The sequence below is a fragment of the Xenia sp. Carnegie-2017 genome, unplaced genomic scaffold, assembly GCF_021976095.1.
Source record: "Xenia sp. Carnegie-2017 unplaced genomic scaffold, XeniaSp_v1 HiC_scaffold_22, whole genome shotgun sequence".
Lineage (NCBI taxonomy): Eukaryota > Metazoa > Cnidaria > Anthozoa > Malacalcyonacea > Xeniidae > Xenia > Xenia sp. Carnegie-2017.
Window position 1 is genome coordinate 15,411,076 of NW_025813485.1, and position 557,836 is coordinate 15,968,911.

Sequence of the window (557,836 nt, forward strand, 5' to 3'; positions counted from 1 at the left end):
TCACCAATTGTTCATGGATAGATGTTTGATGATAGAGGACTGCTATAACGTAGATGGCACACCACTTGCTCCTCAATCTTTGAAGCTGTATCCTGAGTGGAAGTGGAAGACTAAGTGCTCGACCATGAAAAATGCTGATTTCAAAGTACCGATTTGTGCTCCTCTATTAATTGCCTGAATGCAGTGTTTTGGAGATGATAATGACGATGAGAGCTGTTATGAACACCTGATAATGAATTGATGATGATGAGCTTCCTGCATCTGATCTGTACCTTGGAAATGACGATGATGATGATTTTACTGCTAGATGTCACATACAACTCGAATAGGTTGACTCAATGCTATCAAAAAAGCGGAAATGAGTATTTTATATTTGACTGTTAATCTCACTACCATACTTAAATATGAAGAGTTTCTCTCGTGTTTTATGTCATGTTTTATGTACATAAAAGACATAATGCCAGAACATAGTATAGTTTGTTATTTGTAAGGTTTTACGAAGCATATAATGTGCAATTAGAACAATTCTTTTTTCGGGTAACATTCCATAGTTTGTTGTCTGCCAAGTTTCGCATCTTTTTCAGCTTAAACAAACACAAAAAAGTCAATCATTCAAAAAATTCAAGATATACAGAGTTCAGAACAAACACAAGTGTCCACTTTACCCTGGAAGGCGTTGCCCTAAACTGGGAGACAGCACGTTCCAGATTATCCAAAAATTTTTACTTCCTAAAGCAGAAATAACCTAAAATATCTCAAATGGGTTTAAGTGCATGTTTTCGTTTCAGTCCAGTTTGAAAACTTTAAAATTCTTCCTCAGAACACCGTCAAACGTTATCTAAAGCTTCCTGGTTGAAGCTTGCCTGAACAACGGATTGCCGGAAAACTTCAGTTGGAAATGAGTGTAAAACTGCAGAACATTTTAAAATGGCGAAAGACATCAAATTATAGAATTTTCAATGTCGAAATACTCAAAAACTGCGGTTCTTTGAAGGTGGGAACAGGTGAATTCACACTTTCTATGATATATTCTACTTATCTATCGTGTTAAAATGTATTGGGGCAACGAAACTGAACGATAATCGGCCACGGAATACGGCCTGTTGCCATCTAGCGGAAGTAAGGCGTGTCTGCTTAGAATTTGCTTCAGAAAGTGGGGGACATGAACATCAAAGGTTCCGACACGAGTGGACCTTCCGTTAAGATATCTATTCTGTGGCTACGCGTTGTATTAATTATTAATGTTACTTGAACATTATAATCCTAATACAAGTTGCCCTGTTCAAGTAGCTATAAATATCACAGGCTGGCTGGCCCGATCTTGTTTTTAAAGATTTTTTCTTTACTGTACTAGACAACATAATTATTGTACGAGAAAATGTACTAGAATGATAAATGTAATGGAATTAATTTGGGAGTCTTTAACATAAAGGTTTAAGAAGCTGTAATGTGAAAATAATTCTATTGCGGAAAAATTCAAAATTGCTCTATCTAAAAAAATTAAATAAACAAGTAGTTAAAAAAGATTTTTTGAAAGTTAAGGATTTTTCGAAACATCAACTGATTTGTAATTCATCAATTTCTCATTGTACATTGTTTAAGTATTTAGGCGGGTTGTTTGTCGTCCTTTTTTCATGCTTTTGGTATCAGGATAAGATAACTTGTGAAATTATCTAGCTGTAACATTTGGCAGCAGTTAGTGCTGGATATGAACAGAATAGAATTCTGTCTATTCTCTAATCGGATGCAATATTTGCTTGTTATAAATAAATGAAATGGGCAGCACTATTGGGTGCACTGGTTTGCACAGCACTATTTTGTAAGGAATAAGAGCATGTTGTGACCATATTATTTCAGCTGTGTGCAAAACTGAAGATTTGTTTTATGTTTAATCTAGAATTATGGGCTGTCATTAACAATGCAGGGATCTGTAACATCGGTCCGTTGGATTGGCAAAGCTTAGAAACGATTAAAAGAATGATAGATGTGAATTTGTGGGGATTAGTTGCTGTAACAAAAACATTTTTACCACTTTTAAAAAAATCCGGAGGTCGTCTAATAAATCTATCAAGCATTGGAGGTCGGTAATAACGTTGATTTGCTGTTAATTACCGTCTAACGATAGTTTATCTGTTTTTGACGAAAAATCATTTGTTTGTTTTCTCCTTTTGACTACATTTATTTGTTTACTTATAGCTAGAACAATTCGTGAGATTATTCATCTTAAAAAGTGCACATAGAAAAAAAAACAGCCAGTCAATGAAGAAAATTTATATTCATTTAAACTTCTCAATAATTTCAGGACGACTTAGTCTTCCTTACATGGGAGGCTACTGTTCTAGTAAATTTGCCGTTGAAGCTTTCACAGATGCTTTAAGAGTAGAGTTACACCACTGGAAAATAAAGATAGCGCTTATTGAGCCAGGTTTCTTCCGAACAAACATGACATCGAAGGAAAACTTGGCTTTTCAATTAGATGAAATGTGGTCAAATTTATCTCAAGAAAAAAAGACAGAGTATGGGGAGAAATTCTTGGAAAAAAGTAAGATTGACGATATTGTCATCGCCAATTTCCAGAATTATAATGCACGAAAAACACGTGGAAAATAGACAATAGTTGTGAAGTTGAATTTTCAAACTGATAAAATTCAAAGTTCCATAAAAACACATATTTTATTAAATGGACACTCTGCATTTTCAGCTAAAAGCAACATTCTTTCTGGAGTGGTAGAAACATGCGCCTCAGAAAATATTCAAGTTGTAACAGAGGCTATTGTTCATGCTGTGACCTCATTCCATCCAAAGATACGTTATACGTTAGGCTGGGATGCAAATATCATTTGGATTTGGTTGTCACGTTTACCGTCAAAGGCAGGGGATTTTATGAAATATCATATTTGTAAAATAGAAGCTCCTCAGATAAAAATACAAGAAAACTAAAATCGTCAAGAGTTACAACTTTTATCTCTACGTTGATTCTAGATTATGAATGTTTCGATATTAGTAGCTTCGATAGTTGTTTTCTTAACTCTTATCATCATTTCCTCATTTTTTGTGTTATTTCAATAAATCATTAAATAAAGCTCGTGCTTTTTCTCTCCTACATGTGTAATTGGAAAGTATCAACAATTGTACCCAAGTTATTCAAAGTTACAAACATGACTGTTGAAAACAATTGTATGTTAAAATGTTAAAATATACTACACACGATAACATTAAACTAACTTATAAAACTAACTTATCAAGTATAAAAGATAAAAGTTTGAAGTAGTTCATATTGCCATAACCTGTTACATTGAACATGCAGCATTTTCAGCATTATGAACCTGTTACATTGAACATGCAGCATTTTCAGCATTATGACAGAGAAGTCCATCTTTACTGGTTATTTTGAACAATTTGTGAATATTTGTACAAAAGCATAATCGATAACTATCCAGAGTATTGACATCAGGAGCCTCAGGAGAAGGTACATTTTTCATTGTGTAATTCCTTGCTTTGAATGACATCTCATCCTAATTCAATTATTCCAATCAATAATAATTAAAACTACACTCAGTCTAAGTTTCCTAATGATTACAGTACAAAGTGCAGATGAACTCACCTTCTTTCCAACAGAAAAATAAATCCTTTCCTTTGCCATTGCATTCAATCTTTTTGAATCAATAAATACATTTTCATTTCCCCGAATTGTTATGTTTCCATTTGACCTTATTTTCAAATCTTTTCCATCATCACTAGTTATCTGAAACAATCCAATTTGAAAACATTAACGATAATTATTCACTTTCATTCACATCAACAAATAATTCTTGCCGGCATCAAAACTTTAAAAAGTTAATAAATATGATTTGCTTATTTCTATTCAATTTATTCAAAGATGCAAATCATGTTAAGCTTATTTATTTTCTTAGGTACCCTGTGTGAAACAACATATTTTGTATCAAGGTCCTTCACTTTCGCAGGAACATCCCAAACTACTTCATGTTCTGCTATATGAAGTATGGTTTTATTGATATCTGTTGATACAATCCGGACTCCGCCTTTCGCTTGCAATAATGTTTGATCAATTCCAACTTGCACTATAAAACACAACCACATCTTTTTGATATTGTAGCAAGCAATGATTAACAATAAAATCAATGAGACTAATCATCAAAGCCATAATCAACAACATCCTTACCAAAACTGCCATCATCTTCAACTCCGACATGACCCATTTTCAACTACAATCATACACAATACATACCAAATTTAAAATTGAATTTAAAAGTAAATAAAAGTTCAAGAAAGCACTATCAATCAACTTACAGTTGCATTATTCCCTTGGATATATAAGTCTTTATTTTTAAATGCTCCAATTTCACCAGTTTTTAACACAACTTTTCTTAAGTTTCCACCAAACATCCACCTCACAAGGCCAGATTTAAACAAAGATAAAGACTCCATGCCAGATTTATCAATGCGTAAAACACTAAGCATGATACATAGCATCTACATCAGAAAACACAATCAACAAAACAGTACTAAATGTTGAATAATATTTTAAAAGACATAACATACCACAAGATTAACAAAACAGATGATGGCAAGTAAGTAAAAAAAGGCATAATATATGTATCTCTTTCGTCCACGGATTCCAGTCCGATGTAAATGACGTTCGTGAATAGGAATTCTTCCAGCTTTAAAATTACTTTCATGTTCTTGTTCAATAGCTCTTTTTTCTTTTAATTTTTGCCACATGCCTTTTCTTTGACGACTGGAGTTGTTGCTTGCCTGCAATTTACAATGTCAAGTAGAAAATTGCAAGGTTTTCTGCAATCAATCAACTCACTGATAACTAACTAACTAGTTCTCAATTTTTTAACCAGTGCTGAAATGTGAATTCTAAATTCAAATATGACACATCATTAAAGGTAATAATAGGCAATAAGATTTGTACACAATAAAAACACAGTCCATGCAATATAGCCAGAGTTCATACAAGACCCAAGGTCTTTTTGATGTAAGTTGTGCCTGAACAACTATAAATGCAAACAATAATTCTAGCAAAATAACCAGACAACTTAGAGGTAACTTAAACATGACTTTCACAAACTTCCCCTAATTTCATGCTTTTCCACATCAAAGTATGCAGTAAATTAACATTGGCATCAGGAAAGTGTGAAGTAATTCATTTTGTTCTTTTGTCCTCTAGATCAATATTTTAAATATCTTAAAATAATAGGAACAAAGCCATTTACTGGCACTAAAAGAAAGGAAATAGAACTATATAACAGATACATTAGAAATATTTGACCAAAACGATATTGCCATTCAATAAAATGCCTTGTTTTGATATCCTTAAACGAAATGTTTAACAAGCGAATTGTGAAAGCAATTTTAGAAATAGTTGACATACATGATCTCGTATTGAAATTAATAAAAATATTGACATGTTACAATTCCAAACATTTACTCGGGTAATTTAATCTTCGTAAATACAATTACAACACAATCTCAATAACATACATTTAAACGATTAGAATAAAACCAATGGCTGCTGAATCAAAAACATATTCAACAGATAAGAATTATCAACACATACACTAAAAGCATAGCATGTCAATTGTCATTAACCAAAAATCATTCAATTAAATCAAAATATCTTACCATTTTTATCACAGTCCTTCGTTGACAAAAATTCTTCTTCTAAGAAGTAAGTTATGCTGTATAAAAGAGAAAAACTCAAAAGAAATCAAAGCAGATTGGGTCTCGAAGTGTCAACTAACGTAATCGCACTAAATGTTATGTTATGATTTTGTTCCATTGCATTTTATAAACTTTACCCGCAATGCCCGCTGAGTTTTGGGTGGTAAGGAAATGGAGCATGCTGGGAAATGTACGAATAAAATGTGCACCGTGTATATTTGTATATTTCTCATTTCACGTGGATCTTGCACTTTCAGTTTTACTTTTTATGTTTAATTTATATGGTTACTTTCCATCATGTTGTGTCAAGTTATGTCTCACGCTTTACGAAGTATACGATTAAAAAATTTTAAGCACGGACATGCTGTTAAACATTTTTATGCAATAAAAAAAACTCAACCGGAGATTTTTAGTAAACCTCTCTTTCGTCACAAAAGTAAAACCAGCGAAGGATTTTTTTCCTCTGGAAATGTTGTCATGGTTACAGGAGTTGGTCTGTTGACTGGAGTGATGTTTTATGTGGGTAAATTTTACGTTGCTCTAACCATGTGGGTTACTTATATATAAATATTTCCTTAGGGAGCCTAAAGTATAGCCCCCTAGCAAGGAAGTGTACAGAATGCGTACTGATATGTCACATCTGTAATGGTTTGCTGTAATCAACTATCTTAGATTGCTTTATTTTAAATGTTCTTAAAGAATTTTTGTGCTTTATAAACGTTTTTTAATCTAAATTAACCAACATTTCAATGAGAATGGTGCACTTTTTAATGAAGTGTTAATTAAAGACAGCCTGAAATTTTCAATTTAGGCATTTTATTTTGAAAAGTTGGGGAAAATTCCTAAGCTTTCGAAGGAAACTACTGAACTGCTAAAGGTATGAATTCATTAGTTCTTTTTGAACATATGTTCTTTTTTAACCACATATGTTCTTTTTAACCACATATGTTCTTTTTAACCACATATGTTCTTTTTTAACCACATATGTTCTTTTTTAACCACATATGTACTTTTTTAACCACATATGTACTTTTTTAACCACATATGTTCTTTTTAACCACATATGTACTTTTTTAACCACATATGTACTTTTTAACCACATATGTACTTTTTTAACCACATATGTACTTTTTTAACCACATATGTTCTTTTTTAACCACATATGTACTTTTTTAACCACATATGTACTTTTTAACCACATATTAATTAAACATATATAATTATTTCTTTTTGTACAATAGGTACTTTTGCAAAAACACATGTACTTTTGTAATGATTAATTCTCAATTTGCAATACTTTCATCTTTTTTAAGAAAACTAATTTTGATGAATCAGTTCAGGCAAACAAAGTTCTTGTTGTGGAAGATGAAAAGGGTACTATGGAAAATACAAAAATTACTTATTTTACATCTTTTGTTTTTTCATGGTTATCACATCTTGCCCTAAAATTTATATTGTTATTTATTTTAGTTGATATAAATCCTGCTGATGAAAACCTTCCTGAACATGTTCCTTATATTTTGATTGGTGCTGGTACAGCATCATTTGCTGCTTGTCGAGCAATCAAGAAAGAACAACCTGATGCTAAGGTAGACTGGAAAATACATTTTACAATTCATATCTCTATTTCATGAGTGTTCATTTCTTACAATGATATCATTAAAGAAAAATTACTTGAAATGAATAACTAATCTCATTCTTTAATCATTTATGGTTATAACGCATAGATTCTTATCATTGGTCAAGAGAAATATTCTCCCTACATGCGTCCTCCATTGTCTAAAGAATTATGGTATAGTGAAAATGCAGAATCAATGAAAACCTTGAGATATAAAAATTGGAGTGGGAAAGAGAAAAGGTCAGCGAATTGTACAGCCATACGTATAATGAAATTGAAATGGCAATCCCTACAATTCTATTATATTTTCTCTTGCAGTTTGTTCTATCAAAGTGATGATTATTACTGCAAGCCTGATGAATTAATATCATCAAAAGAAGGTGTAGCATTACTAACTAGAACTAAGGTATTTACCACTTGACATTTGAGAACCTATGACAGCATAAAATACATTCCATGTTTTATTCAGGTTATTGCTGTAGATTCTAAAAATCACAAAATTAAACTACATAATGGGAAGGAAATAAGTTATGACAAGCTTTTGTTAGCAACAGGTACATAACTTTTATTCACTATGAACATGTACATCAGTGTGCGAATTAACGGTGTTCAATGTGCAATTTGCACATCGTTTTAGCTAAAATGAAAGCAATTGCACATCACTTTTTCAAACGATGTGCAAAAAACTTCTTTATTGATTACTACCACATAAATTGAAGAAAGTTTTCAAGCTTAATCTTTACTGATCTTTACTTTATAAACAAGTGCGCTGCACGACATTAAAATCCATGTTGGCACAATGTCATCAAATTCAAAGACGTTATCACTTTGAGACTGGGAAGTCTGTCAACAGTCTACATTCATGGTGCTTATATGCTTATGACAATAGGGGTGTAATACATTATTAATGTCAATTTTTGCATTTTTGTTGTTTTGTAAACCGTTACGTACTGTTTTTGGCATCATAGCTATTTTGAATATTTTCAGTAAAATCAGGAAACATTTTGATTTTGATTCTTAAAAGTTGGACAAAAAAAACTTCAATAAGCCAAATTTGAAGAATAAACCAAGGGAATTTTGATTTTAAACAAGCCAAATATGAGAAAAAGAGGCCAAATTTGGCCCAAAATATTACGCCACACTGGCAACCTTGATCAGCCATAATTTTTTGTAATATGACATAAATATGATGTTTTTTATCGTAAGTAAACATCAAGGATGTTACTGTTAATAATCAGAAAACAAAAGTATATTCGGTTATACTCTTTTCACTTTTGTCCTTCTTGTCATTTTCGTCGAAAGGTTGTAGCTACCAGCAAAGTTAATACAGTAAAAAAATGGATGGAAACATCAAATGCTGACTCGTTTGATTACTAGGATGATGGTCAAGTGGTGAATTTATTGCGCTGTAAAGTTTGCACAAAAAAGGAGGAGAGAATAACATGCGAAAAATTTTCTCTCATACATTTTATAACTGGATCAGCGGTTTTAACAATAAACACTGTCGTAAATCATACGAATTTGTTCACGTTTAAGAATATTAATTTAGCAAATAGCGCTATATAATAATGAACGTAATATCGATTTCATTATGAAAAAATCGCACATCGTTTTTTTGAGCTAATTAGCACGATGATGTAAACTGCTGATAAGTAAAGCTGTGTTAATTCTTTAATGTTTAAGGTGGCACACCAAAGAATCTTAAGGTCTTAGAAGAAGCTAACAATGACGTGAAGAAAAGAACAACTCTATTCAGATCAGTTAGTTATTTTCACAGAAATCTACTATTGATGTATTTGATGTATTTTTGAAATTGTGTCATCTGTCAGATTTCAGATCTTCAATTTCTTGATAATGTTTTACACAACTCAAAATCAATAGCAATAATTGGTGGAGGATTTCTTGGTAGTGAACTTGCATGTGCTCTTGGTTATAGAGGTAAAATGTTAGTTTTCATGGATATACAATAATTGTGATCTTCCATTTGTACTTGCTCATGGATGTGCAATTAGGTATATAAAAAAAGAAAGTAAATCCAACGTTTACATGTTGTAACTTTAACCATCTTCAATGAATTTGAGAAATTCTTTAGTTAGTACATAAATTTTTAAGGACTTAAATAAAAATGGTCCAAATTGCATATTTTAACTACTGAGACTAAGCAATAATGCATTAAAAATAATTTGTACATGAGCTTTCCAAAAGGTGATTAGAAATCCAAAATTGTCTAGCTGAAGTGTTATTGCAATTGAATTACTCTCTTGAAAGGGGAAATAGTGAAATTACAACTGAACTGTGCACTTTGATTGTTAAAAAGTTTAAAAATATCAAAACACACATAAATTACATAAAAAAGTAAAATGTCAACTTGTTTCATTTTGATGTAAAGGCAGGCATTCGTCATTGTTCCTAAACGAAGATTTAGTTCTCACTAATGGAAATATTCTAATATATGTAGATATCTACAAAAGTACAAGAATATTTCAAACTTATTAAATAGTTGTTGAAGTTACAGCTCATAAAATTTGGACTCACTTTTTTATTCTGTACAATGAGAAAATACTCAAACATTGACATCAATCAACTCCAATAAGTAAGTTTTCTACTTTCTACTTTATAAATTACTCCCAATAAAGACCCTCATTTTTGCAATAGAAAATATTTTGCACCATTTGACGGATTGTGTTCCACCATTACTAATTAAGCCCTTATAAACCAAGTGCGAGGTCTTTAATTGTAATACTGGACCGAGGTGGTACCTAAATATAGATGTCCAATATTTTTCAGTAGAGACCAAGCAAACGAGGTACCCGACACGAAGCTTTTTCTTTTGTTTGTTGTTTCGCAAAAGTTTGCTCTAATTGTTTCGTGGAGATGATAAAACTCATTTTCCAAGTGTTTTTCCTTCGACTCACATTCGTACATGGTTTTTTGTTTCGTTTTTTTTGCGTTTTGCTGTTTGCCTTACAAATTCACTTGAAGTGGCGCTTGTCATAATAATCATTATCCAACTCTTATGAGATGATTTATTTTCAGGGCAAAAGACTGGATGTAAGGTTACCCAAATATTTCCTGAGGAAGGTTTGTCAACAACAATCTTCATCAACCATTATTATTACGCTATGTATGTAATAAAAGTTAATTATTTATTTATTTGTTACTTTGGATCAATTGGGATTAAAGACTGCTGAAAAATATTTGCGCGAGGCCTCAAATGTGGCCCGAGGCCGATGGTCGCTTTTGAGACCTAGTGAAAATATTTTTTATGTACGGACAGACCAAAGCGGTAAATAACAAATCTTATTTTATTTTTATAACGAAGAAATCCACGTTGTAAAAATGGTCGATATGCGGCTTGTTTGATACTGAAATTGCATTGTTTTTGTACAAAATTCAATTCGTCTGGATGGTAAAATTCACTCTCCCTTTAATGACTACCATCTGAATACACTTTTCTTTCTCGTTTAACAATTTACGTCGCTTTTAAATCAATTTTAAAAAATTTAATTTCACTTTGCATTTTGTAAACAAATGCATTGCGAAAAAAATATCTTTGGACCAGGGTTAAGATATGGAAAAAACTGCCGCTTCTGCAGCCAATGAGATTACGAGAAATCTAAAGACACCACTTTGCATGCATAAATAAGAAATAATTTTAGTTATTGTCAAATGTTAATTGTTATTGTTAATTTAAATGTGAATTTCATTATTTTAGGTAACATGGCAAGAGTATTACCCCGATATCTTAGTAATTGGACAACAGAAAATATTACTAAAGGTGAGATTGTTTGCGTTAATGTATTTTTAGCAGTACAACAGTATAACGTTTTTGGCTTTTTGCTACTATTATATTTTTATAGAAGGCGTTACTGTTCTTCCTCAATGTCATGTTGATAGTGTGAAGTATAAAAATGGAAAAGTTACTCTATTTTTAAACAACGACAGAGAGGTTTTATAACTTTTATTTAACTATCCTTTACAATTTACGTTATTCAGCGTATGTGTTGGCACAGGCTTATGCAAACCGAGGAGACCTTTGGGAGAATTCAAGAGCAGATCAGTGCAAGCCCGAGACCGAAGATCGATGGTTGCCCTTGCCCCGAGGTTTACACAGTTGCCCTTGCCCCGAGGTTTACACAGTTGCCCTTGCCCCGAGGTTTACACAGTTGCCCTTGCCCCGAGGTTTACAGTTGCCCTTGCCCCGAGGTTTACACAGTTGCCCTTGCCCCGAGGTTTACACAGTTGCACTTGCTCCGAGGTTTACACAGTTGCCTTTGCCCTGAGGTTTGCACAGTTGCCCTTGCTCCGAGGTTTACACAGTTGCCCTTGCTCCGAGGTCTGCACAGTTGCCCTTGCTCCGAGGTTTACACAGTTGCCCTTGCCTCGAGGTTTACACAGATGCACTTGCTCCGAGGTCTGCACAGGCTAATGCAATCCTAGCTATGGACCAATCACTGCGCGCGTTTTATTGTTTTTATTCTATAAATATTTTGGTGATTGCACGTAGTAACAATGCTTGATACGTACATATAACGAATGTTTCGCAGTTAGAGGTTGATCACGTCATTGTTTCTGTTGGTTTGGAAGCAAATGTTGATTTGGCAAAATCAGCGAGGCTTGAAGTTGATCCAGAGTTGGGAGGATACAGAGTCAATTCTGAACTTGAGGCGAGATCAGACATTTGGGTCGTAAGTAGAAATATTTATGTCGTTTATAGCGTACCATAGCAAATGTTTCTGTCTTATTTCAACATAAAAAATTTAACAACACAATATTAACATCAATCCTGTTCGCAATACTCCTGAACTATTAGACGCTCTAAAATTTTTTATTAAAAATCAAGAGTAACCTCCATTATTAAAGTTATAATTTATTAAAGTAAAATAAATATGAAACCATCCACTACACCTTGTTTCACGACCTACGGCGATCATCAGGTAAATGAAAACAATTAAACTATTGTTCCGTTAACGTGACGTGTGCTCATGACGTACATTATTCAAATTAATAAACTGTCAAGCGCGTTTAAAACTAAAAATTTTCCGCGCAAAGTTTTAAACGTGCTTGACAGTTTAATGACGTCAGCAGAAACGTCACGATTAACGGAGCTATAGTTTTATTGTTTTCATTCGCCTGATGATCGCCGTAAGACGTGAAATACTGTGTAGTGAATGGTTTCATGATATTATTAATCATTTTTTTATTTCATAATTTTTATTTTGCTCTATTCATAAAGATATTGACCACTCTTTTATCTTGTGTACTTTTTATTTAATTTTCTATGTATATATATATACACACAGGATGTTTTTGGTTTTTGATTTTTTCGATACAGAGTGCAGTTCATACGAGTAGTGCTAAGTTTATATATTAAAGAAAAAAATAAATTTATTAAAGTTGTTTTTATTTTTTTCTTTAACTAATCCGTACTTCCATGTTTGTGGATGTAGATCATCAATGTTTGTAGATGTAGATCATCAATGTTTGTGGATGTAGATCATCAATGTTTGTGGATGTAGATCATCAATGTTTGTGGATGTAGATCATCAATGTTTGTGGATGTAGATCATCAATGTTTGTGGATGTAGATCATCAATGTTTGTAGATGTAGATCATCAATGTTTGTGGATGTAGATCATCAATGTTTGTGGATGTAGATCATCAATGTTTGTGGATGTAGATCATCAATGTTTGTGGATGTAGATCATCAATGTTTGTGGATGTAGATCATCAATGTTTGTGGATGTAGATCATCAATATTTGTGGATGTAGATCATCAATGTTTGTGGATGTAGATCATCAATGTTTGTGGATGTAGATCATCAATGTTTGTAGAATCCTGAGAAGCGGTTCAACATTAGCGGTAGTTATATATTGCTCTGTCTGAATTGATTTTGAGCCCTTTTTTATTTTGTATACATTTTTTATTTGATACTAGGTACAAATAATTTCTTCTTTCACCAGTCGTTGACTTTGAAGAAAAAGTGCTCAATTCAAAAGTAGAGCGAATCTTTATATATTTATTCAAAAAATATAACAAAACTTTTTACTATGACTACTTCTAGTTTCATACCAAATGCTGTCATCAGGTAACGTGATGCAGTATAAAATCGAATTTATCTGTTTTCAGTATTTCAGTTATCTAATGACTGCATTTTACATGAAAGTTTAAGTAGTAACAATAAAAAAAATTGTTTTATTTTGAATGAAATAATGTATAAATATATGTCTTCACAAGTTCCCCACGCGTTGGATTTCTGTCTCTAAAAACAACGCCACAGTTAATCAACTTAATCGCTAAATATTTCCGAAAATACAATGTTATGTTATATTTAGGCTGGAGACTCCGCTTGCTTTTATGACATTAACCTAGGACGTCGTCGTGTTGAACATCACGATCATGCAGTGGTCAGCGGTAAACTTGCTGGCAAAAATATGACAGGCGCCAAGCAGTCGTATTGGCATCAATCAATGTTTTGGTGAATATAACCTATGTTAAATTTTTGTTTTCATATTTTTATCTTGATATTTTTATCTTTTAACTTTATTATTATTCAACAAAAGGAGTGATCTCGGACCAAAAATTGGTTATGAAGCCATTGGTTTAGTAGATTCAAATTTACCAACCATCGGAGTGTTTGCTAAAGCAACTGACAAAGATTCTCCGAAAGCCGTTGTAGAAACAAGTGGAGAAGATTTTAGATCAACAACCGAAGAAGAGGTAATTTTAAAGTATTTTTTGACGAACTGTTGAAACAAAGTGTAACAGTGGTTATTTTATTAATCTATCTTATTTGTAGGCAACATCGGAGTTTTCTCAAGTTTCTAATGTCTTAGATAAAGCTGAAAATAGAAAGTCACTTAAAGAAGGGTTCGGAAAAGGAGTAATATTTTATATGAGAGAAAAACGAGTTGTAGGAATCGTTCTTTGGAATATTTTTGAAAGAATGAATATTGCAAGGAAGGTTTGATTTTCAATAAAAAATTGCATGTTTTTATCCTGATTATTTCTTGTATGTTGGTCGACCATTAAATAATTTTTGTTTCAATTTCAGATTATAATGTCAGAAGAAAACCAAGATGATTTGTATGAACTTGCTAAGCATTTCAATATTTATTCATAAATAAGAATGAAAATAGAATTGGTAACAATATTAAAAAAAGATAGAATTTTGTGATGATCTTTTTACGTAGTTTTTGTGTATTTTTGTGACAAAATTGCGCAAATTGTCTGATTGACGGCTATAACTAAAAAATCAACTAGTCACACTCATCTGCATGTTACTAAAATTGACATATTTTCATTTTCTTATGCAGGTGCTGTCAACCCCCAATACCAACTGTTATAAAAGTTCTAGATCTTTCTTTGCCATAATTTATAATTCCCATCCACTGTTTGTTAAATGATGTATTGTGTAACGTTGGTGTCATTGTAGGGTGTGTGTGGATAATAACAATAACAGCATAACAAACATTATCTATGAGTCATGACGTAATGTATGATACAATACGTTGATTTTGAGAGTACAGTGGCTAGACTAAAGACGTGCAGAAGAAGTCGAGTTTTAGTGTATGAGTGAACAACCAATTCCAATTTATGTGGATATTTAAACCTTCTTTATTAACCAGGTATTTTTCAGAAATTCTTTCATTTCCTAAAACGACTTCGTTAATATGACACCTTTTGACTTGACTAACATAAAAGCAATCATCCCAAGTTACGACGAATACAACATTCTTCAGCCTTGTTTTATGTATGGCACATAGCTGTTGTTTGTTTCTGATAAATAATTTACAAAAGCCTTGGCACAGAAAAAAAACATACTTTAAAGCAATACATTTGCGGTCAAAGGTGCATAGGAATTTTGTCTTAATAAAAAAAACAGCTGGCAGCCTAGCAAGGAGGCAAAGCGTTATTGTATATCTGTGTTTGTGGTGAGTATACAGAGAAAGAGTCTTTTGTTATTTCAAAAATGAACTTGAACAGGATTATACAATTAAACTCTTGCCAAAACAATGAATATTTTTCAATCCAAAATACTTTAGCCCCCAGTGACAGTATGGAGCCTACTGCGTAGATGACATGTCACTCTCATGTCACGGGATTTTTACAAATCTTATTACAAGTGTTTCTATGGAGAATTCATTTCTCGACTTTGCTATCAAAAACAAAAGTAATGTCATCGCATTTTTATTTTATTCATTTAATTACCCACACTCCGTACGTATTGAGAAAACATAAACGTATCTCCGGATTTTTTATAGAAGTATTTATTAAGCTTTCGACTCGGTTCGAAGCACTATATATTTACATATATATCAGTTGTGTTGATATTGTAAATTGTATGAATCAATGAATGAGATAGGATAAATGATGGAATTGTCAAATAGGCAATGTGGGTGAACGGCAAAAAAGCAATGCTTATATAGTTATATTTCAGTCATAAAATTATGAAATATCGATTTCACAATAAGGCGTGTCCATAAACATTGTATCGCGGTATATATTTACTATGTTTTTAATGAAACATCATATTTCACACTACGATATGCTTCGATACGCTGTTGATTTTGTGAGCTTTGTTTTAATATTGTAGCTGATATTGTCTATGACCGTCTATGACCAACAGACAACAGTCAGCTTCAAATTTGGTGAGTTTTATTGGTGTGTGCTTTGTAGTTTCGGTACATATAGATATTTGTAATACTGCGATGCTTATCTTATTCATAATATGAAAAATAGAGACTTTTTGTTGGGTACATAAATATCAAATTTTCCCAAGACGAACGTTCCTTTCTCAAAAGTACTCATGTACAAAACGCAAAACGTTATTTCCTTGTTGAAGTTGAAATATTCTGTGAAAAGTAAGGAATAAACATACCAAGTAATAACTGTCAAATATCCCATATCAAACTTAAGGTAAAATTGAAAACTTCTTTATCTTTAGTTTTACAGCCTCGAAGTAAATGCATAATTTTCCAAGGTAAATACGTTTATCTTAACTTTATTTTCATTTTCTAGATTGTCAGTACATGTACATTAGTGTATATAGAATATTAGATCAAATTTCTGGAAAACATTGCTATGGTAGGGAATAGGAGTGATGGGTATATTGTTTCAGTTGTTTGGATCATATTTGTGTTTTGCCATCCCGCGCTCATCACGTGTACAGCTGGTGAAAATGGAATGTGTTTAGCTAACACTAATTACACCCATATACAATGTATATCATCGCAGTGTAATGGAACAAACTTGATTAATTGCGTACAATCGTGCAGCGAAAACGTTTGTACAAATTTGACTTGTGATCATACTACTAAAAAATGTGAACAGTTTTGTAACGGATGTAAGATTATGAATTGCACTTCTTTGGTTTGTCATCAACAATGTACGGAAGGATTTTGTGAAAAAATGATTTGTGGTAAATCTCTACAATGTAAACAGCAATGCACATACTGTCGAAATCAGTATTGTTATGACAGCAGAGTTTGTCAACAGATTTGTCCTAAGACAACAAGTAATTGTTTGTTAAACTGTTTTCAATCGGAGAAATGCTTACAGAACTGTAACGGAAAGCTTTGTCAAGCAGATTGTCGCAGCAAGCAAAATTGCGTACAAATATGTAATTCCAGAGGAAGTTGTGAAAAATTAGTTTGCAAATCCAAGGTTTGCCGTCAAAAATGTGACAAAAACTCTAATTGTCGTCTTCTTCGCTGTCATGGTGATAAATGTAAGCAAGAGAGTCATGAAGGAAATGTGACAATGGAATGTTTATCAAATGACACTTGTTATCAGCACTGTTATGCTTCTGGTTGTCGTATGTCTTGTGCAGGAAATGTTAAAAGATGTCATCAATATTGTTATGGTGGTGGATGTAACATGACTTGTCCATTCAAAGTGACTAATTGTCACTCGAAATGTCCAGGGGGGAATTGCTCCACAGATTCTATGGTGCACATTACTTCGAAGCCTCTGGAGAGAGACAATCGTGAAAAGTGTAAAAATTCATCTACATTTTCACAATATTCTACCTTATATCTAATTGTAGTATACATACTATTTTGTAGTTTTCAATGTTGATGTACTTTCAAATTTTTAAATCAAAAAACACTCTCTTGTAGAGGCATAGGAAGCAAGTGTGAGTGGGGGGCAAGATTTTTGGGGCAATTTTTCATTTAAAAAAGATATTCTTCTTTAAAAAGGATACTCTTCTTGTAAACAGGGCACTTTTTATATTAAATTTAAAAGCTGGTGGACATTGTCTAGGGCTTCGTTTTTTTACCATTTTTCCGTTTGAAGTAGCTAATTTACGCTTTTTACGACTGTTTCAGATAATATCTGACGAACAGTTTAGTCGCAAGGTTGTTCAGACGGGGAGGGCCATTTCGATTTTCGAGCGTCTATCTAACAAATGACCTACGAGCTCTCTAGGAGGGCTCGACATAATTTGAAAGGGTAACTTTCTCTTGTGTTTTTAACTTTGCAATGTCTCTTTGCCACGTTGATATCAACAAAATTTTCAATACCTTCATCGTTTAGAACTTTAGAACCACCAGTTGGCTAACGGTCACAACCTGGTCATCAGAGTCACAGATGGTCACCTCCGTTTGATGGATGAAAAATTGTACAACGTTCAAGAATGCCGCCATGTTTGTCAAATTTAAAATGAAGCCTGATCTCGTAAATATTTTGATTTTTTCTTTACAAATTTTTCTAAAAGTATCTTTTGCAGAAGAAGAAACAAATGAATCGAATGCTAGGTATTACATCCAGGGGAAAGTTGTGATTCATGGGGACAAAATGCCAGGTGATTAAGCAAACAATGATAAAATAAAAAGTAGCTGACGTCGAGTAAAAAATATGTGCGAGCGAAAGATGAACGTAGATTTTGAAAAATTTTGGCTAATGTGGTGACTATGCAAATTTATTTGTATTTTAATGAGGATAATGTATAGTAACAGAGAAGGCATATACTTATGTATGGAACTCTCAGTCTTTATTTTTAATTTTTACTGTCCCGTATATACATTATATCAAAATTGCAAATGAAAGTTAGTCTTAACTATTTTGTGGCAATCCTTTTATACAATTTCATTATGTCCAAAATGTAAAATATTTTAATGAAACATAGGGTTCTAACAAATAATGGAGAAAGAATAAATAAGATATAGCAAAAATTTCTTAATATTGAACTTGCATGTTTAAAGATGTTGATTGTCCAGGTTAGTATAGTCCTGAGAAGAACTGTTTTTATTGTTTATGACTGACGTTTCAACAACCTTAGCGGTAACAACAACAAAAAACAGTCCTCAGGACTATACTAACTTGGACAATCAACATCTACAAACATGTAATGATTCTCCCGGGTTCAAAGCATTTACTTTATTAATATTGAACTGTTAGAAATCATAACATTTCAAAACATTTCTGCTTTCTTTGACTTTAATCATTTTATTATGTTTAGATTGGACTAGTCAAACAAGAATTTTAGTTAATGGTGGTGAATATATTGGTTTTTTAAAGTCTGATGGTTCATTTATTGTTAATGATGTACCATCAGGTTCTTATATAGTTCAAGTTGCTTCACCTAATCACCTGTTTGAACCAGTTCGTGTTGATATTAATGCTGAACGTGCAAAAATAAGAGCCAGAAAAGTAAACTTTTTGCAAAACTCAGCTGTTGTGAGCCAGCCGTATCCATTAAAATTTAAAGTTAAGGAGCAAGCAAAGTTCTTTGAGAAGCGAGAATCATGGCAAATTAAAGATTTTTTGTTCAATCCAATGGTTGGCCAATTATTAATCCATAGTTAGTTATTAATAATTAGTGTGTTATCTGAAGAGATTTAAATGGTTATTTTAGGTGTTGATGATGGTGTTGCCATTACTGTTGCTTCTTGTTTTACCAAGAATGATGGGACAAATAGACCCAGAGACTCAAAAGGTATTCTGAGAATGTTAATTGATGTCTGATTCATTTATATGGTTTATGTCATTCTCTTCACTTGATCATTTTCTAGTAATAATTTTCCAACAAATACATCGTATTGTTTGTCTTGGATATTTCAAGCACAAGAAATATAAAAACATGCTATGTGAATACTTATTTGTTCAATCAATACAATAGCTATTGATAAAAAAATTTCTAAAAATATGCGTAATAATTTTGCTTCAAGATTTACCAAGCATTTGGTTTCCTTACTTTCACTATGATCTCAATGGTTTTCTGTTCATTCCTTCATTAAACAGCATCATCATTTTATTATTTGGGCATTTCTTCATTTAAGGATCCAATAATTGTTTCCACTAATTTGATATCTAAAAACAGTTGTTGTTCTTTGATATCTAAAAACAGTTGTTGTTTTTTACCATGTCTGGTGCATTCAATGATTTTGACTTAATTTAATGAATACAATGATGTTAAAATTATCAAGTTTATCCAATCAACATTTGTTTTAGTGCATAGCAAACTATAAATTGATGTTAAGTTCTTGTATCTTCTGCTTCATCTACTTTATATTTAACGAACGAATGGTTTAACTTAATGGTGATTTTTCATTACTTTTTCTTAACTATTTATTTCAGGAAATGAACTCCATGAACATGTTTAATCAATCTCAAGAAATGCCAGAATTTTCTGATATGCTTACCAACTGGTTCTCATCTGGTCAAAAGAAAAAACCTGTTAAAACTGTCAGTAAGAAAACTCAGTATGCACGTCGACGTTGACCAAAAGCCGTATTAGAACTGAACTGCTTGCTTATGTAGACCTTAACATAAAGTTGTGGATCTAGTAGAATTTTCTCTGATGTAACTTGTAAACTCGCTCTTTGTGAGCAGAATTAAACTTAGTGTAATTTCGTTTTTGTGAGCAGACTAGAACTTAGTGTAATTTCGTTCTTTATGAGCAATATCAAACTTAGTGTAATTTCGTTCTTTTTGAAAAGCATTAAACTTAGTGTAATTTCGTTTTTTGTGAGCACCCTAGAACTTAGTGTAATTTCGTTCTTTATGAGCAATATCAAACTTAGTGTAATTTCGTTCTTTGTTAGCAGAATTAAACTTAGTGTAATTTCTTTCTTTGTTAGCAGAATTAAACTTAGTGTAAAATATTTTGTTGTTGCAAATATAAATATTCCAACCAACTAGCCATGGCCGACATCTCATTAAGCAATTTTCAAAACAAGGTTAATTTTATCAATGTTATGTAGCAGACTTTACCTTTAAAACACAATGTCAGTGCAAAGTTGATATTTATATAATGTTTTTGGCTAATAATTGTATATGAATTTTTGTACTGTCTTATTAATATTTTGTACCATACATTTTATGCGATACTCTCATTAATACTTGGTACGATAAATAATTACAGCACAAATGTAAAATCTTGATGTATACATCTCATAAATATGAGGTTTATACATTAGAAAACTCAACAAAAAAACATTCAAAGATAAAATTTTAATAAAGTAGGATTCTGTTTTATTATGTTCACAGGATTGTTTTTTTGGGTTTAAACCACATTATCTGCTCAAGAGATCTCCTATCTGAGTTTAATTAGTTGCCCTAAAAAACGCTCATATCGTAAATTCTGCTGTGATCTTGAATACGGAAAATCCTCAACATATTTCAGCATTATGATTGTTTAACCTTGACATTTAAATTGCTATTATGAATTATTTACTTTAAAAGCTGCACGATATAGCATGTAATGTTTAAAGTTTAAGTTTTTGTATTTTCATTGGTGTTTTTAGTAACTATTGACTCATGGCTAGCTTTTAAAAATTGACTCGACTAAATATTAAAATGCAAATTTTTGGTCAATTTATGTGGCGTAGCAACAGTTAAAAAGCAGATGTTTGCTTTGCTTGTTATTTTCAGGTTCTATTTCGTCAACACTATTAAGTAGAAACATCTCCTGTTATGGGAAAAAGACAAAGCACTTTATCCGAACAACACTTGGAAAGACTTCGATCTAAGACTCAATTCTCCGATGACGAAATCAAAAAATGGCATGATATATTCAAAAAAGACTGTCCCAGTGGTAAAATGTCTCGAACAAAGTTTGAGGAGATATACTGCAGTTACTTTCCTGATGGAGACGCAAAGAAATTTGCAAGACATTGTTTTCGAACATTTGATAAAAACAACGATGGAACGATAGACTTTCGAGAATTTTTGTGCAGTTTATCAATTATTTCTCGTGGTTCACAAGAAGAAAAGCTAAAATGGGCATTTTCAATGTATGATATTGATGGTAGTGGTACAATAAACAGGGAGGAGATGTTGGAAATAGTTCGTGCAGTTTTTAAAGTAACAGGAAGGACAAAAGTTAAGTTATCAAGAGATGAAAGTTCACCAGAAAGAATGGCTCATAAAATATTTTCGCTCTTAGATTCCAATAAAGATGGTAATATCAGTGAAGCTGAATTTGTTGCTGGAGCTAAACAATATCCAACTTTTATGAAACTTCTAGAAAACCCAAGTGGTATTTAATGTCAATTTAAATGAATCAAAAGTTTGATCAACAACTTTCTATTCACATAAATGATGCTCAAATTAAAGTGACTGTTTTATTCTCGATGTAAATTGTATCAATATATAGGAATTAGGAATAGCAAAACCAAATCATTTGCCAGTTTGCTTGTTATATTATTTTATATTATATTAGCTACAAGGCCAATTTTAATATTATATATGCTTGCCAGGCAGCTGTGAAATTTTACTCGATCTATTATTTATTTTAAGATAAAATGTTATCAGATTAGTTTAAGCCAGTTTATTTTGATAATGGGCATTGTAAAACTTCTAATACTGATAAGTCAGAAGTTGGTTTGCGTCCACAAAATATGCATTATCTGTATGCATTATTGACGAGTATCAACATAGTAATTTTTATTCTTTTAGATCGTCATACTTTTAGCGTAGCCAATATTTTTGATTTCATTTTCCAGGGAAAGCTCGAACCCCAGGCAAAGCTTCTAGTACAGCAAAATCACTCGGGAACTTTTTAGAGCTTCACTTAACTCGAAAAAGTTATCAACTTTAATAAAACTTTGCTTTAGTTACATGATGTCGTTTTTGGAGGGTGTAGGGGAAAATACTGCGTTCTGACAAAAAATTGACATTCAGAATACACGACAATTAATGATTCCTGTTGCAATTCTGTGCAGACTATAAAAAGGTGTAATTGTTCGTGATATTTTAACTATGAGAAACTACTATTAAAAATCACATAAACTGACATAAACAATTCAATTTAATATAAAACAAGAGGCATGAAAAATTATTTTTATTCATAACTCATTACAGAAGCTAACTACAGTTTCTACATACTTAAATCTGACTATTTTCAGTCTACACAACCATATCTACTCAAAGCGAGATTAGCTTTGTGTAGTCTAACGTGTTACAAAAATCATCTCGAATGAGATTGGAATTCTTATGTTTCTTTGCCAGAGGCGCCAGCAAGGTTAGGGGTGGGCGAGTGCGTCCTACTAATATTTTTCAGAGTAAAAGGTCTTTATATTTGATAACTTGAGAATGACAGTGATGTCAAATGCGTAATATATATAAGTAACATTTTGGGGGTATTTTGTGAAATTTTCAAATGCAGGAAATATTTATTTTTGAAATTTTCTGTCCTGCAGGAAGCCAAATATTTCATTTAGGCCTGTCCCGAACAATCTGCTCCTCGAAGTGAACGACATTCCTTGTTTGAACAAAACATATACCTTGATATCGGCCGACCTTGTAATTTAAGTTTGTGATCATTAGATTGTAGCTTTCTACAAATCTATCATAACACTCATTAAAGAAACATACAGAGAAACAAAACCTAAAAAATTCAAAGAAAGTTACATGAAGTATGATAACTTTGATATGGTTTGCTGTATTTTTCAACCTACAGCTACTAAAAACCTGTCATGTCTAGAAGCTTTTTTAAAGAACTGGAAAGTTGTATAAAAACTTTTATAGCAAATGTTTCCATAATTCCATGGCAACTAAACGTCAGCATAACAATGATAATTTGGATTCAATTGTTTGGAACAAATTCTATTTGAACTGAAAGAATATTCATTGATTCAAACTTGAAGGCATGTGAATTTTCTTTACATCTTGTAATGAAAATTCGCCTTCCATTTGACCAAACTGGCGGAATCGATTCTGATATTTTGTAGACTTTTTGTTATGCTCAATTCATTGCACTCAACAATTTTCTGACTATCTTCAAACTCCACTTCAGATACACGCCATAAAGCTGCTGCTACTGATATTTGCTAAGCGAGTTGAAGCGGTAATCGGAACTGTCAAATAATTTTCTCAATCACGTAATTAGTCAATTTGATTAATTTTTCGACAAACTTTTTTATGTTTCAATAGTTATTATAACTAACCATAGTTACAAAACAACAAAATCCTGAATGTACAGTTGACGGTTTAAAAATTTAAAAAACGTTTTTATGAAACCAAAAGTTGTCGTATTTGAAGTGCTATTAGTTGTCTGGATCTTTCGATCGCTGATGAAGTAGCAGAGTAAGTAAATAATTCATTATAATTGTCGAGTGAGTTTCCTTTCAGTTAATTTTCTATCATGGTGTTCTTTGAAAGCAATGCATATATTGGATTTTGATAAAAATTTTGCCTCACGTTTCGTTAAAGTTCTTTTGCTTTACTTTATCATTGTTAAGTGTGCTATATCAAACAATATCATAGATGGCAGATTTTAATTTTTAAAAGCAATCTTATTAAGGAAGACGTGTATCCCTTAAAAATATAGCATGGAATCAAATCAGTCTGTAAAGCTTCTGTTCGATTAGACTTTTGCAGCACACATAAGCTAACCTTAGCAGACCAATTTACAATTGTGGCAAATAAATTGAGGTTCGATATTTTTTACGATTCTATTTGTAAGTAAAAATATTATACAATTGTCATGAAATAATTTAGCTTGTATTATAACACAGGCAACTGAAATCGCTCAATCATTAAATCCAGAATGACTTCACAACGCTTTGGAAATGATTAAAAGCAAAGTATATTATTTAATTATCCATGCGTAGATTTTTTATTAAATAGGAGTTATTATTCACTTCACGATTTTGCTCAGTAAAATATTCACGATTACAAACCCATCTTTTGATCTTTTGATCTTTTACAAATGCAAATGTATGAGGTGTGGTAAAATACTTGGAATAGCTACTGAACATAAACATTAAACATTTGAATTTCTTTGCATGAGAACATTGTTTAGACAATGGCTCGGTGGAGATAACGGTATAAACACATTCTTAAAATACTTTTAAAGTTATGAATGAATGTAATTGGATTGACCTCAATTGTCTCTGTGCTTTGACTGAAATTGGACACCTGCATTGAGCACGTTTCATCGTAATTATTTTTATATGCAGGAAAAAATCTGAAACAGCTTTGTAATTGTCGACAAAAAGGATTTCAACTTTAAATTTTGAGAAGACGATATGTTGACGTGTGTTGTAAATTTCGCATGAGCACCTCTCAAGAAAGTGTTGTTTTAATAATCTCTCAATATTGTTATATCCGTCTGCTTTCTAGATCATTTATACTATGTGTCATCTCTTAATACGGTAGTGTTTTAGTTTTATTCTTTCATAAACAACAAACTTTACATACCATTTAATTGTGTGAGAACATTTTCTTTCCTTAAAAAGAGATAAATTACACCAATTTGAAATTAACATTTAAGAATGACAGGAAGACCCACTCAAACAGGTCAACACGAACAAAGATCAACATCATGGTTGCAATTGCGCTAATCCTAAGTCCTTTACTGTCAAATGAAATGTCAAAATTCTGTGTAAACGGCAGCTCGTAAAAATGAGCAAGTCAGCAGGCATGTTGTTGTTAAGTGACATGTTATCACTTATCACTATCAAGATTAAACCCTCCTACAATAAGCAGGAAATTCACAGTTGACAAAAATTTAAATTGCAGGTGTTTCATTCATTCTTGATAAACGGCAGTCATAAAAAAACTATAAATTTAAAAAAATGCCGACCTCAACACAATTCTTTTTGTACAATTCACTTCTAATATTAACTTCTTCATTGTAATGAAACAAAGTTTCTAACAGCTTACAATGCGGTAAAAAATTTAATCTGGCGGTCTTTTTAAAACCCACGCGTTTTTACAAGCTTTGCTATTTCCTCTTCCCGACTATACATTGTCTCACGTCTAATCAAATACATACAGCAAGATTTTGGTAGATATAAACGTTGATAATTATTGTTACTATCTTCCTCTTGGACATGATTATAATTTTTCGAAATGATAACATCATCATTTACTTACAATAACAACACAATCAATTGTAATCTTCAAATTTTACATATTAAGCATAGATATACTGCGAAAACTATTCTTTATGGTGGGTATATTCAAATGAAAAATCTTCAAAATCTTTGATAAATTTTTATACAAGTGGGTGTCAGCAATAACAACACCACGCAGTCCGGATGTCTTAGATTTAGCGATATATAAACGGCTATATAGAACTCAGATCATTCAGAAGTATATGTTCGAGCACATCAAAGATCGATCAAGCCTCAAAAATATCCTGTCTAGTTGTGTAAAAGCTAAGGAATAAAATTCCAGGTAAACATTATGAGTACAAACAACTTACGTTTACAAAGTAAACCTAAATCATTCACTAATTTTGTGTCGTTCGACCTTTATATCGATTTTTATGTGTTTGAGGGCAATATCATCACAACTATGGAGGGGTCAACTTCCTGTCATCATTGTCAACTCAGAATTAACCAACACTATATTTTAAACATTATCATATCTTAACATAGTGCTAAATTACCACGCGTCAATTTTTACATGCTTTATTAAATTTTCTTTTAGAATGAACATAAAATATATTGCTGTCATGTTGTTACTTCTGGTCGATGTAAAAGAAACTTTCTCATCAAGTTCGAATTGCAAACAGAAACAAATGGCGTGTTTTAGCAGTGCAAGAAGATGTACCATAAGATGTGACACTATTCAATCATGTAATGAGTGTAATAGTAAAAGAAAGTCTTGTTTGATTATTTGTCTATCGAAAAAAATGAAACTCAAACGTAAAATAAGAAAATTACTGAAATTATTATAAATTGCAATGTCAATTGAAGAATAACTTACTTATTTATTTAACAAGTTCCGTAGTAATAATATATTTTGATATTGTACATATTTTTAAATTTATAGATCATAACAAATCTATTTTTATATTTTTGAATAATTACATGTGGTAATAAAAATTTTTCTCACATGAAATATATTTCAACATCATATGCGGCAATTTGCCAGTAAAACTAACTATGCATTGCCAATGTCCTCTGGTGACCAATTGTAACTTTTGCATTTTTTACTTTTAGAATATTTAAATTTTAGATAACTGAAATTTTTAAGCTATATATTATATAAAGACCTCAGTATAAGAAAAACTGCGCCTCTGGTCACATGTGAAGACTATGATGATGCAACATTAAAAAACATTGCTCTTTATTTATCACCCTGAGTTGTTTTGATGTCATTTATTAACACACGAGACACAACAATTGCGAAACTCTAACAATAGGAAATTAGAGACTCATTAGTGTAGGACAATTGTTTTATGTATTGTGTTTAATATATCTCGTTGAAACTTTTAAAGAAAACATAAATGTTTTCAAGTACAAACATATCAAACTTGTTTAAGTGGCTATAAAGTTAAAACAGGATAGATATCAGGCTATGATATAAATTTTTCTTATCTTGTCTAATTTAGTTATTGCTTTAGCGTTAACATGACAAGTATGTTTCAGTAATTGTAAAATCTACAGACAATTAAAGAACGTCAGAGAGAATTGTAAGACTTAGAAAAGAGTGTGCTCAACAAAGTGTGGGATGTTTTGACAAAAACTTTTATTCAAATCATAAAAAATTGTTTGATAATGCCGAAAACAGGGAAAATATGAATATTAATTATAAGTCAGATAAAAGATATAGCTTCTGCTGAAAGGCCTTTGCTTTAACTCTACATGATTCAGCAAAATGAAGTCACATAAAAAACTCTTTTACGATATTATACGCTACTATCTGGAACCATCAAGTGCAATTTCAAAACATCTTACACCTCTTTCATTACTACAGCAAGTATATTAACAAATTAAAACCAAAACACTAGGAAAATGCAAGAATTTTATGACTCATTATCACTGCCAATTCAAACATAGCAAATGTAATTATAATAGACCTTAATACCAAGTAACAAACGACATGTGCAACACTTATATTGATATTAAACTAGTTTCAATAAAGTCAAAACAAAAATACAATACAAAATAAAGACGATTGAATTGAAAAAAAGGAATGTCAAGAAAAAAATATTTCACACATTTTTTTTCTTTTGTTAAGCAAAATAAACTAACACCTCATAAGATTTCAACATCAACACTTTCCCAACAGTTCTTCTCCTTCTTTAACGGTTAACACATCTTCTTCTGTTTGAACATCATATTTTATGAGTTTTTCCAACCATTCTTTTGCTTTCGCTTTGTTGTTAAGACGTAAGTAACATTTGGCAATCATAAGTTGATTTGGACTGTAAAAACTTGCTTTTACACTTTCTGCACGCTCAAAATATTCAGCAGCTTCTTCATACGTTGAGGAAGGCGGTGTTTCAAAAATTGCACTTGCAATCTTTCTTTGATACCATGGAACATCTGCAATAGTGAAACACCAACGACCATATAAGTGATATGATGTTGCATCACAAGGATTTAACTCTATGGCTTTTTTGAAATGCTCTTGAATTTTATAGGCATTAGAAATCTTCTGTTTTATTCCTTCATAATCTCCAACCTCACTCAATGTTATTGCAAACCAACAATGACAAGAAAAATTATCTTTGCCATTCTCTAAAGCTTGTTTGGCAATCTCATGAGCTTCGTAAGTTAAAGCCTTTTTTTGCATCTTCAGTAATAGAGAGTTTAGAAAGATCATAACAAGAACGAGCCAATCGCCATAAGATATCAGGATTAGAAGAATCTTTATATTGACTGAGATAGGAATGAAGACTTTTGACAACTTCAACTTCTTTCTCTTTCTCGTACTTTGATAAGTAAAGTTCTTCAGCATATTTTACAATATCACTATCATCAGATAATTTTTCTCTTGTAGTTTCCATTTTTTTGTTAGACTCCCAACCAAGTAAAGAAAAAGCAAACAGAGAAGTTGAAAGAAAAGAAGGAAGAATTTGGCAAGGTAATGTAACCAAGTAAATTGATACCTAACAAGTATACAAAATTTTATAGTTATGTAACATAATTTCTATTTGAGAAAGGGTAATGTTATGAGTAAAAATGTTTTGTATAATTCAAACTAATCTCATGATATCAACTGTCATTTTTCCTGTTTTGAGTATTAAAATACACATGTAGATTGTGCTGGCACAAATCAAAAATTACAAATCCTAATGTTTTATATAAATTTGAGGAAGAATAAAAAAAAGCTTGCAGTGAGTTCAACCATATGTAAGAGGTGTGTTCCCACAGATGATATAAATAAGTTTTTTTATCATTTCTTCATAGTTGCATTCCTACTGTTTTACTACAACATGCCAAATCTTAGTGATAAATTCTTTCATCACCTACAACTAACTAGCTACAGCTAATTCTTTACAGTAGTTCAAACTGTTCAAATATGAAGTATTCAAATTGATTTAATCTCAAGCATTCCAAGTAATCAAGTAAATGTACTGAACACTGAACGTTTAATTAGAATTTTAATTCACGAAAAAAATATCCAAAATGAATACATGTTCAAAGGAAGTTTTCACAGAAGTATTATCAAGCTATCGATAAAGAAGTACATTTGTCTTGCAAGATGACCTTAGGCATGGAGCCGCCATTTTCCTAACGGCTTCAAATTTAATAACGTTCCATTTTATATTCTTCTAAGTTTGTCAGTTAAATAAAAATAAATGTTACTATAATATAAAAAGAATGCATTAAATATATAAATACCTGAGAGCGTGAGTACTTCGAGAAATAGTTGGAAGAAAATCGAACGAAGTGGATAAATATTCTTCGTATTTTAAACATAACCGTGCAAATGCAGTGGACCGTGGCGTTCGTTACTTTATTTTGAACTTTATCCACCTTCACCTTGTGATGTACTGATGTTGCATGTACAGATCACAGTACAGATCATGAGCAGATCAGATTTGTGCAGATACACATTCCAGTTTTGTTTTAGATCAACGTATAAAATTAACAGAAATTTATAAAACTGGGTATAAAACTAGGTATAAAACTAGTACATTTATCTGCGAATGACAATGTCTAAAGTGCAATATGTTATAATATAATAATTTGGTTCAGTACAGTGGCTAGTTACGTTCATCATATAAATTGTGTTCACCAAACTCACAACCTTCATTCAGGTGCACTGAAACATACCCATACAGTATCCACACGATTTATGAGAAAATCAACGACATTTACTACAGTAACTTATGAACCCGCTTTTCTCTGCAATTCTTATGTTCTTATTAAAAATTCGAGTGTGGAGGGTGGTTTGACCCACGTACGATGCCAGGTACGAAACAGCCCGCCACCTACACACTCGAAGTTCAGAGCATTTAGGCATCACCCATTGACTGGTAAACCTTCTCAACATCCCAATTATTCCTCCATACTATCACACCTTAAATCTACAGGATACACCGCCACCTTCGAGGATTTTAAAATACTTTCTTCATGCTCAGACTCGCAAGAGCTTCTTATTCACGAAAGCCTCTTAAACAACAAAATGAAATCATTTCTTAATGTCCAAGGAAACTCCATTGTCCTTCAATTGCTTTAATCTAATTTCCTCTTCCTCATGTCTGTATACTTTGTGATTTTGTGTTTTTTTGTCTTTTTTTATGTTTCTTTCATGATTTCCACCTATCCCACTTCATACCATCTTATTCCATGTTTACTTTCATGTTTCATCCCACCATGTAATTTAATATTATGTAAATAGTTATTATATATCAATCCCTCATCACTTGTAATTTAATAATATCTGGTGATGTCTTGAGAGTCAAGACGAAACGTTACGCTTCTAAATAAATCTTTCTTTTTATACGTCATTTTTGTATTGAATGGCTCTTTTAAAAGCGCTTTGTTCGGCTTTAATATTTATAATAAGAATTCGCTTCCCGCCAGGTATATCCCAGCTCACAATTCTTATGTGCGTTCTTTTCAGTTTCCCACAGAATATTTTAGCTAAAAATACGTATAATCAACTAATTTAGTGGGAAAGGAGGGCACATAAGAGTTCAATGAACATCAATGAAAGCAAAAGAACCAATCCTGACAAAAAAGTCGGACATTTTTTTACATATTACAAAAATACTAAATAACAGATAGACATAACTCAAGACAGGTTGTTTACAATATGCTCTATGCGAATCGTGATACGACACTACATAACACTCTCAACACCACTTGATTTAATAAAGTGAGTTTGTGCACCAATTTTATTTCAATTTGGCTAAATTTTTTCATATTTAATTCATAAAATGATTGATATACGATGACAAGTTTTAGTACCTCAAAGAAAGAAAGTGTTATTTAAATAGCCTTTGAGTGCCTTCATAAGCAAGAAAAAGTGCAGCATTTGCAGGAAAACAGCGAACAATAGCAGGAACCAAACCTTTATATAGAGCTCCAATACCTGTGTTATCCACGAAATTTAGTCAATTTATTGAAATGAAATTGATGATAAAAGTAATGACTAAGGCTAAGTAAAATAAAAATTATTTTATATTCATCTCACCTTCTTTCCTGAATATTGCGTATGTTAAAGACACAAATCCTTTTGGATAATTCAAATCACTGCTTCTGGTCTAGAGAAATAAAGACTTTAAATTGATTACAACAAGAGATGACGAAGGTTTTCCAACTGGACATGCTTTACAAGTTGTGTTTCAATGTTAATGCTGAGAATTTCATAAAAATCAAAGCATTAATTGTCAGTATTTTCCTTATTTCAGGGGCAGTATTGTCCAGCCGTTGGTTTTTTAAAAAATCCATATTATAAAAACGTGAACAAAATCATTCTTCAAGCTTGGTCAATAACATGAATCGTGGACTTGATAACTATCTTGATATCATGAATCAGTTGATATTATGATTCAGTTGATATCATGAATCTGTTGATATCATGAATCTGTTGATATCATGAATCAGTTGATATCATGAATCTGTTGATATCATGAATCAGTTGATATCATGAATCAGTTGATATCATGAATCTGTTGATATCATGAATCAGTTGATATTATGAATCAGTTGATATCATGAATCTGTTGATATCATGAATCTGTTGATATCATGAATCAGTTGATATCATGAATCTGTTGATATCATGAATCTGTTGATATCATGAATCTGTTGATATTATGAATCAGTTGATATCATGAATCAGTTGATATCATGAATCTGTTGATATCATGAATCTGTTGATATCATGAATCAGTTGATATCATGAATCAGTTGATATCATGAATCAGTTGATATTATGATTCAGTTGATATCATGAATCTGTTGATATCATGAATCTGTTGATATCATGAATCAGTTGATATCATGAATCTGTTGATATCATGAATCAGTTGATATCATGAATCAGTTGATATCATGAATCTGTTGATATCATGAATCAGTTGATATCATGAATCAGTTGATATCATGAATCTGTTGATATCATGAATCTGTTGATATCATGAATCAGTTGATATCATGAATCTGTTGATATCATGAATCTGTTGATATCATGAATCTGTTGATATTATGAATCAGTTGATATGATGAATCAGTTGATATCATGAATCTGTTGATATCATGAATCTGTTGATATCATGAATCAGTTGATATCATGAATCAGTTGATATCATGAATCAGTTGATATTATGAATCAGTTGATATCATGAATCAGTTGATATCATGAATCTGTTGATATCATGAATCTGTTGATATTATGAATCAGTTGATATCATGAATCGGTTGATATCATGAATCTGTTGATATCATGAATCAGTTGATATCATGAATCAGTTGATATCATGAATCAGTTGATATCATGAATCTGTTGATATCATGAATCAGTTGATATGATGAATCAGTTGATATCATGAATCGGTTGATATCATGAATCGGTTGATATCATGAATCTGTTGATATCATGAATCAGTTGATATCATGAATCAGTTGACATCATGAATCAGTTGATATTATGAATCAGTTGATATCATGAATCAGTTGATATCATGAATCTGTTGATATCATGAATCAGTTGATATCATGAATCGGTTGATATCATGAATCGGTTGATATCATGAATCGGTTGATATCATGAATCAGTTGATATCATGAATCTGTTGAAATCATGAATCGGTTGATATCATGAATCTGTTGATATCAGGAATCAGTTGATATCATGAATCAGTTGATATCATGAATCGGTTGATATCATGAATCAGTTGATATCATGAATCTGTTGATATCATGAATCAGTTGATATCATGAATCAGTTGATATTATGAATCAGTTGATATCATGAATCTGTTGATATTATGAATCAGTTGATATCATGAATCTGTTGATATTATGAATCAGTTGATATCAAGAATCTGTTGATATTATGAATCAGTTGATATCATGAATCGGTTGATATCATGAATCTGTTGATATTATGAATCAGTTGATATCAAGAATCTGTTGATATTATGAATCAGTTGATATCAAGAATCTGTTGATATCATGAATCTGTTGATATCATGAATCAGTTGATATCATGAATCTGTTGATATCATGAATCTGTTGATATTATGAATCAGTTGATATCATGAATCGGTTGATATCATGAATCTGTTGATATCATGAATCAGTTGATATCATGAATCGGTTGATATCATGAATCAGTTGATATCATGAATCAGTTGATATCATGAATCAGTTGATATCATGAATCAGTTGATATCATGAATCGGTTGATATCATGAATCTGTTGATATCATGAATCAGTTGATATTATGAATCAGTTGATATCATGAATCTGTTGATATTATGAATCAGTTGATATCATGAATCTGTTGATATTATGAATCAGTTGATATCATGAATCTGTTGATATCATGAATCAGTTGATATTATGAATCTGTTGATATCATGAATCGGTTGATATCATGAATCTGTTGATATCATGAATCTGTTGATATCATGAATCAGTTGATATCATGAATCTGTTGATATCATGAATCGGTTGATATCATGAATCTGTTGATATCATGAATCTGTTGATATCATGAATCGGTTGATATCATGAATCTGTTGATATCATGAATCTGTTGATATCATGAATCAGTTGATATCATGAATCTGTTGATATCATGAATCGGTTGATATCATGAATCTGTTGATATCATGAATCTGTTGATATCATGAATCGGTTGATATCATGAATCGGTTGATATTATGAATTGGTTGATATCATGAATTGGTTGATAATCAAACAACAGACATATCAGACAAAAAAATGAAAATGAAACCTGATTTAATTTTAATTGTGATTTTACCCAAACATGTCAAATTGTATAAAATTATGTTGAATATTTTATAATTAATAGTCTCTCATAGTATGTCTTCACTGGTAATTAACTTCTATACATACATAAAACACACTAAATTATAACAATTTTACAAAACTCACAAGTCATCTATAAATTATACAATATGTTCTACATGAGACATTATATATTGTGGCCCAATGAAATAATTCTTCTCATAATGTTCAACTCTTATAGAGAAAAACTGTAGATAAACTGCATGTTCATGTCTTAAAGTGCCAATATCACCAACAAGATCTTTAGCAATACTATTAGTGCACAAATTTGACTATCATTAAATATGTCATTCTTCATGGGGAAAAATGTCATGGTTGAAGAACTGGGACTCAAGAAAGAATCTTTTGTATGTAATATTTAGGAAATCAGAGATGTTTACTGTGTTTTCTCAGGCTAATGCAAAAATGGCTATAGACCAATCAGCGAAGGGATTTTATTGTGATGTTTTATCACACAATGCGCAAAAAACCCATTTCTTTCATCAAGATTGATATGTCTTAGTCTAAATCCTTGTCAGTGAATGACATTGGGTCATTTGGTTGCCCTGTGTATGATTTTGAAGATGAATGTGCCGAAAATGATAAAAACTTAAAAGATGAGTTCAAGAGAGAGAACTCTCATATGCTATTAAAGAAGACTTTAAGTCTACACTGAAAAGCTCTAGGCAGATGAGTCATGGCTCAAACAATATAATATAAGACAAGAAAAGTATGTAAGAAAAATGGAGGTATTATGTCTTCAACCAACCAACTCAATCAAATTCCTATTGATTCTTGGTAACAAATAAAACTATCCTTGATGTTATTAATTTAAATTTACCTGAATTCTGGATTTCACAACATCAGTGGGAAAAACAGAGGACCAAAAACATGCTCCCGCAATTCCTCCAGATATTGCAACTTCTATTGGACCTAGAAAACACATAAGATTATATAAGCAACTTTATAATATAAATCTATTTAATAATTTTGATATTTTTAAGAAGTAAAAATTTCATTTGGGATTTCTTACCAAGATCATCAGCAGTTTTCCCAGCAGGAGTAAGAAAACGCTTACTCAACTGGTATCCACCAAAAAAGAAGAAATATCCACCAACTTCCCGTGTACACGTACTAACAAATCCACGATATAATCCCTGTAATCCCTCATTAGTAATAATGTTAGCAGTCAGTCTAAGTGCACCTCTAAATTGTAAAAAAAAATTTTGAGTGGTTTATGAGGTAGATTGTAAAATATTAAATTTCTCATCATTTTAAAAGGAACATGACAGCAAACAATCACAACACAACAAAATCTGCTAGTTTGCTACATTATTATTCAACTGTCATAAAATAAATGTTCTTCTTACAAAGGTTTCTTTCCAAAGTTTTCCTGGAGTTGCTGATTTTGATATTGAGCCTGCAATTGACACTTGATCAGTTCAGTTGGACAAAGTGCAAATGATGTTATAAAAGCAGCAATACTACCAGCACATGCATTCTGAAATACACTCAATTTATCAACATGAGAAACATGAAACAAAGTTTGAATAACACTCTGACATCGACCATAACATAGAAATAAAATTGAGTTCTCAGCAATTTGAGTTACTAATGCAGGTCCTGTTCCTGCATATAAGCCTCGAAATCTCTCTTCTTTCCATGTCCTTCTAAAACAGTGTAACGCACTTTTGTATAAACTTGGGAAAACTTGCATCTTGACTTTTACAGTATCAAATGGTTGCCCAGCAAAAACACACGCAATTCCACCATTTGCACCAGCAATAAAATCTATTATCATAGCACGTTTGTCTAAAAACTTAATACCATTTAAATTGTTGCCTTCAACATCCATTTTTCTAAGAAAAACGTTTCATTTATTAATGATTTATGTTTTTGATTTTAACTTCAACATCAGCTCTGATGTTGTCTGTCAGCGATGTCTAATGTGTCAGCGGTAGCTCTGAATTGGAAACCTGATAAGTTCATAAGTTTGGATTAAAGAATCCGTGAATTCAAAGTAGAGTTCACAGGATTGAAAAAGATTCGACAGAAGTTGAAACAATGGGAATGAAACAGATTCTGAAATAATTATTTCATAATCTAATAATGATATCAATCACCATCTTCGGTTGACATGTTTTCATACTGTAACCAGAGCTGTTTTTTGTAAGTTTTGGAAGGAAAAATTGTTTATAAAGTCCAATGAGCCAAGGTTTACATTTATCTTTATAAAATAAAAACAATAAAACGCGTGCAGTGATTAGTCTAGAGCAGTGTGTTTGAAATAGCCTGTGCAAAACACATCTGGGGCCGGTAGCACTTAAAAAAACGGTGTTTATATTTTTCATACGACTAAAAAATTTCGTAACCTTCGAAACAATATTTTATTTCAGTGGTTGCTCAGTTCAAATCTTTTGTTTTTTGCTTTTTATTTTATGCATTTTAGAGGAAAAATTCAAATGTTTGTCTTTTCCGCATTATTTTATTTTATAAAAGAAATAAAAGATGTCTACTGTGTTTGCTACTAGATGTCTACTTAGTGAGAACTCTCGGGCATGTGCAACCATAGAACTTCGGTCTCGGGCTTGCATAAGCCCGTGCAAACACAGTAAACATTTTTTATTTCTTAAGTAAAAGCTAATATACGAATTTTCCCATGCATTACTTTTGATTAAAATAACTTTTGAATTAGAATATTTTAATTAAAATACAGTATCATGTTATTGTAAAACAAGCAAATTCAAACAAATTATTTTTTAAAGACTATACATTCGATACAAATAATATTTACTAGCCACAATTTAGCATTCCATGACATGACGTGTTATTCTTCGTAAAGGAAGCGCCGTTCTTATGGGCTATAGAGCTAGGGGAACCTCAGGGGCCATAGACCCTTTACGGTAAAATTCAGCGTCCTTTAAACTACTTTATGCAAAGTACGTAGTACGTACTCATGTTATTCTCCCCATTTTTTTAACAGATTTTGGCGTCTCTTAACGTGAATTTTCTTTAACATTGCTATTAACATTGTTATTTATGGCAGTTTGCTCATCATGAATTTGTCAAAGAATATAAATGCCCTCAATTATATTCATTCCCTAAAATCAAGACTCCACAGCATTGTATCATAGAAGCGCAATCATGTTTTAACTTACTTCATTCGACGTGTACCAAATGCTGAGCTGATCATTTGTGTTTATGACTGTAGTTTCAAAATCAATGTAATTTAATGTTGTTTCAAACTTTAAATCGTAACTGTTTGCCATGACTCCATCACCATTTATCAAGTATTTATCAGCTGATCAGGATTACTCTAGGTGTCCAACAAAACTACACTTTATAGAAAAACATTACAAAGTTTATGATTGTATCAACTTGAATTAAGCACGTGGTTAAATGAGCCCTAAATTTGGAGAATGTATGAACACACGAGGAAATAAATCGTTGTTTTCAATTATTTTGCAAAATCACTGTATATATGCTTTGTATTGGTTTATCTTAGCAACAAGACACACTTTTAATTCGTTCAATTATAACGATAAAGTTATCACAATCATTTGGTTGTAAACATAGAGACCAAAAGAGAAATTTATTTCTTTTTTTGTGATTGAAACATAAGCTAGAACGTTCAAATTATTACCTAATCTTATTTAACTAATTATTTTCATATCTGCCCAAATAGACAACGATATCCTGTTCCACCCTGATATCTTTTTTCCTCAGCAGGTTGCAATATTATATTTATAGAAAATTTTCTATGTTCCAAGACTTCCGTCAATGGGAAACAAGCTTCAACCAACCAATGCAAATTGCTTGATAAACTTTGTACAAGAAAAATACGAAAATTTAAAAAAAGGCAAGTCACAAATTACATAATGCAACTAAAACTATCTTAACTAAAAGCATTTAAAAATACTCTTCTTTTATAACAACATTGCACAATGTAGTAATCTGTTTGTCGCGTCAAGTGCACTAAAATTAGCGAGGTGTAACTTCAATAATGCTATAAATTGTAGTATTTAATCAGCAATAATTTTCAAATGAAAACAACGACAAACAGAACATTATGGATGTCTAAAGTTACTTTGTCTTTTTATATAGTTTATATTTAATTTATTTATATACGACGTTTTCTAAGCTAATCCTACGTCATTCTTGACCTTAACTGGATATAATTTATTAAAGACGTATATCGTAGCATGTGTACGATAAATTATAATTTAGCTGACGCACATATGTTATCAACAAGTAAATTTTATCTTCTTACTGACCCATAGAGACGACAAAAAGACAACACCCGTGCAGAACGATGATAGCAAGCTTTTCATCGCACATTTTCAATAAAAATATTTTGAAAGCATTTCTCAATAATCACACGCATTTTACCTTTTTGATAGTTATTCATACCAGCAATTTCTGAGTTAGCCAAAACTAATATTGCATCATCGTCCTTTCCAAAACAAGGTAATCACTGTGACCAAAGATGTAATTCACGTGGAAGGACATTCTCAGTAGGTGGTCATAAAACGTTCATCAAATTCTATAACTCCTAAAAAAACTGGAGCTTTCCTTGCTAATTCAGTATTACGATCTCGTTTATATAGAGCTAATTAAAAATAACTACCTTATGATGTAAAGTTCTAGGTTGTGAGATTTAAATTACAATAAATATAGGAAAATAATGATCATTACTATTTTCTTGTAGTAAACTGGGCATTCAAGGGTTTTTTTTTATTAAAGTGTCCGCCACGAAAACATTAGATAATAAAAGATTTCTTTTCGAGATTTAAGACATTTTAATTCAATTTTACATTTGACCTTCACATCCAACCAAATATGGTTTAATACTTTTATAAGTTTGTCAAATATTGCCATTAGTAAATAAGTAAATGCTTGAGTTTTAATATAGTAGCTAAATGTCACGAGTATTTCTTTAGCGGATCAGGTAATGAAAAGTAAAAATATATGGCTGTCCTTTTGGATATTTACGTTTGGAAACAACTAAAAGATCACACAATTTTCAAAATTTTATTCTTTAGACATTTTCAACAAATGATAGGTGTTGTGTAATAAATGTATTTTTAATTTAAAATTGAGCAACTCTAATTATTTTGTCTATATGACGGTTTACCACCAGCTGGGACATATTTAACATTATCATGATGACGTTTGTTCAAATTTCCTGGATTATTAGCATCCTTGCTTTTTTTTAAATGCGTCACAACCTCTGATAACAATGCAGCTTTCATTCACGAAATTCATCAAGTAATTTTGCTCAAGACAACGACATATTTTTTATATCTGACTATGCGCAACATTTCACTTTAACTCGTGAGTAGCACATGATATGACTGATTGACATTGCTCAATATAAAAATATAATTTGAATGTTAAAACAAATAATTGAGGGATGTGTGCGAGAATGTCATGTGTGTATGTGTGTATATCCAATGAATTTAGTATTCTTCCTGTAACAATATCTGCATTTCTTTGATATTTTTACACAATAATTTGCGAACATTTTGTTTGATGATGGCAATTACAGCATCGAACAGATACGTTGATTTTCCTATATAATTTCCTCTGTGTATACAAAGTCATCCAATATTTATATTTACAATTGTTTGAGGTAATGACCATCATTAGTCACAACTTCATCATACTCCTGATGAAAATGTTTTTTGTTTTTAATGTTTTCACAAAATGAACTTTTATCCATCAAACCAAAACATCAAATTTTTCTATATTCAAAACAACGTTTTGCCCTTTCTTTCCTGAATGGCTTCGTGCAATTAAAGAAAAGCCATGTACTTCCTTCACTAACGGTAACAGGAAATGGGGTCAATAAAATCGTGGGATCATGCACTTCTTTCAATCATAAATAGTTCTCGTGGGTATAAAAGGCCAATCATCTTGTATCACATTTATAAAAAAAATTAGTCACCATAAAGAAGAAACGTAAACATTTTGGCAGAATTCAGAGAAAAAAAAAGGTAAAATAGACTTGTTATCATAAGTTCATTTCATAAACTATTCTTCTCAAATACTTATTTTTAACCTTTTCAGAATGCGTAATGCGATGAAGACGTATGCTTTGTTGATCTTCTTGATATGCTGTTGTCAAAGCTATGGTTATCTACCAGGTTGTGAAAGGGCCTGTTACTCAAACTTCTATAGTTGTTTTAATATTTGCGGTATTGAGCGTAATCCTTTCGTCCACTGCGGAGAATGCGTTGAACAAAAGGGAGTGTGTTTTCAAGAATGCCAAAAGCTGAAGCAACGGAAAATTGCAATATCAAGCAGAACGCATCGCTTTAAGAAGTTATTGAAACTGACATAAAGTAAAGTGAGTGGAAATCTTACTTACATATTTATTGCAGTATTTATTAATACAAAATATAGAAAATATGTATATTTGTATATTGTTTGTTAAGTTTTGGAATTATATTCAGAGCTAGTATGTAATCAATAAAAATTTATTTTTTCGGTGAGTAATCACATCGCGTGCTGAATGTTGAACGCAAGAAATGAGGAACACAACAGTAAAACTTAGTTAACACTTTACATTATTGTATGGAAAAGAGAGTAAAAACAAAATTCAAACTATGTATTTAAAATATATTTTTACTCGCCGTTTGAGTTATTCAAATATGAAAAGTTCAGGATATTCGCTGTAATCTAGTACACAAACGGGTAAAGGTGAAGTATTTTCCCCATAAGTTATATCAAATAAAGCTTTAGGGGAGCGTAACAAACGCGATAATTGTGGGGGGTCACAGTCACATATAGATCTTATAATCCATAGAAAACAACTATAGGCTCTGCTTTCTCAGTGTACTTAATATGCTTTCTGATGAATTTTACCTTGTAAAATGTTAAATTTTCTTACTTAAAGCATTTTTACATTTGAAACGGAATTAGTTTATAAGACTAAATTACCTCTGCGTTGCCACTAATATTGCCCTTCAAAGACTGAGATTTGTTGTACATGATTTGCTGAAAGGAATATAACACCTTTAATGGCATATTTTGTTTATCATTTTGATTGTCAATTGACCAATTTACCTTCTGGCATGCAGACAAATTCTACATCATTATCATTATCATATTGCCATCGACATTAGAAATATTCGTGATAACTGCTTGATTGATCTTGTTTCCTTAATACTACGCGTGAGAGATTTGACATCATCAAATTTACTTTCCTGCGTTAGTAAAAAGACCACCACATGCTTCTTATAATGAAGGAATTATTAATTACTAAATCAAAAATAATTGCCATTGACATTAGTGACGACAACATCTCTTGTCTAAAATCAGGTTGAAATTCACAGTAATGTATGTTCTGCTCAAAAAGATTAGAAGAACCACGAATGACGCCATACATAATCTTCGATAACAAAAATGTTTCACAGTGAGACATATATTAAACATACATCAAATTTCTTAGGATTAAAACCAAATCATTTCTACCTGTAACTTCATTTTTTTATCAACTATGCTTTTTTGGAAGCTTAAGACCTCATTACATAAAACAGCTAAGATCTTCTACTGAATTATTGAGAAAAGAAAGTTGGCGTATTATATTTCATTATTGAGGGAGGGGATTGTAGCGGTGTTTATCAAATTACAATAAAATTCATATCCTATTGACGAACAACAAAATTCGTCTTTTTGCCGAAAGAGGTTTCAGACATGTTCGGTACCATTATAAAGGCTATTTGATTTTCATAAAATAAACGACTGCCTTAAGCTGACTAATTTATGATTGTTTATTTTGCTTTAACAGTATGTTTGTTAGTTTATCCTCGTTATTTTTGCTTTCAAAAGTTGTTAAAAGCACACCATTAAAATAATTAGACATTTTTCACCGGCTGTAACCTTGTCAAAGTCATTTTAATGAAAAGTAAATTTTTCAGCGATAGTTGAGAAATGATCGACACAAGATGATAATTTTAACCAAGGAATCTTGTTAATACGTTTAGTGCGAAATAATAACTTTTTTGACTAAACTTTTCAATAATCTTCCATAATTCATGCTCATTACTAATCCACACAATTATATTGAAGTACAAGCTAAAACTTAACTTAGCAACAGTTTCAATCTTGCAAATGGCCAATTTTCCAAATTCTTAAAACATGGGAATTCTTCTTGTATTTTTTCCATATTCTGCCATTTACCGTTTAATCGCCTATTACATTCTCACGAACGAATACAGGAAAACCTGCGCGCTGCCGTCCTTTTAATGCTGGTTTTCATATATGGTCGTGATCGTGTTTTGCTATATTGTTGTAAATATCAAAGACTGAGTTATAGAGACGTTCATGATCAGCGGAAATATCTTGTGAAACATTCATGAAAAGTCAAATCAGAAACTCATAGAAAAGGAAAAATTTTCCAGCTGAAATTATAGACTATTCCATCAAATAAAGAAAATACAAAAGTAAGTCCCAGATAATACACTAGCCCTAGTTTTTTGCACCCCTTGAACCAGGAACAAGGGACCAGATGACTCGGTCTAGCCACTCGGCAGAAAATTTTTGGATGGTTTAAAAAATATTTGAAACAAAAAAGTATACGATTTATGTGAACTGTCAATGAAGCAAATCGAGGATGAACCTTTACGTCAACTCACTATGGCTTCAAGTGAGCTTACGCCAACAAACAATGAAGTTGAGTATGGGCATCGTATAGGTCAAGTGAGGCTTGAGTAAGTATATTTTAACACACAATTAAAATTTGGATAGTCATTGAGTGCATTGACCTTGTGTTTAACACATTGCAATCTGAAAGCTTCCTCTTTGCCACTGCATGTCACTGCTTGCCATAATCGTCTTTATTTGATTATCTCGCAAGGTCGCAATTAATTAATTATTCTGGACAATGTTAACGTCAGTTTCCGACTACAACATTCTTTACGTTAGTTAAGGTGTCACATGACAGCCTATATCAATGACTTCACGACACGAACTATAACCATAGTGCATAGCTGTATCCTGTATCAATAATGCTAGTCGATAATCAAAATTTTGAAATCCTCTCCTGCAATCATACATATGATAGAGTCACTTTTATAATTATTCTATGCATATATGACTGCCAAGCTCATTTAAAAGTTAGAATTTCCGTTTGAATGGGACTTGTAACTTTCTGGATTAGAATCCCATAGATAGAATTTCACATCAATATATATAATATATGTAATATACAAAAGTTTGAAGATTGATAAATCAAGCATGTTTATGGTTAGTAATAGAAGTTTCTCCGGATTTTTTTGTGGATAACTTCCTGCATTCTGAAGAAGAATCGTGTCGAAAGCTCAATAAAATTATTTGAAAAAAATGCGAAGAAACGTCTAGCGAATAATAAAGCTGTTACGTCACTCAATTGTTGCAATGAACAGCGTGTTTGTAAAAAGTATGTATATATTTTTTATAATAAGCAAAAAACGCATTGCATTGTGTCTTTCTAGTTTGAGTTATCAAGTTTAACATTTTTTGTTCCAGCAAGTTTATTGTTTGGAATTCTTCACTATAGACAATGTTATTATGAATATTTTCCACAATAAAAATTACTTAATAACTTTATAGTCCTGCTTTTTTTCTATTATAATTATTCGTTTTAGCTCAAATATTTGCGTTTGCGTACGTCAAACACGAAAATAAATATTTATTATAGGCTTCAATGACTTGAATTTAAAATTCGTATGCAAAAGTCGTTAGAAGCACTTGAACATTTGACGGTTGGTGGAGAAGGTTCAAGGTTGTCTAAGTTTTGTAAAGAAATCAGTGGTCTGATATCGTCGTTGCTATAACTTTCTAAACACCTTTATCATAACAAGCAAGCTAGGTAAGTTGAAAAGAGCAGCTAACAAATACACAATCGTAAAGTAACGGTAAATTTTAAACAATCGTTAAGATTCAATGTCCGGACAGTCACAGCATGTTTGCTTTTTGCATGTTCTCAATGTTTTGAAATGTTAACGGTGCCCGAAAGAATTCACCTTAAATAGTGATAATAACTTCAACAATCTATTAAATCAAAATGAAACAGTTCTAAATGAAACAGTTAAGTTTTAACCGTTGCTAGAACGAGCGATTCGAATTGAAAAAGATAGATAGCGCTTACTTTGCTTTTTGCAAGAAATGTGACGAGTTTTGTCATGTCAAAATTAAGCATTTTGTTTGAAAAATCATTACGGACTAGAGTAAATTTTAAATGTTTTGACATGTAACCGTTTGAATTTTTAAAATACAGCGCAATGCATCGGAAGTGAATCGTTCTGCTTGGTTGATAATAGTTTATATAAAATTTGTAGAACTTAAAATCATATTCATACTCTGATGATGAAACAATCTCAGGAGACAAATTGTATTTTTCAAATTAAGTTGTAAATTCTTTTGAACTTTCTATGTTTTTCTAATGGGTATATCCATAAAAGGAAACAGTTGTTATTCATTATATCCGCTTTTGTTTTACATTTCAAAAATACGTTGGGCTCCTGGGGTATAGTCTTGCATTAGACAATTTGTGATATCCTGTTACTTAAGATGTCATTTATATGAAAACCACATATACAAGACTAAATAAAACGAACATTTGTAACAGAAAATTCGGTGATGTATGAACATGCATGATGCCATCTTCAGTGGTGTAACTAAGTGGGATACATTTGTCAAACTTTGTTGACTACATAATTGATAATATGTTCAAGAGTGATGATTAGGCGATCCAACGTGGTAGATTTTTGCATGTTTAACAAAGGTAGCTTTACATAATTTTATATCAATGATTGCATACAGGCTTCTACCAGGCATCCCGCCTTGTTGTAAGACATGAAATAAATATTGGGTTGAAAAAGAGAAAATTTGCGGCATTTCTTGCCATATTTGTCAATCTTGAGGAAGAAGGCAAATTTGTTTGGAAGAACTATACTATCTATTACTAGTCCTCAGTAGAATCGTTTTATATCGGTCTTTTTGGGCAGTGTTTTTGCTTTGCTGTTTTTGTATTTGTACCGATTTCTTTCCATGGATTGGTTTTAAAATGTTAGGTATCCTTTTATATTTTTCCTCTGCCTTATCTACCCTTTATTGATTGTATTTGTTCTCATCGTATCTGCGGTAATCTGCCATATTGACGTTAGATAGCATGATTGACAGAAGTTAAGTCCATTCAAAATCATCTTAATTTATAGGTTCATTTTTGTACTAAAACGATCAAACATTTCATGTTTCTCCAACTTAGTAGATGATGTTGCTCCAACAATGTGGGATGGTTTTAACGTTTTTTAGTTTGCAGTGTGCTTTGCATAAGCTATATAGATTAAATTATGGCAACTATAAATGGCATGTGAAATGAGTTTTTTCGTATTTAGAAAATGTCAACAGTGAAAAGAATAATTTTGGTTCTATTCATCGTAATGGCCACTTCATCAAGCAAAGGTTTTTCATCTCAAAAATGTTACAAAAAGTGTGCAAGTATTAACTCACAGTGCTATAATAGTTGTACCTACGAAGGTAAAATTCGTTGTATTGATTGCTTTCGGAGTCGATCGAATTGCTATGATAATTGCGAGAAAACAATTCACAAAAGACAAAAAGAATTGGCAAAAAAAAATATCGACTTGGACAAATTGCACGTAATAAATGCATAAACGAACATAATTTTTTCAAGACAGCGAACAATAGCACTTTAGTTGGTAATTTTTCTACTATTGACGAAGGAAATAGACAAGTTCAGAAGGAACAGTATTTTGAGAATTTAATATGAAGATATTTCACTTGGTTTATGTTATTTTACATAAGTTAATAAATGGATTCAATTAATGTAATTGCAATGAAATAGTTGTTATTCATTTATGTCAACCGGCGATTGCACAACTTGCACAAACTTTGTTCATTAAAAAACTTAAAGTTCTTTCGATATGTTTTAACAATATTATTTATATATACTACATATACGGAAGGACTTCGCTAAAACCTGCTAGCCAGAGGTAATTGATACTGAAATGTGAAACATCTATGTCCTCCTCAATCTTCATGAGCGATAATCTATTGCTTACGCTTATCAAAAACAAAACATTTTCAAACATGCTCCATAACGATTAATCCAATGGCCATTTTTTTTGCTTACCAAAAATTTTTAGACTTGTTTTCATCGCTTTTGAAAACATAGAAAGTTGTTTCCAAATTCTCATTAGAAATACATTATTAAATAGTGTGTATGCTATATTTTTAATTTAACCCAATGCTTCATTATTTTGATAATTTCCAAGAGCTTCAGATGTGACTCTAAACATTTTTATAAAATTTAACCACAAAACCTACAACATCACGATAAAAGCCTGTAATATTGGAAAGTCCAAGAACGCTCAAAATACTTATAAGACGAATATTAGTTACATTGAACTAAGCGAAATGAAAAATTTATGATTTTTGGTTGAAATTAAAACAAAAGATTGTCACAATATGTGTCAATAAACAGTCAAAGTGAATACAAAAAAAATATACATGGTTCATGTTCAACAATCATTTTTTGTGTACTTTACAACTAAATATGCTGACAGTCATCTATGTTACAGAAAAAACACCTACAGATGGCACATATAATCAATTTATCTTGGAAGCAATGCAACATGATAAAACACAAACTGGTTATGTCAAGTTTTGCTGAAAATTTTACAAACCTCAATAATTATTTGTGGAAAAGTGAAATATCAAAGTTTTAAACTGAAAAATTACACCTTAATCACTTGTTTTTGAGTTGTTATGGAACATGTTTCTATTTAATAAGATGAAGATAGTTTTTTTGCATTTTTCATCGTTTTGCAGAGTATGGTAAGATGCTCCAAATATGGGAGAGTGTGCTTTAATGATTTTTAAATAAAGCAGAAGTTTATTTAAAGTTCGAAGAAAGATTTCCATAAAATTGAACAAAAAACACCGATACAAGATGATGATGGTTAACTACTTTTCTCTGTTATTCAAGTATTTCCACAAAATGAGATAATTTATATCATTTATGATACAAATATGAAATTATTTCAGCGTTAGCGAGTATTTACAGATTATTGAAAAATGTGCGTTCAATCGTACTCTAGTTTTCATATAACCACAAGTCATAGCAAATAAATATTATCTTCTACAATTTCTTTATAAATATCTTGCGTAATTTCATTGAGTAAACTATAATGTTGAATGCAACGAATGTCTGCCTGCAAAGCTGTGCTCTAAAGGAGCTGTGTAATATAACATGTGTCTGTTCTCAAAATTAGATTCGTAATTTTGTTGCACATTCTGCAACATCTTGGACAAATATGTTTAGAAGGTACTATATCAAAATGCGATGGTCTATAATAACAAGGAATAACTGGATTAGCGACGCTTTCATCAGCCGACAGTTGCGTTTCATAGCAAGATCTGACAGTTGACTCAGATGCACATGCAGTACTTCTGTTAGATGAAGTAGGACGTGTAGTTAATGATATTTCCGCTGATCTTTTACATGATCGTTGACGTCGTATTCTTAGAACAACGATTGTCCCAATAACAAGCGTTAAAACAACAAGAAAACATAGAATGCTATAAAATGTTATTTTAGCAAGTCGAGAAGAACTGGCTTTGGATGTTGGGAAAACATTTTCATCGTTTCGAACTAAAAAAGGAAAGGTTTTTTTTTATGTTTCAATTTAAAGAAATGTATTATAAAAAAAGATATGATGCTACATGAATAAGAACGTGAAAGAAAGAAAAACCTCGTTTGACTTGACGTATAAAACAAAAAAAAACATCAATGTTCTTTTTGCAAAACACTCCTGAGTTCAAAAATTGTTAAATATTTCTTACCAATACTTGTATACGAAAGTTGAAAACTTGAGTTATTTTGATCATTGAAAACTCCATAATGATTGTACCATACAGAAACCACATTTGTTGAGCTGTAAATGTCATCTTGAAGTCTTTCACTTAAATGGGTAATTTTTTTTAGTATTTTGGAACTTGAAATGTTTCCATCACGTACAATAATGGTGGAGTTGAGAAAAATTTTCAAAGAGTTAAACCATAATTTCACTTTTTTTGTTCCATCAACGTTAATAAACCAATTGCAAACAGATTTATGAAAACTCGACAATTTCCCGGAAACTATGATTCCTTGTGCTTTAGTGAAGACGCAGCCACATGATTCACATTCTAAAAGAAATGCTACAGTTTTGAGAAAATCCTTTGTGCTAATGTTATGAACGAAAAATGAAAAAAAATATGAAGAAAACGACAAAGCTACCAGTGCATGATTTATTTTAGCTAGTAATACACATTAAACAACTCAACTACAAAACATAGCATACCTTTACATGGCTTTAGATTGCAAGATTTTGATTGGGTGCGTTCTCCCTTACATTTAGATTTTTCCGGATACTTGGAAAAACCATCCAAAGGGCAAAATCTTAGCCGGTGTCTCTTTCCTTCACCACATTCTGATAATGAGCTGCAAGTCCCCCAAGATGACCATTCTGACCAATCCGTTAATATCGTCACTACATACAGTTAACAAATAGCAAAATAAGAAAATTTTTTTACAAAGTTACCAATGGTTGACGAATATAACTGTATTTTAATTGGAGCATGATAAATTTACTACAAAGCCTCCCCCATTTATATCAACTGCTGTGATTTAGATACAAACTAAATAACATCATACATCAATGTTTCCATTTTTGCGATTAAAATTGTGCAGTTGAGAATTATTTAAATGACTTGTTAATAGCTCAATAATAAAACAAGTTGTAAACACAAGAGGAAACTTTGTGTAGGTATTTTCAACGTTTGTAAGAGTAGTTAACAATTACTGTTTATTCTATTCAAGGTGATAACGGCACCTGGCTCTCATCTTTAAGGATTAAGTTATTAGCGCACAAAAAATGGACATATGCTAATACAGCTTAAAGTTTCCAATTTCAGACTGACTCACTCTCAATAACAAGGCAAACTATAAGACGTAATTCTTTATACATCATAAACATCAAAAAGTCTTCCTCGTCGTAAAGAAGCATTTAACATTAAAATTGCGAAAGAATTAACGTATATTGCAGAGTAACAAAAAGCTTAAGAACTTTGTTATATATTTTTGGCAACTAACCTCTTTTTTCTGAGGGCAAACAAAGACTTGCATGTATCTTTTTCTTCTTGCTCAGGTTTGATTTTGTTGTGTAATAAAAGCAATACTCGCGAATATATCTTTTGAATATTGAACATGAAAAAAAGACAGAACGAAATCCATGGAAGGCAGTTTGAGTATGAATAACATTTTTATAAGTTTTTGACTGTACTTCAACATGGTCTTCATTTCTGTCACAGAATGGTGAAGAATATTTGATAGCAAATGAATGATAACAAGGAAATATATTTTTTGATTGAGCTTCCATTTTGTATTTCCCCCAATTAACGAGCATTTCAGAACTTGCAGCCATTGTGACGTTGTTATAATCAGAGGTATACTTGAAATAAAATACTCCGGCTGTATCAATCACATTACAACGAAAATTGACTTGAATTTTGTTTACAACTTCATCATTATCAACCTTCTTGCTAGTCACTAAAATATTTTCTTTGTTCTTCTTTCTCCAGTAGAGATATAGCGTTCCTTTATATGCTTTACATCGCCCACTTCTGCTATATAATAGCGCTGAGACAGGTCCGTTAAATACTGTAAGGTTTTTCTTAACGCCTATCAAGACTTTCTCACTACGAACCACAATAGGGTTTGTCATGGGAATGTAGGTTTTTGTTATATTTGGGATGAAATAGTCAATAAAGTATCGTCCAGGAACAGAAAACGTATCGCACGGAATTTCTAAACTTCTTTTAAATAGTTTTAACTTCAATATACTCACGACCTTCCATTTTTTAAAAATTTTCAGCTGTACAGCTGCCCCTGAAAGATTCCTTGTATTTTTTGGACCAAAAAGAAAAGTCAATTTGACTGTAGATTCAAACAAACGGAACCTCCTGGGAGAATAGTTAATTCTTACAATTGTCTCTTCACTACTTGATAGACTATCATTGTTCTTTGATGATAACACTAAAAGAAAAATTAATCATAAATAAATTTCAGCAATAATATAAATTATAAGAGATTAATATGTTAACTATATCTGTTCGAAATATTCAATTAAAAAAGCTATCAAAAAGTTAATGTCAATATTGCTGGCGTGTGTAGCCATAGCGTTTTTAATTGAGACTTAATTTCCATATTTTGGCATCAGACCCCTTGATTTAAAGACTGATGAGACATATGGAATACTATACTTTCAGGCTGATAGCAGCAAACATGAATTAATATCACCGAAATAAACGAACAAATACAACATCCTTTATAAATAATATTTGTTCTACACAGTTCAAAAGCAAAGTAGCACTGTATATGTTTTCAACAATAGCTTTACAGAGATCTGTAGTGATGAAGTTATCAAGTCATAGATCTTAGGGAACGACAGTTCGAATATTTAAAATTATACAGAATGAAATAACTTACCTAAAACACAGAAAAAAGTCATCAAGATGGCAACAATGAAACCAGGATTCTTCATATTTTGTTTGCAAGTCAAACGCAGCAAGAAGTACTGTAAGCAAAAATAAGCGTTTTGTCATTCATACATTCCCGACAATAACAGTCTCCAATATTCATACGAATTTCATACATCAGTAAACAGAGCCGAATATCAAAGCTCCTTCTTTCGAATTATCAACTGCAATTAATGTGATGACAAAGTGTAATTAATAGTCTCCGCCTACTGCAGTTGCCTCGAAACAAAGGAAGTTCTCAAAAGAATACGAGTAATTATATTCGTTTTTTCAACTTTAATATGTTCCTTCAACATGTTAAATATGTCATTAGCCCTTCTTCAACAACACATCTTGGCCTTCCCAGATATTGAAGAGAAATCTTGTCGACAACAAGGACGTTGTCTGTGGGAATCTCATATTTTACCTTATGACATGTGATAGCTGTAACATCGTTTTATATTAACAAGCGAAGGCTTGTGATGCACATGAACTTAAATAAATATTTAAGTCGATAAAAATATCGGTAAAAATAAATAAAAATATATATAAATTCTCATATTTGTGAAGACAAAAATTACTCTATAAGAATATTATCTAGTAAAAGCCGCGTACGCTATTATAGAGGTTGTTGTGAGACAGAAATCTGGTGTTGTTGTATTTTGAATTTAATTTTGGGTATGAAAGATATATCAAGGAATATAAAGGCAAAAATGTTGAATAGAAGCCAAGGGTTAAAGGCGCATTTAGTTTCAGCTATGAGTTTTTATAAATATGTTAAATATATGATGATAACAAGGCGACCGTCTATAATATATGATAATAATCTCATTTAAAAGCGAAAATCATGTCATCTCTCATCGCGCCTTCTTCTTAGAAATCTAAATATTGAGACTTTGATTTTTTTAAACACCACTATTAAACGTTTATAAGAAAATTCTTACATTTATCAATGATTGTTGAAACTTATCAATGATTGTTGAAACGAGAACAGGTGATTATACGACCTAACGTTAGCTGGCAACGAGATGTAAAAATTTCCAATTTGAAAAATGACCTTAACATTATACCAAGTAGCTACTGTTGTGAATTTATCATTACAAGTTGACGCCACAGTAGGGAAGACAAATAATAAGTATATACAGCAACAAAATGCTGTCAAGTATGTTCTACAACCTACCAACATCATGATTCTTTTGAAACTTCCTTTTAAATACAAGTAGAAAATTGAAAAGCGTTGTTGAATTATTCTTCCAACTTGCTCGAGCTACGATGTGTTATTCACGAAACTATATCAGGAAAATAGCTCAGTCAAAGTAGGAATATTATTCAAATAAACGTGCAGTGCATTTTTATAATCTTTATATCCTCAAGTGTCTTCAAAACACGTGGTTAAATAAATCCCCATTCATGTCTTGGGTCAGTTGGCTGATAAATTTTCGTCATTGTCAGAATTTTATAATCTTCATAATTTAAAATCTTAACTTGTTTGAACCAAAAAAGATGAGAAAAGTCTTCAGAAACAGAGTGGAATGCATTAAATGGAGGAGAAAATGCCAATATTAACATATTTCCTGATTAAGAATGAGACTTCTTACGTTTAATCTTTTAAAAATGTTTGATTAGGAATCTGAAACTAGTTTTCAAGAAGATTTTTATTTCTTCAGAGATAAGGCGCAAGCATGTTTGATTTGCAAGTCCTTAATAGTCATAACATCAAAATTTTTAAAATTCCATTGAAAAATGGCTTAAACACAGCGGTCCCATTGCTGCTAGTCGTCAGAACACAAATATTTGCATGAAATTAAATCAATGTGATATAAATCATTAAAATGTACGTAATCACGAATTTAAAAAGCGGATATATCTTAGAAATGGATTGTAAGAAATAATATATTAGTGCATGAAATTATGATTATTTTTCTTGGCGTCAATTTCAATCAACGGAAAGCTAGTGTGGTGTACTTATCTTTTGCAGCATTTGGTAACTCTTTGGAATTTAGTGAACTCTGTCAAATAGACTTAGGTGTATTATAAAATATTTTGATGCCATATATGGCCAAGTAATGTTCTGAGACATTTGGTTTTCATCAGACAATTTTACAGTATAACCTTTCAATGCTTGGTTTGAATAAAAAAGTGTTATAACATACTTACATTCGTCATATTAACTTATTATTTCAGAGCATTCTATGATGGTTGTATAAAGTTAAATTAACATTTTAGCCATTTCAGGTGTTAAAGACAAAATACATTATCTTTCAACAGATCAAGCATCAGTCCGTCACATCACATTAATAAACGTCGAGACATTATTAAAGACACATAATTCTTTCAGACAAGGGAAGTTCGAGGTTACTTTAAATGTCAAATAACTAAGATTTGTGTCCAATGTATTAACGATTTTCTGCGTTCCAAAATCGTTTGAAAATGCTTAAAAATGTAGAAAACATAAAAAATAAAAATTGAACTTTTTTGAGAGAAATTCAAACAATTTCAATTAATAACCTAGGTGTAGCCACATATAGCCTTTTAAACAAAAATTTTATACGTGAGAAAGCAGGGTCATCGGGGAAACTAATCCTAATTTTTATTTGGCTTATAAGTCCTTACCTAACATATTGGGTTCATTTTTCAATAAATTACAATTTATCTTCCGATTGTTTCTGTCTCGTTATTGAAAATGATATTTTCTTTTTTATAAAAAATTATGACTGCAGCAGCTTTCGACTACACGAACATTTTCGTCCCAATTTTGGAGATAATATTCGCAAATATGAACAAATTGCCTTAAATCAAAAAATATGAGAATTATTTTTTTACTTACAAGCAGTCAAATTAACAAGCATTTGATAACTGTATGCTTCTCACCAATTCAATGGAAGGAATCGAGAGTGTTAAGCCGTGACAACTGCCATGAGATATTGTTTTATGGTGTAATTTTATCTCGTTATGTTTATATAAGGCCAGGAAATAAGGATGCTGAATGCAGACAAAACCGCTTCGTAAAAGCCTTTTAAGTTATTGTTTTACTTCGTTATTTTGATTCGTAATAAGCAATATTCCGGATAGAATGTTATATGCGCGGGTGGTCATATTTAATTCCTTCTTCGACTGATATTACAAACCATTTTAAATAATAAATTTTGGGGTCAACTAAAACCAGAAATATATAGTTTGCTTCATGTTATGCGTCCAACTTTATTCGCTTGCTGAGAATATAATTTACTGTACAATCTTGAAAAATACTCAGAAAACGCCTGTTCAGTGTATTCAGTACATCCCCCACTGACAAGATTACATTCCGGCCTTTTTTTGTTTGGGAATTGTGATAGTTTAACACCACAACATGAACACTTGAAAATGCACCTTGCGTTGTCTAGACTACTGTTTGATGTCCAATTTTATGTCAAGTTTGCATAGAAATCTGCTTTTACACAATTGGACACTGTGAGTGGAGTCATATACAATGTTCATTATCCAAAACTTGTTAATTTCACATCAGAAAATTGTTTTTCATTCTCGTAATCCCTGCTGCGTCCTGAAAAAGCTTTTTCTGCGTCAACATTTATCGCTGAATGATAAAGGGATAAGCATTTTAGAAAGTTATACCATTCAGGGAATATCATTCTTTTGTGAAACTCAGAATTCAATATTATACTATACTATACACTCTACCTGAATTACTAATCTCTACAGGTGCAATACCATCATTTATACCATAATGTTATTTTATGTTGCACACATATACCATGTTATTTTATGTTTCTGCACATACTTTACGAACAAGCTAGGGCGATCATGCACGATACTAAAATTTACATGTGAAAAAAAATTAACTAAATTATGCTTAATAAGCTAGAATAAACACAAGCAATAAACAGAAAATAACAGTAGTACTACAAAGTTTCATTTCAAACTTTGAGCTATTCTGAGTAAAGTTTAGTCCCACTGTGGTTTAGTGCTGAATCTTACTCAATCCTAATTTACTTTTGAAATATTGAAACTAGTAATAATGTGTCGTGCAAAATCCCATATTGGTTGCATAGCAACAGCAAACAAATTAGAACTCATTTATTGTTTTAAATTCTAATAAATACTGGATATGAAAGATTGTTGCAGTCTTTGTAGATATATTGATGTTATCGTTTACTTTGATAAATGAATACGATGCAGTCGTTAAAACGAAAAAAGATAAAAGTACGTCCATCGTCAGCATCTGGCTTATTGCAGTCTAAAGATGTGCAACATCTTTTGGATGAACTTCGCCCAGTAACTGCACCAGGAAAATCTCAAATAGGATTTGATCCAACATTTTTAACATCTCGTCATCATGTAGCAGGAAAGTCTACATCTTTCTCGGAAAAAGGAAGACAGGTTCACGGTGGAATTCCTCAATATGATTTGAAAGCAAACGTTGGACGAAGAGCAACACTTTGTGAAGTCGATCTTGACAAAATACAGCGTCCATTGACAGCAGCTGAACAGAAACTTACAAAAAAAGTAAGTTAATTTATATTTTTCTTTTATTTACACGGTACTGTTTCAGGACATTTTGATGCTAAATATTGATATATTCCATAATCTCTGTATAATGTTTACCAGCTAGACATTTATTTCTTTTTTCACATTTCATCTTAAATTCTAAATCATTATTAAATTAGCTTAAAGCAAGTAAATTTTTACTTTTGCATGATATAATTTTAGGAAAAATCATAAATCATCATATTTTTGTGCAATGTAAAACTTTTCTGAAAACAACCAATTTATTAAAAAAATCAAAGTTTTCTGGTTTCAGGTGTTTTAGCTAGTAATATACAACTTTCACAGTGCTTTCAACTTTTACAATTGTGTGAATTTTGTGCAGTAATTCATTTTCTTCTATCTTCAAGCTGGAGGATCAGATAACCCTGGGGCAGTTAAATGAAATGAGACAAGCATTTGAGGTACTGTAAAATGATTAATAGATGTTTTCCTACAATCAACACTGCCTTTACTTAGTGCTGTTTGTTAACTTTAAAATCATAAAATGTTTTTGCAAATCTGCTGTATTTACAACAATTGCACTTAGAATAATTTCATAATTTAGGAAGGTGGTATTGACAATAGTGGAAACCTAAATCTTGAAGAATTCAAAGAAGTCTTTCTTAACTTTTTTAGTATAAAAGGAAAGGTTCGAAATTAAAGATATTTAATATTTTCAATTCTTACTGACTGGTAGTTCTTACTATGAATAAGTGTGATGCTAATATTTCAGAGTGAAGATCAAATCACAGAATTGTTTATGAAGATTGATTCATCTGCTGATGGTGAAATTACATGGGTATGTTTTAGTTTGCTTTTTTGCTATGAATATTTCTACGATGGTAAAGAAATTTTAAATTTACTGCCAAATTAATTGCTCAAATTTATGTCAAATTTTAGAATGAGTTTTGTACATATATGCAACTGGAATATGCCGAGAAAGAAGCCTCATATCTTCGATCTAAAAAAGTATTGAATGACTATAATTTCATGTGTAGCATGGCTGGGCTGACTCCAAACATGAAATAGGAATATCTCTGACCGAGGGTGGTAGGAAGTATGATAAGAGATTTGTGATGAGAGTATAAAATGGAGGGATGGAAGTTTGAGTTGGAGAGAATAATGAATTGATTTCTAAGGAAAACAATACAAGTTGTGGTTTCCTTGCAGTAATTACTGATAATGTAGGAGACTTGTGTGATTTTTTGTGAGGAAAAGTTGTTTGCAATGATGTTTTTCCCCATTAAAGGAAATAGCGTTCCTCCACTATATTTTGCCAAAGGTAATGCTGTTTCCAATAGGAAGAATACCACGTAAGGGAAACGTGTCTTAAAATACTATATTGTGACTATGAATGCTATATTATGCCACAATTTAACAGCTTTCACTGATAAATTACCATATACGTATATACCGGCCTTGCCAATTGAACTTTATAAACCTTCCTCCAACTTCAAAAATTTGTGGAACAGCATTGGCTGTATAAACTGGAAAAACAATGGATAAAATTAATTTTCTAAAGAAATTAATTGTAATATCTCTGGAAAATTCGCATTGCAGAAGTAAAAGACTTTCGATTGGAGTGATGGTTCGTGAAGGTGATGTGGTTTGAATTACAACTGGGTACAAAATGCAGAGTGAAAGAACGTTTATAAAAATTGTCATGAAAAAAACAAAAGTGCAGTAAGAGGAAAACAAAGTAAGCGAGACGTGAGGGGAAAGAGACGGCAGTAAGAGGAAGAGAGACGATCAGTAAGAGGAAAGAGACGCAGTGCAGTAAGAGGAAAGAGACGTGCAGTAAGAGGAAAGTGACGTGCAGTAAGAGGAAAGTGACGTGCAGTAAGAGGAAGATGACGTGCAGAAGGAGTGAAGGTGAAAGAGAAAGAAGGAGCAGAATGAGATTCTTTCACTATTTATACGTGAAACACAGTGTAGTGAACCATTGTAAAAGCTTTAAATACCCTAAAAAACATTTGCATACAAATTCTGTACTCATATATATCGTAGAATTTGAAGAAATACAAATAATCAAGTTGATAGTTGATAAATCTAGACGTGTATTGCTATTATTTTTTAGACGGCATTTTATGTTCCCGCTACAATTGAAAGCTCTCCTCACCGTGAACAAGTTTTAACAATATGTCACACATCCGACAACACGTCACTATGTGTCAGTAAGGTAAAATTTCGTTTAGTAAACTCTTTCTCTTTTACTCATCGTTTCTATAGAAGTAATTGTTTGGTATAATATGTATCATGTAAAACTGACTGTATAAACTATCATAAGCAAGGTGTGAGCAACATCACTGTGAGGACAATAAAAAAGTTCTTTTCTCATTATACTTATTTATCGGCTTATTTAGGACGGTGTCGTGTCTTTTTGGTCTCCAAGTTTAGATTATAAAAGATCAAAACAAGTACACAATACATACATGCAGGTATTTATCGGCTCGAAGTTAAATAAAATTACAAGTTGGTCTCTGTGTACGTTTTTAGTTAGAAACATCATGCAAGAAGTCAAAGTGGATCACAGATTTTGTGTTAATGCCACAATTCAACAAACTTATCATTTCAACAGGGTAAAATACAAGAATTATAAATAATGCAAAAATATACAATGTTCAAGTTACAAATATGTATTTATTCATTCAAGCGACCGTGAGATTCAGTTTCATGAATTATCAACGTTTGAGCCTTATTGTCAAATAAGTGGTCTGGAAACTACTCCTTTAAAGATGGAATATAAGTACGAAGCACTGACTGATATGCGTGCCATGATATGGTCTGTGTATTCAATATTTTATTGGAAAGCAGTTTGTAAACAAAATAATCATGTTTTCATGCAATATAGTACATCAAATTTATAAGGAAAGGCACGTTAAAATCATTCCACAATTTATCCATCAAAAAATCTTCAGGGAACTAATAGAGGCTAAAATACCAATTAATTAATCCTCAGATATTGACAAACCAATTTATGTTAGTAATGTTAACTATCTCCGTCAACAAATATTTTACAGATCAACGGGGCAAGATGAAAGCATACTATTACTTGGTGATAGTCTGGTACAAAAATAATTTTTCTGATACGTATAGTTCATCGTTTATTTTTTTGATTAAATGATTTATCTTACTTTGTTAGGGATGCATAAGTATATTTATTTTGTCCTCAACTGGCAAATCTTTGAGGTTGTATTGCATTATTGAGTATTATAATTTCTCTTAAATCTCTTTTTATCTGTTAAAATGTGTATTATTAGGACTTGGAAGAAAATGCCAAAAGTTGATGGAATAGCAAATGTCAATGTTGACAGGTTGGTCAGATTATGAAAACAAACGTTGTCACAACAAACTGATGCATGCATGAAAAATGTTCGAAAAAATTATCAAATGCTAATAACTCATTATGAAAAACAATTTTTTTCAGTGTAGTTAGTTCTGAAAATATAAAATTTGTGAGGTAAGTCCAAGTGCTTCGTAAGCGTATCTTTCTTATTTTTTACAAAAAACTATGACATTAAAAGGAAGTTATTCTCTGTAATATTTAACTGCAGATGGAAAGTTCACAATGATTGGGTTTCACAGGTTAGTGACATGAACTTACATATCCTTGCTAAATTTTGTGAAAGTTGATTGTCCAGATTTGTAAAGTGTTGAGGAGAGCTGCTAGTGAAGGTTATTGAGACTGATGTTTCTACATTCGTAGGATTCATCATCAGATCCTATCTTGACAGATACAATAATCATCACCAGCAGTCGTTCTTTGAACTTTACTTAACTGTGCGACGAATTTCCCTCAACTTTGTGCTTTGCATTATTGTTATTATGAACGTATCTATACTTATTTATGTCTGATGCTAACTCTTATATCACAAACAGCTAAATTATTATGAATCACTTCGCGCTGTCATCTCTTGTTCAAACGATTCACAAACATCCTTAGTTATTGGTGAGAAAATTTGTTTACATTCTCATTAAGTAATGGATAGCGAGTCTTGGGTTTGCCAAAATTTTAGCAACCTTTGTGAACTTAGGTCAGACAATTGGCAGTACGAACATTGAGTCCGTTGGTCAATCAGGATATTCTGGCAATCAACGAAAATTGTTTCACGGCGCAGGCTCAAGAGATAATCAACCACCAAGACGACAAGATGCAGACCACACTGTCTTTAAAATTTATAAAGGAGTTAAAACATTTGATTTTTCTAGTGAGAAAAATGTTATTGTTACTGGAGGTAAAAGGAAGTTTTAATACACCGATATATCATAATATACACAATATATATGCCATAATATTTGTGACTCTTGAACTTAGCGGGAAATATTGTTATGTATTTTGATGGCAGCAGATTTTATAAAATTACGCTTATCGTTAACTGCTCATCCTATGTATCTAAAGGCAATGCACGTTATATCTTTATTTAGGAATGGATCGTTTGATCCGAGTTTGGAATCCTTATGTCCCAAGGTGAAATGATTTCTTCACTTTGTTACTGTAAACATGCTCACAGCGTTCTCTCTGTTTTAGCAAACCTACAGGAATTCTTCGTGGACATTGTGCACCTATTTTTTACCTTTGTATCACTGCTCAAGATAACAGAATATTTAGTGTTTCTACAGATAAAACAGTCAAGGTATAACCGTTTTACGATTCATTCTGTTCTTAAATTTCTGTTTTTCTATTACAATTAAAGAAATACAAGTAAAGAGGAAAATTATTAATTAATTACAATAAAATTCGTCTTGCAGGTCTGGGATTTGAACGACCAATGTGCATTGTTTAGCGTTGGCGGGAAAACTCATAAAATAAGAGGAGATCTGTCTGGTCAATTTTTAACGCCATTGTTTTATCAATCTTTTATTTTATCAACATTTTCAACATAATTTGTTTCCATTTATAGCTGTTCATTATAACTTCTTTATCCAAACTCTCGCGATTGTAACCTCTGATCAAGTTGGCTGGCTCACGCTTAAGACCAGGTTACAATATTTTGTATCTTGTGGCGACCCTCCTTAATATATCTGTAGTCTGACAAAAAATTTGCTATTGAGATAATAACAAGATAAATTTACGCAGTAGCTAAATGTAATTCACATTGTAAATTAGTAATATTATTTCATAAGATAAAAATAAAAATAAATTAGAACGATTTAAGATTAAAGAAAGAATAAAGATGATCTTCATGTTAAAATTGTGCATGATTTGCCTTTGTTAAACTTAAAAATTGTGTTTCTTCTGGTAGATTATCGTCGTCAGATCTAACTTTGACACATAAAGAAGCTATATATTGTGTCAAGTATAATAGCAGTTTTAAACATGTGGTCACTGCCTCTGAGGGTTCGGTAAGGATGTTCTTATCAAAGCAAAAATTTGTAATAATAACTATGATTTATTATTAATTATGAAGGTGATTAAAGTATGGGATGTTGAAACTGGACATCAAGTGTTTGAATTCAGTGAAGCTCACAATAAAAGTGGTATAACCAGTGTAACTTTTGATTCTACCCAGAGAAGGTAAGTAGGTTGAATTTTTCTTAAGAAATTCAAATTCAAGGTTAATTTCTCTTTGTAACAATGTGGGATAAATGTCTATTGTAAAAAAGTAAAATTTGTAGTTTTGTTGTTGTTTTATTTCTAGATTGATTTCGGGAGGGCGAGATGGCTGTTTAAAAATATGGAATTACAATAATGGTCATTGTCTGCGAACTTTACAAAAAGGTTTCTTAACTCAACTCTAAACACGAGAATCATTTTAATAATAAAAAATATTTAGTTAAAAAAGCGTATGCTCTTAGATACAAATATTGATGAAGTCACATCATTGACCTACGTCGTTATGAACAGAAATAGGTAAGAAATGAATACTGACGTGCAAAATTATCCATTGAACTTTATGAATGAAGAATATTTTAATGTTTTCATCAGATATATTATATCTGTTGGTTGGGATAGAACAATAAACGTTTTTCTTGTAAGTTTAACAAATAATTGAAATTTTTAAAGTGAAATTATGCTGTCCTTAATGATTCAAAATTTTTCAAGGATGATACGACAGATTTTCGACATACTCAGCAGCCTTATTTACGATGGGACGATGATTTAGTAAGTGTTATTTTTAATAACTACATCTCCGTCATCCTAGATTTATTCCTGAGTTTATCGTAGCTGGAAAAAACATTTTATTTGATGATTTTATCATCCTCTAGATAAACGGACATAAAGAAGATATTCTAGCTGTCGTTTCTTGTCCTCCAAATTTACTCGCTACTTCCAGTTTTGATGGCGAGGTTAGTCTATAAATTATTTAATATTATATGTAATTTTATATTTCACGTTATTATATGTAATTTTATATTTCACGTTATTATATGTAATTTTATATTTCACGTTATTATATGTAATTTTATATTTCACGTTATTATATGTAATTTTATATTTCACGTTATTATATGTAATTTTATATTTCACGTTATTATATGTGAAACCAATATTGCCGGTGCCGTTTTACAGGTGATCGTATGGAACATGGTATCCGGGCATATACTCTGTCATATTTCCTCACCATTTCGTCTAGATGCGTCTCATGGTAACCAGAAATTTCAAATGTTTTTTTGCTGGAAAAATGAATATGTGATTTTTTAATTAGTTCCAAATCATTCGATTCGATTATATTGTGTCTAAAGAAAATATTTCTTTTATGGAGGTGGAGAGAATGCTGTTGTTTCATTGGTCTTTTTGACGTCTAGAAGTGGACTCAAGTCGTCGGCTATGTTAGTTTCTAGTGGCCCTCAAGGTAAAATACATGTTAAACCATCTTTAGCATCTTAGTAATTTGTGAATTCTGTTTTAAATTTTGTAATCTTACTCGTGATTTCTTTATATCTTTATTAGCTATTGTTCATTTTTGGAATGTGTACAACGGTGGTTCATTATTTGGTCATATACCCAAGGTCTTTACTAAATAAAATTTGCACAAACAGCACAAAAACCAAAACAGATAGCTGAACATTGTTTATTTCAATGTTCTTCACAATATTTTCATCGATTATAATACTCTAAAATATTTTATATTTTGACAACACAGTGCTTTCTTTTAAAACTTTAGTCAGAATTCGAAATCACTGCTATGACAAGCGACGAAGAAAACATGATTCTGATTACCGCAGATCACGCAGGTGTAAAATCTCAGGCGCTCTTATAGTGTGACCTTTAATTGTTTCAGTTTTGCAATTGTTTGCACGACATTTTCAGGTTGAAAATGTTCATTTTTATAGGATTTATTTATACATGGGATTTAGAAAATTACTGTTTATCTATGAAGAGTGAAACTCCTCCACGACGTAAGTATTAATAATTTATAGCGTTTCCCAGCGGTTGTTATTTCATTGCGGAAAACACCCATTGCTTTTCAATTTTTACTTTCTTACGTGAATTGATGAGAGTGAGATACTTCTGCTCACAGGTATCGGACACTGGCGGGCTCACGTTCAAGAAATCACATGGTAAGAATATATAGCATGTAGACGTTTACAACCAAGGTTATGGTGATCTAAGGAATTTCAAACTTAGTTTTAAATTTTCAAATATCTTGGGTTTCAGCCTAGACATTGGCGAAACGTATGACGTATTACTGACGTCATCCATTGATTGCACTGTTCGCTTGTGGACTATGAACGGTCATTTTATTGGTAAAAACATTTTAATAAAACAGGTCATAAGTACATTTATGGATAATGCAAATGAAATATTTAGGTACATTTGGTCAGCCAAAACTGTGGGACATTAACCAGGAGGTGTCATATCAGCATCCAATGGTACCCTATGATGTATTAGTTGATCCTCTAAGTGTTCCTAAACATCCTATTTTTAATGACCATGATACAAACGACGAGATTGTGGAAGTTGATGAAGTCAAACATGAAGTTCAATCTGTTGGTAGTACTGTAAGTGCTTTAAAGTCATTATATATAGTTCAAGGAAAGATTTTGTTAACTCTGGGGACAAAGAAATATGTGATTTTGTCAACAAATGAAAGGAGTTAGGACGAGAGTACGACTGATTTAGAAGAAGAATTTTAATTACAAATGAGGTTTGAAAGAAGTGGACAGGAGAAAGTTTATAGAGGAATAACAAAATTGTTGTATATAAAGGTTATACATTTTATTTAACGTTGACGTTCGGGGGTTCGGACGCTAATGATAATCTGACAAAAATAGCTTTAACTTTAATTTTTACTTTTTCTCATAACTGACGAATTAAATTGTTACTTTAAGGATGATTCAGCCAGCAAAGAACACCATGTTAATAGGTGAGAAAACATGAAATGTGTTTATTTTTTGTTTGTATTATGCATTACATATTTCTAAATGAACTCTCAGTAATCTTAGACTTGATGATCAGCACATCTCCAATGATTTAAAAGAAAGAATTTCCAAAAACAGTATGGGAAAACGGTATAACGATATAAAAAGTAGAGTTTATGCCGATTGTAATTCATTAAATTCAGTTGATTTTTAATTTTTTATGTGTAGATTACGACACGAAAAACTGCGTCAAAAAACTCAAATGTTTGATGTTGGTCCTAACGCGTATCAATCTTTAACCTGTTATGATCTTGAAGTGGCTCCCAAAATCCCATCACCACCTGATACGTCCATAATAGATGATCCTTTAAACATCAAATTTTAACTAAATATTCATTGGCTGCTGCGCACTATAACTATGTATGATTAAAAAGAATGCGACTTTCTCCTTTGGCTTTACGTAATTTATAAAACTGTTTTAACGTTTCTGCTGAGGGAGCGTGGGTGCTGGGGCAAAGCTAGAACACTAATTGAGGGTGGGGGAGGGGGTTAGTGGTGAATATTCATATATTAAGCAGTGACCAACTGATTTCTTCTAGATTAAAATCGCTTTCAAAAGAAATCAGTCAAGCAAAGCTGAATACATGAATATTCACTGCCCCCTCCCGATGATTTATGACAATAATTTGTGCACTAATGTATTAATTTAAAAAACTACTAAATATTTTCAGTGTATTTCGACATTTCATGAGAAATGTTATTCTTACAAATAAAAATAATCCCTCCAAAAATTTGTTGTCATTTAAATTGCATTGGAAAATTAAAATAGTCAATTTCTCAATGTATTCTAAATACATTTTGAGTGAATTATACGATGGAAAATTCCAATAAAGAAAATTTACGTAATATTTACTTTATGGAACATCTATCATTCTTAATTACAAAAAATATAAATTCACAACCAAAAAATGGTGAAAAATGATTGAGACATTTTGGCAAACAACTCAAAATTGAGCAATTAATGAAATAAAATATTCAATAAGCTAATAGCTACTCTTTTAACTCATGTACTAATTTCCACAACATTTTTTCTTTCCTCTCCCAATCTTTTCTTTGTCAATTTTATCATTTCCCTCTTTAGCATCAATAACTTTTGTGGAAATAGATTGTAGCTTTGACAACTTTAAACTGCCTTTATTTTCTAACACATCGGGTCTTTCTTTAAGAAGTCTTTCAGCCAAAGTTTTAAAAATATTATCAATTTTTTTCTTGTCCTCATCATTTTTACTTGATGTTTCATAAAATTCCATTTCATATTTATCAGCAAATTTCTTTGCAGTAATTGATTGTATTCTTTTGCTGTTTGTTAAATCATTTTTTGTTCCAATGAGAATTTTTTCAATTTTGTCGGGAATTGTAAAATGTTTATATTCTTCTATCCACTGGTTTAAACTTTCGAATGAGCCCTCACTGATTGTAGAAAAAAACGTGACTTAAAAAATGCAAATTTTCTTTTTCATAAACATAGTTATTAACAATAACATAATTTACAAAGCAGGGAGTGTGATGATTTAATTTGCCACAATTTTAAATATATTTAATTTGTGCATAAAATTCAAAAGTACAAAGGAAACAAATACTGGAGAAATAGGAACAATAATTGTTAAAACATACTTCAAAATTTTCAGTAAACTTTTGCAATGAAACATGATTTTAAAAAATGACTTCACTTGTAATTTCTGGGAAAATCAACTACCAAATTCATTTAAAATAAAAAAACAAGTGCCATGACTAAAAATTTTGCCATCTTATATAAAATCTTCAATAAAATTTTTACGATAAAAACAAGTACTAACCTTGAAATGTCATATACAAATACAATAGCATCAACATTGCGATAATAATGAGTTGTCATACTTTTACGAAATCTTTCCTGTCCTGCAGAATCCCAAAGTTGAAGCTACAAGAAATATTTTATTTCAAATTTCAATGTATCCAATAAATCAAAGTTAGTCACACAGAACTTGACTAAATTCATGTTTCATGTATTATCATTATAAAATTGATGATAAATAAATGATTATATGATAAAAATGTAAAAAATTGATAATTAGTGAATTTCAATCTCTACTAGCGACAAGTAACTTTGCTTTTGTATAGTTTTCAACAAAATAAACTCACCCTAATACGATTGTTGTTTATGAGAAGAATTTTCTCAAAGAAATCAACGCCAATGGTCGTTTCAAGTTTTTCATAAAATTTCCCTGTACAAAGACGATATGCGAGACTAGTTTTGCCAGTGTAACTGTCACCAATAATAACGACTTTAAAAGTTTGAAGTTCTTCTGCTTTCTCCATTATGTCATCAGTGAAATACTAAATTTACTCTCCATTATCTTACACAAATTAAAGTCAAAGGAATATGTCAACAAATTTCTTTACTTGATACTTGATACGAGCACATTTTCGACATTATATAACAAAGACCTGTCGGTATTAAAATAACAAGAACCTTTCTTTACATCACGTTTGACGCCCCTATTTACAAGTAATTACTGACCAGCTAATATCGCTGATTTGGAAAAAAACGTGGTACGCGCTGTGTACGGAGTATGAAATATCGTGTAAGCTGTGTATATATGTGGTGCTGAAAGGGATAAGGGTTTTTTGCTGAATAATGGTAGAAAATAGCGGCGTAACGCAACTGCTTAGGATCTTTGTCACTTCACATCCAGATAGCCCCCAGGTATGACCCTGGGACAAAAATCGTTCAAATCAGAAGAGTTCAAGAAAAAAATTCATCCGTTTAGTCATATTAATCAATGGAGGAGAGTCTTCCCTACATATGCATCATATATATGGAGACCAGGAGATGAACGGAAAAATGTTTCTCCGAAAAAAACGTTTTCGCTTGTCCATATTGTTTGTTAACAATGTGCAGGTCAGAATGAAAATTTTCAACTATTTAATGATAAAATATACAAAATGTTTAACCTCATACATGTTAGTAAACTAACATTTACAGTAGGACCATTCAAAAGAAGGCAGTAAAAATTCATTGGCACCATTGGTACTTATAGACTGACTGAGTGCAGCATGATTTATGCATCAGTGAAGAATAAATTTTAACCTGTAATAGTTGAACAATCAACTTCCTGTCAAATCTCTTTTAATCCTATCCATTAATCTTTTCTTTGTCATTTAAATTTCTTGCTCTATTGTTAAATATTTATACTGCTGTTAATGATTAGTAGCCATAACCTATTGTTGACTTTTTCTAACATTGCAAAACTGTGAAAAAGCTTCTTCTATTTTGAATTTTAAACATCAGCAAGCCAGCAAGGATCTTTTGATTTACGGCCTTAAGTTTTAATTGTGGTTGCTTAAATAATCGCCACATATGTCAATGGCGTCAGGAAATCATGCTACGATATCAAAGACCCGCTCGGTTATGTCTCTATCGTTAGTTGTCGTCCTGAGTCCTTTATCTTCAGTTACAACTGTTGAAACATTATGTTCGTTGAGTAGTTTTAATCTCGGGAAAATCTTTGAAGATTTTCAAACAAGCAATAAAGGAAGTATAAACATTCGAGTAGAAGATGCAATGGATAATGTTCAACTTATTGGGTGGATTTCTCCCTTTACTTTATTGATTCGTGGTTGCTACGAAGATATGGAAATAATAAGAGAAGCATGGAGCGGAAGAATCCTTCAGGCTCCAAAAGGCTTTTTTATAAAAGATTTTGGTATGTCATCCACTCCACTGTTATTCATAATCTTTCTGCACATAACAGTCGCTGATTAAGTTTTGTTTACCAAAAATAAAATAATTTCTGTTAACAAACAGTATTTGCACTCAAGAATGAGATACATATATGTTTAAATATGTTTAGGTATTGTAACAGAAGTTCACATGGCTCAAACTGCTCAGTCACAATTTTTATCATTATCGAAAACACTTTGCGAGATAGTTCTATCATTGAATGAAAATGGAATTTCTGCTACATTTGAAGAGGTCGTCAGAAGATTAAGCAACAGTTTTGACAGCGTTATTTTACCACCAACAAGTGCAATTAAATACAACTTAGACATTCTTGTAAATGAGCTACGACTATTTTTAATAAAGGGACACTACTATCACAGGTCAGTCACTCCATTTCTTGAAGCAAAAGAACATACACAACTGACAAAAACACTAAACAAAACATACAAATCTAAAAATGAACTTAAAAACTATGAGCAGCAAAAGACACAAGTGAATATAACTGCCCAAACAAAAATAAAAAAAAACAAAAGAGCACAAAAAACTAAAAAGTCAGACAAATCAAATACCTTTAAAACTCGTAAATTAAAGCAATTTTTACCTTGTAAACGATTACCTTACAAACAATTAGATGATATCGATGACAAGCACGAAGAAAAACATTCTAAGGATAAGAGAAAAGAAGGCAGCAAAGAAAGCTCGTTTCTTGCTAAAGTTTCTCGACTCTTTAAAATGGATGACAATAAATTGAAGAGTTCAACTGTGGGCAAATGTAAAACGAAATCTGATGTTTCTCACTGGAAGTATGTTGATTATAACAACAAGAAAAAAAAGTTACTTTCAGATCAAATTGAAATTCAAACAACAACGAGAGATCAACACAGTAATTGTGGTTATAAAAACTTGGATGAAAATGAACAGGAAAAACATGAAAATGCTATTGCTGACAAGGTGAAACATCGTAAACACGTCAAAAGAACAAAGGCAAATCGCAAAAGACGAAGGTTGAGCGACAACAAACGATATCACATGTACTCTAATGAAAAATCTTGCGAGAGCTTTGATCAATGTTTGGAAATGAATAAAGAAAGACAAGAAAACAAAGTGACAAGAAAATTTTCCTCAAGCTACGTTAAGTTCAAAAAAATGACAATCACTGATTCCAAATCAAGGAAAACCGAAAATTGGAATATAAAGAAAGCAAACACATCACATAATTTCAGGAATCAAGATAATGATATTGATTCATTTAGTTCAGACAACAGTCCTCAATATCCTGTATCATCTGACAACTTTTCAGAAGATGAGACGACAGACGACGATCAACACCAAAATACTACTTCTTCAACAAGAGCAATTTGTGGAGATCTAGAACAAAGTTTGTTGTCTTTAAAGCCATGTCACGTGATTTCACCAGCAGATCACACTCTAAAAAATACTTCACCTCACGCACGAGAAACTGGGACTTCAAGGAGAAGGAATGATGACAATAATTCAGAAAATCATACTTCAATACAACTAATTGGAATTTTATGAAATTATCTTTTTGTTTCTTCTCATGATATATGTATATATGATATATTGACAAATTTTCATTAACCATGCAATTTCTATTTAAGTAAATTCAACTATGATCTGGTGTGTACAGATGTTCTCTAAATTCCCTACAATATGAAAGTACAACATATAAAAATCAGGAAAACTTTTTTTCAGGATGTTGAATTGTGTCAAGAACCCTGTTGATGTCAAAATTTTTAGCCTTCAACAATTGCGTCAACCAGCCACCTTCATCATGAAACCCCATAGCTTTCATATGAGCTAATGCAACTTTCAAAGGATCTTTGTCATGATCAACAACAACATATGTGTGATCACCATCATGAGAAACTGGAGTCAAAACTTCTTCCTTAGAAAATCAACAAAAACAAAATCAAGGTAAAAAACAGAAGTGAATGATATTCCATTTATCTTTATATATTACCATTGGTTCTTCCACATCATCTTTTTTCTGCTTGCTCTGTGAACATTGCCCCGAGTCAGCAGTATTTTTCTCTCCTCCATGCTGACCACATTCTGAAAAAGCACCAAGTTCAATTGTTCATGGTGAAGAATTAATTTAAAAAACAAACATAGATATTGAAGCAAGGGATAATTTAAACAATTTTTATAAATACCTTTCTTATCTCCAACATATGTGTGGACATCAACACCAAATGGCTCAAGGAAAGAATTCAAAGCCTCTCCCATTTGATGAAAAAATGCTTCACCACCAGATTGACCTCTAGATGTTTGAGGACCATTGGGAGACTGAGAAGATCCATCTCTACGATAGCCACCATGACAAGGACCAGACCCACCAGGTCTGGGACCCATACCTCTACGATGTAGCCAAGGCATGAACCATGACGGATATGGTGGAACAAATGACGATGGTGTACGTATTCTCATTAGAATATGTTGTGGATGAAGACCATTTTGCTCACACTTACCACAAAGATCAAAATCAGGACAAACCATACATTTAAATCTTGAACCAATCACAGGTCCTTCACATCCATCACATGTGACCATGGGATGAATATCACCTCTTACTGTCTCTTTAAAGTTTTTGAATTCTTTCTTGACCAAAACTAGAAAAACGTGAGATATATTATATCTATCAGTGAGTTTTTTTTTACTTTATTTCGTGATATACAGTGACAGGTGACAAATGGAGATCCATCATAAACTTAGTACCTTTGATGTAAACACGAAATAAATCTTGTTGCACTGCTGTTAAAGCTTCAATTAATTCATCATCACTTGAAAACACCACAAATTCATTATCTTCGTCTAAATTTTAGTAAGATAATATTTCTTATTGCAGATGACAACGACCTTCCCACCCGAGACAATGAGCCATGAAATACAAACGTCTATAAACCTTAGAATAAATCGGTATATTTCGATTCAAAACAAACCTTTCCATGAGAGCTGCAGTTCTTCTCGGTTCAATTTTGGGAAAACGCAACGAATTTTTCCAAGAAGATACTCAAAACTTGTGGTTGCATCTGCCTCCACAGAAAATCGTCGTATCTCTGGTTCAGAATTGTAGTTTAAATAAGCTTTTACAGTAAGAGCCATATCTATGTTTTCTTGCTCTTAAATAATGAGAATCCAAAGAATTTTTCTGCCTATTTATATGACTTGCAGGTGAATAATTTACATTTTACTAAATCATCGTTTTATTTTGCGTTGTCATCATGAGTTTCTTCTGATATCTTCGTGCGTTTCATGTTCAATTTCTACTGCGTCATGGTCATCGCGGCCTGTCACGGTCATGCTCGTCCGATGAGAGGACTGGGGATATATATGAAATTGGACATAATTTAAATACAGAAATAGTTATTTTATTATTTTTATAATTTACCTTGACTTGTTGCTCAAACCAGAAGGAAAAGTGAGTATATTGTATTGTATTGCAGAAAAATGTTAAAGCAAAGACAAAAATTACCAAACGTCTGCGCGATTTTTTGTTGCGTTTTCTGCGTTTTTGAAAGTTTCAGGCATACCTAAACTTTCAATCCACCAAAATATTATAGTTCCATGTTAAATACACAATCCGACCTAGTTTCGTAAAAATTGAGCAATTTGCCAAGTAGAAAAATGGGTTTTTAAGAGCATTTCTAATACCATGAAAATGTATTAAATATATACAGCTCAGTGTCATGAAGAAAAGTGCAAGATCCACGCAAAAGGATTCTTGAAAAACTATTTTATCGATTTAAATATGTAAAAATCAAGTTTATTTTTCAAATACATAACACCCTATTCTTGTGCTGTCCGTGTAAAGCATACAAAGAGAGTAAAGAAAATAAACACATTTCATATAACGGGCCGATAAACTTGGTATAATGATTGTTAAAAACAATCGTCCGCGACTCTTGCCGATTGTGTTTCTCCTCAAAATATCTTGCTGAGGCATACGCTAATTATGGTAGATGCAATTTTAAAGCACAAAGAGTTCACTGGATGCAGGTGGATGCAAAGGATCATGGTATGGTTTAAATAAATGACTTTGCATTTTGTAAGAGTGAAAGAAAGTGACTCGACAAGTTACCAAAATGCAATGTCATAATGTCATTTAAAATTTTATTAATGCTAAGTATGATGTAAGCAAATTATTAAAAGTTTACCAAGTCCATTTATCTGTTACGATAATTTTATGATTCACTGCAAGAAATTTTATATAGCTAGCTCTTTTGGCAAAATTGTGGATAAAAATGACTAAAGAATATCGTAGCAACTAGCAAGTACAAGCACAAACCACAAGGATAACAATACATGACAAAGCATTATTTCAAAGCTTTTAAAACATTATTAGTACATTTTATTACTTTGTTTTTATCTTTATCTTTCATACTCAAGTTTTTCCACTGGTAAATACTTAGACATGGATGAAACAAAAGTATTTTCCCTTGATTGCTTCCAGTTCAGTAATTTCTTAATATTTTCACTTGCTTTATTTTCCATTGACTGACTTACTCCAAACAAAACAAGATTTGCTGAAACGATACCGTATTCTGTACGAACTAAATCCTTTTTTTCGTCGTCTTTTTCCATTTTTTTTGTCAGTTCATAAGATCTCTCCACAAACTTTGCTGATTCTTCGAACTTTCCCTGAAGAAATAAAAATACTATAGTGGTAAACATAAATGAAGTGTACGAATCATAATTATCAGTTTCTATACCAAAAAATTCAATATTTCTGCAATAGAGGAATACGCTTTCTGACATTCCTTTATTTCATTCGATCTCTCGGAAAGATGAACAAATTCCTGAAGATGTTCAACTGCTAAATCAATGTTTGTTTGTCTATTGAATAGAATGTGAAAGATATAGTTAAAAATAAAACCCGGTTAATATCGCGTTTATCATAGATGTATACTTTTCATAACATTTAGCTAACGATCTGTGTGCTCTTCCCATTCCAACATAATCTTTTGTATCTTCACAAATTTTCAAATATTCGTTGTGATACTATAGAAATGATAGGAAACCAGTAAAATTATTGCATTTCCTCAGTAAAGGTTATGTAAGTAAACCTCATTACCAACAGAGCAGTTTCAATATCATTATTCTCCATATAAGTTATACCAAGTAAATAACTTGCATCTCCTTCATTTTTCTTGTCATCACCTAAATAACATAAGTTTACATTTTTTTAAAAAAAAACATTCACAAGTTTATTAAAACAAATTCAGGAGTTCAACAACTTCATTTCATACCTTCTTTGGCAACTTTATAAGCTTTTAATAAATATGAAATACTTTCCAATGAACTTGATGCTTTTATCTTTTTATAAAAAAACTCATATAAAATTATGTTAATTCAATGTAGGATTACATATCACAAAATGAGTTTTTTCCATTTCTTTTACACACTGCACAAATAGATTTAGAGAACTATTTTACTTGGTTTGCAAGTGTTGTATAAACATTTTGTAAACTCTCACAACCCATTGAAAACAACAGTCGACCAGTTTCTTCCATTTTCCATAACTGGCCAGAGGTCAACAAATAAAATTGTTCAAAACATTGCATGGCATTTCTATAATCACCTGCAAATAATATTACAATATTCAAGACAGAGTTTAACAACTACAAAGTCAGCAATTTCTTATTCTAACCCTGTTTTTCATAAGCAATTCCCATATTAAAATTTGCTTCTGACTCTCGACGTCGTCCATCACCACAATTTTAACACTTGTATCCAAACAAAGTTTATAAAAATGATTTGAAATAGAAATGTCTCCAGATTGTTCAAAGTATGTTGCCAATGTCAAATATGAATTATATACTACATCCATTTTACCTAAAGAAAAAAAGTATAAAAATTATTGTTTGTTATGTAAAAAATACTGTGGAGTAGCCCATTGTTAATACATATTTATAATCAAAACAATGATAAAAAAATCATTATATTCATTCAGAAACAAATATATTTTCACCTCGCCTTGCTGCAGTTTCTGCATCCATAAGATGCATTTTTATCTTTGCTAGTTTCTGAGGCTGATCTTGAAGTAATGGTTCTTCTTGTGAGCCAGATTCAAATGCCATTTTAAGCAAAGCATCTTTGTTTGATTTCATCAAATTAAAGAGTTGGCAAAAAGACTGATGAAATCCATCCTTCAACATGTCCACACACAAGTTGTGAGAATATGTATTACGATGTCTGTATTACATGTATAATATAGGTAAATAAACATATTATATCAAAATGTTAAGTGCCAAAATTAATATTTTTAAAGTCACCTTTCTGTTTCAATTTTTGTAGGTTTTAAGTTTTCATCATCCGGTGACTGCCATTTTCTGTTGGGAAAATTTTTCGTGTTGCTTAAAATTACTTCAAGTTTAGGTGGAGATGGTATTTGTTGTAACAATTGTTGAGTCACATCGCCACCAAGACTGGATAGTGAAGGCAAACGGGCAATTGATGCCATTAGACAATAACCTTTAAACAACAAATGAAAAAAAGTGTTCTGTATAGACACATGGTCGTCACTGGAACTACTGTAGCAAATGTCCCATAATCTTTCCCCCGTATTATACATAATAACTTCTCATGACAAGTTGTATTCATATTTCATATTTGTGGTGTAAGTGTTCAGTTCCATAAACGGAGATAGAAAAAGGCTTGTAATGCCTAACTGGTAAATTCTACTCAAATAAAGGTACACTTTTTAGTCTTTTATACCTGTAATTCAAGTTCAATCAGATAATATTAAGTCTTTTTCACAGCATCTCGAACTGCCAAAAATGTTATTTTATGGTTGCCGTGACAACAACAATGTGATGGCGGTGCACGACGATAATACCCGATATTTTACGAAAGGGATATTTGCAAGCTCAATGACTTCATATCATACGAGAAAACTGCTTTATGATTGGCTAGAGAGGAAAATGATGATGTTATGGTTTGAGAAAAACATGGTGTCCATAATATGTGAAATAGAAGGTGTTAGCGAAAGAGTGTAGTTATTATTTTGCGAGAATGGATCATAAGGAAGAAGACTTTAGCACACTTGATTTAGCCGATGATGCTGAACTTGAATTAGATGATGTCAATATATTTGATGGTGAGGTTTAGTTAGTAAAGTAGCGAGTGTTTATATTTTGATATAAATCGTTTACAAAATGGGTATTTTGTAAACGGTTGTATTTTTTTATTTATACTAATACTTTCACTATATAGCAGCAAAAGTAATAACACTACAGCATTTATGAAATTTTTTTGTATTTAATGTTTATCTCTCATTTCGTAATACATTAAATTTTTGTGAGATTGTGGACGTTTGTGTGTTATGGCGCCTGTTACTGTAGTCTGTAGCCAGGTTGGATTCTGTGTTGCACCATTGAACTAAATAGATATATATATAAATATAAACAGATATATTCTATTATAGTTTGTGTGTTGCACTTACTCCGAATGAAACGCCAAAGTTGGTTTTGTTTTGCTTCTGTTTGAGCCAAAACCATGAAAAATTGGTGTTAGGGGGAAGCCAGACTTTCGTTTTGCTATTTTTGCGCGAATAAAATAAAAAAGCGACTTTTGCACTATATTTTCCCAAAATGTATTTTTTCAAAATTTGAAATTTTGCAACCGAGATCTTGGTTATTATATGTTAAATAAAATTCATGTCAAGTTACTCAGCACTATTGTGCCAAGACTACAATGAAGAGCAATGTTACACCAATATGTCAATGAGAATATGAATTCCATACCAGAAATATCAAGAGTTTACTACATATGACCCACCTTGGGTCTGTAGGCATCTGTAAAAGTATGTTCATATCTAATTTGATACCTAAGTTATTGTGATTTTAGAAATTGAGGTGTGAAGTCATTGTTTGTATTTGATCTATACTAGCAAAAATTGGAAGGGTCATTTCTCAATAGGGATTTTGCCAAATGAGTTAAAACTTTGCAAACTTACTTTACTATACTGAAGAAAATATTTTGGTGAGTAAAATTGTTCCATCAACTTACTTGGTGCTGAAATCCCAATTCTACTTTTTTTCCTTTTTGACATGTCATGGTCAACTGCAAACATGTTTACACAACTTTAAAAATCAAAATAACAAGAACCTTGCAAACTAGCTTTTACTATGGAAACAATTACTCACCAAAATTTTTTTAGTGCTGTTTGCAGTTAGTTTGCTATGTGTTCACCCACTGTAAAAACAAAAGATTTCGAGAGAAATGAGTAATGTTAATGATCAAAATTTACATAGCGGGACCAAAACTTGTGGGCTGGCTACGCCACTGTATGGAAACAATTTTACTAACCAAAATTTGTCTTTAGTGCAGTATGTAGGCAAGTTTACAAAGTTTTGACTTGTTTGTTCAAACCTCTTCTGAGATATCACAGTTCAATTTTCAAAATTTGCAATTCCTCAGGAATTAAATAAGATACAAACAAACTGCAACCACCATTCTCTATTATTTGAGATGTCTTAGGTATCACACAAAATCATAAAATAACTGTGTGAAATTTCTCTTCCTAAACACTTTAATCAATTGACTCTACTGCTTCATTTGTATTTGGTCAGCAATGGCTGGTAATGGCAAGTACTATTGTTGAAATGGTCAGTATGTTGTGTATTTAATAATGAATTTTTTCTCTCCAGATGCTCTGTTAAATGACTTTTTTTCACCATGGCCCAGTAGCTCTCTGGATAAAATGATTGATCATACTTGTACAGATGTCGCTTCATTTGACAAAGTTAAAACAATTTCAGAAGAATTTCCATCAAGTAATTCAGCAAGAAGTACAAATGAAAATAATATGTTAGGAATACAAGAAATGGAAGTGTTAGAGAATAGTTTTCCAGTGAATGTACAAGCATTTAAGCAAGACACACAAGAATCTGAACTTAAGAGATTATTAACAAGACCAAGCCATGTTGGAGTGAAGCAAGAACTTTCACAAGTGAAACTGTTACTTAAGGATAATGAGAAGACTTCTCAAATAATGGCAACAACCACACCAGGTCAACCAGTATCCATAATGCCAGCTTTAACTTCTCAACCACAAAAAATTCTTATTTCACCTCAATCTTTGCCATCAACTCTAAAGATTTGTCCAATATTTTCAAAGCCAGTAGAAGAGAAACAGCCAACTATGTTTAGTACAGTAACTACACAGTATGTAACATGTCAAACATTAGAATAGTTTTTTTGTGTTGAACAATCTTGTATCATGAACTTTTTGAATGTTTAGTAAACCTTCCATTCAAGAAATTTCACCATCTAAACAATTGACGGTCCCTCAGACTCAAGTTAGTTTTTGTACACAGCCTGTATATTCATTTTAGCTCCATTGTTAATTCTTGTAACTGTCTAGCAGTGAATTATATTAGTACAGAACCACTTGCTATTATTATTTCTAATTCTAGATACCAGTTGTTCTTAATTCTTCACCAACACCATCCATGATGCCTCATCAATTTCAACTTGTATTTGAACAACCAATGTCTTCAAATGTTGTAGTGTCAGCTGGTGGTCCTTCAACATGTGCTGCAGTTATGCCTGTTGCTCTTCCACCTAAAATTGAAAAACGAGCGCATAATGCTATTGAAAAGAAATACAGAACTAGCATTAATGATAAAATAAAAGATTTGAAAAATCTGCTTTTTGGCACAGATGCCAAGGTATGGAAAATTTTCAACGTTCTTAACTTGCGTTGTTGTACATTGATGTTTTAATTTTTGGTAAATTGCTGCACGAGGCAACTCCAAACGATTGCATTAAACGAAAGAGTCGAAAAGATTTTAAAACGTCGTAAGTCATTTTAGTTGTAATTTTCAAATCAGGCTAAATTATTTGTTTTCATTTTAAAGGGTTTGTGAATTTGCAAAGTCAGAGCATAAAGAAATTGCTCAAATAAGGTTTTTGTTGTGAAGTATTTAATCTTTTCCATCTGTCAAAGTGATTTAACGCTTTGCTTAATCCCGGCTACTGGGCTCATGTGAACAGCCCCCTAGTACATAAGTCATCCCACACTAAAGGCTGACACTTAAGAGTTAAACAAATACGTGACATTCAATACAGAGCGAATTTATAAACAAAATTTATTTAATGTTCATCTTGTTTACGTTGTTGTGTTTGTTGAAAATCCCACCTCTTACGAAACTAACGAGTTCGTTGGTCTTTGACTCTTTCCTCTTAGCGAATGACTTCACTGGTGATTTTTGTAACGCTTTAAAAATTGTTCTACAGATTCAAAAATCAGGAGTTTTAAAGAAGGCTATTGACCATATCAAGCAACTTCGTACAATCAACCATCGTTTGAGTCAAGAAAACACCTCATTTAAATTGAAATTACAGCAACTGGGTTTGTACTAACAAATTATCGTGACATTTAAATTTCGTATTTGTTAACAGTTGGAATACTAAATTGAATGAACTTTACATATATCTACATAGGGAAGTTAAAACCTGTGAAGGAATACGAGAAAGATGTTAACGAAGTGTTGTGCAATCCTTTGACACCTGAAAGTTTGTCAGACATCAAGAGTTCTAGTAGTCCAATTTCATCTCCTGAAGATTTGACACAAGATGAAAATTTCCCAATGTTTGACAGAACTCGTCTTGTCATGTGTATTGTTATGATGTCATTTTTTGTATTTGATCCTTTCCATTTGATATTTTCATGGCAACCAGGTAAAGAGGCAATGTTTCACAACAAAAGAAATTTGTATGATTATTGTTTTAATTAAAGTCGTTTACTAGTGTCCTTCCTATATTTTTGTGAATTGCATTTGTTGATACAATCAAATTAATTAAAGAAAAATAATTTTTGCCTTTTAAATGAGTTATTTTAACGTTCTTTAGGTATTTTTCATCTTCGACTGTCGGTGTGAACAACATAGAACATCATGGTCGACTTCTTATGTCTGTAGATTCTTTTGATATTTCTCAAACATCCAAATTATCGATGGTCATTTCTCTTATTGCTTTTCTTTTTCGTACAATCGCTATAATGTTCATATTTTTCAAGTTGTTTGTCTTTGGTGAACCATCTTGGCGACCTGATTCAAATAGCGCTGCAAATTTTCGGTTTTATAAAAAACAAGGGAATCTCGCAATATTGAAGGTTTGTGCTTTGCTATCGTTGAAAGCCGCATCTTTCAATGCTGAATGCAAGGTTTATTTCTTGATAAATAGGGTGAGTATGTTGAAGGAAGCAAAATCTTGGTTCGATGTCTTGAGATATCTGGACGACCTTTGCCAACATCTCGACTTGATATGACTTGTAGTTTACTTTGGAATATCTTCAGGCAAATTGTTCATCGTTTCTCTTTTCTAAGATGGCTGTCAACGTTGCAAAAATGTTCATCTTTTGTTGAAAACGACTTAAAATATCGTCAGGAATCAGCAAAGCAAGCAGCGTTAGTTTATCATCAACTTCATCAACTTTATCTTTCTGGTAAGATAAAAAAAGTCGCGTTGTTATTTACTAGTTCTTTTTTTAACCACGTCTTGATATGAATACAACATTTACCCTCTTTTCTTTTTTAACGTGAGCAACAATCAGTACTCAGAAACATTCTACAAGCACTTGAAATCCATGCATGCAAGAATTTTCCCTTCTGTGCTGTTTTATTTAAAAACATTCACGTCCACCAAACTGACTCGGAAAATATTTTGTCTGTAACTTGTTTAGATTAGATGGTGTGATCAAAACATCGTTTTATTAGGTTTAGTTCCAGTCAGTGAATGTTTATCAACTGTTGTTTCATTAAATGCTGTGAACACTGCTGATATTGCGACAAAATGTTTGAGTGAAGAAGATCGCGTTGAAATATTTATTGATTGTGCTATCCAGTTAAGATCGACGCTACCAAGGAATCTCCAATTTCTTGCTGTAAGTTATCTAAATCGTTTTTTTGTTGAAAATATTATTGAAAGTTTTCTGATGAATTTTTATTGTAATTTTTAGCGTTATTTCTTGGTCCGTGCTCGTAAATTATGTCGTGGTCAAAGTTTAACATTACCATATCCATGTTGGTGGTTATTCACACCTGTTGGTCATCGTTTTTTTGTCAGCAATCATTGGAGTTGTAAAATGGAATCAAATATGTGGAATGTGGCCAATCCAAGTTGTATGTTTACTCCTTTAATATTGTGATGTCGATCTCATATATCAATAGAGTTAGATTTCACAATTCCCCATATTTTTTCATGGAATTGTCAGGAAATGAGTAAAATGAGCTGATAATATCTGTTATTGATCTAGATAAGAAACCATTGGAAAGACTAACGCACAAATTTTGCGAATTCCTGTTGGAACAAGCTTTGTCTTCATTAATGTTATCGAAGGATTCTAATGAGTATCATACTGATTCGTTGAATTCTGAGGGTAGTCGTGCTCTTGATTTGCTTCATACAATGACGGAATGCGTGCAAAATTCCAGGAAGTCTAGAAGTGAAGGAACTGCCAGGTAGAAATTATATGTGTATGTAGACCAGCGATGTAGACAGAAATCGTTTTTAGTTATTAACTTTATTAATGACGTACACAGGAATGTTAAAGTGTTTGATGAAGTGGTAGCATGGCGTTCAAGAGATCATATAGGATGTTGGTGGACAGCTGTGGGTAAAGTTGCTACATATTGGTTAATTGGTGACATTAACAATGCACAACAACATACAAGATAATTGAACGTATACCAGAAGAAATTAAAAATAACGAGTACGTAAATAACAGTTTTTTCATTTTGATTACTCTATAGAATTATTAAAATAAATGATGAGATCGCATGATAAACCTTTTTAAACCTCACATTTCATCCAATCTTTATTTCTAATCTCGACTTAAAATTTGCCAACTTGAATTATTGAATTATCTGAGAAACAAATTATTTTTCAAACAGCGATCCATTGGGGAAAGCATTATTGATGTCATTTATGGCAAAATCAAGGATCTCCGATAGAAATATAGATGAAATTTTGGATTATTGTGATGAAGGTAGTGCTTTACTTAAAGAAAGTCTCGCGTATTCCTCCCTCTTTCCTCAAAGTAAATTACTAAAGGTAAATGAATGATACTAATCTAGAGTTGAAATATACCTTGAAGACCTGAACATTCGTCCAGTAACATTGTTTTATTAGTTGATGCATTTACTTTGTTGTGATTGGCTACTATCAACTCGTGCTGATCTTTGGGAGAGAACGAAATTGAATGATCATAAAGTTGATCGTGTGGAAGGTTTTTATAAAGATTTGAAAAGTTTACAAAAGATTGCTTCATATCTTCCTGATGTCATGAATAAGGTAATCGGCTTTTTTTGTTGTTGTAACGATTCAATCAAAGTCAAACAATGTAACTGTCGTTAAGATGACGCATCGTTCAAGTGATGATGAATGTCTCTTTGTTGTATGGGTTTTATTATTGTCTTTTTATTTAAGGTTTGCATTTACCAAGCAACTTACAGAATAATGATGGGAGCTAATCCAATGAAGACTAAAAGATTATTGCAGAAAGGTATTCAAGATGGAAGAACTGATATTGATAGTAAGTATTGAGTTTTATTCAAAGTACTTCATAGAATAATCTTATTTCTCCTCTCGTGTTTAAGAAAATATCTCAAAATACAGTGTTTCTGCAAAAAAAGATCGTGCTGTTGCATTGGCATTAGCAAGTGGTCACCTGCCAACGTCATTGTTTTGTAACAATGCAGAACGGGAAAACATGATGGTACAAGCCGTGGATTGTTTTCAGAAGTTTGGGGAGAAAGCAAAGATTGCCCGATGTCGTAAAATAATCACAAGTTTTTGATTTGGCCTGATTACGTGTAGTTAAAGTTTTAGAGAGTAATGTAGCGTTGTGAGATAGATAATTAAATACTTAATACATGTAATATTTCTACTCTGTAGTAGAAAAAGTATAATCACTGTAAATAGTTAAGTAACAAACATCAATAAACTGTTCGCCCCAATGTTAACTATTGCATTTTTTATGACATCGTTTTATAAAACTATAAAATGATTTCAGATAATTATCGCTCGCATGCGGAATGCGTATTTACATATGACAATGATGTATCGTAGATACTGCAAAAAGTATGATTATATGCAATGTTAATTTTTCCACAAATATCTTAATTATGTCGTTTCATTTAAAGACAATCGACTTTAGTTTCTCAATATTTATTGTAAGTTGTACTGTACATTTGCCGTACTTATTTCCTTATATGTTAACAAAACCTGATTATGTTACACGTTATGAACTTATAGAAACTTTACATTCCTCTTATGAACAAATCCACAAGCATACATAAGTGTACATACTTAATACCGTAATTACCAGTTTATTTTTTACCAAAATGCTCAGCAATTAAAAGCATAACAGCAGTGGATAAACAGGTTCTTTATACGTCACATTTCTAGTTTTGATAAACAGTGTAAATCATGTATAATGTAGTATTCAAGAAGTCACCAAAATTACAAAATTGGTGAAAAATACTTTTACCTGAGAGATTTATAATTGTAAAGGATGTTCATGTACGATACCGCCTTCACTGTAAACTGCTTTGGCAATCGACGACATTCTTTCATCATTGGTTATATCCATTTTATTATTTAGTGTCTCAAGATTTCTTCTTATTCTACGTGAAGCCTATACACATATTTACATTAGTGTATTGTATATGCGTGTGATGGATTTAAAAACATCCAAGCCAATGTAAATTTCACATCATTAGCATTATTCATTTCTTCAGAAATCTATTGTTTTTAAAGTGCGCGAACAGCTATATTTACACAGCACGACAAAACTTAAAAGCTGGCTATTGTAATCATTGGAGTAAACATTACTTTTCTATCGATTTGCGAGTAAAACAACTAAACATTCATATACCTCATCACAGAAGAATTTAGTCATCATTGCCTCGTGTTGGGATGATGAGAAATTATTCGTTAACGATCGAGTCGACCTAAAAATTAAAGAACATTTATCAAAAACACATTTCAAATATGAAAGTTCCAAAATTATACTAGCAACAGATGCAATTGCGATAATAAAAACTAAATTAATGATGAAATAAAGAAAAATTAACGTTTTATAATAAAATAAAAATTATAAAAACTTTGAAACCTTGATAAAACAGCCGCCATTCCATAAAGATCAATAGTAGCATCAGCTAAACGTCTTAGTTTGAATTGTTCCTCTTATGAAAGAAAAAAAGAAATTTAAAATAATTCAATCACTAATCACAAATTTCATTAACATACCAATTATTTTCTTTCCATGTTTAATAAGTAGACCTTCAACAGATGCACCGAATTCTCCGATACATTTTGACAACTACGTATATCAGAAAATAAAAGTTCTTATTTTACATACATTTCCCAGTAAAAATGATAAATTTCATAATGATATTAAACTATACCTTTTTTGATGAATCAGACAGTGAAGGATGAACATAAGCGCTAATCGATGGACCAGGATCAACACCAATTGCTCTGAAATTTAGGAATTACACAAATGTAAAATAAAATTTTAGTAAATTAGCGATATTGATAGATATTTGTAAATTACATAGAAACCTCTGAGTTCTTTTCTTTGCTTCAGACAAAACCAAACCAAAGTTACCAAGAGGATTTTTTAAGGATTTCTGAAGTTCTCTTAAATGCTTCCCAGCATCCTGTCAAAATAAGAATCTTTCCTCGCATCCCAAACTCCCAATTTAACAACAAAAAAATGAAAGAATAAAAATAAAGACAATAACAAAGAAAAGGACCACGATAACTTGTATTTACTTGCATTCCAGTTAAACAAACAAACAATCGAAGAATATCGTTTGTTCCTTCAAATATTCGAAAAATCCTTAAATCACGCATCACTCTTTCCAAGCCAGCATCCTAAAGAGCAAAAAGACATAATTTAAACATTAATTTTGCATTAAATTTTGTATTCTTGAATATGTTTGTTTCCATTCAAATACTTACCTTCATATAACCCATTCCACCATAAATCTTAAAAAAAAAAGAGATTAAACTTGAGCAACAATGTAGAAGTAACTATAACGAATGAAAGACGGTTTATTAAAATTCACCTGTATACATTCATCAGCGACCCACCAACAGGACTCCTAAAATTCATAAACACACGATTGAAAATTAAAAAAATTCCCTTTCATAAAAATCAAACATACTTACAGAAGCAAAAACTTTACTAATTGCAGCTTCAATTTGATATTCCGGAGCTCCACGATCCATATTTCCACTCAACATATATGCCATAGACTTAAAAATATCATAAACAAACAATTTATGGAAATAGCAACACAACTTAAAGAAAGTTACTCCACAACTACGAATATAGTAACTCATACGAATACATAAACTTTATTAATATGGTATAAAAATTTTGTTGAAAAGAACAATTATTAAAAATTAGCAAAAGCCAATGAGCAAAAAGAAATCTGAAATTCACTAGTGAAAATAATGGTTCAAGCGTCTGATGGACGAAAAATGGTTTACATTAGTGAAAATTACGACAAAATACACAAGAAAATACGTCATTTCTCCATTTAGCGCTAATCTGCAAAATTTAATAGCGTTCATACTGAGTGCTCTGGCACAGTACTCATGCACGGGCACCAATGTGAACACATCATTTTGATGGTATCCGACTCAGTGTCTGGGTCTGGGCACAACGAAAAGAGGTAGTACCCAAGTACGGTGCAAGGGCACCAATGTGAACGACAACACATGAGTAACGTGTACAGAGAGGCACGTATTCACCACATGGTTTTAGAATACGGTTTACAATGAAAAACATGAAATTATAAATAGACGAAGCTAGTGTGTACTACGTTGTGTGAACGGCCTGCAGATTTGTGCCCGTACAAGGGTATCGTACTCCGACACTCATTTTGAACGTGCTATAACAGGCCCGTAGACTCCGATTACAAAACCGTCTGGTGGCTATCCGCGAGCGCCAAATGTTCTAGATTGAGAACCTTCTACAGGAGTCTGGGAACAAGTATCTCTGGGAAATATTTAAAATTATTTTTATTTGATAAACATGTAAATCAAACGACTAAAAACCAATTATGATGCTTAACCACAAACTTAAAGGAATTAGCTAATCCTTAAAACCAACCCTTAATATTACCTTTTATACTACCGTAAATTTTAATACAACCTACCACTATTCCATAAGTAATTAAAAAAAACCTTTAGCTCTCGAAAAATTAGTCCGGAGTAAACGGGACCTACAGTACCCTTGGCTACGAGCATGTATATATGTCTTGAATATCAAGACGGTGGAAAGACTTTGTAGACGCGTATTCACTCAATAACCATAAAATAATCTGCAATATCTTGCTACATATTTAAATGTCAATGGATATTATATTACCTCAGTGACGTAATGCAAGACATTCATACGGGCAATTTTCTCTTGTATCGCACCATACTGAGATATTTTGTCTCCAAACTGAGTTCTGTTAACTGCAAAGTCAGTCTAATAATAAAACAAAATTTCTCATCTACACAAATGTACATAGAAGCAAAGTTTAGAGAAAGTTTATAATTTAAAATTTAACAAAACCAGAAATACGTAAGAACAAACAAACCGCTTTAGCAATTAATGATTTCATAGTTCCAGATAATGCAGCAGCCATACCAAAACGTCCATTATTGAGAATATTCATGGCAACCTTAAACCCTTCACCAACCTCTGCAGAGAAATGTTTAAATTTGTAAAAAATTCTTTCAAGTATTAAGCAATTAAATAAATATTTAAAATAAGAAATACCTCCAAGGACATTTTCTGCAGGAACTTTGACATCATCAAAATAAACCTTTGTAACAACATAACAATTGCATAAGAATGTAAAATATGAAATTGTTTTATTACTAAGTAAGTAAATACCTCAGCTGTGTTTGATGCTTTTATACCCATTTTTTTCTCAGGAGGACCACTAAAACGAAAAAACAATGATTGCCAATTTAAAAAAAAGTATCAATTAAATTGGAATGAAATATCAAGTAAACAAGCTCATTTGTATTAATTAACACTGAATAAGTGTAAGCAAAGACGATATTTTTCTTTTGAATTGACTTGGTATGAAAACAAAAGTAAATGAAAGTAATTATATTATTATTAGTATGTAAAATGAAGAGTTTCATAGGTCATAAAGTTAATATTCAACAAACACACCTGGTAACCCCTTTGAAACTTCTTTCAACAATAAAACTTGTTATTTTTTCTTTTGTTTCTCCAGTTTTTTTATCTTTTACAGGTGTCTACATACATGTTGAATATATTTTAAAATAATTTAATGTAAATTGAAGTCAAGCTCCTTTATAGTTATGTACGTATAAATAAAAAAATACCAACATTTTAATGTCTGACATACAACATAACAGACAACAAACCTTAGCAAACACAGTAAAAATCTCTGCGATACCTCCATTACTTATCCTAAATAAATCAATATTACAAAATAGAAATGAGCCAACTGATGAGTTGAAAAGTAGGCAGGCATATTTATTGAATTGAGCATTGTTCATAATATTTAATATTTGAGAAATCAAATAAATTCAGAGTTTGGAATGAAATAAACAAGCACCATAATTTTCCTCCATTTAATATCCAGTACTTTCCATCCTCACTTGGAACAGCTTGACATCGAATAGACTAAAAAAATATCAGGTAAATTATTAAAACAATATGAATAAAATAAGCAAATGTTATTTCAAATACTTACAGCTGCATCAGATCCACTTGTAGGTTCTGTCAGACAAAATGCAGCAATATTTTCACCGGATGCAAGCTGAATATTACAAATTGAAACAATAAATTTATGATAAAAATAAAGATTATAATAATCATTTACTAATGAACAAACTTAACTAAACCTTAGGAAGGTATTTCCTCTTTTGTTCCTAAAAATAAACAGAAAAACTGCATTGGTTGTGGGAAACCATAAGCAAAACATATTCAAAAACATAATGAATTAAAACAATATTGTTTAACCTCATTTCCAACTAATAAAATTCCTTTAAATCCAATGGACTGATGAGCACCAAGTGTAATACCAATGCCAAGATCATGGATTCCAACTATTTCAACCAACCTGGAATACTTTTGTAAAAATATACACACATTAAAATATACAACATCACCTATAAGATAAAAGTGTAGTGACTATTGATAACTTACTGCAGTGTTACTTAATCCTAAGCCACCGTGATTTTCAGAAACCTACAAGATTTTATTTATAGTCTTTATAAGAATGATTACACCTTAAACTGATATATTATTTTACTATGTTTACCTGTAAACCAAAAGCTCCCATCTCCTTTAAGCCTTTCATGGTTTCATCATCCACTTTCTCTATAGCATCATTCTTTGCAGCATCATTACACTCCTAAGAGAATACCATGATATTTTATATGACACTACAACCGAGTCGTTGCAGAATTATGTCATAAAAAATAGTCTTTATTACTTGAAAGAATTTCTCAGTGGGATCAACAAGACCTTCCAAAAGCTCACGTTGCTCATCTGTCAAAGCTATAATGAAAAACTTAGCAATGTTTTATTAACTCAAAGAAAACTAAAATTACAACATGAAATGAAAGAAAAGATTTACCTTCAGGATAAGGAAATACTTCATCAACAAAAGCTTGTCCTTTGAATACTCCCATAGCAAATGACTGATGATTCTGAACGAGAAAGAATGTTTTTAAATGCTGATTGTATTTCATTAAAAACCAAAACATGACAACCAGCATTCAGCAGAAGTTAAAACGACAGCAACGACATGACTGGGTATAAAATTATATTTGAGTCCAAAGGTCAAATATTGAGATAATACATGAAGTAAAATATCGATATCATAAAGATACACTTGCAGTGAATAGTTCAGCAGATTTCGCTAAAAAATACCATTTTGTATTATGTCTTTATTTACTAAGTATGCTCAACATAATTTTTGTTAATAACGAAATTTCGTCGACACAGTTTGTGTCTGATACAAAGAAAAATGTCTTTCTTACACATGGAAATGTAGAGATTGTTCGTATATGTGGACTGTTTAGATTGATTTTTGGTGATCTAGATAAAATTAAAACACTATATTAAAAAAACATTTACCACCAAAATGTGTTACAAAATAAAAGTTGAGTTGTCATGAATGTTTACATCAAAAAGTTATGTTACATTAACACTCTTCGTCGTCTTACCTCGTTGCCCAAATTATTGGTTTACTATAAGTTACGGATCTTCTTACGACAGCTCGCAAAAACATTTTTTTAATATTAAAAAAAAATAGCAAAACAAAGTAGAGAAGTTGATTCGAAGTTATAAATAAAATTTAGGTTGAACAATGAAAAACACTTATTAGTTACGTCATCAATGTTTAGTAAGTTGCATAGTCCTAGTCTCCAGGTAAGTGGGAGTATTTAAAGGCGTAACTAGGGGGTGGGTAACTAGGGGGTGGGTAACTAGGGGGTGGGTAACTAGGGGGTGGGTAACTAAGGGGTGGGTTACAGTGGGTGGGTAACAGTGAGTTTATTAAAATTTTTAGTCTTGTAGATTTTCTTTTCATGTATTGTACAAGAGAATGGTTTACAATAAAAATTTGATGATATTTATTTAAATTGTGTGGAGAGTCCCTTGTATGCGACTACCGCTACGTGTTCGTCATTAGCGCGCGAACTACGTGTATTTTGATGACTACGTGTCTATCGTGGCTACGCACTCATGAAAAAGTCCGTCGTATAACTGAGTACGGGATTTTGAAAAAATTTGGTTGTCTACACAACGAGTTAAGAAAGTCATTATTTATTGAGCGTTTGTTTAATTTTCTTAATTTTCTTTAATGTGTGCAGGAGACTTTGACAACATTATCATTTATTTTAGTTTTTCCTCCAACATTATCATTGACTTATATTCAAGACTCAAAACTTAATATTTTTGGATAACAACTTATAATGATGATCAATTAGACTGTAAGTAGAAAATTAAGACACGGGAAACAATAATTTATAACCACAAGTCTAAGTTATGAAGAATGTTATTTTCTCACTTCTTTTTAGTAAGATTACTGGCTACGTTTACGGGGAAAAAATTGATAAAGCAAATGTAAAAATGAAAGTAGACCAAATAATTGGGCGATTGCTTCTCGTATATCCTTGAACATATACTAATTAGTGAAAACATAAAAACGCATATTTTTTATCGTGTTCAGAAAAATTGTTGTTTTAAATGTACAAAAGTTTTACAAGCTTTACACAAATTTACATAAAAACAAGCTTAGTAATAAATTTTACAATTTCTATAAAATTAAACATTAGTCATTCGCAAACTTCATCTTCAACGACTTGGTTCATGGCCCAACATGTTCTATGGAAAACAAAAATCACGAATTAAATTGTGCTTATTTCGAAAAATTTCAAGAAACACAAACATCACTCATCATAAAGATAAATATAAATGTAAACTCAAACTTTGTGAAAGAAAAAAGTTTGTGAAAGAAAAATAAAATCTGTTAATGAAAACTCTTGACAAAACAATATTTAACATCATACCGTCAGTGAATGAAGTTCTTTGGAAAAATTTCCCAGAGTTTTAGTGAGTTGATCTTCGTCCTAATTATAGCAATAGAAAATAAGGTTCAATATTGGTCGACAGTAAAATAAAAATGTATTTATGTATTTCAACAAATATATATGTAATGTCCCCAATGTTTGCATACATTTCAGCTGGAAAGATACAATGGAAAACATTATTTCGGAAGCATTTAAATCTCAACTATATTCGTCATCCTTACTGTAGCTACCTTAGCGAAACACATTCCAGTGTAGTTTTTGAGACTTTGGTGCAAATATTGGGTTTGAACATATTACATTATAAAACGATTGTTTACACCCTCCTCTACCATAAATAACTGTGTTATTAATGCTATCATTTTTGATTGAATATGGGTTACATTATAATCAATTTAATTGATTCTAGACGTACATATGAGTATTGTTAACCTTATTATTTGATTGTTGATCCTTCTCACTTATTTCCACTCCCTGCTGTGAAGAGTTGTCATTTTTCCTTGTTCTTGTTGGTAATAAACTATGTAATAACTGAGGAACTTCACTATCCATGGGACAAATATATTCTTCACATTCGATGTCTGATTTTGTTCGTTTTTTTATCCCACTGATAGACAATTTTCGTGGCTGTATAAAACAGAAAAAAAAGTTTGTTTTTAACAGCATAAATATTTTAAGCACAAACCTCGACCTTCGTTGAGAATTTTTATTTTATAGAAGTATCAATATACCTTTTGTTTTTCCCCAGGAATCAATGCCGTAAAACCATTGGCTAAAGCCGTTTCCTTAACCTTTAAACATGCACTACCGACCAATGATTCAAAATGCGTTGCTAGGTGACGTCGCAATAACTTCTTACCACTTGGTATAGATAATACAGTTGCCATGGTTTCTGCCGTAAACCGCGGTTCGAGAATCTGGAAGTATAGTTTCTCTTAAATAAGAAATTAAGTGTAGTGGAAGATAAGTCATACAATAAAATATTAAAAATCACATAAATAACCATAAAAGCTCCATGAACACCACTGCTCAGAAGATTTCCAACGTACTCCGACAGATCAGCTTGACGTAACCACTCAGTAACACGATAATTGGTCCAAAGAATCACGTCAGCTCCATGTTGCCATGACTAAAGAATAAAATAAATGCTACATGAAGTATGTTCACGTAAGAAATGAGAAATCAATTAAAAATCATTAGTACCTCATCAATGGGTGATTTTTTGAGATAATTGGGATGAAAATTGTAAATCCTAAAATATAACACATATTTTGTTATTATTTTTGGCGCAATTATTTGATAATTTAAATTTTAACCTCAAACATTGAATTGCACTTTTCAGACTATGTTGATGAAAGGTGTTGTAAATCTTAAGTTGAAGAACATCATTCTAAAAGAGAAAAATAGAGTACTTCTATAAAATGTGCACCTGAAAGACACCAGAAAACGTCAATTATCAAACGCAATAATACTTATACATACAATGGTTAAATAGTTCAGCATTCTACCATCTACAAGATTTTCACGAAATGAATCTTTATATTGAGGAAGACCAATATCATCTAACCACTCTACATATCACAAAAATATTTAAGGAATAAAAGACCTGCTCCAGTCTAAAATAACACATAAAGGTACAACACAACTTTATAAAAGGAACCCAAAAGAAAAAATGACGCCTTTACCATAATGAGAAACTTTGAAAAAAAACAATTTTTTATTCTCACAAGAAGTTCTTTATCAACGAAAAAATAGTTCTTACTGACCTAGAATCCAAGTATTATCCAAGGCTGACAAAAAATCTTCCTGTCCTTCATTCACACCCTATGCTCGTTGAAAAAGAAATGGGAATTTAAACAAGAGTAACAAAAAAATAAATTAGCTACTCAAGTGCGAAGACATCAGTGAACATTGTTTGAATGTACGTAAATTTGTAAACAAGGAAGTTAAATTTAATCATTTGATACAGTCAGCAACCTGCAACGCCAGTTGAAGTTTTTTACGATGTAAAAGCTTTTTCATCCCCAGGACTTTCTCTAAGTCCGATGACGTCATATTTTGTAAATCGTCACCAGTCTTTACATGATTTAAACAGGCCTCAGTATATTGACCAAGACCTTCATCTTCCATCCAACTAACAATAAGATCACATGACCATGTAGAAAATGGATCATTGCTGGGAAACCTTTCATAATCATGAAATTTAGAAAAAAATAAAATTATTACGTATCTTTGCTTTGCAAGCGCTTGTATCTACACTTAGCAAGTTTTCTATATTCATTTACTGAAACGTACAAATTTTTTAAAAAGCTTCATAATGTTTAAATTTATTTTTAAAGAAAAATAAACAACAGCCGTTTGAGTAAAAATATGCCCTGAATGTAATGTATATCTTCATCATCATATTAAAATTATATTTACCTTTTGAGATAACTAAATTGACGATCGTTTACTTCTGTATCGAAGCCATGAGTGTTTGAGCGACGTAGTCTTACAATAATTTCAAATCAAACAAAGAATTCAATGAACATCAATCGTAAAATATGGAAAAGTCGAAAACATTTAGATTTTTGACAATTCAAAAAACGTCGACTTACTTTCCTATGACTTTTCCCACTATATTCTTCTTTTTCGCTTTCTCCTGAGTATCTTCAACATTCTAAAATGTACAAATTTATGAAGATTTGATTTTCAATTGACAGAAAATGAAATAATAATAGCTACCTTTGTTGCAGTTTCAATATTCGTGCTGTTATCAGCAGACGCTAAAATAACGATGAGTAATTTATTTAATTTTCCACAAAAAGTTAAAAGACAATCCACATAGAGTTTATGAGAGATTGTTTGCAAACAAACTTTCCGTTTTGTTTCTTACGGGAAGAAGTTTCGTTACAATTGTGCTTTTGCTTCAGTTTAAAAAGACTTTTCCCGAATGAGGAACGACCAAACGAGGAACGAGCAAATGAAGTACGACCAAATGAAGATCTTGTTTGACTTTCTCTCTTAAATGGCTGGTTATCTTTGTTGACTGTATCAGATTTTTTCATTTTCCCCGTTATTGTTGATTCAGGTTTTTTGAAGTGACATTCTTCTGTGAATAAAAATAAGGTGTTCATTATCAATTTCATAGATATTACAGTGTGCGAATTAGTTTAGAAAAAACGATGTGCAATTTCTTTTGACAAAAGTGTTTCTTTAGAGGCATAATCAAATCGATATTACGTTATTTATTATATAGCGCTAATTGCTAAATTAATATTTTTAAACGTGAACAAATTCATATGATTTACGACAGTGTTTTTCGTTATAACCGCTTATTTTTGCACATCGTTTGAAAAAGTGGTGTGCAATTGTTTTCATTTTATCTAAAACGATGTGCAAATTGCACATTGCACACCGTTAATTCGCACACTGGATATTATAATAATAAATATCTTCAATGCAGCATTAGACATCATCTTCCTTTATTTTTTAAGTTCAATTTCTTTCTATGCAAAGAATTAAATAACACAACCTGGCCTCCCTCTAAAAGCAATGATTTCTCACTTGTATGGATGAGTTTAGAAGACTTATTTTCTACATTTTCTTTCCCATGTTGTGCAGAAATCTCTTCATTTTCCGATTTATTCTTTGCAGCTTCATTATTAGAACCACATACATCTGAGGTATGTACACTAATGTCACTTTTTGTCAATTCCATCTACACAAAAACTTGTAGTGATGACGTCATAATATGCATGGAAAATGCCAAAATAATGTACAAAAAAATAAAGAGCCCAAAATAATGCTGTAAAATATGCTTACACTTAGTTTTGAACTGGATATTGTTTGCAGTTGTCTTTTGAGATCTTCAATTTTATTTTCCTTCTCTGTTAACACTGTTTCCAGTTTTTCAATTTTCATTTTAACAGAGCTAACTTCTGATGCTGCAAAATAAACCCTTGCAAGTCAAAATGTTCTATTTATACAGGTACACTTGATAAATATATGAAACATCTACCCAGTATGTACATATCTCATATTCACATATGTACATATCTCATATTCACATATGTACATATCTCATATTCACATATGTACACATCTCATATTCACATATATATTAAAACTATATTCCATAATAAGCCTTGCAACATCAAATATTTCTCTCTTATGAACAACTCATATATTTCATAATACACCATAAGCAATACAAGATGTAAATACTCCATATCACTATATGTATAAACATACTATAAGATGTACCTTCACACATTGCCATTACCCCATACATAATATATACCCATGAACTATATACAAAATATATATGAGACTTCCAAGCATTTATATCCGTAAATCAATGACAACAAGATGATAAAACTGATCTAAATTGATATAACTAACCTTTTTCTCTTAGTTGAGCTTTCATACATGAATTATTTTCAGCTAAATCAAACAATGGAAAATAAAAATAAGGTCAGATCAACACAAAAATTATGCTATGAAAATTTTTAAATAACTTACTTTTAAAGTAAATGGTTTGAACCGGAGTATCGCAACTTACTTTTATTGGAAGATAACAGATGATTTCCTTGTTTTTCTTTATTAAAAAACATTTCAAGATGCGATTGTAGATCTTTGATTTCAACATCATTCTTTGCTAAAAGTGCTTTTATTTCATTGTCCTGAAACATAAAATTGCTATCTGTTTGAAGACAATAGATGAATCATAAATGGACATTTTGTTTTCATAAAGACCTTCCCTGAAGAAACTTATCAATGCTTATTATCATTACATGACTCATTAAATTAGATATGTTTAACACTATTTTGAATTTTCATTCATACACAAACCATACTATAATGAGAAGAAAATTTTAACATTTTTAAAATACCAGTTATCATGTTACCTTTTCCATTGCCTCTTCAAAATCTGCTAGTTTGATGAGAAGTTCATCTTTCAAGAATTCCAGCTCTCTCATTTTCTCCCCTTGAACTTGAACTTGGTCAGATAAAATACTTACTTGAAGTAATAAAGAATCATTCTCTTCTTCAAGTCTCCTTACTTTTTTATGTGAATTTTCAACTTCTAAAGAACAATGACCATTGGTTGCTGGCAATTTTTCTTCATTTAAAGTCTAAACCAAAGACAAAACACAATAGTTCATGTAAAAAGTCAACTCCTGATGTACATGAATTGCTTGAAAGTTAAAGTATTCAAATCAATCAAACTTATATAAAGTTTTGATTGACGTACCTGCAACCAATTCTTCAATATGCTTGCAGTACTTTCAGGGATGATTATTTTGTGTTTAAAAGTGGAAATACTTTCAACGTAAGTGGCAAGTTCTATGGCTGTATCTTGAATCTTCTTATCTAAACCACAAAGTTCACTTCCAATTCCATAAATAAGTGCATCACAGTGATTTGAGAAACCTTCTCTTGCATTTCTATTATTTGATGAAATATTCTCTATTTGGTGCGCAGCATCACTATGAGTACAAGTGGCATCATTTTTTGGCTCATCCATAAGTCGTTATATTAATATATTTTCACTTTATTTTAAAAGTATTCTAAAATAATATCAACAAGTATGACGTCAAAATATAACATCTGGAGGAGAATTATACGAAGTATTTTTAGATCCTTTTCCACTCGGCTGCTCGGCACCACTCGGCACCACTCGGCACATACTCGGTACAGCAGCTGCCTTGGGTCGATCCATCTTCGGTCAGCATGCGGTCAGTGGCCTCAATTCTCCTCGGTCGGCTCTCCACGTGAAACAAAAAATTTAAAATAAATCTTGTTCACTTCAGAAATTCACTTACGGATGTAAATGTTGTGTGGTTTCGCTGTCATAACCTAGTCATGCAGATTGACAAGCATGTTGTAGATGATCTAAAACTGAAAGATCATATCATGATTTGAAGAATGTCTCTAGAAATTCAAGCAGATATTGCAAATTCATTGCGTTTCCTTGAATCAAGCAAGGCCACTGAACGGAATGTAAGCAATAAACACAAATGTTCATTTACATGGTTTGTCTTAAAACTAGGGTGCAGTTCTTAACATAATGACCAAACAGAAGGGGGAGGGGTGGGGGGAAGAAGATGGTTTAAAATATGAAAGGTTTACCAGCCAATTGTTTAATCACTGGAAAAAAAATGCAGAATTTTGTAAAGAATTGAATAATGATTCGAAATACATGCATTGGATGAGTTTGGCTGGCATTGCAAATGGCAATGAGTGCTATATAGCTAATCTTCAGCTTGACTCTGTAATGAAGCATGTCTAGTAGGGACATAAATAATCAATGATGTATCAAGTTCTGAAATTTACTTAGCAATCTAAGGATACATTTTTAAGGCAGAACGTGTCAATGAACTTCATTTGCTCTTTAGAAACATGCCAACAAAATGAAATGCTTTTTGGAAAAAACAACAGTAGTAAAATTGATTGATATAAACTCTGATGTTGGCAAGAAAAATGCCATCACTTGGGATTGTATTCAAAGATCTGTTCAAAATTATGTTGTAAATGAAATTAAAATTTTAAAAGTGAACAAATCAAGAACATCTCAGTCAACTTTGATTAATAATAAAGAAAAAAAGAGACAGGTTTGTGTCATCTTGATAATTTCTTTGAAATTTGTACAGTGCATGAAAGAACTTCTCTTTGCATGTCTTGTTTGAATGATCTTAAATTATTGTTTTTAGGAGGCAATATCATTTTTGAAATATGTCATTAAGATAGCAGACAACAGTAAGTTTTTTTTAAATATAGAGCAAAATGTGTAGTTTTTCAAAGTCAATAGCAAAAGTGGAAAAAGTTTTTGAAAAGGAGAGTTATCAGGAAAGAATGTCATTATTTTTTATAAGATGCTTCTATTTAAGTTTATTTGTTTTAATTAGTATTAACAAGACTGTTTATCTATGTGGTAACGATAAGCTTATTAATTATATAGAGTAAATTAAATTTTTTGGTCATGATTATTTATTGCAAATGTGATTAATGATCTCAAAGCTTTGAAACATACGGAATTTTTACTTCCAATAGAATGGTTAACTCCTTTATGAACTGAATTATTAATGTACCTGCCTTTTGTTATATTATAGGAGATTTGAATCGTTTAAATGCAAAAGATCTTGTTCAGCATATTTTACATATGTTAAAACACGAAGATAAAGCAATTGTTATTGATTATCAAAACATTTTATTAAAACATGTACTTACTTCAAAAATATATTGCTGTGAAATTTCATCACTTTTATGGAAAGGTAATGATTCTTTTGTTGTTGTAACATGTATTGATATATTTTGCACACAATTTGAAAGTTATTTTTTAGATTTGATCTCAACTACTTGTACTCTTATCACATCATGTAATGGAGAACGATCTGTTTCCATGAAGACACTTATGCATATCATTTCGGCTGCTGCTGCTCAAGTTGATTTGACATCTACACAACTTTTTACATTTTTTGGCATGATTATTCAAGGTTTAAGGTTAGTTGAATTTTGGTACTATTGAAGTAACAATAGAGTTGCAACACATAAAAATAGAGGATTGCAACACATACAACAGGAGAGTAGGTGGGTTGCTACACATGAAACAAGAGGGTTACAACACATACAACAGGAGGGTTGCAACACATACAACAAGAGATTAGGAGGGTTGCAACACATACAACAGGAGGGTTACAACACATACAACAGGAGGTTTGCAACACATACAACAGGAGGGTTGCAACACATACAACAAAGGGTTACAACACATACTACAGGAGGGCTGCAACACATACAACAGGAGAGTAAGTGGGTTGCAACACATACAACAGGAGAGTAGGTGGGTTGCAACACATACAACAGGGGAGGAGGGTTACAACACATACAACAGGAGGGTTGCAACATAACAAAAGGTTAAAACAGGAGATAAATTTCGAATAAATATTCTTTGTTGCCATAATTTGTTTGATTTGCTATTTTAGTAAAGAAAATAATGCTCAATTCTTGGAATTTCTCCTCAATGCTCTACTGACATTTTCTAAAGCAGTAGCAATTGATTATCGCTGTCAACTTTGTCAGCTTGGTGAAGATATTATTCCACATCTGTTGCAAGTTTGGATCAAACCAATACCTGCTTCTGTGAAGGTGAAAACTTTGCTAGTTATGTTACAGTTGAAAACTTATATTTTTAGTTATCGTTTAATGTGGTCATGATTTTGAATGAGGTAATTGTTTGAATCCTTTGTCAGGAAAGTTTGGTGACAATTCTAAATTTACAAATGAAGATTCATCATCCACATGGTGTCTGTGACGAAAAACATGGCGCTTGGTGTTTCAATTCTTCACAGTGGAAGGTCTTGTTAACAATTGTTTTGAATTAAATTGCAGCTATTTAATTGTTTAAATTCAATCTCCCGATAATCATTTATAAACAATATGTCGATAATCTCATGGCAGATAATCAGAGTTGCATTTTATGAATGTATTTTCATGACCACGAAAATGTACTAACCTATCAGAAAATATTGATGTAGTTTTGTTTTGTTGTAGAAATGTCTTCTGAAGTTATATAAAACAATTTCTTCGGAGATCGAGCAAGCCAGCGGACGCGTGAGAGGACAAAAGTACAACCCTGATTCTTCCGTATTAGGTATTTTTCTTGTTTTTGTTGTGTATCGTTTGTTTTATTTGATCTAGTATGAAGTTGGAATCTGGTCTTACATCGTCTATGGTCAATCTTGCGTCACACGTGTGTCATCAGGTGTGTACATACATAACACTGCGTAGATTGTAGATATCATCAACACATTGTTTTACTACTTGTTAACCCTCTGAATCTGTAGTAAATCTTTTCATTTTTTACCATTAGCTGTTCTGGTTGCAATCTAAAAGTCTTATATCATTAGAGTCCAGTACAATCGAAGGTACTCTAATTAATAATTACTATTAATAATTGTATATTTAAAGCCGGGGCTACACGAGCGATTTTTTATGGACGCGATTTTTCAAAATTATTAAACAAAAATGATGGATACTTGTAAGACAATTTCTATAATGACGATCATTTAAGCAATGTTTATTTTGGTTAACATCAATTTCAATGTTGCGTCTCATTGGCCAGACGCAGTTTTGTCATGTCGTGTTTTTCAGTCGAGGTGGCTACACTTGATAAAATCTGGTTGACTTATTGAAAAGTGTTCAACTTGTTGAAATTATCACGATCAAATTTAAGAATGTTTTCTGAGGTCGAAGGTGGCTATAAGAAAAAAATCTCAACATTTATTGATAATCTCGAAAAATCGTGTAAAAAAACTTCGTGATTTTTTAGCTTGTTATAATAAAAGAATATTTTATATAATCTATTGAAGATTCCAATTCTTTAAAGAGAAGAAAAATTGATATATGTTGGACAAGTTTAGTTGATATTTTCAATAATAGTCAAGAGACATCAACTTTATTATCGTGGTGAGGTTTAAAATTCTGCGTTTTATATATTTGATACTTTAACATGTATATTTTAATTGTTTTGATATTTTTTTAAGGCTTCAGATAGCAACAAAAATCTTGTCGACATTCCCAGGATCACTTCCCAGCGAAGAATACGTTCCCTTGATTTGTTCACTCTATAAATTACAGGTTGAGAGTAAAAGGTTGGAGTATAATCACTTATTCATTTTCATTTCTTTTCACAGTTGTGGTCAAAATATTTTAAATAATAAAGACCTCCACTAAAATTTTGATTTGATTCGATTTCTTTTTATATAATTTCTTTGTAGGGTTGAAATAATTCTAGCCGTCATGACATGTGAAAAGCATTTCGCCTCTCAGCATTGCCATTTGCCTGAAGTAAACATTGAAAATGCTATCGTAAAGACAACTTGGAGCAACATTTGGAACAGTACTTTAAGAAATTGTTGTTCTCACGCGTTACAAGATGTTAGTTTTCAGCTTTTAGAAGTTATTGTGAAGGTTTGTTATGTATGTTGTTTTGCTTCGTTTTTTGTTGTAGTAATGTTGTTTGTGATGATTGTATTGATTTGAAAATTGACTTTTTATGATTTAAATGCATGTTTTTTGTCAACGCTCTAGGAGAAACTTGTAAATGCTGATTTAGAACCATGGAAATTACTGACAAATTCCGTTTGTAGTTCTTCACAGTAAGTGGATTATGAATTTTCTAACTTCTGTTACCCATCTTCACCATCGTTATCTGTCTTCACCATCGTTATCTGTCTTCACCATCGTTATTTGTCTTCACCATCGTTATCTGTCTTCACCATTGTTATCTGTCTTCATCATCGTTATCTGCTTCACCATCGTTATCTGTCTTCACCATCGTTATTTGTCCATCGTCATCTTTCTTCACCATCGTTATCTGTCTTCACCATTGTTATCTGTCTTCACCATTGTTATCTGTCTTCACCATTGTTATCTGTCTTCATCATCGTTATCTGCTTCACCATCGTTATCTGTCTTCACCATCGTTATTTGTCCTTCGTCATCTTTCTTCACCATCGTTATCTGTCTTCACCATCGTTATCTGTCTTCACCATTGTTATCTGTCTTCACCATCGTTATCTGTTTTCATCATCGTTATCTGTCTTCATCATCGTTATCTACTTCACCATCGTTATCTGTCTTCACCATCGTTATTTGTCCATCGTCATCTTTCTTCACCATCGTTATCTGTCTTCGACCATTGTTATCTGTCTTCACATCGTTACTGCTTCACCATCGTTATCTGTTTCACCATCGTTGTTTGTCCTTCGTCATCTTTTCTTTCCATGTTATCTGTCTTCACCATGGTTATCTGTTTCACCATTGTTATTGTCTTCACCATCGTTATCTGTTTTTATCATGTTATCTATGTTCATCATCGTTATTACTTCCGCCATCGTTATCTGTCTTCACCATCGTTATTTGTCCACGAATCTTTTTCACCATCGTTATCTGTCTTCACCATGGTTATCTGTCTTCACCATTGTTTATCTGTCTTCACCATTGTTACATCTGTCTTCACCATTGTTATCTGTCTTCATCATCGTTATCTGCTTCACCATCGTTATCTGTCTTCACCATCGTTATTTGTCCTTCGTCATCTTTCTTCACCATCGTTATCTGTCTTCACCATCGTTATCTGTCTTCACCATTGTTATCTGTCTTCACCATCGTTATCTGTTTTCATCATCGTTATCTGTCTTCATCATCGTTATCTACTTCACCATCGTTATCTTATATTTCACCATCGTTATTGTCCATCGTCATCTTTCTTCCACCATCGTTATCTGTCTTCACCATTATCTGTCTTCCACCATCGTTATCTGCTACCATCGTTATTTGTCCATCGTTATCTTTTTTCACCATCGTTATCTGTCTTCACCATTGTTATCTGTCTTCACCATCGTTATTTGTCCATCGTTATCTTTTTTCACCATCGTTATCTGTCTTCACCATCGTTATCTGTCTTCACCATTGTTATCTGTCTTCACCATCGTTATCTGCTTCACCATCGTTATTTGTCCACGTTATCTTCCATCGTTATCTGTCTTCACCATCGTTTATCTGTCTTCACCATCGTTATCTGTGTTGACCATCGTTATCTGTCTTCACCATTGTTATCTGTCTTCACCATTGTTATCTGTCTTCACCATCGTTATTTGTCCATCGTCATCTTTCTTCACCATCGTTATCTGTCTTCACCATTGTTATCTGTCTTCACCATCGTTATCTGCTTCACCATTGTTATTTGTCCATCGTTATCTTTTTTCACCATCGTTATCTGTCTTCACCATCGTTATCTGTCTTCACCATCGTTATCTGTCTTGACCATCGTTATCTGTCTTCACCATCGTTATCTGCTTCACCATCGTCATTTGTCCATCGTCATCTTTTTTCACCATCGTAGTTATTTCTTCACACCATCGACATGTTGCCTTTATTCTGTCATTAACATTATTCATTTTTCAATCATTTATTTTAGTGATTCCTTAAACTTTATCTGCACGTACATCACAGCGTTTCCTCTGCCAGAACATTTCAACCTGTCAAACAACATTTTTCAAAATGTACCATGTCATTATCCGTTACGTCATCAGTTATTTGATTGGTTGTTGCCGCCAAAGAACAAGATTGAAGAGCAAGGCTCAAGTATTTTTGTAACTTATACAAAACTATTTTCAAGGTAAAAATGTCATAAGATTAAAGAGTTTATAACTTTTTGTTGTTAAGATCATGTCAATCTATGTATAGTGTAAGCAAACATATTTTGACTGAGTGAGAAGTTATTTATTTTTTAAAAACATTATTCGATGTTTGTGAGGTTAAAAGAAATGTTCACATATAGTATATTGAAAATAATATTTTACTCTTTAGATGTCGTAAGGATGTTCTTTCGTATATTCTTGTAATTCTTACTCAACGACAATGTTCATGTTCTTTGCTTCAACCTCCACTTCAAAGGTGATCATCGCCCTTGTTAAAAAAATATTTCCTTTGCTCTTTCATTACATGATTATAACGAGTAATGCTGTTGATTGCCATATCTATATGTTTACAGAGCTTCGTGCAGTAATTTTGACGAAAAATTGAAGAGAATTGAGACAAATTACCTTGTCTCTTCTTTCGATGAGGTAAATACATTGTTTTATTCTTGATTTCTCTGAATCAATGAAAACTACGACGTAACGGAAACCTTTCATTATTCAATTCTTGATTTACTTATATTGTTACCCACGATTTTTTTGAACCATGAATTGCTCTCGACAGATGGTGGAGTCTTCGCTTGTCGACTCGAACACTTTAAATAAAACACAAAGGTAATTACGTATTAATAAGCTTTTACGTAACAGTTGCTCGTTTCTTCAAATTTTATTTATTGAAATTCGAAGCTCGTCCGCTGTAAATGATACGGTTAGTGAGTTGTTGGAATATCTTGTTAAACGTTTGGTGGAAATATCTGAGAAAATTATGGAATCAGAAGAGGTGACATAAAACTGCTGAATTTTTGTAAACGTGTAAACTATTTCATACATTTTTTCTTATTCGTTTTCTTTATTTTAAGTGCTGTGGATTATCCTCATCTCAAAAATTTCAATCTATTGATGGGAAATGCGGATTTTTTGCAAACTTTTGCAGTTTAATGTCGAAACTTATGGGATTAATGCTTCATTTGAAAGTTTTCACTTTCGAAGATCTAAAGAAATCCTCGCTCTTTCTTGTTTCACAGGTGACAAAATGGTCATTTGATCATCTTTAGTTCGGCACCATGTTTATTTTTGTCAATGTTGTTGTTATTTTTTTGTTGTAGAATATTTTTAAAGCTTTGTCTCAAGGAATGTTTGAATGCTCACGTCATCCAAATGATTTAGAAAAAAACGCTCTCACTCAATCCTTTGGGGACATTTTAAAGGATTTGTTTCTCTTTGATTATTTCTCCACGGTAATGAAATATAAATGTTTAAATAACGCATGTATTGTCTTCTAATCTCATTTATACTTCATGTAATATTTCACTAAGCAAACTTATTGATTATTTTACTAAACACCTCTGATTTTGACATCGTTATTTAGAACATGAAAAAACATTTTGAAGAGTATTTTAATGAAACTATGAAAATTTTGAGGTCTTTGATGCCGAAGCAAATGATTAATTGTATGATGAATATTGTCTTGGAAGAGGTAAATTATCTCCACTTGCTCAGAGACTGCAGTTTTATATTTACATTACAAAACAATATATTGAAACCGTTCAGTAAGTGAACTTTACGTTTTTTTTATATTTAGAATCGACAACAAAACAAAACACGAGTAGCTATTGATGTATTTGATGGAACATTTGTTGAATCAGATGGAGTAGAGGATGGGTTTGAATCCACTGATAAATCTGCCACCCAAAAATCCAATCAAGATTTTCATTTAGGTAAAAATAAGATTACTATAAGATATCTTCAAACTTTGTTAATCTTCGTAGATATACATATCTCATGTTTCTTTTAGATAGTTTATCTCGAAATGAAAAGTTAAGACTTTGTTACATGAAGATCGTTAGCTTACTCTGCTCATGCGCAGTAGAAGAAGATGAATCGTCACATTGTCTTAGACCTCTGGAAGATAAAATTTTTGATTTCTTTCGTTCAGCGGTAAATTTGTCGTCCGTTTTATTTTAAATGACTAAATACTTTAATTGTATCTTTATTTTTAGAAGTTTGATATTCTGAAAACATTTCATTCAAAGTTGGTAAGCTCACGCGTTGTCACTAAGCGTTTTCTATAATAGCAATTTTAGTAATTTATCAATTTTTAATGTAAATTTTTAGTTCTTTTCATCTGTGCCTTTTTTATGTCTTGGCCGTGTCAAATGTGACCATCTTCTAACGATGCTGCAAATTCTTATGTATGAAAAACGATTAAAAAATTGAGTCAAAAGTACGTTAACATATCCTTTTTCGCCTATTTTTTCTCCTTATTTTCATTTTCTTTAGGAAATTTATATCGAAGTTTCGTAAAGATCAAGGAAAATGCCAAACTGCATTACGTCTACTTTCTCAGATCTCGTCACAGTTCAGAAATAGAAAAACGACAGATGAGTTAAAGGATAGTCGGGATTTGTTGTTACATATGTTGAAAGCATTCTGGTAAAATTTACGGTTTATATTTTTACGTAATTCGTTTTTTCTTTGATTTCAAGAATATTTTGCGATTTTTATACAGGAATCTTCGAGATAGCAGCTATTGTTCTGCCGTCCGATTGGACTTTGCTAAATGCTTGAATAGTTATATTCGGGTACGTGTTTAACTTTATGAAACAAACCGAAATGAACTGAGGAAAGTCGTCATTTTATAGCTTTACTTTTAGGTTGATGCAGAGAAGGAATGGGCTTTTATTGAAACGAAAGACAGCAATAGTAACGGTTTATGATTAATATTTTTTAACATGAATTCGCATGGGTCTTTTGTTAAAACTACTTGGTGTTTTCTAATCTTTAAATTTTGTTATTTGTTCAGGTTTGACGCAATCTCATCTTACTGAAATGTTTCCTCAACTTTTATGTGATACAAGTCACGAAGTACGAGTTTATGTTTCTCAAACTACTTCCATACTCTTTCTAAAATTTGAGTCCAAAATCTCTGGTATTCCTGCAAAACCAGATGTACAGGATAATATGTTTGATCTAGTTGTTCAGTATCTTGTGAAATCTCTTGTTGTTGAGGTAAGAGTGTTTATGTACCTTTGCTGTTAACGTAGGATATGCATATGTACCTTTGCTGTTAATGTAGGATATGCATATGTACCTTTGTTGTTAACGTAGGATATGCATATGTACCTTTGTTGTTAACGTAGGATATGCATATGTACCTTTGTTGTTAACGTAGGATATGCATATGTACCTTTGTTGTTAACGTAGGATATGCATATGTACCTTTGTTGTTAACGTAGGATATGCATATGTACCTTTGTTGTTAACGTAGGATATGCATATGTACCTTTATTGTTAACGTAGGATATGCATATGTACCTTTGCTGTTAACGTAGGATATGCATATGTACCTTTGTTGTTAACGTGGGTATGCATATGTACCTTTATTGTTAACGTAGGATATGCATATGTACCTTTGCTGTTAACGTAGGATATGCATATGTACCTTTGTTGTTAACGTGGGATATGCATATGTACCTTTATTGTTAACGTGGGATATGCATATGTACCTTTGTTGTTAACGTAGGATATGCATATGTACCTTTGTTGTTAACGTAGGATATGCATATGTACCTTTGTTGTTAACGTAGGATATGCATATGTACCTTTGTTGTTAACGTGGGATATGCATATGTACCTTTATTGTTAACGTGGGATATGCATATGTACCTTTGTTGTTAACGTAGGATATGCATATGTACCTTTGTTGTTAACGTGGGATATGCATATGTACCTTTGCTGTTAACGTAGGATATGCATATGTACCTTTATTGTTAACGTAGGATATGCGTATGTACCTTTGTTGTTAACGTAGGATATGCATATGTACCTTTGCTGTTAACGTAGGATATGCATATGTACCTTTGTTGTTAACGTGGGATATGCATATGTACCTTTCTTTTTAAAAGACTGCAGCAGTCGTATGATTTTTGTAGAAAACATCAATGAGTCAACATCAACACTAACAGTCCTTCTCAGGACGCTACTAACATAGACAATGTACATGCCGGGTTCAAACTATTCGCTTTTTCAATATTTATTAAAGGGAAATCTTACTGATGATGCGTCAAAGGACGAGATAAGAAATAGAGAAAGTAGTCTTTTGTCTGCTTTAAAATCTATCATCATCACAAGCAGTTGGTGTGAGGGCAAAGCCATGTGTTTACTGTTTCAAGCTGTCAAAGAACAAAAATTTAACGAATATATTGTCGCAAAGGTTTGCTGTCTTACAAAATTTGTTTATTACATGAAACATCAATGATTTATTTGTTACTTTGTGTATCTCTATTTGTTTGTTTTCATTTAAGATTATTCATCAAATGAGTGAAATATTGGGTTACAAATCATTGAATGATTTTATATCCATTCACATTGGACAAATTATTGATAGTTGGTTACATCACGCATTTCGACTCGAGGATTTTCCTGTAAAAGCTGTACAATGTACATCGCTGGCTCATTTCTTGAGGTTCATTATGAGCAACTGAAATAATTCATTCCATTTCCTACATGAATTCATTCAAATATTTTGTCTCTTGCTGCATAATTATGTAATAAAATGCATGAAGAACGTTTGGACTGGTCAGAAAAACAAAATGTTTTAGTTGCCTTCAGTAAAAATAGTTAACTAACTGACATGTTTTGCTTTTAGGGCTCATCGATCCACAATTATGCCACATTTAGTATGGCATAAAGATATTCAAGCCCTGGCGACATTGGGGCGCGAAATCGGAAATGATGGAGACTGGACAGAAATTCTGGTTGAAGATTTTAGTCAAATTATGTCAGTCATTGTTCCGTGTATGGCTAAGCAAGCTCGTAATGGTAATCAACATGAAGTAGATCAGCAAACGGCTTTTGATCGTTATACTTATATTGAAAATATCCTTCAAAAAGAGGTATGCTCTTAATTTTTGGTAAAAATCTACAATAGACGTACATACTATCTGCAAACCATATTAATACTACAAAACATTGCTGTTTCATCTCAGATTTTTGTATGTTTTCTTCATTTTTTGTAGGTTTTAGATAAACTGACGGTGTCAAAGTTTGATGAACTGGTAGTTGAATTGTTGTTAAAACTTCATGACTGTCCTAATGAGGTGTCAGACAATTTACAATTTAAGAGGTACTTCATGTTGTTGATGAACATATATTCGTTTTTCGTGTGTAGACAAGAAAAATTTTAACATGAATAACAGCGTCGAACCATTCCCTCGATACTCGAGACAGTAAGCGCTAGGGCGTTGCGTGTTTTTAATGGTGATTTTACGACTCCTTTACGTTATCGTCGAGAATGTCAATTTTGCCAGGTTCTGCTAAATTTACCACTTACATTCATGGAGACTGTTGAAGGAACTACAAAACAACTTCATGTTTTTGAATTTGAATCCAAACCTTAGTTTATCGATACAACTTTGTTTACACGCTTTTATCATTTTTAGTCACGATGATCCACCCATTCAACATCCAAATTTCACATCAAATGCGATCAAAGCCACCTTTGAATATCTCACAAAATGTCATAGTGAATGTGGTAATCTTGTTTCCGTTCTATGTAAACGCAAGGTATGGTAATGTTTACATCATTAGCATACTTGCTGAAGCTAGTTATGCATGAACGAACATGGTTATTCCTAGTCGAGCATATTTGTGGTTGCGTGTTGTTATTTTTTACATACGTAAAACTTTTACTGGCCTTCCTAGCTTCAAACGTCATTTTGCACTTTATGTTGTAAATTTAATTTTTTTCATTACGTCTTTCATTATTATGTCATCAATAATCTTCTATACTTGTAAAATATTTTTCGATTTATTTTTACTATTTTTTTTTTCAGGAAAACATTCAAAAAATCCTTTTGAGATTGTCTGAACTTTTAGAAAGCACTCATATAATCCATAGAAGACGTTCCTATCTTCGAATGTATCGAATGTTCGTCTCGTTTCTTCTTGATGATTTAGATAAACGTTTGGTTAGTTTTAGGCCATTTCTTGTTCGAGATATCATATTTACTTTATTACGAACTATGGCGTGTGACAACACGAAAAACATGTTGAAAATTTCGAATTCACTGGATGAGAGTGAAATTATGGCAATAATGAACAATGATATATTTACTGGAAGTTGTGACTTACTTTATCGTGTTTGTAAAGCTGCCTTGACTTTCTCTGCACAGGTTTGTCATATCCTTGTACTTTTTTATCCTACCAGTTATCCAGCTTTGCCTGCTTTGATGTGATTCGTGCTGTATCCAGTTGATTTGTTTCGTGCTGTAGGCCACCGTGGATTGTGCCAAACGAAAAAAATTGTACTTCGAGATTGTGCCAAATGTTGTTCTTTCGTGGCTTGTGCGTTAACTTAAATATTTTTCTGAATCCAGCCGTCCGTATTTTCTGACAATTAACGCATTTTTTGATGGTCTTAAAACAATTTTATCTTTAAAGATATTAAACTCTTGCAGGAAATTGATCTTTATCTTCACGACATTGTAAATGAAGTTTTGCCCGTGGTGTTGATGAACGACAGTCGTTCTGAAAAGGTTCGTAGAATGTTGTTGAATTAAACTTAAGTTTAACCTAGTTAAAGAAATCTTTTTTGTTTTTGTTTTTAAGGCGTTCAGTTTGTTGAAGTTTTTAATTGTGGAAAATAAAAGAAGTTTAGAGTTGAGTATTTCTCGTCTTCATCCATTTCCTGACGAAGTTAGATTTACAACACTCAATGAAGTTTACTGGTCTATCCGACATAAAAAGCAATATTTTTCACTCGCTTCGGTAAGTTCACGTTAAATACATAATCTTAAAATACACTAACATTGCTCTATTTCATTAAAGTAATGACCAACATCGTGATTCACAAACATCATCGCTAATAATGTATAATTCCATGATTGTAATCTTTTGTTGTTTTCTCTTGTCTTCATGATCGTTTCCAAATTTCTATCGCGTGATCTTCAACTACGAATATGAAACATTTAATTTTTATTTATGTTCAGGAAATTGAAACTACTCTCGCAATGAAAGATAATTTTCAATCTTCATCAAGAGTGGAAGGTTTACGTTATCTTCGTTCCAGATTTTCTCATTTTAAAAATGAACTAAATAATGTGGAAAGAAGAGATTTTGGTGGTAGGCTTTACATGTATTTTAGCTTCCAATGACTCGATGAAAGCTTTATGACTCTTTGCAGGTTCATCTGTAGAAATTTTACTTTTCAACATGACGAAAAGGTTGATAAAGATGTCTAGAAATTCAACGAGTGAAGTTAAAATGAAGTTGGCAAAATTTTAGCTCAAATTGGTTTACGTATTCAAAATATGTCGCCGTTAGCTCTTATTTCTTTGGAAGGTATGTAAAATATGCAACAATCGTCAAGGCAGCTTTACAAACAGGATAAAGTAAGTCACAATGTATTATAAATATCACCAATGACATGAATTCTCAAGTGTAAATGAAAGAATCACAGCTACACAGTTCATATTGTGCTGTGTGTAAGATAATCGTTACGTTAGAGTATTGATAATTTGTTTCATGATAATTCTGATGCTTTTCGTGTATCACATTGCAAGTGTGCAGTTGACAAGCTAATAGTTTCATAACTCAAGAGTTGAAAATGGGGTTTAATTTAGACTATACAAATGGCTTGACTTATTACATCGATGTTAAAAAACTTTAAGTCTTTAGTCATGTCAACATTAAACGAGCCAAGGATGTTTAATGAATGTTTTCGTTCATGAACAGAAAGTTAAAAGAGATCAACTTGTTATGAACATATTTAAACAGGTATTAAATTATTAGACAAAAAAACTGAAGCTGTGTGGATCTTTATGATATTCTTTAATGTTGCTGACATATAGTTTATTTTATGAAAAATACACGGAATGAAATAAATATATGAACAATTTATTGCTGATTCGAATTACTATTCAATTTAAACTTTCCACTAACCTTAGATCCCTTGTTTGAAGCTTCTATCATTTCTTGAAAAAGGCTGAAGGCTTAGATTGCTCGTACGCCATTTGTTTTAATCATGAACATACCTCGTATATTGTATGGAATTATTATTCCAAGACTAGTTAAAAAATTAATGACAATAATTTTTTAACTTTATATAGATATTGAAAAGTTCAGTTATTCTAAGGCCTGTGAAGTTTTGGAAGGCGATGAAGATAATTGTCGTTATGCGAAAATTCTCCACTCATTAAATAATTGTCTTGTTCATAAAGAGTAAGTAATAGTTCACATTCTCGTCGTTTGAGATTTTTTATTATTAGTTTTTAAATTCATTATAGACAGAAATGGTTAAAATTAACGTTTTCTCTGCGTTGGAAGTAATCAAATTAAGTACAGAAGTTTGCCGAAACAGTGCATAATCAGTAAAAAGTCAAGCTATTTTTATAATGTCCCAACCTTTAAACAATACAGTTACAAACAAATCTTAGTTTTAATTGAACAAACCAAGAAGTTTATTTAACACTTCCTTAAAATATCTTGCTCTAATACAACTGTTTCCATTTCGTAAATGTTGTTGGTAAAAAGAAATTAATATTTCCAATATAAGGTTTATTACATGTTTGTAAATGTAGATCGTCCAGGTTGGTATAGTCCTGAGAAGGACTGTTTTTGTTGTTGTTGACTGACGTTTCGACAACCTTAACGGTAGCCTTCGAAACGTCAGTCAACAACAACAAAACAGTCCTTCTTAGATACCAACCTGGACGATCTACACAAACATGTAACGATACTCGGTTCAAACCATTTGCTTTATAAGGTTTATTCCTTATTCTAAAGTTAAAGTCTTCATTTCTTCCAGCATTGAGAAAGTCGTCGCAGCTGCTTCGTGTTTACGAGAAATCTTAAAGACATCTAGAATCAGATCATTCATGGAAATTTATGAAAAGAAGAAAATTGATGATTTATTTTGTTATCTTGAACCTTTCAAATCATCTCGAAGAAAAAAGGTGCAATTTCTTATTTTTCTAAATTATTCACATGTATGATATTTTAATTATTTTATGTTTCTACAATTGTTTAATAATATTTAGAAAAATGTCAATGACGAAAAAGATATGCCATCAAATGTTCGGTGTTTTTCTGAAATTGTACGAAATGCTGACATATGGAATCCCAACAACTTCCAAAGTCACGACGATTGGATCTCCACACTTACATCGACCATTATTGAAAGTGACGTCATTGAGGACGAAGTTTTGCGATGTCTTTCTAAAATATGTCGAGTTCATGTTAGTATTTTATTGTTTTTGTTTCGTTTCTACATTAGTCAATAGTATATAAGCTCAAGTTTAATGAATTTTTTGGGAAACAGACGTCGTTTGTATGTTTGAACAAAATTAAGAAAACAGGTAAATGGAGTTTACAGAACTTTAACCATTCCGTTAATTTGGTTCCGTTAAGCTCGCGTTTGCTTATTAGAATTATTCAGTATTTGTTTGGAGTTTTTCCGAGAAGATTTTCTAAAATGTTTAGCGAAAGAGATATTTTATGTAAGAGTTTTTCTAAAGGAGTTTTAGTTTAATAAATAATTCAAACTCGACATCTTTTATAGTCGCCATTTGCTGATCTCGTGTTTCCTTTTCTCGTACACGATATTCTATCAAATCATGGATCAGTTCATCGTGAAATTTTGTCTGAACAATTTGGAAGCATTGTCTCATTTCACGTTGAATCGTTTTCCCATCAAAGTCGTACCAGTACCCCGCTCATCGCCACAACAGAAAGTTCTACCAAAAGAGAAGGTCGATAAGTTGACCACAGTGATGTTGGTTTCAATCAAGAAACTACATATTGTTTGTTCGAGTCAATCATATATCGTTTATTTCTTTTATTTTCGTAGGAAATTTGAACTCTATTCATACAGTTCTTAATGTTGTTAACTATCTTCGTAAACAACCTCGACGCATGGATTCAGGGACTTACGGAACCTCTTGGGATAGTAATTTCTGGTTGGATCTCAATTACTTAGAACTGGCTGAAGCTGCTTCAAAATGTTCAGCGTACTTTACCTCAATTCTTTATGTAGAAATATGGAAAGATGTTTATAAGTAAGCTTCAATACTTGAATTATAAAAAATTATTGATCATTTTATATAAATGAAATGGCGTCATTTAGCTTGACGTCAGCATCATACGAGGAAATGATGGAAATAGACAGTGACCTAAGTGAAGATAGCTCAGAGATAAACTATCAAAGGGTTTTATTTGAAGCGTATGTTTCAATTGGTGAACCAGATGCAATTTATGGATCTGGTGTCTCCACTGATTTGAAAACCCGAATACAAACCTACCAACAGGAAAAATATTGGGGAAAAGCGTTGAGTTAGTATTACTTGTTTTAAAATTTTTATTAAAGTTTGACATTGAAGAAGAAATTTCTTTCTTTAGGATCACTCGATGTTTACTGTCGTCATTCAGATCAGTCGTCTCGTCTTTCTACTGTTAAGGTAATTTTAATGACGAAACATTGACTTAACTTATTGATTGATTTTTAATATTTTCTTGGTTTAATGTTTCTCTATATTTATTGCAATTAAAGATTTTACAGATGTTTGGTCTAGATCATGTGACCTATAGCTATTTGAAAGCTCAGAGTGATTCTTGTCATCCGGAGGTAAAAATTTAGTGCCGTAACTTTAATTTAGTTAGTTGTGATGGGTATTGTTTAAAGATCAAATAAGTTTTAGTCATAGCGAGTTTTGACGCATTCATTTTATGTTTTAGTTTCTTGAGATGCAGTATCAATCTGCCTGGCGGAACAGAATATGGGATGTTGATAAAGACATTAAGTAATCCATTTCATTTTTGATTCAATACTTCAAATGATGACAGTTTTTTAAATATTTTCAGTGAAAAGTTGACTGTAGATTGTGAAGGCGTTAACCAATGCATCTATAAAAACATTCAATTCTTAAGAAGTAACGATCTGAAATTTTTTTATTCATCCATTAATGATTGCAGGTTTGAATCTTCTTAACTCTCAATTATGTTAATTGTATCAGTTTGAACAATATCCAAGCACTATTGTCGTAACAAAAATAACTGTTTCAAACTCTGCCTTACATAAGCTTTACTATATTTCCCTCTAACACTCGTTAATTACTTCATGTAGAATCAACATAATGAAAAAAATATGTGTGAAAAATACGGAAGGTTTTAATGAATTGTATTGTCGAATATTACAACTTCAATGTTTACGTGAACTAGAGATGGCTGGAAACACTCTAATACAAAGGTACATTACTAAAACATTACAAAATTGAAAACAATGGACTCTTAAATAAATACTAAATAAAATATTAAATAATATTCTAAATGACGCTACAATGTTTTCCAGTGATGAAGACGCTCGAAAATGTCAACTTAATGAATGGATTACAGAGATACCTGAAACCATACATGAAATTGATACTATTGAACCATTATTAACGTTACGTAAAACATTATTGCAAGAACTTCATTCAATTTGTGAGAATGATAAAATGCGGAAATGTATACATGAAGTACTTCTCAGGCATTGTGAAATGGTCTCTATACTAGCTAGGCATGCTGGTAGTTACCAGGTAAGAACTCACTGTAAAAATATTTTACATAAAACACTAGATTGAAACTTACTAATTTAAGAAAATGCTGCTACTCAATAAACAGAATGATTTATGGTTGCAAACTACAAAATTTTCTTCAGGTCTCTGAAAACTGCATTGCAACCATAAAGTCTCTCGAAAAAGACAAAAAGATCTCGACATCAAATAGTTGGAATGTGGAAGAGGCAAAAGTTTTTTGGAGTCAAGGCGAACACGAGACAGCCATGAAAAAAATGAAACAAATTAACAATTCTCTGAAAGTATGATTGTTTGTTTCAGACGTTTGTTTCCACAACGTTAATTGATTTTCAAAACAAATCATTTGAGCAAAACTCAACATATAAACATTCAGATCCCCTTCCCCAATTAACGTTGTAGCGACGTGCCTGATTTGCTTTATTTTAATGTTCAGCTATGTATAATATACACTTTCATTAAAATTTAGTAAATGTGTCTTTTAAAAAATCAGGATACTTGAAATACCTGCCTTTTTTCCCACTTTTTATTGGTTTTTTTTTTTGTTTTACTGGTATCAATTTATGATAAACGTTTTTTAGCAATGCACCTCGGAATCATCGAAACTTTTGTACGCAAAAAGTCTCTGTCTTTATGGTACCTGGCTTGCTGAAACTCGTGCTGAGAACCCGAACACAATCATGGAAAAATATTTAGAAAAGGTGAAATGAACATTTATATAAAATTCTTTCGACGTTTTTTATGTCGATATCCCATCGTGTGTAATAAACAAAATTTACAATTGTATTGTTTTGTTGATTTGTCAGGCTGTGGACTTACTGGAATTGAGTGGAAACACATGCAAATCGTCTGTTGAAGTAGGTTTTCTATTCATAGTAATTTTTTGTTTGCTCGTTTTATTTTTCTACTAGCCACGAGTCTATTCATTGTTTTTGATTTTTCTCGTTAGGCATTTTATTCCTTGGCTCGGTTTGCTGATCGTCAATATAAAAACATCGACGAGTATATGAAATCTTGGGATTTTGTTCATAAGACATCTATAATGAAGGAATTGAAGGTAAAACATGAATTGTTAAATTGTACATGTTTAATTTTTCCATTCCCTAATTCAAACATGCATTTTATGTTTCAAATATTTCTGTTTGTTAAAGAGTGAAGTTGAAAATCTTCGTAATCACGGTGTTGACAAAGGACGCTATTTACGAGATTTGTGTATTCAAATGGAGGCTGATCAGCACGAAGTCATTCAAATGAACGATGATCGCGTAAAATACCTTCAAAAAGCCATCCAAAACTACATTCGATGTTTGCAAGTTGGGGTAAGATGTTTTCAATGTTTTATTGAAAAGATCGATGATAAACAAAACTTCATTCCACAATAAAATTCTTATTGGAAATAAGACTTAAATTATAAGATACATTAGATATAAAATTATAAATTTATCTATTCTTCAAGTTGGTTATAGTCATCTACAACATATAAAAGATGTAAAGTCATTTTTTATTTACATTTCAGGGAAAACACGATCTTCAAATTTTTAGAATTTGTTCTCTATGGTTGGAAAATTCAAAAGATGATTTAATCAATGAAGTTATCAAGGTAAGGGATGTTATTATGTTTTACAAATCATTTCATCGACGTTTTTCCATTTTTCACGTTTAGAAAGAGATATTTTGTAAGAAAGGAGAAATGTCAGTGGAAACCTTCAAGTTCATACCGCTTATGTATCAACTTGCCGCCCGACTTGGTTCTAAATCTTCACAGTGTACGCGCTTCCAGGAAATTTTAAGCCAAGTAAGTTGCATGTTTTTAAACATTTTTCGTTTTTTATGGGTTATTTTAATTCGTTCGTTCAATTTTTTATCATTTAGTTGATAATCATGACAGCAACAGATCATCCTCATCATGTTTTATGGATAATATTGGCTTTGATCAATGCTGACAAGGACAAAATCTACTTGAATGGTAGTGTAATGACGGGGAAGAAAAAAATGTCGAAAAAAACGAACGAAGAAGCAATGAAAAGTTACGTTGATCAGGTGGCGTCTCTTGTGATATTATTGACGTAAAAAATGTTTGACGAATCTTATGTTATGACGTTCCTATGTAGGATCGTCTAAAATCAGCGGTTGCTATCATCGAGAAAGTGCGTCAACTTAAACCGTCTATCCTATCATCAATGGAGAAACTGTCTGAAGCGTACATTGAGTTAGCAAATTATGACGTCACACAGCATAAAACACAGAAGGGTACATGGCAATCATTTATTTATATAATTTTAGAAATATTCATCTTACATGGTATTACTCTAATCATCTCAATGTTTCTTCTAATATTTGTTTTCATTTTTGTGCATCTTTCATCACCAGTTAAGAAAAAACACATTATTTTAAAGGTCCGTTGTCATTACCAGACATAACCTTGAAACGCCTCACCAACTTAAATGATGTTGCTATACCGACTGTGGAACTTGAAGTAATGTAACGATATTTTGTATATGTAACTATTTTTTGGTGAGCATTTTTTATCAAACATTTGACATTGACTTTTGAATGATCACCGTTGCCTGTTTATGTTAAATCTTAAAAAACAAAACGTTTTTCTTTATGAATTTCTACGTAAATTATTCATGCATTTTGCTTTTTCGTATGAACTTTTTAAAATTACATTTTAGGTTGATAAAACATGTCGTTATGACAACATAATTTCCATTACAAGATTTGATCCAAAGTTCAGTTTATGTGGAGGTGTTAATCTTCCTAAGATACTGCAGTGTATCGGATCTGACGGAGTTAAACGAAGGCAGTTAATCAAGGTGGAGTTTAGAGTTTGTAAATTTGCAATGCAGTGACTCGATTAAATATATCCCTTTGGGATTTAATTATTGAAGGGAAAAGCTAGAAGGAGATACTTATCATCACAGAATGTAATGTTGAGTAGTTAGTTGATGTGAATTATTATATGGCAAGCGTCACTTCCGGCCAAATGGCGCGCTTTGATTGGCTCAGAAACATTTTTGCCGGTTCATTATTTTCCCGTAATCGACTACGGTCCAAAACGTGTAATTTTACAGTCAAATGTAAACAAACTTCGAAATGCAAACAGCAAAACGCAAAAAAAAGACGAAACAAAAAACCATTTACGAATGTGAGTCGAAGGAAAAACACTTGGAAAACAGTTTTACTATCCAGACGATACAATTTGAAAAGATTTCTTTTTTACTGACAAAAACTAGTAAAGTGAAAGGCAGACCGTAAAAAACAGCAAAGACGAGAAAGCAAGCCCCGTTTCTTGTCAAATAATGCCATATAATAAACCTTTAATAACCTCGCTTTCTCGGTCTTTACTGAGAAATATCGGACCTCTGTCATTTTGTACAAACCTCGCGGGCGCTCAGTCTGTACAAAAAGGGCGTCCGTTATTTCTCCGTAAAGACCTCGCGCTCGGTTATTAAAGGCTTATTGTTCGTATATGATGTATTGCTGTCCACTATTGCATAATTGTTTATTTATTTTTTGCAACGGATCTTTTTACGTTTTATTTCTTTTGTGGTTTCTTAACGAGAGACCCTTGAGAATACGGCATCTCCTAAAATCATATCGTTAGATGTGATAAACGGAGTTTTTTCTCATTGGATGATTTGAATTTACATTTGAAATACATGCAACTGTGAGGGTTCATATCGGTACAAGCATCTAAGCATTATAGTTGTGCGTAAAAATTTGTTGAGATACTTTAAATAATTTCGATTGGCTGTTTGTATTTCTATCATTTTATAAAGGGAAAAGATGACCTTAGACAAGATGCCATTATGCAACAAGTATTTGGAATGGTTAATACTCTTCTTCAGAAAAATGCCGAGACGAGAAAACGCAGTTTGAGAATCAGGACTTATAAGGTTTGATGACTCTCTATAGCTTTTTGAAATGTTACTTTTCAAAGTGAAAATGAATCATTTGCATTGATATTTTCAGGTTTTACCTTTATCACAACGGAGTGGTCTGCTTGAGTGGTGTGAAAATACCATTCCTTTAGGGAACTATCTCATTGGGACGAATGGAAAAAATGTTGGAGCTCACAAACGCTATTATCCAAAAGATTATTCTTCTACTGAATGTAGGAAAAAAATGCAGGTATTACTTATTTCTTGGAAATTCTTACCCGAAAAACATTGAAATGAAACGATCTTCACCCATCACAGAGCGTAACCAATGTCAATGCAAACGAAAGATACAAAGTTTATAAGGTAAATTTATCTTCAAGTGGTGTTAATAATATTGTTATCGCTATTGTTTATAGTTTTCACGATCATATGATGATTAAATTATTCAGTGGTGGATTGAACGTTAAATACCAAGAGGGGTGCACTAGGAAAATCTTAGCATGTGTGATCAAAGTTTCAGAGTTCGAAATAGCTGCCTTCGATAGCTGCCTTCGATAGCTGCCGTCGATAGCTGCCTTCGATAGCTGCCTTCGATAGCTGCCTTCGATAGCTGCCTTCGATATCTGCCTTCGATAGCTGCTTCGATAGCTGCCTTCGATAGCTGCCTTCGATAGCTGCCTTCGATAGCTGCCTTCGATAGCTGCCTTCGATAGCTGCCTTCTATAGCTGCCGTCGATAGCTGCCTTCGATAGCTGCCTTCGATAGCTGCCGTCGATAGCTGCCGTCGATAGCCGGCTGTTTAAGGACGTTACCGGCGACTAGTGATTTCAAAACAAAGGAAAATGGCGGAAATCTATTTTCCCGTGATTTAATTAACAGTAATATATTTAAATATCATTGTGACTTCGACTACACAACCTTTATTAGTTTTTTCGTCATTCATAATCACCAGTTTATTGAGCAAACATGCAAAAATTTATGTATTAAATTTTCAACAATCAATCGAAAATAATGTCAGTCCTACATTTCTTCTGTAGAGATTTTGATGTGGTATTCACCCCTGCATCTTCAGTGGATTCATTACTGTCCTAATTATAGACGTTTACTTGGTCAATCTTTTAGGAAATTACGTCACGTTTTCATCCTGTGTTCCGACATTTCTTTACTGAGAAATTTACTGAACCGTCTGTTTGGTTTGCAAAACGACTCGCTTACACTCGCAGTGTCGCTACTGCATCAATTGGTAAAATTTTTTGTTTATGATACAACCAGTTTTGCTGGCTCAACTGGATGTATATTTAGTTTTCCAATTGTTTTATTTAGTTGGATATATTGTCGGTCTTGGAGATCGTCATGTTCAGAATATTTTGATCGATTGTCATACAGCAGAGCTTGTTCACATAGATCTTGGTGAGAAAATGTCGTGACAACAGAACATTGTCGTCATCTTTTGCTTCATTTCTAAAAATCGTTTGTCTTTGTAATGATAAAGGTGTCGCTTTTGAACAAGGAAAAATGTTACCTACACCTGAAACGGTTCCATTTCGTTTAACTCGAGATTTGGTGGACGGTATGGGTATTTGTGGTATTGAAGGTACCTTCAGAAGATGTTGTGAGAAATCTTTAGAATTGATGAGAACATCGCAAGAAGCTTTAGTAACCATAGTACAGGTGTCTACAAATTTTTCTTCAGTATGAATAATATTTTTCGATGATAAATGTATCATAAACTCATTTTTAGGTTTTACTTTATGATCCTCTGTACGTGTGGACATTGAGTCCATTGAAAGTGATGACATTACAGAGGAAACCTGATCTCGATATCTCTGACATTCCCGAAAGGAACATTTTCCTAGAAAGAAATAAGTCCAGTGCTAGTGATGACGAAAACTCTGTAAACAAAATGGCCGAACGTGTTTTGGTCCGCTTAAGACAAAAAATTGACGGTGTAGAAGATGGCACAGTGTTGAGTGTTAAAGGACAGGTAAACCATTTGATTAGAGAGGCAACCGATGAAAGGAACTTATCTCGTTTGTTTCATGGTTGGCAACCGTGGCTTTAATGAAACATTCACACACAAGATTGTAAACTTAGTAATTAATATTTTGCTTGTTGTTTTTACGCACTAACATTGAATCATTTGTGCTATAGTCAAGTTTACTATAAAATAAACCGAAATTTCTGCAATTTGAATGACGGGGCGTGGTCAAGTCCGAGCATGTGGCTTTGGGGGAACACTTCATGTAAAGTTAAAATGTGACAAATTTGATATTGAACTTGAGTCATTCACTCGTAAAATTTTGTTTTATATTCTTGTGGTAAATGTTAACTGCAGCTCTATTGAATTTCTTGGTCTGTCAGTGATAAAGTGTATGAATATTTTAAGAATTTTAGTAAGGTGTGTGTCAAATTATATTTTGATTTCATTATATTACTTTTCTATCATAATTACAACATAATGTTATTCATTAAAATCATGGCTCACAACTAGAAAGTTTGCTCAATTTATATGTAGTTTCCAGAATTGATATTGTCGATAGTATGCAGTTTAAATTATGAAGAAAACAATTATGCAGTTTTAACATGAAAGAAGACGTATTTACAGCTTTATGTGAGTAGTTTCTATTAACAATGACGAGGGCCAACCGTTCCTACCACCAATTTTGTTGTTTTTAATTATTACTTTGGCATGACCTTTCGTTGAAAATTGGAAAATTGTTTTGTCGTTAAATGTTCATTGTTTTATGATGTTTGACCATTTAGGAAATGAGTAAAATAACTGTAACTTCTTGCCACTATTTTTAAAAAATATATAAGCTGGGGTATTATAATGGGACGTATTGACCAACATAATCATCATTCTGTTGACAAAAATTGTTTCTCTATTGGTAAATTTCAAAGAAACTGTAATGTACCAAGAGTTTCAATTCAAGACATATTTTTCTCTCTAAAATCATCCGTTTCCTATGAAAATGAAAATATGGAATGTGTTATGTGTATTTCATAAACTGCCCTCATTGTTTTATAACTTTTAAAGTAAAGTTATAAAGAGTAGCCGAAAATCTTAATATGTTTTGGTATCATTCATTTTAGGTTTGTCGTGTTGTGTGTTACTTCATGTTTTGTCATGTTTGTGTTTTCCAATTACTATGATTGTTATTGGTAAGTACACTTATAGTATGTTATATTCTGCTAGGATGGTTTTGATGTTCTGCTAGGATGGTTTTGATATTCTGCTAGGATGGTTTTGATATTCTGCTTGGATGATTTTGATGTTCTGGTATACAAGTTCATAATCACTGTAGGGTAGTTATCTTAGTACAGTATATGTATGTCTGTATGCTGATTACAGTAATATATTGATGGGCGTGTTAGAATATTTTGTTTCCTTTTGTACATGCTATGGAATTAATAGATTTAATGGAATTTCATGTGCCGTACTCTATTGGAGGGAGGCATCTATTTTGTAGTGGAGAACATAAAGAAGTCAACCAACAATAAATCTAAGCTATCACCAACAATAAATCTATGTTGCAAAATTAATGACAAGGAAAGCAAATACTGCACTTTTAACTATTAATACAAACAAAAGCAATAATTGTTCTTAAAAATACTCCCTTTGAAGGAGGGAAATGAGCCATTGACCAGAGGGAAGTATTTATTTTCATTTCTTTATTGATGTGGTGTCTGTCAGAGAGTGGCATGTATTGGGTTGGCATGTATTATAAGGTGGCTTGTGATTCACGCTAGTCATATATTTGAGGAAATATAATGTTTCCTATAGCTATGTAACATTGGTGAGGTTAGTTGTGTTTTGGTAGGTTTTGGTTAAAATTAAAAAAATTTTACAAAGTAAAATGAAATTTTGAATGTTATTCATCACTATTGAATACTAACGATCTAAAGCATGCAGCTCATACCTAACTTGATAAATCTCTTACAAACCCACCCAGGCTTACTCAGCAATTTTATGAAATGTGTTTAATGAAACTGTGTTCAAAGATACAGAGTTTCATTCTCATAATGAAAACATAACTGTCTTTAATATGCTTAAAAAAGTTACTCTACCCAAAACACAGCAGTACTTGGGCTATCACTGTCTTTGTGCAATCTTACAGAGAGATATTAGTTTCATTAGTTTTTTGTTATCACAGCAACGTTTACTGACGTATTTCCCTCAATTACAGGCACGAGAACATAAATTTCCCTCATCAACATTACTTTTAACGTCTTATGTGATCTCATTAATTATGTGTAAATGAATTAGAAAATGAATATGTTTTTATGTATTTACAATTTAATCATTAAAAAGGTGCAAAACACTTGGATAATTGTCCTCTAGAAGATAGGATTCCAAAATGGTTGATTACAACAGGAATGATTGCTTTGATTCAAGGCTTATTTGATATTATAACGCGAAATAATCACGAACCATGGCAAAGTAGAAAACAACGATTTTATCAATTTATTGGTTTGGTTATGAACGTATTTCAAATAGTTCTTGTCGTTATTGGTAGCGTGTGGGTTTATATGAATTATGAACCAAGTTATAACGAAAATGATCGTCCTTTATTTTGTAATCGAACGGTGTATTTGTTTTCGTTCTGGATATTGAACATCACCTATATGGGTCTATGTTTAATTTTAATAATTTCTTTTGTATTATTTTTTTATAATAAGATGTGCCATTGAACGAAATTGTAAGCTGATATAGTTTAACACAATGCAATCCAGAACATTTCCAAATCGTACTGTTATGCTATGTCCATTCATTTCTCCAGTACGGGCAGTTCTTTTCACTTTAGCTAATATGAAAAATAGGTACGAATGCGTACACGTGGGTAGCCTATCAAGTAAATAGAGCTTAATGAAGTTTGTAAATGAACATAATTGAAATTAAATTGTATATTTAATATCATTTACACCAAACTCGTTCAATATTTAAATATTGATTTTAGTTATATGTTAGTTAACCATTTCTGCATTTTTTGAACGTTTTAGCTTAGATTGCACCTAAGCCTCTTTAATGCATGTGCGTTTAATGGAGGGCAACGCTAGCTCGGGGGCGGTGCTTGTTCGAACAAATACCGTAAACACGACGTGGGTCGTGTTTTTTATTGTTACTTTTCTTTAATCATGTTTTGAAATGTCTGTATTTTTGCAAAGGTTTTGTGCTTATTGCGAAGAATGTTTAATAGTAAACGCTTTGCTCGATGATTGCAAGTCATCGATTTATGAAAAATGTTTTTGAAATTTACCGAAAACGTGACAATTAAATAAATTTTAAACACGAAAGCCTTTTACATTGAAATATTTTCTATCAGCTCAATATTGTAAAAAAACCCTGGAAAACGATATGAAAATATTGCCTAGGAAATAATTATTGAAAAAAATTGAGCAAATATGATAATATAAATACAAAATGAATACTCCAAATTAATAACCAAATCATTACATAAGGGTATCAGCAGTATTTTATTTGAGTGATTTTTAACTTTTATATTATGGAAGTTGTATTATATAGCCTTTATATGTCTAACTAGCTTAATTCAATAGTTGAATAATTAAACGTAAGATAATTGAAACAAAAAATAATATGAACGTTTGTAAAAATTTATATATTTCATCAATGATGAAGTGATGAAGACCATGTCACGATTATAAACTTATTTCCTTCAATTTTTCCTTCTATTTATTTAGGATCGCTGTTCCTAAATAAAAAATCAACCATTAAACTCCTCCAATGTATTATATGTTAAAATCTATCAACTTTTAATTGCACGTTTACCTGTTGTGAAGGCGCGTCATAACCTCGATTAACTCTGCGAGCATTTGCATTAATGGATACTTTAGCTGTGTGTTGTTTTACTTTGTGTAATAAAGCCATAGAAACTAAGACCATTGAAATACCAATAACAATTGCCATACCGAGGGCAGCATATACCATTGGTTTCACTTTGTCATCTAATAAAGTATTGAAAATTATTGAAAAACGTTTATATTTATCGATCTTTAATTGAAAAACTTACCAAAGCATTTTCCTGCTTCATCGTCATCAGAGCAAAATGCTACAAAACGTGTGGGAAGATTTAAGTTTGTTGTTAGGCAATCATTAAGCAGAAGTATTTTCGATATGAATCATTATGGCGTTATATAACCAGAGAAATTAATACTTTTATATTTAAACTTTAAAAAAAACAGCTGTAGCTATAAAACTACAGTTTGAAGCTGGGATATAAAGTTTTATGAGGTTGTTATTTGTGATTTTCTTTTAATCTTTTAGTATTTTTTTCCTTTTTTGTGAAACAACATTTCATAAATCTCGGTTTCGTATAAAGTTGTGCAGTGTAAATTTATACGATCGTTTGCCTTTGAGGAGACCATATTAATGAATTAGTGAGAACAAACAATACCTGCCGAAGATAGGCCACACACAGATAACAATACTGCCAAGAATAGAGTTGACATTTTAGCAGCGTTAAACTATATGATTTATACAAATATATATTTCAGTTATCAACGACATAAATATCAAAGATTATGGCTGCGTTTACACTATACCGGATTCGTTCATCACATCTTCATTTGCTTTAAAGGGTTAACTGTTCGGAGTAAAAGCTTATTAAGCTGATAGATTTAGTCTATTTAATTGTGTTTCTGACGTTGAACAATTTCACTGCCTTTTAATACAAAGAATATTGAACCTGCTACTATAGCAATTCGGTATAGTGTAAACGGGGCCTATGTCTGGGACGATTATTTTTATATCAACCACTGTCGTAGCCAAATTAATTGACGCTATAGTTCAAGTAACATTGCCAAAAAATGTTGTGATTCAGTGACGTTACGTGTAGCACATTCATGGTAAAGAAATGCATTTTGTACATGATAAATGATTATTTTCTTACCTTAGTCTAATCTTTACCTTATTCTAATCCTTAGCTTAATCTCTGACCGAATACTGTCGAAATATTCCGTCAAGTGTTTCTCAAAACAATAACTTTGACTCCTTGTATGTCAAACAATAGTCAATCTGAATAGTTATTATTCACAATAAGGCTCTTTGTTAAGATATGATAAACTAAGTACACGTCAATTTAAAATAGCGCATTCCAGCATATCTTAAATTTTTTCTGAAGTTTAGGGCAATTTGAACGCGCTGTAAGCATGACCACAGTTCAATTTTTGAAAATTTGAGAAGTTCTTTCGTTGACATGCAAGAGCTCTTAGTTAAAAAATATTTTCAATCAGGGAACGCTATAAATTTAAACTTTCTGTGTAAGTATAGTGCCGTATCTAAAACAGTGCAGACTATTACACCAGCCATTTAGGGAAAGAAAAGTCCAGCAAACTAGAGAAAATGTCGTTTATCTCATATCGACAAGATTGGGACCTTAGTATCACTTTAAACTTTGTTATTTCTAAGTTTTCTTCAAGTGTTTCCTTGTGAAAACCACTCCGCCGGCAAAAACACCAGTCATAGTTGTCAGAATAAAGAATGTGGTTTTGATGTGACAGGTATTTTCTCTCGAATCCCAATTAATATTTAGTCTAACACAGACTACACACTTTAAAGTACAAAGATTTAAAAACATGCAAGAAATTATTGAATAGAAAAGAATGGTAAAGCACGTTTTATTAGGTATTTTGATTTACTTGAGAAGATTGTCTTGCAATAATTCGTGTTCTTTTAAGTCGTCTCCAATGACCAGTATCATAGTTCATTTCAAACAACATTTCTACCAATTGTGTTTGAGGCGTGTTCATATTTGAATTTGTACTAATCTCAGTGTGTTCACTTAATCTAACAGTAATCACTGGGCCTTGATCTGGATATGGATTTTCTGTAAAGCAATAAAGAAATATGTAATGAGTCGGTTATAATACTATATTTAAATTGTATGGAAATTCTTATTTACCTCTCGATCCAGCCATGAAGCCTAAAATCAACGATTTCTCCGCTTTAGTGACTTTGTTTGCATCACGAAACATTTCTTGTGCAGCAATTACTTGTTCTCGCTAAAAAAATTCATTATAATGTCAAAATAAACGCCGCCCTTTATTATCAGTATGATAACTGAAAAAGAGAGTAAATTCTTCGTTTATAATGCTAATGATTGCATGTAGCTAGACTTTTCGTGTAAAAATATTAGACACTCCGGAGCTTTATCAAAAAAATCCTAACAAAGAAAAAGATGATCGCTCTCTTACTGTCAGCTTTAATTCCTGTTTAGGTGCTGTTGGGTTCGCTACACTAGGTTGCGTGCTTGATGTAGGCTGGCGTGACGGGAGACTGGGTTGAGATGGCGTTTGAGATGGCGGTTGAAGGGAAACAGATTTGAATGAAGAATTTCCCGTATTAAGATGTTGTCCTGCTGTAGCAGTCTGAAGACGTCGAAGTTTTATATTTTCCCTCTCTCTGTCAATATGCATCTAAACGAAAAAATTGATAATTGACACTATGAATGAAAAAACACAAACAACCAATAATTTCAACAAAGAGCCAATAATTTCAACAAACAACCAATAATTTCAACAAAGAGCCAATAATTTCAACATAACTTACTTGTAACTCTTTAGTGAAGTTGGCTGAAGTTGTCGACAAGTTTTCTTGTGAAGTAGATTCAGATGGATTTAAAGTAGCTACACGTGGTACAGTGTTCAATCCAATTGCGTAAGATGGAGTACTACTTGATGATGTCGCTGTTACAGCTGGTGAATTGCTCACAGCAGGCTCAGATGACTTCTCAGGTAATATTTGTGTAATATTGTGAGAATTAGAACAAAATAAACAGTTAGCATCACAGTGACATGGTATAGGGAATATACAGTAAGTCCACTTTGTATATTTAGATTACTGGTTAGCCATTTTATCATTTGTATTGGTCAATCCACTTGCGTAATAAGATATGCATGACAGCTAGGAAAAAAATTCAATGGAGTTGCTCCACTGTATAGTCACTATACTGTGACATTGATTCAAACTCAATCAATTCAAATTTTTGTCTGTTATAAAGAAAATCTTTTTCAACTCAATTGTTTTCAATAGATTGATTGCAATGGAATAGCCATTCCAAATATTTACTTCTGTATTGCAACTTTCTATGTGTTAACTTAGTGTAAAAACAATACATTTCTAAAGACATGAATAATAACAATGCTTCAAAATTTACAATGCTGTGCAATAACATGCTGGCTTTGTGACTGATTATTTGACAAACTTACCTCAACATTGTTACTCAATCCAATGGCATACTCTGGTGTTGTTTTTTCTTGTGATATTTCTTTCTTCTTTCTATCTTCTTCCAATAAATTCTCTGCTTCAGCTAAGCACAAGAAAATAGTTTAAAATAAAATTACAACAACTAAAAGAATACGGTGATAAAAATTTCAATTTCTGTCAAAAGATATTGTTTTTGAATGAAACCTGCAATCATTTTCTTTCTACGCTTTGCTTCTCTGACACCTCCTCCAATTGGTTGCTCATTTATATCCAGTAGCTAAATAACATGCAACAAGGAAATAAAACATAGAATCATAAACACATGATAACAATACTCAACAGTAGCTCATACAACCATGAGTTCTATATGCATAATTATATAGATTCATTTTAAAACTGATATTATACATGAACATATTTAGAGTACATAGAGTAATTTCAAATAATAAATCACGAAAAGATTTTTAGCCTATTTTAAATACTAAAATGTAAACCTTAGCTGTTCTATTTTGCTGCTTGAGAGATGCAGCTGAAAGAGTACGTAATGCTGAAGATGAACCAGAGCTTGGAACAGTTTTACTGTGTACTCGTAGTAGAGGAACACTATGTTTTAATGGTGACTTTCCTAAAATGAGCATTTTTAAGAACAGAAATAAAGTGTAAATTACTAAGCCAAGTAAGATGATACGAATGTAGAAATTGTCACATACCGCCACTGTCAGATCTTTTTAAACTGACAATAGCTGATGATCCAGTGTGAATAGAATGACCTCGTTTATTGCCAGATAGTGATTCTGTTGCTATTAACATAAAGTGACCATAAAACATATTTCCACAGTTTGGATTCAACAATAAAATAAAAAATGAAAGCTTATGTTGCAGATGATTAACACATAAAAAATATCTCTTTTGCAGCAAATAAATAGTTGCTTGCCTTATTCACGCAGTAAAAATTATGCTTCAGGAACTCTACTTTACCTTTTTGAAATAGTTCTGCTTTCAGAGCAGCTGATTTTGGTTTTCAGCAAAGTAAAATGCTTGCCTGGTGGAGGTTGTGATCCAATAGTAGCCATTAAAGAATTACGACTTAAATATGGACATTCCATTGGTAACAATACTCTCTTGTTCACAATGTCATTCACTAAAATTAAAATCATTTTACCATAACACGAAACAAAATTGTAAAACAATAATTGATGGGTGCTAATGACATAGCGGTGAACAAACAAAACAATTTTACATTGTCTGATGAAATTTAGATTACAAACTGAAAGAATCTTTCGCTAAAACAGTCAAACATAAAACATGACCAATGATAACGAGTAAAACCTACTTGCAAGTCTTATATCCTGGAGGATTTCAGAAAAAACTGGACTGACATCCGCAAGATCAACATTTAGTCGACCAGTTTCTGGAAAATTTCTCAATATTTCTGAAAGAATTCTAACCCAGTCGTCGGAATCGCCAAATGAAACTTCTAAAATATCATTTAATTGCGAAGACATGTCTTGAGCCTGCCTGCGAGGTATGTACAGAAATGACATTAAAATCTTGATTTTCACTTGAGAATGGAGATTGTGAAAGCAATCAGGGATATTTCTTAATATATCAGTTGTAAGTATTGTCCAGATATTCGCTCCCGACCACATATCATCATTAGACAATTTATTATTCAGCCAAACACTTGTATCTACTTCTCTTGCATTAGCAGCCATCTTCTTTACTTCCTTTGAAGGATGGGAAATAATTAAATTAATTTCCCCAGTGCGTGCCAGTGGTGCGCATGCATTGAGTTCTATAAGACCTGGAGGGGAAACGTCAACTAAATTACTATAAATTATCAGCGCGCGGCCGCGTGGTCAAAAACATGGCGGATTTTGGTTGTCAAAGTCAGCGGAAAGGCGCGGGCTCATAAAATGAAATTTTTTTCGCCCACCCGGATTTGACAACCACAATTGCGATTATATAAAATATCAATGCCAAGCACAAAAACTTTAGAAATTTTGTCTTAAAAACATGCTGCAAACTTGTTTGGTATACGGATGCTGAAGTAATGCCAGAAAAGGAAACATTTTATGACACCGGTAAGCAACGTAAGATTGTTTACTATTTAAAGTGTTCAGTGTTTTGTTTTAAGTCAATACTTGAAGTGTGATGGCATATATTTTGTGAATGTTTTTACTCCTAAGTTATAATTTAAGTTATGTTTATCCAGTCTTATTTGTTCTTTACTTAATCGATTGCTGGACGAGGCAAAGCAACCAGTTCTTATCGAGATATGCATATCTTAAAACTCCTTGTTTCAACTGAGTTGAAATGGAGGATTTTTTCATGATATTTTTCTGAAAATATGAAGCAAATATTAAGGACAGAGCTGTATTGAAATCAAATGCAGTGCAGGATTAATTAATGAGCTCTTTGGTACATGTCGTACAATAAAAAATACCTTTATTAAACAGCAAGCCTGGACAATTTGACAGATTTGGACAAGCATGATGATGGTGTGTAAAGGTTTGCTTTATGCTAAAAGTTTTATAAATGCCAACTGGTGTTTCTGTAAATGAATTGTTTGTTACACAGTGTAGTAAACAGGTTAGTACATCAAAATCAAGATAAAAACTACTTTGTTCAATGTGCCAAATTTTGCTCCTACCTTGAAATATTTGCTCAAGAAAAGCTTATCATGACATGCATGAAACGTTAAATACAGTACTGCATCATCTGACAAAATCCATACGTTTTTCAATTCCAGGTGATTAAAAATTCACATAAGATGCATTGGTTGCAATGAAGTTGAATGTGGAAGAAGCAAAAATTGATGGCAAAGAACTTTTATGTCTTTTGAAGAATTACGATATCATTTAAAAGAATAAGAGTAGCAATCTAGTAAAAGAAGCCACATCCCTTCAACATGAGACTTTTTCAATTATGTATAGTTACTTTGTACAAAATACTATTTTAGATAAACTTGATTTTTAAGTCATTCACTGATATTTTTACCAAAAGACGAAAAGAAAAATTCAAAGGCATAATGTAAAATTCAAAAATTTGTCAAGTTGTTTGAACCTAGAAAAAATTAGTATAGGTAACTGTAATTTGTAAGGACACAAAGAAAAGTAGTGCAAGAAGGTTAGCATTTTGAGAATTAATAAGTTCTTGACATACATTACACAAGGCCATAATATTATAAATAATGTCTGTATAATTGTTATTATGCTAAATATCTTCACCTACATTATAATTATTTAAACAAGTTTGCCTTCATGCAGCAATAAGAAAAGTGTTATTTCAGAGAAACCAATGCACTTTGATTTAAGAAATAGTATTTTCAATGGGAAATTAATGTAGTTCTGTTCAGTAGTAGATCCATGGTTGTCAATAACAATCCAGTTTCTAATATCTTGGCTCAAAACAGAACCAGCAACATGATTAGAATTTCTGAATTTCGTTCTTTTGCTCTCCTAGTTCAAGATATTTTCCTCATAAGTTCTCAGTAGATTTATCAGAACATCATAATACTTTATAAGACACCCAGAATCAATCCTACCAAAAAAAACTCAAAAAAATTACATACCTACTAATAATATATTTCCAGTCGACTTAAGTCGTAGGGGTAAGCTAACTTTTTCCAACTCCTTTTTGGACATTTTTACTAAGATTTACCCATCTATTCAAGAAAGACAGTTGCACCAAGCTGTTCACAAACAGTCAAAAACACAAGTAATGCGCATGGGATTATGCATTAAAGCTTAACACACATTGACAGTGTAAAGATTGCCGTTTGATATTTATTTCTAATATAGCTAAAGCATTACTTGAAAAAATATACGTTATGTTACAGTAGATTTACCTCATTTAAATGTGTGTGTCTATTTCACAAAAACCAGAAGCATTATTTCAATATTTTATGCTTACGGTATCGTGGTTGTTTTCGCTGGTTGTCATTACTATGAGCAGTGTTAGAGTTCCGGTTTCGGGAGGGAGCGAATGTTAAAAATTTTTCTCAAAGTGGAAGTTTTGACAACCAAAATCCGCCATTACCGCCATGTTTTTGACCACGGGGTCCAGGCCCCTTTGCCCCTCCAGGTCTTATAGAGCTCAATGTGCGCATGTGTGCATTGGTTCGTCCCATTGAGTTCTATTATAGAACTCAATGGTTCGCCCCAGTCAAGGATATATACCCAATCCTCTAGATATCTAACCATTTATCTAATGGTATTATATCATTTTTCCCAGTTATTCGTGTGCTCTTTTTCGCCCCGTTTTCGAGAAATTTACAAAAGGAACAATGTTAAAACTATAGAGAGAAACGCATCACGCGTGAAAGGTAATGTAGGTACGTTGACTAAAGTCTAAAGCAATTCTCTCCCCTTTTTTATTACAACAACATAATCGAACTTACAAGTTACAAACATTACTTTCAACTTTCAAGCAGTGATTTGGACTAGCCTAGCTAGTGCTTGGAGCATGACGCTCTCATTAATAAACAGAATGCAAAAAATCTTATTTATCATGTTTATTAGTCATCCAGCTTACCGAGGTTTCGGTGAACTCAGTCACAAGGTAACTTGGCAGCCGTCAACGATCTATACTCCATGATGTAGTAGCACAAGCACTTTCAAAACAAAGGCGTTCTCTTTGGCCCCCCTTTGCCCAATTGTCTGTGCTCATCTGTATTTTGGTTACTTCGTTGTGATGAAAACAGAAAACATTTTTTCTTCATTTTTTCATTCCCCTTTTTCCTTTAAAAGAAAGATGTGAAAAACTTAGTGCATCACCTCACTCAGTGTCAGATAATCTAGTTCATACTTTAGCCCAGGGGTCTCCAAACTACGGCCCGTTGGGACTCTCAATCCGGCCCGCAGAGACACTTAAGAAGCCAATTTCACCACTCACATTGAGAAAACTGAACAGACTAATTGTGATTTTGTTATGATATTACACTTGGTTGAAATTTAACCTTTAAATTTTGAATAAATATTTTCTTAGCTAATGAAGCTTGTGTGATGTGCTTCGTTTTGCGCATTTAATATACGTGACAAGTTTTTTTAAAATAAGAAGATGTTTTTTTAAAATAAGAAGATGTTTCGACATCTCATGATGCCATCTTCAGTATAAGTGAAATAATAAATGATACAAGGTTTATATAAAAGTAATATGATACATAAATTACAACAATAAAAAGGAATTAAGATAAAATTAAGGGGAGCGTCCGAGCGTATTATAAACTAAACATTGTATTGAATTTAAAAACTTGAACATTGAGATCAGGTTTAGTTTTGTTGATGTGGAGTGCTTCTTTGATTTTAAAACAGAATGAGGTGTCGGTAGTGTCGATGATTTTGAGGCAAGGGGGTGAATAGTTGGTTTTACATGAGTGAGATTTAAGAAGGTGTGGGTTAGATATGAGAGTTTTTGTCTGTTGTGGCATGTTCCCTGATTCTGGTGGATAAATGGCACGAAGAGTCGCAAATGTATCTTCTGTTCCTTTTTATTGTTGTCATTTATGTATCATATTACTTTTATATAAACCTTGTATCATTTATTATTTCACTTATACTGAGGATGGCATCATGAGATGTCGAAACATGTCTATTTTAATAAGTACTTCGTTTTATTAAAATATTCGCTCTTTGACCAGCGGTATACGGTTCGTCGGCCCTCAACATGCTGGATGAAAGTTCATGTGTCCCTCTGGCTGTAAAGTTTGGAGACCCTGCTTTAGCCTATCAGCTGGATCAGGGCCATTGATTTCTATTAAATTAGCTGGAGGGGAAGAGGGGCCTGGAGCTATGATTTTGGATGAAAAACTTTCTCTTGAAAAATTATTTTTATCATTCACTCCCTCCTGAAGTCCTGATGTGTATCTGGTTCATCTGCTTTATAATGTAGCTTTAAACATTCAAAAGTCAATAACAAACCGGTATACCCAAAACATAAAGATGTGCCTTAGTGTTTATGGAATACACACTCATTAATATGAAGTAAATGTACAGCAAACAATTTTTGTTATGTATAACAATTTAAATTAAAAATAACATACACACCACTCTTCAGTTGACCATAAAAAAATGTCTTCAAGTTTATGTTTACATAAACATTAACTGACAACTTAACTGTTTGCTAAGAGCTTTGTGCAACTATATTTTTATTGCTTAAGTCGACAAGTCTTAGAAAAAATACTCATGAAGGCATGAGACATGTTGGCCTAGGCCTAAGGCCTATAATATTTTGCCTTCACAGCTTGAAGCAAGAGCTTGGGAAGATTGTTTGATAATGAAAGTGGGTTTTTCGCTACAAACTTGCAACTAGGCTTTGCAAAATCAAATTACGATAACAAATATACGTACCTTCTCAGCTGCAGAAATTGATGGAGAACTCTTTCCAACATTGACTAGAGAAGAGTTTAGTGACATGTTTAAGAATCTTAGACAAAAGCGTGCTGCTGTTGCAGTTTGGTCGAAACTTTCTGGCATGGTACGTACGTGAGCACTTAATAGATCAAACTCTTTCTAAAAACTTTTCAGAATGTTATGTTTATACCAGCAAACGAAATCTCATTAAAAACAACCACTGATATTGTTGCTTTTACACAATCGATTCTGTCGCCTTTATTTCTAAACGTCAGTTTTACAATTTCAAACATTATTTATTATCATCATATAGTTCTATTTCTTAAGTTATCATCGTAGTTTGATTATCATTAATTACATGTCAGATATGAGTTTATTTTACATGGACTAAATTGTCTTCATTACCGTCATCAAATGAACTCATGGAGTCTTGTTGTCTTCTAAAGCACTTGTCGAAGCATAAACTTCTACCGTAAGAACAATCAGAGCAAACGATCCTTTGACTTGCGTCGCCACATGACAAGAAACAAGTGTGCCACATTGCTACACATTTGCAGGTGCCGGCTGCAACGCCAGCTCCCATCGTTAACAGTACAACTGTTATAAAACAGACTTGCATGTTTTTGACGAACATTCTTCCTAATTGATTCTAAAAATTTACCCAAAAATTCTAAATTACGCGTGGTTGAAATCATTTCAAACATTTTCCCTCATGCATCAAAGATGATAAATAAATGAACTCTGTATTCATCATAACAAATATTTATAAATCAACAGATGAAGGACGAGACATGTTGATGTGTACATGAATATATTGACTTGAGCTTTTAGTATTTAGTTGAGTTTTTAAGATACTGGACATATTCATACATAGCATTCAATATTTCTTTTATAAATTTGTGATACTGTGTATAGTGAGTGCTTACATAACTGATATATACTTACATCTTTTCTATATAATTAAAACGTGCGCCTTTTCTTGTGATTGAATGTTCTACCTTCCAACGGACAATTAATGACTTACACTCACGTCATTTATATAACAATCTTTAGACACATTGCAGGAATAATTACTGTCCTGTCCAGATGTGTGTAAAATACTTATAAATATTTCAATGTTTTATCTTTTTGTTCTTTTACCTTTTATCATCTTTATCGCTAAAATTTCAATGATTTGATGTGATAATACTCTTATTGTTTTAATAAGTTCTATTATAACTGTATTTTATGCTTCCATATTGAGTTTGTCTTTTTGAAAAACTGAACTCTTTCAGGTGGCTTAATCATTTGCAATGTGTATTTCCTTTTCAATATTTAACGATATTATCGGTAAAAAATTTCCTCAATGGGATGAAAGCGACATTCATTATTATCTGACATAGACAGTTTTGAATTTTTTTAATTTTCTGTATCATGCAGAGTCGTTTTAAAAAAACTTAACACTTACGGCATAGCCGTAATTATTTACGGTGTGTATTTCTTTTTCAATATTTAACGATTTTGCCTGTATAAAAAATTATGTCAATGAGATAAAGCGACATTGATAGTTGTATTGAGATAAGCAATTTTGAAATTTTTAATTTTCTTGTGTGTTGAACGATTGAATATCGACAGTCTTTAGCTACAAGTGGTTTTGCACGCCAAATTTTTAACATTTTTTTGGCAATAGCTACATACTATTTTACAGCTTTTAAATTTCTATTTTATCGTGATAGGAAAGATTAAAACTCGACAGTTATTTAAACTTTATAGCTACTTTGAAAAATAACATCGAACAAATAATGAAATATCGTTGAAATTTTTTTCCACAACTTTACCAATGTGGCGATAATTTTTCTTTGTTAATGATGTATATGTTTAACCATCTGTCCTTTATTAGAACGTCATTGTTCCAGTCGATGACGTTGTTTTAATTGTTATTGTCATGTAAGCCATTTAAGCCCACGGCCAATGATGTTTATAGTCATATAAATGTCATTGTCATACGTAATGTCATATACTAAAATTAGCACGCTGTTAAACTTCCATAGTCGTCAGCAATCAACTTCTGCACAGAAACATCAATAAAATATAATTTCCATTCTCGGCACAACAGACATCTCTATAAGGATCACAATTGCAGGCGTTGAAAACCACAAAAATCTCTGTGGTTTTCTACGAAAGCCTTTTACATTGAAATATTTTCTATCAGCTCAATATTGTAAAAAAACCCTGGAAAACGATATGAAAATATTGCCTAGGAAATAATTATTGAAAAAAATTGAGCAAATATGATAATATAAATACAAAATGAATACTCCAAATTAATAACCAAATCATTACATAAGGGTATCAGCAGTATTTTATTTGAGTGATTTTTAACTTTTATATTATGGAAGTTGTATTATATAGCCTTTATATGTCTAACTAGCTTAATTCAATAGTTGAATAATTAAACGTAAGATAATTGAAACAAAAAATAATATGAACGTTTGTAAAAATTTATATATTTCATCAATGATGAAGTGATGAAGACCATGTCACGATTATAAACTTATTTCCTTCAATTTTTCCTTCTATTTATTTAGGATCGCTGTTCCTAAATAAAAATCAACCATTAAACTCCTCCAATGTATTATATGTTAAAATCTATCAACTTTTTAATTGCACGTTTACCTGTTGTGAAGGCGCGTCATAACCTCGATTAACTCTGCGAGCATTTGCATTAATGGATACTTTAGCTGTGTGTTGTTTTACTTTGTGTAATAAAGCCATAGAAACTAAGACCATTGAAATACCAATAACAATTGCCATACCGAGGGCAGCATATACCATTGGTTTCACTTTGTCATCTAATAAAGTATTGAAAATTATTGAAAAACGTTTATATTTATCGATCTTTAATTGAAAAACTTACCAAAGCATTTTCCTGCTTCATCGTCATCAGAGCAAAATGCTACAAAACGTGTGGGAAGATTTAAGTTTGTTGTTAGGCAATCATTAAGCAGAAGTATTTTCGATATGAATCATTATGGCGTTATATAACCAGAGAAATTAATACTTTTATATTTAAACTTTAAAAAAAACAGCTGTAGCTATAAAACTACAGTTTGAAGCTGGGATATAAAGTTTTATGAGGTTGTTATTTGTGATTTTCTTTTAATCTTTTAGTATTTTTTTCTCCTTTTTTGTGAAACAACATTTCATAAATCTCGGTTTCGTATAAAGTTGTGCAGTGTAAATTTATACGATCGTTTGCCTTTGAGGAGACCATATTAATGAATTAGTGAGAACAAACAATACCTGCCGAAGATAGGCCACACACAGATAACAATACTGCCAAGAATAGAGTTGACATTTTAGCAGCGTTAAACTATATGATTTATACAAATATATATTTCAGTTATCAACGACATAAATATCAAAGATTATGGCTGCGTTTACACTATACCGGATTCGTTCATCACATCTTCATTTGCTTTAAAGGGTTAACTGTTCGGAGTAAAAGCTTATTAAGCTGATAGATTTAGTCTATTTAATTGTGTTTCTGACGTTGAACAATTTCACTGCCTTTTAATACAAAGAATATTGAACCTGCTACTATAGCAATTCGGTATAGTGTAAACGGGGCCTATGTCTGGGACGATTATTTTTATATCAACCACTGTCGTAGCCAAATTAATTGACGCTATAGTTCAAGTAACATTGCCAAAAAATGTTGTGATTCAGTGACGTTACGTGTAGCACATTCATGGTAAAGAAATGCATTTTGTACATGATAAATGATTATTTTCTTACCTTAGTCTAATCTTTACCTTATTCTAATCCTTAGCTTAATCTCTGACCGAATACTGTCGAAATATTCCGTCAAGTGTTTCTCAAAACAATAACTTTGACTCCTTGTATGTCAAACAATAGTCAATCTGAATAGTTATTATTCACAATAAGGCTCTTTGTTAAGATATGATAAACTAAGTACACGTCAATTTAAAATAGCGCATTCCAGCATATCTTAAATTTTTCTGAAGTTTAGGGCAATTTGAACGCGCTGTAAGCATGACCACAGTTCAATTTTTGAAAATTTGAGAAGTTCTTTCGTTGACATGCAAGAGCTCTTAGTTAAAAAATATTTTCAATCAGGGAACGCTATAAATTTAAACTTTCTGTGTAAGTATAGTGCCGTATCTAAAACAGTGCAGACTATTACACCAGCCATTTAGGGAAAGAAAAGTCCAGCAAACTAGAGAAAATGTCGTTTATCTCATATCGACAAGATTGGGACCTTAGTATCACTTTAAACTTTGTTATTTCTAAGTTTTCTTCAAGTGTTTCCTTGTGAAAACCACTCCGCCGGCAAAAACACCAGTCATAGTTGTCAGAATAAAGAATGTGGTTTTGATGTGACAGGTATTTTCTCTCGAATCCCAATTAATATTTAGTCTAACACAGACTACACACTTTAAAGTACAAAGATTTAAAAACATGCAAGAAATTATTGAATAGAAAAAGAATGGTAAAGCACGTTTTATTAGGTATTTTGATTTACTTGAGAAGATTGTCTTGCAATAATTCGTGTTCTTTTAAGTCGTCTCCAATGACCAGTATCATAGTTCATTTCAAACAACATTTCTACCAATTGTGTTTGAGGCGTGTTCATATTTGAATTTGTACTAATCTCAGTGTGTTCACTTAATCTAACAGTAATCACTGGGCCTTGATCTGGATATGGATTTTCTGTAAAGCAATAAAGAAATATGTAATGAGTCGGTTATAATACTATATTTAAATTGTATGGAAATTCTTATTTACCTCTCGATCCAGCCATGAAGCCTAAAATCAACGATTTCTCCGCTTTAGTGACTTTGTTTGCATCACGAAACATTTCTTGTGCAGCAATTACTTGTTCTCGCTAAAAAATTCATTATAATGTCAAAATAAACGCCGCCCTTTATTATCAGTATGATAACTGAAAAAGAGAGTAAATTCTTCGTTTATAATGCTAATGATTGCATGTAGCTAGACTTTTCGTGTAAAAATATTAGACACTCCGGAGCTTTATCAAAAAAATCCTAACAAAGAAAAAGATGATCGCTCTCTTACTGTCAGCTTTAATTCCTGTTTAGGTGCTGTTGGGTTCGCTACACTAGGTTGCGTGCTTGATGTAGGCTGGCGTGACGGGAGACTGGGTTGAGATGGCGTTTGAGATGGCGGTTGAAGGGAAACAGATTTGAATGAAGAATTTCCCGTATTAAGATGTTGTCCTGCTGTAGCAGTCTGAAGACGTCGAAGTTTTATATTTTCCCTCTCTCTGTCAATATGCATCTAAACGAAAAAAATAGATAATTGACACTATGAATGAAAAAACACAAACAACCAATAATTTCAACAAAGAGCCAATAATTTCAACAAACAACCAATAATTTCAACAAAGAGCCAATAATTTCAACATAACTTACTTGTAACTCTTTAGTGAAGTTGGCTGAAGTTGTCGACAAGTTTTCTTGTGAAGTAGATTCAGATGGATTTAAAGTAGCTACACGTGGTACAGTGTTCAATCCAATTGCGTAAGATGGAGTACTACTTGATGATGTCGCTGTTACAGCTGGTGAATTGCTCACAGCAGGCTCAGATGACTTCTCAGGTAATATTTGTGTAATATTGTGAGAATTAGAACAAAATAAACAGTTATCATCACAGTGACATGGTATAGGAATATACAGTAAGTCCACTTTGTATATTTAGATTACTGGTTAGCCATTTTATCATTTGTATTGGTCAATCCACTTGCGTAATAAGATATGCATGACAGCTAGGAAAAAAATTCAATGGAGTTGCTCCACTGTATAGTCACTATACTGTGACATTGATTCAAACTCAATCAATTCAAATTTTGTCTGTTATAAAGAAAATCTTTTCAACTCAATTGTTTTCAATAGATTGATTGCAATGGAATAGCCATTCCAAATATTTACTTCTGTATTGCAACTTTCTATGTGTTAACTTAGTGTAAAACAATACATTTCTAAAGACATGAATAATAACAATGCTTCAAAATTTACAATGCTGTGCAATAACATGCTGGCTTTGTGACTGATTATTTGACAAACTTACCTCAACATTGTTACTCAATCCAATGGCATACTCTGGTGTTGTTTTTTTCTTGTGATATTTCTTTCTTCTTTCTATCTTCTTCCAATAAATTCTCTGCTTCAGCTAAGCACAAGAAAATAGTTTAAAATAAAATTACAACAACTAAAAGAATACGGTGATAAAAATTTCAATTTCTGTCAAAAGATATTGTTTTTGAATGAAACCTGCAATCATTTTCTTTCTACTACGCTTTGCTTCTCTGACACCTCCTCCAATTGGTTGCTCATTTATATCCAGTAGCTAAATAACATGCAACAAGGAAATAAAACATAGAATCATAAACACATGATAACAATACTCAACAGTAGCTCATACAACCATGAGTTCTATATGCATAATTATATAGATTCATTTTAAAACTGATATTATACATGAACATATTTAGAGTACATAGAGTAATTTCAAATAATAAATCACGAAAAGATTTTTAGCCTATTTTAAATACTAAAATGTAAACCTTAGCTGTTCTATTTTGCTGCTTGAGAGATGCAGCTGAAAGAGCGTAATGCTGAAGATGAACCAGAGCTTGGAACAGTTTTACTGTGTACTCGTAGTAGAGGAACACTATGTTTTAATGGTGACTTTCCTAAAATGAGCATTTTAAGAACAGAAATAAAGTGTAAATTACTAAGCCAAGTAAGATGATCTGAATGTAGAAATTGTCACATACCGCCACTGTCAGATCTTTTTAAACTGACAATAGCTGATGATCCAGTGTGAATAGAATGACCTCGTTTATTGCCAGATAGTGATTCTGTTGCTATTAACATAAAGTGACCATAAAACATATTTCCACAGTTTGATTCAACAATAAAATAAAAAATGAAAGCTTATGTTGCAGATGATTAACACATAAAAAATATCTCTTTTGCAGCAAATAAATAGTTGCTTGCCTTATTCACGCAGTAAAAATTATGCTTCAGGAACTCTACTTTACCTTTTTGAAATAGTTCTGCTTTCAGAGCAGCTGATTTTGGTTTTCTGCGCAAAGTAAAATGCTTGCCTGGTGGAGGTTGTGATCCAATAGTAGCCATTAAAGAATTACGACTTAAATATGGACATTCCATTGGTAACAATACTCTCTTGTTCACAATGTCATTCACTAAAAATTAAAAATCATTTTACCATAACACGAAACAAAAATTGTAAAACAATAATTGATGGGTGCTAATGACATAGCGGTGAACAAACAAAACAATTTTTACATTGTCTGATGAAATTTAGATTACAAACTGAAAGAATCTTTCGCTAAAACAGTCAAACATAAAACATGACCAATGATAACGAGTAAAACCTACTTGCAAGTCTTATATCCTGGAGGATTTCAGAAAAAACTGGACTGACATCCGCAAGATCAACATTTAGTCGACCAGTTTCTGGAAAATTTCTCAATATTTCTGAAAGAATTCTAACCCAGTCGTCGGAATCGCCAAATGAAACTTCTAAAATATCATTTAATTGCGAAGACATGTCTTGAGCCTGCCTGCGAGTATGTACAGAAATGACATTAAAATCTTGATTTTCACTTGAGAATGGAGATTGTGAAAGCAATCAGGGATATTTCTTAATATATCAGTTGTAAGTATTGTCCAGATATTCGCTCCCGACCACATATCATCATTAGACAATTTATTATTCAGCCAAACACTTGTATCTACTTCTCTTGCATTAGCCATCTTCTTTACTTCCTTTGAAGGATGGGAAATAATTAAATTAATTTCCCCAGTGCGTGCCAGTGGTGCGCATGCATTGAGTTCTATAAGACCTGGAGGGGAAACGTCAACTAAATTACTATAAATTATCAGCGCGCGGCCGCGTGGTCAAAAACATGGCGGATTTTGGTTGTCAAAGTCAGCGGAAAGGCGCGGGCTCATAAAATGAAATTTTTTTCGCCCACCCGGATTTGACAACCACAATTGCGATTATATAAAATATCAATGCCAAGCACAAAAACTTTAGAAATTTTGTCTTAAAAACATGCTGCAAACTTGTTTGGTATACGGATGCTGAAGTAATGCCAGAAAAGGAAACATTTTATGACACCGGTAAGCAACGTAAGATTGTTTACTATTTAAAGTGTTCAGTGTTTTGTTTTAAGTCAATACTTGAAGTGTGATGGCATATATTTTGTGAATGTTTTTACTCCTAAGTTATAATTTAAGTTATGTTTATCCAGTCTTATTTGTTCTTTACTTAATCGATTGCTGGACGAGGCAAAGCAACCAGTTCTTATCGAGATATGCATATCTTAAAACTCCTTGTTTCAACTGAGTTGAAATGGAGGATTTTTTCATGATATTTTTCTGAAAATATGAAGCAAATATTAAGGACAGAGCTGTATTGAAATCAAATGCAGTGCAGGATTAATTAATGAGCTCTTTGGTACATGTCGTACAATAAAAAATACCTTTATTAAACAGCAAGCCTGGACAATTTGACAGATTTGGACAAGCATGATGATGGTGTGTAAAGGTTTGCTTTATGCTAAAAGTTTTATAAATGCCAACTGGTGTTTCTGTAAATGAATTGTTTGTTACACAGTGTAGTAAACAGGTTAGTACATCAAAATCAAGATAAAAACTACTTTGTTCAATGTGCCAAATTTTGCTCCTACCTTGAAATATTTGCTCAAGAAAAGCTTATCATGACATGCATGAAACGTTAAATACAGTACTGCATCATCTGACAAAATCCATACGTTTTTCAATTCCAGGTGATTAAAAATTCACATAAGATGCATTGGTTGCAATGAAGTTGAATGTGGAAGAAGCAAAAATTGATGGCAAAGAACTTTTTATGTCTTTTGAAGAATTACGATATCATTTAAAAGAATAAGAGTAGCAATGTAGTAAAAGAAGCCACATCCGCCTTCAACATGAGACTTTTTCAATTATGTATAGTTACTTTGTACAAAATACTATTTTAGATAAACTTGATTTTTAAGTCATTCACTGATATTTTTACCAAAAGACGAAAAGAAAAATTCAAAGGCATAATGTAAAATTCAAAAATTTGTCAAGTTGTTTGAACCTAGAAAAAATTAGTATAGGTAACTGTAATTTGTAAGGACACAAAAGAAAAGTAGTGCAAGAAGGTTAGCATTTTTGAGAATTAATAAGTTCTTGACATACATTACACAAGGCCATAATATTATAAATAATGTCTGTATAATTGTTATTATGCTAAATATCTTCACCTACATTATAATTATTTAAACAAGTTTGCCTTCATGCAGCAATAAGAAAAGTGTTATTTCAGAGAAACCAATGCACTTTGATTTAAGAAATAGTATTTTCAATGGGAAATTAATGTAGTTCTGTTCAGTAGTAGATCCATGGTTGTCAATAACAATCCAGTTTCTAATATCTTGGCTCAAAACAGAACCAGCAACATGATTAGAGAATTTCTGAATTTCGTTCTTTTGCTCTCCTAGTTCAAGATATTTTCCTCATAAGTTCTCAGTAGATTTATCAGAACATCATAATACTTTATAAGACACCCAGAATCAATCCTACCAAAAAAAACTCAAAAAAATTACATACCTACTAATAATATATTTCCAGTCGACTTAAGTCGTAGGGGTAAGCTAACTTTTTCCAACTCCTTTTTGGACATTTTTACTAAGATTTACCCATCTATTCAAGAAAGACAGTTGCACCAAGCTGTTCACAAACAGTCAAAAACACAAGTAATGCGCATGGGATTATGCATTAAAGCTTAACACACATTGACAGTGTAAAGATTGCCGTTTGATATTTATTTCTAATATAGCTAAAGCATTACTTGAAAAAATATACGTTATGTTACAGTAGATTTACCTCATTTAAATGTGTGTGTCTATTTCACAAAAACCAGAAGCATTATTTCAATATTTTATGCTTACGGTATCGTGGTTGTTTTCGCTGGTTGTCATTACTATGAGCAGTGTTAGAGTTCCGGTTTCGGGAGGGAGCGAATGTTAAAAATTTTCTCAAAGTGGAAGTTTTGACAACCAAAATCCGCCATTACCGCCATGTTTTTGACCACGGGGTCCAGGCCCTTTGCCCTCCAGGTCTTATAGAGCTCAATGTGCGCATGTGTGCATTGGTTCGTCCCATTGAGTTCTATTATAGAACTCAATGGTTCGCCCCAGTCAAGGATATATACCCAATCCTCTAGATATCTAACCATTTATCTAATGGTATTATATCATTTTTCCCAGTTATTCGTGTGCTCTTTTTCGCCCCGTTTTCGAGAAATTTACAAAGGAACAATGTTAAAACTATAGAGAGAACGCATCACGCGTGAAAGGTAATGTAGGTACGTTGACTAAAGTCTAAAGCAATTCTCTCCCCTTTTTTATTACAACAACATAATCGAACTTACAAGTTACAAACATTACTTTCAACTTTCAAGCAGTGATTTGGACTAGCCTAGCTAGTGCTTGGAGCATGACGCTCTCATTAATAAACAGAATGCAAAAAATCTTATTTATCATGTTTATTAGTCATCCAGCTTACCGAGGTTTCGGTGAACTCAGTCACAAGGTAACTTGGCAGCCGTCAACGATCTATACTCCATGATGTAGTAGCACAAGCACTTTCAAAACAAAGGCGTTCTCTTTGGCCCCTTTGCCCAATTGTCTGTGCTCATCTGTATTTTGGTTACTTCGTTGTGATGAAAACAGAAAACATTTTTTCTTCATTTTTTCATTCCCCCCTTTTTTTCCTTTAAAAGAAAGATGTGAAAAAACTTAGTGCATCACCTCACTCAGTGTCAGATAATCTAGTTCATACTTTAGCCCAGGGGTCTCCAAACTACGGCCCGTTGGGACTCTCAATCCGGCCCGCAGAGACACTTAAGAAGCCAATTTCACCACTCACATTGAGAAAACTGAACAGACTAATTGTGATTTTGTTATGATATTACACTTGGTTGAAATTTAACCTTTAAATTTTGAATAAATATTTTCTTAGCTAATGAAGCTTGTGTGATGTGCTTCGTTTTGCGCATTTAATATACGTGACAAGTTTTTTTAAAATAAGAAGATGTTTTTTTAAAATAAGAAGATGTTTCGACATCTCATGATGCCATCTTCAGTATAAGTGAAATAATAAATGATACAAGGTTTATATAAAAGTAATATGATACATAAATTACAACAATAAAAAGGAATTAAGATAAAATTAAGGGGAGCGTCCGAGCGTATTATAAACTAAACATTGTATTGAATTTAAAAACTTGAACATTGAGATCAGGTTTAGTTTTGTTGATGTGGAGTGCTTCTTTGATTTTAAAACAGAATGAGGTGTCGGTAGTGTCGATGATTTTGAGGCAAGGGGGTGAATAGTTGGTTTTACATGAGTGAGATTTAAGAAGGTGTGGGTTAGATATGAGAGTTTTGTCTGTTGTGGCATGTTCCTGATTCTGGTGGATAAATGGCACGAAGAGTCGCAAATGTATCTTCTGTTCCTTTTTATTGTTGTCATTTATGTATCATATTACTTTTATATAAACCTTGTATCATTTATTATTTCACTTATACTGAGGATGGCATCATGAGATGTCGAAACATGTCTATTTTAATAAGTACTTCGTTTTATTAAAATATTCGCTCTTTGACCAGCGGTATACGGTTCGTCGGCCCTCAACATGCTGGATGAAAGTTCATGTGTCCCTCTGGCTGTAAAGTTTGGAGACCCCTGCTTTAGCCTATCAGCTGGATCAGGGCCATTGATTTCTATTAAATTAGCTGGAGGGGAAGAGGGGCCTGGAGCTATGATTTTGGATGAAAAACTTTCTCTTGAAAAATTATTTTTATCATTCACTCCCTCCTGAAGTCCTGATGTGTATCTGGTTCATCTGCTTTATAATGTAGCTTTAAACATTCAAAAGTCAATAACAAACCGGTATACCCAAAACATAAAGATGTGCCTTAGTGTTTATGGAATACACACTCATTAATATGAAGTAAATGTACAGCAAACAATTTTTGTTATGTATAACAATTTAAATTAAAAATAACATACACACCACTCTTCAGTTGACCATAAAAAAATGTCTTCAAGTTTATGTTTACATAAACATTAACTGACAACTTAACTGTTTGCTAAGAGCTTTGTGCAACTATATTTTTATTGCTTAAGTCGACAAGTCTTAGAAAAAATACTCATGAAGGCATGAGACATGTTGGCCTAGGCCTAAGGCCTATAATATTTTGCCTTCACAGCTTGAAGCAAGAGCTTGGGAAGATTGTTTGATAATGAAAGTGGGTTTTTCGCTACAAACTTGCAACTAGGCTTTGCAAAATCAAATTACGATAACAAATATACGTACCTTCTCAGCTGCAGAAATTGATGGAGAACTCTTTCCAACATTGACTAGAGAAGAGTTTAGTGACATGTTTAAGAATCTTAGACAAAAGCGTGCTGCTGTTGCAGTTTGGTCGAAACTTTCTGGCATGGTACGTACGTGAGCACTTAATAGATCAAACTCTTTCTAAAAACTTTTCAGAATGTTATGTTTATACCAGCAAACGAAATCTCATTAAAAACAACCACTGATATTGTTGCTTTTACACAATCGATTCTGTCGCCTTTATTTCTAAACGTCAGTTTTACAATTTCCAAACATTATTTATTATCATCATATAGTTCTATTTCTTAAGTTATCATCGTAGTTTGATTATCATTAATTACATGTCAGATATGAGTTTATTTTACATGGACTAAATTGTCTTCATTACCGTCATCAAATGAACTCATGGAGTCTTGTTGTCTTCTAAAGCACTTGTCGAAGCATAAACTTCTACCGTAAGAACAATCAGAGCAAACGATCCTTTGACTTGCGTCGCCACATGACAAGAAACAAGTGTGCCACATTGCTACACATTTGCAGGTGCCGGCTGCAACGCCAGCTCCATCGTTAACAGTACAACTGTTATAAAACAGACTTGCATGTTTTTGACGAACATTCTTCCTAATTGATTCTAAAAATTTACCCAAAAATTCTAAATTACGCGTGGTTGAAATCATTTCAAACATTTTCCCTCATGCATCAAAGATGATAAATAAATGAACTCTGTATTCATCATAACAAATATTTATAAATCAACAGATGAAGGACGAGACATGTTGATGTGTACATGAATATATTGACTTGAGCTTTTAGTATTTAGTTGAGTTTTTAAGATACTGGACATATTCATACATAGCATTCAATATTTCTTTTATAAATTTGTGATACTGTGTATAGTGAGTGCTTACATAACTGATATATACTTACATCTTTTCTATATAATTAAAACGTGCGCCTTTTCTTGTGATTGAATGTTCTACCTTCCAACGGACAATTAATGACTTACACTCACGTCATTTATATAACAATCTTTAGACACATTGCAGGAATAATTACTGTCCTGTCCAGATGTGTGTGAAATACTTATAAATATTTCAATATTTTATCTTTTTGTTCTTTTACCTTTTATCATCTTTATCGCTAAAATTTCAATGATTTGATGTGATAATACTCTTATTGTTTTAATAAGTTCTATTATAACTGTATTTTATGCTTCCATATTGAGTTTGTCTTTTTTGAGAAAACTGAACTCTTTCAGGTGGCTTAATCATTTGCAATGTGTATTTCCTTTTCAATATTTAACGATATTATCGGTAAAAAATTTCCTCAATGGGATGAAAGCGACATTCATTATTATCTGACATAGACAGTTTTGAATTTTTTTAATTTTCTGTATCATGCAGAGTCGTTTTAAAAAAACTTAACACTTACGGCATAGCCGTAATTATTTACGGTGTGTATTTCTTTTTCAATATTTAACGATTTTGCCTGTATAAAAAATTATGTCAATGAGATAAAGCGACATTGATAGTTGTATTGAGATAAGCAATTTTGAAATTTTTAATTTTCTTGTGTGTTGAACGATTGAATATCGGCAGTCTTTAGCTACAAGTGGTTTTGCACGCCAGATTTTTAACATTTTTTTGGCAATAGCTACATACTATTTTACAGCTTTTAAATTTCTATTTTATCGTGATAGGAAAGATTAAAACTCGATAGTTATTTAAACTTTATAGCTACTTTGAAAAATAACATCGAACAAATAATGAAATATCGTTGAAATTTTTTTTCCACAACTTTACCAATGTGGCGATAATTTTTCTTTGTTAATGATGTATATGTTTAACCTTCTGTCCTTTATTAGAACGTCATTGTTCCAATCGATTACGTTATTTTAAATGTTATTGTCATGTATGTCATTTAAGCCCACGGCCAATGATGTATATAGTCACTGCCTTTTAATACAAAGAATATTGAACCTGCTACTATAGCAATCCGGTATAGTGTTAACGGGGCCTATGTCCGGGACGATTATTTTTATATCAACCACTGTCGTAGCCAAATTAATTGACGCTATGGTTCAAGTAACATTGCCAACAAAATGGTGTGATTCAGTGACGTTACGTGTAGCACATTCATGGTAAAGAAATGCATTTTGTACATGATAAATGATTATTTTCTTACCTTAGTCTAATCTTTACCTTATTCTAATCCTTAGCTTAATCTCTGACCGAATACTGTCGAAATATTCCGTCAAGTGTTTCTCAAAACAATAACTTTGACTCCTTGTATGTCAAACGATAGTCAATCTGAATAGTTATTATTCACAATAAGGCTCTTTGTTAAGATATAATAAACTAAGTACACGTCAATTTAAAATAGCGCATTCCAGCATATCTTAAATTTTTTTCTGAAGTTTAGGGCAATTTGAACGCGCTGTAAGCATGACCACAGTTAAATTTTTGAAAATTTGAGAAGTTCTTTGGTTGACATGCAAAAGCCCTTAAATAAAAAATATTTTCAATCAGGGAACGCTATAAATTTAAACTTTCTGTGTAAGTATTATGCCGTATTTAGGGAAAAAAAGATCCAGCAAACTAGAGAAAATGTCGTTTATCTCATATCGACAAGATTGGGACCTTAGTATCATTTTTAACTTTGTCATTGCTGAGTTTTCTTCAAGTTTTTCTTTGTGAAAACCACTCCGCCGGCAAAAACACCAGTCAAATTTGTCAGAATGAAGATTGTGGTTTTGATGTGACAGGTATTTTATCTCGAATCCCAATTAATATTTAGTCTAACACAGACTACACACTTTAAAGTAGAAAGATTTAAAAACATGCAAGAAATTAATGAATAGAAAAAGAATGGTAAAGCACGTTTTATTAGGTATTTTGATTTACTTGAGAAGATTGTCTTGCAATAATTCGTGTTCTTTTAAGTCGTCTCCAATGACCAGTGTCATAGTTCATTTCAAACAACATTTCTACCAATTGTGTTTGAGGCGTGTTCATATTTGAATTTGTACTAATCTCAGTGTGTTCACTTAATCTAACAGTAATCACTGGTCCTTGATCTGGATATGGATTTTCTGTAAAACAATAAAGAAATATGATGAGTCGGTTATAATACTAGCGGTAGTCATCTAAGGTTGTCGAAACGTCAGTCAACAACAACAAAAACAGTCCTTCTCAGGACTTTATTAACCTGGACGATCATCATTTACAAACATGTAACGATACTCCCGGGTTCAAACCATTTACTTTATTGTTGGTACTGCATTCAATTTTAATGCAACGATGACAAAAGCTCTAACAACGATGAGGTTCCAATACAAAAACAACCATTAATAACACTGCGTCTTCTAAAGATATGTTCAATATAAATATCGATGAATCACATATAAAGTTATGAAACTCGTCGACTCACGTGGTATATTGTAGTGGAAACTGCTGAAGATATGTAAAAATTTAACTATCTGCGTCTTTCGTTTAGGACTAGCAATCTGATTTCGAAAGTGATGAGGAAACAATCACCACAAGAGATTTGCAAGAAGAGTATGAGTTTACTGTCCAAAGTGTGTATATACACATGGATTATTTTGAGAAGAGTACCTAAGGAATGTTATTGACGAAGGATAGTACAAGGACCAACAAACACCATGAGATTGTGGAAGGATTAGTTAACGTTCATTCACAGCTAGAAACTTCGATTATTGCTTGTGCTAGCTCACTGTATGGATGTGTAACTAAACGTGAAAAAAATGTGAACAATTTTTGTTTAGCTCAATGCTTGGAAAAAGGAGGGTTTGCTTCAGTCGTCAAGGTAACTTTTTATTACATGCAACATTGTTTAAATAGACGGTAATTTGGTCATGTGAAGGAAATTTTATACGTGATTTGGAAATGCTTTATATACGATTAGGTACGTAATAAATTGGACGGCTGTCTCTATGCGATCAAGAGAATTCCTTTGAATCCGAAAAGTGTGCTGTTTAATCGCAAAATTACTCGAGGAGAGAAGTTACTTTCTATATTGAATCATAAAAACTGTGTAAGGCAAAAGAAATTTACTATCCAAAATGATTCGAAATTTTATAACATAATGGTTCAAAGCGAGGTTCAATTTAGACGATACAAATTGCTTGGCTTATTAAATGTTATCTTTCTAGAAACTGTTATAACAAAGTAGATAATCCCTTTTTCCCATGAAGCCCATGGATGCTTTCTTTCATAATGAGAGAGTCATATTGTATAAGGGGCTCGTTCATCACGAGAGAGTTATGAGAAAGTTACATTGTAAAAGGTAACAAGTAAAAAGCGTATAAACATGCTTAGAGTTGATTTAAATTATAAGTAAAAAACGCAGAAGTTGTGTGAACCTTTGCAGTATCCTTGGATGTTCTAGTTTCTTTATTAGAAGAATTCTTGTAAAAAAGACAAATTTTGGAAACAAAATATCCCGTTTTCAGTCCATGTCTCCCGAGACCACGAGATAGTTTAGCACTAGAGCGTCTCATGTTAATTAAGGAAACCAGATAATTCTGTCTGCTACAAAGTCCATGGATGGTTTGCTCGTGATACTTAAGAAACAGTAAATGAGAGAGTTAAATCAGAAAAATATAAACCAATAAAAATTGTATGAAACATGTTTAAGGTTATCTTAAATTATAAGTGCCAGAAAAAGGCGCAGTGTCAGAAGAAGTTAATTGAAACATTGCTTGGTTTATTTTATGAGAAGAACTCTTAAAAGAAAAAAAAAGATAAAATTCGAAAGCAAAAAAACCCCGTTTTCGGTCCATGCTTCCCGATGCCTTCTTAAGCGTAAGGCACTAGAGCGCCGCATGTTAACGTTTCGGTAGGAGATTTCGGCCCCTCCACGCTTTCCTACTTGGGAGATGCAATAGCAAGCTTCCGCCCATCAGACCCCGAGATCACCTGCGATAGCCTTTGCTCGGGGTACGCAGGGAGAGTGCGGTCGCCACCGAAGTGTGGGCCCCTAAGCCACTGCATACCTAATCGCACCCAGCTTCCACTGCTAGTTGACATCTACAAGTTGAAGTTTCAGCTTTATATATATATACAAAAATTCCAAGGTTTACGAAAGTTGTGGTATTATTAAAGTCACTACTGCGCATGCCCAGATTATTTCTTTCATAATTTGTGACTAAGTTATCTAATTGCCGCAAATGTAGTGCAAGTACATACAGTTAGTCGTTACCATGACTATGAACAATTAGTCGAATGGACTACGCATGCTGGAGCGCATGCGCAAATGATTTATATATTAAATTGTTACTAAGCATGCTATTTACTTCAAAATCGGTGCTAGTAGATGCAGTTGGTCGTTGCTATGTCCATGAACTTGGGCAACTGGTCAAGTCAACATACTGCGCATGCGCAGAAAATTTCTCAGAAAATGTGTGACTGAGCGAGCTAATTACTCCATAATCTGTACTTGTACATACAGTTGGTCGTTGCCATGACCATGAACTTGGAGAATTGGTGCAGTTGACTGTGCATGCTCAGATTAATTCTCAATTAAATTTGTAACGGAGCGAGCTCTTAAATTGGTGCTTGTATATGCGCTTATTAAATTTTCAATCATTCAAACTCATGAACACTTTGTTACGCCACTCGTAGTATCTGTGACGATGTTGGAGATGTTTTTATTTTTCTCCATGACTTTGTATCTGCATATTTTGTGCATAAACAATGCTCTTATATTTATGACAGATATTATACATCGTGGATTGAGGTAGAAGAAATATATCAAAATGAAACTTCCAACAGTTAAACACAATCAAGCTTGACAGAGGAGAAACAACGACGCTAGTTTGAAGATAGCTTGATGGAATTGAACGTAATTCAAGCACCTAGCGTACGCTCGAGAGTTTTGGAGGAAGACTCGTTGACCCTTAAAAACACGAATGATTCCAAGCATGCTTACGACGCTGAAAGCTCTAGCGAGGACGAGACTCCGATACAAAAACAACCATTAATAACACTGAAGATATGCTCAAAAGAAATATCGATGAATCGCATATACAGTTTGGAAGCTCGTTGGCTCACGTGGTATATAGTAGTGGGAACTGTTAATGATGTTGCTGAAGATATGTAAAAATAACTACCAGCCTCTTTCCTTTAGGACGAGGCATCTGATTTCGAAAGTGAAAAGGAAGCAATCACCACAAGAGATATACAAGAAGATTCAAAGTGTACTCTGCAAACTTTGTTTATACAAATGGAGTGTTTTGAGAACAGTACTCCAACGAATTCTATTGACGAGGGATAGTACAAGGACCTACAGAGAAAGTGAAGTCTTCTCCGTGAAATTATGGAAGGATAAGTTCAAGCTCATTCTTAGATAAAAACTTTCCATGACTGCATGTGCAAACAGTATGTATGTATAACTAAACCTGAAGAAGATATGAGCAATTTTCGTTTAGCTCAATATATTCATTGAAAGACTATAAAGACTTTCCTTAACTAGGTTCCTTGAGGCACTCCAACGGGTCCTGAAGTAGAGCATCTTCTTTTGTTGACGTAATTGGTCTATTTTTGCAACTGAGGTTTCTTCCGTTTTATGGGAAGATGACAGATTCTTTAGAGGTCAGAAATTTCTATTGTTTGAGTTCTTCAGAGATTCTGGTCAAGTGCTATGTTTCTTTTTTTAATGGTCTCATGAATGAGTCTTGATGTCATATAGATCAATTTAGAATAGACAGAAAATATCAAAAAAAGGTAAAGTGAGAAATTCAAAAAGAAAGTTGACAGCTATCTATTGAATAATAAAATTTAGATGTAATGATCCGAGACAGAAGATGACAATGCAATGTTTTGACAAAAATACGATGAAATTATGCAAAAAAAATGACGGCAATTCTGTAAAGAAAAATATGGTAAAATGATCCAAGACAAACAGATTTCAATAGGTGTATAATTATATATTTGTAAATACGTTGCCAGAGAGTTTAGGCCCTGTATGACTTTTGAAAACTTCTTGCAACAAGTTCAATCTTCTTTCATGTTGCTTTGTATTAGTGGCTTGTATTATGTAAGGTTTGTATGACACGACATCACGACTGGATTGTCTTTCATAACTTACCTTAACTCAAAAAGCTGTTGATCAATTTAATTCACACTAAGATATAAATAACCTAACCGTGGTCAAAGTTTTATGTTTCGTGGTTTTTGACTTTTACGTGAAACTCTGGAGATATATACAGCTGTTGACTGAAGATAATGATGGATATTAGGTAAACGGACATTGACATTGAAACTTTATCCATATTGTGCAATTACTGTGTTGAATAAACCATTTCTGAGAAATGTGATTTTCAACATTTTCATTGTTTCACTACTCAAAGTTGTATTTAAGCTTCTCACTACAATCAAGTCCTGACATTACGATGTCCTTGATATCGATCAAGGTATAACATTCCAAGGAGTATCGTTACATGTTTTGTTGATGTAGATCATCCATGTTAGCTGAGTCCTGAGAGTGAGGACTGTTGACTGTTGACTGTTGACTGACGTTTCGACAACCTTAGCGGTAGTCTTCTTCAAAGTAAAGAGTACCGCTATGGTTGTCGAAACCTCTTGACTCGGAAGTAACTACCGTACTGCTAAGGTTGTCGAAACGTTAGTCAACGTCACCACCAACAGTCCTCAGGAGTCCAGGACTTTACTAACCTCGACAATCTACAGTATAAACATGTAACGATACTCCCGGGTTCAAACCAATGGTTCAAACTATTTACTTTATTACGATAATGATGACATTCTATGGAAAAAATTATTTAATTGAAACAGCAAGTAAAACATTTTTTTCAGTATGACGTTTCCATGGCTGAAAGGAAACTTTGAGTAGTTGCAGGTGATCTTGTGAATATTTATAATCAAGTTTAGCGTTTTTTGCATAATGTGTATTATAACACGCTTCATTTGTACAGCAAACGCGGAAGCTGAGAATCAAAATTATTAAAGCTACTTTTTGTGGAACATGTTTTACTCGCCATTATATGTATTGTGGGATTCTAAAATATTATGAAAATTGATGGCGTTTTCTTCTTTTAAAGACTGGCTGGTAAGTGTATATATTCTAATGCAAAAGTAATGGTGTCTGTATCTTGATGGCAAACACTTTGAAGTTAAGACAAATTCCAATGATGATTGTACCATTGAGAAACTACTCCAAAATTGTTCTCAAACTTTTCTTAAACGTTTGCAATGCAATGTCTTTATTAATACACAATTGTTTTGTTAACAAATGTTTGAAAGAAATGTTTCTCAAGTGGATTATTGATTTTCCAGTAAATTCATTGTCGTTAGGACGTTAATGGAGTTTAAAATGCGTTCTTAGTTTTCCCCGATGTTAATTCCCTTCGTTTTCATGTTAACTTCATCTTTTATGTTTTACTCTACTAAAGTGCTTAGTAACTGGCAAAAAGCTCTACAGATGTAAACATGTGTTGTCATTTTTACTTGCCGTGCCATACAGAAACGAAAGCGATTACTGTACTTTATACTAAAATTATCATCAATTTGTTTGTGTTCAATATGCTGTTCCTAAAAAGGCAAACGAAGATGTAAACATTTAAAAATAGTCTATATAGAATAATTAAATGTTCTTGTTCATTGCAAAAAATCTTTTGTTTAGGATTGCTGGTCTGGTAAATGTGATGGAGATTTTAGAACTGTCTATTTTCATAGAGATTTACCCGAAGGAAATATTGAAATTGCAAAACAATATCAACAATATCCTAACAATTCTGTTGTGTCATCCAAGGTTTGATTTTTAAATTATTAATAATATAATGCGTTATTTCTTTGCCTTGACAACAAAATAATGTATGACAAATTTCTTAGTTTAAGTCTCTATTGTCTACTTATTGAAGGGTTTTTTTAACTTTAGTTTTGTTGTTATGATTTTACTTGATTATTTAAATGATTTTTTATTGGCACAATAATTTTTTTATTGATGCATTTTATTAATAAATTTCCATTTATAGTACACAGTTTGGAACTTTCTACCAAAGAATCTTTTTGAGCAGTTCCGGCGAATAGCAAATTTTTATTTCTTATGTATTAGTATTGTTCAGGTATTCCCTTTTTCTCTCTTCATAATATTTCAAAAAAACTGTAAATGATTATGACATTTTTTTCATTCAACAACAGCTATTTATTGACAGCCCTGTCAGTCCGTTGACAAGCATTTTACCACTTTGTTTTGTTGTTGCTGTCACTGCTTTAAAACAAGTAAGAATTCATACATAGATATTTGGTAGTATTTAGTTTACTTAAAGCTTAATGTAATGTGATGAGAAAATATGCCTTTGATACATGGAGTAATAACAAAACATGATCTATGTAGGTGAAAGAGGCTATAGTAGCTGTGTAATAGGTGAATGTCATTTTATATTTAAGGGCTATGAAGATTGGAAACGTCATCAAGCTGACAAAGAAGTTAATTTTAGAAAATATGAATGTGTTAGTTATGTCAATGGCTCATTAATCAGTGTATTATCAAAAGATATCAAGGTAAGGATGATTGCCAAGATAACTTTATATAATGTAGAGTAGAGTCCATGACTTTCTAAGCTAGTTTTCAAAAAAAATTTATATATATATAAAAAATCATAAGGTTTATATTTTTGTGACCACTTATTTTTCAAAAACGGAGGTTGGTTTAGTATGTGCTCTACTAAAATCCTTCTGATAGGAGGTAAAAAATGTGCATCGGTTATCATCTAATGTAAAGTGGAATCTAGTATAAGATGATAACTTGAAATGTAGAAAATATGGATGGAAGAATTACAGAGCAGTGTGAGAAACAATGAATGTGTGTTGTTGAATGCAAGAATAAAAGGGATTCGAGATTAGGAAATATCTTGAAGGAAAGAGGATGTAATGGAGTCAATAATTAAGAAGAAGTTTGCTCTTAAAGACAAGTAGCAGTGAGAATGAAGCAAATAAAGAGTGCTACAAGCATATTAAGATTCAGACAATAAATATGGCTGAAAAAGAAATAAAAACTATTGCTGACAGGAAGGGGAGAGATCATGTTTAACCATGTTAAGTCACTGGATAGCAAGACTATTGAAGGAGGACTTCATGACAAGAATGGGAGAAGGAATTTGATGGTAGCTTAAAGAAGGTGTTGCAGTGAGCAAGGAGGATAAAAGATATACAAAGTCAATACAAATAGCAGTTATGAATTACTGTGAAACTGCTACAGCAACCATCGTATTTGGTTAGAGTTATCTGAGGTCAAGATTTGTATGGACCACTCTGATTTGTCACTGTTGCATTTTACAATTGTTATGGATGACTAAAGTGTTATGTGCAGAAGACTTTGGTTTGAGTATCAAGATGATAAATTGTGAGAGAACTGTTAGAATTTGAAGAAGATATTTAGCTTAGCAAAGATTGAAATGGAAGATGGTGAACTTTAAGTTGGATTAAATTTTAATTAATAGTTATATTGAGTGGAGTAGAGGTAGGGGTAGTAAACCATATACACGTGGTATGTGTGGATAATTTAGCGTTGTATGTGCAGGTGGTATGTGTGGATAATTTAGGAGTTGTATGTGCACGTGGTATGTGTGGATAACTCAGAGTTGTATGTGCAGGGGGTATGTGTGGATAACTCAGAGATGTATGTGCACGGGGTATGTGTGGATAACTCAGAGTTGTATGTGCACGGGGTATGTGTGGATAACTCAGAGATGTATGTACACGGGGTATGTGTGGATAACTCAGAGATGTATGTGCACGGGGTATGTGTGGATACCTCAGAGTTGTATGTGCACGGGGTATGTGTGGATAACTCAGAGTTTGGTGACTTATTATGCTCGATTCATTGGAGATATATGAAGAGGTTGAAATGCTTTGACTTTGTGTTAAGATCTGGTGCCTTCATGTTGTAGTCATGAGTAAGCTCGAACATTTGAGAAGTTACTCAACTCAAAGTTTATCTCACAGGTTATGTTTCTGCACAATTAATTCATAGGTTGGTGATGTCGTAAAAGTAAAAGCGGACGAAGAATTTCCTTGTGACTTAATTTTGCTTTCGTCCGATGATTTTGAAGGAAAATGTTATGTAACTACCGCTAATTTGGATGGAGAAACAAATTTAAAAGTGATTTTGCTCGATGTATTTTAATCATTTGTTATAAATGAATAGTTATGTTTTACTAAACCTGTGTTCTCTCTGTTTAGATTCATCGTTCTCTTACAGACACAGCTTCTCGTCAAACCTCAGAAAACCTTCATCAATTTAGGTCGCGAATTGAATGTGAACACCCTCTTGCTGACTTATACAAGTAAGTTGTTGTTTGTATTCTGTAACAAAAATCTTACTGTGTAGTACAAAAGTCTTACTGTGCACAGTATTAGTTTATCATCTACGGTCCGATAGTTATGATTATCGATTTGATTTCTCAGCAACTTTATTATATTTTCCTCCAGATTTCATGGTAAAATGATCTTTAAATGCGATGGACAAGAAGTGACAAAGTAAGGCTACAGCTAAGTTTCCTAATTTAAACCTTTACGTTGCTACAGTTACTTCCAATGTGCAATATTTCTTACTCCGGCAAAGTTCTATTTCTATATTTTTGTGTAGTTTCTTTTATAGAGAAACGTTTGATTTTTTATTAGATCATTAAGTTCTCATCAACTCCTATTACGAGGAGCAAGACTCAAGAACACAAATTATGTTTTTGGTGGGTTTGGGTGAGGTTTCATACTGTTATGTTACATTGCTAGCTTACAATATTCTATTGTTGAACATTTCAGGCGTTGCCGTTTACACAGGAATGGATACCAAGGTCTGTAAAGAAATAATCAATGTTTTTTTGTTTTTTTTTCGCTTATTGTTAAAATATTTTTAATAGATGGCGCTAAACCAAAGACAAAACCCACATAAATATTCATCCGTTGAAAGGTAATGAATCTGTTGAAGGTTTTTACAAAGTTTAATTTTTTTACGTTTTTTGAAATTTGCCTTTTCTCTCGTTTTACAGAAAGATGAACACATATTTAATTGTTTTCCTCGTTTTGCTGATCCTTATCAGTACTTTACACACTGTTTTAAATCGTTGGTACCAAGGAACTGATAGTGGTTCTCCTCCATATGTTGAAAAAGCCGACACTGGGGTAATGAATTCACGTGTTATCATTGTATACGAATTTTCTATCGTTAATACGTACATTATTCAATATTCGCGCTTCTAAAGTCTTCCTCACCCTCACGCTCACTGAGTACGACTCAGAAATCGCGTACTTATTGACATTCTGATTTTTTCATCGATGACCATAATCCTTAATCACAATAGAATCCAATAAAATAGAACGGTCATATATGAATATTGCCCCCCCCCCCAATTAGAATGTTTTGTGGTCCCCGATCCCCTAAGATTACCACTCCTAAGTTCACGTGATCTCATATTTCTAGTCAGGTCAATTTGTGGAAGATTTTCTCTCGTTTCTCATCCTCTACAATTACGTCATTCCCATTTCATTATATGTGACTATTGGTGAGTAGAAAATAACAATTATTGGATAAGGTTGAGCTTGATATCAAGAATTATTCAGATCGAGGTTGAATATATTCAATAATTTTAACGGAAACAGTTTGTAAAAGACTTGCAAATCTCGAGTAAGATTCCGCCATTACACTTTTTAGTTTGCAATTTTCACATGAACAATTATTTCATCTACAGATAATTTTCAATATTTTGTCGGTGGCAACACATTGAGATTTATCTGTAGGCTCGTAGCCAATAACAATCGAGATTTCACCCACATTGTACAATAATTAGGTTATTTGCTTTGTTGCCAATTGTAACTTTTTTTTTTACTTTGTTCGTAGAACTTCAAAAGTTCATTGGTGCATTATTTTTTAACTGGGATATTGAAATGTACAATCCTGTAAGTAGACTTTTTACTTTACATACATTAATGTAATTGTGTAATATTATATGAAAATTTTTGTTTTAGAATGTTTGATGTTTGTTTTATTGCAGAATTATTAAGGTAATTTTTCGTTTGTTCTTATAATATTGAATTAATCGGTTTTATTTTAGGATAGCGATGAGCCAGCTAAAGCAAATACGTCTGATCTCAATGAAGAATTAGGACAAGTATGAAACATTGAAGTACACAATGAAACACAAGACAGGGAGGGAGGTTGTGTTCATACAAAAGTTATATTTAATGCTTAGATTCAATATGTCTTCACTGATAAGACCGGAACCTTAACAGAAAATGATATGCAGTTTCGAATGTGTTCAATAAATGGTACAAAATACGAGGTAAACTTTCATTATTATTATTTTTTGTATCTTGACGTTTGCATGATTAGTGTGTTCTAATTTTTTAACTAAAACTCTTATTGCAGGAAGTTGGCGAATTTCTCTGTGAAGACGGTTTAATATCAAAAACTTTCAAACATTCTGATTTCACCGTAAGCTTTTCATCTTTAGCAAATCTTTTCTCTCCTGATGTTGTGCAGTAATCGTAATTTTTTTTAGTCTAAAATGAGCGAATTTTTTCTTGCCCTGGCACTTTGTCATACAGTACATGCGACCAAGGAAAAGAACAAAAATGCTTTATCTCCTTATTTATACCAGGTTGATGTATATGTTACATTACTTTACAAAGCGTCTAATATTTTATGTAATGAAAATTTAATTATGATTTATCATCGTACAACATAAGACGTTAACTGTCTATTTAAAGTTTAATTAATTCATATGAATATATCTTTCTTTTTATGGTAGGCTTCATCTCCCGATGAAAAAGCGTTCGTTGAATGCGCGCAGAAGTATATTTTTCTTTGTCGTATTTACTGATTTAAATAATGAAGGTTTGACATTTTGTTACTATTTAGATATGGTTTCACATTTCAAGGAATGTCTGGCGAGAATATGTTGGTAAAGATTGGTGATAATTTAAAAAGGTTTAAATAAACATTACGTAATATTGTTTAATTTGTTCATGTATGTAATAAAATAAAATGTTTTTGTGTACGTAAAATTTATTTGATTATAAACTTGTCTTTGCTGAATTGGTATACTTTTACTGAATTATTGTATTGATTTTTCTGTTCAGATATCAATTACTTCATGTTTTGGAGTTTGATTCAATTCGGAAACGAATGAGTGTTATCGTGAGGGATTGTGACGGTATATTTTGATTTTTACTTTTTTTAATTTTTGCATCTTAAAATTTATATATATTGTTGTATGATGTTATGTGACATACGTTGTGTTCTATTTTTCATTGTTTTTTCTGTGTGTTGACCATACTTTTCTGTGTGTTGACCATACTTTTCTGTGTGTTGACCATACTTTTCTGTAGGCACCATCATAATGTTCTGTAAAGGCGCTGAAACAGCAATTTTAGAAAAAACTGTCGACGGACCGTCCGAACAAACACTTTCTCATATCAATAGTTTTGCTGAGGTAGATTTTGTTTGAAAATGAAATTTTGTTTATTTCTAGTGATGTCTTTGTAGATTTCATTATTTTTAAATTGACTTACCTATTTTTAGACTGGCTTACGTACTTTGGCCATTGCGAGGAGAGTCATTTTAGAAAGTGAATATGAAGAAGTTAATGCAAAGGTTCTTTCGTTCATTGTTTCGTACGTGAGGTTTTCGAGTTTGGGAAAAATTGAATTTTTGTTTCAGCTTAAAAATGCAAGTGAAGCAATCAATGAAAGAGACGAACAGGTCTGCCATTTCTCCAAAAATGATGAGTCTTGATAATTGGTTTTCTGACACACTGAACCTAGTGGTATTTCTAGATTACCACTAACAGTTAAACAGACTTTCTTACATAACATCTTTTACTTAAGCTGGCGATAGTGTATGACGAAGTAGAATCACGTCTTACGTTGTTAGGAGCGACTGGAGTCGAGGATAGGTAAGAACAATTACTTGCATTTGACTTAAAGATTTCTTTAAAGATTTAAAGATTTATTTAAAGATTTACTTAAAGATTTAAAGAGTTATATGCAGATCAAATTTTTATCATGCCGTTGTGTCGACAAATTAAAATTGAAAGATTTTTAATCCGATCTGATTAATAGTATGGCAGTAGGCCATATTGATGACTTTTAGCTTGATTAGAATTTCCAGTGAACTTTATTCTCCTTCATCTAGCATTCGTGGAGCAATATTTTGTAAGTTTTTTTTTCTTATTTAGACTTCAAGATAAAGTGAAAGAAACGATTGTAGCTCTCCGCGATGGAGGAATGAAAGTATAAGTTACATGAATATCAAATATTGTCCATGACAAAAATTTATTTTTTTCAATAAGTTTGTTCAATATTCAGGTATGGATATTGACGGGAGACCAACAGGAAACAGCTGTGAACATTAGTCACTCATGTGGACATGTTCAGGTAACGACTAATGATACTATGTTAACATTACTACATTATCTACTCCTGCTGTTCACGTGTTCAGGTCAATGTTTATTTACATTATTCACTCATGTTCACATCTTCTGATAATGAATTGTTAATATTAGTCACTCATGTTCACATGTTCAGGTCATGATACGTTGACATTTGTCACTCATGTTCACATGTTCAGGTCATGATACGTTGACATTGGTCACTCATGTTCGCATGTTCACATGTTCACCAAATTTCTTTTGAATTAGTCTGGAATGGAAGTATTGGAGATTGTGAAAAAGGATTCAGTCGATGCTGTAGAGCAGTCCTTGATTACATATAACGAAAGGTATTTATCGAGGAACAATTAATTGTGCTTTAATCAATATCGTAGTAGTCACTACTGACATTCAGTTTACTTTATTGCTTATAGATTAGTTCAAAATCCTGACAAGAATTTTGCTTTAGTTATTGATGGATCTAGCTTACGTCACGCCTTGGATGGTAATAAAGGTTAGTTTAAGGATAATCAGTTGTAGTCATTAACTTTGAATGCACACGTTTGTGAATATGCAGTTTTCAACATGTTTTTAACCTTTTACTTCATCTGACATTTGCATTACTTAAGAACGAAGTTTTTTATTTTTTTGCAATATTATTTTTTTAGATCTTTTTGTGTCTGTCAGTCAATACTGCGTTGCTGTACTGTGCTGTAGAATGTCTCCTTTACAGAAAGCTCAGGTATCGTCATTTCTAAATGTTCTTGAATATTTTCTAAAGGCTATGACAGAGAAATAATTCGTCAACGAAAAATTTTAAAATCATGATCATTGTTTGAAATATGTTTATATTAGTGCATGTCCAGTTTTTTTTCCAAACTTTGTAAAAAAAACAATAAAGATGAGTGTAAATTTGTGTTTTAGGTTGTTAAATTAATAAAACATTCAAAAGAAAAGCCAATAACGTTAGCTATTGGTGATGGTGCCAATGACTGTAGTATGATACAAGAGGCTCATGTAGGTATTGGAGTAATGGGGAAAGAAGGAAGGCAAGCAGTTAGAACAAGTGATTATGCCATATCAAGATTCAAATATCTACGTCGTGTTTTACTTGTTCATGGTCATCTCTATTATATCCGTCTTGCTATAGTTGTACAGTATTTTTTTTATAAGGTATGAAATTTTATCATCATCACATATGATAGCAAAAAATGTCCCTAGTTTATTTTGATAATTTTTTCTTTTTCAACAGAATGTTTTCTTTACCATTCCTCAGTATTTCTACGCATTCTTTAACGCTTATTCTCAACAGGTAAACTAGGATTGATTTTAACATCCATCTTTTGTAGATAATATCTCAACGTTTATATGTAAGTACTATAAAATATTCACCATATGATACTATATAAATTTATCTATGCGTTATATTTTAGACTCTATATCAAAGTGTTTACCTAACATCATTTAACATTTGTTGGACCTCGTTACCCATTCTTATATATGGAATATTTGAGCAACATTTACGTACTAGTACTCTTGAGTTTCAACCTGTTCTTTACAGGTAAGTTACACATGATGTTTCTTTACATTTGGTATAAAGATGAAAAGTATTTTGTTTCTATTTTCTTTGTTGTATTTTATACGAATATCACCATAAATACCTATGTACGACGTACTTTAAAGATTGATAAATAATGTCCCTCCTATAGAGATATTTCTGCTAACAAATGTCTGTCTTGGCTTCACTTTACATTTTGGATGTTATCAGGTGTGATGCATTTGTTTCAGTGGAATTCCACCTTTAAATTGTTCATTTTTTTTTCTTTATAAAGTGGACATGTATACGTAATTTGTCCACTCGATACAAGAAAGAATGTTTGCAACAAAGTAGGAATTTCATTCAAGATTGCCGTACGTGTAGGGTTTAGTAAAAAGATTGTATGTGAAGAAAATGAATCTTACTCTAGCTGGCTTAAGCATGCTTTAAAAACACTGTAATGCATGATAACATAAATTTGAACAAACTATTGCAGCATCGTGGCATGGTTTGGTTGTTTTCTTTGGCTCGTATTTTTTGTTTGGTGAAGGAATGATTAACGACAAAGTAAGTTGATCTTATATAACTATATACGTATATGTGCGTTTTAACTTCTTGGTTGAGTTGAGCCTCAATTAAACTTTGTGGTTTAGTTATGATTTATATTTTATTGAATGATATCTATCAGTTGTTGAAGAACTTTATAAATTATGCAGTAGTATTGTAGGTTGTTGAAGTACTTTATAAATTATGGAGTAGTATTGTAGGTTGTTGAAGAACTTTATAAATTATGGAGGTGTTTATTATTAAATGGTACATAATAGCTATTGAAATTATTTGGAGACCATCGAGGTTTACGAAAAGATAATACTGTTCCTTGAAACTATTCATTCATTGTTGATATTCACTAACGATTACTTTAGTGATCGTGAACATCAATGCATTGTGTAGAAAACGTTTTTTAACATTGTTTTGAATTCAATCACTCAATTTGTGATACTGAAATCATTTGAATTTATAACTTGTTTTTATTTAGGCATTTGGAAATTGGTCTCTTGGTCAGTTTGTTTACACTGTTGTTGTAATCATTTGTAATCTCAAGGTAAACATACCTAAGCGTCACGTGATTTTGACCTTAATTAATTGATAAATTTTTGTATTGTGTTAAGTTATGTGTTCGCTAATACATTCAACATCTACAGTATAATTATTTTTATAATTATTTTTATAATTATTTTTATAATTATCATTTATTATAATCTATTATCATCAGGTATGACGTTTTTATTGGTATTCGGTTGGTCTATTTTTATTTAGCTTGGTCTTTTCTCCTGTTATTGGACATTTCTGAATCATATTGTCATCTGGGGATCAATTATTTCTTATATTTTATTTGCTGTTGTAGCTTCATGCAGTTTATGGTAAATTACACAAACTTTCTAGCATTCTTTGTCTTAATTCATGATCTTCTCACACACATCGCAATTAGAGAAAATGTTTTTAGCATGTGTACGAAATCATTTTTCTCGGGTACACACTTGATAAACTATTATAACAAACTATAATTTTTATTAAAACATTAGAAATATTTTTATTCTATACCATTGAAAATTAATTTAGAATATAAGTTCAATTTTAGTAAAAGTAAAGTGCACTTTAATATTGCAGAACTGTAATTTTGTTAATTATAGTTTGTTCATTTTTTATAGGGACACTTTTCAGTTTGATAACAAAACATATGACTTATACTGGATAATGGAACAATTACTTTCTGAGGCTTCAATATGGTTTGGCTTTTTAGTGATTACAGCGGCTGCATTATTGCCAGATATGGCATTTACTACGCTAACCAGATATTGTTATCGTACAAAGACACAGGTTGCCCAGGTATGCAATAAGTTTGCTTTTGCGAGGTTTGAAAATCTTCCTGTTTGAAATTAAAAACTGTTGCGTACGCTCACACCGCTTTGGTCACGTGTTTTGGTCACGTGTTTTGCTGGTAAATTTATGTAAAATTTTAGAATATTACATGTTCGGGACGTTTTGTAATGATGAATTCAATTTTTACATTGATTATAAACACATTCAGTTTAAGCTCTATGCATAAGATTTAAATCTTACGTTTTTACAGACGAGATTTTTGCAAATCTCACCATCATATTCACTAAAATCGTAATAAGACAAAACATATTAAAGAAAAATTTGGTTAAATTAAATGTGTGGTAGTAACATTGAATTTTAATAATATTAATGATAGTTAAGAATCACATTAATGTCGTTTACATTATAAATATTTTTTGTTCAAAGATTAATATTCTCATATTAACCGTTTTATTACTTAGCTACTTTGTACTTATCTGTGTTTAGTTTGTAGAAAATTCATTTGTTGACTTGTTTTGGTTTCTAACGTAATACTGCATGCTGTATATAGGAATCATTTAAATCGGGAATTGGGAAGATTTTACACCATAGTAAAGTTTGGAAATCAAATGTACGTAATCCTATGTTTAATTCTGGAAACATCGAAGTTCAGGATTTTAAATATAGTCAAACTGAGATTGTCGAAAATGAAGAATATAATCAACAAACGAGTAACTGTTAGAGCCTAATTTGTACATAAAAAAACAGTCCAAAATTTCTCAGGTTGAGCAATCAACGATGTTTACAGAATGGTTTCATCCATTTACTGTTGTGAAATTGTTCATTAGAAATAAATGTTGCAGGAATTTTAGTGGTCTTCACTTTCTATCTTTACTTAGAAAGAGGCATTTTTTATTCTTGGAACAAATAAAGTTTTGTTTCATTGTAACTAATAAACGTAATTTTAAACATGTAGCTAATCCTTAATAATCGAGGTTTATTTCAAACATAAAACTTTTTATGTTTCAAACACATTTAAAAATAGATGATCAATTTTAGCTCCACCTCACATATTGATACGGGCCATGAAATTTTTTTAAAAGATTTCTTAAAACTATGAAATACTTTCTGTATTTAACATCAATGTTGACGTGCTTGCGTTAGAAACTATATTTCATGAGGTTTTTGTGTTATATAAATTAAACATTTTATCGTCAGTCGTTTTCTAATTTACATATCTTAAAATCATATTTTATTACGTTTTTACGCCACAAAGCTGCTTGCATATTTTTCATTGTTATGAAAATTGATCACCTACATTATACATAAAGAAAGTTAGTTAGATTTTGACGATAATCAACGTAATGAATACGTAAAATATTAGAAAATGACTAAACCTAAATTATCAAATTTACATACCACAAAAACCGAAATAATTCCTGATGTAAGCACGCAAACAACTTGCTGTTAAAAAATGAAATCCGTTGCAGTTTTATGAGATATGTAATTAAAACAAGAAAAAAAATTTATTTCATGTATATTTTCATGTGTTTGGTATATAAAAAGACTGACGTCTGAAAGACCTTTTTCGTTATCTATAACATACATGCTTAATGTTCAAGTCCACTGGGCAAACATGATAAAACTCGTATTTTGTAAGTTAAAATCATTAAAATAATTTACACCTCTTATAACTTAATAAAATTGAATGTTATTTACCAGTTGTCTTTATTTATTTTAGGCATATGTATGTTTGCAAAATACCGAATGTTTTTTTTATTCCCACTTAGCATGGAATCATTTATTCTTAAAACGATACTCTATGACATGCATTTAAAAACTCTCAACTCTATGAAAACTCTCAACTGTTGACTGAACAAAGAATTTTTGATACTTAGTAAATCATTTTAATAATATATTATTTTGGTAGCTAGTAAATATTTAAAATTCTTTATTAGTCATAGGAAAAACTGGATTTTCTTAATCTTGTACTCAACTTTACTTCTTCATAACTATTGTTTATAGATACTCAAATTTATGTTAAAACCAGATTTCTTATATTCACTGCTAAAATATTTTCTTTTCCAGTTGTTAGAGAGAAATCCTAAATCAACGAAACTGTTACAAAAACGTCGTTTGAGTGATATAGTGAGATTAAAAAAGCATAATACAGGTTATGGTAGCATAGCTCCTTCTTCTTCATCTGTTATTTTGGTTGATCTCTCTGATGAAGATGTAGATTTTCAAAAAGCAGTTTAGGTTATTTATTACAACAGTAGAAGTTCGAGATTTGATTTTACTTCAAAACTGGCAATATGTAGGCTTACCAATATTTTATCTGAACTGGACACATCTCACATGTAAAATATTAAACATTGCTAAAATGATCATGTTATTTGTTTTCTTTCGTTTTCTGCTACTAATCACGAAATCTCATTAAAAACAACCACTAATATTGTTGCTTTTACACAATCGATTTGGTCGCCTTTATTTCTAAACGTCAGTTTTACAATTTTCAAACATTATTTATTATCATCATATAGTTCTATTTCTTAAGTTATCATCGTAGTTTGATTATCATTAATTACATGTCAGATATGAGTTTATTTTACATGGACTAAATTGTCTTCATTACCGTCATCAAATGAACTCATGGAGTTTTGTTGTCTTCTAAAGCACTTGTCGAAGCATAAACTTCTACCATAAAAACAATCAGAGCAAACGATCCTTTGACTTGCGTCGCCACATGACAAGAAACAATTGTGCCACATTGCTACACATTTGCAGGTGCCGGCTGCAACGCCAGCTCCCATCGTTAACAGTACAACTGTTATAAAACAGACTTGCATGTTTTTGACGAGCATTCTTCCTAATTGATTCTAAAAATTTACCCAAAAATTCTAAATTACGCGTGGTTGAAATCATTTCAAACATTTTCCCTCATGCATCAAAGATGATAAATGAACTCTGTATTCATCATAACAAATATTTATAAATCAACACATGAAGGACGAGACATGTTGATGTGTACATGAATATATTGACTTGAGCTTTTAGTATTTAGTTGAGTTTTTAAGATACTGGACATATTCATACATAGCATTCAATATTTCTTTTATAAATTTGTGATACTGTGTATAGTGAGTGCTTACATAACTGATATATACTTACATCTTTTCTATATAATTAAAACGTGCGCCTTTTCTTGTGATTGAATGTTCTACCTTCCAACGGACAATTAATGACTTACACTCACGTCATTTATATAACAAGAATAATTACTGTCCTGTCCAGATGTGTGTAAAATCCTTATAAATATTTCAATGTTTTATCTTTTTGTTCTTTTACCTTTTATCATCTTTATCGCTAAAATTTCAATGATTTGATGTGATAATACTCTTATTGTTTTAATAAGTTCTATTATAACTGTATTTTATGCTTCCATATTGAGTTTGTCTTTTTTGAGAAAACTGAACGCTTTCAGGTGGCTTAATCATTTGCAATGTGTATTTCCTTTTCAATATTTAACGATATTATCGGTAAAAAATTTCCTCAATGGGATGAAAGCGACATTCATTATTATCTGACATAGACAGTTTTGAATTTTTTTAATTTTCTGTATCATGCAGAGTCGTTTTAAAAACTTTACACTTACGGCATAGCCGTAATTATTTACAGTGTGTATTTCTTTTCAATATTTAACGATTTTGCCTGTATAAAAATTATGTCAATGAGATAAAGCGACATTGATAGTTGTATTGAGATAAGCAATTTTGAAATTTTAATTTTCTTGTGTGTTGAACGATTGAATATCGACAGTCTTTAGCTACAAGTGGTTTTGCACGCCAAATTTTTAACATTTTTTTGGCAATAGCTACATACTATTTTACAGCTTTTAAATTTCTATTTTATCGTGATAGGAAGGATTAAAACTCGACAGTTATTTAAACTTTATAGCTACTTTGAAAAATAACATCGAACAAATAATGAAATATCGTTGAAATTTTTTTTCCACAACTTTACCAATGTGGCGATAATTTTTCTTTGTTAATGATGTATATGTTTAACCATCTGTCCTTTATTAGAACGTCATTGTTCCAGTCGATGACGTTGTTTTAAATGTTATTGTCATGTAAGCCATTTAAGCCCACGGCCAATGATGTTTATAGTCATATAAATGTTATTGTCATACGTAATGTCATATACTAAAATTAGCACGCTGTTAAACTTCCATAGTCGTCAGCAATCAACTTCTGCACAAAAACATCAATAAAATATAATTTCCATTCTCGGCACAAGAGACATCTCTATAAGGATCACAATTGCAGGCGTTGAAAACCACAAAAATCTCTGTGGTTTTCTACTACTTAAGCATAAAATCGTCTGACTAAAAGTAAAAGTTTAACAGTTTACATTATGTGAACTAACCGGTTTCTGATTATTAAATAGAAATTTCGTCCGTTTTACAAGCGTCACGTTAATAGGATGTGTGTAAAAAGTTTTGCTCAAAACCTGACTAACAGTTAATGTGAATTGTTTTCATTTATGTAGCATTGTTTTTGTTTAATAGATGTGAGGAACTTGTGTTGTAAAATATTTTTTTTGGAGACGATAACGAGTAGCTATATGGCTAGCTCCTTATGTAAACTTATTTCTCGTGATGGGTAAAAAATCATCTAAAAAAGGATTAGTTTTTTTTTCAAAAGCATATAAGAAAATTAAAAGTGAGGAAAAACACAACTTTTTGACAAAAGGACAAAGTTGAAGACATGCAAATTGAAAAGCTGAAAAAAACGAGTTTTTTCTTGAACCTCTTAAAATTATCATCTCTTGATGAGTTCATTTTCACCCATCTGTCATAACCTGTAACACCTTATTAAAATAATTACCACTATCAGTGACAAACTCACTTTCTAAAATTCATCAGATGATTTTGCAAGAAAATAAAGTTGTTATTGAACATTTTTTGATCACAAAGACAATCTAACAGCAATGTCCAGGTAATTTACTTTGTCTCTTTAGTGGAAATATTCTGTGCTGAAGAATGCTACATATTTACGGATGGTTTTTATGTTATCATTCTGAAGATAAAAACCAAACAAAATAAATTATTCGTTAAACAGTAATTAAACACATTTACTTGGTAAAGTGATGTGCCGTGTACAATAAACAGCTACAAACTAAACATTTCCATTCACAATGTTTCATATAAGGTAAAGAAGTTCGATTCTACAATTGATACGTTTAGGTTTATATTGTTATAATTTTTAACACGTATAATGAACGATTCATCGCTGGAAATAACGCTTGTAATAGCTTATGAAAAATTTAATTTTCTCCTTGATAAATAAGGAAACTCTTATTTTCCATTTGAGAACTCCCGGACTTACTGCATGAGCAATATTCTTTAGGGATGAGTGTAAATGGAGATGTTGAAGTGCCACAAAATCGACAAAATCCAACTTTGCTGCAACATGGATGACATTTGAAACAAACGATGCATGTTTCTGTCAACAGAAAAAATATGAACAATTTCAACTGTCGTGAATTAATTTTGTTGATTAGTTGCTGATTTTGCTTTTAAATAGTTATATCTGAAATCACCTGCCCTTACTTTGCAAGCTTCTGTACGTGTTGTACACATTGTATCCTCGCATTTGCGATCTTTAAAACTTCTCCGTCGCTTTGTTGAGTGATCATAAAAGTACTTCAAGTACAGTATGGTCAATTAAGCTTCTCAAGTGACCCTCATTAAACTGTCAGAAATAAACTCAAATTAGTGATGATATTCACCCAGTTTGCTTTCATGATGCTTAAATTATTCAAATTACATGCAAGATGCAACAAAGCAGCATGTTTCGTTTCATACATTATCCCATTTATTTTAAACTTTGCAGTCTTTGTTCGTTAGCTTGGTTTCTTTTAAAACATTTAATTTCATGCTCAACAAAACTTTTCAAAGCAGTATTCACCTGAAGTCCTAGGTAGATATGTGAAATAAAGGCTGTCGACTGTCATTCTCTTATGATTTCTAATTACCCATGGTTTTATTAGAATTTTTGTTATTTATTCCACTTTTCAAACCTAAAATATACGTTATACCACTGGTGTAAAAAAATTTCGTTTTTTGCTCTACGAAACAAGATGTTTTCATATGTTTGTAACGTTGTTCATAGTCATTCGTCGGTAAAAGAACTAAGGACATGTTGACTTTCATTAAACTCTTTTTTATACACGAATACTTTGATCATTTGGACATAACAAATTATTGTGAGAAAAGGAAACTTCCGCTGAGACCATTTCAAGAAGGTCTAAAGTTTTGTGCCTTGCATGATCGCATTAATCGACTTTGATCATATCGATTATATCGATGAGATCATGCAGATGTGATACTTTATGTAAAATTTGTAACAGAGATGTAGTGAGATTGAAAGTGGTGGTAGCAGTCACGTGGTTATCTCTCTTGTAAAGAAGAGATTTTACAGTTTATCAGTTTTCACGTGGAAATGTCTCGTCGTAAAAGCAACCAACTGCCAAATAACTTACCCCAACTTCAAAATGTTATCAAACGAGATCCTTTATCTTACAAAGATGAGGTAGATAAAAATTCATCAACTTTTTCTACTTGCTTAATTCGTTAAAAAATAATGTTGAATTTTCAACAAACATGAACTGCTTTCGTCTGATCAGTATCATAATTTATATAGATAGTATTTATTATTTACATTGTTATTGTCGCTTCAAAACACTCTCGACATTTATAGTCAATTTCGCATAACTCAATTTACCAAGCTGTTTGAACATTATTGAACATTCATCTTGTAAAAAGGCTTGATGAGGATTTTAGTTTGAAAACGTTTGTCAATCGTAGAATAATGCAATTATTATATAAAATTCTTTTATAGTTTCTACAACAATATCGCCATTATCAATCAAACCTCGCAATCTTCAAGATAAATCCATTGCTTTCCAACCAAGTTTTTGAAGATCTTGCTATGTTTTTGAGTCAAGTATGCAATAGATCATGTAGCATGAAGTAGTGAAATATATTTTGATATTATTATTTATGAAACATTTCACAAGGTTTCACATTGTTATACAAATGAACTTGAAAAATTTCCACAAGAAATAATTGATATTTTAACAAGTCATTACATGGTTATGAATCCAGATGTACGGATGGTGAGTCGATATTGATAATTTCAAGAACTGATTTATTGTCATATCCTTTTGAAATTTTTCATGTATGATTTATGTTTTAGACATTGTGTAGGAGTTTGATCTTACTTCGTAACAAAGGATTACTCTCACCAACAAGGTTACACGAATTTTTAACTTGAATATTCTGTAGCACAATCATAGACTACTATTGCTTCTAATTATCAAGCCAATTATCAATGACTACATTTTTAGTTTGTTAGAACTCTTCTTTCTGTTATTTCGTTGCAATGACAAACTTCTCAGAAAGGTATTGATTGCTGTTTTATTATCAGAAAATGTTCCGTCTATGCTCCTTGATCAGACAACAATTTGATGAAATGTAAAATAAAACAATCCATTAATAAAACATCTTATAAGCCCATATTTAACCAAAACATTACAGTTAAAATTGTGATGGTGTAACTCAAATTTGATTTTACAAGATGCCTTTTTTAGATGATGTTTTATTTTATATTTTGATCAATGCTTTTTGCATAGTTTGTGAAATTATTGTGTTTGTATTTATTAGACTCTGTATACTCACATTGTCAAAGATATTCGAAACATAAATGCAAAGCACAAGAACAACAAAGTAAATAGTGTGAGTAAATCATTACATTTATTGAATTGGAATTATAAGGACTTGACATTAAATATCTAGTTCATTCATGATATCCATATTATATGGAAGAACTGTAACTAAAGTAATATTGACAGATGACTTCTTGGAGTGGAGTTTATAATGACACAAGTTTTAAACACAAGATTTAAATTGGTTTTATGTAAATGCAAAGAACTATCTATGTATGTTATTTAATGTTTTAGACTCTTCAAAATTTCATGTATACAATTTTGAATGACAGTCATGCTCTAGCAGCGAAAAAGTCACTTGATGTTATGATTGAATTGTACCAAAAAAACATCTGGAGAGACGTAAAGACAGTCAATGTCATTTCAACAGCCTGTTTTTCACATATTACCAAGGTACATACTGAGTTACAAACCATAAACAACTTTCTACATTAGTGTATACAACAGACTTGTTTATCTATTTATTAAATTGTAATTGATAAAGTGTCAAAGTTAAGATTTTTTGAAATGTGAAATGAGATAATCCTTATGTATCTTTAGATCTTTATCAATGATTACATATGGTGTATATAAGATTATTTTTAACATTTATGATATTTTCACTTTATTTATCATTTATCTTTCTGTTGGCATTTCTTTCATATTAACTTAGATTTCAGTCACGGCTTTAAAGTTTCTACTTGAAAAAAATCAGAATGATGACTCGGAAAGTGAAAGTGAGGTAAGTTTCGGTTCTTTCATATTTTCTGTTCAAATTATCGGTATTTGTGTCATGGTTCACAAATCATGTTAATATCAAGGTGCATCCCATTTTCTCTTATGCTGCAGGATGACAAGCCAACAGAAAAGCAACTCTTACTGGCCAATCGAGTCCGCAAGAAAACAAGAAAAAGTGAAGCTAAGTTGAAAATCGCCTTGAAAAATATGAATGTAAGAGGTTAACATCAATTTTATTGAAGTTTTTTTCTTGAAAATATTGTAAGAGATATTAAATACCACCTAGGATTTTTGTATTTAAAAAATTACATTATTATTCTGTTAAGTAAAATAACTTATCATATAATTAAAATCTCTCAATGTTTAAATGACAAAAAAACACTGAAACATTCACTCTTTATCTACCAGTTATTGTCATTGTGGATGTTCTGTTATAGCGATATTTTTTTACTGTAGAAACAAAAAAAGAAGCATTCAAAATGCACAACATTTTCTGCATTGTATCTTATTAACGATCCACAAGGTGAATTAAAATGAATACAGTTGCGAAAAATATTGTTTTTTAATTTGTTGGTTATGTGCCAGGGTTTTGTGAAAGACTCTTCAAAAAACTGGGAAATTCCACTGAAAGATTTGAAGTTCGTGTTTTGATGATGAATGTTTTGGCTTGTTTGATCGGTGTTCACCAGGTTTGTCATACGTCATTATCACGTGGTTAGTCATACATCACCATCATCAAGTTTGTCATACGTCATTATCACGTGGTTAGTCATACATCACCATCACCAAGTTTGTCATACGTCATTATCACGTGGTTAGTCATACATCACCATCACCAAGTTTGTCATACGTCATTATCACGTGGTTAGTTATACATCACCATCACCAGGTTTGTCATACGTCATTATCACGTGGTTAGTCATACATCACCATCACCAAGTTTGTCATACGTCATCACGTGGTTAGTCATACATCACCATCACCAAGTTTGTCATACGTCATTATCACGTGGTTAGTCATACATCACCATCCCCAGGTTTGTCATACGTCACTATCACGTGGTTAGTCATACATCACCATCACCAAGTTTGTCATACGTCATTATCACGTGGTTAGTCATACATCACCATCACCAAGTTTGTCATACGTCATCACGTGGTTAGTCATACATCACCATCACCAAGTTTGTCATACGTCATTATCACGTGGTTAGTCATACATCACCATCACCAGGTTTGTCATACGTCACTATCACGTGGTTAGTCATACATCACCATCACCAAGTTTGTCATACGTCATAATCACGTGGTTAGTTATACATCACCATCACCAAGTTTGTCATACGTCTTTATCACGTGGTTAGTCATACATCACCATCACCAAGTTTGTCATACGTCATTATCATGTGGTTAGTCATACATCACCATCACCAAGTTTGTCATACGTCATTATCACGTGGTTAGTCATACATCACCATCACCAAGTTTGTCATACGTCATTATCATGTGGTTAGTCATACATCACCATCACCAAGTTTGTCATACGTCATTATCACGTGGTTAGTTATACATCACCATCACCAGGTTTGTCATACGTCATTATCACGTGGTTAGTCATACATCACCATCACCAAGTTTGTCATACGTCATCACGTGGTTAGTCATACATCACCATCACCAAGTTTGTCATACGTCATAATCACGTGGTTAGTCATACATCACCATCACCAGGTTTGTCATACGTCATTATCACGTGGTTAGTCATACATCACCATCACCAAGTTTGTCATACGTCATTATCACGTGGTTAGTCATACATCACCATCACCAGGTTTGTCATACGTCCCTATCACGTGGTTAGTCATACATCACCATCACCAGGTTTGTCGTACGTCACTATCACGTGGTTAGTCATTAATCACCGTCACTAAGTTTGTCATACGTCACTATCACGTGGTTAGTCATTAATCACCGTCACTAAGTTTGTCATACGTCATTATCACGTGGTTAGTCATACATCACCGTCACTAAGTTTGTCATACGTCACTATCACGTGGTTAGTCATACATCACCATCACCAGGTTTGTCATACGTCATTATCACGTGGTTAGTCATACATCACCATCACTAAGTTTGTCATACGTCACTATCACGTGGTTAGTCATACATCACCATCACTAAGTTTGTCATACGTCACTATCACGTGGTTAGTCATACATCACCATCACTAAGTTTGTCATACGTCATTATCACGTGGTTAGTCATACATCACCATCACTAAGTTTGTCATACGTCACTATCACGTGGTTAGTCATACATCACCATCACCAAGTTTGTCATACGTCATTATCACGTGGTTAGTCATACATCACCATCACCAGGTTTGTCATACGTCATTATCACGTGGTTAGTCATACATCACCATCATACAGTAACAATCCTGTTTCTCTATTGGAATTTTCATTCATGTATTCTTTTGTAGCTGTTTTTGTTTAGTTTTTATCCGTTTCTTCAAAAATATTTGCAGCCTCATCAGAAAGGTTGGTCAGTATTTGTGAAAAGGACATTTTTTATTTTAATGTCTGCTTTTTTAATAAAGATTTCTTTAAAAAATTTTATTTTGCAGAAGTAACCAGTATGTTGACATTTTATGCTCAGGCTTGCCATGAATTAGTACCATCTGAGGTAAGCTTTATCTGTATATTTAAAGAATCTTAAACTATCATCATAAGAGAAAATGCAAGTTTATCACAGTTGCTTAAACTGGAATTTATCTTCAATGTTTCAGTTTGAAATGCTTTCTTATTTATGTGTTATGTTGCCACTATGTATATATTTTATACATTGTTTGTTTTTGTCATAAATTTTGTAATATTAGTTTAAATTTTGTTTTATTCTTTTTCTCATTTTTAGATTGTTGAGCCTGGCTTGAAAGCGATTGTCAATAATTTTGTTACAGAAAGAAATTCAAATGAAGTAATTGCTGTTGGGTAAAAGTGAATAATTTTTTGTAACATTTACAATGTCTGGATTTAAGAATGAATTCATCGTTGAAATATTTTCATCTTCAAAACGTTTCAATATTTTATGTTTGATGTTGAAGCTTTCACGATGAATCGAAATTCTATTTAGGTACCAAGGCAATATATTTATCCCATCAAAATTTTGTGTCGTTGCTACAGATATTTATTTTAAAAAAAATATCATCTTGATGTATCATAAAGTCGTATGCAGCAAGCTGTTGAAAGTTATTTTATATTCTTACTGAGAGGCTGCAGCTTTTGCCTGGATGACGTGGATTCAACAAGAAATGTTGGGATTAAAAATGAAAACATTTGATTATTTAGTATTAATGCTGTGAAGGAGGTGTGCATCCGCTGTCCACTAGTAATGACTGAACAACTACTACGAGATCTGGCTGCGTACAAGAAATCAAAAAACAAAAGTAAGCAACTTATCGTTCATGCGTTTATTAAAATTGATGTGTCAGATGCAACGATGTTTTTTCACTTTTACTCGAAATCAAATGAATATTGCATTTGACTGATTTCTGTAACTTACAGTTTTCTTCTATTTATTATTGTATTCTTTTATCGATTGTAGTCGCCACACTTTCTTCAATAATGTATTTACGACCTTTCATTGCAATTATCAGGTGTTTTTAATGCATCAAGATCGCTTATACAACAATTCCGCCTCCTCAATCCCAGTCTCCTTCATGAGAAAGACAGGGTAAGTTTTATGTTTCGTTCATGTAGATACAATTCCCTGTCATTTATAATTCTTGTTTAATTAAATGTTTCGAAGGGTAAGATGACTGTTCAAGAGAGAAATGTTCGTCCTAACGAATACGGAGAAATGTCGTCAAAAAATTATGTACCCGGAGCTGAAGTAAGTATATAGTTTAGAACAATCTTATTTTTATTGGTGAGGTTTTTCTGGTCTTATAAGTTATAGACCTCTCTAGAGGCCAGTGAAACTGGAGCGATAATATGTTGAAATGTTATTCAGTATATTACACCAGCTAACCACACTACCATATATAGCAATAATATAGAATGGTAGGTCAGAATGCTACACATGTTTACACCACACTACCATATATAGCAATAATATAGAATGGTAGGTCAGAATGCTACACATGTTTACACCACAATACCATATATAGCAACAATATAGAATGGTAGGTCAGAATGCTACACATGTTTACACCACACTACCATTCCAGTAGCATTTAAACATGTTTGTGGATGTTCATCGTCCAGGTTAGTAGCGTTCTGAAAAGAACTGTTGTCATTTATACTGACTGGCGTTTCGACAACCTTAGCGGTAGTCATCTTCAGACGCAAAAAAAAACCCAAAAAAGCATGAAGATGACTACCGCTAAGGTTGTCGAAACGTCAGTCAACTTCAACACCAACAGTCCTTCTCAAGACTCTACTAACCTGGACGATCTACATTCTCAATGTAAATCGCATGTAGTGATAATCCCGAGTTCAAACCATTTACTTTAGCATTTAAACAGTTGAACATTTCTCTAATTGGCCAATTTCAAAATGGTTTATGTTACTCTGTTCAAGATGATTTATTGCAACTAAGTTTAAAACCGTTTAGTGTTAGTACATCAAAGTCAGGGTTAAAATGTTAAACGTCATTTATTGTCAATAGTGTACAAACATTTCATTTTTCTGTTAACGAAAATAAACAATTTTATATTTTTAGCTTCTGGACGAAAATGAACAAATAAATGAATGTAAATATAACTGCTGATTTGTTTTGCTTTTTCAAACGGGGGGGGGGGGATATTTGGATAATTGTAAACTGGAGGGGAGGGTCCTTAGATAATTGTAAACTGGGAAATGGATCCTTGAATGACTGTAAACGGGAAGGACTGGAGAATTGGATAAAGGTTAACGGAGAATTAGTTTGTAAAGTCGTTTGTAATTCATTCATGTGATAAGTTTCTAAGCAAATCTAGAATGGTTATTTACAAGACCATTTTCAAGAGTACAAATTATGCTCATTTCAAGTGAAATTATTCAATTATCATCTACTTTTCTTTTGTTAAATATGTGAGGCTCAAAAGACTTTAAATTGTTATTTTCAATGCTTGGTAGATGATGTTGAGTCAAGTGAAGATGAATGCAGTGACATCTTTCAAAATAAATGTGATGACAACATTGTTCAAGAAGAATGCGGGGAAAATACGGTCTGGTTTATATTTGTTATTGTTTTTTATTTTTTTAACGAACTTTTTAGCACATAACATGTACATCATCAAATTGGTTACTCACCCACAAGACCTTCGTTGATTTAGATAGATAACGAAGAAAAGGAGTCAAAAGCGGCCAGAATTAGCCAATCAAAGGTGATTTTCATAAATATTATATTTAAGTTATCACATCCAACACATGGCAAGTCATGTAATTATTTAAGTCGCATGAAATATTATGAAAAGAGGAGTAATGGTTCTCTTCATTCAAATTCTTATTTAATGTATTGATTTTAACAACAGTCGTCATTTCAAAGATTGAATGGTTAAACGCACTTAAATGATGTTTTTGATGGCAACACCTATCGTGACAAACCAAATTATTATTGAATAATTAAAGCTAACTTCATCAACCAACAATCAAATTTTATTTCCTTCTCTCTTCATGTTCTGTATAATTTTTTTCAATGGAAAATTGTAATTTAGATTTTTACAAATGATGATTTCAAAAAAATGGAAGTTCAGAAAATCATACAGGAAGTTAACCCTCATAAAAAGCGAAAACATGAAAATATCGAAGAAACCACAGAAAGGTGACTGCTTGGATTCTAAGGATCGTTTTTTGAAACTATATTAACGTTTTTGTGTAAATTATCTTCACTTGAGATAATTTGTATTTTAGGAAAGAATTATTGCATGTTGAAGATATAGAACAGATTATTAGTAAGAAAAAACGCAGTGATAAGGATGAAAGAGTTGCTTCAGTCAAGGTATTTTTATCATCATTACAATAGTATAATATTTGTAGTCGAAAATGCTAAAATTTGATGGGCTAACTTTTCATTTTTCGTACAAGAAGTCCTTATAAGCACTACATGATTTTTCTCACTCTCTAATGTTGTTTATCATCACGAATTGACGTCGTTTGAATAGAAACTCCAAAATTTTATGTGCCATACGTAGTTTGGTTTTAGGCATTGTTACAGCCTTACGTTTTCAGGTTTATAAATATTTTGTTTATTGAGGCCGGTCGCGATGGTGTTAAAAGATCTTTTCAAAAGAATCGTTGCAATGAATACACAAGTACAACAAATAAGGTAAAAAAGCATAACGTAAAGTACAATACGGTACATTATAGACCATTAAACTAACATTCTTATTTTATGTGTGTATACCATAATTATTTAACAACCTGTTGATTTTTGAATTTTCATTTCGTCGTTCTGCAACAGGAGAAAAAGAAAAACAAAACATTCATGATGGTAAAACATAAGGTTAAAGGAAAAACGAAAAAATCTTTCCGTGAAAAACAGGTATGTAGAAAATTTTCTTGCTATCCTTGTCATCTCTTGCTACCCCTGTAATCTCCTGCTATACGTGTCATCTCTTGCTACCCCTGTAACTCCTGCTATCCTTGTCATCTCTTGTTACCCCTGTAATCTCCTGCTATCCGTGTCATCTCTTGCTACCCCTGTAATCTCCTGCTATCCTTGTCGTCTCTTGCTACACCTTAATCTCCTGCTATCCGTGTCATCTCTTGCTACCCCTATTAATTCCTGCTATCCTTGTCATCTCTTGTTACCCCTGTAATCTCCTGCTATCCGTGTCATCTCTTGCTACCCCTATTAATCTCCTGCTATCCTTGTCATCTTTTGCTACCCCTATAATCTCCTGCTTTCTTCTCGTCTCTTCATAATGTGAATCCTGACACTGATATTATGTGCACATGAAAAACATGAGTCTTGGACGAAATTTGAACTTGCACCTTTACCTCTAATTTCCTTTAATCTACTAATTTTGTCATCTCTTACTATCCTTGTGATCTCTTACTATCCTTGTGATCTCTTACTATCCTTATAATCTCTTACTATCCTTATAATCTCTTACTGTCCTTGTCATCTCTTACTATCCTTGTGATCTGTTGCTATTCTTGTAATCTCTCGTTTTTTGCAACTTATTTTATTTTTCTTATCTCATTAGATTGCACTTCGGGACTCGCTTTTAAAGAAAAAGAGAAAAACAAAGTTTTAACGCTTACTATAAAACTAAAACCCTCTTAGATTGTATGCACATGATCAGATAATTAAAATCATATGACATGCATTCTGATATGAAGGGATTTCCTATTAAAGGTCACCGTGTAAAATTATGTTTGATTACAGATACGGTCTTCCATACACATCTATTCTTTGACACTCTCCTCTGTGTTCAGTGTTCTTGGATCCAGGATTCATATAAAAAAATAAACGAACTGTGATTTCTAAATACTTCTGAATATAATTAAAAGTGAATGCAATCTGATATCATGTATAAAAATTATAATTCTGAACAAGAAAATGGGTCAAAGTTTAAAATCTGCTAGCTTAAATTTGTTGGATTACATCTATGTGTTCATTTCATCTATGAACTTGTGCATGCTATTGATTTGTGTGCTTTGCTATGATATGTTTTTGGACTCAATGGAAACAGAGACGTGTAACCAAACTAAGTTAAAGTCGATATATAAAGGACAAGGGTTGTGATTAAAGGCAAAACCTGAACTTTGAATTGCAAACAACAACATTTCTTTCATTGTAACCTGATCGCAGGCGAAGTTCTTGTCAAAAAGTTCTTATCAGGAGTAATATTTTTATGTTGGGGCCAGTTGGATTTTTCGACTGATTTCCATATGAAATGATTGTTTTAACATTATATAATTGCGACAAAAACGTTGCATGTAACAAAACATTAAGGATTGTAAAAAACCAGGTCTCGCCGAGACTTGAACTCGGATCTTAGGATTCAGAGTCCTAGGTGCTAACCATTACACCACGAAACCGCTCGCTTGAGGAGAAATTATTATGCTTTATAAATCTTTAAGTATATTAATTTGAATAACTACGGCTCATTCCGATAATGAATATTTTACTATATATGGTAAGCCTCGCCCTTCCGAGTCAAGAAAAAAACACGAACACTCGAACTGCAATCGTGAAAGATTGAAGACGTCATTATCTAATAATACGTGAGAAATTTACGAACGTTGAAAATTCCCAACGAATTTATAAACGTCTCTCTCAAATATACGCCACTTTAGCAATTTTGTCCTTTAATGAGAAGTGCTTAAGTGCGTTGTGATCAACTTTCGTGAAGAATTGGCGTTTTAGAAGAAACAGGTTACAGTTTATTAAAGTCGCACTCAATTTCTGCTCTACAAGTCTGACATATAAATATATTTTTTCATCCGTAAAACGTCATTTAGAATGGAAACTGTTAATATTCAGTAAGTATTGAAGTGTTTTTACATACAACCATTAGAAAATTTTAGTTTAATGCTTATTTGTGGTTAATTGTGTAGTATAAACGTTGACGATGGTATGCCACGATTTCCTTTGACGTTTCGAATTCCGCTTTCTTGTACTGTTCGTCGTTTGAAAGAAATTATCGAGAGTCAAGAAGGATTGGGTATAACAGAGCAAACTATATTTTTGGATGATGTAGAGGTATAATTTAACAACTGAATTTTTTTCTGGCTATGGCGTTGCCATATGGCACTGGGAAAATGACACGCGATTGTCTTAGCTTATCAATGCTGTTTTGTATAAAATATTTCTAATTTTCTACGTCCAATAATTCTTTTGATAATTTTTCATATGCGTATCAATCAACCATTAGATTTTTCTGTTCTAGATTTCGTTGCTTACTTATGTAGTTTTTCTAATATCTAGTTTTTCAAAATTTTCTTCCTTGACTATAGAAGGAATTATATCGTTCAAAATTTATGTTAGGTTTAAATATTTTTTTAGCTAAAAGACAGACTAACATTGGGGCAACAAAATGTTGTCGATGATTCGTTTCTGGATTTACACGTCAATTTTGATGGTATGTTAGATGATTTTATCATTTGTGTTTTCTCGTTGCCATCCGGAAATCACATTGTTCTTTAGGAAGTAGATTTTGTTTAACAAGCACATTCTTGCCCTTGACACGACTAACACAAACGCCAATATTGTTTATTAGCGTGACATCAGCCAAATATTTGAAATATTTCTTCAATACAACTACCCTTAGGTACAATGATTTGTTTGCTTTGCATTTAAACATCAAAAGGCAACGTTTGATTTTTTCATGCGCGATAATGTAGCCCACCCAAGAACAAAATATATTTTGCTAAGTCTGTTTGCATTGATAATGAGCAGTATGTTCGTCCTATCATTTATGAGAGCGATATTCAACAAATCGTTTACCATCAGGAAATATTAAGTGTTTCTCATGGGAATTTAACTTTATTATCACCATTAATGGCGTTCATAACCTTAAACTTTATGGGAGATTAATAAATTGCGCTTATGACAGAACAATGTAATTATATCACACACTAATTATTAAACCTTGGTTGTGATTAACTGAAAACCTGCAATAAATGAAATTAATTTGTTAATGATTTAAAGTAGATATCTTTGATTATGAATAATTCTTGAATTGATTTTTCTCATGCTAGTAAAAAAACCTCAGAAATGGATGAGTTATATTAAGGATATTTAAGACTTTACTTGGGACACATTTGGTTCAGTGGTGCGAGCAGAATTTTACTTTGGGGGTGGGGGGGTGGGAGTGCTAAACACCCCTAAAACCAAACAAAATGACTCTTATTATATATTAGTATAAAAAATAATAATGCTGAAAAAATGCGTCATATTTTGTTGGCCATTTTGGTTGAAAAAAATTTTTTAAAAATGGCATGATGGCTTCTTCCTTTTCTTTGAAATCACAAAGTGTCACCAAGGTCCTGAAGCATCCTGCTGTATTTCAAATCCTGTGGTATTACTGACTAATCAAGTCTTAATATATATTGTTACTGCTTCATTCAAGTATCCATTGTTTGTGATGTTTTTTTCTTCAATAATTGTGAGTGTTATTCCTAGAAATTCCATCACCAACACATAAGACAAGCAGTGTTTCATCACAACATGAAGATTGTGTTGTTCCTGACATTGACAATGATGAAGATGTTTTTAATTTTGACAAACCAAATTTTCCAACTGGTATGTTTAATTTATGCATGCAGACATTCTCTAATGTTGTTTTATCATCATCTGAATACTTTGTTTTGATAAAATTTATTGGATCACAGAATGAATGAAAAACATTTTATTTGAATGACCTAGATCCTCGATCGTGGGAGATTTCTAATGTTATGGAGTGGTTAAAGTGGACGGCAAGAATGTACAACATTAGAAATATTGACTTTGATAAATTCCGTATGAATGGGAAAGGTTTATGTATGTTAGCAAGGAATGGATTTATTTATCGAGTTCCACATGGAGGTGAACATTTATACGAAGACTTTCAAATCAGATTACGAGAGGCCTCAGCATCACAAAGTCATCAACAAACCTTTTTATCGCATCCTCACAGAAGTTATCCATACCTTATGAATCTTCCTGAGGTGAAATTCAGTCCACCACAACGTAATTTTTACTCTGCAGGAACCTTACCCCTTTCTATCCATCCATGCTTAGCTCAGGGACAATACTCACCTGAAACAAGATCACCATTTGAATACAACCATGATCCAAATGTTTTTTTCTTTAAATTTTAACAGTGACATTTTCAAAGACCTTTAATATGTGAGCAAAGTATAGGTTATATGGGTAGGTTTTTATTATGGAAAAGGAAGTTAAGACATGTTGTATGAAATGACAGCATACAATCAATAAGTCATGTTCAAGTTGTTAAAATACGACCAATGTATTATAGTGAAAATATTAGTTTATTGTGAATGAAAATTGAACCAGGTGTATTAGTTAGGTATGACTGTAAATACAGAGCAGGTTTCTGTATTTTTACTCAATAGCAGTGGTTGTTTTGTAAATACCTGGAAAATAACGCGTGGAAAAAAATGAACGTTGAGATTGTGTTAAAAAATTCAATGTAGCTAAGTTATTTTGTCAAAATACATATATTCATCAAAAATTTGGTCTTTAAAATGAGTTTTGAAGGACAATGGCTAGTTCGAAGTATTTCATAAAATCATGAATTGAAACGTGATTATAATGTTAAATGTAAGCACAAGGTTTATAAAAAAAAACAGTTATGAGAACGTAGCTCAATTGATCAGTGCGAGCAAGACTTGCAAAAGCATTTGGTGGAATTTGTAATTGGATATCTAGTGGTTCATATGAAACAAAAATTCTTGGAAATGACCATCGTGTAGATGAGTTTTTTTTATTTCAAGTTTTCATGAAACACTTTGGCAAAAGCTTGATGGTAATAAGCTTATCGTGAGTAAGAGATGACGACATGAAGTATTGATATGTTAAATTTATTCAACTCTAACAGCCAGTAACATAATATGTACGTGACATCAACGATTATGTCCTTCTTTAACTTCTTGTTATTTAATACGTAGTATTTATGTTGTATAAATGGTTTTGTCGACAGTGAAATTCATCTCTTCACATGAACAACAAACTGAAAACTCGAACTTGAAGTCTAAAGATGTGACAATAGTGTATTTGAAAGCGACAATCGTGATATTAATAGTTGTACTTTCCACCGTCTCAGGAGTTTTATTGTGGAAGGTAGTTAAAGATTGTAGCAGCTCTGAGCAAAAGGTAATTTCTTTGTTTTCATTTTTTTGTGTTATAGCTGTCTCACAGCTTGTCTCATTATTTATGTAGCACGCAAAGCCTTTGTTTCGTACGCATAGCGACTAATATGGTGTTGATATGAATACTGTACAAATGTATATTTTGTTTAATATACAATCTATGCAATAATTCTGTGCTACCAAAATACATAGAGAATTTGTTGACTTGTACAATGGTAGATACATTTGTTTTTCCATGTCCAATTAACTTTTTAATACCTTTAAGAAACAGGAATAATGATCATAGGTCTTAAGTAGTATTGTGATCAAGTATTTGTGTTAAAAATTATACCGAGATGGTTTATATTCTACCGTGTTGCCTGTTTTCTCGTTTTTTTCTCGTACTGTTTATTATTTTGCCCAGTAAAGTAAGTCGTACAAATACTGTTGGATATCATTTGGAAATCGAGTTTATGTAGGGTCTACATAAAATCATACGACAAAAATTTATCGCTCGTCAGTGTAATCACGACCTATAATCTCCCATTTCCTTGACAGAAACTTTCAAACAACAATAAAGAAGAAAAACTTCTCCCGAACGATGGAAATTCTCAATTTACACAAGTATTAAACTTATTATAAAAAATCTGTGAATGTTTGAAACAAAATTTTATCATTTCACAACATATATGATTTAGATATACAAGAAAAGCCAAAGTATATCATGTCCTCTGTATGCAGATAAAACTTCTTTACCTTACACTTTACAACAAAGTTTGCGCGAAACTTTTCGAAATGTGGAAAAAACCCTCAAACAGGCCGTCGACGGCAAGTCATTAGTAAGGATGATTTATTATTGTGTAAATAATTTATTTTGAAAGTCAGAAAACGTAGTTTATAATTACGTTCATTTCTGATTTTTACTTGGTATACTTTTATGTATTTTCTCTCCATAAATTCCAGTACGAGTATAACATTAAATTGTCTGAAAGAAATGAAAAACAGACAAATACATCTGCATTGCCAAACATAGGAATACACTATGTTTGCTGCATTGGTGGAAAAAAAGTTAAAATTTTATCAGAAACTGAATTTCTTCGTTAAAATCTATGATACATGTACGATTTTCTTGGGTTTTTTTTTAATTTTGGAATTTTTACCATAAAATCATGAATGAAAAGGTTACAACATATAACAAGTTTTTACTAACAATTATTATAAAGTTTTTATCTTCCTTTCGTGTTACCGTCCATACTCACGAAAAATATGCTTTGACAAAGTAAAATTTTAGGTTCATATAGAATTATCAAGTACTCAGAGTTAAAACATAAAGTACATTTACCATGCTAACAATTTTCTATTCACTTAAAAAACAAGAGAAGAGAAGATCGAAAACTTGTTTTTTCATAATTTATAGGTCTCTGTGTCGCTTAGTGCAGTTTATAGAGATGACAAAGTTTGGAACATTGGTTTAGGAACTTTAGATAAATCGACATATCCATTAAAGATTCCAGATGAACATAGTTTATACAGTACAGGAAGTGTTGTCAAAATTTTAACAGTAAGCCTTACGGAATTAAATGTTTCAAAATGAAAAATCTGTTACTACGTATTTATGGCGGTAGTTAATTTTTTGAAGGTTGTCTTGACATTCAAGTTGTTGAAAGAAAACAAAATAACTAATTTAAATGATCCATTGAGAAAGTACGAGCCAAATTTTATTATTAAAAATCCGTTCAATAAAGAAGACATAACAATAAGGTAAAAGTTCATATTTCTCATATAATTCACATAACTAATATATCCAAATATTTGAGCATTTTGTTTACAATTGATTAGTTCCGGATATTTACTTAAAATAATTTCTGTCATTTTGAACATTCTAGACAAATCCTCGCTCACACATCAGGTCTTCCTAGAGAAGTATCGTGTGGCCCTTCCTTTTCTTCTTCCAATACAAAAAAGATTTGTCCTGTTAACACAACATTTGTTCTAAACAAATTGAAAAATCTTCAAGTGAAATTTCCTCCGGGTTCTGCTGTATCTTACAGGTATGAATTTTACTCTCTTTCATTATTTAAGTAAAACTTGATTGGTGATATTGCGGTATTTGTCTAGGTAATAGCATGGTTTCCAGTGCAGTTTGTGAAAAACACGCACGAGCCTTTTAAAGACTATCAAAATTGCACGAGTCCGAAAGACAGGTGCATCTGCTCGAGAGTTCTCACAAACGTTTCCGAGGTTTGCATAAGCCAGTGCAAACACGGAAATATCTTTTATTTCTTTTATAAAATAACAATGATGCGAAACAAACAATTTTAATCATCTTCTAACGTGTATTCATGATTGATTTGCAAATTTGATTGGTTGAACTTAGATCGTTTTGCACAGGCTAATGCAAACACAGTTCTACACTAATCAGCTCACGCGTTTCATTGGGTTTATTTTATAAGTATGTCGAGAACTACAAACTTGCCTGTAGTTCTCGACAAATCACAATATGGAGACTCGGTTTAAACAATACTTTCATTATTTCCAACAACCACTAAAAATCATGATATAGCTTGAGAACGTTCTCTCTACGACAACTGCAGAATTACAACAAGTCTCTATATATTCTCTACTTTAAGAGTAAATTTCCTTCTATTACGCAAATGTCAAGTCAGTTCCGACAAGCTTTTGGCTGTCTGTCTACAGCTGTCCAAGGCTGATTTAATAAAATATTATATCAGTGAACGTTTGACTGAATTAAAACGAATAGCAATTACATGATTTGAAGGAATTTCAATGAATCGAATTTCAAAATATCTTTTTCAGCAATCTAGGTTATGCGCTTTTAGCAAATGTTTTGTTTGAAATATTTGGACGAAAATATTCAAGTTGGCAACAATGGATGTTACATGAAGTAGTCTATCCTCTTGGCATGACAAGAACAATCTTGAATGTTAATGAAAGGTAACTGTCTTTTTTATTGCTTACCTAGTGAACAAATAAGAAAAGATATAGAAGTATTTTATTTTTAGACAGTTTTATAACACTGCTACTGGATATAAATCTAATGGATTACCTTCTCATCATTTAAACTGGGGTTGGGCTTCACCATCTTTTCAAATGAAAACCTCCACTTCTGATCTCTCGAAAGTTAGTTGATTAATTTTCAAGTTTCGCTCTGTTGAATTCTTTGTTTGATTTTGCTGATTAAATATTTTTAATTCTAATGTTAAGTTAATGTTGGCAATTTTGAATCCTGGAAAGTCATTTATTGATGAAAAAATGACAAAAGAAATGTTTAAACCAGGTGAACTAAGAAGTTTATGAAATGATTAAGGGTAACAATTGATGAAATTAAATTGACAAACTTCGTTCTTACACAGAATTCATATTTCCTGATCTTTATACAATTTTTGCAACTGGATGGCAAATTCGTTACCATAACTTTGTTCGCGTCGTTAGAAAATCAGGAGCAGTCCCAGGCTTTTCATCATCAATTATATTAATGCCAGAAGTACGATTTGGTGAGAAGTTGAAAAAATAATTCTTTGTTTTGACAACAGGGTATAATCATCGTTTAAAATTATGGTCTTTTTATTTTTATTGTGTAGGGTTTGTTTTGCTTGCTTCAGGCGAAGAAATTGCTACAAAACTCGCTAACAAAGTAACGATGATAATTTCCAAGAAATTGTCAAAGTATTTGTTGTACAAATACCCGAAGGTATGCCCGTTTGTATGAGAAATTTAACTTGACACGACTCTCTGGTATTGTTAAAGTCATTTGTCAAATTTTTTTTATTTTCAGATAACAACTCCTACTGATTTGAATAAGTACACTGGTCATTACGTAGTTAATAATAATTGGAGTGATAAAGTGAAAGCGACGATTGAAAAAGATTTATATTCTGGTCGTTTGATATTGAAACAAGATCATGGGTATCCAAGTTATGTTTATCTTAACGCCATGGATTCTAAACATTTTCGGATTATCTATCCTTATGGTCTACCATGTTCTGCATATTCTCTAGGACAAGATAAAGAAATTGTTATGTTTCAACAGCTCGATAGTAAAAAGCGTTATAAAAAATTTAAACTTGGTTCTTTTATATTTCGTAGAAGTTTGTGATGTTAGTGACGTACAAAATGTTGACGTGTGCCGTACAGATTTTCACATTATGAAGATCTAACCAATCAAAAAATCAAAAAACCATTTTCTATCAATGGTTGCATATTCCTCAGGTATTATGAAATACTTCATTTAAGTGGATATCATATAATATTATTTATTAGAACTTAGATTATTGAAAAACTAGCTGGAAGGAAGAGAATAACATTGACTACTTTGTAAAGATACAATTATTTTATTTGATGATAGAAAAATCTTTAATTTTGCTGTATTGAAACTGTTTGATAAATTTACATTTAATTTTCACGGAGCACTCGATGATGGTGTGGAAAGCACACATTCAATTTTACTCTGTTCTAACAGTTCCTATCATCTTTAACCAATTATCTATCTAAAAATTATTTCCGTTATTTGAAGTAACCAAATTAAATCGTGTCAACAAAAATTGGTTATTTGTTATAATCAACTGGTGTCAAGTTTATTATTTGTTATAATTAAGTTACATCAACTGACGAAATTTTGTAATATAATAAAATAACTAATGCGAAAAATCTTTGTCAGTAAGTTAAATAATAAAAACACATTCGGCGCTTCATACATTACTTAAAAAGAAATTACTTTATGGCTAGGAGTATATTTCTAAATTTCAAGATCAGTTTTATGGAGTACTTGGTATATTATTAAATATGTTAACAAATCAAATCATCGACTACCGCTAATTGCTGTCGTCTCATCTTCAATTTAAATACTGCTTTCTTCTTTGACTGTTAGTATCGTTTCGTATTGTATCGGCAAGTATGCCATGTGTAAACATAGGTACGGCATGCGTACTCTACCATTGTGTCTACCTTTAGGTCTACCTTTATGCCTACTTTTATGCCCTACCTTTATGTCTATCTCTATGTCTATATGACTATCCCCAAGTCTACTTTTGTCGCTCAGATCATTCAGTAACTGGACTACAACACGATGTAGCTACTTGGCGAGTTGAAGGTAATCTAGAAAGAATTTTAAGATTGCCCAATTGATAGGGGAAATGCTCGAGAAACATTTTCGGCGAGCCATTTTTTATATACGTGGGTGTAGGAAGATCGATAATAAGGGGGCTCATATTCATAAATACATGAGATGCAGTTTCGTTGCTATTCATTGTGCTCAAGGAATTACTATTCATATATATATGGGGTAGGTATGTACTTTGTATGTATAATGTAAGTTATAAACAATCAAAATAAAATAAAATCTTTGCATTTAAGCCGCCAGAAGGGAAAACCGTGCTCTATTTGACAGGAAACTATTAATGTATGATGTGTAATTTTGTTGTTTTGCAAAAAGACTGCATGAATACTCAAAATAATGAATTTACGAGATCAATCATGGAATATAATTTTTTTCATTTAAAATCTATAAATCTTCTGCGCTAAAAAGAGACTTATATCATTACTCTAGACTAGAGTATTATCTCCTTTTAGAATTGGTGGCATGGACGTGCAGCGCTTTAGACATGCCTGGGGTTGTGAAGACTGGGACCTAGTAGACAAAATCTTGTCAGAAGGCCTAGAAATCGAATGCTTGGAGGTGCTTAACTTTTTTCATTTTTATCACACAAAAAGGAATATGGAAAGATTCGGAAGAATAGTTGCAATGAAAATTTATTGTCTCATGGAGATTCAAAATTCTTTGAAAGAGACAACATATGATACAGGCTGATAGTTGAATAAAACATAAAACAATGCATTGTAATAATATTTTTCTATCTAATTAATTCCTTTAAGTTTTTAGTTTTAAATTTATGTGTGCAAAAAGAGCTGGTCATTTGCCATTGAAGACCTTTGTATAATTTCAATGTCTGTCACTGTGCTAAGCCCACAGGTGCATAAAATATTGTCAACTTTGTAGATGCAAGCACAAAAGCTTTTAGAAATGTAATGCACGTTTGGACATTAGCACAGTGATTGGGCTTCAAAATTTTACAATAGTTTGATTGCCAAACTCGTTTTTATGAACACTCTGTAGAAAGCTAATTAAAGAAATCAGATGTTAATGTCAGCTAATAACTACAATAAGAAAATGAGAAGCTATTAACAATCTAGATCGTTCATCAAATCTTTTGACATCAGTCGACATTTAGAATTTTCATGATCAGCTAGCTGTAGTTGTTCACCAAGGAGGCCTCAATGTTTGGAGTTTGCTAATTTCTGTAGCTGACATATACGTATTTATTTATATCTGTGTTTATATTGTATTCAATTGCATTTACCGCTCTGTGGGATTAGTTACATCTAAGTGATGAATCATGCAAATTTTAAATCTCGGCTGATTTCAAAGACATCAGTTTTTTGAGATAAGCACAATGTACAATTGACGACACACCTAGTAAATGACCAATCAGAACATAACACGTTTACGCCACACCTAGTCACTGACCAATCAAAACCCAACACGTTCGTGAGACTTAGGCCATAGTTTAAGGCAAAACCTAAGAACGAACCATTTGAACGTGAAAGTCGGTAGATGTACGACGAATAGTTAGCTGAAGTCGAAATTATTCCTTGGTGAAATATCTCCTGAAGTGCTCTGAAAAAAATGTTCAGGTAAATGTGCTGTTTCATGTTCTTTTGCACTGAGTCTGAATTAAATTTGGACGCTGTATGAGATGTTTATCTATGCAGAATGCGGTGTGGCCTTTCCATAAAGTTTTCGTCTTAGTAAATTTTGTTTCTTCTATGCTTTATTTTAGACATTCTCTTAAACAACATGTAGTCATCAAATGAGATTGAAAAACAGCAAACAAACGTTGGTGTATTTACCATGATGGTGGACTCTACAATTAAAGAAAATGGTTCTTGTTCACAGCGATTGAGGAGAATTGTGGCTGTTGTCGACCATTTCCTCGACGCTTATCTAAGCATAAGAACAAAATACAATTCTGTAATTGGGTTGAAATTCTTCTTCACTTGAACTACATTACTATTGAATAAAATGTTCAATGTAAGTATGTTATCAATGTTTTTTTATTTATGAAAGTATAGTGTGAACTGACATTAATTGGATTCAATTATCATATGTAGAAACCTTTAATGAAATCCTCTGAACAATGATCAAGGATGGACAATATACTCTCATGAGTCCTCTGAACAATGATCAAGAATGAACAATATACTTTCATGAGTCCTCTGAACAATGATCAAGAATGAACAATATACTTTCATGAGTCCTCTGAACAATGATCAAGAATGAACAATATACTTTCATGAGTCCTCTGAACAATGATCAAGAATGAACAATATACTTTGATGAAGTTGAAAAACACGTGACTTCTATTGTCCTAAAGGCCATCTCTACGAAGAATGCAAACACTATTGATGAGCAATGCATACATCAACCTAACGCCTGTTTCCATGGACAAGTCAACATTATAACCTTTTCTAAAACATTGTTCGCGGACATTTTCCTGCTAAGATCGCGACTGCTCAATCAATCGCAATGATGAATAAAACTACGCCACTATTGAACGCCCAAATTTCAACATTATTTAATTCAAAATTTTTCGTAATAAAAACATGGAATTTCTTTGACTTGAAAATACAAAACCTAAAAATCCTAATTTTCCGACTGCCTGTCGATATTTCCGATTTAATGCCGTAGACGACATGCACAGTTGCAAGAAATGGCCAATCTTGTTTCTGTGCTTGCCGTCGTCGACATTAAAGCGGGAATGTTTGTCAGGTAGCCTGAGAATTGGATACGATGGTTTCACCATCAATGTTTTTAATTTTTCAAAAAACTATTTTGGGCTTTTTCGTGGCTGTCCTTGCTCACTATCCGATCGTCTCATCTTCGTAGTTGGCAAATGATTTGTCGTTAATCGTACTCTGTCATCGAACTGCCGAAGATTCTGTCGTCAACCTTCCAAGGATTCGTCGAAAACCGTGAGTGTAATAATAATAAACCTTTTAATTATTTAGACCTGCTAACAGGTCAAATCTCTAATATATTTTGGACAGTAGCCACAACAAATCCTGGTGCTCAGTATATTCCACATGAGGCTATTTTTTAATGCAGGAATGCAATTTCAAGAAACATCTAAAGAAATTAACATCTGCATTTTCAAAATAGTCTTTATTAAGAGGTGATAAAAATGTTCTTTCGGTTGAAATAATCCAATTGTGTTTTTGGTGCTGCTTTAATTATATTAAAATTAGTAATCATGTAGTTGTATAAACTGTGTTAAGTCAGTGACTGACATGCAATTGTGTTTGTTCTATATAATTTACCTTCGAAAAACCTCTGTGTGAATATACTGATTTAAGGAACGACGCATGATCGCAGCGCTTGTTGCCTCGCAGAAGGATAGGCAGGACCATAGCTTAGAATCGGAAATGCAAGTGAAGTTTGGCCCAAGGAAGGCAACTTCAACTTGGGGTTAGTGGGTACAAATGGTACCTTAGCGTAGAGGATGCAAATAGCATCTGTAAGAAGACCTTTGAAGACTGGATCTAGCGAGCAAGACCTATTGAAGACAAAGGAAAGATGGTGGTTTGCTGGAAAGACAAAATATCTCTCCCCTAGTACGGTAAAAGCATGCAGTCTTGTAGTCGGCCAATTTCATGAATGGCTTTCTACATTGACTATTAAGGCACTCCTGCATGGATCCCCTATAATGCATGAGTAGTTCAACCCACCCCGGTTGGAGGTCGCCCGTAGGTGCAACATGCACTAGGTTAGGTTAAGTTAAGGGCATGATGGGTTACCTCCTTCAAGGGGCATTCCTTTTCAGGGCGGAATTCCGGTGTCATGCGCAGGTAGGAAGTTTAGATAGCTTAGGCATGCGCCTTAGTTGCGGCGGGTAGTTGCTACGCTCAGGTAACGAACGTGGGGTTTGTACCTTTCAAGGATGAACCTCACTATCAAGAGAATTGAGTGAATTTTAAATGTTTGGAAGAAAACTTTCAATCTTGTCACTCATTATTAAATCGACAAATAGATACTTAAAAAAGTATTTAATTTGTTAACACATTTACAGTTTAGGGGCGGCGTGGCAAGTACTGTAAATGTGTAAAGGGACATGTTGTTTTCTGTTAAAGAAAACTTTATTCCTGGGAATTTCAATGCTGCAAGCCACAGCGTAAAAAGCACAAAAGTAAATTAATACACCAGGTCTAAGTATGCGGTATGCCTTCATAATAATCTGAAAGAAAACACGGTTTTATTAAAAGTGCATTGTTTTGTTTATTTCTAATGATTACTATGAAGACAAACCGTAGACGTTGTCACATATTTTACTTAAAGTTACACGAAGGTTTCCATGTTCGCCATTTGCGTTTCTATAAAAGTGAACTATGTGATATTGTCAAACTAAAACATAATTAAATGAAGCGCTGCGGATTGTTTGGTTAAAAACCAAACTTAACGTGTGTTTCTTCAAGTGGTTGATGTTAAATTTTCTCTTGAAAATAAATTATATAATAAAGGAACATTGAATTTCGTCTGACTGTACAAACTATCTTGAAGTACTATAATCTAATCCATGTCATACAGCCAGCGCTTCTTCAGTTTTAAGCGTTAGTGACACGGGCGCGCAAAGCACTGAATGAAACAGTGCAAAATAGGGCGCTTAGGTGGCGCTAGGTGCGACTGATTTGGTTATGGATTAGATTAGAAAACACACGTTACAAGAAATTCCCATCAAATACACAATTTTCTCGAGCAAAGAAATTGTCCAGTTCGGTGATCGGTTTAATTTGGCGATATATACATTTACGTAAAATGGTATATACATTTACGTAAAAATGGCGATATATACATTTACGTAAAAATGGCGATATATACATTTACGTAAAAATGGCGATATATACATTTACGTAAAAATGGCGATATATACATTTACGTAAAAATGGCGAATTACTTCCAAAACTACAGTGTATTTTCAAAAAGACCAAAAATTTTTTGGACTTGAAAGCGTGTTTTAAAAAAGTTGACGGTTTTTTCTATTTTTTGGCTATTTGCATCGTTTCAAAGGTATGTAAACTTTATTGCTTATACAGGGGTCCCCAGGGCGCGGAACTTCGGCTAAAATCCCTGGTGGTTTTTTCCTGTTCAGTATTCTCCAACTTCGTCTGCCTTTGTGTTCGGTTTTGGTTAATACCGCTCAGGTTTTTCCATTAGGGATTTTTTATTTCGGTTAGGTCTTCAAAAAAACAGTGACCTTGGTGTGGGACTAAACTTGTACTACATATCATGTACAACCATGAAACAATAAAAAATACTTTTTGAAAGTTATGAATGTTTAGATGAACGAACCTAAGGTCTTCTGGCAAATAAATTTACGGCTGCCTTCGCTTTCGTTAGACAATCAGAGTCATGTCTATGCAATTCTGCTTTTTATAACAGTTTGAGTGATTTTGGTTGAATTATCTTGCATGTTTATTTACTTAACACATAATGTTAATGTGAAAGTTTTATTTGCGTGTATTTAGGAGCTCAAAGTTGGACATTTAAGCATTCTAATGTTGAACCAGTATGTAAAAAAAACTGGTAAATCGTTGTTTGTGACGTTAAATTGTGAAGTGCAATTGAACGATAAAGATCTTGAATTGTTTTTTTTCCTATTACGCTCATGCAATAACTTACTAACTTTGAGCTTCAAAATTTCTACAAACATCAAACTTTGGAACAATAAAATATTCCTAAATATGTTCAATAGCCAAAAACAGCCCAATTTGGGTATCTTTAAAACTGCGGTACAATTTAGTCTTTGGGTTCGATTCCCAATACACTGTTAAATATAACAATTAGCAATTTCCCATTGTAATAAATACAAGAGATTGATTGGTTTTTATGGAATAAATAACATTCTTATTCTTTGCTATGTCAAATAGCTAAACATCTCGATATGTACACTTGTGTAATATATGAAATAATTTTGTTTTAAAGATGTAATTTTCTTGACAAATACGCGAGATCCGATTGGAACACTAATATTTTCGACATTCGTTTGCTCAGAAGAAGTTTTCAAGAAGTAGGAAAATTTGTATTCTTTGCAAATGTCTCATGAATTTCTTTCTTTATAAATATCCTGAAAGTATCTCATGGACGTAGCCTTGGTATATGAAGCGAATTACAATATATATATATTTTTTTGTAAATATGAAATATAAATATCCAGGTATGCTTCATTAAATTTTTGGTTTTAAAAGAATCTACTGAATTGTACTAATGACTCGCCTTACTTATGATTATGAGCAAAGGTATCTATTGAAAGTCCATTTTTAAATAGATACCTTTGCTCATAATATAGTTCACGAAGTTTCATGCAAAAGACTATAGATTACGAATTTTTATGCAAAAGACTATAGATCACGAATTTTCATTCAAAAGACTATAGTAATCGAATTTTCATGAAAAAGACTATAGATTACGAATTTTCATGCAAAAGACTATAGTAATCGAATTTTCATGAAAAAGACTATAGATTACGAATTTTCATGCAAAAGACTATTGATCACGAATTTTCATGTAAAAGACTATAGTACACGAATTTTCATGCAAAAGACTATACTACACGAACTTTCATTCAAAAGACCATAGATCACAAATTTTCATGCAAAAGACTATAGATCGCGAATTTTCATGCAAAAGACTATAGATCACGAATTTTCAAATTTACAAAGACTAAAGATCTGAATTTTCATGCAAAGACTATAGTTCACGAATTTTCATGCAAAAACTATAGTTCATGAATTTTCATGCAAAAGACTGTAGTAATCGAATTTTCATGAAAAAGACTATAGATTACGAATTTTCATGCAAAAGACTATAGATCACGAATTTTCATTCAAAACACTATAGTTCACGAACTTTCATGCAAAAGACTATAGTACACGAATTTTCATTCAAAAGACTATAGATCACGAACTTTCATGCAAAAGACAATAGTACACGAATTTTCATTCAAAAGACTATAGATCACGAATTTTCATGCAAAAGACAATAGTACACGAATTTTCATGCAAAAGACTAAAAACACAAATTTTCATTCAAAAGACTATAGATCATGATTTTCACACATTTTCATGAAAAAGACTATAGTTCATGATTTTCAAACATTTTCATGCCAAAGACTATCATTCATCATTTTCTAATTTCATGCCAAGACTATAGTTTATGATTTTCACACATTTTCAAGCCAAAGGCTATAGACTATGATTTTCACGCATTTTCATGCCAAAGACTATAGTTTACGATTTTCACACATTTTCATGACAAAGACTATAGTTCATGAATTTCACACTTTTTGATGCAAAAGACTATAGTTCATGATTTTCACACATTTTCATGCCAAAGACTATAGTTCTTGCTTTTTCAGATATATTCATGACAAAAGCTATAGTTTATGATTTTCACACATTTTCATGACAGACTATAGTTCACGCATTTTCATGCCAAAGACTATAGTTTATGCATTTTTACACATTTTCACGCAAAAGACTATAGTTCATGATTTTCAAATATTTTTATGCAAAAGACTATAATTCATGATTTTCAAACATTTTCATGCCAAAGACTATAGTTCATCATTTTCACAAATTTTTATGCCAAAGACTATAGTTCGTGATTTTCAGACATTTTCATGACAAAGACTATAGTTCAACATTTTCACACATTTTCATGCAAAGACTATAGTTCATGATTTTCAAACATTTTCATGCAAAAGACTATACTACACCAATTTTAATGCAAAAGACTAAAAACACGAATTTTCATTCAAAAGACTATAGATCACGAATTTTCATGCAAAAGACTATAGATCATGATTTTCACACATTTTCATGAAAAGGACTATAGTTCATGACTTTCAAACATTTTCATGCCAAAGACTATAGTTCATGATTTTCACGAATTTTCATGAAAAAGGCTATAGGTCACGAATTTTCATGCAAAAGACTATAGTACATGAATTTTCATCAAAAGACTATAGTACACGAATTTTCACGTAAAAGACTATAGTACACCAATTTTCATGTAAAAGACTATAGATCATGATTTTCACACATTTTCATAAAAAAGACCATAGTTCATTATTTTCAAACATTTTCATGCCAAAGACTATAGTTCATGATTTTCACACATTTTTATGCCAAACACTATAGTTTATGATTTTCACACATTTTCATGACAAAGACTATAGTTCATGATTTTCAAACATTTTCATGTAAAACACAATTTTCATGCAAAAACTATAATTAACAATTTTCATGCAAAAGACTATAGATCACAAAATTTCATGCAAAGACTATAGATCCTGAATTTTCATGCAAAAGACTATAGTACACGAATTTTCACGGAAATGACTATAGTACACGAATTTTCATGCAAAAGACTAAAAACACGAATTTTCATTCAAAAGACTATAGATTACGAATTTTTATGCAAAAGACTATAATTCATGATTTTCAAACATTTTCATGCCAAAGACTATAGTTCATGATTTTCACACATTTTTATGCAAAAGACTATAGTTCATGATTTTCACACATTTTCATGCAAAAGACTATAGTTCATGATTTTCATACATTTTCATGCCAAAGACTATAGTTCATGATTTTCACACATTTTCATGCAAAAGACTATAGTTCATGATTTTCACACTTTTTCATGCAAAAGACTATAGTTCATGATTTTTCATGCAAAAGACTATAGTACACGAATTTTCATGCAAAGACTATAGTTCACAATTTTCATGCAAAGACATAGATCACGAATTTTCATGCAAAAGACTATAGAAACACGAATTTTCATTCAAAAGACAAATTTTCATGGAAAGACTAAAAATTACTGAATTTCCACGTAAAAGACTACAGTACACCAATTTTTATGCAAAATACTATAAATCACGAATTTTCATGAAAAAGACTATATACACAAATTTTCATGCAAAAGACTAAAAACATGAATTTTCATGCAAAAGACTATAGTACACGAATTTTCATGCAAAAGACATTAGATCACGAATTTTCATGCAAAAGAATATAAATCACAATTTTCATAAAAGACAATTTTCACGAAAGACTAAAGTTACACGAATTTCCACGTAAAAGACTATAGTACACCAATTTTTATGCAAAATACTATAAATCACGAATTTTCATGAAAAAGACTATATACACAAATTTTCATGCAAAAGACTAAAAACACGAATTTTCATGCAAAAGACTATAGATCACGAATTTTCATGCAAAAGACTATAGTACACGAATTTTCATGCAAAAGACTATAGTACACGAATTTTCATGCAAAGACTATAATACACAATTTTCATGCAAAGACTATAGATCACGATTTTCATGCAAAGACTATAGTACACAATTTTCATGGAAAGACTATAGTACACGAATTTTCATGCAAAAGACTAAAAACACGAATTTTCATTCAAAAGACTATAGATTACGAATTTTTATGCAAAAGACTATAATTCATGATTTTCAAACATTTTCATGCCAAAGACTATAGTTCATCATTTTCACAAATTTTTATGCCAAAGACTATAGTTCATGATTTTCACACATTTTTATGCAAAAGACTATAGTTCATGATTTTCACACATTTTCATGCAAAAGACTATAGTTCATGATTTTCATACATTTTCATGCCAAAGACTATAGTTCATGATTTTCACACATTTTCATGCAAAAGACTATAGTTCATGATTTTCACACTTTTTCATGCAAAAGACTATAGTTCATGATTTTTCATGCAAAAGACTATAGTACACGAATTTTCATGCAAAAGACTATAGTACACGAATTTTCATGCAAAGACTATAGATCACAATTTTCATGCAAAGAATAAAAACACAATTTTCATGCAAAGACAGATTTTCACGGAAAAAGACTATAGTACACGAATTTCCACGTAAAAGACTATAGTACACCAATTTTATGCAAAAGACTATAGTCACGATTTTCATGAAAGACTATATACATGAAATTTTCATGCAAAGACTATAAATCACAATTTTCATGCAAAGACTATAGATTACAATTTTCATGCAAAGACTATAGTTCACGAATTTTCATGCAAAGACTATAATTACACGAATTTTCATGCAAAGACTATAGTACACGAATTTTCATGCAAAGACTATAGTACACGAATTTTCATGCAAAGAGACTATAGATCACGAATTTTCATGCAAAGACTACATACCACAGATTTTCATGGAAAGACTATAGTACACAATTTTCATGCAAAGACTATAGTACACCAATTTTCATGCAAAGACTATAAATCACAATTTTCATGCAAAGACTATACACGAATTTTCATGCAAAGACTATAAACACAGATTTTCATTCAAAGACTATAGATTACGAATTTTTATGCAAAAGACTGTAGTTCATGATTTTCAAACATTTTCATGCCAAAGACTATAGTTCATGATTTTCACACATTTTCATGACAAAGACTATAGTTCATGATTTTTCACATTTTATGCAAAGACTATAGTTCATGATTTTCACACATTTTCATGCAAAAGACTATAGTTCATGATTTTCATACATTTTCATGCCAAAGACTATAGTTCATGATTTTCACACATTTTCATGCAAAAGACTATAGTTCATGATTTTCACGCTTTTTCATGCAAAAGACTATAGTTCATGATTTTTCATGCAAAAGACTATAGTTCATGATTTTTCATGCAAAAGACTATATACACGAATTTTCACGTAAAAGACTATAGTACACGAATTTTCATGCAAAAGACATTAGATCACGAATTTTCATGCAAAAGAATAAAAATACAGAATTTATGCAAAAGACTATAGTCACGAATTTCCATGCAAAGACTATAGTCACGAATTTTCACGGAAAAGATTATAGTACACGAATTTTCATGCAAAAGACTATAGTACACGAATTTTCATGCAAAAGACTATAGATCACGAATTTTCATGCAAAAGACTATAGTACACGAATTTTGATACAAAAGACTATAGTACACGAATTCTCATGCAAAAGACCATAGTACACGAATTTTCACGGAAAAGACTAAAGTACACCAATTTCCACGTAAAAGACTATAGTACACCAATTTTCATTCAAAAGACTATAAATCACGAATTTTCATGCAAAAGACTATATACACGAATTTTTATGCAAAAGACTAAAAACACGAATTTTCATTCAAAAGACTATAGATTACGAATTTTTATGCAAAAGACTGTAGTTCATGATTTTCAAACATTTTCATGCCAAAGACTATAGTTCATCATTTTCACAAATTTTTATGCCAAAGACTATAGTTCATGATTTTCACACATTTTCATGCCAAAGACTATAGTTCATGATTTTCACACATTTTCATACAAAGAGACTATAGTTCAACATTTTCACATTTTCATGCAAAGACTATAGTTCATGATTTTAAACATTTTCATGCCAAAGACTATAGTTCATGATTTTCAAACATTTTCATGCAAAGACTATAGTTCATGATTTTCACATTTTCATGCCAAAGACTATAGTTCATGATTTTCAAACATTTTCATGCCAAACACAATTTTCATGCAAAACTATAGTTAACGAATTTTCATGGAAAAGGCTATAGATCACGAATTTTCATGCAATAGACTTTAGATCACGAATTTTCATGCAAAAGACTATAGTACACGAATTTTCATGCAAAGACTATAGATCACGAATTTTCATACAAAGAGACTATAGTACACGATTTTCATGCAAAAGACTATAGATCACAAATTTTCATGCAAAAGACTATACACAATTTTCATGCAAAAGACTATTATAGATCACGAATTTTCACGCAAAAAGACTATAGTACAATTTTCATGTAAAGACTATACATCAATTTTCATGCAAAGACTATAGTTCACGAATTTTCATGCAAAGACTATAGCACCAATTTCCATGCATAACATTATAGTACACGAATTTTCATGCAAAGACTATAGTACACGAATTTTCATGCAAAGACTATAGATCACGAATTTTCATGCAAAGACAATAGTACACCAATTTTCATGCAAAAGACTATAGATCACGAATTTTCATGCAAAAGGCTATAGATCACGAATTTTCATGCAAAAGGCTATAGATCACGAATTTTCATGCAATAGACTATAATTCACGAATTTTCATGCAAAAGACTATAGTTCACGAATTTTCATGCAAAGACTATAGATCACAATTTTCATGCAAAGACAATATTACACAATTTTCATGCAAAAGACTATAGATCACGAATTTTCATGCAAAAGACTATATACACGAATTATCATGCAAAAGACTATTATAGATCACGAATTTTCATGCAAAGACTATAGATCACGAATTTTCATGCAAAGACTATAGTACACGAATTTTCATGCAAAGACTATAGTACACGAATTTTCATGCAAAGACTATAGTACACAGAATTTTCATGCAAAGACTATAGATCACGAATTTTCATGCAAAAGACTATAGTACACGAATTTTCATGGAAAGACTATAATTACACAATTTTCATGTAAAAGACTATAGTTACCAATTTTCATGCAAAAGACTATAAATCACGAATTTTCATGCAAAAGACTATATACACAATTTCATGCAAAGACTATAAACACGAATTTTCATGCAAAGACTATAGATTACGAATTTTCATGCAAAGACTATAGTTCATGATTTTCAAACATTTTCATGCCAAGACTATAGTTCATGATTTTCACACATTTACATGACAAAGACTATAGTTCATGATTTTCACACATTTTAATGCAAAGACTATAGTTCATGATTTTCACATTTTTCATGCAAAGACTATAGTTCATCATTTTCACAAATTTTCATGCCAAAGACTATAGTTCATGATTTTCACACATTTTCATGCCAAAGACTATAGTTCATGATTTTCACACATTTTCATGACAAAGACTATAGTTCATGATTTTCACACATTTTTATGCAAAAGACTATAGTTCATGATTTTCACACATTTTCATGCAAAAGACTATAGTTCATGATTTTCATACATTTTATGCCAAAGACTATAGTTCATGATTTTCACATTTTTCATGACAAAGACTATAGTTCATGATTTTCACGCTTTTTCATGCAAAAGACTATAGTTCATGATTTTTCATGCAAAAGACTATAGTTCATGATTTTTCATGCAAAGACTATATACACAATTTTCACGTAAAAAGACTATAGTTCACGAATTTTCATGCAAAGACATTAGATCATGAATTTTCATGCAAAGAATAAGCACGATTTTCATGCAAAAGACTATGATCACAATTTTCATGCAAAAGACTATAGTACACGAATTTTCATGCAAAAGACTATAGTACACGAATTTTCATGGAAAAGATTATAGTACACGAATTTTCATGCAAAGACTATAGTCACGAATTTTCATGCAAAGACATATAGTACACGAATTTCATGCAAAGACTATAGATCACGATTTTCATGCAAAAGACTATAGTTACACAATTTTCATGCAAAGACTATAGTTACACGATTTTCATGCAAAAGACCATAGTACACGAATTTTCACGGAAAAGACTAAAGTACACCAATTTCCACGTAAAAGACTATAGTACACCAATTTTCATTCAAAAGACTATATACACGAATTTTTATGCAAAAGACTAAAAACACGAATTTTCATTCAAAAGACTATAGATTACGAATTTTTATGCAAAAGACTGTAGTTCATGATTTTCAAACATTTTCATGCCAAAGACTATAGTTCATCATTTTCACAAATTTTTATGCCAAAGACTATAGTTCATGATTTTCACACATTTTCATGACAAAGACTATAGTTCATGATTTTCACACATTTTCATGACAAAGACTATAGTTCAACATTTTCACACATTTTCATGCAAAAGACTATAGTTCATGATTTTCAAACATTTTCATGCAAAAGACTATACTACACCAATTTTAATGCAAAAGACTAAAAACACGAATTTTCATTCAAAAGACTATAGATCACGAATTTTCATGCAAAAGACTATAGATCATGATTTTCACACATTTTCATGAAAAGGACTATAGTTCATGACTTTCAAACATTTTCATGCCAAAGACTATAGTTCATGATTTTCACGAATTTTCATGAAAAAGGCTATAGGTCACGAATTTTCATGCAAAAGACTATAGTACATGAATTTTCATCAAAAGACTATAGTACACCAATTTTCATGTAAAAGACTATAGATCATGATTTTCAAACATTTTCATGCCAAAGACTATGAATCATGATTTTCACACATTTTCATAAAAAAGACTATAGTTCATTATTTTCAAACATTTTCATGCCAAAGACTATAGTTCATGATTTTCATGATCTATAGTCTTTTGCATAAAAATTTGTGAAAGATCATTTTCACAAATTTTTATGCAAAAGACTATAGATCATGATTTTCACACATTTTCATAAAAAAGACTATAGTTCATTATTTTCAAACATTTTCATGCCAAAGACTATAGTTCATGATTTTCACACATTTTTATGCCAAACACTATAGTTTATGATTTTCACACATTTTCATGACAAAGACTATAGTTCATGATTTTCAAACATTTTCATGCCAAACACGAATTTTCATGCAAAAACTATAATTAACGAATTTTCATGGAAAAGGCTATAGATCACAAAATTTCATGCAATAGACTATAGATCACAAATTTTCATGCAAAAGACTATAGTACACGAATTTTCACGGAAATGACTATAGTACACGAATTTTCATGCAAAAGACTAAAAACACGAATTTTCATTCAAAAGACTATAGATTACGAATTTTTATGCAAAAGACTATAATTCATGATTTTCAAACATTTTCATGCCAAAGACTATAGTTCATCATTTTCACAAATTTTTATGCCAAAGACTATAGTTCATGATTTTCACACATTTTTATGCAAAAGACTATAGTTCATGATTTTAACACATTTTCATGCAAAAGACTATAGTTCATGATTTTCATACATTTTCATGCCAAAGACTATAGTTCATGATTTTCACACATTTTCATGCAAAAGACTATAGTTCATGATTTTCACACTTTTTCATGCAAAAGACTATAGTTCATGATTTTTCATGCAAAAGACTATAGTACACGAATTTTCATGCAAAAGACTATAGTACACGAATTTTCATGCAAAAGACATTAGATCACGAATTTTCATGCAAAAGAATAAAACACGAATTTTCATGCAAAAGACGAATTTTCACGGAAAAGACTAAAGTACACGAATTTCCACGTAAAAGACTACAGTACACCAATTTTTATGCAAAATACTATAAATCACGAATTTTCATGAAAAAGACTATATACACAAATTTTCATGCAAAAGACTAAAAACACGAATTTTCATGCAAAAGACTATAGATTACGAATTTTCATGCAAAAGACTATAGTACACGAATTTTCATGCAAAAGACTATAGTACACGAATTTTCATGCAAAAGACTATAGTACACAATTTTCATGCAAAGACTATAGTACACGAATTTTCATGCAAAGACTATAGATCACAATTTTCATGCAAAAGACTATAGTTTTGAATTTTCACGGAAAAGACTAAAGTACACCAATTTCCACGTAAAAGACTATAGTACACCAATTTTCATTCAAAAGACTATAAATCACGAATTTTCATGCAAAAGACTATATACACGAATTTTTATGCAAAAGACTAAAAACACGAATTTTCATTCAAAAGACTATAGATTACGAATTTTTATGCAAAAGACTGTAGTTCATGATTTTCAAACATTTTCATGCCAAAGACTATAGTTCATGATTTTCACACATTTTCATGACAAAGACTATAGTTCATGATTTTCACACATTTTTATGCAAAAGACTATAGTTCATGATTTTCACACATTTTCATGCAAAAGACTATAGTTCATGATTTTCATACATTTTCATGCCAAAGACTATAGTTCATGATTTTCACATTTTCATGCAAAGACTATAGTTCATGATTTTCACTTTCATGCAAAGACTATAGTTCATGATTTTTCATGCAAAAGACTATAGTTCATGATTTTTCATGCAAAAGACTATATACACGAATTTTCACGTAAAAGACTATAGTACACGAATTTTCATGCAAAAGACATTAGATCACGAATTTTCATGCAAAAGAATAAAAACACGAATTTTCATGCAAAAGACTATAGATCACGAATTTCCATGCAAAAGACTATAGTACACGAATTTTCACGGAAAAGATTATAGTACGATTTTCATGCAAAGACTATAGTACACAGATTTTCATAAAAGACTATAGATCACGAATTTTCATGCAAAGACTATAGTTCACAATTTTCATACAAAGACTATAGTACAGAATTTTCATGCAAAAGACTATAGTACACAATTTTCATGCAAAAGACTATAGACACAATTTTCATGTAAAGACTATAGTACACAATTTTCATTCAAAGACTATAAATCACGAATTTTCATGCAAAAGACTATATACACGAATTCATGCAAAGACTATAAACACGAATTTTCATTCAAAAGACTATAGTTACAGAATTTTCATGCAAAAGACTATAGTTCATGATTTTCAAACATTTTCATGCAAAGACTATAGTTCATCATTTTCACAAATTTTTATGCCAAAGACTATAGTTCATGATTTTCACACATTTTCATGCCAAAGACTATAGTTCATGATTTTCACACATTTTCATGACAAAGACTATAGTTCAACATTTTCACACATTTTCATGCAAAAGACTATAGTTCATGATTTTTAAACATTTTCATGCCAAAGAATATAGTTCATGATTTTCAAACATTTTCATGCAAAAGACTATAGTTTATGATTTTCATACATTTTCATGCCAAAGAATATAGTTCATGATTTTCAAACATTTTCATGCCAAACACGAATTTTCATGCAAAAACTATAGTTAACGAATTTTCATGGAAAAGGCTATAGATCACGAATTTTCATGCAATAGACTTTAGATCACGAATTTTCATGCAAAAGACTATAGTACACGAATTTTCATGCAAAAGACTATAGATCACGAATTTTCATACAAAGACTATAGTACACGAATTTTCATGCAAAAGACTATAGATCACGAATTTTCATGCCAATCACGAATTATCAGATCACGAATTTTCACGCAAAAGACTATAGTACACGAATTTTCACGTAAAAGACTATACTACATCAATTTTCATGCAAAAGACTATAGTTCACGAATTTTCATGCAAAAGACTATAAAACACCAATTTCCATGCATAACATTATAGTACACGAATTTTCATGCAAAAGACTATAGTACACAGATTTTCATGCAAAGACTATAGATCACGAATTTTCATGCAAAGACTATAGTACACCAATTTTCATGCAAAAGACTATAGATCACGAATTTTCATACAGGCTATAGATCACGAATTTTCATGCAATAGACTATAATCACGAATTTTCATGCAAAAGACTATAGTTCACGATTTTCATGCAAAGACTATAGATCACGAATTTTCATGCAAAGACAAGTGTACACCAATTTTCATGCAAAGACTAGATCACGAATTTTCATGCAAAGACTATATACGAATTTCAAAAAGACTATAGATCACGAATTTTCATGCAAAGACTATAGTACGAATTTTCATGCAGACTATACTACATCAATTTTCATGCAAAAGACTATAGATCACGAATTTTCATGTACAGAGTCTAGATCCGAATTTTTATGCAAAGACTATAAATCACGAATTTTCATGCAAAGACTATAGATCACGATTTTCACGCAAAGGACTAAAGTACGGTTTCACGTAAAGACTATAGTACACAATTTTCATGCAAAGACTATAGTCACGAATTTTCATGCAAAAGACTATAGTACACGAATTTTCATGCAAAGACTATAGAATCACGAATTTTCATGCAAAGACAATTGTACACCAATTTTCATGCAAAGACTATAGATCACGAATTTTCATGCAAAGACTATAGATCACGATTTTCATGCAAGACTATAGTACACGATTTTCATGCAAAGACTATAGTACACAATTTTCATGCAAAAGACTATAGTGCACCAATTTTCATGCAAAGACTATAGTACACGAATTTTCATGCAAAGACTATAGATCACGAATTTTCATGCAAAGGCTATAGATCACAGATTTTCACAATAGACTTTAGATCACGAATTTTCATGCAAGAGACTATAGTACACGAATTTTCATGCAAAAGACTATAGATCACGAATTTTCATACAAAGACTATAGTACACGAATTTTCATGCAAAAGACTATAGATCACGAATTTTCATGCAAAAGACTATATACACGAATTATCATGCAAAAGACTATTATAGATCACGAATTTTCACGCAAAAGACTATAGTACACGAATTTTCACGTAAAAGACTATAGATCACGAATTTTCATGCAATAGTCTATAGATCACGAATTTTCATGCAAAAGACTATAAATCACGAATTTTCATGCAAAAGACTATAGATCACGAATTTTCACGCAAAGGACTAAAGTACACGAATTTTCACGTAAAAGACTATAGTACACCAATTTTCATGCAAAAGACTATAGTACACGAATTTTCATGCAAAAGACTATAGTACACGAATTTTCATGCAACAGACTATAGTTCACGAATTTTCATGCAAAAGACTATAGTACACCAATTTTCATGCAAAGACTATAGTTCACGAATTTTCATGCAAAAGACTATAGTACACCAATTTTCATGCAAAAGACTATAGTTCACGAATTTTCATGCAAAAGACTATAAAACACCAATTTCCATGCATAACATTATAGTACACGAATTTTCATGCAAAAGACTATAGTACACGAATTTTCATGCAAAAGACTATAGTACACGAATTTTCATGCAATAGACTATAATTCACGAATTTTCATGCAAAAGACTATAGTTCACGAATTTTCATGCAAAAGACTATAGATCACGAATTTTCACGCAAAAGACAATAGTACACCAATTTTCATGCAAAAGACTATAGATCACGAATTTTCATGCAAAAGACTATATACACGAATTATCATGCAAAAGACTATTATAGATCACGAATTTTCACGCAAAAGACTATAGTACACGAATTTTCACGTAAAAGACTATACTACATCAATTTTCATGCAAAAGACTATAGATCACGAATTTTCATGCAAAAGACTATAGATCACGAATTTTCATGCAAAAGACTATAGATCATGATTTTCACACATTTTCATGAAAAAGACTATAGTTCATGATTTTCAAACATTTTCATGCCAAAGACTATCATTCATCATTTTCACAAATTTTTATGCCAAAGACTATAGTTTATGATTTTCACACATTTTCATGCCAAAGGCTATAGACCATGATTTTCACGCATTTTCATGCCAAAGACTATAGTTCATGATTTTCACACATTCTCATGCCAAAGACTATAGTTCACGCATTTTCATGCCAAAGACTATAGTTTATGCATTTTACACATTTTCACGCCAAAGACTATAGTTCATGATTTTCACACATTTTCAGGCCAAAGACTATAGTCGGAAATGTCAAAACATATTTGTAATTATGGCAGATGGAAATAAGTCACTACGAGGTTATTCATCGTTTATTATGGCTAGCGAAGAAACCAAGGAAGGAACAAGGATATTTACGTCTGCCTCTTATACGACTTATTTTGGTGGAGTGAAAAAGTTGTTAACAGAATATTTTACAACTCTTGTTATTCCTCAAGGTGAGCTTTGATCATTTTGCTCGTTTGTCAAAATATTAACCAAAAATTTAGTTTACCCTAAAATGCGGAAATCATTTGCACATTACTTTTATACTTTCTAGATTTTATTCTCTTTTTTTTCATGTCAACGATGGAAATAGTAAAGTAATTTTTAACAAATCGTAGCTTTATGTTTAGAATAATGTCATTTTATGGTATTTTACCAGATCTTCAAGAACAACATGGAAAGGTTGCGATAGTTACTGGTGCAAATAAAGGAATTGGTTATGAAACTGCTAAAGGTTTATGTGAACTAGGTGCTCATGTTATCTTTGGTAAAGAAGTGCTTTGTTTTTTTTATTTAGTGTGAATTGAATTTGTGTTTAGTTATTTTTTAGCTTGCAGATCAAGTGTTTCAGCAAATTTAGCAATGGAAAAGATTAAGAAAGAAATTCCAGAAGCTAAAGGTTGCAACTACCATTTTCTAAAACATTTGTCTCATTACTATCTTCATAATTTCATTTTTTTTAGTTGATTTTTTAAAATTGGATCTTGCAAGATTATCGTCAGTCAAAGATTTTGTTTCTCAATTCAAACAAAGAAATCTTCCACTTCATATTTTAATCAATAACGGTACAAGAAATGTTTATGTTTTTATTGACAGAATAAATGTTTCTCAATTTACCACATTATTATCTAGTGTGCTTATTTATACCATGACATTGAATTTTGTTTCTTGTGATGTATTTAGCTGCTGTGATGATTACTCCATTTGAAAAAACAGAAGATGGATATGAATTACAATTTGCAACCAACCACATTGGCCACTTTGCTTTGACATTATCATTATTAGATGTTCTTAATGAGTAAGTTTAACATGTTGAACATTTTATAACTTATGACCATTGCAAATTTTAAACTTACCATAGCATTTCATTCCTTTTTGTAAGTAAAACATTTTCCCATGTTTTTGTTGTCTTTAGTACTGGTTCATCTGACAATTATTCAAGAATTGTCAATGTTTCATCAGACGCACATCGTTATGGAACTTTAAGTTTTGACAATCTTAATGATAAGTAGGGAGTATTTTTGATTTTATTTAAGTTTCTTTCAGTTAACCATGCTAATTTACTATAGCAATTACCCCACAAGACTTATAAGTTTTGCAAATAGCCCTGTATTTTTGATTAGTAAACAACCATGATTCAATTTGTTCATTTCTATTTTTTATCCATCATTGAAGGAGCAGTTACTGTCCTTATGAAGCATATCAACAAAGTAAATTAGCAAACATACTCTTTACATATGAATTGCAACGAAGAATATTGGCTGAAGGCTGTCATGTGACTGTAAATGCATTGCATCCTGGGATTAGTAATACTGAATTATTTCATAATGTACCACAACTTCTTCTCACAGTTCAGAAGTATTTGTTTTCGTGGATGTTTAAGGTAAGGAAACAATGACTATACATGTTTTACATAATTACTGACCAATCAACAAAAATATTTTGTGTTCAAAACATTTATAGAGTCCTGCAGAATGTGCTTATACTTCACTGTTTGTGGCAACATCGTCTACTCTAGAAGGCTCTGGTGGACATTACTATGACAACTGTCAAGAAGTTCAATCCAGTGAAGAATCATATGATCAAGATATTCAGCATCGTCTTTGGGAAATTAGCTGCACTATGGCTCAATTAAGCCATTAAATATATAACAAGCTATTTTAATAAATTAATAGAGGCTAATTATTTGTTGCATTAATGCAAAAGGGGGGGGCATGTTATTTTGATATTGTAATTGATATCGTAGTAAATATACTGTTTTAGATGTTTTAAATACGTCTCACAGCATTAATAATGGTAGTTTGTAAATGCAAGTTATTAGTACACTTTGGCTAACCAGACTATTTAAACATTATGCATTATTCAACAAAAATATAATGTATATACAATGATTAAAAATTTACTAAATTTTAAAGTTAAATTCCATAATGAGCTCACTTACATAATGTAAGAAATTATGAATATATGATCTATATAGTTAGAATTATGAATATTTCTTGTAAATATAACATATGGATACTGCATCTGTTCTTTTTATAAATATTAAATATGTTGGTCATTTGTTGGTTATTGCCATGCATTGACTTGCTACATATGGAGATGTGGTTATTGACCATATGTGAATGGTAATATGGTTATTGACCATACATCAATGGTGATATGGTTATTGACCATACATCAATGGAGATGTGGTTATTGACCCTATGTGAATGGTGATGTGGTTATTGACCATACAATGGTGATGTGGTTATTGACCATATATGAATGGTGATGTGGTTATTGACCATACATCAATGGTGATGTGGTTATTGACCATATATGAATGGTGATGTGGTTATTGACCATACATAAATGGTGATGTGGTTATTGACCATACATCAATGGTGATGTGGTTATTGACCATATATCAAAGGTGATGTGGTTATTGACATATGAATGGTGATGTGGTTATTGACCATACATCAATGGTGATGTGGTTATTGACCATATATCAAAGGTGATGTGGTTATTGACCATACATCAATGGTGATGTGGTTATTGACATTATATGAATGGTGATGTGGTTATTGACCATATGTGAATGGTGATGTGGTTATTTACCATACATAAATGGTGATGTGGTTATTGACCATACATAAATGGTGATGTGGTTATTGACCATACATCAATGGTGATGTGGTTATTGACCATATATCAAAGGTGATGTGGTTATTGACATTATATGAATGGTGATGTGGTTATTGACCATACATCAATGGTGATGTGGTTATTGACCATATATCAAAGGTGATGTGGTTATTGACCATACATCAATGGTGATATGGTTATTGACATTATATGAATGGTGATGTGGTTATTGACCATACATCAATGGTGATGTGGTTATTGACATTATATGAATGGTGATGTGGTTATTGACCATACATCAATGGTGATATGGTTATTGACCATATGTGAATGGTGATGTGGTTATTGACCATACATCAATGGTGATGTGGTTATTGACCATACATCAATGGTGATATGGTTATTTACCATACATCAATGGTGATGTGGTTATTGACCATACATTAATGGTGATATGGTTATTTACCATACATCAATGGTGATGTGGTTATTTACCATACATCAATGGTGATATGGTTATTGACCATACATCAATGGTGATATGGTTATTGACCATACATCAATGGTGATATGGTTATTTACCATACATCAATGGTGATGTGGTTATTTACCATACACCAATGGTGATGTGGTTATTGACTATACATCAATGTTGATGTGGTTATTGACCATATATCAAAGGTGATGTGGTTATTTACCATACATCAATGGTGATGTGGTTATTTACCATACACCAATGGTGATGTGGTTATTGACTATACATCAATGTTGATGTGGTTATTGACTATACATCAATGTTGATGTGGTTATTTACCTGCAAGTCTGCTATGAATGGTGATATAATCATTACTGCTTACTAAATAGGGGTACCAAAACCAAGCTTGAAAGCAAGTTCAACCATATTTTGTGCTGCAGAATCTTGATAACAGACGTAAAATTCTTTTATGCACTCATGAGTAAATAGTCTCCTAAAATTGAGAAAATATTACAACCAAAAGAAATAACAAAATTCAAAACGGCAATGTTTAATGTAGAATGTTCGAAGTACGAAACAAACCCTTTAACCCAATATCTTAGAACAGGATCCTTCTTCTTGTAATCCATTACATTAAATTGTATTCCCATTTCATTTATTGAGTCAATTGAGGTAGACATAAACTTCGTAGAAACGTCACTGCTACATCTTTTACTGTCGTCTACTGCCATCTATAATGTACATAAGTAATTCTTTAGTCAACAAATTTTACAGTATAAGTATAGTCTAAACAACTTTTTTTGAGAAAAATGAAACCATAGTTTGCTTGAAACTCACATGGCGCCGAAAATGCTTTCTAATCTTTAGACACGCTTTATTGAAATTTCTAAGAACTTCATCGTGGAGTTTTCCATTAGACGCTGTCATAAACGGAGACATGACTATTCCGTGAAAGGTATTATGCACAATATAATGAAATACTGTGTTTTCTTCGCCTGAAGAAAGCCTGTAATATAAAATTTGTAAGATATGATGTACGTACTGATGTACAATTTGAAGCAAATTGAGTGGTAAATAAGTTGAAATTATTCGTAAAACAGGAAAGATAATCTGAAAGTGTATCTAAGCAAACATAAAAGTTAAAAACAATTCTATTTATATAGTACATACTTGTTAAGAAAACCTAATTTTACTTCCATATTATCTTCAGTATTTTTTCTCAGTTTGGCTAAAGTTAACGCTGATTTATTAATTCTTGAGTTCATTTTTTCAATGCTGCCATTTGCAACTTTAGAGCCATCTGAAGAACTAGATTCGCGATGAGTATGATTTCGATGAACTGGTGAAGCAACTGTTCCAACATTACCGCCACTAAGATCAGATTTGACTGAATCTATCTCATCTAGACCTGAAAAAAAGAATCAAAATGCCTTACCACAACTGGTCTAAAGATTTTACATGCATAGCAAATACGGTAGAAAAGTCGGAATGCTGTAGTTCAAATTTTTGCAATACAAACCTGAAGATCTGAAATTTTCGGCTAAACCCACAGTCTTTCCCTTTCCGCTGTTGGTCACTTTGTCCACAGAGCCAGATTTTGTATTTAACAATAAATGGTCAGCCAATACTGTAGGAGGACCAGCATCGTTTTGAAGACTGCAATTACGAAATCTTTTGTTCATACTTTGTAAAATTTGTTTAAACTGCATAGGCGTAAATTAAAGACTGACAAACTAAAGCAAAATAACCATTTGAACAGACCTTTTAGTGATCAGTTGTATATATTCAGAGATACATGCACGAAGCGAGGATTTCAGTATATAGATTTCATTTTATACATAGATTTATGTATACGAGGATTTCAGTATATAGATTTCATTTTATACATAGATTATTTTCAAGTTTCGCAAATGCGTTAGAAATACACTTAGTGTTCAATATAATTGTTAACTTTTCTTTAATATCGCAAAACGTTAATACAACAAAAAAGTGTAGACCACGTTCAAGGAATGACCTTATGATAAAATCATCCCAGACTTTGAGGTTTGCAGTCAAGACTTTCATTTGTGAATTCTTTCTCTTGGTAAAAAACATTGACCTGACAAACAATTAATTAATTGTCATACATACTTTGATTCACATGCTGAAGGAATGCCCAAACTTTCTACTTCATATAAAATATTCTTAGCAAGATTAATATAATATGGATCAGGACCAGGATTGCCAACGGCCCTGAAAGAGCAAAGTACAATTTTCTTTAGATTAGTTAACTAAAAAAAAAAAATAATTTCCATATTACCTTTGTGATACAATACCAGCTTCTAGGATAATGCAAATCAAGAAATGTTTCTATAAAAATTTTAGGATGATTTCTTAGTCAAATATCAAAGAATAATTCATTTTTATTAAGGAAATTATTTATTTCCGAAATATAACAAAATATTCCAAAAGTTTAAACATACCAATCCAATGATTAAAAGAAAAGTTCGTGGTTGGATGTCCAACGGCGAATTTTGTTGAATATTTTTCTTCTTCGTAAAAAACACCTTTAGCAAATAATTATTTCTTAATGTTAACATGCAACATTATAGCTACCTTTGATATATAATATCAACAAAATACAATAAGTAATGCTCGTGAAAAATCATCATTATTTATCAATATAGATTTCTAATAGCTAAATTATATTGTAATTATAAACTAAAACTCTTCATGAATAACAGAGACCTCTCTCCATATCACCAACTGTGCTAAGCGTTGTTGTTCTGATGTGTTAAACAAACAATGCAATCTACAGTAGAGCACAATATCTTCTAAATCTTCTGGCGGGATATGATTGCCAATAAGAACACCCTTTAAATTAAATCAAATAGAAATTAAATCATAATAATTGAAAATAAATATCCATTAACCAATACATTGTCGAAGTGATTTTTTGGTTTTCAAACATTCACCAACGTCAAGCAAGCTATATTGACATTTCTCATTATGTTGAAGTGCCAATCAATGAAGAGGAACGTCTTGAAATAAAAACTTTAAAAACAAATCAATGTCAAAACTTTAAGCTGTGTGCATAAAAACCAAAAACAATCATATTCATATAACAATTAACACAGAGATTGAGGAGCTGAGACGAAAAATAATCAAAACAAATATGAAGGGAAAAGACACAAATAAAATATTATTTGATAAGTAAATGTTAAATTTTCCTTACTAATGACATCTTGCATTAATGGGGATGTACCTTATAAAATAAACATGAACCAATGACAAGATATTGTCGTCTCATTGTAAAGATTTCATCAGCCTATGTTAAGGTAAATAATGAAAAAAATTATTATAATGTACTATGATAATGCAACAATTATGTGCACATTTACCCATTCAAAGTCATTCGCCTCAATCTCATTCAAACATGTATCTATATGGACCTAAGAAAGAACAGTGTTGGAAAACAGGTTTTCGCTATAAAAATTTAACCACACTTATATAAGAGAAGAAATCAATCAATTACAAGGAAGTTACCTGTGCTTGTGAGGGCATATCTAGCCATCTAGCAGCTTTTGTACAGCTTAAAAAATCCTCTATTGAATCAAATGGCTTATGGTAATCATTAAATATTGATTTTTCCCCAAGAATGAACTCAAATATTAAGGAAAAGAAATGTTGAAGACGTAAAGTATTACCACCATCACAAAATGCTCTACAGAAATAAATAACCAAAATTATTATGCAAGAAAAAATCACTAACAGACAAAATGCTATATTTTAAAATTAAAAAGCTTACATGACCACATTGATTGTGATACATCACCAATTACTACATTCAATTTGGTACAATAACCACATTGATTGTAATACATTTCAAGAAGTTCGTACAGAGCTTCTAACCTTTCTAACATAAAAAGCCTATTTGCACACATAACACGCCTTGAATATTTCAATACAATATACATTTTCACAAAGCTGGAGTGTTTGAGCAGTCATAGACAATCATATATAAAGCTCTATCATAATTTTCAAAAAATCCAATGACACTGTAAGCTTTATAATACTAATTTTTATATAGAGGTTGAAAGTATATTCATGGCATTTACATAACAATGAATCAAAATAGATTATTGTAAGTGCGCTAAGCAAAATCATATGTCTAAACAACTTTCACTGGGTGTCAATACAACCAACACCACAGTGTCAATATGACCAACACCATAGTGTCAATATGACCAACACCATAGTGTCAATATGACCAACACCACAGTGTCAATATGACCAACACCACAGTGTCAATATGATAACACCACAGTGTCAATATGACCAACACCACAGTGTCAATATGACCAACACCACAGTGTCAATATGACCAACACCACAGTGTCAATATGACCAACACCACAGTGTCAATATGACCAACACCACAGTGTCAATACAACCAACACCACAGTGTCAATATGACCAACACCACAGTGTCAACCAACACCAAATAGTGTCAACTCTCACCAACCTGTAGAGTGATCCAAACATAAAGCAAAAAAGTTGATTTAAATTCTCCATCAGTATTTTTAGGTGAAGTAATGAAGCCCTAAAGTTAAAGAAAGGAAAAAAATGGTGGTGACGAAAGAAAAAAATATTGTGAATCTTAATTATATTACAATTTCTATTGTATTCATTTTTGCTAAGTTTTAATTTCTCCCAAATGAATTTTGTGCACCTTTGTGCAGCGTTAAATTTGAACATGACATTTCTCTTGTTTTGATCTGTTAAATTATACTGTTTACGTTTTTATGGTAGTTGAAGTATTTGCTTGAAGCTAAGATAAGGTTTTCACAAACTGCAACACTTTTTTCATTCTTTTTGACCACAGAAAAATGTCGACAATAAATTATTTGTATTTTGTTTACACAGATGGTATTGCATTTAATAATAACTAAAAAATTAATTTATAATAGTTAGCAAGCATAGCCAGCCTGCAAGCGTAGCCAGCCTGCAAGCATAGCCAGCTTGCAAGCATAGCCAGCCTATAAGCATAGCCAGCTTATAAGCATAGCCAGCCTGCAAGCATAGCCAGCCTGCAAGCATAGCCAGCCTGCAAGCATAGTCAGCCTGTAAGCGTAGCCAGCCAGCTTGATGGCATAGCCAGTCTGCAAGCATAGCCAGTCTGCAAGTGTAGCCAGCCTGCAAGCATAGCCAGCCTGCAAGTGTAGCCAGCCTGCAAGCATAGACAGCCTGCAAGCGTAGCCAGCCTGCAAGTTTGGTCGTGATATGTAAAGTTTTCTGTGTTCACTTACTGTAAAAACAATAGATTTCTAAAGAAATGAAAAATGACCTGAATTTACATAGCAAGACCAAATTTGTAGGCTGGCTACGCTACTGATTGTGCAGTACATTATGGCATTCTAAGTTGACAATAACGTAAATATTTCACCTAAAACCTTTTGTTACAGAATATGTTTAGTGGAATATTAAATATTGCACATAGGTACAATTCTAGTACATTGCTGTTAACTACTGCATGAAATATTATGTAAGTAATGTATCAGATGTTACCTTGATGAGGGAAGAGCTAAAATAAAAATTTCTTGATTAAACTTCAAATATCCAATATGAACCAATTTTTCATCAATTATGACACTTGTACTGTAAAACAAAAAAAAGTTAAACCTTTTGATCATTTACTAAAAACAAATTCAAATTTTCTCCAAACTTACCTGCATGGTGATGAGCCCGTCAATGAAGTAAGTAAATCACCTAATGTCAAAAATATTCCTCGCAGGGAAACAATTTTCTTTGCATCTTTAGGATATTGAAACAAGACATCCTTAAAAATCAAATTCTTTAGTAGAAAACAGTATCCCATGTTTGTAAAAAAAAGCAAAAATTGATCAAAATAAAAACCTTACTTTCTCAACTTCATCTTCACTTGAAATATTCAATGACAGAAACATGACACCATAATGAAACCCCTTTCTGTTGATAATATTTTTATTGTCAACATTTTGATAACTGACAACTTTCAACAAGTGATTGTCGTTAGTTATTCTGCATTTGTCCATCAATGAAACTGGTACAATAGGTGAATGTTTCTGTACTTTAAGTGTAACCTAAAAACATTCAGAATTGCAAATGAAAAGTAAACAGTACGTATGTTGCACTTGTGTAGGAATGAAATTATAAAAATATTCTGAAGTTCAACAGATAACAATACGTAGTCAGTTCTGTAAATTATTAAAATCTTAAATATTTCATGAACACTACAATATTATAAAATTACAACATACTCTGCCAACAATAATAATAAGTTCATGTGGATCACATAACTATCAATTATTATTCACCTGAAATTTTTGCATTCTACATTGATTGAAAAAGCAAAGTTTGTACCTCCATTGAACCAGGTATAGCACCTAGCATAGCATTAGCATTGTTCGTATTTAGCTCTAAGCCATTAAGTGCAAGGATAATGTCACCTAAAATGATTAAAGTCAACCATTATACAATGTCAATAAAAAATTAAAACTGTTCCATGAAAAAAGAAAAAATTTAAAAAATTATCAAAGCAGATAATGTCCATTGAGATTATAGAAAAGCTCTGAAGGAATTTCTTGTAGATGAATTTTAAAAAACATTTCCTTATTGAACAAACATTCTTTAGCAATTCACACACAATGATGAAAATCTTTACCTATTTCCAATTCATGGTGAGAAATTGCAGGTCCATTTGGACTAAACCCAGCAATAATAATTCTTGAATCTTTGCCATATTCGTATGAAATATTGAGTTCATCTCTGTCACTCACATCAATGGCATTTAATGGTATAATGCCAAGGACACTTTCTAAATCATCTCTTTTGTAAGGTCCAATTCTTGGAAGATTAACATGTAGTTTGACATCAATTTTTTTATTCTTGCAGATGTTTTGTTTTCATATTTTTTGTAAGGTTCAGCAGAAACAGCGTCTAAAGACTGTTTACTTTTCCTTTTACCAGGCAAAAGATCCAGAAATTTGCTTCCCCCTAAACGACTCTCCTTAATAAGTTCACTCCTATTCACTTCATGTTTAGTTTGAGCATTATCAAGTTCTCTTTCCAAATATTCTTCGACATAAAATAAATCTCCTTTATCCTGAATCTCCGACATCCATGGTGCTTTGTCAGAGCTAAACAGAGAAATAGTTACCATTAAACTCAAATTCTGTCGTATTTCCATCAATTTTGAACAAAGCAAATCTATATCCCATTTCTAATGTCTAAAAATTACAGTACGGTACTTACAAATATATTATATTTGAGCGTACCTATTTTGATATTTTGTTTTATTTCTTATAGACATCATGAACGTAATTTCTTAGGAAAATTTTTTTCATTTGGCATGTAAAATGAACATAAAAATAGCAAGATAATACTTAAACGTTCAAATATAAAATTCCAAACGAGAAACTGCTTTTGTTTATACACTGAACTTGTCTCTGGAGAAATGGTGTTTGAATATGTTTGAATATATTATGAACGTGGAAACACGCGCGTTCCCCACGATCTTTGATTAAATGTTTGAAGGTTGGAACCATGGTTGGAAACAGTGGTTAGATGGCAGACGATAACTGTTAAATTGTTTCTTCTTTTCTTGCATCAACTTGAATAGCGATTCTATCCATTCGATATATAATTATTTTGAAACGACTTCCTTATGAACTTGTGTATTAACTTTGTAAAAATACTAATTTGGGACTTTGAGTAGTTAAAGTTCCATTGTCATGTGCATTTCCTGTTGACTGAAACTCATTTGGAAAAATAAACCGGTGAGGAAATGCTTGAATCAAATTAGCTCAAAAGACCTTTGAAACATTAAAAAACATAGCAAGAACAAGGGATATAGTCCCCACTTGATTATGACAAAATTTCTTGCCTTAATTCTTCACAAATAACACAAAAATTCTTTTGGTGGAGACTTCTTCATAATATAAGTTTGTTTTATGAAAAGATATATGCTTCCTGTTATAGAGAAGTTTACTATACCTGCCCTCCTGGCGGTATTATCAATCAATAACAATTTAATCAGACATACGACAGACGTACCTATGTAAGATATGGTTTCGTGTATTTTTTCTTGACCGTCGACGAGGTTGAGGCCATCTTGATACTTTGGTAAATCTCTCAGGCATTGTGTTATGCTTTACAAATACTTCTAACTAATCCATCTTGCCGCATTGAACTGTAAAAGAAATACAAAGCACATAAAGAAAATGAGCGATTCTTTTTTGCTGACAACACTGGTCCCAACGCAAACCTTCCATTTTCGTTGTCTGTGTGTGTTCAAAATTAGACTAACACCACAAAAGGTGTTAATAATAAAATTTAGCGAGTATTGATGAAAGATTTACATGTAGCAGGAGATTTGTTTTTCCTCTTTATAACGTAAACAGTAATACGAAAAAAACGCAACGTGTTTCAGGAAGATAACAACTCACTTGAAATCAAACCAATGTTTACGAACACCAATACAGGATAAAATCAGAAAATTTCCATCAAACACATCACAACAATGAAAATACATATTATTGACTTCACACACACAATAGATTGAAAGTCTGGATAATCTTATATAAACAAAAAGAACAGTCGTTGTTATACAAAGAATTGTGTTTGCATTATGACATTTCAATTAATGTCTATAAAGTTTATTAAGCTGAAAACCACCTCTTCCTGCAAGCTTGATTCTAATTTGATCTTTGTACCACGAGATGTCTTAATTAAAAAAAATCAAAAGTATAGAGAAATAAGCGAAAAGATTTTGACTTATAAAAACTTAAACAAGACGGAATATAGTCAGTTAAAAAGTACGAAAAATGAGATGAAGACAGGCAAAAAATCAACAACAAAGAAAGCTCACAAAGCTATATTTTAAAATCATAAATAAAATGAAGATAGCAATGACAGATTTACGTCCTAAAGCAGAAATGAATTGAAAAGGTTTATAAACGGCAAATAAAATCAATTCAGTATTTGTTTACACACAAGTGTGACATAAGGTAGCTAAGTAAGCTAGCTAAGTTATGAATTATTTCCATATTGTGAAAATAAACCGAAATATAACAAACTCTGGGACACTCTTTACATCAATAATGCCGCCCAATTAAGTAAATTCATCCAGTCATGTGGAATTGGGTTTCTTCATACATTTTGAATGATTTAATTTTATAAAGTTCAATATACAGCCATTTATTAGCTGATGTATGTCTGTCTGATTGAAGATTTTTCATTTAGCATATAGCCAATGTTGGTTTCAGCAAAGAAAAAGCTCGAAATATGTCAATGTATATGAAATAAGATTACAGACCGCATGATGCCGTAACAACGCTGTTTGAACTCTAAAGAATATAATGAGCTCACTGCAGTTTTAATGTCTACTCTTATTTTTCTTAACTCCATCAAACAATCTTCGCGTACTTGACGAGAGGTAAACACAAGAACAATTCTTACTCAGTGTGAAACTCAATTATATTCTTTCCGACATTGACCAGGAAACAAAACAAAAATAGAAAATAAATGATGTAAATGTATTTAAGTCTTTCAAATCAATGAAATAATTACAGCGACCATGGGAAAATACAGAAACGAGCAATAACAAAACACTGAGTAAAAACATCCACCGTGATCATGTGTAGTATAGGTAACTGGTTGAAGGTAGATCAATAGGCGGAAATTTCAGTGTTTCGTATAATATTATTCATATTTATTGTTATTAAGTCGGCATTTTGACTCAAAATACACCTCAAAATTTAGTAACGATAACATAACAGTAGCCAGAAAACTATTTTTCGCACCACAATGCTTTTACTTTGCGATATTCTACAGTTCAGTCAAATGCACCTTGCTAATATTTATCATTTTAAAATAAGTATATTTTTATGAGTATATTCTTTAAAATATAATTGAAAATTGAATGAAGGGATGGAAATATCGCCTGAGATATCATTGATATCCCAGTTTAGATTTTAGAATCTTCGAAGTTTTATTAAATAGAAATATTTCTAACCTTTTACAAAATACTTTTCCAGTTTTTTTTTTCACCCAACGACAAAACAGAGGAACGTATAATTATCTCAATAGCTGACTGAACTTGAAAGATGACAAGTTTGTGTTGAGTCTAAATTTGTTATGAGCAACGACTTCTTGCTGTTTTTATCTAAAATAAGTTCCGACAAAATTGCATGATTTCTGCATCATGAAGAGAGCGTGATATTCATAAAGTGATGACAGTTCTTGCGCCGAAGCGTGGCCATGAGATTACAGAAGACAAAAAAAGTACAAAAACATCAAACGCAAAATTCGATAAGGTTCATACAACCCTAAATTTGATTTTGGTACAAGCAGTTCTTTGACTATCTTTTATCTTAGAGAGTTTGTGCATTTTTTAAAGGATATTAAAAAGCTTTTTATGTTTATTTAACCCAGTTGGTTTTTCAATCAAATGTGAAATTCGACACGGATGAATTTCGACATTAGCGTGCCTAAATCTTGATAAAACATTACATTTCTTCATGTCCATTGGCAATATCCAAAATTTAGCTTTAATTGCGAAATAGATTTTACTGAATGAAAAGTAAAATGGTTTGTATCTATACTAAAGCTTCCCCAAGCGAAAGCTTTTTTGATGAACGCTATAGTTAAATTGGTAAATATAAAATACAAAGAACTTTTTCCGCCAAGAAAAACTCATCAGCTGTCTGCTTTTTTGTTGTAATTATCTCTATAACATACGTGTGGAGAATATGGCAGCCAATGAAAATCAAGCTAAGATCGTTATACAGGAAAATACGTTATCTATTCGTTAATCGACTAATTGATACGGTTTCTCTTCTTCACTACCTGGAGAGATCAAACATTAGCGAAAGACATCAAAATTTTTCTATCGAAAATGCGCTTGACAATAGACGCTTCTGATAAGACCACCCTATGGTTTATGTGTTACATGTCAAATGTATAACATGTGTGCTTAATATTTAAACACGTTGTTCATTTTAAGAAATATATTGAACATAAAATAAACAATATATTGTCGTCACGATTTAAACATGATATGACGTCATCTCCCTCATTTTGCACGACGCTTGCGCAGTAAAGCAATGAACAGGACAAATGTTCAAAGGTTTTACATTTGACAAATGTAACATGTGCTATTTGCAAGATCCTATCTTTTATGCAAGCTGCTTATCAAGTCAATGTCAAAAGATTCCCTCCTTCTGAACCTAACTGAGTGATATGCGTGTATTCATAAAATTTTGCAAGAGTTAAGTTGAAATCAAATGACAACCATTATTGAATAAATGGTCAACTTGACGCCGTAAAATCCTTTTTGTCTAGGGTTTATCACACATTCCAGAGAAGTAAGGATTAGTGACAAACAACAAGCTGTGATATTCTACAGCGAAATTATTTATTTTGCTTTCATATTGAGTATGAATGTTATTTTGTTTTCAATGAAATAGCCTTTTCTTAATTCATTGAGCCCAAAAAACCTGAAATTATCATGAAATATTCGAAATTTTTACCGTAATAATGTTCAACTAACAAAAATGGTTAAGAATGATCTCAACTCAAAGACTAAGAACCATGAAGTAAATATTATTTATGTATGACTTCTGACTACTAAGTTTTCAATAAATAAATCTTTTTCAAAGAAGACTCGGGTAATTGATAGTATTGTTAATTGATAGAATTGTTCAAGAAATACGATTAGTATCTTCTATTTGAAGTATGAATCTGGTATTAAAAATGAACTTGACAATCAGGGCTGCCATCACACACCATAAGTACACACGTAACAATAGTTTTTAAGCAATCCTAATGGTTTGGTAACAAAATACATGATTATTGTTCGCGATGAAAATTCTATCTAGCCAGAAAATCTTATGATCAAATTACGGAACCTCTTTAAATGTGTCTATGATATGTTGACTTGTAGGTATTAGATCCAAGTTCAAAATCAATTTTGAAATGACCAAAATGCGTAAAGAAAATATTACACTTACCAAGTTGTTACCCATGAAATATACGAACACAAAAACCGCAAAAAAGCAGGAACACCTTCAGGAAATGACTTGTTCACTTCACATAACGCCTTTAAATATTTAAGTAGAGCACAAGTGTCAAGAATGGTTTCCTATTTCGACCCAACTTAGCACACTTCCATCGTCGTCATCAAATATTAGATTATTTTTCACCTTCCTGAAGATGGTTATCTAAAAAAATCAAACTAAAGGCATGCGATCTAACAATCACACAAACGTTAAATTAACACAGAACGATTTTAATCCATATACAAAATTATCTGAAAAGCAAATTCTATTTCTTTGATAAAGTTATAATAATAAAATCTAGAATGATAGATAAAATAATAAATGTCGGATACAACGAAGTGAACAGTCGACACCACAGTTTGATAAAAATACATTAATACACAACCTACGTAATGAGAATGTATGAAGAAATTGGCTGATTGTTCTAAATCTAGACATAAATATTAAAATATTTTCTCGGAAGTTTCAGGGTGATTAAACAGACAGTAAACAAGGAGAGTCATTCACACCTTTTATGTATATAAATATGTATCTCTTTTAAAATAATAACTATTGCACAAATCAGCGTTAAGAGTAATTTCAAGATTCCACAATGGCGACAATTCTGGTTATTAAGTTTTACATAAATGGTTACTTGAAAACTTTACAGATATTTCATATATAGTGTACAAAGTTATAATTAATGTGTCACGAAGCTGAGACAAATAATTTGATGACATCAGGCAAACCAGCAAGTTTCTTTTAACTTCATCTGGAATTCTGTCTTTCTTTGTAAACCTGTAGTAGAAATAAGAGTAAAAGATAATAACAATGGTTTCTCAAACATTATTATTTGTCAAAGTACAGGTCTAGTGGCTCTCTTGGTGTTTTAATACCTCGTCATCAAACCATATTTATCAATGAACTTAAGACGACCAGGTTCAGAATGAACTAATAACTGTGAACCGTCATTGTATTGCATCCAAATCTCACCATTTGACATCTAAAATAAAAAATATCTTTCTCTCTGCGAAATGAATTAAATACCATACTTTAAATGCTCTCTCAATGTAAAAAAACATGCACAGGATGCAACATTAAGAGTACAAAAAGCGTTACAAAAATTATATATATACCTGGAAAGGTCAGCCAACAAGTAAAACAACAAATATTACAAAGATTTTGTATTAACCTGTGAAGACCAACCAATGTCTGTGATAAAAATGCTTTTCAAAACTTTTGCTTCAGTCTCAATAGAATTTGCTAAGTTCTTTTTTCAGGACTTTTGTTGAATTATTTCCTACGCAACATCGACAAAATTACAAAGATTTTAATAAAGGTAGATCAGTAGAAGGGATTATGATTAATTTGTATGATTTACAATTTAATTTCAACTATGAATGCTTCAAATGAAATACTAGAGAAATCAACGAAGAAAAGAGTTATTGGGTTCGTGCAATGCTAACCAAATCAAGCACTTTAAAAGGACTTCAGGGACATTTTTTAAAAATAGAAGGATGAGGCAAAACTTGAATTGCACTCAAAGCACAATTAAAGTAAAAGTCATCAAAAGCATGATCACAATTAAAACAAAGGAACTTTTTCTGATGAATCGAGAGCAAATGGTGAGTTTTCAAATGACTTGAAAGGTGCCATGTTAGGGGAGATCACTTCAAAGTCCTGACATTAACCCATTGAGTCACTTTCATCTGAATTTCATTCGATTCGTGATAGTCAAAATACTGGACAATGTGTATTAATACAATTTCAAATCCTCCTTTGATAAGAAATTAGTGTGATGACATATTTACAAAAATTTGATCAAAAATTGAATTTAAGCACTTTTAAGGACATCTTAATAAATTCAAGTACTTTGAAGGCGTTAAATTTTTCAATCTAAATTCAAGGACACTCAGGTTTTGTACGAACCCTGGAGTTAAAACTGACCTGCACTTGTCGACACGTTCTCGTTAACAGATTTTGAAAATGACGTCTTATATAAATCACTTGTGATGTCATGATAAGACTTCATCGTCGACACATGCACAATGGGAACAGGTGAAGTTGAAGCAGTAGAAGATGTTTCATTATTATTCCTCAATCTAAAGGATAATCTTAATGTTCACACGATTGTTTCTAGATGAGGAAAGACAGCAAAAATACTGTACCTGTCGTTATTTGTGCGTGACTCTGAATGAAGTAACGATACTTTATTTGATAATGAAGGTCGTCTACAAACAATGATAGGGAAAAACTGTGCAGTTCCGTTGCATTCTTCTTGAGCAGAAGTTAACACACGATCAAGTTGAAGACATTGTGCGTAAGCTGAGTAAAAATGTTCAATAGTCGATCTCATTTCATTAGGAATACCATCTTTACCACCAATAGATTCCAGTGTATATGATACACCACTAGCTTCAACAATCTTTGTACATTCTTGAGACTGTTGTACTTTTGCTCCTACAAAAAATTCATAAATTTACTTAACATGCAAAACACAATTTACAAGCATAATAAACATGCAAAACACAATTTACATGGAAAACAACATGCAAACACGCGCATTGCCTTGTTTTAAAATGATTTCCTATTTTAACGATGTATAAATTTAATACGACTTATTTATTACTTCCAAGGTTTTCAATCAAACCATTATTTTAAACATGGTTCATTAGACCTTTTCAAAACATTTCAATACAGTATTCAATAAACAATACCATTGTAAAAGCAAGCTTCGAAATCTGCATTCGGCGAATTTTCCATCAACATACATTTGGTCAATTTCGTATACAATGTGATCTTTGGTGTCTTCTTGCGTACCAAGTCAACAAATCGAGCTGCATATTGATATTTCTTCCAATATTTCATTGGTAGCGAGCAATAAAGATAGAAATTTATCTTAGATTTTGATGGAGGTGGTGAAGGATGAGATTGTAGTGTAGCGCCATGAATTCCATCTGGATGATATGTTGTTATTTTCATTCCATTTGAAGATATTCTCAACACTTCAATAACATAATTTAAATTTTCTTTCTCCTGAAGAAATTCCAAACAAACTTCATTTTCCTCAGTAATGCTAACAACTGCATTTCTTGTTTTCTGCCTGATTGGCTTTAAACGTTCGCAATTCAATGGTTCCACTATATCACTTATAGATTTGGTCTTTTTTTCATGCTGGTCACATGATCGATCATGTGATCTCTTCACCATTACATCATGATCACAAGTAGGTTTAATGTGACATGTTTTGTTAGTAAGCTCTCCTGTCTCCAATTATTTTCATTGTGTTCATTCCAGCCTGTTCTCTTTTCATCTTCAACCATGGAATGTTTCACAAATTTTCTCGAGCAATAAGAATCATGGTCACGTGATTTGGGGACATGAGAGGACACTGATGGATGTCTAAGAATGAGAAGACTAAAGGTTGGAACGGGAAGACAAACAGAAGAATAAGCTGAGAGGGCAGCAACAGGAAAGAAAATATCAAATAAAATCAGATCGATCCAACCAATTTCAAATAACGTCATTTATTTTCATTTGTGCATACCAAGCGATATTTTTTGATTTCCAGAAATTTGATTGGCTGCCTCAGCAGATTTAAATTTTTAAAATTGATTAAAAGCGATGTACATAAAAGAAAAAATGCCTTCACATGGTAGTTTTCATAGCGAGAGTGAATTTTACCATCCAGACGAAGTGAATTTTGTACAAAACAATTCAATTTCAGTATTAAACAAGCCGCATATTGTCCATTTTACAACGTGAATTTCTTCATAATGAAAGTAAAAGAAACATATGCTATTTACCGTTTAGGTTGGTCCATACTTAAATAATATTTTCACTCGGCCTTCAGCCACTGGCCACTTTTCAAGCCTCGTGAAAATATTTTTTCCCTTCGAACCTCCAAGCCGATAAATAACATATATTTTAAGGCTCTAATGTAAACCTTTCTCAAACCCTTGCACTTACTTGTCGTCTTTAGAGGAGCATTTAGATTGTTCACGTAATTTCTTAGAAATTTCACTCAGCCAAGATCTTGAATGTAATGGTTGTTTGTAATTGGGCACAGAATCCAGCTGACCTAATGTACAACTAGATTGATAACGACTGAAAAGAAAGCGTCATAACAAGATTACAATGTTTGATGATGTACTCAGCTAATTTTATTAAACTCACTTCGAACGTTCCTTGACGGGGGGTGACGAAGGATGAAACGGGTTACATTTGGATTGACTTTGACGAGATATGGGACGAGGTAGGATATCAATGGATCTACTGGTAAAGTGAAGGTTGGATTGGTTAGTTATACCAGTGAGAGTTGTTGCCATCGTGCTGTTTCCGCTGTCATAATTCTGTTGCTGTCGGAAAAGAAGAGATTTTTTCAACTGTACTATTCAATAATAACGACAAAAACACGATAATTTATAGATTTTAGTATACTTTTCCATCGCTCAAAGATTCTGAGCTAACGTTCCAATCACGAGTTCGTTTCCCAAGTAGAAATGGATGATCCAAAATTCCTGGATAAAAAAGCAAATATTAGCTAAGCTTGTGTGTAGGCATTAACTTTACTTGTATCTCTTCTCGTAGCGCATGTTAGCTTGAAATGTCTGTCAGTGTAACATTGTTTTACGTACATAAAATGCGCGGTGTTTTATGTCAACTGATATGGTTAAAATTTTTCAACAAAGCAGTAAATAGAAGAATTCTTCAAGAAATGTTTAAAAAAAATGAAGTAGTGACGACTTTCCTATTGATGTAAAGATCAATGTTTCAATACTGACCTGATAATGGGAGTCTGTCAGCTGGATTCTAAAGATTTCATAAAAACATTATCTTTTACTTTAATATTATAATTGAAAATTATAAATAGAAATGACTTAATCAACTCATATCATCAATTTTGAAACAAAAATACTTTTTTGAGTAACTTGGAGATTAAATCACATATTTCAGGTGATATATATCTAAAAAAAAACAAATTTTTCACATTATGAAATAATTATTCTAAACACACAAAGAGTTACCGAAGAAAATCATATCTTCATAACTTACTGTGGAATCGTACTCTCCCAATACAACTTTATTCAAAGTTCTTTTACAGCCCCAGTCTTTAAAATAATCAAGCAAAACATTCAAATAATGTTTATATGAATAAAAAGTCATTCCAATAATTTACCTCAAATGGTGGTTTTCCAACAACTAGTGTATACAACATACAACCAACAGACCAAACATCAGACTCCATACCATGAGGACCACGAGTGGCTACTTCCCTACATAAGTTAAATAAAAGTTGAAAAATTGAGGTTTCAAAATGAGCTTCTTGCTCATGTAAAAAAATATGACTGATAAAAAAAAATTGGTGTATAAATACCATTGCTAGATAGAATTACATCTTTTTAAAACTTACGGTGATATAAAATTAGGTGTTCCACACATTGTGTAGTGTTTTTCATTAGGTATGCGAAGTTGAGTAGCAAGACCAAAATCACCAATTTTCTGATAACCATACAAACATTGATAGTTATAGATAAATAATGCGTGTTACATAAATAAAATGGATTGAAAGGCCAAAACTTACAACATTCATATCTTTAGTAAGCAACAAATTTGCAAGTGTTAAATCCCGATGTAGGATACCGTGAGAATGAAGATATAACAAACCATTCACAACTTGACACATGATTTTACGAGCTACAAATAATAAAATACAGCATGACACATGTGTTGAAATTGATATACGAGGTACGTATATAATCATAATACATAAATTGAAAACACAAAATAGAAATAAAAGTACCCTGGCATTCGGAATGGTTTTCCAGTCTTCTTCATATAACGATTGACTTCACCATTGTGGCAAAGTTCAACAACCAAGTAGACATAGTTTGTATCTTCAAAATAGCTAAACAGCTAAAAACATAGAAAAAAGAGTAAATATCACAAGTTTGTGAGGGATCATAATAAGACATATTAAAACACATATCAAACCTCGAGAATTGACGGATGTTTAAGCTGACAATGAATTTCAACTTCATTTCTAACTCTTTTAACTAAGCCACTCTTCTTCATGTGTTTCTTGTCAATCTGTCAGCAATTTTCAAAACATGATCTAATATTTTGTGGCAATTCTTATAGGACAAACTAGTCCATAGAAACCAAATGTCATCCCCTTCTCCCATGAAAATAAGCACCCTAAAATATTAGCATTAAGCACTAACCCAGGTTATCAAGCACCTTATTAATTTGTTTACAAATCAGAAAATGTTTTTTATCGTCACAAATGAGAGCAAACTTGTAAATAGAAGTGAGTTCAAATAAAAATTTTGTACATACTGTACAGTTAGTAAAGATTAAACAAAGACATCATTAGTAATACCATTTTTATAGCAACTTCTACACGATTGTTTACCAAACATCTTGCTCGATAAACACACGCAAATCCACCTCGACCAAGCAAATCCAGCACCTCATAATTCTAAAAGCAGCAGAAATGTACTTCTTTACAGGATATGCTCGATGTTATCTGCATATAGCAGGAAAGTATGATATTATAAAAATAATTATTCAAAATCAACGAATCTTTGATGAATCATCAATGATGATAAATTACCTCTATGGAATCGCAGAAAACATCAGAAGAAACAGCATTCATTTTTTTATGATCAAAAAAATCATACAAAATTGTAATATATTGTTTTCCATAATGCTTCTGGTCAAAAAAATAAACATTTCTGCAAGTCTTTCAACACAATTTTCATGAAGATTTTGATGGTAGTTTGAACAACGCGCCAACGGAAAATAACAGGCGCGTGTGGCATTGTGGTATATTACAACTGATTTCAATCACTGATCTCGAAATAAGACTGGAACAAGCATCTGGCACAAAAGTTGAAGACAAAAAATAAGGAGCGCCGCCATTACTAAGGGACCAACTTTCGCAAATAAGGGGCAAATATATTGTAGATTTATACGAGAATAATCAAGAATTTTCAACATGTAACTACATGAACATAACTAAGAGATAAATCAGCTTATAGATAAGCTAAAAATACGATGGAATATGATGAAATATGATCAAAATGCTCTAGTTTCGCCACAAAGGTTGTTTTTCATCTTCAGCGTTTTCTTAAAGTATAATTTGGCCATGTGTTGCTATGTTTTCCATAGTTTTTTTAAACATCTTTCGATGTGTTGGTCCCTTAGTAATGGCGGCAAAAATATAGAGTTGCTTGATCTAGTCTTATTTCGAGATCAGGGATCTCAATATCACAATATCACAATCACTCAATAGCAAAGGTCAAGTGATAGATGGGCGAAGTGAACGCAGTGAGGAAATTTTTACTTCAAGTTAATCTTCGTTTAACAGTCAGGGCCCTAAAATGAAAGAAAACATTTTTGACGTGGTATCCAGGACAAAAATTACAAATGAAACCTATTTCTGCAATTCCTAACACGTTTTTTTAAAAAAATTCTGTAAAATTATATTGCTCGTAATATTTTATCCATTTAACCATAATGACGTGTATTGAGCAAAATGCTGCAATCTAAATCGGACCTGTGGCAAACCAGCAAACGTCAATAAAAATTACAACTGGATAGTTCAAAATATCTTAGAAACACTTCAGACTTGGCAAGATTTTATTCTTTAGAAATTATTAACCTATATTCGTGAGAAAATATATCAATTTTACAATTGAACTAACAACTTTAATTTATTATGCTCAATTTCATAACATATATCGATTTTTCAGTGACTGATTTAAAGTTATGTTAACTTTTGCTCCCCTTCAAATTTATTGAAATTGAGCTTTATGATATTTTAGTTTGTTAATTACTCTTAGTAATCTTGCATATTTAAATTCACAAAGTTTAACCTCCAACAAAAATTGATAATTATCGTTTCATTCATCGTTATCTAAAATGCAGTAAAAATCTTACTTCGTTTTCGACCCCAAGTGCTTTTCATGTCGCCTTAGACAAGCTACAAGCTGAGCCTATGCTAATTGGACAACGATTGTTATCATATTTGATACGAATAATGAACAGATTGAGGGATATAAGATGTCACGTTCCTCTTATGAGATATCTTTCGAATCAACTCAATGACGGTCGTTTGTAATCAATCTAGCCAAATTTGTATCCAGCTTATGAATAATCGATGAAGTTCTGCATTTATCACACAATTTTTTGTGGTAAACCGAGCCAATGACTATTTTTGTTGCATTCCAAATGATGCAAAATAAAAGTGAATTGAAATCCGTTTACGCTTCATAGTATCTTTTTGAAATAATTGGTTAAAATATTTGAAAACACACTATACTTCACCTAACTGTCTTCTGAGATAAATGGATTTCTGAAATATCCGTGCTTGTGGAGTTTCCCAAGCGGCATCTTTATTCTTTGATAAATTAAAACAATACATTTTATGTACAACAAACCATATGACGAAAAATACAAGAAAATTTCCTGTAAAGAAGTAAAGATTTGGAACTTCAATTATACTTATAAGAAGGAAGTAAGTGAAATTATAAAATTGTAAAGACATCAACCTCGTAATTTTGAATCGAGTACTGAAAAGAGATATTGAAATTAAAAAAATAGATGCTGTTTGTTGAATAAAGCTTCTGGAATTGTTAACCAAGTCAGCACAATAGATAAATGATACAGAAAGCTTGTGGTTATAAAAATTGAAAACAATTTAATGTAATACATAGCTAAACAGCTGCAATTTTTCTTTTCAAGTCATTTGCGTGCTTTTAAGAATGTTTTCATTTTGTGAAATAAAGGCATGATGACGTTATTTAGCTTCAATATGAAAATTCAATAAAGCTTCAAAAACGGACAGTTTCAGCCCATAGTCCAACCGATATGTATAAGTCAAATGTTGTAGTCGGCATGAAACACAGTAACTGTTGCATTACTCAGTCATATGTGTACTGTTTGTATTGTTTTGTTTTTTAATAGTAAAAGTTATCAAATGAAAATCATTCATTTGTGTTTGTATTAATTTGTCATGAAACATAATGAAATGAAGAGAAACAAGGTAGCCGGCTCTCTAGTCGGCTTAGCCCGTACATTTACAGAAGTGTCGAACAAATTTTTGTGGATTTCTAAAGAAATTAATGGTTATAATTTTCCGAAATTTACACCGCAAGACTAAAATGTGCTAGGCTATACACTCCTAATGCAGAGTTTAATGTTAGGCAAAATATTAATATTATTGGGTTACCTCAATAGCACTAAAAATTGAACGAACATGTTTGACACGTTTTTTGACTACAAGGAAAAATTTATTGTTTGCAGATGCAAGTTTGAACTTTCTAAGCAAAAACAGCTAATAAATACTTCAAAAGGAAAATACGAATAAATTACAAAAAGAATTGGTAAACATATGTACAAAAGCTTCAATAAGGTTTGCCATTTTATCATTAATACACGATTATAGGACTAAATAAACTTTGACACTTTACCCATGTGGTGTCAGATATAGTATATGAGGTGTGGAGCGAGTTTCACGAGGAACGAGTTGCGTTGTTTAAGCTTGAGTGGAAAAGCCTACATGAATTTTAGACTTTAGCACAAGATGACTTTGGGCTATATGGCGTGATTTACAACTTTGCAGAAACAACTTAAATGATATACGAATTTACACTTTCCAATTAATTTCGTGGAGTCTGGATGAGATTCTTATGCTATGGTGGTAAATGGGGGCTTGTTATAGGGACATGTAATGCTAAACCTTATTATTGGCTGTACGCGTTGAACAATTAAGTGATGTACTCATATGATGATGAAATATAAGAGGCAGTGCTTAATCCTTGGTTGAATATTAGTTGTTTTTGGAAATAACAAAAGATGTTATCGACAATCATTAACATTGGCTTGAAGACTTCCAAATCTTCCCCTTCCAGATGGAATTTACAATGTTTTATCTTCAAAATTGAAACTCCCAACATTGAACTACCAGGGTGGGACCGTGTTTTGACTGGTTATATTAATTTTGTGTTATAAGGGCCCACCTTCATGAAAATGTCACAGTCAAACCATATGAAAATGTATATTTATGATAATAATTATAATAATTGAGGCGGCAGTTGCAACGATGAACACGCTCTTTACAAATATGGAATGTTTTACCTTATATGGAAACATCGGTGCTCTAAAGAAAAAGTATATTATTGCAGACAACTGTCCATCAGCGTCACCTGCTTAAAATCCTGTTCAAAGGAGACAAGCTTACAAATCGTAAATAAAATATCGTACATATTCTAGCTATAACATTTTGGAAGGTTTTTTTGGTATTTCGATCGAACGTTCAATGAGAGTTTGGTGAATATAACATTTTGGATAAATGGTCTAACATACCAAACTTCATCTGCTTAATAACCCACAAAATTACAACTTTTTCAAGACTTTAACCAAAATTAATATATATTACAAAGGTGAATTGATTTTCTTTGTATTTGTGTAAAAGTGCTTAAAGACAGCTTGATTCGTAAAGTGTGCGTCATAAATGACGGTAGGAATCGTAGGATTACTTGTTTTTGTAAGATGGGTTTGTTTTTAGTCTCAATATTAATATATATTGTTTTCCTTTAAAACACTTCTGAGACCTAACGAATTTGCCATCTTATGCAGTCTAAAAAACCTTACATGTAAAGGAATATTTATTCAATGTTCAATTTCAATTTGATATTTGCACAATGCAGACGAACATAAAGGTATTTCATATTATCCATAAAGTTCCTTACACTAAAAACGTTGGTTCTTAACTCCTTGCTCATATTTTTGCAAGCTAAAATGCAATTTATCGTGCGCTTATAAAGTTGTAATGACTGTGTCATCAAAATCTTCATTTTGTTGGTATAGCCTAAACATTTCTAATAAATTCAACAATTAGAATTCATGATTGGAAAGAATTCCGGATGTCGTAAACAAACTTGTTTATTGTGTATACTGTCCAACATAGAGAAGAGAAGAAAATGAATTTGAACATCATCTTGTATTTTTAAGTAATACACTGTTGATGCAATTTTGTATTTTCTGAAAAGTCTGTATAGAAAAGGTCAATACCTATATATTGAAAAAATGCTTTGGGTGAGGTTAAAATGAGCTTCGCCATGTAAAGATTGGCTTTGAAAATTGTTGACAATCATGTTCCTAGAATATTGTGGGCAAAAATGCTGCATAACTGTATTCTTTAAAATTATGAAACACGACGGTCTTATTAATATGTTAATACTTTCACACAGGTATAACTTAATATTCATGTTCTGTTTATTTTATTTTATGTAATATATTCTAAATAGAAACATTCATAAATACATTTTTCTAAAAATTCGAATGACGATCTTTTCAAAGGTAAAGAAATGTGATGGATAATTAGTTGGAAACCCAAGTATTGAATGTCATTGTATTTTTTATGATATAATATTTATTCATTACTTTAGTGTAAGATCTTGATGCCTTTTTATGTTTAATATAGAAATAAATTTCCCATGCGGCTCATGATCCGAAATAATCTTGTTATTTATTGAAAAATGCCTTTTCGTCCCGAAACAAATATCTTTGTTCGCCCACTCAGTCTCAGACACAGAACAGATGTTAGTGAAATTAATTTGAAATACATTAGCTTAGAGTAGACGGTCTTCCAACTTATTGCTGACATAAAATTGTCATTTTGCTGCACATTAGATGCTTTATCAACTGGCAAGCAAAACGATGTAGCTGTTAATTAAAATATGTTGCAATATTTGTGTTTCTGATGGCCAACATTAATGAGATGTTTCCATGGAAACGTTTAGATACAACTCCCTTTTTGCCACATCAATGAAATATTTAAAAAGCATAAAAAAACTAAAAAATAGTTTCTGTATTAAATCTTAGGGTATGCGGAAAAAACAAGCAGTGTAATAAAACTTGTACCAGTTCATCAAAGACCTTCTTTAATTTTGGCAATATGATTTATTGTCCATCATATGTAGATTGATTAATTTTGTGTCGTACTCATGAATAATTAATGTCTTATATGTTTTTAGACTTTACTCTCAATTCTGTCAAAATAAATAGAAAAATTATAGTTTAGTAAGACATAATCATCAATTGTGTGAAAACAATAAAAAAGCTCTGGAAGTAAAAATTTCATTGTTATTGAACAACGCAATAAAAATACCTAAATACATTGAACAGTGAAAATCGAAGGTATCTCACATAGTTTTTCAAATTAAAATACCAAATGCAAATTTTTATTATGTCTAATAAAGCAATTTTCAAGGACGTCTGTGTCAACTAGAAAAACTTCGAATAAATGAACGATCCAATAAGACAAAGCATTGCTTGCATTCTCCACTGACCATTAAACAGTAAAATATGGGCAATGATATTTTAAGTGCAGTTTGTTTCAGAATGTATAAGTAAGTCACAATGTCAACTATCATTGAAAACTTCTGAAGTAAATGTTTCTCAAACCTTCCTTTATTAAAGCAATCCTTTTTGTAATTCAATTCTTTTCCATTTACAGTAATGAAAACAATTCATTTCATCTTTACAGTGAAGTATTCTTTTATCTTTACAGATAACGACATGAGAAATGAAACAATGACAAGTGATTTACAAGATCAGACATGGTTCATCGTTATAAAATACATATTGTTTGTAGGGACATTCATAATCAGTATTTGTGGGAATAGTTTGTGTGCTTATATCATTTTCACTCGAAGACAAATGAAAAGTGTCACCAATTTATTCATCTTAAATTTAGCAATTGGTGATTTGATATACACTTTCAGCATTCCATTTGAGTTAGCAGTTGTGGAAAATAATAACAAATGGATATTTCCTCCTTTTTTCTGCAAAGTTTTGTCCCCACTGCAAACAATATCGATGTCTTCCTCATTGTTTACATTAACTGCTCTCAGTTTAGCAAGATACAAAGCAATTCTCAAGCCTTATAACAAACAGCTCAAACAAACAGCTGCAAAATTAATTATCATTTTAGCATGGCTTTTCTCAACACTGACTGCTTTGCCTCATGCATACCATCAAACTATTATAAATAACGAATGCCAGGAAAAATGGATGAACACAGATGGAAACAAGATTTACACATTAATATTATTTTTGTTCAATATTTAATACCATTGACAATAATGACCATTGCATATGGGTGTATTGGTATGGAGTTAAGAAAAGATTTTCCAGGTGAGAATGCATTTCCTGAAGGAGAACGAGCAAAAGAAACAAAAAAAGTTGTTCTTATGCTCGTGATGGTTACTGCTACTTTTGCTGTTTGTACATTGCCTACATCAATCATGTGGCTTTGGTCAGAATTTGGAAATGCAAAAAGAAATTTTCCACAGTTTTGGGATCTTCTACACATACTAAATTTCTTTGATTTCATCAATCTTGCCGTCCATCCTTTGCTTTATGTGTATTTTAGTAAAAAATTTCGAAATGAAATGAGAATCACATTTCAAAGAAATAGAAATGCTGCAACTATATCACGCATTTAAACATTTCATTAATGAAAATAAAGGACATTCTAATAATTTAATTTACGCAGAGACATACAATGTACATATGTTGAACTTATATAGGCGTATGGGAGCTATATCATTTCGGGAAGGGGGGGGGGCAGTAAATATTCTCACTAACACACAAAGAAGGTACCACCGTATTTTCGTCGACTAACGTTAAAAATTTGCCAAACTTTTCAATCTTTATGCGAGCTTGTAAATGTTTAAGTCATATGTTAAATTAAGTTTAAATTCGTAGATAATATACACAACATATATATTATACGTATGAAGTATAAAACTTTTTTCGAAAGCGTATTGGGAAATCATAAACCTGTAAAACCGTGTAAATATTCAAAAGATTTACAATATTTGAATTATATGGTGTTTGTCACATTTAAAAGTAGTTCTTCATTACTTTTCACAGAATCATTCAACAAAATGACAAAACTGGATAGTTCTCCACAGTCTATATTTGTCTGTTTCATACTATTCTTTGATAAAGTCCTACAACAAAATACTTTAAATTGTGTGGAATAGAAAGTTAGATAATCATGAAAAAGGTATATTCGTTTACCTGTAAAGATCTCTAAACAGCCAACATTTTCAAATTATACATTTTAGACATTTTTTGATAAGTTACGATAAACCAAAGGAAAAAACAGCAACAAATGTTCACAATATGGCAACATGGGTCAAGTATTTGGACGTGCGCGCGCAAAACTTCAATAGAAAGTTCTGGAATATTCTCAACAATTTTTACATTCAGTTTATTTTTGAAATATATAATGAATGAAAGTCTTGTCTACTTACAAAAAAAGCAATTCTATCCTATTTATTGTGATTACATCTTCTTCGTTACTCAACATGCTCGGATATCACTTACATTAAATATGCGTATATAATTAATAAATACGTTCTGTTTTCGATCTTGTTTCAACTTTCATCTTCAGTTTATTAATTTTCGACGTCAATAAAATTGGTGTTAGAATATGAAACCGTATCAAGTCAATTATTTTCCCATCAGGTGATGATCGATATTATCATTTCAAATCGATGATTCTTGTTTTAAATAACTAGAGTTGCCTTTTAGACAATCTGTATTTGTGTTAATTGTTTGTTGATATTGTTCTTCCTCAATATCTTGTTCATCACAGAAAGCACTTTCAGAGAATCTTTGCGCGGAATTCCAGAATAATTTCGCTTTCATTTTTCTCAAATAGCAACAAAATTCCCGGCGAAAATCTTCATTACAAGCGAGATAAATACACGGATTGACAGCAGCGTTTCCAAAGTCCAAAATGTTTAAAAACGCAGCGATATCTTCGAACGACTTAACACTGCCGAAATCATTAATCAACCAAAGAATTGATGTTGGCAAATTACAAACAGCAAATGCAACTGTTACGACAACCAACATGCGTATTACTTTTTTTGATTCTTCGTTTTTAGTTTTATTCAACGAACGATTCTCGCTTCGTTTATTCCCGTTTTTCAACTCTATACCCACCATTGTGTAAGCGAATGTAATTGCAGATAATGGAATCACAAATTGAAAGAAAAACAACGACAATGTGTATGCCTTTTTTACTCTATCAGACCACTTTTCAACACAAACATTTTCGTCCGTGACTCGTAAAAATATTGCATACGGTAAAACTTCAAATATGGCAAACAACCATACAACAACGAGAGCTAACTTGATTTGTAACACTGTTATTTGTCGTCGAAGAGGAAAAACTACAGCCCAGAATCGTGTGAGCGCTAAGGTCATCAATGTTAGCGCTGAAACGCAAATAAACAGAGTCATCATGGGGTAGAACAAATTGCAGAAGAAGTGAGCGTACGGCCATGTTGCGCTTTCAGTTATAGCAACATCCAAAGGTACAAAAAGAGTGTAAAATACGTCCGATATGGCAAGATTTAAGATCAAGAAATTTGTTGTTGTTTTCATTTTTTGTCTTCGAGTAATGATTAAACAGACCATCAGATTTCCCGGTAAGCTTATCACAAACATGATTCCATAAAGAGAATACTTCAACACTCTAAACCACATTACTTCGCCAATGTTAGTATGACCACTATATGTATTCGTTAATGCTGTGTCGTTTGATTGCTCCATCATAACGGCCGACAAACAGACCAAATACTAATTTTCCTTAACTCCTACAAAGAAAATAATTAAATTACAAGTTAACGACTTCGCTGCATGTTGTTGTATGAAGAGAAAATTCTTTAGAAAAAGAAGAGGAGAAAGAAAGACACAGCGGGTTCTTTATAAAAATGCACGCCCATTGGTGGTTGCAAAGATTCATCTTGTGCAACTGGCACAAATAATTTCGAACTAAACGATTTGACATCTTAAGCAAATAACAAGTTGAGCCCAGAATGAAAAATGAAATTACACGCTGAGAATAAAATCAACGTTATGGCTAAAGCCCGCCTCACATTAGTGACTTTGTTATACGTGACAAGTCAAATCAATAAAAACTCCTATTGCAGTGCGGGAAAGTTTTCAAACATTTTTCATATAGCTACTGAGATCATCCATATATTAAAGCACAAACAGAAAGTTAAAATGGTGTATTCATTTAATGAAGAAGATTTGTCAGACTCAGAATTAAGAGAAATGCAGGAAGACGTCGCAGACCCTAGAGAACAAATCGTGAAAAATAGACGAAACAATGGCTCTTGATTAACAAAAACACGCTTGAAGTCTGGTAAAAAATTTGTCATAAAAACTAGAAACGAGAATCCCCCAAATTCCTTCAATATTACAGATTGGACATGCAATCATTTACAGACATTTTACAGCTTTTTTCTCAATATATTGTGAAGAAAAACACGAAAATAAGAACTACTGGCAGTATGGCTAATTCAACATTTTGTTGATAATAGAATATCAAAATCACTATAAAGTTATTTATAGCATACAGATAAATAAAATTTTTTAACAGTTTTAAAAATTCCCCAATCATTTTAATCACGTTCATTTTTCATCATTTTTGTCAACATGTGAAGTTGTTTTTAGACAATTGACTACACATGTCTTTATATTCCCTGTAAGCAATAGACAACCCCCCTGGAGGTTAAGAAAGCATTTTGTAAAGAAATTCCGCCTTTCCGTGTGCGAGCAAAATTGAAAAATCAACAGGAACTCACAGCATCATTGTTCTATATCACGTTTTGTTGTGTTATTCGCTAGTCAAATACGTAGTACAACATATATGGCCCTCCGAGGGGAAAATAACGTTACCATGGAAACATAAAGCTTTTCTCACTTAAACCGAAAAGTGTTTACGATTTAATATTATATTTCAAAAGTAACATCATCAAAAAAGTCGGACGCACATTTTATAAGCGGATTGCAAATGGCAAACTAAAATATCGTATGTGCTAATCGCGATTATTAAGTAAAAGCTGGTTATATTAAAAAAAAACCCGACATCATACAGAGTTTTATCACTTTAACAAGCCGAAACCGAAAAGAAATTTCAAACGCTAGACGCCAAGGAGCACAGTAAGCCGGAAATTTTTTTTACCAGCATGAAATTTCTTTTTAAGACATTCTGTAATTTTGTGCTCATTCGTCAGCACATACTTTCAGTAACGCCGCGGAGAAAATAAAAATTTGAGTACATCATTGACTTTCATGACGAAAGATTAACATCTATAGTTTATAAATGAACGGTTAACAAAAATTGGAATCTGTTTTTCTCGCCAACAAATGCTATAGCTATATACATTTATTTTTGCATGTAGCTAAAATAATGTTTACACGGATTGAACAATAATACATAAATTAATAAAATGACTATGTGCCATGTTGTTCACTTAGCTACATGAACGATTTCTAAATTTTCACAAATCTTCACATAAGCGCATCGCGCGTCGAATTTTGAACAACGTTTGAACCTAGACGCTCACTTTAGCGATAAGTTATAAGTAGAGTAAAAATATGGAGAAGAAATTAGAAAATTGGGAACAATTTGTGAAACTCCCGGTGTAAAACAGTTGAAGACGCCTCTAATGGCGAAAAATTGACGAAAAATTGTATTAGGCTGAGCAGCAAAAAATGAAAGGCTAGGCAAACTTATCGTTACTTTCAAATCAACTTGACATTGAACGATAGTACACATCTTTGAATATTCGGCGAACGTCACTTTTGATTTGCAAAATCACCTGCATTGATGAGTAAGTCATGCAAATTATATAAAAATCAATGCATTCTTCAAACATTTTGCTGATGTACAATCGCTAAAATGGATCATGTTACCCGTCAAAGAATTAAATGAAGTATTTTATTGACATTTCATAGTAATATGGCAGATATCATTTAACTGAAAGACTTATAAATAATGACTTACCGAATACCGAAAATAATTATTCTATTTGAATTACAGAATGTTAGCATAAAAATAATATACATCGTAAAAGTTGAGAATTTATATCATAGCAAACACAGAACTCAGGTGATGAAGAAAAATCGATTAAAATTTGCATTCAAAAATTTGAGCCTTTGTTTCATTATTTTCAAAATCTTGCCTCCGTGGGGAACAACAAAATACATGTCATCAAGTGTTTTTGATCGTAAAAAGTACGCAGTTGCTTCCATCTGGTGATTTGAATGAAATATGAAAACATAAAGAAAGTATAGAGCGCTACACTTACAATCTGTAGAATTCACTTCTAATATGAATTTAGGACGACAACAAATTTTTTCTTTTCAAGATAGACCGTTTACTGCCAACGTTCTTCCAAGAGCTATGTAAAGAGGCCAGCTTCCTATTAATTACAATGGAAAATTAATACTGTGAAAGGTAATGTTCTGATGTTGCTTTTGATAGGTCAAACATTGATGATTTAATTCGATTAAATTTTGACGTCAAAATTTGAATTCTTAGTGAATTTTATGAGCAAAATAAAACATTATGGACGACGTATATTCTCAAAAAATATCTTTGGAAAAACCCATGTATATATTGCACTCGCAAAAAAACATACAGATATCGCCTGTATGACGTTCTGTTTATGTTGCTGGCAAGAATTTTTAAAATTCAATATAGAATATTGTTTCAATGAAATTTTCGAATTTTTACTACTGTCTGATGGTGAAGTAAGGGTGTTTTTCATACTTTTTAAAGCTGATTGTCTTCTATTACACATGAAGTGATCGAGTTTTATTCAGTCGTAAATGGCACCGTAGTGCAGCATGCTTTAATTAGTATAATGTAAAATATTTTTGATTGCTTGGATAACACATAAATTTACTTTGCCAGGACCATGACAAATCGTAATTAAAGCGTTTTAACTCCTTGGCCAAACTTAGAGTTTTTGTTTGTTCCACTCTCGTCGAAATGACAAGAGCGCACCAAATTAGAAATACATTTGACGGAGAAAAGCAAAGTTATATAAGAACAAAAGGTGTTAATTACAACATTGTTTCTTGTTTTTGTCATAAATTTACTAATAGTTGTGTATTAATATGAAATTGAAACATGTATACTAATTAGTCTTCAAACTTTATTTTATATAACATATAACAGTAAGTTGCTTAGCACTTGGTAATAGCTATATTGGAGCTAGTAGAAGAAAAATACTTTATTTATTCCTTGATATAAAACCATTATTTAGATCATTTTTATGATTATTCAAATAAAATTTTCCAGAAACGTCGGTTGACATTTTCGATATTGTAAGATTAACAGGTTAAATTTTGTAAAAGCATCAAAATTTCTGATATTTGAGGACGAGAATTATTGACAATTTACAAGTGTACATTTATGTTAAGTATAGCAAATAATTTGAGAGACTCAGCTTAGTTTACGATGTTTATAGCTAGCTTAGCCTGTCCATCATAAATAGCGTGATTTCACAGACTATAAACACGCGTCTATTTCTGTTTTTGTCAAGTTTTTGTTTAGTAATTACGTCAGTCATAAAGAATCCTTTATATTTCCTTTCAATTCAAATCAACTTCATTTCTAGACAATAGTCATTAATCACAAGTGTTGGTGCTTTGGCAAATGTTTCCATGTAGTTGTATCGTTTAATGTTTCCGAGTTTATAAGGCTGGTCGCGAAAATTTTTAGCAAATGTTTAATTTTCATAGAATTATATTAGCATAGTAGCTAAAATATTCATAAAATTATGATAAGAAATGGAACTAAAAACGCAATGAACATATTGTAAAGACACATTAGCATGCCCGTTAATGCATTAATTATTCCCACCAGACATATCAAATTTTTCTGACATTCTATCTGAATCTAAAATAAAATTTTGTAACGATTTTACTTTAAGCTTGTTTGTGTGTGTAATAACATGTAACTTTGCTGAAGAGTGGTTTATAATTTGGGAACTAGCAAGAAAATTGTAACGTTGTCGCTCTACAGACGAAACAAAAATAATTTGTTTTGAAAGCAAATTGTATTTTAAATATATGATAATGATAATTTATTGCCTACAAAGTACAGTTCATTATTTCGTGACTGCAGCAGAAAAACTTGCTTTTATCATAATCATTTCGCTACGATGATTCAGATAATCCAATCAAGAATCACAATCTCCACACAGACTGCTTTCATTTTAATTTGTTCACTCAAGATATACGTAAATCATGATTGCTGCTACGTCTAGTTCATTTTTGTAGCTATATTTGCTACTTACCAGTAAAACACAGAAGAAAATAAGATTTTAGGAACTTGATTCTTTTGTTGCTCTGCTCTCACGGGTCGTAAATACGTTGTGGTTTTTGTTTATATTAAAATTTGTGTGTCGTTCTTGTTGATGTTTGTGTTGAATTTTTATCTCAAACTCATAAACCCTTAATAACTAAATGCTTAGTATGCATAAAATCTTTTCAGCTTAAGTCTTAAAGATTTATCTTCAATACATTGCACTGTTGAACACATCAAACATTTGCCGGATGTGACAAATTATTCAAAACAACCCTAGTTAGTTAATTGTATTGACACAGTAAGATGCAAAATTAAATTTTCTACATAAACATTCCTAAGAAGTTGGAAATTGTCTATTGGTTATTTGAAATTTAGGTTACAGAAATTTTAGTCTTGAGTGTTCATTAAGCAGAATTTCTAGATAAATTATAAGATAAATGAACGACGTTTTTGAGATGGAAATAGAATTGATAACATCTTGAAGATTTTAAACGATGTATCATTTGTCTTAAATTATAATTACTTTAGCATCTGCAGATAACTCAACATAAGTTAGCTAGCCAAGGGCTTTATTTTCATTGAAAGTGTATGAAATCCTTTGTAAATGTTTTTAAAAATAAGAACATAGATTTTTCAAATTCGGCCAACCATATATTAGTAGTAAAATACTTTACATTTTTGCGTTTTCCATCAATCCCACTGCCACAAAGCAAACCAGCGTACAATGAGAAAATTATCAAACAGTAAACATCACATAAAAGTAAGGGTTATACATTTGAAGTCTTTCTGACTTTAAGTTTCGTCGTTTTGAAAGCTCAATCATACTAGCTAGGCTTTAAATAGACTTCATGGCAACTGGATGAAAATGCTTATGTTTTCAATTTTGAGTTAAGAATGCTGTAATAAGTTCGTTGTTGATTGATTTTATTTTAATTGCACATACTTGCGGCATAAAATTTGACTCTTGCTTTCGTTTGAAAGTTGGCACTATTTCGCCTTGGGCAGCCAAGGTCACGATGTCAAAATGTCTTCACCAATGGTTTTCACACTCTCCAGATCAACGCAAGCCGGCATAAAGTTCTATAATTTTTGTCAGTGAATAATTCATACGGCGCTATAGCTGCTGTTACCTCAAAATTTCTGAATTATTAGGCGATAAAATAAAAATGACAGGCTTAATTTTATTAAAGTTTCTTACGATGTTTCGTTATTTTCACACCAATCACTTCCATGGACTAACTTGGAACAAAAAATTTACAGTTTCCGGGGTATAAATAGTTCGAATCCATTTCGATCCAAAAGCATTCGGATGGACTAATTAAATCGGACATTGTACGTTCAGTGTAACTTTGTTTAGCTCGAGATTTTGCGAACAGTGATATATTTAGAAAAGAATGATTTTTCTGAATTCGTATAAAGAAATTGATATAGCTTCGTAAATATTGTTAATCTTTATTATGATTTCAAACTGATGATATACAAGTGTTAGCGACAAAAAAAGCAAGCAAATGTTTTAGACATTTTTTGTGTAGAATCATATTTACATTTTTTAGATAAACTGTTAGTTAAATTGAAATGAAGTTACGTGACAACATTAACATGCAAAGCAGTTGTGTCGCAGTCTCTCTTGAATATACAGATGTTTACTGTACGATTTCACAGTGGAAGTTGTGGTGAGAATACATGCATAATATAGGAAATAAACCATTGATTTATTATACTTTAGTCGTACTGTTTTGATTAATATCTGCAGAAACAAGCAAACTTTCCCTCGTGTTTCTATTGTTGGACGCCGAAGATGTCATCATCGAAACTTTTCCTGTTTCCGAGCTAAGGTTTGGAGATAAACCAGGAATAATGCATCCCACTTGTCTTCGAAATTCCCGACTAAAACTTTCGTTGCAGAAAGAATATATGATAGGATTTGACGCACAACTTAAAAAGTCTAAAATGTATAAAACACCAAGAACGTCATAAAAATGGGAATATTTTTCTCCAGCTCCACCAAAATCATTCCACATCCACATAATTGCAGACGGGAGAGTCAAGATCGCAAATGCAAGTGTTAATATCACAAGCATTTTGATAACTCTTCTTGCTTCTTTGCTACGAGCTCTGGCCAATGATCGATTGGTTGTGTTAGTTTGTCCTCGCGTTAACTCGAAACCAATTTTTAGATAACACGTTGAAATTATTGTTAGTGGAATAGCGTATTGTATGAGTAGTAAAGATAATGTATACATTTGTCTGTGTTTAAAAACAGGCCATTCTTCCTCACATGTCTTCTGTATGGGCTTATACCGTAAAAAGTGCACATATGGCACTACAGTACAGATTGCTAAAGTCCACAGCATAGCAATAACTAAAATAGATTGTTTCATCTTCAATTGTTGACGTAACGGTTTCACAACAGCCCAAAATCTTGTCACACTTAATGCCGTAAGAGTAAAAGCAGAAACTGTTATTGCAATGGTTTGTGATGGCCAAAAAAACCGGCAAACAACTTCTCCATAGGGCCAAGTTTTTTTGACAGTCTCATACACATCAAATGGAACAGTAAAAGTGTAAAGTAGATCACTTATGGCTAAGTTCATTAAGAAATTATTCGTCACATTTTTTACTTTCATTCTTCGACAAACAACGAAACAGACCAAAATATTTCCAAATAAGCTAATTAGAAATATGATGCAAAATATTGAATACTTTAAGATTATAAACCATTCTCTGTCACCAAGTGGTACAAAATCGTCAGTGTTGTTGTGGTTGCTATTATTCGATGCCAGTGTTTCTCCAATCATATTTCAACGTTTTCACCATACAAATAAGTTCTTCTTTTTATACATCAACGCAAGTTGAAATTCTCCTGAAATTAAAGATCAAGTATCAAAATTTAAAACAAAACAGCGCTTATTCTTTCAACAATATCCAATGGCCATTGAGATAAAGATTTAGAATTACTGAAAAATTGAATTAAACAATACGACATATATTTCTTGTTCATTTAATGCTCCATGAACAATTTTCGGCTGTTCTTTTAAATTAATTTTATCAATGTGTTACCGTTAGCCTGGAAGGCAGTTATCGGCCAAATATTTAACTGCTCATGAAAAAACCTTTTGATATTTGTGTGGGATGAACAATTCGGTGCTGCATCAAAGAAATATCGCACAAAATGTAATAACAGGTTTAGCAGCTGCAAAAATCCGCATTAAATATAAATTTATTTGCGAACTTTTCCCGGCCTTTAATTCATAGCATCTCCATCAACAAAAATATATGAAGCAAATTTTTAGTGACCAAAATGTGATATTTTATAAGTGCAAGAGTTTCATCCGTGGACAACTGAATCTTACTGAATTTTATCATAGAAAGAATAAAATACAAAGAATTCACTCTTTAATATATTAGAAATAGTGGCTCTTGCTGTTACGTTGCTCTGGCGACTGTAAACTGTTGGAAACAGTATGACTTTTGTGTTTAATTTGATCAACAATTATATTTGTATTATGTTTATGATAATAACAAAAATTATTTCGGTGTTTTAAACAAAAAACGTATATTAGGTACATAGCTCAATATTTAACAAAATATGTATACCTTTGTCTGCTGTAAAACAGATTGACAATTTATTAGCATTCAGCTACACGCCTGCATGATTATATATATGTAAAATAGTTGGTCTTGCGATGTGTTTTATATCGTTAATGTGCTAATTAAATTATGTCATTCCCAAACAGATTTCACGAGATATGAGAGCAAAGATCGTTTGTTGACAACATTTCCTTTCTTAAGAGAAAGATATAGCTTTACTATCGCCCACACAGTGATAAATATTTTTACAAGAACTTTATCAGATGAAAGCAAGTCATGTTAGTTGCAACAGTACATACATAGCAGCTGTAAATATATTCAATAAATGTAGACAGTGATGTAAATTTTCATGTTTTGATGCGCATTTATAACGAGTATACTTTATTGATAAGAAAATTAATTGAATTGTCGGCCCTTATTTTGAAGTCTTGCATGTACTGAGATTAAAAACGATTGCAATCCATATTCATTGTCAAAAACTTACGTCAACTATAATCTTTTGCACTGCACGAAAAACTTATCTTGCTGAGTGATTTAACCCTTCTACTGAGAACAACGTCATAAAATACATTGAGCAACTTCGGTAGTCACAGTCTTCATGAAAGTTTCTCCACAGGAAATCAAATTCCATCTGAAGACCAATTACGAAATAAAATGTACAAGGTCTATTGTGATTTTATCAGTTAGCTACATAGCATGGTTCGCGACATTACAAAGAATTTTTTATTGCTTTATATATTCATGAAGTATTGTGAATTTCTTCTGATACGTGATTTGATAGAAAAACTCAAAATTCAACTTATTTTGAAATTTACTGAAAAAACAATTGCTGTCCAATAAAGCACAAATTGTACATATCGTAAGGAAAACAAATTTCGAAATAGAAAAAAATTAGACGAATTGAAGGAAAATCTCATAATTGTATAGACTTAATGGCTCTAGGTCAAACTGTGACGTGGCTATGTATTATAATGCCTATTCTTATAAAATATATCTCATGAAACGTGTTTTTCTTACCAAATTATAGTTTGCCAGAAAATTTTGAGCTATACAATCAAAGACTGTTCAAACTAGAATAAAATACTGTATAATTTATTTAATGTCAACTGTGATGACAGTATTTTACATGTAATAAAATAATAGCCATGACAGGAAATAATCACTGTAGCTACGTTATTGTATAATTCATAACAAATATAAAATTGTCTTAAAACGTATGCTTCCGACAGTTTTATTTTAAGACGTTCGTGTATTTTATTTATGATTTAGTCATCTTAGATAAAAATCAACAAAAGCATTGCTTTTTGTGATTCTCGTTGATTCTTGCTTAATTTAACTAAGACACAAGTACCACTATATCTAAAAGAGAAAGCAACAAAATAAAAGAAAAAAAAAAGTTTTAATCCTATTACTCACTAAAGCGGGATCTTAGACATCTTAATAACAAATAAATTGCTTGCTAAAGTGGTAAAAATCTATTGATAGCAACACATATAAGATAGAGAGAAAAATAATTTAGTAATACATGTTAAATTATGTATGTCTTGTTCAATACGGTTTCTATGAACTAGGCTTCGTAAAAGTACCAGATAAACTGGATTATTTTATTGAATAACAGAAACAACTACATCTGTAACGAAATGAAATACATATATGTAATTCAGACTTATACATAGTAAATTTTCGCCATCATATTTAATTTACAGTTTATTTCTAACGGAAAACAACGTAAGTAATGTTTACGTCAGGGTAAAGAATCTTCAACACCATATTAAATATAAAATCTTAGATATTAAAACATGAAGCATTTCTCTGTAGAATCTTTCAAAAGACATTAGCCACGCATAATATGTTACACAAAACTTCATTGCAATGCTGTTATTGTTCTTTAGTTCAAAATTTTTTGGAATGCAACTGAAGAATTGTTCAAACGCTAATTCTCATCAACTTATGTTTAGAAATGCAAACCGGAAAATGTTTTAAAGATTTCTATGCATCCGCTATACAAATAAAAAAATCTTATAGCTACACAAACCCTACGCACAGACGATACTTCTATGAAAATATGTATGTTCATTTAAGAAAATAATTTTTTTTCATTAAATTCAAAGGCGTATTTTTATTCATTTGGGCTTTAACGAAAGTAAACAGGCAATGTTATAAAGGATTATATATTATTATCCCTAAACTGTTATTTATGTTCATATTGAACAATTTCAGTTGATTTTGGGTCCAAGTGAACATGGGACTTGGACAAACAAAAGCAGTCGGACAATATTTCTATGATAGACGGGTAAATAGGCAAACACTTGGGGGTTCTTCATGATTGAAAATTCACCGACCGCCACCCGAAAAAATATTAGCTGGTTTAGCCATTCAGCTGAAAATGAGTTTTATGACAAAAATGAGAATTGTATATAAACAGGTGTTTTGAAATTATTATAATTAAAAGAACTCATCAGAGTAGAAATTTTCCAGTCAAACTATCGACATTGGCAATGAACATCCACACAAACTTATAAGTAAATCAGCTGATTTTCACGTTTGTGTACAGTCAATAAAATAAACACGGAAGATAATCCTTTCGGCATCAAACACGACAGCTTCAAAGCTCCTTTCCAAATATTGCTCGTGTTCCGAGAGGATACAATTATAGAATCATGCAAGGCAACTGAATTTATCTGAAATTGCCATAACATCAAAACTATTTGTGCCGGAAAAACAAATTGAAAATTTGCTTGAGAACTTAATTGTTTTGTTATTGTTATAATTTATGAAAATGTACAACTGTCTTAAAGTTACACAGATATAAAACAAAAAACCAAAGAAATTTACTATGTATTACTTATATAAATAAAAAAGTCATTACCTCCCTTTCATTAAACCATTAGACTGTCAGTCATTTAAAAATAAAACTCGTTCAATCAGCGGACGTTTACCACTTTCAAATTTGAAACTTTCATTTTTGTATATCATCTCTTCAATCAGTTAAACACATGCAGCGCGCCACCTGCGTGAAAACTTGGCAAAGGACCATTTTTAATAAAACGTCCATATTTCATGTGAGTGTTTTGGGATTTCTCAAGACCCAAGTTCCGCATAGTGTTGTAGAAATCCTGGATTGTTTTATCAGCTTGTTCTTATACAAAGTTATAATGAATTGTAAGTTACACAAGCACGACTAATGAAGCATTGTTGCTCAGCTTTTTCTATTAAATGTAACTTATTTGACCCTTAAATATAACCTGTCATAATAATTTGTTTTTAAAATAGCAAATCTCACGAAAGGAACCTATCAAATGTCATTGTTCACAAACTGCCAATAATTTATAATGTCATGCTTTATTATGGTAAAATTTAGCCAGGAAAGCAGCACTTGTTCTTGCCACTAAATTCAATGCAGTGTCTTCAAATTTGTTAGCATTGATGGGCATCTTAAAAGGCTTGAAGTGTGAATTCAAACTGGAGCAACATAACATGACATGCATGGTGGATTTATGGCAATATCTGACTAATTGTTTATCAATATCACAATTCTTTATTCATTATAGTTATAAAGAAAATTGTAACTAAATATAATCATAATCAACAAATACGATAAAATTTATCTTTAAAAAAGACATTTACAAATTTTTGTTCATGTCGTGACATGAACGAATAGCGGACGACACGTTTTTTATAAACCAATGTCAAATAAACAATTAATGTAGGCACGACAAACGAAAAATATCCTTACAACACGGTAATATATGTCAATCATTTGCAATTAAAAGTCATTAACAATAAAATACTTATGTATATCCAATTGCCAATTAAATTTTCTATACATCAGTAAGTTAAACATTTGCAAGCAATGCTCATAGTCAACACATATATACATTAATAATTTTGGAGTTTAATTGTATTAACATGTCGTACCTTAACATTATGAATATATTTGACAATGATTTTTGGGCAATAATCGAATAAAATTGTTTTTGTCTGAATACTGTTCTACGCAACTTATGCTAATATAGCTATCCTCTTGTTTTTAAACAGAAACACATGGCGTTTTGCGTCATTTAACATATTTTATTAGCGCAATATTCTTCATGTAGATATATTCTAATTGAAACAATATAAATTGCCTTTCACCGGGAAAATTGCAAAAATTTCCCAACGCCCTGAATTTTTGAGGATGAATATTCAATTTTTAACAGTTTGTTTATTTTAACAATTAAATTTACCGGCAAATTGAAAGGAACACTTTAAAAAATAGTAAATTCTTTTAAGAATTAAATCAATCATGATATGTTAGTAAAAAATTGATTGTTTCAACAGTAATGCTAAATGGGAAAGCATTTTCCTCGTTCTACGTTAAAAAAGTTGTGATAATGAGAAAGAAAAACATATTGGTCACACAGGTGGATCTAAATGATTTTAATACACAGTAAAATCTGCAGGAATCTACACAATATACAGTAAGTAGACAATTTAAGGTCATTTTACTACAATCTTAAAGTAACTTAACTATAAAGCTTACCTTCTACTAAAACTGCTCGTTTACTACCAATTGCGTCGTGATCTGTTTGAAATGATCACATGTATGTGTATGTGTGGGTGCAAAAATATTTTCGTTTACGGTTCAGCATAGTTGCTTTTATACATCTTTCAACACCGCCTCCCCCCCGTAGGAAATACTTCGATTATCTAACCGTTCACCTTAACAAAACCTTAATTCATAAGTAATATTTTTCAATTTTTTTCTTAACTTAGAACGTGGAACAAGTAAGGTAGTACTTCATTGTTGTTCACCATAAGAATTGATAAAAGACTTCATCAGATTTTATCATTGTAAGAAAGTTAGCATCGTATTTCTAGTGTTGAGATAATGTAAATGATACAGTTATTTTCATACGTAAAACAGCTAGAGCATATATGTCAACAAACACGTCAAGTAATGTTGTCCTGCTTGTGTGTGTGCATACTATCGATGATTTTTTCTTTCAATCAAGAGTATTCATTCCATATCAGCAATTTTTGAACAAGTCGAACTTGAAACCGATTAGGTATGTGTCAAAATATTGAATGCCACAAGCAAGATATGCAAACAAGTACACCTAAAGTGGGTTTAAGTATTTAATCTATTTTTTGGCCATCTTCTAGAAAGGAATCATTACGAAATAAGAATGCAATGTTTTGAATTAAGAGAAAAAATGATCAACATGATCGAGTCAGACTAAATCAACAAAAGAAAAGAAATGATACAATCTTTTATGATAATGTGATCAAATAACATTACAGACGAGATTCGTGACTATATAAGTTGTAAAAACGAAGTGGTTTATGCAGTACTTATATTAATGACAGAATTTTTCTCTAAGTATTTTGGAATATGTATTTGATGTTTATTAAGGGAGACAATATTTAATGGAATTTTTTATGGAACACAAAAATTATGGTTGGTTTTCGAACAATCGGATTAAATATATATTTATTATAGCATTACAGTAAACAAGATTAGTCTTTGAAAGAGAAGACATTAGTGATATAATGACTTTTAGAATAGGCGATAATAACTTGTTGACTAAATATTCTTTTTCAAGCATTTTAATAACAACAGCCAGTCAGCCACAACTAAAGTAATTTGGCATTTACCAAAGCTATCCAAACTTATTGTTACACGTTTCCAAATTTTCTAGAACTTGAGATATATTTCTGATTAATTTGACGATAAACGAGCTTCATTACTTCGGTGTTCAATAAATGTTTAGCACATGTTTGTAGATGTAGATCGTCCAGGTTGGTATAGTCCTGAGAAGGACTGTTTTTGTTGTTGTTGACTGACGTTTCGACAACCTTAGCGGTAGTCATCTTCAGAGTCAAATGAGATGCGTCAAGTCATGGACGATCTACATCTACAAACATGTAACGATACTCCCGAGTTCAAACCATTTACTTTAAATGTTTAGCATATTAATTAAACAATGGGTCTTTACAACAACAAAACAAACTGCCTTAATTAGTCGACAAAACAACTATACGTTGAACATTATTGAATTATACATAGTCATGATACTTTAACCAAAATTATCCAGTTATTCGTCCTGACAAGAATTTTTGAATAATGCACGGTAGATTTGGTGCTTATCATTGAAGTTCTTTTACTTCTCCAAGTTTAATTTTAAAGCATGAATTTCCCGACAATTTCGTAATATATAAATTTTCTGTTTCATTTCAAAGAAGGTATTCTGAGATTTTGAATGAAATTGTCATTTAAAATACATACAGATTATTAAACACGTTCAACAAAACAATCTTGTACTTAATAAAGTCAAAACTCTTGGACTTAAATTCTAATTCTTGTGAACTATAAATATTTTTATCGTCAGTATAACTAATGCGTCAAGCGACGTTAATCACATCAAAGTTAAAAATTTGAAAATATTTGGTTGTATTTGATTTAGTAAGGAATTTATAATCGCGATTTTCTTTCTATTTAAGAAATAATTAATAAACTATAAATCTAATTTATCAAACTCTACGTTTTTATTGAAATTTAAAACAAAAATGTAAAAATAATGTCAGTTATTGACGAAACTAACCTGCCAGGCGTTGAACAAATCTTGGATTACAACATAACCATCATTCAGGTCAATACAACAAATGATCAATTTTAGTTTATATTTCAAGTTAATCAAGTGACTAATCATTGACTTTCTTACCGAGAAAACACGATTTTGTATCAACACTTTAAATATTTATAATTTAAATGTTCATAGCGCGATGTCTGATGCACGCATGACTGGATACACAGTATTTTAACAACAATCTCTTCTTAACATCTTGTTTTACGTCTCTAGATAACCACAATTATCAAATCTTCATGATATCTTGACTTCACGTATTGATAGCTTTACATTTCATTGCAATTCAATAATCGTTGTTACAATTATAATAATTCCGGCCATTTAATGGTGATGTAAATTTGTATATATATTACAGCGTACAGGTAACTTACAAATATGAATACTGACCTTGCAGGTTTTGACAAAATTCTGAAATTAGTCGGCTTTTGGCTGAAACTTAGTCAGTGTTCGTGACTGCTTGTTTATCTCAAATTACATGAAAATGACAAACAAATATAGTTTATCATCATGGTGACCCATATTTATGGTCTTTAAAAAAAAGGTAAAAAACTTGTGGCGGTAATTTGAAAGAAATATTTTGTCTTATCCTTATTACTATTCAAAAAATTCGTATGAAATGACAAAAAGGTATTTTAATCTATAAGCACAAACGTTTTAGGAATATTGAATTTGTTATACACATCCAATTAAGCAAAAAATCCTTTTTCTTCCTTTTAATGCAAATGAAAATATAATTCACAAGTCAGAATTAAAAGAAAGTTATCACTGCCGAAATTTAATTAATCATTTCTTTGGCAGTGATGTGGATCTGAGACATTCACCGAACGAAATGACAAATGACTTTTGAAGGGTTGAAGAAATTCAGCAACTCGAGTGTTGAGGAATACTCAAGAGAAATCCAAATCCTAAAAATATGTATTTTACCTTTTCTATGGTCAATGGCATGCTGAATTGATGAGAACACTTGTAACAGGAACACAGGAAATATCAGGTTTGAAAAATAAATCTTCAATCCATGTCTTTTCCAGTCGACCAATGAGTAAATTAATGACAAGTAAACGTCCAAAACGTACGTCTTTACTTCGATCAACTTTATGCTCATATTCTCTCAAAACTTCTTGCATTTTATCTTGAAGGATTTCGATTCTTGTTGCATCTCTCAAACCTGATACCTCTGTGAAAAAATCATAATTTATTAACCAGGACATTTGACGAAAATATGTATTACAACAATTTAAAAAATATCGTGGTTCTTTAAAAAATTGGTAAATTCTGATACTAAATTACTAAGAGGAACAAATTGCGTCAGCGAAAGCAAACTGTATCATCTTCAAACCTTAAAGTTTACAAGGAAGGTTTTTACCTGGTCTCAAAAAACACATAATTCTTACAAGAAGATGTTCTACATGATCCAAATTCATAGCATTAAGACGTTTCAAAACTCGTCTTATATCTTTTACTTTCTGCCTGTTCATGTGATCGCATTCTCTTAAGTCACGTGATTCAATGAACATGATAAGATTTTCAATAAGATTATGATCTTGTGATACGTCAAGTAAATATAAACTGCTCCATGACAGCTCGAGTAGTTGAACCTGCATATGTGAAAGTAAAGGTTATCAGTTGAAACGTGAAAATAAATTTTTACAAACAAATAAGGCAAAAGCTTGGTTATACTATTAACCTGGTCACTCAAACAAATTCCAAAATATTTAGCCAAATTACCCATCCAGCCAACACTTTTGAATAACAGTCTCGCTACGATTTCATTAAAGGTTTCAGGATCATTTATTGCTTCGTTGTGATGTATTTTGATGGAAGGTTTTTGTAAAAGTAATGTTTCAAGAAATGCGTCTAATGATTGATAAATCTCCGATTCAACCGTTGGACTCTTGAGAAATTTTTCATTTAAGTTGTTTTCTTTTTGTAGAAGTAGTAAAGCATTTCGTGGTCCACGTTCATGTTGCACAGCTAAGTTCACAAAAATAAAGTTTCAGCTGCTGTAGGATTACGAAATTAGTGACAATTTCTTTTGGAGTAAGTTATACAATGTATTATCTTGTCGTTATGAACTATGTCTGGCAGGGTTGAAGAGTAACAAAATCAACAGCGCAACATATATTCTCAATTAAAAGTAAAACTCAGTCTAAAAATTATAACAAAAGTCATATATGTTTTATCGTTGCATAGTCCTATTTTTCTAAACAAAACAAATTTTCAACGCGGTCATTGTCAACACCAGCTGCATGGATGTGTATCGATTAAAATATTTTATATATACCGTCTTTATTCATGTTGACTTGAAAACAACGTTTCAATCGACAAGCGCGACATTGATTTCTACTTTCTTTATCGACAGTACAGTTGCCCTTCCCTGCACTAGCCTGGCAGAAGTATCTTCTCTTTCGTCGAATACTTCGTTTGAAGAAACCACTACAGCCATCACAAGCATATATGCCATAATGTTTGCCTGTAGAGTAGTCTTGACACACTTCACACAAAATAGTAAGTGTCCGAGCTATAAAAAACAATTCATCGCTATAATTATGAGAGATTGCTTCTTCAACAAAAAGTTAAATGTGAGTGATTTTTAAAATGTGACTTTTCAACTTTGTTCACAAAGAAAAAGAGAAAAGAGAAACGATCTTATCATCTTACTGTTTTGTTTTTGTGTTTCATTGCCGCCCATTTTCTCATTCTCCATTTTATCAATACGAATATAACTGAGTAAATATTTTCCTGCCGTCAACGACTCTTCAACGTTTTAAACTAACTTTGTTATAAGCAGTAAGCATAACTTTCACCTGTTCTTGTCAAGATAAAGACGAAGATCGTCACTTAAGAAAGACGTTTAATGATTGGTTTGATATTTTTTTTGATAAGAAAGTGATTAAACCATTATCACCAATTTTTGATTGAAAATATTGCTTTGTAACTTTTTTTCCTAAGTATCTTAATAATTATTTTGCCATTTTCTATTTAGAATTAAGCATATTTCTGTCAAAGATAGATTGATAAAAATGGCAACAGCCATAAAAAAGTACTTATGTCAAAAAAACTTTTAGTATTCGTCAGCATAGCGGCAAAATATCATGAAATATAAATATCATGTAGATCAACTTAAAATAAGCTAATCGTATGGGATATTACAAATGCAGATATCTCAAAGCTGAAACTGATACAAAATTCTTATATGATACTTTTCAATTCATTCCTGCCAGTCTTTAACTTTATTAATCGTTGATTTCAAACTAATTAAGGCAAATACTTGAAGACCAAAGACGTTAAAAGATGAATTTCAAACGAATTTTTATAATCAGTAAGTAGTCGTGAAAGCTGATTAAAAAAATATTTACAATAGCCTCCGAGCCAGAGGCAACTAATATATTTACATATAGACAATTGTAAATGAAGAAACGCAATTACTTTCTACTTTTTCAAACATTTTACATTCTTATAATCTTTCTAAGAGCAAAACATATAAAAATGGCTCATAAAGATTTCACAGTCGATGAATAATTTTTGAATTGTCTTATTGTATGGTATTATAGTGCATGAGGCAGAACAATGGAAGATGGAAAAGTGTTTTACAAAATAATAATGGAGTTTGTAATTTTCCTATACAAGTAAATAATTATCGATATTATAAAGATTGTATATTTGTCATTTACTCTTTCCTTCATGGCTTTCTGGAAGGTCAAAACTGTTGACTTCATGTTAAATGGCAGGGGGTTAGGGACGCTTGGTGATGTTAGCGTGATGTGATTGGTGGTTTGCTGGTAGCGTGGGTGTTTTTTGGTGGTGGAGGTTGATGGTGTTGGTTGATGGTATTGGTTGGCGATGTTGGTTGGTGGTGTTGGTATTCGTGGTGTTCGTTAGTGGTGTTGGTTGATGGTAGTGTTGGTATTGGTATTGGTGGTGTTGGTTGGTAATATTGTGGTGCTGGTGGTGTTTTGGTGGTATTGGCGTTAGTGGGGCGAGGGATTTGGTGATGTCGGTTGGTGTTATTGGTTTTGGTTGGTGTTTTTGACTTTTGGTGTAGAACGGATGTTGAAGATTGGTATACACGAAGTAATAGACATGGAAATGGATTGATGGCAGGTCTGATGGCAGGCTCGTAATTCTAATGGCGGTATTTCATGATGAAATTGAAATCGAAGATTTTGAGTATGACGAAGAAACTGAAATATATACATATCCATGCCCTTGTGGAGACCAGTTTGAGATAACTAAGGTTGTGAAATGTTAAAATGTCATAAAATGTTCATTAATTTATTTTGATTTCAATGTTTTGCGATTAGGAACAACTTGAAAATGGTGAAGATGTGGCTGTATGTCCTAGCTGTTCGTTAATTGTGAGAGTTATCTACGATTTAGTAAGTAATAGTTTAAAATTATAGGATATTAACGAAAGAAAATTTATTGAAAGTAAAAATTTTTGTTTCAGGATGATTTTATGCAAACAGAACATGTAAAATGTACGTCAAACATATTGGAGAAAATATAATTTCAATAAAATCCAAATGAAAGTTGACGCTGTAACATCAAAACTTTTATATAGTTACTCTTAAACACATTGTAGACAAAAACATTGCGCACATTTTCCTTGCTTCACCAGAGTAAAGTTGAACATTGAAAAGAAATAAGAAATAACATTCTACATAATGTAAATTACTGACAAATTTTAACCATGAGAAACTTACCATACAAGATAATGTGGTGTCAATTTGGTGGAAAGGACTAGATGACGAGAAAATATGGGCAGAATTGATCAGGATAAATTATCACTTCCCTATGTAGTGTGGAACATTCTGGTAACCATCTGCAAACAACATGATGTCAGACTTTTATAAATATTTTGAAAATCAGGGGGGGGGAGTTTATTACAATTACAGTCTGCAGTTTGTATGATTAGCAGAATTTAAAATTGATGTAAATAAGTAATTTGCACAATAAGTGTTATGTGTATTGTTAAAATGCATAGATTATGAATAGTATGAATAATTGATATATCTCTTGGTGTCTGTGTGCAAATAGTTAAAATCTGCACTTCATCATTGTCTACCCACTATTAAACCTAATATTGTCTTTTACTTAAGTAACTTAAATGATTGCTTTGTGTTAATTCTTCAAGTACAGGTAAGGTTCAAGGCTCTCCTTCATCTCAACAACTAAAAAGACAAACATCAAGTCCAACAATTAATTTACATTAGGTAGTTTGGTAGTATATCAATTTTATCCCTGAAACAATGAAAAGATGTATATTGCAATTTAGGACATCATTCCATGTTGTATTGAACAACAATTGTCCAGAACTTTCTAAGACAAGTAAATTTAATTTTGTACAACAAAGTTTTAACATAAAGAACATTAAAATTTCCAGGTAACTTCTCCATAATGCATTGTTGGTAGAATTTAAAAAAGTTTAATCAGGCACATCTATGTGAACAATGCACGGAGCTTCTCTTGATTTGTTTATATTAATTGATGATCGTTTTTCATTTATCAATTCTTCTGTAACAACTTCAGTAAAAAAACTTTCTGGAAATTTGTAGGAAGTATTTCCATATTCCTTTAAACATGGCAGCAATCCAAGAAGATATTCACAAAAATCCTTTCGAATACCAAACCACCCTAAAAAGCATTAATTTAAACATGACAAAGTCCATTTCATGTTATAATATTATTCTATAAAACTTACAGTGATTTCCACCTCTATTACAAAACGAAGTTGCTAACAATGTGAACAATGCAATCTGAAGAGGAATCATAATTTGTGCAAAAGATTTCTCACTTGATCCATCCAGTCGATTTACCAATAAAATCTACAAATGCAAATGTTTAATGATTTAAATTTACTTGGTCAAGGATCACAAAAATGTTCATTTGGATAAGACTGAACTGCATGATTATGTACAAAAAGCAGTGCTGTAGAAGTTGGAGCGCTCGGGGGAGAAGCCCCCCTTCTACCTTTGAAATGGGTAATTTTTCATAATTTCATGGTTTCAGTTTTGTCAAGAGAGCCCCCCATCTGATAAATTTAGTTCTACAGCACTGATAAAAAGGTATATTTCTCTAATGTAAACCATAATAAAGTATATTTTAACAAGGAAACATATTCATCTATTTTTTGGAGACAATAGTTACTAGTCCAAAGTATACTCCAATATTTTGATATTATTGTCATTGTCTTACTCTACTTTGGTCATAATGATTATGATACAAAGAAAGAATATTCTAACCTCAAAAACTAACAAAGGTATGACAACAGCCAATGAAATTGTCACCATTGTTAAATGATTTTGTTTTTGAGCGGAAGATACAATATCAGATCTTAGAAATAGCAAAGACCAAATGATGTAATACACAACCAATAAACACAAAAAAGACATGACAATCCATGTGGGAACAAATACTACCTAAAGAAATAAAAATACATTACTAGCACAACAGTGCAAAATGAAAGCTGTAAATGATATTGAATATCTAAATACACTAGCATTACTTAACACAAACATATTGAAATGATATAATTTGTATTTATGCTGCAAAATTATTCTGAGTTTACTTAGAAAATCAATTAGCATTTACATCATTTGTATGAAATTTTAAAATACATAAAAGGCAGTAATAAGAAAAGTTACACTATAAAATGTATAAAATAAAGCAAATTTTGTTCTTTTCACATGGACCAGAGAGCATATTATTTTGGTAAAGCGTAAAATCATCCTTGCATTTTCTACCACTACCATTTAATTTTATAACACACACATTTGTTATGTTTGTAAGTTAAAGAAAATTCATAGATGGCTATACAGCCCAAACTCACTCACAGTAAGTAGAAATGGAAAGTCTAGAATTGAAATGAGCTAGGTGTCAGTTTGAAATAATAACTAGATATTGTATCTATTGACGTTTCCTTATTTCAAATATTATCTAAATAACAGTTTCAGCTTACCGCCCATGACCAATTGACAACATTGTCCAGTTTCAGAGAAAGGAAAATGAACTGTAGAATATTTACGGCAAAAAACATCTCAAACTAAACAATTAATAAATACAAATTTAATCAAAAAATCCTCAAAATGGTTTTAATAGTCTTTCATATTGCATATTATCAATGAGGAATGTTTTTCAAAGCAAACTATGAACAACAAAAAGGATACAAATAAGGTCACACTTAATAAATATAACATAAGAATTATTTTACCTCAACTGAGCGATCATTTCTTAGTCCCCAAACACAAAATATTACAGATAGTGGTGAAATTATGTATATTGGTGTAAATGCCCAAGTCCATCTGTACATTGCTTCATGAATATTATTACACAGTAGGATTTCAGAAAACATTAACAAAATATGGATTATAAAAGATAAAATCATTGCTTTAAATTCAACATCTCCATCTCCATCTTGCCTATGAAAATAAATCATTTTAAGTTTTGCAGTTCAAACAGAATGCATAGACATAAAGTGAAAAATGTGTTGAACTATATTAAATTATGAACCTGTATTGAGGATTGTTTAACCAAACAACAATTCCAGAAACTCCAGCAATAAGAGTAATAAGTTTCCATAACCATATTGGTAAGAATACTGCCCAATAACTCCAGGTTATTGAACCATCGAGACGTAATGATAGAAGAACAGAAAACCAAATCAGAAGGAAAAAGAGCATAAATTTGCTAAAAATTATGAATAAATTTAAGGCTCATCATTTAATTAATATTGAAAACTTTGAATGAACAAGTTGCTAAGTATAAATTTGTTGAGTCAGTACCACAAATGTACGAGAAACGAGGCATAAATATTAGCACATTTTCCCAACAAATTTAGAGTCCTTAGGCTTTTAAATTTTTCAAATTGCCTTTCTAATCGTCAAACTTTTTTTAAAAAAAACCTTATAACTACAAATATAAGAAAAAACAAGTTGGTAGAAGCATGTCACTATTATTTAGAAGAAAACAAAACGGTGGTTTTTTATCACACACTACTAACCTAGGATTGAACTCTTGAAATAAACTTCGGGAATTCATGTCTTCAATTTCACCCTTTTACAAAGAACCACAACCATTATAAGAGCGATAGTTACTCTGTTTCACTGAACGGATTTTAACATAGCAATTAAATTATAAAGGTTTTCAAAAAAACATAATTTCCAGCTGGGAATTTATTGTAAGTTCCACACAACTTTTAAAAATATGTAAATATTTATAACCACAGACACTGAGCTAAAAATCTCAAACTGGATAACTATCGTAAGGTAGATTTTGAATATGTAGGAAGTTTTAGGCAGGGCACCACCAAATTTAAAATTTTATTTACAGTTGAAGCAGTTATATATTGAACATTATTGATAATATTGCCTTTTTACCGTGCAGTAGCAATTTAAGTATTCAGTGTAGGGTAGTTTTATAAGGAATATTCCAATATTTATAAGATGGATTTGTAAACAAAGTCTTTGAGTGGCAAGAGTAGGTACTTTAAAATATGAGGGCTCTACACTGGTTGCACAATGCTAAGTAATAATTCACCAAGTTTGTTTTGACATGTCATGGTTGTATGGTTGCACAACTATCTTTGCTATCAAGATAAAATTGTGATAAAGTTAAAGATGGTCAATAGTGCAATATCCTATATTCTTTAATGTTTAATTACTATAGACAATAAACAAGCTCAAAGTTGTCCACAACTATATCCAGTATTTTGGTAAGTGTAGCTATAAGAATGATGCAAATAATACCTTATAAAGTACAATGACTGAGATGATATCTCTGCCAGGTACAATATCACAGTCATCACATTAAACATAGACATTTAGGGAAATAAAATCAGTAAAATTCTTAAATGCAAATATCAGTGAATAATCATGATTTTTCAGTAAAATCCACACACATACATATATACATCATACATAGAGATATAAACAGGTCCAGCAGTAGAATTGGAATTTACATTGAGTCAAAACAACTGAGCTAGTTTAAAACAACTATTTACTATCGTGGAAATAAATATATTATTTGTTCAGTTTGAGGTATGTAATCAACCAAAAATAATTGAAGATCCTCCACCAGGAGCCTTCAAAACTTTTGAGGATGTGTGCACGGGAGATGTGCTCGCTGTGTCAAAAATATGCGATTCCTGACGCTTTGCTTGACATGGATTCACTTGAACATTACTTTTCACAGAATCAAATACATGAGATTCTTGTCTTGCAGCCTGACATGTATTCACTGGTTTAGATTGTATTTCAGAACCAGAGCTTGCACCAAATAAATTGATATTAGATTTTCCACCGGGAGGTGCAAGTACTCTAAAATAGCAAATACTTCAAATTTCAATCGTGAATACAAAGAATATGTGACACGTTCACATTTTTCATTTGCTGATCAAACGTGAATTTTACATGTTGTTTTCAGAAATTGTTAAGTTCTTTCAAACAAATTTTTGTTTCAGTAAAAACATTGATCATTTCAAAGTTTAATTAAATATTTGTTGTGATCGCGATCGATAATCCAAGCCCTAACTTCTAGAGGTTTAACTTCTTTGTTAGATTTCATTGTCTTGTGAACTGTGACGTCAAAAAATATACTTTTAAACTTTACAAACATACCGTTTCATAGATGCCGTTCTTGGATAACACAAACTACATTTAAAATCTACCACCTAACTTAATAGCGATAACGAAACTTGCCAAGCGAGTTAACCACATCATAAATAAATTCAAAAACTTTATCGTTGAATTACCTAGAAGTATTGCGATCAACACTTTCGGCTCCACAGAAATTACGAACAGTAGTCATCGTTAATGTATTTTATCGAGGAAAATCTTGCAAAAAATCTTGTTGGCTTCTCTAAACTCTACTTCTAAAGTGGCGACCGTTGAAGAACACAATCAATAATTTATTTGAAATATTTCAAACCGCCCACTACAGTATCTCTGATAAAAAAATAAGGATGATTTGATTGGTCAGATGTGTCCAATAGTTTGCATATAATGATTTAATTGGTCCATCAAAAGATTTAAATTAACGGAAAGACAAAACACGCGTTCCGGTATCCGGTAATAAACGCATTCATTTGAAAATTACCGATCAGTCTTCGGTTGCTGTTTGTAAATTATGCATCATCGAAAATATAACTATTTTTGACTTGTGAATGATAAATTTTTCAACAGGTTGTCGATAGAAAAAATGCGTTTAATTATGTGTGAATTTACATGAAGTATTGAAATATAGTTTATAGACTATTTTTTATATTATAAACTATACATTTTATATATTATAAAAAGTTCTTTAAGTTCTTTACACATGAAAAATCGTCTTTTTCTTAAATTACACATCATATTGATAAAATTTACTCATTGCAATAAATTATCAAACTACTCATGATTTACAGAAACTGTTGCTATACATTCATAAAATCCATCATCCTCTTTCATTCCTTGCATTGAACATAAATATAAATTCTTTATTGTTTCCTCACCAAAGATAGAGTTAATCCATGGTAAATAAAGATGACGATTAACTTTTCTGATTCCTGATTTTTCAAAGATTTCTTTTTTGACAGTTTCAACAATGTTAAATGTGGATAATATTCTTTTCCACATTGATAAACAGCTCATTCTTCTCAAAGCTCTGAGTTATTATGCTGTTAATCTTTCTCAAACATTCAATTTGTTCTTTTGTTTTAATATCGGCAAAAATTACTTTGTTTCCAAAGTTTCCTACTCCACAAAATGTTAGTTTAAAGTCAACATTTTTAAGGGCAGTTATTATGTCTTTGCTACACTCCTCCAGTGCATTATGGGCAATGTTCAATTGAGTTGCATCTAAATACATTACTGCTATAGTTATGTGAAGGGTAGATGGTGATATCAATGCCGCTTTCAATTTACTATTTTCTTTTATCAAATCATTTTGAAAGGTTTTAACAACTTCGTGTATTTTGTCATCAGATATACGTAAAGCAATAAAATAATTTGGCCTTTTCTTTTTTATTTCTAATTTACCAGTTGTTCCTTCAAAACTAGAAAATCCCTCACTAATCAATTGTCTTTTTCTGTTTCTTTTCTTATTTCCCTTTTCATTATTATCCTCTTCATTAAATAACCATTTCAAACCAAATGATTCAGATGAGCAGACACTGTCACTATCTTCGCTTTGAATTACATCTTTCACAAAATTTGCATCTTCTGAAGATATGGAATTCATGGATATTCGTAAAAAGTTCGGTAAAAGCGAGTAGATTTAGAATTTTAATTTCTTTAACAAGTGACCAAATACCAAGAATCCAAGATTCCTCAAGATTTTTCACTCTATGATGATCCTTGATCACCTCCCCTCCTTACATTCCCATATTCATTACTATTATATTTTAATACCCCCCTGAATTATTCCAATATGGCGGACATACAAAATAACGTTAAATGCAAAATCAACTATAAAATTGATATTGATCTAAGAAAAGTATATTCTATCATGATTTTTATAATTCATATAGAAAATAAACGTATAATTTAATGTTATGTTTTTATAATTTCTTAGCGTATTTGTGAGAATGCATTGCAAAACGGAGAAGATATTTTGGGCATTTTAATTGGAGATGGAAATGAAGAGTTCGGTTACGTTGTGGGCTGTGTAAGAAGCTATCAAAATGCGATATTATCATGCGAAGGAAAGTCTTTTGCTAAACTAGACTGGGTTAAAGAATTATCTGAAATATGTACGTTGATGCCAACAGGTATTTCATGACTATAGATCTAAATTAATGTCTTTATGAAATAAACTCTTGAAACTTGTAAATTGTGAATCACTCCCTGTCATATAACTCATATTCACTGGTCAGTACAAACAGTTGTGTACGCAATATGTGAAACAATGATCAATTTGAATGTTGGTTAAACCTGAAATATGAATAAGCCTTAAATGTTTTTCAAAAATACCACTGACTCCTGAAACTCATTTGTATCACAAAATTCATTTTTAGGAATGAAAATTTGTGGTGTGTGTATTGTGTCCAATTTGGTTTTTTCTTCAATTAAAGAACTATATTCTGATGTGCAACTCTGTAAGGTAGATGTTTTTTCTTGGCAAATTCTCTTGAAGTGTGTAAAAACCACATTTTCTTGACTAGTAAACATTTTTTATTGTTGTTTAGCATGAGATATTTTTTGAGCAACAGTTAGTGTGGAGGATACAACCAGAAATGGAGTTTAAAGAAAAGGAAGCATTAGTATATTATCTTTCATCAAATGTTGTTGAAGAAACACCAATCATGTTTGATAATATTTACAATGAATTTCTATCAACGCATCTTACTTTACGTTTATATCACCCAATTAAAATAATGTGTGAGAAACCAATGATGGTATGGGGAAGTATATTTTATCATATGTTTCTATTGGTTAGTTAACAGCCAATCCTAAACCTTTGATCTATTTGAAATTAGTGAAACCACTTAATCCAGGTTATAGCATGAAACATTTGAACTAATGTGATCAAAACACATCATCATATGAGTTAAAACCTTAAAAACTTTTTTTATTTTTCATTTAAAACTATCATGCTTAAACAACGATGACATTTCTGCATAATGTAATTTCTTTGTGCAAAATTAATTAGTTGGGCTTCAGATTTTTTCCTCACAGCATCCTTGTTGTAGGCACATTCCTAAATTTCTTTGAAATGAAATCATTGTTTATCACTAGAACTCAATCATAGTTGTTAGGAAAATTCCCTTTACAAATCGTTTAAAATGTTGAGATATACTTATTTTTTGCTGCACTGAACAGTCACCCCATAATATGACCGTAAAATTTTGTTTTTCTATGTCTGTTTTTTAGGTATAGTTTTGAATTTAACAAAGAAAGCGACTCACTTCTGTAGTAAATTAAACAATGCAACATTTTATCTCCACGAGTGTCAAATGTTACTAAGTGATGATGTAACAAGTGAGAGTTGCAGTTGTCTGCTTGAGGGAGTATGAAATGTAATCAAAGTTACAAGAGAAAACAAAAGGTTTGCTGTATTATAAAAGAGAATGTATTAATTCAATAACAAGGGACAATCGTGATTTATAATATTTGGAAATTGTTTTCATCCATCATTTATTAAAATTAATAGGATGTATTGAATGTGGAGATTGTTCAACCATTGTCAAAAAATAACATTTTAAAGAATCATTCCCCAGTTATATGTTATCAAAAAGGTATTTCTCTTTTTCATCAAACTTATACTATTATACATGATTTTCTTAAGGTAAAACGCTATGTTTTGAAATTTATGTTGTGATTTGAATTGCCAAACTCTGATTTTTTACAGATGAGAAAAATTATCAAACATTTAAGATTGTTGCGGACGTCATTGTCATGGTTGATTTAAACAAAAGTTTATCGGCTCTCAGACATTTATTGATCCGTGGACTAAAAGATCAAATACAAGCTATTTTATCGTGCGTTGATAGATTTTCGGAAGTGAGCAAGTTTTTAAAATATACATGCATTGCAATATAAGTAATTTTAATCAAGTTAACCAGCAGTCTATTGTCACAATGAATCATTTATTTCTGTCTATGGTATCTTCTTGTCTCTAACTAACTTTATGAAGTATTTAATATTTCCATACACCTCATTCTTAGTCTTCCCTCAGGTCTATTACCTGCAAGTTTTAAACTCAACATCATTCTTTTTATACAATCATTTTTCCTTTTCTGTATTTAACTTAGCTATGTAAGCCTGATGTTTATAACATTAAAATGTGCCGTAGATATACTTGTTACCAGTCATTACTGGATTTTTGTGAACCCACATTACCAGCATTAAGTTTTGGATTTGTTAAAACAAAAATTATTCGTGAATTATTACGTTGGTTTTTACTGCAGTTTTCAATGTTATACCGCGAATCGTTGTAGGATTCTGACTTCTGCATTCCGAAAATATTCCATTTTCAAACGCCAGCATCACCTTGTCTGTCAACTTGTTTATACCCATGGAAAAAATGCAACGGAGAAATTGTTGATGTTTCTAGTTATGGTTTGTATTCTTTAATTAATGATTTTGTAGATTTAGTCTATTTTACAAAAAGGAATTACGTGAAATATTTTTTTACATAGAAAACGAAAGGAAAAGTGTTCTGAAGAAATTATTTCTTTCCATACGACGACCATTTGTACATCCAAATAATGTGTACAGATTTCAAAACAGTCCAAAAGGTGATCTTGAAGTTAATCTGTAAAAATATTCTAGCCATTTTGCGTCAATACAGTTAAATAAAACGATATTATTTTACATTTTAGTTTCCCCCTACTTGTTGAGTCCTCATTTACAGCTTTCAAGTCCTACAGGTAGGAGAGAAATTGAAGTCAAACTGCTCTTTAAACTGATCTTTTTACCTTAAGATTGTAATGATAGAAATATTTTAGGTGATGACTCATACATTGCGGTTGTTCAAGGAAACTATTCTTATCATCATTACATGCAGGATAATTTTGACGACAATGTTAGTACAATATTAACATTTATTCTCTCTCAAACCAATTTGAATTGTCTCTGAGGGTTTAAATATTCCTTTATAATATACGTTGATGTTATAACAACACTGAGTTTTGATTGTTTATTCCATATTGGGTGAATCAGATGATAAAGATGTAAACATTAATTATTCGTTCATAGATTTATCATGATCAAACCTTGATCGTATATACCGAACCCTTTAAACCTCATTTAATTTGGATTTTATCTGTTTGACTGTAATTCGAGTGTATCGATAGAAGAAAAAGTAATTAATTCATTATTACTGCTGTTTTATTCAGAAATGGGGATGTGCTTATCGTTCTTTTCAAACCATCTTTTCCTGGTTTCGTCATCAAGGCTATACAGAGACCTCGGTACCAGATCATCGCTCAATACAAGAAGCTCTGGTCAAACTTGGCGACAAACCTAAATCTTTTATTGGTTCTAAGAAATGGATTGGATCATTCGAAGTTAATCTTTGCTTGGATTACTTTTTGAACGTTAGCTCCAAAATAATGACCGTTAACACTGGTGCCGAGTTAGCTGGCAAAGGAAGGGAATTAATACGTCATTTTGAAACTCAGGGAACCCCAGTAATGATTGGTGAGCTTGTAAATTTTGTCCATGTGAACTAGAAAATCTTACAGTTGTAAAAACCATCGTCAGAGGATGAGATTATGAATTCTTCGACGATGTTACATATTTTCATCACTTTATATTTAGGTGGTGGTGTACTTGCTCATACAATCGTTGGTGTTTGTTTTAATGATAAAACTGGAATAATTAAGTAAATAATTCTGCTTTCTTTTTTTGGAATGTCGACATAACTGATACTGATATATGATTTTATTTCGTAGATTTCTAATCGTCGATCCTCATTACACAGGCGGAGAAGATATAAATATAATTATTGATAAGGTAGGAAAAGAGAAACAGTCAAAGTTAGGATTTATCTATATTGAAATGCCCAGGATTAAACATTTTTTATTCAATTGTGGTGTTTACGTAAAATTCGTCTAAAGTGAATATCTAATTTCTTTCAATAATACGTTGTTTTTCATTATGCATGTTTCTCATGCTTAAGTCATTCCATTTTTTTCTAAGGGTTGGTGTGGCTGGAAAAGTGATAAGTTTTGGAATCAACAAGCTCACTACAATCTTTGTATGCCACAAAGACCAGAAAAAGTATAAACCACCAAACTGACTCCTGTTGACTTAAAAACGTTTGGTAGTTATCAAATATACAGGGCCAAATATAATATAAATAAAATACTAACACTACACTAAATATATACTTTTCAATAGTTTATTAATTACATATTGTTCAGTTCCTTTCATTAGGTTTCAATTAAAAACATAATTAATTTACAGCTGTTTAAGGAGAGATGTTATGCTATGATTATTCACGCTCACTTTTGTCAAAATTCAATGATTGAAACGGATTGTGTAGAATTTTTTCAACCGACTCGGCAATTCTTTCAAGACAATAAGCGTCCAGGCCTTCAAACAAGTTCACTGAATCAAAATCTGGAGGTTGCATAAAATAATGAGGTAAGTATTCAGATTGCAGGAAACTCAACAAACTTTCCAAGAAATCGGTAAAACGTGCAGAAATATTTTCACTAGCCCATTCTTTCACGTCGCTAACACGATGTGTCACATGAAACAAGACATGCTTTAGATGATAGTATGAAAGCATGCGCAGTCCGCTTTGACTATCTCTGATTTCTGTGAATATCCGTAGTAACTGGATTTGACAACCAGGCCCTGAAAATGATCGAATTCTATTTTTTTCTGCAACAAAATAAGACCATTTCCAAACCATTTTGATTTTTCTCGATGAAGCATTAATGTACGGTTTACACACAACATGCGATGTACTGGGACAATCTTGTCTCGAAGGGTCCATTCGTGAATCAGGCAATACAAACGCCGGCAGGAGGTTAATAATCATCAATTATTAATTACCAATTTTATTTCTTCTCCATCTTTCATAACTATACTTCTAAGGTCGTTGGGAATCTTTTCGTGAGCACCACTTTTAATATAACAATTAAAAACTTTAACAGATTTCCATACATAGAAGCGTAGTAATCTACAAATTTTATCTGCAGAGAGAAAACCGTTTTTTGATAGACAATCTTTCCACATTGTACTAGAGTCTGGTAACAAATTCAAGTTTTCATGTGTTGTCTTGAAAAGCACAGGGCAACTCTTTCCTAAAGATAACTGGATCAATATATCTAAATGAATTAATTGCTCTGCATGTAATCCGTTACAAGGAATGCCCTGGCTTACGACACTTTTTTCTCGAAAACGATTATCTGCCGTTTGAATCTTCTTGAATATTTTATCAATGACAGACTGCGCAATTCTTTCACAAATTTCCCTTCTTTCGACACCTGCACGAACTTGATTTTCATAATATTCATTTAGAGCAACAGCAAGCTGATCTCCGTCAAGTAATGTTTTTCTTGTCTCTGAAGATAAAATATCTTTTTTCTTTCCGGCGTCCAACGTATTTGGCATTGTTGATTACTGGCACAGATGATAGGATATTAAAAATAATTATGTTTGGTTATTTTTCCATAAAATAGCACCGGTGAATTCACGCACGAACTTCTCTAGTTTTGTGTTAAATGATAGACTGAACAATATTCCATGTCAATAAAAATATGCACAGCTTTCATGCTGTTGAAATTGAAGTTGTAATTAGTCTTATTACAACAAACGACATGAAAATCTGTTTCATGAATAAAATACTTCTACTGCCTCTAGCATACAGTGTAAATAACATTGTCTTACATTTAACTAAGTAATATTGAAAACATGCCATAAAATGAACAACATACCTTGTGAAGCAAGTATACACTAAATATACTTGGTTAAGTCAGAGATGATTCAACCATTTATACATTCCAAAATAGAATGGTTTAAATTTTTAACATTCAATTATCCATGTATCATGTCAATTGGCGACTACATACGACTTAAGCATAATTGTTTAGTCCAAATGGTGCGAAAATTTTAATTTTCATCCTGTTTTCGGCTTATTCTTTGTAAATTGTAGCACAATTTAACCCGTTGCGCAGTATGTAAATAAATAAACAGTACGAAAATAAAATCATAATGAAGACAATTTAGCACATGAATCTAATTCAACAGACTCAGAAGCCATTTTACAATGGAAGCATAAAGAAATTGATAATATCGGAGATCGCATGGAATAATTTCATTTAAAACTATCTTTTCCAAAATCTGCGAGCCATTTTTTGGCCGTAAAAAATGATAAAATACTAATTATACCCACATAACTTTTAGTTTATAATAACAACACAAAATAAACGACAAATGACAGGCCTATATTATTAAGGATATACGTTAGATATTCCTAACTCCACATTTTCTTTAAAGGTTTTCATCAGCACAATATATATTGCAGCAATATAATACATAATTTTACAAGAGAAAATCTAATCAAGTTTTTATTCATGTGTTATTTGTGTGCTACATATGCACAGCTTATCAAGAATTCAACCAACTCTGTTCCACAATGGCGTTTACTTTTTTCTCATATTCACGTCGGTTTTCTTGGTAAAGTTGCGCTGCTAAACTATTTGCAGGACTATTAGGATTAGGTTCATCGAGTAAAGACTATGAAATAAGGATGAAAAATTGCAAATTAAACAGTGCACAAATGAACTGTTTTCCTGATATTTAGTCAACATAAGTTCTGTTAAGTCAAAATTTTTCTAAAATTTAAATATTGCTCTGAAGTGCATATTTGTCATGGTAAATGAAAATTGAACAGTTCCTACAAGAACTGTTCAAAACAAAAACAAAGATAGCTATAGAATCAAATGACACGATGCGTTTCGTCAGTTTTGACCACCGGTTTCGACTTTTCGATGAAAACCAAAATTTTACTTTTATTTAATAATGAAGAAGCAAAAGGGATTATGTCTTTAATTTGTCCCTGTCTTAAACATCCCTAGCCGTTTGAGGGTTATGTTATTCTTGCTTGTCTTCATTATAAATAGAAGTAGATTGGTCATTTTTGGTTTTCATCAAGGTAGATGTGGTCCCAGATGAAAAGTCAGTCACAATTATTGGTTTTCAATAGTTCTTTAAGAAATATTCAATTGTTATCACCAAAATAAAATATACATTGCTCAGAAGAGAATCTAAGATGGAAATCACAACCAATTCTTTGTTTCATAATTTCTAAAATTTAATGCAAAATAAGACTCTTATTTTCTTAGTGAGGTTTTCCTCAAAATAACAAGATATTTATTTGCCAATAATGTATTTCATAAAGAGGCAGATTTGTGCTCATGTGATAGAAGGTTTCATCTGCATGTTGTCAAATGTCACCTCAAGACTGATGTGTACAAAGTGTACACTAACTCATTTTAGAGGACAATTACATATCTATTCTACAGAAATATTCAACATTTTCTGCTTGAACCTCCCCGGATAAACCCAGATAACTTGAGGTCATTATAAATCATTGCCATTTTCTGCTTGAACCACCCCCCAAGGTTAAACTCAGATAACTTGAGGGGTCATTATAAATCATTGCCATTTTCTGCTTGAACCACCCCCCGGATAAACCCAGATAACTTGAGGTCATTATAAATCATTGCCATTTTCTGCTTGAACCACCCCCCCATGGTTAAACTCAGATAACTTGAGGTCATTATAATATTCTCTTTTTGATGTGGCAGGCAAAATCCTAGCCTCTCATGTAATCTAATTGCTTTTAGCTACTGAATCTAATAGTTAAATACTTGATTTGTTTTGCTAATTTGCAAATGATTTTGTTTTGCTTTGTTTTGTTTAACAAAAAATTATCCGTCAACTTTCTATTGTATGTAGTAATGTAATTTAAATGAATTTTAAGTTTTCCAAAGTAAAAGGAATTGAACAGGTTTGACTGTTTTCTTTGTTGCCATTAGTAAACCTGAATGTACAATCAATATGACTGTTATTTTTAGCAAATAAATATGTCATTTACTATTTAAGTTTGTCAGGATAGACAAATATCTTCATAAATAAATATTTATATTTCAAAACCTCCAAACCAGTAAATAACATAACTATGTTGGTGTATATATTTCAATAACACTATTTTAAAGCTCAATTTTCAAAGAAGTTCATTTTTAAAAAAATTTATAGCAAGACTATTCTTGCAGGTTAGCAAGTATAAAGCTGACTATTTGTGTCATTCTAACGATGAGCAATTTTTTGTGTACATAGTTTTGATAACTGTTTTATAAACAAAAATTTGTTTTGGTTTATAAAATAACTTATTGAGTCACATCTTTTATTTATATAACACAAAATTTCACCTGTATTGAAGTAAGAATGGCTGATACATCATATGTTGGTGACCATCTATTCTGTAAAATATCTAGACATATTCCACCATCTGCATAAACTGAAAACAAACACATCTCCATAATTATTTAATTCCCAATCTTGTAAAAGTTTGAGTTTAAATATGTTGGCTTTTCATAACAGTTAAACACTGACTTTTCATAAAAATAGTAAATTTTTAAGACAAGCACTGCATTAGAAAATAGTAATAACTCACCATTAGGATGAAACATTCGTGACAAAAATCTTACAGTTGGTGGTTTATTGGGATATTCCTCCGTGAACTCAATTTGAAGTTTAAATGTTCCTGAAACGATTTGTACTTGTTTTATACAAGACTAACAACTGTGTTATGACAATTCTTTCACATGGATGAGAAAATATCATACAAAAATATCTTACCATCTTCAAAAGGCGTATCTTGTGGCCTGAAATTAAAAAAGATATCCTTGTTCCGTTCGCCGCATCACATGATACTGAAATTATTTTTAACAATACTCACAAAAATTATTACTTACCCGAAAATTACAGCATTCCATATCATTATGTTATTTTCTGATGGTGCTCCACTCACTCCCGCTGGAGGATCTTCTTGTAATCTACAGAAATTAAACTTAGTAAACGTCGGTAAAACCCTTACATAAACAAACATGGCGGCCTTGAGAGCAAAGATTGTAAACATAAGAACAGAAATCGAAAATTTACTTCGTAATTCCAGTTTTATGACCAAATTAGTATATAAATACTAAAACATACCTTTTAAAATCTCTCATCAAACGTCTCCTAGCGGGAGTAGACATTTTAAAATGATTTTTCGGTAATTTTACCGGCTGTCTTTCACCTTCTATTTAACTTTGGCAGTTTCAGTCCTCTCTCACAAGTCATGACGTAGCAATTCCCAGTTCTCCTCATATTTGTTCACTGCGCAACTCGAGCACATTCCTGTCTAATGTAGATGCTGTGGATTTCCTGTCGATGAGTAAATTATAAAATCAGGCAATCTTCACATTTATATGTTTCAAAAATCTTCATTATCAATGTTTTGAAAGAGAAAGAAAGGCTTTGCTTAAGAAAGTTAAGCTTATTGAAAGAAAGAATCTATTCGTTCGCATAGCGGGAAAATGTCTTTAATTGATCAAACAAAAATAAATGTATATTGAATAATAGTTATGTAAAAAAAACATTCATCAGAGTTACAGGAATACGTTAAGGCAACTATTTATAAAGATTTAAATTCATCTAACAAAGCTTCCGCTTCGTCTTCTTCTTTATTTTTTGAAGAGATTGATTCTGCTCCGGGCAGTTTTACTGCGCCAGGAGCGGGTTTCTTTTCGTTAATTTCAGAAGATGTTTTCTCTTCAGACATTTTATTAGCTTTTGATTCTTCGTCTTTCAATAATTCCTGTACTGAAATATTCGATCTTGTTCCAAAACGTTGAAAGGTACCAGGTGTCTGACGATCTGGAACAACAAAAATTAAAATCATTTTTATTTTGCGATAAAAGAAATAATTTTTCATTCTTTAATGAATTTTACTTCTATGATTTTTCTTTTTCCTTGCTGGTCTCGATGGATCTCGAAATGCACTTCCTGTTTTCAAAGCCTCCATTAAACCATCAAGAACACCTTCCTGTGTTTCTGAAGACATGTCAACTAAATTTTTACTACGGTTGGCTTTTTCTGCTTCAAGTCTTTTCTTACGTTCCTTTTCTTGTTCCTAGAAATGATAAAAATTCCAGAAAGTTTTTAATACAATTTGAAGCACGATTTTAAAGTAAAGTGAAGTATATGAAGTTTATAACAGTTGAAATAATTAACCGCTCTATCTTTTGCTTTTCTTTCCTTTTCTTCGCGTTCTTTTCTTTTCATGTTGTCTTTTTTTGCGTTTTCATATTGTTGTAAAAATGAACTTAAATCACCAAAGAAATCTTCTAATTGTGTTTTCTTCAAATCAAAGCAATAATATTCCGATAATTCTTTAAACAAATTTGTCATGTTGTTGAACATTTCCATTATAAGGTCACATTGGTCTTTCGCATAAGCATGAAACTCCGACATTACAACTTGAAATTTATCCTCGGGGTCATCACTTTCTTTGCTATGTTCTAACTCGCGTCCTAATTTCAAGATATTTGTTTCCATTGTTTTGGTTGCTTTTTGTAAGACGTCTTGTGAAACTATAAAAAATGAACATAAAATTCACGACATGTACGAGAGTCACGTTTAGGTCACATTAATGATTTAACAGAAATGATTACATTAACGGCAATGATTGGAACAAAAATCAATAGATCACGTGATTGGACCAGCAATAGTAGTTGGATCAAAATTCAACCGAAGCGATTGAATCATGATTAATGATTAATAATTTGATCAAGAGGTTGAATATTAAGTTTGCTAAAATCCATACCAATGATTGCACTACAGTTGAAATAATACAAAACAATGAAAAAATTTCAGTGTTTTCACGCTCATCGTAGCTATAAATGCTTAAATAATCGTAAAGAACTTTAAACACCAAAACTCCTCCATAACCACGAATGCAAGAGGTTTTCATTCCTGTTTTACTTCGGATTTTTACACACAAACATTGTCAATTTGCTCTCTGACAAAAATATGTATTACATAGAGTTTATCGTTCCCACTTATAATCTTCATACTTCCTAATCCTGATCTAATAGAGGCTGCCTTAAGATTAATAATAATCTTTGATACCTCGAGATGCTGCCTCAACATGACTGATTTCTGTTTCAAAACCAGCAACGTCTGGGTAATTGGATGATACAACTTCTTCCAAAAAATGCAATAAAGTTAATTTACCATCCACAGACTTTGTTGAACTTAGCTAAAAAAAAACCAACAATAAATCATCACAATCCATAGAACTCCTACAAAAACCAAAAGTACTCCTAAACGTCAAGTACCACAATATTACAATTGGACTTGGCATAATGGTTTTTTGCTGTTCTTTCATTCTGTTGATCTATTTTACCTGAATGTTCCTTACGAAAAAAACGAAAGCAAAATCCATCATGACATGAACATGTCGTGTGCCTTACTGTATCAAAGTGATGTATCAAAGTGATGTATCAAAGTGATGTATCAAAGTGATGTATCAAAGTGATGTATCAAAGTGATGTATCAAAGTGATGTATCTCAGGATATAATAAATCATGTACCTTACTGTATTGCAGTGTATGATACTATCATACCTTGGTTAAGAAGGTCATTTCAAAACCAATAGTTTGTTCATTCTTTGAGCCAGCGTTCATATAATTTCCCACCATTAAAACAACCTTAATTGAAAGCAAATTTGTTATTCTCAAACACACGTAGGTATGGAAAGTCAAAATACAATTTACCTCTAAGAACTTGGCAAACTTTTTACTCGAGCGAACTTCCTGACAAGCACAAGTAGCGCTAACAATATTCTAAAAAAAGACAAAAGAAAAATGTTACACAATAAAGATGAGATGTCAATACATTCAATACATTCTCATTAAGTAAATAAACCACAAATGAACTTACTGGTTTAACATCTTGAAGATCTTCGGGAAATTTTTTCTTAACTAGCAAAAGTTTTAACCTTGACTCAAGTTTCTTGATATCACTGATCTAGAACAATTGTGTGAATTTAAGGCACAAAATTGCTGAATCTTGTACATAAACAATAAATTATACATACTACACATCCAAATTGTTCAGCTTCACTAAGTTCTCCATATTTATCCTTCATTTCGCCAAGTTTCTTTAACTGAACAAAAAGAAACGTTGGTGTAGAACAAAAACAAAAAACAAAACAGACATGCTGTAATTTAATAAACGTTGATTCATACTTGTTTCCACTTGCCACAACGCATTAAAAATAATAAAAAAAACATACATCATTCGGAGAAGGGAGATATCTCAGCAAAGATTCAATTGCACTTTCTTTCAAATTCTCATCACAGTTCAATATCATTTTTCTCATGTTTTCAAAAGATGTCTTCTGTGAGCCCAAAAATATGGCTATAACACAGAGAGATCATTTTACAATAGAATAAAAAATATTCATTTTTTAAGATGGTGTCAATTGTTTGGTATTTTACTTGAAAGCAAAAACTTGTCACACAAATGGAAGTGGGGATGAAAGACAATAAAAATTCTTACATAAATTCTGAGCACTTTTGCATCAAGAACCTTTAGCGCCTTTGTCTTTTTTTTGCTAATTTTTATGGGAGTGTTTCCACTTTCATCTTTATCTTTCGTTTTTGTTATAACCTTGGCAGCAAACGTCTTTGATAAAGCTTCAAATACTTCGTTTTTTTCAAATTGATCTTCTTTAGCTTTGGCCCAAAAGGAATTCGCTTTAATGTTGTTATTCTTTATCTAAAAAGATCATTTTTCAATACAATTTATGATTATGTAAAGACATTTAAAAATAACATCGTAACAACAAATACTCAATACAACATATAAGATATCTAAGGCTACAGAGAAATTGTTATAATTTTTTATATCTTTTCTCAGCTACCAAAGTCAGGAAATACGATTGTCATAATACCAAAATCTTATAAATATTAAAACTTTCTGTAAAATTTTGTTAATACTGCAGAGTTTCTCTCTTTAAAAAATTTCAAGCATATACTTAATGTTAAACATTAATACTTCGAGTAAAATATTAACTGTAGTTAAGCTAAAATTCTATAAATAATCATTCAATACTTCGCCTTAATTCCACTACTCACCCTTCAATACCAATCTTCAAAAGATTTCTAACTTTTTAATCCTAACCTTAGTCCAGTTAGCTCGCTTGGTTTGGACTTCAGGTGTGTATTTCTTTTTGGGTTCAACACCAGGTGGTAACTGAGGACCACGATTAAACATTGGCATTCCTGGAGGAGGTGGTGGACCTGCACCTGGCACAGGTGGTGGTGGAGGTGGTCCACCACCAGGTGGAGGGGGTGGGGGTGGAACACCACCAGGTGGAGGGGGTGGGGGTGGAACACCACCTGGTGGAGGGGGCGGGGGAGGCACACCACTTGGAGGTGGTGGTGGAACTCCACCTGGAGGAGGTGGCGGGGGAGGTATCCCACCAGGAAGAGGTGGGGGTGGTGGCACACCACCTGGAGGAGGGGTGGTGGCACACCACCTGGAAGAGGTGGGGGTGGTGGCACACCACCTGGAGGAAGAGGGGGAGGAGGAATTACTCCTGCAGGTGTTGCAGGTGTACTAGGTACTAAAAACATAAGAAATTCATCTGAGAGTTCCACATTGAAAAGAAAATATTCTCTTAACAAATAAATAAATTAAGTAACAAATTATGTTGAATATGATTTTCAAAAACCTTGCTTAAAAAGTCTGATGGTTTGTGTAAATTAAAATGTTTCATTTACAAAAATCTTACCGGTAGATGCCACTACAGGTCTCTGAAAATATAAATACACCACGCAAAGAATAAATTATAGAAAGAAATTAAAATTTATCAGTTATTTAATACAAATTACAACTGCAACTCACCGCTTTTAAATCGGAATTTTCCTTTTCAAGAAAAGCAACTTTCTTCTCAAAGTTACTTGTAGCTAGATTGAATTTTGCTTCTGCCTCTTGACGCATTGTCGTTTCCACCTCAAGCTAAATGAAAAATATTTCAAATGAAACTTATTTTGTTCATGAAATAATTCAGTCTTATTGTTCTTAAAGATGTTGGCAATTTATCGCAAGACTATAAACTACTAAAAATTTTAGCAGCTTCAGACTTCAGATTTGAGTTTCAAAATTTCAGAATCAAAGAATGCAATAACGTTAAATAAAAAACATGAATGGTAAATTGAATGTATTTGGTCCATTTCAAAAAATGTTCACAGTGAGGAATAAATTATCAATTTTTCAGTGTTATTTATTAAGAAAGTAATCTAATTCAGGAAAGTTTAAATTCCTTTCGTTCAAAAATACTTGTAGATGCGCACCAGCCAAAATATTACTATGTAGTGACAAAAAATATTGAAAATAAAAATGGAAGTCAAATTAACCTTCGTTTCTAGCGATTTGGCTTTTTCTGCAAATTCCACAAGTTTTGCTTGATCAATCATGTTATCTATTATAGTAAAACATTTTATTAAGATAAATTAGCAAACATAATTTCGCATGAAGCATCAATATTAAGATCACTGAGTTTTGGTAAACCCCTGGGTTCAAAGTGTAACCTTGAGTTTTCGTAAGCCCCTGGGTTCTAGTGTAACCACCTTGAGTTTTGGTAAACCCCTGGGTTCTAGTGTAACCACCTTGAGTTTTGGTAAACCCCTGGGTTCTAGTGTAACCTTGAGTTTTGGTAAACCCTGGGTTCTAGTGTAACCTTGAGTTTTGGTAAACCCCTGGGTTCTAGTGTAACCTTGAGTTTTGGTAAACCCCTGGGTTCTAGTGTAACCTTGAGTTTTGGTAAACCCTGGGTTCTAGTGTAACCTTGAGTTTTGGTAAACCCCTGGGTTCTAGTGTAACCTTGAGTTTTGGTAAACCCCTGGGTTCTAGTGTAACCTTGCATTTTGGTAAGCCCCTGGGTTTTAGTTTAACCAAGTGAGATGCAAGCAATGATTCAATGTTGATTAAACTTAGTCATATGCTGTAGAAAAATAAATTTCTAACCTATCACAGTGTCAACATCAATTTGAAATCTTTTTGTCGCAAAGTCAGGATCAACCCCACTCTTGTGTAAAACAATTTGAGAGATGCATTCTTCAATAAGAGAAAAATATTGCGTCCTATGAAAAATAATGATTATTTTAAAAGTTTTGATGAAAAGATGAACCAATTAAATTGCATTTTGTATAGACAAAAAGTAGTGAGGTATACAGAGGATACTATATTGAATATAACCTGGCATAAATATCATCTCTGATAAGGAGCAGATGTTGTAATATTGAAATAAAAGAATTTTCAGATGGACTATCCTTTGTAATACTGTTCAACATCTGAAACAAATCCAATGGCTCTCTACAGTTCAGTCAAGGCCAATATGCCTTGTATTAAGAGTAAATAACATGAACAATTAATGTCATAAAGGATACTCAAAATTCATCTGAATATCAGAAAGTCTTTGACAAAGTTCATTAAAATCATCCTCCTTATGCTCATCAAAGATATCCAGTTGCACATTAAGTTCATCGTTATCAATTGCACGGAGATCCTAAAAAAGTTTTTTATGAAATGAAAGTGTTTTGTGATACAGATGAAAGCATTTCAACATACCTTTAAAACTTCAGTAAAACCATTTCTTAAAAATTCATTCCTCAAATGCAGTCGAAAATCTAAGTCATCTGGTTGACTAACAAGAGCATTGATAAACTGCACACAGGCAATCTAAAATAGCATTATTTAACATAGTTAAATTTTCTAAAAAAAAATTAAGCATTACTCTTGTAGTTATTGGTAGTTAAGCAATAGCAAATGAGATATTCTACAATTCACCCATTTTACCTTCAATAAAACACTTTTGCTATTTTTTAATGCATGCAAAACATGATAAAATCTTCCTCTTTTGCCATTTTCTTCACTTTCACCATAAATGGACATGACCTGTAAGGCTTGAGAGTGACTACAAAATGAAGTATTGAAAAAATTTGTAATCATAATGGATTTACAAAAGATTTACAAAAGCATGGACTTACTCAACTAAACACAATGCAGCCATCAGTTTAACAACATCTGTCTTTATGCTTGTGTCTCCAAGAGTCAGAGACTTTACAAGCAACATTAAACCATCTTCACTTTGCATCACCAATTTCAAACCAAACTAGAAAATATGATTTCAATATAAATTTTAAATAACATTTCATGAAACTATAAAGTTAGCAAACAAACAAATGTAATGAAAGACAATTATCCTGCCTTCATGTTCAACAAAGAAACTCACATTATTATTCATGAACACTTTTAAACATCTGATTATCTCATGTTGTATTTTAAGATGTACTGAACCATGTCTAAAAAAACACATAAAAGTCAAATTTGACATTTTATTCCTACAATGATTTCATCCTGATTTTTATGGCAATCACTTAAAACTTAAACAATTAAAACATTAAATGTTTTATTTTCACCATTGTTCTTCATCTCATGTATTCTCAAAGATGTGTCATGAAATATTAATTCTTTTTCTGAAATCATACTAACTTTGTTCTGTGTTCCCTTAAATGTTTCAACAATAGCTCCATCCCTTCTTTACCAAATTCTTGAATAAATCTAATAAAATATTTCACCTCAGGTTTTGGTTGAGTGGGAAAATATACAAAGATATTTTCAATTCATAGACAAAGCAATTTACCTTAATGGTCTTCCAGTCAAAGAAACACGTGTTGATTGAAGTGATCGTAACAAATGTTCAGATGAAATGTCTGTTTTATGTAATTCATGAACATAATCTGCTGCTGTCTCAAGACCTTTAGATGCCACCTTACATTAAGATGCAAGTTTTAAATAATAAAGTGATGTTTAAAATTTGTACAAATTTCACTCATACTTTCTGCTTAGACATAAATTGCACCAGCATGTCAACTTTAAATTTTTTATCTCTGTTTCTGATTGGAGCTCGATGACCTTCAGACAAATTCATCTCATCCTGTAAAAAGTATTTGCAAATACTTTTCTATATCAAATATCAAAACATTGAAAAAGAACTTTATCCCCTACACAACTGTATTTCTGCAGTAGAATTATAACTATGTATCATACTCAAAGTTTAATACTCAAAGTACTAATTCAGAAAACAGAAATTGAAATAATCATATCCTAATGAGAGCTACATTTGAAAGTTTAGAATTGAGAAAAAACTTTTTGTTCACAAACAAGAAAGATAAACTATAAATTCCATTAATTATAAATATCACAATACAATTTACACTGCTATTTAAATGTAAAAAGTTTTTTTAAAAATTAGTATAAAAAAGGAAGAAGGAATTACAAACCAACATAGCTTCAAATTTTTTATCAAACTCATCACCACCAAGATTGTTAACGTCTTGTCCCAACTTTTCATCGTTTTCTCCTAACTCCTCTCTAACTGTGTAACTGCCGGTATTCGCTTTCTCTGTTTTAGGTTTACTTTTTGTTTTTCGTATTGATGTAAGCCTGTCTAGCTGTAAAAATACAAATAACAGTGCGTCAACTTTATAGAAATATGTCTTTCAAGATAAAGTTAACTGAAGTAAAACCGACTTACAACTGATTTTCCACTATTTTTGTCTCCCATTTTTATGCTTACAAAGATGTGGATCGATTATTGTAGATAGTAAGAGTAATTATCGAGAAAATCTTTTTCGTTAAATAACATAGCTGTCTATTGAAGTCAAACTGTTTAACTATCCTTCCAGCGTAGCTTGATGTGTTGATTGTACGCAAGTCATTTAGTTACATACATTTTCATTAGTTTATTTACTCTTTCTTTACATTATTCAAGAATTTTCCATCCTTCGAATGACCATGACGTCAAAAATTAACATCCCAATTTGTAGCATCTCTTCCCCTCACGAATAAATTCACACATTTCGTAATTATATATAATTTTATTAAGTGATAAAAGGGTTCATTCGCAAAATTCATTGAGTCTTCATTGACACATCGCATCTAGTTTAAAATGAGGTAACATAAAACTCTAGAATATAGAAACACGAATGCGCAAATCTAAAAATATGGATTTGATGTAAGATCTTCGCGCAAAAAACGCAAATAAAAATTATATTTAATTACAAGTATAAAAGTTGAACTGTTGAAGTAAAAAGCGATAAAATACAAATGAATAAACAGATTAATATTAAACACCATTAACTAGTGTTATTAACAACATCTTCACGAGTTTTACGTAAACCATCTGTCTTAGCGTGATCGATTGTTACATAATTTGTCTTTGGGCTTTGGCTTGCCACTCTCTTCGTATCAGTAGAACATACTACTGAAATATCTTGATATTGAAAACGTTTCTAAATGTGAACAATCAACAATTCAAATGGTTGATCATTCCCCAACATAAACTTAATTACGAGAACAAAAATGATCAACATCTCAATTGACAAAATATACTTACTGGAGATTTTTCAGGCGAAGATTGCTTCCCAGTTTGTGAGGAGCTGTCTTGTTCATTTGCTAACGGTGACGACATGTATTCATAGGCTGCATCATCATCTTCATTCTCAGAATAATTTTCTTTTTCTCGCTTTTTATATCGAGTGGAGGAATTTGTTCTTTGAGGACATTCCATAAATAAATAATCCTCGTTGCCAAAATCTACAGGTCTTGAACTTTGACTTCGTTGCACAGTTCTTGGTAACTTTGATGTCTCTCTGAAACTTCTTGCAGGCTTAAGATTGACATATTCGTTCGCCTTTCCTTTGGGTTTAGTAGAGCGATTTACTGTAGGTATGCCAGGTTTGATACTTCTGTCCACTGAGGGTGCAGAATTATCTAAAAATACATGTTATTCAAGGTTGATTTTGATAGTAAATGACGTATTATACCTGTATAAAATGTTATTGTTGTATCGTACCGTGAGAGTTTATAGGTGGAACATCATATACATCTTCATCAAGAACTGCTCCAGAGTCACGTTGTGATTCTCTCACATAACTGGTCTTCACGGGAAATGATAAGTTTACATACATATTTATTTTTGGTTTTGTGTCTCTAGGTACAACAGGAGCATCCACTTCCTCAATATTTTCATTTAAGGGTTTAGGAGCAGGAACAAAATCATATGTTGTAATTCCATCATCAGGTAATGAATGTATTTGTTTATCACGAGATGGCACAATGTCATATACGCTATTTGTGTCATAAACATTCCTTCCTGAAAGTGGTTGATTTTTTTGCCTGTTTTGATGATTTCTCTCTTTGTTTTTTAAATTATGTGACAAGGAAACAGGCGTTGGAACAGTATCGTAATTGGAGTGTGGAACTTTGTGTATTTGATCAGATCCTTCATCGCTACTTGATACAGAAGAACGGTTAGATATGTTATGTATACGGGAATGTAATGGACTTGGACTAACGGAAGGAAGGGTATCATATGTGGATTGATAAGGAGGGGTGTCATATGTGAGTTGATGAGGAGGGATATCATAGGTGGATTGATGAGGAAGGGTGTCATATGTGAGTTGATGAGGAGGAATATCATAGGTGGATTGATGAGGAGGAGTGTCATAGGTGGGTTGATGAGGAGGAGTGTCATAGGTGGGTTGATGAGGAGGAGTGTCATAGGTGGATTGATGAGGAGGAATATCATAGGTAGATTGATGAGGAGGAGTGTCATAGGTGGATTGATGAGGAGGAGTGTCATAGGTGGAATGAAGAGGAAGATTATCATAGGCAGATGGAGATGGCAGGGTATCATATGTGGTTAGATGAGGAGGGATATCATAGGTGGCTGAATGAGGAGGGATATCATAAGTGGTTGGATGAGGAGGGATATCATAGGTGGCTGAATGAGGAGGGTTATCATAAGTGGTTGGATGAGGAGGGATATCATAGGTGGCTGAATGAGGAGGGTTATCATAAGTGGTTGGATGAGGAGGGATATCATAGGTTGTTTCACTTTTTCCTTGCCGTAAAGTAACGTATGGTTGATCAGCACAATGATTTAGAGGTAAAGTATCATAAGGTGGTTGATTTGTGACAGCACAAACATCCAATGGTTGTTTTCTACTCGCTGCAGCATTATCTGACGAAGACCTCTCCAAAGGACACAAATTTTGCTGGGAAACATTTGAAAAATCACCAACATCGTTGGTTGAAGTTACATTTTTGTAAGGATATGGAGCTACTGCCACAAGATTACAATGGTCATTACTGTCATAATCGCGAACAATAATCCCACTATCTGCTCTTTGCATGCGGCTTCCACTATTAGCTGTCGATGCATCATTTAAACCGTTATCTCTGACCAATTGATGTCGGATCACTAAATTCAAAATATAAATAAACCAATTATATTGTCTATAGTATTTGTGTGGGATATTTGTAGTTTTGAACAGACGGTAAAAAAGGAGTTTTAAAACACTTGATTTATTTTAAGAGCTTTTGAGAAGCATAACAAAAGCGATCAATAGAATTTATTCGCCACAAAAAAATTGGACACAAAGCTTTTCTTCTTTGCCAAAATTGTATTCATAGCAAATGATAAAGGATGGATTCCTGGATCCCAGTCCCCAGGATAAGATGCATATTTTCTTATCAAATTTGCACCGAGTCGAAAGCTCAATAAAATAATTTTATAAGAATCCTTTCATTTTAAAATTTCTATAAAAATGCTATAAAAACTTTCATTTTTATAAATTAAACATGCCTGGATTACAAATCTTCAAAATCAATATATATAATATAGATACAATCAATTGATACAAAGTTTGCGACGCACGGTGTGTAACAATGGGGACTAGGGAGAGTTATCGTTTATTCAAACTATTTATATAGCTGAGTGATTTTTTTGGCCGCCCATAGTTAAATCAAAAATTTTCTTAGAAGTTATCTATAAACTAAATAAATTTTAGGCCAAATTAAAATACGTAAAAATGTTACAGGTGACAAAAATTGACAAAGGCAGTGAATGACGAATCCTTCAACGGTTCAAATCCAATAAACTTCTATTCTCTCCGCCATTTCCATTTACACAAACTATCTTTTGCAATACCTGTATTGGTTGTTGTTTCTTCTTCCTCATTGACATTAAATTCACAAAGTTTGCATATTTTTTCAATCCAATCTGTCATTTCATATTCTGTATCAGCAGCAAGAAAGTATGTCCGTCCATCATCTTTCCCATTTATACCTCGAATTTTGATGCTGAATATATACCGAAATTTTTTATCAAATAAATTCGCGTCTAGGTACTCGCAACGGTTTAAATCAATGGTCTTTTTGGGGCGATTGTCACTTCTTTCTTCGAAATATCCCAGAGTTTTATCCTCCCACAAAACAAACCAACGCCTCAACCACTAAAACACAAACATACATCAAGTGAGCATCATATCTTTTAATCATTATAAGATAAGCAACACATGCAAGTAACAAACATTCAAAAATAACTTTTAATCATTCAGTTCAGAATTCTATAAAAAACACGATTGTGGAAAATATTTCAAGAACATATTTCTCTAGTTATATTTCTAGATCAGAGGACTCGTTGTGTTAGGATAATGTTTTCGCTTTAAATGATACGAAATATAGGTGAAAAAATTCATTTTGCTTTATAGAGTAGGGCATAAGGATCTTTGTTCCTAGCAAAGCCATGCAGTGCGCGTTTTGTATTCATTGGTACACTTTGTTTTCTTTGGGCTTCTGCCTTATATCTCTGAGCACTTTAATTAACACATCTGTGTTTAATATTCCCCGGCGTTTATAATTTTTATAATTTTTATGGTTAACAAATTGTACGAAAACAACAAGTCTGATAAACTTACAGTTCTTAGTAATATTCAATACATTGTATGTTCTGGAAATAAATAATCATGTAGTGAATGATATCATGTAAGTTACGATGCAACACAGATCAATAAAATCGAAAACATCCATATGCTCGTAATTGGCTTTAAAGTTTAATTGTGAGGCCAAAAACAGAAGAAATTTTTCTGAAGTTTGGTGTTTTGGTGAAAATGATATGGACGAGTAATCTCAAGAGAACATTGGAATGGTGTTTGCATAATTTATGTTAATTGCTAAGGTGCGGTAATATGCACATGCACACTTAAAGTTGGATAATGACAATTTTTGAAAAAAGCATTTTGAAATTGCCGAGCCAAGTGTATTTGTCAATGTCTCTTAGAAATACTATCACACACACTTAATTCAACTTTCACAAGTGTCTATTGCAATATAATCATCAGAAAGCACATGTTGTCTATATTGATAACACGACGAAAGGACAGGAAATGGATGTGATGCCTTTTTTGGACAATCGAAACATTCAATAATGTAAAAACTATTGTCTTCCGTCGGCGTAAGCAATACAGACATATTTAGTTGTTTAGAGCCCACTAAAATGCGATTTAATTATAATTAATTATAGCCAAAAAGTTCAACAAGCAATTTAAAATTAACAAAAACATTAAACAAGTTTATACTGTAGCTTGGAAAGTTATGAAATAATCTGATAAATGTACCACTGACGTCGACTGACAATATGTCAATATCAGTTATTAGCTGGTTCTACTTGATATTCATAGAAACTAACTACACCAAGGCAAATCTATCGATAATAGTAGCAAAAAGTTCATAATTTTAGAAGTTTCATTATTTGAAGTAAATTACAAATTCAATGACATTCGTGGAAAAAACACACACAAAAAGCCCCTATCTCACAGGAAAATGATGTAATTGTGTTTAGATATTCAATTAGCTCCGCTTTGATATAAATAAATGCAGTTAACGCAAAAATAAAATGTCTCAAAGTAGCAGTAATATATAATTCTAAAGTAGCTGATTACAGGATTAATGCTGAAATATAAGTTAATTATTGATTACAGGATTACAAATTTTGTAATTATTTAAGGAAAGTAAAAGCGCAATGATAACAATCAATTTTACATCATATTACAATCAAGTTGTCCCTTAAATAAATCAAAATAAAACACACGTAGAAGAATGATTAATATTGGCTTAATATGGTCTGTTACGTCGTTTGTGTCATCAACTATTAAAATCGCCATTCTCACAGACAACATGACTACATATAGGCAAAACATGAAGAATTATCATAACATTGACAATGAATTTTCAAGTTAAAAGTACAGTCAAATGATATAATGATGACGAGCAATGAAATATATCAAATATTCGAGACTGCCAACATATATCATTTTAACACAATTGCTCCAATGTTGAAGTACTTACGCGTTTAAAATTTCTCGAAGAACGAGCTTTTGGCGGTGACTTTACCAAATATCCTGCATGAATAAGAGGCACATGATCCCTATCCATTTTGCTTAGGAAGGATATATGTTTTGCGATGAATTATCGGTCACGATTGTTTACAAAAGGTAAAATAAGGAAGTAAAGCAACCAAGTTATAGACCGGAGGTCATATGCCTGTTCAAGCGATATTGTTTAACCAATAAGGGAAGCAAATGATTCGAATAAGCTTTCTGATTGGTTGTAAATGAGCAAAAGAAAAACCAGAGAAATATAAAACATAAACTTCTTTCATTTCAATATAATCACATTTCATAATCAGGTCACCCACACCTTACGTTCACACTTCAATGCTTCCAAGTGTTGCTTACAGCAGTTCTTGCGTTTAACTCACAGCCGACTGTGCCCACCATTAAAAGCCCACAACCACGACGAAACGATAATTCAATGTGAGAAAATAACTTAACGCTAAAATCATGTTGTCATGACGTTTAAAGAGCGATTTATTTTTTAGTCACACTTCGTGAAACTTGATGTAGGAGAAATACAACAAATATTCCTAATTTTGAGTTCGCCTTTTTTCTAAAAGTAGGATATGAACTAAACTTTGCGCTCAAAAAATCAGTTCTCGCTCAAAAGAAACCCGTTTCACAGCAAAATGAGAACAAAATCCATAAGAGAAGATTAACTGTAAAATCACGACAAATGTAATAATTATAAATCAAACCATATACACTAAGTGGTCAGTAAGTTACCTCTCTAAGTTACAGTAAATTACAGAGAATAGATCTGTACTTCATCATAAAAAGCTAGGGCGAAATAAGTATTTAGAGAAGACGGACTAGTACTTTACAAAAATGATCGATATTGAGAATCTGAGATTAAAATAAGCTAATGGTCAACATTTCCTGCTTCCTTCAATTGTTGCTCTAGATTAGCAAGTGTTTGCTGAAACCGTTGCTGCAAAGAAAGAAAATAGTACGATGATTGAACAACGTGAAAAAATACACACAGAAATACAAGATAATTTTCATCAAAATTTACACATCTTAATGATGTTTTTTCGTGAAACGTGCTTTGGTTAAAAACATTACCTTTAGAAATGGATTTTCAGCACTGTCAATCCGGGCCTTTTGAGCTGTAATCTTTTTCTTCAATTCATGAGAAACATCAAATCTACGTCCTTGGGATAATGGTTCTGATGAAAACAGTATTATACGATTTTATAGGTAAAAAGATGATGTTTGGATACAGGACATTTCCCTGTACATTCAACTACACACCCTAAGGCTAATCGCAACTTAATTTGTTCAATATTCTAAATCTTCAATACTAATCTGTTCATAAATCCTTTCAATACTAATCAAGTATTTAGAGTAAACAAAAAACCCAGGACTTTTGAAAGTTGCATCATTAGCTACAGTTGATATATTTTTTACTCACGTGATGAAATCTCCATTTTTTGTTCATTGTCCTTAAGTGAATTACTAACACCTCCCTGATCATGATCTGATGTTGTTTCTACTGGATTAGATGGTAAAGAGTTTTTTAAAATATTTTCAACATCTAAATCATCTTCCTCGTCACTCATTGGTTCTTGCAGAAAAGCCAAATGATCCATTTCATTTCCCAGGTTACCGAGTGGTGATGACATCAAACTAAAAAATACAAGCAATTAAAGTTGAAGCTATGTTTTACTGATTGACGATCATTTTAACACAAATTTTAAATATATACATAAATGTTTATTTTGGTGCTGTATAAGGATATATTGCTTGCAAACCTTGGAGTTTCTTCGGTTTTTTCTTCATCTGCTACAACTTCATAAGCTAAGAAACTAGTTAAGTCATTAAACCAGTAATTCACCTATTAATGCCTCTATTTTTTGTGTGTGAAAACAGCTTTAAAATCAAAAGATACTAACACTTTCAGCCTGAACATCTGCTCTCAGCAATCTTTTTAATTCCTTCTCAATTTCGGGGCTTTCTTGATTCTACAAAAAGAAAGATGGTTGACCTATGGCAACACACACCAGTATCAAATGATGCTAACATTTTCTATAAACTCATTTCAATGACTGCTATTTCAGATAAACCTTTTCAAGACAGTGGTGCTGATTATTTTAAAAATAGCAAATACCATGGTGAATGATCAAAACAAAAATGTAGTAGTTCTTAAAAGAACTGTTTTAAAGCTTAACACATTTTGGAAGACTACTCAACAGGTGTCAATGTCTGCTATATAATGATAAGAAAAAGTTAAGGTCATCTCTAAATTGGGAGATGATGCTTAAAAACATATAAATTAAACATATAATCCTTTTATCAGCTGAGGGAATTAGTTAGCTTAATTGGTACAGCCTCCATGATGTTTCACTGAAATATCAAGCAACATTTTTAATAACTCTAAAATTATTGTCAAAATAGGAAAAGATACAGTGATTGTTATACACTAAGAGTGTTACAGTAAGTGTTAATTAGTTAAATATACCCCAAATATTACATATTCTATACCTTTTTTCTGGCTGTCTTACGAAACCTTCGTTTTCTAACATTCTTTAAAGGTGGTGTTACTATAATATTTTTGAAAATATAAGTACATTAGTCGATTTCTTAATCCAAAATATTATTTCAAAAGCAAAAGCATTATATAAAGACAATTATAAGATCTTTGCTTTTGTTCATCCTGTAACATTAGTCTGAGATAAGTTATATGTGGAAATATTTCCTTGTTTTATGAGAGAAAATAATTCTTACCACCATGAACAAACATGAATTTCCTTTCTTTCTTATGAGTTGACAATTGTTGACCTGTTTCTTCAACATCTACATCTTCATTGTTGCCTTCATTACTGCACAACAACATCTTAAGACATTCAAAATAAATAAATAAATTTGACAATTGGAAAATCCATCAACATTATACATAAACTAATTCTAATCAAAAAATAAATATGCATGGTTTTCACACAGCCTCAGACTGACCATAGTAGTCAGTACCACCACAGTAGTCAGTACCACTACAGTAGTCAGTACCACCACAGTAGTCAGTACCACCACAGTAGTCAGTACCACCACAGTAGTCAGTACCACCAGTAGTCAGTACCACCACAGTAGTCACCACTAGTAGTCAGTACCACCACAGTAGTCAGTACCACTACAGTAGTCAGTACCACGACAGTAGTCAGTACCACCACAGTAGTCAGTACCACCAGTAGTCAGTACCACCACAGTAGTGAGTGGTACCAAATCCATAACAAAATGCCCAAGCTAATGACCAAAACACTTCTCGACATAATCACTTTTCTTTTGCTTTTCAAGTTACATAAAATACTCTTTAAGTTTATATACTATATTGATAGTTGGATTTTTTAGGTTTAAAATTTATTAGCTATAGAATAATTCCCTTACTTAGAAAGATCTCATTAAGGATTTTTACATGCATGTCAAATAAAGCTCTTAAAAAGCCTACATACCTGGGAAATATCAGCAGTTTTATAGAAACTTTTCTTGTCCACAGTTTTGTGTGACTCAACTATGGTAGGCAAATCCATTAACTGTTTATGAAATGAGATTTAAGATCAATATGAAGTAATGATAATTATAAAATGAATGATAAAAGAGTTTTACCTTTCCTGAAAGGCAGGATTTTCCAACTCGAACAGTTGCATGACGATTGCCGTCTTGAAAGAAATACAATTATTATCAAAACTACAAACTTTAACATTGCAACCATCAGTTTGCAAGATGGTAGCCATCAAAATAAGAGCAGTGAATTGTATTATTGTAAAAATGAAAAAAAAGAATTAAAAATTATTTCTTCAACAAACTGATTTTTTAATTAGGATCTTTATACCTTGGAATTCAATACTTAAATAATCTTTCACAAATCCTGCATGAAGAGATTTTCTTGTCATTTCTGCCTGGTGCTTTAAAATAAAATACATAGAGATATTAAAATCAATTTCAAAGACAATGTCAAATCGACTTGTGATGTGACAGACACAAAAGTCCAAACTAGCATAAAACCTTAAACTGACATTTCTCTCCAACTGTAGGGAGCTTAAATTTATTATTAAAAAATACTCTCGACACATTGTGATGAATTCGTTTTAAAAATTACAGAGTTATAGAGTTTTATTACGAGCAATATCAACGGACATAAAAAAGTTGACTGTTGAAAATTAGAAAAGAGAAATCACAGTAGAACTATTTTCACAATTTTATTAAAAACCTCGGGTAATCTGAGCAAAAAGGCACGTTCCAGTTGTATACCATCTCTCTGCTTACTCCCCATTACTTTTATTTACAGTTGAAAGTTGAGAAGACGAGTAGAAACGGTAGAAATGCGATAAAAACGTGGATAAAAACACTGAAAACGAGAGGCCATCTTGATGTTGAACATTAACATGACGTCACCACATACGTCACAACAACATTTTTCTTCAACTGTCAACTTTGTAGATTTCTTGAACTATTTTCCATTTTTATCTGCATCTTTTGACAAACTGAAAATATGGCTACTTCTTCTGACAGCACATTAAAAGAGGTATGAAGATGTGCAAAAGTTTTCGAATCGCTTGATATTAGATTTCATGTTTAATTGTTATCAATACGGTGCCGAAAATCTTTTTACAGGTGCAAGTCTCAACAGTCATTCACAACAATTCATTATTAAACTCAGAGTCCAACATCAAAGAAAAATCCCTTAATATTACAAATGTTTGTATCACATAAGTTAAATAATCGCGATTTTCATCCTTTTCTCGTTTATCATGTATATTTTTTAATAATTTTTTTATCAATGGCAATTTTAGATTGTTACGAAAGCCAAGTCTGCCTTCAAATGGAAGTCGCGTATAGGCCGTATTTTACAGAACAAGGCAAAATCTGATGAAGATGTCAATGACAATAAGTAATTGTCTCGATATTTTGTTTTTAGCGAAACACTACTGCAAAATGATGGTTATCAGTTGATTCAGTTTGTAGATAAACTGCTTTCAATAACAACTGTTTTTCATGTTTCTCTCTTCAATATGAATAAGGACATGGTTCCATATCAATAAACCCCTCATTAAAAGTGAAGTTATAAAAGTTGAATGCGTATAAAACTATTCCTATTTATTCAGTAATGAATCTGACGTTGAAAAAGTCATTGAGATATCGAAGCATCAATAACTTCATTGATTATATTGGCATTTTTACAAACATTTTACGTTGTTTAATATGAAAAATATAGTAAATTTGGCAGTAACGCTCAGTCCAGATAGATGACATTAAGCAAAGGTCAGTGTTTTTATAATCTCACCATCTCATCTTCAACAAATGACAACCAGCCGATATGTCCAAGTGCAAAGTCCAAACCATAATGCAATTTGTATTTGTGATTTCTATTTTTTTAAAAAAAGAAACATTCTTATTTTCCTCTAGACATTTCCAAGCTTATTTTCACACAGAGAAGATGGAGGTATGTGTATGATGACTGAATCTTTATTTATCGTTCATTGACTTGCATATGAAAATGGCAACTGACTGAAAACTATTTTATTAAACCAACCACAGCCTAGTGAACAAGTCCTCAGTGATCACGATATACAGGAAGAAAATTTATGGGACACTGTTGACCAAGATGATGAAGCTATTGAGGAATATGCATCTAACGAGCTGATGGGAAATTTATTATCGAATAAACATTTTCGTACAGCAATCCTCACTGCAATTTTGGCAAATAGTTTGTTAATTGTTGTTGAAACAAATGAAGATCTGGTAGTGATCTAAGATGCTTTACATTTCCATATTTCCCTATCACTTCGTTTTATTTTTTTGTTTATTTCAGGAGAGAGAATACAAGCATGTATTTTCTGTTCTTGATCAAACTCTAATGACTGTGTTTGTGTGCGAAATATTGTTCAAATGGTATCATGGATTTTTCATGTTTTGGAAAATGGGATGGAACATTATGGATTTCTGTATTGTCGGCGCATTACTCCTTGGTCCATGTAAGTTATTATTTTCATTGAAGCTTAAGACCATTTCACTGAATAATGGTAAAACAGAGACTTTGTCGTGGTGACAAATTAAAAATTGTGAATGAACACTATTCAGTGAAAATTGTCTCAAAAAGAGTAATTACTGTGCTAAATGGCCAAATACTAACGTAATAGTTTTTAAAAGAACTGTTTAAGGCAGAAAACTAAACCAACAATTCTAAAATAATTGTGTTTTTTAAGGTAAAAGACAATATGCCGAAATGCGTAGTGTCTTTTTAGCTTAACTAAAAACACACAATTATTTTAGAATTGTTTGTTTAGTTTTCTGGCTTAAACAGTTCTTTTAAGAACAATTGCGTTAGTATTTCACCATTTAGCACAGTAATTACTCTTTTTGAGACAATTTTAACTGAATAGTGTTCATTCACTGCGTAAGAATTGTTAAATATTTTGATCTATCGTCAAAAAATTGAGACTTGTTCTTATCAAGACATTGAATTCATTAAAAATGTTTGCTGGCAAAAACACAGTAAGTCAGTTGATAAAAAAATCATTGCTACAAATTATCTAGTTCTTGAAAAGAAAGCTATAGATGCAAAATTTCGTAAATTTTTATCGCTTTGTAAGTTTAAAAGAATTTCCGCTCGGTATAGAAGGTTCCCGGAACATAAACATTGAAAGTAACTATATATTTTTTTTAAGAACTTACTAATATTATCTTTAAATGGTTACAAGTAGAGTATTTTTGTTAAAGATGTTCGTCTTTAAAACAGTACTCACTGGTTCAGGATCGGGCAGCCGAGGAGTGCTAAGAATTTTACGAGTATTGAGAGCATTCCGAAGCTTGAGAAGGTAAAGCAAGATAACTTTAACTGTTCATTTATGGCAGTAAAAATTGTTTTTGTTAACAAGTTAGATCTGAAAAGGAAGTTGAACTTATATATTAAAGAAATTAGGCTTAAGACTTTAAACGGAAATAATGTAAAAAGTACAACTCAATTCAAGTTTTATTTATTTCACAACGACACGGATGAAGGAAAAAACACAAAAAGAAGATAAAATCACCCACGTAGCTAGAAACGCAACAATATTAACATTAAATCATTTATACAATAATCAAGCGTCTATATTACGCTATGAAAATCTTTCATAGAAAAAAAAACCAAAATATTCGAAGAAAAATTTTCGTGATCAATACAATATTTCAAAATTGTTGAGTCAATTATAAGTGTTTACTGAATAAATATATTTTTACTTAACTGCCAACACAGCAAGACGGGTGCTATATTAACATATTTAAATCGCCATAATAAGCAGCATTTAAAGTTACATTGATTTTCTATGATAAAAAGGTCACGAAACTCTAACGTTTTCGTTTTTTATTAGCTGGACACAAATGCATCATTGCGTCTCGTTTTGTCATGTATTCACCTTTGCATTCTGAACAGACAAATGGTTTTTCTTTTACATGACTCCAATAATGACGTTTAAGATTGGCAGGGTCATTAAACGGCTTACTGCATATATTGCACGAATAAGGTTTTTCTCCCGAATGAATTAATAAATGACGTCGTAGTTTGGATGGCGTAGGGAAACTCTTAGTACAAATAGAACAACTGTAAGGTTTACTTCTCGCTGGTATTTGTGGTAAACTACTTTCAGAATCTGAACTCCAGCTTGGCGATGGTAAATCTAATGATATATTGTCGTCATTGTTAACGGCCAAACTTTCATCACATTCCCGTACTGTCGCATTTAATGTTTGTGTTGCTTGATCTTTTTTCTCAACAAAACATTTGCATCTAAGATGATCAAACGGTAGCAATGTTTTAAATGTGAAAGTTGTCTCACAATCTGTATGATTTTGCGTCGTTGTATTCTCGAATGAACCGTTTATCAGTTTAATGTTCATATCAGATTTCACTGATGTTTCGCTTATTTTAATGGTAGATTCATCTGTGTCATCACATTGAAGTTCTGTTTGCCAAACATTCTCTTTCGATGAGATTTTTTTCGGATTTTCTGACTTTGTTCGCATTGTGGAGGAATGTGCTGATTTGACAGGAAAAGATCAATTGAGTTTTAAGTGTCGATCGTTGATGACCAACCGTTAACAATGAGCTAAGATAAAACGCATTAATTTTACTAACCTATATCCACCAATGTAACTGTTGATAGTTGTTCGGTTAATGTTTTAAAGTCTTTTCTTTGTCTTGAAACGTTTCAGTTCCGAATCAGCGCTTCTATGCATCTATTTCTTCTAAATGAATGTTGCATCGCTCGAATACCATCGTATCAATAATCTTTCACACTTCCGGCGGAAGTCAAAAAGTATTTGCGGCACCCTGCGGCAGATTAAAAAAATTTCATTCCCAAATAAATAAATGATCAAATCCCAATATTTTAGATCATGAAAAAGTTCTGTTTCTATAAAAAATAGATACTTCCTTTACAGTTAATATTTTAACTAATTTTGTCACAAACTTTTTTTCTGCAAGTAACGATGAATGCAAGAACAATTTATCACAGAAAAATTTCTAGCAATTATGAGGACAAGCTCGCCACCAGCACGACATCATCACGTTATCTTAAGAATTAAATTTATCTTACACAAACGTTGATTTCAAATACTTACGAAATCCTTCCATTTGATCATTTAGTATCAGCTCATTACCAGGATTACAAATAGTCGTTCAAACAATACTCCAGTCGATTCCAGGTATTACGTAAGACGGACTGCAGCATGTGTCACAAAATGCTGTCTAAATGCACATGTGGTTTTCAATTCACGGTGAGTCAGTGATCATTAAACTAAATATTGTTTTAATTTACAGATATGGCAAATATTGTGTTATTACTAGTAATAATAATGTTGGTGTTCTCTGTGATTGGTATAACGTTGTTTCGTGAAACCATGCCAGAAAATTTCAATAATTTATCCTCAGGTATCTTTATTGCTATGATTTTTATTCTGTGAGTAGACCCATAAAATGTACCATTGGTATGATAAGTTAATGATTAGTGTTTATGACATGGTACCCACTGTATGGTAACTAGTGTTCATGGCAAGATAACCACTGTGTGGGAACTGGTTTTTATGCCATGGTAACCACTGAATTGTAACTAGTATTCATAACATGGAAACCACTGTGTGGTTACTAGTGTTTATGACATGAAGCCACTGTACGGTGACTAGTGCTCATGACCTGAAGCCACTGTACGGTGACTAGTGTTTATGGCATTGTAACCACTGTATTGTAACTGTTGTTCTTGTTAACCATGTTTGGCAAAAAGATTTGATGTAAAAACTTTCATTTTTTCATCTTCCATCAGCAATGTTTTCACTCTTTATCTGTTTAACGTTGGATGGTTGGATTACGATCAACGAAAAGTTCAGCGTAAGTAGACAAATTAAACTTGACGCATTGTTCAGCAGTTCTCCTCGTGTGTTGATATTTGACAAACGTGAGCTAATCTTACGAAAGTGAAATAACATTTTAAAAATATTTTCATTCGTCAAATATCGTTAAATAATTTAATGTAGCTTTATTTTAGGAGAGCGGAGGTACAACTTACATTGGAGGTACACTTTACCTAAACTTGTTTATCGCTATTGGAGCATTTGTGTTTGCAAATTTGGTGGTCGCTGTTGTCGTAACAAATCTTGTAAGCTTTACAAGTGACAATTTGAATAAACTTTATTCAGCCATCAAATATTCAGATAAATTACATTTGGATGCACGAAATTTATAGGAATTTGCCATGGTTGATGTAAAGAAAGAAGAACAACAGGCTTATGAACATGATGTTGTTGTCGGAAAACAAGAAAATGGTAGTATTATCTGAATAGATAGAACATAGTTAATTGGAAGTATACAACACTTAATATAACAGTTAAAATAATTTATGTTTTGACAATAGATAAAGATATAAACACTCCTATCGTTAAAGTTGATAACATATCACCATTTGTTTTCTTCAATCAAAAACCTTACCAACAGCCGGTAAGGTTCATTGCTAAATGCTTATATCATTTCTTAACATCTTTAACAATAAAATGTCATATTTCATTGTTTTATTTAGGAAATGGATGATATAAACTTTCGTATCAAAGACATAGAAAATATATTTATCATTCTTACTGCAATTGAAGACAATCTCGTTGAATACTTGCGCATGAAGAATGAAATCATTGAGGTTAAATATTCATTTACAAACTCTTGTAAATAAAAACTTTTCTTCAGCTATTTTGCTGAAATTTAGGCGAACACTTTACATTTATTTAAGTACTGGCATGGTTTCACGATGTCTGAATAGCGTTATCTTTTTTAAACGTATGGTTATATTTTTCTTACGATGATGAAACTTTGTAATCTTAGAACCAATATTTTATTTCATTGACTATACGTTTGTCTGGTTGATGCAAGAAAATAAACAACAATGGTGATAGCAAGGTTTTGATTTATGATGAACAATGGGGAATAATTTTAAGAAATTTGCTGTGTAATGTATGTTTTCAGGTGTTTGGGTGCATTTGTGACCTCCATAAGAAAGCTCGGATGGAAGGATTGCTCAAAGAAGAAAATCCAGAAACAGATGACAACGGACAAGATAAAATACTCAATGTATGAAACTTTCGATATCTTTAACAAAACGAGAGATTTCTACATGGCTTATTTATTAAAATGAATAACACATTTTCCTCGCAGCTTAAGGGAGATATTATATCAAATCTTATGGAATTGGAAGAGAATAAAATGATTAACTCAAAACGTCGAAGTTTAGATAACTTGATTCGTGGAGGAGCTTCTGCATTAAGAGGAACCTTGAATTATCACAGCATACCTGCCAGTGGAATTCTTCCTGCAAAACCGATTCCTCACTCACCAAACAAGTGAATGGTTAACTGTGAACATTCACCATTTCAGTTTTGTTAACACAATTTTATGAACATTCATATTTTATTCCATTTGAACATTTGTTAATTTTTGTTTGGTACATAAAACCTGTTTCACAAGCATAGCAATTCTACCTTTCCTTGTTTGAGTAGTTCAGTAAATAATGAAATTTTTCCTCACGGCTAACATTAAAAAACTTGTTTAGCTGCGGTTAAACCTATAGACGTCCATTTCATTTTTGCATCAGTGCAACACTACATTAAATAACCAAAACAGAGCTTTAAAACGTTATTTGTAAGGTTATGGCTACCAACCACTTTTCTTAACCAAATTAAAAAAATCTCAAGCACGAATACGAAAACAGCCTCTTGACAGAAATAAAAGAAAATTTCCTCTAAAACATACTTTTTATTTTTTTTGTTTCAAAACCATGAAATTCTAAAACGCCATGCTATGATCTTCCAACAGTAGTTTTATTTCAATTTATAGTATATTACACATCATAGTTTACAATAATACAATAATTTTTCACATAATATACAATGTTTTTTTAAACAATTCAATTTCATGATTATTGTTAATTTCTATAACCTCTTTAACCAATGGATGCATTTAACAAAATATTGCCCAAGTCATTTTCATCATTTCTCTCAGTCTGACAAGGAACATCATATCCAGATTGAATATTATCCATTAGATCAATACTAGGGTGATGCATTTCAGTTTCAACTCCTGTCAACGATTCAGTGTCTTCTGACTGAATGAACAACTCACGTTTATGACGATTTGAAAATAATTTACGAATAATTGTAAAGGAATTATTGAAAAACCGGATGATGTAATGAATAAGAATTTGTGAGAATGTTGCAAGAAATATACAGAGACCTCCAACATAGGCGAAAACTGTAAAAATAAATGAACAAAATGTATGAAACGCACCTCCATAATACAGGGGGGATAAAAATACCCCCCCCCCCTGTGAAAATAATAAGGTTACGTGAAGGCATCAATATATTACATGATGGTGAAGAAAATTTTTTATTTCAGGGATGAATCCACCATAGTTTTTTAGGTGTGGTGGGTGGAGTTACATAGTTTTTAGGGGAGAGTGGTATGCTCTTAGTTTGGAGTAGATACTAGTTGCCGTGTGATGTCAGACGTTTTTCATAAATATTACTGGTCTCTACTTTTTCTATCATTGGCAAATTTTTGAAAGTGTGCTCCATTAAACGCTTATCAAAATTGCTTTTGTTAAATTGCTTCGTCTATTAGTATTTTTTAGGTAACTTGGCAACCTCTGAACCTTTCTTTTAATTGTTTGATTAAATTTATAGTTGACCATCGCTAAACATTTTTGTTTCTCTTTTTTTTTCATCTGTATTTTGACACAATTCTCAAAATTTGACGAACAACATCCCAACCTCTGAGCTAACGACAAATTTCTATGGGCTAGGGAGGGGGTACTCTTTTGTTCACTCATTGTAAATAAAGCAATACAACATAAAAAATAATGAGAAATAACGCTATCAAAGAACGAGAAAATTCAAAAGAGCAAATTGTATAATAAAATGACAAGCTATTGATCAATACAAAACTTACCAGTTAAAAATGTGTAAGTTCCAACATTGTAGTTGAAGATACAAAAAGCTTGCTAACAATAAATACAACAAAAGTCACTTAAGCATCTTGGTGGTAACAAAATAAAGTAATTGCCATAAAAAATACACACCTGTCTCGTCGAATTTCGTGGCGATTCACAATGAAACGATCTGTAATTTTCTTCGGCAGCGCAATGAGAAAACGCGTTAAAATTACATTCTTTGCAAAAATAACATTGCACCTAAAAATAATGAAGGTTGTCGTTGAAATTGCTTCAAAATATTCTTCAAGCATCTTCAAAGACATACATCGTACCATATTTGTTTTTTCACAAAGTTTCATGACTTCAGATTGTGTTCTAAAACACGCCCATGATATGTATAACTTTGAAAACCAGAGAAGAAGGCATGTGAAACATACTATAAAAATAACGCCAAAATTCCATGCCAAATGAACGACACCAAATGCTTGAATGGTTAACGAAGACTACAAAATGACAGAATTTTTATTTAATTCATATTTTAGTACAAAGTTATTTAATTGTCAAGAGTAAGCTTTTCTTGCTTGCAAATTTAAAAAACGCTATAGGAGTTAAAAATACTAAATTTGTTAGAGAAGAATGAAGTCTATGGCAGGGCAGGTTGAAGAACTTTCACTAAAATAAAAATGCGACTATATAAAAAAGCTATGCACTCACTTTTAGTTTAAATGGCATTTTTCGTCTTGTGTAAAATATAACCATAAATATTGATGATGCTGTCAGAGTAAATGACAGAACTTGCAGTTCAAGTCCTAAGTTACGAGAACTGTAATACCTACAATAGCAAAGCAAAAACTAGTAATGGATATCAATGATTCAATGGAACTAGCTGCAAAGTTTAACCCTTGACTTGGTATGGTGGCAGATTTGCAACAATCACCAAATGTAGTGAGAACAAATTTTTGAAAAAACTTATCTAGTAAAGGGTTAAAAAATGTAATTTTATGCAGTCAAATGCAATTTAAGTAATTAATTTTGATGTTACAGCCACTGTGTTATATATATCATACCAAAGTTGACTGATGGATTTTTTCGGTGACCTATAGGGGTTTCCACTCCGCTAAGTATCAGATTCCACCCCACCCCCCCTAAATAAATGTGAAATTATCTCCATGCTGCCAGACACAACAACATGGCTGCTGAATGTAAAATATAAAAATGAATGTAAATCTTAAAAGGTACATGGGGTGATTTGATAGAATTGTTTAAACCCTTTCCCCTTAGATACCATGTGTTGTAACTTACTTCCAAGAGAAAAATTCCTGAAACCAGAAGTTGACAATAAAAAAACAAACAAGATTTACACTCATGCTAGCAGTGAGCAACCAAGATAGTCCTTTATATTTCAGCCAAGAACAAACAGTAAAATATGCCTAAAAATAACAAAAGACTATTCTTTAAATGAACAACAAGATGCACCTAAGATTAAAAAAACTTGGGCATAATACTTACCATGATCATAAGGAATATTGGCAAATCCATAAGACGAAGAACATGCTGTTGACATACAAACAAAATTTACTAATAAATATTTAATACTTTCATTAATTTCCATACAGCATCACAACAACACAATAATAAAAAATACCTACAGACTCATTGGTGACTCTAGGATCATTCTGTGCAAAAAAAAAATGTAAAAGTTATTGCTAACTTCCAATTTAAGATATGACAGATATGGTTCAATGAAAGGTAGAATCTCAGTGTTTCATTAACTAATTAATTATAAACAACAATGGCATAAACATTGAAAATGTTTTGAAGAATCGAAGTCTTTGTTTCCTTCTTTGGTTACAATCGCAATTAAGTTCTCATGTATAAATATTTTCATAAAGATTTCTTTCTTGTTTTATGACTGTATTTAGTGTAAAGCGCACCTGAAACAGGTCTTTAGGTAGTTGTTTTTGAGAGTCTTTGGCATCACCATAGCCATCAAAATACGGCGGATTGCTCACAAACTCGATCAAACCAAAAATCAGAAATCCAAATGCGAACAAAAAATGAAAAATTTGGAAAAATAAATACATTAGTCTTTTTTCCTTAAAAATATTGATTCTCATGATAACAATCTGACATCAAACTCACTTTATTGATAAAGCATAACAACCACACTGAACAACCACTGTCGTTCAAGAGAATTCAATGGCAACAATCAGGCTTCCGCAATCACGCATTTCCATCCATCAAAATGTCTTTGCAAACTCAGAACTTTCTCACAGTATCTGGGAGTTTGTGCTAAGCTTGTTTATTACTTGAAAACGACATAATAAATCAACTTTATTATAGTTATTTCAATAACCTAGTAAATGACTAAATGTGACTGTTCGCATATTCTGTGGCAAAGTAGTCTAATCCTTTACTCCAACAATGCAATTCTTAGCAAAATTATTATGTCTTTCTTTAGAAAATTAATTGTATTTATTGTTTTTCCAATAGTAAAACACAAAAATATTTTCTTGGTTGAGTAAAAAACGGACTTGCTGTGCTGCTACTACGCATATTTCAAATGTCTTTAAATACTTTGACAAACTCAAAGTTGTTTGAATTTCTTGTAATCAAATACTATCTTGTTATAAAAACCATTTATGATTTAGGTAGCATCAAACATCATTTGTGGCTTCTTTAGTATCTTCTTGTTCCTCTTCCATTTTCACAGGTTTTTGAGAAACAAGTAAGCTATTCTTTTTAAGATAACATGCAGTTTTGTAAGGTGGATCAATAGGAGTTTGAACAGGAGGTAATGGAACATATTTCTCATCATCATTTGTACTCACATCATAGGTTTTATCAGAATCATAGGCACTGAGATCACCACAAGCAAGAAAAGGGACAATGAAACGATTGACACCTTCCAATCTAAACCAAACACATCAGCACAATGATGAATGAGCACTTAAAGCAATCACCAAGAAATTATTCAGGTACAAATGATGGTATGAATAAATACCCCCCTTCCCCCCTGCCACAGACACAAGTAATGTTCTGGGGATGGCCCTGAATGAGCAGCAATCCAAATTAATTTCATCCATTCTAATCAACAAAATCATTTGTTCAAAGCTTACTTAAGCTTTTAAAATTGTTATGTTTCAGGAGTTTCTATAAATACTTCTATACATGAGAACATAAACATATCCCTGTTCTGTTCTGGAATTGCTTAAAATGTGCCAAGTTTCGAAAAATAAACAATGAAAATTGGCTTGAATATAAAATTGAAGTTTATTTCAATTTTTAGTTTCAATCAAATTTTCCAATCAAAAAATGAAAACAAAATGTTCTGTCATTAAATTACTCGATATATTCTATCATATGTACATGCAGCAGAGATCTGATGATTTACCTTTCAAACACAGGATCTTGTGTGTAATCCAATAGAGGATTAGACATGTTTGGTGTATATCCTTCTGGAGGAGAGTAATCGCGGCAGACAACAAATGCTTCAATGCTTGAGTTTCGACTGCTACTTGGTTTAGCTATTGTTACTTGAGGAAAGAAAATTTTTAACTGACTATACAAAAGATCCATATCTTTCCCTCTGAATATTTTTGCCACAAAAGTTCCTTTAGGCTTAAGGATATGTGTGGTAATATTAAGAGCTGCCAACAAAAGTTGTCCCTGAATGTACTCATCGATATCATGTAATCCTGTGACATCAGGTGCACCATCACACACAATTAGATCAGCATGTTCTCCTTCAAAATGACTGATTATTTTATTGGCAGTTGAAACCTACAACACAATGACAAAAATGATATATAAGTATTAAGTATTGTTTTTATATGACATCTTAAACTTACTTTGGTAATGTCGCCTTTAATTTGTATTACACCAGGTAAAGGTGCCATTGGTTGTAAATCTACAGCCACAATTTTAATTGTTGATTCATCCTTTTTTATTAATTTTCTACTCAATACTTGACTCCAACTTCCCGGTGCAGCACATAAATCAACAACTCTGCTTACTCCCTCAAATAAATTAAAACTTTCATCAATTTGCAAGAGTTTAAACGCACTTCGTGCCCTCCAACCTTCCTCCTTTGCCTTTCTATAATAAATGTCACGTTTATCTTTTGACGTACGACCCATGACTTGCAAAATTTCAATTGCAGCCAAGAAATAAGCCAAATGATTTAAAATATCTAATAAATTTTAACTCCATAAGGCACCCCGTCCGAGAATTATATACAATGTCAATTCTTACCATGTCATGACGTCATTCAAAGTAATTTATAGGCCTTCATCGGAATTTATGATGCAACAATGGAACAATACATGTGTATTTGAGCAAATATAAACTCGAAAATTAATAATGTATAATCTTGAAAATTCCAATTAGCTTACTCAAATGGCACACTCAGATTAGCACATTGATTGATACTGTACTTTAATTAAACAAGCATGAACCACTTGAACAAATAAGCTAAGCAAGTTGACTGAGCAAGTTACCAATATCGACATACCATCTTCAAATCTTCAGCTTTCTGCAATTACTTGTAGCAAAAATTTAAGGACAATACCATTTAATTAAATCTTTTTATTGCTACAATATCATTAAATGCAATTCCTGAAAGGAATGTTGTTCACACTATTACATGTTAGGCAAGTAGTTTACTTTTAAATTTTGTAAAATCCCTATTCTGAAGGCCGTTTTTCAAAAACAATAAGTTAGATTTTACAATTAAAAATAGTATTGATATAAAATGTACAATATTTCATAAAATATTAAAGAGAAAATGGCAATCATTAAAACATTTTTGTAGCTATTACTGTAAAGCTTTCTGTGGTTCTTGTAATAAGTTCAACAAGTCAAATTCTGAAGGTTGCGTTTTTAATAAGGAGTCGATATCTGAGTTTTCTGCAGGTCCACTTGTTAATTCTTGACCAAGAATAGGGAAAAGAGAGTTATCTTGGGTAGATTTCATGTCAAGCATGTTTGAAAATGAATTTGATAATGGAGTTTGTAGGTTATTGGGTACTTGTGGTTTGTGGTTTTGTATCATACCATTGTTAGTTTGGTATAATGGTTCTGCATTAATGGTATGAATATTATTTGACTGTGCAGCAAACTGTCGTTTTAGATGATTTAATGATGCTTGTGCAGCATGGACCCGAGTCATGTCTTGATTGGTCATATGTTCACTACCATTATTATTCATGTCTGATAAGTTTGAGTTACTTTGATCATGTCGAACGAGAGAAGATTGATTAAAAACACTGTTGTGGGCATGATTTGGTACACTACTACTCCTTTGAAAGGTAAAAGTATTTCTTCGATTAATATCTAAGCCATGGAATCTACCTTTCATCATAGAATCATCTATGCTTGATGCTCTTTGAAAATGTGAATGTAATTTGTTTTCCTGATTGAACTGATAAGCATAACTAGAATATTCTCTTGGGAATCTTACTGGTCGATTTGGCAAAGCTGAATGATTTCCATATTGTGGTGGATTAAAATGTTGTAAATGAGATAATGCCCGGCTGGATTGCAATTGATTGACTTGTGTTGATGAAATACCACCTGAAAATTTTTGTCTTTGATCAATAGCTGAAGACCTTGATAATTGTTGTGCATGAGAATACGAAGGTAAACCATTAGTTATTTGTTGGGCAAATGGTAATTTTTGCTGCTGTGCAACCCGCTGTGCAACCATATTCATTTGATGTCGAGGTAGACTAGGCATTTGTCCTTGCTGCAGTGGCTGACGCATCAACAGGTTTTGGGGAATCCTTCCACTTGCATGTGATAAAGCAGATATATTCTGCTGGGGATTAGTTGCTACACCAGAAAATTGAACATTATTATTTTGCATTGAATAATTATTAACTAATGAAGTCATTGCTGGATTTCGTGCCTGAAGTGCTTGAGTAGTTGTACCAGGAATTTTTCTTGAAATGTGTAAACTTGATCTTCTTTGAAGCTGCTGTAAAACATGAAGTCGTGTTGGAGGATACGATAATCTTGGAGAATTAGTAGCTGCAGTTGATGCCAAGATATTTTGTTCAACATTTGTATTTAATGGCACACTTCTCTCATAACGTACTTTGCTAGCAAGTCTTTGCTGCAGTGCTTGTGCTGTAGATCGTGAAATACCATACTGTTGAGAAGAAGTAGTTTGTACCAGTGGATTATTATCAACAGTTAATTGATTAGCTTTTTTTTCAGGTATTTCGCTCAAGCTACTATTTACTAAAGTCGAACCAAGCATATTAGCCATCCTGTCATTTGAAGTAACATCTGCCTCATTTGAACTCTCATCTCGGCTTTTAATTCCTTGCAAAACACGTTCAAAGTAACTCAGCTGATTTTCAAGATCGTCATCATTACCACGAGTTGATGGAGCATTACTACCATCTCCGTCTGTCATTAACCGAAAATTTTCGTCTGTTCTTGTGCGACTTGGATTTAAAAACCCGTTAGGTGTTAATAAAACAGCACTGCCTGTCTTTTCCTCACTAATGCTTTCTTGCTTAACAGCCTCATCGGAAGCTCTTAAAGTATCACTTACTTGATTATGGTTAGGGAAAGTCGATTTAGCAAAATCAGGACCGTTGAACTGTTGCGAAACTCGCGCTGGCGTCTGTTCAATGTTTTGACAAGACGCGTTAGTGTAGATTGATGATTTTGAGATTTCTTGTTTCACAAAATCAGAGGTATGGCCATTAATGGTAGAATACGAAATAGTATTGCTAGAAGATGCGATATGTTGCTCGGAGTCATCGAGTGAATTGAAACGAGTCACGTTGCAATGAACATCACTAGGGTTCTCAAAGCGACTGTATTTTGCTGGTACTGTGGTTGATAAATCTTCATTATTTTGTCGATCTGTTTCATCATTTTGTGTGAGCTTTCTTTTCGTCTGAATCGACTGAACAGTTCAAATTAAATGGCGTTTAACACGATATTTAAGGTAATACAGAACTTATTACGATTGTAAAAGGCAGGCGGCATATATGACAATAAAAATATAAAGTGAATCGAAATTCAACGACCTCTATTTATAGCAATTATACTTTAATTTATAGGTTAAAGTAAATTACCTGCAAGCTCATACTCTTTCCTACTGCATTTGAAGACGATTTGCACTCATTTTCCTCGAGTTTTACGGCAATTTTACTTGTTGGTTCGGGACGAATTTTACCGTTCATCTTTGTTTTGTTTTCTAAGATTTTCTCTTGACATCTGCGACTGTCCAATAGTTGCTTTTGTTCTCTTGATGAATGAGTTTCTTCGAGTCGTGCTTCGCAGCTATCGTGACGTTTACGAAAGCAATCGATTCGTTGTTTCAAGCGTTCCACAATTTTTTGCCGCTTTGGCGTATTTGAAGGACAATCGCTCATTGCTCGGAAACAGAAATGAGAAAAAACTTTACGCAACGTAAGTGCATCACAATCATATGTAAGAGCAAATTGCTATTTGTTAAAGCATAAAACGAAAAAAGCTTTAAAAAGCCTGTAATATTGCTCATCTGTTTTACGTCCTACATAGTTTGTTCGCCCAAGCTGTATGTGACGTCACACAATGCTCGATCAAAACAAACTTCCTTTCGTATAATAATTACATTCTTACAAAATGTAAACATTTTGTGTTCATCACCTTGTAACATTTGAATGGAATTTTTTCGGTTCAATAATATCAAATGAAATGCAAATAATGATGTAAACGAAGCTCAACATTTTCTTTATTGCAAGTTATTGTATTCAGAAACTTAAATTTGTGTATAAAGGAATTTATTTTGTGAAATAAGATATAGCGAAACTTTGTTTGAATCGGAAGTTTAATAATGTATATTAAGAAATAATGAAAAAGAAATGCGATTTGATAAAGGTTATTTATAAGAATACGAAACGCCTTGCTGCCAAAAAGAAGTTTTTAGTATTTTTTTGAAAATAGGAAAACATTTAGCATAAAGGACTTCTTTTGTGTGTCAATGTCAAATACAAATTTTTGTAGGATAAAGTTCCGGTCCATCCTCAATGATGCTTAATGGTAAACTCAATTTGCTTTTCTTTCTTGCGTTGTGATTGGTTGAAATTCCCACAATGGTTGAAGTTTATTTGTTTATGAAATGTTTAGTACCCAGCAAAACTGAGCAAACTCAGGTATAGCTGAAACGTGATGTAATAGAAATAATGTGATATCCAAAATTCTAAGACCATGTGTTACTAACAGTTTCCTTGATCGTGTAAAATGTTGTAGTTTGTATTCACAGAAGTCATAAAATGAAATTTTCGTATAAGGTAAGGCTTACTTCGAATATACAATAAAATATATATTAATTTATTTTTATGATATAAAATGTGAGCTGACTAACCTGTAAGCTGAGCTAGCGGATCAGTGAGCTGAGAACGTTTACAGTTAAATTATTTATGAAAATTTAATTTTTTTACCATTAGAAGATTCAGTTAAATTATAAAATTATAAATGGTGATATTGTCATGATTATTTTTTTTACTTTTACATAGTTCTCTAATCTTATTGGTACTGTTTATACGAAAGGAAATTTACTATTTTCTTCAAATGGTGATCGTGTTCTAAGTCCTGTTGGTAACAGAGTGAGCATTTTTGACCTTAAAAGGTGCCATGTAGATTGAATTGTTCATTGCACCTCTTGTGTATATGTGCATGTTTCACATAATATCATTTATTTAAAACTAAAAAATGTCAAATTTAATTTGAATAGGAACAAAACAACGACTCTTCCATTTGAAAATGGCAAAAATATAAAATGTATGGCACTTTCTCCCAATGATCAACTTCTCATCACAATTGATGAAGGTTAAAAATTGATCAATTCATAAATACATTTTATTCATGGGGGAGGGTATCTCAGGTGCATAAGGTGTATTGGGGGAGGGAATCTCAGGTGTATAAGGTGTATTGTGGGGGAATCTCAGGTGTATAAGGTGTATTGTGGGGGAATCTTAGGTGCATAAAGTATATTGTGAGAGGGGATCTCAGGTGTTTAAGTAGTTTTCCTAATGTTTTACACTTTTAAATCATTGATTTTCTAAAAAATTGGGGGGCATGTCCGCTCCAGGATTTACATCCTTGCCCATTGTGACATATCTCTTATTGTTGTCATTTTGTTGCTTTGTTAGGAGTCATTTTTATCTCATCATGATCATTATGATCTCTTCGTGATTATCGTATCACATCCTGATCATTGTTATCTCATCATGATCATTTTTGTTTCCCAATATCTTGATTAGATGGAAAAAGTATTTTATCAAGCTTGCAGAGTTTTGCTACATTGCATTACTTCACGTTCAAGACTGTTGTTTATGACATAAAGTTCAGCCCAAATGGAAGGTGATTTTAGTTTTCTTGACATTGAACATGGTCATAAACTCAAGTAATTAATGCAAATTTATTATATTCAAGATTTTTCGCTGTCACTATTGGTATGAAAATGCAAGTATGGATAACTCCTGGTCGTTGCAAGGAGTTTGCACCTGTTACTTTACATAGAACTTACACTGGACAATATGATAACACTATTTGTATTGATTGGTCGTCAGATTCCAAGTTAGTGCCATTTTTCCCTAAAAAATATCATGTTCAAGAATTGTTTTGGTGATTGTCTTAATGGAGTCATTCCCTAAAGTATTTTATATATTGATAGAATTTAAATGACAGAGCTAAGCTGTTGATCAAATGAAATATTATCATTAGTTTTAATTCAAACTCATATTTGTGAACATGTTTTACTCTGTATCTCAGTATTTTGTGAGGTTGAGTAATTTCTATTTTCATAGATTTATTGTGGTGGGTTCAAAGGATATGACAGCTCGAATATTTTCTATTGATCCTGTAATTGGATTTGTACCCACTACTCTGACTGGACATAGAAATGTTATCATTAATTCTTTCTTTGAACTTCACTCTCTTAATGTATCCTTTTTTGTTAAATCACAAAAACTTTAATACAGTTACACAAATTGTGAAAATGTACATCAATGTGTGAAAATGGTCATAAGCAAATGTCATTAGATGATGGTCATGTATAATCTGGTATCTTTCTGGAAGTAGCGTTTACTTTAATACAACTGCAATAGATATATACTATAAGTCAAGATGGAGCTGTATTCACTTGGTCTTGTTCCCTAGAAATGAATAGAACCAAATTGAAGAAAGATTTTATGGAAGACGAGGATGATGGTATGCAAAGGTTTTATTAATCTTTTATTCTTTAACTTTATGTTTTCGTTATTATAAGCATATAATATACCAGACCATTTTTATCTATAAACGCTTGAACACTTTTACAATTTGTTAGTTTTCATATTTAACATAGCTTGTAGTGTTGAAGAGTTTTAGTTTATCAATTTGGTAAATGAATTCATTTTTGTTGCCACAACACCACTAAATAGTGTCAATTATTCATATAAATGAATAAAATGACGGTAATGTGTCTTTATCTTTCCTTTTTTTGAATAAAGTCAATCATTATTTGTAGAAAGATTACAATATTACATTTCATTACCAACGACTTTATTCGTAAATGAAAAGATTTTATGGAAAATACTTTCTAAAGGCAGATCTCATCGGCTTTTTATTTTACGATAACTGCTTTCTTTACCTTGTTGGCATTGGGTTGATTGAGTGTAGACTTAAAATTGAATTATAGCTGTTCAATTTTACATGCATAAAACATTCTATCCGTCAATACTTTAAAGATTTTTGTTACACAAATGGTGTAATTTGAAACAGTGTTTGGGTATTTTTTAGATGAAGAAATTCCTATAAAGTGGAAACGAGAAATGAAGTAAGCTATATCGTGATTAAAGTAAACTCGATCTTAAATAAATATGATGAAACAAGTGACTATTGTTGCTAATGTTGTTATTAGATATTTCTATCATCAAGACAACAGTGATTTGAGTTGTGCTGCTTTTCATAAACAAACAAAGATTTTGATTGCTGGGTTTTCGTCTGGAGTATTTTCTCTTCATGAAATGCCCGAATTCAATTTAATTCACACATTGAGGTAATGAAGCAAAAAAAGAGAAAAATGTAAATGAGTTTTGAAATGGATCAAAAATATTCTTCAGATAATATCTATTTCATTTTAATATAAAAATGAGCAAAATGTGTGCAAAAGAAAGTCACCCCATTCCCTGAACCTCCCTGTTATTGTTGATTTGTTTTTCTTGTTTATGCTTCACGGATATAGTATTTCTCAAAGAAGTGTTTCTACTGTCGCTGTAAATCCAAGTGGTGAGTGGTTAGCTTTTGGATGTTCGTCTGTTGGTCAACTTCTTGTTTGGGAATGGCGAAGTGAGACATATATTTTGAAACAACAAGGGCATTTTTACGATATGAATGTTCTTGCTTATTCACCTGATGGTCAATATATTGTTACTGGTGGTGATGATGGAAAGGTATATTTAACATTTGCACTTGACAATATTTTAGTTTTATTTATTGCTTTGAGCTTCTTAGGGAAAATTCCATCTTTGAAGCACTTTTGTTGTAAATATATATAATAGAAAAAAACATTTTAATTATTGAATGTTATTTTCTATATTGCTAGTTTAATATTCTGCAGGTAAAAATCTGGAATACAACATCAGGATTTTGCTTCATAACATTCCATGAGCATTCTGCTGCTATAACTGGGGTATGTTTCACTTCAAATAATATGGTCATACTCAGTTCTTCTCTCGATGGAACTGTACGGGCCTTTGATCTGAACAGGTAAAACAGTCTTGGAAAATTTTTAGACAATTTTTAGGAAATTTGACGTTCGTCCAGTTATTTGATATTTCTATTATTTATTTAGATATCGAAATTTTCGAACGTTTGCCTCACCACGACCAAGTCAGTTTTCTTGCTTAGCAGTGGATCATAGCGGTGAAGTCGTAGCTGCTGGCTCGTTGGATACATTTGAAATATTTCTTTGGTCCATGCAGACAGGAAGATTGCTTGAGGTATTATGTTTTCTTTACTTATACAAAGGCGTTTTGGGAACGCCAACTGCTATAAATTGTGGAAAAGAGTATTTTGAGCTGCTCACTTTTCTCCTGTCACGTCTACGATAGCAAAATTTAACAAACAGATCTTGGTTCCCTCAGGTAATCGCTGGACACGAATCTCCAGTCTCTTGCCTTGCCTTCAGTTCATCCCATACAGTTCTTCTCTCCGGTTCTTGGGATAAAACTGTGAAAATATGGAATATATATTCGAGTCAAATGAGTCGAGAAACTCTTTTGCTGAACTCTGATGGTTAGTTTATTTGATAAATGTTTAAGTTGTTGTCTTTATATCTTCATTTTATACATTTAATCATTTTTTTTCGTTGTTAAATTTATTAGTTGTAGCGCTTGCTATTCGTCCAGATGGAAAGGAAGTTGCTGTTGCAACTCTTGATGGTCAGTTAACTTTCTGGCATATATCTACAGCTATGCAGTTGCATTGCATTGAAGGACAGAATGATTTGGGAGCGGGAAGAAAGTATGGAGATAGAATGACTGCAAAAACGTCATCTATGTCCAAGTATGGTTAAATACGAACACATGTTCAACAATCTTTATCGTTATTAATGACTTTAGTTTATTTTTGTTAGATGTTTTACCAGTCTTTGTTATACTGCTGATGGTTGTTGTATCTTGGCTGGAGGAAAATCAAAGTTTGTCTGCATTTATAACATTGAACAACAGGTTAATGTAGTTTTTACATTGGATATCCATTTTAAAAATGCTTTTGTTGCTGCGTTTCCTAAATTGTTGCTAAAATATTAACAATATTATCGTCATTAATGCTTGTGGCGATGACCGTGTTGTATATCATGTACTATTTGAATATCATCTGTATTTGATGTTACTGATTTAGTATCAAAATGTCGTCTAAACTAATTACAGATTTTGGTGAAAAGATTTGAAATTTCTCGGAATCGTTCATTTGATGGCATGCAGGTTTGTGTTGATCTTCTTTGAATTCTTTGTCTTTGTTTGACTGGCGATATATAATCCTGTTTTAAAACGAAATCCTAGGAGTTTCTCAATAGTGGGCAAATGACAGAGGCTGGGCCTCTCGATCTTATTGATGACGAAAACGATGGTGAAAAATTAAGTGTAAAGTCTCATCGTAAAGGTATGGTGGTGTTTTAAACCAAGCATCCACTAAAAATTAAGTGTAAAGTCTCATCGTAAAGGTATGGTGGTGTTTTAAACCAAGCATCCACTAAAAATTAAAATGTTCTTGAGTTATGATTAACGTAAACTTGACTTAGAAGTATTTTTTTTAATTAAGTGTTTTGAAAATGTTTCTAAATTCTTTTTTTCTAAGATGATATGAGCTCTAGAAATATAGGACCAGAAATAAGGGTTAAATGTCTTCGTTTTTCTCCTACAGGTAAGTTATAAAGTTTACCAGTAAACAATTGTTTCTTGTCAGTCAGCGTTGAAATGATTTAAAATATATTCTACATACATTATGACTGTAACTATCTTTTCAGGTCGTGCTTGGTCAGCGACAACTACAGAAGGTCTGTTGACATATTCACTTGATGTTAAAATGATATTTGATCCATATGACCTATCAATAGACGTCACTCCACATATTATTCGACAAGTATTGAATAGACGAGAGTTTGGGAAAGCTTTAATGTTGAGTTTAAGATTAAACGAAGAAGATTTAATACTTCATGTTATCGAGAGTATTCCAACTCATGATAGTAAGTAATTATTTGATTTACTAAATTTTGATTTGATAAAGTGATAATATTGCACTGGGGGTGTTGGTTAACGGTTATTCGATTATATTGGTGGGAGGGGGGGGGGTTATTGATAGAAAGAAAATATCGGGGAGGTCCAAATGTTTTAAAATAAAATATTACGATAACAAAGTAAATTTATGTTAGTTCTGAGCTACATAACCTTCTGAGACTTTTATTTTGGTTGTTTTTGTTCTTTGTATGACATATTTATTATTATCATGGCCCTGCATTGGATGGACAATGAATTATTTCAATGACCTTGCCTAATTGTGCGGTATATTGGTGGCAAAGTTTAATAAATATATATATATATATCACTTAAAATCCGGAGAAACTTTTATCTTTTATGTATTAAATGCCTGGATTACAAATTTTCAAACATATATATATATATATATATATATATAAATATGTTAATAGACATGTTTGACTAATTGGCATGCAACATTTGTATTTTAGTTTTGCTGATCGTGCAGAATCTTAGTGACGAATATGTAAATAAAGTTTTAAATTTTGTTGCCAAACAAATGGAGAATTCAAAACATTTACATTTTTATTTGCTGTGGTGTTATCATCTTCTTACTTCTCATGGTGCGAAGTTAAAGCAAAGTTGTACAGAAATAATGCCTTTACTACGGACCTTACAGAAGAACCTCACCAGACATTTGAAAGATCTTGGAAAACTGTAGGTTGAATATCATTGTTTGAACAAAAATATCGCCGTTTGTATTCAAATCTGGGAGCACTGCGCTTATTTAATGAGGGGAGAGCAGAAAAGTATGAAAACATTCAAAATATGTTTTCACAAAATTATCTTGTCTGTTGAAAAAGTGGGGAGGCATTGCCTACTTGCCCCCTCCCCTTCCTTCTCTGTACCCCCCTTCCTTCTCTGTGCCTCCCCTTCTCTGTACCCCCTTCCTTCTCTTGTGCCCCCTTCCTTCTCTGTAACCCCTTGTCTTCTCTGTAACCCCCTTCCTTCTCTGTGCCTCCCCTTCTTTTTCTGTGCCCTGCAAATCATCGTTATAATAAACGAGCACTGGTTATTTGTTTATATACTGCAGCCTGTTTGACAATTCAAAACGCTTACACTTTACAATTGCTGACTAGTACATAACTATAAGAAGAAGTAACGAGTGCTCTTTTCTTTAGATGTGACAGTAATCGTTATAATCTTCAATATATTTTACAAAACTGCCAATTTGTCGAAAGATGCGAAAATGACACAAACAATCTTATGGCAACCGATATTGACATGGAAAATCTTACGTAAATAGTCAGGTATTAAATTTATTTTTAAAAAATTATTAACCCATCTCCCATGCATTTTCAATATTAAACTTTGTTATTTACTTTTCACATTTGCTACTTATGTACTCAAATTAAAGCGGGTTTTGTACACCTTATAGTTACAATCCGAGCTTTTTACTATGCACATTCAAACCCTACTTTGAACATTTAACCCTCTAGAGGCCTTTGTTGCTCACAGGCAACAATCACCAAACGAGATGTGTAAGAACTTTTGAAAAGGCACGGCTCCCAGTGCGTTAAACCTTTGGTGCAGGGGTCTCCAAACTTTACAGCCAGAGGGCCACATGAACTTTCATCCAGCATGTTGAGGGCCGACGAACCGTATACCGCTGGTCAAAGAGCGAATATTTTAATAAAACGAAGTACATTACACAAGCTTCATTAGTTAAGAAAATATTTATTCAAAATTTAAAGGTTAAATTTCAACCAAGAGTAGTATCATAACAAAATCACAATTAGTCTGTTCAGTTTTCTCAATGTGAGTGGTGAAATTGGCTCTCTTAAGTGTCTCTGGGCCGGATTAATCTCGTTAGTTTGGAGACCCCTGCTTTGGTGTATAGTACAATGAACATTTAACCCTTTGGTGTATAGTACAATGAACATTTAAACCTTTGGTGTATAGTACAATGAATATTTAACCCTTTGGTGTATATAGTACAATGAACATTTAAACCTTTGGTGTATATAGTACAATGAACATTTAAACCTTTGGTGTATAGTACAATGAACATTTAAACCTTTGGTGTATAGTACAATGAACATTTAAACCTTTGGTGTATAGTACAATGAACATTTGAACCTTTGGTGTATAGTACAGTGAACACAACCCTTTGGTGTATAGTACAATGAATATTTGAACCTTTGGTGTATAGTACAGTGAACACAACCCTTTGGTGTATAGTACAATGAACATTTGAACCTTTTGGTGTATAGTACAATGAATATTTGAACCTTTTGGTGTATAGTACAATGAATATTTGAACCTTTTGGTGTATAGTACAATGAATATTTGAACCTTTTGGTGTAAAGTACAATGAACATTTAAACCTTTGGTATAGTACAATGAATATTTGAACCTTTTGGTGTATAGTACAATGAATATTTAAACCTTTTGGTGTAGTACAATGAACATTTAAACCTTTTGGTGTATAGTACAATGAATATTTGAACCTTTTGGTGTATAGTACAATGAACATTTAAACCTTTTGGTGTATAGTACAATGAACATTTAAACCTTTGGTGTATATAGTACAATGAACATTTAAACCTTTTGGTGTAAAGTACAATGAACATTTAAACCTTTGGTGTATAGTACAATGAACATTTAAACCTTTGGTGTATAGTACAATGAACATTTGAACCTTTGGTGTATAGTACAGTGAACACAACCCTTTGGTGTATAGTACAATGAATATTTGAACCTTTTGGTGTATAGTACAATGAACATTTAAACCTTTTGGTGTATAGTACAATGAACATTTAAACCTTTGGTGTATATAGTACAATGAACATTTAAACCTTTTGGTGTATATAGTACAATGAACATTTAAACCTTTGGTGTATAGTACAATGAACATTTAAACCTTTGGTGTATAGTACAATGAACATTTAAACCTTTGGTGTATAGTACAATGAACATTTGAACCTTTGGTGTATAGTACAGTGAACACAACCCTTTGGTGTATAGTACAATGAATATTTGAACCTTTGGTGTATAGTACAGTGAACACAACCCTTTGGTGTATAGTACAATGAACATTTGAACCTTTTGGTGTATAGTACAATGAATATTTGAACCTTTTGGTGTATAGTACAATGAATATTTGAACCTTTGGTGTATAGTACAATGAATATTTGAACCTTTTGGTGTAAAGTACAATGAACATTTAAACCTTTGGCGTATAGTACAATGAATATTTGAACCTTTTGGTGTATAGTACAATGAATATTTAAACCTTTTGGTGTAAAGTACAATGAACATTTAAACCTTTTGGTGTATAGTACAATGAATATTTGAACCTTTTGGTGTATAGTACAATGAACATTTAAACCTTTTGGTGTATAGTACAATGAACATTTAAACCTTTGGTGTATATAGTACAATGAACATTTAAACCTTTTGGTGTAAAGTACAATGAACATTTAAACCTTTGGTGTATAGTACAATGAACATTTAAACCTTTGGTGTATAGTACAATGAACATTTGAACCTTTGGTGTATAGTACAGTGAACACAACCCTTTGGTGTATAGTACAATGAATATTTGAACCTTTTGGTGTATAGTACAATGAACATTTAAACCTTTTGGTGTATAGTACAATGAACATTTAAACCTTTGGTGTATATAGTACAATGAACATTTAAACCTTTTGGTGTATAGTACAATGAACATTTAAACCTTTGGTGTATATAGTACAATGAACATTTAAACCTTTGGTGTATAGTACAATGAATATTTGAACCTTTTGGTGTATAGTACAATGAACATTTAAACCTTTTGGTGTATAGTACAATGAACATTTAAACCTTTGGTGTATATAGTACAATGAACATTTAAACCTTTTGGTGTATAGTACAATGAACATTTAAACCTTTGGTGTATATAGTACAATGAACATTTAAACCTTTGGTGTATAGTACAATGAACATTTAAACCTTTGGTGTATATAGTACAATGAACATTTGAACCTTTGGTGTATAGTACAATGAACATTTAAACCTTTGGTGTATAGTACAGTGAACATTTAAACCTTTAGTGTATAGTACAGTGAACACTCAACCCTTTGGTGTAAAGTACAATGAATATTTGAACCTTTTGGTGTATAGTACATACTCAATGATAGTTTCTTGATCTGTTTGGATTAAACGAAGAAATTTGTGCAAAGGAACTCTACATTTTAATCAAGAAGTCTGTTTTGGCCTTGCAGTTTTCTTTCTCATACCTACGTGTTTAAGTGTTGGCGTATTGATTCGCATTGAATTTTACACAAAATGATCATTTGTCCATATCATCTGTTTTTACTTATTGCAATTATGGTCCTACATACTGCTATCATCTCTGATATGTTTATTTTGAAACATAATGAACCAAAGATGTTTCTCAAAACCAACATCAATATGTTCTCTCGATTCAACACTGTTGATGTATTAATCGAGAAGAGAAAAACTATAGAAAACAAACCAAATTATGAATCTAGGTTTGAGAAAATAACTGGAAATGAAGAACGAACACACCAAATAACTGGGAATCAGATTCGAAGCAAAGTTGAGACAGTTAGTGTTATCACGTATGTTGTTGTTGGGATTGTAGTCGTTCTTTCTTCAGGCTGTTGTGTTATATGTTTCGTAATGCTATATAAGAATTCAAAGAAAGAAAATTCATACAATGATCAATCATTTAACGATGTTGTGGTCAATGACGATAAAATTAATTCACATCTTAATATCAAGAAAGATATGTTAGAGCATTTTGCAATAGATAAAGAAATTGTGTTGCCCGAGGACAAGCTTGAAAAATCCTTTGATTTCAACTTTAAGTCATGTAATTCAAAAGAATATCCCTGTTTTTGTCATGGAAACAACGAAATAATATTCAAATACTAAGCTAGAGTTTCATTTGAAGTACAATGTTTTTTTATGTTATATTCTCTGCTTAATTCTTGTGCTTTATCCAACGTTGTTGCATTGCTAAAATATGTTTAGTCTTGTGTGACCATTTTATAACAAATGTTCACTTGTGGCGAGTGAGTATGATTTGTTGTCATCTTGTACCATAAATGTATAATTGTAAATACTCATGTATAGATTAAAATAGACTATTTTTTATGTAAGTTTTGTTCTTGTTGGACATGTTAATGTATTTCACTGTGGGTGTGACAGTTTGAGGCAAGGGGAGGGGTGATAAACAGTAGCGTAGTCAGTAGATTTAATTAATCCCGCTCTGTAAATATATTGTTCATTTCCTTAGACTTCAATCTATTGTTTTCACGGTCTGTTAACATAAAAATATTTGCACAACGTAATGATTAAGGTAAATGGTTTGAACGCTTGAGTATCGTTACATGTTTGTAGATGTAGATCGTCCAGGTTGGTATAGTCCTGAGAAGGACTGTTTTTGTTGTTGTCGAAACGTCAGTCATTCGCTCATCACGACATCTTCATTTGCTTTAAAGGGGTAACTGTACGGAGTAAAACCTTACTAAGTTGATAGATTTAGTCTATTTGATTGTGTTTCTGACGTTGAACAATTTCACTGCCTTTTAATATAAAGAATATTCAACCTGCTACTATAGCAATCCTGTATAGTGTAAACGGGGCCTAAGAAGTCGGGCTTGTACCATACTATTCATGAATTATTAGTAGATGCAAATGCTTAAAGGATAGGGGTTAAGATGGAGGGGGAATTTTAAGCTGAGGGAAGTAAGAGTTCGGTAGATAAGAGTGTATTTAATTATGGAAAAGATTATTAAGTGAATGGGTGTGCCTTTATTTTATTTTTCTGTAGTAACATTTTCTCGTAATATTTCAAGTTAACTACGTTTTTACACGAACTTTTATTACAAAATCAACAAAACGAGAAAAAACTGCACTACAGTATGATGTATGAAGTCAGTAAATTTTTCGTATTGTCACACATGTGTTGAAGAATGAAAAGAAAAATATAAAAGTTTGAAAATTGTGCTAATGAAAGGTCGGGAAGTGGAAAATATCTTACAATAAAATTGAATATTGTTAATAGTTTCTACTCTTAAAACGTAATCTTTTGAATTCTTTACGATAAACATTAATTACGCCAATCGTCCAAACTTTTGATTCAGTCGTGCTATAATGTTTGGTGGAATGCATTTCGGTGATCGACATCATCTACCCCCACCCCCACAAAAAATATTTTTGTCATGCCATTGCATCATCTTTAAAAAGGCAGAGAAGACATTAATGATATCAATATAGGCTATGTAAGTATTTTTTCATTTCTCTTGGTGGAATATATTTTTAGACAATGGATTGAAGTGCACTGAATTTATGAATTATATCAAAATCTCTTATTCAATGTAGCAATTATTCCGTAAATTGTGACAACATAGCGGTTAACCATTGTAAGTTTTGGTTTCAAAATTGTTGACAAAGCGAAAATATAATTTCTCTTTTTTCTTTTACTTCATGTGCAAATAAGGGAATGATTTACAAACAATTGCATTGTAGTGTCAACATTACAGCTACTAGTGTCAGTAGTTGTAAAATCTATAAGTGTAAAATCTTACCTTCGTAGGAAAGATTATTGAGTTCATAACATACGCAATACGTTTCATCATTTGAGTCGAAATTTTAGCTCAATTTTATCAAAATTAGACGGAATTTTGCAGTTTTAGGTTGAAGTAAGGTCTTTAGTTGCGTTATAGTTAACTTCTGTTGAAATAACAAGATTTTCTTGCTGTGTGCTCGCGGAAGTCGTAATTATTCTTACCTTGAATATTTGGCTTTATTTTTTTCTGGTTTTAGTTAACTTTAGTATGTTTTAATGATTTGAATGCTCAAAAATCGAGAAAATCCAATATATCGAAAATAGCAGCATTCTTGATTTTTGTGAGAAGTAAAAATCCTTGAATTTACATTGCGTGATAGTTGAGTTTCTGAGAAACATTTTCATTTTCAAGGTATCACAACAAACCAACAAACATATACCGTGGTACCCAGGGTCTTGCGCATGTTTTAAATGTCACGAGACCATAAGTAATCTAGCGGTTTGTTAGATTTCAGATTTGTAAACGACCAATAGTTATCAATATGCCAAGGTATAAATCTGATTTGAAATTTCTGCAGTAAGATAAGATAATGATGAAACGTCTCACATAACCTACATAAAGAAGATACCAAATGTCAAAGAACATATTACAAGAAAACAAAATTGTTATTTTAGTATAGATATTCAGAGAGCAATAAAAATAAGGTGTCTTCTGTCTACAACACAGGAAAATCTATAAAAGTACTCGTACTTTCAAAGCAGTAGTCAGTCTTATAATAAGTGAAGATTGTTGTATACAGACTGTATCCTGATAAAAAGAGTTAAAATCTTCTATCGACGAATGACCCAGTTTTTGGCTTAATGACAAAAGTGCCGACAATATAATTTTTAAGTTTGTTTTGTTTCTTTTTAAAATTTTAGTGGAGTGTTTATCATGATGGGCGACAATGAATCCTTGTCATCGGGATTTTCTTCCATTGAGACGAGTCGTGATAACTCGTTACAATTAGATGAAATGTATTACTTGAAATTTAATCACAAAACAAAAAAAACATCTCAATGTTACAATGAAGAAGAAACAAGATGTTCATGTCCCAACTCACACAAAATAGAACAATTACAAAAAGAAAATTTGTTTTTAAAATCACGTATCAATGCTTTAGAAATCAACATGACGCAAACACTAAATGAAAACGCGTTGTTAAGAGCCGAAATTACCAATAAGATGGACAATAAATTTACTCAAGAAAGTGCAAGTTATTTGCAAACAATGAACGCGAATAAGGACAGCATTGCACGAAGCGATGTTTTGAGAGATAAAGAAGTAAACGAGAGAAAAAGGCAGTCTGTATTTAATGAGTTATTCAAGGAAACAGCTCCAAAACCAGCTAAATAAACTTGGAGTTATTAATTGTAAATGCACCTTTCTTTCAGTAATGTAATTACATTTAATTAATTTAATTAATTTATATTAGAATAGCATATACGCTTTATAGCTGTGTAAATACTGAATACATCATTTCTACATTGTTTTTGTTAGTACATAGGGGAACATTTTGTTAGTAAATAGGTGAACATGGAATTTTACATAATCCATTACTGATTACCATGATTTAAATGAGAAATATGCTACAGTAAACATGCCTCAACTTTATTGTTCTTTACGTCAGTGTGTTTGCTAACCTATGCTATTTTATTTTGTGATCAAATAAGTAAGTAAGAACTGTTGCTTATACTGTATTTCAATTGGCTTACTTTAATCACATGACCAAAAACATAATATAATATTGACTAAATGTTCGTTCTAAGGATAGACATTGATTAAAGGCAATTTTTACAGTTATCAGTATAAGATGGATGGAATGTATATCATGTAGTTTGGTTACAAGTACCATTAAATAGATATTTTTACTTTTTTTTAAATAAATTGAGAACTAGAATCATATCGGAAAAAAAGATATATTTTGTTTCACAAATACATACAGTACTTCAGTACATTACACAATAACTATTTTCTAAATTACTATGATCGTTAATCGTCATTTTTTGCTGTAATTCAAGCTTCAGATAATGCTGCAACACCGGGTAATGTTTTTCCTGGAAATATAAAACATCATGTAACTAGATTGATCGTCTCCCTCCCCCCCCTCGGTATAACGATGATAACACTATAACACCCTACCTTCGAGCAACTCTAAACTTGCTCCACCTCCTGTGCTCACGTGACTAACTAGGTCCTCAGTTTTGTATTTGGCAGCACAAGTTGCTGTGTCACCGCCACCTTAAGAAGAAATTTCATTGTTTCAGTGGCATAGAAATGGCGAGAGATTGAAAGTTGCGATTCCTTTGTTTACTTTAAGTGAGAATAACAGCATTAGCTGTAGCTAAAAACGTTTCGTTTTACTCATATTCGATCGTTAATTATGTCTGAATTTTTTCAAAAAAAAAGCACTTTATCTCTTATAAACGGAATTAAAGTTCCCAGCTGTTGCTTTAATGATAATCCATTTTCGTCTTTGAAAACATGAAAATCATCAGAACAGAACAGAACAGAAGTCAGAATGGTTTTAAATATTACTTACCAATAATGGTGGTAGATCCATTCTTCGTTGCTTCAACTACGGCAGCCATTACAGCCTTGGTACCATGGGAGAAATTATCAAACTCAAAAACTCCTGGAGGACCATTCCAGACAATTGTGTGACATTTTGGGATGACTTCTTTCGTGAATTTTTCAATAGTTTTTTCACCAATGTCAAGTCCCATCCAACCATTTGGAATACCATCTTCTAACGTTGTCTTTCCAACTTCAGCATCATTAGAAAACTTACTTCCTATTTTGAAATCAACTGGGAAATGCAGCTCAACGCCATTCACTTTGGCTTTAGAAGATATTTTTTCAACAATTTTTGAACCTTCTTCATCAAATAAAGAGTCTCCAATCTATACAAAATGATTTTGAAAAAAATCAATTCTATGACTAGGTTACAAAAAAAAACACTTTCATAGCTAACTAGAGTTTAATGTTCAGCGCAATACACAAATCAAAATATACTGAATTATCTTCTCTTCCATTCAATACAATTGTCATTTTATTTTACCTTCATATTATAAAGAACTTTGGCAAATGTAAAAGCCATTCCTCCCGCGATTATCATCACATTTACTTTATCCAACATATTTTCAATCAATTGTATTTTATCTTTGACTTTAGCTCTACACAATAAAAGTTGTTTTCATTGAAATCATTTGTAGTATTTCACAAATGTCGAGAGATCTGCAACGCGCTTCATTTTTTGTTGTTCTTGAATATGATACAAAAACACAAAAATCCAACACTTTGGCTACATCTATCTTGGATGACGTCACTTCGCTATATCCATGTACGTAAATGTGTCATTAATGTTCATCGACTCATATATCTTATCTTGCAAGACAAATGTTACTTACCCACCTAATATGGCCAGAAGAGGTCGAACTGGAGAATCTAAAGCTTTTGCATATATCTTATCTTGCAAGACAAATGTTACTTACCCTCCTAATATGGCCAGAAGAGGTCGAACTGGAGAATCTAAAGCTTTTGCAAAATACACCAATTCTTTCTTTAACAGAAAACCAGCAGCTTTCAAAGGCAAATTAACTCCAACCATTGAGCTGGGAATATTGAATTTCAAAACAAACAAGATATAAACTTTATATAAATCTTACTCGTACGTCAAAACAATTCAATAATTCACTTTCAAACTGCAACATTTTCAACCCATTAGAATTTATTTTAAAGTGAATAAATATCACCTGTGTGCTCGATGAGCTGTCCCAAATGCATCGTTTATGTAAATGTCACCCAATTTTGACAAACTTTCCCGAAATTTTTTCACATTTTCTTCACTTGCTTTTATCTGATAAAAATATACAAAAAGTTTTGAAATTAGAATGGTTTATAATGTTTGTTCTTCAAATCTTCAACAATAATGACATCACAAAAATAAACTTCAACAAAAGCAAGAATATATATTGTGACTTTCAAACACCAACAGATGTTTTCACATTTTAGTTTTTAAGAAAAATTTCTAAAGACGACAAGATCACAAAACGGAGGAAAAAAGATGATGAACAATTATAGTTGCAATTTGAAAACTACATTAGCAATTTTTTTGCTAACAAGTTTTATTCTGCTTTTACTGGGAGTATTGGGAAACCTGGCTGTTATTATTTATAACATTTGTATGACGAGAAAGAGAGATGCCAGTTGTTTATTGATAATCCATCTTGCGATAGCAGATCTACTCGTCACGTTAGCACTACGCTTCCTCAAAATTACACTTTTCATCTTTGGAATGAAGAAAATCATGGAAAGATCTTTTTCAGAATAAATCACAACAGTATTTATACTTCGGTATTTCTCTCTGTTACCATTTTACTTTTTATAACAATCGATAGATTTTTTTACGTATTAAAACCTTTAAAGTACGAATTTATTGTCACAAAGAAGAGAGTTTCGTTCGTTCTTTGTGGCATTTGGTCGACAGCTTTAATTCTGTTGGTCATTTTGTTTATATATGATGGAGAAAGTGAAGATGACAATCAGCCTAACATCCTGATTTGGATCACGATAGTTATTTACCTAATCACAATCTGCATCATAGCCTTTCTCAATTACAAAATGTTAAAAATCGTCAAATTACAAAAACAGCGTATGTCGCAAGCTTTTAAAGAAAATACACAGAAATCAAAAAAGAAGTCAACATTGTTTCATCGTGTCATAAATGAAGCAAAAACCATAAAAACATTTGCTATAATTGGTGCAGTTCTAACATTTTGTTTTCTCCCTTACGTCGTTTTACTGATTGTAATGACACAAGTGAAGGAACCAAATTGTCAAATAAAATTAGTGATTTTGGAGTTGATTGGTATCAACTCTATTGCCAATGCATATATTTATGCTCTGAGACACAAAAAATATACTATTGCTTACAAACAGCTTTGTCTTTCTTTATGTTGCAGTTGCAATAATTTAAATGTGTAAAACATGTATTGACAGTAAATGAAAACTTTCGCTTCAGATAATTGAATTTTAATTTTTGTTTAGAATAATTAATAAAACATTGTTTCGAAATATTACCTAAAATGAACATTTAACTGTAGTAATAAATAAGAACAGTTTAGAAATTAAAATGTGTAAGAACTTTCAAAAATTGATGTAGCACGATAAAACAATTACTAGACAATTTCACCTTCTTGCCATCTTTGTCAACACCTTTTCCTTCTTCTTCAATATGAAAACGCAAGTTCTCAAGAAGTATAACTGTCCCTGAATACCATAAATTTGTTCAAGAGTCAGAAGAGCTGCCATCTTTTACAGTTGTACCTAAGATTTTTGACATTATACCTTTGGCTGGTTTAGCACATGCAGTTTCTACATCATTACCAACACAGTCAGGGAGAAATTGTATATCTCTAAAGTGTAGTTGAATTCATAACATTATTGTGATTTGAAAGAATTTCCATGTGAGCTCATTATTTAACTCAACAACAAAAATTTGCTATACATTCACTTACTTTCCTAATAATTTCTTTAACTCTTCAGCAACAGGAGAAAGAGAATACTTCTGGTTAATCATACCATCAGGTCGTCCGAGATGACTCATCAAAACAATATTATTGGCATTGTTGTTCAAACAGTGTTTAATAGTTGGTAAGGCAGCAACAATTCTATAAATAATTATTTTGTAATGTTCAAAATTGTGCAAGCCTTATTAACATTTTGCATTGATACGCACCTCTGGTTATTGGTAATTTCTTTTCCATTCAATGGAACATTAAAATCAACTCTTAAATAATATAAAATCAACCATTAGATAGTTTTTAGCTTGTATCAACTCATTTGTAAATATTTGCAAACAGTTTCTCTTCTCCAATCAAAAACACAATCTTCGGTGAGGACCAGTTTATATTATCAAAAATTACGAAAAGTAAGAATGTCCTTTATAAAATAATAACAAAATAATTACAGCAAATTTTTGCAAATTATTTAATATCGAGCTTTTAACGATCTCATTATTCAATGACAAGTCATTGTACATATTTTTGCAAACCTAATTAAAACTCTTTTGTTCGCAACATCTATTGCATCAATGCCAAGTTTATTCAAAGCCATTTCTTCAATAAAATATTGACTGAAGCTATTGAACAATGATTCCAGACAGACAAACACTGTTGACTTAACTTTATCGTGCACTTCTTCATGAAATCACGAAACATTCGTGTCAAACAATTGTCCACGCGTGACACCATTGGTGAGACCATCACTAACTGGATCCACAACACTGACCATAATGTATTGCAGACGCACCCTATACAGGCCAGATGTAATCCACGATGTTTCTCGACCAAAATTCACCGCAATGATTCAACAAAGGAAAGCAAGAACATAAGATCTTTCTTGGCATTATTGGTTGTGAATTTGTAAAGAATTATTGCAACGTTCACAAAGTATTTTTTCTAACAAATCGGTTTATCCACGTATACATATTTTTGAAATAAAAGTTTTTTAAATAATGTCTTGTATTCGTTCTTTGAAAACGATATCTCATCGTCTCAGTCGATCAACGAGTTTAGATGGTCATATAAAACCATTGTATTTGGTAAATGGTTTTCGTAAAAAATGCAAATATTCCTCGTCCAGCACGACAGTGAACCAACAAGGTATTGAATTTTTGAGGACATAAATAATTGTACAAGTTTTGTTTCTCATATGGAGATAACACATGTGGAGTTTGGTTGTAAAGATTGTTGGGTTTTTCTTGCTCTATATTTATTATAAAAGATGTTAAGGCTGTTGAGAAGGGTCAGCAGATACTGGGGGAGGGTAGTAACTATTGTGGAGTGGTGTCAATAAATACTGTGAAGTGAGGGCAATAGATATTGTGGAGTGGGGGCAATACAGAGATAATCTAATTAAAAGTTCAGACATGCTAAGAGTAAGATGGACATTTGTTATTCATAACATCTATATCGACTTTCTTCTGTATTATCTAGAATATTTTGGCAAATGCAAATTCAAAAAGAACCAAAATTTCACCAATTGATGTTGTATTTAATATGACTTGTGACATAAAACCATAGCATGAAACCATTGAACTAAAATACATGGAACACTACCTGTAATAGAAAAGTCACGCGTGTATAGTTAATCAATTTTCAGAACTTGAAACACAACACATACATGTCTGGATGGAATCTTGTGTGTCTGGGTGTAAGATTTGGCTTCAACTATTTTCTCTAGGTAGCATTCCATGTATTTTAGTTCAAAGCATGAAACATACTTAGACACTGAAGAACACTATAGAAAGTAATAATTTTTCTAGAATGGCAGATTCATGTCAATTTTTGATCATATTCAAACTATGTTACTTTGGTATAATTTTGCTTTTTAATTCAGGTTTTTTTAAGGGAAATATTGGAATTGTAAAAAATCAAAGTTTTTCTACCTCATCTAACAACCAAACATCGGAGGTAAAAGATAATATTTATACTTAAGTCTTTTCATGTCTAATTTTACCATTGAAAATTTCTAGTCAGAAATTGATCAGAATATAATGGATGAAGAAAATGTTGTTAAGGTTATCCAGGAGACCGAATCAGTGTCTGGTTTGTTTTTATTTAATTTTTCTGTCATTTTTTCATCCATATTTATGTTTTATGTCTCTTTTGAACATTGAGGTCCAAGTGATACTTACACATTTCAAGCTGAAACTCGAAGATTGTTGGATATTGTAGCTCAATCACTTTATTCTGAGAAAGAAGTATGTTGTTTTTTACTAAATTATGAATTGATTAAAATAAGTTAACTATCATCTCTCCTTGTTGACATATTTATTACATAATTATCAGAATATCTTCTATTTTGGCCTAATTTCTTATGCAGTGTTAAAGTTTGTTAAGTTTAATATCTTTTTTTATAAATATGGCTTTTTATATTTGCAATATAATTCATTATGAAAATTTGATTTCATTCAAGTTCACTGTTACTGTCCCCAATCTGTTGTTGAGACAACATGTGTTATATGTTACATGCTATTTATTGATCAACTCTATATGTACACAGGTTTTCATAAGAGAACTTATATCAAATGCATCTGATGCACTAGAAAAACTACGTCATTTATTCTTGACTGGAACTGACATGACAGAGAAAGAACAATCACTGGAAATTCACTTGGCAACAAATGAAGAAAATGGTTCTTTTATCTTACAAGATTATGGCTGTGGCATGACTAAGGAAGAGTTAATCGAAAATCTTGGTACAATAGCCCAGTCTGGTTCTAAAGCATTTGCTAATAAACTTCAGCAAAGAGATGATGTTGAAATGACTGCTGAAAACATTATTGGTCAGTTTGGAGTTGGATTTTATTCTGCTTTTATGGTTGCTGATAAAGTTGATGTGTATACCAGATCATATAAGCCAAACAGTAAGGGATACTTATGGTCATCTGATGGGTATGTTAAACAACATTGTTTTTTGACACAAAAATTTTGCCATTAATAAGTGCAAATATTTTTGTTTTGCTAAAGATCTGGTAGTTATAACATTGCTGAAGCTGAAGGTGTTGCTAGAGGAACAAAGATGATTGTTTACTTAAAAAATGATTGCAAACGATTTTCATTGAAAACAGAAGTAGAAGGTATGATTTGTTTTCTAAGATAATATTGATACATGCAAAGATGTTAGTATGTTGTAACATGTCAATATTTTGTTTCCCAGAAATCATTAAGAAATACAGTAATTTTGTTGGATTTCCCATATTTCTTAATGGCGTTTGCATCAATACAATTGAGGTGCGATGCTAACTTTGTGTAATTTAATTTCTTATGTTGTAATGAACAGGATTCAACAAGTGTAAGATAAAACAACGCTTTAATGAATTTTTTAGCCTTTGTGGACGTTGGATCCAAAGCAAGTAACAGAAGAACAACATGAGGTAAGTTCATATCTTTATTTTAGTGAACAGTAATCTTGGAATAACAATATTCAAAAACAAAATATGAGAAAATTTAAAATACTTTCATTCATATTCATATGTCACAATTTACTTTTTATGAACGCTGATGTTCATCAATTTTATAAATATTTTTTATTTACGGCTTTTTTAGGAATTTTATCGTTTTATTTCTCATACCTTCGACAAGCCTCGTTATCATTTTCATTTCAAAGCTGATGCACCTTTAAATATCAGAAGTGTGTTCTACATACCCGATCGTGCGCCGGAATTGTACGGCGTCGGCCGAATGGAGTCTGGAGTCAGCTTATACAGCCGTCGTATTGTAATTCAGACAAAATCAGATAAACTACTTCCAGAATGGTTACGTTTTGTTCGTGGTGTAGTTGACAGTGAAGATATTCCTCTTAATCTAAGTCGAGAAATGCTTCAAGATAGCGCTTTAATCAAGAAATTGAAAGACGTTCTTACAAGACGTATTGTTAAATTTCTTCATGAGCAATCGCGCAAAGATCGTGTCAAATACGAGGAATTTTTTAAGGAATATGGTGTATTCCTTAGAGAAGGTGTGGTCGTAACAAATGATGATCATATGAAAGAAGATATTGCGAAACTTTTACGGTTTGAATCATCCAGTGAAAAAGCGGGCGATCTCATATCTTTAGAAAATTATGTTGCCAGAATGAAGCCTGTTCAGAAATCTATTTATTATATTTGCGCTCCAAGGTTTGTTTTTCTTATCACCTTTGTTGTAGATCACCATTATCATCAATAACCATTATCGTCAATCACCATTATTGTCAATCACCATTATCATCAGTCACCATTATCATCAATCACCATTATTGTCAATAACCATTATAGTCAATAACCATTATAGTCAATCACGACTATCCTCAATCACCATTATCATCAATCACCATTATTGTCAATAACCATTATAGTCAATAACCATTATAGTCAATCACGACTATCGTCAATCACCATTATCATCAATAACCATTATCATCAATCAACATTATCATCAATCAACATTATCATCAATAACCATTATCATCAATCACCATTATCATCAATCACCATTATCATCAATCAACATTATCATCAATAACCATTATCATCAATCACCATTATCATCAATAACCATTATCATCAATCAACATTATCATCAATAACCATTATCATCAATCATTATCGTCAATACCATTATCATCAATCATTATCATCAATCCATTATCATCAATCATTATCGTCAATCATTATCATCAATCATCATTATCATCAATCATCATTATCATCAATCATTATCATATTATCATCAATCATCATTATCATCAATCACCATTATCATCAATCACCATTATCATCAATCACCATTATCATCAATCACCATTATCATCAATCACCATTATCATCAATCACCATTATCGTCAATCACCATTATCATCAATCACGACTGTCGTCAATAGCCATATCATCAATCACCATTATCATCAATCACCATTATCATCAATCACCATTATCATCAATCACCATTATCATCAATCACCATTATCATCAATCACCATTATCATCAATCACCATTATCATCAATCACCATTATCATCAATCACCATTATCATCAATCACCATTATCATCAGTAATCGTTATAGTGACCTTTAGATCACTTTTATCGTTAACCACCTTCATCATCTTCAACAGCCGTCAACTTGCCGAATCTTCACCTTACTTTGAAGCTTTAAAGAAAAACGATGTAGAGGTACGTATACGTGGAGATAGAAATGTTGCTATATCGTTGTTGGAAATTTTTTTATTTATCCTACGTATGATACTGCGTTTATTCATATCATCTGGATTTATTCTAAACGAAATAATATCAAACATTCATATTTTTATTTTAAGGTTTTATATACTTATGATGATAATGATGAGATGGTTCTTCATCAATTACGAAAATTTGACGGAAGAAACGTGACGTCAGCAGAAACATATTTATCAACAAGTGGAGAATCTGATGATGTAGATGATAAAATGTCAGGTAGGTTACATTCGTTGTTTTTTAAACTGTAATTGTTCAGAGATATTTGTTTTTATGGAGTTCAAATAACTGAAAAACTGGTGTTAAAAAGGCAAACTGAAAAATCTGTTTCTGATGATATTTTAATGACATACAGCGTTCTTTATTACGAATTAAGTCAATGCTATACAGAAGAATTTTAGATTAAAAATAATTTTATTATTTTATCTTTATAACTTTATCAATTGAATTATTTCAACTCCTCGAAGATAACAATGTGGATTTTATTTATTAAAATTGCCATAATGAAATTATCTTATTGTGTAAAAAAATAATTTGACTTAATTATCAAGATAATGAAAGTTTGTCACAAGAAAGTTCTGAAGAACTTGCCAAATGGATTGTGAATATTCTTGGAAAGCAAAAAGTCGCGGATGTTAAGGTTTCTTTCTTCATTTCAATAATCTTGTTAAGAACATATATTTTCTTGGAAATTATAAGGACATGATGTTTTTCACATAAAATGAGGTTTTAGAGGACTTGACGTTTTGAGAGGAACTTAAGTTTTTAAAGGACATGGTGTTCTCATTGGATTTTATAATAAGATCAATAAAATTACAAACACATCAATGTAACATTGATACAAATGTGCAAAATACTTAATATAAACAAAAAAAATGTTACATCGTTTTTTAGGTGTCACATCGTCTCTCCAGTCATCCTGTAATGATTACTGTTGCTGATATGGCAGCAGCTAGACGTTGGTTAAAAATTATCAAAACTGCTCCTCACGCAGAACAGTTTGAAACGATGAAATACGATATAATTCAGCCAACAATGGAAATTAATCCAAGGTACATATAGCTTAAAAACCATGTCCAGCCGACAATATAAAAAACATAGTAAAAAACAAATTCCGAAGAAACAATATGTATATGAATCATGTTTAACTTCTACGTGATATAAGAAGTTTTTTATATTGTCATACTGTTTCATCATATATAAACTGACTGTAAAATGACTTGAAGAGTCCTACAACATTGAGCAATGCCATAAGAGTAAAAGAAACAGTTGATCGTGCATGAAATAACATTACATTTCTCCATCATAGGAATGATGTGATCAGAAAATTGCATTCCATTATGGATAGTGATCCCAAGCTTGCCAAACTTGTGGCTGAACAGGTATTGTTTTCTTAGAATTCGTATCACTTTCCTTGAATTTTAAATTATATTGAAAGTGAAAACTGGTAAGGTAAACTTTGTTACATTGGTATAAACAGTCATTCGTTGTTTTTTAAACTGTAATTGTTCAGAGATATTTGTTTTTAGTTATATGACAATGCTTTAATCTCTGCTGGTCTTGTCAATGATCCTCGACCTATGGTTTCTAGACTCAATGTCTTGTTGGAAAAAGTGCTCCAACCTCTTTAACTTAAAATGAAATTAAAAGTTTGTCAAGACTCTTCAAATGAAGGAAAGGCTAGATCAAGGCTATTTTGCTGATCCACACATAAGCTTGACTGTCAAATAGATGCTATTATGCTAATATTATTTTTACTTCGTCCTGAGTGGCATTGATGTAAATTGAGGGTAAACTTTGTGTGAATAACCGTACGCGATTTTTGCTCTTGGAAGGCCACGCCTATTTTGTCCCAAAATGTATTTTTAATCCTCTTGGGAGTCTAATCCTTATAAAATTGTACAGAAAATATACAACTTTGTTGTTGGATGATTTCCTTGTAAATGCACAAACTTTGTTAGTTTTTTACTCACACAGTAAATGTGACAATTTTAGTTGTCAAGTTGATTCATTCAGTCGTGGTTCAATTATTTAGCCAGACGAAACTATTGTTAGTTGTTGCTTATTATGTTTTGTAAGCTTAATGATTCTTTTAAGGCTTGTTATGCGAAGAAACAAATAAAAATTTTTATCTTTCGTTCTGATTACTTTGATCATGGTAGAAATATTTCAATAATTTTAAAATGTTTTCATTTGCCAAATATATTATCATACTTATTTTTAAAATTTTACATTTTTCCCAACTTGCCAGAGTCACTGCCATATACTTAATATGTAAGTCAGAGTGTTGTTAACTTATTCAATATTAATAATGACTTGATATGATCAGAAAAAACAGTAAACAGCCAAAGATAGCATGAAGAAATTTTATTATTTTAATATTCACATTTTCAAAGATCTGAAAACATTAATCACTTCATCATTAAGTGTGACATAAATATCAAAGTTTACTCATGTGTTAAAATCACCAAGAAATGCTTAATTAATAACTGGCAATGACACACATATGTGAAATTGTCAAAGTTTTGTAGAGATATGCAAATTATTGAGTGTAATGATAAAGAATTTATGACTTTGTGTGCAATATCAAAGCAACAATTAAGCCATATAGACCAAGAACTTCAGCAAAGATGAGGATTAGAATCATTCCAACAAAAAGACGAGGTTGCTGTGCAGACCCTCGAACACCAGCATCACCAACAATACCAATGGCAAATCCAGCAGCCAAGCCACTTAAACCAACACTTAAACCAGCTCCTAAATCTAAGAAACTCCTGAAATAGAAATAATACCTTTCTTCACAATAAAATAAAGACAACATTCAGAATTTGAAGGTACATACTTGAATAATGTATAGCTTGAATCCACTGCAAAAAAAAACAAAAAAACATTTATGTGAATGACCAGGTAGGAATCAAACAAACACTTAAATGAATGAATGGGCCCTTTCAATCAATAATTATAATCAAATATTGCTTCAATGATATAAAAAAACAACAAAATAAGATTCAAATAAGGAAGAAAAGATATCAAGAAATAGTTGACGAAAGTTGACTTCTTACACGTGATCAATCTTTGAAAACGAATTATTATGTAAGTAGAGCATGCGACAATCGATAATCAGTTGAAATTCTCTTTCAACATTGATAACAAATTAAAAGCTAATATATTTTGAAAAGAAATTAGATGCATGTTGTAGCATTTTTCATTTTTAATCTATAAAAACTGTAAATTTATACCCAAAAACGTTTATCGAGGAACTTACTTCCATTGCCGATCAAAGCACCAACAACTAAACCATAAATACCAAGAATTCCAGCCATAACAACTGGTATAACAGATCTCATAATTAGCTCTGGTCTCATAACACTCATCGCTGCAATACCTGTCCCACTTTTTGCCGTTCCATAGGCTGCACCTAGTGCTAAATATCAAATAATTATTTTTAGGAAACAAATATGGCAACTGTCTGATAACTCCACCTTCTTACCACTAAAAACCATGGCCGAAGTAGCACCCATTACTCCGAAAAAGTGAACATAAGGAGGTTTCATTGAATCGTCAGTCGACATATTCAAAGTTAAAGTTTATTACACAGTAAACGTGGTGGAAAACCTAAACGATTCTTATAAAAAATGTCGTAATGTTCGTTTCAGAATCTTTATCAGAATCACATGACAAGCCACAAGGTCTCGTTCCCAGGACCACGCGGATTTTACTATATTAAAATTACATGAAGTTATTCATGAAGAGAAGAGCAAACAAAATTGTAAATGATTGAAAGATTACATTGAAAAAATGCATTTGCTAACTTATTCTTTATTTTCTGCTCTTAGACAACAAATGTATTATAAAACTATTAAATGCAGTAGGGATTATATGAAACTTCGTATTTGTAGAGGTAGGTAGGTAAGAATTAGTTCTGGATAAGGATAAAATAAGAGATTTCTCATCTGCTTCTAAACAATAATGAACTTGAGATTATGAGATGAAATGACATTGCTTGTTACTTCTATGTTTTTGTTCACCACATTAAGGTTGTCGTGGAAATTTATTCAGTATTTTTCGCAAGAGAAATTCACCAAAGACATTGTCAAAACTTTCTATTAAATATTTATGTTCATCAAGTTATCATGTACCAAACAACGGTGAGAATTTTGTTATAACTTATAATAGAATAAAACCGCTTTTATTTTGCTATTACTGTATTTGTGTATTTTCTGTTATTATTGATTGATTAGATGGACAAAATGACAAAGGAGATTATAATTTAGTTCACAATAAAAATACTTATGTCACAGAAAGCAGAGCTATAAACGATTATTTACTTGATTCAAGGTAATATATTTGCTTTTATATTGTTATTAAATTGTTTCCATCTTGTGTGACAAAGTTCTTCATGTTTATTAGTGATTTGAAAGATCTTGAGAAAATAACCGTCCGTAATGCTTATAGTTCACAAGTGGAACTACCTATTTATTGTTATCTCAAATCTCAGGTTAAGAAAAGGTAAAATTGGTATAAATGTATCTGATGAGATTTAGATTAGTTCAGTTTTAATTACACTTCAATTTAGTTAATGTATGTAAAAAAATTGCTTCTGTGTTAGTTAACCAGTCAATCTTACCCCTCCCTCTCCATCATCTCATCTATAGGTTGTGAATAAAAATGCTGTGATTTTTATCTTAAATTCAGAGCTATAAATAAACATGGTAGTATTATGAATATAAAGCTCAAACATAAAGAAAGACAAAGAAAACTTGAATCAGATGAAGAATATAGGAGAGGTATAATTTGCCACCAATGTACGTAACTTGTTGTTTATGGTGAAAGGGGGTGAAACAGTAATAACTCATGGGGGTTTTCTGTTTTGGCCAAAATAGTGTCATGGTGACTAAGAAAATGAAGTTGATTCATTTCCAATGATTAATTTAATTGTGCAATAAATTTAATGTTTGATTCAAATGCATACGTAGATTTCAGTGGTTTTATTGGTCATTTGAAGAAAACTATAAAAGATCAAACAAAAATTGATGCAGATAAAAAGGTGAACATTGTGTCATGATTTATGAAAACCATTTATAGTGACAACAGTTTAATGTTGATGAATTTCAGGCTTTTGGTGGTTATGTAGAAAGGGTTAACTTTCTCAAAGGCTCTGCACGTGTTGTTACATATGCTATCATAAGGTTTAACATGTTGTATTTTATTTCTTCAACATTCCACATGTTTGCATATACAGTTATGAAATTTATCACTAAAATCAACTTTCATTTTTGTCCAACAGCAACTTTACTGTGATGATGTTTAAGTTTGGGGCATATTTTTACACTGGCTCAGCCAGTATGTTATCTGAAGCTGTTCATTCTTTAGCTGATTTTGCCAATCAGGTTAGCTTGCATATGTGTATAATAATTTAATGTCTTCATGATGTGTATGTATTATAGAGCATTTTTATATTAGACACTCACAATTTTCTGAGACTAAGATCTTCATGGTTGAATATTAAACCAGAAGTTGTGATAAAATTGAGAAGTACCTTATTTAAGTGTGATGCATAATCATGTTTATATTAAAACAAGAGATAAAAGATTTTATTGATGAAATGTTAGTGGCTTAAATATACTGTTATGTTAAAATAAATTTTATTTTTTTCTTCTGAAATTCTGTTTTTCAGTGTTTACTAGCAATTGGTATTTTGCAGTCTATAAAAGCACCATCAGCAGATCATCCGTAAGTTATCACAATATTTTCATATTAAAAATAAAAACTTGCTATAAACATGTTGTTTTGAAATGTTTAAATGTCATTCTTTGGTGCATGCTCTCCAAAAGATAACTGTGTATTGAATTATTGTGTAGATATGGATGGTCTCGTGCTCGATATGTATATTCCTTGATCAGTGGTGTTGGAATTTTCGTCCTTGGTTCAGGTGTATCACTTTATCATGGTATCAGTGATATATTCAACCCCCCTGTTCTTGCATCATTGCCTTTGGTAATTTTATAATGTTAATATTTTTTAAACATTTGGTTGATGACAATTTCAAAGAATTAGACGTATCTAGTGATGTCAATAAGAACATCATTATTAAAGACTATGAAATAAGAAAACTATCAAATAAAGATTTTCTTAGTTCTTAGTTTTAATAGTTGAGTTTTTTTAGTCAGACAATTGTTGTTTGATTTTGTTGTAGGCATTGTCTGTATTGTTTGGATCAATGCTTGCTGAAGGAGGTAGAAATTCCTAATCTAGATAAACTGTATATTTGTCTTCATATTTCTTGAAAACAGATTTTGTCATATTTCAGCGACATTGGTCATGGCAGTTAACCAGGTTTCAAAAAGTGCCAGAGAAACTGGTGTTTCATTCTCAGATTACGGTTAGTTACTGTCTATGACACTGAAGCTTCATTCTCAGACTGTGGTTAGTTATTTTCTATGATATTGAAGCTTCATTCTCAGACTGTGGTTAGATATTTTATGATTTTGAAGCTTCATTCTCAGACTGTGGTTAGTTATTTTCTATGATATTGAAGCTTCATTCTCAGACCGTGGTTAGTTATTTTCTATGACACTGAATCTTCTTTCTCAGACTGTGGTTAGTTATTTTCTATGACATTGAAGCTTCATTCTCAGACTGTGGTTAGTTATTTTTTATGATATTGAAGGTTCATTCTCAGACTGTGGTTAGTTATTTTCTATGATATTGAAGCTTCATTCTCAGACTGTGGTTACTTATTTTCTATAAAGTGAATGTTTTGAACCTGTGAGTATTATTACATGTTTGTGGATGTAGATTCGTCCAGGTTAATAGACGTTAATGTTGACTGATGTTTGGACAACCTCAGCGATAGTCATCTTCAGATTCATGACATTAACACCAGCTGTTCTTTTGTATGATACCAAAGTTTCATTCTCAGACTGCCTTTGTTATATGGTTGAAAACTTTATAGTACATTATGAAATATGGCAATGAAATTAATTCTTTACTTTGTTTAACGTCACTTACACAAGAACACCTTGAAAATTAGGGAAACACTCAAAAACATCCAACTTATATTGCTGTGTTATGACTTTAGTTAAAAAAGGTCGTGACCCTAGCGCTGTGGCAGTTTTAGCTGAAGATGGTGCTGCTGTAGCAGGCCTTTTGATTGCTGCATCATGTCTAAGTTTGACATCTTATACTGGAAATGTCGTGTTTGATGCAGTTGGCTCTATTGCTATTGGAGGTTATATAATTTTAATAATGATTTCCAAATATCTCTGTACATGTACAAAATTGTCAACTATATTGTGTATGTATGTTTTACTTTTATTGTATGCTTTCTTATGTTTATTTAAAATGATACAATTTTAAGGATTGCTTGGAATCGTGGCGATATTTCTGATCAGTAGGAATGCAGATTTTCTTGTTGGAAGGTATTAACAATTATAGAGGTCTCAAATTTAATTATTATTTGTGCCTGTTTACAAATGTAGTGAAGTCACGCACATTTTTTATAAAAGTATATATTTACGTAGTTGGGGTCGAGAAAGGATAGTTGTACAACACATTTGATATGGTGTAGGGACATGAATTTTCTCATCATACACACACCACAAAGATTTTTACGAGGATCATCCATGGTTTATGTTAGTTTGCAACTAATATTGCATGATTTATGTATAGATCAATACCTGAGGAGAGAATACAAAGAATTACTGATATATTGGAGGAAGACATTATGGTTAGGTAAAGAACAAACATACAATACATTTTCTTGATCATTGCTAGAAAACAAAGAATTACAAAGACTTTGCATTTTTTAGATCCATTCATGATGTTAAAGCAACAGAGTTAGGTGAGATGCAAATTCAAATTCTATAGTAATGTAAGTGTCCTTTTTACATGAAGTATTTTGCAGGTGCCGACACTGTTCGTTTTAAAGCCGAAATAAATTTTGATGGCAGAGAAATAACAAGACGGCATTTGAACAGGAAAGATATAGTACAGTTACTAAAGGTCAGTGTTATATTCAGTGAAGACATTTGGCAAAACTTTATTATATAAAAGAGAACTAGATTGTTGATAGTAAATGTGAACAACTGAACATAGCTATGAAGAATCTTTGACGAAACTTTGCCATATTTGTTTCTACTACATGTAACAGTGTATGTTGATTTTTTTCGATTTTACCAGGAAATACAAGAAATGCAGACACCTGAAGAACTTGAGAGATTGTTGATGGATCACGGGGAGCAAATTATTGATACTCTAGGGCAGGAAGTTGATAGAATTGAGAGAAATATAAAAGTCAGAATGATTAGCAGTGTAGAAATGCCATTGAGGCACGAAAACTAATGTCAAATTTCAACATTTCTTATAGAATAAAAATCCTGAAGTACGTCATGTGGATCTTGAAATTTTATAAATATGTTGTTACTTAATTGCATAACATCTGCAATAGCATGGTTTGAACATTGATGGTTGTCAAACGTTAACTTCATCTATCAAAACAACAGCAACATTAACACAAGGAAAAACATCAACAACAGCAAAAGTATTTTCACTTGTTTATTGTAAATTATAATTATTATAAAGCACTTGTTCATAATTATTCACAATATGTTTCGTGTAAAAAATGTTATTTATTAGACTATCAAAATAATGGCCCAAAGATTATACTTGTAAGCAGAGTTTTATTCAAATTTTTATTTTCATTGTCATTTGTGTGCCTTTAAATGCTTCCGTAAAGAACTCGGATCAGTGTACTGTTTAAAACATCCTTCAATCTTACAATGATATGGTTTGCTTTCCATGTGTGTTCTTGTGTGTTTAAATCTATCACTTGAGTTTGAATAACGCTTATTACATCCTTCAAAAGGGCATACATATGGTTTCTCACCAGTATGCGTTCTATAGTGGATCTTGAGATTTTCTAAACGAGAAAATCTTTTGTCACAATCTTCATAATGACAAACATGTGGTCGTTCTCCAGTATGTGTCCTTAAATGTATCAGTAATTTATATCTTGCATTAAAACCTTTTCCTTGCCTAACACAATCTTTCCAATGACATAAATATTCCCTTGCCTCTTTATGAGTTGGTACATGTTTGTTGTTTAAATGATCTACCAGTTCTTCAATCCTTAAAAACTGTTCATCACAATCCATCCACTGACATAAGTGTACCTTTGGTAGATGACTGTACAATGTTGAAACAGGAGTATGTTGATAAAGTGAGATATTGCCTGTGTTAATATGAACGAGATGTTCATTGTCATAATAACTTGGTATTAATATTGCATTTTGATTGGATGAACTTAAAATAATTGAATCATCATCTGACTTGCACAGTATCAATTCTGATGGCTTGGATTCTCCGACAGTAATAACTGGTGTACTACAAAACACTGAAGTAAGTACTGTAGTCTCTGAATGTGTTGATGGTAAGATATGATGATTATTAAATATTGCAGCTGTAGAACATTGAATAAAATCATCTCCAACTTTTTCATTTTCTACCATTCTGTGCAACATTAACTCAGCACCTTCATGTTTAGTTTTATCATCATTTTTAATTTGGCTCTCATCAATTAACAAATTTTCCTCATTTGATTCAAGTGAATTCATTTTGTCAGTAAGATTATCATCATCCAATATTTTATTTTGTTTTAAGAACTTCTGATTTGAAGTTTGAGAATGAAAGCTACAAACTTTGAGATTCTGTGAATCAACCTTTTCATCATCTTCATCATCATAAATGTTAACAATTCTTTTTGCACAATCCATATCAACAATTTGTATTTCTTGGAAAATTCTCCAATTAAACAGAATCCAAACGAAATAGCTAGAAAAGGTTTATAAATGTTATAAGTTTTGAATTTAATAATCCCTAATATTATAAGATAAAAAATAAAAATAAGTTGAAAGCATTACTATCCACGTACTAAATACAACTTAGATTTATAGATTATATAAATATGCTGAGATTTTTTGGACAATATCAATTTAATACAGCATAAATTTTAAGCAAGATTAATAAACACATAGTACTTACATGTTACTTATAACAACGGCGGTGTGTTTGATTTAATATTTCTTTGAAAATATATGATTAAAACGTTAAACACATAAAACATTTGTGTTATGAAACTTTCGCTATGTCTATATTCCTTTATATGCGCCCACTGTAGTTTAACACAAGGTGTCCCATTACTTCATTTACGATTCATATAAAACATTGTATTAATGTCTTTGTAAACCAGGACCAGAACAGCCAGAGTAGAGTGGTACCTTGTCAGCCTTGAGTGGTAAAAACGTCATTTTTTTCTGTTCAATTTTGTTGGTTAGCTTATAAAACTTCACAATGAATAATGGGTAGTTTAATTTTCTCTCCTCTTTTTTTGTTACATAGTTTTGAAAAAAGGAATCCACAGCCAGGATAGTATAGCCAAGTATCAATAAAAAAACAAATCACCTGTAATTTGTGTCAATTTTCATAAATTTACTATAAAGATAACGTTCTTTCGCTTCAAACTGCAATTCAAATATTTGACAAGTTAATGTTTTTTTACGTTAGTTTATTTTATGGGCATATATTCATATAAAAAGTTAAAGATATGTGTAGTGTATTTGCACAGGCTTGTGCCAATTCAGGCCTTGCTTTAAGGGGCGCGCGATCGCACCCATGTTGACTGAAGCGAGCGATCCATAGCAAATATCAAATGACTGAAATACATCCATTTGCAGATAGTTGTGAAGTTTTTTGATTGCATGACAAAATAATGTATAAAGAAAAGTATTAGTAAGAAATAGCTTTAGGTGCATTTATGTAAGGAATTCTCTTTTCAATAATACAAAAATCACGTGCGCCTTTACATTAAACTACGATCTTTGGCCGACTTTGGCCAGCACTTGATCTTGATCTAAAAAGGGCGCGAATTTTTCCATAGTATTTTTTTTTTCACAACAGAGAAACGATCGTCAGTATACCTGTCAACACAATATAGGCGCGTGCAACGTTTTTAAAAATTATATTTTTTAACAAATGACGAGGTTTATAGCGAATATCAGCTATATGAATAAATAGTTAAGAACATACTGTAGTCCAAGGTGAATTAACTATAAAGTAAAAACTACGTCATTTATACGCATACTTTGAGGATATTTAAAAAACTTCAAGAGTCGCGAGCGCCACAAATTTTACGGGCGTGACTGATCACTGGCGCTCAATTTTCTTACAGCAAGGCCTGCAATTGAGAAGACCTTCAGGAGAAATGAAGACTAGACCAATGCAAGTCCGAGACCAAAGGCTAATAGAATAATTAGAAGAAAACAATGGATTTCAAAGGAATTTAATACAGCGTATAGGGGCTCATGTTCATATATGCATGTAATGATCTGAACAAAACCATATGAACTCAATACCATCCTAAAGGCATTGATTATGTCCCCCATTATCAATCATCCTTTGCTCTCGAGCCCCTCCCACAATTATCAATCTTCCTATGTCCTCAAGCTCCCCCCCCCAGTTTTCAATCTTCTCCGGCCATGTTCTATGACATAAAAAATACATTAATGAGAGCTAACTTAATCTTTGATATTTTATGAATAAGTCATTTTTGCAACACCCTGGTTGCATTTCAGTGGAAGGATAATATACGTAGAAGTTTTGATGGATGCTTTCGGCCAGTAACCTTAAACTTGAGAGATTTGAAACATCACTTCAAAGATATTAAGGGATTTGCCAGCAGAAATTTACGTCAGTGTGTGATACACAAGGTAAATTTTGTACGGAAATTAATTCGCTATAAAATTTATATGTGACAAAGTGCTTTCGTTGAAATCGAACGCGTACACGACTGCAGGAATAATTTGTTTGTTGAGTGTTGACCGTAAATCATATAAGTAAAAAAGGAAGAAAAACAAACACATTTGTTGAATGTATAACGTTTACAACGGAATATGAATGTTTTTAAATATAATGTGCACTACAATAGCCGTAAAACGATTGACAATAGAACATTCCCAAAACAATAGAGTTTTTACCCTAAACCGTCCCGTGTGCCTTAGGGTACTCTCTCTTGATTAAAGTATACATTAATTCTGGACGGTAAATATATCATTGCTCTAGCGAATACAGAGTCGTTCCGTTGAATTTTTCGTTGAATATTTTATTCATGATAATTAGCACGCTGTTAACTGAATATGTTGTGCATTGATGCAGGAAATTACTTTACTCTGATGTCAAATTTGCTCTCTCGTACGTGATCCAAATAGCTGTCATCTACAAAACATTCAAGTCTCTTTTATTTTAATTAAGTACAGACTAAACGATCCGAATTTTTGTTTGAACACCGTGGTTTAGGGCGTTTTATTTTATGAAGACTTTATTTTAAATATTCATCATTGATGTTGTCATCTTGTAACATTTTTCATTATGATCTCTTTGCTGGATTTTTTACTTCGTATTGTGATTTAATGTCCCCCCCCCCTGCATGGTATACATGTTTAACAAACCCACCAATAGCTACCACTGTAAGGTTTTATTGCTACGTCAAAGATAGTTTTCATTGATAAAATAGCTCCTCAAAAGATTTTTTAAGTGGAATCAGTTTACCCTTTTGTTAAATATTTACAAAATACTTTATTTCTATCAATTCAATTTTTTTAAGAAAACTCGTAAACTTCAAATGAAATGAAAAAGATTTGTCGGATTTATTGTCATTAGGAAAACGATGAATGGTTTTTTAAGTCCCTAAAACTTTTAAAAGATCCGAAAGAAACATTGCCAATCACCATCAATATTTTAAAAACTATACAACGTGTTCTCAGTATAATTATGTGGAATAGTCATTTCTTTGATTCACAAATACGGCAATAAATGAGCAGACATGCTGCGAAAAAGACCCAATTTTTTTGTATAGGACGTCTTGTAGTCGTGTTAGTATATTCAAAGGATGCTAACTGTGATTTAGTTCCATCCACCAGCGAAGAACATGGGTTCTTCTGCCAGCAAATTTTTGAGGCGTAAAAAGAAAGAAGAGAGTAAACCAAACACAGAAAAAAGTAGCAACGGAGAAGAGGTAAGTAACCTTTAATTATTTCCGTTTGGAGATCTTTAAATTATATCATTTACGATTTTTTCAATACATCTAAATCTGTTTTCAGTGAGATATAAGTAGCTATATCTGGGTCTTTGATTAGCTACCGGAAATCATAATTATCATCATCATACTCATTTGCTTGTTGCTGCAGATAGAAAAATACAGGTTTTCATGTTGTCATAAATGTAACGGAAATAATATAAAACGAGGAAGGAAGAGCTTTGTTATTTGTATGTTTAAGAATAACGACTCGTCAAACGCCGAGGATTTGACTGGAAATGAATTTGAATCTACAGCAGAAAACGAGAAAGAAGAAGAAGTTGAAAACAATCACAAAGATACAAGTAATAAAAGCCGGAAATTCTCACAAGAAGAAGTGGAGAAAAACAACGAGGTTCTAGATTTCTCTTTTATTAACTAATAATTTTATTGTAACCATGCATGTACATCATTTCAACCTCGTAATGAGCTTGGCCTGGTGCAAAGAAAAGAATTGAATATTGTTTTTTTATGTCTGATTTTTTGTTAACAACTATTGATCTTACAGTGTGAAGAAGATGAAATTAAAGAAGATACAACGAAAAATGAAGATTTGAAAGATGAAAAAGAACAAGAGACCATAGATGATGAAAAAGACTTTGGTGAAGAACATAAAGACCTTGGCGAAGAATATAAAGAAGAAAAGGATATTGAGAAAAATGAAGATTTAGATGAAGATGGTCAACCTGATGAGGAATATACGACTTGGGATGGCAAAACAATCAAAACAAAATATTCAGGAAAAGAACTTAAAGCTTTAAGAGGAAATATGCTCATCGAGTATCCAGAAAATATTCAAATTGTTCGCATTTTTACAAGCTCGACATTTACAGGTTTGTAATGAAGACGCAAACCGGTTGGCAACGCCTTGGATAAAATAATGTAGAAAAATATGGTGTTTTTATGAGTCTACCTTTCATAAGTTCTTTCGCAAGGTCGGTTTAAGATGTTCGTAGGACCTGGGCAGACAAAATCTGGGAATGTAACCTTCCGTTACTCTAAAGGCTATTGCCGGTTCATTTTTTAAATTAGAAAATTTAATTACAAATTTTGTAAAACATCTGGTTATCGGTAGAAATATAAACTTAGAATGCTGGGCGTATAAAATACTTGTATGTGCTAAATGAAAGTGTCTTGAGGTAAAGTACTTCGCGGGCAAAGTCCTTGATACAAAGTTCAATGCTCATCAAAACAATATGGCTGACTTTACCGTGATTCATCAATTGTCATACGTAGTCCACTTTTAATTCATAAACTTAAATTGACTTTAGGATTAAACACAATGTCTGTCTTTGTTTTTACAGCAACAATGTTTAATTTAACTTTGAATAAGTCATTTATAATTTTCATATCCATTTTTCTTTCTTTTCAATGTAGATACCTCAGTTGAGCGCAATACTTTAATGGAGTCTGTGTATCCTAAATTAAAAGTATTTTGTCAAAAGAAAGGTTATGAGTTTCAAGTTGTTGATATGAGATGGGGAGTTCGCGATGAGGCTACAGATGATCACATGACTACTGAATTATGTATGAAAGAGCTTTACGCATGTCAGAAAATATCTACTGGTCCAAATTTTATCGTAAGTTGAACGTCTTTATTATTTTATATTCAAATTAATTTTATTGAAAAACCGAATGCAAAAAGTTGTTTTTAGTTCATGTCAAAACACAAAATTGCAAGAATGATTGATCGCTTTCATAAGTATTCGTTTGATGAAGTTCGTTTTAAAAGAGGCTATCTATTGGTAAACATGCTTATATTTGCATTAAACCAATTCTGTTAAAAAGTAGGTCCCTGATTTCAGCTTTTTTTTGCCATGAATGAAAAGATTGAGACGTATTGAATATTTTACAAGCATTTGATTTTTCCTCCTGATTTACAAGCTTCTCCTTCCATTGTTGTTTTACACAAAATCTTTAAGTTTGGTTATGAATTTTCATTATCATAAAGTACATCGTTGTTTCAGACGTTTCTTGGTCAAAAATATGGTTATCGACCATATCCTGCCAAAATTGAGCAAATTGAGTTTGAGCAATTATTGAGCGCTGTCGAGAAGAGAACAGAAAAAGAAACGTTGGAAAGGTGGTTTAAACTTGACACAAACGCAACACCACACGAATATATTTTACAACCTGTGACATCTTTGTTACCCAATTATCGAAATAAAGAAAATGAAAAATTGAGAAGAGAAGCATCCTCTGAATGGTGGTCTAATTTTGAAACCATGCAAATTGCGTTGAGAAAAGCTGCCATTAAAACACTCAACGACAATCAGCGAATGAAATATATCATATCAGGTGAAAAAAAAATATGTAAAAACATTTGAAGATATTAAAACATAAATGAATACGTTATTGTTGCATCACAACTTTCAAGGTAAACATCAAAATCTTACCATTTGATTGTTAAAACAACCTGCGTCTGAAGCGATAGACCCTGTTTGTGCGGGGTTTTTTAAGGTCGAATTATTCCTTACAATCTGATTGGCTGTGACAGGGGGTAAAAAAACATATAAGTTTATATATTGTGTCAGGTTACAGGCCATACAACTTTCTATACGGACCCTTGCGTGGCCAATCAGATTTCAGAGAACACCTTGAAATCTGTAAAATATTAAGTTGGTCCTAAAATAGAAAATAAGTTCAAGCTCAATGTTTTATCTTTAAATTTAATATTTTTAGTGACAGAGGATGAGATCAGACGAGGAATTATAAATACGACCTCTCCTGGGGAACATTGCTATTGGTTCAAAAGGGTTATTGGTGATATCAACATTGAAGACAAAAAATCTGGTTTCTTTGTTGACAAGATCTATGGAAAGGATGAACTTGATATTGAAGCACAGCAAAATTTAAACAATCTGAGAGAAGTTGACTTACCCAATGTTTTGCCTGAAGGAAACATTAGTGCTTACAACATTAAATGGAGTAAAAGTGGAATAAATCCATCACAAGATACGTCACATGACAATTACATAAATAATCTCTGTGATGATTTCTATTCTGTTTTGACTGCGATGATTCAATGTGCAATTGACAAAAAGAAAAGCAAAGAGAGTCGAAAGGAAGATATATTTGACGAAGTATTTCAACATGCTCGATTTTGCCAGAAGAAATGTGAATCTTTCTATGGTAGAGATGTTTTCTTGCAAGATATTGAAAATGAAGTCAGAAATGGTTCAAAGATTTTAATTTTTCATGGAGAATCTGGTTGTGGTAAAACATCTGTTATGGCTAAACTGGCGTCTTCAATAAAGCAATGGATTGGCGATCCTAAAGCAATATTGGTTTTAAGATTTATCGGAACTACAACAAATTCCTTTGCAATCAGAAACTTGTTGAAAAGCATTTGTTTGCAACTTGTTAAAGCCACAGGTCGTGAGCATGTAGAAATGCCAGAGGTAATATACAATATAGTTGAATGCAAACGTTTTGGAAAAAATTACCTCAAAAATGTTGAAGAAAGTCAAGTTTATTGTACTGTTGAACTGAGAACGTATGATAGAACTGAACACAAATGACAGAACTGAACACGTATGACAGAACTGACACGTATGACAGAACTGACACGTATGATAGAACTGAACATGTATGACAGAACTGACACGTATGACAGAACTGACACGTATGATAGAACTGACACGTATGATAGAACTGAACACAAATGACAGAACTGAACACGTATGATAGAACTGAACACGTATGACAGAACTGAACACTTATGATAGAACTGAACACGTATGACAGAACTGAACACGTATGACAGAAATGACAGAACTGAACACAAATGACAGAACTGAACACGTATGACAGAAACGTATGATAGAACTGAACACAAATGACAGAACTGAACATGTATGATAGAACTGAACACGATTGACAGAACTGACACGTATGACAGAACTGAACACAAATGACAGAACTGAACATGTATGATAGAACTGAACACGTATGACAGAACTGACACGTATGACAGAACTGAACACAAATGACAGAACTGAACATGTATGATAGAACTGAACACGTATGACAGAACTGAACACTTATGATAGAACTGAACACTGACAGAACTGACACGTATGACAGAACTGAACACAAATGACAGAACTGAACATGTATGATAGAACTGAACACGTATGACAGAACTGAACACGTATGACAGAACTGAACACGTATGACAGAACTGACATGACAGAACTGAACACGTATGACAGAACTGAACACGTATGACAGAACTGACACGTATGATAGTGACAGAACTGAACACGTATGATAGAACTGAACACAAATGACAGAACTGAACACGTATGATAGAACTGAACACGTATGACAGAACTGAACACTTATGATAGAACTGAACACTTATGACAGAACTGAACACGTATGACAGAACTGAACAAGTATGACAGAACTGAACACGTATGACAGAACTGAACACGTATGACAGAACTGAACACGTATGACAGAACTGAACACGTATGACAGAACTGAACACGTATGACAGAACTGAACACGTATGACAGAACTGAACACGTATGACAGAACTGAACACGTATGACAGAACTGAACACGTATGACAGAACTGAACACGTATGACAGAACTGAACACGTATGACAGAACTGAACACGTATGACAGAACTGAACACGTATGACAGAACTGAACACGTATGACAGAACTGAACACGTATGACAGAACTGAACACGTATGACAGAACTGAACACGTATGACAGAACTGAACACGTATGACAGAACTGAACACGTATGACAGAACTGAACACGTATGACAGAACTGACACGTATGACAGAACTGAACACGTATGACAGAACTGAACACGTATGACAGAACTGAACACTTATGACAGAACTGACAAGTATGACAGAACTGAACACTTATGACAGAACGGAACACGTATGACAGAACTGAACACGTATGACAGAACTGAATACGTATGACATTTAAACGCGTATGCACTGTGATAAACATTTATGTCAGTTCACTTGAAACTAAAATATAAGAATGAAAACCAATGATCATAAAATTACACAGTGAACGCAAAAAACTATAGTTCGCTCTGAAATATATCAGCCTGGCAAATATAACTTATTGTTGAGTTGCTTCCTCTCGTTCTCAAACAGCAATATATGATTTTAGGATTTGAAATCATTAAAGGATCACTTGAATACGCGGTTAGAAGAATCTTCTGAAAATCATCCTGTGATACTTATCTTGGATTCTTTGGATCAGTTATCTGTGGACGATGGTGGTGTTGAACTTGAATGGTTGCCAAAGACTTTACCCAGTAATGTATATATGATTCTGTCCACATTACCTGGTGAAAAATATGTTTGTTTACCAAAACTACTGGTAAGTAATAAAGTTTACTGATTATTCATCTTTCTATCAAAATCTTTCACACAAAAAATGTTCACAATCATTCGATTAAGTTCACGGTGTATTTCATATGATGAAAGTAACTTCAATGGTTCGTTTTATAAGTTGTGTTCATTAAATTTTAGATGCATTTTCCAAAAACATCGTTTAAAAAAATTCCTGCGTTAAGTAAAATGGAAGCAAGCGGTATTTTGGACAAATGGTTTCATGTTGTGAAACGTTCATTGACTCATGAACAACATCAAAATGTCTTAGAGAAATTCAGCAAGTGTTCTCTCCCCTTGTTTTTAAAGTTAGCGTTTGATGAAGCATGTCGATGGAAATCTTACACTTCATTTGACGACTTGCAACTTTCGTCTTCCATTCGAGAAATAATTCATTCACTATTTGATCGACTCGAGCGTATTCACGGCAAAATATTGGTTAGTCATGCATTAGCTTATATCACTGCAAGTAAAAATGGTCTGACAGCATCAGAGTTAGAAGATCTTTTATCTCTTGATGATGAAGTCTTAAATGATGTTTATCAATACTGGACTCCACCAGTACGACGTCTACCGCCTCTTTTGTGGCTCCGAGTGCGTTCCGATCTTGGAGATTATCTTGTCGAAAGAGGATCGGACGGGGCTCGTGTAGGTTTCTGGTATCATCGTCAATTTATCGAAGTCTCTTGTGAACGATATCTTCAAGAAGATAAACTTAAATTTCACTTCAATATGGCGGAGTATTTCGAAGGCAAGTGGTCAGATGGTAAGAAAAAACCTTTCATAAATAAACAAGGTGAACACTTAGAAATGGATCGTTTGGTTGCCCAGCAACCTATTATGTATGATACAAGTGAAGATTCGATCGTGTTTAATAGCCGGAAGCTTGTTGAGTTACCGTTTCATCTTATCAAAAGTGGTCAGTTAAATAAATTAAAGGAACTCACTTTATGTAATTACGAATTTTTGCTAGCAAAACTTCGTGCAATGTCTAGCAGTTTATTAATGGACGATTTTAGAATGGCAGTTGGTGATTTTCCTGATGATGAAGAACTTCAAATGCTCTTTGAAACTATAAGCTTGAGTATAAATGCTTTGAAGATCGATCCACGACAGCTTTCCTCTCAGCTTATCGGTCGAATTTTTAAAGTTCAAGAAAATATTTATCCTTTCATAGCGAAACTACTTCAACAACTCAATTGGTCACCTGTCTCATATTTTGTTCCTAACATGAAGTGTCTGACATCATCAGGTGGACCGTTACTTCATGCAATATCCGAACATGACGGGTCAATGGTAGACTCATTATGTCTTGCGCATGACAACTCAACTGTGATAACAACAGTTCGTGGAGGTGAAGGTCTGGAAGTTCGTATTTTTGATGTTCGTGCTGGATTATTAAGAGAAAGTTAATACTTACAGATCCTTTCCAGATATATATCAGGTTTGGCATTCAATCCTCAGTCGTAGAGATCAGCAGAAATTGGTGATGATTGGAGGACGCAATGTACTTGTGTTTGATCTTATTAAAGGAGAAATTATTCATCAGATTCAAGCTTTAAGTGAAGATGTTCTATTTAATCAAACTGGCTACGACATTCCACCCGTGGCTCTTGGTAAAGATGATCAATATTTGGTAGCTCTAACTGACAAAGAAATCAAAATATGGAATATTGATACTGCGAAATTGGAACACGCAATTCCTGTAGAAAAAGTCGATACAAATGCAAAAATGGGAACTTTGGATGCAAATAAAGATCTTCTTGCATTCTGTAAAAGGATCTGTTGATGTTACAGTTCTTAGCATTACAACTGGAAAGTTTGTGCAAAGCATAACATCTTGCATTAAAAAGAGTCCTGGTGTGGAAATAAAGAATATAAAGTTAACCAACGAAGGAAAATTGATTGTTTTATCAAGTAATTGCACTGAATTAAATATCTTTGATGCAATCACTGGCAAACTTGTGAAAAACGTCACAGGTTTTTCCGCAAATACTACCATCAAAGAACTACTTGTTACCAAAGACGGAAAGAAATTAGTTTGTCAAGATAAATACGACCTAGCCATATGGAATATGGAAACGTGGAAATGTCGTAAAGTTCTTAATGATATTGCCAATGTTCATTCACCAAACGTCAAAACAAACAATGCAAGAATAGTCGTTCATTTCAATATAACTGACAACATCCTTCGTGTTTACGATGTTTCAAAAGATAAAGGAAAAGAAACAAATGTTGATTCTTCGTCTGTCAATCAGTGGGTTGTCAACCAGATTAATGCTCTTTACAAAAGTGAAGATGATCGCCATTTCATTACGGTGGGAACAGCTAACTCAGCGTCACATTTGAATATCTGGGATGTACACCAAGGGAAAAAAGTTCGCGTTTACAAGAATCTCTCATTCTATCCTAGTGTGTTGAAAATGGTCAGTTCTGCTGTTGGAGTTGCATATATTTACAACCAAACGATGAATCATTATGCTGTTCTAGATTTTGTAGCAGGCAAAGTGTTAAGACAACTTGAAGGCAAAGCTTGCAAGAGAATGTATATGATGGAAATTCTTGATGAAAACCGAATGATTTCTTTCACTCGAGGTCGTCGCCATCTTAGAGTATGGAACATTCATACTGGAAGGATCATCCGACAAATTGCTATTGGTCAAAAACGTCGCTTGGAAGCGTTTCTTTTAAGTGGCGATAAGAATGTTATGGTCATAGCTCAAGCTGGTTCTTACTCAGGTGAAATTGAAGAAAAAACCGTACCGTTGATTGTATTTAACTTAAAACAAGAAAAACAATACGAGATTTGTGAGAAAGATATACAACTGAAGATTGAAAGCATTGGTTCGTTAAGTAATTCAAGTATTTCTCACTTTGGAAGTTATATGATCACTGTAAATAATTACACTTCAACGGTCCTTTGGGATGTAAAAGCTGGGAAACGTTTGCATTCTTTGTCAAGTGATGAGTTGACAGGTGCAGTATACTCAAGTGTTATTTTAGAAAATAAAAAGATTGCATTAACTTCGTTTACTGGTGCAAAGAATGGAGTTTATATATGGGACATACCGAGTGGAAATCCTATCAAAGAAATTGTCACTGTTGTTGCAGTAACTGACATTAAACCTAGTAGAGATGGAAGATTGGTGTTTTGGAGGGATATGCAGGGTCCCAATTTTTTTGTTCACGACTTGGAAAGTGGACGAAATATCGCAAGTTTTACTGCAGATTTACCGATTGCACCACAAACGTTTAATGTCATAAATGATTATGTTGTCATTGGTTCAACTGGTTCAGTTGATCCTGTAATATTTCATTTGCGTGAAAACAATAAATCTTCAGCTGAAAATACTGACAAGTCAATATTTGAAGCAAAGGAAGATTTTGATGATGTCACTGAATTCTTTTATTTTGACTCGACCCAATTCCCATCAGATCCACGTGACATTGATAATGACCATGATGACGACGAAGGACAGACATGCTAAGGAGAGACCAATTTGTTCAAATATATTATTAGAAGCAATGATAGAATTTTGAAATAATGTTTAAATTGAAAATTTTTTATGTAAAATGTAGTTACTTCAACTTCCCTACTAACTGAAAATAGATACTGATGTTTAAAGTGGGCGTTTCGATTTCCAAGGAAACAAGGAAACAAAAGAAAATAAGAAATTCTCTGTAAAGAATCCCACACGATATAAATAAATGTTTACGACGCAATTGACATAGATTTCAACAATCGTTAGACGTGAAATAAACATACAAAACAACCAAAGATTTTCAGAAACATACCCTGTTTTTCCTTCCCCCCCTAACAACTTAAAAATACACCCTGTTGCGACATTTATTTTTATATAATTGTTATAAAAATGTAATTGTGACTCTTGCCTACTTTTTAACCGTGGATTTTATCTTCCACGTTGCATAAAACTTGATAACGCTTTCTTAATAAAGCACAGATCTTTTTATTTTATCAAAACTTTCTTTGTTTAATTGTGATATAATGTATGATATTTTGCATGACAATCTAGTCATTCTGGAACCTACAATCATTGTAAAAATATTCAAACAACAAAGAACTTGATCTATTTTAAGTACTCCACTTGATGTTGAAAACACCGACCTTACCGCACCCGCTTTTGTGATTCTTCTGTATTATAATTGCTAATTAATGTCATCAACTTGCAAGAGGTCACGTCCGAATTTATATACGGTATAATTAAACAAACAGTTGTTTTAATATCAAACGCAATACGAAAGTTGACTAGATCACATTTGCGTAAATAATACCAAAGAAATATGCCACCAAGAACGAACACGTATCGAAAACAAATATTCCATGACTGTGAGACAATCTACAATTCATTTGAAACGTTTTCGGATGACTCCAAGTTATCCATTCAATCAAACGATAGTATGGACAGTAGAATTCGAAGTAAAACGTTTATTGACAGATCTTTGAAAACAAGATACGATATAAAATATGACGATATATCTCTTCTGGATGAATCATCACCAAAAACATTGACGTACAAATATGAAGCAATTCATTGCGAACAATCACAAAAGAGCTTAAAATGCCTTTGCATGCAGTGTTTGGATAGAGAAGATAAAGATTTGTTTCTCAGAGCTGGAGAAGTAGCTAAATCAACGCGAAGTAACAGAAGATCTCGCTCCGGAGATAAAATAAAATTCGAATGGCTTTCTGATGATAAACTTGTTTTACACAGTGCATGTGTCGTGAAGTCATCAAGACGGCAGCATACGACAAGAAAAATATAATTTTGTATTTTGTACTATTCTATAATGCGAAAAACTGTGAGATATCTGGAAATAATCAACGGTGTTTCTCTGAACAAGAAAGGGTTTTGCTACCAATTGTGTGGCAGCACAACTGGGGAACCATGGTAAAAATATTACAAGGGCCGCCCCTTCGATAACCATATTAAAATGTAATAACTGCTACATCTGTTATGATTTCGCTTTCTAGCTTTTAAATTAAAATTTTTTGTACATAAGTTCACAATGTGTAATTTTTCTTGTTTTAATCCCCAGTATAATGATAATCTTCTAATCTGACAGGGCCCCCCATAACCCAGGTGGCCCGTGGGTTCGGCCATCCTGAGCCCATAGTAGTTACGCCACTGTTTGCTACGATAGAAAACAACAAATTTCAAATTTTACATATGAAATTTATTTCAGAAATTTTAAAAAAACGAAAGTCAGTTAATGACATAGTAAGTGTAAGTATTTCAATTGATTCAACAATAAAAAAAACTTGCTCTCTTTATACTTTTTTCGTGATAATGGAATTGTTCTTTTCGAACGTATAGCTTACAGAGAATCGTTTACATTTTTTTTACATTCCATTAGTAAAACAACGCAAGCATTCTTTATTATCTTGTCTGCTTTCATTTCACGTATGTGATCTTGGAGTTTTAACATTTCAGCAAACTAACTTAGCAACATGAACACGATCAAAGAATTTTATAATTTTCTTTGTACGTTTTAAGTAGGAAATTTTTGTGTAGGGCATTCATTCATCGCTTCCATCTCTTTAGATTGAATTTTTTTCAACAATTTAAAAATTATGGTGCAACGATTCTATTTTTACCATTAGAAACATTGTAATAAACTGTATTGTATTCAGTTTTGCTGATTGAGTTAATCAAAAAATAACAATGATACAAACATGAGTTACTCTATTCTTTGGGATTTATTTTTCCAAATAGTTTTGTAGTTCATAATATTTCGGATCATGAACTTTGATCCTTATATATGGACAAATATGGTCGATAATTTTGTCGACAAATTGCTCGCCTTTTTTTTCTGCGTTTAGTGAACATTGAAATGTTTCATGTTTGTAATGTTTGTCTACCATAGAATTTTATTAAGCCTATTACGAAGGGATTTTTCTTGTCACTACGACTTTGCTATGCATATAAAGGTTTGGGCTTTAATCAGAAATTGTTCATTGTTTGTTCTTGGCCATGGATCAAATGACCTTTTTCGTAACAGATTCTTCAAAAACCGTTTGTTCCTCCAGGCGAGACGACTCAGATAACTATACCGCTGTAAAAAGTAAGACTTGAGTACGTTTAGTTTTCAGTTTCAGTTTTTCTGCCTTCTTCAGTGACCTAGCTATCTGTCCACTGGCTCTACCATGGGTGGGCCCTACCCATATAGCCCTACCCAATGTAAAATGTATAATTGTTACTTAACACATCTCTCAGTGCATTGTGGGAAGAGGTCAGTACAAACAAGATGGAGACGTCAAATTCTCTGGAAGAAGCACTTAAGAATGTCAATTTACTTGATGATCTAGCTCTTTGTGATGAACAACCAGTGATAGAAGCACCTGCTGCATCAATCACTTATATTCCTAATTTTGACACCAACTTTGAAGACAGCGAAGCCTTTATTACATGCAATAGTAAATATTTAGAAGAAGCGAGAATGCATCGAGGACTGGTGAGAGTTAGTTTAAATCCAACATGTTCAGATTTTGTTGGAAAATCATCAATAAAACTATTGCTATCTTGATATGTTTTAATATATTGTTGCGAATTTGCTATTGATTTTTGATCGTGCTCTTACTAATTGTCTGTTTAAATTAAAAATGTTTTAGATGTTTGAAATGCCCTGAAAAATTAAATTTATCAAAGGGTAAATCTGTCTAACGATTCGGACTTAAAATGAACACTTATGTAGGAAATTTCTGCCAGGAATTCTACTGAGTGAATAATTACTTTAAAAGTTCATTGAAAGTTGAACATTGACCATGTGTGATAATACAAATAAAATAAAATTTCAATCTTTAAATGTCATTATTTTAATGACTTCATTATCTCAACTTATTTCACTTTTAAAAATGTGACAGTTGTTGCATTTAATTTGGCTAACAGCTCATTTTGAGGCAATTTAACATATTTAATTATTATATGTTCCTGAAGATCCCTAGTGTACTTACATATACCTGTTTTGATGTTCTTATTTTTATACAGGTTGAGTCTATGAAACTAAATGTAAAGTTCATTCAAGTTGTTGTAAGTCATAAATTTTAAAATAAATGTTATGGATCATAAAAAATATGTTAAATAATGAATAAAACTGATTTTATGTGATACAACTCTCAACAACACAATCAATTGATTGCCAACTTAAAAATATCATGTGTGCTATAGATATAATTTTGTTAAATGTAAATGTGCTATTAAAACCATGTTCATCTTAAACCTACCTTATTTTTATAAAATTAAAACAATTCTGAGCATAATGAATGTATTAATTTTCTTTAAATTATTAAAATAAAATAAGTACACCACACCCAATAAATTAATTTTTTTATTTGGACATCACATAATGTTTAGAAAGAAATGCTTGAAGAAGGTGAATCATTTGCTGTAATGTTGTACACATGGAGATGTTGTTCTAGAGCTATTCCTTCTGTAAGTAAAAGTTTTTTTAATTACAAGAAGGATGTTTTTCATTTAACCTTATCATGCATTATTTCCAACTGATTATCTCTATGTTATTAGTGTTGCAATATCTGTTTTAGGTCAAAAGTGATGATCAACCCAATAGAGTTGAGATTTACGAAAAGACAGTTAGCGTTGTTGAACCTGAGATAAATAAACTCAAGAAATTTATGTATTTTGCTGAAAATGCTGTGTCACGATTTTGTGAAGAAGTGAAAACTTTGTGCCATCCTGAAAAGAAGAAGGATTTCATTTCTGAAACATATTTACTGACGATGGGCAAAGTTCTTAACATGTTTGCTGTGTTAGATGCTCTCAAAGACATGAAAGCATGTATAAACAATGATTATTCTTGTTTCAAAAGGTAAACTAGTTATTTTCACTCATTTGATACTAAACAGTTGTTAAAAATTTAGATTAACTAATAACTTTTTTATATATTGATAACAAATCATTTAATTTTGGGAAGAAATAAGGTGTGCAAAAAAATTGATGATGAAGTTATGGAAATTTTTGAGCAAAGCCTATATTGATTACATATAGGGCACATGGTTTTTTGAATCGTGGCACAGTTGATACAGCTGCTATTGAGCTCTCTCAAAAACTCTCTTTGTTTTTGGCCACAAAGAATAAAATCAGAGACATTCTCAAACATGGCTTGGGAAAAATTGTAGGATTTGATGAGCTCTTATCAGATGTTGTAAATTTATGCTGTAAATTATATGAGCAGAATCTGTATTTGCTACCCAATGATAAGCATATGTTATTAAAGGTATGGAGACTTTTTATACTTGTCATGTGTTCTCTTGTTATCTATCTAATGCTCAGTCATTGAATCTATTTGTTCTCCTGTAGTATTTAATACATGGAAATTATTTTGTCAACTGACATAAAATTTAAAAAATTTCTTACAAAACTATTGTTGTTTGTTGTAGGTCATTGGATTCAGTTTGTTTCTCCTTGATGGTGAGGTCATACAAATTGCAAAACTAGATCAAAAGAAACGAATCAGTATTTCTAAAATTGACAAGTTTTTCAAAGTAAGTTGACTGTACATTGTTGATTATCAAATTAATTTGTATGTTAGTAATATTATTGATCAACTGTGTCTTTATGTGAAAATTTATTTTACCAAAATGACGAAAGTTTGTATTTTATGTTTAGCTTCTTCCTGTTGTTCCATTGTTTGGAGATATGCAAATTGAACTTGTAAGTTATGTGAAGATGTGTCCAAATTATAAATCAGATGCAGATAAATGGAATTGTGCAGGAAGCAATGCGGAAGAAAAAGTAATATCTCAGTATAACTTGTTAACAAAAATGGATACAATTCGAGATGAGCATCTTCATTATATCAGTGAACTTGCTCGTTATAATAACGAGGTGAGTCTTTTTAAATGCTAACGTGGTGTAGTTGAATAATTAAACATTTGTTTAAGTAGTTGCAATTTGCGAGTGATTAACATTACAAATGTCATTGATTATGATTGTAGAGATTGTTTGGTGAAATAAAATACTTAAAATTTTTCTGTAGATGATTACATCAAGTACTACACCTCGCAGTTCAAGTCAGCATCGTGAGTTACGAAAGTTGGCTTTGAGAGGTTTACAGTTACTTTCAAGTTGGAACACCCAACTTATGGAACTGGTAAGACTGAGAATGATGCATCTGTTTCCTGCTGCATTTGTCATTACAAATGTATTTGTTTACATATTCACTCTGCATATTTAGTACTCATGGAAATTAATCCATCCTACTGATAAATATGCTAATCCTCAATGTCCTGATCAAGCTGAAGACTACGAAAGGGTAAAAGTTTAAAGAATTTTCTTTTATACATTTTGTGAGGAAATTTGTGTTGAAGAACATGTAAATAATTGATAGATTATAACGGAGTTATTTGTTGATTTATGTATAGTTTTATTGACTTATACAGACTAACATAGTTGTCAAGTATCTTGTCAGCAAATGCCCATTATTATTGTGAGTTTTTCATGTTTATGTGAAGAATAATTTCCATTTTTATTTTAGGCCACTAGATATAATTATACAAGTGAGGAAAAATTTGCTTTGGTTGAGGTTTGTTTTTACTCGTTCTCTTTGTATGAAAGCCTTTTTGCAAGTTCAACAGTTGCAAAAATATTCTTTTAAAATGTGCAGATTCTTAGAATTTTCAAGCTAAATAAGTTATCTTCTGTTCCCAAATGAAATATCATTCATCTATCTCCCCACTTCCTTATTTACGATGGCGCTACGATCATTTTTTAACCAATTTACAGACTCGGCAGTAGCTAACTATTTTTGTATGCATATTTAGGTGATTGCGTTCATCAAAGGACTTTATGTTCTCATGTCAAAACTGGAGACAGTTTTTTCTGAAGCAATCAGACATTCCATTCATGATGATTTTCAAAACTTCATTCAGAAATCTTTACGTGAACCTTTGAGAAAAGTTGTTAAAAAAAAACAAGCGGCAGTTGTAAAAACGTAAGCTTTAGTTTTAGTGATGATACACCAAGAACTTTTTTCATATGCCATGTCGTTGACTGAAATACATGAACTCTTAAATCAACCCAAACTCTATATCGTCCGTTAATAATGTTTACAAAGATAAGGTTCAGTAAGTTAGGCTTTTGAGGTTATAATTTTGTCGTAATTATTGATTTGTCAAATTTTGCTAGCAAAACGGTTGTTTTTCAATTTTCGCATGATAGTCCATGATATGTTTTCAACTTTTCATTGTTACTTAAATATTTTCTTTTAGTGTTCTTATGACCATCCGTGATACTGGTTCAGATTTTAATTTTGATGTTAAGAAGAAAGATGATGATCCAATTTTGAAAGGAGAGAAAGACTCCAAGTCAGGTTATCAGGTTACTATTCCAGACAGAAATGTTGGACCTTCTAGTACTCAGGTACATTTTTAATATATCACCTTCACTTTATATAATACAATGTACCATATTTACTATAATGTACCACGTTCATTACAGGAACTTATATGTATTACATTTACCATGTGTAAAACGTTGAACGAAGTTATAAATTTGCATCATAAACTAGAGAAAAGGGATCAAATGTACTGCGTGACTTACATACGGAAAAATATTGAAATTTGATGTTCAACCATGTATAGTGGTATTTACATTGTAAAAAGCATTTCTTCGCAAGATTTGTATTGAGTTTGTATTGTTTTAAACAGTGCTTGTTATTTTGTACATTGCATATTTTCGTTTTTTAAATGTTTTTCTATCTGATGTCTTTTCATAAGTTGTATATGGTGCGAACGACGTTAGAGTCTTTGATTTCCGAGAAAGCTGGTGCTGGCAAAAGGAGCATGCGTAAAGAGCTAGAAAAGGAGACTGTGGAAGCGATCGAACAATTTTTGAAGTTTTCTTTTTTCTTCCGTCATTTGCTGCATTTCAGTGAAACATTAAGGGAATGTTGCGATCTTTCTCAACTCTGGTTCCGAGAATTTTTCTTAGAAATGACTATGGGCAAACGAATACAGGTATGTTTACGCGTCAAGCAGGCATTTGAAATATTTCTGTCAGATATTTTTATTGTAGCGACATTCTGCAGAAAAAAAATGGTCGCAGTGAAGAAGAAAGTTTTTTTCATTTAGTTTCCTATTGAAATGTCGATGCCATGGATTCTTACTGAACACATCTTGGATACGCAAGAGCCAAGCATGATGGAGTAAGAATTTACTAAATAATATGTTCACTTTTTTATATAATTGAAATGAAATGCTGGATATAACAAAAAGTTGAAAAGAGTTACCTTATGTTATTATTTCTTGACAAATTTGAGAGTTACAGATTTTCTTAGTGCAAAGATTGTAATAGTCACAAAATAAGATTAGAATAAGATCTTTCTTTGTTCTTGTAATTAGTTTTGTCTTGAGAAAATTTGTTTTTAATGTCCTTTAATGTAATAAAAGCAATCTTTTTACTTAAAGGTATGTATTATACCCCCTTGATTTGTACAATGACAGTGGAGAATACGCACAATCAAAATTCAAAAAACAATATTTATACGATGAAATTGAAGCCGAGGTAAAATTCCCTCATAGTTTTCTCCTTATTAATTTTTTCGTAGTTGTGTTTAACTTGAGTATTTTTGTTCATTTAGGTTAACTTGTGCTTTGATCAATTTGTCTATAAACTCAGTGAATACGTGTTTGCGTATTTTAAAGCTCAAGCCTGCAGGTAAATGATCCCGTGTATTTTAAGGCTCAAGCCTGCAGGTAAATGATCTCGCGTATTTTAAGGCTCAAGCCTGCAGGTAAATGATCCCGTGTATTTTAAGGCTCAAGCCTGCAGGTAAATGATCCTGCGTATTTTAAGGCTCAAGCCTGCAGGTAAATGATCACGTGAATGCAACTTTTCGTGTTCATTTAAAAAAATAGACAATGAAGATAAAATAAATATTTTTTTGTGTTTCAGTATGATATTACCAAAAAAATTTGTCTCAGAGTGTTCACGAAGAGAAATTGGCAGAATAAATTCTCCTACATCAAACTTATACGAAACTTTATTGAAACAAAGACATGTTCAGGTTTTAATGTATTTGTGATTTAAAATATTTATCATTTGAAAATTCATAATAAAATATGTCTATATTTCTTAATTCTCGATGCACTATTTCTGTAACAAGATTGTAAATGTCCAATTTTTGTAAATTGTATTTTAATTATTTTGACATGCATGCATACGTAATGTTTACTTTCAACACCAGTGAACTGTAATATAAACTACAACGATATTTTAATTATGTTGACATGCATGCATACGTAATTTCACCCTTCCTCATTTCATGCTTCCACATTTCATGCTTCCACACATCATGCTTCCACATTTCACCCTTCCACATTTCATGCTTCCACACATCATACTTCCACGGATCACAATTTACGATTTCTTTGCTCTATTGACAGTTACTTGGACGTTCTATTGATCTCAATCGTCTTCTTACTCAACGTATAAACACGGCCATGCTGAAATCAATAGATGTTGCCATTGCAAGATTTGAGAGTGGAAGTTTGTGTGGAATTGTTGTAAGTAGAATCATCGAATTTTGTCTAGTCACTTCCTAAATTTTTAATTTACATACGTAGTAATGCTGCTTTTAGCAAGGAGTAGTGATTTCAACCTGTTTGGGATTTATATTTGGGATTTTATTGATGTCAGAAAAGTTTGTTTTAGTGTATAACTCTAGTCATGTGGGACTATAGTCGTATGGGACTATAGTCGTATGGGACTATAGTCGTATGGGACTATAGTCGTATGGGGGACTATAGTCGTATGGGACTATAGTCGTATGGGACTATGGTTTAATGATCTTGAAAGCTCCTTCCTTTGCTATAGAATTGCTATTTAAATTTAGGATCTTGAGAATTTACTACAAGTCATTCATCAGACTCACGTTCTCCTATCAAAGTACATGTCTCTTATTCCATATGACGCAATGTTAAAAGAAGTTGATCACAGTGTTTCTGCTCCTTATGGAAGAACCACTCTTCACGTTTTCTGGGAGTTGAACTTTGATTTTCTTCCTAATTATTGTTATAACTCTGCCACCAACAGGTATGTATGTAAATCAATTTTTTTATAAATTGACTTCCATAATGTCACTTACAGCTTACTTTTGCATTTTTAACATTTTGCGATAGGTTTGTTAAAACTTCACTATCCTTTGGGGAGGAAGTCCAAAGAGAAAATCCACCAAAAGCTAGTCATCATTATTTTTTTGGAACTAAGGTTTATATCATGCGAACAACACTGCATGTTTTTTTCATCCTCTTTTACTACAAGTAGTAATTTTTTTACCGCTTTTACGTTCTAGGCTCAGAATGTGGCTTTTGCCAGCATCAATACGCTGTACAATAGTTTTGTTGGTCCGCCACATTTTGAATCGATGACGCGTCTCCTTGGTTACCAAGGAATTGCTGTTGTTATTGACGAATTGTTGAAAGTCATAAAAAGTTTGGTAGGTTTATGCATCGTTTTAAGTGCAAACTTTACAGTATTGTGAGCAGGGGGGGAATTCAAGGGATGACAATAGTGTAAATTTAATACGGGGGGTGTTCAAAATGCTTGTTTTACGTTTTATTGATTTAAAACTATTCAAATCGATAAACAGACCGAATTAAGACAAAACAAATTAAGGCTAACAGCGATAATAAATTCGAAATGGAACTTCAGACGCTGTCGAAAAGTGTTATATGAGTGGCACTGTTTATTACAATTATCATTTCAAATTGATAATGTTATGATAATAGGATGTTGAAATATCCCGTCGAAAATAAGTTAAAACTTTGTAAAAACTCTTCAACATTAAATGATTCAAGGGAAATAAATAATCCTTGTTTGCACTGAAGCTAATGGACGGTTTGAAGGGTATAAACCAATCAAAAATGCATGGAACTTGTTTAAGGTTGTCTTTCTAAAAAAGGTAGAAGTTGTTTGCAACATTGAAGTATCCTTGAGTAATGTAGTTTATTTTATGAGAAGAACTCTTGTAAACAAAAGAAAAAGTTTAAAACCAAAAAAATACCGTTTTCGGTCCATATCTCCCGATACCCAGGGACATGAAGAGCACTACAACAGTGCATGTTCACATTTCGATGAAAGAATTCGGCTTTTGTCACGCTATTCTACTTAGGGATGGCAATAGCAAGCCACAGCTCATCAGACCACTAAAGTAGGACGGAGGGAGAGCAGTCTACGTCTGGGAATCAAAAGGCAGTGTTTTTTTATACTTTGCATTATCCTTGGGATCCATAGTTTCATTAACAGCAATAAAATAGAGAAAAGGTCTTGAAAGCTGTCTATTGTAACTATAGTTGTCTATTGTAGTTTTGTTTACTTAACCGAGGTAGGATCAATTTGCAGATCGTTGGTTATTTAAGTAAAACTTTCTTTTATTTAGCTTAATGGTCAATTGAAGAATTATATTGTTGAGTTGATTCAAGGTCTTCCCAAGAAATGTGGTTTACCACGATATGAATATGGCTCTAAAGGTACAAATAATTATAAATATAACTTAACTATTTATTTCATATAGTTTTGATCTAAGAATTAATTTTCTCCCTCAGCTGTACTGGAATATTACCACGCGCATCTTGAACCGTTGGTGCAATACAGAGAGCTGAGAACTGATGTATGTCAATCTTTCAGAGAAATTGGAAATGGAATTTTATTCGTAATTCTTATTGAGCAAAGTATGGTAAGCAAACTGTAGATTTTTGATGAAAATATCATCGTTCTTGTAATGAAAAAGCATATCAATTTTACATCCATATTTTCGTTTACAGCATTATCATCGTGTTAACTTTATAAATATCATTTTAGTCTATTGATGAAGTTCTTGATTTATTACATGCTGCACCATTTCAAGGAATTATACCTCGTCCTTATCTTCAAGGTAGAAATCTAAATTAACTTTTTACTCAACAAATGTTATTTGAAAGGATTGAGAAATTTTTATTTTCATGCTAAATTTAAACACGCTTCACGTACATATTAATATACATCAAAGATGTTCTTATGAACGTGTTTCAGCTGTAGTCAGTCGTGAAGATTTCTTATTAGACCAATATAGATTTTCATGTGTGTCCATAGAAGAACTTCAAATTACTGTCGTCTGTCTTTCTTTGTTTTTATGACAGGCTTTATTTTGTCTTTTTTGTCAGAGGGAGAAAAGATTGAAAGTAAAATGAAAAAACTTGAACAACAATATGCTCCATTTCAAATTGTTTCTTTAGTTTCAAAATTGGGAACAAAAGAGGTAACCAGGACAACAAGTGGAAGAGTTGTGCTGTTATGTTACAATCTTCATTTCACGTCATATTGACGTTGAGCTCCAATTAAAAGTTTTAATTTCATTGCTTGTAGCAAATAAGGATCGCCCAGGAAGGAGAGCTTCTTACAAAGGAAAGATTGTGTTGTGGTTTGTCACTTGTCGAAGTAATGTTAAAAAAAATCCAGACTTTTTTGAGCGATGAAGTTTGGCAAACGTCCATTCCACAAAATGGAGTAATGACGATAGAGGAATGTAAAGATTTTCATTCGTTATGGAGTGCGATTTTATTCATTATCTGTCAACCTACTGGACAGTATGAGTATTCAGTAGAGTAAGTACCTACATTACTGGACAGTATGAGTATTCAGTAGAGTAAGTACCTACATTACTGGACAGTATGAGTATTCAGTAGAGTAAGTACCTACATTACTGGACAGTATGAGTATTCAGTAGAGTAAGTACAACATTACTGTTTAGAACAGTTGATCTCTTTTACATTCCACGTACAATACTCAGAATAACTGGCAATTTTTTTTAACCAGGCAACTATTTGGTGAAGGTTTAAATTGGGCTGGATGTTCCTTCGTCTTGTTATTGAATCAACAAAAGAGATTTGAAGCTTTGGATTTCTGTTCTCATATTGTCAAAGTATATGATGTTGATCCCAGAGATGAGACTGTCGCTGGTGTTGTAAGTTTTAACGTTAAATCATGTTTAACTAAATTTTTTGATGACAAACTTCATATGTATAATGTTGATGTTAATGTTTTAACGTACGATACGGTTTAACTAACATTTTCATGTTTTTTTTCAGAAACTGAGACGTCTTGTAGAGAAAGCAAGAAACGTGAAGATCTTAAACATGCAAATATTTGCGTCGTTGAATAAATATTTAAAGTCAAGCGAAGGATCTTCAGAACAAGTGCGATGTTTTCAACCACCAATACATCAACCTTACGTTTCTTCTATTTAGTACGAAATAAAAATGGTTTTTTACCTCAATTTATTATCGTCCGTTATAACATTCATATAATGTTGATTGTATCAAACTTTTTTCTAAGTAAACGTATGGCTAAATATTGTATAATTCCGTTTTTATTTGTTTAATTTTTTAATTCAATCGTGAACGAATCGTCAAGTTTATGATTGTAAAAGTTGAAATGTAGTAATTCTTGTAATTTTTATAATTGTACTTTGATATTACATTATAAAGCGCCATAAGCGAAAATTAAAAGTAAGTCAATGTAGAATAAAAGTCAACTGTTCGTACATTGTAACAGTTTGAAAAGAGAGAAAATTATTGAATTATTTCGTGTGAAAACATTACGTACACTTGACATTGCATAGTGATTGTACATCAGAGATTGTAACGGATACAAAATAACGTGTTTACAGCAAGGATGGTGTTGAAAAGTGAAACTTATGGCTGAAATGGAAATTTGTCACATACAAATCAAAATATACCATTTATTTTTCTGGTACAAATATAAAATTATTTATTTAACAGGTAATATAACCACTTTGTTTCATTTCATAAAATTTTTGAACTTATATAGTCTTTGGAAGAACACATGATTATATAAAACACCACTGATATAACCAAAACAGCAATCATGAAGAAAAAACATGAAGAATGACCTATTGACAAAAAAGCAAATAAATATAAGCCGACATATCTTTTAAAACAAAAAATAGCAAACATGACTAACCTGTCTTTTTAATTTCAACTGTACTGGAATGTTCTTCAAAAGATTCTTCTAAGGTACAAGTAAAATGCAAAGATTTACCAAATTTTTATATTTATTTTAAAGTTCCAAACAAAGCATTACGATAGACGAAAAAATGATGTGCTATCATTTCTGCAGGTGTATTCCTTGATCACCTGTAATCCTCATTCATCACCTGTAATCCTCATTCACTTGAACATTGTGCAACTCATTGAGCAACACAGAAACATCAGTTTACCCTTTGTTACCTGAGTAGCTTTAAATAGTGCTCATATTAATTATGAAATCAGTAGAATATAAACCTTGTTGTTTCTTTTCTTTCTCTTGCTCTTTCAGTAATCTTTGTTTTCTTCAAAAGCTGCCCGTCTTTCTTCCTTTTCTAAAAGTTTTTGACGTTTTCGTAGTTCTCGCTCTTTGGTAGCAATTGCTTCATCTGCCTCTTTTTTCTCTGTTTTCAACAACAAAAAATGGAAAAAATTTTAAAAAATAAAGTTATCCATAAATAAATATCATCATTATAAATTATTTTGCACAATTTTTACCTTTTTCCAATTGCCTCTGAGCTTTTAATTTTTTCTGTCGAATTCTTTCCTCCTCTGAATTCTTTGCCTTAAGATATGCAATCATCTAGGAAATACAACACATGTAATTTCTTCAACAGACCAACAGAGATTTTTTAAATATGGCAATAATGAAAATATTGCAGAAATCTCAATTTGAGCCTTACATTTTCTGCTGAACGCCTACAATCGCTAGGGTTGAGACAATCTCCAACAACTTCATGCATTAGTGTTTGAATTGGATTTTCTTTCAAATCTAGCCATTTCAACCTCTTGAGTTGATAGCAGCTGACAGGAATCTCTGTTAACTTATTGCAATACAAGTCAAGTTTTTCTATGTTAACAAGTCGACCAAAATCATCTGGTAATTCTGTCAGCATATTTTTGCTAAGATCTAGTTTTGTTAACTGTGTCAACATGGAGAATGTTGCCTATAAATTGCAAAATTATTTGAATCAAATTACTTAACAATACAAAATATAACGGGATTATTTATTTATTTGTACAATACATAAAAATATTGCAATGCGATAAATTATCAGTGATTTAAATATATTTATAAGTATAGAAACAGAAATAATTATTATCTTACCGGTAATATTGTTAAAATATTACATGATAAATCAAGCGAAGTAACTTTTGTTAATGATGCCTAGAAATCAAATATTTAATTGACACTATGAAAGTCAAATCATCAAAATAAAGAAACACATTTTGACATTCCTACGGAACAACTCTCACCCCCAGGGAAATAACTCTAACCACTTTAAATTCAAGTAAAATAAAAATTTTAGGTATTTACTGTCCAACATATCGTTTTTCAAGGTTCAACTACTTCATATTGATAATAAATACTCTTCATGATAAGTTTAGAACATACTATTTCGCGAACTGGGACTTTCGCAAGATTACTTAAACTCAAATCAAGCTCATTTCCATCTAATTTGCTTCTTATTTCTTCTTTCGTGAGGGTTTTCTTACTCATTTCTAGCAGGAAATTTATATATTATAAAAATTTTTGGAAGGAACCAAAACTAAACTAACACATCATCACATAATGTTTACATTGGCGCCCGCGATACACAAGAATAATTATACTTTTACTAAATGAAGTAGTTCTTATTTTTGACATTACGTAAGTTTTGTAACACATTCAACATGAAATTATGGTGAGAAAAATTCATGTTTTCCTTTCCCCTGTTTAGTTTTCTGACATTTTCCTTATGTTTAGGCCAAATTTATAGCTCAGATCATCGTTCTCGGTGGTCAAGTCATCGGTAGAGCTTTTGCTCAAGCTTTGAGGCAGGAATTTCAAAGTTAGTATAAATTTCAAGTTTGATACTGTTTGATTGACATTTATAAATGTAATTTGATTTTTATGTTGAGGAAGATGTTAAATGATCATGTAAAACTCAAAGAAAGTGCTATCATCTCCCAGTGAAATGTTTTGTTGTGGTAGCAACACAGTTGACATCCGATGTAAATAATAAAACAAATGCTTACAATTTTCTTCAGCCATCCCTAGTCTTTGACAGTACAAATTGACCATTTTATATTATGAGACATACTTGGCTGCGGTACAAAAATTTATGAAAGAATATTTAGTGAATGTATTAAAAAAGTTTTGTAGTGAGTTTCTAAACCCTAAGGAAGATCTGAGAAAGTCATTGGAAATGAAGAACTAAAGGTTTAGGAATGTAGTTTTTGAAGATTTTTTTATTAGTGGTAAATTTGGTTTTCTTGTTGACAATCTTAGTCTCTGATTCAAACTACAATGTAACCAATCATGATGGTTGATAATTTCTATTTGTTTTTTTAATTGTAGGAAGTCAAGTTGCTCAAGATGCAGCAAGAGCAGCTACTGAAGGTGTTAAAAGAGCGGCAACTAATAGCATGTTGGGGATATCATTAGAAGAAGCAAAACAGATATTGAATGTGGAGCAAATTGAAAGAGAGACAATTCAAAAAGTATTTCATCGTGTATTTGCTTGTTTTGTGTTCTGTATAAAAAGTAAATGTTTTTATTATGTTTATATAATATTTAGAACTATGAACATTTGTTTAAAGTAAATGAAAAGTCAGGTGGTGGATCATTTTATCTTCAATCTAAGGTACTAATTTCTTTCTACTATGGTTTATGTTACTATCTGTTTTATTAGTTTTCTCAGTTAATTACTACTCATTAATCATTACTCTTTAGTTAATTACTATTTATCTGTTAATTATTACTTGTTAGGTAATTATTACTCATTATTTAATTACTGCTCATTATGTAATTATTATTGTACATGTTCCATTAAAGGTTGTTAGAGCAAAGGAAAGATTGGATGCAGAACTTGAAGTGTTAGAGAAACAAGAAACAAAAAGTGATGCAGATAAATAAATAAAGCAACAAGTATTTCAGTGTATCCATAACAAAAATTAATTAATAATTTGTTGTTTATGTTTTCAGTGTATAAAGTATTAACTATTGAACATAAATGTTTTATTACTTTGAGCATATAGAGAGAAGTTTGACATTTAGTTTTTATATTTTAATTCTTCTAGAACTATGTCAAACTTTTTATGCAACATTTTAATTTTATTAAAAACAACAACATATCGAAGACTAAGTTTGAAGATCAACAAGAAGATGTTAAATTTTGCTCAAAAAATCCACAATTTTTTAGTAAACCTGTAGGTTGTGTAAAGCTATTTAAATTCCATCCAATGCAGCAGTTGACAGTTTCATTTTCATTACTAAAATTTTTTTTGTGACTAAATTTTTTCCTTCTAAAATTTTAGAAAATTATCTTAACCTGTGTCAGTTTTTATAATAAAGTTTTATAACAAAGTTCGACGCGCATAAAAACTAATCAAAACTAGTCAAAAATAAATGGGAGAAAAACATGATGCTAAACCAACATTGATGCTGGTATGAACATCATTATTTTTGTGGATATTGCTACGGAGTAAAAATTGCCGAGTATAGCAAATCTTGATGTCAGAAAGGTTTGTGTTCATTATTAGCGCGTTCAAATATCTATTCATACGTCATGAAATAACCATCATCATTATTAATTTGAACAACTGTCATGTTAAATGCCCAATTTTTTTCTGAATGTTCCGTTAAAGTAATTTTCAATGAATCAAAACAAATTTATTGCTCATTGAACACGGCCGCCCGTAGCTTATGTATACAGCAACTCTGGTCGGTAGTCTTTATCCTTTATTGTCGTTGTGTCCTATTGAAATATGAACCGCCTACATTGTTTTGCATTCCTGTGATGTTAATGTACTTGATAATGATCTGAATAATACGAACTGAACAGTTTTACCTTTGTACAATCATAATGATGTCTGCATTGCAACTAGAAAATTTATTCTATCCCGCTGTAGTCAGTCTTACTGCAGCGTTACAACTGGGTAAGTTACGGCTAATGCTTGTGGTTGATTATTTTTCTTTCGTTGTAGTAATTTTGTTTACTAAAGCTTTATTTCATTTATCAACGTACTCGACCATCGTAAAAGCCAACTTACAAATGTTATATGAATTATTTCTAAGGATCGCTTTATCGTGAGATAGTTTATCTGAAATACCATAATTAATACACTAACCTTCAACTTTACCATCATTGATATATGATATTAAAATTATTGGTTACATTGTTAAAATAGTGCATATTTCTTTCATCCAGCACGTTTTACGAGAAGAGTAGGCGAAGCAAGAGGAAGATACAAGGTTTAGTAATGAATGAAAATTTCCTTCAGATCAGTGTTAAACATGCAAATAACATTTTATATTACAGAAATGATTTCTTTTTTCAATTGGAAATTTTACAATTGTGTTGTTATATAGATCCCGATTCCAAAGACGGATGGAGATCCAAATTTTTCAAGAATATTTCGAGCCCAGTAGGATTGAATCTTTTTATTACTGTCGTTTCACTATCCATAATGATATGTTATCTTATTTTACAGTCAAAACACACTGGAATTTCATCCAATATTCATTACACTTTTGTGGATCAGTTCTTTGTTTTTTCATCAAGGTACAGTTGTAATATTGCTTCTTTAAGCTTAATACTTTTGCGTAATCAAAAAATTGGAAGATTCCTTCCAACTTAATGAAACATTTTAAGGGTAAAATGTTTAAATTCTTTAAGGTTTTTATAAAGAAACATTTTCTACTTAAATTATACTTTCCACGAACTCAACATTTTCATTTTCCAAAATATTCATGTTTATGATACGCATGTTTTATTTACATAACTAATGACGTTATATTAAATGTTGTTCACAAAGAAAGAAACTCGAGGATGATTAAAGTAACTTTCACCGAATCATCAAAATTATTCAAGTTCATTGTGACGTTTGACACAAGTTTATAAATGTGACATAAAACTATTTACGTGAGAACATATGAATATCCTTGCATGGTCATTGTTCAAATGCTATGCTATTATCCACGTACATAAAATTTTTTTGAGGTCTTTATTTTAAAGCTTCATAAAACGTTTTAACGAAAATAAAGACGAATACCAACAACAATGATAATAATAATTTTGCGTCAAAACGCTGGCAAATAAAATCATCATCTTTGCTTTGACACTTCTTTCGTGCTAAAATGTGCTGTGTGTTTAATATTTCCTCAAGAGAAATGTCTTGTACTGAAGTATCGACCTTTCTTTATTCTTCATATCCTCTCGCTTGATTGATATGTTAAATGTTTGCCTTCACGTGCTTACATCGTGCAAAATGGGTGCTGTGGGCAATTGACACGCTCACTAGAGAAAAATTGTTCAAAAAAGTTCGTTTGCGTATTGTTTTTTTCATAGTATTAGTTCATACTTTGATTACTTCGTGTAGAATTCCTTCTGACAATGTCAGACAAAATTACGGATTGAAATTGATTTATAATTTCATTTTCAATTTATCCAGAACTTTCTTCCGTTCTTGGTGTTGTTTACCTCTATGCAAGATACAAATATTTTTATGGGTATGCCAAATCGTGTGAGAAAAGGTAAATATTTTTAGTATTATTTTTCTCACAAAAAATTATGCCGAAATAACAAAATATTAATTCCCGCTATATTGGTGAAACTTCTCGCCAATTATCTACCAGGATAAAGGAACATACTCACACAGACAAAAACTCCACTATCTACAAACATCTTCAAGCCTCACCTTCATGTAAAATCAAATTCTCACCTTCCTGTTTTAAAATCATCGACACTGATCAATCCACTTTCTCACTCAAAATCAAGGAAGCTCTACACATTAATAAAACTAATCCCGATTTAAATATCCAAGTTCACCACTACAACACTATATTTACTTTATAATAATATTTTTTGTTATAAGTTCTTAATACTTATTTTTCTTTTCCTTTTTTGTAAATATTTTATATTTAGTAACTGAATCATAATCCTATTCATTGTAATTAATGTATTTATATCATATTACGTATCATATTACCTAACACTAACCATTCTGCACTGAAGATGGCATTCTGATAATGTCGAAACATGTTTGCTCTCAAAAAAATCGTCGTTTTTCTCAAGTGTTTTTTAAAATTGCTGCTAATTAGAAATTATGGTAAAATATTAATGTTATACTAATTTAAAAAAACCAACATACCTATTCTATAGATTTTGAAAATGAGAATTTATTATTATTTATAGAATTTCAATAGCTTTTAAACCAAACCTATAACAATATTTCAATGATATAATCTGAACACATGCAAATTTAATTGTCGCCAAATTGTTAATTTTACATCTCAATAGCGTAAATTGTTCTACTTTGTGCAAATTAGTTTATTTTAAAATTCAAGTGACGATTACTATCCTGTTTTTTACGGAAACTAGTATCAAAGTATTTACTTACTTTTCTTCTTTTTCTTATTTTCTAGATTAGCTGGCTTAAGAATCGCTATGAATGTGTTGATGACTTTGTTAATTTTCTGTGTCATTGGCCTCGCAATGGTTGGATTTACAAAATATTCTGGAAGAGAGATAGATTTGTCTAAACTTCATGACAAACTACACGAATACATTAAAGGCCCATTATACAGTTTACAGAGAAGATGTACAAATCTTTCTAAAAACATAATGCCCTTCATAGACAGTATCACAAGCCAAACTCTGCAAGCTTTTCAATTTGTTAGGACGTTCTTCACCAACTTTCTTACAAGTTTTCAGCTGTCGGAAATGTCTAAACCAGAAGACCTGTAATTGGTCCTATATCTTTATTCAGTTGATCAATTCTCTATTTTCACATTATGATATAGACATTTAGCTAAAATGATATAGTTTTCTTGATTGTATTTTACAATTTACATTAACTAAAGAGATCCAGTTTTTTGGTGTAGAAAGCATTCATGCTCTCCATCAAACTATACATTACAATAAATAGAATATTATTTTGAATATTATTATTATTCTTGTACAGTTAAGAGAGCAATATATGAGGGAAATATTTGTTTCAATTGAAAAAATAATTGGCGGATAAAGTGGGCTAAAACTTGATTCAAATCGCCTCGCTTTCAAGCCTTGTTGGGCTTGTTGTGGGCAAGTTGTATCGTTAACAATATTGAAATATTTTACTTTCATTGAAAAAAGATTTGTTATTTCTGAGGTTTCAATATCAAAATTGATGTGTTAGACTTTGTACAAAGAATGCTCATTGCTTACATCATTTATGATATCCTAACTCAAAAATAAATTTATTTCTTTAATACTCAGCGCTACTTCTCGCTGTACATAATTTACATAATGTACATAATGTTTGTATTTTGTCATGTGAAAATCTGTTTCAATTGTTCTTAGCATACATACATTAAAGCTATATCTTAGTGGCAATTTTTTGTAAAATGTAAGTCGTTTGACTGGACAAATGTCGTAGCTTCTTAACTATTCTCACAATGTGATGGCCAAAGGAGCTCTGTCAGCAGCTTTTTGTTCAAAACTTTCGGCATTATGCTGATAAACTTCCTGGAGGCAATCAGGCAACAGCAGTGTTTGCTTCCGTTTGATTTTCTGTTGCAAAGCTTCCGTCTTTGTGATGCCGTGAATAAATATACACAGAACAGACTCCTTTTTGTAACTGCACTCAGCAAACGTTCTTGTTACTATTGTTCTTTAATGGAGCCAGTAACTTTTTCCTGCAAATAGACACGTAAAATTTGTTAATATCGTTTGGAGGAATGTGTGGCACATAAACAACAATTATGTCCTATTTCGACAACGCAGACAAAGAACTGAAAGTTGATTCAATGTTTAAGCGTTCACAGGGGAAAAAAAAGTTATCTACAATCAACTATAAAGAACGAGTTTTTGTTTTAACACCAAAGCAGCTTCAATATTATGAAGGTACACCACAGGTAAGTTGACTTCATGATTTATTGGTCATTGGTGTTGCTCGTTATTGCATCGTTTATTGTATTTACGGTTTTATTAAATTGAATACGCTTCTAATTACATCTTTATTTATTATTTCTAACATGATTTCTTTCAACCTATTTTATCTTCCTACACACTTACTTTTCAAAGTTTATTGAAAATGGGAAAGTGCCTATTGACGTTTTAGTTATCACTTTGTTGATTTAGATTGATTTTCTACTTTATTGTTTAAAACAATTACATATACTTTTCATTTCATAACAAATTAGTGAACAAATATTGCTTAATCCCCTCTTTAGGGTTAGCAATTGAAATACATTTGTAAATTATTAACGTAAATTTAGAAACGCGGTAAAATGAAAGGAACAGTTGATCTCATTAAAGTAAAGGTTGTTGAGGCAGTTGATGATAATGCCTTTGATAAACAATATTGTTTTCAGGTAAATCATTAAAAGATTAAAGTGAAAAATTTTGCAACCATTACTAGATGTAATGTAATTGATAGAATCAAAGGTGATCAAAAATTTCTCTTTAGGTTGTTTATCAAGAATATACCTTATATATTATTGCTAATAATGAAGAACAACAATCAGAATGGATATATGCTATCCAAGAAGGTTTGTCTCTATTGATGTAGATGTAGTGCAAAAGGAAAATTATATTTTCTTTCTTTCTAATTTCTTTCATTTATGTTGCCATTCGTCATAATACAGAGTGTCGAAAAAATAAGACTCTTTTATCTTACTATCATCCTGGAGCTTTTATTGGTAATCAATGGACATGTTGTCATAACACAGACAAGCAAGCAATGGGATGTCAAAAGACATTTGTAAATACGGTATCCAATTCACAAGGTAATGGAACTTCTTAATGAGGATTATTTTTTATGCATTAGTGGAGTTTTGTATGCTTATGTACTACTTTACGTATGTGACCACTGTTGGGAATATGAATATTTGATCGTTCATTAACAACTGCTTAACCTAAATATTTAACCTGGAAATTTTGTCAAAATAATACCAAATCAACTTAGAAAAGATTTAGATTAGTCAAATGTGCCTCATTTAATGCCATACATAACTGTTTGTTGAGCAGATGACATTTAAAGAAATGTTTTTCGGTTATTCAACTTCTAGAAATATTTTTAGTTTTTCTAGATAAACCACTGCCACCATTGCCCCCTACACCATTAGAAAATGAGGTAAATTATTCATGTAATTTTTTTAAGTTAGATTAAAATAACATCATAACTAAATTAGTCTTTCTTGATATATTAGGGTCTTAATGTTGTTGCACTATACAGTTTTCAAGGAATAGAAAGTGGTGATCTTAGCTTTAGTAAGGTAACATATGTTTGCATTTGGTTTTTTTTCATACAAGATTTGTAAGAATTCCATTTTTAGGGTGATGAATTTACAATTTTGATTAGTGAGGGTGAACATTGGTGTCTCGCTAGGGATAGAAATGGGTAAATATTGACTTAATTATTTAGTAAGTTTAAATAAACATGTCAAGTATTGGGAAAAGCAAGAACACAAAAAGAAGTGGAGGGACTGAGTTTTGTTTCATAACTAGAAATTACATTTTTAGTTGACTACTTGACTTACTGCTCAAACCAGATGAAAACAGTAAAATACTTTTAAATTTACCTGCCATATTATTAGGCAAAAGGGATATATTCCAGTGAATTATGTTCGAGAAAAGGGAGGTTTGGATACTGAATGGTATGTTGCTATGAACTGGGTTTTTTTTTATATAATTATACAAGCTTAATCTTATTTTGTTTTGATGTTTTTGATATTTTCCTTTGTTTTAGTTGGTATTTTGGTGACATAATGAGACATGTTGCAGAAGATAAACTTATTAAAGAGGTATGTTGATCTATAATTGAAGATCTGTAATATTATATGTTTTCTTTTCTGGGAAATATCAACTATCTAAGGTTGTATATAGTTATCTTCAAAACAGTAAATTGAGTAGAGGAATTGCAACTCGCTTGTTAAGAAATATATTCCAGCAATTTTCATTAAGATATATAAGTTTATTTTTTGCCTGTGTCAGCAGTTTTTAATCATGGAAATCAAGTTCATCATTTATTGATAAAATTTGTCATCTTTAGCAAAAGGAGGGCACTTTCCTTGTTCGAAACTCAAGTAAAGATGGTCTCATGACTTTGTCTCTTTTGTATGTGTATTTGAAAAATTATTTGAATTTTCTTGAACTTTCACTACAATTTTAACTCTCTCCAAGTGTGATATAACATTTGCATATCTTTCTTTGAATTTAGACATGCTGGTGTTGTGAAACATTATCATATTAAACAAGATGAAAATAAATTTTACAAAATATCCCCAAGACATTGTTTTCCCACAATTCCTGAACTTATTGAGTATCACAAACTAAACAGCGGAGGTGTGTTTCATTGTTGACGTGCTACAATGGCGTATTTTCTGTTATCTTTTTGCATTTTTCAAGTTTACTCACTCTCATCCTTTAATTGGGAGACATTGATTTTAAAATTTTTGCAGCTACTATTATTATTCATCTTTATGCATAGGTCTTGTGACAAGGCTGCGTCAACCTCCATCATCAGACACCAACCCTCCAACTGTTGGTTTAGGACATGGTAAGTTTCAATCAGATATGAACACCAACCTTTTCAATGATTGCAGTCTTTGATATTTATATTTTTTACAGGAAAATGGGAAATTGATCGCTCTGAAATTAATCTTGGGCATGAAATAGGCAATGGTCAATTTGGGGTGAGAAAATATTGTTTTGAATGGTATTTAGGATGTTTGAATCAATTGATGATGTTGACAACATAGAAACCAAAATAAACAATAAAATGAAGTTTTCAACATATTTTCAGAGAGTATGTAAAGGATGGTGGCGCGGCACCACTGAAGTTGCTGTTAAAATGATGAAACCAAATTCGATGTCCGAGGATGATTTTATTGAAGAAGCAAAAGTGATGCAGTAAGTTATCATTGATATTCGGAGACAAAACTAGTTGTGCTCCATGGCTCCTGATTTCTTTTGAAAGCCAATTAACTTTCAAACTAAATCATTGGGGCACAAGTGAATATATGAATATCCTCCCTCCACCCCCCATCAATTAACGTTCTAGTTACATCCCTGTTTGCATTCTACAATAATCCCATATGTATATTATTTTATAATGTTCAATGTCGTTTATTAAATTATCATGAACCATACTTTTTGCCAAAAAAAACCATAAAAAATATCATTCCCAGTTTGGCAGTTTATGGTTGAACCGCATGCATGGTTAAACCGTTAAAGATGTTTTTCCTTCGTTTTTATACCATACCTACATCTCTATATCATAACTGTGTCTTTATATCATATCTGCACGAGTCTCAATATTTCACGTTTACTTTCTAGACATTTCCATCATCCAAATCTTGTTCAGTTGTATGGAGTTTGTAGTCAAACACCCATCTACATCATCACAGAATTTGTACCCAATGGTATGTAATAATGAGAAAAACTGTTTGCTGAGAATAAGTTTTTTATTTTTGATTGAAATTTTACCAACTTAATCAATTTTGTTTCAGGTTGCCTTTTAACCTTCTTGCGTAAACAACGCAGTCAAAAATTATCTGTGCTTTGCGAAATAGTTTTTCATGTTGCGTCTGCAATGGCTTATTTGGAGAGTAAAAATTTTATTCATCGAGATTTGGTATTTACTGTTGTATCTTTATCGAAGTACTTTACCCTCCTGCATCTTACATTCTACAATGACGAAAGTCGTATCAACTATATTTCCTATTTAGGCTGCAAGAAATTGTCTCGTTGGCATGAATCTTGTTGTTAAAGTCTGTGATTTTGGTCTTTCCAGGTAAGAAATTTTACACCAAATTATCGTTAGAAACATAATTGACTATGTCGCTAAATTACATCCTGTCTCAGAAACTGATCTGTTACAATTATGCAGTGTGTCGTTGAAATACATGTCTCATTTTTTGTTCACATAAGGTTTGTGATCGACGATGAATACACAGCCTCTGAAGGAACGAAATTTCCTATAAAATGGGCAGCACCTGAAGTTATAATGTACAATAGATTTAGCAGTAAATCTGATATTTGGGCGTATGGTAAGGAGATTAAGAAAAACCTTTGGCTTACCTCATTTTGAATGAAAAAATTTGTTTTTATATTGAGGTATTTTGATGTGGGAAGTTTTCAGTGGTGGAATGTCACCGTACGCAAGTTATGGAAACCCACAAGTAGTTAGTTATGTAAGTACTTTGAAAAAATAGTTTTTATCACTGGCACTTTGAAGGCTGTAGTTGCCTTTTGTTGACTTTGTTATTTCTAATGTACGACGAGTGATTTAATTTTCAAGGAGACTTTCATATTTATCCAGTGTTCAAAGTTGAAATTATTGTTGTATGTTTTGTAAATTGTTGATTTATTATGAGCTCTGGAATCATGTCACTATTACATTTAGATAATGTCTGGTAAACGTTTAAAGAAACCTGAAAGCTGTCGTAGTGGTATTTACACCATAATGAAAGATTGTTGGCTTGAGGTGAGAGACGTACATTTTCACAAATAATCTTTGATATTAAACAAAGGTTCTGCACTTTTCGTTGTCCTAAATTTAATACGAAAGGCAGGACTTTTTCTATTTTTTAAGTCAAATTTTAATATCAAACTTTCGTGAAAGTATTAAGTGGTTTACAAAAAACGTGTATGTCAAAAAACCACATCATCGCGCTCTTACAGAAGTACTTTGTGTATATTTGAGAATGAAAAATGTTAAATCTTGCCCTTTCTTACATATTATGAATTACATCTTCATTCAAAATGACTTCTAAAATGCATTAAATTATGTTTAGTGTCCAGACCACCGTCCTTCGTTTGGAATAGTCATTCGAAGGTTAAAATCGCTTCTAGGTGAAGATTATGCAGACGCATTCGATTAATTTCATGTTAAGGAAACTTATCATAATTTAAATTATATACGTTGGTAGAAACCCTTAAATATCATTCTCAAAACTATTTTATAAAATTTTGATGAACTATGACGAAGATAAAGTGTATTGAGAATATCAGCTTAATTGCTAGCATAAAAGGAACTGCTGGGCACTGGTTAGTACAACAAAGTACTGCCACACACTAATAGAAAAATTTTATGTAAACCCATCTTTTATCTTACTGATATTATCCACTTGTATTATATTCTTGGTTTTTTGTACTCGTTAAAACTGTAAATATAACATCACATTTGTCATTCTTTATTTGCTTTTCATATGTAATAATCTTACTAAGTCCAGAAATTCCTTGCGTACCTTGGTATTTGTTGACTAGGTAGGTAGTGGTATTTGTGGTAGCGGATAGACAATAGACATTCAAGCATTCACAGCTACAGTGACTCTACAAAGTTTGTTGCTTTATGTTTGTTTTTCGTTATGTTTTTGCATTTGTTTGTTTTACTCATAAGTATAAAGAAAACTCAGTACTATCTAATAATATAGAAGAAAATAATTCTAGTAATATCCATGAAAAGTGACCCATTGACACCAGACGCTTTGCAGATAAAAATGAACGCCTTGTTGTGGATTTGCTAACCATCAAGTTTAATTGATCAATGTAAAAACTTTCAAGATATCTTTATAAAAATGGCTGATGTCGACAATGGCGTGGCTCCCATGTCAATATTGATAATATTTCGAGGTTAGCATTGTTTACGTACACATTTATTCAAATATTATATGTCCCAATAAATATTTACGTCAGCTGTTTATTTACATATTTTTATAAATCTTAAATAAAGACATAAAAAGTAACGGAAAATTGATTCTGCTTCAGCTTGATATTAATTTATGATATTCTATAATCATCAAAGTATAAGTAACTATAGTCAGTATTGTGAACAGGAGAAACCTAGTGATACAAGACGCGAAGGTTGAGCAATGACTAACATTTATTTCTTAAACAATGGAATACATTTGCGCATAATTGATTTAAAATATTCTTTAAACGAAAGTGAAAGCAGTGTAGAATGATGAGTGAATCGTTGGACTTGTTTCCTAGAAAGATTTTTACTTGCGATTCACATGCAGAATTTCAAGGTAAAATATTTGTTTCTTTGACATCATATTGAATTCGTGGTAAAATTTCTCTATTTTTCAAATGTCTTGGTCAAATCATCAAACAAAAGATTAGCAGAAGAGAAACAGATATTGGAAAAATATTTTGGCAAGAGAATTACATGGTTTGATCAAAATTCATCAAGCAACGCTAAAATGGAGGTTGTTTTGAATACAAACAACGGAAACATTTACACACTTCGAATCAGTATTCCGAACGATTATCCAAATGGTTTACCAATAATGGTCGTTTATAAGTCTCCTGCACCGATGCCTGACTGGATTAGCGGTCCAAAAACACACACGTTTGGCAAGAATGAAGATGGTCATTTAGTTATATGTTATTTCCGTCGTGATCGCTGGAATGCTCAACGTAATTTACTAGATGTTTTACTGAAAGGTAGAATTTGGCTCGAAGCATACGAAGGTCATTTAGCTACAGGCCAAGATATGGATTATTTCTTAGCTCCAATGCTTGGTAAAAATGACATTGAGTTAAACAGATCAAAATCTCAGTGACAAATATAGTGTTTGATTGCTTTCTTTGCACGTTTATTACACCTTCATCTGGTCCTTGCACATCATGCTATGTAATTGATTTCTTTCTAAATAATTTCAGCGTATTTTATGCCATTAAAATGTATTTCACGCCTTCATTATAACGTAGATTTACTGAGAAATCATTTGAACATGAAACGTCACGTTTTGTAATGCGAATAAGTCTAACAGCCTTACATTTATCTAAATAGTTTATTAGAAATATTTTTACCATAGAAACCTCTCAAACAACGTACGTGTCTTTCTCATCCTCTCATTGAACATTCAAAAATTTTGTTGTGTATATTTGATTTGTTCGATTCAATCCTATTCTGAATTCGAGATTTTGCTTTTCTATGTACATTTTCTATGTACAATGTTATCGCCTTTTTTATATTGCCATAAATTACATTCATGTTTAATGAAAAAATAAAACCTCAACAAAACTGTTACATTTCCACACTTTCCACATCATTGGTTATTGCGTTGCTTTTGGCACATGACGTCATAGGTTCCCGTATATGATGACGTCGTCGTTCATCAAATAAGGTATAGTATGGCTTCAGTGGAGCAACAGGGTGTAAATGACAATAATTTTATTAGAGAAACTGCTTTAAATGGCGACTATTCTCAAACTACGGCCACTATAGATTTGTCTGATAATTCTTCTTTCACTAGAATGGAGGATATGTTAAGAGTTGCTACGGATTTACAAAATAATTCAACGCATTCAAGTATGTATAAATTTTCAAGTTCAACGTTTTCTAAGAGCTTTTAAAATACCATTATTCCAATAACGTTGTTGTATTTTCTTACACCTATAAACATCACTTTATAAGAAGTCGGACGTATGATACGATTGTTTTCCATTACGAAAAGGAGAGCTATTTTCGGCTGATAACTATATCAAAACAATATAATTTGAAATCGCTCGAATTAAAAATGCATTGTTGATTATAGAAATCACATGTGGAGATATAGAAAGTTGCAATGTTTTTATTTTTTTAACATGTGTAATTCCGTATGCTATTTACCAATTACTTTGCTAAAGACATGGCATTTACAATCTACCGAAAAATTCTGATTACCGTAGTTTTGGTTTATCACTGTTGTATTTGCAATTGATTTACATTTTTTTCATTGTTTTCTAATCAAAGATCGCAAATTGTAAATTGCCAGTTGTATCTTTATGACTTTATGTCGTTCATAGCATAGATCTACGTTTAGTATTCAGTTTCTTGCTGAATAGAGTAGGACTTTGTTATTGGTATAATCTTCATTTGTTCTTGATTTGTCATTGTTTAGATTCCCCACAAAGTAATCGAAATGAAAGTTTGCCCTCTGGAAGTAGTAATAATGTTATGGTTGAAAACAAAGGCACTTCTCTAGTGCAACCTAATACATCAGCAAGAATGGAGAATCTTAAGAAATGGAGTATATCAACATATAAATGTACAAGACAAGTCCTGTCGGAAAAGTTTGGTAAGGGATCAAAGACAGTTGACGAAGAATTGGAAAGCCAGGTTGCTGTTCTTAAAGATACGCAAAAAAAATATATGAGTCTTTTACGTGTTGCAAAGCAGCTTACACAACAATTTTCTGTTGTGTTGGGGACGCAACGTAGCTTGGGTGATGTTTTTAGTGAGTTAGGTCTAAAAACACCTGAATTGCATGATGAATTTAATTACAATGCAGAAACTCAAAAGACTGTGGCTCGTAATGGAGAAACTCTTCTTGCTGCAATGGAATTCTTCACAGCCAGTTTGCAAACACTTTGTTCAAAAACATTTGAAGATACCATGGTTACAGTTAAGGCATATGATGCAGCTCGACTTGAGTATGATGCATATAGGTCGGACCATCAATATTATTCTCAAACAACACCAACGTCATCTGCGGCAACATTTAAAGCAGAGGAAGCAAAGAAAGTTTATGAGAAACAGAAAGAAAAATTTGAGAGAATAAGAAGTGACCTGACAATCAAGTTGAAATTTCTTGAAGAAAATAAGGTTTGCTGCTTGTAACCAACCGTTTCTTTTTGATACAAGTATACAAAATTCCAATTAAAAGTGCAAAGTTTCCAAAATCTGTGAATGCATATATTATATGTTATAACCAAATTTCGTAAATGAATCATATTTTTTTTCAGATAAAAGTTATGCAAAGACAACTTTTACTATTCCATAATGCAAGTGCAGCATATTTCTCTGGAAATAAACAAGCTCTTGAAAACACAATGAAAGAATTTCATGTGAAAATGTCAAGCAAAGAAAATCCTCCATCCTTTATTGAGAAAAAATAACTTAAACCAGTAAACCTGGAACATTTGTCTTAACATAAACCAATGTGTTTAGTAGTATGGAGTCTATCTTTGATGATACTTTGGTGGTAATGTTCATTTTGAAATTTTCTTTCCATAAAATATATTTCTTTCTTTCTCATTTCCTATTTTAAGCATTGTTTTTCTGTATGTTTAACTGTAAAAGATAGTAAATATATTAAACTATGTGTTGCAAGATGTGTTATGTGCTAAAATTTATATAAAATCTTAAAAATGTAATGTTTATTATACATTCGTTAAAATTGTTATATATCTCAGTACAAATGAAGCTCTTAACATGACAACATTCTTTGATGGCTAACATAACAGGTGTTTTATTTTGATTTTTACGCACTGTTTGATTTTAGCTTTTCTCATTGAGAATTTTTTCTTCATCTTGAAATATTACAGTAATTTCTTTAAGATTATGTTCCAATTTTGTCACTGTAACTTGTTCTATAGAAAGGTTATTTTATCTGTCTGGGGCTACATTTTATCTAACCTGTCTGGGGCTACATTGAAATAAAGAAGAATAAAAATGTCTGCTCCAAGAGCGGCCTGTGTTGTTCCTGTTCTCACGACGTTTGCTGCTATGGCTCTTCTGTTCTACGTCGCCGGAAGAAATTATTATGATTTGTATACAGAAAGATTGACTGATGTGAATACCACTAGCAAACGTCGTCAATTAACTCATAAAATGTCTGTTGACAAATTAAATTCCCGAATATGTCTGACTTCAGAGTGCTTACAAGTAGTCAAACATATTCGTAATTCACTTGACATGAAAGTGAAACCATGTCATGATTTTTATCGCTTTGCTTGCGGTAACTGGAAAAGACATAATCATTTTCCAAACTCTTACAACGAATATAACACGTTTTCGAAATTGTCTCGTCATATCGAGAGACAGTTAAAAGGGTTATTAGAAGATAATTTTGATGTTAACGCAAGATCAATCGAAGTAGAATCTGTTAATAAAGCAAGAAATTTTTATAAATCCTGTATGAATGTTGAAGAAATTGAAAGACTTGGAGCTTTGCCTATGCTAAATTTTATCGAAAGTATAGGTTCATGGGCACTTGCTGGTCAATGGAAGGCCTCAAGATGGAATGTTTTTAAAGTTTTAAAACACATTCAAAAGTTATACTATCCTGCATCACCATTTTTTTCTGTTGAAGTTACAAATGATCACTTGAATTCAAGAAAACATCTCATTAAGGTTTGACATAAATACGGACAAATACTTTTTGTGGCGATGTCTTTTTTATTTTTCTTATTATATATATAGATCGAACAATCTGGACTTAGTTTACAAAGAGAGATATACTTTAAGCACCCCGAGGTGAGATGTGGTTAATTGAAAATAAAGCATTTTTTGAAAATAATTATGATGTAAAGTTTAACAGACATAGGTTTTGTTTTACACACTAGATGGTGAGAATTTACCAGAAATATATGTCAAAAGTGGCCGTTCTTCTTGGAGCCAAGCCTAAAGATGCCGAACAACATATGAAGGAAGTCATAGACTTTGAAACAAACCTTGCTCGAGTTAGTAGGAGTGAATAAGATGAGTAATTTACGATTTTGTTGTTTTGTGTAAGCACAGTTAACCATATTTCTATGACAATTGACCAACAGTAGACACCCCACTATCACTTAGTTACGCTATTTCATGTAATATAAATCATTTTGACATTTTCCATATATATAGGTTACAGCATCTGCTGAAGATAAAGCTCAAGGTTTGTATAGAAGAATGACAATCCAGGAACTCTGCCGTCGAGTACCTGAGGTAATTTTTATCGTACAGTAACTAATAAAAATCAACGTTTTCCCCCTGTAAACATGCAAATACAACCTTTTAGTGAGTGCAAACTTTTAATGAGGAAAATCTTATATAATCATTACATATAGTTTGACTGGTTCAGTCATTTGAAGTACATCTTTCCTGAAGCCCACATAAAGAAAAGAGATGTTGTTTTAGTGACATCACCTAAATATCTTCGTAAAGTAATATGGCTACTTAAAAATACCCACAAAAGGTAAGTGTAAGAACATACATGTTATTTAAAGGGGAGATGTGGTCAGAGAATGGTGAAAAGAACATGTTTTTTAGTGTAATATAGTTTTATATAGACGTGATTTGCACAATCTTTGCAGTTTACAACAGAGTAAAGATCGTCTCTCAGTAAGATATTTTAAATGAGTTGATTATGAAAAACCTACTAGATTAAATGCCAAAAGACAGTATTCTAAAACAAGTCGTTTGAACAACTCGTACAAAAAATAAACGGATATAAACTGTAATTGGTGCAATACATCAAGCTTACTTCTGGTGAATCTTATTCGTTTATTGTGGAACTAATCTATTTTCAATGTGAACGTAACTTTTTTAATCATTGTTTTCTGTCAACAAAATGCTCGAATGCGTTTTTCAAGTACATTTTTCTAATCCAATCAGGTTGCTTTCTAACTATATCACGTGGCAAATGATTAGAGAAAAGATTGGTCTGCTTTCCAAGCCATTCAGACAAGCTCGTTCTGACTTCAATGAAAATATTACTGGAGTGAAAGACAATGAGGATCGTTGGAGGATATGTACTAGTATCACCAATGACAATATGGGTGTTCCCATTGGCAGTTTGTTTATTAGGAAATATTTTGATGATAAAATTGTCAACTCGGTAAGCAGTCATGTTTTTTTTACAACACATGAATTAATTCATTCTACAAATATTAAGTAATTATTTTTTTAGACATTAAACATGATACAAAAAATATTGGACGCATTCAAGCAAAAAGTCACCAATCATAAATGGATTGACAACACAACAACAGCAGGAATACTTGATAAGGTGCACGATTAAAGAAATTTCCTTCAATTACTATGAAAATCCATGTAAATTATACATGACATGATATTTATCCTTCAACAGGCAAACGCTATTAATAGTAAAGTTGGTTATGCTCCTTACGTAGCAAATCCCAAGTCTCTTAGAAAACGATTTCAAAATGTGAGTAAATTATGGAGCGAATACATTAACAATCTGTGAGTAAATTATGCAGCGAATACATTAACAACCTGTGAGTAAATTATGCAGCGAATACGTTAACATTTTTGCACTGACCGTTATAAAACATAAAATAAGTAAATTACTATCTGGAAGATTTACATAACGTACATCCTTTATCTGTGGAAGATTATTACATAAATAGATAGTAGTCAGTGATGAATATGAGGCAAAATCACTTACGCACCTTTACGATTGTTCATTTGTTCCTGAAGTGACGAATGCTGGTAGCCTCTGATATTACTGTTCTTTATTGTTTTATTTAAATATATTCCTAAGATGATATGTTTTTATTCAGCTCGAAGTGGATACAACTCGGTTCTTTTGGAATAATGTCAATGTTGACAAATGGATCAGACGACGTCTATTTGCAAAATTGAGAAAAATTGTCGATCCAGAAAAGTTTGTAAATAAAAGCAGTTTACTTGTTCATTATTATCGAGAGAGTTTATACAAAGTATTTTTTCTGGAACATGGAAAGATGAGTTTTTTGAACTAATAGGAAATAATGAGCTGTTTTCTAAATCCAGTAAAGATTTGTTTTCAGGACTTAAAAAAGAGCTAGAAGGAGTGATCATTAAAATAGTGGTAATCGCATGTTCGATCTTTCAAGCCTTGTGATTGGTTTCACTCACTTTATAGATGGCCAATGTTTCCGCAGACAATCAACGCTATGTACCAGTTCTATGAAAACGAAATAGGTGAGACGTTTATACTTTTATGCATAACTGATCGTGTCATTGATATTCATGTAAATACTTCTTTCTTGATTTTTATAAAATTGTGTTTTAAGTTATTCCGGCAGGAATTTTAAGACCACCATTTTATTACAATGGAAATGTTCCAAGGTTTGTACATAAAATATACAGATGACTTAGCTATAGTAGTAACAAGAAAATTTTATTTCACAAAAATATAATTTGATTACTTCAAATGGAGATATTATTAAAATGTCTAAATGTTTTGCGCACGAAACGAGCTATTTTCCTTTTAATCAACACAGTATTTATGTATTCATGTCTGTTTAATGTTCAAAATATTTTTTCTATACCTACATCATTTATATGTTACAAAATTATGCATGAAGAAAAAACAATTATTGTTGCAAAAAAAACTATCAATTTCAAAATTTGATACGATCTCCTCCAAAAGTCTCTTCTGACTTTATAAAAAGTTTTATTTTCCCATATAACATAAAATATAATGTTTTTATAATGGTGTTGCTGTAGATCTTTGACTTACGGAGCGATCGGCACTATAATTGGTCATGAACTAACACATGGTTTTGATAACACTGGTACGCAACTGAATATTTTTCCAACCTTTATTTTAGGTATCTCATATAGTTTCAAAGCCGTTATAAATGTTCCACTTACGAAACAAACTTTAATAGTCGCTTCTTTCTTTTAATTTTGAAAAGTTCATGTGCTAATATTAATGGTTTCTCCTCAACCTCAACCCCTTAAGCTTTCTTTTTCTCCACCACGTGCACCCTCTTTAGTTTGTTTTTCCTTCACTCTCCCCCTTCAGCTATAGTTCTATGGATACATAATACGTTCTAAGATTATTAAAACAGGAAATGTCAAAGACTTCTTGTTTAGACGACAAACTTTTTTTTCTTCATAATCGGTAGACCCGATTTTCGCAAAACGTGTAAACAAACAAAGGGATGGTGCCAGAACTTGTAGTAATCTTATTTTGTAAAACATAATCCCTCATTAAGCATTATTTTGTTTTATCAAAGTAACAACAACAAAAACATTAGCAAGAGCATTTACTAATTATGGATGTTACGGTATCAACTTCGTTAATCAGGTCGACGTTTCGATAAAAACGGAAATATAATAGGCGAATGGTGGAAACCATCAACCATAAAAGAATTTAATGAAAGAGCGAAGTGTATAGAAAAGCAATATTCAAAATACAAAATACAAAACAAATATCCAGTGAGTTAAATTGTTGCTTGGTTTGTGTCACTGTACGACAACTAACTTTTGTATATTTTTCATATTTTTCTAGTTGAATGGCAAAGTAACTTTGGGTGAAAATATTGCAGATAATGGTGGAACAAAGTTATCTTATTATGTAAGTTAAAACGTTATTCTGGCCAAATCTACTAAATTAAGATAAAAAGTCATTGTTAAATTTTAAGTTGATTGTTCTGAGGTGTTTCAAAACATGACGTACATTTGCTATTTTCTTATCAATCACCTCCCACTGAGAACAGACGTCATCATCTACAAATTTTACAATGAATTTATGGTGATGATTCGTATTATCCTGAAGATAAATACAAATTATTTTATAAGGGCATTTTCCGTCTCAAATATGTTGTGATATGACAGTCTGTAGTTCAATTTACGATAATAGGTTTAGGTCTCCGCGAGCTTCACTCTTCAGCGAGTCTTTTTACGCTACAAAACATAATCAAAACGGATATACTCTTCCGGATATTAAAGCACTTGGTAAAATTCTGTGCATCTATCATTGAGAATTGAAAAATACTTCAAATGTTGAAAGATGAAAATCAGGAAATGTTGAGAAGGAATTTATCGAAGGATAGATCTTAATTTGCCTTGACCGCATTTTTCTTTTTAAATTACAACAAATGTAGGGTTAATGAAACATGAAATTCCACTTATTCAATAAAGAGGTGATTCCTCAAAAGCAAAATAAATTTGCTGCACATTTTCTAAACTTCATAATTTATAACATTTTATTTACTTTTCGATTGTTTATATTTTAAGGCTTATAAAAATTGGTTGAAAGAAAACGGAGGAGAAATGTTACTTCCTGGATTGCCTTTCACCAATGAACAATTGTTTTTCATTGGTTATGCTCAGGTTCACCAACTTAAAACTTGTAATATGCGGGTATTGAAGATGGTTAATCATAGTTTGGATGTTTATTTTATTAGGAGTATTGTGGTATAAGCAATACAAAAGCTGAATACATATCAAGCTTAAATGAAGTACATGCACCACCCCAGTTTAGGTTGGTTTGTTTTTTCCCGTTGCAAATTTATAATAATTTGTCTTTTGTTTTAGTTCATTCGCCAACTTAGTTCATATTTTATTTTCAGGGTGATAGGAACACTGTCAAATTTTTTGGCATTTTCGAAAGCATTCAATTGTAGAAGTGGATCGCCGATGAATCCAAAGAAAAAATGCGAAGTTTGGTGAAAAGTAACGGCATATAGTATATCATTCGTTTTGACTTTTTGTAAAAACTGGTTTTAATGGTGTTATTTTTTATGTTTCATGCCTTGAGTTTTTCATACGGAAATTCACATTTTTCATTTTTTTTGAAAAGCTATGTGACCGACCTAAATGCGAATTTTACCAACTTAAAAAACAATTTTTATGACCATATGAAGAGATATGTCTGAATTTTAATGACACGGACAAGACTTCAAGCAAATCATCTTTTCTAGGGGTCTGGGGGTGGAAAAATTATAAATAAAAATAAGATTTTCTGTGGTGGGTTGAACGGGGAACCCATAGCCACCTATAGCTCACTGCAATAGCGTTGAACCTCTGCTCCGTGGTCCCTGCAAGAACTATTGAGGCGAACATCTGTTCAAAACAGCTGTGTAAAATAGTTCTCTTTGTGCTGTCAAAAATAACATACGCTTTAAATAATCTTCCTGTCCAATACACCCTTCCATTACGTTGTATATATACATATTTGATATAAAATGCTTCCTTTAGTTATAGTTAATGCCTAATGTCTTACATTATAAACATTGCTACTAACGTTAATAAAGTCAGTCTCGAACTGGTACGCTACACTATGATAGAGACACAGCCCACTGTACAACTTACATAAGACGAATAAAATGCCGCGTTACATGACTTATGCCATAACACGTGTCGCGGGCTCACACTATAACAACAAGTCAAGTTCACACTTTTTAAAAAAAAGCCAAAAAGTCACTGTTCCAAATTCAAGACGAAGCAAATGTCCTAGTCATTTTTTATGGAGAGAACTGCATTAGTTCAAACTTCAAGGTAAAGAAATAAGAACCATATTAAAATACAAATTTAAATTGGTTATTGGTGCAATAGTAAACATAGATAATGTGGTTTCACCAAATTGTAAAAATTAAAAATGGCGCCAAATTCAAATTTCTGTCAAATTTACTTACAATGAAAACCCTCTCGTTTTTCTAAGACGTTTAGAAATTTAGAGAAATCAACGACGAATAGTGAGATTTCTTGCTTTGAATAAACTAAACGTAATCTTGCTTGCTGGCATTGGTCATGAATGTTGGTCATCAACATGTGAGCTTACTTGTAGAATGGCAGTACTTACTTTAGACCTTGATAAAAATTTTACTGCCAATAGATACTTTTTGTTAGAAAATTTCCATTCAATGATAGACCATTTAAAGTAATAAATGCTTCAAATAGTTGGTCTAATATAAGCTTAGATTTACAATATTGTACCACTGGTATAATTTTGGTTGAGAAGTTTAGCAAAAATTGTGTACAATCAAGGCAAAGAAATAGAATTTTCAAAAAACAATGTTTAAATTGGCACAATCCCAATCATCGAGTCAGGCACAAACATCATCTCAGACTGCTTAAAATTATACAATATCTTAGATAAAGATGAATACAAACATCTGATTGTAAAACAGCATTTGATTAAAGAGTAAAAAACAGGAATGCTGCAAATAAGTAATTGACATTTGACACTTGGAAACAAAAATATATTTTACAACTCCTACCTTGTACAATATCGTGTCAGAAAACAATTCATAAACAATGTGAAATACATAATTTTAAATCCTTCTCTGATCTACTTTCACAATATTACTCTATTTCCTAACACCAACCGAAACCTCAAACATAAACCCAACCCAAACCATAACTCCATCCCTAATCCTAAATCCAACCCTGATATCCACCCTAACCCTAAGTTAAACATTTAAACTAGCCTTACTCAATTATGGTTAAACTGTCAGTTTTATGGTTTCCACATATTAGATCCCTGTAGTAAAATTGAAGACTTGATAAGGACACAGTGGTTTGACCACTGTATAATCGTATCAATAACTATCTCTACCTAAGTATTAAATGTTACATAAATTAAATGAGTAAAATTACTTACCTGTTGTGAATAATTAATGACATTATCGTAACAATTTCATCCTCATTGTTAACAAAAAGTTTTCAGTAGAGATCCAAACTTGTTACAAATAGACAAATTTCACCATGAAAAGTCATTAATTTTGTCATTTCAATTGTTTGTCACTGTTTTATAATAATAATTAATAATAATTAACTAAGTTATCAAAATAGGTTGAAGTTTTGTTTGTCATTAACATAAATATTTTGACTCACTCAATTTCCATACACCACCATAATAGAATTCAACAAATTTTAAATTTAAAACATAGGACACATTGTTTATGTTTGTTGATGTGCTGTGTTAGAAAATGGTACTAACAATTTTGAATGACTTTGTGAAGTGAAGACTAGGAACATATAGCCAACATAATTTTAAAGCCAGCTGGGCAACTCATAATTGAAATTATGTAATGATATTTTTCAAACTCTTTCTGTGAAAGATTTCACATTATTTAAGGGTGTCAATTTTACATTTTATACCATATCATCACTGATCCAAACGGCACATTTTATTTTTGGATTCATTATGCTCCCTGATTTGCAATCAAATGCACGGGAAAATTCTTTCGAGTTTGCTAGCACTCCTTGGACCCTTGAAAAATTTGATTTTATTATAAGTCTAAAATTTGATATCAAGGTCCGAATTAGCGCTTCGCAAGTCGCAAATTGCGAAGTGATTTCGATTTTGGCGAAATATTGCGAAGCAAATTTCGTAAAATTGCGAAGCTCATTTCGCATTTCTTGTTATTTAATGTAAATTTGCTTACTGAAAGCACTCTTTTTATAATGCTGTAATTGATGTGTTTTTATTATGCTTTGCGACCACTACCTAATTTTTAAAATACGTCAAAAGAAATATCAAATGATCAAATTTCTTGCACTATTTGCATAATTTCAAAGCGTTGGCCTCATGCGTTGGCCTCATTTACATCATGCCTCAGGAATGTGACTAACAGGAATTTATCCAAAAATGGTCGCAACTTTTTAAAAAACGTCGCTATCAATTGTAATATGAAACTTAACATTTTCAATATTATCTGAAAACGCGAAGTGACAAAGTCACAAACTAATACACACTGCATACGTTAACGATGGCGAAGCAAAAGACTGTAGAAAATTGGGAGCGAGATTTAAACGTTAAATTGATCAAAAGTCTTAGTACAGATAAGAAAAAAGTAGAAGCGTTAAAATGTTCTGTCTGTGGAATTCTCCTCAACAATTTCTTCAATAGCTGGTTTTGCAAGCATGGATAGATGGGACAACATCTGTCAAATTAGATAGCTTGAAGAAACATGTCCAAGGTAAAGCACATCAACATGCAAAATGTCTTTTGATCAGAAGTCCTTGGGCGAAACTTTTGGCGCAAATTGTTGAACGATCTCCAATTGGAAGAGATTTGATGAAAATGGAAGAGAATGACAGGAAAGTAATGATTACTCGTTTCAACACTGCCTACTATTTAGCCACTTCAGAAAGACCCTATAGCGATAGTGAGGGCATCATTACGTTAAACGAAATGAACGGAATGATTCGCAGTTCCAAATTCCAAAACGAGCGTGCTATGGCAAACATCACTGATTCAATTGCTGACAAACTCAAGCAGAAGCTGATGTCTGAATTGAAGAAAACACGCTATTTTTCTTTGTTGACCGACGGCAGCACTGACAAAGGCGTTTCTGAACAGGAAGTTTTGTATCTCCTTTTTATAAGCAGTGAAGGTAAATGAAATACACTGAACTGAATTATTTCGATTCTTGTCTTTAGACGCGTTATTTCTATTCCTTCAATGGACAGGTATCCCTCAAAAAAGGTTTTTAGCAATTGAATCACCTACATCAACAAGTGCAGATGGCCTTAAGAAGATGATACAGGATTGCTTTTCCCGGTTTCTCATGAACAATTTCCCAAGACAACTGGCAGCGCTAAACGTGGATGGAGCTTCGGTAAATTTGGGTAGCATAAACGGACTTGCAGCCAAACTTCGCAAAGACTCACCATGGCTGCTTACTATTCATTGCTTCAACCATCGCCTTGAACTGGCTGTTAAAGACGCATTTAAAGAACAGGTATGGTGTCACAACAGTTACACTTCTTTTGTTTAAGATGTTGAATTTCAGAATAATGTGTTCATAATATATACATTCCTCATTTAATCAGAACTTGACGAAGTGGATGAGCTCCTGACTAAATTGTATTACTTGTACCAAAAGTCGGCAAAGCGCTATCGCGAATTGAAGGGATTCGGCGAGATTTTCGAAAAGAGCATAGCAAAGCCAGCCAAAGCCTTTGGAACGAGATGGATCACCCACAAGTTGAAAGCCATGGAGACCTTTGTTGCCAATTATGGCGCATACATGCTACACATTGAGTCATTGTCCAAAACAGATTCGGTGCCAGCAAAAAGAGAAGAATTGAAGGGTTTTTTTGTCAAAATGGACGTATGCAAAGTATCCTATGCTGATGACAGTATACATTGACATTTTGACGCCTTTGAAGGTAATTAGTATAACGCTTCAATGTTCAGATTTGCTGTCTCATCACAACATATATAATCTGGTGCAAAATTAAGAGTTGTGACTTTTATTTTAGGTTCTTAGCCTGGGATTCCAAAGGAAGTTCACGACCCTGTTAAAGCGGTGAAGCGCATTAATGAATTTGAGTGGACCATGGTCAAACTAAAAGAATTTATCAATAAATGCGTTCAGGACGACTCCGAAAAACTTATTAATTTTACACGGTTTTTGAAGAAGTGCGAAGACACAACGTCCGACGACGGTAAGTAATTGATGAATGAGTCCCTGACTTTACGTACGCTTGAAATGCTTTTTTACACAGTAGAACCTCACCAACCTTTGACAAAACGTCAAAAAATTACCAGGCATCAAGTGGAAGAACTTGAAGACGATGAAGATGAAGCAGGTACTTTTAAATGTTATAATTAGTGTTTTGTAAATGTAATACTTTACGTCGTAACATTGCCTTTTCTGTTTCTGAAGATGTTTTTTACCAAAAAATAAAGCTAAAAGGGTTTAATGCGTCCCGGAGGAAAGAAAGAAAACTTATGAAAAATTATTAATGCAGTGTCTAGGAGTGTGCAAGGAAGATTTGAAGAGTTCCGAGAAAGTGCGAAAGAGTTTCGACGCTCAGCTAAGAATTGGTGAAGAAGGATGCCCGCTAGCTGAATTCATTGCGGAGGAAGCTCTCAATATTGGCTAGAAAAGATTAGACGCCCAAATGGTACAAAACTACAAAAGAATCCAGCAGAAAAGCAATCAAAGTCAGCGTCATCTACAAACGTTGTTGATATTGCAGCAGCTACACTTTCCGATTTGGAAGAGAACGAATGCGAGGATTTTAGTTTATAGTTTTAAAATTAATAAAAATATTGGCGTAATCATGTGCATTGTAAAATTGCAAGAGGAAAGTAAATCGGTGGGGACGATCGGAACGGGCGGGTCGGTAGGAACTTATTCGAAAAAAGTTGCGAAGCAATTTTTTTGCGATAATTCGGACCTTGGATATACAATCACAATGACCTCTACTGCACAAATAAAAGTTGTAGATTTATGTTATCTAATTTTGCATTATTGTCTTCACCTTAATGTTTCGTCTGAATGCGGATCTGTTAGAGTTGCAAGATAATCTTGTGTTGGCCTACTGTTGCTGCAGTATCCCTAAACATCGTAAATATATTGAATTATTTTGGAAATTTTTTCGTAATTTTATCGATAAGAATTATTTTTAAATGTGTTTACTTGTGCAAATGCTACATAAAATAGTTGTTCATTTGTGAAATTTAAACCAGGTAGTGTCATATCGTTGTTTTCATTTGACCAATTGAAATATGCCTAAAGAAATCGGCAAATGATAATCATGTCATCTTGCGTGTCACCTTGAGAAAATAATCGACGAAGTTTACTCCTTCGTTATTGTTTAGAATATGTGTAAAACCAACATCCTTTAGGTATAAATACCGTTTGTGAAGCTCTGAAACCTCCGTTATCAGCGATATTTTCTCCAAGAGTAAGTTTTCCGTTCAACTGAAAGAAAATATGATTGAAATCATCATTTTAAGAGCAATTATCTTTAATATAATTTTGTAGTTTTTTCTCACCTTATATGCACCTTTAACTTTGTAATTATTGTATTGCTTTTCTATGCAGTCTGCTCTTTTCTTGAAATGTTTTAAAGAATTTGATCCCCACCAATTTTTAGTTAGCTCTCCATATTTGTTAAACTTTCGCCCTAAACAAAATGGGAAAAAATCGAAAATAAACATTCCAAGTGAGAAGTGGATGTTTTGAAATTTTAAATGATTTTGAAAAATTATGAATAATTGAACTAAAGCTGTAAGGAATAAGATCACATCAAATAGTTATTTTCAATTCATTCTATTTTTCAAACCAGACCTTGCAATCATTGAAAACGACAAGCAACGACATAAATCAGCCGTAAAAGACACACCTACCTGTATTATCAAAACCATGCGTTAATTCATGTCCGAGAATTGTTCCTATAGCACCATACATCATTGCCCTAAAAACAATTTTTAAAATCCTCGTAACATTGAGTGAAGAAATTCTATGAACTCATGAATAATGTAATAACGAATTAGAAGATAATATACAAATAATATACCAAATTCTGTTAACACTCATTGTTAAAATTGTTGTTAAACAGTTAGTATTATGATGATGACCCCAAATTTCTTTTAAAAATTTTACCTTGGTCCTTTAATTCCATGAAAAAATGGGGGCTGCAATATTCCTGCGGGAATTACTGGAAAAAACAATGTTTTTTATAACCGTGCAAATAATAATTTCAACGTTTACGAAAAAAATTATAATTGGATTTGTGTATATGAATGGATTTACCCATTTCGTTTTCATTAAAGCTATACATAGCATTGATTGTTTGTGGGTCAAGCGGCCACCTATAAAACATAATCATATCGAAGTTAAAATATTTTTACATGCTTAGGGCGCAGTTTGAAAAGAAAATTGAAACATACTCTTCCTTGTCGACTTTCTTGCGAAGCTTTTTTAACATTCGTTGATGCGACATTTTCAATAAAGCTATTTTGTTTTCAAATAGTGTGTCTACTTTGAAATTCACCTTAAAACACGAATAGAGTTTTGTGATGTAGTGATGCAGGTTTCAAAGTCCGTTTACTAAGATATAAGTTCATGTAAATAGAAATGTAAAATAAACCATTACAAACCTTATCGTACTTTTGCAACCTCTTCATGAACTTGTTCTTTTATCATAATAATTGGGATAACCAACTTGATCTCGCATTGTGCCTGCCTAAAGAGAATATACACTCTGTTTCTTTATTTATCATGCGTAACTTAATTTATTTTCTCTATTTATAGACTCTCTTCGAATTATCTCCCTCTTGAAAGATTGTAAAGATTACCCAGCCTCTTTATCCCTTTCTCTAAGTAAATTAAGAAATAACTGGAAAGGCAATCCACGGATTATACAAAATGCAAATTATTTTGTTTTTCAACAAACAAATATGCACTTGCTGGATTGAGTCTTTAAACAAATACAAATACGACATTGAAGCATGTATTGCATTATGCGCGAGCAATTTTACTCAAAAAATTAGTCAGCACCAAGTCTCTTTTACTCCCGACCCCCCCCTTCCTTCTCGTCAAGTAATTTCCCTCTTAAAAAGTAGCAGAAATTTATAACCCCCCACATGGTTAAGTGGAATAAATATGGTGTTTGTGTTTTTAAGGTGTTTATGAGATTAGTTTTTTTTATATTTTTACACACCTTATCTTGTACAGCGTCAATCGTTAATTTATCCATCCATTTTAGCCCATTAACGTTTTCTTGAAAAGCCTTTCGTATGTTTACTATCATATCTTTGGCCTAAATTCGTGAAAAGGACGATCGTTTTTGACAGATGACTTGATAATGAATACTGAATGCTAATGGAAATGATTATCCTTGGTTCGTGGAATTTTTATACCTGGAGGTAAAGCTAGTCTATTGTTTAATTTTATTCACTCATTGTTAAACATTATTAAACAGGTTTACACACACATACTTCACGTTTCTTTTCTTTATTGAAATATTTTTTACTGTAAGCCTCGCCAATAATGTCGCCAAGATAATCGTTTGTCATAGATACACATGTTTTCCATCGTTTTTTCTCGCCTTTTGATCCCATCACTTTGTTCGTGTAATCAATGCGTATATTTCGGAATTTCTTGGAAAGATTTGGAATTTCGTCTTGTATGACATTCCAGACAACATAGTTTGAAAGAACCCTACAATGAATTGCGTGTAAAAACAGTTTTTAATAATAGGCAGAAAAATTTCTTTTTGTACTTACTCTTTTGACGAATCCTCAGTGATATTTCCAAATTTTTTAAGATATGGAAGTGTTGGAACAATAATTTGCTCATTCTCCGTAATTTCTGTGATGTTTCCAAAAATGTTTTGAATATGTTGTTTCCATGGAAACTGTAAAAAACGAAGTAACTGTTCTCCGTGTTGATGAAAATGATTTAGTCTATTATGAAACTTTTGACTGGCTAAAACTGTCTAAGGAGGTGGTGGTAGTAATGATATTGGTAGTATTGGTTGTGATAGTGGAGGCAATTGTAATGGTAGTGATGGTGATAGTAATGGTAGTGATGGTATAGTAATGGTAGTGATGGTGATAGTAGTGGTAGTGATGGTGATAGTAATGGTAGTGATGGTGATAGTAATGGTAGTGATGGTGATAGTAATGGTAGTGATGGTGATAGTAATGGTAGTGATGGTGATAGTAATGGTAGTGATGGTGATAGTAGTGGTATAGTAATGGTAGTGATGGTGATAGTAATGGTGGTGATAGTAATGGTAGTGAATGGTAGTGATGGTGATAGTAATGGTAGTGATGGTGATAGTAATGGTAGTGATGGTGATAGTAATGGTAGTGATGGTGATAGTAGTGGTAGTGATGGTGATAGTAATGGTAGTTGCGATGGTAGTGGTGATTGGGGGAGGGTGTTTTTGTATATTCAGCTGCGCCCGACTGACTTCTTTTGAAAGCCGAATCACTTTTTAAAGAAGTCCGTAAAGCACAACTGAATATATTAATTTACTACCCCCCTCCCTCCCCCCCAATTTTACGTTCCAGCTACGGCCGTGGTGATTTTCATTGTTAAACTCTGAACTGCATCAAAAAAACATGTTTTATGTGATGCAGTTATACAAATAAATAATCACCCAACTCAATTACCTGTGGTACTTCAGCAGCTAACTGCTTCATTGTCATTTCTTTAAACCACGTTTCTGTTTTATCTGCGCTTGCTACACTGATCTAAATAAGTTTTCTAAAAAGCTGAGCGTCAAAAGAGAAATGGAGTTCGGGTTTTTTGTATGAATACCTTTGCTAGCTTCGTCTCAAATTCTATCAGCTCTTTCGCTTGTCTTTCTGCTTTGAGTTTTTCTGTTCCCAACGCAACAGCAACATCGATCATGAATTCCTTGTATGCTTTAACGATCTGTTGATTTCGGTAAAAAAGTTAGTTGAAGTAGCCGCTTCTTTAATTAAACTTTGGAATTTTATAGCTATTTTTTGTGTTTTACCTTTTTGTTATCAAAGTAAACTTCGCGTGAAAGACTGGGACCCGCTTGATCTATCTATATAGTAAAATATTGTTTGTTTGTACACGAGTCACACGTTTGTAATTTGAACAGTATTCAACGTTTAAAATATAGTTTGATGCGTATTATGTAGCTGGGATAATCTAATAATAATGTAGTTTAGCTAATGTATGAATAACAAACGGACATTTAGATTATTTTACATTTTATAATTTTTATATGTAAGTTTAGAATGCGGTACATGTGTGAACATAAGAATGAAGAGGTCGTTGTTTGCACTTGACTCAAAATTTCTTTACTAATTTTTATTTTTTGCAAACGAAGGGCTGTAAGTTCATTGTTATGTTAATATTGATCAACATTAAAATTATTATTTCAAAATTATTATTAATGTCTTTTCATAATTATTACATCATGTTTTCTTGTTCTTCAACATCCTGTATCTCATATAAGTGGAAATATTTTATGAGTTTAAGCGTCAATAAACTCTGCACGAAATCATTTTCTTACGTCATGAACACATGGATGCAATTTAGCTATGACAAATTCTTGGCTTGTCGTCCTTTGACTACTTTCCCAATTTTTATCATTCTAAAGTATCTACAAGGAATCTGTCATTTGGCCGGAAGAAGAATTTGGCGTAAACAAATTAAGACGCATATTATCTTTAAATGCTTATACGATGATTATCTTGTTAAAGTCAAGAACTATCAATAGTCATAAAAATAATCCAGAATACCTTCTAAGATCAAATTTAATTCTTTCAATCAATCCTATTTATAATAATAGATTACTGCATGGTTGGTGAGTGCGTACGATTTTTATGCACGCGTTGAGGATTGAAAAGCGTAATAAACTTGCGTAGGTATTTATTTTGTTGATTGAGAGGAGTATTGTCTATGCTTCGAAAGTCGTGTTTCGACGATGAAAATTACAGAAGAAATGTAGACATGTCCTGCTGTTTGTATCGTTTTTCCTTACATTTATATCGAATTCGCTTACGGATAGTGTCTTGGCAAATTGCAAAGCCATTAATAAATGAAATGAAAATGATTGTTTTTGTTTTCTTTAATTTTAATACCACTGTGTGACTTTAATCTTAATGTTGTTCGCCATTCGTAATAAAACCATAAATGGATAAATCTTTATGTGCATTTTGTTACTAGTGAAAAAAATGATAAATCCAATCAGAATGCAGATACGACGTTTTTCACAAATGAAGAAAATGATATGTCCAATCAGGTTCTCGTAAATTTTAGACATATGATTTTTATTTCACCGTTTTTTTGCGCATAAATTTCAATACTCGTATATGATAATACTAGTTATATAATAATTCTATAATAATATAAAAGACAAAAATTGTAACCTTTACAGAAAAGCAAGTTTCCATTGTTGAAAAATATAAGTCGTACCTCCCGTCTTACCTCTAAAATATGTCTTGTATTATTGCGTGGATCGTTGCTGACATACACTGAAAATAATGGACCTCCTGCAGAAGAATATTTCTTTTGAACTTTAAGTATTGTCTCTCTAAGGCTCCATGTTTTTTCGTTCCAATGTTGAGCATCAAATAAAGGAGATGAACCAACATCACGAATTAAATTGACCAGAGGTTGAGCTCCTAATTTATCAGCGCTTTTTAAATTCATACAAGATTTATAGAATATTTTTGCCTTCTCTTGGTATTTATTTGTAACTTTTTCAGTATTTTCTTCGATGATTTTTCTTAGTGCCTTTTCAACTTCACTGTTTAGTTTAGCAAACGTTGAAAATGTTGATGATGTTTTAGGAATAGGATTTTTTTCAATCCAGCCACCACAGGCAAATTCATAAAAATTCTCACAAGGATCAATTAATGTATTCATTGATTTCTTCACGTAATTTGCAATTTTATTGCATTCCTTACTCTTGCAAACTTTTGTGTTGCGAAATTTTAATGAACGCTGAATCGCTCCTCCGGTGCTCAGAAGTTCATCAGATCGTGGATGTTTACTAGAACGGATAAAAACCTGTACAATACAAACTAACAAAACTAAAAACAAAATGACAGAGATTTGGTAGTTTCTTCTGTGTGACATGTCTTGGAATTTTAGCACTGTTGTCCTATCCTTTGGGAACAATGTTTCTCCATGAAAACTAAATGTTATAATTAAAAAGATTTTCAATGTATGTGTAAAATTGCTGTGAAAACTTGTGAACTCTGAAGTTTATAGCAGGTTAAACTTACATCATTATTCATTCTACCTGTTTCTTCGTATTTGATCATTCTTAAATATATAAATTTATTCAAATGTTTGTTAAATAATGCTAATGATAATATGGTGTTATATGCTGGTAGACGTTTTTAACTGCGTCTTTACTGAGTATATAGGAAGACATTTTTAATTAAATTTTGAACGCGAAATCGTGGAATGAATCAATTTTAACGATTGAATGACAATTTAGCATCAATTCAAGTTCTTGGGTATACAAAACAAATTTTAAATGTCGATAAACGTATTTTCCTTTACAGAGCGTTGGATTTTATAGAAAAAAAAGTAAAACACTTTGTACAGAGCAACATATATAAATACATATTGTATTACTTAAATCCATAGCATTAATTTGTATGTTTAAGTTGCTAAACATTAATATTGATTGAATTTTGTTGATCAAATATAATGCTAAAACATAACGACGAAAATCTTTCGTCATGTAATACGGCTAGCTAACTGCTTCAGAAATATTTTTTGTCTTTGTTTGTAAATATATGAAACTAAATCTAAATTTTTAATCCAATGAAGTTCTTACTACAATCACGTGATTCCGTGATTTTTCAAACAAAAAATGAAGAGGATAACAACAAACTCTTCGACAACATTTATTAATCTCATTATTCTACACTTCACATTTCTTTCAATTATAATTCACAGAAGTAGGTTGTCTACTAAGGAAGATTTTTTCTTCACTGCTGTTTTTCAAATTTCCTGTCTGTAAAAGGACTGCTACGTTTTGTGCACGTGGGAACGAAATGTCACGTGATGAAAGTATATTCAAGGTCAGCAAGACGCGAACTGAGTCGTTACTGTTCCAAAATAAAAGTTTGCAGATGTTGGTATTAGAAGTCTGAATTTGTACCCAGAAATTATTATAAGTTCATTTGTGTTTTTAATGATCAAGTACGCTTTGGTTATTTAAATGGTCGCATAACAATTTACTTTTGGTTGAGGAAAAATAAAAAGTAAACATTTAGTCTAGCTCCTTTATAAATGTTTTCTGTAGAATGCAAGCACATTGTAATCAATGAACAATTTATCTAATCTTTTATGCTATAGTTTTTTATATTATATATATTTCTTTATATTCCATGTTTCTCTATACTCTATCGCCCGTATTCTAAAAGCTCACTCACACTCAAGGAGTGGAGCTTCAAAATCTCTTCAGAATTAATCGAAGAACCCAATTTCACTCAACTGATTGCTTGATTTGAATTATTTAGAAGAAAATCTTGCTATATATGCAGAAATGACTTTCTCAATGGTTAGACAAAGTGTAATATTTATATCGCACTCAATGACTGTGAGTGTGAGTGAACTTTTAGAATACGGACATATGTTTCTCTATATTCTATATTTAACATATAGATTACGAGCTCGATATTTACTTTAAGATGATAGAAAGACGAATATTGCATCATGAAAATCGAGAGCGAGTAATGTAATTGTTTTATGAGAATCATATAACTAGTATTCCTAAAGTGAAGTCTTATAGTTCTCCTTAATTTTTTTGTTTTATGCATTGTTCGTTGTGTTGTTATTTTATATGATTCTGCTAATTTTGTATACTCTGTGTTCTCTTAATACCTGTCGTTACCATACTTATCACATTGGTGGTGAGGTTCAGGCATGGGCAACCTAGCCTAAGTTTTGGGCAACCTAGCTTAAGTTTTGGGTTTCGTGGAGTTCAGGTTCTGCATAGAATAACTTGCATTCTAGACCTGATTGCCATATGCATGCCTTCACTTTATCACATTGATGACAATTCGATGGAACTGTTGGAAGACATACAGACAGAAGCAAAAATCAATTTCGCAGGACGTTCTGCTTACGAATGCGTTGAATAATGTATACCTTCCTACTTCATTTGGTCCCAGGCCGCAACTGGTTCCTCCAATATTAACCTTGGTTTCTATATAACCATATTATATTCTGTAGTTCTCTCCATTTTATGTTTCTCTCTAGTCCATGTTTCTTTATATGTGCACGTGATTGGAGAAATTGGGATAAATTGTACGGGAGACTATAAGTCTTATAGCTAAGCAAAAAGGAAATTTGAAATTTTAGATTCTCGGTTTTAGCGAAGCTTGATCGGTTACATCATTTGTCCAAATACCTCCTTACCATGGCTTTAACTGATATTTTCGTTTCTGTAACACAGACAAAATGACCATATGAGATAAAATATTTTAAACGTATTTCACAGCTTCATCGCTTCCGTGTTGATGCAATAATTAATAAATTCAATCAATTTTGATATAAATAAAGCATCCCCTTATAGTGGTGATTGATGACAACTTAGTCTGCGGTTTTGAAAATGATTTCATAGTCACTACTGTAAACAAATCATTCCATCCTCAAGTGTTTATCGAACGTTATTCACGAACGTTAGAAAAATTTTATTTTTTTGCTTTCGGGATAAATATGCAGGAACATTGTCTTAGTTTTGTCTTTCATCAATGATTTCATTGTTCGCAAAGTTATTTACTTGCGCGATCTTGAATAAATATGTTCTCACTTGTGGTTTTAAAACCACACCATGTCTGCATGAATTTTGTAATTTAATGACATACTTTTGCGACACTCAATGTTGTACTCGCTCCATATAATATATTTTTTTTGCCAAAGTTTGAGAAGAATAGTTCGATAATTTTATAGAGAGCAATAATTGGCATTTTTTGATCTGGTGATTTCAGGACTATCCCGAGTCCAACAAAGAAATTAAACATTCGTGATAGAAATATTTACGATCAAAACAATTTGTATAGAGTATAGAGTATTGCACGACGTGAGATCTTCATTGAATAATGGGAAACAGCTTCATTGGTGAATATGCCGTTGTTACAACAAGAACACAAAGTGATTATGGTATATTTCTATAAGTGTTAAAATTTTTAAATATTTTTCTTTCTGAGCTGTGATGTTGGTGATGTGACGTTGTAACTTAGATAGAGGACAGGGGAACATTGGTTTTGAAATAGTTTGCATAGTTTTTACACAAACACAAGGCGTTGCAATGTGAATTTGTGCCAGGTTGTGAGTGCTTCCTGTGTCTGAAGCATCGTTAAACGTATCTTCAAAAATTCAAAATTATATATCTTCAAAAGGCACACTAACTGACTTTCATCTTTTTTGCAACAACAATTTAACCATTCATTAGCACAAATTAATTTTCAAAGAAAAAATTTCAGTGGTTTTGTTTGTTGAATAACCCAGCTTCCTATTTAATATTCATATTTGTATCGTGAATTAGATGCCAAAAAAACAGCAAAATTATTGTTTATTTTGGATGTAAATATCTGGAGAAGTTGCAGATATGATAACACACACGCTATTATTTTAAGAACAAACATCCTTATATTTTGCACAAATTTTGTCTCAAGTGAGATGAACAATTCTTAATTATATATAGTTAGAAATCCGTATATAATTTGCTCAATTTTCATGTTATATCTCGATATTTAAAACATTTTTTTTCATTTAATTTACCACAAAACTGAAAGGATAACTGCGGGAAGCAATTTTTTTTGGCATTTATGTTTTACATGGTTTACATTTCTATACATTCAAAGGAACAGATTTCCTTGGTAGTCTTTATTCGATCAATTTGAGTAAAATTTTCCAGTCTATTGAATGAACGTCATCGCGCGGCGTTTTCCCGACCGCACTCAATTTAATTGCTTTATCTCTGACTTGGCATGTGTGAACTGATTTTCTGTTAAAATTGGCCAGTTTTTTGTCGTTAATTGCATCGCTGAATTGAATCACAATTATTATTTCAAGAAAAAATCGCCTCAGTCTGGCATAATGGTATAGACACTTAATCTTCTTTGAATAGAGTTGACAAAACGCTATGGCATTTGCCTAATTACTAATAAGCATGTTTTGCAATAATAATAATGAAATTTAATGACAGGAAAGATTTTTTTGCAATCGATATTTTCAGAACATGAATATTTTATCAAGAAATTCTGTTTGCCTTACTATGATACTTTTTTAGTTTTTTTTTAAATCAGAAAGAAGAACAAAATGCTAAGCCCTGATTGAACAAACAAATATTTACAAGTTGTTTTCACTTGCTTAAAATTTCATTATCATTCATCTTATTATTAGAATTCAAAATGAAACACTTACGTGTACTGTGCAATTAAAGTTAGAACTCTTAAAATCATGAAAGTTTATTGTTCGTGGTATGTACATGCATGTAATCACTATTATTTGATCAATTAAATGACCAAAATTGGTGTTTTATAACTACCAATATGTCTATCATTAATAATATCGTTACCAATATGTATATAGAGAGAAAGAAATAAGACTTCTTTCCTGTTTGTAGCCAGCCTCCCCTGGTAACATTCTTGACCCCCCTAAAATGTTATGTTTTCATATATTGTATTGTTTAAACGACAGTTATGCCCCCATTAACTTTTGACTGGCCCCCCTTGACGGAAAATCGTGGCTACGCCACTGGTACTGTTTCATTTATTTAACGTAGTTAAATAAGATGTCAATTTTTCTTTTGAGGAAGATGATGCAAGCATTAATGTGTGAAGATGATTGACAGGCAAACATTAGATGAAAAATTTATTTTGTCACATTTACGTAATAAGGTTTTTTCCAAAATGTTTTTTCTCAAAATTTCAGAAAAAGGCGATGTGTTGCAATTAATAACTTAATAACAATTGTTTTTGAAAGTAAGCGCACTGATAAAATATCTTTTTATCTTTCATACATGAACATTTCTTCTGTTTATTGAATTTTCTTCAGCAATTGTTGAAAAAATGTCAAAAGATGCATGTTCAGTTTACAGAGCAAATTTTTCTTATGAGCTTTTAATTTATGAATATTTATGTGTCTTGAAAACAATTCATAGACAGTAACGTTTATAATAATGAATTAAATTTCGAAAATTTTGACCATAATTATCATGAATTAATTATTAAGACATTTTTCGAAATCTTTCTATCAGCTTTATCCTTGAATGCATTCAAATGTTTCAAATAAACATCGTTGATATAATTCTATCTTCGAATCGATTAAACAAATTGCATAAATTTGTTACTTCAATATGAACACGTGATATTGACGTTGTTGGTCATAATAATCTACGTCGTATCGTATTTAATTAATATATGGAGTAACATGACACCAATGACTTAAAGATTGCGTCCGCCCGTTGCTTTTAACATTGTGATTAGTTCAACGTAGACAATACAACCGACAATGAACTTTTTGATATTCACAAATTGCGTTCTTTTTGCGCTTATAACAATCCCCACGATAGTTTACTCTGATGAAGATGATTATGATCCTTGTAAAGCAGGTTGGTGTATTCAAAAACATATTTGTCTCTTTTTGAAAAAAAACTTAGCAATTTATTTCGCCAGTCTTGTCTAGTCTTAGCAATACTATGATATTCGTACTAATCATTGTCGTTTGTAAACTCACTTTCTTTTTTTCTTACTTTCAGCTGCCTTTGTGAATGGCGACATAGCCATAACAAAGTATCAACTATCGAGAGTAAAACGAACTAAACGAGCAGCTACAGCTTTGAGAAGCCGTCTTTGGGAACACGGAATCATACCGTACGAGATCGACTCCGTTTTTTCTGGTAGGATACTTCTTCTCTTAATATAGTTATCTTGAAAATTCGTCTCCTTATCGCACACCATTGTGTAAATGTTCACACAATAGTATTTTTATGATTATTGCTGTATTACAAGCCAATATATAATCATAATAAACGTACTACGTGCTTACCATCACTATTCAACGATATCAAATCAATCCGACTCACAGTTTGAAGTGTGTATGTATAACGCACTTACATATATATAGCTTACGCCTGTAAAATATGTTTCTCATTGTTTTATTAGTGTGTGCAAACACAAAAAGACGGATGCTGTCTTTTTAAAGTGTAAAACTTTAAGTATCCCTGTTATTTTACAATATTCTCATATCGTTATAACAGACAATATTGATGTTGCAGACGTTCGGGAAAAACGCTAACGTGTATTTTAATAACGACATTCTACCACTCGCTGTACATTTATCCTCAATATGTAATAATATTTGTCTTTGTAAATTGGAACATCGATATACATTTGCAACGTTTAGAATGTTGGAAAGTATCTCAATAACTTGATACTGCGATGTGACGACACATAAAGTCCTTTGAAAATCACAATTGATACTCAATGAAATTGTTCCACGCAAAATATGCAAATTTGTGTCAGCGTGCATCATAAAACGCACGTCTTGCGCATTTTTTGCACATATAGAAACGCGTGCTAACGACGTATTATGGCAACATAGGAAATAACACGACAGAGGTCATAAAATCAGTTTTATATGGTGGGGCTTTATCAAATCTTACAATGATTTATTGTACAAACACAACTTTACTGTAAAGAATATTCATCTGTTTGAATCTTTCAAAATAATATAATCAGTTTTTAAAATGAGATAGATTTTTAATCGCACGTCTAAAGTTGGACGGTGGATACTATTATTCAAATTTCAACTTATCTCTTTCCTGATGCGTTTGATTAAATTTTTGTCTGCGTTATCAACTTACCATCGTTGTGTGTTGTATCATATCTGCATTGCTTTGACGTTAATTGATAAGCTTTTAAATATCATATGAGCAAAGATTATTGCCAACGCATAAAGTCATAATTACTCTCAATTTGGCGTCGTGCTTTTTAACTTCATTAATCCCGAGAAATTTATAGATTACTATCAACGACTGATACGCAAATACTTTGTTATCATTATTTACACATTCAGACGTTATTATTGTCTTTAATCTGTCCATAAAATCGCGACGCAATTTGATAACTTTTATGTTCTCACATTTAGTAATGTTGATACTAAAACCATGGTTTCATTCTTAAATTTTCAACAATTGAAATTTAAATAATTGAATGTGCGAACAAAATTATTTTACAATTTTTTTCGTATTCCAATGAGCTGTGTTGACAAAACTGAACCAAAAAAGAAACATCTTTGAGAAGGTTAAATTCCAAATTTCTTGCTTGAGTGATATTGTCTTAATAAAATTTCTAAATTTAGAGCTGAAATTGTCATCAAAAGGATTTGAGACATGACTTGCGTTTTCATATTAAAGTTTTGCTCATAAAAGGTGTAAAGAAACTTAGGATCTATGGATTTTATGATTTATCTTGAAAGATAAATGAAACTGGTAAATTCTAGTATTGGAGCGTTATCCCACTTTATGAATCGATAATCCGATATTAATATTGTCTCATGTTGCAGTGAAGTTTGAAAGATCTACATTATTACAAAATTAACCGTTGACAGGAATGATCACACATCAAAATCTAGCACTCGCCAATTATTAAATTATTTAATTATCTTTAAGATTCGGTAAATAACTGGCGGCATAAGCTGCACGCTTTTTTTATACAACACTTTCCAAATATATTTATTAAAGAGCAGATTAATTTTTCATTACTTTTACAATTATACCGTTATTGATTAAAATTTAAGTGCGTCTTTATGTTGTGCATCTGTATTATGCGTGTGTGAATATTTCCATGTTTTTACCATTTCTAGTAAATTAATATTTTCTATCCACTCCACTAAAGATCAACTTTACATCATTTAAAAAGGAAAAGTTTTTTATTCATATTAAATCTTTTGCAATCGCATTATTGCAAATGTTATTACAAAAACCACTTTATTGATAAAAACCAAATTATTGATATTGATGTAGTGCAAATTATAGAAACGTTTCGTAAGTTGCTTCTACAATTATATAGAAATCGATCTTTATGATAGGATCTTCTCTTACGTCATGAAATACAGTTCTGCAACTATCTATTATTATTGCAAAAAATGTACCATTTTTTACAAAGTGAGCAAATTACTTGTATTATCCTACGTACAAATACACGCATGGGATGTCTTTATAGTCAAATTATAGTTTATGTATGATGGAAATAGTTTTGTTATTTAATAAACTATACAAAAAAAATAACTTATTATTGATGATCTCATTCTATGTGTAACAAATGAAGTTTTGAAGAGCTTCCTGATAAACATTGAAGCTCATTTAAGATTGGTATGTTTTGTAATAGTTTGTCACACTTCAGAAGATAATTATGTGAAGAATGTGTTTATCGTGACGTGTCGTATATACGTGATCTCCTATTTTTACGATAAATTTTTTGTTCACCTTATTGAAAATGTTCTTCGCAATTCTCAGTTTGTTTGAGTAATTGAAAATTCATAATTCCACAAAAAACATAGCTACTGACCTGTCTTTACTTGAGCTTTATACTTATGTTGTTTATTTGGGAATAACACGTTTTTTTGATTTTCTGTAAAATGAGAAGTCAATCATTTCTTGCTCTTTCTTGCCCTTGAGAATTGTTTTAAAAGCAAGGGATGTTGTTCCACTATTGTACATGAACATCACTTGTGTACATCAACCGAGACGGGAGAAAATTGAAAATTTATTTTGATTATGTGATTAATCACTGTCCGACTAAAATTTTTAAGGTATTTACCGTAATAGAAGAAATAATTATTTTTTATATTAAATTGAATTTTAAATTTGCCTTACTGTGACTACATAACGAATATTCAACAGAATCTATGATCGTATTATGTCTTTCAGATTTTTCATAACTTAATTGAAGTTCTCAATCAGTATAGAAGAGTATGAAGTGCAATTTGGTATAATCCCTTGAGGTAGACGAATAGTTTGGTCAAATTTAAGTAGTTTTATTCACCTTTGTTGGTAATGCAAAGAGTTTGTCGCAACAGATTAAAGCAGTTTCTTGTTAATCAATGTCTGTAATTTAAACCATCGCATTTTCACGAACTTTTATAGTCTGGCGGGGTTATTAGGAAAATTTCTATCATCAACTTCTCAAATAAGCATTTTTCTTGAAATCGTGTTTTTATATCGAAATCTGAACTGGATTTTGTAGGAATTTTAATATTTGAAAAATATCATACCTGGGCAGGAGTGGGCGATTTATCAGTAAAATGGGTGGGTACCACGTTAATAATGAGTAAAACATAAAAATGAATTATGAAGAAATCTCTCATTTTCTTCTGTGAGCATTGCTATGTACATGAATTTTGTTGAACGTATGAATTTCTGTGAGCATTGCTATGTACAAGGATTTGTAATAATGTAGTTGAGTTTGTTACAAGCTCAAGTACTCCGATCGTTTAAGAAGATTTTTGAATGTTACAGTATTTTCTCTTTTTAGCTTCTGGAAAATCATTAATTGTTGAAGCTATGCGACATTGGGAAAATCACTCTTGTCTCACGTTTGTTGAACACTCTGATCAAAGTGATTACATATTCTTTCAGAAGGGTCATTGTGGGTAATTATATGTTTGGAAAATATTTTAGATGTTTTAGATAAATTATAAGTAAACTGCACCAGACTCAACTTCTTTGAAATGATCGTTTGGAACTATCAATTGATTTTTAACAAATCATTTAAAATTTTTTTAAAATGAAAAAGAAACACATCTTTCAGTCTGTTACCACTTGGCCTGCTGTTTACGGTGATGTAAATGACGTCATTAAGTAGTTTTAAATGTTTCTTTTTACGACTGACTGTGCTTTTTCTTCACATGACGTGCAAGCACGAACTTAATTATTCACACTTGTCGAATTAATTTTTTTGCTCTTGCCAAAAAATGTGAAAAGGCAGAGATTAAATGTCCCCGCACAAGACATAAATTGTCCTTACATTAATTCATTTTGTTTATATATTGTATAGTTTTTAAGGTATTATTGATTCAAAACCTTTGTTATTATTTTATTTTGTCAGTTGCTGTTCGTTCGTCGGCAGAAAAGGAAACGGTAAACAAGGAATTTCAATTGGCGATGATTGCGAAACATTTGGCATCATTGTACATGAAATTGGTCACGCACTTGGATTTTGGCATGAGCACACACGCCCAGATCGCAATCGATATGTCAAGATAATTGCTGAAAATATTGAAAGAGGTAGAATGATCTTGAAAATGTATATGGCAGCATAGAATTTATCTTTGCAATAAGTTTTTGTTATTTGAAGTATAAGTTAATGTAGTAAAGAGTCTTAATTGTATTCTTATTACATCGCTATATAGTATATTTTTATAATGCTGCATTTTTAGCTTAACGATAACATTGTCAATTTTGAACCTCAAAGTATAGGAAAACATGTTCCAGAACACAACATTTTCTAAACTCTAGATGAGTTTTTAAAACAAGAGAAAAATTGTGGCAACATTTCGACTTTATTTCACCTATATTGTATGTAGTCTTTATTGTTTTCAGAACATGGTTTTTCTTATATACAAGAGTTATACAACGTTTTTATAAAGTTATTCATTACTTTCATTATTTGTTAAGGAAGGGAAAATAATTTTGCTCTGCTTAACTATGATGAAGTAAATTCATTGGGAGAAGAATATGACTTTGCAAGTATCATGCATTACGCTCCCAACTTGTTTTCAAGAACATTTACATCAAATGTCATTGTTCCTAAAGTAAATATCTCCAGAAGTCTTTTGTCGTCTATTGGTCAACGCAAGCAATTGAGCAAAGGAGATATAGTTCAGATCAACAAGTTATATCAATGTTTAGGTACGTAAACTCGACATTTACCATGCAGTCGATAATTTTATGAAGTAAAGTAAGAAACATACTCCGAAGAAAATATTTATTGACGATGAATTTGCAATATATACCTTTCCTTCGCAGTATGTTTCTTACGTATGTTTTGCGTCTACGATCCAATCATTAAAGATTTTTAAAAATCTATGGTAAATAACGACATGCGATCTTGAATTTTTCGTATAACTAAAGAAAGTTACAGTATGGATAGAATTTAGACGCGAGACTTTATTATTTGTTGTTGCATCTTTTTTTACTTCAAAGTTTTTAAATCAAGAATCTCGTGCACTATTCTTGTGATTATATTTTTACTTAACTTGAGCAATAACTATATTACAGAATGTGGAGGAACATTACAAAATCCTTCGGGTACAATTTCCAATCCATCTTTTCCTTCTTTTGATCGAAAATCTCGCTTGTGTGAATGGCGGTTGTTCACTACTCCAGGAGAAATTATAGTTTTGAACATGGACGTGTTCAAACTCAGAGAAACAGAAGTTGCGAGGAAAATTATGTTGAAATTAGAGATGGTCGACCTAAAGGTAAATTAATTGGGCGATATTGTCGTGGTAACCCACCTCCGAAAACGTTGGCATCATATAGCAATCGACTACTGTTGAAAACAAAAATGAGTAGAGGGTCAAGACAAAAATTTCAATTTCGTTATAAAGGTAAGAACGTGTCTAAACAATCTTTTTAAAAAAATAGCATTCTAGGCAGTCACTGTGACATATTTTTATATCGAAAATATAAATAGAAATTTGAATTTTGCTTTTTCGTAAATACTTACCACAACATAAAATAACATGCTTAAACTTAACTTTTTTACAGCTACTTGTGGTGGAATAATAAAGCTAGACAGAGGAGAGATTCAGTCTCCTAATTCACCTTCTGGAAACCGATTCAACAAGTTGTGCGTATGGAGAATTATTGTAAAAGAAGTAAGTAAATTGTTTTAATACGTTTTATAAAAAGATTTGTTAATCTTTTTTCATTTTATCGTTTACAGGGAACAAAAGTTGGAATAAAATTCAGTAGTTTTGATGTTGAAGACGCTCCAAACTGTATGTATGATGCCGTATCAATATATAATGGATTAAATGAGTCTAACATGGTTACTCGACTTTGTGGTAAAACAATTCCAAAGATTTGGCCACAGATACTAACGAAGCTCTTATTAAGTTTGAAACCGATAATTCTGTGGAAAGTGAGGGATTCATTCTGAAATTTGTCAGCGGTTAGTTTTTTGAACCTGAAGAAATCTTGTCTAATATATTTCATATCCATTTACAATGTTTTTATCGTTTTTAGAGGTTGACGAATGTAAATCCAATAAAAGTGGATGTGAACATTTATGTGAAAACACGATAGGAAGCTATAAATGTAAATGTCATATTGGTTATGAGCTGCATTCGAATGGAAAAAATTGTGAAGGTTGTCAAATTCAATTATTTCATTTCTGTTCGTGCATCATGTAAAGATATCTTACGTTTACATTGTACAGTGGCATGTGGTGGGAATTAAAAGATAGAAATGGTACAATCACTAGTCCAAGTTACCCAGATCGTTATCCTTCCAATAAAAAATGTAGTTGGTCCATTAAAGCACCTCCTTTACATAAAATCCAGCTGAGTTTTAAAACATTTGAGCTGGAGGAAAGTGGTGAAGTTAGTAAACAACATTGACACTTATTGAACGACTCTATTTATCCTTGCTGTACGTTGATCAATTTTTCGTGTGTTTTTGCTGCGTAGGGCTGTCATTATGATTATCTTGTTGTGAAGAAGAATAAAAAGAACGCTTCGCGACATTGTGGAAATCGAAATCCAGGTGTTATGATGTCCATTACAAATGAAATGCACATTGAATTTGTCTCAGACAGTTCCATGTCTAAGAAAGGTTTTGAGGCTGAATATTATACAGGTTAGAACAATTTAATTTTGTGAAGCTGACTGGCTTATGATTTAGTGAAATTTTAAATGAATTAATCCTTTTCTTACTTTTCATAAACGGTTTTGTTGTTCAGACTTATATTGTTTATCCTTCCTTCTATTCATGCTAAAAACCAAATTCATTTGCAAACTTTTTCATCATTTAGACAAAGATGAATGCCAAGAGAATAGTGGCGGATGTGAATATAAATGTGTTAATGTTATTGGCTCGTTCATCTGTCAATGTCGAGATGGTTTTAAGTTGCATAGCAACGGACGTAATTGCATTGAAGGTACAAACATCCTCGAAGACAATGACACCCAAACATTGGATTGCTTGTGTCGTGTAATTGTGATGTGTGAATTGTCATATTTTATTTAGGGGGGAGTAATCCGGTCTTAAATCACCCTACTGGAACAATAAAAACTCCCAATTATCCCGAATATTACAAACCAGACTTGAATTTAAGATGGACGATCATTGTATCTCCTGGTCATCGTGTTCGACTTGTGTTTGAGGTTAGTGCAGTCACGAATTGTGCTGCTAGAATTTTTTCACGGAGTGTGAGTTGGAGCATCAGATTGAATGTAATATGTACACATGTCTTATTGTTTATGAGGACTTTTCATTATCTTTGATTTAAAAATCTTCACTGCACAATAATATCAATGCGTTCAATTAAAACTACACATTCATAGATTGTTCTCATTGACTGCCTTATTTTGTAGAACTTTAAAACATCCTACTACCTGTATGGCCGCTTTGCAACACGGGAATGATTATCATGATAAATGTAAAACCTTTGAAATAATTTATAGGAATTTAGCTTGGAAAATGATGAACTTTGTAAATATGATTATGTCTTGGTGGAGTCAGGATTTATTGATGAAAAGAAACTGTGCGGTTCGCATCTTGAGAACGACGACAAAATCAAACTTCAATGTCGAATAAAATGGTTATCCAATTCAGAAGTGATAACACACATCAAGAAAGAGGATTTCTTGCGGTTTATAAGACTGGTAAGCAGTTATGTTGTTTTTTTTCGTTCACTTCTTTACTGCGGGGCATGCTTCCTTTTGGGCATGCAAAGTTTAACAATTCTAGCATTACCGTTAATAGTGGAGGCAGAGCCGGGAAAGATCCTGACAAATAACTTGTATGTTATCCCCTGAAAAAGATTCTATTGAAAAAATACATATATAATTGCAAACTTGAATCAATATTTCAATGTTTGTTTTTTTTAATTTTTTTTTATTTCAGTTTGTGGCGGAAGACTTCATGCTGACGAACATCAGAAACATATTTTATCTCATGTCGATTTTAACCTCAAAAAACCTTACCCAGGAAATGCAAGTTGTGAATGGCACCTAGCTGCAAAGAAAGGCTACGTCATTAGGATAAAACTAGAGATGTTTGAATTGCAACAAGACGACAATTGTACTTCTGATTTTTTGAGAATAAGGGATGGCTCTAGCAGCAATTCACCGATTATTGCAACACTTTGTGGTGTAAAGACGGGTTTAGAATATCAAAGCACCGGAAATAATATGTATTTACGTTTTCAAACGGATGGGAAAAAAGCGAAAAAAGGATTCTTGATTGGATATAGAAGAAAAATTTTATAATCTCTTAAAAAGAGAAAGAAGCTGTGCCCAGATTGTCGCAATCCCTTTTAAAACGACATAAAAAAGTCATTAATTTATTTTTAACGAGAGGATTTTAACAGTAGAAAAAAGCTTCGTTTTCTTCACTGATGAGACCACAGAAATTTTGTTGAATATTTCTCGTAATGTTAATTTCAAAATTCTTGTCTTTAGTTCATTGTTGACAATCTATGCCCAGATAAAATATAATACCACTGACGAAAACAGATGGAAAGATACTATACATAAATATATATATATATCTCTGTGCATGCTTTTATAAATAATCGTTCTTAGCCGGATGCAATGCATACATTTTATAATTTAACTATCTTAGTCTGGCGAATTTCTACTAACCCCAGTTAAATAAGCAGTGCTACTTACCTGCAAATACAAGAAATAATCTATAACTGCTATAACTGCAAAAGTAATATAAAGATTAATAAATTATGTATTCATAATGAATAGTTAAAGTAGAGTGGAGTACTGCTTTTTATACGAACAAATACATTAATTATATTCAATTAACTTAATCATTACTTCATAACCATTTAACGAGAAAATTCAGCTAAAACAAAATAATATGTATACTGATTGATGTAGTTCATGTTATCTTTATTCTCTTAATGTTTGAAGAACAATTTTATCACGTTTTTGCTGGTAAACATCATTGTTAAGTTATTTTTATTTTAAATTAAGATTGAATGGTATTCATTTATTATTGGACTTTTTTTACATAACAATTGGTCACGTTCAGCAAAAAATGTGATTAGACATAACAATTGACAGAATTTATTAAAAAAACTCCATAAGACTTTGAAATCATCCGACGATGATTCGGCGGCAATAATTAAAACCATATGAGGCGTAGCCGCCTTTCAAAAGAATGCTTGAAATTTGAATGTGCGGTAACTGCAATTCGTATGTTCTTTTAGCAGTTTCTCACTTTGCTACTAGGACTCTTCATACCCCAGAAATGCAGGGATTGTACGATGGCCTTAGGCAAACTTTTGTATGACGTCCTCCTTTATAAGGTACACACATATAACTTGAGAAACGTGCAATTGTTTGAAATACCTTTACACGTAGCGCAGATTTTATCTTTAGTTGCATTGATTATAAATTTATCAAAGTAGCAATTATCCTCTACGTGGAAATCAATTAATGCATGAAATTGCGAAAGAATTTAATATCTTTCACAAGGATTATCATTTAGCCTTGATATATGTATAAATATATATAGTATACAAAATACTTTCCGAATTGGTACTGACACACTGAAATTTGTTTGTTTGACTATCATTTCAAGGGGAACTAAAAAAATAACAGTTTTTACGACAACTTGTTCTTGCAGCACGTAGCTAGAACATTGTTCTTCATAACAAAACAAAGAACTATTCAATTCACTTCTCGATGATGATTGGCTGTTCATATACACGTTTTGTTGTGGTAATATGGAGTTTCCCCATTAAAGTACACGTTCACGTGCAATCTTTCATTATTGCTCGTACACATTTGGCTGAGAAATGACGGTGAATAAAATTGGGTTTGTTGGAGCTGGAAAGCTTGCTCGCGTACTTACATTTGGTTTTATCAGAGCGGGAATTTTATCAGCAAAAGATATCGTCGCTAGCGCTCCTACTGAACGTGACTGCGAGGAATTTCGCGACATTGGTTGTCCTGTTACAACAGACAATAAAGAAGTTGTAAAAGAAAATCCAGTTGTAATTTTGGCCGTAAAACCTCAATCTTTGCATACAGTTGTACGTGAAATTGCTCCGTTAGTCACTCGTAATCATTTAATCATATCGCCAGCAGCTGGTGTTACAGTTCGTTCAATACAAAATGAGTTACCTGGACGTTCTCGTGTTGCTCGTGTAATGACGAATTTAGCTGTGGAGTATTTGGAAGGTGCAACAGCATTTTGCCAAGGAAGATTTATGGAAGAGGAAGATTATGAGACAATTATGCATCTATTTTCATCTGTTGGATATTGTTTTGAAACTCCTGAACGTCTGATGGACGTTATGACTGGTCTTGTTGGAGGTGGTCCTGCTTACATGTATCTTGCAATAGAAGCTCTAGCTGATGGAGCTGTACAAGCTGGTGTGAATCGACAAGATGCTATTCAACTTGCTGCCAGGGCTGTTTCTGGTGCTGCTAAAATGGTGTTAGGTACTAAACTACATCCAGGTGAGCTTAAAGACAATGTGTGTTCTGCAGGTGGGTCTACAATTGCTGGTATATTTGCACTGGAAAGGGCTGGTTTTCGTGGTGCCTTAATGGATGCTGTAAAAGCATCTTCAGAGAGCGAAACAAGTTGGTGTTGAAGCAACACAAACAATATCATACCACAGAAAGTAATTTGAATCTCCATTGTTCAATTTTTAGAATATAATTCCTATTTGTTTGCTTAATTTATACATTTGGATTTTCAATTAATTATTTTAATAATTTTTATCCAAGCATTGATACCATACTTAAATATACATTAAAGTTTGGTGAAATAACCCTTTGACAACTTTCCAAAACAATTTTCTTCCTTCATATTTATTTGCACAACCTAAGTGTTTAATACAATGATAATATCAATCTTCAAATATCAGTTCAACAGAAAAATTAATTTTAAAAGTGGTCCATGTTTTCTTTTTATGAGGATTATCCAATTCATTTCTTGATAGTTTTAAGCTAAAACAAAACATAGATGTGCAGCTTTTTGTTTATTGAATCTTATGGCATCTATACCCTAGTATCTCTTCTATATTGTGTTATCCATATACATCTTATGGCATCTAACCCTAGTATCTCTTCTATATTGTGTTATCCATATACATCTTATGGCATCTATACCCTAGTATCTCTTCTATATTGTAATAAAGTAAATGGTTTGAACCCGGGAGTATCGTTATATGTTTGTAAATGATGATCGTCCAGGTTAATAAAGTCCTGAGAAGGACTGTTTTTGATGTTGTTGACTGACGTTTCGACAACCTTAGCGGTAGTCATCTTCAGAGTCAAATGAGGAGTAAACGTCAGGTTAGGCGTATTTGTTGTCTGGTTCTTACGTCATTGTATTGTGTGTACAGGAAATGTGTATTGTCATTGTGGATTAGTGTTAAGTGTTCAAACGTGTTTTTGACAAAAACAACTATAACTCTGACTTTATCAAACGCAACACTTACAAACCCAACGAACCCAACGAAACGAACAACTCAGTGACAACAGCAACGATACCTTACATCAAAGGTACGTCTGAGACTATCTCGCGTATCTTACGACCATACAATATACGTGTCGCACATAAACCAATCACAACATTGCGACAAGTACTAACGAACATAAAGGACAAAGAACAACCCAACGAACGACAAGGTGCAGTTTACAAAATAAACTGCTCCGACTGCCACGCCTCCTATATCGGGGAAACTGGCAGGAACTTAAACATAAGACTTACTGAGCACAAACGAGCTACTAAGAAACAAGACAAAACTAATCACATTGCCGAACATCACCGAATCACAAAGCACAACATTGACTGGGACTCGGCAAAATGCATCACTTACAGTACTGACTATAGACAACGGCTTACATTAGAAAGTTGGTATACCAACTTGGAACAAACCCCTGAACAGATCACAGCAATTACCGGCACCTTACAAACGACTTATTCACAATACAAACAAACGATCAACTAAAAACATTACACTTCAAACTAATTCACAATGACAATACACAATTGACACCCACACACTACAACTAAAAACGTCACACCTAAATCACACATCAGAACTAAAAACAAAATATTTCACTTCACACTAATCCACAATGACAATACACATTTCCTGCACATTTCCTGTACACACAATTCAATGACGTAAGAACCAGACAACAAATACGGCTAACCTGACGTTTACTCCTCATTTGACTCTGAAGATGACTACCGCTAAGGTTGTCGAAACGTCAGTCAACAACATCAAAAACAGTCCTTCCCAGGACTTTATTAACCTGGACGATCATCATTTACAAACATATCTTCTATATTGTGTTATCCATATACATCTTATGGCATCTATACCCTAGTATCTCTTCTATGTTGTGTTATCCATATACATCTTATGGCATCTATACCTAGTATCTCTTCTATATTGTGTTATCCATATACATCTTATGGCATCTATACCCTAGTATCTCTTCTATGTTGTGTTATCCATATACATCTTATGGCATCTATACCCTAGTATCTCTTCTATATTGTGTTATCCATATACATCTTATGGCATCTATACCCTAGTATCTCTTCTATGTTGTGTTATCCGTATACATCTTATTGTCTATTTTATATCCAATTGTTCATATAAAAAAACCTTTATGACCTTATTGGATGAAAAAAACATCTTTGTCTCTCCAGCCTCAGTTGGAGATTGTTTTGTCATATCAATAGTTATTTTGTCCAATGCATCACAAACAGCATCCTAAAAATAAAAATTTTTGCCTATAGTAATGAAACATTTATTTTTATAAAAAAATATGAAGCATTTGCTGATTGCTCTCCAGCTGTGTTAGCATTTGCCTGTGCAAAGTTGTTGTTTTGCTCTTATTCCATCATCCATGGCCAAACAAACGTTTGCCAGGGCGTTGGGTTACATATGAAGGTAAACGTTATCATGAAGGATGTTATGAACGTGAAGCAGGACCAAGATGTAGTTTATGTTGTAATGTTATTGTTGAAAAACCACTCCAGGGGTATTCTGGGAAATGGCAATGGGTAAACGGCAAACAATATCATCATGAATGCTTTATGAAAACAATTTACAATGATATCAAGGCTCGGAAATCTTTGAAACTTGCACAAATAACTTGTGTGACCAACAAGTAATTAATGAAACAGACAATTTGACCTTAACTGGTTAAATATAATCCTTCACTATAAGATAAAATAACTGTAAGTCAATGGAATGACAATTACTGCTTTATATGACAAAATCTATATTGTTACTTATTGATAAGACAATAACTATCACTAATTATTATAAATTAAAATAAATATGTAATTAATTCAAGTCAATAGATTATACAAAACAATAACATTTATATTTATATACATTATATTCATTAACCTCAATAGTAATAAAAACACATTTCATAAATTGTTATTGAAAATGAGTCATGTACTGTAAAGTGTATTCAATGTATGAAAATGCAACACTAGAAATCAGTATTAAAATAATACAGCTTTAGCATATAACACATGCTATTTATAGTTATTGTAAAGTCATGTATAATGTCGTTAAAATGTCAGCATTAAACAACAACAACCTGAAAAATTAAAAAATCTGAACATTCATTTTATTTTCAAAATATGGATATGACATGGAAATAGAATATTTTTAACAACTTTACTATAATTCTCTATCCAACATAATCTATCCCCCTTTACCCCACCTCCACAATCATTAATACATGTGTGTTAACACCAACGTTCACGCATGATAGTGGGCTTTAAAAGCATCAAACATTTTGCAGATGACGTTATCTTTCTCGTTCATCCACGCTAGATTTCCCGTAATAAACGTCGCTTGAACCTCTAAATTCTCATTTAATAAAATAATATCAGCTTCTGCGCCATAATTTAAAGTTCCTTTTTCGTGAGTTATTTTCAACAATTGAGCTGGATGAAGGGTTGCAGCTTCCAAGGCCTCTACTTTACTACAGCCTAGATGATAACAAAGACTTGTTAAAAACAACGGGAAAAAATAGTTGTATATCATGTAAAGAAATAATCACCCATTTTTCACATCTCTGGCGTTGTTCTTATTGCCTTAAATAGATGGTTTTTTACCTGCAAGTTTTTTGAATTGTCGAACACAATAATCCAAAGAAGCGATGCTGTTAAAGATATGACACGTTTATGACATATTTGCTTGGAAAAAAGATAAATTATTATCACTAAAGTATAACCTTCCAGCTAATGTCTTTTGTCCTGCAACTGTAACCATATTTTCGGAGATTTCAACTTCAATTGTGCCAAGTTTGTGTTTTCCAGGAAGGAGGCCAAGCGCAGCAATTGCATCGGAAACTAAAACCAGTCCTACAGAAAGACAGAGAATAAAAATAAAAAATGAAATGTAAAACTCGTCTTTGTCGATCTTCATTTTGTTTATTCAGAAGAAAGATGAAGAGGTGCAAAGCTATAAACCTTTGGGAAGAGATGAAAATCAGAATTAAGAAAAAACATTAAAAAAATTGACGTTACATACCAGAAACCAAGAGTAGCCGGCAGTGTTAAAAACACAATAATTATTAAAGATTAAATTTATAACAAAATTTTTAAAGAAAAGTAAACAAGTAAATAAAGTTGGTAATTGACATGGGCGAAGTTGGAAGTTAGGTGAAAATAGTGTAACGACAAACTTCGTTTTTTCCTGGATATTCGACACTCCGTCCGCAATACATTGACTTTGATTTTAATTATTATTACTAATATTATTATCATTATTATTATTATCATTATTATTATTATCATTATTATTATTATTATTATTATTATTATTATTATATTTATTATTATTATTAATATTTGTCTCTTGAGTTTCATTTAGTTTTATGATGGACATTGAAATGAAGTCAAAATTGTTTACAACTTTTTTTGTTTTCCGGCTCAATGTGGCGTATTCTGAATTAGTACCGTCAGGGTGGCTCCTATGTGCAATACGTAATGCTGAAGGATGAGTGTGAATACCATCAGCAATCATTCCAAAATAAATAGGTTGTGGATTATTACTTGTCAATAAACCTACAACACCTGGATCACGATGATGAAACTAAAACAATAAAAAAAGATTGCCGTTATGTCATACATAACAACAGAGTTTACTGTATATTATTACACAACAAACAAAATAATGGACGAAGTAAATAAAAACACTACGTAGTAAAGACGTGAGAAAATACAACATTCACATTGTGTAAAACTGTGTAATATCTATATTCTATGGCAAATTTTGCCAATCAAAATTATCAAATGCCTTTAACTTCTTACACACTAATGTCCTTAACTTCAAAGTGAAATTGTGAAAGATAAGCGTTGTACAATAGACTTACGGGCAACATGGCATTGAATAAATGTGTTATAAATCTTGCTCCCGATCGAACAGCGTCCTCGGCAACATCAAAACTAGCAGTAGTGTGACCTTAAGTTGCAGTAAAAGATGTATTACAATGCTATAGTGACTATGTTCAATATACCATTAAATTAAACAGCTCTCCTGTTCCTAACTTTTACGCAGTTTCCTCTAAAACACAATCACGACCATGAAATGCTCATGTTTTTTTATATAATTACATAAAATTTCTTTCTGGTTTTGTGATTACTAAGATATGGCTTAAATCCTCACCTATTGACACTATAATATTTTCTTTCACGAGATATTTTATAACTTCCATAGCAAAAGATTGTTCTGGTGCCATTGTAATTATCTTAACGAATCTCAAACTTCCATAAAAATCGATCATTTTTTTAATCCCTCCTAAATCGAGAGTTTCCACATATTCTTCTCTATGGGCGCCTTTCTTTTCTTTGCTGATAAAAGGCCCTTCGAGATGTAAACCTACAAATTTCAACGTTTTTACTAAAAAAGTTTAAAAAAATCTATTCATTGTATAGTTACATTTTTGACGTAATTATACTGAACTTATTACATTTATTGTGAATATATTTCGGTTCGTCTACGGCGTTTAGTTTGTAGCGAGCGAATTTTGAGTTTTCATTCAACGTTTTAAGACGTTTTAATTTTGGTGGCCATTTTTTAAAATAATGCACTCGTTTCTCATTGAGATTGAAGGTTGAAATTAAAACATTTCAAAATAAACGTAAACTAAGGATTTACTTGCCAAGAACCTTTGCACCACAAACAGTTTTTGAAGATTCTTCAATTTTTGGAAGAAGCTGCGAAACAAAGAAAAAAGACGCAGGTGATGTCTTTATTATAAAATATCAGTTCTTTTAGATTAGTGAAACAAGTTATCACAACATGTAAACAACAAATAATGAAACCTATACAGAAAATATTGATGGCTGGTGATTGCATAAGTTTTTACAAATTACTAATTAAGCAATCAAACCAGATAGTGCAAACAATTTTAATCGTGCTTTACAAGTATGGTAACATCTAAATATTTCATAATCCCATACCTTATGATAAGTTGTTTTTGAAGAGGTAACTATGGTAGGACAAAAGATGTGATGCCAAATCTAAGAAGACTTTTGACACTTTATAAACCACACTCAATAGACTCAGTATCTGAAGTGAAGTCAACACCAAACCCTCCTAGAAATATTAAAATGAACACTTAATTTGAACATGCTAAGTTGCTATAGAACATCTAAAATAGGATGATTTGTTAAGATATTTGAAACTAAATCAGTTAGCATATCCTGTGATCTGGTTGATTCAAGATTTATGGATTTTAATAATGACAACTAACAATAATTTCTATTCTAGTGTTTAATATCTTTCTAAAATTCAATACTATTCAATAGCAATGCCCCTTTTCTAATCATGCGATGCAAAAGATTTTGCTTTCACTCACTGCAAAAGCAATGTGCAGAATTTCTTTAAAGAAATTCATAATAATTTTGCAGGAAAATTGTACTTCAAATGTTTGGACCTTTCTTTGCCACTACAACCCTTACTGTTTAAAACTTTGATGACATCAAGGGAAAAGAACAAAGCAACCAACCATTTATTTGGACATCAATATAACCAGGTGAAATCAACAATCCTTTGCAATCAATCTTAATATCAGCAGCAATGTTTTCATCAAAGAACACAACATAAGGATTTAAGATAATTCCATCACGAACCCAAAGATCATCTTCCACTATCTTATGATCTTTAAGTAATTGGCAATTCATAAATTGTATAAGTTTGCCATCAATACCCATTCTTTGTTGTTTTATTGCATTAAAACAACTTGTCTCCTTAAAATAATATTAATTTACTAATTTGAAGCTTCAACTGATCATACAGTAATAATGTATGGTGATATAAAATATTGATATATTTCGCCTTTTTATGCCTTATAAACATCAAAACATTGAATTCTCCCAACTCAATTGAGTCAATTCCTTCTTTTATTACTTCCTTTTCCTCTTCTTCTTTTTACTTAAGTCAAGTTATGATGACGTCAGCGGAAGTCCGCTAACATCACATGTCCAATGTCCTCCTGTCAATGTTCAATGTCAAATGCTTTTGCTGCCGTAAATTTATTGGTTTTCACTTTTTACGAATTTCGTTGAAAATAATTTGTGTGATATGCATGGAAGATGTCAAACTTAAAGGCAGTTCACGAAGAAATTGAGAAAGCTCTCGCCGCCACTCTAAGACAGCGCTTTATTGATGGTTTGTAAGTTTTGTATCTATGGTTGCCAACCTGGAAAAACTTTATTCAATCTTCGAAATATCTTCAATTCAATGAACCTTAAGTTCACTTTGATTGGAACAATATTATTGTATGCAGTTTGTGAACCCATTAATCCACATCCTCCTTGGCATTGTAATGATATTTTGAATTTAACAAGCAATATTTTTCTACTTAACGTTAAATACACCATTGCTGTAAATGCTTCAGATATACCATGATGTATAGTTGTCTGGTAAAGTTTCTTTTCAACTATCATATTGTATGTTATGAAATACAACAAATTCTTTTCATTAAATAGCTGAATTTGAAGAAAGGGAATTTGATGAACGAGATGTAAAGATTGTGAAGAAAAATAATCGTTATGGAGATCTATATCTTCGTCTATTTATCAGGTCTCGACAAGGAGATTTGGATAAAGCTTATAAAACTTTGGTAATATGTACAAGATATATTGAGCATTAGCCCCCCTTCCCCTCCTGCTCTGCTGTTTCTGAACTACATGCAAACTTGTGGGAAGATGGACCAAACCATGATATGTCATTTGTTTATTTAGATAGATTGTCTTCGTTGGCGTAAAGACTCATCAATACATGGTAAGATGTAATGAATGTTTAACCATCCTTGAAGTTGTGTAATAATAAATGATGGTCACTGGTCAATAAAGGCAAGGTGCACATTAAGGGGAGGAAGGGGCTTTAAAACTACAAACTGTTTTACCATAAAGTCAGTCCCAGGTCCCATTTTTCTTAGAATGTACACGGATGGTGGTAAATTGATAACCGGGCACTATATTCATATGTAATATTTAATCATTACAATTCATTTTTATGGCATGTAATGAAGTAGAAGATGCATTTTTAAATATTAGCTCCCCAATTATTAGTCTAACACCTAGCCTTATATGTGCCTTGCAATGAAGGACAGGTTAATGAATCATTTAGGTTGCCATGTGTTCATGTCAATATATGGTTTAACGTCATCTTCCTAATGTAAAAGCCACATGAGGTTGCTTATGTTTTTACTTCATGTAATGTATCATGAAAATAGATTTGAACGAGGACAGTTTTAAAGATGATAAAGAAGTTATTGAAGAAGGACTTTTGTTTTACCATAATACAGACAAAAACAAAAATCCCATTTGTAAGTACATAGGATAACATTTAGTTCCATAAAGTTATTCAAACTTAGTTAAAAACTTTAGTTTACATTACTTTGCATTCCCTCATAAACTAAATAAGCAATTTCATATGACCAAATTAGAGCCTTTTAGAACCTTCTAAATATTTTTTTATTTTGTAGTATATTTTCAAGGGAATAAATACAAACATAAAAAAGATGATGATAAAAGGAAGAAATTACAACGATTATTTGGCTATCTTTTAGAGAAGCAGGTGAGATGTATTTTATAAATTGTATAAATGTGGATAGTTTTCATATAATGTAAGTAGGAGCTTTTAAATGGCTAACATGATAACATTATGACCATTGTTTTTTATTGATTATTCATCTTAAACAGCTATAATCTTTGTTCTTTGTTATGTTTTAGTTTGAAAGACGTTTGGGGAAACAAATTCTTGTTATATGTGATCACTCAAATGCTACAATGGAACATATAGTACAGTAACATCACCATTGCCTTTTTTATTATATTTTAGTTTCAAAAAACATTTTCCTCCATTATAAACAAAGTTAAAAGCTTATTCCATGTGAAACAGACACCACGTATATTCTTGCATAAATACATAACCAAGGAATTGAGCTCAGATTTTAATATTTTGTTTCATGCAACTTAGTCTGCAGTATATGTCAATTTAATAAAACGGTCAATAAGATTATGAACTAATTGTTATGATTTTAATAATTTTGATAAAGTCTCTCTTGGTAGAGTTTGTGCAAGTTTCTAGAACTTGTTATGTTAGGCTCAAGATCTGTAATGTGAATTTTCAGCCCTTGGCTCAGCATTTATCATTTTTCCTTGTTCAGTAGTCATCGTTATCTGAATAATTATGTGTTGAAATCATTATTCTTTATTGTTAGAGATCAACTTACTAACATTACTGGTTTAACAATTGTACATTACTATATTTTCTCATAAAAACTTTTGCAGGATCTGAATTTCTTCAAATTTGTCGCCAATTTATTTAATATATACTATCCCAATATTTTAGGTAAGATTTTTATTGACAGTATTGTCATAACAGTATTGTTTATTTTCATTATTTTGCTTTTCCTTTTGAAAATCATCAATATATTTGTCATCTCTTGTTTATTTTAGATCATTTTCTTATTGTGGATGTATCATGCGTGTTTCATGTTAGTTTCTTCATTTCATTCATTACAAAAATATATACCTTAAAATGGCTCAATTTCTAAATTTTCTACGTAATATACAAGCAATAATTTGCCTTGTTTTTAACGTAAATATTTCAGCTGCTTGGAGGAACATTCAGAAGTGGTTAGGACCAGATATTTCACCAAAATTTAAGTGAGTTTGGCGTATTTTACCGACAGAAATTATTGATTTAATATTTTTTTAATCTTTGCTGTATATTTGAACTTTTGATCATAGATTTGTAACAAAGATTCAACTCACTGATTACGTAGATAAAACAAAACTTCTTACGTCGTTGGATGGAAAGGTAAATGTACTACTATCTTAAATTTTTTTTTCAACTTCTTGTATGGTAAATTTTTCAATTCAACAATTATTAAATTCTTATATTTAACAAGGATAATTACCAATATTGTTATCCTCCAAATGATGACACTCAACATCCATTTCAACCACTGTAAGTGATTTTTACTCAAACTGTAAACTCAGCTGTTTTGCTTTATCTGTTAATTGCTTGTAATTTTTGCATTTGTTAATTTGTATTGATGTGAATCCGACACAAACTGCATGATAACCGAAATTTTAGTTTCTTGGATGATGTGATTGGTCTAAATGGGGATGGTACATTTGAAGACGCCATTGAGAATATTGATTCGTCGGATGAAATGTCTCAAGGAAGCAATGCTCGATCAAGTGACGTACGAAAATTGCTTCAACATTAACTTTTAGTTAGACTCTTTCTTTTGCTACATAGTTTTATATGGCTAATGATTGCAGAAATAAAATAATAAAAATTTGTAAGAAAAATAAAAATTGTTGTTTACTTTCACGCGTTGTATACATGTTAACATTGTTTTTCTCTCACTTTTAGACAATTAAAGGCTCACCGGAAACACTTGTGCGAAAAGTAAATTTTTAATTACACAATTATTGCTAAAGTAAAGATGACATGTTAATTTTGTCCTTTTATCAATGCCTTGAATAATAATTTGAAAACGATTGACAATAAATTCAGAGAAAATCCATTCAAGTTTTAGGTGATTTTTTGGACAATTAAAATTTCGTGTCCTGTATACTTTAATCTTATTTATCTTGTTAAATTATCTGAGTATATAAAAACGTTTGAGATTTTATGTGTACTTATGCATTGTAGCGTTTTTCAAGACTAAATAACCTAACACCACAGTCATCGATAGAAGTACTACCCACTGAAGAAGAATGTGAACCTAACGAGCTGGTTATTTCGTAAGCATTTTGAACTCTCTTAGCTTGGCGATTATGTTAATTAATTTGTAGTGCAAAGTTTCCAAGAAATCAAAATAATGTAGGAGTTAATGATATTAATGTATGAAACATTTTATCTATGATTTAAATTACGAGTCAATAGGCAATGTTTTTTTTGAAATTTTGCTCTATTCGTGGACCTTAGTTCGTTGTAGCTAATGTGGTTGCCTTATGGTTTAATCTCAATGATAACTACGTAAACACTTCACTAAACTGGTGAAGACATTGAAGTGTAGTAAACATACCAAATGTCGTTGTTTAGAATTTTACTATGAGTGAAAGCGAGATTTTTTGTTTTTCATTAGGTGCTACCGAAAGTCGACTTCAATCTCAATTTTCAAGTTCATTTTAGGCCAAATGAAGAAATAATCTTTTGTGAAGAAGAAAATTTCGAAGACGTTCAGAAAACGTTGAGTTTAAAAAACGTTTGTGAAAGGAAAGTTATCTATAAAGTGAGAAAAATTATTCATCTTCCATGAAAGCTTGGAACGACTCTAAAAATAAAATGTTTTTTGTGTTTGAATGTAGATCAAAACAAATTCGGCTGCCAATTTTCGTGTGAGACCTAGTGTAGGGTGGTTGGAACCTGGAGCAACTAAAGAAGTGACAATAATACTTTTGTCAAAAGGTACATTCTTTTTCTAATCACTGGTAATAAAGTTTTATGAAATGAAGATTGATTCTTATTACTGTTGGTTTAGCTGAGTCGAATACAGAAAAACAACGTCATTGGAGCAAAAACAAATTTCTTATTTTGTACGCTATGCATGATGAAGAAATTTCAAGAGATACAAGCATCACTGAGCTTTGGAAGACCATTCCAAAATCTTGTTGTAAAGAGTACAGGTATATGACGTTGGTTTGAAGCGTCATCTTGTTATAGTAAACAACAAATCATTTTTTTTAACTCGTTTTAGGTTAAATTGTCGTATTTTAGATAGAAATGGATTGGAGAAGCGACCAAGAACAATTGATGATGCCATCGAGATGAATTTGAGACTACAGAAACAGCTGCTAGAACTACAAAATAAGGTTTTTCCCCCACCACCAAATTTTTGTTTTGTTTTGTTTTTGTTTTATGTAAAACAAATGTTGAGCTATTTTGGCTGAACTACGTTTCAAAATAACTGGAAAGGTTTTTTTAATTGGCGTGGAAAGGTTAACAAATTTTGGGGCTGTCGGGCTAGTCAGTATGAGTTAATTTTGTTGTTTTGATGGACAAAAATAAAAAAGAACATTAAATTTCGTTAAATTTTTCTGAAAAAAATTTTTTTGAAAGAATGCCAAATTTTGAGGGAAGTTCACATTCAAATAAGGTCTTTTGTTTTAGCTCTTTCTCACACAAACAGTTAGGTTTATTTTTAATTCTTTAAAATTATAGATGTCAAACGTCACAGCTCCACTTGAAACTATTCAGGACCAACTTCTTCAACAAAGAAAATATTTTTTTTTAGGAATCTCAATCACTATTTTAATTCTAGTGCTGTTTTGTTTTTACTTGTTACGTTAAGTATTCTTAGCAAATAATTTAGTCAGTACTTGCAGACTATTACTGGCTATAAAATGTAAATCGTGTAAGAATGTCAATAATTAAAGTTAAAATTTAAATTTAGAGAAACAAACTCTACTTTGCAAGTGCTGAACTGTAACGTATAGCCATACCAAACCATTTGCTGTATTCCTTCTTCTCATTTTTCTCATACGACGAATACAAAATTCTGTTCATGCTGATGAATGTTTTTAATAAACGTGAGCTCGAATTTTCGTTGCGTAAGCACACCCTAACCCCAAACACACCTTTCCTGTCATTATGTAATTCAACGAGCACGCAGTTCATCATAGTTGTGCATGAAGTAAACATTTGTCCTGATCAAAGTCTTAAATTTAGTTTTTATGCGTATTTAAAAAAATATTTATATTAGAAATGAAAATGTTTATGTTTAGCTTCTGCCGAATCGTTGCTATCAATATGGTTTAGTGAAGTGCTTTAGTCATGATATTTAACTATTTATAACATGATACACATATTTATAATATAAAAAACAAACAAGTTGAGAGGTACACATTCCATCGCAATTATTCAACTTTTTTTAAAAATTACTGTCAACACTATTATGTCACCTCTGATTTCAGCAACAGTCTCAGCTTCAAAAACCTAGCTTTTCAGGCCTTCTAACTACCTCCTTCACACCCCAGTTCACACCCTTCTTATCACGAGTTAGGTCATGCGTCAATCATGTGATCGCATGGATAACAATGGTAAGTGAAGGATAAAACTGCTCATGAATTTAAATTATTACGTAAAGAAAGAGAAGCTCGCGAAATCAGCCGTTGCGTTGTGGCAATTTAACCTTATCGCTCAAAAAATTTAATAAAAAAGATAAAAAAACTCAAGGTACGTGTGTGTATATAGTCTAGGATTGTGATGATAGTGTTGCTCGTGTTTGCTGTGTTCATCTTGATCATTTTTACTTTGTATTTGTCTGCCTAATAATTTAAGGAATTTAAACGATTTCATTTGATGTGTAATGTTTTTTGTTGGGCGAAATGTTGTTGGAATTTAGTTATGACTTTGCATATTTCAGTCTTTTTTGTTTTTTAAAATGTGTTTTAACATAGAAACGGCAGTTTCAGCATGAAATAACCGCCATAAATCGTCCATTGATTACCCTTAACAATATTTATATTGAGAATGTTGTTTAAATGATATGTATAAAATTGTATTTTAAAATGACTTCTGGTTTGTGTGAATCTAAGGAAGCATGTGTAGTACACCGGAGTTTTCATTGTGAACTAAATTATTTTTTTATTTGCGAAATGAAAACAGGAAACCTTACACCTATTCAAATCGATATTTGAGACGTGAGCATTCCCTCGTCCAACCCATTTTCTTCATTTCTACATAATCCGTTTACATTTCAGCGCATTTAATACTTGTATGTTTTTAACTTTTCTCACTGATTCAATACTTTTTAACCGTTTTAACTTAAAATCAGTTCTTGTTTGCGAAAGTAGATTGAGATGGGTTTGAAATTAATTTGTTGCGTATATTGACATTTTACATAACACAAAATCATTATCATTTGTAGTAAAGAATGTCAACTGTTCCTGAATCCTGTCAGTTGACTAAGAAAAATTTAAATGAAGATAATACTACAACTCAGGTAAATTCATCTAGCTTTGAATTGAAAATTATTGAGTTGATGGGATTTAATTTTATATCTTTCACCATTTTTATATACGCAGAATGTTCGTGGTTCTGTCATTGGGGCCATTAAGAAAGCGGTTTTTGTGATTGGAACCGCTTTGATCTTGTTTGGTATTGTCCGTAACACAGTAACATGGTAAGTTAGTGATTGGAACTTATGTCGCATTTAATGACATGTGAAGTTTTACTGATTAAAGATGTCCATGTTAACAGACTAAAAGACATGCTATTTAAAATATTTCTATTTAAGGTACTTTGGTCTTATTTGGGGCTCCTCTCATGATTTTTGGCAAAGAAAGTGGAATGTAATTTATGATGCTGTTGATGGTGATGAGTATGTTCTTTCAATTTTTGGTAAGTCTAGAAAACATTAAACTCAAAAACCAAGTTATTGTTTTTTACCATTGAGAATTTACATTTTTGGTTACTGTGAAAAAGTTGTAACTCTTCATTATTGTTGGTTTTTTTTTATAGGAACAAATCTTATTGGATTTTTGGTTTATTGGCTTGCCAGTGCATTTTTTTGTCTTGTTGACTTAACTGGGAGACCTTCATGGGTTTTGCAATTCAAAATTCAAGACAATAAAAAAGTACCAGTATGTGTGTATTTTGTTGCTAGTAACATTGCATTTAATACCATTTACTGCAATGACTGCAAAAAAAACAACAATATTAAGACACTTCATAAGTTCACTTTGCATTTTTTTCCAAATTTCACTCAAAACGACACTAACTAATAATATTTATGCTAACTATACAACTTATTCACTGTAAGCAATTCATATTAAGAATGTATATATGTACCTGTGCATTTTGTTTATTTTTTAATTGTCACTGTTATTTTAGGTTGACAAAAAGAAATTCATAAAGGCTGTCCTCTTGGTTTTGTTCAACCAATTTATTTCCGTTCCATTCTCTGTTCTTTTTTACTATCTTTACAAGTGGCGTGGTTGTTCGTTTGGTCGCCAGCTTCCATGTTTCCAATGGGTTCTTTTTGAGATTGGAATGTTTACAATGGTCGAGGAAGTTTTGTTTTACTACTCTCATAGGTATTATAACTATATAATTTGGTTTATGGTTATGATTACCATTCAAAACCATGTATATATGACAAATTAATGTGTACTTATGAAGTAATATGTACTCTTCAATGTAGATTACTTCATCACCCTCGTTTGTACAAGCATATCCACAAAATCCATCATGAATGGACTGCTCCCATCAGTATCACAGCAGTATATGCTCATCCTATTGAACATTTGATCTCAAATATTATTCCTGTTTTGATGGGGCCATTAATTATGGGATCACACATTGCTACAAGTTGGTTGTGGTTCTCTCTTGCTATTTGTACAACCCTTGTTTCTCATTGTGGTTATCATTTACCTCTATTGCCATCACCTGAAGCTCATGATTGGCATCATCAGAAGTAAGATAGTATAAAAACATGAATGAAAAAGAACTTTAAGTATCTTTCGTAATTACTAGTCTGATTATTGAAAGGAAGCCTCCATTATTTGTTTGAAATTTTGTTGAATTAATTTCAGCATCATACTTTCATTATTTAACCACTATATGTTATAAGCATGATAAAATTGTTGACCATAATTTTCCAAATGAATTTATTGCAGGTTCAACCAAAACTTTGGAGTTCTTGGTGTTTTGGATTGGTTGCATGGCACTGATGTCAACTTTCAACAGTCTCGTGCTTATGCTCGTCATTTGTGTTTCTTCAGTGTCACACCAATGAAAGAACTGTACCCAGATGAGCCTGCCAAAGGTTGCAAGAAAAACTGAACAATTTCTTGCTTGTAAATATTAACCAGCAATAAACATATTCCCAGGTTATTTATTTAAAGTTGCTGGAATGGTGTGTGGACTCACTTATTAACATTTGTATATAGAAACCATGGAAATGTTATTAGGTATTAAAAGTGAGCATTTATATCTTTACATTATATTATCTTATGTTATAGTGGATTAAGTGTGATATAGTGGATGATATAGTGGATTATGTTATAGTGGATTAGAGAAAGAGTTGGTGTTGAGTGTATCGAGAATTGGGTAAGGCGCCAGCGTTTGAGGTGGTTTGGGCATGTGGAAAGGAGGGAAGAAAGTGCTGAAATTCGTAGAACGTTGCATATGAATGTTGATGGAGTCCACAAACAAGGTAGACCGAGAAAGAGATGGATGGATGCTGTGAACAGTGATATGAAGGCGATGGGTATAACGAGAGATATGGCGAGAGATAGAGACGTTTGGCGTAGAAAAATTCATGGACCTGTCAACCCCCCTGGCGGGGATTAATAGTGGCCGGTATACAAATGTTGTTTGTTTGTTGTTGTTGTTATAGTGGATTAAGTCCACTACTTATTATTATATTAATAATTGAAGTAAATTTTGTCGTGAGTGAAACAAACATCCTTTTATTGGGCAAAGCACGTTATTAATATCATTTTATATCCAAGTTCAACAACTAATTTTTTCACACATTTCAAACAATATTTTATTGGCACATCCACAATATGAAATTCTACATTAGCAAAAAACAAATATTGTTTACAACTAAAATTGAGGTCTTCTTTTACGTCCACTGTACTTGGAGTCATGTCGAGTGTCCTTTCCCTGTTTACGTCTCCTTGCCTTCTTTGCTTCAATCCATTCTTTGCTTTTCTTAGGTCCTTTACCCCACTGTGGTTTATTTAAATGCTCTCTCTTATGAGAGAAACTTATTTGGTTGCTCAGTGAAATGTTTGATCCTAGTCCCAGTCCCTGAGGGAGGGAAGTCGTGTTTCCACCAGTAAAAAGACACAGAAAGATTTTCTTAGCTTTGCTGCTATTGGGATAATCAACAACAATACCACCAGTAAAACCAGCCCTCAATGCTTGCGTTGTAACAAGCTCCATTTGCTGTGGATTTTCTGGATAGAATTGGAATACAGCTTTACTGCCACGCGTAATACATGCGTATAATGAAGAAAAGAAAGTGTAAAGACGTTTGACAGGATTATCTGTCTTCTTGTTTGACGTACATAGCCATTGTAAAGCTGACACAGAAATACAGCCGTCAAAACATCCAGGACGAAAAGGTAAGGTTTGTCCGGCATCATGTAAAATAGTATCTCCTTCAACTTCTCTTTCTTTAGCGACGTCTAACATTGCTTTACTTATATCAAATCCAACCCAATAATGCCCAGCCTGAGATATCACATCACCACTTAAACCTGAACCACAACCAATATCAAGCAAAAATTTCGGTTCTTCGTCGGTCATACCCAATAATTCTAAGGTTCTTTCAGCGAGAGAAACCTGAATATCGATTATCCTAGAATTACAAGTATATTTTCTCGCTTCTTTCTCGTTGTAAAAAAGTTCTGGAGGACCGCTATTTTCAGGTCTTTTTGACGCCATCTTGAAATCAAGACTGAAGGTGACACCACTGAACTCTATATACACATTTCATTAAATGAAGCTGAAGCCAGACCACAGTAATTGAGACACAAAACTATGTAAAATTCTGTATAATAAATATTCGACAAAAATACTGTGAACACATGCGAACAATGTTTTTTAAATAATGATTCGTAAACATCTATACCTGTATGTATAACCTCGCTTACTTTCATACGGCGAAAACGACGGGGGGGATTCATACATGTTTTCCACATTTAATCAATTTGTCCTCTTGGCTATACGCCACAAGTTGTGAAAATTCAGGTTGCACGAGTTTGCTCATACTTTAAAGCAATGACACAACTTTAAGGATTTAGAATCGTACAACTTTAAGAATTTTCATTTTCGAAACTGCTAGCTTGCATGTGTATTCATAAGAATAGATTTATTACCAATGCGAAAATTTTTGAAATTGCGGGGGGGTTTCTCGACAGACCCTAAAAAACGTGTGAAATGAATGCGAGTGAATGAAATTTTGTGAAAACTAACGATCTAGGAAAAACTTGTGTGTGTTGATTTTATTTATGGTATTAATTGAACAAACAAATTTTATCTTAAAAAATCAAACGCTAATAAAGCAAGACCAACAAATATTTTCAACTTACAATGTTTTTACTTCATCGTCACGTGATTTGTCGCAAACCAACATAGACAGCAGCACAACATTTTTGCAGAACAGAAATTTAAATTTAATTCATAAACATTTATACAACTTAAAAGATTTCTAAATTAGTTTTCTACGACTACGAGTCCTCGGTTTGGTTTCTTTGAACATGGTCCAATTTTGACAACTCTTCTTGAAACTTCACAGAAATAGCAGGAAATTTATGCTACAAAATATAAGTAGTTTAACGAGAAAGAAGTATATTAAATTATCGCTACGCGAATAGTACAACTTACCTGCAAAACATGAAGTCCTTTTGATGAAGCGACAATCAATTCTCGTACTCCATCGTTAGTCATATCAATATAATCCATAGCAAATAAAGGCGACGAAAAACTTTTAGTCCAAAAAAGACAAGCTTTTAGCCGTTCTGTTTCGGTTTCTTCCTCCTTTATTTTATGCATTTTGTACACTAAAAGTTTCTAAATTTTAACCATTAATGAATAATAGTTACCATCAACAATACTTATTTTTAAATTGACATAAAAATTATTATTTTAGTAGTGGAGGACTGAGGATGGATCCCAACGATGACTATGTAAATAAAAACAGTGGGGATTCGCGCTCCATTTACATAACCTGACCCAAGTCTATTCAAATTAAACAAAGAAAATGTGAAAGCAAAGAATGGTTCTTTACCTGACCATAAGTTCCAAGCAATATTTCATTTGTTCCACTCCAGGTAAGATCATTTACATGTGAACACAGTACGCAGTCATATTGATCAGAGTCAGGAAGTATTATGAACTTATTTAAACCATTGTTGATGACATCTCTTAAATTGACAAAATTAAATCCAAATTTTTACATGCGAAAAATATTCACACGTGAATTTTTGATCGACATTATTTGGACACTATTTCATATGTGACGTCAGAAGTTTGTTGTTCAAATTGTCAAAGTTTCTGAGAGCTGATCGATATCTGAAGTCTGACTTTGAAGTTTTAATTGTTATAAACACTGACTTAATGAAAGAAGTATAGTATTTAACTTACGCAAAATGAACAAAGTAAAATTTCTTTTATTTCAAATGCCTATTTTTAACAATTGAGAAAAATGCTGTACTCACTCGTAAACAACAGAAGGTTCAATAACAGCAGTTACCAATAGATGGACAACACCACAGTTAGTATATTTTATAACATTCTTTCTTCTTGTTGATGCAAGCAGTGCTTGTTGATTGAATATAAAACAAATTTAATCAAAATATTATAAGCCTCTAGAAAAGAGAACATTTTTGCTGTCAAATACCTTTCATTTCTTCAGAAACCTCTCTGGAATTTGCTTCAAATGTAAAAAATTTAACAGATGATATGGGACCATCATGCGAAGTAAGCCATTCTTTCATGACTGCTGTTAAACCAAAATAACCGTTACATAAATTTCATGTTATTAACAAATATAAATTTAGCGCTTGTGAAAAAAGTACCTTTTTCTGTACAAAGCGCTACTTTTAACGTGCCATTTTGACAAGCGTAGGCACTGATACGCCTTTTGTTTTCCATGTCATAGTAAATATCCATGGATATAACACTAAAAATTTTAGATAAGTTTACTTAAAGAAGGTTGCTTGTTATTTGTATACATTATGAATGAATAACACATTTGGTGAAACGATGGCAGAAAGGTAAACTTTATTGTATCTTTCGATGGAGCTGTATTCAAATTACAAAACTTCGGAACAACGACTCTTGCCCGCTCGCCCCTTGTGACAAGTTATTCCTTGCGTATTGCGTCAACATTTGTAATACAGAGTGTACACGCAAGCGATACCATGGAAACTATATTATATAATGTATTAATGTGAATGTTTAATAGAGTTAAAAGAAACTGCATCATGATTCCTATGTGATTTGTAGTATGATACAAAAACATGATTTTCATCTGTAAAATTTTATTCAATTTTGTGCAAGGATTTGAAGCAATTTTTTACCTACTGGGGAGATCTTTAAATTCCAGAAAATAATCTTCAACCTTGCACTCAACAAATAGTTGCGTTTTGTCATTCTAGGTAGTAAAAATTATTTTTTGATATGTTGTATGCTAAGCTGCAATACTGTAAATTAAAAAATTCAGGTTAATTCATTGAAAGGGTCCAAATAAGCACATTTACATTTAAATTTTTTAATGTATTTGAATTTCTTACTTGTTTAAATAAATGTATTTTCCTATCACCACCACTAAGTAAAAAAACTGTTTCTTTTGTCGTACTTTAAAAGAAATTTGACATTACTACATGACAAGTGAAATACAGAAACCTTAAAACTTGATGAGAACACTTCACAGAGTTGAACTATTTAACTTACTTTGCATGAATTAATTGAAATGGCACAAATTCCAAATCAAATGTCTGAAAGTTATCTACAAAAACAACCAACTAACAAATATTATCTATTAAACGAAGATATGATCTTCGCACTTAGCTGGACAATTTAAGCAATCGTCTCAGGACCTGAAAAAATCAGGTGACTCAACGGGATGTATGGTACGGGATAAATATTATCTATGATACATACATCACTGTGCATCCATGAGCATTAAACAAACTTGTAAGTGAATGGTTCTAAGAGGGAGGCTGTACAAAATGTCAAACTTAAATTAGAACTTTCACATTTTACCATAGAGAGCAAATAATAGAGGTTAATAAACTATTTAATACATGACAAATAATTATTAATTATACATAATGAGTTTCTTCATATGCACAAGACTTTCTTCTTAATATCATGCGTTCCTACCAAAGCTTAATTCATTCTGAAATGCTGTGCTTCCAGAATAGATATTGAGGAATTTTCTTTCATGACTTGTGTGACCATTCTATAGAGTAAACAGGTGTATGATTTCTCTGCAACAACCAAATGTTTGAAATGTATGTATTATAATTTCATAGATACCTTAATATATGTTACTCCAAAATAAAATATACTGTCTGATTCAAAAGCATCGATAGACACAATATCTGAACCTGAAAGATTTCAGATAAATAAACATAAAAATAACTTATGCATAAAGAAGACCGCGTTGAAGCGATGGCGTATTATGGTACATATTGCATACACAGAAAAATAGCTGAATTAGGCACACTATTTTTGATTTTCTATCTTTTAAAATTTCTTATGGATGCTGACAAGCACTAAATCAATCTATGTAGAATATCTGTCCACTCTCTATTCACTTCTATAAAATGCTTTGTTCTTTATACTTTGTTATTTATATTGACCACTTAATGATACTATATAAATAATAATTGTGAACTAAATGATATTTTAGTTTAACTTTAGTTACTTTACTGTTATCGTTATGTTTTACTATTTATGCAGTATGCGGTATCCTCAAATTTTTGAGGGTGCCTTGTAAAAATGGGCAGGTATTCTATAATCGATCTTTCTTTGCATTAAAAGCATACATTGCAATAAACACACCTTGTAAATTTCTGAGAGATAAATTGTGTGATGATAATGTCGAAGTAGGTCTTGCACTTTGTTGTGATGTAATACACGTTACACTTCCCTTTAAACTTGCCATTAATACTTTATTACATCCATGAACGGTGTCATAAAATTTCACCAAGCCATATATATTTGTTTGAGAAGAACTGGGGAAAAATTGAATTTCGTTTAAGCCAATTTTGTTTTCTGTTTCTTCGTCTTCATCAGCCATATTGGATTTTGGTGTTTTTGCTGAATTGCAAAATTCAGTCTTATGTGTGCATATGTGTACATATAACACCCTCAACTACACGTAGTTAATTTTCACGTGGACACGGCATTGTAGAATTAGAAAGTTGTATCTGCTTGGAGAACAGTCGGCAGTATTGTAGCAAACAATAATCTATAACATCATGAGTTCAGAAAGATCGTTTATTATGATTAAACCGGACGGTGTTAGTCGTGGTCTTATTGCCGATATCATCAAACGATTTGAGCAAAAAGGATTCAAATTAGTTGCCATGAAATTCATGAAGGTAAGTTGGATTTCACAACAAAATACGGCCATTTACCCTGTTATAATTATCTTGATAATTTTCAATATGGCCAAAATACAGTCACTCATAAGTCTTGTCCTATTTTTTTTAATATTGTGAAGATGAGAAATGGATATACCGTTTATGTGTTCAACATATGTTAAGAAGTCAAGAGCTCAATTTTTCTTGAGGGAGGGGTGGAAGAAAACCAATGGCTTGACTTTTTGTTTTGCTACAATATATTGTGCTATAACATGACATTGAGACATGTGTAAAGATTATTGGTACTGACTTTTTGCTGTAAGGGGGGGGGAGGGTGTGCATGCCAACCCACACTCATCAAATGAATGCATCTGAATGCTTTTCAGACTCAATTTTATTTTTGCTTCTTTGGAATAACCTATGATAGCTAGTTGCAGCGCAACATCCTGATTACATGTCTAAAGCTAAATTACCTTATTTTAGAAAACATTCCGCTATGATAATAGTGATTTTGTTTTTCCTAGGCAAATCAAGAACTATTAAAGAAACATTATTCTGAACTTAGTTCTAAACCATTTTTTGATGGCTTGGTAAAATTTATTTCATCAGGACCTGTGGTGCCTATGGTAAGAGTATATTTTATCATTATTACTTTTAAATTATAACTGTGCATTTAGATGTTTATAAATACATGTGTTTTATCAGGTATGGGAAGGCAAGGTGTGGTTAAAACTGCTCGTCAAATGCTTGGAGAGACTGACCCTGTAAGTTAAGAGAGTAAAGTGAAGCAAGTTGTTATCCAGCTTTCAAAGCAATGTTGTTATCCTGCTTTCAAAGCAATGTTGTTGTCCAACTTTCAAAGCAATGTTGTTATCCTGCTTTCAAAGCAATGTTGTTATCCAGCTTTCAAAGCAATGTTGTTATCCTGCTTTCAAAGCAATGTTGTTGTCCAACTTTCAAAGCAATGTTGTTGTCCAGCATTCAAAGCCATGTTGTTATCCAGCTTTCAAAGCCATGTTGTTATCCAGCTTTCAAAGCCATGTTGTTATCCAGCTTTCAAAGCAATGTTGTTGTCCAGCTTTCAAAGCCATGTTGTTATCCAGCTTTCAATGCCATGTTGTTGTCCAGCTTTCAAAGCCAAGTTGTTATCCAGCTTTCAAAGCCATGTTGTTGTCCAGCTTTCAAAGCAATGTTGTTGTCCAGCTTTCAAAGCAATGTTGTTGTCCAGCTTTCAACGCCATGTTGTTATCCAGCTTTCAAAGCCATGTTGTTGTCCAGCTTTCAAAGCCATGTTGTTGTCCAGCTTTCAAAGCAATGTTGTTGTCCAGCTTTCATAGCCATGTTGTTGTCCAACTTTCAAAGCCATGTTGTTGTCCAGCTTTCAAAGCAATGTTGCTGTCCAGCTTTCAAAGCAATGTTGTTATCCAGCTTTCAAAGCCATGTTGTTATCCAGCTTTCAAAGCCATGTTGTTATCCAGCTTTCAAAGCCATGTTGTTGTCCAGCTTTCAAAGCCATGTTGTTGTCCAGCTTTCAAAGCAATGTTGTTATCCTGCTTTCAAAGCCATGTTGTTGTCCAGCTTTCAAAGCCATGTTGTTGTCCAGCTTTCAAAGCAATGTTGTTGTCCAGCTTTCATAGCCATGTTGTTGTCCAACTTTCATCGCAATGTTGCTATCCAGCCTTCAATTTTGCATTTGATGTTCTGGGCAATTTTTAGCATATTTTTTGGTTTTCTTTGCTAAAATACCTTTGTTGAGAGTCAATGGCCAAATCCAGCACATTTAAGAATTTCCAAAATTTTTATCCACAAAGAAGATATTTTAGATAATTGTGTTTACTAACCATTCGTGGATAAGAGAATTTTTTCAAACAAATAGATCAATTCAATTTATCTTTGAAAACGAATTAGTGCCTCTTCAGCTGTAAACAAAAAAGTGCTTATTAAAAATTTTCCATGTTTATTGAAAGGCAAAGTCTTTACCTGGAACAATACGTGGTGATTATTGTATTGATATTGGAAGGTCAGTTTTCACTATTTTTTTAACTGTGTTGAATAATATTTTCATAAAATAGTATACAGTAGGCCAGAGTCAACAAATATTTTCTTTTGTAGAAATATTATTCACGGCAGTGACTCTGTTGAGACTGCAAAACGGGAAATCAAGTTGTGGTTTAAAGATGAAGAGCTTGTTGATTGGATACCTAATAATGCTTCTTGCGTCTATGAATAGATTTTATGCAATTTGTAATCTATTTTCCTTCAATGAAATAATAATTCCTTGAAATGTCACGAAGTTATGCACTTTTTCTGTTTGTCTTGAGAGGTAATCTTGCTCATTTTTATACTTTGTTTCGATTTTTTAGAATGTGTAGTTGATTGGTCTTTACAAGGCACAAACGTAATATAAGATGAAATATACTCCAAAAAACATCAGCCTGTACACAGTAGGGCGGATATCAGCAATGTTTTAATTTTTTTTCAACTTGTTGCTTTTGAGAATCTTGTCTCTCGTTTGTATGAAACAAATTTAGAATTTATGAGATCATGCGTTTTCCAGTGCTATTTATTCGCTTTAACTTGTTTTCACAAGGATTTAATAGTGATAAGCCACGTGCAACTATAAAAAAGATCTAATGGATTTAAGGCTTATAAACATGTGCAATCGTTGAGAGAAGTCTGAACGACCTAATTAGCTACTAAAACTTGCTACAAATTCAACCGAATGAAAACACTGTAACTGGAAGTGCAGAATAAGGATAATTAAAGGTTCTTCTCCTTGTGCGAAAACTTCTAGAAATTTATCAAGTTCAAATATTAAAAAAGCACTTGTCCAAACTGGATCTTGAGGATGGATGGAAATCATGGATTGGAAGACAGTAATAAAGTTATTGAATCTAGACGACTGGCAATAAAATATTGCGTCTTTTCAGCATTTGCTGCTTTCTGTAGTGCTGTATTTGCAGTTGTTGGTTTATCTTTAGTCACTGAACATCGTTTTGGTGGTTTATCATCAATAACTGTTGTTGGATTGGTCTTCACTGCTTTGGCTGCTCTATCAAGTATTCTTGCATTTGTCTTTAAAGGAATTTCCAAATATTACTATTTATAAAAAAAATTACCGGTGCATTCTTTGTGAATTGTACGTGTTTGAAGTTTGGTAATCAATAATCCTAATTCTGCGATATTTGGACGGTGGTTTGAACCGATGTGAATTTTACTTTTTTTTGATCAATAACATTTTTACTTACATACATCTTTTGATGACTTATTCAAGATTAGCATTTTCTTTCTGATCTTTCTAATTTACTGAATAAAACATTTTCCATGTTCCCTCTCATTTAAACTAAAATAAAATTCAGCTTCAATGTAACTTTTCATTAGTTTTGGTTAGACATCTCGCCGATATCAATCAGGAAAGAAACTGGGATCGCCCTGAAGTTTCGGTGGTTTGGTTTTATACTAACGTTTCTGCATTATTGCAACAAGCAAATAACCGATATTTTGCTTATGTAAAAAATAATAAAAGTTTTGAACTTTTCTTTGATTAATTGTGTTTTGTAAATACGTTTTACCATGACGACAAAATTACCTCAAATAACAAAATCTATGCATGTATGTATCGGTATGGATATCTTTCTAACTTCGCTGTGTTACACTTCTGTGTGATAACTAGATTTTTTGCTGTTATTGATGCAATGGACAGTCACAATGTGATAAAATAAGGATTCAGGTATTTTAGAGCTGACTTAATTAAAAACGACAAGTTTTTTTAAAATAAATATGTTACAACATCTCATGATGCCATCTTCAGTATTATAAGGAATATTATGTATGTAATAAATATATGAGTAATATGATACTGTGATACAATTTATGCACTTATGAATAAATTATTATATTACAATGAAATAGTGGTTAGAATTAATGAAAGTATTTACAGGCTGAATATACTGTTAAAACGAAAAACTTGAACGTTAAGATTAGGGTTAGTTTTGTTAATGTGAAGTGATTCTTTGATTTTGAGTGCGAATGTAGCACCTGCAGTATCGATGATTTTAAAGCAAGAGGGCGAATAGTTAGTTTTGCATGAAGGTGGAATAAATTCAGTTATTAGCAGTTTCTTAAATGAATATATGGCGTCTGTGGATAGTAGTGCGTCCTTGACGTTTTTTCACAACTACTACATTTTCTTCAATGTGATCTACTGTTGTGTCAAGATACTTTTTGTTGTTCAATAACCGGCTAAAAGAATATACAAAATTTAAGAATGCAATATTTGTTATTAAAGTACAGTAAAACTAGGGACACAAGGATACTGCAAAGTTTCAAAAAGCAAATTTTCTTCAACATTCTAAATGAAAAGCGTTTCAGATTAACTGTTTAGAAGAATTGTTTTAGCAGGCTAAACAGTACGTCCATGACGAAAATGCTATGTAACAATGCAATTGTATTTAAAGTAATAAAGTTATTCCCAGAAACTATGCACGTATAAATGTATATGTTTTCTTGTGATGACATAATGAATCCATGAATCACACCAGATGATGAAAAGGTGTCGAGAGTTGCTAAATAGCAGCAGAAACGTCCATAAAAACAAATAACAGAACTTGTTCACTAAACGTAAAATACACAAAATTTACAAACGACAAATTTTGTAGAAAATATACGTGGTATTTTTGAACCATGCATAACGAGTTTTTAAATAGTATATCTGTATAGTCATACTCTAGAACGCTTTTTTGTGAATCTTGCCCGTCGCCCAGGCAATATTCCCTTTGAATATGTCGAATAGATGCAACAACTCAAGCTTTTGAATAACGAAATTTTTATTCCCTGGCAATGTTTATCAACTACGTATATCGCTCACTCACTCAGACTCTCTCTTCAACTCATTTACAACAAAACATCAATCAAAATTCTTTTAAGCCTATTGGTTAACGAAATTAAACAACTAAGGAGAATTTGTCTCTCTGTCAGTAGGACATTCAATTACATAACTTATTCCCAACACACTCCCCCTATACATCTGAAGATAAGATGTATATCTAAATGGATTACTGTTCTAGGAAGTGTTTCAAATCTCTTCGTTTTCTTCGTCAGCAATCGATTTGATGATCCCCGCTGCATTTTCAGCTGCCTTACGCTTTGGCTTGAATGGTTGAGCGTCTGGATTAAGATCAGGTCTCTCTTCATGGCTCTGTCGATCACAAGCTAATTCCATTGGGTAAAGCAATTGAACTGGTCGTTCTAGGTTTCCATTTGGCGTTTTCAACATTACCCCACGTATCACTCCATCTCTTCCTGGATATGTCTCTATAACGATCCCAAGAGGCCATTTCCTCTATTCTTTTCGTTGGATTTGATCAGCACGACGTCTCCTACGTTTACAATGAACTTTTAGTCCCATGACTCATGTTATGTCGTTCTCGCAGTGCAGTGAGGTATTCTTTCGACCATCTTTTCCACAAGGCTTGTTTGCAAGATTTCAAGTATCTTGCCCTCTTACGTAAGTCCGGATCACTTTCGACCCATAATTTCTGTTCTGGCAGATGATTGGATCTCTGGAATAAAAAAGAGCTCGGGTGTCAACACCGGCAGTTGAACATCGTCTTCAACATAACTGAGCGGTCTTCTATTGATTTGCACTTCAACGTCAAGTATCACTTCACACAGTTCTTCCCACTTCAGATTTGCGCCTCCAATTGTCTTATACATCGCTTGTTTGACAATTCCTATCAGCCGCTCGAACTGCCCTCCCCACCATGGTGCTCGGGACAAGTTAAACTGCCATTTAATGTCGAATTCCTCCAAATAACCTTGAAGACGTTCCTCCTTTCGTAAACTATCTATCCACTTCGCAGTTTTATGAACGTGCCCCCCATTGTCTGAATAGATCTTCCTGGGTCTTCCCCTCCGAGCAATGAACCGTTTCAAACTTGGTATGAACGTGGAAGCAGATAGGTCCGGCATCATGTCCAAGTACACTGCTCGAGTTAGACTACATGAAAACAGCGCCAGATACGCTTTGCAATCCTTGCTTGACTTCCCTTTGTAACGTATTGGTCCCGCGAAATCTACGCCAATCACCTCGAACGCTGTTTCGCCACAAGTCCGGTCCTCGGGTAACTTTCCAGGAGGGGGTGTGGGAACTGATGTCGCTCGATATCTTTTACAACCAAAACACTCCTTTCTAACTTTCTTTACAAGGCTTCTTAACTTCGGTATCCAATACGTCTCTCTTACAGCAGCCATTGTCAATCCAACACCTCCATGTAACGTTTCACGATGCAACTTTTCCACTACTCTTTGAGCTAGCAAGGAATCTGTGGGAAGGTAGATAGGATACTGACCCACAATTCGGCCACGACATTCTAAAATCCCTTCTGTATTGCGCGTAAGATTAAGTTCTTTGCATTGTTGCTCGTACTTTGGTTGTAATTGACCTTGCTTTTGGGCTTGTTTGACAAATTTCATCTTAGCCTCTTCAATCTCGGTAAAGGATAATGGTCCTGTTCTCTTTTCCCCTTGTGTACAATTGTTTACGAACCTGAAGAGCCATGACGACACTCTTAGAGCTCGTTTAAGTGAGCATTTTCTTAATAACTGTTCCAGAACATCACCACTGTACTGTTTTGTTGTCATTGCGATACTTTTTTTGGGAGACTGTCGCTTCTGCTTCTGTTGCAGTAGTTGGAGTTGTGGTTATATTAGTTGGCCATCTGCTCATATCAGATAACCATTCTGGACCGTAGAGCCACGTCTGATTTAATTTCCCACCCCCTGCTGGCCAAATCTGCAGGATTTTCGGATGTGGGTACATATCGCCATTTTATTTCAGGATGTTGGTGTATCTTACGGACACGGTTTGAGACAAACTGCTTATACTGGCCCCGTCCAAGTATCCAATGCAAGGCGACAGTGCTGTCTAGCCATGCAAAACTTTGCGGCCGTGACAAATGATCCAAAGCGTTTCGCACATTCACAAGAAGGTTCGCTGCCATGTGGGCTGACACAAGTTCTAGCCGTGGAACAGTTAGGTCCTCTTTTGCCAGACGACTTTTACCAGCAACTAGAATTTGAGTAGTTCCCGATTCTTGATGAATAACTGAGTACACTGCAGCTCCTACACCTTGTGTGCTAGCATCCCCGAATGCGTGCAGCTCTAAAGACTTGATTGGTTCTCGGAACCCAGCTAATGATCGCGGAACACTTACTTCACACGGAAGATTGCTCTCCCAGCAGTCCCATCGATACTTCAAAGAATGGCTTAGCCGTACATCCCACAAGAGCTTCTCCTTACAGATATCACGATAAATTATCTTTCCCTCTAGAATTAAGGGTGATGTAATTCCCAAAGGGTCATAAACCTGAGCCAATCTACTCAGTACTTCACGTTTCGTTTTTGCCGATTTCTCTGATGGGATCACTATGGAAATCTCGTCACTTTTCTTTTTCCATAACAGTCCCAGCACTTTAGATTCTCCAGATTTAGTTCCAAGTTGTTGTTTTGCTAAAGTTTCTTCTTCATCATCCTTTTCTTCTTCATCTGCTTCAAGCTCATGGGCATTTGAGTTCCACTTATGTAAATTGAAATTGGCGTCGTTGAATACATCGATTGATTTCCTTTTCCTTTCCTTGGCTTTGTCTACTGTTTGTCCCCCACTAAGCAGATCGTCGACATACATAGATTTCTTCAGTTCCTCAACGATATCTGGCATCTTTGTTTTCCAAGTTTCTAGGTGATGCTCTAGCACTCCCCCAAGCAGAAATGGGGAGCAAGTTAGGCCGAAGACGACTCTTGTGAATCTATATGTCAAGGGTTCAGGTTGACTGTCACTCTTCCAGTGAAACCGTAAGGCATCTCTTTCTTGTTCTTTTATTCGGATCTGGAGGAATGCCTTTTCTATATCGCCACAAAGTGCAACTGGAAATGAACGATGATGAACCAATACGCTCCAAAGCTTATTCTGTAACGGCGGGCCTGGGTAAAGGCAATCATTCAAGGATGGAGCACTTGGAGTCGCTCGAGCGGATGCATCGTAAACTACACGGATTTTCGTTGTTTGTGCAGCTTCACGTATCACGGGTTTATGAGGTAAGTAGAACTCCCTACCCACTGGGGCTCGGTTACAAGTTCAACTACCCTTTGCTGACTTGTTCCTCAATAATCCTGTTATACTCACTGGCCATTCCTTCCCTGTCTAATCTCTTTACAAGACTGTTGAGGCGTCGCAAACTTCCTTCTTTGTAAGATGGTAAGGGAGGATGGTTACCTCGCCACAGTAGACCAGACTCGTACCAACCTTCTGAACTCCTGACCAATTGCTCCTTAAACTCTCCATACACTGAGGTTTGATCGTGTTCTGAGGTGTCGGCAAGTCCTAAAACATCCAACCGGCACAACTTCTCATAATCCTTTTGAGTGGTTTGTGTTAGTAACATATGATTGTGATCAAATTCTTTTCCAGGGGACATCACGAACCATCCCAGCTTGGTCAACTCCGCGATAGGTTCGCCATCTTTACCTATTCGGGGACGATTCTTTGTTTTTATTCTGGCATACTCCCCTCCCCCAAGAACTACATGTACTGGAAGCTGAGCCTTCGTGTCACCATCTTGGATATCAACCCTTTTAAGTGTGAGTATTTGGAAATCATATGGCTGTATTGGGGGTTTTTTACTGATAAAAGTTCACTTTTTTCCACTTTAATTAAATCTACTTCCATACCAAACTCTCCATCGAGGGACTCCACTTTAGTTGCATAGGTCTCCAGACGTTCTACACTACTACTCAGGAGCATGTCCACTTGTTTTGTTGTTATGTCAGCAGGTTTCATGCCAAGGACACTTACCAACTTTGCAGATGCATCGAGCTGCCAGCCCAGAATCAACTAACGCTCTGCACATGATCCCATTAACCTTTACAGTCAAGATTGGGAAGACTCCTTCGTTGGTTTTGTTGCAGTCATCAGGGTTTTCTTCCCCATTGCTTGTTCACACAAAGAAGTATGATGCCTTCTCGCAATGTTGACAGGTTATTTTACTTGTACAATCGGCTGCTCTATGCCCTTCTCCGGTACAGTTGAAGCAGCGGCTTTTTGCCAATATTTGTTTCCTTTCGTTGATATCCGTCACCTTTGAGCAGTCAACTGATTTATGATCGTTTGCATCGCAATATACACATTTTCGCTGACCGAATTTGGTGTTGAATACTCTTTCACGGGACTGTTTCTATTTTCCTTCCTTTCTCCTTCACATATAGGGTTTCTAGGGTTTCGCCTAGTCCATAATGTTAAGGCTTCTATTAGCTTAATGTAATCCCATTCATCCCAGTTGGGATCGGTACGAACCAAGTCGCTTCTTATACCAGACAATTTGTCCAATGTCATTGCAACACTTCCATTGATCTGCTCCAGTTTTCCCATAGTTTCTAAAGACTGTGCAATAGGTGAGTCTTTCGCAGAATTTATGCACCTTCTGTACATTGGCATCTGGTATGTTGGGTAAGTCAAGAATTTCTTTGGTGTAGGCTTTAATCACTTCTGACTCCTTTCCATACTTTGACTGAAGTATACTTTTGCTCGGTTATACCCTTCACTAGTGAAAGGTAGTGCTTCTATGGAATACTTGACATGTTTTCAAGCAACTCTCTCAAGTATGAAAATTTTGTTACATTGGAAATATTTGATTTGTCAATAGTCTCGCTGAACTGGTTCCAGAATCTTGGCCAATCTTTGTAGCTTCCGTTAAATTTTGAAATCACTAGCTTTGGTAGTTTAGCTTCCAGATTGCCACTAATTGTAGAATTCATTTCTCCTGTCTCTTCTGGTTTGTCCCTCTTGGACTCTTCCAATTGAGTCTTGTAGTGCAGCTTGGTTTCATACAACTCTTTCTCGAAATTCAACTGATCCTTTCTTAAATGTGCTTTCTTACTTTCATTCACTTCCATAAGCCACTTGCGTAATTGTTCTATTGCATTGTCAGCTTGACCGATGGTATTTTCTATCGATTCCTCCCACTCGGAAATGCTTTCGACTTTTCGCCGCTAGCTATTTTCAACCCTTCGACTGTACGTTTGGCGGTATCTGCTTCTTTTACTAATTCATTTAACGCATCACGATGTCTTTCGATTCTCCCGTGATTATCTGACGCAAGAATTCTCTCAGTTTTCCCGCAAGTGATCGTAATATGCTTGAGTTTTGCTTCAAGTGCTAGCTCCGCAGCTTCCTGCTTCGACATGTTTCAATACGAATTCTTGTTCTTGATCGAACTATTTTCACTTATCCCGTCGGAGGTGCCACGTTTTGTGAATCTTGCCCGTCGCCCAGGCAATATTCCCTTTGAATATGTCGAATAGATGCAACAACTCAAGCTTTTGAATAACGAAATTTTTATTCCCTGGCAATGTTTATCAACTACGTATATCGCTCACTCACTCAGACTCTCTCTTCAACTCATTTACAACAAAACATCAATCAAAATTCTTTTAAGCCTATTGGTTAACGAAATTAAACAACTAAGGAGAATTTGTCTCTCTGTCAGTAGGACATTCAATTACATAACTTATTCCCAACAGCTTCGACAAATTTTATAATCTTTAAATCTGTTCAGAGTTTCGTCCGTAACTTCTTTAGAGCCTCTTCTTGTTCATGTAATCTTTTTTTCAATTGTAAGACTTTAACCTCGCTCAACATCATTGCTTGGTTTTCATTGCTCAATGAATGGGACAATGAATGGGACAAGTCGACTTGGTTGTATGATGGTATGTTTACTTTACTTAGAGAGCATCCCAACGACTTTGTTCGTTGATCTATAGTAGACAAGAAATCTTTAGGTGAAATTTCACGGAATTGGTAGCATTTTCCCTCGCTTTTAACGTGCTGTTGGTCAATAGCACATGTACTAGTCCATCCTCTATAGTCCAAAGGTCGACTTATTTTTGCATTTGCTGGTACATTTTCTGTTTGGCCAACAAAGAAACATTCTGTTGGTGCCGTATGCCAAGATACGAAAGGATATATTGGTTTCCAAAATATTTGTGGGCTGCTGCTTAATTCTACGATTGGAATAGTTTCTTTTGCGCATGTTTTTAATTGTTGTTCTGACAGTGGTGGAGAACATTGTGGTGTAATAGGAAAATTATTTTCATTCGACGCATTTCCTTTTCCCATGAAAGAAGAAAATTGTTTCCAAACGTTTCCTTCAGATAAAGTAAAGACGCTTTCAATGACTGGCATACTACTTCTTTGACTACATTGCTCAAATAAATGTGTACACAAGTCGGGTGTAGTTTTTGTTTGTGTTGTGTTTGTTTGTGTTGGGTTTGTTTGTGTTGTGTTTGTTTGTTTTAGGTCTCCTGTCGTGGGCCTTTTTAAAATGCTAGCTGCCTCGTTGCTCGTTTTGAACTGGATATTGTGAAAATCATTTGCAAACTTTTCGTCTATGTCTTTCAGATTTGAATCTTCAATATTCTGTTGTTTTGTGTTCAAGTGAACAGTTTCGACAACGTTTGATTGTTTGTGCTCTGTGTCTTTGGAATGTTTGGTAATGAAGTCTTCTCCTTTCTTCATTTCTAACATATTACAATGTGTAAGTTCGTTAACATCTGCCTCTGTGCTAGTTTTAATGAAAGGGTTCGGTCTAGTTCGCCTAAAAATACACAATTTTAATTTATACAATTGCTTTTGCAAACCTGCAAACTATGCATTCATTATTCATACTATTTGTTTACTTTTACGGAGTCTTTTGCTTCGTTATATTAATTTTCCTTTGTATAAGCAACTATTTTAATCAGCTAATCAATAACTTCCGTGGGTACGTAATGTCTACTCGCGGCGTCATAAAATAATGAGCAGATAATTTGGGACTTTAGAATGAAAATTGTTTTTAATGGCTCATTGAGCCGGGCAGGTGTAAATAATACTTTACTCAGGCGCATCGACCACCAGGTCAAGCATAAAGTAGGCGGGAATTATGGCATTTTGCCATACTGTAGCCATAGGCCACCATATTTCAGTGTAATGGAGTCCTTGACCTTGTTAAATAACCATGAACATCCCGTAACAAAATGATATTCTGTATATATATTTCTTAAAAAACAAAATGACCACTATCTGCCATTGTTTGCACTTAAATCTTAACATATCTGTTCATTTAATCTTAAGTATGTGCGATGTTCGTTGGTAAAAGATAGTTTATATGAAACGTAATCTCGTCGCGATTATATAACTTTAACTTATAGTGACACTATTTATTATTGTTCACAAAAGAAATCCAAATTTTGGTGACTTTAATTAGACTGCAAATGCTAAACTACCGATGAAAACAATAAATTGTATTCGGTATTCATTATACATACCTAGGTTGTTTCTGTTTACGTTTCATCTTGTAAAACTTGTGTAACGTTTTTCAAATTAGCTAATGATTTCCGAGGGGAAAGTTCTAACAAAGTCTTTACTTGGCGATAAAGTTTTAAAGATTTAATAGTGCGTACACATAAAATAATTTGAATCACTATATGCGCAGTTTGCATGTTTGTTGAATAGTGACATTCCCAACGGAACTCCATATATGGTATAAACTTGTCATTATTTTGTTAATATTAACTTTTGTTTGATTTGCGTGGCAATGAGCCGCGTGACAATCCAATCAAACAAAGCTTTAGCAATAAAATGACCTCGAAAAAAGTATTGCTGTTTTCGTAAATTATTTTACTAATTTATTTACCTTATGCGGCACATTTTTGGTAGTTGGTCTTCAATAGATTTTTTCTTTAAACATTGTGTGTTTTATATGTATCTGAATTTTTTGCTTCTAACAATTCTAACAACCAAATTTCATTTCTTGACATTTTGATCACCAAATTCCCAAACAAATGTCAAACTTCAGTTTATCACAAGAAAACATACACTGGCTTACTTACTAACTTCCTTGGCTTTTCTCCGTTAAACTAAAAAATTGGCTTAGTACGTACTCTTCTTGAAAGATATTTTGTTATGACTGACATGGATGAACTGATTCATGCTACTGAAAATTGCACTTGTCTAATATTTGCCCGACATGTGAGTTTTATTGACAACGACAAAAAATTGACAATTAATATATAGTGCTGCTTTATTGCTAATGTTAAAAGACCAAATTCACGTTGACAAAGTATATTAAAATTTGAAGCTTGGACATAGCTGAAGACTTTTATGAAATTATTGCTCCACTAGCAAAGGTAGATAATTGATAATTTTTTTCTTGCGAATTGACTTCGTGGTTTTTGCTTGATCCTGATTCAATGTTATTGCTTTCTTTTGTGACTCTATTAGTTTCATTGCTTCTTGAATCTTGGCCTCTCTGAGTTCTTGGTCGAACTTCACGGTTTCCAAAACCAAAATTGACGAGAAGAGTTTTCAATGACTTTTTGTATAATGGCAGTCTCCATGCATATATTGTACTGTTAATAACAAAACGAATGCTGGATAGTATTGGATAAAATCTCCAGAATGATTGAAAACTGCTGTTCAACAAACATTGGTAACAACCAGTAACATGAAAGCAGAAAGCAACAAAATATGGAAGAATGTGAATAATTAAACAGACTGAAACTAAAATACAGTGTTAGCAAGAACTCTAGACACTTTAAGGTTCTCTTCTAACAATTCCTTATGACTTACGCTCGACTTTTTCAAAGCTTCGATGTTTTTCAAAAAAACGCAATGCGTGTATGGATGAACAGTCAAAGTGATAACACACAGAACAATGAAATTTCCTGCCAAAACACGAGTAAGCATGTTGTGGACGTCGTTGTCAAATGGTCCGAAATATATTACTGGCATAATGGTGATAGCAAAGCACCATGGGAAAATAACTACCATCGCCACTGCACACTTGTTGGAAGTAATTTTTTTGTAGATATACGCATGCGTGATAGCCAAATAGCGGTCTAGAGAAAACACCATTATCATCAATAATGAGCATTGAGAACCAATAGCAACGATGCAAAGGGCAATGTCGTGATTCGTCAGTGTAACACTTGCTTGCAGGTCTGGTGGTTTCAACTGGATTATCCAGTGTGCGATGAAGCCAAAAACTGAGAGTAGGTCCGCTATAGCAAGGTTCATGAGGAAATATGATGTTGCATTTCGTAAACGTACCAACGGATCTTTGTATATCACTAGCAAAAGAATGCTATTTGCGATTGTTGCAATTATGTAAAGCAAGATTCGAAATACCCTCTCGACTACTTTATTTTTTGGGATGCTCGAATAGTCACTTGCAAACTGTGAGCAATTTTCAAACGCCTTGAATTCTTCATATGTTATGGGAATTGTGAAGTTATGTTCGCACGAATTATTCATTATACTGTCGCAGTCGTCCTAAATGAAAATTACAAAATAAAAATGATTTTCGGCAGATAATTTTAACTAAGGAAATAAATGATTTGACCTCGTATACAATGAAGCATAGTAATTTATTTAACTATGATTATTTTATTGCTTGCGGCATTACTATGAAAAAAGGATGCGGAAAATGAAACAGCGTCAATTACCTGTTATCTAATATGACATATATATATAGTACATGCGGTATTATTCCTATCAATAAGACCGATGTATTATCTTTTAATTATTGTAGCTTTGCCGACATACCTCTTTGTCGCAATTTTGTCACAAAATTATCGATACGCAATTACCAAAACAAAATTTTGTACAAGTGAATACTGATAACCTATTTCAAATTCTTTCATCCGAAAATAATTATTCAGGACAATAGTGGTCATAGCAAATTTTTACGATTTTTTACACAAGAAAAAGCTGGAAGATAGTCAAATGGCCTGAAAAAGCGTAATTGTCTGTTATAGCAGTTTGAGTACGGAGTTAAATAAACAACAACTAAGGCAAAGTTTATAAAGTTTCTAAACAATAAAGTGTCTCAATTTTAACTTGTTATTTTAGCTTGTTGCTTTCGCCCGATGATTCAATACGTTTTCCCCATTTACATAGCTTAGAATTATAATGTAAATTTTTCACATAAATTTGTTTACCTGTACTCCAAATGTTGTATTGTAAAGCCAACAAGAAAACTATTCATAATACGTAGAAAAATAGCAGTGCATTAATCTTAATCCACTTTTAAGTTTTAGGATTTTAGTTAAGCACCTACAAATAACTCGAGCTGTGACGTTTAAAACCTTTGGTAATAATTACGTTTAAAACGATTTGCAAAACAATACGAGTCGTTTTCACAAACATATAGACAGAACTGCCAATCTGCTCATGAAATGAAACATGCATAAATAAAGTAGTATGTCAGTAAACATATGGCATGAATATCATTACAGATGCTAATATATAAAAGAATTATCGCTACTGTAATATATAACTAAAATAAGTATGTATTTTCATCTCGGTAATTTACAGACGTAACCACTCAATAAACTTGCACCATTATAATATACAGTAAGCCATCTGCAATCAAAGAATGAACAACGAAAATTAAGCCAGCGCGCAGCTCTAACGATCTTACCATATAGAAATCCCATGGTCAGAATTTTATTTTATGTCCACACGCCATGAAAACTTCACACAGTATAAATACATGCAGAATTAAAGTGAAATTTTTAATAATTACGCATGGGTAATTAATAATATTTGTGGGGTCTCGTATCCTTGAGACATGAGTTGGAAATGTAAAATTTAAAAATCCCCATCTCCATTGTTTTATTGCGATCTAAAATTGACTTACTTTTCAATTCTGTAGTACCATCAACTTCTAATTCGTACGTGGTTTAGATGCATTAAATCTCTATAGCTATCTGTCTACGAAGAAAATCTCACTTCAAATGGAAATGATTTGAAAGATTGAATAGAAATGTTTAATGGATGTTCTCTTTACTGCTAACAACTATCTATAGAAGTGTTTTATGTTGACAACAAGAATAAATGTCAAATCAAAATCAAAGAATGTTATCTCAGTGAACCTAATACACAAAACTACTGCTAATATTGAGGCCATTTGATAAATAATTACAACTGATTTGTAGATACGATATTAGACTGACTTCACCAGATGTTTAAATGAAATAGTGAAAAAGATCTTCGATAAACGTTACTTAAAGATTCAAATGTAGTTAACAGTTTATTCAATGTGAATTCACGCTGTTGTTATTTAAAGATGTATATATCGTGCTGTTAGTTAAAAAGGCAAAGGCCTCCTGCTAAAAGAATTGCATCACACATATGAAAAACTTTATTGCTGAAGTAAGGTGGTTAAAATATACTACAACAAGAAGTAGTTTATTGTATTAGGAACTAAATCAAACAATAGGTGTTGCTGACAGATTAGCCTCTTTTCAATAAAAAACCAAGCCATGACTTGCCCATTACTATTTCACACAACTATGTACTGACATGTATTACTTATTTGTTCTAAAGAGTGAAAATTATTTTGTAATAATTCTGATTCCAGTATTGAAATATGTTTCATTTGATTTTATCTTATGTCTATCACGAATGTGGAATAAACAGAATGAATGTAAGGAATTTGATATCATGCAAACGAAGTCTACAATTTATTTTAGTGCATGTTATTTGTCTTAAATAAATTTCCTGTAAAATGACGATGTAATATCTCATAATTTCTGTGTACAAGTACGTAAAAAGAACAAATGTCAAACAACGACCAGCCTTGATACTTGTGTCATGTCATTTGATGATGACAAACTATATCCAGTTAAAGTTAAAGCCACAATGATAAATTACTTTGATGAAATAAGTCAGATACAATGACTTTTCAAAAATCGGACTGATTTACTAACGCGTGTAATCATCTACGTTGTGTACGACACAGGTCATCATTTAACTTGTGTTTTCAAGTGGAATATTATTCGTTAATTTTACTTACCTTTATTGTTTTACCGGCCTCTTGTTTTTCTTAAGAACTCAGGTGACGTCTATGCCTGTAAATGATTATTTTAAAAAACTGTCAAGCATTTATTCACTTCGTAAATTGTCGATCAACACCTTCGTCTGTCTTGCTCATCTCCTTCATGAAGGATGATCATTTAAGGGTAAATCACATTGATATGACACATAGAAGACATAGCATCACTCCACGTCGGATATCATTTTAATCCCTCGGAAACCTGCAATTCTTTTAATGTCTCTGCACTTACTATACCTTTTAAAACTTATGGCTACTACAAAATTAATGATAGTACTACAGCACTAATTGGTCGAAAATCTATTAAATTTAATACCTAAAACAGGTCGCTCATGGATTCATGGTGGTCCAGACAGATGTACACCAAAAAGTCTTTAACTTCTATATGCTCAAGAACAAAGGAAGCACTTTTTCATCAAAACTGATCTACTCCCGTCTGTGCATCTGTTACATAAAGTCGAAACTGAAGATGGTTCACGCTAAGCCTGTTTACAAAAGTCGTATGGGTAAATTATGTATTAATGGGAAGGGATGTCATCTTCATTTACATTCGTCCTCGTTGAACTGAGCGTCTATAAATCATTCATGGAACATAAAAAAGTTATCGCTGAAATTTTAGAAAATGAATAAATTAACTTATTTTACATTATTTTCTGGAAATTCTCCCAAACTTTCTTTTTCTATAATCATCAGAAAATTATATTTGTTTTAAAGCCGTATTTTCATATAATTTTTTGATTTTTTATTGCCAAAAAGACATGTTTTATGTTAGAGCAACCGAAGTTGTCAGCTGAATCAATATTGTTTTTTCTTCAGTCAGGCTGACGCAAACGAATATATGCATATTCTTTATTTACTTAAGCTAAAATATGGATAATGCATATCTTTATTGTCAAATGTAACAAACGAATAAAATGTAACTGTATGTCTAAACAAATGTAAAATATTTACCTGAAAATTCCAGGAACCAGAGTAATACTCCACTTTTTGTTGGGAACAAGTTAAACGAAGCCATTTGAGGAAAAAACTCTCAGAAAAGAGGCGTTTGCATGAGTTTTATGTCAATTGAATTTCATGACCACTCAAAACTATACTTTTTGTCCTGCAATCGAGTTTATTTGTTATCACGACGCTTATATACAAAGTGTTTGTCATGGTTGCAAGTTACAGCCATGGTTACAAGTTACAGCCATGGTTGCAAGTTACAGCCATGGTTGCAAGTTACAGCCATGGTTACAAGTTACAGCCATGGTTGCAAGTTACAACATGGTTACAAGGTTACAACAAACAACGACAGAAAAAAATCATTTTTCCTTATTGTCAATTTGATGGATGGGAATTAGTACATAGAAGCGATGACATGTCAACAAAATGGCTGTCTTCAAAGAACAATTTCTGCTGCTCACGAAACAAATTTGCTAGGATTTCAACTGTCTGCAACATGAAAGTGACTATATCTGAGACCTCACCGAATAAAAACGTCTCAATACTTTGTCCAAACCTCTCCGTCAGTAAACGATGGAAATACTTTCGAAGAATATTCAAATATCGCCAAATGGACTTCGAGTTTGCATTATGGCAAATGTTGTATCTTTTTATTTCTCCAAGCAAAGTGTAAGTTATATTATTCTTGAAATTTTTAAACAGCAGCAAATGCCTGATTCCTAGTTAAATAAAAGATACAGTTTTAAAATTAATTTTCTGACGTTTTGCTCAATTGATGTATTGAAATATGAATTTTCATTGTGAATACAGTTACTCGTTGTTTGTAGAAACACTTTAACTTTGACGAACTCATAAAATTGCGCTCTCTTGTGAGAAATATTGCGTGGAAAATTTTGTAGTTTTAACTTGAGCTCAACGATTTTTTTCTTTAAACTATGTAAAAACGATGCAGACAAACAAATTTGTATTTAAATGTGTAGTACTTATAATAACTATGATTAAATTATCAACTATATATTAGAAAGTCATAAAACTCAAAAATTTTGCTAGCTTTCATTGCTCTTATTTTGCTATTAACCAAGTAATGGTTTGTTTTTGTATGAACTTTTCTGTTGGTTCGTGTATGTTGTAAATTGTTCAGTTTTCAAAGTTTTTTGTATTAGAGTTTTTGGAAATTACAAAGTAAAATACTTGCATTGAATAATTACAAATTATCTTAGTTAAAAAAATTTACACTTTATGGCATAACTAAATTCTATCTTTAATATTGTGTAAAAAATTGACTAAATTTCATTTCATTTTGCAGGTATCGAAATTTTGAGTATCATAAACGTAAGTTTATATATTTTATCCATTGTGTTTATTTAAAATGTGAAAACTATTTCATGATTTCATGACTTTATTTTTGTCAGATACAAAGCATCAATGGGCAAGAGATGATCCTGCTTTTCTTGTTATTTTAAGCATCTGGCTTTCAGGTAAATCAATACAAAACAAAACATATTTAGTTTGAATACTAACTGTCACTTTACCACTGTTACAAACTGGTTCACTGTGGGGATTGAGAATCTCAAAAAATTAAAATATTCCATTGTATTGTTGTTTAGTGTCTTGCATTGGATTTTCAATTGTTCTACAACTTGGCTTTTTTGCATTTATTCGTTTTACGCTATGGGTGGTTTTCATGGAATTTGTAGGTGTTGGTCTGCTTGTTGCAACAATACTATGGTGAGCCATAATTGTGTGTTAAGATTCCTCATTTCTTTGTAACTATTGAAACAATATTCAACATTTAATAATAAATTATTGTTAAATGTGTGTAGATTTAGATTGTTTGGGGGGAGGGGAGGGCTGATATTCATTATTTGCAATGTTAAGTTCTTTTAAAATTAAGTGTTTTCAAAGAATTATGAAATGTATGTACATGCAAAATGAGCCCCTAATTATCAATCTTCCTTATGCCTGTTGTCCAGGTTATATACCGTTTGTTATGGTATTGATCAATATTTTGTCCTCTTTAGCTGTAGTGGCCAGCCTGGTACATATAAGTATTAAAAGAATATATAATGCGGTTTAGATTGCTGGAACTTATAGTTGTGGGGTGAAGTTTGTAATCATAAAAATAAACTAAACCTTCAAGGGATTATTTCATTTAATCACAGCAATTGTATTGAGTGTTTACTATGTATTCTGAACTATAATGGCTTTCTGTGTTTTGATATTTTGTCATTAATGGTAAAAGTAAATAATGATTTTATTTTAGGTTCATATCTAACAAATATTTGAGAACTCGGAATGCTGAAAGCAAAAAACAATTTGTCGAGTGGGGATATGCTTTTGATGTTCATCTCAATGCTTTCTTTCCTCTGTTGGTTATCTTGCATGTTATTCAGTTATTTTTTGTAAAATGTAAGATGTTAAAATATATTATCGATTTCTCATTTATCAAGGTGTATTAAAGTACATGTTGGTATCTTTGATTAAATTACCTTTCAACAATTTACCATCTATCTTGTCACATGACAGATTTTGGAAATGTTTTAAAATTCATATTTAACTAGTTTGGTTTTGTATTGTTTAATTGGAGTTATTGTATAGTATGAACTGTTTATTGCTTTCATAGCACACATGAACTCTATGGAATATTTTTTTAGTTTTGGATCATAATCATGGTTTTACAATACTGTTGTGTAACACTCTCTGGTTGGTTGCATTTGTTTACTATGGTTATATAACATTTCTAGGATATAGTGGTAAGTTTACAGTATTTTCTTACTGGTAATTTACTTATCTACAAATAACCGTATTCTTCCAAGATCTTTGTCGATACTTCAATTAAGTGCTTCAATAAAAAGCTAAAACTACTGCTACTTGTTTTGCTTCCTGCTGTAAAACGTAACTCCATGGGAATATTTTTTTGTCGTTTGCAATAAATAAAGTAAATTCTTTGCAGCCAACTGAATTACAGGCCGCTTTGACTCTTACTTGTCAATAGTTGTTCTTTCTTTCTCTTTATTGAGCCTTCACGAAATACTCACCATCAGACTTGCGGTACAGAAACTTGTTTCTCTGTAGTGGTTAAAATTTTTGCGTATACAAAGCAGTTAAACCATATTCTTAAAGTTTTTTGTGTAAATATTGTATAGCAATAATATATTTATCTTTTATTTTTAGCATTGCCGTTTCTTCAGAAGACTGTTGTTTTACTTTATCCTGTACCGCTACTTCTAGTTTTGTACATTTTAACAATTGTCTATTCATGCAATATTGGTCATGAAGTGTTGGATTTTTACAAAAATGTTGTACGGTAATACTCGGCATTAATCCTACAACAGGGTGATTTTCTCTCGTATAATGAGTGAAGCGAGGAACGCGACTCTTAAACAACACTTGAAATGGGTTGTGAAACGGTACATTGTATTTTGAATTACGGACAAAAAACAATAGTTCGAGAAATAGTTCATGAAATGAGTCAAGTTATTTGTAGTTTTTTGCAAATTTAGCAAAAAATGAAATTTGTATTAATGTAACCGAATTAGTCGTCAGTAGTTCAATTACTTTTGTAAAACGATACGTTTTGTTAACTGCGTGATGTTACCTAGATTATGGGAATATTTTGATCAATAAACCGAAAATTTGTTTTCTCAGAGTACGAAATAATGCAATAAATTTACCCGTGGATTTAGCTTTGAGGCATTGAAATTTTAACAATTGATTTTCAGTTAAAAGGCAACAATTAATATTATAAAATGAATATTTTCTACAAAACTACAAAACATATTTGCCGTGCAGTAGAATTGATAACTGCCCTTAGTGAACCTCACGTGTAAAACAAAGCAAACACGATGCAAAGCACCTAGTTGTCCCTTTTTTTCACAATTACATAAAATAACTTTTCTTTTGTATTGGAAACTGGTAATAATTGCACTTTGAAGACACAAAGTTGGACTTTTTTTAGGAAATGCGACTGTTTTATTTAATCATGCAGTACTTTATTTAAATGTCATCACTAGTCAAAGTAATCGTGCGGTGGAAATTTATTTTAAAGCTAATTTCCTAGAGAGGAGTTGAGTAAGTATTTTCAACTATAGTTTTATAGACTAAATGAATAGTTGAAGCTTGAAATTATAAATTTCTGTTAGAGTTTTCTATGAACAAGCACACTATAATCATCGCAAAATTGCATTTTGATATATTAACACTGAGTTTCTTGTCTATGAAAAAGCAATGATAAGGTAGTATAGAAATACTATATGTTTTTAAACAAAGAATATTTGAGAAATATTTACTAAAGCATCATACTTATTTTATGTAACATTGAGCACGTGAAAAAATTTATTACACAACTGAATCTACAAAATACCATCTTAGCTAGGTTGTAATACATAACTATAAAAAATTAATTTGAAAATTTCATGACCTTTTTGGGTGATGTGGAAATTTCATCAGCCTGTCTTTTTTTATCAAGCAATACAGGTGCCTTGCATTCATCAGTGTTTGTTTTATCCACAAGAACTGCTCCTTTTTTAGGCAGTATTGCATGTTTCTTTGTCCATTCTATTGCTTTACGATTGAAATCCTGTCTGTGGTACTTGAACTGTTCTGACTATACAATATATATGAATGCATAAAATGAATAAGAAATCAGTGAACATCAATAAAAAACTGAAACATTGTCTTCTGATTATATCATCTAACTATGTTATTATTATAATAAGTTAAGCAATGGTAGAAATTTCCATCAATACATGTTGAATAATAAAAAGAAAGTAGAAATGAAGAATTGGTCATCTAAGTTTGACATGAAAAATTTTATCACCATTTTCTTTGATGATTAACTTTGCTGCTAATAAAACTAATTTTTCATACAAACCAAATCACACAATAACTCAAAAAGTTCAGATCCCAAATGTGTGTGACTGTTAGACTAAACATGAAACATGACAAAGGTTGATGTAAAGTTGTAAAGATACTTACAATTTCTCCCATAAGTGGATCTTCAGGATTTGGTTCAGCCATTAAAGATTGAATTGATTTTAAAACAGTTGAAACATTCCAAGATGGTTTCCAAGCACCCTGCATAAATTTACTATTTTGTTTTGAAGTTAATATGTTAGAAAATATGCTAAATCCAAACACATGAATACCTTAGGAGGCATTTTTAACACATCCAGGCAAATACGACCAGAATTATCAATATTTGGATGATAAATGGGAGTGATAAACTTTACTTTTGGAGGTTCAAATGGATACCTAAACATTAAATACTAATAAATTATGAATTCCAAACAAAGATACAGAAAATCCACAGAACAGAGATCTTATTCTCCACTCATCTAAGCTGTCAAGCTATGTTTGCTAGCATAATTTAAGAATACTGGCTATCTTGTAAAAATTTACCATTTAAATCTTTCATTATTACCTTTCAGGAATGAGAATATCAAGTTTAAATATGCCACCAACATATGGTGTATCTTCGCTTCCAACAATATCTGTAAAATTAAGATACGTACAAAATTTGACAGCATTTAACAATGTGTCTTCCATAAAATTTTACTCATTTATTGATGCTGTTTGAGTGTACTGTCAGTCTGTCAGGCACTTAAAATCGTAACAGTACTGTAGTGATTTTAAATGCAAAAATTTCTAAATGCCATCGAGTTAAAAACTAGAGATATGGATCAACACAGTTTGATTCAAAAGCTTACTGGCTTGCAAGTAGTCAATACGATCTTCTATCATCCAACATGAAATTCCCGGAGAAGGATCATTTTCCATCATTTTCAACTCTCGTTTCATCCTAGTTTCACGCTGCATTATTATTTATGGTTAAAATAAAATGGTTATGTCGTTTGCCGTTATGGTGACAGTAAAGTTTTCCCCCGCGGGTTTACTTCGTACATCTCCACAAAGAGATTTTACCAAAGTGAAATTTGCACTCACTACTACCACCAATCACCACACTCCACACAAATCATCGCTTTCTCATTCAACTAAATGCTATCGCTCAAAATAACAATTAAATTGGAAAGATCTTTTGTGGCATGGTAATATATTAGCCTTTGAACTCAAAAATAATTGCAGATTATTGTAAAATAAATTTAATCATCTTAATCATAAATTTAATCATTTTTGAAAGATAAATTTATGCTATTGCATAAGGTTAAAGCAACGAAAAAACGGATCAAAATGCACGAACTAAAGCAGTCAATAATAAAAGTTGTAATGTGTAGGTGAGAGGGTGATATACAATAAAAATGAGTACCAATTTGGCAGGAGTTGCTAACATTTGCTCTTACATTCTTCCCATCATTTATAAAATAAGGGTAATCAAAATGCAATCAAGTGTAAGGAGCTTAATGTCTATAAACACTTATATGTAATCTTGGTAATTATGACACTTCATTATGAAATCTGTCAACCCTTAAATAGCACAAGAAATAAGTTGTTTTTGAAAAAATCATGACAAATTTACGTTTGCTTATTAATATAGCTAGGAGTTATTTAAATAATACAAAAACATTTGTAGGTTTTTAATCTTGGGTCAGTATATATTTACATTTTTCTTTTCATATTGTAATTAATGACTAACAGGTAAATTCGGAGAAATGATTGGAACCAATTTGTTTCTGGTATCCAGGCATACTTATTACCATCTCCTGCTGGTCCCGCGAAGAAGATAAGATAGGTATGTTGAACAGCAAATATAATTTATTACTCTAAATAAAGTTCATCGACTAAACAACAAGAGTAAAATATTTTTTGCGAATTTCAGCATTTAGAAGTCAGTTCTGTAAATTATTCCAGTAATTTTTTATATGTGAAGAATCTGCATTAAAACATCGCAATAAGAACTATAGTCTTTTCCATGAAAATTCGTGTACTATAGTCTTTTGCATGAAAATTCGTGATCTATAGTCTTTTGCATGAAAATTCGCGTACTATAGTCTTTTGCATGAAAATTCGTGATCTATAGTCCTTTTCATGAAAATTCGTGATCTATAGTCTCTTGCATGAAAACTCGTGATCTATAGTGTTTTGCATGAAAATTCATGTACTATAGTCTTTTGCATGAAAATTCGTGATCTATAGTCTTTTGCATGGAAATTCGTGTACTATAGTCTTTTCAATGAAAATTCGTGTACTATAGTCTTTTCAATGAAAATTCGTGATCTATAGTGTTTTGCATGAAAATTCGTGATCTATAGTCTTTTCCATGAAAATTCGTGATCTATAGTGTTTTGCATGAAAATTCGTGATCTATAGTCTTTTGCATGAAAATTCGTGATCTATAGTGTTTTGCATGAAAATTCGTGATCTATAGTCTTTGCATGAAAATTCGTGATCTATAGTCTTTTGCATGAAAATTCGTGATCTATAGTCTTTTGCATGAAAATTCGTGATCTATAGTCTTTTGCATGAAAATTCGTGATCTATAGTCTTTTCATGAAAATTCGTGTACTATAGTCTTTTTATGAAAATTCGTGATCTATAGTCTTTTGCATGAAAATTCGTGTACTATAGTCTTTTCATGAAAATTCGTGTACTATAGTCTTTTCATGAAAATTCGTGATCTATAGTGTTTTGCATGAAAATTCGTGATCTATAGTCTTTTGCATGAAAATTCGTGATCTATAGTCTTTTGCATGAAAATTCGTGAACTATAGTCTTTTGCATGAAAATTCGTGTACTATAGTCTTTTGCATGAAAATTCGTGTACTATAGTCATTTCCATAAAAATTCGTGATCTATAGTCTTTTGCATGAAAATTCGTGATCTATAGTCTTTTGCATGAAAATTCGTGATCTATAATCTTTTGCATGAAAATTCGTGATCTATAGTCTTTTGAATGAAAATTCGTGATCTATAGTGTTTTGCATGAAAATTTGTGATCTATAGTCTTTTGAATGAAAATTCGTGTACTATAGTCTTTTCCATGAAAACTCGTGAACTATAGTCTTTTAATAAAATTTCGTGTACTACAGACTTTTGAATGAAAATTCGTGATCTATAGTGTTTTGCATAAAAATTCGTGTACTATAGTCTTTTGCATGAAAATTCGTGATCTATAGTCTTTTGCATAAAAATTCGTGATCTATAGTCTTTTGCATAAAATTCGTGTACTATAGTCTTTTGCATGAAAATCCTTGTACTACAGTCTTTTTCATGAAAATTCGTGTACTATAATCTTTTGCATGAAAATTCGTGATCTATAGTCCTTTAAACGAATTTTCGTGATCTATAGTCTTTTAATAAAATTTCGTGTACTACAGACTTTTGAATGAAAATTCGTGATCTATAGTGTTTTGCATAAAAATTCGTGTAGTATAGTCTTTTGCATGAAAATTCGTGATCCATAGTCTTTTGCATAAAAATTCGTGATCTATAGTCTTTTGCATAAAAATTCGTGTACCATAGTCTATTGCATGAAAACTCATGATCTATAGTGTTTTGCATGAAAATTCGTGTACTATAGTCTTTTGCATGAAAATTCGTGATCTATAGTCTTTTGCATGAAAATTCGTGTACTATAGTCTTTTGCATGAAAATTCGTGATCCATAGTCTTTTGCATAAAAATTCGTGATCTATAGTCTTTTGCATAAAAATTCGTGTACTATAGTCTTTTGCATGAAAATTCATGATCTATAGTCTTTTGCATGAAAATTCGTGTACTATAGTCTTTTGCATGAAAATTCGTGATCTATAGTCTTTTGCATGAAAATTCGTGTACTATAGTCTTTTCAATGAAAATTCGTGTACTATAGTCTTTTCAATGAAAATTCGTGATCTATAGTCAATTGCATGAAAATTCGTAAAACATAGTCTTTTGCACGAATTTTCGTGATCTATAGTCTTTTGCATAAAAATACGTGTACTATAGTCTTTTGCATGAAAATTCACGTACTATAGTCTTTTGCATGAAAATTCGTGATCTATAGTCTTTTTCATGAAAATTCGTGATCTATAGTCTTTTGCATGAAAATTCGTGTACTATAGACTTTTGCATGAAAATTCGTGATCTATAGTCTTTTGCATGAAAATTCGTGTACTATAGTCTTTTGTATGAAAATTAGTGTACTATAGTCTTTTGCATGAAATTTATGTACTATAGTCTTTTGCACGAAAATTCGTGTACTATAGTCTTTTGCATGAAAATTCTTGCACTATAGTGTTTAGCATTAAAATTCGTGTACTATAATTCCCGCATTTTCACAAATTTTCACAATTTTTCATACAAAGACTATAATTCACGCATTTTCACAAATTTTAACAATTTTATACAAAAAGACTATAATTCACGCATTTTCACAAATTTTCACAATTTTTCAAAAAAAGACTATAATTCACATTTCTGAAATTTTAACAATTTTCACAAAAGACTATTAATCGCATTTTCCTGATTTGAATAAAGACTATAATTCACGCATTTTAATAATTTTCTGATTTTCATACAATAACTATAATTCATGCATTTTCTGAAACTTTCTGATTTTTGACAAAAGATTATCATTCACGCATTTTCATAAATTTTCATGATTTTTAATACAATGACTATAATTCACGCATTTTCCTGGAATTTTTATTGATTTTTTACAGAGACTATAATTCACGCATTTTCTGGAGATTTTCTGATTTTCACAAAGGACTATAAGTCACGCATTTTCTGGAATTTTCTGATTTTCACTGAGACAATAATTCATGCATTTTCAATTTTCCGTAATTTTTCCACAAAGAGACTATAATTCACGCATTTTTGCAATTTTCTGATTTTTAATACAAAGACTATAATTCACGCGTTTTCAAAGGGTGTAACAATTTTTACAACCATTTATTTCCATTTCATTCAGACTAGAACCTCATCCATTTCCATTCCATTCATTTCTAATTTTCCAAATTCACCTAAGACCTCATTCCACGCATTTTCTAAAATTTCATGATTCCACCTAAGACAATAATTCATTACATTTTCACAAATTTTCATAATTTTTCATTAAAGACTCAATTCCATTTTTCTAAAATTTTCTAATTTTTACAATATTTATAATTCATGCATTTTCATAAATTTTCATATTTTCATTCAAAGACTATCAATTCACATTTCCACAAATCTTCACAATTTTCAAAGACTTCTAATTTGTTTCCTGATTTTCAAATTTTCTAAATGACTATAAATCCACTGTTTTCTAAGAATTTTCCTGTGGTTCACAAAAGTAATAATTCATTACCTTTCCTGGAGATTTTCATAATTTCCAGACCTAATCCATTTTCTAAATTCACTAATGGATTCCTTCCATTCCATTCCTTCCATTCCATTCCATTCCATTCCATTCCATTTCCATTCCTTCCTTCCTAATTCCATTTTCCAAATTTTCTAATTTTCACCTAAGACTATAATTCATACATTTTTCTAAATTTTCTAATTTTCCTAAGACTAATTCACATTTTCATAAGATTCTAATTTTTTTCTGAGAGACTATAATTCATGCATTTTCTGGAGTTACAATTTTCACAAAAAGAGAGACCTATAATTCCACATTTTCAAATTTTTCTGAGATTTTCATGAGACTATAGTTCACGCTTGTTTTCTGGTTACGATGATTCAGTTTTCTGATTTTCGCAAAGGACTCATTCACGCGTTTTCAGTTTTCTGATTTTTTCACAAAGGATATAATCACGCATTTCCTGATTTTCCTGATTTTGATAAAGGATTTCATATGGAGATTTTTCCAGATTTTCATCCAAAGATAATTCACGCGTTTTCCTGATTTTTCTGATTTTCACATGAATTCTCGTTCACCGTTTTCTGGATTTTTCTGATTTACCGGATAAATCCACGCATTTTCCTGATTTTTGATAAAGACTATAAAGTCACGCATTTTCATAAATTCACGATTTTCATTCAGACCATAATTCACGATTTTCCTGAATTATCCAATTTTCACCAGATGAATATAAGGTCACGCGTTTTCTGGAGATTTTTCTGATTTTTTACAAAAGAAACACTATCAATTCACACATTTTCATGATTTTCTGATTTTCATTCAAGACTATAATTGTGCATTTTCCTGAGATTTTCCTGATTTTCAGCAAAGGGCTCTAATTCACGCGTTTTCCTGGAATTTTCTGATTTTCAAAAACTATAATTCACGCATTTCCTGGAGTTACTAAAGATTTTCATAAAGTTATGCTTCACGCGTTTCCTGGAAATGTGAATGATTTTTCGTAAAGGACTATAGTTCATGTGAACTCATTGCGTTTTCAAATTTTTGTGGTTTTTAATATTGGACTATAGTTCTGTTTTCCTGGAATTTTCCTGATTTTGTAAAACATAGTTCGGCGTTTTCAGGTTTTCTGATTTTTCGCAAGGACTATCAGTTCGCGATTTCAGATTTTCTGATTTTCCTGCGAAGATTATGATTCATGCGTTTTCACAGGTTTTTACTGATTTTCACAAAGGATATGATTCAGGCGTTTTCTGGATTTCTGATTTTCACCGAGACCTCAGTTCACGCGTTTTCTGGAGTTGACCAGTTAGTTTTCCTGGTTTTTCACCAAAGGACTATAATTCACGCGTTTTCATAGTTTTTCCTGATTTTCACAAAGACCCAATTAATAACGCATTTTCATAAGGTTCTCATGAATTTTCGAAAAGGACTATAATTCACGCATTTTCATAGATTTTCTGATTCTTCCATTTCCTTCCATTCCATTCCAAGACCATTCCATTCCATTCCATTCCTTCCATTCCATTCCATTCCATTCCATTCATTCATTGCTGGCATTCCATTCCATTCCATTCCATTTTCATTCATTTCATTCACAAATTCTAATTTTCTAAAAAGACTATAAATCCACACCATTCATAAATTCCACAAATTTTCAGCACCTAGACTATAATTCACGCATTTTCACAAATTTTCACAATTTTTTACAAAAACACTATAATTCACGCATATTCGCAAATTTTTACAATTTTTCATACAAAGACTATAATTCACGCCTTTTAACAAATTTTCACAATGGTTCACACAAAGACAATAATTCATGCATTTTCACAAATTTTCGCAATGTTTCATACAATGACTATAATTCACGCATTTTTACAAATTTTCACAATTTTTCATACAATGACTATAATTCACGCATTTTCACAAATTTTCACAATTTTTCACTAAAAGGCTATAATTTACGCATTTTCACAAAATTTCACAATATTTTACAAAAAGACTATAATTCACGCATTTTCACAACTTTTCACAATTTTTCACAAAAAGACTATAATTCACTCAATTTCGAAAATTTGTGAAAATGCGTAAATTATAGTCTTTTTGTGAAAAATTGTGAAAATTTTTGAAAATGCGTTAATTATAGTCTTTGTATGAAAAATTGTGAAAATTTGTGAAAGTGCGTGAATTATAGTCTTTATGTGAAAAATTGTCAAAATTTGTGAAAATGCGTGGTCATCTGTGAAAATTGTGAAAATTTGTGAAAATACGTGAATTATCTTTGTGAAAATTGTAATTTAATAATACAAAATTATAGTCTTTTAATAAAATTGTGAAAATTTGTGAAATTGAATTATATTTATGAAAAATTGTGAAAATTTGTGAAAATGCGTGAATTATAATCTTTTGTAAAAATTGTAAAAATTGTGTAGTAATGAACTAATTAGTAGAAATATGAAAAATTGTGAAAATTGTGAAATGCGTGAATTATAGTCTTTGTGAAAATTGTGAAAATGCGTGAATTATAGTCTTTGTGAAAATTGTGAAAATTTGTGAAAATGCGTGATTTATAGTCTTTTGTGAAAAATTGTGTGAAAATGCGTGAAAATCGTTAATTAAAGTCTTAAATGAAAAATAAATTGAAGTGAAAATGCGTGAATATAGTCTTTATGTAAAAATTGTGAAAATTGTTAAAATGCATGAATTATCTCTTTGTAAAATCGTGAATTTGTGAAAATGCGTGAATTATAGTCTTTGTGTGAAAATTGTGAAAATTAATGCGTAATTATAGTCTTTGAAAAATGAAAATTGTGAAAATGCGTGAATTATAGTCTTTTGTGAAAAATAATGTGAAAATGCGTTAATTAAGTCTTTGTATGAAAAATTGTGAAAATTTGTGAAAATGCGTGAATTATAGTCTTTGTAAAAATTGTGAAAATTGTGAAAATGCGTGAATTATAGTCTTTGTATGAAAATTGTGAAAATTTGTGAAAATGTGAATTATAGTCTTTTGTGAAAATTGTGAAAATTTGTGAAAATGCGTGAATTATAGTCTTTATGTGAAAAATTGTGAAAAATGCGTGAATATAGTCTTTATTAAAAATTGTGAAAATTTGAAAATGCGTGAATTAATCTTTGTAAAATTGTGAAATGTTAAAAATATGGATCTTTGTAAAAATTGTGAAAATTTGTGAAAATGCATGAATTATAGTCTTTGTGTGAAAAATTGTGAAAATTTGTGAAAATGCGTGAATTATAGTCTTTATTTAGTGAAAATTTGTGAAAAAGATGCGTGAATTATAGTCTTTTTGAAAAAATTGTAAAAAGTGAAAATGCGTAAATAGTTTTTGTGAAAAATTGTGAAAATTTTGAAAATGCGTGAATTAAGTCTTTGTATGAAAAATTGTGAAAATTTGTGAAAATGCGTGAATTTAGTCTTTTGTGAAAATTGTAAAAATTTGTGAAAATGCGTGAATTATGTCTTTTTATGAAAAATTGTGAAAATTGAAAATGCGTGAATTATAGTCTTTTGTGAAAATTGAAAATTGTGAAAATGCGTGAATTATAGTCTTTTGTGAAAAATTGTGAAAATTTGTGAAAATGCGTGAATAGTCTTTGTCTGTGAAATTTGTGAAAAGTAAAGTCTTGTGAAAAATTAATTTGTGAAAATGCGTGAATTATATTTTGTGAAAATTGTGAAATTGTGAAAATGCAGATTATGAAGTCTTGTATGAAAATTGTGAAAATTTGAAAATGCGTGAATTATAGTCTTTGTGAAAATTGTGAAAATGTGAAAATGCGTGAATTATAGTCTTTGTAAAAATTGTGAAATTTGTGAAAATGCGTGATTATAGTCTTTTGTGAAAAATTGTGAAAATTTGTAATGCGTGAATTATAGTCTTTTGTGAAAAATTGTGAAAATAATGCGTGAATATAGTCTTTGTATGAAAAAGTGAAAATTTGTGAAAATGCGTGAATTATAGTCTTTGTGAAAAATTGTGAAAATTTGTGAAAATGCGTGAATTATAGTCTTTGTATTAAAAATTGTGAAAATTTGTGAAAATGCGTGAATTATAGTCTTTGTAAAAATTGTGAAAATTTGTGAAAATGCATGAATTATAGTCTTTTTGTAAAAAAATGTGAAAATTTGTGAAAATGCATGAATAATAGTCTTTTTGTAAAAAATTGTAAAAATTTTGAAAATGCGTGAATTATAGTCTTTTTGTGAAAAATTGTGAAAATTTTGAAAATGTGTGAATTATAGTCTTTGTATGAAAAATTGTGAAAATTTGTGAAAATGCGTGAATTATAGTCTTTGTGAAAATTTGTGAAAATGCGTGAATTATAGTCTTTTTGTGAAAAATTATGAAAATTTGTAAAAATGCGTGAATTATAGTCTTTTTGCAAAAAATTGTGAAAATTTGTGAAAATGCGTGAATTATAGTGTTTTTGTGAAAAAGTTGTGAAAATTTGTGAAAATTTGTGAAATTGCGTGAATTATAGTCTTTTTGTAAAAAACTGTGAAAATTTGTGAAAATGTGTGAATTACAGTCTTTTTGTAAAAATTGTGAAAATTTGTTAAAATGCATGAATTATAGTCTTTTTGCAAAAAATTGTGAAAATTTGTGAAATTGCCTGAATTATAGTCTTTTTGTAAAAAACTCTGAAAATTTGTGAAAATGTGTGAATTATAGTCTTTTTGTGAAAAATTGTGAAAATTTGTGAAAATGCGTGAATTATCTTTTTGTGAAAAATTGTGAAAATTGTGAAAATGCGTGAATTATAGTCTTTGTATTAAAAATTGTGAAAATTTGTGAAAATGCGTGAATTATAGTCTTTATGTAAAAAATCGTGAAAATTTGTGAAAATGCGTGAATTATTCTCTTTGTAAAAAATTGTGAAAATTTGTGAAAATGCATGAATTATAGTCTTTTTGTGAAAATTGTGAAAATTTGTGAAAATGCGTGAATTATAGTCTTTGTATGAAAATTGTGAAAATTTGTGAAAATGCGTGAATTATAGTCTTTTGTGAAAAATTGTGAAAATTTGTGAAAATGCGTGAATTATAGTCTTTATGTGAAAAATTGTGAAAATTTGTGAAAATGCGTGAATTATAGTCTTTGTATGAAAATTGTGAAAATTTGTGAAAATGCGTGAATTATAGTCTTTATGTAAAAAATCGTGAAAATTTGTTAAAATGCATGAATTATTCTCTTTGTAAAAAATCGTGAAAATTTGTGAAAATGCATGAATTATAGTCTTTGTGTGAAAAATTGTGAAAATTTGTGAAAATGCGTGAATTATAGTCTTTGTTTGAAAAATTGTGAAAATTTGTGAAAATGCGTGAATTATAGTCTTTATGTGAAAAATTGTAAAATTTGTGAAAATGCGTGAATTATAGTCTTTTTGTGAAAAATTGTGAAAATTTTTGAAAATGTGTGAATTATAGTCTTTGTATGAAAAATTGTGAAAATTTGTGAAAATGCGTGAATTATAGTCTTTTTGTGAAAAATTGTGAAAATTTGTGAAAATGCGTGAATTATAGTCTTTGTATGAAAAATTGTGAAAATTGTGAAAATGCGTGAATTATAGTCTTTTTGTGAAAAATTGTGAAAATTGTGAAAATGCGTGAATTATAGTCTTTATGTGAAAAATTGTGAAAATTTGTGAAAATGCGTGAATTATAGTCTTTGTATTAAAAATTGTGAAAATTTGCGAAAATGCGTGAATTATAGTCTTTATGTAAAAAATCGTGAAAATTTGTTAAAATGCATGAATTATTCTCTTTGTGTAAAAAATCGTGAAAATTTGTGAAAATGCATGAATTATTCTCTTTGTGTGAAAAATTGTGAAAATTTGTGAAAATGCATGAATTATAGTCTTTTTGTGAAAAATTGTGAAAATTGTGAAAATGCGTGAATTATAGTCTTTTTGTGAAAAATTGTAAAATTTGTGAAAATGCATGAATTATAGTCTTTTTGTGAAAAATTGTGAAAATTTTTGAAAATGCGTGAATTATAGTCTTTTTATGAAAATTGTGAAAATTTGTGAAAATGCGTGAATTATAGTCTTTTTGTGAAAAATTGTGAAAATTTGTGAAAATGCGTGAATTATAGTCTTTGTAAAATATTGTGAAAATTTGTGAAAATGCGTAAATTATAGTCTTTTGTGAAAAATTGTGAAAATTTTTGAAAATGCGTGAATTATAGTCTTTTTGTGAATAATTGTGAAAATTTGTGAAAATGCGTGAAGTATAGTCTTTTTCTAAAAAATTGTGAAAATTTGTGAAAATGCAGGATTTATAGTCTTTTTGTGAAAAATTCTAAAAATTAGTGAAAATGCATGAATTATTGTCTTTGTGTGAAACATTGTGAAAATTTGTGAAAATGCAAGAATTATAGTCTTTGTATGAAAAATTGTGAAAATTTGTGAAAATGCGTGAATTATAGTCTTTGTATGAAACATTGTGAAAATTTGTGAAAATGCATGAAGTATAGTCTTTTTGTGAAAAATTGTGAAAATTTTTGAAAATGCTTGAATTATAGTCTTTGTATGAAAGACTATAGTACACGAATTTTCATGCAAAAGACTATAGTTCACGAATTTTTATGCAAAAGACTATAGATCACGAATTTTCATTTGAAAGACTATAGTATACGAATTTTAATGCAAAAGACTATAGTTCACGAATTTTCATGCAAAAGACTATAGTTCACGAATTTTATGCAAAAGACTATAGATCACGAATTTTCATGAAAAAGACTATAGTACAAGAATTTTCATGCAAAAGACTATAGAACACAAATATTAATGCAAAAGACTATAGATCACGAATTTTCATGCAAAACACTATAATTCACGAATTTTCATGCAAAACACTATAGTACACGAATTTTAATGGTAAAGACTATAGTACAAGAATTTTCATGCAAAAGACTATAGAACACGAATATTAATGCAAAAGACAATAGTACACGAATTTTCATGAGCAAGACTATTGTACACGAAATTTCATTTAAAAGACTATAGATCACGAATTTTCATGCAAAAGACTATAGTACATGAATTTTCATGCAAAAGATAATAGTACCCGAACTTTCATGAAAAAGACTATAGATCACGAATTTTAATGCAAAAGATTATAGTACACGAATTTTCATGAAAAAACTGTAGTACAAGGATTTTCATGCAAAAGACTATAGTACACGAATTTTATGCAAAGACTATAGATCACGAATTTTATGCAAAAGACTATGGATCACGAATTTTCATGCAAAAGACTATAGATCACGAATTTTATGAAAAGACTATAGTACACGAATTTTCATGCAAAAGACTATAGTACACGAATTTTCATGCAAAAGACTATAGTTTATGAATTTTCATGCAAAACACTATAGTTCACGAATTTCCATGCAAATGACTATAGTACACGAATTTCATGCAAAAGGGTAGTGTTTACGAAGTTTCATGTAAAAGACTCTAGTTCACGAATTTTCATGCAAAGGACTATAGTACACGAATTTTCATGCAAAAGACTATAGTTCACGAACTTTCTTGGAAAAAACAACAGTTCACGAATTTTTATGCAAAAGACTATAGTTCACGAATTTTCATGCAAAAGACTATAGTTAACGAATTTTCATGGAAAAGACTATAGTTCACGAATTTTCATGCAAAAGACTATAGTTCACGAATTTTCCTGCAAAGGACTATTATCGTTCATGAATTTTCATGCCAAAGTCTATAGTTTACGAATTTTCATGCAAAAGACTATAGTTCACGATTTTTCATAGAAAAGACTATAGTTCACGAACTTTCTTGGAAAAAACTACAGTTCACGAATTTTCATGCAAAAGACTTTAGTTCACGAATTTTCATGGAAAAGACTATAGTTCACGAACTTTCTTGGAAAGGCTATAGTTTACGAATTTTCATTCAAAAGACTATAGTTCACGAATTTTCATGCAAAGGACTATTATCGTTCATGAATTTTCATGCCAAAGTCTATAGTTTACGAATTTTCATGCAAAAGACTATAGTTCACGATTTTTCATATAAAAGACTATAGTACACGAATTTTCATGCAAAAGACTCTAGTTCACGAATTTTTATGTAAAAGAGTAGAGTTTACGAATTTTCATGCAAAAGACTTTAGCTCACGAATTTTCATGCAAAACATTATAGTACACGAATTTTCATGCAAAAACTACAGTTCACAAATTTTCATGCAAAACACTATAGTTCACAAATTTTTATGTAAAAGACTATAGATCACGAATTTTCATGTAAATGGGTAGAGTTTACGAAGTTTCATGCAAAAGACTCTAGTTCACGTATTTTCATGCAAAAGACTATAGTTCACGAATTTTCATGCAAAAGACTATAGTTCACGAATTTTTATGCAAAAGACTATAGTTCACGAATTTTCATGCAAAAGACTATAGTATACGAATTTTAATGCTAAAGACTATCGTACACGAATTTTCATGCAAAAGACTATAGTTCACCAATTTTCATGCAATAGACTATAGTTCACGAATTTTAATGCAAAAGACTATAGTTCACGAATTTTCATGCAAAGACTATAGTTCACGAATTTTCATGCAAAGACTATAGTTCACGAATTTTCATGCAAAACACTATAGTTCACGAATTTTCATGCAAAAGACTATAATTCACGAATTTTCATGCAAAAGACTATAGTTCACGAATTTTCATGCAAAACACTATAGTTCACGAATTTTCATGCAAAAGACTATAGTTCGCAAATTTTCATGCAAAAGACTATAGTTCATTGTTTATAGTTTCATGCATTTTTACACATTTTAATGGCAAAGACTATAATTTATGCATTTTCAGGCATTTTCATGCGAAAGACTATAATCCATGCAAGAAAATGAAAATGTTTGAAAATGCATGAATTACAGGTTTCTACCTGAAAATGTGTGAACTACAGTTTTTGCTTTGAAAATGCATTGTCTATAGTCACGTAAAAATGCGTAAAGTATTGTTTTTTTTGCGTGTATATGAGTGAAATATGTGGTGTGACTTATGTTAGCCTTTAATTCTACCTCGATGTCTACCTTTAGGTTTACTTTTCGTCTGCCTTTCTGTGTACCTTTATGTGTACCTTTATATGTACCTTTCTGTGTACCTTTATGTGTACCTTTATATGTACCTTTATGTGTACCTTTATATGTACCTTTATGTGTACCTTTATATGTACCTTTATGTGTACCTTTATGTGTAACTTTATGTCTACCTTTAGGTTTACTTTTATGTCTGCCTTTATGTTTACCTTTATGTCTACCTTTATGTTTACCTTTACGTCTAACTTTGTGTCTGCTTATATGTCTACCCTTATGTCTACCTTTATGTCTTCCTTTAAGTCTACTTATATGTCTACCTTTATGTCTTCCTTTAAGTCTACTTATATGTTACCTTTATGTCTACCTTTAAGTCTACTTATATGTCTACCTTTATGTCTAGCCTTATGTTTACCTGTATGTCGACGTTTATGTCTATCTTAATGTCTATATTTATGTCTACCTATATGTTTACACTTACGTCCAACTTTATGCCTATGTTGTTGCATGAAATCTGGTCCAGCGAAATAATAAGGAAGTTGGTTCATGTATTCGGCACAGAGTCCCTTACATGACGTCACTAATGTTAGTCCTTCCACACTTAAATAACGACGGCAAGGTCCAACAAAAGGACTAATTTCGCCCTGTTTTTGCCAACTTTGAACCATCATAAAAAAATCGGAATGATTGGAGAAAATGATGTGCAAGAAATTACATCTAGATTTAAAGTGGCAAATCAAAATTTCTTTTGAAAGAGGCGCTTTAAGTTAATATCACTAATATGTATGAGTTAAATAGAACAACGGTACTTGCTTCAACTCAGCTAAAAATTATTGCTATTTGTGACACCAACTAAGTAAATCTTCCAGAGTAGATTTTTTCTACTAAGGAAAAGATTGTAATACCAATCACGATAGAAGATACCACAAAGGTGCAGAGCCGTATATAGTCACCCTCATTACACTGGTATTTCTGTGAGTATTTATCTTTCAGTTTCGTTGCTCCCCATCTAGTACTAAGTTAAAACGTGATATTTAGGATATATCACAAAAAGTCTAAATTCACTCATTTCCACCTCCAAAAAACCCGCAATTTGGAGTATTTCACCTCCTTAAAAAGTTCATTAATTTGACACGTTTCGAGAAGCGGAACAGTTTAATTTTTGGGTCGAATTTCAACACACTGTTCTTTACATATGTTAAAAATGTGTGCATGACGATGTGATTATGTTGCCTGATGCTTGAACAATTTCGTTAATGATTAAAAATAAAACAATGATGTTGAGTAAAAAAAAAGACACTTTGAAGATTGAGAGTTTCAGTTGATCATTGATTCTTATTCTATTTTACTATTTTACAGTTAAACTAAGTTCTCGTAGTTTGAAATTGATCATTGTGCATTAAATCAGCTATTTCAGTAGACGAAGGTGCAAGATTTTCCAAACGCTGTAAAATAGCACGAACAGTTGGTCGTTCTGAAGGATCGATTTTTATCATGCTCAGAATTAAATTGTTCAAATCCATTGAATAACAACTAAAAAAGAAAACAATTAGTCAAAACCACAAGGTTAAAGACGCACGTACAATAAAATAATAGCAAATATTTAAGATCCCATGACAATAATTTAAAAATATTTGAAGACAGATAGCTAGATCATATGATGTATGTTAAACGTACTGTTGATGAAACAACATTATAAACACACAAGAAACATACAAAGGTGTATAACAAAAGTAAACAATTTTGACATGCTTCGTAGGCCATGAATTTCGCTAAAAATTTTATACATTTGTGCTAGTATGGATACTTACGTAGTTTGGTATATTTGATTGAATCTTAGGCCTAATTCAAACGTCAAACTTTATATGAGCCGAACGCATTTAACACAAAAGATAATGAGGAAGTTCATCTCATTTATTTTCGTCTTTAATGCGTTAGGTGCTTGTAAAGTTCGACGTTTAAAACAAACCTAGCTTACACTAAAAAACAAACAGAAAATTCAACCTTGAAAAACTACAGGGCAGTTTACAAAAACGGAATTTTTAAGCACTAGAGCTTGTGTAAGTAAGAATGATAAAAATAAATTTCATGAAAAATAAGTACGCTCCACAGAATCGTAAACTCGGTTAACTCAAAGCTTGCGTGACTATTTTTGTTCAAGAATGAATTCGTACACTTTAACACATTTACGCAAAGATTTAATTCTCTTTTTCAAAACTTTTATTCAATAAAGGATATGGATTTTTGCACGAAAAAGGTCACACAAGCTTTGAGTTAAACAGAAAATGACCCAAATTTACGCAGCTTCATGGTACACAAACTCTAATGCTCTTTATCAAATTCCTGAAATGTTCATAATTTGTAAACCAAGACCCAAACCTTCGTCACATGAAATCAAAATTGATTTCAAATGAACACATCATTCATAGCACAAATCAATGGAATTTTTGGCTAAATAGTCTACTGACCACATGAACATTGTCTACTTATTTTGAAAGACCTTGTAGTTTTTCTAAGTATAAAGTAGATCGTCATAAATTTACAATCGTTTTTGTACCTATCAGAAGGGATTTTTATCTGACCACTCATAGCAGCTGTAGCGGAGCCATTGAAAGGACTGCTTCCTAAAGATAAATAAACTGCCAATTAAATACTAACAAGATGGTGACATTGAAGCTAAAAACAAAAAAGTCACTAAAACATCTAGAGCAGTGAAAAAAAACATACCGTAAGCCATTGCATATAATGTACATCCTAAAGACCAAACATCAGTTTTGGAATTGATGAGGCATTCAGAAGGCACATCAAAAAGTTCTGGAGCTCTGAAAGTCAGTAATAATGACTATAATTTCAATTTCTCATGACCAACATTTGTACTACCAACAAACCTATAAGCTGCAGTACATTCTTGAGCGCATTTCTCTTGAAGAGCCAATGCTTCTTGTCTAAATGTGTTTAAAGAAAACTTATGTTATTTAGTTTTTAAAGTTTCTGTACAGGTCGATTAGACGAACATGTATTAAACATAAACAAGTCATGATGTCATACTAAATTCCATGCAATGATGTCATTCTTAACTTGATGTAATGACCTCACTCTTACCTTGATGTAATGACATACTCTGCCCTGTCAACGCTACCAAGATCCATTAATATCACAGACGTCTTTGACATCAGCAGTAAGTTATGGGGCTAAAAGTAAACAATTCAATTTTTGATAACAATTTTTTTGGTACTGTCAATAAATGTTAAAAATCTTTCGTATGTAGCAACGACAGTTGTCACTGTCTGTGAAGAATCAAGTTGTAAAACCAAATAAGTAATTTTAAGGATACAAATAGCATTTATTTATAGTACGAGTGATATAAATAGTGTGTATTACCTTAATATCACGATGAGCTAATGATGGTTCACACTCATGAAATGAAAGGACTGCTTCACACAGTGATTTGAATAAATGTAAAATATCTAATTCAGGAATATAATAGCGACCAAATGCATTCTCTATCATATCTTGTACACTGCCTTCCTAAAAGAAACATTCAACATTACCATCACAGATCGATCATAATGATAAAATGGTGTAATGTAAGTTGAAAGTATATTTCAGAATAAAAATTCTATAAGTGCAGTGTAACTATGATGTTCTTAATAAATATGAAACATTTAATTTCACAAAACACCACCAAGATCTGAACAAAACACCAACTTCTTGGATGCCTTCGGGGCTAGCAGGACCCATTGCATAATAAGGATCAGTGATCACATAAAAATTACTATAATTTGATACATTTGATACATTGGTGAAATAATTGAATATTAAAAAAATAAAGAATCATTACATCAACAATACATCAATGTAGAAACTTACACACAACAGCTGTGTAAAAATTTCTAGAGTTTAAAAAACATTAATTGTAAGTTCTGTAATCACCCCAATTATACATCTTCCAAAGAACTCAGTGAGGTATTTAAAAGTACCTTGTAATAGGGAAAGAGCATTCTTCCTTCCTTTTCACCTTTATGATTTAAAATTTCTGAGTCAATAAGATGTAACACATTGGGATGATCAACCGAATAATGAGCTTCAACTTCTTGTATAAATGACTAAAAAATATATAATAAATAATAAAATATAAATGTAGATAGTAGTCAACAGAAACTATGAATATAAGGTTGCTTCATGAGAGAAACAATGTATGTTCAACCATGAGTCGTTTTATTCACAAAGCAATAAATGTGGACTTCAATGTTTGTTAAATTAACCTCTTCTTGATCAGCCAATTGTAGACGAACTCTTTTCTACAACAAAGTGAATTCAAATGATCAAATGACTTGTAAATTTAACTCAGAAAGTAATAATAACATATTTACAAACCAAGGCATACAGATTTCCTTTTCTGTCTTTCACACATTGTACATAGGAAAAAGCTAAAATCAACAAATAATTTTACTTTTAAAATTTGCTTCCTTCCAATGGATAAGTTGACAGGAGCACTACCTCATAGACATTTAAGAATTTATTTACAATGCATTCTTCATATTGTAATGCTTATTATTTTTGCAATCTTTGAATGTTCCAAATAAAATAAGTTGCTTATACTTCAAAGAGCAGCATGATTGCTCTGCTTCAAAATTGAAATAAATTGTCATTAAGGCTTCTAGTAAGAATCTTGGACAGTGAAGTGAATGTTTTAGGCTCAACATGGGGCACTTGTATAGCCATCTTGATTTTAGTACCAAAATCATTTTAATTTTATATCGTCTTTGATCGTAATAATTGTGATTTGATTTAAAAGTATGTTACCGCAGTAACTTTAGCAAATAAAATACGTAATGTAATTTCTTACTCATTGGCAGAGCAACTTTTGAAAATATTTAAACTACACAATGAAAATAGCAAACAAATTTTTGGGATGTTTTGATATAAAATGGGTTCAGTTATCATTAAGTTCTTTATAAACATTCTCAACAAATGAAATTAATAATGAACAACGTATTTTAACGGAACCTCCTTCACCAATGTCTTTAATAATTGTGTATTTCGTTCCTTTGATGACAATAGATTGATGGATGAAATACGCCGTACAAATATTTCCCATTAAAAATGTGTAATTTTATTATTTCAAATCATTTTCACGGCGTTTCCAACTGACATTGCTACATAATTTATAAAACAAATTCTTCATTTATTTGTAATCACAGAGGAAGCGCTCTTGACTTTTAACTTTCATCAACAGTATTAAAGTAAGAAATAAAGTTCTTCACCCACCTGTGAAATTAACAATTGAAATTATTAAAGGGGGGGGAGGGAGGAAGATGAGACACCGGCGTTCATTTCCTGCAAGTGTCAAGTCAACCTAAATCTCCATAGCGACGATGACAATAAACAGAAAACAGTAACATTTCTGAATATTAAACGTTTTGTTTAAACATTTTTTCCTTTCATTTTCTTCTCAGCTCTTACTTTTTACCCAGTATATTTACAGAGAAGATCATCAAATCAATGGCGTACAGCATCATATCGCGCCTACACAAAATCATTACAGATGACCTTTATGTAAACGATCTGTGCCTATACGCTATCTAAGAGACTTTTATAAAGGAATTTTGATGAAAAATTTTGAGTGTGGCAAGTTCTGTGTGCTTCAACTTGGCCGCAAGGGATGATTTTGCGAAAAGAATTAACATCAACATTATCACCTAGACTCAAAATGATTTTGAGAAAAAGAATTTTAAACTTAAGCTAAGGATGAAACTTCCTCTATAAAATTTTACAACTTTATTTAAAGTTTTATGTTGTACAAACGTACCAAGAATTTATTTTCTGCCTGGAAAATCTACAGTTATAATATTTTTTATTGATAAAATCGACAGAAATTTTTAGTGAAAGTTTATCCTTTGTATGTTTTATGTTGGTACATTGCTTTATAGAAATCACAAATTTATGTACCCTTACATCACTTTTAATGGCAACATAAAGCCTGAGTAAAAGGAACTGACTCTTTTCAAATCAGAATATTGCGTCTTCTAATTGTTTAAATCAAATTAATGACGTCTAAATGAGCGACACTACCAATAAAAAACGTCATTCTAATTAACGTTAATTAATTATCGGAGCGAATGTCAGCAAGTGGAGACATGTTTTAGCGAATTTTTATTGAGTGTTTTGAAACTCATGGTTGAGTTTTGAAATGTACGGAATCTATTTATTTGGGCTAATCTTTGTCCTGGTTAGTTCCAGACAGCTAAAAACATACATCAGTAGTCAACAGCCTTTGGGTAAGTTCTTATTGTTTGATTTAAGTTAATTTATTTGTAAATTACTCAGTAAAAGTTTGGTTTCTTACTTTCAACACTTTACATAAGTTTTAATTGAGTGAGTGTCATTGTTAATGCGAAATTATTCATTGTGCTTTTATGGTGCGCGCACAGTATTTGAAAAATCAACGTCACGAATCTCATCGATCTATGAGCCGATCAAATAACGATTAAAACTTTGTTTTTGGGCAAATCACGAAATTTGGGGACTGGGTCAAGATGCATTTTACATTTTACGAACGATCACTGCACATGCGCAACATCCATAAACATTTAGTTAATTTATTACATATTAAACCTATTCTTATGTAAAGCAATTACAAGCAGGTAATGATAAACCTTTCTCAATTACAATTGTGACAACTACGAAACAAAGGTTGAGATCAGCAGATGTCTTTGAACGTTTGGTAGTCAACAAGTTATTTATTCGTCACACTAAAGAAAAAGTTTAATGTTGGCATGAAAACATTGAAAGTATACAGTTCAGCAATGGAGAAAAGATTGTCTTTCGATGGATCACTTCACTTGCTAAACATTTGTTCAGCGAAGGGGAGTTTTTATGATGAAAGTTAAATATAAATAAAACTTTGCTGAACATTTGTTATGTATCAGTTTAAATTGTATAGAACATTTATTTTACCATCATTATACAGTTAAATATGTGTACTCACAAATGTTCTGATACTGATGGATTAACGACTTTGAGCAAATAAAATTACTATTTTAGATTTTTTGAAATGCGAGGACTTTTGATTTTACTGTAACTTACGAAATTGTTGTTTGCAACGAATGAGCCAAGGTAATGGTACAGAAAAAAACAGAGGTCTTTGTGATTTTCAATTACTCTTTTCTGTCCATTTTTTGTTTTTGTTGAAAAATATTTACATGTAAAGCAAAGTTTACGGATTTCTGCGTACTGAGATAAAATGAGGTATTTTGCAGTCATTATTAAGACAAAAGAACGTTGTAGGAATTTAAGCATGAAGATGGTTTGTTTCTATGAATCAGGGTGACAGAAACCCATTCTTTCAAATAAAATTCAACAATATGATATGAAAGTTTGTGAGGTCATCCTCATATCGATGTATACGGAGATTGGATCAAAAATAGTGTTTCAATACTTGCTACTATGACATCATAATCAAAATTACGTCACAAGCTCCATCGTAACTAGTAATACATATGCACATGAAACAGAGAAAATAAAATTAAAAACACTGAAATGCTATACGATGCAATCCTATCGTCATTTGCCAACGACAGAAAATGATCAACAAAATTTGACATTGAATGTTTTTAAGCAGTGCGGTGTTTGAAATTAAATGAAGATATGATCATGCACTGCTTAAAAACATTCATACGACATTCCTTTCACGAGAAAACATGAGCCCAACAATATTGACCTGCTCACCACTGTGTGACTTCATAGCTCAGTTGGTCAGAGCACTGCACCGGCACCGCAGAGGTCATGGGTTCGAATCCCGTTGAGTCACCTGATTTTTTCAGGTTCCTGAGACGATTGCTTAAATTGTCCAGCAAAGTGCGAAGATCATATCTTCATTTAATTTAAAATTTGACATTGTTGCATATATAGGAATATATTCATAATTCAATTCGTTATCTTAGCTACAAGTCTTACCACACTGAGGATGTCTTAAGATGAGAACATCACGCCAGTACCTAAGTCATGTTTTGTAGTAATGTTTCTCTTGCAAACTTTTCGTTTCGTTCTGTATTTTAAATAACAAAAACAAGTTTATTTCTAAAAAGTTTCTTTATGTAACGATAGGAAAACTTGACGCCTTACGTCATGATAAAGCCACCAATAAAGACTTTAACAACATCAAAAAAGTCATAAAGGTTAGTGATGAACAAGAATTGAGAGTCAAAGGTAAAAAATTCATCACTGATGACTTCAAGACCAACGAAGAAGTCAAAGAACAAGGTGATGCTAAAGAAGTCGACGACAAAAGTCACAATAAAACCACCAATAATGACTTCAAGACCAACGAAGAAGTCAAAGAACATGGTGAAGCCAGCAAATTCGACGACAAAAGACACAATAAAACCATCAATGATGACTTAAATATCAACGAAGAAGTCAAAGAACATGGTGATGCTAAAGAAGTCGACGACAAAAGTCACAATAAAACCACCAATAATGACTTCAAGACCAACGACGAAGTCAAAGAACACGGTGATGCTAAAGAAGTCGACGACAAAAGTCACAATAAAACCACCAATAATGACTTCAAGACCAACGACGAAGTCAAAGAACATGGTGATGCTAAAGAAGTCGACGACAAAAGTCACAATAAAACCACCAATAATGACTTCAAGACCAACGACGAAGTCAAAGAACATGGTGATGCTAAAGAAGTCGACGACAAAAGTCACAATAAAACCACCAATAATGACTTTAAGATCAACGACGAAGTCAAAGAACACGGTGATGCTAAAGAAGTCGACGACAAAAGTCACAATAAAACCACCAATAATGACTTCAAGACCAACGAAGAAGTCAAAGAACAAGGTGATGCTAAAGAAGTCGACGACAAAAGTCACAATAAAACCACCAATAATGACTTCAAGACAGACGAAGTCAAAGAACATGGTGATGCTAAAGAAGTCGACGACAAAAGTCACAATAAAACCACCAATAATGACTTCAACATCAACGAAGAAGTCAAAGAACATGGTGATGCTAAAGAAGTCGACGACAAAAGTCACAATAAAACCACCAATAATGACTTTAAGATCAACGACGAAGTCAAAGAACACGGTGATGCTAAAGAAGTCGACGACAAAAGTCACAATAAAACCACCAATAATGACTTCAAGACCAACGAAGAAGTCAAAGAACAAGGTGATGCTAAAGAAGTCGACGACAAAAGTCACAATAAAACCAACAATAATGACTTCAAGACCAACGACGAAGTCAAAGAACATGGTGATGCTAAAGAAGTCGACGACAAAAGTCACAATAAAACCACTAATAATGACTTTAAGATCAACGACGAAGTCAAAGAACATGGTGATGCTAAAGAAGTCGACGACAAAAGTCACAATAAAACCACCAATAATGACTTTAAGATCAACGACGAAGTCAAACAACATGGTGATGCATTTTCCCGTAAACGTCGAGAAATAACTACCACTGACAACTTTAACAAGAAAGAAGTCAAGGATCTTCGTAATGCAGAAGAATTTGACGATAGACATGGCGATAAATCCACCATTAACAATTACAAGAAAAAAGAATTCAAAGATTTTGGCAATGCAAAACAATTTGACAACAAACAACAAGATCAATCCACCATTGACAACTTCAACAAGAAAGAAATCAAAGATGTTGGTGACACAGGAAAACGTGAAGATGAACGTCGCGATGAAACCACCAATAATGACTTCAAGACCAACAAAGAAGTCAAGCAACAAGGAGATGACGTTGCCCGCAAACGTTGGGAAATAACTAACAATGACAACTTTAACAAGAAAAAGGACAAAGATCTTGGTGATGAAGAAGAATTTGACGATAAACGTAGCGATCAATCTACCATTGACAACAACATGAAAAAAGAAGTCAAAGATCTTAGTGATGCTGAAGAAATTGACGATACACGTCGTGATCAATCCACCATCGACAACTCCGGCAAGAAAGAAGCCAAAGATCTTGGTGATGCGAAAAACTTTCCACACAAAAAAGTCAACGATTATAAAGAACTGGACGAAAAACATCTTCAAAAAAGAAGTGTTGATGACATTGAAATCGAAGAAAAAATTGATGATGGTGATGATGATGGTCAAGTTGATAATACGAATGGTGATGGTGATGATAACGAAAAAGTTGATGATGATGATGATGTTAATGATGACAACTTCAACAAGAAAGAAATCAAAGATTTTGGTGATGCAAAACAATTCGACCACAAACAACAAGATCAATCCACCACTGACAACTTCAACAAGAAAGAAATCAAAGATGTTGGTGACACAGGAAAACGTGAAGATGAACGTCGCGATAAAACCACTAATAATGACTTCAAGACCAACAAAGTAGTCAAGCAACATGGTGATGACGTTACCCGAAAACGTTGGGAAATAACTAACAATGATAACTTCAACAAAAAAGAAGTCAAAAGTCTTGGTGATGCTGAAGAATTTGACAGTAAACAACAAGATCAATCCACCATTGCCAGAAAAGTCAACGATTATAAAGAACTGGACAAAAAACATCTTCAAAAAAGAAGTGTTGACGACATTGAATTAAAAGAAAAAATTGATGATGGTGATGATGATGGACAAGGTGATGATGATACGAATGGTGATGGTAGTAGTGATGATAATGATAAAAAAGACGATGGTGATGTTGATGACAGTGATGACGATGACGATGATGACAACTTCAACAACAAAGAAGTTAAACAACATGGTGATGCAGTTGCCCGCAAACGTCGGCAAATAACTATCATTGAAAACTTCAACAAGAAAAAAGTCAAAGACCTTGGTGATGCTGAAGAAATTGACGATAAACGTCATGACCAATCCTCCATTGACGACCTCAACAAGACAGAAATCAAAGATTTTGGTGATGCAAAAGAATTTGAAAACAAGCAACAAGATCAATCCACCATTGACGACCTCAACAAGAAAGAAATCAAAGATCTTAGCGATGAAGAAAAATTGGACGATAAACGTCGTGATCAATCCACCATTGACACTTATAAAGTACTTCGCAAAAAGCACCTTCAACATAGAAGTATTGACGACATTGACATCAAAGAAGAAATTGATGATGGTGGCGATGATGATCAAGTTGATGATAAGAATGGTGATGGTGATGGTGATGATAATGATGATGCCAGTCATGATGATAATGATGATGATAGTCATGATGACAGTGATGATGATGACGGTGATGATGTTGATGGCGATAATGAGGATGATGGTGACGATAATGGTGATGAGGATGATGATGATGGTTATGAAAATGGTGATGATGATGATGGTGATGACGATGGTGATGATAATGATAAAGTTGATGGTGATGATGATGATGGTGGTGATAACAATGATGGTGAGGATGATGAAGTTGATGATGATGTTAGTGATGATGAGGATGAAAATGATGTAGATGAGAGTGATGAGGATCATAAACATGAGGATAAGAATGATGAGGGTAATAAGAACGATGTAGATGATAAAGACGAGGATGATGAGGATAGTGGAGATGATACTGATAATGAAAAAGCTGGTGATGAACATGATGGTTATGGTGAAGGGGATGAGGAAAATAAGGATGAAGATGAGGAGGATAATGACAATGACGACGCTGGTGATGGTAGTGATGATGATGATGGTATTAATGAAGATGAGGAGGAGGAAGATAAAGATGATGACGATGATAGTGATGATGATGGTGGTGGTGAGAAGGAAGAGGGTGAAGTTGATAACGATGATGATGACAGCGTTAATATTATAAAGAACAAACGTCGTCAAAGAAAGTCAAACAGAAGTCAAACAAAAAAAATCGAAAATCGAGGCAATGCAGTTAACAAGAAAGTTGGTTCTGATAGGGTCATTGATGACTTAAAGAACAAAAAAAAGGTAGATGATAGTGATGCAGATGATAAAGAAGGCAATTTTGACCCAACCACTGATGACTTGAACGACATCGACGAACCTGAAGATTATCGTAATCAAATAATGAACGAACGTCGTGATGATGCAGCCATTGGCGACCTAGACAACAACGAAGAAGACGAAAATCGTGGTGTTGAGAGAAACCTTAACGATACACAGGCTAAAAATAACATTAAAAAGATCCCAGATTCCGACGAGGAAACGTCATTGAATAACTATCTCGAGAATAAAAAGGAGATCAATAATGATGTTCAAGCAGAAAAAAATGAGGAGAAAATTCAAAACGCCAACGTGGTTAGCAACTTTAAAAATGAAATGACAAAACACGACGATAAGGGAAAAACGGAAAGTAAAAATCGTGATGAAATTTCCCAACAGAACTTGATTCGTGACAAAAAAAGCATAAAAAATAGCGATGACCAAAAAAAACAAAGGAGCAAAAATCGTAATGAAATTATGAATGATAAATTTAGAAGATATATTCGCGAAGTCAAATCAGATAAAGACAAAGACGATAAATCAGTTGGTCTTCACTCAAAAAAAAAAATCAACATTTACCAAGACGACAGCGACAGCATTAAACGAAGTGATATGTTCAACGGCAGCAGTGAAAGCAACGTTAAGAAAAGTGTCAATAGCAGAGGCAACAGAAACGAAAACCAACATAGTAACAACGAGAACAGCAGCAACAAACACAAAATTGAGCTGAATGGCTATCGTAAGAACAAGGACAGCGACGATAGCAAAGGCAACAACAACAAACGTAGAAAAAAGCGCAACACAGACAGTAATATTAATTATGAAGAAAAACTGATGAGCCAAAGTCTTCAAGAAAACTTCAGTGATAAAAAACATCATAGTTTACAAATGAAAAAGGATGTGAATTCAGAGAAGGGCTTACTGCAGTACCTAAATAATGGAAAAGGTAACACAACTTACGTTGGTGACATTCTGCAAGACCAAATGGGAATGTGCCTCTAAAAATTAAGTGACGATAATCTATTTAGATAAAGCTTTCGCTACTATTTATTGTTATAACTCATATTTTCCTTTTTCAGAAACTACCCGTGGTGACCGTGTCAGACGCTTCATTGGTAATTTAATATGCTCATACAGTATTCCAAGATAAGAAATTTTGTTAATTTTGAAATGTTTCATAGTGCACTCTATATGTTCTAAAATTCATGGGTGAAGGAGAAATGAGATGAGAATATAGTCCTCAGATCAGAAAGTGCTCTTCTCGATCAATCTTTTCATTTTATAAGTTTATAGCTACACGGAGTGATTTTTATTCAACTTCCATATCGTTGGCTATTCCAGTTCTATCTACCAATGGCACCCCTAAACATGGTTTTTCCTGGTTTGACATTCAACTGTTTGACATGCAAAATATTTTGTTCCGTTCTAGATAAACTATTGAAAAAGAAAGACAATGTTGTAAAAACAGGAAAATATACAAAGAAAACTTTTTTTGAAAACTACGGAACTCTGTTATGTCTTTTTATTGTCATCGTGCTAATTATTGTTGGCTACATTCTTATAAAGCGAGCTCAACTGTACGTAAATATTCGAGTATTTTATTTAGGATATGTTTAATCTGTTGCTAAATTCAATGTTCAAATTTTCGTAAACATCTTGCAAGCAATGTTTTTCATACATTTCAATTTTTTATAATTCAATTTTAGGTACCTTTCCTCGCAGAACGAACCTATATTAACCGAAGTTGTAGTTTCGCAACTGTCGGCTCGGGACAGAGAAACTGTAAAAAAATGATTTTGTTTAAACTTCTTATTAACAGTAATTATTCTACACACTTGATGAACTTTACATGAAGCATATGGCTTTTAAGTAATGAACAGGCAACAAAAAGTAATACATAGTACACATATATATTAATATTATATATAAAAACTGTATACATTAGAAAAGAAAAGGTCCCGTATTTATGTTGTTTTGTTGTAAAAAAACGTCAACAGTATACCATAATGCATTTCATTAAAAATACAAAAAAAGGAAATGGAACTTTTGTATTTATTGCTTGATTGTACTTTTATAGATGCAAACTGTTTCATACACATGTTTATATTTGTGCATATTTATCATATTTAATCATTTTTTTTATAACGCAACGACATCTTATAATACAGCTGCAAGCATGGGTGTAGGGTCATAAAAAAAACCTTGCCATTACTATCCTTTCTTACTTAGCAATGATTTCATTCAGTAAAATGCTTTTGTAATTTCATCAGAGTATTCCAACATTGAGTCAGAAAAAACTAAAAGGCCTTCATAGGCGTACGGGAGCTATTATTCTGAAGGGCAGTAAATATTTTCCTCAACTCACAAAGAAAGTTCAGCGATTTTTCGCCCAACTAACGTTAAAAAATTTGCCCAATATTTTAATCTTTAAACTTTCTTTGAGGAGCAGCTGCCCCCCCGTCCCGTACGCTTCTGCATGTGCATGCATACGCTTATATTTTGAAGTAAAATGCTTTTGGATGCGGAGATGTGCTCAAGACAACATCTGTTCATTCTGTTGATTACAGTAGCTAGACGTTTCATATTGCCATAATGAGTGTTAAGCTTGTACTGAATGCCAGAAAATGTGAAGAAAATTTGTGTCTAAATCATGCTATCGAAATAGCATGTTAAGTTTACTGCTAACAGATGATTGAGGCAAACACATGCAGTTTTCGATGATGACCAAATTATCATTGCAAATTTTTGGCATGCATTAAATGTGGTCGGTCCGTTGATAGAGAAAAGAAAGGAGAAAAGTTAAACGTAAAAGTAGATAAACTTTGTTGAAATGCTCTGCACGAGAGAAATCCTCGTGTGGCGCTCTCATCGGACATTTTTAAATGCGTAGACGAAAGATTAACTATATATGGATGTGATGAGTTAAAAATAAAAAGACAAATGAAAATAGATGAATGCAAACAGTTTTAATGTTTAAAAATATATCTGTTTTGATTGAATTTAGTCGTACATGGAATCTTTATTGGAAATGAATATTTCTCGTTAATATTGAAATAAAGATCACACATACAAGCGCAAAATAATATGGATGGCATTATCAGGACGAGATTAGAAATTGAGAAAATCAGGCCAATTTCAATAACTTAATCTGTTAGTTTTGCATATATATGAACTGACTACAATATAAGCGGCAACTTTATAAATGAAACAGTTTTTAGATCGAGGATTGGAGACAAAGCATCATACCTGTTCACCTGTCAAAACATGCAAAGTAAACAATTAATTTCACTAAAAAGAAAGGAAATGAATCTATATAACAATACAAGCCAAAGCCACTATCTATTTTGTGCCAAAGCGTTCTGCCAAGAGTATACACCAACGACGATGAACGCAGAAATTCTTCAATTAAAACATTAATATATCCAAACATTTTCATTTTGGTCAGCACACGTTACAACGAAAGAGCCATCAATAAGGTATGTTGATTGCACCAATAAACTAAACTATTTTTCTGTGTTTGTTGCTTGCTCACATAACAAAAGACGGGCAGCCAAATATGCCAATTAATGTAATCCATTATTACAGGAATATTTAGTTTAGAAAAGTAATTTGAAAGCTATTGTTTTTTATCAGTTTTGTACCTTGAACATGAAATACAGAAATAAAACAACAATACAGTCGAGAAGTTTAAGAAACAATGAAACGAATAAAAGAACGTTAAATGATTTGAACAATATCATCTTTTGAACATCAGATTTTGTTGATTGCTTTCTATTCACAAAATAATGGTTTTGAGCTTCAAGAATTCAACGCTCTACATATCAAAATGCTCTTCGAATATAATATATTCAAACTTATTTATATTTAAATCAGCAAAGAAGTCATGTGCACTTAACGAATTTCAAAAGAAATCACAATGTATAATATAAAATGTTTCTACAATTTCTTTTAAAAACAATAACAATTCAAACGGAGTAATTTTCTTGATGCATTTTATTGTCAATGTCGAGTGTAATTGATTGGAACCCATGCCGTTACAAAAAGGAAAATCTTTCCGCTTTGTAATTAACTAAAACAAGTCATTATGTGACTGTTATTGTTTCATTCTTGTTCGGTGGTTTACAAATTGTTTTAAAAATTCGTACATCACAATTGCAAAATTTTACGATCATAGAATGTAAAACTCAAACAAAAGTAGAAAAAATATCATTTTGACATTAATAGTTGATACTAATATAGTAATATATGCTTACACAGATAAATACAAGTGAAAGCACAAGCTCTTATGATGCATATTTAGCTGATATAATATTTATTGGCTTTCAATAAAAAACAATAACACGAAGCCATGAAAACAGGTCGTTAGAAGGATAAAACAATGAGAACTAGACAAGTTATATCTCGAGGCTTAATGAAACCAAAAGCTAAAACAAAATTACCAAAATAACTATTGAGCAATATAAACATGATCCAATACTTAACTCGTGCGTAGATGATAATTATGAATACTCTTGAATAATTAATTACGCATCACGCGCATAATGAACTGAGATAATTGTTTTTGTCTTAATCACGGGTTAAACGAAGCGGCATAATGGAACAAATATTTGCCGACACCCCCTACGTATTTGAAGCTTATTTTTACTTGCAATGCATGTGTACTTTGAAACCAAAGTTGTATGTACGACTAAAATGAAGTTTTGTTGGCATAGCGCGTAATCTTTTTTCTCGAAATTTTAATCAATTTCAATGACGTAAAGTATAGTGAGAATTTTGACATCTACCACATTTGCATGCATCTATGGCAATACAGCATTCTGCTTGTTTGTAGCACTTTTACACGTTCAAAATTTATGTGATGAATCATGGGAATTCATAGCTTTTCATGTACAAATATGTAGACTAAACTACTGATAATCCGGCATTTCCATGACAGAAAATGTTTGCAAGTAAAAGTAAATTGCACAAGCATCGACAATTTTAAAAGTTTAGATCGCTCACATTAATAAAAAATGCATCAATAACACAGTCATACAGTATTTGCCATTTAAGTATGTAATGTCTAAAATCCTATGAATAACCGTGGCATTGTTTCTCAATTTACTGAGGCGCTTGCTTTTAATTGAAACCAAATTAACTTTTGGAAAACAGCTGTAAACAAGTGGAAGTTTCATTTGTAAATGCCATCACTAACCAAAAAAAAATGACGAATACATATGATGGCTAAATCTTACGCAATTTTAAAAACCATATAATAATAGCCGATTCATGGACGATATTTTTAAAAGATGGTCAAATATTGTATGTATTCATCCTGATAGTTTAGATATTGTTGATAAGCAGTTTATCTTTGGTAAAACATAGCTCTTGCGTTTTCTCATAAGATAGAGAAACGTCAACAGTCCACGTTTGAAAGCAACAAGACGTGACTATATTTTTGCTGATTTTCAATGCATTATCTTTGGTAAAACATAGCTGTTGCGTTTTCTCATAAGATAGATAAACGTCAACAGTCCACCTTTGAAAGTCACGAGACGTGACTATATTTTTGCTAATTTTCAATGCATGAGTCACCAGTTGTCCTAGACTATAGATGTTTACATCACAAAAACAAATTATAAGATCCACGACTCTAAACTGAAAGAGCGTTCTTACATATATTGGCGTCATTTGGTATTGTCAGTTTGTCCGCCAGTCTGACGCATGCGCACTCATCAGAAAATATCGCGCAAATCATGGTGATATAAGTGTAAAAGCCAGAATAAAATTTGTAATATCAATATTCAATATAGATTGTAGAGCACATTTATTTAAGAAACTGATTTTCGCTAATTTAACGCAACAACAAACAAGCTGTCTCTTAGTTTCAGTGAACTCACTGATAGATAAAGACTTTTGTAAAACAAAGCATACTTTGTGATTCAATACGATATTTATAGATAAAAGCAAGTTGTCAATATCAAATAGTGTCATTTTCAATCGTTTCTCGCAAGAACAAAGGAATAATTATAGTATAAACATCATCCCGAAATCACGTTTTTCATAGTCATCAATATTGTTTGAATGCAGTAGGATGACTTTGAAAAGGTTAAGTTTGGACATATTTATCTTTTAAACAGAACATACTTTCTACTAATGCGAGAAGATTTGAATCATACTGATGCAAACATGGTAATACAGGTAAGCAACATGATGTACTCAATGTATAATTGCATTGTCATTTAATGGAGTACGATCTATGTGAAATTGTCGACTTTCAACGATTTTCTGTAAAATTGATTTAAACATTTTAAACCTTTTCCCCGAATAACAATAAGGGTTTTTGATTTTGTCAGCGTAAATAGCTCAAGAAACCATCAAGATACACACTTTTTAAGCAAACATTGACAAGAGACGGTGTAAACAGTGTAGTTGCAGAGTTGCTTGCATTTATTGATTCGTACGTAATTGCCAGATGACATGAATAGTTTGATAAAATTTTATCTCTCGTTACATTTACCAAAAAAACGAGCAAATTGAAAGGTGGTTTTGCTAGTTTAGTTTCAGCTGCAGCGCTTATAAACACACATTTTGATTACGCAAAGAAAATAATTTTCTAATAACAAAGATGTTAGAAAGCTATTATCTCTGTTTTGATTAGGATATTTATTATTCAGTTAAAAAAAACATAAGATGTTCATGTATATGAGTTGTTTAAGTGTTTGACGTAAAACTTACATTTTATTTGGGATGTTTTAGAGGATCTTGCTGTCATTACTGTTGAGCTCAAAAATATCATATTGCAACATTCCTAGATGAGCACACACACACCCAATTGAATATCTTTAGTAATCCATAGCAGGAATTACTGCTTCATGTGCATGCTTTGTTGAACGTCTATGAAAATAACTCGTACTACAAAATGTTACGAAACCACAAATACACGAACTGAAAAAATTTATATAGCCAGCATATTGTCAAGTAAAGAGCATTAGTCTAAAATCTACACGTCTAATTTCTCACTTTGTAAAATGAATTTTTTAAAAGCAAAACATAGACATCTTGTAAGTTGTAAACACTCAAAGTTTTAAGCTTTTACTGAAGCAAATAAGTTCTTGTTGTAATATCCATCTCGGAATAATTTACTAAATCGTTTCTATTCTAGTGAGTAAACAAAGTATAAGCGATTTCATGGCCTAATAACTTCTAAAAACATGCATTTGTCTGCAACCATGATCAACATGATAAGGTCTATGTTGCCATTTTCTTATTTAGTAAAGATTAAGAGCCTAGCCAAATAATGTATAGATAGACAAGGATTATTTAATTTATGGAGATTATCAAAGAACAGACCACCATGTCATCACTTGAAATTGACAGCATAGCAATATTGCATGACCCAAGATGAGAACAAAACAGGTGGAACACAAAGAGCGATTCGAACAGTTCTAAATTATTCTTTAAATAAAATATGTTGCAATATTTTCAACATGCAATACTCCAACAAATATATAAAATGATGGAAATTGTGGGGGGAATTTTCAAGAGAGTTTAATATGCACTAAAAAGAAGAGTCAAATTGTATAATGCATTATCAAACGATGCATTCGTAGTGTGTGCATTCATTAATTATTGATTAATATTCAATACCCATTTGTACAAAACCAGTTTCTTTCATATGAATGATGAGTAATTTTGCACAAAATGTCTACAAAATTATATATTCAATCCTCTTTACCATTCGCAATGTCAAAATGACAGAAAAAACAATTAAGTGATAATTTGTCCATTACCTCAAGAAGCAAATTTTAAGACTTATAGCTGTTTACGATTAAATGAAAAAGTTTGAATTTTTTGGTTTTAGCTATATCAAAAACACTATTATTATGAATTCCGTGAAGCAGACCATGGACTTTCGGCACTCTTCTAGTTCTAGCTCTTTATGTTAGAATGATGCAATTATATTATTACTACTCAGTCCAACATCCCTTTGAGATTTCTCACCGCCACCAGGGTCGGCAAACATCAGAGAAATTGACCAACAGCGGCTAACTGTTAAAACATACACGGCTTTTTATGCATGACTTTCATTCTTAAAACTTGTCATTCTTCATACTGCTTGTAAAAATGCAATCACTGGGAAATTTCAACACTGTGTAATAAATTTTAAATGTAGATCATTCATTGCCATGCTTCGTTAAGATGACGAGTTATTTCCCGGTAATTAGAAAGTACATTACACCAGTTAACGTAAACGGGGTTAGCACAGCTGAGCACAGTGTAATGCATAACAAAAATACATCAAAATTTGGACAAGAAAATATACAATTGTCAACGCTATTATCTTTATAAAGCTTACACTGAGAGCAACGCAAAACCCTCGTTTTGTAAATTAAAGTATCTTAAACTATCTTGAAACGCATTTTGTTTTTTTTATTGTGAAAATAAGACAAAAATTGCATTTGCGTCAAATTTAAATTGCCAAAGTTAAGCTAAAAATTTGTGGAATATTACATAATTAACCAGCTGCATTTCTGCTAGTCCGTTTTTCGTATGCTATGTAAACGATTTATATTTCTTGAGTAAACGACATTATACACAGCATGATACACTGTGGAAACCGTCCAGTGCCAGAATTTGAGTTATGTTTTTAATATTTATGAGCCGTTGCCACTTATATGCCAAGACACGACGAAACAGGTCAATTTACATGTAACGTGCTATATAAATCTAGCATCCTCTTAGAAGTTCAACATTTTTACGATCGAAGAGAAAAATGAAGATGGCTATAACAGGTGAATATTGTAACATAGATTTTTAACTTAATTTACAATTGAGATAAGGTGCAAAAGACTGACATCATTTGAATTCGAACATTTCATGTCACAAACAAAGGATTTTCTTTCCTCAAAAATGTATCAGTGCAATATACGAACATAACTCGACGTAAAGGTAATCAAATTAACTCTAAACAATATAGAAATCATACGCCTATGAACGGATACATTAGATCGTAATAAAACAAAACTCACAACCTTGTAACTTATTAGTGGGGTAAATTATCTTTAATTCAAATAAATCTTTAAGATGCAAAAGCATCTAGATTCATGTGGAATGCTCTCGAATCGTATGTATAAAATGATGTTTGTTCTTGCATGAAGATATACCACCAACGATTATATGATATTGTCGGGAATTGAGGATGAAGTATATAATGAGAGAATGCAGGTTTTAATCATAAAATATAGTTAAAACCTGATAATCTCCGCATGATGTTATGAAAAAAATCAAAGAAAAAATTTGCAGGAAACACATTAAATATGTTTTAAACTATGCATTGTAAACATACATTTGTACTTTAAACTCTCTTTTCACATATTCACATATATGAATAAATTAACAATACACATCATGCCACGTGTGGCAACCTGTTGCTTTATCTATAAAACCGAAGAAAAGTGACTATTGCTATCCGCTGACAAATGTATAGCTCTTGTGACTAAGTGTAAACATTGATCAAAAAACACGCGAACATCACACATAGCCACTAGGAGACTGGCGAATAAAAACCATAATTTGTTTAGGGCGGTATTAATGTAAATAACGTTTTATAATTATTTTTTCGAAAGAGTAGACTCATTCATTCTTTAATAAATATGTTAAATACACTGTGCCAGTGATCTGCAGCAACTATATATGCTGTATGCGACAAAATTTATAAACAGTTTCTTCCGTTTCGTAATTCTCAAACAGATAGCAGGTCAACAGTTAAATCCAGTATTCAATCCATTTAATCTTCATTGCAAACATTTTCACACGGAAAGAGAAGATCATATTTTTATGACAGATAAACATCTACCTACATTATCATTGAAATTTTGTAGAATTTAAGTAAATTTAAATAAGTTTAAGTAAATGTAAATTCGCTGAGATCAGTGAACGTGAAAATACTCTGATAATTTTACATAAAAAGCTATCATGTCAACTATATTTTTATTGTATCAACAGCAGTTTTCAGCACGGTCACAGTAGGAAGAGTGACAACCTTATATAATCCTTTATTTCATTTCGGTTAAAAGCATTGCTATAAAACTGTCATCGCAGAATAAAAAATATACACCATATCAATCACAGGAGATAAGGTTTCAATTTTTATTTTTATTTTTAATAACATTTACTCAATGTTTACGTCATACTTAATTCGACAAACTTTAAATTCATTCACTTGTTAAACTTAAATGAAAAGTAAAATCAACTCAAATGATTGTTAAAAGTCAACTTCTTTTCTCCATGTTAGCAAAAAATTGCCCCCTTCCTTCCTCCACTTTACAAACATGTATTTAATAAGCTAGTTCAGTGGAATCGTCAAAAGGCAAAAAAACCCTGAACTCAGGGCAAGTCATCTAATTTTTGAAATAAATTTATCAATCATTATTTTACAACATACATTGAAAAAAGTATCAGAACACTTCTTGATAACATCCGCTAATCTTTACGACAAACGTGTTTTATAAAAAAGTTGTCAATTCACACAAACTATGTTTTGCTCTCAGTACACATTATATGCTGGTAATAGCATAGGCGTACGGGGGGGGTGGGCTGGGGGGGCTGCAGCCCCCCCAATTTCTCGAGAATTTGTGTATTCGGGCAAGCATTTACATGATATTCTGGCAAGATACTTACTACAGTTTTTAAATTTTCAATATTAATCTACATCATTTCTAGATCATAAACTGCTTCGGTTCTTGAGCGTGAACGGTCTTTTAATGGATGGTTTTTAAATTGTTTAAATTACTTAAATTTCAGGAGGTAAAATAAAAATCGCGTAAAGTGATTGGGTGCAAAATTTTTCTTGAGACATAATAGGAGAATTTTACATCCGCCCCATTATAATATAAACAAATTACGTCACGAGAAATCGGTCTATTTACTAGCGATATTGCGACGAATATATTCGGTGTTTACAACTTTTAAACGAACACGAACGCCGATATTTTCAATCAGAGCAAAGCTTTTGGTATTAAATTTATCCACATAACGTTCTCCATTTATAAAAAAGGGCTGAGGTCAGTAAAAGTCTTGAAATGTCTTGAAATTGCGAAAAATCGTCTCCCACACGCTATCCGTTATACATTAATATATAGATTAACAATCGCTGCGATCCCCAAAAGTGATTTTTAATTTTGCATGAAAATTAGGCTTCGTATGGAGAGGCACTGTCCATTCCATTGATTAGATTAGTGCCATTCACTCTATGATTGTTGTTCAAGGAAACTATTATCCACAAGGGAAAACATTTAGTAGCCAAGCTCTAATAAAGCGTACATATGGCGTCTCGTAAACGACCGTATCGACATCGCGTTTGGTGCGAGGAATGCAGCAAGGAAATTGACAGTGATTATAAGGAGGTCCACTTTCGACGAGTTCACAATAATGAAAAGTTAAGTGTCATCGAGTGATGGATTCATCGGATTTATCGCAGTCAAAGATCAGTGGTTTCTTTGTAAAAAGTAACATGACAACCAAGGATGATAACCTAACCTTACAGGAAACAGAATCGAGTGCTAGTAAAGATTTAGCAGCCACTGGGTCTTTTGAGGAAAATCTACCTGAGATTAATTTGAAGGAGCCCATAAGCGAAGACCAAACGGAACCAATGAGAACGTTTATTGATGTTGATGAATTAAATCCACTGACGCAGTTCAGAGAAAATAAAGAATTGAATACGGTCACGGATAATGAAAATCTTACTTCCAGTGACGCACTGTTCATCGAAGAATTTAACTTAAATCAAAATATACAACGCGTTGCAACACCAGAATCAACGACGACGTCTAACACTCTAGACACAACAGCAATACAAGATTTAGATTCAACAGCATCTGTTCTAAATGAACAGACTAGAAAGGTTTCCTTAACAGTATGAATGAAGAAGAGATTTCCACCTTGCACGCCCCAAAACAGCCTATATTAGGTGAATATCCTGCACGAAAATTCGGCAGTGAAACATTTGTGCGACGATTTCAGCCTGAATGGTACAAGAAATATCCATGGATTAGTTACGAAGTGGATAAAGATGCATGCGTTTGTTTTGCCTGTAAAGAATTTGGGAAGAATACTTCATTTGTGCTTACAAATTGGAAGAAGTCGTCAAAGCTGGCAAAACATGGCAAGAGTGAGAACCACGTCAGATCCATGACAAGATGGCTCCAGTTTAAAGCAATGGAAAGAAAGAAAACCTCCGTACTACAACAGCTGAATAGTGCACACCAGGACCAGGTTGCTATTAACAGACAATACTTAAAAGTAATCATACAATCTTTGATGTACACTGCACAACAAAATGTTGCAATTAGAGGTCATGAAGAGATTCGGGGTGATATATGGGAGATATCTGATATAAATAGAGGAAACTTTCTCGAGTTACTTTGCATAAGATGCAACGATTTGCCTTGGCTGAAATCTAAACTTCAAAGCCAGCTGCAGACACATGCTCAGTGGACATCCCTGCTATTCAAAATGAACTACTGGAAATAGTAGCAAGTGTCATGCTTGAGAGGATAGCAGAAGAAGCAAGAAGTAGCGACTACTACGGAATAGTTGTCGATGAAACGGCAGACATCAGTCGAACAGAGCAATTATCTCTTTTCCTCAGATATGTTTTCAATGGCGAAACCAAAGAGACATTCACTGGTTTCTATTCAACCAAATCTACGGAAGGAGAAGTATTGTATGAGCTGTTAAAGACAGCCATTGGCAGGCTAGAGTTGACATTGGAAAACATTGTCGCAGAATGCTTTGATGGCGCTGCAAATATGAGTGGCCCTCGCAAAGGACTTGCTGCACGCATGAAGGAGTGCTCACCTCTTAGCATCTATGTTCACTGCCATGGGCATCGGCTTAACTTGGCGCTACAAGATACGATGACTACAATTGAGCCACTTCAGAAAGCTTTAGGTGTGATCCAGAGTCTCCATAATTTCTTGGAAGGAAGTCCCAAACGCCACTCCATCTTCAATGACATCAAGGTCGAAGATGAGGACGAAGATATTACACTGACTATTAAATCGCAGAGTGCTACTAGATGGTCTTGTCGTTGGGCAGCTGTAAAGCAGTAGTAAACCAATTACCTAAGATCATCGAGGTTCTCCTTACACTCTCAAAAGATCGCGATCCGAAGACCTACAATGACAGCAATTCGCTACTTAACTCGATTTGCGACTTTCGGTTCGTTTTTGGTTTGATGGTATTAAAGGTTATTTTATCTAACACCGATGGTTTGAGCAGGTACCTACAAGGAAAGCAAATGGATGTCGCCACAGCAAAGAAGAGTGTTGATGGCGTGATTAAGACATTAATTGGATGTCGTTCCCTCGAAAATTTCGAACTGTTATGGTCACGGGCTGAAATCATAGCACACAAAATTAAGGAGCAAATTGAAGGTACAGAATTCAATTTCAAAGATGCAAAAGTACCAAGATTCCAACAGCCGTCACGGCGGCTCCAAGCTCTCGTCGGTGAAATGGCTGAAGTAAATGCAGAAGTGGAAAATCGAACAGAAAAGATTACTATCGTATCACATGCTACTACCTAAGCATTGACAAGATTGTGGCGGAGATGAAATCAAGATTTGAAGGTAGTGATCAAGAGGTCCTATTGGCACTTGCAGATATTGTGTTCAACAGGTCTCCAACCACGGCGAATGTTGAGTTGGTATCACACTTCTATGGTATCGACAGTGAGCTTCTTAGTAGCGAGAAAAATGTCTTTGAGAATATTGACGTTGATTTCCCTTGTGCTGAGAGAGAAAACGCTGCCAAAATTGTTAAGAGAATGTTCGAAAATGGTGTTCATGAAGTCCTGCCTGTGGCTTACAAAGTATTTTCGATTCTGGCCGCGATCCCGGCAACATCCTGCTCAGCAGAAAGATCTTTTAGCGCTCTTCGTCGCTTAAAACCTATCTTCGAAGTACAATTGGTCAAAACGGTTAAACAGCATTGCCCTAATCAATGTGGAAAGAGCCTATGCAAATAGTACTTTAAAGAACGACATGGAAAAGATAATTAACATTTTTGGACAGCGACGTAATCGTAAATCTTATTTCTTTTAGTCTTAGATCGTCGCACATTTAACTAACTAAATTTCTTCTGCGTCTAGTGTTATATATGACAAAATTTCAAATATCAAATAAAATGTAGTTACTTTCGTAGCATCCTCTTAGCAAATTGTAATGATTTTAGCTTATTAATTGAGATGGCCAGAGACAACATAAGAATATCTATGACGTCATACGTCATATGACGTCATATAATTCGGGCAAATTTAGTCCAGCTCCCCCTAAAAATATGTGCCCGTACGCCTATGGGTAATAGTTAACAGAGATTATGCTCCGTAACTCAGTCAGTCATTCTTAGATTATTGCTTAATTACATGAACAAAAAACTTGAAATCATAGATTTATTTAGCAAGAATTTTACTAATGTCCATTAAATAACAACATTTAAAAGACATTACTTAATTAAGTCGTAACAATATGTATAGATTGTATTCATATTGTAACGATTCTCGCATTTCTTTACTTTATAATTTTTAACACAGTTTGAATTTAGTCCAACTGTTACCACCGGACGAAGCAATTTCCGAACAAGGCTGTGTGTGCCCATATTTCTAAATTATGTAAGGCATTTCCTACACCAACAAACTTTAAATCCAAGATAGATTTTTTATCCCGGTGTTTATTTTCACGTTGGAGAGACAACTTAATTATTCTCAAATTAAAAAGCAGACTAAATTAATTTTCACAACATTGTTTGTCGAACAAAATAACAATGCTGCCAAACTTTTATAATGGTTATGCGCTCTGTGGTGATTACATATTGCCTTTTACCTTAAACTCATGCTGTGTATTGCCGAGGCCAAGTGCCTAAGTTCAAATAGCACTAAATTTACTGGGAATGTGAATATAGTGATGAAAGCAAGGAATTTTAAAATAGCCCTTTCATTGGCTATTCGCTTCATTAATACAGTAATTGTCAATCAAACAGTTTTAATCGGAAGCTGTTTGGATAATGAACGCTCTTGTAATAAGACTAGACTTTGTGTGTCCCTATGAAAACGTTGCGTTTTTAGTCGGATAATAAACGAAGAACTAGCGAAGGTTATTTAAACGCGACTTTTACTCTCAAGAGTATCGTCTAGTTGATTGAGTCGATGGCTTTAAATACGCGATGTAAGGACACTTTGGTAAGAAGACGTCACAAAATGTCAATGAGTTTGTGGCGATCAATAACCACATTCGCCATAAATTCATGACAACATTAACAAAACATCTCTCAAGATAATTTTTAACGTTTACTTTTCATCTTTGTTACCACTAGACTGAAATGGATTGTGATGATATGGGTAAAGCATGTACTATTTGCGGTGATGGTTGTCCGGGATTTTCGATGCATTATTGGAGGTAAGCAAGTGTAATATATTCAATTTCAACTTCAGTATAGTAATGAAATAGTATTGCGCGACAGACCTCTCGTTGTGATGGCATTTTCAACACAAAAAATTCACTGAAGTTTCGTATTACGGAGGAGAATAAAATTTATTTACTATTTCATGGCTTCCTGAAATAGTAAACGCTCTGCTTTTTTTGATAGCTTTGCTCTATACGTAAAGAGTAATTTTGCTTTCAAAATATTACCACCAATTGTGCAGAGCACAGTGATGCTTTCAAAACATTGAGGCAACATGGACATGCATAAATGCTTTTAACAGACACAATCACACAAACGCCATTTAAAGATATATTCTTTCGTGATTAAACCTATATATTTGGCAAATAAGAGGTGAAATACAAGCTAGTAACTAAGAGTAATACAATTAATCTATTTACCATTTGTGGAGCTTGAATACTTGATCCGATTTATTTCATATTCGCGTTTTAATTTTCCTAAGTAAAGCATACGTTGTAATAGTAATGCTTCATAATTATAACTAGATCTGTTGACCAGACGCAGCCTTCGTATATATAACAGCATGAAGAGTAGATTCTACGATTTAATAATTTCACAATTTATTAGGTGATAATATAATTATAACACTTCACTCTGTCACATTGCTTCCAAGAGATTTCGCAAGTATTTGCATGAGAAAGATTCAGCGTTTTTCTATTGTCCTGCAATGCCGCACAATCGTAAACTCAGACCTGCAACTAAGGAACTTAAAACGAATACGGCAGCGGTATTTTAAAGTGAAATTTGCGGGCACTATGATTCAAGGGTTGTAAATAGCTTTTAATTTAGCGAAGAAGAAATTGAGTTAATTGATCGTCATGAAAAGATGGTAGAAACATAAGAACATATTATTATTATCCCACTGTCTGATCAAAATGAACGTTCAACCGCGTTAAAACGCAAGAAAATGGCGATGCATGCTATTAGTTATTCTTTTGCTATGCAAGTATATTTCTTACTGCAACAAGTGTTGTTAGATAAATGAAATTTTCATCAGAAATTTAAACGATTTACAAATTGAAATAGAGAACATAGACTCTTTTGAAATTATGTTATTGTGCCTTTTTATAAACGTATCAAGTTGCAAACACGGTACCGAAGAAATTTTGTACTTAAATTATAGTTAAATCGTTATCCCCCCCACACATAGATTGTTGAGTATTTGCTTTAGCAGACGCGTTTGAAACAACCTGCTGCGCCATTATGTATTTGAGTTGAAGTCTTATGAACTCTAACACGGTAGTACAAAGAATTTTATGGTACATAACCTATCTTTGTACTTACAACTAATAGTACAAAGTCATCTCTAAATTATTCTTACATGCAAAGTACAGTATGCAAACGTTAGAATTTTTGACTGCTAAAACTTGAAAAAACCCTGTTTTTTAGCAACAAGGGATTGCATGAAATGGCAGTTTCCCTAAGCTCGTAGATTATTGATTACATTACACAAAAATTTCGGCCAAAAGCAACAATTACTTCAGGGCATTTCAAATCTATTGCGAACTGTAGCTTCCTTCAACGAAATAACGCTTGCTTTTATTTTAACACAGCTAACATCTGGTGTGGGGATTATGTTGACATATTTGTGTTTGCGCACACAGATTTATTTAGTTGTCGTTTGCTGTAAAGACAAAAAATGACATTGGAGATATCGTGACAGATTAATGAAAAGGGAGAGATTATTAAGTGCGGTTTATGTTTTGGTGTTAACCAATACCAAATATTCTTTAACTTTGACTGTCTTTTAAATTATTGAAAACATCTACATACGTGTTGTCTGCTTACAGAAAAAAATTTAGCGATAAGAAATTTGAGATTACAATTTCATATTATCAAATTCAAAAGTTGAAGATGTATAGTTCAAACTCGAGCCACAATGTCAAGAAAGATTGCTGCATTATAGTTAGATTAAACTGGAAAAAAACAAATCTTTCTTTCTTAAAGAAGCTTATTTGATGTAGCATGTAATCAGTTTCCTGCGCCAATCTTTCGATATTTACATACGCGACACTCAACATCTGCGAGACATAACGAAACTTGCTAACAAACTTCAACTAATAATTAGGACAACATGACGAATTTCCTTTTTAAGTTCACCAGTAACTGTGTGAACCTATGCAACGAAGCAATACCGTGACCTTATGAAAATAACACATTATTGGCTTGTCCAAGATTAAGATATACATTTTCAAGCTGTATTAAGATTAATTTTTTTGAGCATTTTATTCAAATAAATATGGAAGCAACATTTTACAATCCTCTGAACAAACCAAAACAATGTAATATTAATATAACATCGCCGACATGGGCATGTTAACACTATAGGATGGAACAAAATTCTTATGGTTTTTATTTGTTAATAGAAAAATTTGCAGTCATTGTAAATGTCCCAAAGAGATGCACAATTTATTTCTTAATGATATGAACCATCTACGAACAAGTCAGTTCATGTTAGAGATCAATCGTAACAGTTTCGTTAGTGATGACGATAGTGGATGTGCTCTTGAAGAATATTGCTGGGTTCCAGTTGGTTTAACTCCAGAACAGGTAATGAAATAAAAGTATCACATTTTTTATATGTAAACTTACAGTTCTGAAATTTTCTAGCATTACCTATGAATTCTGAACGTTATAACAACTACAAGATTCTAGACTTGTTTTGCATTCATAAAAAATTATAAAAACAAAAAAATTAACCCAGCTAAACACCATAGACTTATGAAACATAGACAACAAAACTACAACAATATGATTATTACATATTATTGCTTGTTTATTTGATCAGTTGCCTAGCAACAACAATCTATTGACACTTCTCATCAATAATTTCTGATTTATCTCCAGTCAAGAAAATTCTAACATTGTTATCTCGACATTAATAACATTGCTGGCAGTTAAAGAATCTAAGATCTCAACAAGATAAGAAATCCCATGACTAAAATCCGACTATTTCTGTTTAAATATTACAGGTCTTTGCATACATGAGTGCCTTACCAGAAGATAAAATACCATATGTGAACAGCCCAGGAGAAAAATACCGAAATCGTCAACTAATTTACCAACTACCAGCACATGACAGTGAGTCACAATATTGCAACAAACTCAGTGAATCAGAAAAGCGTGAACTGAAGCTATTCAACTCTCAAAGGAAAAGAGAAGCTTTAGCACGTGGTTTGGTAAAACAGGTCACATCAGAAGGTCTTTTTTGTGAAGAGGTATGTAATATTTTATCCTTAAGCATTTTGTGAAGAAGTATGTAATATTTTATCCTTAAGCATTTTTGAGAAACTATTTTTAAAGCACTGAAAAAAAACATTAAAGTTATAAAAGAAGTTATGTGTAATCTCACAGAAAAAAATTTTAAGAGCATAGGAATTTCTGATGTTTATCATTGGTATCAGGTCTGAACGTTAGAGTGTGTCATAAAAATCATAGAATTCAAGGGACACCATGTCTCTGGCGAACTATTGAACTCAATATAAGTGTGACGGTATTTAAAAAAGAGAAAAATAAAGTTACATGAGACTTACTTCTACATTTAAAGCTCTTTCCAAAGTTTTCATTCGTTAATTAAATTTCCTTGATCGCCATGTTGTTTTTAAGCACGTGTAGTGGAAATGTGTCACGTGTTCCGTGTAGTGGAAATGTGAAATTTTACTTATCAATAAAAAAATCAGATAGCGGTATTTAAATTATTTAAGCAATTTATCATAGACCTGTTTTTTAACTAAATTATTTGATTTTACTGAAATTTTATTAAGTCATGCAAGTTTGCCATAGATATATTAATTCACTAAATTTTCACACCGTCACTGACCTCATTTACTTGACATGCCTGAAGTGAGGAATTGATTGTAAAACGTACTATTTATAAATTACAAAAATGATTAATGTCGAAATGGGCAACAAAGTTATAATTTTATTGTTAGTGTGATGAAGAGGTGTACCATGGTGATATAGCAGTGTTTGCTGGCCGCATGAAAAACGATAAAGCTGTATGGCATCCTGGTTGTTTTTGTTGTAATGATTGCAAGGAATTATTGGTAGATCTGGTTTATTTCTACAAAGACGAAATGGTTTATTGTGGGCGTCACCATGCTGAGAAATATCGACCGCGTTGCAGTGCTTGTGATGAGGTAGGGCCTTCTTCATGTAATACGCTTGTTCTTATACAGTATGTGTGGAAAGATAAAATCCTGGTCATTTCAGAGATTATGTATAATCTAGAAGCTAGAGCGTCGACCTTACTTTTTCTTTTGCTAGTTAGTAGGAAAAATGTGAAAACACCTAACTTAAAGTTGACGCTACTTCACTTTGTGCAAACGAAAAGGAGCGATGTTGCTTTATCTAAATCAACAAATACACGTTATGGTTGTGAAACAAATTCTTGAAATATTTGAACAAAACATGCAAATAATACCTTGTTTAAGACGCACTAAATCTGCCGTATTTAATTGTCTCAACTATAAAAAGTATTTATTTAACTTTAATCAAGTGAAGATAAGAAATAGAAATCCTTATTTTGAAAATAAAACATCTGTTTTCAGCAGTGTAGAATTTCACTTGATATTTCTTTAAAAAATGCTTAACTTATACACACATGGAAGTTCATATGGAACTTCGATGCTCTAGTCCATTTATAAAGATTTCTGATTTCAGACTACAAATAATAATACAGTCAAACACTCAGGAAGTTGCTGCATTTTCCAATTTGTTTATTTTTCAGCTTATCTTCGCCAGGGAGTTTACTGAGGCTGAAGGTCGTAGCTGGCACAAGAAGCATTTTTTGTTTTGAATGTGAAAAGGTTTTGGGAGGACAGAAGTACATAATGAAACAAGATCGACCATATTGTTGTTCTTGTTACGAGCAACGTTTTGCTCAATATTGTCATACATGTGGAGACATTATTGGTGTTGATGATGACCAGCTTAGTAAAGGTGACTTACATTGGCATGCTAATGACAGATGTTTCAGTTGTTTTACTTGCGGTATATCATTGGTGGGCAGTCCATTTATGCCGAAGGATGACGAAATCTACTGTTCAGCCTTATGTAGTCGTGCATCACCTCATGTCCACATGAATCCCGAGGTACCGCGATCCTTACAACAAAAATTGTTTAAAGATGACCTTGCTCGTCAACGAGAAATTACTGGATTTTCATCTCAGTTAAGGAAGATAAAAGAAACAACTTTTGATGAACATAACAACGTACGCAGTGATGTAAAATTTATTGAAACAAGTTGTAAACATTCAACAAAACAGTCAGCTGCCTTTCAAAAGAAAACACGTGATGATGACGTAATACAGGCCATTCCTGTCGAGGATGGCGACAGTAAGGATAGTAATTATGGAACAGAAACATCTTCAGTTCTTGAAGAAGATATAGCAAGAAGCAAGTTACTTTCATCTAGCTATCACGTGAATAAAACCTCGCGACGTACACGTGATCATGGTTATGATACTGACTTTGCAGGAACCGCTTGCGTATCACGTAAATCAAGTGAACGAAGTACAGATCGTGGTTATGAAACAGACAGTGCTTTACGTGAACGTAAACGTCTCTATGAAGTAAAACAAAGTCGATCTAGACATTCTTCACGAAGTGGTTATATGAGTGATGGTGGACAACATCGACTTTATAGGAATGTCAATGAAAGAGGATATGATACGGATGGAACAGAGAAAAGATATAGATCACGTTATCATCATGACTGTCGTGGTTACGAAACTGACACGGGAAAAATATCGTACAACAAAAATATTGATCGAGGTTATGACACAGATGGATGTACTAGCAAATCACATCGTCAAAGTCGCTCAAGGAAAAATAATAATAATACACAAACTGTTATTTATTATGACTTGATCGGTGGTGGACCAATGAATGAAGAGTTTGATCGTAATGCTCCATTACAAATGGTCTATACAAAAAATCTCGGGAAAACAAACGGACGCCATCTAGGTTCAATGTCATCACGTATGTATAGTAGTGTGCGCGAGACAAGTCAAAAATCCAAGGCAAAAGATTATGATTCCAACGATAGTCATCATAAAAACTCATATTCAATGGAGAGGCTGGATTACAGCGTAGGATCACGTGTGCCTGATCGTGGACCAATGAGACGTACGAGTAGAAACATTAACTCTGAATCAACGACAAGGGAAAGAAAGATCTCCAGCAGTAAAAAACCGCTTCCGTGGGAAGATCCTTTTCGAACCCAGTTCGTTACCCAAATCTGGCTGAGGCGAACATGAGAAGAATCCGTTATGTGGACGATGTTGGCTATTCCCCCGAGCAACGGTTATTTAATCCCTCTAATAACAAGACTGTGAACGTTAACAAAACAGAGAAAAAGAGTAAATCGAAGAAAGAATGTCGCGTACAATAAAAAATCTAACCCTGTGTAAATATTGTATGATTAGTTATAAACGTATGACTTTGTTTACATAATAATAATCATTGTGTTTAGTTTGGTAATGATAGAAACAATTCTACATAAGAAAAAAAACTTTTTACAGTATAGCAACTACCAATTTTATGATATATTTTTGCTACCGTGGAAATCCCGTTAGCAGTAAGTATTCATTTTATTTATATTTATGATGTTGACAAGATTTACCTTATAAGGTTTTAGAGCTAGACAATGGATAGTGTATCGTAACTGGATTAATTTGACTTGTTTCAGCATAACTCTAGATGGTAAAAAAGGCTATTTTGTCCTTATCGGCTACAATAACATATAACATGGTATGAAATGAAATAAAAAACACATGCTACAAATAAATGTATTTTTGACCTCCCGGATTCCTCCCCAAGGCAATTTGTAAGAATTCTTTTGATGTTATTATGAAGGTTAAATACCTCGTGTCAGTTTTATAACACTTTATCACATGTTTTATTGGTTTTAAATGATTTGTCAAAAGTTAAATCCTATTAATTGATGAATGATTCTTAGTTCTTAAACTCAATCAAACGACATGTCTAAGCGGGTACCAAATGTGTTAAAATTTTAAATCACACAAAAAGAAGGTGATTTATATAACTATGCATGCATATAATTGTATATCCTGTAGAAAAACATACATATATGTAATAGTTAATAGCATGTAAATGATTTATAAGTTACGAAGTTTATGTATTACAGTTAATAAATATTAAAATTAAAAAAATAAAAAAGGTTTCTTGAATCACATAGACCACACAAGATTCATAATAATATGCCTATAGATTTATTTTAAGACCAAGTTTTTCATTGCGTCAATAAAGCAATGGTTGATAAACCAAACCATGCATGATCCGTCCAACTTGTGGTGAATTATTGCGTGGCGAATCATTTTTTGAAATATGCTGTCCAACCTACAGATATTATGCCGACACAGATCACGATTATTTCTTCGATAAATTGTATTTGATATTTTTCAAGGATATTTAAATTTCTTAATGACAACATGTCACCAAAATTACCATTTACTGACCCACGGACAACAGTAGAGTTCACCCATTTACGTTGCTCAGACGGGATTCAACAGTGATCTTGTTGAGGTACATAATTAATTGAATTAATGAAATACGATTTAGATTCATTTAAATCTTTTTAACTTTATCCTTCCTATGGATAAAACTAAAACACATGAACATATACAGTTAAAATTTATAGAGCACAGTTGGTGTCATAGCAGCACTGCTCAATTATTTTCATTTAATACAATTATGATCATTAAAATTAATATCAGTCAACAATTAAGCAGGTTAGGTATGTTAGTTTATTGATATTTACTGACAGCAAAAAGGATTTTATCATTTCAAGATGCGTTGGTTAACACTCAACAGTTTTACTGACCCATCAAATATACTTATATATCATTGAATGGTTATTAAAACTTTTAAAATGTAGGCAAATATGTCATGTACGACAAACACCGGCACCTTTTCTATGTCGGTATCATCAATTTGATATCTTCATTGAAAACATTTCAAAAACCAGATTGATTCTGATAAAATAGCCACGAGTCCCGCTAAAATTCAATTTGCAGTTGCATAATAAACTTAGCGTCAACTGCTGTGCATAATGCCGGCGTATAGACTCCTCAATTGTCGACGTTGAAATTGGTTTTATAGCTCAAGTCTATCATCCATGATGTTGGCAAACGGAATTTGAAATTTCCAAAAACTGATTGAGGAAAACGCTGCAGACTACGCATGGATTGGATGACATTCACCTCGATAGTTAATAGAATTTTTCTGTTCCAAACGATAACTTATTGATAACAATTTTATGCACGTAAATGGTATGTTTGCCAACATTTGGTTCATTGCAATAGCGTGTTTTCAAGATCTTTCCGTTAGTTAATGCTTCCTGACAATTTACACTTGAAAATCAAATGCAAACATTTCCAAGTGTCATGCACGTCAATAGTTTGGAAAGCAGGCCAAAGGGTTTGCTTAAAGTTTTTTGCACCGTGTATATCAACTTTGTGTAATTTGGTTTTTATGATCCCAAAACATGGTTTTCATAAGACGTGAACGTGGCCACGACTCTATCTCTGTAACATTCACCATATTACACGACCATATGGAAACCAGGAAATATATAGAGTGCTCAAACATAAAAGTATTGAACATTATTTGATCCTGCGCCAAATGGTGTAATTTAATTATAACATCATCACAACTTAATCAATTCAGGAGAAAACATATTTTTCTCATACAACCAAGGCAATGAAATATATTGACGAAATTTGTTCTGTTGGTGGATTTTCCGTCGTTTAAATCAATTATTTGACCGTAAATGCTGTCTGCACACCGGCTGCTGTAAACAGCGGAAATAACATGATTATTCAATAGCTGTGATTGATGTTTTCGTGGTTCCCGAGAGATCACTGCGAAAATAAAAATGATTCCTAATCCAATATTTAATAAATAGGCCAACCATGGCCTAGCATTGTAAGATTAAGGCTAGAATTGGGGTTAGGGATCAATTTCGCTTATTGTTAACGAAATTTTTACCAAGATTGGCTAAAATACACGACAAAACATAACAAGAAAAAATACACCACGTAAAGTCAATTTATGGATTATTTTGTCTTTTTCATTATTAAATTGTTGCACGTTAAACGATCACAAACATTTGTTCCCAAACATGCACCTAGTCCCAGGTTCCCAACCAAAGTTTGTTGTTCCTGAACATGCACATAGTCCCAGGCTCCGAGCGCAAGTCTGTTGTTCGTAAACATGCATGTAGTCCCAGGCTCCGAGCGCAAGTCTGTTGTTCGTAAACATGCATGTAGTCCCATGCTCCCAGCCCATGTTTGACCTTGTAATCAAACACTGCATAATTCGATAAACGATAAAGCAAATAAGAAATTTTATTGGTATTCAATTGTGTTTATCGTGTGATTTTCTTTAACGAGATGACTTCAAGATTGTGTTGTAGTCTCATCTTCTTTTACTGCTATTATCAAGTGGTACAAATAAACACCTTTTCTCTCCCTCTTGTTGTTAATACATGGGGACCACCATTCTTTGATGCACCAAAGAAAGGTATAATGATTGTGAATTATTCGTCTCCGCTTTTATTGTCACTAAAATATGCATTCGGCGGTCGATATCTCGGTACTTTTTTTCCTGACGCGCAGCGCTGTAGCCAGACGCGCAAATTTATTTAAACAAATTAGCTATATACTATTCGTAAATCATGAAATGAAACAACATACTTATCACACTGGTTTCTTAACAAATAGATGTCAACAATTTTTCAAGATTTTGATATCTTGCTAGCCGCCACGTAAAACTTTTATCTAAATCTCAGTTGGCTGCGTAAAAATCTACCGTTCCTCATTTTTGGCCGCGCACTTTGCAAACTTTCGAGTATGGGACTTGTAATGTTTGTGTTTTGTTCGCAGGCAGATTTTGCCGAGTGCTCAAGACAACACTAGTAACAATGCTCAACCTCCCTTTTAGGCACTAATCTGCCTGCAAGCAAAACGCAAACAAGGCAAGAGTCATCCATGCAAAGTCATTTATTCACCAGTAAGGAATTTATTCTAAAGGCACTTTTGTTACTCTCATTTTCTAATTTACTTTAAAATTTTGCTTAGTGCTCCCCAACCTCAACTAGGGAAGAGTCAAATAGGTATAAATCACTTGCATGCTTATATTATAGTCCTCAGTCCAAAATAACTGATTACCGTAAGTCCTCATAAGAAAAAAAAAGCTGCAGTATTATCAACTATTTACAGCATGGAGTGTTATACAAAATGGCCAATCTTCCCTTGATGCAGTCGAACAGGGTTGTAGTGTGTGTGAAATTGAGCAATGTGATGGTACAGTAGGATACGGAGGAAGGTAAGATGGTATTGATACGTAATTTTTATAAAAATGAAGAAGTTCGTTTAGCTGAAGTCGTTCAAATTAATAATCAACCGTTTTACCTTAGTCCAGATGAAAATGGAGACACTACACTTGATGCTATGATTATGGATGGGTAAGAGAGCAAAATAATTTCCTGAACACATAATTCTTTTCACACATAAAAAAGATTATCATATTACAAATTTTAGCTGAAAGCAAAGAAAATATTATTGTTAAAAATTATCTATCTTTATGCAATAGTGAAACACATGATGTCGGTTCAGTTGGATGCTTAAAAAACATTCGTAGCGCAATATCTGTTGCACGGAGTGTCATGGAGGAAATAGTAGGTGATGATGGAAGGTAATGAGGGATGATGGTAAGGTAACAAATAAATATACGGGAATGATGGAAGGAACAAATAAATATGTGATGGAAGGAAAATAAAAAATACGTGTGATGGGTAAGGTAACAAATAAACGTGGGTGATGATGGTAAATAACAAATAAATATAAACGTAGGTGATCATGGTAAGGTAACAAATAAATATACACGTGGGTGATCATGGTAAGGTAACAAATAAATATAAACGTGGGTTATGATGGTAAGGTAACAAATAAATATAAACGTAGATGATGATGGAAAGGTAACAAATAAATATACACATGAGTTAGAATTATTGGTACGATCAGCATGATGTATAGATTTGGTTTGTATGAAGACTACCAACAACACGTATTTTGCATAAGAAAGATGCGTTTCTGCATTTTCACAAAAAGATTAAGTGAAATCAGTAGGAGAGCAGGGAAAAATATTTATAAAACAAAATTCGATACATTTTGCATATCTCAAAAATAATATTCGTTTTAAGCCACTCAGTTTGCCAAGCAGATGGGATTTAAAGAACAAAGTCTGCAGACAAATAAGTCTCTGTGAGTACTGATTTCGTTGGCATATGCATGTTTTTTACTAACATGTTGACAAAATTTATTTTGAATTACAGAAATATTTGGAAATCGTGGAAAAAGAATAACTGCCAACCTAATTTCTGGAAGGTAGCAAGATAGATTAATGTTTTTATATGTACAAAATTAAGTTTTGTTTTATTTTTAATAGAATGTCCAACCAGATCCAAAGGAGTCATGTGGACCTTACAAACCAATCAAACGCTTGTAATGAATCGACAACTTTAAACTTTTTCCATTTCATACATTGACACCAAAATTAAATACAAATACAGAAAGTGTATTTTTTATGATTGCACGATACAGCATTTCTAGTGTGTTTTCTATTTTTTTTCTATATTTACGTATACATTTTTCTCTAACGTTTGAAATATCTATGCAAGAAACGTCATTGTTTTCCTTTTTCTAACCTTTAAGAAAATGTGATGAAGGAGAGGAAGACGATTCAATTGATAATAATAATCATGACACAATTGGTAAACTTCTACGGTTGTATATATATCTCAATTATATGAATTATATTCGCCTATATAAGTTACTTTTAGAACGTGTAGAATAATTCTCAAAATTTCTAGGAATGATTGTTATTGACAAATTTGGACGAATAGCCGCCGGTACGACTACAAATGGGTTGAATCATAAAATTTCAGGGTAAGCAAATCTGCTTTATGCTTCAGCTATGAAACATACAGCAACACTTGTTTTGTCCATCAAATACTCTTAGATTACACAGTTAATTCCTTAAGACTTAGATAAATTAAACCAAACATTTCAAAAAAAAAATAATCGCGCCTTTATCACCAGTAAAATTTGCACAAGAATATTTGTAAACTAAACACAACATAGTTCTTTTAAGTCGTGTTGTTAACACTTAACTCAACATATTTGCTTTCAGTCGTGTTGGTGATTCACCAATAGCTGGTGCTGGATCATATGCGGATAAAGCGATTGGCGGAGCAGCTGCTACTGGTGATGGTGATGTTATGATGCGATTTTACCAACGTAATATCTTTAACAAAATAATGTGGTGGGCTTAATTTACTAAAATGATTGCTCATTTCTTTTTAATCACTAGAATGAATGGTTATTTCTTTTTAAATCATTTGATTGTAATTTACATAGTTATCAAGCAGTACAAAACATGCGTAATGGAATGAGTCCAACAAAAGCAGCCGAGGATGCAATTTACCGAATTGCAAAATACTATCCCAATTTTTCGGGAGCAATTGTTACAGCAAGTATTGATGGAAAATTTGGTGGGTTTTATAAAGCATAACACAGAGAGTTTGCAATCATGCAGTTTTACAAGCTAAGAACAATGAGTAACCATAGCTAACATACATAGAGGGCTTGTTAATAAGTTTGGAGAAGTAATTATTCTTAAACTTATTGTTAAAAATCTTGAGTTAGTTTGTAAGAAAAAAACTATGACTATTATAACTATATTTCAGGTGCAGCTGCTCACAAGTGGACATTCTTTAAATACTCAGTTTGCAGTCCAAATCTTAATCCTAACTGTCAATATTTTTCTGTTCAACCTATATCTAATGACACCAGAAATAAATAAAACTTTCTTCATTCCTTAACATATCTTGTGCTGATTGTTTGTACACCCAATTTATCTAATATTATATAATTATTTTGATCAAAATAATCTTATGAAAATGTATTTTGATCTATATTAAATATCTATATTAAAATGCTTTTGTATTTTTACTATGTAAGTTGATTAAGAAAGTCATATTCTCTTCTCAAAGGTACGGTTACAGTCAGTAAGCATTCATCTGTATTCCACTGTGCTTTACCTCTCTTGCTTTCAACATTGTGAGGGAAATGAAATCCCAATTTGCTGCACATTTAAGAAAGTCAAATATTGAACTATTTTACTTAATATGTGTGATTCCTCATGAAGGCTCATTTTACATGGACACCAAGTAAACCTCATAACAATCAATTCTCCAAATCCTCCCAGTATTAAATTTGAAAACATGTTTGTTACAGTAAACACGTACATAATATGATTCAATTAAAAGCTGTGCCTCGTTTAGTTTTCCTACTTACTATTTTGTTGTTTGAACGTCGAACGCGTGTCTGTAACATTTAAAATCACATCAGCATACTTTGTATCCGGAGGTAAACTTTGTCTGAACACAAAATTATAAAATATTATTTTGAGTACTTACAAATACACCCACTTACACATTGTCTGACAAGTCAAGATGCACTTCTCATTGGGTATTCACATGGTAAAAAAAATTCTTGTATTTCCTAGATTTTGTAACTCAATTAGGAGATAAAATGCAAAGAAATATGTTTACCATATTTCATTAAAGTACCCAAAACAAATTTTCTAGGAGGAAATGCAAAATTGATAAATATATTTAATAAATATACCAGTACCACAATATCTTCACAACAAGCCGTAGATGGATTTTTGCTACTCATTCCCAAGAAAATATCTTCTGATGAAATATTTTGCTTGAATAATGTCTCATACCTAAATATCAAAATATCAAGCTTGTTCATAAAGTGAAAAATGATTAAATTTTTAGATATATAGTATGGAGATTACTTGAAATTAAAATTGTATACTCTGAATTATTTAGCTCTGCAACGTCCTTTTAAGTGTTGTTTGGGCTTCATATAGAAATAACGTTAAACATAGAGTAAAATAGCTGAATTGAACGAAATATACGAACATAAGAACACTCATTGACTCATACTTAGGAACAATTCTGTCATCCAAATTATCTGAAGGAAGTTCACATTCTAAAACTTCATCATCGTCCCAAATACCTCTTGGATAGTCACCTATCATAGAAAAATTTTTAATAGATGGTAAATATAAAATAAAAAAAAAGTTGTTTAATACCTTTCTTTTCATTTTGTTTTTCAATATCATGAGTCTTGGAGTTTCCTATGTGCCCTGGTGTTTGAAAATGATTCGAGATTTCACTTGAGTTTACCTGAAAAAGAGAACAAAAGTTTAATAAGTATATATTTAAAAATTTTATTAAAATTTTAAAAAGGTTTTACATTTTCTTCGTCGTCTGGCTGTTTAAGAAGTTCTTGCAATGCACAAAGCTGAGAAATATTCGCCATCTTGTGTATTGTATGTTGTCATGGAAACAAAATTCCCGCTCTTTTGCAATAAATATGAATAACCACCATTATAACCAGATTATAACCACTGAAAAAGTAGGCAAGCTGTGGCCTGTGGGCACCAATGGTGGGCACCTAAAAATATTTTTAATGCTTGTTGCTAATTTTCTATAATTCAAATTAATTCCTTCACCAAAATGTGTGCATGTGACCAAATTGCTTCTACTAAGTACTAACTAGGTATAATGTCTGCTCTAGTATCTAAGGGAATCACATTAGCGCATTTTGTAAATAAAATAGTTGACATACCTTACATCCATATTAACCAAAGTCAAAACTGAACCTACGGACGGAAGATTTACCGAACAATGTATTTTGTATTCCTCGTGAAGGCATATTTATGGTATATTAAACATGCATTAAACATCAGTTAAAATGGTAAAGTTAAAGAACAAAATTGTTAAAGAAATTTAAACTGTTGTAAAAAACAAATTACACAAAATTGAATGATGACTACTTAAAATAGAGAGGGGGAAGTGGAATAGGAGAACGTTCTAGTCATTGCACGAAACCAGCAAAGTTTATTTCGATCAGATTATTCTGACATAAAGCATGACAAAATATGCCTCACAAAAATCAAGTAGCTTTGGTGAAAAGTTGAAACCATACACCATTCTGATTTACTTTATCACAGTGAAGTACATCTTTTCCTTACATATATTAATAAAGTTATTAAAATCAATAAATACAAGTTGAAGAACAGCAAACAATAGATATTAGTGCTAAAGATAGAGCTATGCTTTAATGTTAAAATTTATTTATATAAAATAATCGTGATTTATGACAGCGATTCTATAAAATGTTCAGAGTACATTATAACGTCAAATAAAACAACAAAATTAACGAACAAAACTTTAAAGAAATTACAAATGTAAAAAAATGAAAAATAAATAAGTTCAATTAAGAAAAATATGACGTGGAATTCATCTTTTCCTTTTCTCATATTCTTTTTTTTTGGCTTTTATATTATGAACAGGTTTTAACTGACCAACTAATTGTTCATCCTCTTCAAAAACATCTTTAAACTCTTCTTCCAAAACACGTTCTGATGGATTTAAAGATCCTATAAAAACACGACAAATCATTTAGATAAAAGAAGTCTGTGTTTACAAAGTCGTGGACAAATAAGAAATTATTTTTTAGTTTGTTTGTTTTGTTTGGTTCCTGTCAACAAAACAATAAAAACAATTTAAAAACTGTGTTTTGCTTGTTTATATCAAATCTCATGCAGCTATCACAATCCTAAAACAACGAATCACAACTTTAAAATTTTCACACGACTACATGCATTTTTCTAGTCGTTTACTTTATATACCTCTTCTTTTCGTCATGTCGTTCATTTTATATGTAGCTTTGTCTACTTCTTCTGCAGCTTTCCTAACCAACGAGATAGAGTCCCATCTACGATCATTTTCCACCTTTTTCATCTTCTCATTTAGTTGATTCATCAAATCCTTTAAACGATCGAGATCAAGATAATATTTATCTCCCAGATTTCCCATATTTTCTATCAATGTTTCAGCTTTTCTTTTGATGGGATACACTTGTTTACGATAAAACTCTACATAATTAACAAATGATTTTTCTGTCTTCCAATGAGGGCTTTTTCGACCACAATGTGTGTTAAATGTATTTCGCTTAAGAAGACGAGGTGTCCAACCTTGCTCTTTGTCCTCAATTTGCAGTTCTTCTGATGATTTAATAGTTGAACTGAGGTCTACAAATTCTACTGGGCGACAAATTGTGCAAGAAGATTTACCCAGTTTAAATTTCTGGAAATAAAACTTAACGGGATCATTTTCTACTTCCTGCTTCTCAGTCAAAGCTTTCTGACTCATCCATCTTTTTATCGCCCTTTGAAGAACAATTGCAGCATCATTCAATTCCCCATTACTACGTTGCTTTCGTCCAACTTGTGAGGGGTCATTTCTTGAGGCTTCCGCATCTTCATCAAATGCATCATCATAAATATCCTCCTCCATATGATCTTTTCTTTCTTCTCTCGTCTTAAGTTGACTATCATCAATTTTAACGAGATCCCATATCTCATATCGATCAAAGTGGCAATTCATACGGCGAATCTTCCCTTTATGTACGTCCCAGACAACATCTAATAATTTATCTTCATAAGGTTTTGAACCAGTAGCGACTCCAAACAAAGTACAATATCCTTTAGAGTAACAGCTTTGCGTACAGATTCTAAGCAACATTTCAGTTTTCTGGCAAATCTTCGCGAAATTGCAGAGAAAGGAAATTGAAGCGAATAATTTTATCGCATTCTCGAGGAATAGCAAGGCCACAATTACATAGCATTGTAAGAACAAGAACTAAAACTCTTTCAGTATCAACAAAGTTTGCGTCATTCTTGCAGAGAGTATCATAAACAATGTTATATGACCTACTAACTTCACCAAAAGTCAACTGAACTATGGAACGCAATAGTTCATGCAAATGCGCAAAGCTTCGTAGCCCTGCAACACCTTGAAATTGCTTCGTTGAATGGGAAATTGCATCAAAAAACCTGAAGGTTTTATTTTGGTTAGGACGGCATTCAGTGTATTCCCAAAGTTAATCATAGATACGTAGCTTTCTGGCAGACAAACACTTTCTTTAGGATACGCTACACAAGAGAAGAGAACAAGACACGTGGTTAGTTGACGTTCCAGAATTGCAACAGCATTGGCGATCGAGGGATAGGGAAGTTTTCTGTTTTTTGCTGGAGTAAACAGGAACTTCTTTATAGCGGTGTGAACTGAGCCTGGAACGTCGCCATCTCTGTATAATTTCTTCTTACAATTTTCAAAAGATTTAAGAAAGATGTCATAACCACCGTATCTGTTACGAAACACTCGGGAATTTTAACCTCACTATTACAACGCGCATTTTCTTCGAACTTTTTCTCCTCTCCTGCGAGTAAGTTATAGATATCTCCGTCTTGAGCACCAGCCAAATGTAAAATATTAGAGACTTTAATAAATAAATCAGAACTTTGCCATCTTTCATGAGTTTCAGCTTTTTTCCACAAATAATTCTTCGCAAAATTTATAAGATATGTACTTTTAAAACGGCGAATAATTGCGACGTCATTTTCCGACAGGAAAAATGACGATGGAATTTCATTATCAAAAGGAAAGAGAATTTCGTACAATCGTTCACCAGCGCTAAATTCTGGAGAAGTAAACAACATTGACTTCAGTTGGGAGAATGATTTATATGACTCTCGTTTCATATCATTCAGGAAGTCAGAAAGTTTTTGTTCTAAGTCAATCAGAAATCGTAAAGCACTCAATTGATCAGTAAAATGTTTTCGAGTGATTTTCTCGTGTAAATGAGCACACGAGCTCATGTCACAAGGACGACAATCTAAGAAACGTGGACAAGGCTTATTTTTTTTAAATATTTCTTCCTTTCTATTCCAACATTGTTTAACAAGTGACCTCGCCATTTTGTGTAGGTGATCTTTAATCAAACCATGAGCTTGCGCAGTTGGTATCAGTTCTTCCTCTGATAACTTAATGAATCGGACCATTTCCAGTCGAGGTACTTTCTTATAAGCCGTGTCATCTGAATCTTTAATTCCAAAATATGCATAACATTGGGTGATCATTGTACGGTCACGACTATTAATATTCCTCTTATGGAACGCAAGAATCAGATCAAGGAGACTTGTTATGGTTCTTCCTGCTTTACGACTATTGATTCTAGTAGGATTATATTTCAGCAACAAGTTAAAGCAATCAACAAGGCCAACATAGTTTGAAGCATCTAAGAAATATTGGCCTGCATCAGCAATATCCCGAGCGTTCTTGCAAAATTTACCTTGCGTAAAAAGGACTTCAGCTTGCAAGTTGAAATCCTCCTCCTTTTTACAAATTTCAACAGCACAACTAAGATACTCGTTGATGGATTCTTGATCGACTGATTCCTGGTTTTGTTTTGCAGAATGAATCTTCAAACGCGCTTCAATTAAATGGCATTCAGCAATAAATCTCATATCATCACTAAGACGAGCAGCTTCCAAAAATTTTCCTTTAGATCGCAATAATTTCGCTGCTTCTTGCCGCTTACCTTCATGTAATAACAACTCAGCAGCTTCCTCAAAGAAGCCATTGTTTTTTAAAAACGTGATGCGATCGTTTACATTAGGTAATTTCTCTAAAGCGTCTTTCATTAACTTTTTATTGCCTCGACGTTGGTAAAATTTAGCCGCTCGATAGCAAATACTTTCATCTCTTTGATCCGGGCGAAGATGTTTTGTGATAACACCTTGTTCTTCTTTCTTCAATAAATCTTTGTAACGTGCAATAAGATTCAAGGCCTCATCATAACTATCGGTGGACAACAAGCTATCAGCTGCTCTCTGAAAATCACCAGCCGATTCATAGTTTCTTGCAGCATCATTAAATCTTCGTTCCTTTTGAAATATGGTTGCCGCTTTGAGGAACTGAAATTAGCAGATGAAATTTTCCTAAACACTAATAAGATTCAAGAAAAAGATTAAAAGAAGTTCTATTATCTTGTACTCGTTTAATTAATCAAAGAGTTATCAATTGACTTACATGTTTTGATTTCTCGAAAAGTTTAGCCAAAGAATCCACTGTCGTGCATTATACAAGCACTTTTCGGCTTCATTTGACATTCCACATTCCAAAAAAAGTAATGCTGCTTTAGCAAATTCAATTCGCAGTAGGCGAGGTTTACTTTGTAGCGTAGCTGCTTCATCAGCACTCTGATGAGCTGCACATTTCTTCACCCATATATCTTCACCAGCCATTGAAAAACACTTAGAAGCAGCTTTCCATCGCCCATTTTCGTAGAAGTAAATACCCCTCTCCATCCACTCTTTAGCATTGGATTTTTGAGCAAACATTCCTTGAAGTGAAGATGAATCCTCTTCTGCTTTATGAAAGTGTTTAACTTCAACTACATCACGTTTCTGAAAATATTCAAACATAGGGGACCTTGTTTCTTCATTCTCATCAAAATCCACGTTTACACGAGCACGAGTTAAAGCCGTGTATAAGTATTTGAATTCTGAAATAAGAATCTTGTGTTGGTCAGGATTAAATTCCAGTGGTCTTGCCTTCAACTTCAAGCTCTCGACGGGCAATTCCGCTATACCAGTCTCGCTCACTTTTGTCACATCATCTTTGCTTTCTTTGTATGATCCCACGACACGCCATTCTTTACAAGCCTACAAATAAAGAGTTGAAATGAGAATTTCTTGTTGTCAGGCTATTTGGTCATTGTACTTGATCACAATTTGTTTACTAGTATATATCGTATACAAAACTTTAATATGAGAGATAACTTCTTTTTACAATATATAAATATATAAATCTTTAATATTTGTTTAAAATTGGATGAGATTGAAAAGTAGAAGTCCCGGCCTTGCCTGAGAATCTTTGAAAAAATTGTATAGCAGAACATCATCAAACTCCAGACCCTTGGCCTCATAAATAGTCATAACTAAAGCCAGACTGAGCTCATCTGGAAGTGATTCTCGCACTTCGTTAGAAACCACGAGAATAACTTGATGTGCACCAAACTCTATTGGTGAACTTTTTCTTTGTGACCACGAAGAATAACAGCAAGATCACTAAAACTACACGACTCCAAGAGAACAGGTTTGGGACCTTCAAACAATCCTTGGTCACGAGCCAACTTATCAAAGGATTCGGGGAAAAAGTACGACAGCAAATCAGTTACACTTGAAGCCAGATTCAGTATTCCTGAATGAGAACGATAGTTATGGGTAAGCTCATAAACTCTATCAGGAACAACCACTTCAGCATCTTGACCTACAGATTTCACAGACTCTCTAAGGTAATAGAATAGTGACCTTAGATCACTAAAACGAAAAGCAATGCCTCTCATGATACTTTGAGCTGTATCACCAGTAAAAAATAACGCATTCGGATTGCGACAAGAACTAATTATAACGGATAACTCTGCTTGAGTAAAATCTTGAGTTTCGTCAACATAGATCTCGTGAAAAGACCACATGGGAATATGATTTTTCAAACGCTGGAAAATATGATGAACAACATCAGCTTCGTCAAACATTCCTTCATTTTGTTGAATACGTTGATACGCTTTGAATAATTTATAAATATCTTCACGATCAGCATTGAATGTTTGCGCTCTTTTGTTACCAATCGATTGATATTCCACTAGAGACAAATAACCTTCGTCACTATGAAGTGCCTCTACTGAACCTTTTATGAATGAAATAATCTCAGTCCAAACAAGACTAGGATGAAAATCCACTTTATTTTTCTTTGTCATTTTTTTCCACACATTGTTCTTAAACACTTCATACGTAATTTCTCGTCTTGGATCTCGTTTAAAAGCTTTCTCTTCATCTCCCATTGTTTTCAGCTTTTGTTCAGTTTCTTTATCTCCTTCCTCTTCATCTTCCTCATCTTCATCAGACTGATAAATTGGCATTCCTTGTAAGTTGTTATCTTCTTCACCCCAGCCTTCTACTGGCCTTTCTATGGTCCCATCTTCATTTCGAGGAAAGAATTGCACACCGGGAAGAGAGGCGTCAAGCATCAGCAGCCAATCACGTGAGCATATAAACAATGGCCACGAGTTGTTTTCAAGCTGATCTAGTCGATTTGCGTTTAATGATGGTTCATATTGTAGATCATCTCTTGATGAAAAGGTTGCCCGACTCAAATCGATGAAATTTTTTTGGACTTCTTTGCACAAAACAGCATTTTTTGTGATAAATACTTGGTGAAGATGGTCAAACTTTTGTTCCACTGCATCGGAATTCTTTTCTAAACACTCACCTACATCAATAGAGCAAGGAATTTGATTATTGACGTTCACAGGTCCTTCTTTAACATTTGCCGAATCATCTGCAATAAAAGACGAGCGAGAAAGTTTTTTTTGCGAGAGCACTTCACACGTTGTTTCCGTTTTGTCGTCGGCGTTTTCAGTGAATGACTCATTTTCATCACGTGGAACAAACAGGGCAGCATTAGGAATGGTAGGTTCGCTAAGTGTATGATTCTTCCAGTAGCTTTGATAGTTATTCCATAGACGATACAAACAACATGTAGTCTTTCCTGTTCCACTACGACCCAACAAGAGAATGGATGTCGGTGGTTTAGTTGCCAGACTAATAATTGAATGCTCCAGTTCAGAAACACGAAAAGGGAAATCAAAATTAGTCTTTTGCCGTTGATCCAGCATCGCGTTTACCATAGCATTTGAAAAGGCATAGAACTTGAGAATATGGTATTCGGTTTCCTCTGAACTTCCAGGAGGGAAAAATATACTGGTTGATTCTTTTTTCGAAGAAGTATTCTGCTGAGATTGATCGTTATGTTGAAAAACTAAGCCGTCATCTTTGGGAACGTATATCTTGGGTATTAATCGTTCGTCAATGTCAGATGATGGCTCTGAAGTAGTGTTGTTGGTGCCTTTCAGTTTTTTCTTTATAAAACAACTTGCTCCACGATCGTGAGAACGAATTATTTTCTCAATCTTTCTTGGTACTGTGTCATGATCAAACACAATGTCCCAGATTCTGATAATTTCGGTATAAATACCACGACTATTCTCGTTTTTGTTTTCCGGCAAGGCACTACAACGAGGTGAGAATGCAATGGCACGTTCCCATAGAATACGAGCAGACCTATCAATTTTCGCTTCAAAAAGACGAATGTTGGATCTTTTAGCAATTCCAACAAGCTGTTTAGCAAGACTACCACGCATGTTTCCAAGCGCCAATTGTTTAACAATATTTACAATACGTTTTTTTATCTCGTTGCAACTTCTTATCATTCAACTTTTTCCATACTTCTGACGTGCATTCAACTTCCCACGTTAAATTATCAAACGCCATATTTGTAACATCATCATCATCATCATCATCACAAGAAGCTGTGTCAGTAACATCGTCAGTACATTCATCATTTACTTTATCAACTGTTTGATCTACACTTTGCGATGGAAGTGGTGATTTTGATTCGCAGTTTTTAATGATTTTATCATTGTCACTTGGTTTTATTTCTTTATTTTGAATAGGAGAGTTTTTCTCTTTTTTTATAACATCATTGTTTTTTTTACTGGCCAATGATTCTGTAGTTACAATTACAAACTTGTCAATGGCTTTCTCAAGTTTTACTCGCAACAGCTCAATCTCTGAAAGAATATGCATGGATGATTCGATTGACACATTATCAACTTCTTCGTCTTTGTTGCCTTTAATGCCTTTATCTTTTTTATTTGGTTCTTCAACATAAGGATTCTTCATCTGATTATTATTTTTCTTTTTCCGTTTCTTTTTTTTCTTTGACTTTTCAGGCTTACATTCGTTCATGCTTTCCTCGATTATGCGATATCTTAGATCATCACGATTAATCAACATTAATGGCGTCTTTCCATCCTTATTTTTTGTATTTGGGTCAACCTTATGCTTTCTTAAAATCTTTATTCCTTCTTCTACATGGGGCCATGTTCTATTTTCACTAGCCACTAAATGATACAGACTGTTTCCTCTCCTGTCTACATGCATTTCAGAACCAGTAGAATTGGCAGTAGTGACTTCCATCAAGTATTCAAACATTTTCCAGTGACCTGAAACAATTAAAAAGCTCAACAAGTTACTCTAGATGAAAAATCAAGTAACATATCGTATTGAACAACTTTGTAGTAAGATATGTTCCATGCAATGTAATCAAACGTTAGGATAGAAAATGATTTTTGTTTTAAAAATGTATTGAGCAATCTATACTTACCTTTCATGAGCCCAATTTTAAAAGCAATATGAACATGACTATCGTCGTTCTTTCCTGCAAACTTGCTTCGTAATAAACCACCAGGCTCAGCATTTTTTTTTAATAGAATGACAGCAAGATCGTGGTCTTCAAAATTTACAGCTACTGTCAAAGGCGATTCATGATTAAAATAGGTATTTACAAGAGCACCATGTTCTATTAATGTCTCAATAAGCTTATAAAACATGCTTGGTTTAGGGTCTGACTTGATAACATCACATAATGATATTTTATTAAGATCACACTTTCCTGTTGCTATTCCACCATCTCCTTTAGCATATTGACCTCCACCACCAAGCAAAAACATTTCTAAAGACTTCCAGTAACTTTTCTCCGCACATTCCGTCAGGTATTTACTCATGCAATCACGAGGAATTTCAAATGAAATTTTTGATATTCCATCTACAATAGACACATGACTCATTTTATAACATGAAAAAAAATTAAAAGTTAAAAACACATGAAAGCGTTTCGTAAAAATGAAAGACGATAACATTAAACTATCAAACACTTCTTAAAGGCGACATTCACAGTAATGTACCTGGACATTTGTAAACCAAGTTAAGAATCTTCTGCACTATTTCATACTTTGTGTTGTTGTCTTCATTACAAGTAACATTTAGTCCTTTTCTTAAAGAGTCTAAAGCACATTCATAATTCTTCATTGCCTCAAAAGCTGTTCCTAATCTGTAATAACCCTTAAATTAAATAAAGATTATTTCTAAGAGCATCATACGGAAATTATAAAGGAAATTTCATGTAGTCAACAATATATTATGGTTATAACAAACTTAAACGCTTATTGGTAAATTTTACCCACAATCTACTTTGGCTTCGAATTGGTGGTTCGCTGTTTGTAATTTGCAAATGAAAAATTGATGTCCTCGAAATGAGAATGCAAAATATTTCAGCTATTTTCGAATGGTAACAATAACATCGACAACATAGAATTTCTATACGATTCAATTATTTAGCTAAATGATGTGTTCTCTACTGATAATCGAGTTCGTCAAACAAGTTGTTCACAAAATAATAAAAGTCGTTAGAAGATTTTTGAGTCTTGATACCTTGCAAAAACTTAAGCGCATTCTAATATTTACGTAAACATGACAGGCATGACGTAATGTTTGAAACGTATGGAATTTTGGCACATAAAATGTCACTGAAGCCATTTATGATTTTATCATGGAATAAATTCCATCTCCGTTTTATCTTACAAAGTCATTTTTAATTATATCGTACAAATTAATTATATACACGCAAATTTCATTTGCGTATAATTAAATGCAAATATTGAAAAGACTAACTTAGTTCAAAGTAAATATTTCATGAGAGTATGAAACAAACATCTGTGATTTTTGCTTCCCAACTTTTTTATTGAAACATTTAGGGTAGACCCTGACCTTTACGAGTTGCCATCACTTTGACCGTGTACTTTACAGTAACTATAAGTACATACTTGAGTAATACATTATATATTATACTTTATTAATAATACAGCACATAAATGAAAATATGTAAAAGCTCTACCAACTTCTATTTCAACACAACACATTAAGATTACAAGTTAAATCTACCACATAACAAAACCACAAACCTTAGACCAGTCAGGTCTATATTCCAAGCATTTTTTCGCGTCATCTTTTGCTTTAACAAACTGCTTTGTCTTGAGATAAGATTGTGATCGATTGCTGTATACTTTTCCAAGAAATACAGCATTATTCTCAGAAGACGTGTATTGAATGGACATGGCATAACATTCAATAGCAAGATCATACTTCTGCATAGAAAACATTCTATTTCCTTTATCCTTCCACAGTTCAGCTTTTTCCTGACAATATGTTATAAATAAAGTAGTCATTGATCATTACACTATGCAAGAAAAACAAATAAAATTGACTTTCATAATACATATTCCAAAGCCTTACATAAAATGAATTTAGCCAATGTCAATATTACCTGAATAAAGAAAGACTCCAATTGTTTACACTTCTTCCCAACTTGTATCGCTTTGTGATACATGTTACTATCCCACAATGTTTCTATCAACAACTTCATTGAATCATTCCACTTTTTCTTGACAACTTCATCAAAATAAACTGAAGGATTTAGAGGACGAAGAAGCAATTCTGAGATCTCTAGACAATCAATAGCTTCCATACACTTTCTTTCAGCAAGTAAACCCATTGCTTGATCCAAGATATTTGAACCATATGTCTAAAAAAACAAAACTCAGTGGTAAAAATTATTTTTCAAACTCATTTCAATTTTGAAAAACTAGAAAAATTGTAACGTAACAGTACTCACAATTGCTGGTTGATAATCCAATGTTTTTGAAACCTCTATATCCTTTTCCCATTCAGAAAGTTGTCCATTTTCATAATACTCCAAGGCTCTGTCACAATGTATTTTACTTTGTTCTAATTTACTAACTCCTGCAGCAAAATGCAATGCTGCAGAGTAACACCATATTGCAAGAGACGAATGAATGTTTGATGCATGATTCCTCCATAGCTTCATTTCCACCTAAAAATATGATCATCCATCAACAAAACTACTTTTTTATGCAAATGTTTATTTATTGCAGTTAATATTTTCAGCAAAGGCTGTTTATATTTCACCTATTTATGCAATTTTGCTTATTAATGAAGACATCATAAATAGATAAGACTTAGTCTATTTCACAAAATGAGGATCTTGTAAAATATATATTGAGAGACAAAATACAAAGGTCATTCGTTTATGAATGACAAACAACAATAACAGTTGGTCCAGGCCCCTTATTAATCAATGATTATCCCATTATGCTCTAATAAGAATATCTGCATAAAAATATAGCTTTCTATTTATGAATGGAAGTAAAATGCATGAGTGATAATTAATACTTTTCATATTATCAAAATAAACCTTAAGGATTTCATTGTTAACATCCATTATTGTTTACCATAGACAAAATATAATTGATATGTTTAAATTTGTAAATAAAATATCCACACTATAGACAAGCAAAAATGGGGGTCCTTGTATTGATATACTATAGAAGCATAAATGTCACATAAATTCTTTACAGTCAAGTCAGGGAGACTGAGAAAGTGACATTACCCACCATATCATTATCTTGCTGAGGACAATCTTTAATAGCCAGTTTAACATCTTCTATCATCCTATTGAACTGTTGACATCTTAAGTATACTTCAGCTCGAGACAGCAAAATTCGAGACCAGAAAATCACATCAGATTGAGACCCAACATTATAATGGAATATGTTCAATGCTCGTGTAAAATGTATTATTGCATAATCAAAGCAATTCAAATTGCGGAACTCCATTCCAGAATTATACTCAAAGATTATATGATTCATTTTTAAATAACCTTTACACAAAAATGCATTTCTTACAATTCAAATTCATGCTTCACAAATATATGCAAATGAGCGTCTTCCTTCTGACTTGATATCATTTTTACTGTAGTGTACACGGACTGAAACAAGAGACATGAGCATTATACTTGCATTCAAATTCCAAATCAAAATTTATAAAAGAGCCTATAAAATAGCATAGACGGAGAAGATATGTACTGGGCAAGCATAATGAAAACAGAAAAAAATTAAACGTATTTGTTGTGATTAAATGTAAGATACATATGACTTACCTATAGGGGGATATTTCAATTTATCATATTAAAACTGCAAATTTAAGAATGTTGAATTTTATAATGAACAAAAAATACCAGGAATACCAAATATCCTTCCTTGAATGAAACAAAGTTGTAGTTAGCATACTGAATATTGAAATTTTTTGTTTCACTTTGTAAATGAGTGTATGGCGAACGTCACTTCTGGTAAAATAGTGCGCTTTAATTGGCTTAGAAACATTCTTGGCGGTAAACTTTGAAATCGGACCGGACCAACAAGGGGAATTTCGTTTTGAGCCAATCATAGGTTTGTTTACGTTTTTGCTTTGTGCAAGTTCTGATTGGCTCATTTTTAACAACGTAAACAAACTTCTGATTGGCTCAAAACGAAATCCCCCTTGTTGACCGGACCGAGTTAGTTTCAGCGGAGTTTCTTTTTTATAGTGAGTTAGTGCAGTGTGGCAATAGGTTATTCCCTTACTCAGGGTAGTACCCAGATGGTATTACATACACAGTGGGTATGTATATTTACTTTTAATAAGAACTTGAAACAACTGGGGATAGTTTGATAAAAAGAAATCATAATTTTCATTGGTACAAATTATAATAATATTATATAACAGCCTGCTTTGTGTTTACTGATTAAAGTGTTTAGGCTGCAATCTGTGTTTTCCAATTTACAAAACAGGTTGCATCTTTTTCTTTGTAATCACGTAAATTGAATAATATTAGTAACTTTCAACTTCAAACTTGTCTGTATTGAACTGCTTCGAATCTTTTTCATCTCATTGCTTTTGATTTTTTATTGTGTGTGATTTCAACGATCCAATTGAAGAAAATTATATGGGCATGGAAAAGTTCCTGAAACATGGTTCTAGATTCAACCGACAATTTCGGCAGTAGCTATATAGTAAATAATGAATCTTGTTCCGTTTCATGTTGAATCAAAGCCTTTAGGAGTAGTTTACTACATATGTTTTTAAAAAACTAAAACATTGTATGAATTGACTTTAAAGTAAAGTCTATTTTATCTTTTGTACTATTTTTAAGATTATTGCTTCTTAGATGTTACTAAAACCAATTTAGCTATATTTTACTCTCAAAGTGGTCAACTATCACATCTTTTGCAAGAAATCGCAAAAACACACCTGTAAATACCTCTTCATTAATCAATTCATTGACTAGAAGCTGATAAATTCATTTTTAGATAACATTGAATCCTACAACTTTTTCCAAACTGAACGAAACTAAAACTAAAACTAGTTCCGAAAAAAGTAACTTCTACAGCGCTGGAGCACTGTAGAGCATGCACTGAAAGTATGGTCATGCATGGAGATTCAACATGGAAGTACATGGTCATGGGTGTGGGGTCAACAACAAAAATACACGCTGGGTGGTTTCAAAGATACAACACAATACATACAAACAGCAACAGTATGTGACTTGGTATTGGCTAGTCGACGTTGCTTGCTGTTAAGAGTTTAAGACTTGGTTACTATTCTTGTGACTTGACACGAGTTTCGGTACTTTTTAAGTCTTAAAGTTACATTTCAAACATCAAACATCAATTGAATACATAAACGAAAACCAATAAGTCCGAGAAGATGAAACTTATTAAATAGTGTTAAAACAGGCCATAGAGTTATATAACTTATTATCACTTTCATCTATTATACTTAATCATACTTTGATAAAAACGTGAATCTTCAAATTTGTGCAACTCCACAAAGTAGTTTCATCGAAATAGCTACTTTTTAAACCACGATCATATTCTTTTAACAAACGCAATAGCCTTGTGTGAACATATGAATAAAAAGAATAATAAAAAGTCAAAATTCCAACAAACTTAAATTCGTTTCGAAATAGAAGAAAGCACAAAGTTTTGCGTGGGAAGTAGCTATAGCTTTATTATAATGTTTGACATGGAAGGCTGCTTATAAAAGCTTCCTGTTAGGAATCGACGACACTATTAATGAGTTGTTTATATTACGAAGACCAATAAAATAAACTCGATGCTACGCTACTCAGACTTTCTTCAAAGACTCTTGCATCGCTTCACAAGTTCACCTTGACAGCAATGTTTGTATGTTTATTTTATAGTTTTTATTGAGGATGTGAATTAAATAAATGTATATTATTGAATAGTTGCATTCTTGCGTATTAGTTTTGTTTTGCAGTATTTAACGGAAAGATCATGACATTTTATTGGTTGTAAGGTTCTGCCAGTGAAATTTGAAATGTAATTTTTATTAGTTAATACGACCGCTTAGTCGTATTTGACTGGAATTTCATCCATCACTGTAATCATATGTTTAGAAGTTTGTTGGGGAAATTCCTCTAATTCCAAAGAAATCGAATTATTTTATTGACTTCATTTATCCATATCACAATGAACCAACCTTAAATGATAAATAATCGCTGCATTAGTCGAGTGAATACAGCTACATTACCAAGTTAGCAATAAATTTGAACTGTAAACGACTATATCATAACCATCAATTCAATCAGTGTCTCAGTAATAAATTACACTAATTTGGCGCATATTTTCTTTAAAAGTACGATCAATTTCTTATTTTCACCTAGATTTATATGAAAAAAGAAATGCTTATACTTGACTTTAAAATTACAATCTAATGCAACAAAATGTAATGAAATAAGTCATTTGAATGGTTACAAGTGCAATAAAAATCCCACTTGCCCTTTTCATCGAAATGTAAGTAAAAGAAACGACGCATCAAGAAACTATTTTTATCATGTTAAAAACTTAAAAGAACATAAAAACATTACGAAAAAATTTAGTTGACTGAAAAACAGAGGCATTCTTTCTTGTATCATTTTACTATTGCTGTACTGTCGCATTTTAATCTCCTAAAAACATCATTCACTCTTATATTAAAAAGTGGATTGCTTTATGAAAAAAAACCCATTCAACTATAAACCATTTTTGTCGATCACAAAAATATGATATTGTGTTATAATAAATATTCATCTTTCAGGATATTGATTATTGATTCCAGAAGTGACTTCCAAATGTCAGGTACGTTTTCACTTCAAAAAATTATATTTCTTGCCTTAGTAGCTCTGGTAAGATTTTAATACGTAATTGATTTTATGGTCAGATCAGAAACGTTTACTACAATTTACTGTGCTGGAATCCTTTTCTGGATCGAGTCCTAATGAATTGAGTCTTTTGAAGCATGATATTGTGTACGTGATTGAAAATAATCCAAGTGGATGGTCATGGGTACACGAACCAGATCTTGGAAATGGTTGGTTTCCCACAAGTTACTTAGAACCACGTATGAATAATGAAAATGATTTAAGAGTGAGTTGAATTAAAAAATTATTGTGTTTATGAAAATGGTTATTATTCATAAATTCTTTACGTTATGCGATTAGAAATCGAGTGATACTTTACAATATGTTGATGTAATCAATAAATTGGACCATGAAGACGAAGGTTTGTTGAATTGTATTTTTTAATGCAATGTACTCTACATTAATTATTTCAAAAATGATAACATTTCCTTGATGAATGAGATAAATTCTATCACTTAGAATGCCCGTATGTCTATGCTACTAGAGATGCGATCCAAAAAGTCAAAAAAGAAGGCAATTTTCTTGAATACGAAGCTAAAGGTTTGTTAATAACACACTCATCCCAAAAATACTCATCTTTCATAAGCAAACGATGACAAGAAGTTGTTGCAGTTCAGTATGACTTTGATTCAATCTTAAACGTTCATTATTTCAGCGTATCGCGCGACCCACTCATATGAAAGAAAAAATCAAGATGAATTATCGTTTAGCGAGAATGACATTGTTCTTGTGGTCCAAGAGACAGATACAGGCTGGTGGCGAGGAAGCACTTCTCATTGTGAAGGATGGTTTCCAGCATCGTATGTTGAAGTACGATAACAAAAGTTTGTGTGTGCAAACTATTTGCACAGTATAGATATCTTAACAGAATGTCCGCTCGTGTCGGAACCTTAGATGTTCGTGTCACCCACTTTTGTAGAGTAAATTCTAAGCAGACGCGCCTTCCAGCAAGATACTTCTGCTTGATTGCAATAGAAGATACATGTATTTACAAATATATCGTTTTTGCACTACAAAAGCATGGAACCTTATCTTCGCAAGATAATAACTCTTTGTAAAAATTTCGGCAAACGCTTGCTTTAAACGTGAGTTATTAGTAAAATAACATTCTCATGAAATACCACTTCATATTTATTTTGTGAAGCATCTATCTGGGAAGTCACGCAAGCGTAGTGAAATTATATGCCACGATTTTGGCCGAGTGGACCTTCTGTTAAGATGTCTATTCTGTACTATTTGTGTACAAGTCTAGTCACAAGCAATTGCTAACTGAGATTTATAAAAACTACTCCCACATTTCATAGATCAAATTTCTTTAAACCACTTTGACTAAGAAAAGTACACATTTCATTTTCTCTCACGTAAGGAACTTGACTCATCTCCAGTGGACTCAGATGACAACTACGTATGTGTGAATAATACAACTAGTAATCAAAGTGAGTTATCAACAATCATCCATACTCGCTACATTCAACAAAGTGTAATCTCATAACGTATGATTATTGTTTGATACGAAATGGCTGAGATTATTGACTTTACCAGGTTCTTTTGATGATTCACTTTATCAAGTGACAAAACTTGTGGACGAAAAATCCTTAAACAGTGGAGAAAATAACAGAAAAGATATCCATCAAGTTCCACAAACGAATTGTAACAACAGAAGAAGAAGAAATCGTTCCACAGGTAAACTAATTTGTCCATAACAGAAAATAACGTCTACCTTGGACTAAAATATTGACCTTTTCAGGATCTGTTCGAAGACCTTCACGAGATCCACCACCAATACCAATATGCTTTGATTCCATCATTGACGAAGTAAAAACCCTTGATGAAACTGAACAACCAGAAGTATCAAAAGAGCAAGAATTACCTTTTCCAAAAGCAACAGCAACAGTTACTTCAACTTCACCGAAAGCATCACATGATCTTGAACCATTATCGACTTGGACATGTGATAAAAAATCAGATAATTTGGCTAATGATGAAACTGCTAGTGTAAGTATATTGACAAGTAATATTTTTAAAGTCATAGTTTTCTCAAAATTTTTGTAAGCATTTCACTTAACCAGTTATGTTTTGTTTCAAAAGGCAAATTTGAGAAATTTTTTATTGATTGCTATTGACTATTATTGATTTTATCATCTATTGATATACAAAAAAACAATATTTCCATTCAAAGAACGAAGACGAAACTAACAATGTGCAAGGTGTTGTGATTTTTCGTCGACGAAACTTGTCAACTTCAAATAATTTATCTACGCTCATTAAAGTAACTAAACGACGAAGTACCATAAATCCAAACCCAGTGGAAACACCTCCAAACAGACCTGTACCTATACCACCTCCTAGAAATTTACAAAATTCAAAAGAAAATGTGTCCTCTCGTTCACGACCCACTATAAAACCGCGTAAAAGACTTCAATATGCACCTAAAGAAAACCCAGACAGATCACCACCAATGTTACCTAAAGACAACCTAAATGAAAGCAAAGACACATTATCAACATCCCTAAAGTCAGATAATTCAGACACACCGGCGCCCCGTCAACGCCAGAAGCAAAGACGTCATAGAAACTTTGTCAAATGGATTTCAATCACCTCTTGACAACCATTCAGTTGTTCAGTGTCTAAACCGTGATTTGTCAACTTGCTCATATAATAGACCTCAACCTAAAACGCGAAATGGAAAAAACCAGGAAGTCCAAAGACAGAGAGTGAATCCAATACCTCCACCACGAAGACGGAGCAGTGAACAAACACATTCAGACATTAGTGAAAGTAGTTCAACAATAGAAATCAACAATATAAATTCTATGAATTCGGAAGAAAGTGTTTTTTCATCCAATATTCGCGCAAACAACAAAACCAATGCTACAAAAACATCTTCAAGATCAAGTTCTGTCGATGAAGATACAATATCGCTTAAGCGACGTCCTAAAATCCAACCAAGATCTAAATCAACAGCAAACTTACAAAAAGTGCTTGATTGAACGCCATTCTTTTTAGAGTTAAATATAAACTCAAATTATACATAGCTACATATCATATCAAACGCTCCTGAACATATGCAATGTAAATGCATGAGTTGACAATTCAAAAAAAGTCAAAAAAGTACCGTAAGAAATGTTTATTAGTTGCACTAGCCACCAGCCAGTTATCGTGGAAAACCTTTCATTGTGGTTGATGTACTAAAGCATTTTCATCGACACAATCATTGAATTTCACAAGACAAATAATGAGGAAACAAAAGAAAAACAATTTTGCATCACTTAAAATGATAGTTCACGACATTTCCGAACAATTCATTACTTCTACAAAGTTAAGGGAAAACTCGATGTAATTTTTTTACTGTCTATCTTGTAGACAATGTATAGTAAATATGTTAACCTACATTTAAACTTATTTGCATAGCAATATAACATTTTTAATGGTGTCAGTGTAGGACAAGTAACCACAAGTAAATATTATTGAATAATATTTCACAAATGGCAGTTGTCTTTTTGTCTACTTTTTAGTTGCCCTTGCCAGTAACAGATTAATGTTGGGTTCAAATTTCTTAGTGTAAGTGATAAACTAACAAAACACGCATCACATGTAATGTTCTAAATAAAATTTTTGCACTTATCTTTTACATTTGTTTATTTGTATTCTTCATACTTTTAGGATTATTGGTCACCTAAAAAATGTAACAACGTTTATGCCTTCTGATATAATAGATCTTACATGACAAATGACAAACGAAGTTTGTGTTAATCAGTTTGCTATGTGATCTTTTAATTTGAATCAATATTATTTACCTCCGATGTATACATTTCTGTTCTTTATCTCACTATTACCTTGAAGAATTTCTTATCAACCGAAATGCCAGCAATGTCACCATCATTCACAATTTCTTTCAATCTTTGTATTGATGCTTCCTTTGCACCAACGAATTTTAAAGAAAATTCGACATTTGTCAGACTTTTTCATCCTCCTAACAAGGAAAAGAAATTAATCTTTGCATAAGAAAACGTACGTACGCGTATACACCACATAGCTACAGGGTGTGTGTTTAAGAAAGTGAATGAAACTTTATTTTGTTATTTTATAGACAAGCATTTGACTATGTGTCAGGTCAAAGTGCAGGTCAAAATTGCACTTTTCAACTGTTGGGAATAAAGTGCAATGAGACATCATACGTGGAGAATCTTCAATAATTGTATTTGATTCCCAGCGGCGGAAAATGCAATTTTATATTTTAAGAACGATTTATATTTTAAGAATACTCGATCATTTCTACTTGTTATGAAATATTAAATATATCATTAGAAAGTTAAAGAGGTCATATTGTTGCATTTATGTAAATATAACTGCAAAGCACTAAGTCAAATGTACTGTTGCTTATAAAAGTTCAATTCACTTTTTTTATACATTCCGTAGAGTTTAGGTGTTCTGCAATCACGCAGAGCCTAGCGTTTCGCTATTGCTGTTCTGCAAAGAGTAGCGTTTCTCCAGTTGCGAAAAGATGCATAAAACTTACACACTTGACATTCAGTGCATTCGATTTGCGTAGATTTTTTTTGCGATAACACAACAACAGCAAAGACATTATTGCGCGTCAAACTTACATCAAATCTGTCACTTTACGTCCTCAATATTTGCATCATCTTCTAACACTGATGCAAGCTGAAATGTAACAAATAAAATTTACCATTTCCACATTGACAATAAATCTTAATCAAGACAAAAAATTTATCATTAAAGATAGTGATGATAATGAACGACTTGTCATTATTAAATAAATTTCAGGGGCCGGTTGCACGAAGCCTGGATAGCGTTATCCATTGGATAGCAATTTTTTTAAGCTTTTATGAAAAACGAGCCAAAAATATATGATCCGAACTGGGCAATCACTGAAATAAAACATTGTTTCAAATATTACGAAATTTCTTTGTCGTAAGAAAAATATAAACACCTTTTTCATAAATTTGGAAATTTTGCTATCCAATGGATAACGCTATTCAAGCTTCGTGCACCTGGTGCCTGACGTTTAAATATTAATTCTGTGATTGGATGCACTAACTCCTTTCTCAAAGTTGCCCGCAAGCATTTTGTACTGTGGACTGTCATGATTCCCAAGGAATGAATACCAGGCTTGATTTATTTTGATCACAATACTCGCTGAAAAGATTTAGAGTAATTTAAAAAACACAACTTTTATTTGTTCGTACGAATTAAAAAATGAAAAAGGGGGGGAGAGAAACAGCTCATAAAAAAAGAGATGAAATGAAAATCGTTTGAAATGTGCAGAATAAAAGTCAAATTACCTGTTGTATTGGCAGGAGCCGCTTCACTAGAAAGATCGTTAATGTTATTCTGGTATGACCGTTGTTGTGGATCGTTTTCATAACTTGAATCATATTCTAACCCAACTTTCCTATTAGTGGAAGCTGTCTGACTAGATAGATCGACATTGTTATACTGATATGACGGTTGTTGTGCATCGTACTTGTCATTTGAAGAATATTCTGATCCAGAATCTTGAACGTTGGCTGCATTTTCTAATAAACCTGGTGTTTGTTGTGTGTTTACATCTGTGTTTTCTTCGTGATGTAGCGTTTCCAGTATTAAAGGTGTTGCATCTATCTGCGGCAGTTTTTGATTCTGATATAGAGTGTCTTGATAAGAAGCATCATTGAAAAAATTGAGATTTTCCGGTTGTGTTTGGCCTGAATAATTTTTTTGATTTTGAGTAAATGCCAAATTTTGAAGTGGTTCTTTAGTTTGAAGTGGTTCTTTAGTTTGAAGTGGTTCTTCAGTTTGAAGTGGTTCTTTAGTTTGAAGTGGTTCTTTAGTTTGAAGTGTTGCCGTGTAAGCCTCGCTCTGAGAAGCCTGGGCAGGAAGTTTTGTTTGATTTTGTGATGAAGTTGAGTTTGACGTAACTGTCACAAGAGATGGAGGGTAGTTAACGATATGTGATGGAACTTTTTCAGTAATTTTCTTATCTTGACTTGGATTTGGTGTCGGATTAACTTCACTAAAAGACTCTTCTTTGAAAAGATTATCTGAAAAAAATCAGTCATTTCACAAAATTATTACTCAAACTTATTTTGAAACAAATTTATTGAAACATGATGACGTGGTAGCATGATAACCTTATAGTAAAGAGAATTTAAAACTTTATAACTATCTACCTGGTATTTTTAAAATTTTCAAATAATTTTCATCGACTTTAAGACTTGAAATATGTCCATGGCTGACAATAAAACGAACATGTGATAAAGGATTTCGTTCGCTTTTTCTGAATTGAAATGCTACTTTAGCTAGAATACCATCGGAAGCTTTTCTAAAAATTAACCAATAACTATTATTCATAAAATAAAATAATAAACACAGAAAAAGTAGATTACCAATCGTTCGTAAAAAGAAGGAAAAAATCACCTTAAATCTAAAACTTTGGAGTCAAGGAATTTTTGGTCAGAATTCAGTTGTTCCAAAATCTAGTTAAAAACTCATCATAGTAAATTTATTCAAAATGACATCGAGAGAATATTGAGATGAAATCCTAAATGATTAAATGTTATTTTTAAAAATCTAGACGACACCAACCGCATCAAGAACATTTCCCTGAAACAAGCGATACGCACTTCCATCTTTTAAATCCATTGCTGGATTCCATTTCTCAAGAAATTTAATTTCTATGAAGAATTTATCGGCTAAAAAATATTATATGACGTCAAGATAAAATAAAAAAATTTTACCCAAAATTTCTAAATTGATGAAATAAATAAAGCTAGCCATATGAGTTTGTCGTTTACTTACATTCTGGTACATCGTCATCTATGTCTGCATGTCTTTTTTGTCGAAATACTTTTCTGAGTCCAACTTTATGGCGATTATTGATATCATCAGATGATATGGCAAGTTTCAAACTTCTTTTAAACTTTGAAGCATTCCTTCGACGACAAACTGTTGAAAGCAAAGACCAAAAAACAAAAATAAACATTTCATTTTCATACTTACAAAGTACAGCAGAGTTATTTTTTATATTTACCTTTGCTGGTTGAAAAATGACAAAAAATAAGAGTTGTAAATAGTAGTAAAACAAATCTAATATTTTTCATTTTGATAAGATTAATGTCCCTGCAACGACACAAAAAAAAAACAATACATATTGAGCAAACACTTCAGCTGTTTCACATAACAACAACGTAACGCTTTTTATAAAATAGTGTAAAAAAGTAACTTTATAAGGAACAAATTTTTAACTATTATAATATTCAATAGTTAATGAATTGTTACGTGGGTGAATTTCAACCAAGGTAAGCAGCCTAAACTCTGAAATGTTTATTATTCCTCACATGATGTTTCGTGTTTGTAATATTTCAAAAAATGCCACAGTTATTTTTAATTTGTATCAATATTTTCTTGAATTTGGACATTTTGCGTCGATAGTTTGTCTAAATTCTTGCAGAAAACCAGTTAGAATCTCGTAAAATTAGAATAGACTATAGAGAATTTTTAAAAATACTTTCGACATCGCGCAATCCGCTCACGCCAACATCTTCAGCGTAAATAGTAGCGATGAGATCATTTTTGTGATTGAGATCATCATAATTTTAATGAAGCTCTTACCGTTTCATCTACACTGTCATGTCAGCATAAAAAAATTTTAAACACAATTATTCAGAAACAGTCCAAAACAGAAATTCAAACAATAATATTGAGATATCAAGATGTGAATTTCAGACGTTTACAATTCAGCTTGTCCAAGAGCAAAGAACAAAAGATGAAAATATTTATCAACTAAAATACAAGTCAAATAGCAGGTTTCTACTGGTACAACAGAGTTTATCGTTATCCGGTGATTTTCGTTTCGATTATTATTATTCCATTGTATCAATAAAACGGTTTAGAGATCGGCTTTTTAAGATGAAATAACTGAGTCAGTCTTAAGAATAATTTGAAATTGCACGATTGCATAAAAAGTATACTTACTTATAGTGATATGTGATTACGTAATTTGAAAAAACTGTTGTTGATAGCATATCCAATTTAATTAAATTTTCAATTCACATTCGTCAAGACACAAAGTCAATAGTGCGTCAAAGTAGTAAGAGTCAAACTACTAATTTGGTGAAAGCCAGCTTAAACATTTCAGCGTCATTTCAAAGCAGGCCTAAATTAGAAAGAAATCTTTCATCAAAAATCACGACAAAACGTGTAGGCTGGCTACACGCCACTGTGCATTATATAGTTATGTCTCACAACGTCAGCAACAGCTTGCAGATTTACAAAGATTGTAAAATAACCTTACTTTGATCATGTCAAGAGGATTACCAGAACTCACAAAAATCAACACCAGCACCACAAGCAACAAAATTCCTTTGAGAGATCGCGCAATCCCCATTTTTCTCTTGTTTTTTTTTCAGTATCACAGCAATTTTAACCAATGTTGCCACTGTTGGTCAAATAAAACCCTGGGCAATCATAATTTCTGGAATGTATACTGTAAATCTTTTTTTAACAAAGATTGCTTTTCAGTGATTTGAGAGGAAGACTTATCCCTAATTCCGCCTAATTGAAGATATTAAATAAGAAACTATAAAAGTACCTAGTCAATGACATTTACCTCACAATATCACAAATTACGTCGAACATGTAATAAATAAAAACATGGCCTCATTTGATGTAAATGCCTTCATGTTATTGTATTAAGGTACACAAAACGCCTCCAATTCAACTTAGGTAATGATAAAAATTCATAAAATAAATACAAATACATATGTGCAATATATTTTCTAAGCTTTGGATGAAGGAATAATTTCACAGGTTTAACTACCAATTTGGTGCTATCCAATTAAGAACTTTCATTGCCATTTCATAACCAAGAAAACACGCCTGAAAAATAAAGATGAAACATTATTATAACAACATATTGTCAACCATTATTTTGCTATTGACATGTTGGTATTAACTGTTGGTCAAGGTTTAATGGTTACCGTTTGAGTCAAATAGTAAGAGCCTGTAGATAGTGGTGAGTAATGGTTAGATTCACATAGTAAGAGCCTGTAGATAGTGGTGAGTAATGGTTAGATTCACATAGTAAGAGCCTAAAGATAGTGGTGAGTGATGGTTAGATTCACATAGTAAGAGCCTGTAGATAATGGTGAGTGATGGTTAAATTCACATAGTAAGAGCCTGTAGATAGTGGTGAGTGATGGTTAGATTCACATAGTAAGAGCCTGTAGATAGTGGTGAGTAATGGTTAAATTTACATAGTAAGAGCCTAAAGATAGTGGTGAGTAATGGTTAAATTTACATAGTAAGAGCCTGTAGATAATGGTGAGTGATGGTTAAATTCACATAGTAAGAGCCTAAAGATAGTGGTGAGTGATGGTTAGATTCACATAGTAAGAGCCTGTAGATAGTGGTGAGTGATGGTTAAATTCACATAGTAAGAGCCTAAAGATAGTGGTGAGTGATGGTTAGATTCACATAGTAAGAGCCTGTAGATAGTGGTGAGTGATGGTTAGATTCACATAGTAAGAACTTAAAGATAATGGTGACTTATGGTGAAAGAAATAAATAACACAAAAACTTTACCGCATTTGCTGGAAATGCTCGTAACATGATTGGTGTTATTCCTTTAAATAAAGCTTGAGGACCTTCTTCACGTATCTAAATTGTATATTATTTATGAATTTGAGTTTAGTCAGTTAAAAACAGTGAATATTTCATGTGCAAACATCGTACTAGTTGTCGAAAAACATCCCGTACGCCATTGGGATACGTTCCATCAGGAGCTAAACAATTAAAAAAACAACAACAAAATTATTTCAAAATTATGGGAAAATAAAAACCATTAGACGTCAGCCAATACAGATGTAATTAAACTAAAGAAATTGAAATCATTGTCAATGAAAAAGTAATCCAATTTTAAAATTCATCGGTGGCTATTTGCCGTGTATCAAGATAAAAAATATTTCCAAACCTGTCTGAAGTCTGGATTTCATAGTATCAGGAGCAATAGAAATTGACCAATTTGCCATGCCAGCAAAACCTTTATGGGTAAAAAACGAAAATTTTATCAAAAATGAAAATAATGGAGAACTAGCAATGGAACAAAGCTTGTACTTGTGATGAAGTATGATGAAGTTGTGATGATGAATGTGTTTGAACAAAAAATCGAAGCATTATTCATTAAATCATACCTCCAGCAGTTAAAATCATTAATGGACTTATCTCACTACGTCTGAAAAACAATAAGATGTTTGACTTACAAAGTGGACTAGAAACCATGTCTTTTTGTAGTCATTCACTTAAAATATACTTTCTACAAAGCAACTAAATGTTGATTTTTCTTAACATTGCATATTTCAAGACATTTAGCTATAGACATACGTCTTTCCTTCAGGAGTCATTGACTTTAGAAGTAATTCATATGTCATAAAATACATTCCAGTACCAGGAAGATCTATGAAAGAAAAATATTTACAATAGCTAACTCACAATTCAAATAATTTAAACAGAATTAAAGATCAATTATTCAGTGAAAGCCATTATGAAAAGAAGCTTATACCTCTTAATAAAGTTGCACATGTTCCTTTATATAAACCTCGTATGCCACTTTCTTTAATAATTTTCTTTGCACAATCAAGTGGACCATTGTACTTTGCTTCACCTGTAGATGCTTGTTGGATCTATTGCATTGAGATAAATTACATTAAACTATACAAGTTATGCAGAAAATTAAAAAAAAAGTTTAACATGAAAAAATAAATCTATATTTTAATAAACCTGTAAAAGACATTTAATTCTTTCTCCTGGAGTCATTATTCCAGTTGTAAATACTCCGGCAACCATTCCAGCATTGAAGTTTTGAAAATTGCTAAATTACACATAAAATATGAACAAATCACATGATTTAGTTAAAAACTTACACAGTGATTTAACTGTGTGATGTTTATCAATGGAGTAAGACTTTAATATTATATATCACCTCATTTCCTCATTAGGATTTTTTTCTTGAAGTTTCTTGCCAACAGTAAATCCAAGGAAACAAAAAGCATAAAGTGGAGTAATGCCAACAATTGGTGTAGCCATTCCTTTGTATAAACCAAAAAATCCCTACAATCAACCAACCATTGATGAAATTTATTCATTGGAACTATCTTTGTACAATGAACAACTAATTTAAAAAGTAAAAATAAGGGTGTATAACATTACCAACCTCCTTAGCAACTGTTTTTCTGGCACAATCAAATGTTCCAGTAAAAATTGGTGATTCACCAGGTGCCACTTTAGGTTGTGTTTGGAGACGCACCTGAATAAGTAAAACAAACACCAATTAATCACCAAGTCTGGAATAGATAGTATGTAATTTTTTATCAAAAAGATGGTTGGTGTGTAAAGTGACACTTTGTTGTTCAAGTGTGAAAACATACATTACAGAGCAGTGATGTTTGATAATATCAGATCACCAGTAGTTACAAAATGTAAAGAAAATCTCCAATTTGCACTAAACATATTCCAAAAGAGAGAGGTATCTTTTTAGCCACACAACTTGTGATCAATAATCTTCACATTGAATGAAAAAATGTTCAGACTTAAGACCTGTAGACTACTGTTGCTCCTACAACGGAACATAAGTCTACAACTGTTATTGCTTCTACATTGTAAATAAAAAAATGATTTGTTGCAAATTACAGAGGGACTTATCCAAAAAAAACAAACTGGTAGTGTTGTACATTCTGGGATTGACTTTTAGCTTATTATTTGATATAAAAGCTCGCTCGCAATTTTGCCTGAGCAACTTTTTTTGCTATCCTAGAGTTTCTGTACCAGCTTTTTTATACTTATTTCACAAGAGGCAAAGAATGTCATTGCCAAACATCCATACAATTCTTCGGCTAAATACTGTCCTTTGACAGGTACGAGTTTTTTAATTAAAATAACCAAAGCATTTTTTTATAATTTATTGGACTTTGACCTATGGTATAAAACTATTATTTTAACTATCATTTTAGACTATCATTTTCATTGCGAATAAATCTTTTCAGTTTCACTGTTTCTTTCCACAACAAACACAGCATGTTCAAGTAAAATGTTATTCTGCCGGTATTAGCAATTCATACGACAAATTTTACAATTTTTTTGTCAATCACAGCATGACACAAATCGCAAAATGTGTGAAATAAAAAACTACCTTTATCGTGTCTAAAGGATGACCAGCCACCACAAGACATACTCCTCCAGCTCCACCAGCTATAAAGTTTTTCAAAGCCGATGAACTACCGCTGTTTTCTGCCTTCCTTTCTTCTGACATTTCTATTTTAAACGACGGACACGACAACTATGTGGTGACTGGACTGGTGGGCATACAGTTTAAGTATATTCATATAACATGAAGTATCGTCCAAATTTTTTTGATAAAACAATTAAAAGTTTCATTTTTAGGGGGAAAATGTCAAAAGTATTCTTTTAGTTAGGTTTTTGACTTAAATTCATTTATTTATTTATACATGAAAGAACACCGAAAATCTACGAAAATATATTTTTTAGTCACATACGACGGACAGTAAGTTTGCTTACGTAACCATGACGACGTTAACTATGACGATGTTACAAACTCAAATCTTCGTTTATACTTTACGGCAAAAAATATTGTCATTTTGTGCACATTCAAAGAATATTTTTAAAGAAAATAGCCAAATCTGCTTTTGAGTAACACTACGCTGGCTTCATGAACTATGACTCAGGTTTTGAGAGAACAAAATGATTTCACGCCGTGTTCACCAGCAAAGACGAGCAACATCAGTTCCCATTGGAACATTCTCAAATCTTTCATCTATGGTGATGAAGAAGACAATTTGGAAAATGCAAAAGGTGTTGATGATGATAAATTTCCAAAATCAATCAGTCATGGAATTCATCTTGAGGGAAAAATCGATTTTATGAAGTTATTTAAAACAGAACTTATGTTTGTGATGCTTGATCCATTGATGGAGAAATTTGTCATGTTGAACAAAGAAGGAAAGATCGCTTTAGTTACATCAAGTGGTTTGCCTCAACAATTTAAATCTGATGAATGTTTTAAAGGCATGATATTTTCATCAAAATCAAGACAGTGTATCTGCTGGAAAGACAATCAATTAAAGGTAGTTATTCATGCATTTCATTGTTCATGACAAGTATACTCAAGAAGTAAAACTAACAGCTCTGCTTAAATAAATTTCAAAAGAGCTTTGACAACATTGATTTGATTATTCAAATGTTATATTCTTATTTTCTAATCCCTTTTGTTTGCTTTCTATTCAGTGAAAAATTAGTTCACAAAAAATTCTTTAATCTATTCCAGCTTTTCAATGAATCTTTCAAAGCAGTTAGCACATCATATTCTGTGAGTGCTGTTGAATGGTAAGAAAAATGTCATTGTTTTAAGGTTTAATACATATTCCTCATTCATTACTGTACTTTAATTTTATGGAAAAACGTTTTAAGTTGTTTTAAAAGGGCCTTAGTTTTCAAGAGAAATCAGTTTGGCACATCTGAATATATGAACCAAATCCAAATGAATGATCCAGCTACCCATGCAAACCATCTATTCTATATGCATTATCTATTTCTATGGTTAAAAAGCATCAAGTGTATTTGCGTTAGACAAAAATTATTGTTGTTGTTGTCATAATTTATTGAATTACTACAAAGACCATCATTATAAAGTTTAAAAATACCTAGTTTAAAAAGTCACGAATTTAAAGTTTAAAAAGTCACGAATTAGTTGACATTATTAGCAAGGTTTCTATCCCAATATGCTTTTGAGACAATAGCTAGTACTTTTAAAAAACACGTGTTAATTTATTGCCTTACAACTTTTCAACTAGACAAAATGATATTTTTTTACAGCTTTTGTATTTGTCATGTTAAACACCCATCATTTGACGAAATATTTTTTTATTATTAAATGAAAACGGATTCCTCAATTTCTTCCCGCTCTGCAACTACATTACGATAAGCGAGTTTTTACCTTAAAAATTCTATGTAATTGCAGTGCAGTTTACAATAAATCAACAAATGAAGTTCTGACTGGAGGAAATGAAAATGTTACTGTAAGTGAATTAATATTTGACTTCACTTACACCCAATGTTTAAAGCGAATGGAAACTCTTTTCGTTTAAAGGAAATATCTTGTTTTTTCAGTGTTGGAGTTTCCGTAATAGAGGAAAATTTCTAATGGCTCGCAAAATTATTACGGTATAAAACTTTTCTATTAATCTACGCCGAGGACGACTCACGAAAGCGCAAATTTTCCACAATTTTTTTTCAAAGGAAAATCTTGAAAACTGTACAGTTTCTGCTATATGTTTGGAAGATTCGCTGAGCAAGAGTCAAAGATGTTTTATATCAACTGGAAATAGTATAGCTTCGTTTAATGTACTTGAAGGAAAATGCTTGTTGTTCCTAAGAAATAGACATGTTCAAGAAATTACATGTCTGGTTTTTTTTAATCCACTGAAGGTAGGAGACGTTTTTCATTATGCAATTTATGTATTGAACGGACATATTCATTTATATTGTGGGTAAAACGCAGTCTTTTATTGTGCGTGATTCACGTTATCGTGAATTGAAATTGTAAATTTAGTGCTCTAAAGTCTTACTGAATTCTTATAATGAAGAATGTCGTATTTTTTACTTAAGTATTTGATAACTGGTGCAAAAGATGGATCTATTAAAGTATGGAATGACGATGGAAGTTTGGATAGTGTTTTCATTGGTCATCATAGTCGTGTTAATGGCTTAGCAATTTATCCATTTGGAGAGTTCATTATTTCTGCCTCGAGTGACATGTCATTACGTCTATGGAGCTTGGAAGCAAAAGATGAAGTAAACAAAATCCAATGCAACGCTAGTATTAACGGCGTTGGGACAGTTGTAGGACATAATAATCTTTATTCCTTTACATCAAAAGGAGTTGACATTTGGAAAATCAAACACATTCATACTGCTGAGACTTTTATTGGGTAATTTACAATGAACACTATTTCATTGAAAGAGTGAAAAAAACAAGATGTTGATTTGAAATCATCAATGTCTCTGATTGTTCGTTATTAGTGTCTTGTTTAAAGATAGTTTACGTTAACCAATCAGTTAAACTGACAGAGAACATTAGGAGGTTTTGAGAAAGATCTGTGTCCAATTCAAATTCTAGCTTTGACGTCTCTCAATTCTCTTTTCAACGAGAAGAGAGATAAAACTTTTTGAAGGAAAGAAAATGCCTCGTCTTTAATACGCTTGAATCGTCCGGTTGTGTTGTGTTTTGAGACTTTCTCCTTCCGTTATAGAGTTGAAAAAAAGCTTTTGATCTAACAGTCTTAGCAATTGTATAAATCATTATTATGTTAAAAAATTGGAATCAGAACTAAGTATGTATTTGTGTTTTGTAGTTGTAACGTAAAGAAGATGAAGCAGACAACTAATCCTAAGGTTTTTGAGTTGTCTACTATCATAAAACAGTTTTGATTTTTTTATGTTCCATTAGACATGACCTGCATTAAATATTATTGTATCACAAAGAAATAAAATTCTTTTCTTCGTTAACAGTATCCCCTGCGTGTTCTGTGTATTTGTGCTGATGCCACTGTCCGAGTAATTTCTGGGAGGTCTGGTGACGTTTTAACAACGTCACTTGTGCCTGATCTTACAACGATAAAAGATGCAGTATACTCAGCTGATGAAGGTACACATATGAACATGTAAGAATAATGAAGGTACACATATGAACATGTAAGAATAATGAAGGTACACATATGAACATGTAAGAATAATGAAGGTACACATATGAGCATGTAGTAAACACTAGTTATCATTGACTATTCATAGAATATAATCAGTGATAAAATGACCAATTGACTAAACTGATTAAACGTATTGAAATTTTGTCATCAAAAAATGATAAAAATGAATTTATATATTATAGATTTATTGTTCACGTTGTTAATGAACGGTAACATTCTGAAAAGTTCAACAGTCACCAATCCAAGTTCATTATTGGAAACGTGGAAATGCGATGGTAATATTTATATAATTTTGTTTCAAGTTATTCTGTTGACAGATGTTCAAATTTACAGAATTTTTAAAACTGTGTTTTTATCATGATTTTAGACATGAAATTTTCTTGCACATGTTTGTGTCTTTATGAATACATAATTAAGGTGATTATTACCTTTAATGTACTTTCTCTTTGTTGGAGGAAAATACTAATAAATAATTTATTTCATTTCCAAAACAAATCTTCTCAAGGATTTTTTTTCTGACACAACATGGAATTACATGATCCAATCTGCAAAAACTAGACAAACAAGAGAAAATGAAGGAAAAACGAATGACAAGGACAGAACCCTATTGTTGGGTGGATGTCTTGATGGAAGTATTGTTGTGTTTGATTGGAAAGATACCAAGAATAATGGAAAAATTACATTCAATATTGATGTAATTCATTTAGATAGTTTTTGAGTTTTATTCTATGATTAATAAAGTATCCGTATTAATTATTGTCTAGAGGTTCATACGTAGTTATCCCCTGGAGTCTTTTTTATACGTAGTTATCCCCTGGAGTACTTTTTTATACGTAGTTATCCCCTGGAGTATTTGTTTATACGTAGTTATCCCCTGGAGTACTTGTTTATACGTAGTTATCCCCTGGAGTATTTGTTTATACGTAGTTATCCCCTGGAGTACTTGTTTATACGTAGTTATCCCCTGGAGTATTTTTTTATACGTAGTTATCTCCTGGAGTACTTTTTATACGTAGTTATCCCCTGGAGTATTTGTTTATACGTAGTTATCCCTGGAGTACTTTTTATACGTAGTTATCCCTGGAGTATTTTTATACGTAGTTATCCCTGGAGTACTTTTTATCCGTAGTTATCCCCTGGAGTATTTGTTTATACGTAGTTATCCCCTGGAGTACTTGCTTATGCGTAGTTATCCCTGGAGTGTTTTTTATACGTAGTTAACCCCTGGAGTACTTGTTTATACGTAGTTATCCCCTGGAGTACTTCTATATACTTAGTTATCTTGTTGTATTTATCATAGGCTCATCATGATGAAATAATGAATATCATTTCAAATCCCCAAATTAATCAAGTTGTTTCATGTGGTTTGGGTACGTCTTCATTTGTAATTCACACAAAATTCTATAATTTAAATATTTTCATTGTATAATTGACTTTTGTCTGTGTTTCATTGATGAAAATGATCGATTTGCATCACCTTGTAAAGTACGTCTTTCAGGAAAAATTGACGTTTCATTTTCTGTCTTACAGACAACACCATCAAAGTTTGGCGTCTATTTCCTTATGCAGAAGAAGCTTTGGCTCCATTAATGACACTTTATTTTGATGAACAACCACGTCATGTGACTGTATCTCATCATAAACTTTTGGTTGCTCGATATCAAAGATCACGTGCTACATACGTCACGACTGTGTACAAAACTACACAAAAAGGTATAGGAAAATGCTGAATGTCAGTGTTGAATGTGATAAAATGTTTCGAAAGTCAAACAGAACCAATTGTATAAAAAATGATGGCCATACATGTAGCCATACGTTATTGCTCTTTAAAAAGGTCATACGTCATTGCGTTACGTTATTGGCTACGTCACAGCTAGGCAAACGTTATAGACACACGTCATTGGCATACGTCACAGCTAGGCAAACGTTATAGACATATGTTATTGCCAGATATAACAGTTATGTATGTCATACATTAGTCTTTTTGACGTTTAGAGCGTTATGACCATGGGAGAGAAGACGACCATAACGACGAAGTTGTCAGTGTAAGCAGTTGTTCAAAGTTGAGGTTATTTGCAACAGCCAGTATCGATGGAACAATTCGTATTTGGGATGAAAGCAATTGTTTGAAAACAATCATCAATCTGAATGCCACCCCGTCTTCATTGTCCTTCTGTAGCGAACGTGGTGACATTTTGGTCGCCATTGGTAACAGCCTCAACAGAGTCAAGTATGCCACGTGTGAGTCTTGCATTCATTAAACTTCGAATATTTATGCATCACATGAGAATTCTCATAAAATCATTATGTTTCATCGAGATCCTTTCACCTAATTTAAGATCTTCCACAATCCTACGTGTATCGTATGGTAAGTATGAGATTCAAAGAAAGATACAATGATCCTGTCATTCCAATCGATAAAAAAATACTGAACACGTTGAGTGCTGCTGACCAGGAGCGTGTTACCAAAGCTTGTTCTTACGCTTCAACTCTGATTTATTCTCCTGATCCCATGGCTGAAGATGAAACTCAAGAAAAAAAAGAGGAAGCACAGCGTAGAGCTGACGTAAGTGTTTATGAGAATGGATTGTCTATCTTTAATATTCTAGGAAACCGTGAATTACGATTAACTGCACTGCAATTTGTTAAATATCTTTCAAAAGTAAAGATTTTGAAAGTTACCGAGTGATTTGCTTGTAATTACAATTGGCTGAAAAATCGTTTTGTTTCTTTGATATTTCAAAAGGTCATATTTTTTCCCTTCTTTGTGCAGGCGTTTGAGAAAATCGAGAAAAGAGAAAACGATCTTCATAAAATAAGAGATGGTAAATTAAGAAGTTCAAAAAAAAGACAGGAACTAGACGAAAATTTAAAAAACGAAGCATTTGAAAAATATTTTTCGTTATTTCATCAACAAACATTTGTAAATTTTCCAGAAACATCAGACGATAATGACGCTTCAATGTATAGAGATGAGGATATTTATGTTCCTGACGTTGAGCCGAACGGATTTTTTAAGATTAATCATCAGTTACCATTACAGTACAAAACTTCTCCCGATGAGGATTTGGATGAAGAAGAAATACCAGATATATTGAAAAGAATCAGATCTCACTCGTTGCCAATAATTAATGAAAAGCAACCAATGTATAACAAGGAGAATGCTGTTTTAGAGGATAGCAGTGTTGAAATGCCTTCGAAAATGAAAAGATTGTCATCTTTAGGCATAGAGGAAAAAAGCGACGAGAAAAAAAGTAAACGTAAAGGCAGGAACAGTCAACATAAGTATAAAAAAGAAATCATTGTTAAAGGACCTTATCCAATACCGCATGACGCAATGAACGATGTGTCACGGAAATCAGCTGCTGTCGTAGAAAAGGATGATAGTGGATATGAAGATATGTTGATTGCACCTGACGGATTTATCCCTAATTCTGTTGTGGTTGCGATATTTGAGGAAATGAGAAAAAAAGATGAGATCATTATTAAAGAAGACGAAACAATTCCGTACAAACCACCTCAGTTAACCGTAGCTCAACTCTTAGAAATTAAAATGAATGCCGTTGACACCACTTCTTCGGAAATAAGTTTTGATGTTTCAACAAAACCCAATAGTGAATACGACGAGCAATTACGTCGTCTCTTACAAGATACGCCATCAACAGAACTTTTATCTGACGATGAACCTATATTGCCTAACAGCCCGCCTCCCGATTTAACGAAACCAACAGTACCAGTTCAAACAGCCACCGAATACTTTGCATCAAAAATGCCTTTCAAAGCTCCCGTGGTTCCCCCGGAAAAAAAGATTTCATTTATCCTCGATGCAGAGAAAGAACCGATTGTGTAAGTTAAATGTAGCTACTTTCACAATTTTTTGTCTATTCCTTGACCATCGTGTGCTAATATTTTTATCATAGTGTTACAGAAATGGTAGAGCCTTCTGAGGAAGAACAAGTTGAAACTTTGATAAGAATACCTTCGTTGAAGAATCAAGAATCTCTTCCAAATTTTATCGCTCAGTTCAAGGGACAAAAATGGTTTGATGAGTTGTTTCCAAATGCCAACCCGTTGGTATGTGTAATATTTCAGTGTGTATATCTTCTTGTAAAACCTATTCACCGTACACAGAAGTTACCTCAAAAAGCTTAAACCTGCTTATGGCATTTTCTAACTATTTAACACTTACTAACAAACAATGCAAAGTAACCGAATGTGCAATATTGATGCAATTATTTCAGACATTTCCGAAACCTTGGACGGTTGATGCGTTTATTAGACTTCTGTTGATTTTTCTTTCAAAAAGTCCAGACTACGAGAGAAAGAAGAACATCTGTACAGTAAGTAGAAAGGTTACACACTGAAAGCATTTATGAATATACACATGAACGGTTTAAACATGACAGTGTTCATGTAAAACATTCCTGTTTAGGCAATAAGCTTCCTCCATGGTCAAGAAACAATAGAGAAAGATTGTATACGACAAACAATAATTACTTTAACACAAGAACTCAATCTATATAGGGAAGACACTTTGGAAGATAGTCATTTTCGACATTTTGTTCGATCATCCTTACAACTTTTGAAAATTATGAAAAATTTTACAACGGGTGTTGTTGCTTTATTCATGTCACATTTCATACTTGGAGATGAAGACATGAGGTACTGATAGCATGTTGTTTACTGAATTTCACTATCCTAATTATTTAATTAACGAATTTCCATCATTGTAAATGGAGATGGTAAAAACGACTCAACTTTTATGAGTTATCAAATCATGTGTCTCCGTAAAAACGATCACATTATATTTCATCTTGCATGTTTAATCAATATTTCATTAAGATCGTTTACAACCAAGATTTTTACCGAGATTAAAGTTGAAGATGTTGGACGTTACTTTCTTCGAGAGTTGGATGAATTTGATGTTTGGGTAAGATCCTACATACCACAAAAAATTACATTGAAAGAACTATTGATATTGTTTCACAGCACCCCCCCCCCCACATACACAATCGTTAAACACGTATAAACTCGTGTTGTATGTTGCATGGCATGCTGCAAAGGTCACGTGTTACGTTTTATGTTGCATGTTATATATTACTTTCATTTAATGAAATGGCAAAGTTAGTATTAATTTGGTCTAATCAACGCCATTTGATCAAGTTTTGTTACCAATTAGGAGTACCAGAGCATACAATAAAAGTCACGTGTACAGGCGTGTATAGAATGGTTAGATAAATGGCTGAAAGAACTCAAAAGTCATATCAAATCTCTGACGGATAAAATCCAACGAGCTCGTACTGGTCGCGTTGTCAGGTTCATATTGTAAATCATCGTTAGTTGTTCATGACAAGAAAGTCATTATGTTCCGCTATACAACTCTGTTTTAGGGGAACTAATTCTTTAAAAAAATGGAAACAGATGAAAGGAATTTTAAAGAAAAAACATGTAAGTACTTACAAGTAAACAAATACAAGAGATATTTATTTGAAATCGTCTGAATGCAGATAAAAAATCGCACACATATGAGGCGACCTTCGATTTATCACAACACGCACAGCTACTATTCATCAAACCAACTGCTAACACAAATTTACTCAACACATTTATAGTCAATGAAACAAACTCCTGCCTTTGTTGCGTCACTTTTCTTAACGTTATTTTCTCATCATTTTATAGTCAAAAACAAATTGTAAACAATTAGAAGGTAAAATGACAACGACATGAAAAATATTCATAAAGTATTAGAATTTCTGGTGAGATTAAAGTATCATTTATCATTTCCCGTACTTTTTTTAAGTTTCGTGGAGTTTTGATGAAATAGGAGAGACAGCAGCAATGAACGTGAATGCCGTTGATGCAATTAATTATTTCTCAGAAAAGCAACTTCAGTCAGAAATTGAGAAGGAACAAGTGAGGAGAAATTCTATAAAAAGATCTGATAGTCAAAATGATCAACAACGAAACAC

At 32.1% G+C, this 557,836-nt stretch overlaps 84 protein-coding genes, 16 long non-coding RNA genes and 1 other non-coding gene across 138 annotated transcripts in view; 50 read left to right on the forward strand and 51 right to left on the reverse strand.

Moving 5' to 3' along the window:
- LOC124445559 (dehydrogenase/reductase SDR family member 9-like) overlaps positions 1-3,103 on the forward strand; it is a 5,960-nt gene extending 2,857 nt beyond the window's left edge. The window contains exons 2-4 of the mRNA XM_046996281.1: positions 1,898-2,080; positions 2,303-2,542; positions 2,702-3,103. Of these exons, the coding sequence (XP_046852237.1) occupies positions 1,898-2,080; positions 2,303-2,542; positions 2,702-2,940 (662 nt within the window). The 3' untranslated portion in view covers positions 2,941-3,103. The remainder of the gene's footprint in view (positions 1-1,897; positions 2,081-2,302; positions 2,543-2,701) is intronic.
- Positions 3,091-5,833, reverse strand: LOC124445560 (beta-sarcoglycan-like). Of its 2 annotated transcripts, XM_046996283.1 has the most exons (8): positions 5,653-5,833; positions 4,564-4,776; positions 4,312-4,494; positions 4,184-4,226; positions 3,919-4,082; positions 3,605-3,745; positions 3,327-3,515; positions 3,091-3,287 (listed from the first exon to the last, which is right to left on the reverse strand). In XM_046996283.1, the coding sequence occupies exons 1-7, from the start codon at positions 5,653-5,655 to the stop codon at positions 3,330-3,332; spliced, it is 933 nt and encodes a 310-aa protein (XP_046852239.1). In that variant the 5' UTR covers positions 5,656-5,833; the 3' UTR covers positions 3,091-3,287; positions 3,327-3,329. The 2 variants fall into 2 exon arrangements, with proteins under 2 accessions (XP_046852239.1, XP_046852238.1); XM_046996282.1 differs by having other exon boundaries at positions 3,091-3,515.
- Positions 5,834-5,870: 37 nt separating this feature from the next.
- LOC124445563 (apoptosis-inducing factor 1, mitochondrial-like) lies at positions 5,871-14,498 on the forward strand. 2 transcript variants are annotated; one of them, XM_046996287.1, is made up of 18 exons: positions 5,871-6,210; positions 6,271-6,339; positions 6,503-6,568; positions 7,005-7,065; positions 7,162-7,280; positions 7,419-7,549; positions 7,628-7,715; positions 7,779-7,863; positions 8,993-9,069; positions 9,139-9,247; positions 10,346-10,390; positions 11,025-11,087; positions 11,170-11,258; positions 11,857-11,997; positions 13,646-13,788; positions 13,874-14,030; positions 14,110-14,274; positions 14,365-14,498. In XM_046996287.1, the coding sequence occupies exons 2-18, from the start codon at positions 6,337-6,339 to the stop codon at positions 14,431-14,433; spliced, it is 1,611 nt and encodes a 536-aa protein (XP_046852243.1). In that variant the 5' UTR covers positions 5,871-6,210; positions 6,271-6,336; the 3' UTR covers positions 14,434-14,498. The 2 variants fall into 2 exon arrangements, with proteins under 2 accessions (XP_046852243.1, XP_046852242.1); XM_046996286.1 differs by lacking the exon at positions 6,271-6,339.
- A 285-nt stretch (positions 14,499-14,783) lies between these two features.
- On the forward strand, positions 14,784-17,566 carry LOC124446161 (keratin-associated protein 4-9-like). Of its 3 annotated transcripts, XM_046996984.1 has the most exons (3): positions 14,784-14,938; positions 15,907-15,961; positions 16,332-17,566. In XM_046996984.1, the coding sequence occupies exon 3, from the start codon at positions 16,395-16,397 to the stop codon at positions 17,388-17,390; it is 996 nt and encodes a 331-aa protein (XP_046852940.1). In that variant the 5' UTR covers positions 14,784-14,938; positions 15,907-15,961; positions 16,332-16,394; the 3' UTR covers positions 17,391-17,566. The 3 variants fall into 3 exon arrangements, with proteins under 3 accessions (XP_046852940.1, XP_046852939.1, XP_046852941.1); XM_046996983.1 differs by lacking the exon at positions 15,907-15,961 and having other exon boundaries at positions 14,797-14,938; XM_046996985.1 differs by lacking the exons at positions 14,784-14,938; positions 15,907-15,961 and adding an exon at positions 16,211-16,229.
- Positions 17,567-17,861: 295 nt separating this feature from the next.
- Positions 17,862-20,419, forward strand: LOC124446162 (ER membrane protein complex subunit 7-like). Its single transcript, XM_046996986.1, has 4 exons — positions 17,862-18,117; positions 18,775-19,094; positions 19,171-19,251; positions 19,893-20,419. Exons 1-4 carry the CDS (start codon positions 17,925-17,927, stop codon positions 20,034-20,036), a joined length of 738 nt encoding a protein of 245 aa, XP_046852942.1. The 5' UTR covers positions 17,862-17,924; the 3' UTR covers positions 20,037-20,419.
- Positions 20,420-21,006: 587 nt separating this feature from the next.
- LOC124446163 (neurocalcin homolog) lies at positions 21,007-22,032 on the forward strand. Its single transcript, XM_046996987.1, has one exon. It carries the CDS (start codon positions 21,231-21,233, stop codon positions 21,801-21,803), a length of 573 nt encoding a protein of 190 aa, XP_046852943.1. The 5' UTR covers positions 21,007-21,230; the 3' UTR covers positions 21,804-22,032.
- A 3,812-nt stretch (positions 22,033-25,844) lies between these two features.
- LOC124446309 lies at positions 25,845-26,419 on the forward strand. The gene is made up of 2 exons (XR_006948395.1): positions 25,845-25,940; positions 26,196-26,419. It is a non-coding gene; the product is annotated as an uncharacterized LOC124446309 (long non-coding RNA).
- A 1,082-nt stretch (positions 26,420-27,501) lies between these two features.
- Positions 27,502-29,502, reverse strand: LOC124446308 (regulator of microtubule dynamics protein 1-like). The gene is given in 3 exon segments (XM_046997156.1): positions 27,502-28,283; positions 28,285-28,605; positions 29,342-29,502. Coding segments are annotated over 3 exon segments (918 nt in total). The 5' UTR covers positions 29,420-29,502; the 3' UTR covers positions 27,502-27,764.
- A 60-nt stretch (positions 29,503-29,562) lies between these two features.
- On the reverse strand, positions 29,563-35,910 carry LOC124446307 (mitochondrial ornithine transporter 1-like). Of its 3 annotated transcripts, XM_046997155.1 has the most exons (6): positions 35,457-35,539; positions 35,339-35,388; positions 35,002-35,174; positions 34,810-34,901; positions 31,143-31,212; positions 29,563-30,589 (listed from the first exon to the last, which is right to left on the reverse strand). In XM_046997155.1, exons 1-6 carry the CDS (start codon positions 35,466-35,468, stop codon positions 30,444-30,446), a joined length of 543 nt encoding a protein of 180 aa, XP_046853111.1. In that variant the 5' UTR covers positions 35,469-35,539; the 3' UTR covers positions 29,563-30,443. The 3 variants fall into 3 exon arrangements, with proteins under 3 accessions (XP_046853111.1, XP_046853108.1, XP_046853109.1); XM_046997152.1 differs by lacking the exon at positions 29,563-30,589 and adding an exon at positions 30,826-31,040 and having other exon boundaries at positions 35,339-35,899; XM_046997153.1 differs by lacking the exons at positions 29,563-30,589; positions 31,143-31,212 and adding an exon at positions 33,904-34,241 and having other exon boundaries at positions 35,339-35,910.
- Positions 35,911-39,484: 3,574 nt separating this feature from the next.
- LOC124447073 lies at positions 39,485-40,628 on the forward strand. Its single transcript, XR_006948599.1, has 2 exons — positions 39,485-39,964; positions 40,038-40,628. It is a non-coding gene; the product is annotated as an uncharacterized LOC124447073 (long non-coding RNA).
- Positions 40,629-43,685: 3,057 nt separating this feature from the next.
- Positions 43,686-45,805, forward strand: LOC124446141. Its single transcript, XR_006948350.1, has 2 exons — positions 43,686-43,821; positions 45,350-45,805. It is a non-coding gene; the product is annotated as an uncharacterized LOC124446141 (long non-coding RNA).
- A 1,117-nt stretch (positions 45,806-46,922) lies between these two features.
- On the reverse strand, positions 46,923-51,876 carry LOC124446914. Its single transcript, XM_046997797.1, has 6 exons — positions 51,715-51,876; positions 50,506-50,593; positions 49,111-50,052; positions 48,320-48,508; positions 47,820-48,164; positions 46,923-47,628 (listed from the first exon to the last, which is right to left on the reverse strand). The coding sequence occupies exons 1-6, from the start codon at positions 51,721-51,723 to the stop codon at positions 47,204-47,206; spliced, it is 1,998 nt and encodes a 665-aa protein (XP_046853753.1). The 5' UTR covers positions 51,724-51,876; the 3' UTR covers positions 46,923-47,203.
- A 2,165-nt stretch (positions 51,877-54,041) lies between these two features.
- Positions 54,042-64,153, forward strand: LOC124446400 (WD repeat-containing protein 64-like). 3 transcript variants are annotated; one of them, XM_046997246.1, is made up of 38 exons: positions 54,042-55,037; positions 55,427-55,480; positions 55,624-55,707; positions 55,792-55,857; positions 55,959-56,027; positions 57,136-57,237; positions 57,422-57,475; positions 57,555-57,637; positions 57,712-57,804; positions 58,079-58,124; positions 58,201-58,247; positions 58,319-58,372; positions 58,486-58,518; positions 58,613-58,643; positions 58,938-59,007; positions 59,093-59,293; positions 59,484-59,526; positions 59,587-59,692; positions 59,808-59,883; positions 59,960-60,038; positions 60,302-60,401; positions 60,467-60,573; positions 60,698-60,777; positions 60,855-60,909; positions 60,985-61,030; positions 61,102-61,161; positions 61,266-61,346; positions 61,570-61,645; positions 61,763-61,852; positions 61,951-62,009; positions 62,165-62,234; positions 62,334-62,399; positions 62,522-62,561; positions 62,659-62,747; positions 62,812-63,002; positions 63,333-63,367; positions 63,447-63,512; positions 63,591-64,153. In XM_046997246.1, exons 1-38 carry the CDS (start codon positions 54,696-54,698, stop codon positions 63,745-63,747), a joined length of 3,201 nt encoding a protein of 1,066 aa, XP_046853202.1. In that variant the 5' UTR covers positions 54,042-54,695; the 3' UTR covers positions 63,748-64,153. The 3 variants fall into 3 exon arrangements, with proteins under 3 accessions (XP_046853202.1, XP_046853201.1, XP_046853203.1); XM_046997245.1 differs by having other exon boundaries at positions 54,043-55,037; positions 63,438-63,512; XM_046997247.1 differs by having other exon boundaries at positions 54,956-55,041; positions 63,438-63,512.
- LOC124446401 (putative Ras-related protein Rab-33) lies at positions 64,154-66,011 on the reverse strand. The gene is made up of 3 exons (XM_046997248.1): positions 65,544-66,011; positions 65,219-65,322; positions 64,154-64,832 (listed from the first exon to the last, which is right to left on the reverse strand). The coding sequence occupies exons 1-3, from the start codon at positions 65,718-65,720 to the stop codon at positions 64,433-64,435; spliced, it is 681 nt and encodes a 226-aa protein (XP_046853204.1). The 5' UTR covers positions 65,721-66,011; the 3' UTR covers positions 64,154-64,432.
- A 226-nt stretch (positions 66,012-66,237) lies between these two features.
- Positions 66,238-68,822, forward strand: LOC124446406. The gene is made up of 2 exons (XM_046997254.1): positions 66,238-67,108; positions 67,256-68,822. The coding sequence occupies exons 1-2, from the start codon at positions 66,763-66,765 to the stop codon at positions 68,659-68,661; spliced, it is 1,752 nt and encodes a 583-aa protein (XP_046853210.1). The 5' UTR covers positions 66,238-66,762; the 3' UTR covers positions 68,662-68,822.
- LOC124446409 (sequestosome-1-like) lies at positions 68,592-70,393 on the reverse strand. 2 transcript variants are annotated; one of them, XM_046997257.1, is made up of 5 exons: positions 70,086-70,393; positions 69,862-69,957; positions 69,300-69,755; positions 69,107-69,198; positions 68,592-69,031 (listed from the first exon to the last, which is right to left on the reverse strand). In XM_046997257.1, exons 1-5 carry the CDS (start codon positions 70,246-70,248, stop codon positions 68,819-68,821), a joined length of 1,020 nt encoding a protein of 339 aa, XP_046853213.1. In that variant the 5' UTR covers positions 70,249-70,393; the 3' UTR covers positions 68,592-68,818. The 2 variants fall into 2 exon arrangements, with proteins under 2 accessions (XP_046853213.1, XP_046853214.1); XM_046997258.1 differs by lacking the exon at positions 69,862-69,957 and having other exon boundaries at positions 70,086-70,392.
- An 846-nt stretch (positions 70,394-71,239) lies between these two features.
- LOC124446408 (tetratricopeptide repeat protein 29-like) lies at positions 71,240-73,960 on the reverse strand. The gene is given in 11 exon segments (XM_046997256.1): positions 71,240-71,784; positions 71,856-71,979; positions 72,053-72,144; positions 72,218-72,303; positions 72,393-72,459; positions 72,579-72,724; positions 72,794-72,859; positions 72,862-72,978; positions 73,115-73,338; positions 73,419-73,617; positions 73,861-73,960. Coding segments are annotated over 10 exon segments (1,380 nt in total). The 5' UTR covers positions 73,607-73,617; positions 73,861-73,960; the 3' UTR covers positions 71,240-71,514.
- Positions 73,961-74,055: 95 nt separating this feature from the next.
- LOC124445202 (sterol regulatory element-binding protein 2-like) lies at positions 74,056-81,113 on the forward strand. The gene is made up of 16 exons (XM_046995909.1): positions 74,056-74,242; positions 75,795-76,311; positions 76,388-76,445; positions 76,563-76,817; positions 77,386-77,500; positions 77,593-77,883; positions 78,069-78,262; positions 78,334-78,595; positions 78,867-79,033; positions 79,109-79,271; positions 79,406-79,610; positions 79,692-79,823; positions 80,043-80,202; positions 80,281-80,442; positions 80,578-80,683; positions 80,748-81,113. Exons 1-16 carry the CDS (start codon positions 74,158-74,160, stop codon positions 80,945-80,947), a joined length of 3,072 nt encoding a protein of 1,023 aa, XP_046851865.1. The 5' UTR covers positions 74,056-74,157; the 3' UTR covers positions 80,948-81,113.
- Positions 81,114-81,302: 189 nt separating this feature from the next.
- LOC124446405 (very long-chain specific acyl-CoA dehydrogenase, mitochondrial-like) lies at positions 81,303-87,552 on the reverse strand. Its single transcript, XM_046997253.1, has 27 exons — positions 87,370-87,552; positions 87,184-87,241; positions 86,778-86,850; positions 86,634-86,698; positions 86,460-86,552; positions 86,345-86,386; positions 86,159-86,266; positions 86,041-86,067; positions 85,890-85,955; positions 85,752-85,819; positions 85,558-85,603; positions 85,340-85,425; positions 85,052-85,100; positions 84,935-84,980; positions 84,753-84,856; positions 84,536-84,640; positions 83,329-83,415; positions 83,226-83,261; positions 83,119-83,145; positions 82,930-83,031; positions 82,717-82,814; positions 82,560-82,632; positions 82,402-82,474; positions 82,265-82,337; positions 82,028-82,103; positions 81,641-81,787; positions 81,303-81,554 (listed from the first exon to the last, which is right to left on the reverse strand). Exons 1-26 carry the CDS (start codon positions 87,432-87,434, stop codon positions 81,650-81,652), a joined length of 1,884 nt encoding a protein of 627 aa, XP_046853209.1. The 5' UTR covers positions 87,435-87,552; the 3' UTR covers positions 81,303-81,554; positions 81,641-81,649.
- A 258-nt stretch (positions 87,553-87,810) lies between these two features.
- On the forward strand, positions 87,811-88,375 carry LOC124446411. Its single transcript, XR_006948423.1, has 2 exons — positions 87,811-87,953; positions 88,049-88,375. It is a non-coding gene; the product is annotated as an uncharacterized LOC124446411 (long non-coding RNA).
- LOC124446404 (liprin-beta-1-like) lies at positions 88,296-94,316 on the reverse strand. Its single transcript, XM_046997251.1, has 20 exons — positions 93,971-94,316; positions 93,624-93,851; positions 93,278-93,398; positions 93,118-93,159; positions 92,539-92,660; positions 92,281-92,434; positions 91,610-91,825; positions 91,459-91,499; positions 91,332-91,393; positions 91,156-91,224; positions 90,712-90,919; positions 90,501-90,558; positions 90,217-90,305; positions 90,051-90,124; positions 89,938-89,986; positions 89,738-89,863; positions 89,466-89,651; positions 89,167-89,361; positions 88,717-88,776; positions 88,296-88,531 (listed from the first exon to the last, which is right to left on the reverse strand). Exons 1-20 carry the CDS (start codon positions 94,241-94,243, stop codon positions 88,502-88,504), a joined length of 2,403 nt encoding a protein of 800 aa, XP_046853207.1. The 5' UTR covers positions 94,244-94,316; the 3' UTR covers positions 88,296-88,501.
- Positions 94,317-94,474: 158 nt separating this feature from the next.
- LOC124446403 (serine-protein kinase ATM-like) lies at positions 94,475-103,045 on the forward strand. Of its 2 annotated transcripts, none has more exons than XR_006948421.1 (25): positions 94,475-94,719; positions 95,115-95,330; positions 95,430-95,475; positions 95,829-95,990; positions 96,060-96,219; positions 96,702-96,864; positions 96,969-97,073; positions 97,270-97,343; positions 97,417-97,480; positions 97,589-97,643; positions 98,088-98,184; positions 98,262-98,369; positions 98,496-98,688; positions 98,809-98,876; positions 100,700-100,900; positions 101,092-101,178; positions 101,276-101,348; positions 101,485-101,534; positions 101,607-101,700; positions 101,780-101,944; positions 102,026-102,157; positions 102,289-102,396; positions 102,502-102,637; positions 102,715-102,955; positions 103,035-103,045. XR_006948421.1 is itself a non-coding variant. In XM_046997250.1 (25 exons), exons 1-25 carry the CDS (start codon positions 94,645-94,647, stop codon positions 102,989-102,991), a joined length of 2,847 nt encoding a protein of 948 aa, XP_046853206.1. In that variant the 5' UTR covers positions 94,475-94,644; the 3' UTR covers positions 102,992-103,040. The 2 variants fall into 2 exon arrangements, 1 of the variants encoding a protein (XP_046853206.1); XM_046997250.1 differs by having other exon boundaries at positions 102,715-102,857; positions 102,920-103,040.
- A 4,862-nt stretch (positions 103,046-107,907) lies between these two features.
- Positions 107,908-118,860, forward strand: LOC124446402 (serine-protein kinase ATM-like). Its single transcript, XM_046997249.1, has 32 exons — positions 107,908-108,041; positions 108,103-108,260; positions 109,028-109,139; positions 109,726-109,873; positions 109,958-110,155; positions 110,479-110,668; positions 110,767-110,974; positions 111,043-111,248; positions 111,315-111,373; positions 111,466-111,540; positions 111,651-111,715; positions 111,777-111,887; positions 112,039-112,161; positions 112,264-112,489; positions 112,612-112,770; positions 113,068-113,187; positions 113,293-113,343; positions 113,436-113,543; positions 113,638-113,805; positions 114,003-114,086; positions 114,150-114,281; positions 114,359-114,526; positions 114,598-114,736; positions 114,883-114,962; positions 115,162-115,302; positions 116,269-116,385; positions 116,462-116,620; positions 116,689-116,733; positions 117,493-117,613; positions 117,694-117,780; positions 117,863-118,041; positions 118,112-118,860. Exons 2-32 carry the CDS (start codon positions 108,230-108,232, stop codon positions 118,430-118,432), a joined length of 4,131 nt encoding a protein of 1,376 aa, XP_046853205.1. The 5' UTR covers positions 107,908-108,041; positions 108,103-108,229; the 3' UTR covers positions 118,433-118,860.
- A 105-nt stretch (positions 118,861-118,965) lies between these two features.
- Positions 118,966-124,931, forward strand: LOC124446410. The gene is made up of 3 exons (XR_006948422.1): positions 118,966-118,981; positions 119,464-119,532; positions 124,605-124,931. It is a non-coding gene; the product is annotated as an uncharacterized LOC124446410 (long non-coding RNA).
- Positions 123,985-127,340, reverse strand: LOC124446407 (negative elongation factor A-like). Its single transcript, XM_046997255.1, is given in 11 exon segments — positions 123,985-124,214; positions 124,290-124,389; positions 124,582-124,803; positions 124,937-125,113; positions 125,596-125,696; positions 125,798-125,870; positions 126,088-126,218; positions 126,304-126,393; positions 126,572-126,615; positions 126,617-126,734; positions 126,927-127,340. Coding segments are annotated over 11 exon segments (1,644 nt in total). The 5' UTR covers positions 127,309-127,340; the 3' UTR covers positions 123,985-124,008.
- A 4,832-nt stretch (positions 127,341-132,172) lies between these two features.
- LOC124446680 lies at positions 132,173-133,184 on the reverse strand. The gene is made up of 2 exons (XR_006948508.1): positions 132,892-133,184; positions 132,173-132,595 (listed from the first exon to the last, which is right to left on the reverse strand). It is a non-coding gene; the product is annotated as an uncharacterized LOC124446680 (long non-coding RNA).
- A 3,241-nt stretch (positions 133,185-136,425) lies between these two features.
- LOC124445203 (negative elongation factor A-like) lies at positions 136,426-139,751 on the reverse strand. Its single transcript, XM_046995911.1, is given in 11 exon segments — positions 136,426-136,659; positions 136,735-136,834; positions 137,026-137,247; positions 137,382-137,653; positions 138,240-138,315; positions 138,533-138,574; positions 138,576-138,661; positions 138,746-138,835; positions 139,013-139,177; positions 139,374-139,565; positions 139,568-139,751. Coding segments are annotated over 11 exon segments (1,635 nt in total). The 3' UTR covers positions 136,426-136,453.
- Positions 139,752-144,619: 4,868 nt separating this feature from the next.
- LOC124446111 lies at positions 144,620-145,995 on the reverse strand. The gene is made up of 2 exons (XR_006948346.1): positions 145,339-145,995; positions 144,620-145,042 (listed from the first exon to the last, which is right to left on the reverse strand). It is a non-coding gene; the product is annotated as an uncharacterized LOC124446111 (long non-coding RNA).
- Positions 145,996-148,164: 2,169 nt separating this feature from the next.
- LOC124446105 lies at positions 148,165-148,433 on the forward strand. Its single transcript, XR_006948345.1, has 2 exons — positions 148,165-148,236; positions 148,336-148,433. It is a non-coding gene; the product is annotated as an uncharacterized LOC124446105 (long non-coding RNA).
- Positions 148,434-152,164: 3,731 nt separating this feature from the next.
- On the forward strand, positions 152,165-165,601 carry LOC124446103 (phospholipid-transporting ATPase IF-like). Of its 3 annotated transcripts, XM_046996910.1 has the most exons (40): positions 152,165-152,289; positions 152,366-152,499; positions 153,073-153,201; positions 153,425-153,514; positions 153,591-153,671; positions 153,840-153,953; positions 155,425-155,553; positions 155,634-155,737; positions 155,883-155,930; positions 156,075-156,139; positions 156,213-156,244; positions 156,311-156,360; positions 156,440-156,572; positions 156,871-156,952; positions 157,288-157,346; positions 157,502-157,558; positions 157,640-157,729; positions 157,816-157,881; positions 157,949-158,047; positions 158,198-158,241; positions 158,308-158,376; positions 158,529-158,602; positions 158,778-158,881; positions 158,971-159,042; positions 159,109-159,150; positions 159,276-159,343; positions 159,626-159,680; positions 159,756-159,824; positions 160,088-160,167; positions 160,252-160,331; positions 160,486-160,559; positions 160,742-160,990; positions 161,070-161,129; positions 161,251-161,378; positions 161,527-161,585; positions 161,851-161,921; positions 162,391-162,456; positions 162,672-162,775; positions 163,064-163,241; positions 165,303-165,601. In XM_046996910.1, the coding sequence occupies exons 2-40, from the start codon at positions 152,470-152,472 to the stop codon at positions 165,471-165,473; spliced, it is 3,375 nt and encodes a 1,124-aa protein (XP_046852866.1). In that variant the 5' UTR covers positions 152,165-152,289; positions 152,366-152,469; the 3' UTR covers positions 165,474-165,601. The 3 variants fall into 3 exon arrangements, with proteins under 3 accessions (XP_046852866.1, XP_046852865.1, XP_046852867.1); XM_046996909.1 differs by lacking the exon at positions 152,165-152,289 and having other exon boundaries at positions 152,346-152,499; XM_046996911.1 differs by lacking the exons at positions 152,165-152,289; positions 165,303-165,601 and adding an exon at positions 163,786-164,085 and having other exon boundaries at positions 152,346-152,499.
- A 71-nt stretch (positions 165,602-165,672) lies between these two features.
- LOC124446104 lies at positions 165,673-166,517 on the reverse strand. Its single transcript, XR_006948344.1, has 2 exons — positions 166,386-166,517; positions 165,673-166,093 (listed from the first exon to the last, which is right to left on the reverse strand). It is a non-coding gene; the product is annotated as an uncharacterized LOC124446104 (long non-coding RNA).
- A 1,577-nt stretch (positions 166,518-168,094) lies between these two features.
- Positions 168,095-179,287, forward strand: LOC124445402 (protein SDA1 homolog). 3 transcript variants are annotated; one of them, XR_006948138.1, is made up of 26 exons: positions 168,095-168,214; positions 169,629-169,810; positions 170,120-170,224; positions 170,298-170,396; positions 170,477-170,532; positions 170,628-170,682; positions 170,944-171,015; positions 171,240-171,398; positions 171,658-171,726; positions 171,834-171,935; positions 172,179-172,245; positions 172,308-172,411; positions 174,204-174,261; positions 174,348-174,406; positions 174,635-174,711; positions 175,069-175,166; positions 175,377-175,453; positions 175,529-175,612; positions 176,444-176,474; positions 176,839-176,930; positions 177,043-177,089; positions 177,420-177,526; positions 177,616-177,703; positions 177,959-178,030; positions 178,166-178,246; positions 178,914-179,110. XR_006948138.1 is itself a non-coding variant. In XM_046996127.1 (26 exons), exons 2-26 carry the CDS (start codon positions 169,721-169,723, stop codon positions 178,962-178,964), a joined length of 2,004 nt encoding a protein of 667 aa, XP_046852083.1. In that variant the 5' UTR covers positions 168,099-168,214; positions 169,629-169,720; the 3' UTR covers positions 178,965-179,287. The 3 variants fall into 3 exon arrangements, 2 of the variants coding, with proteins under 2 accessions (XP_046852083.1, XP_046852084.1); XM_046996127.1 differs by having other exon boundaries at positions 168,099-168,214; positions 177,039-177,089; positions 178,914-179,287; XM_046996128.1 differs by having other exon boundaries at positions 168,099-168,214; positions 174,249-174,261; positions 177,039-177,089; positions 178,914-179,287.
- LOC124445406 lies at positions 168,323-169,264 on the reverse strand. 2 transcript variants are annotated; one of them, XR_006948140.1, is made up of 3 exons: positions 169,187-169,264; positions 168,829-168,970; positions 168,323-168,721 (listed from the first exon to the last, which is right to left on the reverse strand). It is a non-coding gene; the product is annotated as an uncharacterized LOC124445406 (long non-coding RNA). The 2 variants fall into 2 exon arrangements; XR_006948139.1 differs by lacking the exon at positions 169,187-169,264 and having other exon boundaries at positions 168,829-169,003.
- A 392-nt stretch (positions 179,288-179,679) lies between the features above and the next one.
- On the reverse strand, positions 179,680-179,751 carry Trnaq-cug. The gene has a single exon. It is a non-coding gene; the product is annotated as a tRNA-Gln (tRNA).
- Positions 179,752-179,889: 138 nt separating this feature from the next.
- Positions 179,890-182,888, forward strand: LOC124445404 (transforming protein p54/c-ets-1-like). The gene is made up of 5 exons (XM_046996130.1): positions 179,890-180,195; positions 180,271-180,415; positions 180,719-180,794; positions 181,838-181,957; positions 182,081-182,888. The coding sequence occupies exons 1-5, from the start codon at positions 180,176-180,178 to the stop codon at positions 182,512-182,514; spliced, it is 795 nt and encodes a 264-aa protein (XP_046852086.1). The 5' UTR covers positions 179,890-180,175; the 3' UTR covers positions 182,515-182,888.
- A 100-nt stretch (positions 182,889-182,988) lies between these two features.
- On the forward strand, positions 182,989-188,323 carry LOC124445403 (putative beta-lactamase-like 1). The gene is made up of 12 exons (XM_046996129.1): positions 182,989-183,529; positions 184,063-184,128; positions 184,203-184,343; positions 184,922-185,065; positions 185,144-185,265; positions 185,391-185,555; positions 186,322-186,459; positions 186,528-186,645; positions 186,730-186,802; positions 186,879-187,019; positions 187,107-187,216; positions 187,301-188,323. Exons 1-12 carry the CDS (start codon positions 183,341-183,343, stop codon positions 187,619-187,621), a joined length of 1,728 nt encoding a protein of 575 aa, XP_046852085.1. The 5' UTR covers positions 182,989-183,340; the 3' UTR covers positions 187,622-188,323.
- A 19,951-nt stretch (positions 188,324-208,274) lies between these two features.
- On the forward strand, positions 208,275-210,518 carry LOC124445849 (dehydrogenase/reductase SDR family member on chromosome X-like). Its single transcript, XM_046996635.1, has 8 exons — positions 208,275-208,412; positions 208,619-208,726; positions 208,790-208,858; positions 208,923-209,024; positions 209,143-209,257; positions 209,375-209,467; positions 209,635-209,842; positions 209,923-210,518. The coding sequence occupies exons 1-8, from the start codon at positions 208,292-208,294 to the stop codon at positions 210,100-210,102; spliced, it is 996 nt and encodes a 331-aa protein (XP_046852591.1). The 5' UTR covers positions 208,275-208,291; the 3' UTR covers positions 210,103-210,518.
- On the reverse strand, positions 210,292-223,690 carry LOC124445847 (protein inturned-like). Its single transcript, XM_046996634.1, is given in 21 exon segments — positions 210,292-212,054; positions 212,144-212,292; positions 212,399-212,567; positions 212,732-212,969; positions 213,081-213,217; positions 213,692-213,793; positions 213,861-213,910; positions 214,024-214,107; positions 214,289-214,414; positions 214,806-214,868; positions 214,942-214,992; positions 215,087-215,264; positions 216,066-216,143; positions 217,109-217,198; positions 217,270-217,379; positions 217,462-217,662; positions 217,943-218,028; positions 218,244-218,462; positions 218,465-218,718; positions 219,635-219,770; positions 223,591-223,690. Coding segments are annotated over 20 exon segments (2,583 nt in total). The 5' UTR covers positions 219,721-219,770; positions 223,591-223,690; the 3' UTR covers positions 210,292-211,942.
- Positions 223,691-224,148: 458 nt separating this feature from the next.
- Positions 224,149-231,720, reverse strand: LOC124445851 (serine/threonine-protein kinase PLK4-like). Its single transcript, XM_046996637.1, is given in 25 exon segments — positions 224,149-224,415; positions 224,514-224,620; positions 224,810-224,882; positions 224,884-224,917; positions 225,565-225,719; positions 225,786-226,077; positions 226,335-226,824; positions 226,827-227,019; positions 227,587-227,724; positions 227,794-227,975; positions 228,058-228,137; positions 228,402-228,429; positions 228,536-228,584; positions 228,673-228,681; positions 228,683-228,713; positions 228,716-228,728; positions 228,797-228,893; positions 229,031-229,119; positions 229,202-229,314; positions 229,421-229,431; positions 229,433-229,533; positions 229,612-229,707; positions 230,000-230,098; positions 230,234-230,997; positions 231,562-231,720. Coding segments are annotated over 24 exon segments (2,688 nt in total). The 5' UTR covers positions 230,276-230,997; positions 231,562-231,720; the 3' UTR covers positions 224,149-224,249.
- Positions 231,721-231,863: 143 nt separating this feature from the next.
- Positions 231,864-237,540, forward strand: LOC124445850 (RYamide receptor-like). The gene is given in 3 exon segments (XM_046996636.1): positions 231,864-232,138; positions 236,198-236,740; positions 236,743-237,540. Coding segments are annotated over 2 exon segments (927 nt in total). The 5' UTR covers positions 231,864-232,138; positions 236,198-236,205; the 3' UTR covers positions 237,135-237,540.
- Positions 237,541-237,881: 341 nt separating this feature from the next.
- LOC124445844 (RYamide receptor-like) lies at positions 237,882-244,124 on the reverse strand. Of its 3 annotated transcripts, none has more exons than XM_046996631.1 (3): positions 243,807-244,124; positions 241,809-241,922; positions 237,882-239,303 (listed from the first exon to the last, which is right to left on the reverse strand). In XM_046996631.1, the coding sequence occupies exon 3, from the start codon at positions 239,260-239,262 to the stop codon at positions 238,186-238,188; it is 1,077 nt and encodes a 358-aa protein (XP_046852587.1). In that variant the 5' UTR covers positions 239,263-239,303; positions 241,809-241,922; positions 243,807-244,124; the 3' UTR covers positions 237,882-238,185. The 3 variants fall into 3 exon arrangements, with proteins under 3 accessions (XP_046852587.1, XP_046852588.1, XP_046852589.1); XM_046996632.1 differs by having other exon boundaries at positions 237,882-239,300; positions 241,803-241,922; XM_046996633.1 differs by lacking the exon at positions 241,809-241,922.
- Positions 241,918-257,701, forward strand: LOC124445846. 2 transcript variants are annotated; one of them, XR_006948270.1, is made up of 3 exons: positions 241,918-241,957; positions 255,968-256,074; positions 257,298-257,701. It is a non-coding gene; the product is annotated as an uncharacterized LOC124445846 (long non-coding RNA). The 2 variants fall into 2 exon arrangements; XR_006948269.1 differs by lacking the exon at positions 241,918-241,957 and adding an exon at positions 254,955-255,028.
- LOC124445843 (nuclear receptor subfamily 2 group E member 1-like) lies at positions 245,254-256,805 on the reverse strand. Of its 7 annotated transcripts, XM_046996630.1 has the most exons (6): positions 256,696-256,805; positions 256,319-256,555; positions 255,722-256,008; positions 255,401-255,632; positions 254,962-255,211; positions 253,918-254,246 (listed from the first exon to the last, which is right to left on the reverse strand). In XM_046996630.1, exons 1-5 carry the CDS (start codon positions 256,739-256,741, stop codon positions 254,973-254,975), a joined length of 1,041 nt encoding a protein of 346 aa, XP_046852586.1. In that variant the 5' UTR covers positions 256,742-256,805; the 3' UTR covers positions 253,918-254,246; positions 254,962-254,972. The 7 variants fall into 7 exon arrangements, with proteins under 7 accessions (XP_046852580.1, XP_046852582.1, XP_046852584.1 ...); XM_046996624.1 differs by lacking the exons at positions 254,962-255,211; positions 255,401-255,632; positions 255,722-256,008; positions 256,319-256,555; positions 256,696-256,805 and adding exons at positions 245,254-246,680; positions 254,425-254,658 and having other exon boundaries at positions 253,993-254,246; XM_046996626.1 differs by lacking the exons at positions 254,962-255,211; positions 255,401-255,632; positions 255,722-256,008; positions 256,319-256,555; positions 256,696-256,805 and adding an exon at positions 245,254-246,680 and having other exon boundaries at positions 253,993-254,012; positions 254,113-254,408.
- On the forward strand, positions 252,305-253,029 carry LOC124445845. The gene is made up of 2 exons (XR_006948268.1): positions 252,305-252,456; positions 252,554-253,029. It is a non-coding gene; the product is annotated as an uncharacterized LOC124445845 (long non-coding RNA).
- Positions 257,702-258,075: 374 nt separating the features above from the next.
- On the forward strand, positions 258,076-259,049 carry LOC124446488. The gene is made up of 3 exons (XR_006948452.1): positions 258,076-258,271; positions 258,339-258,413; positions 258,485-259,049. It is a non-coding gene; the product is annotated as an uncharacterized LOC124446488 (long non-coding RNA).
- Positions 259,050-259,353: 304 nt separating this feature from the next.
- LOC124446486 (transmembrane protein 185B-like) lies at positions 259,354-262,792 on the reverse strand. Its single transcript, XM_046997332.1, has 7 exons — positions 262,037-262,792; positions 261,547-261,723; positions 261,248-261,455; positions 260,996-261,079; positions 260,280-260,456; positions 259,739-259,862; positions 259,354-259,671 (listed from the first exon to the last, which is right to left on the reverse strand). Exons 1-7 carry the CDS (start codon positions 262,072-262,074, stop codon positions 259,463-259,465), a joined length of 1,017 nt encoding a protein of 338 aa, XP_046853288.1. The 5' UTR covers positions 262,075-262,792; the 3' UTR covers positions 259,354-259,462.
- A 102-nt stretch (positions 262,793-262,894) lies between these two features.
- Positions 262,895-263,960, reverse strand: LOC124446487. The gene is made up of 2 exons (XM_046997333.1): positions 263,786-263,960; positions 262,895-263,351 (listed from the first exon to the last, which is right to left on the reverse strand). Exons 1-2 carry the CDS (start codon positions 263,839-263,841, stop codon positions 263,081-263,083), a joined length of 327 nt encoding a protein of 108 aa, XP_046853289.1. The 5' UTR covers positions 263,842-263,960; the 3' UTR covers positions 262,895-263,080.
- A 366-nt stretch (positions 263,961-264,326) lies between these two features.
- Positions 264,327-265,465, reverse strand: LOC124446124 (A-kinase anchor protein 7-like). The gene is given in 3 exon segments (XM_046996939.1): positions 264,327-264,586; positions 264,589-264,648; positions 264,651-265,465. Coding segments are annotated over 3 exon segments (828 nt in total). The 5' UTR covers positions 265,252-265,465; the 3' UTR covers positions 264,327-264,419.
- On the forward strand, positions 265,435-269,918 carry LOC124446120 (ufm1-specific protease 2-like). Of its 2 annotated transcripts, none has more exons than XM_046996935.1 (15): positions 265,435-265,506; positions 265,585-265,780; positions 266,027-266,112; positions 266,198-266,407; positions 266,883-267,057; positions 267,163-267,247; positions 267,361-267,512; positions 267,950-268,070; positions 268,151-268,249; positions 268,334-268,381; positions 268,460-268,536; positions 268,850-269,153; positions 269,274-269,337; positions 269,408-269,468; positions 269,655-269,918. In XM_046996935.1, exons 5-15 carry the CDS (start codon positions 267,022-267,024, stop codon positions 269,739-269,741), a joined length of 1,134 nt encoding a protein of 377 aa, XP_046852891.1. In that variant the 5' UTR covers positions 265,435-265,506; positions 265,585-265,780; positions 266,027-266,112; positions 266,198-266,407; positions 266,883-267,021; the 3' UTR covers positions 269,742-269,918. The 2 variants fall into 2 exon arrangements, with proteins under 2 accessions (XP_046852891.1, XP_046852892.1); XM_046996936.1 differs by having other exon boundaries at positions 265,585-265,762.
- On the reverse strand, positions 269,841-271,267 carry LOC124446121 (cyclic GMP-AMP synthase-like). Its single transcript, XM_046996937.1, is given in 2 exon segments — positions 269,841-270,506; positions 270,509-271,267. Coding segments are annotated over 2 exon segments (1,128 nt in total). The 5' UTR covers positions 271,080-271,267; the 3' UTR covers positions 269,841-269,949.
- Positions 271,268-271,891: 624 nt separating this feature from the next.
- Positions 271,892-274,809, reverse strand: LOC124446122 (ubiquitin-conjugating enzyme E2 A). The gene is made up of 6 exons (XM_046996938.1): positions 274,686-274,809; positions 274,448-274,528; positions 274,332-274,357; positions 274,147-274,236; positions 273,902-273,990; positions 271,892-272,204 (listed from the first exon to the last, which is right to left on the reverse strand). Exons 1-6 carry the CDS (start codon positions 274,727-274,729, stop codon positions 272,076-272,078), a joined length of 459 nt encoding a protein of 152 aa, XP_046852894.1. The 5' UTR covers positions 274,730-274,809; the 3' UTR covers positions 271,892-272,075.
- Positions 274,810-275,040: 231 nt separating this feature from the next.
- Positions 275,041-283,348, reverse strand: LOC124445531 (protein diaphanous homolog 1-like). The gene is given in 28 exon segments (XM_046996258.1): positions 275,041-275,390; positions 275,466-275,646; positions 275,748-276,106; positions 276,645-276,774; positions 277,142-277,225; positions 277,292-277,360; positions 277,458-277,544; positions 277,615-277,683; positions 277,813-277,937; positions 278,079-278,099; positions 278,102-278,297; positions 278,703-279,044; positions 279,047-279,147; positions 279,316-279,337; positions 279,429-279,542; positions 279,941-280,005; positions 280,551-280,666; positions 280,782-280,898; positions 280,973-281,091; positions 281,154-281,264; positions 281,382-281,499; positions 281,573-281,697; positions 281,818-281,887; positions 282,078-282,146; positions 282,229-282,356; positions 282,424-282,522; positions 282,869-283,039; positions 283,123-283,348. Coding segments are annotated over 28 exon segments (3,480 nt in total). The 5' UTR covers positions 283,153-283,348; the 3' UTR covers positions 275,041-275,148.
- Positions 283,349-283,450: 102 nt separating this feature from the next.
- On the reverse strand, positions 283,451-288,950 carry LOC124445532 (paternally-expressed gene 3 protein-like). The gene is made up of 5 exons (XM_046996259.1): positions 288,780-288,950; positions 286,582-286,885; positions 284,443-285,852; positions 283,984-284,360; positions 283,451-283,879 (listed from the first exon to the last, which is right to left on the reverse strand). Exons 1-5 carry the CDS (start codon positions 288,864-288,866, stop codon positions 283,724-283,726), a joined length of 2,334 nt encoding a protein of 777 aa, XP_046852215.1. The 5' UTR covers positions 288,867-288,950; the 3' UTR covers positions 283,451-283,723.
- Positions 288,951-289,481: 531 nt separating this feature from the next.
- Positions 289,482-293,202, reverse strand: LOC124445533 (transcription initiation factor TFIID subunit 7-like). The gene is made up of 11 exons (XM_046996260.1): positions 293,031-293,202; positions 292,653-292,725; positions 292,427-292,479; positions 292,273-292,353; positions 291,554-291,662; positions 291,311-291,369; positions 290,718-290,790; positions 290,581-290,626; positions 290,241-290,455; positions 289,892-289,995; positions 289,482-289,757 (listed from the first exon to the last, which is right to left on the reverse strand). Exons 1-11 carry the CDS (start codon positions 293,091-293,093, stop codon positions 289,689-289,691), a joined length of 945 nt encoding a protein of 314 aa, XP_046852216.1. The 5' UTR covers positions 293,094-293,202; the 3' UTR covers positions 289,482-289,688.
- Positions 293,203-294,257: 1,055 nt separating this feature from the next.
- Positions 294,258-300,242, forward strand: LOC124445204 (cation channel sperm-associated protein 4-like). The gene is made up of 13 exons (XM_046995912.1): positions 294,258-294,263; positions 294,359-294,562; positions 294,633-294,795; positions 295,560-295,638; positions 297,447-297,505; positions 297,621-297,731; positions 298,120-298,184; positions 298,342-298,452; positions 298,540-298,618; positions 298,708-298,790; positions 298,870-298,983; positions 299,307-299,411; positions 299,496-300,242. The coding sequence occupies exons 1-13, from the start codon at positions 294,258-294,260 to the stop codon at positions 299,682-299,684; spliced, it is 1,368 nt and encodes a 455-aa protein (XP_046851868.1). The 3' UTR covers positions 299,685-300,242.
- Positions 300,137-303,465, reverse strand: LOC124446527. 2 transcript variants are annotated; one of them, XM_046997369.1, is made up of 9 exons: positions 303,201-303,465; positions 302,916-302,942; positions 302,776-302,820; positions 302,569-302,696; positions 301,981-302,098; positions 301,599-301,769; positions 301,414-301,524; positions 301,284-301,335; positions 300,137-300,587 (listed from the first exon to the last, which is right to left on the reverse strand). In XM_046997369.1, exons 1-9 carry the CDS (start codon positions 303,381-303,383, stop codon positions 300,280-300,282), a joined length of 1,143 nt encoding a protein of 380 aa, XP_046853325.1. In that variant the 5' UTR covers positions 303,384-303,465; the 3' UTR covers positions 300,137-300,279. The 2 variants fall into 2 exon arrangements, with proteins under 2 accessions (XP_046853325.1, XP_046853326.1); XM_046997370.1 differs by lacking the exon at positions 303,201-303,465 and having other exon boundaries at positions 302,912-302,941.
- Positions 303,466-303,567: 102 nt separating this feature from the next.
- Positions 303,568-305,525, reverse strand: LOC124446528 (putative tRNA (cytidine(32)/guanosine(34)-2'-O)-methyltransferase). The gene is made up of 3 exons (XM_046997371.1): positions 305,118-305,525; positions 304,661-305,049; positions 303,568-304,179 (listed from the first exon to the last, which is right to left on the reverse strand). Exons 1-3 carry the CDS (start codon positions 305,403-305,405, stop codon positions 303,924-303,926), a joined length of 933 nt encoding a protein of 310 aa, XP_046853327.1. The 5' UTR covers positions 305,406-305,525; the 3' UTR covers positions 303,568-303,923.
- A 313-nt stretch (positions 305,526-305,838) lies between these two features.
- Positions 305,839-308,827, reverse strand: LOC124446698. The gene is made up of 2 exons (XM_046997552.1): positions 308,361-308,827; positions 305,839-308,188 (listed from the first exon to the last, which is right to left on the reverse strand). Exons 1-2 carry the CDS (start codon positions 308,658-308,660, stop codon positions 306,083-306,085), a joined length of 2,406 nt encoding a protein of 801 aa, XP_046853508.1. The 5' UTR covers positions 308,661-308,827; the 3' UTR covers positions 305,839-306,082.
- A 610-nt stretch (positions 308,828-309,437) lies between these two features.
- LOC124445641 (periodic tryptophan protein 2 homolog) lies at positions 309,438-320,317 on the forward strand. 3 transcript variants are annotated; one of them, XM_046996390.1, is made up of 22 exons: positions 309,438-309,560; positions 309,786-309,898; positions 310,004-310,098; positions 310,533-310,632; positions 310,705-310,848; positions 311,079-311,214; positions 311,379-311,481; positions 312,052-312,088; positions 312,173-312,310; positions 312,497-312,704; positions 312,872-313,020; positions 313,106-313,253; positions 313,398-313,548; positions 313,638-313,818; positions 313,889-313,982; positions 314,184-314,237; positions 314,316-314,415; positions 314,611-314,676; positions 314,780-314,998; positions 315,500-315,725; positions 316,190-316,318; positions 319,547-320,317. In XM_046996390.1, exons 1-21 carry the CDS (start codon positions 309,543-309,545, stop codon positions 316,308-316,310), a joined length of 2,601 nt encoding a protein of 866 aa, XP_046852346.1. In that variant the 5' UTR covers positions 309,438-309,542; the 3' UTR covers positions 316,311-316,318; positions 319,547-320,317. The 3 variants fall into 3 exon arrangements, with proteins under 3 accessions (XP_046852346.1, XP_046852345.1, XP_046852347.1); XM_046996389.1 differs by lacking the exon at positions 319,547-320,317 and adding an exon at positions 316,508-316,854; XM_046996391.1 differs by lacking the exon at positions 319,547-320,317 and having other exon boundaries at positions 315,640-315,725; positions 316,190-316,443.
- Positions 312,659-322,040, reverse strand: LOC124445644. Of its 2 annotated transcripts, none has more exons than XR_006948213.1 (2): positions 321,814-322,040; positions 312,659-313,482 (listed from the first exon to the last, which is right to left on the reverse strand). It is a non-coding gene; the product is annotated as an uncharacterized LOC124445644 (long non-coding RNA). The 2 variants fall into 2 exon arrangements; XR_006948212.1 differs by lacking the exon at positions 312,659-313,482 and adding an exon at positions 318,652-319,700.
- Positions 321,185-323,547, forward strand: LOC124445645. The gene is made up of 2 exons (XR_006948214.1): positions 321,185-321,304; positions 322,513-323,547. It is a non-coding gene; the product is annotated as an uncharacterized LOC124445645 (long non-coding RNA).
- On the reverse strand, positions 323,535-327,844 carry LOC124445642 (phosphoglycerate kinase-like). Its single transcript, XM_046996392.1, has 11 exons — positions 327,687-327,844; positions 327,372-327,422; positions 327,151-327,303; positions 326,981-327,048; positions 326,826-326,902; positions 325,387-325,490; positions 325,126-325,245; positions 324,693-324,807; positions 324,174-324,534; positions 323,774-323,872; positions 323,535-323,688 (listed from the first exon to the last, which is right to left on the reverse strand). Exons 1-11 carry the CDS (start codon positions 327,746-327,748, stop codon positions 323,648-323,650), a joined length of 1,251 nt encoding a protein of 416 aa, XP_046852348.1. The 5' UTR covers positions 327,749-327,844; the 3' UTR covers positions 323,535-323,647.
- A 105-nt stretch (positions 327,845-327,949) lies between these two features.
- Positions 327,950-334,541, forward strand: LOC124445997 (heat shock protein 75 kDa, mitochondrial-like). Of its 2 annotated transcripts, XM_046996786.1 has the most exons (15): positions 327,950-328,296; positions 329,033-329,106; positions 329,169-329,241; positions 329,314-329,396; positions 329,699-330,090; positions 330,166-330,275; positions 330,356-330,429; positions 330,525-330,572; positions 330,745-331,316; positions 332,293-332,350; positions 332,494-332,629; positions 332,962-333,050; positions 333,305-333,462; positions 333,720-333,792; positions 333,940-334,541. In XM_046996786.1, the coding sequence occupies exons 1-15, from the start codon at positions 328,149-328,151 to the stop codon at positions 334,039-334,041; spliced, it is 2,190 nt and encodes a 729-aa protein (XP_046852742.1). In that variant the 5' UTR covers positions 327,950-328,148; the 3' UTR covers positions 334,042-334,541. The 2 variants fall into 2 exon arrangements, with proteins under 2 accessions (XP_046852742.1, XP_046852743.1); XM_046996787.1 differs by lacking the exon at positions 327,950-328,296 and having other exon boundaries at positions 329,046-329,106; positions 329,173-329,241.
- Positions 334,542-334,762: 221 nt separating this feature from the next.
- On the reverse strand, positions 334,763-336,110 carry LOC124446000 (V-type proton ATPase 16 kDa proteolipid subunit-like). The gene is made up of 4 exons (XM_046996790.1): positions 335,901-336,110; positions 335,676-335,834; positions 335,253-335,277; positions 334,763-335,184 (listed from the first exon to the last, which is right to left on the reverse strand). The coding sequence occupies exons 1-4, from the start codon at positions 335,980-335,982 to the stop codon at positions 334,977-334,979; spliced, it is 474 nt and encodes a 157-aa protein (XP_046852746.1). The 5' UTR covers positions 335,983-336,110; the 3' UTR covers positions 334,763-334,976.
- On the forward strand, positions 336,061-341,118 carry LOC124445998 (zinc transporter 9-like). Its single transcript, XM_046996788.1, has 19 exons — positions 336,061-336,311; positions 336,448-336,558; positions 336,652-336,748; positions 336,821-336,919; positions 337,106-337,197; positions 337,387-337,457; positions 337,526-337,599; positions 337,698-337,800; positions 338,088-338,143; positions 338,272-338,407; positions 338,607-338,646; positions 338,721-338,792; positions 339,492-339,641; positions 339,771-339,831; positions 340,082-340,144; positions 340,222-340,253; positions 340,317-340,414; positions 340,592-340,705; positions 340,779-341,118. Exons 1-19 carry the CDS (start codon positions 336,209-336,211, stop codon positions 340,821-340,823), a joined length of 1,617 nt encoding a protein of 538 aa, XP_046852744.1. The 5' UTR covers positions 336,061-336,208; the 3' UTR covers positions 340,824-341,118.
- LOC124445999 (zinc finger protein GLIS2-like) lies at positions 340,954-342,545 on the reverse strand. Its single transcript, XM_046996789.1, has 2 exons — positions 342,452-342,545; positions 340,954-342,241 (listed from the first exon to the last, which is right to left on the reverse strand). Exon 2 carries the CDS (start codon positions 342,181-342,183, stop codon positions 341,116-341,118), a length of 1,068 nt encoding a protein of 355 aa, XP_046852745.1. The 5' UTR covers positions 342,184-342,241; positions 342,452-342,545; the 3' UTR covers positions 340,954-341,115.
- A 1,400-nt stretch (positions 342,546-343,945) lies between these two features.
- Positions 343,946-354,644, forward strand: LOC124446732 (NACHT domain- and WD repeat-containing protein 1-like). Its single transcript, XM_046997597.1, is given in 11 exon segments — positions 343,946-344,175; positions 345,372-345,479; positions 345,742-345,894; positions 346,048-346,372; positions 346,917-347,119; positions 347,507-347,837; positions 348,222-348,940; positions 350,694-350,906; positions 351,059-352,323; positions 352,325-352,669; positions 352,671-354,644. Coding segments are annotated over 10 exon segments (5,376 nt in total). The 5' UTR covers positions 343,946-344,175; positions 345,372-345,392; the 3' UTR covers positions 354,406-354,644.
- A 2,508-nt stretch (positions 354,645-357,152) lies between these two features.
- On the forward strand, positions 357,153-367,502 carry LOC124445357 (cytoplasmic FMR1-interacting protein 2-like). Of its 2 annotated transcripts, none has more exons than XM_046996075.1 (27): positions 357,153-357,391; positions 358,291-358,368; positions 358,479-358,762; positions 358,942-359,170; positions 359,334-359,438; positions 359,563-359,781; positions 359,933-360,046; positions 360,131-360,208; positions 360,431-360,478; positions 360,717-360,886; positions 361,164-361,314; positions 361,671-361,910; positions 362,025-362,098; positions 362,361-362,457; positions 362,534-362,610; positions 362,848-362,959; positions 363,339-363,458; positions 363,788-363,987; positions 364,074-364,161; positions 364,247-364,390; positions 365,333-365,423; positions 365,499-365,629; positions 365,755-365,827; positions 366,096-366,190; positions 366,298-366,536; positions 366,748-366,895; positions 367,020-367,502. In XM_046996075.1, exons 1-27 carry the CDS (start codon positions 357,185-357,187, stop codon positions 367,176-367,178), a joined length of 3,771 nt encoding a protein of 1,256 aa, XP_046852031.1. In that variant the 5' UTR covers positions 357,153-357,184; the 3' UTR covers positions 367,179-367,502. The 2 variants fall into 2 exon arrangements, with proteins under 2 accessions (XP_046852031.1, XP_046852032.1); XM_046996076.1 differs by lacking the exon at positions 357,153-357,391 and adding an exon at positions 357,927-357,966.
- Positions 367,503-367,658: 156 nt separating this feature from the next.
- Positions 367,659-369,555, reverse strand: LOC124445361 (leucine-rich repeat-containing protein 59-like). The gene is made up of 7 exons (XM_046996079.1): positions 369,373-369,555; positions 369,085-369,144; positions 368,660-368,923; positions 368,475-368,559; positions 368,235-368,380; positions 367,915-367,962; positions 367,659-367,843 (listed from the first exon to the last, which is right to left on the reverse strand). The coding sequence occupies exons 1-5, from the start codon at positions 369,475-369,477 to the stop codon at positions 368,265-368,267; spliced, it is 630 nt and encodes a 209-aa protein (XP_046852035.1). The 5' UTR covers positions 369,478-369,555; the 3' UTR covers positions 367,659-367,843; positions 367,915-367,962; positions 368,235-368,264.
- Positions 369,556-369,606: 51 nt separating this feature from the next.
- Positions 369,607-371,093, forward strand: LOC124445362 (mitochondrial import inner membrane translocase subunit tim16-like). The gene is made up of 5 exons (XM_046996080.1): positions 369,607-369,661; positions 369,724-369,808; positions 370,318-370,460; positions 370,538-370,603; positions 370,795-371,093. The coding sequence occupies exons 1-5, from the start codon at positions 369,659-369,661 to the stop codon at positions 370,873-370,875; spliced, it is 378 nt and encodes a 125-aa protein (XP_046852036.1). The 5' UTR covers positions 369,607-369,658; the 3' UTR covers positions 370,876-371,093.
- Positions 371,094-371,253: 160 nt separating this feature from the next.
- LOC124445360 (microsomal glutathione S-transferase 2-like) lies at positions 371,254-374,902 on the forward strand. The gene is made up of 6 exons (XM_046996078.1): positions 371,254-371,897; positions 372,170-372,213; positions 372,331-372,386; positions 372,453-372,523; positions 373,413-373,494; positions 374,386-374,902. Exons 1-6 carry the CDS (start codon positions 371,825-371,827, stop codon positions 374,705-374,707), a joined length of 648 nt encoding a protein of 215 aa, XP_046852034.1. The 5' UTR covers positions 371,254-371,824; the 3' UTR covers positions 374,708-374,902.
- Positions 374,903-375,454: 552 nt separating this feature from the next.
- LOC124445359 (cytoplasmic tyrosine-protein kinase BMX-like) lies at positions 375,455-381,134 on the forward strand. Its single transcript, XM_046996077.1, has 21 exons — positions 375,455-375,855; positions 376,219-376,314; positions 376,410-376,491; positions 376,588-376,728; positions 377,023-377,075; positions 377,152-377,217; positions 377,278-377,342; positions 377,539-377,598; positions 377,691-377,745; positions 377,994-378,058; positions 378,162-378,286; positions 378,432-378,500; positions 378,572-378,636; positions 378,747-378,853; positions 379,280-379,365; positions 379,453-379,577; positions 379,672-379,736; positions 379,874-379,992; positions 380,060-380,136; positions 380,349-380,429; positions 380,740-381,134. The coding sequence occupies exons 1-21, from the start codon at positions 375,703-375,705 to the stop codon at positions 380,824-380,826; spliced, it is 1,842 nt and encodes a 613-aa protein (XP_046852033.1). The 5' UTR covers positions 375,455-375,702; the 3' UTR covers positions 380,827-381,134.
- A 1,930-nt stretch (positions 381,135-383,064) lies between these two features.
- Positions 383,065-385,177, forward strand: LOC124445900 (arfaptin-1-like). The gene is made up of 3 exons (XM_046996684.1): positions 383,065-383,264; positions 383,836-384,539; positions 384,680-385,177. Exons 1-3 carry the CDS (start codon positions 383,087-383,089, stop codon positions 384,830-384,832), a joined length of 1,035 nt encoding a protein of 344 aa, XP_046852640.1. The 5' UTR covers positions 383,065-383,086; the 3' UTR covers positions 384,833-385,177.
- A 93-nt stretch (positions 385,178-385,270) lies between these two features.
- Positions 385,271-391,704, forward strand: LOC124445899 (neprilysin-4-like). Its single transcript, XM_046996683.1, has 17 exons — positions 385,271-386,069; positions 386,139-386,192; positions 386,282-386,398; positions 386,562-386,642; positions 386,765-386,892; positions 387,312-387,534; positions 387,607-387,705; positions 387,787-387,864; positions 388,220-388,323; positions 388,564-388,622; positions 388,715-388,769; positions 389,151-389,218; positions 389,737-389,867; positions 389,941-390,006; positions 390,669-390,764; positions 390,839-390,915; positions 391,004-391,704. The coding sequence occupies exons 1-17, from the start codon at positions 385,389-385,391 to the stop codon at positions 391,101-391,103; spliced, it is 2,217 nt and encodes a 738-aa protein (XP_046852639.1). The 5' UTR covers positions 385,271-385,388; the 3' UTR covers positions 391,104-391,704.
- Positions 391,705-393,169: 1,465 nt separating this feature from the next.
- LOC124445898 (neprilysin-4-like) lies at positions 393,170-402,879 on the reverse strand. The gene is given in 18 exon segments (XM_046996682.1): positions 393,170-393,648; positions 396,654-396,730; positions 396,812-396,904; positions 397,031-397,096; positions 397,171-397,301; positions 397,525-397,592; positions 397,781-397,835; positions 397,931-397,989; positions 398,068-398,171; positions 398,278-398,312; positions 398,315-398,363; positions 398,841-398,939; positions 399,118-399,340; positions 399,406-399,536; positions 400,300-400,380; positions 400,448-400,564; positions 400,650-400,703; positions 402,095-402,879. Coding segments are annotated over 18 exon segments (2,214 nt in total). The 5' UTR covers positions 402,749-402,879; the 3' UTR covers positions 393,170-393,530.
- A 5,209-nt stretch (positions 402,880-408,088) lies between these two features.
- On the forward strand, positions 408,089-417,819 carry LOC124446666 (tolloid-like protein 2). Its single transcript, XM_046997515.1, is given in 18 exon segments — positions 408,089-408,248; positions 408,396-408,536; positions 412,174-412,291; positions 412,747-412,925; positions 413,316-413,549; positions 413,919-414,061; positions 414,064-414,250; positions 414,411-414,520; positions 414,589-414,721; positions 414,724-414,816; positions 414,891-415,013; positions 415,084-415,095; positions 415,098-415,246; positions 415,334-415,502; positions 415,678-415,803; positions 415,893-416,029; positions 416,330-416,530; positions 416,772-417,819. Coding segments are annotated over 18 exon segments (2,466 nt in total). The 5' UTR covers positions 408,089-408,148; the 3' UTR covers positions 416,883-417,819.
- An 817-nt stretch (positions 417,820-418,636) lies between these two features.
- Positions 418,637-419,785, forward strand: LOC124446674 (pyrroline-5-carboxylate reductase 2-like). The gene has a single exon (XM_046997526.1). The coding sequence runs from the start codon at positions 418,681-418,683 to the stop codon at positions 419,482-419,484; it is 804 nt and encodes a 267-aa protein (XP_046853482.1). The 5' UTR covers positions 418,637-418,680; the 3' UTR covers positions 419,485-419,785.
- Positions 419,786-422,107: 2,322 nt separating this feature from the next.
- Positions 422,108-426,315, reverse strand: LOC124446668 (N-acetylglucosamine-6-phosphate deacetylase-like). The gene is given in 10 exon segments (XM_046997519.1): positions 422,108-422,867; positions 422,994-423,040; positions 423,113-423,242; positions 423,840-423,975; positions 424,256-424,344; positions 424,549-424,761; positions 425,045-425,099; positions 425,346-425,389; positions 425,392-425,481; positions 425,894-426,315. Coding segments are annotated over 10 exon segments (1,242 nt in total). The 5' UTR covers positions 426,099-426,315; the 3' UTR covers positions 422,108-422,634.
- Positions 426,316-426,474: 159 nt separating this feature from the next.
- On the forward strand, positions 426,475-431,941 carry LOC124446672 (motile sperm domain-containing protein 2-like). Of its 2 annotated transcripts, XM_046997522.1 has the most exons (19): positions 426,475-426,559; positions 426,876-427,009; positions 427,135-427,170; positions 427,625-427,717; positions 427,877-427,968; positions 428,124-428,192; positions 428,685-428,745; positions 428,853-428,890; positions 429,008-429,062; positions 429,147-429,216; positions 429,308-429,366; positions 429,496-429,607; positions 429,781-429,816; positions 430,063-430,154; positions 430,546-430,645; positions 430,722-430,821; positions 430,895-431,039; positions 431,111-431,225; positions 431,575-431,941. In XM_046997522.1, the coding sequence occupies exons 8-19, from the start codon at positions 428,878-428,880 to the stop codon at positions 431,701-431,703; spliced, it is 1,026 nt and encodes a 341-aa protein (XP_046853478.1). In that variant the 5' UTR covers positions 426,475-426,559; positions 426,876-427,009; positions 427,135-427,170; positions 427,625-427,717; positions 427,877-427,968; positions 428,124-428,192; positions 428,685-428,745; positions 428,853-428,877; the 3' UTR covers positions 431,704-431,941. The 2 variants fall into 2 exon arrangements, with proteins under 2 accessions (XP_046853478.1, XP_046853480.1); XM_046997524.1 differs by lacking the exons at positions 426,475-426,559; positions 426,876-427,009; positions 427,135-427,170; ... (4 more) ...; positions 428,853-428,890; positions 429,008-429,062 and having other exon boundaries at positions 429,155-429,216; positions 429,313-429,366.
- Positions 431,942-432,216: 275 nt separating this feature from the next.
- Positions 432,217-435,354, forward strand: LOC124446671 (fatty acid hydroxylase domain-containing protein 2-like). The gene is made up of 8 exons (XM_046997521.1): positions 432,217-432,588; positions 433,283-433,357; positions 433,440-433,537; positions 433,652-433,755; positions 433,876-433,997; positions 434,248-434,450; positions 434,558-434,830; positions 435,033-435,354. The coding sequence occupies exons 2-8, from the start codon at positions 433,289-433,291 to the stop codon at positions 435,196-435,198; spliced, it is 1,035 nt and encodes a 344-aa protein (XP_046853477.1). The 5' UTR covers positions 432,217-432,588; positions 433,283-433,288; the 3' UTR covers positions 435,199-435,354.
- A 527-nt stretch (positions 435,355-435,881) lies between these two features.
- On the reverse strand, positions 435,882-436,979 carry LOC124446673 (probable 18S rRNA (guanine-N(7))-methyltransferase). Its single transcript, XM_046997525.1, has one exon. It carries the CDS (start codon positions 436,810-436,812, stop codon positions 435,967-435,969), a length of 846 nt encoding a protein of 281 aa, XP_046853481.1. The 5' UTR covers positions 436,813-436,979; the 3' UTR covers positions 435,882-435,966.
- A 540-nt stretch (positions 436,980-437,519) lies between these two features.
- On the reverse strand, positions 437,520-441,195 carry LOC124446667 (KICSTOR complex protein kaptin-like). 3 transcript variants are annotated; one of them, XM_046997517.1, is made up of 12 exons: positions 440,941-441,195; positions 440,413-440,483; positions 440,257-440,335; positions 439,825-439,879; positions 439,665-439,728; positions 439,452-439,525; positions 438,948-439,051; positions 438,770-438,868; positions 438,588-438,690; positions 438,158-438,293; positions 437,755-437,940; positions 437,520-437,684 (listed from the first exon to the last, which is right to left on the reverse strand). In XM_046997517.1, exons 1-12 carry the CDS (start codon positions 441,176-441,178, stop codon positions 437,598-437,600), a joined length of 1,296 nt encoding a protein of 431 aa, XP_046853473.1. In that variant the 5' UTR covers positions 441,179-441,195; the 3' UTR covers positions 437,520-437,597. The 3 variants fall into 3 exon arrangements, with proteins under 3 accessions (XP_046853473.1, XP_046853472.1, XP_046853474.1); XM_046997516.1 differs by having other exon boundaries at positions 438,770-438,871; XM_046997518.1 differs by lacking the exon at positions 437,520-437,684 and having other exon boundaries at positions 437,818-437,930; positions 438,770-438,871.
- Positions 441,196-441,257: 62 nt separating this feature from the next.
- Positions 441,258-443,753, forward strand: LOC124446675 (nucleoside diphosphate kinase-like). Its single transcript, XM_046997527.1, is given in 6 exon segments — positions 441,258-441,482; positions 441,989-442,090; positions 442,170-442,179; positions 442,182-442,228; positions 443,432-443,484; positions 443,577-443,753. Coding segments are annotated over 6 exon segments (453 nt in total). The 5' UTR covers positions 441,258-441,359; the 3' UTR covers positions 443,695-443,753.
- A 3,228-nt stretch (positions 443,754-446,981) lies between these two features.
- On the reverse strand, positions 446,982-448,106 carry LOC124445205. Its single transcript, XM_046995913.1, has one exon. The coding sequence runs from the start codon at positions 448,104-448,106 to the stop codon at positions 446,982-446,984; it is 1,125 nt and encodes a 374-aa protein (XP_046851869.1).
- Positions 448,107-448,192: 86 nt separating this feature from the next.
- LOC124445206 lies at positions 448,193-449,601 on the reverse strand. The gene has a single exon (XM_046995914.1). The coding sequence runs from the start codon at positions 449,180-449,182 to the stop codon at positions 448,193-448,195; it is 990 nt and encodes a 329-aa protein (XP_046851870.1). The 5' UTR covers positions 449,183-449,601.
- A 2,236-nt stretch (positions 449,602-451,837) lies between these two features.
- Positions 451,838-454,005, reverse strand: LOC124446670. Its single transcript, XM_046997520.1, has 2 exons — positions 453,823-454,005; positions 451,838-453,113 (listed from the first exon to the last, which is right to left on the reverse strand). Exons 1-2 carry the CDS (start codon positions 453,846-453,848, stop codon positions 452,072-452,074), a joined length of 1,068 nt encoding a protein of 355 aa, XP_046853476.1. The 5' UTR covers positions 453,849-454,005; the 3' UTR covers positions 451,838-452,071.
- A 3,672-nt stretch (positions 454,006-457,677) lies between these two features.
- LOC124446676 lies at positions 457,678-458,904 on the reverse strand. The gene is made up of 2 exons (XR_006948507.1): positions 458,710-458,904; positions 457,678-458,409 (listed from the first exon to the last, which is right to left on the reverse strand). It is a non-coding gene; the product is annotated as an uncharacterized LOC124446676 (long non-coding RNA).
- Positions 458,905-459,740: 836 nt separating this feature from the next.
- Positions 459,741-462,995, forward strand: LOC124446681 (protein unc-50 homolog). The gene is made up of 7 exons (XM_046997532.1): positions 459,741-460,007; positions 460,645-460,670; positions 460,751-460,816; positions 460,946-461,066; positions 461,602-461,747; positions 461,993-462,091; positions 462,513-462,995. The coding sequence occupies exons 1-7, from the start codon at positions 459,754-459,756 to the stop codon at positions 462,647-462,649; spliced, it is 849 nt and encodes a 282-aa protein (XP_046853488.1). The 5' UTR covers positions 459,741-459,753; the 3' UTR covers positions 462,650-462,995.
- A 512-nt stretch (positions 462,996-463,507) lies between these two features.
- LOC124446682 (ubiquitin-conjugating enzyme E2 T-like) lies at positions 463,508-465,285 on the reverse strand. The gene is made up of 5 exons (XM_046997533.1): positions 465,047-465,285; positions 464,761-464,830; positions 464,486-464,591; positions 464,316-464,414; positions 463,508-463,944 (listed from the first exon to the last, which is right to left on the reverse strand). Exons 1-5 carry the CDS (start codon positions 465,153-465,155, stop codon positions 463,738-463,740), a joined length of 591 nt encoding a protein of 196 aa, XP_046853489.1. The 5' UTR covers positions 465,156-465,285; the 3' UTR covers positions 463,508-463,737.
- A 14,677-nt stretch (positions 465,286-479,962) lies between these two features.
- Positions 479,963-483,889, reverse strand: LOC124445502 (probable serine/threonine-protein kinase DDB_G0291350). Its single transcript, XM_046996229.1, has 10 exons — positions 483,665-483,889; positions 483,032-483,084; positions 482,920-482,955; positions 482,635-482,760; positions 482,036-482,182; positions 481,757-481,845; positions 481,543-481,599; positions 481,382-481,476; positions 481,212-481,278; positions 479,963-480,187 (listed from the first exon to the last, which is right to left on the reverse strand). The coding sequence occupies exons 1-10, from the start codon at positions 483,753-483,755 to the stop codon at positions 480,019-480,021; spliced, it is 930 nt and encodes a 309-aa protein (XP_046852185.1). The 5' UTR covers positions 483,756-483,889; the 3' UTR covers positions 479,963-480,018.
- Positions 483,890-485,763: 1,874 nt separating this feature from the next.
- Positions 485,764-491,861, forward strand: LOC124445207 (uncharacterized protein DDB_G0290685-like). The gene is made up of 3 exons (XM_046995915.1): positions 485,764-485,773; positions 486,764-491,542; positions 491,676-491,861. Exons 1-3 carry the CDS (start codon positions 485,764-485,766, stop codon positions 491,744-491,746), a joined length of 4,860 nt encoding a protein of 1,619 aa, XP_046851871.1. The 3' UTR covers positions 491,747-491,861.
- A 2,078-nt stretch (positions 491,862-493,939) lies between these two features.
- On the forward strand, positions 493,940-513,263 carry LOC124445500 (prickle-like protein 2). The gene is given in 8 exon segments (XM_046996226.1): positions 493,940-494,072; positions 496,716-496,776; positions 505,953-506,035; positions 508,448-508,631; positions 509,054-509,299; positions 510,014-510,220; positions 510,811-510,869; positions 510,871-513,263. Coding segments are annotated over 7 exon segments (2,295 nt in total). The 5' UTR covers positions 493,940-494,072; positions 496,716-496,731; the 3' UTR covers positions 512,342-513,263.
- Positions 513,264-515,411: 2,148 nt separating this feature from the next.
- On the forward strand, positions 515,412-518,988 carry LOC124445501 (N(4)-(Beta-N-acetylglucosaminyl)-L-asparaginase-like). 3 transcript variants are annotated; one of them, XR_006948178.1, is made up of 13 exons: positions 515,412-515,627; positions 516,048-516,116; positions 516,326-516,431; positions 516,523-516,570; positions 516,699-516,796; positions 517,309-517,369; positions 517,441-517,492; positions 517,554-517,609; positions 517,820-517,878; positions 517,978-518,053; positions 518,298-518,404; positions 518,525-518,658; positions 518,854-518,988. XR_006948178.1 is itself a non-coding variant. In XM_046996227.1 (13 exons), the coding sequence occupies exons 1-13, from the start codon at positions 515,498-515,500 to the stop codon at positions 518,967-518,969; spliced, it is 1,137 nt and encodes a 378-aa protein (XP_046852183.1). In that variant the 5' UTR covers positions 515,417-515,497; the 3' UTR covers positions 518,970-518,988. The 3 variants fall into 3 exon arrangements, 2 of the variants coding, with proteins under 2 accessions (XP_046852184.1, XP_046852183.1); XM_046996227.1 differs by having other exon boundaries at positions 515,417-515,627; positions 518,298-518,429; XM_046996228.1 differs by lacking the exon at positions 516,048-516,116 and having other exon boundaries at positions 518,298-518,429.
- On the reverse strand, positions 518,963-520,545 carry LOC124445504 (dynein axonemal assembly factor 6-like). Its single transcript, XM_046996230.1, is given in 7 exon segments — positions 518,963-519,251; positions 519,464-519,488; positions 519,491-519,533; positions 519,788-519,899; positions 520,102-520,213; positions 520,275-520,368; positions 520,439-520,545. Coding segments are annotated over 7 exon segments (585 nt in total). The 5' UTR covers positions 520,505-520,545; the 3' UTR covers positions 518,963-519,118.
- A 658-nt stretch (positions 520,546-521,203) lies between these two features.
- LOC124445925 lies at positions 521,204-523,040 on the reverse strand. The gene is made up of 2 exons (XM_046996710.1): positions 521,880-523,040; positions 521,204-521,627 (listed from the first exon to the last, which is right to left on the reverse strand). Exons 1-2 carry the CDS (start codon positions 522,772-522,774, stop codon positions 521,488-521,490), a joined length of 1,035 nt encoding a protein of 344 aa, XP_046852666.1. The 5' UTR covers positions 522,775-523,040; the 3' UTR covers positions 521,204-521,487.
- Positions 522,901-533,192, reverse strand: LOC124445924 (TPR and ankyrin repeat-containing protein 1-like). Its single transcript, XM_046996709.1, is given in 13 exon segments — positions 522,901-525,008; positions 525,124-525,155; positions 525,158-525,758; positions 525,960-526,138; positions 526,141-528,350; positions 528,352-529,159; positions 529,321-529,761; positions 529,901-530,057; positions 530,957-531,190; positions 531,319-531,576; positions 531,667-531,885; positions 532,466-532,839; positions 533,011-533,192. Coding segments are annotated over 12 exon segments (7,101 nt in total). The 5' UTR covers positions 532,721-532,839; positions 533,011-533,192; the 3' UTR covers positions 522,901-523,301.
- A 1,755-nt stretch (positions 533,193-534,947) lies between these two features.
- LOC124446006 lies at positions 534,948-539,722 on the forward strand. Its single transcript, XM_046996795.1, has 10 exons — positions 534,948-535,075; positions 535,989-536,029; positions 536,112-536,317; positions 536,392-536,452; positions 536,551-536,631; positions 536,747-536,901; positions 537,458-537,527; positions 537,634-537,774; positions 537,839-538,086; positions 538,271-539,722. The coding sequence occupies exons 2-10, from the start codon at positions 536,023-536,025 to the stop codon at positions 538,694-538,696; spliced, it is 1,395 nt and encodes a 464-aa protein (XP_046852751.1). The 5' UTR covers positions 534,948-535,075; positions 535,989-536,022; the 3' UTR covers positions 538,697-539,722.
- LOC124446005 lies at positions 539,411-544,663 on the reverse strand. Of its 2 annotated transcripts, XR_006948320.1 has the most exons (11): positions 543,706-544,663; positions 543,125-543,213; positions 542,893-543,039; positions 542,680-542,786; positions 542,512-542,570; positions 542,265-542,416; positions 541,398-542,135; positions 541,154-541,251; positions 540,699-540,756; positions 539,889-540,065; positions 539,411-539,767 (listed from the first exon to the last, which is right to left on the reverse strand). XR_006948320.1 is itself a non-coding variant. In XM_046996794.1 (10 exons), exons 1-9 carry the CDS (start codon positions 543,711-543,713, stop codon positions 540,709-540,711), a joined length of 1,446 nt encoding a protein of 481 aa, XP_046852750.1. In that variant the 5' UTR covers positions 543,714-544,663; the 3' UTR covers positions 539,716-540,065; positions 540,699-540,708. The 2 variants fall into 2 exon arrangements, 1 of the variants encoding a protein (XP_046852750.1); XM_046996794.1 differs by having other exon boundaries at positions 539,716-540,065.
- Positions 544,664-544,755: 92 nt separating this feature from the next.
- Positions 544,756-548,444, reverse strand: LOC124446007 (mitochondrial carnitine/acylcarnitine carrier protein-like). The gene is made up of 11 exons (XM_046996796.1): positions 548,279-548,444; positions 547,304-547,396; positions 547,073-547,200; positions 546,871-546,961; positions 546,653-546,773; positions 546,475-546,547; positions 546,285-546,325; positions 546,065-546,133; positions 545,827-545,876; positions 545,677-545,751; positions 544,756-544,971 (listed from the first exon to the last, which is right to left on the reverse strand). Exons 1-11 carry the CDS (start codon positions 548,396-548,398, stop codon positions 544,909-544,911), a joined length of 924 nt encoding a protein of 307 aa, XP_046852752.1. The 5' UTR covers positions 548,399-548,444; the 3' UTR covers positions 544,756-544,908.
- Positions 548,445-548,663: 219 nt separating this feature from the next.
- LOC124445059 lies at positions 548,664-557,459 on the forward strand. The gene is made up of 22 exons (XM_046995767.1): positions 548,664-549,230; positions 549,431-549,489; positions 550,124-550,181; positions 550,273-550,326; positions 550,402-550,590; positions 550,771-551,093; positions 551,517-551,556; positions 551,674-551,809; positions 552,050-552,142; positions 552,235-552,284; positions 552,373-552,561; positions 553,168-553,237; positions 553,398-553,580; positions 553,863-554,108; positions 554,207-554,433; positions 554,641-555,713; positions 555,788-555,941; positions 556,109-556,207; positions 556,300-556,529; positions 556,710-556,797; positions 557,046-557,183; positions 557,258-557,459. The coding sequence occupies exons 1-21, from the start codon at positions 548,823-548,825 to the stop codon at positions 557,103-557,105; spliced, it is 4,029 nt and encodes a 1,342-aa protein (XP_046851723.1). The 5' UTR covers positions 548,664-548,822; the 3' UTR covers positions 557,106-557,183; positions 557,258-557,459.
- A 189-nt stretch (positions 557,460-557,648) lies between these two features.
- The window catches only part of LOC124445062, a 1,012-nt gene continuing 824 nt past the window's right edge, over positions 557,649-557,836 (forward strand). Inside the window, exon 1 of the mRNA XM_046995770.1 lies at positions 557,649-557,836. This exon is cut by the window's right edge and continues 27 nt beyond it. Within this exon, the coding sequence (XP_046851726.1) occupies positions 557,706-557,836 (131 nt within the window). The 5' untranslated portion in view covers positions 557,649-557,705.

Bases quoted from the DNA above. Each gene is read 5' to 3' on its own strand.
- LOC124445560 (XM_046996283.1), bottom strand. The intron at 4,495-4,563 runs GTATGTTATGTC...TTTCTGATGTAG, and splicing joins TCTGTTTTGTTAATCTTGTG to ATGCTATGTATCATGCTTAG. The intron at 4,083-4,183 runs GTAAGGATGTTG...TGTGTTTTATAG, and splicing joins TGAAGATGATGGCAGTTTTG to TGCAAGTTGGAATTGATCAA.
- LOC124445563 (XM_046996286.1), top strand. From the start codon at position 5,989: ATGTTGTGTCAAGTTATGTCTCACGCTTTACGAAGTATACGATTAAAA. The intron at 6,211-6,502 runs GTGGGTAAATTT...TTTTCAATTTAG, and splicing joins TGACTGGAGTGATGTTTTAT to GCATTTTATTTTGAAAAGTT. The intron at 6,569-7,004 runs GTATGAATTCAT...ATCTTTTTTAAG, and splicing joins AAACTACTGAACTGCTAAAG to AAAACTAATTTTGATGAATC.
- LOC124446161 (XM_046996984.1), top strand. From the start codon at position 16,395: ATGGTAGGGAATAGGAGTGATGGGTATATTGTTTCAGTTGTTTGGATC.
- LOC124446162 (XM_046996986.1), top strand. From the start codon at position 17,925: ATGAAAAATTGTACAACGTTCAAGAATGCCGCCATGTTTGTCAAATTT. The intron at 19,095-19,170 runs GTTGGCCAATTA...TGGTTATTTTAG, and splicing joins ATTTTTTGTTCAATCCAATG to GTGTTGATGATGGTGTTGCC. The intron at 19,252-19,892 runs GTATTCTGAGAA...TATTTATTTCAG, and splicing joins TAGACCCAGAGACTCAAAAG to GAAATGAACTCCATGAACAT.
- LOC124446163 (XM_046996987.1), top strand. From the start codon at position 21,231: ATGGGAAAAAGACAAAGCACTTTATCCGAACAACACTTGGAAAGACTT.
- LOC124446307 (XM_046997152.1), bottom strand. From the start codon at position 35,823: ATGGATGTTGAAGGCAACAATTTAAATGGTATTAAGTTTTTAGACAAA. The intron at 31,213-34,809 runs GTAAATTTAAAT...TTATTTCTCTAG, and splicing joins TTGTGAAATCCAGAATTCAG to ACCAGAAGCAGTGATTTGAA. The intron at 31,041-31,142 runs GTGAGATGAATA...TGGATAACACAG, and splicing joins CGCAATATTCAGGAAAGAAG to GTATTGGAGCTCTATATAAA.
- LOC124446914 (XM_046997797.1), bottom strand. The intron at 48,509-49,110 runs GTTAGTTGCCAA...AACTGTATGTAG, and splicing joins TTTGCCCTCAGAAAAAAGAG to TGACGATATTAACGGATTGG. The intron at 47,629-47,819 runs GTAAGAAATATT...TTCCTTTTTTAG, and splicing joins ACTTTCGTATACAAGTATTG to TTCGAAACGATGAAAATGTT.
- LOC124446400 (XM_046997245.1), top strand. From the start codon at position 54,696: ATGAATACGATGCAGTCGTTAAAACGAAAAAAGATAAAAGTACGTCCA. The intron at 57,476-57,554 runs GTACACAATACA...GTACGTTTTTAG, and splicing joins ATTATAAAAGATCAAAACAA to TTAGAAACATCATGCAAGAA. The intron at 59,527-59,586 runs GTGAAATGATTT...TCTCTGTTTTAG, and splicing joins TGGAATCCTTATGTCCCAAG to CAAACCTACAGGAATTCTTC.
- LOC124446401 (XM_046997248.1), bottom strand. From the start codon at position 65,720: ATGGAGAAAGCAGAAGAACTTCAAACTTTTAAAGTCGTTATTATTGGT. The intron at 65,323-65,543 runs GTGAGTTTATTT...TATTTCTTGTAG, and splicing joins TAAACAACAATCGTATTAGG to CTTCAACTTTGGGATTCTGC. The intron at 64,833-65,218 runs GTTAGTACTTGT...TTCTACAATCAG, and splicing joins TTTGTATATGACATTTCAAG to TGAGGGCTCATTCGAAAGTT.
- LOC124446406 (XM_046997254.1), top strand. From the start codon at position 66,763: ATGTCAATGGCGTCAGGAAATCATGCTACGATATCAAAGACCCGCTCG. The intron at 67,109-67,255 runs GTATGTCATCCA...AAATATGTTTAG, and splicing joins CTTTTTTATAAAAGATTTTG to GTATTGTAACAGAAGTTCAC.
- LOC124446409 (XM_046997257.1), bottom strand. From the start codon at position 70,248: ATGGCTCTTACTGTAAAAGCTTATTTAAACTACAATTCTGAACCAGAG. The intron at 69,756-69,861 runs GTACTAAGTTTA...ACGTTTTTCTAG, and splicing joins ATTTCGTGTTTACATCAAAG to TTTTGGTCAAGAAAGAATTC. The intron at 69,199-69,299 runs GTATTTATAAAA...GTGCTTTTTCAG, and splicing joins ATATGTTGGAGATAAGAAAG to AATGTGGTCAGCATGGAGGA.
- LOC124445202 (XM_046995909.1), top strand. From the start codon at position 74,158: ATGGATCATAAGGAAGAAGACTTTAGCACACTTGATTTAGCCGATGAT. The intron at 79,034-79,108 runs GTAAGTTATCTA...TGTAATTTTTAG, and splicing joins GGAATCTCCAATTTCTTGCT to CGTTATTTCTTGGTCCGTGC. The intron at 79,272-79,405 runs GTATGTTTACTC...TTATTGATCTAG, and splicing joins GAATGTGGCCAATCCAAGTT to ATAAGAAACCATTGGAAAGA.
- LOC124446405 (XM_046997253.1), bottom strand. From the start codon at position 87,434: ATGTTTTTGCGAGCTGTCGTAAGAAGATCCGTAACTTATAGTAAACCA. The intron at 86,068-86,158 runs GTTAAACAATAT...GTTTATTTTTAG, and splicing joins TTTTATTAGTTGGAAATGAG to GAACAAAAGAGGAAATACCT. The intron at 82,338-82,401 runs GTATGTTAATGA...TTCTTTCATAAG, and splicing joins ACATGGAAAGAAAATAATTG to AGGAACAATTCAAACTAAGA.
- LOC124446404 (XM_046997251.1), bottom strand. From the start codon at position 94,243: ATGGATGAGCCAAAAAATGATGCCACTTGTACTCATAGTGATGCTGCG. The intron at 93,852-93,970 runs GTACGTCAATCA...TCTTTGGTTTAG, and splicing joins TATTGAAGAATTGGTTGCAG to ACTTTAAATGAAGAAAAATT. The intron at 91,394-91,458 runs GTAGCTATTATT...TGTACATTTTAG, and splicing joins ATATTGAAACTGCAACAAAG to AATGTTGAAGATACTCAGGA.
- LOC124446403 (XM_046997250.1), top strand. From the start codon at position 94,645: ATGTCTCTAGAAATTCAAGCAGATATTGCAAATTCATTGCGTTTCCTT. The intron at 98,689-98,808 runs GTTTGTTATGTA...TCAACGCTCTAG, and splicing joins TTTTAGAAGTTATTGTGAAG to GAGAAACTTGTAAATGCTGA. The intron at 102,858-102,919 runs GTAAATTTGTCG...CTTTATTTTTAG, and splicing joins TTGATTTCTTTCGTTCAGCG to AAGTTTGATATTCTGAAAAC.
- LOC124446402 (XM_046997249.1), top strand. From the start codon at position 108,230: ATGTCGCCGTTAGCTCTTATTTCTTTGGAAG. The intron at 108,261-109,027 runs GTATGTAAAATA...AACTTTATATAG, and splicing joins AGCTCTTATTTCTTTGGAAG to ATATTGAAAAGTTCAGTTAT. The intron at 113,188-113,292 runs GTGAAATGAACA...TTGATTTGTCAG, and splicing joins TGGAAAAATATTTAGAAAAG to GCTGTGGACTTACTGGAATT.
- LOC124446103 (XM_046996910.1), top strand. From the start codon at position 152,470: ATGGCGTTTTCTTCTTTTAAAGACTGGCTG. The intron at 160,332-160,485 runs GTTAGTTTAAGG...TTATTTTTTTAG, and splicing joins CGCCTTGGATGGTAATAAAG to ATCTTTTTGTGTCTGTCAGT. The intron at 161,586-161,850 runs GTGTGATGCATT...AAACTATTGCAG, and splicing joins TACATTTTGGATGTTATCAG to CATCGTGGCATGGTTTGGTT.
- LOC124445402 (XM_046996127.1), top strand. From the start codon at position 169,721: ATGTCTCGTCGTAAAAGCAACCAACTGCCAAATAACTTACCCCAACTT. The intron at 171,399-171,657 runs GTACATACTGAG...ATATTAACTTAG, and splicing joins GTTTTTCACATATTACCAAG to ATTTCAGTCACGGCTTTAAA. The intron at 175,167-175,376 runs GTAAGCAACTTA...TGCAATTATCAG, and splicing joins CAAGAAATCAAAAAACAAAA to GTGTTTTTAATGCATCAAGA.
- LOC124445404 (XM_046996130.1), top strand. From the start codon at position 180,176: ATGGAAACTGTTAATATTCA. The intron at 180,196-180,270 runs GTAAGTATTGAA...TTAATTGTGTAG, and splicing joins ATGGAAACTGTTAATATTCA to TATAAACGTTGACGATGGTA. The intron at 180,795-181,837 runs GTATGTTAGATG...TGTTATTCCTAG, and splicing joins TTTACACGTCAATTTTGATG to AAATTCCATCACCAACACAT.
- LOC124445403 (XM_046996129.1), top strand. From the start codon at position 183,341: ATGGTTTTGTCGACAGTGAAATTCATCTCTTCACATGAACAACAAACT. The intron at 184,129-184,202 runs GTATTAAACTTA...TATATGATTTAG, and splicing joins GAAATTCTCAATTTACACAA to ATATACAAGAAAAGCCAAAG. The intron at 185,266-185,390 runs GTAAAAGTTCAT...TGAACATTCTAG, and splicing joins AAAGAAGACATAACAATAAG to ACAAATCCTCGCTCACACAT.
- LOC124445849 (XM_046996635.1), top strand. From the start codon at position 208,292: ATGGCTAGCGAAGAAACCAAGGAAGGAACAAGGATATTTACGTCTGCC. The intron at 208,727-208,789 runs GTAAAGAAGTGC...GTTATTTTTTAG, and splicing joins AGGTGCTCATGTTATCTTTG to CTTGCAGATCAAGTGTTTCA. The intron at 209,258-209,374 runs GTAAGTTTAACA...TGTTGTCTTTAG, and splicing joins TTATTAGATGTTCTTAATGA to TACTGGTTCATCTGACAATT.
- LOC124445844 (XM_046996633.1), bottom strand. From the start codon at position 239,262: ATGATGGAGCAATCAAACGACACAGCATTAACGAATACATATAGTGGT.
- LOC124445843 (XM_046996628.1), bottom strand. From the start codon at position 246,615: ATGATTGGAGAAACACTGGCATCGAATAATAGCAACCACAACAACACT.
- LOC124446486 (XM_046997332.1), bottom strand. From the start codon at position 262,074: ATGAATTCCCGAAGTTTATTTCAAGAGTTCAATCCTAG. The intron at 261,456-261,546 runs GTTCATAATTTA...TTATTTTCATAG, and splicing joins TTAAACAATCCTCAATACAG to GCAAGATGGAGATGGAGATG. The intron at 259,863-260,279 runs GTTAGAATATTC...TTGCATTTGTAG, and splicing joins TACCTTTGTTAGTTTTTGAG to ATTTTATTGGTAAATCGACT.
- LOC124446487 (XM_046997333.1), bottom strand. From the start codon at position 263,841: ATGACTACTGTTCGTAATTTCTGTGGAGCCGAAAGTGTTGATCGCAAT. The intron at 263,352-263,785 runs GTAATTCAACGA...TTGCTATTTTAG, and splicing joins GTTGATCGCAATACTTCTAG to AGTACTTGCACCTCCCGGTG.
- LOC124446120 (XM_046996935.1), top strand. From the start codon at position 267,022: ATGAAATGTAATCAAAGTTACAAGAGAAAACAAAAG. The intron at 267,513-267,949 runs GTGAGCAAGTTT...GAATCGTTGTAG, and splicing joins GCGTTGATAGATTTTCGGAA to GATTCTGACTTCTGCATTCC. The intron at 269,338-269,407 runs GTAAATAATTCT...TTTATTTCGTAG, and splicing joins GATAAAACTGGAATAATTAA to ATTTCTAATCGTCGATCCTC.
- LOC124446122 (XM_046996938.1), bottom strand. From the start codon at position 274,729: ATGTCTACTCCCGCTAGGAGACGTTTGATGAGAGATTTTAAAAG. The intron at 274,529-274,685 runs GTATGTTTTAGT...TAATTTCTGTAG, and splicing joins TTGATGAGAGATTTTAAAAG to ATTACAAGAAGATCCTCCAG. The intron at 274,237-274,331 runs GTAAGATATTTT...AAATCGTTTCAG, and splicing joins AGATACGCCTTTTGAAGATG to GAACATTTAAACTTCAAATT.
- LOC124445532 (XM_046996259.1), bottom strand. From the start codon at position 288,866: ATGGATAGGGATCATGTGCCTCTTATTCATGCAGGATATTTGGTAAAG. The intron at 285,853-286,581 runs GTATTGCAAAAG...TTTTGAATTTAG, and splicing joins AGAAACAACAACCAATACAG to TGATCCGACATCAATTGGTC. The intron at 284,361-284,442 runs GTACGATACAAC...ATGTATTTTTAG, and splicing joins TCCACCTATAAACTCTCACG to ATAATTCTGCACCCTCAGTG.
- LOC124445533 (XM_046996260.1), bottom strand. From the start codon at position 293,093: ATGGGGAGTAAGCAGAGAGATGGTATACAACTGGAACGTGCCTTTTTG. The intron at 292,726-293,030 runs GTTTTTAATAAA...TTTATTTTAAAG, and splicing joins TTTTGCTCAGATTACCCGAG to CACCAGGCAGAAATGACAAG. The intron at 289,996-290,240 runs GTGAGTAAAAAA...TGTTTTCATCAG, and splicing joins AAAAATGGAGATTTCATCAC to AACCATTATCCCAAGGACGT.
- LOC124445204 (XM_046995912.1), top strand. The intron at 294,796-295,559 runs GTAAGTTATTAT...TCTTTAAAACAG, and splicing joins CGCATTACTCCTTGGTCCAT to TACTCACTGGTTCAGGATCG. The intron at 298,791-298,869 runs GTAAGGTTCATT...TGTTTTATTTAG, and splicing joins AAAAACCTTACCAACAGCCG to GAAATGGATGATATAAACTT.
- LOC124446527 (XM_046997369.1), bottom strand. From the start codon at position 303,383: ATGAGAATCAATATTTTTAAGGAAAAAAGACTAATGTATTTATTTTTC. The intron at 301,770-301,980 runs GTGAGTGCATAG...GTCATTTTGTAG, and splicing joins AAATGCCATTTAAACTAAAA to TCTTCGTTAACCATTCAAGC. The intron at 301,525-301,598 runs GTACGATGTATG...CATTATTTTTAG, and splicing joins TTTGTGAAAAAACAAATATG to GTGCAATGTTATTTTTGCAA.
- LOC124446528 (XM_046997371.1), bottom strand. From the start codon at position 305,405: ATGGGTCGTACGTCAAAAGATAAACGTGACATTTATTATAGAAAGGCA. The intron at 305,050-305,117 runs GTAAGTTTAAGA...ATTGTGTTGTAG, and splicing joins TTAAAGGCGACATTACCAAA to GTTTCAACTGCCAATAAAAT. The intron at 304,180-304,660 runs GTAAATCATCAG...TGTTTGGTTTAG, and splicing joins CAAGATCCTGTGTTTGAAAG to ATTGGAAGGTGTCAATCGTT.
- LOC124446698 (XM_046997552.1), bottom strand. From the start codon at position 308,660: ATGAGCGATTGTCCTTCAAATACGCCAAAGCGGCAAAAAATTGTGGAA. The intron at 308,189-308,360 runs GTAATTTACTTT...TGAACTGTTCAG, and splicing joins GAAAGAGTATGAGCTTGCAG to TCGATTCAGACGAAAAGAAA.
- LOC124445641 (XM_046996390.1), top strand. The intron at 310,099-310,532 runs GTTAAAAATTGA...TATCTTGATTAG, and splicing joins TCTCATCACAATTGATGAAG to ATGGAAAAAGTATTTTATCA. The intron at 313,254-313,397 runs GTATTATGTTTT...TGGTTCCCTCAG, and splicing joins AGACAGGAAGATTGCTTGAG to GTAATCGCTGGACACGAATC.
- LOC124445642 (XM_046996392.1), bottom strand. From the start codon at position 327,748: ATGGCTTTGAATAAACTTGGCATTGATGCAATAGATGTTGCGAACAAA. The intron at 327,423-327,686 runs GTTTGCAAAAAT...ATATTATTTAAG, and splicing joins AACAAAAGAGTTTTAATTAG to AGTTGATTTTAATGTTCCAT. The intron at 325,246-325,386 runs GTGATATTTATT...CAATATTCCCAG, and splicing joins ACAGCTCATCGAGCACACAG to CTCAATGGTTGGAGTTAATT.
- LOC124445997 (XM_046996786.1), top strand. From the start codon at position 328,149: ATGTCTTGTATTCGTTCTTTGAAAACGATATCTCATCGTCTCAGTCGA. The intron at 329,242-329,313 runs GTTTGTTTTTAT...TTGAACATTGAG, and splicing joins GGAGACCGAATCAGTGTCTG to GTCCAAGTGATACTTACACA. The intron at 329,397-329,698 runs GTATGTTGTTTT...ATATGTACACAG, and splicing joins CACTTTATTCTGAGAAAGAA to GTTTTCATAAGAGAACTTAT.
- LOC124446000 (XM_046996790.1), bottom strand. From the start codon at position 335,982: ATGTCGACTGACGATTCAATGAAACCTCCTTATGTTCACTTTTTCGGA. The intron at 335,835-335,900 runs GTAAGAAGGTGG...TTTGATATTTAG, and splicing joins TTCGGCCATGGTTTTTAGTG to CACTAGGTGCAGCCTATGGA. The intron at 335,278-335,675 runs GTAAGTTCCTCG...TTTTTTTTGCAG, and splicing joins TGCTTTGATCGGCAATGGAA to TGGATTCAAGCTATACATTA.
- LOC124445998 (XM_046996788.1), top strand. From the start codon at position 336,209: ATGCATTTGCTAACTTATTCTTTATTTTCTGCTCTTAGACAACAAATG. The intron at 336,312-336,447 runs GTAGGTAGGTAA...CACCACATTAAG, and splicing joins GAAACTTCGTATTTGTAGAG to GTTGTCGTGGAAATTTATTC. The intron at 336,920-337,105 runs GTAAAATTGGTA...TCTTAAATTCAG, and splicing joins AAATCTCAGGTTAAGAAAAG to AGCTATAAATAAACATGGTA.
- LOC124445999 (XM_046996789.1), bottom strand. From the start codon at position 342,183: ATGGATTGTGCAAAAAGAATTGTTAACATTTATGATGATGAAGATGAT.
- LOC124445357 (XM_046996075.1), top strand. From the start codon at position 357,185: ATGGAGACGTCAAATTCTCTGGAAGAAGCACTTAAGAATGTCAATTTA. The intron at 358,763-358,941 runs GTAAACTAGTTA...GATTACATATAG, and splicing joins GATTATTCTTGTTTCAAAAG to GGCACATGGTTTTTTGAATC. The intron at 363,988-364,073 runs GTATGTATGTAA...ATTTTGCGATAG, and splicing joins TATAACTCTGCCACCAACAG to GTTTGTTAAAACTTCACTAT.
- LOC124445361 (XM_046996079.1), bottom strand. From the start codon at position 369,477: ATGAGTAAGAAAACCCTCACGAAAGAAGAAATAAGAAGCAAATTAGAT. The intron at 369,145-369,372 runs GTATGTTCTAAA...TTTGATTTCTAG, and splicing joins AAGTCCCAGTTCGCGAAATA to GCATCATTAACAAAAGTTAC. The intron at 368,381-368,474 runs GTAAAAATTGTG...TGTTGAAAACAG, and splicing joins TCAGAGGCAATTGGAAAAAG to AGAAAAAAGAGGCAGATGAA.
- LOC124445362 (XM_046996080.1), top strand. The intron at 369,809-370,317 runs GTTAGTATAAAT...TTTTAATTGTAG, and splicing joins TTTGAGGCAGGAATTTCAAA to GAAGTCAAGTTGCTCAAGAT. The intron at 370,461-370,537 runs GTATTTCATCGT...TATAATATTTAG, and splicing joins AAAGAGAGACAATTCAAAAA to AACTATGAACATTTGTTTAA.
- LOC124445360 (XM_046996078.1), top strand. From the start codon at position 371,825: ATGATGTCTGCATTGCAACTAGAAAATTTATTCTATCCCGCTGTAGTC. The intron at 372,214-372,330 runs GTTTAGTAATGA...GTTGTTATATAG, and splicing joins AAGCAAGAGGAAGATACAAG to ATCCCGATTCCAAAGACGGA. The intron at 372,387-372,452 runs GTAGGATTGAAT...CTTATTTTACAG, and splicing joins TCAAGAATATTTCGAGCCCA to TCAAAACACACTGGAATTTC.
- LOC124445359 (XM_046996077.1), top strand. From the start codon at position 375,703: ATGTCCTATTTCGACAACGCAGACAAAGAACTGAAAGTTGATTCAATG. The intron at 377,076-377,151 runs GTAAATTATTCA...TTGATATATTAG, and splicing joins CTACACCATTAGAAAATGAG to GGTCTTAATGTTGTTGCACT. The intron at 377,599-377,690 runs GTATGTTGCTAT...CCTTTGTTTTAG, and splicing joins GGAGGTTTGGATACTGAATG to TTGGTATTTTGGTGACATAA.
- LOC124445900 (XM_046996684.1), top strand. From the start codon at position 383,087: ATGGCTTCAGTGGAGCAACAGGGTGTAAATGACAATAATTTTATTAGA. The intron at 383,265-383,835 runs GTATGTATAAAT...GTCATTGTTTAG, and splicing joins AAATAATTCAACGCATTCAA to ATTCCCCACAAAGTAATCGA. The intron at 384,540-384,679 runs GTTTGCTGCTTG...ATTTTTTTTCAG, and splicing joins AATTTCTTGAAGAAAATAAG to ATAAAAGTTATGCAAAGACA.
- LOC124445899 (XM_046996683.1), top strand. From the start codon at position 385,389: ATGTCTGCTCCAAGAGCGGCCTGTGTTGTTCCTGTTCTCACGACGTTT. The intron at 388,324-388,563 runs GTTTGTAAATAA...CTCACTTTATAG, and splicing joins AAAATTGTCGATCCAGAAAA to ATGGCCAATGTTTCCGCAGA. The intron at 388,623-388,714 runs GTGAGACGTTTA...TTGTGTTTTAAG, and splicing joins GTTCTATGAAAACGAAATAG to TTATTCCGGCAGGAATTTTA.
- LOC124446674 (XM_046997526.1), top strand. From the start codon at position 418,681: ATGACGGTGAATAAAATTGGGTTTGTTGGAGCTGGAAAGCTTGCTCGC.
- LOC124446672 (XM_046997522.1), top strand. The intron at 429,063-429,146 runs GTGAGTTTGGCG...TTTTGATCATAG, and splicing joins GATATTTCACCAAAATTTAA to ATTTGTAACAAAGATTCAAC. The intron at 429,217-429,307 runs GTAAATGTACTA...ATATTTAACAAG, and splicing joins TTACGTCGTTGGATGGAAAG to GATAATTACCAATATTGTTA.
- LOC124446671 (XM_046997521.1), top strand. From the start codon at position 433,289: ATGTCAACTGTTCCTGAATCCTGTCAGTTGACTAAGAAAAATTTAAAT. The intron at 433,998-434,247 runs GTATGTGTGTAT...CTGTTATTTTAG, and splicing joins AAGACAATAAAAAAGTACCA to GTTGACAAAAAGAAATTCAT. The intron at 434,831-435,032 runs GTAAGATAGTAT...AATTTATTGCAG, and splicing joins CATGATTGGCATCATCAGAA to GTTCAACCAAAACTTTGGAG.
- LOC124446673 (XM_046997525.1), bottom strand. From the start codon at position 436,812: ATGGCGTCAAAAAGACCTGAAAATAGCGGTCCTCCAGAACTTTTTTAC.
- LOC124446667 (XM_046997516.1), bottom strand. From the start codon at position 441,178: ATGGCTGATGAAGACGAAGAAACAGAAAACAAAATTGGCTTAAACGAA. The intron at 437,941-438,157 runs GTAAAGAACCAT...GTTAAAATTTAG, and splicing joins TGCTTGGAACTTATGGTCAG to AAACTTTTAGTGTACAAAAT. The intron at 437,685-437,754 runs GTAAGTTGTACT...TATATTTTGTAG, and splicing joins AAGGACTTCATGTTTTGCAG to CATAAATTTCCTGCTATTTC.
- LOC124445205 (XM_046995913.1), bottom strand. From the start codon at position 448,106: ATGACAACAAAACAGTACAGTGGTGATGTTCTGGAACAGTTATTAAGA.
- LOC124445206 (XM_046995914.1), bottom strand. From the start codon at position 449,182: ATGCCAGATATCGTTGAGGAACTGAAGAAATCTATGTATGTCGACGAT.
- LOC124446670 (XM_046997520.1), bottom strand. From the start codon at position 453,848: ATGAAACGTAAACAGAAACAACCTAG. The intron at 453,114-453,822 runs GTATGTATAATG...GTGTATTTTTAG, and splicing joins CGTAAACAGAAACAACCTAG to GCGAACTAGACCGAACCCTT.
- LOC124446681 (XM_046997532.1), top strand. From the start codon at position 459,754: ATGTCAACAAAATGGCTGTCTTCAAAGAACAATTTCTGCTGCTCACGA. The intron at 460,671-460,750 runs GTAAGTTTATAT...TATTTTTGTCAG, and splicing joins AAATTTTGAGTATCATAAAC to ATACAAAGCATCAATGGGCA. The intron at 461,067-461,601 runs GTGAGCCATAAT...ATTTTATTTTAG, and splicing joins CTTGTTGCAACAATACTATG to GTTCATATCTAACAAATATT.
- LOC124446682 (XM_046997533.1), bottom strand. From the start codon at position 465,155: ATGCAGCGTGAAACTAGGATGAAACGAGAGTTGAAAATGATGGAAAAT. The intron at 464,592-464,760 runs GTAATAATGAAA...TTTAATGTTTAG, and splicing joins GATATTCTCATTCCTGAAAG to GTATCCATTTGAACCTCCAA. The intron at 464,415-464,485 runs GTATTCATGTGT...AAATTTATGCAG, and splicing joins TGTTAAAAATGCCTCCTAAG to GGTGCTTGGAAACCATCTTG.
- LOC124445502 (XM_046996229.1), bottom strand. From the start codon at position 483,755: ATGGGAAATATTTGTACGGCGTATTTCATCCATCAATCTATTGTCATC. The intron at 482,956-483,031 runs GTTTGTAAATAT...ACTTTGTTGTAG, and splicing joins AAGGAAATCTGTATGCCTTG to AAAAGAGTTCGTCTACAATT. The intron at 482,183-482,634 runs GTACTTTTAAAT...TGTTTCTTTTAG, and splicing joins TGCTCTTTCCCTATTACAAG to GAAGGCAGTGTACAAGATAT.
- LOC124445207 (XM_046995915.1), top strand. The intron at 491,543-491,675 runs GTAACACAACTT...TTCCTTTTTCAG, and splicing joins GTACCTAAATAATGGAAAAG to AAACTACCCGTGGTGACCGT.
- LOC124445501 (XM_046996227.1), top strand. From the start codon at position 515,498: ATGACTTCAAGATTGTGTTGTAGTCTCATCTTCTTTTACTGCTATTAT. The intron at 518,054-518,297 runs GTAAGCAAATCT...ATTTGCTTTCAG, and splicing joins TTGAATCATAAAATTTCAGG to TCGTGTTGGTGATTCACCAA. The intron at 518,659-518,853 runs GTGGGTTTTATA...ACTATATTTCAG, and splicing joins AAGTATTGATGGAAAATTTG to GTGCAGCTGCTCACAAGTGG.
- LOC124445925 (XM_046996710.1), bottom strand. From the start codon at position 522,774: ATGTTGCTTAGAATCTGTACGCAAAGCTGTTACTCTAAAGGATATTGT. The intron at 521,628-521,879 runs GTATATAAAGTA...GTGTTTTTATAG, and splicing joins CGACATGACGAAAAGAAGAG to GATCTTTAAATCCATCAGAA.
- LOC124446006 (XM_046996795.1), top strand. The intron at 536,318-536,391 runs GTGAGTTGAATT...TTATGCGATTAG, and splicing joins ATAATGAAAATGATTTAAGA to AAATCGAGTGATACTTTACA. The intron at 536,902-537,457 runs GTACGATAACAA...CTCTCACGTAAG, and splicing joins TTCCAGCATCGTATGTTGAA to GAACTTGACTCATCTCCAGT.
- LOC124446005 (XM_046996794.1), bottom strand. The intron at 541,252-541,397 runs GTAATTTGACTT...AAATCTTTTCAG, and splicing joins GGCTCCTGCCAATACAACAG to CGAGTATTGTGATCAAAATA. The intron at 540,757-541,153 runs GTTAGTGCATCC...GTTACATTTCAG, and splicing joins CGGGCAACTTTGAGAAAGGA to CTTGCATCAGTGTTAGAAGA.
- LOC124446007 (XM_046996796.1), bottom strand. From the start codon at position 548,398: ATGTCAGAAGAAAGGAAGGCAGAAAACAGCGGTAGTTCATCGGCTTTG. The intron at 546,774-546,870 runs GTTTATTAAAAT...TCAATGCAATAG, and splicing joins GAATTAAATGTCTTTTACAG to ATCCAACAAGCATCTACAGG. The intron at 546,134-546,284 runs GTATGATTTAAT...TTACCCATAAAG, and splicing joins AATGATTTTAACTGCTGGAG to GTTTTGCTGGCATGGCAAAT.
- LOC124445059 (XM_046995767.1), top strand. From the start codon at position 548,823: ATGACTCAGGTTTTGAGAGAACAAAATGATTTCACGCCGTGTTCACCA. The intron at 552,143-552,234 runs GTAATATTTATA...TCATGATTTTAG, and splicing joins GGAAACGTGGAAATGCGATG to ACATGAAATTTTCTTGCACA. The intron at 556,798-557,045 runs GTAAGATCCTAC...TGTTACCAATTA, and splicing joins TGGATGAATTTGATGTTTGG to GGAGTACCAGAGCATACAAT.